The sequence below is a fragment of the Odocoileus virginianus genome, chromosome 5 (assembly GCF_023699985.2).
Source record: "Odocoileus virginianus isolate 20LAN1187 ecotype Illinois chromosome 5, Ovbor_1.2, whole genome shotgun sequence".
Taxonomy (NCBI): domain Eukaryota; kingdom Metazoa; phylum Chordata; class Mammalia; order Artiodactyla; family Cervidae; genus Odocoileus; species Odocoileus virginianus.
Window position 1 is genome coordinate 81,722,822 of NC_069678.1, and position 506,983 is coordinate 82,229,804.

The 506,983-nt window shown below is 46.6% G+C and overlaps 12 protein-coding genes, 3 long non-coding RNA genes, 7 other non-coding genes and 1 pseudogene across 55 annotated transcripts; 9 read left to right on the forward strand and 14 right to left on the reverse strand.

The window, feature by feature from the left end:
* The first annotated feature begins 5,769 nt into the window (after window positions 1-5,769).
* Window positions 5,770-21,400, forward strand: PTCH2 (patched 2). 7 transcript variants are annotated; one of them, XM_070468254.1, is made up of 22 exons: window positions 5,770-6,182; window positions 6,609-6,801; window positions 12,915-13,104; window positions 13,214-13,283; window positions 13,416-13,507; window positions 14,254-14,362; window positions 15,046-15,167; window positions 15,320-15,467; window positions 15,544-15,675; window positions 15,756-15,911; window positions 15,995-16,087; window positions 16,354-16,479; window positions 16,572-16,690; window positions 16,788-17,136; window positions 17,229-17,541; window positions 17,635-17,777; window positions 17,859-18,039; window positions 18,167-18,447; window positions 18,536-18,673; window positions 19,927-20,069; window positions 20,156-20,255; window positions 20,625-21,400. In XM_070468254.1, the coding sequence occupies exons 1-22, from the start codon at window positions 6,111-6,113 to the stop codon at window positions 20,889-20,891; spliced, it is 3,537 nt and encodes a 1,178-aa protein (XP_070324355.1). In that variant the 5' UTR covers window positions 5,770-6,110; the 3' UTR covers window positions 20,892-21,400. The 7 variants fall into 7 exon arrangements, with proteins under 7 accessions (XP_070324355.1, XP_070324354.1, XP_020753098.2 ...); XM_070468253.1 differs by having other exon boundaries at window positions 6,660-6,801; window positions 14,254-14,449; XM_020897438.2 differs by having other exon boundaries at window positions 5,771-6,182; window positions 14,254-14,449.
* A 2,678-nt stretch (window positions 21,401-24,078) lies between these two features.
* LOC139035404 (U5 spliceosomal RNA) lies at window positions 24,079-24,196 on the forward strand. The gene has a single exon (XR_011488051.1). It is a non-coding gene; the product is annotated as a U5 spliceosomal RNA (small nuclear RNA).
* A 2,972-nt stretch (window positions 24,197-27,168) lies between these two features.
* Window positions 27,169-32,919, reverse strand: BTBD19 (BTB domain containing 19). Its single transcript, XM_020897441.2, has 8 exons — window positions 32,237-32,919; window positions 30,744-30,957; window positions 30,596-30,649; window positions 29,011-29,070; window positions 28,843-28,911; window positions 28,638-28,769; window positions 28,388-28,513; window positions 27,169-28,260 (listed from the first exon to the last, which is right to left on the reverse strand). Exons 1-8 carry the CDS (start codon window positions 32,320-32,322, stop codon window positions 28,126-28,128), a joined length of 876 nt encoding a protein of 291 aa, XP_020753100.2. The 5' UTR covers window positions 32,323-32,919; the 3' UTR covers window positions 27,169-28,125.
* Window positions 32,826-35,163, forward strand: DYNLT4 (dynein light chain Tctex-type 4). Of its 2 annotated transcripts, XM_020897440.2 has the most exons (3): window positions 32,826-33,832; window positions 34,212-34,283; window positions 34,387-35,163. In XM_020897440.2, exon 3 carries the CDS (start codon window positions 34,398-34,400, stop codon window positions 35,052-35,054), a length of 657 nt encoding a protein of 218 aa, XP_020753099.2. In that variant the 5' UTR covers window positions 32,826-33,832; window positions 34,212-34,283; window positions 34,387-34,397; the 3' UTR covers window positions 35,055-35,163. The 2 variants fall into 2 exon arrangements, with proteins under 2 accessions (XP_020753099.2, XP_070324359.1); XM_070468258.1 differs by having other exon boundaries at window positions 34,212-35,163.
* On the reverse strand, window positions 35,068-40,424 carry PLK3 (polo like kinase 3). Its single transcript, XM_020897442.2, has 15 exons — window positions 39,674-40,424; window positions 39,430-39,537; window positions 39,219-39,335; window positions 38,956-39,085; window positions 38,787-38,874; window positions 37,897-37,992; window positions 37,611-37,809; window positions 37,372-37,498; window positions 37,076-37,167; window positions 36,744-36,837; window positions 36,524-36,607; window positions 36,268-36,430; window positions 35,984-36,113; window positions 35,688-35,801; window positions 35,068-35,580 (listed from the first exon to the last, which is right to left on the reverse strand). Exons 1-15 carry the CDS (start codon window positions 39,881-39,883, stop codon window positions 35,389-35,391), a joined length of 1,944 nt encoding a protein of 647 aa, XP_020753101.2. The 5' UTR covers window positions 39,884-40,424; the 3' UTR covers window positions 35,068-35,388.
* An 11,522-nt stretch (window positions 40,425-51,946) lies between these two features.
* On the forward strand, window positions 51,947-55,995 carry BEST4 (bestrophin 4). The gene is made up of 9 exons (XM_020897375.2): window positions 51,947-52,099; window positions 52,192-52,286; window positions 52,878-53,111; window positions 53,271-53,425; window positions 53,822-53,899; window positions 54,379-54,564; window positions 54,668-54,748; window positions 54,859-55,013; window positions 55,157-55,995. Exons 1-9 carry the CDS (start codon window positions 51,948-51,950, stop codon window positions 55,422-55,424), a joined length of 1,404 nt encoding a protein of 467 aa, XP_020753034.2. The 5' UTR covers window position 51,947; the 3' UTR covers window positions 55,425-55,995.
* Window positions 55,996-58,242: 2,247 nt separating this feature from the next.
* RPS8 (ribosomal protein S8) lies at window positions 58,243-60,891 on the reverse strand. Its single transcript, XM_020897456.2, has 6 exons — window positions 60,802-60,891; window positions 60,275-60,381; window positions 59,746-59,845; window positions 59,188-59,363; window positions 58,845-58,974; window positions 58,243-58,410 (listed from the first exon to the last, which is right to left on the reverse strand). Exons 1-6 carry the CDS (start codon window positions 60,803-60,805, stop codon window positions 58,301-58,303), a joined length of 627 nt encoding a protein of 208 aa, XP_020753115.1. The 5' UTR covers window positions 60,806-60,891; the 3' UTR covers window positions 58,243-58,300.
* LOC139035353 (small nucleolar RNA SNORD38) lies at window positions 58,528-58,598 on the reverse strand. Its single transcript, XR_011488016.1, has one exon. It is a non-coding gene; the product is annotated as a small nucleolar RNA SNORD38 (small nucleolar RNA).
* Window positions 59,056-59,125, reverse strand: LOC139035354 (small nucleolar RNA SNORD38). Its single transcript, XR_011488017.1, has one exon. It is a non-coding gene; the product is annotated as a small nucleolar RNA SNORD38 (small nucleolar RNA).
* LOC139035355 (small nucleolar RNA SNORD46) lies at window positions 59,923-60,026 on the reverse strand. Its single transcript, XR_011488018.1, has one exon. It is a non-coding gene; the product is annotated as a small nucleolar RNA SNORD46 (small nucleolar RNA).
* On the reverse strand, window positions 60,464-60,543 carry LOC139035352 (small nucleolar RNA SNORD55/SNORD39). Its single transcript, XR_011488015.1, has one exon. It is a non-coding gene; the product is annotated as a small nucleolar RNA SNORD55/SNORD39 (small nucleolar RNA).
* Window positions 60,892-60,921: 30 nt separating the features above from the next.
* On the forward strand, window positions 60,922-99,134 carry LOC110139525 (uncharacterized). Of its 7 annotated transcripts, none has more exons than XR_011487904.1 (8): window positions 60,922-61,111; window positions 72,036-72,163; window positions 79,873-80,636; window positions 84,394-84,685; window positions 86,109-86,170; window positions 86,451-88,178; window positions 95,986-96,341; window positions 98,538-99,134. It is a non-coding gene; the product is annotated as an uncharacterized lncRNA (long non-coding RNA). The 7 variants fall into 7 exon arrangements; XR_011487905.1 differs by having other exon boundaries at window positions 84,519-84,685; XR_011487900.1 differs by having other exon boundaries at window positions 79,873-84,685.
* KIF2C (kinesin family member 2C) lies at window positions 72,260-90,931 on the reverse strand. 10 transcript variants are annotated; one of them, XM_020897445.2, is made up of 22 exons: window positions 90,735-90,895; window positions 89,795-89,889; window positions 86,845-86,946; window positions 86,619-86,667; window positions 84,168-84,290; window positions 83,085-83,207; window positions 82,447-82,547; window positions 81,176-81,271; window positions 80,545-80,599; window positions 80,273-80,435; window positions 78,764-78,854; window positions 78,440-78,503; window positions 78,272-78,363; window positions 77,376-77,518; window positions 77,270-77,290; window positions 76,371-76,575; window positions 76,139-76,249; window positions 75,244-75,311; window positions 74,806-74,911; window positions 74,601-74,714; window positions 73,023-73,146; window positions 72,260-72,914 (listed from the first exon to the last, which is right to left on the reverse strand). In XM_020897445.2, exons 1-22 carry the CDS (start codon window positions 90,796-90,798, stop codon window positions 72,832-72,834), a joined length of 2,193 nt encoding a protein of 730 aa, XP_020753104.1. In that variant the 5' UTR covers window positions 90,799-90,895; the 3' UTR covers window positions 72,260-72,831. The 10 variants fall into 10 exon arrangements, with proteins under 10 accessions (XP_020753104.1, XP_020753102.1, XP_070324362.1 ...); XM_020897443.2 differs by having other exon boundaries at window positions 86,776-86,946; XM_070468261.1 differs by lacking the exon at window positions 89,795-89,889 and having other exon boundaries at window positions 90,735-90,929.
* An 8,136-nt stretch (window positions 99,135-107,270) lies between the features above and the next one.
* On the reverse strand, window positions 107,271-111,132 carry LOC139035251 (small ribosomal subunit protein uS8-like). Its single transcript, XM_070468273.1, has one exon. The coding sequence runs from the start codon at window positions 111,083-111,085 to the stop codon at window positions 110,693-110,695; it is 393 nt and encodes a 130-aa protein (XP_070324374.1). The 5' UTR covers window positions 111,086-111,132; the 3' UTR covers window positions 107,271-110,692.
* Window positions 108,974-109,090, forward strand: LOC139035403 (U5 spliceosomal RNA). Its single transcript, XR_011488050.1, has one exon. It is a non-coding gene; the product is annotated as a U5 spliceosomal RNA (small nuclear RNA).
* Window positions 111,133-113,538: 2,406 nt separating the features above from the next.
* Window positions 113,539-174,200, reverse strand: ARMH1 (armadillo like helical domain containing 1). 4 transcript variants are annotated; one of them, XM_020897466.2, is made up of 13 exons: window positions 174,067-174,200; window positions 155,907-156,030; window positions 154,785-155,012; window positions 147,763-147,831; window positions 145,975-146,141; window positions 144,599-144,795; window positions 141,830-141,914; window positions 114,865-114,987; window positions 114,701-114,773; window positions 114,437-114,566; window positions 114,279-114,356; window positions 113,924-114,005; window positions 113,539-113,849 (listed from the first exon to the last, which is right to left on the reverse strand). In XM_020897466.2, exons 3-13 carry the CDS (start codon window positions 154,988-154,990, stop codon window positions 113,680-113,682), a joined length of 1,380 nt encoding a protein of 459 aa, XP_020753125.1. In that variant the 5' UTR covers window positions 154,991-155,012; window positions 155,907-156,030; window positions 174,067-174,200; the 3' UTR covers window positions 113,539-113,679. The 4 variants fall into 4 exon arrangements, with proteins under 4 accessions (XP_020753125.1, XP_020753123.1, XP_020753124.1 ...); XM_020897464.2 differs by having other exon boundaries at window positions 173,910-174,200; XM_020897465.2 differs by having other exon boundaries at window positions 173,880-174,200.
* Window positions 156,040-157,117, reverse strand: LOC110139532 (proteasome assembly chaperone 3 pseudogene; annotated as a pseudogene).
* A 97-nt stretch (window positions 174,201-174,297) lies between the features above and the next one.
* TMEM53 (transmembrane protein 53) lies at window positions 174,298-193,335 on the forward strand. Of its 3 annotated transcripts, XM_020897467.2 has the most exons (3): window positions 174,298-174,457; window positions 186,686-186,807; window positions 191,808-193,335. In XM_020897467.2, exons 1-3 carry the CDS (start codon window positions 174,397-174,399, stop codon window positions 192,495-192,497), a joined length of 873 nt encoding a protein of 290 aa, XP_020753126.2. In that variant the 5' UTR covers window positions 174,298-174,396; the 3' UTR covers window positions 192,498-193,335. The 3 variants fall into 3 exon arrangements, with proteins under 3 accessions (XP_020753126.2, XP_070324372.1, XP_070324373.1); XM_070468271.1 differs by lacking the exon at window positions 186,686-186,807 and having other exon boundaries at window positions 174,370-174,457; XM_070468272.1 differs by lacking the exons at window positions 174,298-174,457; window positions 186,686-186,807 and adding an exon at window positions 187,720-187,804.
* LOC139035408 (U6 spliceosomal RNA) lies at window positions 188,759-188,865 on the reverse strand. Its single transcript, XR_011488055.1, has one exon. It is a non-coding gene; the product is annotated as a U6 spliceosomal RNA (small nuclear RNA).
* Window positions 193,336-195,052: 1,717 nt separating the features above from the next.
* RNF220 (ring finger protein 220) lies at window positions 195,053-466,291 on the reverse strand. 5 transcript variants are annotated; one of them, XM_020897457.2, is made up of 15 exons: window positions 466,049-466,291; window positions 458,957-459,692; window positions 231,876-232,008; window positions 222,553-222,598; window positions 218,938-219,039; window positions 214,298-214,340; window positions 210,671-210,792; window positions 210,184-210,316; window positions 202,065-202,161; window positions 201,773-201,859; window positions 201,579-201,634; window positions 201,388-201,466; window positions 197,020-197,128; window positions 196,800-196,874; window positions 195,053-196,043 (listed from the first exon to the last, which is right to left on the reverse strand). In XM_020897457.2, exons 2-15 carry the CDS (start codon window positions 459,579-459,581, stop codon window positions 195,972-195,974), a joined length of 1,779 nt encoding a protein of 592 aa, XP_020753116.2. In that variant the 5' UTR covers window positions 459,582-459,692; window positions 466,049-466,291; the 3' UTR covers window positions 195,053-195,971. The 5 variants fall into 5 exon arrangements, with proteins under 5 accessions (XP_020753116.2, XP_020753118.1, XP_020753119.2 ...); XM_020897459.2 differs by having other exon boundaries at window positions 210,749-210,792; window positions 466,049-466,289; XM_020897460.2 differs by lacking the exons at window positions 231,876-232,008; window positions 458,957-459,692; window positions 466,049-466,291 and adding an exon at window positions 223,871-223,893.
* Window positions 201,426-210,017, forward strand: LOC139035252 (uncharacterized). 3 transcript variants are annotated; one of them, XR_011487910.1, is made up of 3 exons: window positions 201,426-201,515; window positions 203,016-203,159; window positions 209,894-210,017. It is a non-coding gene; the product is annotated as an uncharacterized lncRNA (long non-coding RNA). The 3 variants fall into 3 exon arrangements; XR_011487909.1 differs by lacking the exon at window positions 209,894-210,017 and adding an exon at window positions 204,927-205,148; XR_011487908.1 differs by lacking the exon at window positions 209,894-210,017 and having other exon boundaries at window positions 203,016-205,148.
* LOC110139533 (uncharacterized) lies at window positions 214,917-240,414 on the forward strand. Its single transcript, XR_011487907.1, has 2 exons — window positions 214,917-215,271; window positions 240,100-240,414. It is a non-coding gene; the product is annotated as an uncharacterized lncRNA (long non-coding RNA).
* On the reverse strand, window positions 398,023-401,252 carry LOC139035250 (SWI/SNF-related matrix-associated actin-dependent regulator of chromatin subfamily D member 1). Its single transcript, XM_070468266.1, has one exon. It carries the CDS (start codon window positions 401,243-401,245, stop codon window positions 399,698-399,700), a length of 1,548 nt encoding a protein of 515 aa, XP_070324367.1. The 5' UTR covers window positions 401,246-401,252; the 3' UTR covers window positions 398,023-399,697.
* Window positions 466,292-506,983: the final 40,692 nt, after the last annotated feature.

A 506,983-nucleotide genomic window follows, 5' to 3' on the forward strand; every position in this document is an offset into this window, starting at 1 on the left:
AGGGTACATCAGTCCCCAACCCTAATCAGGCTTTCTAGATCTTTAGGCCTAGTTGCTGCCATTGCCACCTCTGCATGTGATGCACCTCCTGCAGCTGCCAGTGTGGGCGGCCTTGCCCCTGAATCTCAGCCCAAGACTTAACTATTCTGCTCCCATACCTACTCACACAGGTTCCTGGCCCCTGCCACCATGCCACCCCAGCCTCACCCTCCCACTCCTGCCATTTACTTCCCATTCTCCCAGTGTCTGGTCAGTTTCTCCAGCCCAATTATTATACCCTGGAGTCCCTTAAAGCAAGCAGGAGGCAGCCCCTGCTTAGCCAACAATGCTATCCCCACAGGTTTTAGTGGAGGCAAGAACAATAAAAGAGAGCTGTGGTCTGAGAGAAGCCAGACCCCTTCTCACCTCTTCTTAGTGAGGTCTGCCCAACTGGGAAAGGAAGAGCCAGGAACCCAGATCATCATTTGAAATTCTTACTGATCCTTCTCCAGCTGCACTCCTTTATATCCTAATTATATAGACTCTGCTGCTTCAGGTAATTGAGAAATGAGACTTCAATTCCCACAGCTCTTCTGGAACCCCATCCACCTTGTCTTCACCACCCCCCTCCCAGATACTCATACTCCACTCCTGACTCTCCCTACACCGCTTTTACCACCTGCAGGTGTTTGGTGGAAGATGAAAGTGGTTCCTGGGGTGAGATTTCACCTCCTAGATTTATCAAAGTAAAGGTTTCTCTTGATGTGTTCACTGTGGGTGGCAGTAATTATAAAGAAAGATTTGAAATACTGGTTTCTACATTGTTTCAAAAATCTGAAGTCTCTCAAGTTCATTTGAGTGATCCTGCCTGAATCTTAGTTGCTCTCATTGGACTTGTGAGAGACTGAGCATTCCTCCCCTGGGGGAGCTCCACCTCCATCAGCCTTCTGGGTTGCTCTAGAGCTCCACATTCTCCCCACTGGTCAGGACAAGGTTCCTGAAAGTCTGTCCTCAGCAGAGAGAAGCTGAAATGGCCCAGCAGAGTGGTTGAAACCTAGAGGACTGGGGAGGTAGAAATAAAGAGCTGTGGTGGTGCCCAAGATGATTCCGTTTGGAACTGAAATTAAATGTGTGGGGCAGTGATGGTGCTGGAGACAGTCCTGGCCTGGATAGAAGATCTGTGCTCTGGAATGTAGTCTGGCTTTGGACAAGTCACTGTCTGCCCTTGAGTTTACACATCTGCAAAATGGAAAAGTTGAACTTGGTGACTTTTAAGGGCCCTTTTAATCTCAGGTTTTATCCCCTCTCAGAGCTTTCTGACGCCTGGGGTCTGCGGTCTCCTTGACCGCAGAAAGGGGCTAGAAGTGGGTGGGTTTGGAGGAAGGATAGGGTCGGGGAAGGGAAGGGATTGGTTATACTGTCCCAGAACCTTCCCACTCTCCTTTCTGATCTTCCCCAGTGAGCCCTTGGGTAGAGGAAAATCCTCTCTTCTGCCTTCCCTTGCTCCTGCTCCAAGGAAAGAAGGCAGCTGAAAGAAACAGACAAGGGAAGGGTTCCCCAGGGGAAGGCCTTGCTGAGTTTGAGTCCCAGCTGGGAGCAGCCCCCAGCTTGGGACACTGCTGCTAGTGTCTCCACCAACTCCAAAACTGGCTGAATGCCCAAGATGCTTTGATTTCTCTTCTGTTCATCCTGTCTGCCAGAAGGCAGGACAGTTTTTGTTTTCTTTTGGCAACATCTCCAGAGGTTTGAAATAGAATGAGCAACTGAATGTCCACTGGCCAGCTACCTCTTCATGGGACAGAAGCCAGAAGGCTAGGCAGGCAAAAGAATTGACAGGCTCTGCCCTGCCTCTCCGAGTGGTGCTATACAAGGGGAGTGAAGGAGAGGGGCAGGGAGCCTTTAATGACAAATCAAGGAAGTCTCTGAGGAGGTGTTGAGAAATGGGGTTCTGGGAGCTTGCCAGATCAGACACAATTTGATGGCTACTACTCCAAGAACCCCCACCCCCACCCCCAGTAACACCTCTCCCCTACTTGCTAGCAAGAGCTCCCTGAGCCTATAAAGGGACTGACTGCCAAGGCCAGAAGCTGAACTTCTTCCCAGTTCTTCACCAAATTACTCTTGCTAGCCCACTCCCATCTGCATGGGGGAGTGTGGGGAAAACTCTCTTTAGCTGGACCCCCAAGAGTGATCTAGGGGTCTGCACAGCCTAGTTTAGAAGCTGTTTCTGTTTCCAGAGAATTGCATAGAGTACTTTTCTTTAAAATCCACAAGCATCCCTCCCCCTAAGGAAGTATTAATACATAAGCCAGGTTTTTATATACTGCTTTCTAAATAGTTAAATGTGTCTGAGGAAAGGGGAGATGGGTGTGGGAAGGACCACCCAGACAGAAGGTCTAGAAAGCTCAGCTCTGATGGAGCTGACAGGGAGGGAAAGAGGCTAAGCAGGAAAACACATTCTACTAGGGGTCAGGATGCCCCGTCCTCAACCTGAGCCATCTGCCACCACCCAGAAGGCTTCCATCAGGGCTTTTCTGCCATGGATAAACTGGGAAATTCTACTCTGATTGTTTGGTTTTTTGGCTGCACTGGGTCTTAGTTGTGGCATATGGGATCTAGTTCCCCGACCAAGGATTGAACCCAGGCCCCCTGCACTGGGGACACAAAGTCTTAGCCACTGAACCACCAGGAAAGTACCTCTACTTTGATTCTTAATCCTCTCTCCTTACCTCACCATCAAGGTAAAAGGTCATTTTCTGATCTCTGGTTGCATCGTCTAGCACTAGAGACTTGGCAGGTCTTATTGGCATAAATCTGCCTAGAGGGAAGGGGCATACAGTCCTAAACGTGGTCCCTAAACATAGTGGGTGGCGGTGGGGCACTGCTTGGGCCTCTGCTTCTCTCCTCACATCTCAGGGTTATTGACTTTGGCCCAGATAACAGAAGCCAGCCCAAAGCCAAAGCGTGGCAAGTGAATAGCTTAGGGAATGGCAGGAAAAGAAAGACTGGCCTAGTCCGCCCTCATGGACCCTACCCTGAAGCCAGGCTGACCACTTTCCCCAACAGTATGACTGTGTGTGTTTCGCCTCAGCTTTCCTGGCACTGCTCCTAGCCCACATGTATTATCTCCTTTAAACCTTAGGGCAATGTCACACTATGTAATCTGCCCAAGATCTCATAACCAGTAAATGAAAGATCCAGACCCTGAACCATGTCCTCTCCTTTTAGATTCTGTCACCCTCCCACTTTTCCCATCCAGTTCCTCTCTCTTCTGGAAATTTCCCTGAGTATTCTAGCTCACAGTGGTTTCCCCTGTGGTCTGTGTGCTCCCTCTTAGGCTATGAACTTTTAAAAAGCAGGTACCCTGCAACCTCAGAGCTTAGAAAAGGATGGATCCATAAGAGACCTTAAGGAATGTTTGTCCCATAAATCAGTAGTTAGATTTACTCCTTGGTGGTGATGAAGGATTGCTGTTCTCTTTTGTTTGTCTTTGGAGAATTTCTCTGGTTTGGGCCAAAGACAAATACCCAGATCTAGTGGAAGTGACTGTGAACCAGGCTATTCCATAGTTGAAGCAAGCTGCTTATAGAGAGAAAAGAGGAGCTTCTTCCCTCCCGGTCCCTGGGATCTGTGGCTCAAGATCACCACTGGTTGAGCTCAGCTGTGCTTAGGAACTCACTTTGTTGGGGAGAAGAAAGGTCACTTTGGAGCTCAAAGCAGCCAGAGGACACCAGGCCCTGGCTGGAACTGTTGGAACTGCAGGCCAATTCCTCCACCCTGGTCTTTGGACCTTACAAAGCAAGAAATTTGCTCAGGAGGCAGGCCCTGCCATGAAGGCATCCACGGATGTGCTGTTAGCAGTGGTAGGCCTGGTCTGGAAACAGAGTCCCAAGGCCCAGATGACTATAAATCTATTTCTTCATGGACTTTATGTCTGCAAATCTAGCAAGAAGGAAGTTTCAAGAACTACTTACAGCAAATCCTCTCTGCTTCTAGTCCTGATGACACCCAGCCATACCCATCTTTTGCTGGAACTGCAAAAGCAATCTAAGGGCCCATACAACCTAGTTTAGAGGCTCTTTCGATTTCCAGAGAATTGCTGAGGGTATGCTTTAAAAAAAAGTTTGTAGATTGGGGGGGGGGGGCATTTTTTTGGCTGCACTGGTATTTAGTTGCAGTACATGGAATCTAGTTCCCTGACCAGGGATGGAACCTGAACCCCCTGCCTTGGGAGCACTGAGCCACTGGACCACCAGGGAAGTTCCCTAGGGTACACTTTCTTTATTTATAACAGGACCCTCTTCTCTATGACAGGGAGAAACAAAGTGCTATGCACATATGCTGTTTTTACCATGTAGGCACTACCTGGCCAACGGCATCACACATGTATCAGTTCCTCCAAGGCATTTTGCTGGATGAACACCCACTAGGTGTTCACCCCCTCGGCCTAAAATTCCCCTTTCCCCAGAACTGAGGAGAGATCTCCAGGGAGATTATGTTAGTTGACACAAGTTTTCAAGAAGCAGTTTGGCAATATGTAGCAAGAGCCATAAAAATGTTCATACTTTTTGACCCAACACACTTCTGGGAATCTGTCCTAAGGACATTCTCCAGATGATTGATACAGAGACTATGCAGTAATATGAAATGTTTATGATGTAATCATAAACAAATCTGGAAGAACTGACCAAGATATTGGCCAGAGATAATAGTAATTGTGTTACAGTAATGCATTTATTGGAAATTCTTTTTTATCTTTCTCAAACTTTACATGCTGGTATACTGATTTAACCTCCTGTGCCATTCAGGGTTAATCAGTCAGGAACCTGCAGAAACAGCATGCTCAGAGGCCAGATAGTTGATGAAAGTTTAATAAAGGGACTATTTTCTGTTTCCAAGTCATTTCCAAGACTGGTTTCTGCAACTCTCAAATGACTCATTCAACAATTATTGAACACCTACTTATCATCTAGTGAGGCAGGCAGACTTTCAAGTACATAAATTGTATCAAATGCAATAATATATAAATTAAGTGTTATAAGGAACACAAAGAAAGATGCAACTATCTGTTAGGAGGGTGGTGTGAATCAAGAAAGGCTGCAAAGGGACATGGTTAACTCATCTCAGTTTCAGGGGGTTTTTGTTTTGGTTTTTGGTTTGGGGAGGTTGGCCACACCACTCGGCCTGTTCCCCCACTAGGGACTGAACCCCCTTACTTTGGTAGTGAAAGTGCAAAGGCCTAATCACCTGACTGCCACGGAGTTCCCTCAAGTTCAATTTTGAAGATGGTCTGCCAAAACAAAAGGGCCCCAACATGTACAAAGGCAGAAATACATGGCTTAACATGGTGGGTGTAGGAAATTCCGTGTAACTCTGCAGGGCTGGAAGGAACATGGGGTATGACGGAACTATGGGACAGAAGATTTTAGATTCTGCAGAGCGCTGTACTCCACGTGGGCTTTGTGTTTTGGAGCTATAATCAGATTTGCATTTTAGAGAGATGACTATGGCCTCAGTGGAGAGAAGGAACTGAATGGGGAGAGAATGCACGCAGAGAACTGTAGAAAGAAGCCTTTGGGTCTTGGCTGGGTCGACACCTCTTAGCACAACTCTCCTGACTTACATTTGGCGAACTCCTCGCCTCTCCAGGATCTCCCTCTCTCCCTCCTCCTCGCCGAGGGCCCTGCGGACGCGCGGGCGGGGAAGCAAGGCAAAGGGTGGCCCTGCCTGGGTGGTCTCCCGCCCCGCCCCCCCGCGGCGCTGTTGCCTAGCAGCAGATCCGGCCGCTAGGCTCCGGGTAATTTGCGGGAGACTCAGCCAATGGGAGGGCGTAGCCCCAGCCCGCTCCCTTTTTCTGGGACTGCAGAAGCCTCCTCGGCACTGCGGTCGCCAAATCCAACCGCGCCGGTCCAGTTCTTGCACGCGGGACCCACTCTGGCTCCGGCTCTGCTCCCCGAGCCGCACTGCCCCACTCCTCACGCTCGCGGACATCACTGCACACCCTTACCCGCGTCTTAGCGGCCCCGCTGAATTCCGACGCGTAGCTCAGCGGTACACCGGACCAGGCCAGTCTATGGGGGCTCCCAGATAACGCAGGTTGGGGGCGCCCATGCCCCCCCATACCCACCAGCATGGCTCGGCCGCCACCTCTCGGGGAGCTACCCCCGGGCTACACATCCCCAGCTCGACCTGCAACACCCCAGGTGAGTGGAGGGGAAGGCGGAAGAAGGAACCGGGTCTACAAAGTGTAATGTCTCTAAACCCTGGGAAAACTCTGTGTGTGTGTCCTCAGCATCTGCCTGGTGAGAGAGAGGGTGTCTATGTCGACCTCTGTCCACCCGAGAACCCGTGTGTGTGTGTGTGTGTGTGTGTGTGTGTGTGTGTGTGTGTGTGTGTGTATCCTATCTCAGAAAACGAATCTATGCCTTCTTCAAGTGTGTATTGGGTGGGAGGCAGGGAATGGAGTTAAATTTTTTCCAAGTTTGGGCCCATGTCTGTGTAGGTCCTCCCTGTTTTGCATCCAGAAACCAAGAAGCTAGAGCTTGGCATAGGGTGGTATAAGGAGAAAAGGGAAAGGTTTCATGGGTGGTTGCAGTAATGCCTGGCTGACCCTTCTCTTTCTATCCCAGATCCTAGCTGGGAGCCTGAAGGCTCCACTCTGGCTCCGTGCTTACTTCCAGGGCCTGCTCTTCTCTTTGGGCTGCGGGATCCAGAGACACTGTGGCAAAGTGCTCTTCCTGGGACTGTTGGCCTTTGGGGCCCTAGCACTGGGTCTCCGCGTGGCCATCATTGAGACAGACCTAGAACAGCTCTGGGTGGAAGGTGAGTTGTGGGCACTGGCTGTAGTTGCTTGGATATAGTAAGCCCAAGACGGGGCTGTTGAGTTCTAGTGGGCTTTTCTCTGGGTGGAGGGGGCACCTGCCTGCCAGAGCCTGGGTATCTGGGAGCACTGCTCCTCCCACACCCATAAAGGGACATCTGCAGATGGTGGAGCCTGGTGAACAGGCATTTGGAGCCTGTGAGTGTATGTGTGTTTATTTAGCATTTATTGGCAATCTTTTATGTATTTGACTGCACTGCAGTGTTTGTAAGGCAACTAAAACAAAACCCATCTTTCAGTAGCAAGGAAAGTAAAATACATGCTGTGATGTAATGTACAATATAATACAAAGCAGAAAACAATTGTGTCATATAAGAGAAGGCAGGTGGAGAAGGAAATGGCAACCCACTCCAGTATTCTTGCCTGGAAAATCCCATGGATGGAGGAGCCTGGTAGGGTACAGTCCGTGGGGTCGCAAAGAGTTGGACACGACTGAGCAACTTCATTTTGTGTTTTTGATGATACGAAGGATTGTGGTGTGCGATAAAATGTTTTTGCTAGGTGAAAAAAAAAAGAGAGAGAGAAGGCAGGAAGAGATCACATCTGAGTAGGAGAAATAGAAGTGTTAGAACTAGAAGGCTGGGGGAACTGATAAATCATCTGGCAGGCCTCCAGGGAGAGGTCCCATACATCGAGGCCCCTTGCAAGCGTTTAGTGGAAAAGTGTCACAGAATCTGCACTTTGAGGCAACAGCAGAGTCAAATGGAACCAGATCTTCACTTCCTAAGGGAAGCATTAGATTAAAATGATTTATTATTAATGGTTTTGACATAACTCCCCTTTCCTGGGGCCTGATATGACAACCCTTTAACAGAGTCAAACTCCTCTCTGTTCTTTCATGGGAAGTTTGCATTTGTGGGCTCCCCCAGATCTCCCCCAGCCCTGGCCCACACCCAAAGGCAGGGCCAGGTTAGACTCTCACACCCCTAAGTTACTTTAAATGCTGGCACGCCTGAGGATCCAGAGCAGATGTTTCTTGGAGCCTGCCTGCCTGTTAGGATCCCACACCTCATCCTACCCTACCCCCCACCCTCTGCAGACTCTCACATATATACACACTCCAGGCCAGCCCTGGGGTCCAGAGCAGATGTTTCTCTGTGCCTGCCTGCCTGCCCGCTCACAGCCCCAGGACAAACATGTGCAAACACGAACAGACACTTACCCCCACCCACACCACTGCTGCCTGGGTGGTCCCAAATGACTCTAGGATTTCCTGCCACAATAGAGGCTGTCTCCCACCCCTTCTTCCTTCTCCATTCCCCAGATCTTCCCAGTCTAAACACTGCTTGAACCTCCGTGTTTCCTCATCCTCTCTCCTGTATTCCAGCACAGACCAGGCTTGACCTCACTGGAGTTTTGGTGTTCTTTGTGGGAGGGTCATATAAGAGGGCAGGAATCAATTCCTAGGTCTTTTTCCTTTGTTTTGGAATATCACTCTGCTCTCTAATGGGGCTGGAGGTGAGTTGAAAGCAGTGATCCTGACCTGAACTTTTCTCTGAGGCTTCTTCCAGCAATACCCTCGGCAATGAGGACTGAAGGGTATTCTCCATTCCTTTCCTGTTTCGCTAATACGGAGAGCAAAGAGAGAAGCATGGCGTTAGCTCTGAGAGTTCTGGACTCACCAGCTTCGCCATGGTGAGATTTGGAATGTGACTTCTCCTTCCTGGTCAGTGTTAAAGGTGAAGGACTCAGAGATAAATTCTCTAAAATAAAAATCCCAGGAAATTCCTTGGTGGTCCAGTGGTTAGGACTCTGTGCTTTCACTGCCGAGGGCCCTGTTCAGTCCTTGGTCAGGGAACTAATATCTTGCAAACCAGGTGGTGTAGCCAAAAAAATAATAACAAGAAAGAAAGCAAAGAAAAATCACAATGTAGAGTCCAACTAGTACTTTCAGGAACAGTGATAGAAATGGTTTGAAATTGGAGCTGTCCCTGAAGATAAGGAACATACAGCCCTTCTGTCTAGAAGGCAGGTGACAGCCAGATATCAATTGGTGGAACCACTATTCACTCAGATTCCCAAGGCTGAAACCTTGAGAGCCAGTCTCAGTTCTTCTTGCTCAGTTAATTGGTTACTAAACAACTAAAATTCTTCCTTCTCAGCCTCTCTCATGAGGGATCCCTTCTTCCCACCCTTGTGGCAGTTGCTCTAGCTAAGACCTGGCAGTACACTCCTTACTGTATCATTTAGAATGCGTTTAGCCACATTAAGAAGAGAGTAAGGGAAAGAGGGAGAAAGGAAGAGGATTGATTTATTATTTCCCTCCTCCCCCGCCAACAAGAAGTCTAGCAGTACAGAGTAGAGAAGTTCCACAATAGATAATTCAGCAACCTAAGGACATCAGCAAAAGGTTCTTTCTATCTTTCTCCTCTGCCTTCTTTTATATGTTGGGCTTTTGCCCTCAGGTTTATCACGCTTTCTTCCAAGGTGGCTGCTGCCATGGTAGAAAAGGGAAGTCATGCCTGTCTTGCACACCTTTTTTGAAAGTGAGGAAAATTTTACTACCCACCCCTTCCCACCACCCACCCCCACGGACTTCCCATTTGGTTATTTTGGCAAGAACTGTGTAGCATCCTATGTCTAAATCCTTCACTTGGCAAAGACAGTGGAATTATAAGTGACTTCTTAGACTCATCAAATTTCAGCTTCTAAGGCCAGGGAGGGGCCCAACTGCCCTGAATCACTAGGCCTTTCTGAGGATGGCCCAGGAAATCTAGGTCTGTAAAGGGATTGCCCTTCCCCCTCACTTTTAAATCTGCCTCCACGGCGCCCTCCTGTGGTGCATCTAAATCTGACCAAGTCGGTCTCTTACTGCTTCCCTTAGCGCTTAGAGCTTAGTGCTCTGGTGACTAGGACCCCTTATAAAATCTGCCCGCAATGCTGGAAACCGGATTCAGTCCCTGGGTCGGAAAGATCCCCTCGAGGAGAGAATGGCAACCCACTCCAATATCTTGCCTGGAGAATCCCATGGACAAAGTAGTCTAGTGGGCTACAGTTCATGGGGTCACAAAGAGTCAGACACAACTGAAGCGGCTTAGCACCCACATGCACACAGAGCCCTTCCACCACTCTACTGGCTTCCAGGTAGTCTCCAGAATCAAGTTCAAGCTCCCCAGCACACTCTAGGTTGCTTCCCCAGCTTTGTCTCTCCCTCACTCTTAGCAGCCCAGTAGTGCTGAGCCCCTGACAGTTACCTGCACACACTTGGTCCAGAACCCCTTTCCCTGGCTTCTTACCCTGTCCAACTCCTGTTCATCATTCACATCTCAGCTCCAGAATATTTAAGGTGATGAAAAAGCCAGGTCATCTCAACTTCTCTGCTCAAAACCTCCCATGGCTTCCATTTCATACAGAGACAGCTTCAGTCCCTACAAAAGCTTACAGGTCCTTACTTGTGAAATTTCTAGACCAAAGATTGTGAACATTTCTGTGGGTCCTAAAATATATTGCAATATCATGTGTGCTCAGTCATATCTGACTCTTTGTGACCCCTGTGGACTGCAGCATCTCCTGAAGTTCCTTTACTATTTCCTGAAGTTTGCTCAACTAATGTCCACTGAGTCAGTGATGCTATCTCAAGACGGTTGAAAGACGGTAAGTTGCATTCATTGGATTACCTATAAAGTGGACTCTAAGCATGCTCTAATCAGTTATATTATCCCTTTTGTAAAGTTTTTAACAGATGGGATGATTTTGAGTCTCCTTCCCCTGTTCTGCCTACTTTCTCCCCACTTACTTACAGTCTCATGTTTTCTTCAGTTCTTTCTCACGTTTCTGTCATATCATTTCTCTCCCAGCAACTATTGAATAATAATTCCATATCTGTACTTCTTGGGTACTGAACAACTTCCTAAGTACTTCGCTCATATTGATTCTGTGTATTTTTTTATTTTTGGCTGCGCTCTGTCTTTGTTGCTGCACATAGGCTTTCTGTAGTTGCAGAGAGCAAGGGCTACTCTCTAGTTTCGGTGTGCAGGCTTCTCATGTGCAGAGCATGGGCTCTAGGGTGTGGGCTCAGTAGTTGTGACACAAGGGCTTAGTCGCTCCGAGGCATGTGGAATTTTCCCTGACCAGGGATCAAACCGATGTGCCCTGCATTGGCGGCAGATTCTTAACCACCGGACCACCAGGGAAATCCTATCACATTGGTTCTCAAGCCACCAAGGTGGGCATTGTCCCCATTTCTCAGATGAGGAAATTGCAGGTCAGAGAGACTAAATAATTTACCCCAAGCATCAGAGCCAAGACCCAAAGCCAGGTCTGTTTGGAAGCCTTTGTGCTCCCCCAGACACCTGCTGTCTCTTCTTGCCTGCACAGTACACCCCGTTCATCTGTCCTCATAACTTACCATTACTGTCAGCCAAAACATAACTTTCTCTTCCTCATTTTCTCTGAGGACTCCTTATTCTCTTTGATGCTGTATTTTATTATTTCTAACATTTATTTATTTATTTGGCTGTGTCGGGTCTTAGTTGCAGGACTCAGAATCTTCACTGTAGTATATAGGATCTTCCATTGTGGCGAGTGGGCTTGCTTAGTTGCCCCAAGGCGTGTGGGGTTTTATTAATTCCCCAGTCAGGGACTGAACTCATGCCCCTTGCATGGGAAGGTAGATTCTTAACCACTGGACCACCAGGGAAGTCCTTTGATACTGTGTTTTAAATAGTGCCTGTCCCTTTCTCTTGCTTTCTCATTAGCTCTGGGTTGCTGCTTTCTTCCATACCTCGGTCCCCTCAGCAAATTCCATTACTATGGGGAGCTTATCTCTGCCCTCTGCTCCTGTCCCTCCTTGTGGCAGCTCTGGCCTAAGCCTGATGAAATAAACACTGCGGTACAGGTCTGCAGGAGCGGGGAGTCAGGAAAGGAAGAAAAGAATGTGGAATTGACAGCAGAGAAGGCGGGATGGCTGTGTGAGACTGTTCATGGGGGGGGTTAGGAATGTGACTGGGAGGGGGGATGAGCATAGGGGTGAATCTGTGATGAGCGTGACCAGGGGTTTGGGGCTCTCATGAGTGAGGGGATTATGTGGGTTTGAAAGAGATGGGGGAGTATGATGATCCCAAGTAGGACTGGAGCCTTGGAGAAGCAGTCCAGTGGGCCCAGGGGTGTCAGTGACCTACAGGAAGAGGCCCCAGATGGGGGAAAGCAGGACTGGGCTAAAGACCTGGCCACGTCCACAAAGCCTCCGGGGTGGTTTGGCCTTAGCCCTCGTCTCCCCCAAACCATAGTCAGGTCATAGCATCCCTCAAACCTCCCTGCCTCCCCAGGCCTCTGGTACACAGATAGCCTCCATAGCCAGGGTAATGCAGAACTTGATCAAGAAGATGAAGGCAGGCCTGGTGCTGGGATTCCTAAATGTCTGGACTGAGAAACTGGTGAATGGGATCTTCTTCTGCCAGCCCACTTTGATGTCACCTCTGCCAGGGTCCATGAGCTATTTCCTGAGAGGAGGCAGTATGCTGGCAGCATCACACTGAAAGGTCGTTTGATCCTCCCCCTCACTTGTGCCACTACAGAATCATTATTGCCAGACATTTACCCAGCCACCCACCCTCTTTACAGAGCAGTTTGCAGAAAGGTGTGTGGATATGAACCACTGTCTGGGACAACCTGAGCTAGGAACCAGCCCCAGCACTAGACCTGTTCCTTTAGGAGACCTTCCAACAGCAGCCTCCTTGTTGGCCCCTCTGTCTCTCGTCCTCCCTGCCAGAACAGAGAGAGACTGAGTGAGGGGCTCCCTTACCAGGACACCCCCAAAACCCCACCCTGGCCCCACTCCTGTTGATCACTCATTTTTAAGTTATTTGCTGCAAACACAGCCAGCCGGGTTCATGCTGAAACCTTAGGTCTCACAAGAGTTCCAAAGAGCCGCACAGCTGGCCCTCTCCACTCCAGATTCTGAAACGAGAGCCAGGAGCCTGGGGCCCCAGCATGGCCATCAGGGAGAAGTTTTCCCCACTTGTCCTGGGAGGCCTCTGGGGTTGGGGTCCCACACTCCCTGGAGCTTGGACCCACTGAGGCTCTTGCCCCCCAGCTCTCTCTCCCTGTCTGGCAGCGGGCAGCCGGGTGAGCCAGGAACTGGAATACACCAAGGAGAAGCTGGGGGAGGAGGCCGCGTATACCTCCCAGGTGTTGATACAGACCCCGCGCCGGGAGGGAGAGAACATCCTCACGCCTGAGGCCCTTGGCCTCCACCTCCAGGCAGCCCTCACCGCCAGTAAAGTGCAAGTATCACTCTATGGAAAGTGAGTCTGGCTGAGCCCCCGAGCAGCTTGGGAGCGAGAGGTGCCACGGCAGGGCTGGAGCTGGAGTTGCCCTCTTCTAACTGATGTCCCATGCCCCTGGCTATTGTAGGTCCTGGGATCTGAACAAAATCTGCTACAAGTCAGGAGTTCCCCTAATTGAAAATGGAATGATTGAGCGGGTGAGTCTCCTGCACTGTTCTCTGAGACAGGGTAGAGGTGGAGCCTTCTCTGCAGCAGGGGAGGTGGGGAAGGGGGAGTGTAGGGGCATTGCGGGGGCCGGACTGATGCTTGGCCTGGGATGTCCCTGGCAGATGATTGAGAAGCTGTTTCCATGCGTGATCCTCACCCCCCTCGACTGCTTCTGGGAGGGAGCCAAACTCCAAGGGGGCTCTGCCTACTTGCCGTGAGTGCTGCTGCTGCCGCTCCGGGGCCCTGCTTCATCCCCTGCCAGGACTTCCCCAGCAGAGAGGAGGGACAGTGAGCAAAAGCTCACCAGGGCCTGATTACCACCCAGGCCAGGGTCAGGGCACAAGCAGCCTCAGAGCTCTCTCCTCATCCCCCTTCTCCTCACCTCCTCCTTTTCCGAAGGAAAGGCAGACCTGTCTTATTTAGATAAGACGTGAAGATCTGTAAGATCTGAACAAAGGAGAAGAAAGATCCCCAGGAGAATGGATACATATATATGTATGACTGAGTCCCTTTGCTGTCCACCTGAAACTATCACAACATTGTTACTGGCTGTATCCTGATATAAAATCAAAAGTTGTTTTTCTTTTTTTTTTTTTTTTTAAAGAAAAGACCCCCAGAAAGAGACTTTGCCAGGGAGAGTTAGCTAGGTGTCAACTCAGCTGCTGCCCAGGCCGTAAAGAAAACCTGTTACAGGCAGGCGCCTGTATGGTTATGTATGAGAGCCAAGGGTAGACGGTTTGGAAAGGAATGAAATGGGGCTTTTGTGGGTCTCTTCCTTGTGTTGAGTACCGTCTGTCTTGAGTTCTGTCTCAGCTCCTGTATCATTCAGAGTTCACTGCAGCAACCTGCTGGACTGAGCCTGCACGTGGGGTGGGGTGGGCTACCCCATGGGCCCCATGGCAGCAGCCTGGAGGATGGGCATCAATCCTGATCCTCACCAACCACAGACTCTCCCCACAGGGGTCGCCCTGACATCCAGTGGACCAACCTGGACCCAGAGCAGCTGCTGGAGGAGCTGGGCCCCTTTGCCTCCCTTGAGGGCTTCCGGGAGCTGCTAGACAAGGCACAGGTGGGCCAGGCCTACGTGGGGCGGCCCTGTCTGCACCCTGACGACCTCCACTGCCCACCTAGTGCCCCTAACCATCACAGCAGGCAGGTGGGTTCCAGCCAGGTCTGCCGGGGAAAGGTCATTTCCTTTCCTTTCCCCTCATGTTCCCCTGTTCCTGGAGATAGCAGACTGCTCTATGCTCTGCCCCCTACTTCCTGGACACTGTCACCCTGTCCACACTGCACTCAACACCTAGAGTTTTCCATTCCCATTCAGCTCTCCTAAGGACTCCTCAAATAGCATATGAATCCCTTTGGCTTTTTCTAAGCCCAGAAAGGCTGGACTTGATCAAAACACAGGTATACAGAGAGACAAGACAAAGTAGATAAGCATGGGTGTCATACCTGGTTTCCTGAGTGTCTGTGTGGCCCTGTGAATGTGGACCTTTTCCCAAAACCACCAAAGTTCAGCCAGCTCCTCCCCGCAGCCTGTTTCTAGGTCTCTGCTCCCTCTTGTGGTCTCCTCCCTGCCAGCCTGTAGCTGTTCGCTTACAGAGCAGGCAGGAGGCTCAGCACAACAGTATCTACACCCCAGGCCCACGGAACTCTGTGGCAAGCATGGTTCCTGGAGGTGCCCGCCAGAGACACCTAGTTACCCACAAGTAGTAGGGCCTGGAGTAACGAGCTTCTCTCCACCCGCTCCAGGCTCCCAACGTGGCTCAGGAGTTGAGTGGGGGCTGCCACGGCTTCTCCCACAAGTTTATGCACTGGCAGGAGGAGCTGCTGTTGGGAGGCATGGCCAGAGACCCCCAAGGACAGCTGCTGAGGTAGGACCATCCCCCCAGGAGCTGCCAAGGGGATGCCCCAGGCATGGGGAGCCACACCCTGATGCCAGGCAGCTCTGGCAAATGCCCCTTGCACATGCCCTCCTAGTCGTTCAGACCAGCCCTGACTCCTGCTTCTCCTACGCCACCACCAGGGCAGAGGCCCTGCAGAGCACGTTCCTGCTGATGAGCCCCCGCCAGCTCTACGAACACTTCCGGGGTGACTACCAGACCCACGACATTGGCTGGAGCGAGGAGCAGGCGGGCACGGTCCTGCAGGCCTGGCAGCGGCGGTTTGTGCAGGTCAGCATGGAGCCGGCGGGCGTAGTGCCCAAGGCCACTGCCTCCTGCTGCGCCTCACACCACCCTGTCTCTCCAGCTGGCCCAGGAGTCCCTGCCTGAGAACGCATCCCAGCAGATCCACGCCTTCTCCTCCACCACCCTGGATGACATCCTGCACGCCTTCTCTGAAGTCAGCGCTGCCCGTGTGGTGGGGGGCTATCTGCTCATGGTGGGTCCTCTTGGCGCCTTGCCCCGCACCACCAGCCCCACCTGGGAGCCCCCATCCCAGACTGCGCTCTCTCCCCACAGCTAGCCTATGCCTGCGTGACAATGCTGCGGTGGGACTGTGCCCAGTCCCAGGGTGCAGTGGGCCTCGCTGGGGTGCTGCTGGTGGCCATGGCGGTGGCCTCGGGCCTGGGGCTCTGTGCCCTCTTGGGCATCGCCTTCAACGCTGCCACCACCCAGGTAGGCCAGGTCTGCGGGCAGACTTGGGGCCCACAGCCCAGGCTGCTCAGATCCTCCAACTGCCTGCCCCCATGCCCCTCCAGGTGCTGCCTTTCTTGGCGCTGGGCATCGGCGTGGACGACATATTCCTGCTGGCACACGCCTTCACAGAGGCTCCACCTGGCACCCCTCTCCAGGTGAGGCATCGTTGTCCTGCCTGGGTTCATCCCAGGCCATGCTGCTGAGGGTCCCAGAGCCGCTTGGTTTGAGTGACTTTGGGCTGGTAATAAGCCTCTCTGTGCTTCGCTTCCTCATCTGTAAACAAGGGTAATCATAGTGTTTGTGTGGTAAGGGGTGTGGTGAGGATCGGTAATTCGAGTGCTTAGAACAGGGCAATAAACGTTAGCTGCTGTGTGGCTCCTGTCCCTCCCCTGCCGTCCTTCACTCGGCCTTGTCCTGGCAGGAGCGCACAGGGGAGTGTCTGCAGCGCACGGGCACCAGCGTCACACTCACGTCCATCAACAACATGGTTGCCTTCTTCATGGCCGCCCTGGTTCCCATCCCTGCACTGCGGGCCTTCTCCTTGCAGGTGAGGCCTCACCCATGGGGCCCGGGCTCGGGGTGAGCATGGAGCCCAGCAGGCTTCATCCAGGTTTTGTGCCCCTCCTGCCCACCCCGCAGGCAGCCATAGTGGTGGGCTGCAACTTCGCAGCCGTGATGCTTGTCTTCCCCGCGGTCCTCAGCCTGGACCTGCACCGGCGCCACTGCCAGCGCCTGGATGTGCTCTGCTGCTTCTCTAGGTACCCCTGTCCCACCAGGCCATCCCTCCTGAGCCCCATCCCGTCCTGTCCCCTTGGCACCATTTCCAGACCCTCGCCCCCTCTCTGCCTCTTCCAGCCCCTGCTCTGCTCGGGTGATTCAGATTCTGCCCCAGGAGCTGGGGAACGGGACGGTACCAGTGGGCATTGCCCACCTGACTGCCACGGTTCAAGCCTTTGCCCACTGTGAAGCCAGCAGCCAACATGTGGTCACCATCTTGCCTCCCCAAGCCCACCTGGTGCCACCACCTTCTGACGCTTTGGGCTCTGAGCTCTTCAGCCCAGGAGGGTCCACACGGGACCTTCTAGGACAGGAGGAGGGGACAGGGCAGAAGGCAGCCTGCAAGTCCCTGCCCTGTGCCCGCTGGAATCTTGCCCATTTTGCCCGCTCTCAGTTTGCACCCTTGTTGCTCCAGTTCCACACCAAGGTAAGCCTCCAGGCCCGGGCAGGTCAAGGTGGGACTTGGCACAGACTTCTTAGATGTCTCTGGGCCTCCAGCTTAGTCGCCTCTTCCCACAGGCTGTAGTACTGATACTTTCTGGGGCTCTCCTGGGCCTGAGCCTCTATGGAGCAACCTTGGTGCAGGATGGTCTGGCCCTGACTGATGTGGTGCCGCGCGGCACCAAGGAGCATGCCTTCCTGAGCGCCCAGCTCAGGTACTTCTCTCTGTACGAGGTGGCTCTGGTGACACAGGGTGGCTTTGACTACGCCCACTCCCAACGCGCCCTCTTTGATCTGCACCAGCGCTTCAGTTCCCTCAAGGCCGTGCTGCCCCCACCGGCCACCCAGGCACCCCGCACCTGGCTCCACTACTATCGCAACTGGCTACAGGGTAAGAGGCGAGGAGACAGGCCGGGAGGACTGCAGCCGGCAGGAGCCCCCAAAGCCCACAGGACAACTGGACTCCTACCCCATCCTCTCCCAGGAATCCAGGCTGCGTTTGACCAGGACTGGGCTTCTGGGCGCATCACCCGCCACTCATACCGCAATGGCTCTGAGGATGGGGCTCTGGCATACAAGCTGCTCGTCCAGACCGGGGATGCCCAGGAGCCTCTGGATTTCAGCCAGGTTGGAAGAGGACCAGGGCTGGGGAGCACAGAGGGGCTCCAGGCCCCATGGGCCCAGCCTTAACCCTCTCTGCCTCTGCAGCTGACCACCAGGAAGCTGGTGGACAAGGAAGGGCTGATCCCACCCGAGCTCTTCTACATGGGGCTGACCGTGTGGGTGAGCAGTGACCCCCTGGGTCTGGCAGCCTCGCAGGCCAACTTCTATCCCCCACCCCCCGAGTGGCTGCATGACAAGTACGACACCACGGGGGAGAACCTTCGCAGTGAGTCCCGGGGGAGCCCGAACTGCCTGGGCCTGGGCCCACACAGGCCCTCCCCTGAAGCCCTGCCCACGGCTGCCCGGTGCTCACCGGCTGCCCCTCCCTCTCCCTCCACCCCCTCCCTCCACAGTCCCGGCGGCCCAGCCCTTGGAGTTTGCCCAGTTCCCCTTCCTCTTGCACGGCCTCCAGAAGACTGCAGACTTCGTGGAGGCCATCGAGGGGGCCCGGGCAGCATGTGCCGAGGCCGGCCGGGCCGGGGTGCGTGCCTACCCCAGCGGCTCCCCCTTCCTCTTCTGGGAGCAGTACCTGGGCCTGCGGCGCTGCTTCCTGCTGGCAGTCTGCATCCTGCTGCTGTGTACTTTCCTCGTCTGTGCCCTGCTGCTGCTCAACCCCTGGACAGCTGCGCTCATAGTGAGTCTTGCAGGAGTGGGGCTAGAGGGACCCATAGCTCCCCCACCTGCCCTGGCCAGGAACCCTGTGTAAGCCCTGCCCTCCCCAGGTACTGGTCCTGGCGATGATGACTGTGGAGCTCTTTGGCATCATGGGTTTCCTGGGCATCAAGCTGAGTGCCATCCCGGTGGTGATTCTTGTGGCCTCCGTAGGCATTGGTGTCGAGTTCACCGTCCACGTGGCTCTGGTGAGCACAGGCACTAGGAGAGGGGTGGGCCAGCTGATTCAGTTTTCAACAAATACTGTGTGCTCAGGACTGGGGAGATGAGAGCAATACAGACACACTTTATCTTCAAGAATGTTGAGATAAACAAGTAAATAAACAAGTAAGCATCCATTTCAGTAGAGAGGAGAGACAAAGGCCTAACCAGAATGGGATGAGAACAGAATGGAAGGTGAGAAAATGGGAACTGATGGTTGTTTTGGATGGATTTACTATGGATCAGAGCGATGGGGTGGTAGCTCGATGACAGCATAAAGGCAAGATCCTTCCAGGACAGAGATGCAGAACAGAAGTGGGCTGGCCTCTCCCACAGCTTCATGTTGTCCGGCAGAGGAGGGGTGGGTGTGGGGTGGGGGCAGTGGACCGGTTGGGAGCTTCAACACAAACCTGGCCAGACCCCACAAACAGCTTCTTTCTTTCTTTCTTCCCCCATAAAATCCTTATTTTTCTGACTATAAGAACAATATAGACTCCTTGGGGGACAAAAAAGTCAGCATGCAGAAAAATACCAAGAAGGAATCAGAAAGCCTCTGAAATGCTACCCTGAGAAGTATCCATCCTTCTAAACCAGGCATTAGCAAAATTTTTCTGAAAAGAATCAGATAGTAATATTTTAGGCTTATCAGGCCATGTGGTCTTTCTACCAGTGTAGCACAAAAGCAGCCACAGATAGCAGCCAGGGAAGCCCAACCTATTCTAGACATCTCTGTCTCATTCATCTAGCTCAGTTGGTAAAGAATCCTCCTGCAATGCAGGAGACACAGTTCGATTCCTGGGTTGGGAAGTTGCCCTGAAGAAGGGATAGGCTACCCACTCCAGTATTAATGGGCTTCCCTGGTGGCTCAGCTGGTAAAGAATTCACCTGCAATGTGGGAGGCCTGGGTTCGATCCCTGGGCTGGGAAGATCCCCTGGAGGAGGGCATGGCAACCCACTCCAATATTCTTGCCTGGAGAATCCCCATGTACAGAGGAGCCTGGCAGACTACAGTCCATGGGGTCCCGAAGAGTCAGACACACTGAGTGGCTGAGCACACACAGCACATGTCTCATCATCTATACAGGGTTACCCACATGGACTTGTGCTTGGGTCCTGCCCAGTTCCCAGGAACTCGGTTCACCTGGCCTTCTATGGGCCAGGCATGGGTGAGCCTTGGGGACATAGATGAGCCGGCCGTGGTTGGTCGAGGAGCAGCTCCAGGACCACTTTGCTCCCCCAGGGCTTCCTGACTGCGCAGGGTAGCCGGAACCTGCGGGCTGCCCAGGCCCTGGAGCGCACGTTCGCCCCAGTGACCGATGGGGCCATCTCCACGTTGCTAGGACTGCTCATGCTTGCTGGCTCCAACTTTGACTTCATCGTAAGGTAGGGGAAGGCTCAGGGCAAGGAGGCAGGGCTGGCCTGCACTGGATACAGGACCTGACCGGGCTGACCCCTCTTAACACCCCCAGGTACTTCTTCGTGGTGCTGACAATACTTACACTCCTGGGCCTCCTTCATGGGCTCGTGCTGCTGCCGGTACTGCTGTCCATCCTGGGCCCCCCACCAGAGGTGACCACACCATCCTGCTCCCAGCCCAGGGGGCGGGGTGGGACAGAACCAAGACAAAACACCCTCAGTGGCCAACAGACAGGGCTCAACTCACAAGGCCCCCTCCCCATGAAGTACCACCAGCTGAAGTTAGCAGCCTCCCCTTTTGCCCAGACATCATGTCCCTCCCCTTCAGCCCTCCTGACTTCTTCCTGGGACCCACCTTAGCCTTTAGGTGCAGGATTGGCCCCTGGTCTCAACATCCTGTCCCTTGTTAGCGCTTGTCGCCTGCTGGAAGCCACCAAAGACCTCAGCTTCCCAACCAGGAAGCTGAAGAGGGCTGAGTCCCTAGTAGCCCCCAGGCTCACTGGGGCTGCTGTTTCCCCCCAGGTGGTACAGATGTACAAGGAGAGCGCAGAGGTCCTGAGCCCCCCAGCTCCACAGGGAGGAGGGCTCAGGTGGGGGGTATCCTCCACCCTGCCCCAGAGCTTTGCCAGAGTGACTACCTCCATGACTGTGGCCCTCCACCCGCCCCCACTGCCTGGTGCCTACATCCACCCAGCCTCCGAGGAGCCTGCTTGGTCGCCTGCTGCCACACCAGCTGCCAGTGGCCCCAGCAACCTCGGCTCTAGGGGACTGTGTCCAGCCAGCGGGTGAAAGAGCAGCCGAAGCATGGAGACCCCATTCAGGCCGCACGGAATCACTGGGAAGCAGTGGGGGCATTGCTGAAGACGGCGCACTCCTGGGGAGCCCTGCTGCTGCCACCTCATCCTCTCCCGACTGGGCCATCGGAGACCTCCCTGAAATCCACACAAAGCCACTGCTGTCTAGGCTGTGAGCAGCCTTGCATGCCCGGCTCCTCTGGGCCTGGGCCTGTGTCTGGGTGGGGTAAAAGCCAGCACTTCAGGCTGCAGTGCAGCCCAGACCCCCCTCCCACCCCACACTGCTGCCCCCAGCAGACCAAGCCTGAGGGATCCTGTTAGCACCCTTTGCTGGGCCTGGTCCCCACTGCTTGGTGACTCCTGAGGAGGCACTCTGTATCCCTGCCCATCTCTCACCACATAAATTATTTATATGGAGATGTTTATTTTTGTAGTTTGGATGTTAGCTATGCTGAAAGTTTTATTTTTAAAAGAGTGAAATATATTCTATGTGAACTCATCTAAGTTGACGTTGGTGCTTTGTGTTTGGATAGTTGTGAGTTTGCACATAGAAGTGTCAGGGCCTGAGGTCCTAGCCCTCTAGTCCTCTGTGTGTTTATTCACCTGGCAAGTGAAGACGATGTGCAGCGAATGTGTTGGTCACATACTTGGTAACAGTCTGGCTGAAGTGCTTAGTACACAAAATGATACAAATGTTTTTGGTGTCAAAACCCCACTCTGTGGCTTTCAGAGCCATCATAATCCAGCCTTGCGTTCCTCTCCAGATTCACTGGCCATCTCCTGTTTCAGCAGCCCACGGGGACGGGCAGAGGGACACAGTCAGGCAACAGGTGAGAGGTGAAGTGGAAGCGGATCGAGAAAGTGGCCAAGGGAATTCCCTGGTGGTCCTGTGGTTAAGACTCAGTGCTCTCATTGCCAGGGGCCCGGGTTTGATCCCTGGTTGGGGAATTAAGATCCCACAAGCCTCTTGACATGACCAAAAGAAAAAAAAAATGGCCAAATGAAACAGAGATGGGGAGGTGTTTTAGGAGTTTTGTGCCCAGACCAACCTCCAAGGCAGAGGCCTCTGCAAGTCAGTAGTCGGCGTGGGGCCCCAGAGGCATCTGTGCAGACAGCAGAAGATCAGCAGGGCCACTGTAGAAACCGAGGCTGCGTTAGCAACCAGTGTTGCTGTTCAGTTGCTCAGTCATGTCTGACTGCGACCCCCTGGCCTGCAGCACGTCAGACTTCCCTCTAGCCACTATCTCCCTGAGTTTGCTCAAACTCATGTCCATTGAGTTGGTGATACATCCAACCATCTCATTCTGGGTCACCCACTTCTCCTCCTGCCCTCAATCTTTCCCAGCATCAGTGTCTTTTCCAATGAGTCGGCTCTTCACATCAGATGGCCAGAGTATTGGAACTTCAGCTTCAACATCAGTCCTTCCAATGAATATTCAGGATTGATTTCCTTTAGGATTGATTGGTTTGATCTCCTTGCAATCCAAGGGACTCTTAAGAGCCTTCTCCAACACCACAGACAAAAGCATCAATTCTTTGGCGCTCAGCCTTCTTTATGGTCCAGCTCTCACATCTGTACATGACTAGTGGAAAAACCATAGCTTTGACTAGCAACCAGTGAGGCGCTATCTTTAAGCTGTTTGTCCTGTAAAGGTTGAACAGTCCCATTGTACAGAGGTCTGGACGATTCTGGCCACAGCCCTGGGTGTAGTCTCATGTGGATGGATGGGAGGGAGAGGTCTTTTAGTGCCCTCCAATTATCCCAGGGCTCAGTCTCAGCTGACACACACACAGCCTGGGTTCCAGCCACACACCAGGAACAGTCCCTCCCCCAGAGCACTGCCTTCTCACACCCCACCCCACCCCACCAAGCCAAAGCCAGAAAATCATGTTCTGACCTAACGTTGGGAGTGGAGAGGGGGGACACCTACTGCAACTGAATCAACACTGAATCAAAAAAGAGAAGGTGGTTGGCTTGGAACCAAGAGTAGGGAGTGCCTCCGGTATGCCCAAGAGATAGACCCTGGATTTGGGTCCAGTGGTGTTTGGGTCAGTACGGAGCAGCTTTGGGGTAGAGCAGGAGAGCTCACCAGGCTGGAACAGTGCAAAAGATGTCACCCCCCATCCCCAGAAAAATCAGACATCCTCTCTGAGCTTCAGCGTCTTCATCTGTGAAATGGAAGATTACAGTCCATTTGGTAGGCCGCTGGTTTTTCCTTTTAGGATTGTAAATTAAATATTCATGTAAGAAATGGCCTGGCTTCTTCATGGGTGCTCTCTGTTTTTGTAGTCTGTGATATATCGAATGCTTAGGGAATAAACCTAAAACACTGAACAGTGTTGTGGTATGGCATTAGCTGAAGGATTCCAGCCAACTGGAGCTGGACGGCCCCAGGAATAGTCGGTTCCAGGGCACTGACCACAGCCACTCTTGGGGACAAGTCCCAGAGTTTGCAGGGCAAACCACCCCGTGTGGCACTGTATACTACTCAGGCCTCTGACTTCAACACCATTTCATGGCTCCCCACTGTTGATATAACAAGATCAAAGCCAAGTCCTTTCCAGGCCTAACTGGATCTAGCTTCTGCCATCTTCCCAGCTCTCTCCAGACAGCTAAAGGCCAGATTCACACCCTCATTCAGACACACCACACCCTACTCCAGACAGGCTGAATTACTTTCCATGTTCACCTCCCACGACTTCACAGGGGCTACTGGAGAACTCGTTTCCACCTCCCATTCACTGGAACTATCCTTCCAGGTAAGTTGGATGCCATTTCCTCCCAAAGGGGTGGTGACGGCAGGGGTCTGCGAGAATGAAATGACAGGGCTTTAACCTCAGCCTCGGTAAGGAAGCGTCGGTTTCCCGGCGGACCCGCAGAGGAGAGAGCTGCAGTCCCGAGGTGCCCACAGCGCCGCCCGGCCTGGCGGGTGAGTGTCGTCTCCCAGCGGCGGAGCCGCCTTTAATTTGCATACCCATAGTGCACCACGAAAAGATGATTTCACGCGCTTGAATTCCAGCCCCACGGGGGTTTGTCCACTGTTGGAGGGGACAGTACCTGTTAGAAACCTACGGTCTGTGCAAAGTCCACTCAAGGTGCCCAAACCGCGCGGGAGCGGAGCAACCATAAGTGAACAGAGTGTTAATTTGCTCTGGGAGGTTCCAAGCGGAACTGCGAAGACATACTCTGGTTTCTCTTCAGATCGTATAAATCTTTCGCCTTTTACTAAAGATTTCCGTGGAGAGGAACAATTCTGAGTCTTTACCCAATTTTTTGAGGCCTCGTTTTTTAACGAGGCTACATTTTCTAAAGTTAAAAGTTAGAATTTAATGGCTGTGTAAATATGGAGAAAAACTTAGTTTTCCTAGTGTAGCTCGCGAAGCTGAAATATATAAGGATTTCTTTGATAACTTAAAAAATAAAGTGTGTTCCAGCAATGCCAGAGATCCACGTTCAACTTCTGAGTCAAGAAGGTTCTCTAGGTTAAAATATGACAACTCACTCCAGTACTTTTGCCTAAAAGTCCCATGGACGGAGTAGGTCTGGGAGGCTGCAGTCTATAGGGTCAGCAAAGAGTCGGACACGACTGAGCTATTTCACTTCAGTTGGTTATTATTTGTGTTGTAACTGTGGGGGTTTTCCTGCGTGTTCTACTTACATAGCTCTGCAGTAAATCATTTAGAACCTGGCAGGTAAAATCGGAAAGTCACCTGATGTTTTTCATCTGATAAGGCACCAAAAGCTTCCCAGATGGCGCTAGAGGTAAAGACACAGCTAGACTTAAGCGGTACAGGTTCAATCCCTGGATCCGGAAGGTCCCTTGGAGAAGGGAATGGCAAGCTAACTTCAATGTTCTTGTGTGGAGCATCCCTTAGACAGAGGGACCTGGCAGATAGCAGCCCATAGTGCCGGACACGACTGAAGCGACTAAACACGCAAGCATACAGGAAGTGGGTAAACGCAGTAATTTTCTCTCTCTCTCTCGCCCAGGGTATGCCAAGTCGTGTTGAACGCTTTGCTACCCCATGCACAGTAGCCGGCCAGGCACCTCTCTCCCTGGGGATTCTCCAGGCAAGAATACTGGAGTGGGCTCCTAGGGGATTTTCCCCACTCAGAGATTGAACCCAGGCCTTCCATATTGCAGGCGGATTCTTTACCGTCTGAGTCACCAGGGAAGTCCCATCAGACTACCTGCTTCCTTTCCCAGAGGTTGTTATCTGAGGAAAATTAGCTGAGGCACGCTGGTATGACTTACTTCAGACTGTGCCTGTTCAACACTCACTCAATAACACTTTTCCATTCTAAAGATAACACGGTTCTTTCCGTTAAGGAGCTTAATTTTTTGGTGGAACCAAGAACTAAAAAAAAAAGAAAAAGGGTAGATAATACATAATCTCTGTGAAAAGTGCCCTACAGAAACAGCACTATGAGAGAACAAGGCTAGCTACCAAATGTGTCCTCTTGTCCCTAGATCTACATCCCCTCTAGGGGAGATCACCTAGGCCTGTGGATTTTAGTGAAAGTCGCTCAGTCGTTCCTGACTCTTTGTGACCCCGTGGACTGTAGCCTGCCAAGCTCCTCTGTCCATGGAATTCTCCAGGCAAGAATACTGGAGTGGGTTGCCATTTTCTTTTCCCGGGATCTTCCCCACCCAGAGATTGAACCCAGGTCTCCTGCATTGCAGGCAGCCTCTTTACCATCTGAGCCACCAGGGAAGTGACTTTTAAGTGATTATCAGCTCATACTTGGTGTCCTCCAGATTCACAGCCATTAGCAGATCCTACCTGACTCCATATTCAAAATGTGTGCTTCATGCAAACAGATTTTTACCTCCTCAAATGTTACCAAGCTAAGAGCAAGGAAAACTTTTCCTCCCAATAATATCTTGCCTTTCAGCAAAAGGAATCTTGGTCTGCACTGTGCTTTTCTCACCAAAGACCATGGGGTTTTTTTAAACATCACTGTAGGACTATACCATAATTAATTTAACCAGCGCTCTAAATTAAACCAGTCCTCCAGGACATAGAGCTTTTCTTCTTCAGTTTTCATTATCTCAGGTGGTATTAAGGGGTAACCACATTTTCAGTCTTGAGAGATACAATAAGAAATAACTTTTTAACCCATGTACAACATGTAAAATCCATGAGAAAGAAGAACAACTTTATTTTTTTTCCAAATAGTCAACTAGGGACTTCCCTGGGGGTCCAGTGGTTAAGACTCCACATTTCCACTGCAGGGGGCACCAGATATTAAAAGACCCCTGGTCAGGGAACTAAGATGCCACAAATCCAGAGGCACAGCCAAAATAAAGTCAGTCCCTAATTTCATAATGATAGTATCTTAATGGAATAAAATAATATTTAAATAAGAAAGCAAAGTCATCACTGAACATTTACAGAGAACTGATTATGTGTCAGGGACTGGGGAAGTAGAAATGAATTAGGCTCCACTCCTGGCCCCAGAGATCTTTCTTCAGGGAGATCTGGATCCTCAGGAAGACAAAATGTACAACAAATGAAAGGAGAGCATGGGGAGTCCTCAATAACTGAGAGGAAATCCAGGGATAGAATACCAGTGGTTTTTTGTTTTTGATTTTTGGCTGTGCTGTGTCTTCATTGCTGTGCATGGGCTTTCTCTAGTTGCAGCAAGTGGGGGTTACTCTTTGTTGCGGTGTGAGGGCTTCTCATTGCTATAGCTTTTTTTGTTGCAGAGCACAGGCTCTAGTTGCTCAGGCTTCAGTAGTTGCAGACTTGAGGCCTCTAGAGCTCAGGTTCAGTAGTTGGGCCCACGGCCTTAGTTGCTCCAAAGCATGTGGAATATTCCCGGACCAGGGATGGAACTCATTTCTCCTGCATTGGCAGGCAGATTCTTATCTACTGTGCCACCAGGGAAGTCTGAGGACCAGTGAATTTTTGCAAAGGTAGTAGTTGAGTTACCAGTGTTTGGAACCACCAGTATTTTGAGTGCTCTAAAAGTGAAACATTCTATTTTGTCCAGAGGGCAGTGGGTAAATAGAGAAACTTAAAGGGCGTAGGGCTGACAATTTTAGACGGGTCAAGAGGCACTGTAGGAAATGGGGAGGAGGTCTCCACTGGAGTGAAGGCAGGAAGATTAGTAAGAGCCTGTGGCAGTAATTCCTGCCACAGATAGGACTGGTTGAACTGGGATAAGAGAAGTGAACCAACTGGAAAGATCTTGTAGGAAAGGAAAAATAATTTTCCCTCTACTCTCTGAGTTCTTGGCTGAGAACTTTGTAATGAGACAGCTTAACCAGAGGGGGGAAAATGTAAGTTTATTAACATGTATATCTCACATATACATGGAAGATACCCAGGGAAAAATCAGTAACTCCCAGAGGTGGCCGAAAATACCTGCTTAAATACTTCCTTCAGCTAATGACAAAAGAAAAAAAAGTGTGGGGAGGCCAGATGTGGGAAGGCCGTCAGGAAAAAGCACCGAAAGCAAGGTTTATTAAGCAGATCTTAGTGATTTCACAGGAAGTCTCCTGTAAATTAGTCATCCTTCTGTTCAAAGAGGGAGACACCCTTACCAATGTAGATTTAGTTTATAAAAATTTCCCTTACAAAAGGGTAACTTTTCTGTTTTCAAAACGTCTCCTTTTTCTCAAAATAATCAGCTTAAAATAACCCTATGCCAAAACAGCATGTTTTGGGGCGGCATATTCTGCTTTCAGTCTCTTAAGAAATAGAAGCCATGGGAGGCAAATGTGAAGAAGAAGAATAAAGCAAGGATGACATCTAGGTTTCTGGCTTTGGACCCATGGAGATGAGAAATATGATGGGGGCAGAACTGGGGAAAGGTGAGGGGCGAGCGCAATTTTGTAACTGTGGGACATGTGGAGAGAGATTGCCAGGAACCAGGTCTGGAGTTAAAGACGGGGCTGAGTTGAAAAGATACGTGAGAATTACAAGAGTAAAGGAGGCGGGCGATAGTGCTCAGACTCAGGCTGTAGAGCCAGAGCACGCGGGCAAACAAACTGCTTTCGCGCTTTGCGCAGGGTTGAAGGCCAAGGCTCAGCGGAAGACCGCGGCGTTCAGGCCCGCCCACCGCCGGAACCTCACCCATAGCGCCTGCGTTTGGCACACATTGGTCCTTCCCGCCCCCACTCGCCCGGCATTCTGGGAGCGGAAGCCCGCTTTGAGCGCGGAGCTTGTTGGGAACTGCAGTTTAATAGAGGCGCATAATGCTTCGCAAGTCACGGCACTGGTCACTTAAAGGGCAGATCCAAAAAGCGATGATGCTCCCGGGGCAGGGTGCCCCTCCGGCGGCGGCACGGGGTGCCCCGGGCCGCATCTCCTCTCCGCAGAGCGTGACACTTCCACGCCTCCACGATCTGTTCCACCTGCAAGGGATGCGAATCACCGCGGAGTCCCGCAGTGCCCACCTTACCCCGCAGACCCTGGACCACGCCCCCCTCGCCTCCCCCAACACCACGGAGTGGATCCGAGACGTGTTCCCCGCGTCCGCACCGGGATGAGCGGCTCCCGCCGGTTCTGTTCTTCCAGGGCGCTCAGCTCTGCCGGAGCCAGCAAGGCCAGTCTCAGCTCCCGCACCACCGGGGCCGCCACCTCGGCCACAGGCCGCTCTAGCACCGCCTGCGGACGTCAGCACTGAATCTGGGCGGGCGGGGGCACTTGCCCAACCGCCTGCTCTCCTGGTTCCTGCAGCTAGAGTCTCTTTCAGCACCCCTACCTCCCACTCCCTTCAGCCTCTGCTCACCGCGCCCACGCGCGCCCAACTCCGGGCCGCCAGGACCAGCTCGGCCTCGTCCACACAAAGCTTGTCGCTACGCAGCAGGGGCAGCAACGCGGGCGCGGACAGCTCCAGGAAACCACGGGTCCGGAGGGTCTCCTATGGGTCCGCGATTGGGTCAGGGAGGAGCAGAAGGAGGGGTGTGGGGTAGGGAGTATGCAGCGGGGAGTACCTGGCTGTGGGCCTCAATGAAAGCCACACAACGCTCCTGCAGCTGTTCCAGGCCAAAGGTTACAGCAACCTGAAAGCAGAATGAAGGAGGTCAGGTTGGAGATGGAGAGGCCGGGCAGCCCGGCCCTCCACACCGGAACCTCCTGCAAGCCTGTCCAGCGGCACCCACCTGCAGGGCCTCGCAAACCAGCTCCACGTCCAGTGCCTTCCCCACAAACTCCAGGCACAGCTGAGAACAGAAATGAAGGTGGGCTGTGCCCAGATGTCCCCGCTTCAAGGCCCCAGCCCCAGAAAGAGTGAACAGCCTTGGAGCAGTGAGCCACCCAGGCTACTAGCAGCCCCAGGCCCACGGAGACCTCCCAGGCCAAGGGAGGCAGGGAATCACCAAGGCCTGAGACTAGGAACTAGCAAAGCCAAGCCCAGCAGCCCACCTTTTTAGTACATTCCTCACTAATCAGACTAGATAAGAGCTGTGTGAAAATTCCACTCTCCTTTTCTTTCAAGACACTTATCTTTCTCCACAATTTTCTCTGAACTCAAAGACACTATTTTAACCAGAAACTTGAATTCATCTGTGACATCTCCCTCTCACCCCCCCACATCCAGAAAAGCCCTGGGTAATGCCAGTTCACAGGGTCAAACCAGCCAATCCTAAAGGGAATCAACCCTGAATATTCACTGGAAGGACTGATGCTGAAGCCAAAACTCCAATACTTTGACCACCTGATGTGAAGAACAGACTCAATGGAAAAGACCCTGATGCTGAGAAAGACTGAGGGCAGGAGGAGAAGGGGGAGACTGAGGATGAGATGGTTGGATGGCATCAGTGACTCAATGGACATGAGTTTGAGCAAATTCGGAGATAATGAAGGACAGGGACACCTGCTGTGCTGCAGTCCATGGGGTCGCAAAGAGTCAGACACAACAGCCACTGAACAACAACACTGGTTGCTAGGGCAACCTCAATTTCTACAGCAACTGAACTATGAACAGTGCCAGTTCCACTTCTCTCAAAGGCAGGCACTTCTTTCCCGGGTAACCACTGCCACCCCTGTCCCTACGGGATTGGTGAGCCCTTCCCATGGCTCCCAATCCCTTCTCCTCTTAGCATCCAAATCCTCACTACCTAAAACCTCCAGTGAAACTCCACTGCCCTCTGGGTCAAAGAAGTCCAAATTCTTGAAGGTCCTACAGGAACCACCCCCTGGCACCCTCCCCAATCTCATCTCTTCCTCTCTTCCTTTCACACTCAGTCCTCTTAGTCTAGCTACACTGAATGTCTCACCAGTTCTTTTTGTGCCTCTGTGACTAGAATACCATCTTTCCTCTCCCCGCTGAACAACAGTCTTACCTATCCTACCCGATGCAACACAAATATTTCCTTCTCCAGGAAGTCTTCCCCTCTTCTCCCTCGTGGTGAGACTGGAGAGACTGTACAACCTCAGCACCATATGCCCTTCTCTGTCACACTTCTTAAGCCACTGGGTTAAGCGTTTTTCTTGTATCTGTCTCTCTTTGAAGAACAGGGATCAAGGATAACTTATCCCAGTATCTACATCTCCATATGCCCCCACAGGGCACACACATATCCTTTTGCACACAGGCATGCATCAATGCCTGTTTATATAGAGATACCCATACTTCTTCTCTCTGTATTGGTGCACATTCCTCTCCAGGTTAGCGGGTGTGTGAGGCAGGGTGTGAACCACGCCCATAAGAGGCAGAGGAAACTAGACGGCTGCCCATGAACCCACCTCTCGAAGTTCCTCCAGCCCATACTCCACAGCCGCCGTCAACACCTCGAGCACCTGCAGAGTGGGTGTTTGGCATAGTAGAAGAGAGTCTTCCCGCCACTCAGCCACCCAGATCTTGCCCACCCAGACCCTTGCCCAGTGGGCTCACAGAGTGGCGTTGCAGCTTGGCACTGTTGGTATACAGAAACTCCAGCACTGCCAGGAAAGCCTCAGCTGGCACGGTACTCAGCACCACAGGGCTAGGCACTCCAGGGCCTGGCTCTGAGCTCAGAAGTCGCTGGAAGAAGTTGCATCTACACGCCAGCAAGCACCGGTGGGCAAACACCTCCTGCCGTTCTTGACCGACCACAAAGCGAACATCACTATGGGAGAGAGGGGCAGAGAGCCAGGAAGAAGAGGCTAGAGTCTCTGTGTAACTCTAGACGTTGCCTTTGCCCTCTCTGGGCCTCCATTTCCTTATCTGCCATATAAGAGGTAGTCTCTCTAGCCAAAGGTCTGGGTCACACAGGCCTGGTTCTAATCACAGCTCCACCTAGGCGAGAGAAGCCTAGGGAAGAGATTTCTGACCTATTGCCTCTCGGGTTTCTCATCCCTGAAATGGAATGCTCATCCCAGACCCTAGGATGGCTAACATTAGGTGGCTATGTTTGATCACTGAGGGGGCACCAGGGCTGATAACAAGATCAATCCCAATGTCTCTCTCCTCCCTAGCCTGTGTCTCTGGTGAAGGGAAACTCTTTTTGGCTTTTTCTCCACAGACTGCAAATTCAGCTTTTTTAGCCTCCTCCAGACAGGAGGGGGGAGGAGGGAGGGTGTGGAGGGCACTGACTGCAAACAGGCACGTCAGTGATGCACTATCATGGGGCCAGACCACATTTTCCATTTTCATGATCACTTCCGGCCCCAGCTTCTGGGCCTCTGAACAGCACAGTGGGTAAGAGACAGATGATGAAGCTTGAGCTTCCTGGAGCCTTCTAGTCTCAAGTCCAAGGCCTGAGGGGAGCGGTGGGGCGGGGGCGTCCACTGCTCAGACCAGACTGGAACACCCAAAGCAGTAGGGTTACAGAAATTGCCAACCTGCAGGAGGACCCAGCTCTGAAGCAGTGGAGACAGAAAGCTGCATTCTGGTTCTTCTGACTGGCCCGGCCCCCGTACTAGGTCCCTGGTTCCAGACACTACAGGCAGTGAGCCCCAGGCGGTACTCGTGAACTACTTCCTGTCTGCGCCTCTGGCTCAGTCTCCTGAGCTTCGTTCCCCTTACAAGTCCCCAATTCCCAGAATAGGATCGTCTGCTCCTCTGCCTCCCCAGGGAGGCACTCAAGTTACATTCCTTTTCTCAGGATCCAGAGGGCAGAGGGCTTTTCTCTGCCAGGAGCCCAAGATCCAAAAAAGGAAGGCCTTTCCCTGAAGTCACATAGCTGCTCTGAGCTCCAGTCCCCACTGCCCCCACCTCTGGCTCTCAGGCTGTCACAGATACTGCGTGATCAGTAGCCATCCTCTACACTCCACTTCCCCAGGCTGAGTTCACCCAGGAGAAGGGTCAAGTCCTAATTCTCCACTTCCTCTGTACTCAGATTCCTCAGAGTCATGGCTCCCAGCAGAGCCAGTTACGGAAAACCCACAGACAGGCGCCCCTCTCACCTGTATAAGGGGTTGTTGACGAGGCTCCGGAGTGCTGTGGAGAAAGGCGCAGCCTCCCCATACACAACCAGTCCTGGGGTCTCCATGGGTGGGGCAGGGGACTAAGCAGGAGGAACAGCCTAGGAGGCTTGTTATGTGTGGGACAGACAGTACATAGAAGGAGCAGGAGGCCTGGCTGAGCCCTAGAGCTGGTGAAGAGCTAGAAAGGCCTGAGAGGGAGGGGCAAGAGATCCAGAGGCCTGTTTGCTGAGAAGCTAAAGTTTAGGAATGAGGCAGGAGAGGCCCAGAAGGCATCAGAGGCCAGTGGAAGAGGCCAGAGGCTTGAGGACTCAGGGAGGTGACCAAGAGAGGCCGAGGTGGAGCAGACTGGACTGGGGAGGAGAGGCTGGCTGCGGATGAGGCCCCAGCTGGGAGCCTGCCCAGGCAGCTGGGGTGGGAAGCCTGTGGGTTTCCACGGAAACTAGAGCCGGCCTGAGAGGAGGCCCCGCCCAGCTCCCACAGGCCCAGGAAAAACTTCAGCCCTAGAGGGGCCCTAAGCAGAGTTGGAGGGTCTTAGCATCCTGGCCCCTGCCTGACCAGGGTTCAGAGTTCAAATTTCGTGTCCCCTCCCTCCCCTCCCCCTACAAGCATACAGGTTAACCGGACCCGAAAAACTCCCATCAACAGGGAAAGTCCTTGTCCCCATGGACCATTTTCAGGGTCCAGACCTGGCTTGTTTGGGAGGTGGCAGTCCTGGACCTCCCAGAGAGGGGTCAGGTGAGGAGGTGACAACACTGACAGAGGCATGATGGTCTCTGGCGTCCCTGATGTGCAACCACAGTGCAGGTGGGGGCAGTCTCAGCACTAGGGCACACAAGAGGTGTGGATGGGGGGGACTAGGCCCAGGACACTTAATTAGGTAGGTCAGCAGGATTCACTGAGGAGTGAAGTCACCACTGTTGCATCAGATGAGTTCCAAAGGGTCTCCCTTCCCCCTCCCCCAGCCCAGAACTGAGGAAGTCATCCAAGCCCCACCCTAGCTGTATACAAGGAACGGAAATGTTTGTCCTAATAGGGCCATGACGTGCTCCTTCCTGTAGGCCCGGATCCTGATTCCTGAGCAGCCACCCAGTAGCCTCAGGGTTTCCCCATATCCCAGGCTTCTGTGACTTGCTGACAAGTAGAGAGCCAGCCTTCACAAGGGGAGAAATGGACAGTGGCTCAAGAGCCCTGGGGTAGGGGGACACCTTTCTGACCAGAGCCAGCCTCTACCTCTGCCCCTTCACTCACACTTGTATGTCCTTGGGCTTAACCCCCTGTTGATCCCCCTCCCCTGATGACTCAGCCAACCGGCATTCAACACGTGCTTACAGTAACACTCCCAGGTTAAGCCAGAGCCAGGACTGGTGAGAGGGAACCAGGAAGAAGAGGAGTGCTTGCCCAGCAACCCAGGGCAACTCCACAACACAGGCAAGGGGCCCTTACCCTCCTACCTGCCAGTCAGCCCAGTCGGGCAAGGGCTGTTAGGAGAGAGCCTGGAGGACACAGGCTGCAGGTGGCTCAGGTGCCTAAGGAGTTTGGGGAAAGAAGGCAGCCATCCCAGAACTGACTCTGGAGGTAGGGCCAGAAACCAAAAACAGAGGCTGGAAGGACCATCCTGAGTCACCTAGCCCCAGGCTTTGCCAGACACCCTAACAGCAGGGAGGGGGTGGAGGATGGCTGGATTCAAGACTCACAGGGGCTAGAAGGATCTGTGGGAGCTGAAGGAGCTGGGTCTGTCTGTTCCTTCCTCTGGTTAGGGGGTGGAGGCGCCACTGTCTAGGCGCAGGCAGAGGGCAGATACAGCCCAGTTTCTGCTGGTGAGTCAGGTGGAAGGGAGGTGTACTTGGAGCGCACTTGTCTAACCTCCATAGTGCCCAGGTGAAGTGGAGCTCAGGGGGTAGGGAGAGAGAGATGGCAGTCTGAGCAGCGTCTCTTCCCTTGTTGTCCCTAACAGCCCGTAACCCTCTAAGCACCCAGGAATCCACGCAGCCGGGAACTATTTGATTCACCGGTCCGAAAAACACAGGTAAGGAGGGATTAGAGGGTAAAAACTCATCACTGAGTAAGAGACTAGATGGTGTACAAAGATAGCTAGTAAGAGCCATCCCATCCAAGCGTGGGTCTTCCAGCCAGCAGGTCCATGGCTGGCAGGCCTGTGCCCCCCGGACGCCAGGAGGAGGAGGCCAAAGACTATGGGCTGAAACTATCAGCAGTGCGGCCTCTAGGCCACCTGCCCAGCATCGATGAAACCCGATCAGCTGGCCTGGGCCCGGCCTCCCGCCGTGGCTCCGTGCTAGGTCCGGTCTTGTCCTTTTCACGCCGCAACTCGCTGGCAGGGCCAAGTGCAGGCCCTGGGGGTCGACGCCCATCCCTGGGCCCCGTGCCCCCTCTAGGCTCACGGGTCAGCTTTTCTGGCTTGCCTCTGGCGCCCACCCGCCGGATGGCGCCCTCGTACCGCACGGAGCCGGCGCCAGGGGAGCGCTGGGAGGCCGCGCGTGCACAGCAGGCCCTGGAGGCTGCGTTGGCCGCGGGACTGCGGGACGCGTGCTACTCGGGCGCAGAGGCCGGCCGGCTGGCGCAGGAGCTGTGCGAGCTGGTGCGCATGCGCCTGCGCGAGCTCAGCCCGCCGCGCTACAAGCTGGTGTGCAGCGTGGTGCTGGGGCAGCGCGCCGGCCAGGGCGTCCGCGTGGTCAGCCGCGCGCTCTGGGACGCGGCGCGCGACGGGTTGGCCTCGGCTGCCGTCACCAACGCCTCGCTCTTCGCCGTGGCCACGGTCCACGGACTCTACTGCGAGTGAGGAGGCCCTCGAGTTCTGCAAAAACGGTTTATTATCCCAGAAGGAGGCCCTTCGTGGGGCTCACATCCCAATAAATAAATGTCAATAAATAAAAGTGGTCCATAAATAACGCCCCCTAGCGGGGGGCTAAGGCTCAGGCTTTTCTTGGAGAAGGGGTGGGAGGCCGCCTCCAACCCCAGTAAAGCTGGTCCCTGATTCCCTGGGGGATTCGGCCCAGAGCCCCCAGTGAGGCACCAAAGAAACAGGGAGGGCCACGAAGGCGAGGGCCAGGGCCTGACAGGCACAGACCTCAGGCCTGAGGGCCTGAGTGGTGGCCGGGCCCGCAGACTGTGGCCTAGACGGGGCAGCGGTCCCGGAGCAGGCGCAGAGCATAGTGAAGCCGCTGCCTCAGATCTGGGGAGCAGCCCAGCTGCTGAAGGTGGGAAGCGAGGTAAGTACAAGCACTGCGATTGCGGGCCACGAAAGTCACAAGGAGGGGCTCCCAGCCACTGAGGATCAGCTTGGTGTGGTCTCCGTAGAAGTTCACCTGTGCACAGGAGGGTGGCACTGGTCAGGGCCTCGCGCCCAGATCGTTTCCTCTCCAGCACCCTGGACCTCCCAGTCCTCACCCCCCACTCCAGGCGGAGCTCTTACCTGGATGGTGCCATCACTAAAGAGCATGAGTAGGGCCTGATCGGTCTTGACCCACTGCAGCAGGAGTGGGGGCACAGGTACCTCCACCTCTTCCACACTGGGCAGATCTCCACCCTGGGAACAGAGGCAGGTCACTTGTCTGACACCAGTCAGTCCTCTCCCTATCCATGTCTCCTTTGAGGGTCAGCTTCTAGCTTCAACACCCACCCCACTGTCCACCCACCCCCAAAGGGGACTAGGAGGGGATCGGAATGTGTTAGTCCTGAATGTACCCCACCCCGACCCAGTTCACAAACCTTCATGAGGCGCTGCTCCATGTAGGAGGCGAAATACTTCAGGACGCCCAGCTGAGGCTGCAGAGCCCGAGGCACGGCACCCACAGAGAAGGAGAAGTGCTTAGTGCTGGTGGGGTTGTAGTGCACAGTCCTGGAGGAAGAAGCAGAGACAGAGGTCAGAGGGAGCCCTGCACCCACACCCCCTCCGCAGAGACTGCAGGACCGGGAGCCCGGGAACACACACTAAGTTGCAGTATTGCTGAGTACAGAGGCCTGGATACAAGGCGCCCCATTGTAGCACTTACTTTCTGTTGGCCGACAGGGCCATGTGTGTGCCGTTGTTGAAGAGCACAGCCACACGGCGGCTGGACAGTTGATACCCAAAGCCAAACTTGTTGGAGTAGTCAACCCACTTGCTGACCCACACTAGAGGTTCTGGTTGTGCCAGGGGAGCTGGGTTCTGTTCAGCTGTCATAGAAGAGGTAGGAATGAGGACTTGTTCCTGGCTTCCCAGTCAAAGAACTCCTACCACCACTGACATGTACCAGGCCCCAGCCTCACCTGGGGGCATGAAGGCCAGGCAGTTTCTCAGAGCACAGAGGGCTGACTCCACCACTGTGGCCACAGTCAGACCTTCTTCAAATCCTGAAGGGAACAGGGCACTGAGAATTAGGCAATAGTCCCACAAGTCCTAGACGATGACTCTCCACCCACTCCTTCCCTCCGGGCTTGGTCTCAGCCCCCGCAACCTCGAGCACCCTTCACCCTCCTGGTGGCTCACCATCTCCACTGCTTGCCAGTGTTCCACGGGGTGAACTGTCTTCTGGTGCTGTCTCTACCAGGCTGAGGGGGGCTGGACCTGAAGCTGCTGGAGCCTGGAGGGTTGGGTAGGGAAAAGGAGTGAGACAGGCCCCAAAATCCAAATTCTTGAGAGTCCATGGCTCGCCTTGCCCTGGCACCCAGGGCACCCCAGGTCACCCCGCCTGACCGATGAGACACAGCCAATTAGGCCACCACGAGGCTAGATGCTTCACCAGCCTCTTTTATCCCAGGCTTCCTGCAGCTGCTAGGGTGGGGGTGAGTCAGGGAACACCGTCCACGTGAGCACCTCACCTCCGGCCTGGCATCCTGATGGCCAATGGATGTCCGAGTGAGGCCATTCACCAAGCCGGAGACGTCGTCCCGCTCCTCTGGATGGTTCTTATCTGGGAGGGGGTGGGGAGATAGAACCCTCAGAATCCTGCCCAGACCCCCTGCTTCCTGAAGAGATGACACAGGCATAGCCAAGTGCCTGTGTAATGTATGCTATCCCAAGGGGTCCCCAGGGACCCTACACTCACACCCCCACATGTATGTGACAAGCCCCCTGCTGCTCTGTACCCTCAAATCCACTGAGGTCTCAGACTTACTCTTGTTCTTCTTTCTCCCAAAGAGGCTCTTGGTAACTTTGACAAACAGAATCCTAGCTGGGTTAAGGGGTGTCAGGTCTGGGACTGTCACACAGCTGCTGACAGGGAGACGGTCCGGGGTGTAGCCCTGAGGAGAGAAAGCATGTGAGCACAGAAGAGCAGCCCAGGAGTCCTGTCACCTGCTCCCAATTCAATCCCTGGAGAATCTGCAGACTGGATGTGTCTGGGGCACTACAAACCTTGGTAAAGAAGTCATGGCGCAGGATCTGGTCAATTGAGGGGCGGTCTTGGGGTGAAGCTCGAAGGATGGCGGCCAGGAGCTGCCGGGCAGGCAGTGAGAGGCTGGCAGGCAGCGTGTAGTGAACCTGCTTGATGCAGCGGTACGTCTCCTTCAGGTCAACGGTCTCAAAGGGGGGGCTCCCACATAGCAGCGTGTACCTGTGGGGCAGAGAAAAGGTGGTCAGGAGTAAAGTGGAACATAGGCCCCCCGGCCACCCTCTGTGTACACATGACCCTGGCACTCACATGACACAGCCCAGGGACCACACATCTGCCTCCGGGCCATGGCCCTGTCTCTGCAGCACTTCTGGGGCCACATAGTTGGGGGTACCACAGATGGTCCTGACAGGATAGGAAGGAGGAGAAGGCAAGGTTCAGAGGCAGCCTGGATGGCCCCTCATCCCTGCCCCCACTCAGAGTCCAGACAAAGCAGCTGCCTGTCACCAAAGGCCAGAGAACTCCTGTTTGTTCCGAGACAATGGAGCCAGGGATGGCAGCTGAGTCCCTGCCCACCCGCCTGGCCCAGCTGCTCAGCAACTCTGCAGGACGGGGGAGTTCCTGACCCCTAACCCAGCCCCCTCCTCCAGGTCAACAGAGGGTTCATCACTGGTCCCTTCCTCCTTCGCCTACTCCCACCACAGGCTGTCACCTCCTATGGTCTGTGCCGTACACACAAACATCAGCTGTCACATCCCCCATGAACACTACTGCTGTGTTACTACACAGTATTACTGCCACACATGCTGTGTTACACACCCAGTCCTCATGGTCACAACAGGGTTTTCTGACACACACAGGGTGTCATGTATACCATCTCCACACTCAGTCTGTCTCACACACACGCTGCTTATGTCACCATCCACATTCACACACAGGACTGGTTACACACCTTCAAGAATCCTTACACCCCATCCATCTTAGAGACTCACACACATAGGACCAGCAGCCTCTCCACCATTCCCAGGAACCGAGGCTGCCACCGCCACCTTCGCACACACACACACAGCCCATCATCCCTCCCATCAATCACAGGGTCACATCAGGCAATCACCGTGCCTCCTACAGATATACCCAGTGTCTGTCACTCACGTCATCTGTGTCACAGACTGTGGCCACCCCCCTACTCAAACACTCACTTCTTCCTACGCTCTGGGGGCTCCAACCGGGTTGCCAGTCCAAAATCCCCCATCTTCAGTTCCATGTTTTCAGTGATAAAAAAATTTCCTGAACAGGGGCGGAGAAGTGTGTCAGACGCCTTTTTCTCTGCCTCCCCAACCCCCCATCCTGTTGGCCCAGGAGTCTCACCTAGCTTGAGGTCCCGGTGCAAGATGCCCCGCTGGTGCAAGTACTTGAGTCCGGAAAGGATCTGCCGAAGGTAGTAGCGCACCTCTGGCTCCAACAGGGTGTGCCGGGCCTTCCAGATGTGGGCCAGGGACTGCAGAGAGCCGCGGCCTCAGCCCCTCGTTCCCCTCCCCGACCCTCCCTCCGTGTGCTCGCCGAGGAAGAACAAGACTCCAGCTTTGGGTCTTAAGGTCCCTACTCCCTCTCCCACCTCCACCATCCCTCACCTTTCGGCTGCAGAGCTCCAGGAAAATGTATATGTTGTCAGCATCCTCAAAGTGGTGCGAGAAACGCACGATGTGGCGGTGCTGCAGGCCGCGGTGCAGCTCAATCTCGTTTAGGATCTGCAGTGGTGGCGCGGGGTTATCATCCGTCAAGGGCTCCCTCGTCACCGTCCCCACCCCACCCGTCGCCCGCTGGGCCTGGGCCCTGGCTCACCTTCTCACGCTGATGCGGCTTGGTAATGCGGCTCTGCGAGATGACTTTGACCGCGTAGGCACTGCCGGTCTCTGTGTCAGTGGCCTCATAGCAGCGGGCAAAGCCCCCCTAAGAGGAGAAGGTATCAGGCAGGTCTGGCCCGCAGACGTCCCCATGCCGAGGCCAAGCGGCCCCGCCCCGCTCCGCGCGGGCAAAGAAGTCGGCAAGGCTCCCCTACCCTGGCTGGCACCACTCCCCAGCTCACCTTGCCCAACAGGCGGCCTTTGAAGTAGGTGCGGCCGCTCCGCGGGTCGGTGATGAGGCGCCCAGGGTCCGGTGCTGAAGTCTCGGCCAGCACCTCTGGCTCAGATCCAGGCTTGGGACTTCCAGGCGGCCCGGGTCCGGCCGGGGGCGCTGGCGGGGCGGCCGCACGCGGGAAGGGTCGCGGGGACAGGAAGCCTGCCGCGGGCTCCATGCGGGTGGTGCGGCGCAGCGCCGGCCGGGCTAATTTCTGTGTTCCGCCAGGCCGGGACGGCGCGAGGCGCTGCCAGGATTTGCTACGCCGCGCTCGCGCCCCAGGGAGCCCAGCGTTTTTATCAATGAACGCCTGCCCCCTCCCCGGCGTCTAGTCATTAAGAGCCCGCCCCCTTCATGCGAGTCACCGAGAAGCCACGCCCCTCATCAGGCCTTGCATCAACAAGAAGCTCCTCCTCCCACCCACGCACCCCGAGGCCAAGCCTACTGCTCCCGCCTTCAAGACGCAGCCATACTGCTAGTCACCATGTGGGTGGCCATCAGGATGTAAGAGCCAGCTTTGTCCCTGCCTTTCTACCTCGTCCCGGTGACTGAGAGTCCCTCTAATGGGGGTCCTTTCGCCCCCCATTCTTGGGGGCTTATGCTGAAGTCCGAGGGTGCCTGGACGTATGGAGAGTCTCCTCAGCAACTAGATGGACCAGCGTTCCAACCTAGAAGGCAGAATCAGGGACGGCGCTCGCTTTTGCCCGAGTTGGTCACCAACCCTTTAAGTGCGCGGGAATTTGCGTTCGTCCCACGCTCTTGGCCAGAGACCTCAGGTCCAGGTCGGTGCTGCCCCCTTTAGGGGCTGAGAGGAATTGCATACTCCCAGCTGGGCTTGCCTGGAGCGGGGAGTGTGGAGGCCTGAGCTCCTATGCTGAGTCTTTTGTGTGTGTGTGCTGAGTCTTGAGAACAAACAGCCAGGCATTCAAGGCTTTTGTAATGGGCCAGGTGACATCTTCTGCTGCCCCTACACCCACACCCTTAAGGGGTAGATCTCATGTTCTGGAGGTGTGCCTATTCTCTTTCTCTGAAAACATCCACTGCCCTGCGTCCACAGCCAGAGGCCAGAAAGTGAAGTACTTATATTTTCTCAAATCTAGCAAAGGACAATTGGGCAGGTGGTTCTGGGGCCATCTGAACCCCTAAACCTCTGGTCCATGCCCACCTTTCACAGGGCCAGAGACAGAGAGATGGGGTTTTTAAAAATTTATTTACTTTATAAGTATAGTTGATTTACAATGTTGTATAATTTCTATTGTACAGCAAAGTGACTAAGTTACACTTATAACAATATATCCATTCTTTTATCATATTCTTTTCCATTATGGTTTATCATAGGATATTCAATATAGTTTCCTGCACTATACAGTAGGACCGTACTGTTTATCCATTCTATGTGTAGTAGTTTGCATCTGCTAATCTCAGACTCCCAATCCATCTCCCCTCTTGGCAACCACAAGGCTGTTTTCTATGTCGGTGAGCCTGTTTCTGTTTCATAGGTAAGTTTGCGTCATATTTTAGATTCCACATATAAATGATATCATATGGTATTTGTCTTGCTCTTTCTGGTATGATAAACTCTTCACTTGGCATGGTAATTTCTAGATTCATCCATGTTGCTGCAAATGGCATTATTTCATTGTTTTCATGGCTGAGTAGTAGTCCACTGTATATATGTGCCACATCTTTTTCCATTCATCTGTCAGTGTACATATATGTTGTTTCCATGTCTTGGCTATTGTAAATAGTGTTGCAGTGAACATTAAGGTACATGTATCTTTTTGAATTAGAATTTTTTCTGAATATAACACATGAAAAATGCTCAACATCACTCATTATCAGAGAAATGCAAATCAAAACCACAATGAGGTACCACTACACGCCAGTCAGAATGGCTGCTATCCAAAAGTCTACAAGCAATAAATGGTGTGGAGAGGGGATGGAGAGGGTGTGGAGAGGGAGTGGAAAAAAGGGAACCCTCTTACATTGTTGGTAGGAATGCAAACTAGTATAGCCACTATGGAGTACAGTGTGGAGATTCCATAAAAAACTGGAAATAAAACTGCCATATGACCCAGCAATCCCACTCCTGGGCATACACACCGAGGAAACCAGATCTGAAAGAGACACGTGACCCCAATGTTCATCGCAGCACTGTTTATAATAGCCAGGACATGGAAGCAACCTAGATGCCCATCAGCAGACAAATGGATAAGAAAACTATGGTACATATACACAATGGAATATTACTCAGCCATTAAAAAGAATATGTTTGAATCAGTTCTAATGAGATGGATGAAACTGGAGCCCACTATACAGAGTGAAGTAAGCCAGAAAGATAAACACCAATACAGTATACTAACGCATATATATGGAATTTTAAAAGATGGTAATGATAACCCTATATACAGGACAGAAAAAAGAGACACAGATGTATAGAACAGACTTTTGGACTCTGTGGGAGAAGGCGAGGGTGGGATGATCTGAGAAAATAGCACTGAAACATATTATCAAGTGTGAAACAGATCTTCAACCCAGGTTGGATGCATGAGACAAGTGCTCAGGGCTGGTGCACTGGGAAGACCCAGAGGGATGGGATGGGGAGGGAGGTAGGAGGGGGGATCAGGATGGCAAACACATGTAAACCCATGGCTGATTCATGTCAATGATGGCAAAAACCACTACAATATTGTAAAGTAATTATCCTCCAACTAATAAAAATAAATGACAAAAATATATTTAAAAAAAAGATAAAAGAATTTTCTCTGAATATATACCTAGGAGTAGGATTGCTGGATCACATGGCAACTCTATTTTTAGTTTTTCGAAGAACATCCATACTGTTTTCCATAGTGGCTGCACCAAGTTACATTCCCACTAACAGTTTAAGGTGGTTCTTTTTTATCCACACCCTCTCCAGCATTTGTTAATATAGAGTTTTAAATGATGGCCATTCTGACCCATGTGAGGTGGTAAAGAGGTGGAGTCTTAAACCTCTGGATCCCAGGATCACAGGCTTCTTCCTGGCCTTGACCTTTCACCTCTCTGTGCTCACTCTTTACCATCCAATCACTTATTAGCCTATTCAGTCCTCAAAGATCTGAGCGCACTTGGTCAGTGCCCAAGCGCTGTGTGTATAAGACTGGTCAAGGTTGCAGCCCTCATTTAGTTTACATTCTGCTTAATGGAAACAGAAAATAGGCAAGAATATAAACAAGGTAATTGCAGGCTGTGAAGAGTGCTGTGAAGGAAGTAAACAGGAGAGTAACGAAAGAGCTTACTTTAGAAAGAGTGGCCAGGAAAGTCAACAAATATTTGTTTAGTACTCGATTCTTGTCAGTTTATCTCCCAAATATCTCTGAAATCTATGCAGTTCACTCCATCTTCCCCAAGCACCCTAATATGAGTCAGTCTCTCAAGTCGGGATTACTGCTGCAGCACCTGACTGGTCTGTATTTCATCTTCCCACCATATGACCATCTCATCCCACCCCTCACCAGGCCCACAAAAGCCTACTTTTCTAACCTTGTCTTCCATGTCCCCTGAATGGAGAACCAAACCACCCTGAAAAGTGGAGAAATATTAGTAGCTCAGATGAATGAGGGAGAGTGGGGGGGAGGTGGTCAGGAAGGTCTTAAGTGCCATCCTCAGGAGTTTGGTCTTTATTCTACAGATCAACAATTTTCCAGATAGGGAGATGGTAGAGGTAAGGCCAGAAAAAGCAAATCCACAGGGGAAATGGGGCTGAGGATGTATATCTTGATAAAGCATATTCGATATTGCCATTTTGTATTTGGAAACTAAAGTGAAATGTCTTTGTATGAGTTTTCTAGGGTTGTCATAACATTACTATAGACTAGGTGACTTACACAACAGAAATTTATTTTCTCACACTTCCAGAGGCTGGAAGGTCAAGATCAAGGTATTGACAAGGTTGATTTCTTCTGAGGCCCCTCTCTTGGTTTATAGATGGCAGTCTCCCTTTGACTTCACATGATCTTTCTTTCCCTCCTTGGGATTGAACCTGTGCCCACTGCAGTAGCAGTGTAGAATCTTGTCTGAACCACCAGGGAAGTCCACATGATCTTTTTCTGTGTCCTAATCATTTCTTCTCTTAAAGACATCAGTCAGATAAGATTAGGGTCTACCTGAGGACCTTATTTTAACTTACTTACCTCTTTAAAGGTCCTATCTCCAAATATAGTCACATTCTAAGGTACTGGGGGTTAGCAGAAGTCAAAACTCTACCCATCTTAGGTTTTCATACAGGGATCTTTACTTTCAGTTTTGTATTTTTTATTAGTAGGCTTTATTTTTTTAAGAATGGTTTTAGATTTTTCAGAAAAATTGAGCAGATAGTGCAGAGTTGCCATATACTCTCCTACGTGCCCCGCCACACACACAGAGTTTCCTTTGTTATTATCATCTTATTAGTTGGTGCATTTCTTACAAGTAACTCTTCAGGGGTGTCCCTTTAGTCTGAGAATGAAATTCAGAATCCTTGAGATGGTTTGAGATGGTCTATAAAGTTCCCCATAGTCAGGCCCTGTTGACCTCTGTAAACAATCTCCTCTTGCCTGCTATGCTCTAGTCAGAGAGGTCTTCTCTCTGTCTTTCTCACACATAATAGAACTGTTCCTGCCTCTGAGCCTTTTGCACATTTATTCCCTCTACCTGGAATACTTTTCCCCTAGTCTTTACTTATGACTTACTCATTTTTATCTTTTCTGGCTTAATTACACTATCTAAAGTTGGATTCCCGCATGAAACTCACCCAAACAGGACTCTTCAACAAAGAGATTAACAACAAGTGCAGAAAAACAAAAAGCAATTTTATGTATTTTTTAAAAGGATTATTTTATTTTAATTAAAAACTTTTTTTTTTTTTTTTTGGCTGAACTAGGTCTTCATTGCAGTGTGGGCTTTTCTCTAGTTGCAGAACACAGGCTTAGTTGCCCTGTGGCATGTGGGATCTTAGTCCCCCAACCAGGGATCGAACCCATGTCTCCTGCACTGGAAGGCGATTCTTAACAACTGAACCACCAAGGAAGTTCCCCAAAGCAAAGTTTATTAACATGCAGAGCTTATATATACATACGGGATGTGTGTGCATGCTAGTTACTTCAATGGTGTCCAACTATTTACAACCCTATGAACTGTAGCCCACCAGGCTCCTCTGTCCATCAGATTCTCCAGGCAAGAATACTGGAGTGGGTTGCCATGCCCTTCTCCAGGGGATCTTCCTAACCAAGGATTGAACCGGGTCTTTTACATCTCCTGCATTGGCAGGTGGGTTCTTTTACCATTAGCACCGCCTGGGAAGCCCATCAATTCAGTCACTCAGTCATGTCCGACTCTTTGCAACCCCATAGACTACAGTACGCCAGGCTTCCCTGTCCTTCACCAACTCCTGGAGCTTGCTCAAACTCATGTCCATTGAGTCGATGATGCCATCCAACAATTCATCCTCTGTCATCCCCTTCTCCTCCTGCCTTCAATCTTTCCCAGCATCAGGGTCTCTTCCAATGGGTCTCAGGTGGACAAAGTATTGGAATTTCAGCTTCAGCATCAGTCTTCCCAATTAATATTCAGAACTGATTTCTTTTAAGATTGACTGGTTGGATCTTGCAGTCCAAGGGACTCTCAAGAGTCTTCTCCAACACGACACTTCAAATGCATCAATTCTTCAGCACTCAGCTTTCTTTATAGTCCAACTCTCACTGTTATGCCCGATGTCCGAATCCCCGAGCGGGAAGAGAGAAGGCTTCCAAGACAATGCAACTCACAAAAAAAGGGAAGTTTATTGCTGACTCAAGTCAGGGCTCCCGCCATGCGTCCAACGCAGTGGTACGGGGTCAGAGAGCACTGAGCTCAAGCTGTTACCCAATTTATAAGGTGTGCATAAGCAGTTGGTAGCTGGCTTAAGCGGATTGGTTACATGTTTGCAAAGTAATCTTATTGGCCCAAACCTTCGCGGGCTTTCCCCTGATAGGTTCCCTTTTTCTTGCTAGGCGCATGTTGATTGGCTGGCTCCAGGTTACCTGATGGGGGTGGGGACTCCCACCATTTCAGGGGAAACCGAAACCCAGGTCCGGGCTGCCTGCCAGCCCCAGCAGCCCCACACTCACATCCATACATGACTACTGGAAAAACCATAGCTTTGACTAGATGGACCTTTGTCAGCAAAGTAATGTCTCCACTTTTTAATATGCTGTCTAGATTGGTCATAGCTTTTCTTCCAAGCAGCAAGTGTCTTTTAATTTCAAGGCTGCAGTCACCATCTGCAGTGATTTTGGAGACCAAAAAAATAAAGTCTCTCACTATTTCCATTGTTTACCCATCTATTTTCCATGAAGTGATGGGACCGGATACCATGATCTTAGTTTTCTGAATGTTGAGTTTTAAGCCAACTTTTTCACTCATTGACAGGAGAATGTTGGATCCCACTAAAAAAAAATAAAAAATAAAAAAAAAATAACTCCACGTCTGAGGGCAAAGGAGAAGCCCCAGCAAGATGGTAGGAGGGGCGAAATCACATTTAGAATCAAACCCCATACCCACCAGAGACACTCGGAGGGCTCAAACAAAACCTTGTGCACATTAGGAGACCCCACACAGACTGAGCCAGACCTGCCTTGAATGTCTGAGTGTCTCGTGTGGAGGTACAAGTTAGCAGTGGCCCTGCCGGGGCAGGGGCTCCGGGTGCAGCAGACCTGGGTGTGGCATAAGCCCTCTTGGAGGAGGTTGTCATTAAACCCACCACAGAGCTGCCAGAACTTACATAGGACTGGGGAAACAGACTCTTGAAGGGCACAAACAAAACCTTGCATGCACCAGGACCCAAGAGAAGGGAGCAGTGACCCCACAAGAGACTGACCCAGACTTGCCTGTGAGTGTCCTGGAGTCTCCGGTGGAGGCGTGGGTCGGTGGTCTGTTGCAGGGTCGGGAGCACTGAGTGCGGCAATGTGTGCCTGGGACCTTTTGAAGGAGGTTGCCGTTTTCTTCCTTACCTCCACCATAGTTTGGTCTCAGGTCAAACAACAGGGAAGGAACACAACTCTGCCAATCAACAGAAAATTGGATTAAAGATTTACTGAGCACAGCCCCGCCCATCAGAACAAGACCCAGTTTCCTCCACAGTCAGTCTCCCCCATCAGGAAGCTTTCAGAAGCCTCTTATCCTTACCCAGAGGACAGACAGAATGAAAACCACAATCACAGAAAACGAATCAAACTGACCACATGGACCACAGCCTTGTCTAACTCAATGAAGTTATGAGTCATGCCATGTAGGGCCACTCAAGACAGACGGATCATGGTGGAGAGTTCTGACACAATGTCCACTGGAGAAGGGAATGGCAAACCAATTCAGTATTCTTGCCTTCAGTACTCTTACCTTGAGAACCCCATGAACAGTATGGGAAGCCCATACATGGAGGATATTCCAAGGGAAAATGAGTAACTCCTCCATGTGGCTTAGAATTGAGGTTTAAATAAAAACTGAATAGAGAAAGGGGTAGGGGAATGTAGGCCTCTTAGGTGAGAGTAAATATTTTACAGGAAAGAGGTACGGGCCCTTAGAAGAATGGATGGGAGATTTGATAGTTTATGACGAAGTTGGTCTGGATGTGATATAGAATTCCTGTGATATGAGATGAAGCTCCCAGGAAGGGGACTTGTGATGACTGAGTTTCTTTGGAGGCTCCCTCTTTAGGCAGATAAGGTGAGTTCAGAGAAAGCTTCTCCCTGCATTTGCAATTTATCAAGTGCCTATTTAGCTCAAAGTAACCAATATGCCAAAATGGCACATTTTGGGGTGGCATAGTCTGTTACCCATCACTGTCTCCTCCCCTTGGAAAGTTAACAAGGTTCTGGCGCCCTCCTCTGGGAGCCCGGGCATCAGGAGGACATCCTCCTGGATGCTGTAACTGAAGGGCCTGCCTGCCTACTCTGCTTCCTCCCTCAGTGTCACATAAGCTGCCATTAATGGATCTTATACACTGCCACAAACCAGGCACAGGGCTAAGCATTTATCTTTTGGACTGCTCACAGTAACCTTATGATGTCATGGGATTATTATACCCATTTCACAGATGAGGAAACTGTGAGGAGATGAGGAGCTCATGGGGCTAAGCCTCTTGCCCAAGGTTAAGGGGCAGAGCCAAGATCTGAATCCAAGATGCCTGACTCCACTGTTCACCACTGCATGACTTTTTTATTTTTATTCTTTGGCCGCATGGCATGCAGGATCTTAGTTCCCCAATCAGGGATCAAATCTGTGCCCCCTGCAGTGGAAATGTAACCACTGGACTGCCTGACTTTTCTGGGAGTCAGTTCTCTGTCCTTGCATCTGTCCTCCTACTCTACTCATCTCTCAGTCCCTCTTACTAGTGCCCTTTCTCCTCCCCACAAGACGCTCACAACCTCTGACCAAGCTGAGGTCTTTCTGAGCTCTCTGAGTCTCCATCCCTCAGAGGATGCTCTCAGGCCTGCTGCTCCTAGTTGAATACCTATCCCAAATGCCTACCCCTTGGCAGCTCAGAGTCAGAATCTCTTGACAGTATCAGGTCACAAGGTCAAGGGAGTCTTTCAAGAAAGATAGATGTAGGACTTCTCTGGGGATCCAGTGGTTAAAACTCTGCACTTCCAATGAAGGAGACACAGGTTTGATTCCTGGTCAGGGAACTAAGATCCCACATGTCTGTGTGGCCAAGTAAATATATAAAAATTTTGTTTTTAAAAAGTGAAAGATACCAAGTAAGGTGAAGACTCAGGAGAGGCCTACTGGATTCAGCAACAAGGAGATCTCAGGTGTCCTTGGCAGGGGCAGAGGTGGAAGTACAAGAGCCATACCAGAAAGGAGAAAGTTAATAGCTACAGGAGCATTTCATGCTTACCAAGCACTGCATAAATACTAATTCACTTAATAGTCACAACAACTCTGTGAGATAGGTATTATCTTTGTTTCCCCATAGGGAAATTAAGGACAGAGGTTAAACAGTTTGCTTAAGAACAGGTCACAAAGGTAGTTTACTGTGGAGTCTGGATTTAAAAATATGGGCAGGGACTTCCCTGGTGGTTCAGTGGCTAAGATTCTGTGCTCCCAATGCACAGGTCCTGGGTTTGATTCCTGGTCAGGGAACTAGACCCTATATATTACAATTGAGAATTCACATTCTGCATCTGAAGATCCCACATGCTGCAACTAACACCTGGTGCAACCAAATACATAAATAAATATTGACTCAATGGACAAGAGTTTGAGCAAACTCTGGGAGATAGTGAAGGACAGGGAAGCCTCTTGTGATGCAGTCCAAGGGGTCGCAAAGAGTTGGATATGACTTAGCGACTGAACAACAAAATAAATAAATATATAAAACGTGATCTTAAAAAAAAAATTATCTAGGCAGTCTGGCTCCAGACTCCATGCAATAAACTGCCAAGCCATATATCAGCTCTCAGCTGTGAGGAGGGGAGGGGGCACTGGTGGTTAGGACCAGAAGAGAGGGAGGGGCAAGAGCTAGGGGAGGATAAAGAAGGGTGGGGAAAATGATTTACAGGTGGAGTGGTTCCCTCTCCTTGACCATAAACCAAAGGTACCTGTCAGCAACTGGGAAGGGAGATAAAGTGACTCAGGAAGGAGGGGCTGGGTGGGGCCTGGGGACTGCTCCCTCCTGGGGCAAGGCTTCAGGTTCTGCACCTTTACCCATGGCTCTGTGGGAAATTCACAGGCCAGAGATCCAGAGAGTTGGGTAACAGGCAGATGTGAGAGAGCCTCAGATGGGGATGGGAGCTAAGGACTGAAAGGCAGCCAATTGGAAGCACTGTCAGAGAAGTGACAGGACATCAGGGCCTGAGCTCCCCAGGTAGCAGAAACTCTTTAAGAGAAGCCACAGAAGGAAAGCCACAGAAAAGAGCGTGGGAAGGGGCTGCAGGGCCATGGGAGTTAAGTCCCCAGAACTGGTATCTTGCCCTTTTGCAGGTCAGCTCGTGGGTTTTCCAGACCTCCAGGACAAACACACACAGAGTCCTGTTCTTTCTACATATGGACACCTCACCTGAGCCTGGGAAGGAGAACATAACTCATCAGGCCATGAGTTGGCTCGCAGACCTTGCTCATTTAGGGAGTTTCTTATAAAAAGTGGGGAGAGGGACCAGAAATCTTTCAGGTTAAACGATACATACACCCCAGTGTTCACAGCAGCACTGTTTACAATAGTTAAGACATGGAAGCAACCTAAATGTTCATCAGAAGAATGGATAAAGAAGATGTGATATATATGTACACAATGGAATATTACTTAGCCATAAAAAATGAAATAATGACATGGACGGACCTAGAGATTCTCATGCTGAGTGAAGTCAGAGAAAGACAAATGTATATCACTTATATATGGAATCTAAAAAAATGGTATAAAAGAACTTATTTGCAAAACAGAAATAGAATCACAGATGTAGAAAACAAACATAGTTATGGGGGGAGGAGGGGGAGGGATATAAATGGGAGATTGAGACTGATAAATATACATCACTATGTACAAAGTAGATAACTAATAAGGACCTGCTGTATAGCACAGGGAACTCAGTACTCTGTAATGGCCTATATGGGAAAAGAATCTAAATAAAAGTGGATATATGCATATGCATAAGTGATTCACTTGGCTATATAGCAGAAACAAACACAACATTGTAAATCAACTGTAGCCAGATTAAAAAAATTTTTTTAATAAAATAGAGAAAAGAAAAGCCTCCCTGGGTTCAAGTCCTCAGCTTTATTGAGCTGAATCAGATGTAATCCTGTCCAAGGTCTTGTGGGTTGGAGGGGAAACCTCTTTGTAGAAGATTTTAAGGCGGTATGACTAACTGATTCGAGAGAGGACCTCAAAGGAGCAGTGAAAGGGAGTGAGGTCAGAGGCTGATGACAGCAGGTGGAAGTGGGGGCATCTCATAGGCCTTATATCCACGTTAAAAGCCAGGACCTGGCACTGTTTGGCTTGGGGACAGGCCGGCCAGGCATCGGGGGGATATGTCTCTGACTCTCAGTTTCTGCAGGATTGCCAGGTTCTGAGAAGCAACGGTGGACCACTAGGTGGAAACCAAAGGGAAAAGACTGGTTTTTCATGGTGATAGTCGCCCAGGATAAATGCCTGCCTGCTCCAGGCTCCGGGCATTCTTGCTCTGAATATTCTCCACTGCCTTGTGAGGGAGAGAATTATTGATACTGTTTTACAGAGGAGCAAACTGAAGTCCAGAGAGATTAGGCATCTTGGACAAAGCCACAGAGCAGCAGAATTCAACCCCAGGTGTGTCAGCCTCGCAAACTTATGGTCCTAACCACCTCTCCCTGCGTTCTCTCTTCAGGAACCACTTGCAGGGAGAAGCAGCTCACAGCGTGGGGAGGGAGCTTCCCAGGACAGGCCAGAGATTTGATGGAGTGGTGCTCTGGCACAGTGCCTGTCACTTGTCAGTCTCTGCCATCAGCAGCTGTTATAACACTTTATCATGCATCTGTCTTCTCACCTGGAGCGTGGGACAGTCATTTCTGTCACCTTGGTTCCAAGGACATGGTGTGAGCTGTGGGGTCAATGCAGAGGCATTTATAGCACTCAACAGCCAGCCCAGCCCTGCAGGCACAGGAAGACACAGCCGTTCCCAGCACCAGGGGAAGCCAGGTGACAGCCTCAATCCATCAATGATAACCTCAGTCCGGCCAAACTTTATGGACCCAGGAGGTACTTAAGTGTTGTGGGGTGAAGGCTAGCTCAGTTCCCCTTCCTCAGCACAGGCTGCTGTCCAGAGCAGGTAGGTAGGTATGGGGTGGGGGTCAGAGTGCCCTGTGCCTTGAGAGCAAGACCCCACAGTGTGTGGGGCTGGGCTACAGTTGAGTCTCCTGTCCTCAGCAGTTCAGGGGTTCCTCCTAGTCCTGCAAGTGGAAGAGGAGCTTGGGGCAGCCTCAGGCAGGAGAGGATGTAGCTCTCAGCTCCCCTCTGCCCCATCTCATCCTGGTTTGACCCACGTGCCACTGAGTCCTAGGGGGCTGGGGGTGTTCTCTGTCTGCTTGTCTGCTTCCTCCCCTTGGTCTACTGACAGGATGAAGGCTGGGGTCGGGGGGTGACCAGAGTTGTGGGAGGTTACCTGGGGACCTAAGCTGGGTGATGAGAAGGCAGGCTAAGGAGAAGGTTCGTGGGGGAGGACAGCTCCAAGGGCAGCTCTCACGACCTTCTGCCCCAGGCTGCCAGCACCATGACGGTCTCCTACACCCTCAAAGTGGCGGAGGCCCGCTTCGGAGGCTTCTCTGGCCTGCTTCTCCGTTGGCGGGGAAGCATCTACAAGCTCCTCTACAAGGAGTTCCTCCTCTTCATCGCCCTGTATGCTCTGCTCAGCGTCACCTACCGGTGCGAGGGTGAGGGCAGGGTCTCAGGGCTGGCCTGCAGGGGACTAGGTTGCCCACCTCCCTCTAACTCAGGCCCCACCTGACCTTCCCCAGGCTGCTGCTGACCCAGGAGCAGAAGCACGTGTACGCTCAGGTGGCCCGATACTGCAACCGCTCTGCGGACCTCATCCCCTTGTCCTTTGTATTGGGTAAGTTCAAAGGACAATGGGTTTTCCCTTGCAGCCCCCTAGCCATCTTTCCTGACCTTTGGGCTGGGCTGCTAGCTCTGAGGGTCAGAATTGGCCCAGTGGCACATCTGGAGGTCAACCAGAGCAGGCTCAGCAGACAAGGGAGCTGTGTGCCAGGTCCAGGATTCCCAGAGGACAAGGCCCTGCCTATCACCAGCCCGACCCTCACTCCAAACACAGCCCCAGCCTGCTGCTGGCCTCACAGCCCCCTGGGTCCTGCAGCAGAACTGGAGAGAGGTGACACCTCCCTTCGCACCCTCATGGGAAGCGGGGCTCATAGTTAACCACTGTCTGGACTTGAACCATCACGTCTCTTCTGCCTGAGGAGGTCTGCAGTCTTCTTTCTCCCTGCCTAGTTTGGTCCATCAGGGCGTAATCAGAGGATGAGGTTGTCCCTCCGACAAGCGAGGCAGGGTGCTGGAGTCAATGAGTCCTTCCCCCTGCCTTTGTTCCACCTGGCTTGGACCAGGCGTTCTGGTTGCGGGCAGGACACACTGACTTCCAAGCCCTCCGTCTTCCCTTCCCATCCCCACTACCCACGGCGGCGACCAGGTTTCTACGTGACCATGGTGGTGAACCGCTGGTGGGCCCAGTACACAAGCATCCCGCTGCCGGACCAGCTGATGTGCGTCATCTCGGCCACCGTGCACGGCGTGGACCAGCGTGGCCGTCTGCTGCGCCGCACCCTCATTCGCTACGCCAACCTGGCGTCGGTGCTGGTGCTGCGCTCTGTCAGCACGCGCGTGCTCAAGCGCTTTCCCACCATGGAGCACGTGGTGGACGCAGGTGCCGCGCTCAGGGAGCCCTGGGAGGGACTGGACCGGACCTGCCCCGAGGGTCTCCTAGGCGGGGAGGTTTGACCACCAGGGGGAGCTCCAGGGACCCAGAGCGTTGAGTCCTGGAGGCCAAGGATGAGACTTCATTCCTTTCTCTTCATCCCTGCAGGTTTCATGTCCCAGGAAGAGAGGAAAAAGTTTGAGAGCCTGAAATCTGACTTCAATAAGTACTGGATTCCTTGCGTCTGGTTCACCAATCTGGCAGCCCAGGCCCGGAGGGACGGGCGAATCCGTGATGACATTGCTCTCTGCCTGCTCCTGGAAGTGAGTCAGCCTAGGACAGGGTCCATCTGCCCTCCTCCCCCTAGTTTTGCATACTGCAATCATAATTTCAGTGCTTAACACCTACATGGGGTCGATTATGTAGCGCAGCAAGTGTGAGGAAGTGAGGAAACTGAGGCAAGGAGCGGGAAAAAAAACTTGCCCAAGTCACACAGCTAGTTAGTGGAGCTGAGATTCATCCTCAGAGCTTCTGGCTCCAGAGTCTATCCTTGCAGTCACTGTGCTAAACTGCCTTCCATCACAGGCACCCCAGCCTGACAACACCTCTGAAAGCAGAATGAGACCTAGCCCAGGCCTAAATGTGTACTGGACTCCCCGTCCCCTTCTCCTTTCTTCCTTTCTATCTCCACTGACTTCGTCTTCCTGCTGTTCCACCAGGAGCTGAACAAGTACCGGGCCAAGTGCAGCATGCTCTTCCACTATGACTGGATCAGCATCCCCCTCGTCTACACCCAAGTAACTGCCTCTCACCTCCCCAGCCCCAGTGCCTACTGAATGTCCTGTGCTGTGTGTGACACTGAGAACTAGAGATGGTACCTGCCCAGGGGCAGTTCAGTCCAGTGAGACACTAAATAGCCAAAGGCTCATCCTCAAAGCCTCTCTGGACCCCCACTAAGATGATCCCCTCTGACTTGGTGCTGCCACACCTTGCTACATGTATTTATTTTTTATTTTTTAAAATATTTATTTATTTGGCTGGGTTGGGTCTTCTTTGCAGCACGGGGGAGCTTTAGTTGGTGCATGCGAACTCAAGGTGCAGCAATGTGAGATCTAGTTCCCTGACCAGGGATGGAACCTGGGCCCCCTACATTGGGACCTCAACCCCAAGGAAGTCCCCGCTACAGATTTTAATTACTTGTTAGATCTACCACTGACCCTCGGGGCAGAGACAGCATTTTAACCTGTCCCACTCAGCCTGGCATCCCCTCCTCCAGGTGGTGACCATAGCGGTTTACTCCTTCTTTGCCCTCTCCTTGGTGGGCCGCCAGTTCGTGGAGCCAGTGGCAGGTGCTGCCAAACCTCGGGAGCCTCTGGAGCCAGGGCCAGCCGTAGGCGATCTGGACATGTATGTGCCTCTCACCACTCTGCTGCAGTTCTTCTTCTATGCTGGCTGGCTCAAGGTGGGCACTTCAGGGGGTGGAGAAATGGACCGAGGACCCACCCACACTTTGGGGTTAGAAAGTAGGGCTCTGAGCCCAGAAAACACTCTCTTACCACCTGCAGGTGGCAGAGCAGATCATCAATCCCTTTGGTGAGGATGATGACGACTTTGAAACCAACCAGCTTATAGACCGCAACTTGCAGGTGATTCAGGGTCTGGTGGCAGCTCCCTGGAAGTCGGGTTCTCCCTCCTTGCCAGCTCTCAGTCCGGGTTCGCAGAGGAGAAGGGGATTCTTGTGACCTGCTGCTCCCAGGTATCCCTGCTCTCTGTGGATGACATGTACCAGAACCTGCCTCCCACGGAGAAGGACGCCTACTGGGATGAGGACTCGGCGCAGCCGCCCTACACAGTGGCCACGGTGGCCGAGTCGCTGCGGCCTTCCTTCCTGGGCTCCACCTTCAACCTGCGGTGAGTAGTCCACGCCGGCCGAGGCAGGACCTGAGTCAGTGGCCAAGCTCCAGTTCCCCGCCCACCCTCCGGGCGCCCAGGACTCGGTTCCTCCCGGTCCCCCTGCTGTCAGAGGCTCACACAGCCCTCCTGCCTGCCCGCAGCATGAGCGACGACCCTGAGCAGAGCCTGCAGGTGGAGGCGTCCCCTGGGCCAGCCCGGCCGGTGACCGCGCAGACCCCGCTGCTCGGCCGCTTCCTGGGCGTAGGCGCTCCCTCGCCAGCCATCAGCCTCCGGAACTTCGGCCGCATCCGCGCCCCCCGGACCCCGCATCTGCTGCGCTTCCGGGCCGAAGAGGGCGGCGACGTCGAGGCAGCGGACCGCATCGAGGAGGAGGCTTCAGGGTCCGGGGACGAGACCCAGGAGCCCTGAGCCAATCGGGCGGGGCGGGCCGTGCAGCTGCCTCCCGCAGGCCCGCCCCGGCCCACTTTGCGGGCCCTGCGGAGCTATTAGAGCAGCATTCCCCCGTGCACCAAGCCCGGGCACCTAGGGACTGCCCCTGATGGCAAAAGGGCCTGAATCAGGGTAGGGGATGCTTCCACGCTGGCTTGGAGGTGAAGCTAGGGCACAAGGGCGAGGCACAGAGGACTAGAGCCCAGGTGCAAGGTTTATTTCCGCTGCGATTTGGGGCTAGGCCAGGTCTTAAACTTGAGGGAGCATCAGTTATCACTGAAGGGCTGGTTAAAAAGTCTTGGGTACCACCCCCAGCATTTGATTCAAGTCTGGGAGAGAGGTTAAGAATTTGCTATTTCTAGTAGTTTTCCAGGGAATGCTGCTGCTGCCCCCAGGGTTACATAAAAAGATGTTTAGGATATACCTTATTCTGATAACCTCACCCTGAAGAGGGGCCAAAGTGTATACTGGGTACTTTATCTGTTATGTTCAATTTGTTTACAATGAGAATGTAATATTATTTGTGCAATTAAAATTGCTTAAAACTGAACTGGCACACTCTGAAGTGGTCTAAAGATAAGGGTTTGGGGAAAAAAAGAGGGTTTGCGGGTATGCCCTGGAAGCTGACACTGAGATGTGAAGGCACCCAGCCTAGACTTGCAGCATCTGAACAAGCCCTTCTCTGTTCCCACCAAACAGCGAGAAAGGACAATTTAAGGGGTGAAAACTGCAGGTCCATCTCTGTGGTGGGGCTGGGGCACTCAGCTGATGGGAGTAAGGAGGGGCCTTTGGAAAACAGCCCCACCGAGTACTAGAGTTGTTGCTAAACTGGGTTTCTCTAAGATTCCTGCCTTCTAAGCAATTGGTGAATGCCAAAGCTGAATGTTAAAGCCAAAGGAGAACAAGTGCCAAAACGGAAGGCATGAAGAATGTAGGGAGAGCTTGAGGACATCAGCCTCTGGCATTGTTGACAGGATTACAATGCTGGGTTCCACTTTCCTGCTGGGTGATGGGATACTGAACTTTTCTCAGCCTTGGTTGACAAACCTGTACTGTCCAGAAAAGGCACCTTGTGGTCACCATTCACTCAGAAGGCACCTGGAAGTGTTTCACAGGATTGAGCGAGGAAGTCTTGCTTCAGGTTGAGTGCTCATCAGGGAGAGCAGTGGAGATGTAGATGCATTCAAGGCTCTTTTGTTGCTGTGCCACGTCCAACACACAGCTCTCAGAGCAAACATCAGCTAATGACCAGGTTGTCAGATGACTGGGTGGGAAGGCAGAGGTCAAGTCTCCCCAGAGTCAACGGTTTTAGAGGTTTTAAAGGGTTGGTCTTAGTGGTCCACCTTTTCCGACTGCTTAGTCAGAAGTCTGCATTACAGAGTCTGTAATTAGTCAAGTTGATGAACCAATTTAGATTTGCAGCTCATTTAAGACAAGTACTTTTCAACCACTTTAAATTGGACAAAACCTTTTCTTTAGAACTTTAGTACATATTTGAATGGTATATTGCTGTGCCTCTTTCCAGGTACTAGAGATACAGCAGTAAACGGTTACCTGTTTCCCAGACAGATTTTAATAGAGGGGGGCAAAATAAGCAAATAAACAAAAGTTATTGCAAATAAGGAAAAAAATAGAGGCAAAGATATGGCATGGAAGCGAGTGCTATTTAAAAGCAGTATTGTAGGGACTTCCCTGATGGTACAGTGGTTTAAAATCTGCCTTGTAATGCAGGAGACATAGATAGGTTTGATCCCTGGTCGGGGAACTAAGATCCCACATGCTGTGGGGCAACTAAGCCCACACGCCATCACAACTGCTAAGCTGGTATGTTACAACTAAGACCTGACTTGGCTAAATAAATATTTTAAAAAAAGGCATTATTTTAACAAATTTAATAAAGAAAATGGTTCATATCCAAGAGAAGCTTAAAAAAATGATCACAGAGAGCTGGGGTTGTGTTAGAGGAAACAGAAGCGCAAACAAGGATGCAGAACAGTGACCAGAGCAGCAGTTGTGCTTTCTGCTCAGTTGCCAGCTCTTTTCAACCCTTGGACTGCAAACTGCCAGGCTCCTCTGTCCATGGCATTCTCCAGGCAATACTGGAATGGGTTGACATGCCCTCCTCCAGGAGATCTTCCCAACCCAGGAACCAAACCTGTTTCTGTCTCCTGCATTGGCAGAGCAGGTTCTTTACCACTAGCGCCACACAAAATTTGGTGACATTTGATGTGCGAGTTATGACCCAAGGATGACCTAAGATTTAACCTGTCTTAAGAAGATCACTATTTACTACAATCAAATAACTGAGGAACTATGAAAAGGGAAAGCTGAAGAAACCGATTCAACAATTTTAACAAACTTGACTTTTGAGTAAGGAAAAGGGAAAGGATTAGAGTTCAAGAGAAAATTAAGATGTGTATAACTTGCTCAACAATGCAAAAATGTAGAACACAATTTCAAGGTTTCTAGACCAGGATCCTAAAAAAAAAAAGCAACACCCAAAACCAAAGTCTGTATACAGGGTCTCTAAGAAAACTTTAGGGAGGCAACATGGCTTTGGTTACAATGATGGTCCAGTCAACAGCCCAATACTGCAGGGGCCCCAAGCTGGGTTACCTCCCTCATAGCCTCTGCTCAGCCTGCACAACACATCCCTGTTGCCACTGAAACTCAGCCTCAGGAGTGAGAAGTGTTTCTCCTGCTAGAGTCACAGCCCCATAACAGGCCTGGCCTTCAGGCAGGGGGAGTTGGGGCATTCTATAGTGTGCCAAACAATGAAGTATTCTCAGAACATGAACACGGCATAGAACAGTATATGCCTTTATTAGATGAGCTAAGACAGGAGGGAAGAGGGTTTATTTGCCTTTCCGGGCCTTGATCTTCCTCAGATAGAACTCGAGCTCTTTTCCCTCTAGCACATAGCCGTCTGCTCGGCCACACTGGCCTGGTCTTGAAGCGATGCATGCTGGAAGAGAGTATGTGGTCCTCAGCAAAATGACACTGTGGCCTTACCCACACCTATGCATCCCCTTAAGTGCCCACGTTGGTCCAGGTATCCTGGGGGCAGATACGAAGCCCGATGTCTCCTCAGATATACTTTATCATCACTTTGAAAGTCAGTAGCAGAACTGGACAAAGTTTTCATCACTGAGACAATCCCCTCAGCCTGGACACAGACTTCTCAAGATACTCCTCAAACTCAAGAGGCCCAGACCAAGCTCAGGCCTATGGGCTCTGCCCACTATCTTCCATTTCCCCTTCAAACTAACCAGATGATCAAATACTCTGATTTGTGCTTGTGTGCTATTATCAAACCCTTCCGGTGAACTCTCTAGCCTCCCCCAGAGAGCACACCGCATCTTGAGATGCCTCCTCCCCTAAATGCAGAAGTCATCTTACCAAGAAGCTTGCCCTGCTGGAACTGCTCCTCTAGAAGACTGCTGATTTTCGCATTCTTTTTCCTCTCATCGTATTTCTTCTGAATTTTCTTTGATCGTTTCTTGTTTAAAATCTCTTCCTCCTCAGGAGTCTGAATAAAGGAAATACAGATGGCTTAGAGGGGCTCGCCAAATCCTAGTTCAGGAAGGTCACATCCCACAGCCCTGCCACCTTCCTCAGCACTAAAGGCTTTCATCTCTCTCCCTTCAGTAGCAGAACTGGACGGAGTTTTCATCACAAGAAGGTTAGAATCAAGCTGGCCTCCCCCTGCACCCCTACAGGAAGTTGCTCCCCAAACACGCACCAGCTTGGCCCCCTTCTTGCGGCCCAGGGGCAGTGCATAGTGGGACTCGTACCACTGTCGGTACGGCGTGCTGTCGATGAGCACAATACAGTTCTTCACCAGGGTCTTGGTACGGACCAGTTCGTTGTTGGATGCATTATAGACAACATCGATTATTCTTGTCTTGCGTGTACAACCTGCTCACAGAAGAAATCCAGAATCAAGCCAAGTAAACCTGATGCCAACAATCTTCCATTCCCACCCTAGTAAGGCCTAAGAAGGGAAACTCTAACCCCCATCGGGCCATAGAGCAACAGTTCATCTTCCACAAACCTATCTTTCCAGAGGTGGCTGGCACCCACACACTGTCTCCAGGTTCAGTCCCAATCCCTAAGGCTATACGAGAGTTAAGAGACAGGACAGGATTGGAGATAAGTCTCCACAACCTCAAAGCTGTTCAACAGGAGAACTTTAGTATCTTGGTCCAGGCCATGGACTTTCTGCTAAAAGCACTTAATGAAGCTTGAAAACAAGGATTAGGTGCTGAGTTCCCACCCACGCCTGCAGGGCTTCACTCACACTCCGAGCCCCAGGAGAAGTTCCCCACGTCCAGCCTCAAGGCCCGGTACTTCTTGTTGCCTCCCCGCACACGGACTGTGTGTATGCGGCGGGGGCCAATCTAGAAAACACAAGGAGGCAGGAACTAGGTTATCAAGGAGAAGCAAGACAGAGAAGGGAACCCGGGCGCGACGGAGGTAACAGTCAGTGTAACTATGACAAACCCTAGCATTGGCAAGTGGCACATAGGTGACCAAGACGGCCACAGCCACGCCTAAGGATACTTTTTCATCATTCCAGTCACCTCCAAGAGAGAAAGCCCGATTCCAAACATTGAAAATTAAGGCTCGGTGCACTGAGGAGCCCACTCTCCAGGCGCCCTTGCAGGTACTACTAGGACACGGGGGCAGTCTCCATGCAATCTCTCAGTATCGACCCAACACGCGAAGGCGAGGAGATCGCCTAGTCCCCACAGCAACTCGCAGAGCCCCACAAAGATTCAACCGACCCCGCAGAAGCGACCTCCCGGGCGGTGAGGACCCGCACGCACCTTTGTGTTGGCAGCGGGGCGTCCCAGCTCATACTTCCGCTTCTTGTGGTAGGGCTTTCTCTTGCCCCCGGTCTTACGGCGCTTGTGCCAGTTGTCCCGAGAGATGCCTGCGTGTGGAAGTGGGGGGCGGGAGCCTGAGCCAGGGAGCCCGGAGCCGAGGCCGCCAGCCCAACGCCCCACGCCGGCGGCCGCACGCTCAGCTCTCCAAGGTTAGCTCCCCCACAGCGCAGTCGGGAGATCACAGCATTTCCAAGGTGTCATCATGCACGTGCGTCGCAGCCCAGACCCTCCCGTCCCGACCCCGGCAGCCATGATGGTGTCGCTCGCGGCCCCGAGTCCTGCGGCTCCAGGAATGGCCCCTGGAACGGTCCCGGCGGCCCAAGCCCAAGCACCACCCTCCTCGCGGGGGTTCCGTGTCCGGGGGCCCGAGGGCCCGGCCGCCCGCGCTGCCGGCTGGGCCCCGAAGCAGGATGGCGCCGGATTGAGCTCGCTCCCCGATCCCAGCCCCGAAGCAGAGCGCCACTCACCCATCGCTCGGCGCTGGCTGGAAAGAGAAAACGCAGCGCGTCACGGTCCGGTTTGTAAAACGTAGCCCCGCCTCCTTACGTATCTTCCGGGCGCCGCAGAGAGCGGCTTGGGGCGGGAGGGCGGTGTTGCTTACGTTTCTGAGGCGGCGACGAGGCCTCGGGCTTAGGGGTCCTGAGAACGCTGGGCAGCGGGGGAGGGCCGTGCGGGAATCTCGCGGTGTCGGGTGTGCGTGAGCGCCTCCGCTTCCAGGGCACAAACGCCGGCGAGGGTTGCCTGGCTTTATTTACGTTTGGAAAAGACCCGTTTTAGGTAAGAGCTGTGGGTGCGGGTGCGTTGAAGACAGTAGAGGGGGACTTTGGTTTCGTTTGATTTAGGGGAAGGGAGGTGTGTCAAGAAGTGTGACCCGTTGGATGGATATTGGTGCCACTTAGTGAAAAGGGGGTACGCTGAGGTAGGAGCTGGTCTGGTCTTGTTCATTCTGGTCTCTTGGTGACTCCTGCACGTGGGAATGACAGGCAGCTGGGTGGTCATGTCTGGTCATCCATAGAGAAGGGATCTGGACCGAAGATGCTGCTTTGGGAATCCTTGGCATATACGTGGTAACCAAAGCTACCAGAATGAATGGAAGCTAGGGAGAAAGCATAAAACTTCTTGGAAACGAAGAGTTAATACTTTGGCCTTTGTGGGCTCTAGGTTCTGTGTCACTACTACTCAGTTTTGCTGCTGGAGTGTGAACACAGCCATAGACAATAGGAAACGAATGGATGTGACTGTGAGTCAATAAAATTTAAGGGATACTAGCATTCACTTGTCATGAAACATACTTTTGATTTTTTTTCTCCCAGCATTTGAAACAAAAACCGGGACTTCCCTGGTGGTCCAGTGGCTAAGACTCTGTGCTCCCCACGTAGGTCAGGGAACTAGATCCCACATCCCATAAGTAAGAGTTTGCACGCGGTAACTAAAGATCCCGAGTGCCACAACTAAGACCCTGTACAGCCAGATAAATAAATATTAAAAAACAAAAACAGGAAAACAGTTCTTAGTTCACGGACCCCATCAGCATACAGTAGTGGGCCAACTGGTGGTACACAAAGAAATACTGTACACAAGGAGGGTCTGGGACCAGGGCTTGAGGAATGGCAACATTTAAGGCCAGGTAGAGAAAAGGAGCTGGAGGGAGCAATTAGAGTGGCCAGAGGAAAGCCAGCCACAGGGTGAGGTCATTGCCTAATGCTACTGTGACATCTAGTTAAAAGGAGGACTCAGTTCAGTTCAGTAAGCTCAGTCGTATCTGACTCTTTGAGACTTCATGGACTGCAGCATGCCAGGCTTCCCTGTCCATCACCAATTCCCAGAGCTTGCTCAAACTCCTGTCCATCGAGTCAGTGATGCCATCCAACCATCTCATCCTCTGTCATCCTCTTCTGCCTTCAGTCTTTCCCAGCATCAGGGTCTTTTCCAATGAGTCAGTTCTTCGCATCAGGTGGCCAAAGTATTGGAGTTTCAGCTTCAGCATCAGTCCTTCCAATGAATATTCAGAACTGGTTTCCTTTATGATTGACTGGTTTGATCTCCTTGCAGCCCAAGGGACTGTCAAGAGTCTTCTCCAGCCCCACAGTTCAAACGTATCAATTCTTGGTGCTCAGCTGTCTTTATAGTCCAACTCTCACTAGTGATTATTCGGTTGAGTGCTACATTGGAGTGGGGAAAAATTTGAAACCGGATTTTTCAAATTCAAAGAGGAAATTTAAAATGATACCATATATGTAGATAATTCCTTTAAGAAGTATGACTTTAAAGAGGAGGTGAGAAGCTAGCTGGTGGTTGAGGAGAAACTCAAGCAGAGGGAAGTTTTTCAATAAGTAAAACTGCCTGATGAGACTCTTTTGCACTTGGCTCCAGATCCTTGTCCCATCCCATGCTGAAAGGATTCTCCCAGCATTATTCCATTCTCTCTTCTGTATCTTCAAACTTTCATGGCTTCCCTGCACATTCAGAATAAAATCTAAATTCCTTATGGCCTAGGAGACCCAGGGGTATTGGACCCTTGCTTATCTCTTTGCCTTATCAACTTGACCTCATCTCCTACCCATTCCCCTCCCTCGCCTGCAGGCACTCTCACCCTGCTGTTCCTGGCTCCGGCTTTCCTTCTCTTGACTGAAAAGGCTCTTCACCTAGGTCTTAGCTTGGCTTCCTCTCTCACTTCAAGTCTCTGCTCAGAATCTCACTACCACGCCTAGCCCTCATTTACCTTTTCTGAGCCTGCTTTGCAAAGTAGCAACACTATACTAACATTGTTTTTACATGCTTATTATCTCTTTTCCCACTATAGTAAGCATGAGAGTAGGAACTGTGTTCACTAGTGTATTTCCAACACCCAGAATAATGCCTGGCATTTAATAAGTACTCAATAAATATTTTGAGTGGTACTCAAATATTTGGGCAAATTATTTTTCTGCTTACTACATTGTATTCAATGGGTTTTACCAGTAGATTGAAATCTTAAAAGAATACAGTGCACATATGTCATACATCTCTCTATCCCCAGTCCCTTGGTACAAGAAAAGGCAATTGTGTTGGACATAAAAAGGGGAAGTTGGAATCAAGGTACACTTGTTGGGTGATGGGATTTTGTGATAGACTAGATTATAGGGATGACAGAAGAGCAACATGAGGTTCCTCCCCTGGGAAAACACATTAATGGTGGAGTGATACCACTAGAAAACACAGGAGAGGCAGGTTTCTAGAAAGTCAATCTTAGGATAAGTTTGAATTGCCTGTGGGACATATAGGTGCTATCCGTATTGCAAGTAGTTGAAAAGATGAGTCTGCAGCTTGGAAGAGAATGGGACTAATACTTCCCACCCCCACTCACCATGGTCTGACTCTATCCACCTAAGCCAGTGTCCACCCCATCAACTAGTCTATGTTACTTGAACATTAAAATCTAGTGCTGGGACTTCCCTGGTGGTCTAGTGGTCAAGAATCCTCCTTGCAGTCCTGGGGATTCAATCCCAGGTTTGGGAACTAAGACCCCACATGCCTTGGAGTAACTAGGAACAACTAAGCCCAGTGCACCACAGCTGTTGAAACCTGCACTCTCTGGAGCCTGCCCAGCTGCTGCAATGAAAGATCCTGCATGACATGATGAAGACTTGACACAGTCAACTAAATAAATATTTTTAAAAACCCAGTGCTATTTCATAATACAAACACTCAAAGTAGGAATAAAAGGAAATTTCTTTAGTATGGAAAAGAGTAGTATACAAAGCCATAGCAAACATCATGCTTAATGTTAAAGGCTGAAAGATTCACTCCTGAAATCAGGATGGCCAGGAAGCTGGTCTTCACCACTGTTATTCAGTAGTATACTGGAAGTTCTACCCAGAATCTTGAGGAAAGAAATAAAAGACATCCATGTGTGAATGGAAAAATTAAAACTGTCTATTCACAGAACACAGATCACATCATATTATATATAAAACTTACTATAACCCAGGTGGTACAGTGGTAAAGATCTGCCTGCCAGTGAAGGAGATGTAAGAGACATAGGTTTGATTCCTGGATTGGAAAGATTCCCTGGAGTAGGAAATGGCCACCCACTCCAGTATCCTCGCCTGGAAAATTCCATGAACAGAGGAGCCTGGCAGACTACAGTTCATGGGGTCGCAAAGAGTCAGACATGACTGAATGACTGAGCACACATAAACATAACAACAGAAAATTATTTGAGCTAGTTAACTAATTCAGCAAAGTTATAAGAGGTAGAATCAATTCACACAGTCTTATATGTATATACTAGCAATAAATAATCAGAAAAAGAATTTATGAAAGCAATTTCATTTTAAATGTCAACATTAATATTTAGGAATATATATTTAATCAAGATACAAGACTTGCTTTTATGTTTGTAAAACTGTCTGTAAATTTGAAATTACTGGAAAATAAATTACTTTTCAAAATACCAAGTTGGGGCCAACAAGAGGCTGATAAAAAGTATAATAAAAAAATTTTAAAATTTAAAGAGAAGAAATAGGGACTTTCCTGTTGGTCCAGTGGTTAAGACGCCACACTTCCACTGCAGTGGGCACAGGTTCAATCCCTGGTCAGGGAAATAAGATCCATGAGGTGCAGCCTAAAATTAATTAATTAAAATTTTTTTTAAAGGGAGAAATAGAGGAAATGGGAATTTTTTTAAGTTCTTACATTTTCCTGAAAATCTAGAAAATTTAGAAAGTCATGTGTGTTGCGGGACTGAGTACATACCCAGGAGACTTGAAAACCCCCTAATGTCAGTGAGATATGACTGACCAAGCTCTGCACAAGCAGAAAGTGAAGTCTATACACCATATGCAAATGGAATTTATTTCAGGTTTGCAAGTTTGGTTTAACATCTGAAAAATCAATTAATGTAATATACCTTATTAATAATAAAGTGGAAAAAACATATGATCACCTCAAAATACAGAAAAAACATTTGACAAAATCCAGTATCCTTTCATGATAAAAGCATCCAACAAATTAGAAACAGAAGTGAACTTCTTTACCTCTTAAAGGCACCTACAAAAAGCCCACAGCTACCATCATAATTAATGATCAGGGACAAGATAAAGATGTCCATTCTCACTACTTTTGTTCAGAATGACATTGGGTGTTTTATTCAGGGAAATTAGAAATAAAGAAAAGGAAAATAAAAGGAACGTTAATTAAAAAGGAAGAAGTCAGACTATCTCTATTCAGATGACATGATCCTAAATAGAATAAATCCCAAAGAATCTACTAAAAAAACTATTAGGGTTATTAAAATAATTCAGCAAAGTTGCAAGGTACAGTATCAATACTCAGTGAGGGCAGGGAGGAGAGGAGATAAATTAGGAGTTTGGGATTAATATGTACACACTACTAAATATAAGATAAACAACAAAGATCTACTGTTTAGCACAAGGAACTATATTCAAAATTCTTTTCCTATAATGGAAAAGAATCTGAAAAAAAAATATATATATACTTATATACAATATATATAAATATATGTATATATAAAGTATATATATCCGAATCACTTTGCGGCACATTTGAGACTACTACAACGTTGTAAAGTAACTATACTTCAATTTTTAAAAAATAGTTTAAAAAAAAGATCAACACACAAAAATCAGTTGTTTCTATATATCAGCAATGAACAATCTGAAAAGGAACTTAGAAACAATTCCTTTTGCAATAGCATCCAAAAGAATAAAATATCTAGGAAATATATTTAACCAAGGAAGTAAAAGACTTGTACACTGAAAACTATAAAATATTGTTGAAAGAAATTAAAAACTGAGATAAATGGGAAGACATCTTACATTCCTGGATTAATATTAAGATGGCAATACAACCCAGATTCAATGCAATTCCTGCCAAAATTCCATCAGCCTTTTTTGCAGAAGTGGAAAAGCTGATCCTTAAATTCATATGGAATTGCAAGGGCCCTCAAAAAGCCAAAACAATATTGGAAAAGAGCCAAGTTGGAGGACTCACACTTCCTGATTTCAAAACTTATGGTTGTTCCTTTGTGGCCTAATGGTTAGGATTCCAAGCTTTCACTGCCATTGCCCAGGTTTGGTCCCTGGTCAGGGAACTAAGATCCTGCAAGCCACACAGCATGACCCCAAAAAGAAAAAATATAAACTACAGTAACCAACAGTGAAGTATTGGCATAAAGATAGGCATAGATTAATGGAAGAGCTTCCCAGGTGGCTCAGTGGTAAAGAATCTGCCTACCAATTAAGGAGATGTAGGAGACGGGTTCAATCCCTGGGTCAGGAAGATCCCATAGAGAAGAGAATGGCAAACCACTCCAGTGTTCTTACGTGGAAAATCCATGGACAGAGGAGCCTGGTGGGCTACAGTTCATGGGGTCACAAAGAGTCAGTCAAAACCGAGCAAGCATGCACAAAGACTAATGGAATGGCATTTAAAGTCTCATTAATAAGTGCTTTCTCTTTTTTTAAGTTAGTCAATATATTTTTGGCTGCGCTGGGTCTCCATTGCTGCTCAGTCTTTCTCTAGATGCAGTGAGCCAGGGGCTACTCTCTATTTGCTGTGTTCAGGCTTCTTACTGTGGTGGCTTCTCTTGTGGAGCACAAACTCTAGGAAGTATAGGCTTCAGTCATTGTTTCATGAAGATTCAGTAGTTGTGGCTGAGTTGCCCCGCAGCATGTGAAATCTTCCCTGACCAGGAATCAAAGTCATGTTCCCTGCATTGGCAGGTGGATTCTTAACCACTGGACCACCAGGGAAGTCCTCATTTTCTTTAAAAAAATTTTATGTTTATTTTTTCTTCCAGTTTTATTGAGCTATAATTGAGGTACACCACTATATAGGTTTAAGTTGTACAGCATAATGATTTGATTTATATATATTATGAAGTGATTATCACAATAAGTTTAGTGAACATCCATCATCTCATATAAATTAGAAAAAAATTTTTTTCTTATGATGAGAACTCTTAGAATTTACTCTTAACTTTCATATGTAACATACAGCAGTGTTAATTATATTTATCATGTTGTACATTACATCTCTAGCACACATATATCTCATAACCAGAAGTTTTTACCTTTTGACTGTCTTCATTCAAGCCCTTAGTCCCCATGCCATCAATTGATTTTCAACAAGTTTGCCAAGACAATTCAGTAAGGGAAAGAACAGTCTTAAAATAAGTGATGTTAGAAAAACTAGGTATCCACATGCAAAGAATGAATTTTGAGCCCCTACCCCACAATGGCTATAAAAATTAACTCAAAATGGATCAATGGCCTAAATATAAGACCACAAAACTTTTAGAAGAAAACATTAGAGTAAATCTTCACAGTCTTGGATCTGGCCTAGGATTCTCAGAAATAACAGCAAAAGTACAAGAAAAACAACAAAAAGTTAAGACTTCATCGAACTTGAAAACTGTTGTGCTTCAAAAGATACCATCAAGAACATGAAAAGACAACCCATGGTGTGAGGAAAAATATCTGCAACTCATAAATTTGATAAAGGTCCAGTATCTAGAAGATGTTGTATAAATAGCTCTTACAAGTCAGTGATAAAGACAATCCAACTTAAAAATGGGCAAAGGGCTTGAATACAGACAAGAGAATTGAAAATTGAAGTTTCACTCACACAAAAACTTATACGTGAATACTGATAGCTCAAATGGTCTATTCATTATGCCAAAAAGTGGAAGTAACCTAAAAGTTCATCAACTGAAGGATAAACAAAAACTGCTATAGCCATTTGATTGGAATATTATTTGACCATAAAAGGAGTAAAGTGATATATGCTACAACATGATCCTTTAAAACATATGCTAAACGAAGCCAGACACAAAAGACCACATTTGATATTATGATACTGTTTATACCAAATGTCCAGAATAGACAAATCCATAGTGAAAGAAAAATAAATTATGATTGCTTAGGGCTCTAGGCAGAGGTGAGTGGTGGTGTGTATATGTGACTGCTCATGGGTAATGAATTTTTAAAAAAAATTAATTTATATATATATTTTTAATTTTTTAAAAATTGAGGTATAGTTGATGTACAACAGGATTTCTTTTGGAGGAGTCATAAAAATGTTCTGGAATTAGGGGTGATGGTTGACCAATTAGTGATAGATGATTACACTAGAAAAGCCCGCTAAATTGTACACTTGAAAAGAGTGAGTTTTATACTATGTGAATTACATTTCAATAAAGCAGCTATTATTTTTTAAAGCCCTAAAAAATAAATAAAAATTTAAAAGCCCTGGCATATTTAAGAAAGACCAGTGTTCGCTGCCGCCGCCACGCCGCCGTCGCTCTCCAACGCTAGGGCCGCCTCTAGCTCGCCGAGCTCCAGCCGAAGGAGAAGCAGTGTAAGTAAGGGTCTCTGGACCACCGCTTGTTCAAAGCCGACTGCCCGCAATCAACGGGTGGTAAAGCACGAAGGAAGCGACTGGCTACAAAAGCTGCTCGCACGAGTGTGCCCTCTACTGGAGCAGTGAAGAAACCTCATCTTTGTATGCCTGGTACCATGGCCTTCTATAATCCAGCAAATGCTGGCAATTTGATCTCTAGTTCCTCTTCCTTTTCTAAACCCAGCTTGGACATCTGGAAGTTCTTGCTTCGCATAGTGCTGAAACCCAGCATGCAAGATTTTACACATGACCTTACTAGCATGGGAGATGAATGCAGTTGTCTGATGGTTAGCACATTCTTTGGTACTACCCTTCTTGGGGATAGGGATAAGGATTGAATTTCAGAAAAACATCTTTGTTTCATCAGCTACGCTAAAGCCTTTGACTGTGTGGATCATGACAAACTGTGCAAAGCTCTTAGAGAGATGGGAATATCAGACCATCTTAGCTGTCTCCTGAGAAAACTGTATGTGGGTCCAGAAGCAACAGTTAGAACCCTGTACGGAACAACTGATTGGTTTAAGATTGAGAAAGGAGTAAGGGTACTCACCTATATGCTGAACACATCATGAGAAATGCAGGGCCGGATAGATTACAAGCTAGAATCAAGATAGGTGGGAGAAACATCAACAACTTCAGATACGTGGATGATACCACTCGGTTTCATCAACGGCTGAAAGTGAAGAGTAACTAAAGAGCCTCTTGATGAGGGTGAACAAGGGGAGTGAAAGAGCCAGCTTAAGACTAAATATGAAAAAAGCTAAGATAGTGGCATCTGGCCCCAATTACTGCATGGCAAGTAGAAGGAGAAAAGGTGGAAGTAGTGACAGATTTCCTCTTCTTGGGCTCCAAAATCACTCCAGACGGTGACTGCAGCCATGAAATCAGAAGATGATTGCTTCTTGGCAGGAAAGCGATGATAAACCTAGACAGTGTGTTGAAAAGCAGAGACATTACTCTGCTGACAAAGGTCCGTATACTCAAGGCTATGGTCTTCCCATTGATCACATACAGTTGTGACACCTGGATGGTAAAGAAGTCAGAATGCCAAAGAATTGATGCCTTTGAATTGTGGTGCTGGAGAAGACTCCTAAAAGTCCCTTGAATAGCAAGGAGATCAAATAAATCAACTTTAAGGGATATCAATCCTGAATATTCACTGGAAGGACTGATGCTACAGTTGAAGCTGCAGTATTTTGGTCATCTGATGCAAACAGACAACTCATTGGAAAAGTCCCTGGTGCTGGGAAAGATTGAGGGCAGGAGAAGAGGGCATCAGAGTATAAGATGGCTGGACAGCATCACTGATGCACTGAGCATGAACTTGGGCAAACTGCAGGAGACAGTGAGGGACAGGGAGGCCTGGCATGCTGCCATCCATGGGGTCACAAAGAGTTGGGCATGACTGAGTGACTGAACTGAACTGAAATGGTGTTTGTAGCATTTTTGTCATACAGTAGATTACATCCATTCACTATACTTTTCTGAGTTGTCCTACATGGAAAGACATGTTTTTAATGTTGTCTATCTCCTGTGCTGTTCCTAAGTTTGCTATTAAAATACATTAAACTATAAAAAAAGGAAAAAAAGAAAGACCAACGTGGTTGGAGAATCATGAGAAGTTAGAGAACAGTTCATTTATTCATTTGAAATATACATAGTGTGTGCTTGTTCAAGATATTGTAGATACAATATTAAAACAAAAATCTTTGTTCTGTGCTTAAATAGCTAGCACTTATTAAATGTGAGACTTTGTACTTACTGCTGGGTGTGTGAACTCAACTTTCTTCTTTTTAACAGTGCTGCATGACTTGTGGCATTTTAGTTTCCCAACCGGGGATCAAACCCACGCCCCTGGCAGTGAGAGTGCTGAGTCCTAATGACTGGATAGGCAGAGAATTCCCAAACACTATACCAGCATTATTCTTATTCTACAGAGAGCACGAGGTTAAATAACCCACTTAAGTTTCTACAGTCACAGATCTTGGATCATACTCTACACAATGACTTCAGAAGCTGGGCTCTTAAGTCTCCAAATCATTCTGCTCAAATTATGTTCCCACTGGACCAACAGAAAGGAGCTGACCAGGTGCCAGGAGGGAGGGCATTCAAAATTTATTAAAAGCTTCTTCTGGCTGGTTGGGGAGAATGGGTCTCTGTGAGTCAAGATATCAAGATGGGGGCCCGTTAGGGGTCAGGTCTGGGATGGTGGCATTCATTGGATCTCTGCAATTCTGAGGCAGGTATTGGTGGCCTCATTTTACAGATGTGGCAAGCTGGAAGCTTTTAAGGCCTCAAGAATTAGTGCCATTTCTGTCAAACTTTTTTTTCAGTCACATGTAACTTTCGAGCACTTAAAATGTGACTAGTATGTCTAAGAAATTAAATGTCTCATTTCATTAATTTTAATCATGATAAGTGGTTAGTAGCACTGGTGTTTCATTATTGAACACCACAGGTAAAAATATGGAATACTTTGTGGGGACGGGCTACTCTTGTTGTGGTGTGTGGGCTTCTTATTGCTGACCTCTCTTGTTGCAGAACATAGGCTCTAGGGCGTGAGTTCAGGTGTGGTGCATGGGCCCAGCTGCCTTGCAGCATGTGGAGTCTCCCCAGACCAGGGGTTGAACCTGTGTCCCCTGCATTGGCAGGCAGACCCCCAACCACTGGACAACCAGGGAAGTCCAAGGTGAATTTCTGAATCTAGGTCCTGTTTGGTTATTTGATGGCACCTCAAACTCATGTGATTTTCTCACAAGATAGAGAATGCCCCTACTTTACAATGAAGTTCCTGAGGCTGAGAAAGAGGGCTAGAACCTGGTCCATCTGACCCCACTCCTCTCTGGGTCTCTGCAGCAGCCCAGGTGTCCTGTGCCCCCGTGTCTCCCCGACTGAAGCCTTCCTAAAACACGTATTTGGTTGTGTGGCGCTAGGCTAAAAACCTTTTAGTGGTGCATTACCATTTACCTGGAGAAGGAAATGGCAACCCACTCCAGTACTCTTGCCTGGAGAATCCCATGGACAGAGGAGCCTGGTGGGCTACAGTCCACAGGGTCACCAAGAGTGGGACATGACTGAACGACGAAGCACACACCGTTTACCTGATTCACATTCTGTGACATGGGATCTGGAGTCTTCTGGTTCCCAAACCATCCGTGCCGTGTTTGGTTCCTCAGTCTATATGGCAAACTTCTCATTTTTCAAGAGCAAATGTGTTAACCTGTCAGACCCTTTCCTGTCTAGCAAGGCAAGTGCTTTCGTGTCAGTGTTCCCACAGAATTCTTTATCATGTCTTTAGCAGACTGTAAATGACAGAGCACCATTTCCTTTCTGCTGAGAGCTCCTGTGTCCAGGAGAAGGCCTAGGACCTCGTCGGCATTGAACAAGGCAGAGGTTGGCATCTTCACCAAGTCACTGAAACTGCAGGTGAGGATATGGCCTCCTGGGGAGAGTCAGCATCAGCACTATCCTGCGGTAGTGTCCGAGTCCCAGAAGGCTCTTCCCACACACCACTCAACAGGCTGATTTTTTTCTCTTTATTATTAGACATAATGTATAAACACATAAAACAGAAGGGATCCTCATTGGCCTCAAAAACCAGCAGGGAAGGAAGAGGCCCCAGGAAACTTTTTTTTTTAAGTACAAGATATATTAGTGGCTGGACCAAGGGTGTGGAAGGCAGGCCAGGGCCAGCAGAGCTGAACTATAGGCTCCTTCTCTCCCCACAGAGCCAGGACAGCCCCAGGGAGCTCTCCCCCAGCAGCTAGTTCACACGACCAGATTGCTGCCTAGAGGAAAACTCTACGATGGGGAGCCTTCCCCTCTTGGAGAGAAGGGCAGTCAGTACACAGGATAACTAAAAGCTCATTCCTTCCATCCTTTTTCCCTTCGTGGCTGCAAGTGAGGAAAAGGAAAGCTGTGTCCCTTGCACACTGACTGACCCCTCCCAGCTGACCTGGGTCCAGATGCGCCCATACTTGGCATTTACCAAAGCCTGTCCCAGCTCAGACCCACCAGGTGCCCAGAGTTCGCTGAGGAGGGGAGGGGAGGGGAAAGGCTGGGTATGACACCAAACAGATCTTTATTTGCAGTCGTCACTGGGGCCGTTTCTTGCTGCTTATTTGTTTGCTGGCCTGCTCTTCTAGCTGCATGGCCAGGCGCAAGGCCTTGATGACATCTGGAAGGCAGGGGTGGTACACTTGAAGTCAGCAGGTCTCTCAGAGACCCTGTTCCCCTCAGGCAGAGCCACCATCACCCAGAGGCCCCACCCTCCGGCTGCACCCACCTCGCAGGGCTGAGAAGTGCTTCGCTTGTTGGGCCAGGGCACAGTCTGCTTTATTCACAAAGGTCTCCAGGTCGTAGTCTGGTTGCTCAACCATCTCGGAGAGCTCCAGCCAGTCTGGCCCTTGCTGCAGCAACACAAGATGGACCTTGTCAGGTCAATAATGACCAAACCAATTTAGCAAATCATCCCCAGGGCTCTACCATCTGTAATGCAGATGCCTGTTCCTCTAGCCATGGCCCTGACCCTGCCTCCTGACCTTCTCCCCATAACTCTCAGCTTGAATCTGTCTTTCCCCCGCCTGCCAAAAACTTGTCCCTGTCCCTGAGGTCAAATGCATATCTTGATGCCCAAGCCAGAAATCTGAGCAAAAATTCTTTCACCCTGCTTGTCCCCCAATCCTAACAATTGCACCTCTGAAATGGTTCTTAAATCTCATGCCTTCCTGTCAATCCCACGACCATGGTCACAGCTAGTCTAGGCACCAATGTCTCTCCTGAACTCTAACAATCTCCTAACTGCTCTTAACTCTAAGCATTTCTACTCATGCTCTCCCCAGGTCCTGAAGCCAGGCTCTGTACTGTGGCCACAGTAAGGCACCTAAAGCTCTCACGTCACCAAGTCACCACTCTGCCTTACTCCCTTCAAAGGCATTCACTGCCCTCATAATGAAGTCCAGGCCTTTGGTATGAACCATAATGTCCTTCAGCATCAGGTCCTGGCTGACCCGTTCACAGCCTTGATCTCCCTCCCTCACCTGCTCACACCTTTTGCTATGGCCAGAGTGAACCTATTGCTCTTCCTGAAAGTGCCACGCCCTTTCCCACATTTGGACCCCGAGCACTTGAGGGAGGGAGGACACATGCAGACACTTACCTTGCATGCCCCTTCTCAGATTTAAGTGCCCCAAGCTGCCCCCTCTGCTCCACACTTGGAGCGCCCTACTGTTAGGATGCCCTTCAGGCCTCTCCCCAGCTTGCGCTTCCACAGGAGGGATCATGGCAGTGGTAGCATCACCTACTAAAGGCTGACCACATGCTGCGGAAGGCTGAGTGTTTAACAGCATATCACTTAATCCTTAGATATAACCATCTTGTCTTGACCATTTTGGAGATGAAGAATTTGGGGCCCAGTGAGCCTCAACGACTTTCACGAGGAAACTGGCTCATAAATAGAAGAGTTGGGATTGATCAAGTCTTTCTTTAGGCCTGTTATCCATACTTCATGATTTTGGCTCTTGGTCTCAGCACAGGAGCTGGTGGTATATAGAAAGTATTCACCAACATTCATGAACAGACGAGACCTGGCTACCCTCCAAACCCTCAGTCGGGAGCACAGGAGAGAGAGACTAGCTCCAGCCAGGAAGATGGGGGAAAGCCTATGTGTGCCAGGCTGGAGAAGGCGGTGTGGTAATTAGCTGCCCTATAACAGCAGCTGAATAAGTAACTGGAGAATTAAGAAATGTTGATCTAGAAGGCTGCCTCTTGCCACCCCAGCCAGAAGACTAAGGAGGTGTATGTGTGCATGTAAAGCCTAGGTCACATTCAAAGAATGATGCTGAGCCCAGGACCAGCTCTCCACCTGTATGATCTCCTTGAGCTCTTCCATGGCCCTTTCTTCCAGCTCCCTGATCTGAGTCATGGCTTCATTGAAGCTGGACATCTGGGAAGACAGTTCGTCCTCTTCCTTGGAGAACTAAGGGGGCAAAAGGAGACATGTAACAGTGTGGCCCAGTCTCCATCTCAGCTGGCCATGTTTCCTGCTTGCCTGGCCCACCTCCCCTTACATTGCCTGCACTCAGGGCCCCGTTGGAGCTGGCTTCCATCTCTTCTGTTTCCATCTGAATTGGCTGCTCCCCACTGGGTCCACTGTGGGGGCTCAGCTCCTTGACCCTGAGAAAACAAGAAGGTCACAGCTCCCACAGCAGCCTCTTTGGCACTCACAAGTGTGCAGTACCACTCAGATTTCGAGACTTCAAGGAAATGGAGTAGTGGCTTTGCTTTGACCTAGAAGGATTCTTATTCACACTGCTCCCCACCAGACCCTGAAGGGGATCAGAAAAAAACCTTGTAGCATCATATATGGACTCCCAGGCCTCAGACTTAGCGAGTCACAGAAGAGGAGACAATAGGCAGAGTCCCCAGAGCCCCCTCCCCACTCTCATCACTACCATTCCCTCCCCAACCCTGCCCCTTCCCATCCCACCTGGCATAGGTACCAGTACCTGTCCGCATATCTTAGTGTATTTAAAGTATATTCACAGGAGCTTATGCCTGGTGAGATCATGGCGATCTGCAAAAGAAGGAATGGGCAGTTAATGGTCAAGGATCCCAGGGTAAGGGTGCTCTTAGAGAGGCTGCCAGGAATTGGGGGTAGAGCTCATTAAATACCCACTGTGTGCCAGGCAACTTGCCCCATGGGCCCTGCAAACTAAGGTTCTTTATTTTTTATTTATTTATTTTTAACTAAGGTGCTTTAAAGATCAGTCCCCCATTTTTGCTGGTGTATCTGATTACTCCTGCTTCTTTACTTCTTTACTGACCCATTCCTCTCACCAAGGTCACAATGCAAGGCCCTGTGATTACTGCTGGAAACTTTAGTTCACCTGGGCTCAGAGATATTGCCTTAGGGAGAGGGGTTTAGAGCTTAGTCAGCAATTCCCACCTTCCTCAGCAGGAGGAGAGAGGATATTCCCTGGCGAAGAAGGTGGGCAGATCTGAGCTAGAAAGCATTATGGATAAAATAAGGGGACAGAAAGTCACCCAAGGCTGAGGCCCTCTCCAATTTCCTAGGCTGGGAGCCAATGACCCCTGAGGGAAGTCACAGAGGGACGAGGACTGCCTCTCCTGCTTCCCCAAAGGTCCTCCTCCTGAATCCTGTAGCCCCTTTTTTTTTCATCAGGTATGGGAGGAACGACCTTCCCTGACCCAAGAGGTGCATAGACACACAGTAAAGGGAGAAGATCCTTTCCTCCCTGCTTGTGTAGGCAAAGAGGACCCTGCTGCCCAAAAGCAGGGGGTGAAGCCTAGTTAAATTAGAGCCTGGAAACCCAGCTAGTCAAGAATACAGAGCCTCTTGCCCAGGGACAGGACTGCACCACTCCAAAGGACCCAACTCACCATGCAGGTCCTTGAGTTCTCACCAATAAAGGAGTCCCTCAACACCTGTGTCAGCTTGCTCTCGCGGAATGGGGTGTGGGCCTTGTTCTGTCCCAGGGCCCTGATGCATTCCTGGAGGACAGCAGGGGAAGCTGAGGTCCCCTCCTTCCTTTCAAGATGCCCTCTCCCTCCCACCCTCTCCTCCCAGCAGCCCTCCAGGGCCACCCGCTGCCCTGAAGCTGGGTCCGGCTACCTTCAGAGCCAGGAGACTCTTGTTGATTTCTGCACCCTCCATGCGGGTCTGCCGGTCGGCACTGGAAGTGTCTGCGCCTCGCTCGTTCCCTGCCAGATCCACCAAAGAGAACTTGCCATGCACTCTCCCTTTGGTTCGAAGAAGAATCTGGAAGCAGGCGTGGGAGCGGGAAGAGTTGGAGTTGGCAAATGTCTGCCCAGAGGTCCTGTGGCAAAGGAGGACAAAGAAGGGCTATGAGCTCCTAGGGGGGTGGTCACCAGCCACCATGGCACCTGAGGCTCCAAGGCTCAGTTCTCCAGGAGGAGAGGGAGACGGGCCAGGACTCGTTAGACGTTCTGTGTCATCCTGTCCCACTTCCGTCTTTCTTTCCCTGGGCAGCAGCCCTCCTCCCTCCAGCCACTCTGGGCATGGCTTACCCTGGCAGCCAAAGTACTGAATTCTATGTGAAGGCCTTGGTCAGAGCCTGGGCCATAGGCCGTGGGGAAGCATGAGTTACCTCTGCTGCAGGCCACATAGGGAAGGAGGGACTGTCATAACCCACTTGCTAAAACTCGAGGGCCCTGGCGAGGTAGCCCCTCCCTGGCCCTCCATAAACTGCGCAGCACCCACTGCATCACGCTGAGGGCCCTGGTAGAAGAGCACTTTCCTCCGTTTACACAGAAGCTCTGGCCCCGTCACTTCCAGCTAGAGCATACCCAGAGCTTCTGTCCCCCACCACAGAGAGAGGGAACAGCAAGGAGAAACTCAGAGAAGTCGGGAAGCATGCCTCTGGATAAGAGTTTGGTAATAAAGCCTGCCCTTGTCAGATTCAAGATGATTTGACTCGCCCCTGACGAGTCTTACCCTGGGTCATTGGCCCCATTGCGACCAGTTAAGGCAGAGGCCTTCAGAGCCCTCACCAAGCTGGGGGAAGCGGTGCTCTGTGGAAACAGCAAAGGGCTCAGTGCTCATCTATCGCCTGACCCGGCATTAGATGGTGGCCCCTTCCTCCGGCCAAACTCTGACCTGCAGGCACTGCCTATGTCGATCATCTTGATGACGTCGTCAGCACAGCTCACCAGGCGCTCCTGCAGCCCCACCACCTGCACCTGCTGCTTGCCGTCCTCCAGCACGCGCAGCTTGGCCTTCTTATTGAGCAGGTCGAACAGCTGTGCCAGGCAGGGGAACAAGGCCAAGGACGTCAGGCGCCAGGCACCCACTGATCCCTCCCCGCTTCAGAGCCTGTCACAGCTTAGACAATGACTGGGAACAGGAAAGGTGGGAGAGGCTACACTGGATGATAGATGAGCAGCGAGCAGTTCACCTGGGAGCTGAACTGGGCTACCTCGGTTTGATATGACCCTCCTTCTTTACTGGCTGTGTGACCTGGGAAGGTACTTAGCCACCCAGCCTGGTTTCTCATCTGTGCAATAGTGACAGTAATGGTGATACTTCCTAGTAGGGTTGTGGTGATGAGCTGAGACAAGTTAAGTGCTTAGAATAGTGCTCAGTACCTAGTAACATGTTACTAAGCCACATTAGCTATTATCTAGACCCCACTCGGGGAAGGTGACTCTGCAAAAGCGTAGAGAGATACATAGAAATATAGAGAGTATGACTATGAGAATGAATGTGTGCGATCAGGAGAAGAGAGATTTAAGAGGGAGGTGCATGGTGGGAGGACAGGGCACACATAAGCGAACCTCCCGTCTGAGAGGAAGCCCTGAGGCGTGTTCCTGCTTACTTGTTGAGCGTGCCTCCCATCCCACCATTGGATGAAAACCTCCCACACATTTGAGCAAAGTGGCCCAAAGGCATGACAACATACAGGGTGTTTGTCTTCTACAATTTCTAGACAACCTCAGGATTTTAGAAACTTCAGGGGCCCCAGCAGCATAAACAGAGGGCTCCCCGCCAGCTACCTTCCCATTATAGATTTCGAAGAATGTCACATAGACTTCCAGGTCCAGCCTCCGGTATCTGGGCTGATTCTTCAGGAGGAAGACATCCCGGGCTGTGGGGAGAACCTGGATTAACTAAGCAACCTGCCCTTCTGTGCCCAGCCCTGTTGGGCAGAACTTACTACTTACAGGCCATCGCATAGATCCCTTTGGATGCGTTCTGGGTTTTTCCATAGAGGTCTCCACCCATCGTCTGCAAAGGGAAGGGACAGGAGACTGTGCCTTGGCCTAGGCCAGAGCATTACTGGCTCCACCACCACCGTGGGTCATACTACAGCCAGGAGGGGATCTGGACCTGCCAAGGCCCTTCCCTGCCCCTGGCACAGCAAGAGCATCTGGAGGTGGGGCATCTGCACCGAGGGGACCTTCTGCAAGAAACTCATTGTCCTTCTTTTCAGAGGCCCAGAGGTGCACTAAGGGCAGGATCACTCTCTGCCAGGCTTCAATACTCACATGAGTCTTGCCACTTCCCGTCTGGCCGTACGCAAAACAGGTTGCCTTTCCGCCTTCAAAGATTGTTTGTACCAGTGGCCTTGCTGTGAACCTAAGAGAAAGGATGTGGAAGCATGCATGTCTCTGCTTAAATGTGCTTCCTAGAACGTGGTTCTGCTAACCCTTCCAAAGCAGGATTCCTGGGGGCTTCCTTCCAAGCAAAGTGGTCCCACCTGACCCCAGCCCCACTTACAAATCTGAAATTCTCCTAGCCACCTGGGGGGGCTGGACCAACTGGCCAGGAGCAGGCTGGTCCATACTCTTAACTGAGCCACCAGCACCTCCTCTACCCTGGAGACACAGAGGGAAGCTTGAGCTTAGCAGCCCACTTCCAGCATATGATACACTACAAAGATCAAAGAAACTCTTTAAAGTAAAAGCCTAAAATATTTTAGGCTTTGTGGGCCACATAGGTCTCTTCCATATATATAACATACATAAGTATACATATATATACATTTTTAAAATTTATTTATTTGGCTGCACTGGGTCTTCCTTGTGGCAACTGGAAACTTTAGTTGCAGCTTAGTGCAGCATGTGGGATCTAGTTCCCTGACCAGGGATCAAGCCTGGGCCCCCTGCATTGTGAGCTCAGATCTTAGCAACTGGACCACCAGGGAAGTCTGAAATATATATATATATATATATATAGATATATATATATTTAATGATTCTTTGAAAACACAAAATCCACTCTTAATTTGAGAGCCATATAAAAAGGGGTTGCAAGCCAATTTTCACCCATGAGCTACAGTTTATCAACCTCTAGTCTAGAGCAGCGCTGTCCAATAGAACTTTCTGAGGATGGATACTGGAAATGATCTCTATCTGTACTGTCCAATAGTAGCCACTGCCAGACATGTCTACTGAGCACTTGAAATGTGGCTCGTGTAACTAAAAAACTGAATTTTCTTTTGACTGCATTATACAGCATGTGGGAATCTTAGTTCTCCAATCAGGGATTGAACCCATGCCCCCTGCAGTGGAGGTGCAGATTTTTAACCACTGGACCACCAGAGAAACCCCTGAAGATCTGAATTTTTAATTTTGTTTAACTTTTATTTAAACAGTCACATGAAGTTGGTGAGAGCTGTACTGGACCAAGCAGCTCTAGTTTGCTGAGTCTGCTAAGCCCAGTGGTGGCTGTACAGGACACAGACACAGACACAGGAAGAACCCCTGAGGCCTGCCCAGCCCAGTCTCAAATAGGGCAGTGGGAATACTTCACTCTGTCTACTCAAGCATGGTCCACTAAAGCTGAAACATAGGATGTGACAGCCCCAACAGGGTCTTCCTCGTGCCAGAAGCCAGAGCCAGCTCTGTGTCATGGTCCATCCAAAGAAGACACAAGAGGAAGCCAGGAAAGGATTCAGAGTCGGCATGCATGAGAGTGCAAGTGTTACCACAATGTCCCACATTGGAAAGAGGAAAGTGTCAGGAGGAAGGGGGAAACAGAGGCAAGGGACTAACCTGTAGACGACTTCATTTGAAGTTGTTTCATCAAATGCGAAGTCAAAGCAGAATGCTTGGTTCTCCAGATACTTTGTTAAGTCCACTTTTAACTTGGGCTCATGGACCAAGAGGACACACTTGCTAGGAACGGAAATCACATCAATTTCTTTCTTGGCCAACTCTGCAGAAGGACAGTATTTCAGGGGATGCTCCCTGGACACAGGGGACCCTCAGTCTGAAGCCTCATTCTGACTGAACTTACCTTGAGGCTAAGGTAAGGTGGGGCTTACCTTGTTTATTCAGTGGGCGTTTCCTAACACAGACACATATCCTGTGCTCTTCGATCTTCAGGAGGAGGAGAGAAGACAACCATCAGCAAAAGGTCAGTGCAATATTGAAAGAAAGCTTGTCCAGAACCCCTCCCTTACTAATCATATGTCTGGCCCAGTGAGGGGCCAAGACCTAACACTGGGACCCACTATGCTCATAGTTACTTTAGAGCACAAGAAGGTGGCTCTGAATTTTCTTCTCAGTTTTATCACTCTACTGCCTATAGGAGGTTTCAGCACACTTTCATGATTAGTATTAAGAATCTAGCCAATCTATTGAAGCAGAGAGGATGGGGGCTGGAAGGGGGTTTATAAAGAGTCTCCCATCTAGCCCTTGCTAGCTCCAGCCCACCAAAGGGTATTTAAAAACCCCCTGAGGGTGAGTGACGATTCCTGTACGCTATCATTCCTTTAAGAGATGTTTCTGTCTCTCAGTTATACGCCTACTCGGGAAAAGAATCTTTTTATATATATTAAAAAATGAATCACTTTGCTGTATACCTGAAATTAACACGATATTGAAACAACTATATTTTTAAAAAACTTGTATGCCTACTCAGGAAGGAGATAGAAGCCCTTTGGGATTACTTACTGGATCAGCTGCAGTAAGCGGGTGACATTCCAAAGTAGCTCGAAATTCTTTAATCATGCGGGCAAATTCCCAGTTTGGAAAGCTGTTGTCATACTCCTGTTTGGTGTAAGATTGAAGAAGGACTGACTGCCAAGGTGTAAGTGTTCGCAGGCCTCAGTGCTAGGCAGTGGCAACAACAGCCCTTCCTATGCACACAGCCCCTTCAGGGCTGACAAAACCCCCACACGATCTCATTGCCCTTGACTCTGGCGCTGGGCAGAGAATCCAGGCACAAAGTTTTGGGAACAGAGATTGGCAGGGGGGCCTAGGCATGCAGCAACCACTCTAGGAAGCGGGGCAAGAGCCACTGCCCCATGTCTTAGGAGACCAGCAGGCTGGGATTCTCCTGTGCCATTAACCCTACCAAAGGGAGATAATCCAAACTGGAACCCCACTGTGGCACCTCAAATATGCACAACTAGGAGGTCAGGGGAAGCAGGCAATTGCCATTGCACTGTGTGAAGGGCGTGCCCACTGAATAACCAGTAGGAAATATTCATCATCTGAAGGCCTTCAGAAAAATATCTGAATTAGTTGTTCTCTGAATCCTGATGAGAAACTGGTTAAAATTCTTGGTTATCAGAACTGGAGCCTCAGAAATGCTGGGGCTGAACCATTATCTATCTCTGTTGCTGGCAAGGTTGCAGTTAAGGATGTCTGTCCAAAAACCCTTGCCCACATCATGGAATATTACTCAGCCATTAAAAAGAATTCATTTGAATCAGTTCTAATGAGATGGATGAAACTGGAGCCCATTATACAGAGTGAAGTAAGCCAGAAAGATAAAGACCATTACAGTATACTGACACATATATATGGAATTTAGAAAGATGTAACGATAACCCTATATGCAAAACAGAAAAAGAGACACAGATGTATAGAACAGACTTTTGGACTCTGTGGGAGAAGGTGAGGGTGGGATGTTTCAAGAGAACAGGATCGAAACATGTATATTATCTAGGGTGAAAAAGATCACCAGCCCAGGCTGGATGCATGAGACAAGTGCTTGGACCTGGTGCATTGGGAAGACCCAGAGGGATGGGGTGGAGAGGGAGGTGGGAGGGGGGATCAGGATGGGGAATACATGTAAATCCATGGCTGATTCATGTAATGTATGACAAAACCCACTACAATATTGTAAAGTAATTAGCCTCCAACTAATAAAAATAAATGAAAAACAAAAACAAAAAAACCCCACAAAAACCCTTGCCCACGCTTCCCAAGAAAGGTACCTGAGCTCGCTTTATTCTCATTTCAGAGTTCTGGGCTCTCTTCTCTTCTCGCTTGTTCTTCATTTTTTCCATTTCCTTCACAATACATGATTTCCTCCGAACTAGTGGAAGAGAAAAAAGAGGAAGCCCTCTCTTTTACCTGTCTAGGCCAGCCTGCTCTTCTCTGGCTGTTGTGTGGAGTCCTGGGCCTTTCTCATGGCTAGACCTTCTCTAGACCCTTGCTGTTACATCACCACATGCAAAGAGAGGAAGCACCAGCTATGATTCTTGGGATGACCAAGCTGACAAGAAACTTGCTAATATGAGCACTCCAGGTCTAGCCCAAGTTCCCTCTATGCCTCTGTGGCCTTTTTCTCAACAATCAGTAGAGATGAGATCATCCCTGTTTGGTGGTCACTCTGGGCTGTTGTTCAGGTGTTGACCAAGACTTTAGCTGTGACAACACCTCAGTTACATCAGAGAGCTTCTGCCAGCTGGCAGTGAGTGACAGGGTCACCTGTTGTGACAGACTGATTCCGTGGCCACAGGGCAACATGTCCCCATGTGACAGACATGGTTTGAACTCAGGTACCAAGCAAGCAGGTTGGGACTCCTATCCTGCACTGGAAGCAGGGTACCAGGCAGCTCACTGTGTCTACCTGACTTCATAGAGTTTGCAGAAGAGCTGTCTCGGATGGAGTGGACTTGCTCTTCCACCTCCTTGCTGACCATCGTCAATGGTATTTCACCCACTGCAGGGCAGGAGGGCCTAGAGGGGCCGGCTGTGGGGGAACAAGAGTCATTGGAGAAGCAGGCAGGCATACGGCAGCTGTGTTCATCTGAGCCCTAGAGGGTCACAGGCCAGGAGGATGGCTACTGACTGCCAGCTCAGCAAGGGCTCAGGTTCTATTGTGTAAGCAGAGCTCAGGCTTTTCCCTTCATTTCAATCCACACTTTGAACCCAGTAAGCCCCGCCAAGGGTTGGCTCCTCGTGTCAAGAAATCTTAAAGGTTACGTGAGTTGCTCAGTATGCGCTTCACTATGAAGGGAAAAGCCTCTGAAAGGTCTGACCTCTTTAGGCTTGACCAAGGAAGGGTTCTTAGGCCAGGCCAGGCCTTTCAGCTCATTTGGGAAAAATTTATGACTTCAGAACCCAAATGGTTAACAGGAGCAAGGACTGAAAACCAGGAAAATGGGAACCTGGTTCAACCTAGAAAGGTACAACAAGAGAGGTACAACCCACAGCAACTTCCCATATCTGGCCGTGACCCTTTTGTTTATCTTGACTTTAAATCACTTAATTTACTAATAATTAGTACAAATTGACAATTAAAAATGTTTTTAAAATCCCATTTATATCCAAAAAAAGAGAAAGTTAATTTATGTGATCCAAAGTCAGGACATAGATACCCTTGGGGCTTAGGAATTGGGAGGGGGCCTGAAGGGGACTTTTGGAGTGCTGGTAATGCTGTTTGATCTAGGTGTCAGTTATATGAGTGTGTTTACTTTGTGAACTATATAGTCAGTGACAGGTTCACTTTCCTGTATGTATATATATTATGTTTAAATAAAGTTTAAAGAGTAAAGTGAAAGGATTTTCAGATAGGGGAGCAGTGGTGCAGGCACAGACGGTGTAAAAGCCAGGGAGCACAGGAATCCTAGGGTGTTCTAAAACAGGTTCAGGGCCATGTGTGAAGCGCTGCTCTAGGGCCTCAAACAGGGAGAATAGATTCATTACTCACTGGAAACTGAAAACTGTTTGCGGGAATTTGCAGATACAGGCAGCTCCACCTCCATATCATTCTCCTGAGTGGTGATTCGAACCTCTGAGACAGTGGACATGCGAGTAGAGCGGCCTCGGAGACCTGAAGGACCAAGGGCCGCGGTCAGTCAGTGCATCGTGATCGGAGAGCAAAATAGAGGGGTGGTCGAGGGTAACCCTTCAAGATTCTTTTTTTTCCCTTCAAGATTCTATACAGAGTGAGATGGGTCCTGACACCTGGAAAGGAGCCCACCAACTTCCCATTCCTTCCATCCAAAGAAAGGAAGGCCAAGTACCAGTGACCCTAAAACTAATTTGTTACATTCTGCAGTCTGAGAGCTCCTGAGGGCTCCCACAAGAGCATCTGTCTGGAGTAAATGGAAGGACCTACAGACAATCTGAGATCACTTCTGGAGACACAGACCTAATCCCAGAAAAAAAGCATTTTAATCTTAGCAGCAGCACCTACCATTCTACAATCTTCCCAAACGTCCAGAGGTAAATACCAGTATTCCCAACTGATAAAAGGGGACATTAAGGCATAGAGAAATTAAGCAATTTGCCCAGTGTCACTCAATTACTAAGTGTCAGAGTCGAGATGTAAACCCAAGACTGCCAGATTTCATGATCAGGGCTTTTTCCACTGCTCCAAGATGCTTTACAGAGCCAGACCTGGGCCACATCGTCAGAAGCCATGGAACCAGCAACTGATTTTTCTAGAATCTTAAAAGAATGCTTAACTGACAGAAACAATTTAACTGAGTTTATACAATTAAGTTGTTTAAACAAGTTTAATTCTTGTCAATTTCTACTCATCTATATTGCTTCCCTCCATAAGAAATAATGTACCTATAAAATAAAAGTAGTAAATTTGGAATTAAAACACTAGTGTCATATAAACAAATATCAACTTATATGGAATTTGAGTTTCCTAAGTTTAGGCTGATGTGATGGCTCTATATAATCAATCTATGTTTTTCACAAAGAGCATGAATTGTTATAATATTCCTGTTTCTCAAAAGATCTGTGATCTTGTGTTTCACTTCTACTGTTCAGTGTCTTTCATTCAATAATGAATCATTATTTTTTTCCTATTAAAAGGATCGGTAGGGGTCCAGTGGTTAGGACTCCGTGCTCTCACTGCTAAGGGCCCAGGTTCAATCCCTGGTTAGGGAACTAAGATCCCATGAGCCAGATGGCATAGTCAGAAAAAAAAGGAGCAGTGGCAATATCCTTTTGGGACATGCATGTGGAGAGACCACTGCCACCCATATTTCTCCTGGAGGGCACTGGATTAAACAGCCAGCAAGAGAGGGCCAGCATTACACTACTCATGCCTAGCTCAAGCTCAAAACCATCCCATCTTTCACCTTGGGCCCCTGGGAAACCTGAAGCTCCAGTCATGTAGTCTCTGGGCCCAGGGTGGCTGATTATGTTGAGATAGTGATAACCCCCCGACTGGGGCAGGTTGTGCAGGCTGTGAAGTATAGCTGGCTCTGGGTTATAAACTGGATTATTTGGGCAGCTTGTGCATATAGGCACCCGTCACAGCCTACCGTAGTTAAAGTATATTTATGCTGATTCCTGCAGAGAAAGCCTAACTTTCTCCTGGAGTTCAAAGCACTGCTATTATTTGTCCAATCCCACCCTACCCCCAGATCACCACAGCACTACCAACTCTACCTCTAAATGGCCCTGACCTAGCTTTTCTGACAGCCCACTCACCACCTCACTCCAAGGCATGTCATTTCCCCAGGGAGAGAAAACAAGCCCAGAATTGGGTTGATTACTGCTCCGGATTCCACAGGAAAGGCTTCCAGGCCAGTTGGCAAATTTCCCAAATGCACCAGATCCAAAGAGACTGGTCTAAGCTGTAGGTTGAATGGTTGAATTCTCTTTTTCTTTTTTTTAACTGCCTCAGAGGTAGGACTGACATGAAAACAGCTGGAAGTATTTTCTGTGTACAACTTGATGGATTTGGAGGTAAGTATACACCCATAAAACCATCATCATAATCAATACTATAAATCTACTCATCACCTCCAAAGTCTCTTCCTGTACCCCTCGTTTTATACTTTGTTTTCTCCTTTTGTAGTAAATCACTCAACATAAGATCTACCCTCATAGTAAATTTCCAAGTATACAATACACTCATTGATCATGGGCCCTATGATATACATTAAATCTCCAGAACTTCTTTATCTTGCCTAACTGAAACTTTGTACCCTTTGACCAACACCTCTCCATTTCTTCCTCCCTGAAGGTTGGATTCTTCCTCACAGAAAGAGGCGTGGAAGACAGGGCAGGACTCAGCCTACACAGTAGCAGTCTTCTAAACTGGAACCATGAGTCTGCTCACAGCTTCCTGATCCCCAAGAACATCATTTCTGGCACAAACCCCATGACAGTGAGCCAGTAGAAATCCATTTACCTTCCTTTGGAGCAGGAATTTTGGAGCTGACTGATCTGCGCTTTTGTTTCTGAAAAACAAAACAAACCACCATAACATATGGGTCTTATCAGCTCTCAAGGGCTTATCCTGGGCCCATGTGCTGTGCTGAGGTACTAAGCAGACCCAGAAAACAAACCGGCAAAGACCCAAACAAGCCGAGTGCATCCTCTGGGGCGCTGGCTGTAGTCAGATGACTGGCAGCTACCTGAACCGTTACATTCTCCTGCAGGGGAAGATTGTCCTTCGTGTGTAAGGGAGGAAGCTGTAAGAGTTCTGGGTTTACTGCAGCCACATCATCAAAATCTACCTGCAAGGAGAAAGTAAAAGTTTCTGTGAACAACATAGCTTGTTCAATTCAATTGCATTTCTGCAATCAAGGCTACCCCTAAATTTATATTTTATAAACTTTAAGTTCCGCCAAGTACTAACAGCTATAAACAAATATTTATTCCCTGATCGTGTTTTACCATCTAGATGGATATTGGTTTCTGATTTCCAAGCCAATCGTAGATGTTAGTGATGAGAATGAGGTGAGGAGGAAGGCAGACAGGCAGGCAAACAGTCAGACAGTCCACAGTAGATCTTGGCCACTTGGCTCCCTACTGCTCTGTGGGGCAGTGGTGTCCTGCTGGGCACAGCCCCTGAACACCTCTTGCTGCCTGCCACCAAGGGGGAAACTGTCCCTCCCAAATGGAGGGCCCTTCAGGATCTTATGGGCGGGGACAAGTCCCCCAGAGCTGTTACCTAGTCCTAAATCTACCTACATTTTCTCGTGGGCCCAGAAACTTCTTCCCCAGTCACAGCATCCTACTCATGCCTTCCCTACTTCCTATGCATACCTGCAATGAGGTCACAATTCCAGGTTTACATCCATCACCAGAGTTCTGAAACCCTCTAGGGACAACTCAGGCTTCATCAGCATATTTCACAGCAGATTCAAACACACCAAAATAGTACCAATATTTGTGTTTCACATTTGTGATAAAATGTGAAAGAGCTGCAGCATGTACTCCAGGGTGAGAACTTCACTTCCTACATGTGCAACTTTTATGTATTAACAGCTTCTTCAAACACTTATTAGGCATGAGTAAGGCAGTAGGGGAAAGGTACTCAAAAGTGAACTAAGTGGGGGGAAAAAAAAGTGAACTAAGTGAAGTATTGGACTTCCCTAGAGGTCCCATGGTTGGACAGCTGGGAAGATTTCACATCCTGGAGAGCAACTGAGCCCGTGTGCTACAGCTACTGGATTCAAGCTCTAGAGTCGTAAGTACTGAGCCCATGCTCTGCATCAAGAGAGGCCACTGCAATGAGAAGCCCACGCACTGCAACTAGAGAGTTGACCCAACTCACTTCAACTAGTGAAAGCCCACATGCAGCAATGAAGACCCAGTGCAACCGAAAAATAAAAAAGACATGTATTGCCTTTGCCTTCAGTGAGCTCATATTCTAGTAGGGGAGAGAAGCCATATGCACAAAGGGCTGGAAACCCAAGCAGCATGGGATACACAAGGAAGACAGAACGATCAAGTGCAAGAGCTGGTGAGTACTTCAGTAGCCTCACTTCTATTCACCTTTCTTGGACAGGTACAAACCCTTACTACTACCCCTTCACCCCAATTCCAATCCCTAAACTACAGAGAGCATAAACAATGCAGGAGACCAGAGTTCTGACATTAACTGATTCTCATGTTAATGATTCAGGAAGAGATAAGAGTGTGGAGGCAGCGAGGCACTGGGCAGGGTCACAGGGTGGGGAACTGCCCCACTTGTCCCTGGCACAGAATACTCTGGGAGGAGTGTATGGTAAGAAGGGCAAAAGTTGATTGGGGTCAGATCTTGAAAAGGCTTTGAATGCCTCACTAAGAAGGTTGAACTTTATTCCACAGGCAACATTTGAGCTGGAGTTAAGACGCAATAAGAATTGCATTTCTAAACAAACAACAAAAACAAGTCACAAGGAACTGCTAATATATGGTTGAAAGGGATTTTAGGAACCTCTTGATTCAAGGACAGATAATATAAAGAATTCAGTTCTTCTATTTCTCAAATATACCACCTAAATAAACATGTACCTACCATAAGGCACTATGCTAAGCAAGCACTTTACATGTGTTATCTCATTAAGCTTCATGGAAGCAGGTCCAGGTTTGTCTTATTCACCTCTGTATCCCCAACACCAAACACACTGGCTGGCATTTTGGAACCAGTACAGGAGGACTTGTTGAATAAGTCCTCAAACAACCCATGAGTAGATATTATCATCATCCTTATTTCATAAATGAAGAAGCTGAATTTCTAATAGGAGCAGAAATGTGCTTGAGAACACATTAAGCAATGGAAGGACCAAACTCTAGAATCCAGGTTTTTGTACTCAACCTGGTGACCTCTTCACTACACCACATGCCTCTAAAACATAAATGTCTTAGGCATATCCCTTCTTCTCAAAATCCTTCCAAGGCTCCCATTGTCTGCAGAATAAGATCTTAAACATCTTAGTGCCAGAGACAAAGGCCTTCTAGTCTCCTTTTTCAGTCTTTTTGCTGCTGCCAAGCATACTAAGCCTTCCTCTGTGCCTGGAGTCAGTTTCTTTACCAGTCCCCATGAGGGCCACCTCACTGTTTCTTTGGCCCCACCTCCACAAGCTCATCTTCAGTGAGTTTCCATCTCTGAGCTGCTCTAGCATTATTCTGTCTGTGAGTGAAGTGAAGTCGCTCAGTTCATGTCCAACTCTTTGCGACCCCATGGATTGTAACCTACCAGGCTCCTCTGTCCGTGGAATTCTCCAGGCAAGAGTACTGGAGTGGGTTGCCATTTCCTTGACTTCTATTATTGGGTGTTTCAGAAACATACTTTTGTCTCCCCAAAGAGATTATCAATTTTACTCTCCAAATCAGTATCATAGGTAGTGTGCACTCAGAAGCTAGCTTGGTTGAGTAAGGTTTTAGAAGTCTGTGCAGCTTGCTTTCTACAAACACACCAGAAACTGTTGATTGCTTCAATTTAGAACAAGGCTGCCTTAAAAAAAGTCCCAAAGCATTCAAAGAGGACCACATTTAAGATTGGAGAGGACAAGTCAGCATCGAAAACAAGGCTGACACAAGTTCCATTTCCACACGTCTTTTTAATTGTGGTAGAGGCACACTCATAGAACCCACCTCTTTGCCCTTTGTATCTCCTCCTTCTTTCCATTCCACTGAAACGCAGGATTTCTCCAAGTTCACAGTGCTTATACTGGCACTGTGAATTATGCCTACAGTATGAAAAGGCCAGAGTTACCTATCTTTTTCACTTTTAGGATCCCAGAAACTCAAATGTTAAGTTGACCTCAAGTAAGGGACAGTTGACTTTCTAACCCCAGCAGACAAACCTCTTGGCACCCCACCCTTGGAATATCCCTCAGTGACCTAGGCAGGGAACAGTTCTTAAAACTGAGCTGCAGAGGTAAGGGCTCACCCCCACTCAAAAGAGAGACTACAGCGTGGTGAAGGTATGTTTGGGCAGGGGAGTCTCTCTAGTGCTTAGGTGAGCCATTCTGCAACACATCACTGAGGCTCTAGTGCCCTCGGGTTTCCCTATCTCACTCCTGACCTTTATGTCTGACCATTCTAATGATACTGGTATCATTAGACCTGCCATAGTTGAGATACCTGCTGAGCTGAAAAGGAGAGGGCAGAACTGCAAGCTCCTGAATGAAGAGCAGGGATCTCATCATTGTCCCATTACCCTGAATCCGGTGTGTGACATATTGTTAAGTGCTCAGTGTTAATGGAAGAGTAGAGGGGTCAGAGAGCCGAGGTCCCTGCAAGAGCAGGGCAGTTTCAGGGGAGAACTTTGGAGGGGAAGGGAATCCTGACTTCCTGGAGAAGTCCAGTGACACGGGGGTTCCGCCCACTCCCGGAGGACGGAAAAGAGATGCATGGCCAGTGCAGAGGCCCCTGGCCGTTGGCAGGGAAGACTGACCGCCAGTGAGGAGACCTAGACCAGGGGTGTGGGGGGATCCCCAATAGTGATTCAGGGCCTGCCATTTGGGGAGAGGCGGTAATTTCAGTCGTCTCAGCCCACGGGTCCCTTTGGTCTAAGGACCCCGCCCCTCACCATTACTGCGCTGGATCTTGATGGTGAGACCAGGAAACAGGCGAGCCTGAAGCGACGAGTCCATGGGCAGGCAGGAGCTCCGGTGAGGGACACGCGAAAGGCCAGAAAAACCACAATTCTGGTAATCCTAACGCCGCGTAAACCGCCGAAGTTTAAATCCCGCGCGCCAGCGTCCCGAAACGTCATCACGCTGTCGCCGGTCTCCCTTCCGCCAATCAGCGGCGTTCTGCGGAGCCTTTTGGGATACGTAGTCTCCGGGAAGCCTTCCGGCGTCTGGAACCGCCCACTCGCCTGGCCAGACCGCTGAACGCAGGGCCTGTTGGGAGTTTTGGGAACCCGCGCTACGGGATGTCTCTTTTTCTCTGAGTCCAACCAGCGGCTTTGCTGCTGGGGTCCTTTAAACTCAGAAACCTCAGGGTGATGTGAGAGAGGGAGGGTTCTGAGGTCCTATAGTCATGGATTCGAACCTCAACTTCATTAGTTGCCTACTCAGTGACCTCATACAAGTTAGCAAACTTTCCTTCTTCGCGCGATGTTTTCTCCCTTGTGATATTATTGCTGAGTTCCGATAATGGGGGACTACGTTTGGAGTGCGTGGAAGACCAGGTTCACTAGGTTTTTATTGAGGGTCTTATCACGTGCTAAGCGCTGGAAATAGTAATTGTGAACAGGACACATAGTTCTTGCCCTCAACCTAACATTTCTAATGCGAACAGGGAACAAAAAGAAGTAAATTACAAGTAAGTTACGAAGTGTGGTAAGTGCTCTGAGGGAAACAAATTGGAATAAAGAAAAAGGGAGGAACCTCATTAGGTAAAATGGCCAGGGGAGAAATCTTTGAAGTGATAACCTGAGTTGAGAGAACAAGAAGGAATGTCAAAATGAAGGGTCTTACAGAAAGAAGCCAGCGTGGCTGGAAGGCAATTGGTGAGTGGGAGAGGAGTGAGATCAATTTAGCATCTTGTATCCCACACTAATAATTTTGACTTTTATCCTCATGAGAAATCACTGAAGAATTTTGAGCAGAGGAGTGACATGATGTGAGTTACATTTGATTTTGTTTATTGGGCTTGCTCTGTTTGGAGAACTGATTTGAAGGTGGCAAGACTGGAAGTGAGGTGACCATTTAGTAGGCAAGAGATTATGCTCGCCTAGCCTGTGGTTGTAATACTGGAAATGTAGCCAAGAGAATGGATTAAAGGTGTACCTTATTGGAGAGGTAAAGTGAATGGATTTTGCTGATGGAGTTTGTGAAAAGATTTCAGTCTTGAAACAGGAGGATGTGAAATGGAGAATCTCACACATCCACCCTCCACAGAATGGAACTTAGAAACTAATTTCCCATAATTGCCTGGCTTACAGAAAAAAAAAAAAACCACTTAATTCCTGATCAAGGGAACATCCATCAAAAATTACTCTCCATTGTCAAGCCAATGAACTTAATACCTTGGGACTCTGGGCAGTCTTTCTCCTCTTTGTTCTCCTGGCCCATAAATACAACTCACCCAAACCCTCAGTGGACTTGCTTGTATATTGCTACAGCCTGTGTTTTCTCAAATTGCAAATCAGTTTCTGATAATTTGAGCTTGCCTTGGTTTACCTCTAGGTGGACAGGTTGGATGTGCCGGTGAAAGAGAAAGGATAATGGTGATTGACTGCTGGTTTCTGGCTAGAGTAGCTGGGTAGGTGGTGGACCATTTCCTAAAATAGGGGAGTGGGGTTATAAAGGAAACAGTTTGGGGAGTTAGGTAAAAAGTTCTACTGTAGTCATGTTGAGTCTGAGATATGAAGACTTCAGAGTGGAGGTGTTAGTGAGCAGTTTGATAGGCAAGTTAGGAGCTCAGGGAGAGATCCAGGCCAGAGATAGAGATTTGGCAGTCATTTTAGGTAGATATATTCAGAGTCCTGGGACTAAATACGATCTAGAGAGAGAGTATAGATGGAGATGAGAGGAACCATCGTGGAGCCACAGAGCATGCCAACATCTTGAAGGAGGGCATGCCATCATCTTGAGGGAGGGCAAAGGAGGAAGAGCAAAGTAATGAGATGAGGGTGGTTTGAAGGGATGAGGAAAATCAGGGAGTAGCAAGCAGAGGAAGGAGTGTTGGAGGAAGTAACTCTGGAGAGCTGCAGTGAGGACAGGCAAGATGAGGACTTGGAAATATCCATAATTTGCCAGCACCTAAGTCATTGGGTTAGGGGAATGTGTTCAGATAGCTAGACTGGGCCTTGGAGGTGACAATCACTAATACAGTCAACAGATGCTAACTGAGCACCTACTGTGTGCCAGGGTAAATATGAACCCAACAGTCTGCACCGTTTCACCATTATTATCCTCATTTAACAGAGGGGTGAAGTGAGGCTCAGAGAGGGGAGGTGACTCACCAAGGTTGTTAGGTGAGATGGTGGAATTTGAATCCAGGCAGCCAGACTCTCAAACCTGCACATTCAAATCACTGCAGATGGGGACTGCAGTCATGAAACTAAAAGATGCTTGCTCCTTGAAAGAAAAGCTATGACAAACCTGACAACGGATTAAAAAGCAGAGACATCACTTTGCTGACAAAGGTCCGTCTAGTAAAAGCTGTGGTTTTTCCAGTAGTCATGTATGGATGTGACAGTTGGACCATAAAGAAAGCTGAGTGCTGAAGAATTGATGCTTTTGAACTGTGTTGCTGGAGAAGACTCTTGAGAGTCCCTTGGACTGCAAGGAGATCCAACCTGTCCATCCTAAAGGAAATCAGTCCTGAATATTCACTGGAAGGACTGATACTGAAGCTGAAACTCCAATACTTTGGCCACCTGATGTGAAGAACTGACTCATTGGAAAAGACCCTGATTCTGGGAAAGATTGAGGGCAGGAGGAGAAGGAGATGAGAGGGTGAGATGGTTGGATGGCATCACCAACTCAATGGACATGAGTTTGAGCAAACTCCGCTAGATAGTGAAAGACAGGGAAGCCTGGTGTGCTGCAGTTCATGGGGTTGCAAAGAGTCGGACACGACTGAGCAGCTGAACAACAACAAAGTCATTGGTGACTTTGAGCAGTCTTGGTGAAGCACTGAGAATGAAAATCAGACTAGAGAGACAAGTTGGATGTTATTTAGGGTTACATACATACACAATAAAAGAATAAAGGTATGCTTAGGAATGATAAACACTAAGGTTCAGGAGAGCAGCTGCCTCTGGAAGAGAGTAAAATGATTGGACAGGGGTACTTCAATAAAATAGAAATTTTGTTTTTTTACATGAATCACGAGTATGCATGGTATTCATTATGTTGTTTTCTGTGCCTTCTGAATTAGGAAGGCAATGTAAATTTAGACCCACCCCCACCTATTTTTCTTTTCCACCTGTTGGTCAAGGTAGTTGCAAACTTCCTTGCTGCTTCCCAAGGCTTTGGGGCACATGGGTTTTTCACGGGCCCCTATTTCCAGTTCCTCAAACTTGTGTAGACCTAGTGAATTCTCCTGATCTTGCATGGGTGATAAAACTAGCCCTCATAACTTGTTTCTGATTCCAATACTCTCCTGTTACGGGAAACTGAAATCAAGGAATTAATATCAGGTGATTCAAAATCAATAAAAACTGCAGCAAACGCTGAGTTTTCAAAGTCAAGAATTCCTTTTGTGCCAAAAATGAAGACAGTAATCTGAGCAACAAGGGGAACTGATCAAGGAGAGTCCCATGGTATGAGAATAATGAAACCTCTAGAAATTTAGGAAACACCAAACCATTAAATTGGAGATGCTTATATATGCCAGGGTCTCTAACATATTACCATAGACATACCACCACTATAGGAAAAGAAGCCCTCCCTTCAACTGGTAATAGAACAATTGGAGTCTATAAAACTGGTATCCATGCCTGCATGCTAAGTCGCTTTAGTCGTGTCTGACTCTTTGTGACCTTATGGACCGTAGCCCGACAAGCTACTCTGTCCGTGGCAAGAATACAGGAATGGGTTAGCATGCCCTCCTCCAGGGGAATCTTCCCAACTCGGGGACTGAACCCATGTCTCTCATGTCTCCTGCATTGGCAGGCGGGTTCTTTAACACTAGTGCCACCTGGGAAGCCCATAAAATTGTTATGCTTAACATAAAAAAAAAAATAACAAAATCATTGTGAAAGGATAGAGCAAAGTGTAAAAAAGAACAGACATATGAAAAAAAAAAAACCTGGAAAAACTTTAAAAATACAGCCACTGAAATAAAGAAACCTTTGGGACAGTATGTACTGCAGTTTCCAATTAGTGATTCAGTGGATGCTAGGTAAAAGGTTACTGAGTACAGGATGTTTGTCTGGTGCCAGAGCATTGCTCCACAGATTATTGCATTAACATTTTGCAAAGGGAAAGCATATCTTTACATGGAGAAATGTGACAGTGGCCATTATAAGCAAAGGATTAAACAATGTCATCAATAGTGCAGTGCAGTTCAGTTCAGTTTAGTGGCTCAGTCATGTCTGACTCTTTGCCACCCCAGGGACTGCAGCATGCCAGGCTTCCCTGTCCATCACCAACTCCCGGAGCTTGCTCAAACTCATGTCCATCGAGTCAGTGATGCCATCAAGCCATCTCATCCTCTGTCGTACCCTTCTCCTCCTGCCTTCCATCTTTCCCAGCATCAGGGTCTCTTACAATGAGTCAGCTCTTCACAACAGGTGGCCAAAGTATTGGAGTTTCAGCTTCAGCATCAGTCCTTCCAATAAATATTCAGGGCTGATTTCCTTTAGGATTGACTGATTTGATCTCCTTGCAGTCCAAGGGACTCTCAAGAGTTCTCCAACACCACAGTTCAAAAGCATCAATTCTTCGACGCTCAGCTTTATGGTCTAACTCTCACAACCATACATGACTACTGGAAAAAGCATAGCTTTGACTAGATGGACCTTTGTCAGCAAAGTAATATCTCTGCTTTTTAATATGCTGTCTAGGTTGGTTATAGCTTTTCTTTCAAGGAGCAAGTGTCTTTTAATTTCACGGCTGCAGTCACCATCTGTAGTCATTTTGAAACCCCCAAAAGTGCAGTCTGTCACTGTTTTCATTGTTTCCCCATCTATTTGCCATGAAGTAATAGGACCAGATGCCGTGATCTTAGTTTATTGAATGCTGAGTTTTAAGCTAGCTTTTTCACTCTCCTCTTTCACCTTCATCAAGAGGCTTTTTAGTTCTTCTTCACTTTCTGCCATAAGAGTGGTATCATTTGCATATCTGAGTTATTGATATTTCTCCCTGCAATCTTGATTCAAGCTTGTGCTTCATCAGTCCCTTGGACTGCAAGGAGATCAAACCAGTCCATCCTAAGGGAAATCAGCCCTGAATATTCATTGGAAGGACTGATGCTGAAGCTGAAACTGCAATACTTTGGCCACCTAATGTGAAGAACTGACTCATTGGAAGAGACCCTGATGCTGGGAAAGATTGAAGGCAGGAGCAGAAGGGTACGACAGAGGATGAGATGGCTGAATGGCATCACCGACTCGATGGACATGAGTTTGAGCAAGTTCCGGAGCTGGTGATGGACAGGGAAGCCTGGAGTGCTACAGTCCATGAGGTGGCAAAGAGTCAGACATGACTGAACTGAACTGACTGATTGTTACCTTAAGGTAAGAACAAATAAGATGAAGAATCAGTTGGAACTATTGGGAATGAAAAATTTAATAGTTGAAACCCATACATGGATTGAATAGCAGAATAGTTACAGCTAAAACGAAATGATGAGCAATAAGATCAGGGTGAGGATTCATCCAAAAGGCATTAGGAAGGGATAAAGAAAACAAGAAAGAAAACAAATGAGCTCATTGTCTGTGACATACATTATTGGTGGTAATCCCACAGTCATTCCCAGCCCCCTTCTCCCTTACTCATCTCCACATTGGAGACTGAAAAAGAAGGGACTGCAATGAGGATCCTTTCCTTGTTATATCTCCTCCCCTTTTTAACTTGCCTTGTATGTGGATGTTTGTCTGGAGCTGTGACAGCTTTCTTGTGATCATGATGTAGGTTGCTAGTCATCAGTTCAAAAAAATGCATCATACTCAGGGCAACCAAGTAGGAAGGCAGGAAGAGCCCAAGAAGGTTCTTGGTGGCTGAACAGTTGAACTAATACCAGCAACCACCTACCAATCAGATTTCTTGCTGTGCAAATATAAAACAAAGCAAAACGAAACTCCACTTGTTTATTTATGCCACCATTGTTTGTGTTTTCTTTAATCAGCAACTGAAAACATACCTAACTAAAACATTCCTAACTGATGCCTTGTTCAATAATTTGGAAAAGGATTACGAAGTTGAGATTCAAAGAAATAAGAGAGGGGAAACGTTAGAAATCAGTGAAAAAGAAATTTTAAAAAGTATTTTGAAAACCTAATTGTGGACTTCCCTGGTGGTCCAGGGGTTAAGAATCCACCTGCTAATGCAGGGGACACAGGTTTGATCCCTGGTCTGGGAAGATTCCACATGCCTCAGGGCAACTAACTCCATGGGTCACACTAGAGAAAATCCATACACAACAACCAAAACCCAGCAAAGCCAAATAAAACAACAGGGTGATACTGGACAGGAAAACTGAACTTCCGGATACTGGTTACTTGTGTGACCAGAGAGGAAGGGGATGGGATTGGAGAGGAGTGGTCAGGGAATAATGCTAATAGAACAAGTCAGGTTCTGTTTCTTAATTTTTGTTGGGGATATTTAGCTTCTTCTTCTTCTTATTATTATTATTATTATGCCCAAGAATACAAGTTTAATATACTCTTTTATGTATCAAACACCTCATAATTTAAAAATAGAAAAAATAGATTTTAAAAATGGGGCACTTTCTGACCCCAGGAAAATAAAAAGTTATATATGGTAAGAAAGGTAATCACAGAAGTCTGCTTGGCTTAGCTCAAACATTATTGAATATTGAAATATAATCACATGAGGATGATGGGCATGGGGATGAGGGGGTGTGAGGGAGAAAACAACCTCATTTAACATGATGCTAAATGTCCACAAGACAAAATGCCTAAAATGTAATGGCTTGTGCTAAACCCCAAACCGAGACTTAATTACAGCTTGGGCTGTCCCAGAACAGGAATCTTAAACCAGTCAATCAGGAATTGCCTGATCAGCATTAGTAAAGTTATCTGCCGGATAGACCCCTGCCCTCCCCTAAAGGAAAGAAACCTTACCACAACCAACCCAATTTTTGGCCTAGTACAACTTCCTTGTTCCTGCTCCCTTTTGCCTATAAAAATGTTTCATCTTTTTTTTTTTTTTAAGTCTTTATCTTGTACAGCTCCTCCAAATTTATTACTATTAACTACTTTGGACAGTGCTCAATTCATGAATCATTGAAAAAAACCAATAAGATCATTAAAATTTACTCAGTTGAATTTTGTTTTTTAATATAAATCAAGAAGTTATGTTTAAAATTAGTGACTTAACCAACAAGGACCTACTGTATGACACAGGGGACTATGCTCAATATTTTGTAATAACCTATAAGGGAAAATAATCTGAAAAAGAATGTATATTTATAGCTGAGGCACTGCTGTATGCCTAAAACTAATACAATGTTGTAAATCAAGTATATGTCAATAAAAATTGTTTTAAAGCTTTTAAAAATAAAAAATAAATATAATTAGTGATCTAAGAGGCAATAGTATAGTCGTTATTCTGAAACACAGGCCTATATCCAGCAGAAGAAATAGCTGAGAGTTGACAGTAGTTGCTTCTGATAACAGAAATGGGTGTGAGGTGGGATGCAGAGAAAAAGTAACAGGTTTTTTTTGTTTTTTTTTTAAAATGTTATTTAGCACTATCTGCCATCTGCTTTGAATATTGCTTGTGGTGGTGGTGAGGAGACACTTACTGCTTCTGGAGATGTTGACAGAGCCTATGAAGGGACAAGTCAAGGTGTTACAGTTTTGGACTTCTGAGAAGAAATTCAGCTCCCATTCAGCACCGCACCAAGCCTTGTTGGGGCCAGTGTGAGAAAGCGGGAGAGACTCTATCTTGAAGCCTGTCATCCATATTAAAGACAGGATGTGAACTGGGCCTGAACACTGCCCAAGAGTTAGGAAACTGTTGCTAGTGAAAACCAGGTCTCCTGGAGACTTCCCTCCCTGCAGATGACAATGGAGATTGTAGTTGAGGTCAGGCTGCCCTTGTTAGATTAACCGTGGAGACATCCCTGCTTGATGTATAATCATTGTTCCCACTCTTTAAACCTTAATTGTTTGTTCTCCTAGCACCTACTTGTAAAACTCAATCAGATACAACAAAGAGGTTGCTAACATGTAACCAGTCATGTAGTGGGGGGTATAAAACTGGGCCTCTCAGAAACATCAGGGTCCTTGTTGGGAACTAATTCCCCGTGGACCCACTGGTGTAATAAACTCTTCTCCACTGTCCTGAGTGTCCTCCGAGGTGTTTTGAGACTCCAGATTCCACAACACCCTTACACCACTCTCTTCCACTGCTTGTATCATGATTACAGCATTTATGTCTTTCTGGGCACACAAATAATTTTCCCTAGACTGTGTGGTCTTTTTTTTCTTTTTAAGTTTTGAAGTGTAGTTGATTTGCAATGTGTTAATTTCTGCTATACAGGATAGTGACTCAGTTGTGTGTATATATATATATATATATATATATATATGTATGTATGTATGTATGTGTAAGTTCATATTCTTTCTCATTGTGGTTTATCACAGGATATTGAATATAGTTCCCTGTGCTATACAGTAGGACCTTGTTGTTTATTGGATTGTGTGCTCTTTGAAGACAACTTAGTTTGATTTGTCAGCCTGCCTCCTTCTTTCACTTTCCATTCTTTCTTATTGCCTGCCACCTCTCTTCCTCTCTTTCTGTCACATTTCATAGCCGTTCTACTTGTCTGTCTGTCTGTCTATCATCTTTGGCCCCCATGAGATGATTATACTCCTGGGTGCATGACATTATCATCAGTGATCTGTAAAAGTTTCTTCTTGCTATTTATTCATTTATCTGTTTATCTTTCATTATTTATTTTATTCTCATATCCCTCTCCCATTTGTCTTCTTCTCCCAGGTAACCATCCCTCTGTGTTTTTATTTTTTTAATTTTTTTTCTTTTTAAAAAAATTTATTTATTTTTATATTGAAGGATAATTGCTTTACAGAATTTTGTTTTCTGTCAAACCTCAACATGAATCAGCCATAGGTATACATTTATCCCCTCCCTCCTGAACCCTCCTCCCATCTCTCTCCCCATCCCACCCCTCCAGGTTGAAACAGAGCCCCTTGTTTTAGTTTCCATAGATGTGTACAGATGTGAGAGTTGGACCATAAAGAAGGCTGAGTGCTTAAAAATGTGATGCTTTTGAACTGTGGTGCTGGAGAAGACTCTTGAGAGTCTCTTGGCCAATGAGGAGATCAAACCAGTCAATCCTAAAGGAAATCAACCTTGACTAGTCATTGGAAGGACTCTTGTGGAAGCTGAAGCTCCAATACTTTGGCCACCTGATGCGAAGAGCAGGCTTATTGGAAAAGACCTTGATGCTGGCTAAGATTGAAGGAAAAAGGAGAAGAGGTGGCAGAGGATAAGATGGTTAGATAGCATCACCAACTCAATGGACATGAACCTGAGCAAACTCCAGGAGATAGTGGAGGACAGAGGAGCTGGCATGCTACAGTTCATGGGGTCACAAGGAGAGGAACATGACTTAAGTGACTGAATAACAGCAAATTATGGATGTGCATGGATTTTTAAAGTTATGTTAATGATATTGTATGGTGCATCTTATTTTTATCACTAAACATTCTTTTTAAAAAAAATTTTGTCCACTCCTTGAGACATGTGGGATCTTGGTTCCCCAACCAGGGATGGAACCCACGCCGCCTGCAGTGGAAGCACTGGAAGTGCTGAGTCTTAACCACTGACGGCCCTGGAAGTCCCTAAACATTCTGTTTTTTATGTAATATGAACATCTAACACATTATTTCCAACTGTTGTATAATAGTACATTTTTACCTACTAACCTCCTAGTGATGGATATCAAATTGTCTCCAACCCCCTGCACTCACCAAGGATGCTGCAGTTAATGCTTCATGAAATAAAATTAGGTCCTTATTTCACATCATGCAGACAAAAGAAAATCTAGGTCATTTGGAATTCAATTATAAAAACTTTAAAACTTTTAGAAGAAAATATGAATATATTTCTATAACAGGGTAGGGAAAGATTTCTTAAAATATGGAAAACTATAAAGTGAAAATTCATGAATTAAATAAACTTCTGTATGATAATAAACATTAAAAAACTGACAGTCTACAGGAAATAACTTGCAATACATATAAACTGTCAAAGGTTTAGTTTTCTGAATATGAAGAGTAAGAAATACAAACTGAGCTATCAGGGAGGCCCTATAAGTCAATAAGCAAAAGACAAAAACAACTTAAAAATGGATAAAAGACAAGAACAGGCAGTTCCTGGGGTGGGAAATCAATTACCAATAAATGAGACGATACTCACATATATTTCTCTCTATGTATGTTTTAAAAGATTACTTGTTACCTTAAGTGTCTGAGAGTTAACACACATCTTCTGGATTGAATTATTTATCATCCCAAGTACATGATTGATTGAAACAAGAATTTTCAACCTAAAAAGTAAAAATTTGTTGGAAACACATCTCCTAATGAGATGAACAAACTTTTATTTTTCAACTGGCTTACATAGAGTGAGACAGAGTTTGTCACCAGTTCTATGCCTATTTTTGTTTTCACAAGCAAAAGACTTAAGAAACCAGACTTCTCTGGTGGTCCACTGGTTAAGAATCAACCTGCCAATGGAGGGAGCACAGGTTCCATCCCTGGTCCAGGAAGATTCTATCTGGCAACTGGCAATTAGAGATAGCCCGACAGCAACAAAAACCCAGTATAGCCAAAACTAAATAAATACATAAAAGTTAAAAAAAATCTAAGAAACCTTAGAATAAATAGATGGGGATTGGAGAGAGGTTTTTGTTGTGGTGGTGGTTGTTGTTTTAATATATATGGTAATGTCAGTATATGTCCCTTTGTTGGATGTCCCAGGCATTGTGGCATACTTAAATAATGGAATATTGTGCAGAAAATAAAATGGATGAGCTGAAACTAGGTTTACAGATACCAACACAAATCCTAAAAATGTAATGTTGAATAAAAGAAGGAAGTTTCAGGGAATTTCCTGGCTGTCCAGTGGTTGGGACTCCATGCTTTCACTGTAGAGGGACTGGGTTCAATCTCTGGTCTGACAGCTAGGGTACTGCAAGCCCTGCAGCATAGCACCACCACCACCAACCCCCCACCCCCACTCCCAAAAAAAGCAAGGAAGTTAGAGAAGGATGGGAAGGTATGATATTTATACAAATTATAAAATTATTATTGGTGGATGGAAGACATACCAAGTTCAGAATAGTAGGTATCAGTGGATAGAAGGGGAGCAAAGGGGACTGAAGGGGGAAACAAATGCAGGCTTCAACTGTATATAGATAAGGTTTTGGTTCTAGTTTTGTTTTTACAAGAGAACATTCACACTTTGATTTATTTTAATAAGTTTAAATTCTTGAGTAGTACAGCATCACGCAGATTCTGTGCTCAATGGCCTTAGCTGGAAGGTTGCCTCAGAATTTGGCAGGAACCAAGATTTCCTGGGCACAAACTGCATTTCCTAGATTTCTCTCATTCGTTGGGTTTGCCACCAGGAGTCACTGTGCTGTCTTTGCTTTGTACACACAAGGAATTCTATTGCTTAGGGAGAATTTGGTTTCATCCTGAGCCTAAACATTTTCAGTTTTCTGAAGAGTTGTGTGCTCTCTTTGATTCGAGACCATGCTTAGAGCCAGCAAAAATGGCTTTGCACAAAGCCTTTTGGACGTATTCATCATTTTAAAGTCCTGTTCCCAGCCTCCACAGCCTCCAAAACAGAGGAAAGGGAGTTATGTAAGGTTTTCTTTACTTTCCAAACATATATAAAGCACATTTGAAGAAATGTTTATATCTATTAAGTCTTGAGTATCAGGTATGTTTTTGTCCTCGACACTTTTCTGTGGAGTTAGAAATAGTTTGTGATGAATTTTTAAAATAATAAAGAACCAGGGCTTCTCTGATGGCTCGGGGGTAAAGAATCCCCCTGCCAATGCAGTAAAGACAGGTTTGATTTCTGATCCCAGGAGATCCCACATGCCTTGGAGCAACTAAGCCTGCGCACCACAAAAGCAGCCTGTGCTCTAGAACCACAGCTGTGTGCTATGACTCCTGAAACCCTACAGTCTGTTGTCCCAACAAGAGAAGTCACCGAAATGAGAAGCCAGAGCACAACTAGAGTGTAGCCTTTGCTCAATACAACTAGAGAAAATCCCATGCAGCAATGCAGAAAATCCAGCACAGCCAAAAATAAGTAACATAAAATTATAAAAAAGAATTGAGAAGAGAGGAAGCAGAGACAAGGGGAAAAACTAAGAACTCTGTTTTAATACAGGAATTATTTCACCTAAGTGTAACCTGGTGTCTCTGTCATTTGAATCAACTTCAAGGTTTGTGAAGCATTGTTTAGATAATTACAAAAGTCATTAAAACTTTTATTGTGAAAATTAACTAATTGAAAGTGGTACCAGTTGATGTAAACGCATCCACACTAAAGTGTTACTACCCTTCTTGAGGGCGAGGCTCAGTGGAAACTAATTGTTTAGAATGAAAGTTCCACCTGTTCTCTTGCAGAGGCAGAAAATTTTTTTTTTTTTAATATTTCTGCCAGAATTTTTCTCTGAAATAAAACAATACAAAGTTTTTTCTCTGTTGTGGTTGATTGCTATATTCCAAAAGGAGATTGCCGTTGGCGGGTGCTGCAGGTTCATCCTCCCCTCTCCTCCTCCCCACTTCCTGCCCCCACTTTCTTTTTCAGCTTGGAGTTGATGGAGGCTACTTGGTCTGCAGGGATGAACCGGTGGGGAGGAGACACCTGGTGCTCTGAGGGGGCAGCGCAGCATGGGGATGGTCTCTGATGGGAGGAGGGCTGAGGAAGGGGCAGATGATGGGCACTGTTAGGTTGAGGGTGGGAAGATACGGCAATGGCTTCTGCTGTGAGGTCATCTGCTGAGCACTAGAGCTGGGGAGGAGGTGTGGGATGGTTTCGGTGAGAGAAAGTACATATAGAGTGGGAAGCAGAGCCAAGTAGAGACGCTTCGAGTAATAGCAGGACCTTCATCAGAGGCCTGGCTCAGTTATGTGATTTTTCCAGTAGTTCAGCTGTGGCAGGGTAGATACTGAAAAGGCAGGGGAATCTGAGGGTCAGAGTGGTGGGAGGAGAAGGAACTGCTGGTGAGCGGTTGGATGGAGGACCCGCTCCAGAAAGATCCTCATTGTGGTGGAGTTAATACTGCATCCTTTCGCTCCCATTCCTGCCACCAGGGAGTCGGGATCCTTCGTCTTACCTAACTGGATCTCCATCCCCCTCCCCTCTCACTCCTCAACCCCCTTATCTGTCCTGTAGTTCCTCTCTCTGGGATCTTCACTCTCTCCATCTGTACTGACTCCTTTCCAAGGGGTTTAAGCATGTTTAACACTCTCCTAATATTAACAAAAGGGCTTCCCTGGTGGCTCATGTGTGCATGCTAAGGCACTTCAGTTGTGTCCGACTTTGTGACCCTATGGACTGTAGCCTGTCAGGCTCCTCTGTCCATGGGATTCTCCAGGCAAGGATACAGGAGTAAGTCGCCATGCCCTTCTCCAGGGGAACGTCCTGACCCATAGATTGAACCTGGGTCCTCGGCATTGCAGGCAGTTTCTTTACCATATTAGCCACCAGAGAAGCCCAGCAGTAAAGAATCTGCTCTAAATGCAGGAGACGCAGGATACCCTGGTTTGATCCCTGGGTTGAGAAGGATCCCTGGAGGAGGAAATGACAACCCACTCCAGTATTCTTGCCTGGAGAATCCCCATGAACAGAGGAGCCTGGCAGGCTACAGTCCATGGGGATGCAAAGAGTCGGACACAGTGACTGAGCACACACACAATATTAACAAAAGAGGTGGAGGGAGGCTACCCTTAATCCCAAACCCTTTCCAGCTACAGTCTCTATTTGGCTTTTCAGGGCCAATGTCTCAGAAGAGTTGCCTGCTTTCTCTACCTCCATGGCCTTCAACGGCTCCCTAGTTGGACTTCTGTCAATGCCCCCCTGTTTACACACTCTGTGGTCATCAGCAACTTCCCTGCTGTTGAATCCAATGTGAAACCACTAGGTGGCATTTTGGGGGCTCTGAGGAACTCCGGTCCTTTATGTCTCAGGGCAGAAAAAATTCAGTGAGAGGCAAAATGATAGATAAGAAGTGACTTATTATTAACAGAATAGGACTCATGTGAAGCTTACAAGTGGGTGGGCGAGAGGCCCTGGGAACTTAGTGGGCTACAGTTTTAAAACCAAAGGAAAATTGGGGAGGGGGAGAAACACCTTCTTCCTCATTCTTGAGTAGGTGTCACACTTCCGTCATTAGCTCCTCCTCCAGGATGGGCAAGGGAGTTTTCTTGTCCCTACATGGTCAAGCCAGGACTGTAATGGCAATATGGAAAAATTACTCCAGATCTTAGTTACAGTGAAGGTCTTTACTTTGAAACGTCACCTTTCCATAAGCTATCCCCCCCTCCCCCTTTTTCCCCATAAGCTATTGTTTTTCATGCGTGCAGAGAGCATGTCCTAGGGGTCAGTAACTTACTGGGCTCACTGGGCAGAATGTGGGTCTCAGGCCACCATTGTTTTATTGCTTAGGGGCATGTCCCATGCTTCTGTTCCATGGTTTTGTTGCTAAGCAGGCCTGCTTGGTTTCGGTTAAGCAAATCTGCTTTCTTAAGTGATCATTAACTTACTATGGTCTCCCAAAGCCCCCTAAAGTTCCTTCCCCATCTAAAACGCCCTAATGGGATTTCTGAGCTAACTAACCCTATCCCTACTCAATGAACTTTGCAGTTGCCACCTCACTTGATCACTCATCCGATGGAACTGATGGATCTCGTCTTTTCTGCTGTTGATTTCTATGCTCTCCACACTGCTGCTTTTCCTCTGGCCTTCCTAATTTCACTGCTTCTGCTGCACCCCTCCCTTAGGCCACTGTTCTCTAGAGACTTATTCTAGCCTTGTTTTCTCTCCTTACTTTACACTCTTTCTCCTTGAGCAGTCCTGACCATCCCCTGGTCGAGGCTGCCTTTTATTTCTCTCTGGCTTTACTGCTCAGTCCTAAATCATTTTCCAAACTTCTTGTCCACCATTCAATCTCCATACTTTAGCCAGAATAGGTGTCCAGTGATTCTCAACTTAGCCTGCATCAGAATCACCTGGAAGACTGTTAAAACTCAGGTACCTGGGTCTTACCTGGAGTTTCTGATTCAGTAGGTCTGAGGTGTAGCCCAATCACTTGTATTTCTAACAAATACCCAGGTATATTGGGCTTCTCAAGTAGTCCAGTGGTAAAGAATTTGCCTGTGAATGCAGGAGATGCAAGAAACTCGAGTTGGATCCTCCGGTCAGGAAAAACCCCTGGAGTAGAAAATGGCAACTCTCTCCAGTATGCTTGCCTGGAAAATTCCATGGATAGAGGAGCCTGGTTGGCTGCTGTCCATGGGGTCGAAAAGAGTTGGGCACAACTGAGTGACTGAACACACACACCCAGGTATATTAGGTGTATTTTTTTAGGATACCGTAAGAAGACACCACAAACTTGGTGGCTTAGAAATTTATTGTCTGACAGCTCTGGAAGCCTCATGTAAACTAATTACATCTACAATGACTTTATTTCCAAATGAAGTCAGATTCTGAGTACTGAGGGTTTGCACTTCAACATATGAATTTAGTGGAGAAGGGGGGACGGGACACAATTCAACTCATAATATTGATAATACCAGATGATGCTGATGCAGCTTCAAAACACTAATTCGATCATATTATTCTCTTTTAATATTTTAATACTTTGGCCACCTGATGTGAAGAACTGACCCACTGGAAAAGACCCTGATGCTGGGAAAGACTGAAGGCAGGAGGCGAAGGGGACGACAGAGGATGAGATAGTTGGATGGTATCACTGACTCAATGGACATAAGTTTGAGCAAGCTTTGGGAGTTAGTGATGGACAGGGAAGCCTGGCGTGCTGCAGTCCATGGGGTCACAAAGAGTTGGACGTGACTGAGTGACTGAACTGAAATGATTCTCCTCTGAAGCTTTTCAGAGATTCCTCATTGCTCTCAAGGTAAATCCAAGGTCATGCATTGGCATTGGACCCGATCTGGTCCCTGTCACTTAGCCACTTGTCCTTTCACCACTTAGGCTCACACTGTTCAAAGTGCCTTTCTGCTGAGAACGCCCTCACCACCCTACTCCTGTGGATCCTTTCTTGCTCGGCCTATGTGTCACTGAAACAGTCATCAGTGCTCGTCATACACACTTGTCTCATGGGGCCTAGCACATGGTCTGACACAGTGTTCCATACATTTTTGTTGCATGAATGTATGAAAACAACTATTTTCAGGCATCTAGAAAATTCAATTTTAATTTTTTAATTCAAGAGCAATTTTATTTGAGTATTAAAATAAAATCTAAAATAGAGACACAACAAGGATATACTGTATAACAGGGAATTATAGCCATTATCTATAATCCATACTGGAGTATAATTTGGAAAAATACTGAATCAGTATGCTGTACACCTGAAACTAATATTATAAATCAAATATACTTCAATAAACAAAAAAAACAGGCATTCTGGTGCAGAGTCGAGCGGCGATGTGGTGCAGCTAGCATGTTGGGCGCTCCAATTCCCCCCAAGGAGACCCTCAAGGAGAGGAAGAAATTCTTTTTCAAGAAACCTTTCAAACTGAGTAGCCTGTCTTTCAAAAGAAATTGGAAGGAGGGTGAGGTGATTTGTCTGCCTCCTAACCCACAGAGGAAGAGCAGGAGCAGGCAGAGACCTGGTACTTAGAGTGAAGAAGGCACTGCCCAGGAAGGAAGTTTGCTGCCTTCCCCGTGAGCCAGGAGCCCGAGGTCCAAGGGGCAGAGGCTAATGCTGCCGCCAAAGGAGGAGAAGGGCTCCAGGCCGAAGAGTTATCCACTGCCTTGGGGTCCTATACCATGGAGGAAACAGGATGAATAGCTGTTTCATTCTGTGGCACGTGGGTGATCTCCAAGCTGCAAAAGCTGTGAGATCACTGCCTGGACCCCGTGCCCTGGCTGCCTTCCTGTGCCCAGAAGGAAGAAACTGTTGCCCCCTAGCCACATTCCCTCTCCTCCTCTCCCTCCTATGGATTCTCCCATCATCCATCTGGTCTTCCTCTTAAGGCCAATTTAAGATGGTTCCTTGCAGTTGCCCAAGTTAGGTTACTGATGTGAAATGCTCCTAGTCCTAGCCCCACCTCCTTCCCTGTCCCCACCAGGAAGAAGGCAGTTGCTGGTTTTCTTTCCCAATTCTTAACAAGTAGGTTATGTTTGCTGCTCAAATTCCTGAGCCAGATGTGGGGGTGTGTACATTCCCAAATCCTGAGTGTTCTGCCTTCCCTTGAGTTTTTAGACTAGTGACACCTGGGCTGAGGAGGACACAGCCCCTGTCTAGGTTTTTGTAAGTGTCTTAACTGAAGTTCAAACCTCCAATAAACCGAGTCTCTTTTTCTACTTAGTAAGCAAGTATTAAGCTTGGGTTAGGGGAAGGTCTGTAACGTGAAACAACGTCCTGTCTTTTTCTTTTCTTTCCTCCCATTGTTGTCAATAACTTTTATTGGCCAAACCCCAGATTTGTACTTTTCTTTTTTCTGACTGCTAAAACCATTTTTTTCTCCCTCCTGGTTTTACTGTAACATTTAGGAAAGGAATAGATGTCATCCCTTAAAAAAAGATAAAATCGAATTTTCTCGTTGGACCCTGCGTCTATTCTCTTGCCGATCTGGCTTCTGTTCCGCCCCCTAGTGGTGGCTCTAGTCGTGTCTTAAATTTTAAGGCATTTCCTGACGTGCGAAGTTGGTGAGTCAACTTCATTTACATACCCACAATGCATTGCATTCAGGAGCGCGCCTACTTTAAAGACTAGATCTTTTTTTCCTTTTTATTTCTCTCCTACTTCTGAAAAATTAGGATATTTTCATAGAATTATCTGAGATAAGGGCAGAACTTACTCGCTTTTTGGGCGGGTATATAGTTACCATTGCTGTTTTAGGACTTATGGTTAACCGAGCACTGTGTGCCGGAACTCTGCAGCATACTCTGGTTTCTCTTCAGATCGTATAAATCTTTCGCCTTTTACTAAAGATTTCCGTGGAGAGGAACAATTCTGAGTCTTAAACCAATTTTTTGAGGCCTTGCTTTTTGCGAGGCTCATAAACTTGTTTAAAAATAGACAATAACTTAAGCATAGTTCAATACGCTTTTTGAGTATGTATGCATTTGTAGTGCTTGTGTAAGTTTTGTTTATTGTTTGTTTGGAGACAAGCAATACAAAGCCGTCTTTGAGACAGAAGAGGTCTCAGTGATAAATCGGCCGTTGAGGAACTGCTTAAGTTTTCTGTCTGTTTTCCCAGTGACCGCGCAGTCATAAATGATGGGAGCACATTATCACAGAACTGGAAGCTACATTTTGTCATGAGAGTTTAAAATTTGCTCTGTGAAGGCCACCAAACATAAATTTGGATAGTCTTCTATGCCTGGCACGGGGCTTGGCATAGAAAAGTCACCTGTTCAATAGGTGTTTGCTACTTGTGAAAAATTCGGTTAACCCGGTTTTGTTTAGGCCTTGAGTTAAATTTCAGGCTTGGGCATAATCTGTTCACGATTTTCACGAGGGAGATACCTAAGCATGGCAGGCAGGCAAGAACCCCACCCACTCTGGGGCTGTGGTTTCTAATTAGTGCACTTGGTGTATGCTTTAAAATTGGAAATCCTGGAAATTCCTTGATGGTCCAGTGGTTAGGGTTATATGCTTTCTCTGTAGGATGTACAGGTTTGATCCGTGGTTGTGGAGCTAAGGTCTTGAAAGCTGTGTGGCACAACTGGAAAAAAAATAAGTCCTCAAGATTATCTGTAATTTCCAGTTTTTATTCGGATCAAGACAGCAAGTTTAAAAAAAAAATTGCTATAAATTTGAACTTTAAAAATAAGCTTATACTACATGACAGCTGGGCTTCCCCCATAGCCCAGTTGGTGAAGAATGTGCCTGAAATGCAGGAGACCAGGTTCGATTCCCGGGTCAGGAAGGTCCCTTAAAGAAGGAAATGGCAATCCACTCTAGTATTCTTGCTTGGAGAATCCCCTGGACAGCGGAGCCTGGCAGGCTACTGTCCTTGGGGGTTGCAAGAGTTGGACACGACTAAGCCACTATCACCAACCACCACATGACAATCAAGTGCAAATTAATACAAACCTTAACTGGATACTGAACAAAAAACAAAATTAGAGTTCTGGTGGTCAGAGATCTAGAATTAAGGTGTTGACAGGGGTGCATTCTTTCTAGAAGCTTGGGAAGTCGGGGGAAGATTCTATGTCTTTGCTTTCAGAAAGCTGCCTTCATTCCTTGGCCTGTGCAACCTTCTGTGCATTACTCTAAACCTTTTGCTTCTGTTATGTCATCTCCTAACTAACTATGGATTGTCGTGCCCTATAAAGACCTTTGTACTTATCTGGAACCCACCTAGATAATCCAGGAGGATCTTCCCATCTCAAGATCCTTAATCACACCTGTAAAATTCCTTTTACCACATGAAGTAACACATTTACAGGTTCTTGGGAATAGGATGTAGATGCATTTGGAAGCCATTACTTAGACTACCACAATAATGATACAGTAATTATGTAGGAGGATGTCCTTATTCTTAGTAGAAACATAATGTGAAGTTTTTAGTAGTCAAGTTTTTAGTTGTCAAATGTCATATCTGAAACTTTTTTTTTTTTCCTCTAAGGCATTTTATTTGTACGTATTACATCCCTAGAAAAAGAATCCAAGGATTTTCCCTCCTGTATGTTTTCGTCTTGCTTCTTCATGGTCCATGATGCCAGCTGAGGTTGTCAGTACAATGAAACCAAACTGACAGGATGGGAGCAGGTTATTCTGCCATTTTTCTAGATCTTTGAGTTGTACATCAAATCTGGGGCTGATCACTCCACACTTATTTAGCCTGCCTGTGAGGTTCACAACAATTTTCCCAGCCCTGTGATCATCAATGATTTCAAATTCGCCAATGTAACCATGCTTCATCATCACTGTTAGAAACCTGACGATGACCTTGGAGCACGGCCGAATAAGCATCTGGCGTTTGCCTCTCTTTTTGGCGTTGTTGATACTCTTGAGAGCATCAGCCAGGACATTCATGCGCACCATTCTGGCGGCACGGAAAGATGGCGGAAAGAGGACGGGAGGGGCGGGCGCACGGAATTATGGGTTCCTGAAACTTCCAGAGAGCCCAGTAAATAGAAAATGTGTCAAAGGGTCTAGGTATTCACTGTATTATTCTTTCAACTTTTTTGGTAATTTTGAACTTTTGAAAGTTAAAAGTTGGGGTGGGGGATAAATGTATATTAATAAATTTCATGTAATGTGTATTTGTTTTAGATATTTGTAGTATACTTAAGATTTCATTTTAAAACATTCCATTGTTATTAAACTATTATACCAGAGTTTTGGATTTTTTCCTGTATTTTTTTTATTTTATAATTATTAACATTTCCAAAAATTTCTGGGGTACTGTTTTTAAAATAATTCTATAAAAAGAAAGGTTATTTCAAGACTAAAAACAGTAAGAAAGACTAGACACCAAAGGACAGGACATATTTTTAAAATAGGAAATTCATTTAGCTTTAAGGAAAACATGCTGGGTATTTTGTTAACTTTTCTTTCCTCCCTCTGCCCAAATAGAGGAAAGTGGATCTGCCCAAATAGAGGAAAGTGGAGGCTCAAAATCCCAGTTAGGGGTGAGGCTAGGTAGTCTTTGACGACAACATCCGGGCCAGTGCTGCCCTCTTGTGGCATCCTAGAGAATTACTGCCATCTGATTTCATTTCCTCTGACCTTGAGGGACAATTCCCTGACAATAACTCAGTATTTCATTCATGTGTGCCAGGCACTATTCTCAACATTTGGGAAATATCAGTAATGAAAACAAATATCCCTGCTTTACTGGAGCTTACATTCAGGTAGGGAGACAGATAATAGTAAAAAAATACATAAATAAGTGATATGGAATAAACAGGTGAGTAGCAGGGGTTAGGTATTAAGAGTACAGGGACTGGTAGTGTGGGATGCCACTAAAAAAAAGAGTAACCCTCACTGAAAAGCTGACTTTTGTGTAGAGAATTGAAAGAAGGTGAAGAAATCAGCCATGCAGATTTCTAGGAATGGGGTGAGAATTCTAGGAATAGAACCTCTTTCAAGTGTTCAACAGAAAAGCCTGCACAAAAGTCCTAAATCATGAGTTTCTTTGTCAGTTTGAAGAACCACACACTGCCAATGCAGGAGACACAGATTCAATCCCTGGTTCAGAAAGATCCCACATGCCCCTGAGCAACTAAGCCTGTGTTCCACAACTATGCGGCCTATGCTCTAAGGCCTGGGAATAGCAACTACTGAGCCCATGTGCAAAAACTACTGAAGTCCTAGAGCCTGTGATCTGCAACAAGAGAAGCCACACAATTAGAAGCCTCAAGATTGGAGAGTAGCCCCTGCTAAGATAATGTCTTAGGAGATAACCTTCCTTCTTGATCTTGTAAGGGGCCATGATGACCCAGGACCCACTACTTGCATTGTAGGTGTGAATGGCATTGTATACATCATTTATTTATTTATTTATTTTTGTATACATCATTTAATGTACAGCCTTCTGTCTCAAAAACTCATGTAATAAGTTTGCCTTGACGTTTAACTAGCAGAACAATTCTCAGAGCTTTCTGAGAGGCTGTTCCCAGGTTATAATCCTCAATTTGGCTAGAATAAAACTTTCCATTTCTTTCTTAGATCTACTGATTAAATTTTTCGTTGACAACAAAATGAGGTGGAAATGTTTAGCTGGAAAGAGAAATAGGGGAGTCATTGTATATAAGTGGTATTTAAAGTGATAGGGGGACTTCCCAGGCAGTCCAGTGGTTAAGATTCCATGCTTCTACTGCAGGAGGCAAGGATTCTAACCCTGGTCAGAGAATGCCTCATGACATGGCCAAACAAAATTAAAAATAAATACAAGTTAAAAAAATTAAGTGATGGAATCACCAGGGTGTAAATATAGAGAAGAGGCTCAAGGTCAAAGTCCTGCCTCCCTCTACCTTGAAGGAAGCTGGGTTGAAAAGGAGGAATCCATAAAAACGCTTTCCAGGTGGCTCAGTGGAAAAGAATTCGCCTGTGATGCAGGAGACACAGTGATGTGGGTTCAATCCCTGGGTTGGGAAGATGTCTTGAAGGAGGAAATGGCAACCCTCTCCAGTATACTTGCCTGGGCAATCCCATGGAAAGAGGAACCTGGCGTGGACTACAGTTCATGGGATCGAAAACAGTTGGACATGACTGAGCCTGCATGCTTGATCAATCGGCATAGAGAATGAAAGAAAGCAACCAGAGAAGCAGGAGAGAACCCAGGTGGGTGTGGTGTCCTGGAGGTGAGAGTGCAGGGGCCAGCAGGGACTGGAGGTGAGGCCCACTCTTCACGATATCTCCTTGAATCTTCTAGGAGGCTGGTGGTCCTTCCCTTCTGACCAGCTTTTTTCCTTGATGAGCAGAGACGCCCTGGTCCATCATCACAGCTCTCACTGGATCTCCCTCTGCCCTCCACACATGGACACCAGACAGACAGCAAGACTTGTTTATTGAAGACTTCCCAGCCGGCTCTCTCTCCCCGACTGGAGGGCAGAACCCCCAGCTTCCCACCGAGGCTAAGCGGAATCAACAGGAGCTTGACTGTGACTCCTCCCTTCTGCCAGGCTTCCCTGCTACATAGCCTCGGCTTCCTGGCTTGCCTCCGGGGCTCCTTTTCCCGCCTCTTCCTCCTTTTCTTCCACGTCCTCCTTCTGGAAGTGTGTGCTGTAGGCCCCCTGATCCTCATTAGGATGGCCAACGTAAAAGCTCATGTCGCTGTAGGAGAGGCCGCTGAGGTGCAGCGCTGGAGGCAGGGAGATGAGCCTGAGACTGGGTGCCGCTGCACCTCTGGCCCAGGCCCCCTCGCTCCCCACTCACCTCTGGCGACATTGACTTTGTTGGCCGCCAGGATGTCCGCCTGAATGCTATCTATTTTCATGTACAGATTCTCGGCATTGCTCTGGGGACAGAAGCAAGGGGAACCTGGCTAGATGCCAGGGGAGCCTGGACTTGGAGTTGGGCGTGGGCAGAGGGAGGCTGCAGGCTGCAGTCAGGCTCTTAGCCTGTCAGGATGGGCCGGAAAGGGCACGGAAGGGTGCCTGGTGGAGAAGCCCAAGCAGAGCAGTCCCTTCCGTCGTCCGCCCCAGCCGGATCTTGTGTGGGGTGTCCATGGAGGGGCGAGGGGAGGGCGTGAGCTGCGGCAGGCGCAGGGCCACTGTTCTGTCCCACTCACTAGGAAGAGCTTGTAGAGTTCCTCCCCCATGGTCTTGCGCACGTGCTCCTCCACCACCTGGAATAACTCCACGAAGTACTGCGGTGGGCGGGCGGGGATGCGGCGTGACTGCAGTGCCCGCGCGCCGTGCCCGCCCTCCGCCCCGCCGCCCCGTGCACCTTCAGCGTGAGGCTGGCCTGCCGCTGGCTGTTGCTGTGATCCGTGTTGCCCATGGCGGCCATCAGGCTGTGTACCACCCGCAGGTGCAGCATCTCCTCGGCCAGGGTCGTGTTGTGGCGCGCCAGGATCCTGGGCGGGGGTGGGGGTGGGATTCGGGCTGCGGTGGTAGGGTGGGACCCTTCGGCGGCTGGAGCCCTCCCCCAGCGCGCGGGCACCGCTGAGCCCGGCTTGCAGTATCCGCCCACCACCTGCGGCCCGCTTACCTGATGGCCTTGGCGGCCGCGGCCTGCTGCAAAAACAGCGGCAGGTGGGCGGTGAGCTGGAGGACCGAAGAGTCTGGAGGAGGGAGTGGCCGTGAGCTTGGGAGGAACCCGCCTCTCCCTCCTACCCCGCCAGGGCCCATCCCCCAACCCAAGCGGATCCCTACCGCTGACGATCTCGGAGTGCAGTTTGCGGGTCTCCTTGAAGGGCGGTATCAGTAGCGCTACGAGGCCCTTGAGCAGCGCCGGGCGCACGTCGTAGTTGACCAGGTCCTTTATCAGCTCGATGGCTGGGGAAGGCAGAGGCGCTGGAGAGGCCGGCCGCTCCACTCACTCCCCACCCCCGCGGGGAAGCACCCTCCCCCTTCTTTATCGACCTTTCGTAGCACCTCTTTCTGGCCCAACAATGTGTCAGGCATAGGGGCAGCTGGCCCTGCCCTCCTGGAACTGGTGGTTAATGGAGAGAGGGAGGAGGGGGCCGAGGTCCCCCGGTAATTAACAGAAGCAGCTAGAGCGGGAGGACGAAGCGTTTGAGGCTTAGAGGCTGAAAAAGCTGAAGGCCGCGCAGAGGCAGGGCCGCCTCCCGCCTTTGCGGAATCGAGTAGATTTTGTGGAGGAGGGAGACAGGATGGGGAAAGACAGGGTGTGAGAAGGAGACAGAGCAGGTGGGTCGGGATGTGTGGCAGAAAATGAGAAAAGAGGCAAGGCTGATAGAAATTTAGAGAAACGGAGTTTCTGACGAACCCTTGTCGAGGCCTTGTTTGCCCAGGCTCTGGGCTGAGCGCTCTCGGTATCCCCCCGCCGCTCGCCGGCCGGGACCGACGAGGTCCGCTCTGCACCAGCACGACGACTGTTTATCCCCATTTTACGTTTGAGGGGCTCAGGCCCAGAGGGGGAAAGCACTTGCCTAGGGTACCACAGCGAGGAAGTGGTGGAAGCAAAAGGAGGGAAAGATTGGGTTAGGAAGGAGGGGGGGACTAGAATTATTGAGGGGATTTTCTGTAGCTACTTCCCAGTCGTTCCAGCTTTGACTCAGCCTTTCGGCCAATCTGGATAGGAAGCCGACTGTGCCCCTAGACCAGTTTGGTGATAAGTGCTGTAAACGGGGTCCGTGAGCTGTGGGAGTACCTGGGAAGATGGCGGAGGGCGGAATATTTTTGTAAGAAAAAGGAACCAGAGGGAGACAGGGATGGTAATGCGGTAGTACACTGGATAAACACGGCGGGTGGGGTGGGGTACGGCGGGGCTTGCAGCGTGGAAGACAGAAATGCTCTATCCTTCAGCTTGAGAATCAGGGCCACCAGTCTCTCCGCTTACTCCGAGGGGCAAAGTTGTTTCCCTGATTAGCTTATTTGCATATCAAAATGCAACGTTATATTATCTGTTTTAATAACTAAAGTTACCCGTTTTATTTTCTTGTTAGGACATCTTACCCAGTAAGAACATGGTGATGATGATGGTTTAGTCGCTAAGTCACGTCCGACTCTTGCGACCCCATGGACTGGAGCCCACCGGGCTCCTCTGTCCATGGGATCTTCCAGGCAAGAATACTGGAGTGGGTTGCCATTTCCTTCTCCAGGGGAATCGTCCAGACCCAGGAATGGAACCCGGGTCTCCTGCATTGCAGGCTGATTCCTGCATTGGAGGCGGATTCTTTACTGACAGTTACCAGGGAAGTAAGAACAATTTAGGGATAATTCTCTACAATGGAAGAAAGGCTTTTGTTGGTAGATGCAAAGGCAACACATGTCATAAGGGTGTATCTGGGAGAATGGGCACTGATGGTAGAGAAATACATGCTTTCATGGTTCACTTTGCCCTCTGGTTACTTTTTATGTCTTAGCAAAGACTTCTGTGAAGAAGAACAATTGAGACTGGTGGTGTGATCTTTTGAGGTTTTACTTATATGAAGCTAAATATGTAGACTTTGTGGACTTCTAGGTAGCTGAGTGGTAAGGAATCTATCTGCCAAGGAGACAGTTTCAATCCCTGGGTCGGCCAATCAAAAAATGGGCCAAAGAACTAAACAGACATTTCTCCAAGGAAGACATACAGATGGCTAAGAAACACATGAAAAGATGCGCAACATCACTCATTATCAGAGAAATGCAAATCACAACCACAATGAGGTACCATTATACGCCAGTCAGGATGGCTGCTATCCAAAAGTCTTCAAGCAATAAATGCTGGAGAGGGTGTGGAGAAAAGGGAACCCTCTTACACTGTTGGTGGGAATGCAAATTAGTACAGCCACTATGGAAAACAGTGTGGAGATTTCTTAAAAAGCTGGAAATAGAACTGCCATATGACCCAGCAATTCCACTTCTGGGCATACACACCAAGGAAACCAGATCTGAAAGAGACATGTGCACCCCAATGTTCATCGCAGCACTGTTTATAATAGCCAGGACATGGAAGCAACCTAGATGCCCATCAGCAGACTAATGGATGAGGAAGCTGTGGTACATATACACCATGGAGTATTACTCAGCCATTAAAAAGAATTCATTTGAATCAGTTCTAATGAGATGGATGAAACTGGAGCCCATTATACAGAGCGAAGTAAGCCAGAAAGATAAAGACCATTATAGTATACTAACACATATATATGGACTTTAGAAAGATGGTAACGATAACCCTATATGCAAAACAGAAAAAGAGACTCAGATGTATAGAACAGACTTGTGGACTCTGGGAGAAGGCGAGGGTGGGATGTTTCAAGAGAACAGCATTGAAACATGTATATTATCTAGGGTGAAACAGATCACCAGCCCAGGTTGGGTGCATGAGACAAGTGCTAGGGCCTGGTGCACTGGGAAGACCCAGAGGGATCGGGTGGAGAGGGAGGTGGGAGGGGGGACCGGGATGGGGAATACATGTAAATCCATGGCTAATTCATTTCAATGTATGACAAAAACCACTGCAATGATGTAGTAATTAGCCTCCAACTAATAAAAATAAATGGAAAAAAAAAAATCCCTGGGTCGGCAAGATCTTCTGGAAAAGGAAATGGTAACCCACTCCAGTATTCTCTTGCCTGGAAAATCTTGTGGACAGAGGAGCCTGGTAAGCTACATAGTCCATGGAGTCACAAAAGAGTCGGACTCAATAAATGAACAACAATTCCTGATGTGTAGAAATAGGTTCTGAAAAGTAGAAGGTATGACCAACTTGCATCAGAAGACAGTTTCAAGTTTAAGCTGTAGGCTGGGAAATAGGCTGTCTGGTTCCCTGCCCCCAGCTGTTAAGTGAGGTTCTACAGAAATTATTGGGCTTCTCTGATAGCTCAGTTGGTAAAGAATACGCCTGCAATGCAGGAGACCCTGGTTTAATTCCTGGGTTGGGAAGATTTGCTGGAGAAGGGACAGGCTACCAACTCCAGTATTCTGGCCTGGAGAATTTCATGGACTGTATAATCCATGGGGTCACAGAGTCAGACACAACTGAGCGACTTTTTTACTTTTCTTTTTTTCTACAGAAATTATATAGCAAGCTTACTTGTGAACGTAGGTGCAAAAATTCTTCACAAAATATTAGCAAATTGAATCCAGCAGTATGTAAAAAGAATAATGTACCATCTGGGAATGCACATATATCATCTTCATAGAAAAAAAAGTTTGACAAAATTAAATCTCAATCTGATAAGAGCTATCTATAGAAAGCTATATATATATATATAAAAGAAAGCTATAACAAGCATCATACCTAACAGATGAAACATTGGAAACTCTCCCTTTTGGATGAGAAATAAGGCAACCTCCCATACTTTCCTCTCCAGGAAATCTTTAGTAAAGAGTAAAAGATAAATCATCTGAAGAGAAACCAGAGTACACTTAGCTACATTTGCCACTGTTTTCTTAACTGATTATAACTCTCCAAGACTGGAATCTATTCCTGTACTATGGCCATGCCTCCAGAAAAATCTGTAAAAGAGAATTTTGGAAAAGATATACTATCTTTTTCTAATCTCTGGAAGAATTTGTGTAAACCTAGAATTTTTTTTGTTGAATGTTTGATAGAATTCTCTGAAGCTTCTGATCATATGGAAAAATTACTGATTAATTTTCTTTAATAGTTAGAAGGCTATTTGGGTTTTCTATTTCTAAGTCTGTTTTAGTAAATTTTATTTTCTAGCTGTTTTCATCTAAATTTTCAAACATATTGAAAGAAGTTTTCATTATATCATTAAAAATCATTTTAATGAATGTACCATCTATAATGATGTCACCTTTTAAATTCTTAGTATTGATATTATGGGTTTTCTTTTTTTTTTTGTATCGTTCCCTTTGCCCTCATATAGCGTGGAAGTAACATAGATGGATTTCATTACAAAGAGCAGTCCTGATTTCAGAGAACCTGAAGGCTATATAGTAGTCAGTAAGCATGCCCACCCTTTGCTATAAAGGGGGAAACTATTTCCCAAAGCTGTTTGCCAAACAGACATCCTTGAAAATGTAGTCTGGAATGAAGAGCAGTAAGTATATCATTTACAATATATGCAGAAATGTGAAAGACCTGTCTCTATGGGAATTGTCTCCTAGGATTATTTTTCTTTTGCTAGAAGTAACCCTTTAGCAGACATACTGGCTCTGTTCCTGAATTTCCAGGGAAAGCATTCAGTCTTTCATTATTAAGTATGTTATCTGTATATATATATATTTTTCCTGGTAGATGCCTTTTATCAGGCTGGGAAGTTCTCTCTCTTTTCCCTTTTTTTTTTTTTTTGGTCATGCCATGTGGCTTGCAGGATCTTAGTTCCCCAACCAGGGATTAAACCCAGGCCCTTGGAAATGAAAGTGTGGAGTCCTGACCACTGTACTGCCAGGAAATACCCAGGGAAACTCTTCTCTAGTCCTATTTTTCTGAGAATTTTAAATTACAAATGAATGTTGAATTTTGTTACATGCATTTTCTGCACTGATTGATATAATAATGTGATTTTTCTTCTTTAGCCTGTTAACTTGGTAGATTAAATTGGTTGATTTTTGGGATATTGAACCAGCCTTGCATTGTTGGAATAAACCTTACTAGGTCTCAGCCTGTTTTTTCCAATCATAGAATCAAAGAATTATTCTCCCAGCAGTAAAATTCTCAAGGATGTTTGGTGCTACCTCTTCCAGTTCTTGGCAGTCTGGGAGCAGGCCTTCTGGGGCAGCCCTTTTCCCTTGTGAGCCAACCTGATTCAGAAACAGCTGGCCACTGCTTCTGCACTTTCTCTTGCATCCAGTTCTACTGAGGTAGCCCTTGCAATCCCAGCTATGCTTCACTCCAACCTCTGATTACTCAGGTGTGGTTCTAATTTGGAATTACAGAGACAGCAACAGTGTGGAGGGAGAGCCAGCAGCACACTGAGCCTCCCTGGATTCCCCCAAACACTTTTCCACTTGGACAGAAATGAAGCCTGGGATGCCTCTGGACACTTGGCAGCTCTAGCCTAGTGCCACAATCCCCAAGTCTTTCTCACTTGTTCTTTTATTGTTTGGTCATGAAACCTTTTCTTCCTTTTTCTTGAATTAGTGCTGCTTGGTTTTGGGGTCTGAGTAGTTATTTCCTCCTTATATCTGACTACAGGGGCCTGGTCAACTACAGCACAACTCTCAGTACTAGCTGGGTACTTGTCAGGCTCGAGCTGGTGGCATCTTAGTGCCAGGATGCCCTGGAAAAACTGCCTCCTTGTACCTCAGAGAGTTCTTCCTGCAGCAAGAAATGATTCGGTGAACATTCAGGGTAAAAATGAATGGATGAAGATATTTCAGTGATGTTTCCCTGACCAACAATGGCATATTCCACCCACATGGGACCAAGCACTTCAGGAGGCAAATATCTGGTTCTGTCTGTTCACTTTAGACCAATGCTTGAGGCTTAATTGATTATGTATCTGCTCCTTGATTATGCATGTAGATCCTTTACAGAATAAAAATTTATTCACTGAATCACTTTTGATTGAGTTTTAAATTTCACAGCAGTCACTGTTTACACACAAAGTGGAAGTGCTAGTTCCTGCCCAAATGTCACCAAAAGAACCACAGCCAGTTACAACTCTATACCCTATACATCGTCTCGGACTCACTCAGAAAGCAGAAGGAACAGGAGACCTTTGGCAGCTTTGCCTAAAGCCTGTGGTGCTGACAACATCCAACTGGCCTAAACTGAAGCTGCCGTGGATTTATTCATTGGTTGATTCATTCATCTAACAAAATACTTCTTGAGCATCTTCTCTGTGCCAGATCCCTGTGCTAGGGCTATCAGGAGGCCTAAGATACAATCCCCGCCCTCAGGGATAACACAGTTCAGTGGGGAGTACCAGTAAAGAAACCTGCATTTACGATGTGTTAAAAGAGCCATGGGAACAGCTGGGCTGGGGTGAGGGCATGTCGAGGGGGTGGAGAAGGTGACTGTGAACTAGCAAGGCCATGAGGAGAAGAGAAGGAAGGAAGGATGTGGCGGGTGCCATGTTGGATAGTGTGTGCCCACCCTGGTGGCCAGGCAAGCTGGGAGGTGTGGCTGGCACTCAGGGTGCTAGACCATTGAATGAGAGCCAAGGCTGTGAGGTGGGTGGTAGAGCTAAGACAAGCCAGCCTCAGCTTCTGGAGGCTTTGCATGCTCCCACCACCCTATAGAGCAGATGTTTTCTCATCTTTCATTTTAGGGAAGACTTAAGACTCAGAAATATTGACAAGCTTGCCCCAGGTCAAATAGCTAACGAGTAGTGAAATAACCCTGTTGGATTCCAAAACTCATAATCTTCTCCATTAAACTAAGCCCCACTGCCTCCTCTTTGGTGAAGGACCAGGAAAGGAGACTGTGTGGGCACCATGAAGGAGAGATGGAGGTCGGTGTAGATGTGAGAAATACAAAGACTTGAATTACAGCAGTGGAGACAGAATGGAGAAGGCGGAGCAGATCTGAATGATCCTGAGTTAGAGTTGACTGGACTTGTTAGAAGTTGATTGAAGGTGGGAAGCAAGAGGAGATGATGATTACCCACATGTCTAGCCTGGGCTGATTGGGTGCTTTTTTTGCTGAGACTGGGACCTCAGAGAATGAAAGGTTTGGAGTAGGAATATCAGGATTCTAATTCTGAACATGGTCAGTGACATCCAAGGGGAGATGTCTAGAAGGCAAGTGAATGTGAAGGTAAGGTCCTCAGGCTCAGGAGACAGATTTCAGTGGCACAGCAGCCACCCAGCCACTCTGACCCTCAACCACAAAACCCAGGTAATAGTGATGCCTGCCTCATCAGCTTGTTGTGAGGACTCAATGAGGAAAGACCTAGAGCAGTACTTAGCATATAGTCAATAACTCTATCTGAAGGCTTCATTGTTGTTCGGTCTCTAAGTCGTGTTGACTCTTTGGGACCCCATGGACTGCAGCATGCCTGGCTTCCCTGTCCTTTACTATCTCCCAGAATTGGCTCAAACCCATGTCCATTGAGTTGGTAATGCCATCCAACCATCTCATCCTCTGTTGCTCCTTCTCCTTTTGCCTTCAATCTTTCCCAGCAGCAGGGTCTTTTCCAATGAGTCGAGTCTTCGCATCAGTTGGTCAAAATACTAGAACTTCAGCTTCAGCATCAGTCCTTCCAGTGAATATCCAGGGTTGATTTCCTTTAGGACTGACTGGTTTGATCTCTTTGCTGTCCAAGGGACTCTTGAGAGTTTTCTCCAGCATCACAATTCGAAAGCACCAATTCTTCAGCAATTCTTTCTTTATGGTCCAACTCTCACATCCATACATGACCACTGGAAAAACCATAGCTTCGATTGTATGAACCTTTGTCGGCAGAGTGATGTCTCTGCTTTTTAATATGCTATCTAAGTTTGTCATAGCTTTTCTTCCAAAGAGCAAGCATCTTTTAATTTCATGGCTGCACTCACCATCCACAGTGATTTTGGAGTCCAAGAAAATTAAATCTGTCACTGTTCCCACTTTTCCCCCCATCTATTTGTGAGCTATTATTATTATTTCCTTCTTTTTTTTTAGGGGGCTACTCTCCCATCATACTCAGACCCCTCATGTGCATAAAATGAGACTGAAATGATTACCTTCTGACCAGGAGATGTTCCCTGGAATCAGCTTACTGGATTGTCTTACCTTTGTATATTTGAAATGTAAATATGTACCAAAAGAACTTTGCCATGAAAAGCAACATATTTAGTATCAGCATGCTTGTAACTCACTTTAATTAAACTTTGTGTTGTTTAGTCACTATGTTGTGTCCAACTCTTTTGCGACCTTGTGAAGAAAGGTTCTTCCATAGCCTGCAAGGCTCCTCTGTCCATGGGATTTCCCAGGCAAGAATACTGGAGTGGGTTGCCATTTCCTGCTCCAAGAGCCATTATTTCTATCATTATACATGGTAATTAAAACCAGGGGAGTGGGTGAGGTGCCACAGAACCAAAAAGAAAAGAAGAGAAGACAACCTAGGATTGAATCCCAGGAGAAAAAGAAACCAATACCTAAGGGACTGCTGGAAGAACAGGAATGTATGAAGGGCCAAGAAGTAGTGTCCAGAGAGAAGGGAGGAAGCCAGGACAGTGTGGGTCTGGGAAGGAAGGGATCACAGTCCTCAGGGAGGAGGATGTGATCAGGAGGGTTTGGAATTGAGAGCTCATGCCCAGTGAGGCTGAGAAGACGCTCCGCAGGGCCCATGCCCATTAATTTGACAAGTAACACATTGGGTACCTGTCAACTACAGCGCCGACACTGACTGAGGCGGCAGTAAAGAAAACATGCAAGGAGCACGCCACCAACGCTGGAAGGAAACTACAGCACACGGGGAAGGATTCCTCCAATCCAAAGAGCAACCACAGAGCCCATAGCCTGTCAGCGCCGAAAGAAAGCTCTGTGATCACCTGTCTGATAGATGCAGAAACCCAGAACAAAGACTTGCCCGGGGGATCTCAGTGAATAGGAGACAGAGCTGCAGCAGCAGGCTTCACGTTCATGTGTCTCAGAAATGGCACTGCATCTGGGAATTGTGGCTCTGTCAGGCAACCGTTTCCAGCGCTCTCAGCTCTGATGAAGTTAGTTTTTACAATTCTTTGCTCCTAGAGCTGGCGAAAACCAGTGTCCTGGCCTTTTTTTTTTTTCACACCCAGGCAAGACTGCCACCTACTGGTCACACTTAAGAAGTCCGCCTCAGTGCCATACATACAGAGCTTTGCTTCCTTTTCCAGTCGATTTGGGGAATGGCTAACCACTCCACTATTCTTGCCTGGGAAACCCCATGGACAGAGGAGCCTGGTGGGCTACACTACATGGGGTTGCAAAAAGTCGGACACGACTGAACGACTTTCACTAAAACCTCGCTTACTGCAAGGTGCGGACCAAAAAGAACTGTGTCCACAAAGTTTTCAGTATGTCTCCTTTCAAGAGGTGGGGCCCAATTCTCTCCTCCCCTTGTGTGTGAGGTCAGCTTAGTGACTGTCTTTCAATGAAGAGAGTAAAACAGAAGTGACATATGCAGCTTCTGAAATTAGATTATAAAAGATACCAGAGTCTCCTCTTTGCTGTCTCTTGGATCACTTGCTCCAGGAGAAGCCAGCTGACGTATTGTCAGAACACTCAAGCAGCCCTATAGCAAGATCCACGTGGTGAAGAACAGAGGCTTCCTGCTGACAGCCAGCACTAGCTTGCCAAGTGAGTTAAGTGAGCCACCCTGGAAGTGGGTCCTCCAGGTCTGGTCACGCCTTTGGATGATGATAGCCCCAGCTGACCGCCTGACTACAACCATATGACACACCTTGAGCCAGAACCCTGACTCAGTTAAGCTGCTCCCAGATTCCTGATCCACAAAAACTGTGGGAGATAATAAATGTTCATCTTTTTTTTTTTTCGCTACTGGATTTAAGGGTGATTTATTATATAGGCAATAGGTAATGAATATAGATGGACTGATTTAACAGCTTTTGTGGATTTCTGCAAAGTTTGAATACAATGTCTTTAATGTTGCCTTCATGGCAGCATTATAAGGAATCTTCATTTGTCTTTGCCTGAGCTCTCTGAGGCTGCAGGGGCAGTGGGTAGGGGCAAGGAGGGGACACCTGATGAGGGAACTTGCTGGAGGTCACCATGCTGCAGGGCCTAGACTGTCCATCCTTGAGAGAAGAGGGGATGGGAGGGGGTTTTGCAGAGAAAGGGAGGAGAAGGGCCAGAGAAGGGGGCCAATGAAGGGTACGAAGTGGGTGTGGAAGGGCAGAACTTCTGAAAACTCAGAAGTTTTGGCTTCTCCCAGCTCTCTTAGGCCCTACTAATACAACCAAGAGGAGCTGCTATATACTTTAACTTTTTAATTTTTATTTTTTGACTGCCCTAGATCTTCGTTGTGGTGCTTGGGCCTCTCTAGTTGTGACGCTCGGGTTTTGTTGCCCCACAGCATATGGGATTTTAGTTCCCCAACCAGGGATTGAACCTGTGTTCCCTGTATTGGAATGCAGATTCTTAACCACTGGACTACTAGGAAAGTCCTTATACTTTAAACATTTAAAGTAAACATATTCTCAGTAAATTGGTGATTTGGTGAACTGGGCACTCAGCAAACTGGTCATCTGGCCAGTTGATTTTTGGGTAAGCATACATTTGGCAAATTAATTTACAGTGACAGATCAGTTTCTTATTAAGTCATACATAGTAATTTTTATGATCCTAAGATAATAATTTAATTGTAACAGATACTAATATATTTACCCACACAGATATATATTTCAGATTCCCAATAGAATTAATTTCTCCTTCCAAAAAAGTTTGTGACTTTGACATTTCTCTTCTTCAGGAAGGGAGACCAGTGAGTGATGATTAAGTCCCCATCTGCCACTAATTCCTGGAATAGCGATCCTCCCTGGGAGGAAACTGCCATTTTTCACTTCAGAGTCATTATAAATGGAGATAAATTCCAGGCAGGACCACTTTGGAGAAGTCCCCCCTTAATTTTAATTTTGACTCTTTTAGGTTGAATGGGATCATTATTAAAAGAAATTCTAAAATCTTAATTCTATGGGGGGAAAAAGTCCTCAGAAATTAGCGGATGTAGGTGTCAGAACATTTTCCCTCATTATTTCTATGAGAAAGTGAATAACAGATGAGAATGGACAATCAGAATCTGCTGCAGTGGGGACCAGAAATCTATGACTTGGTCCCAGGTTTCCTCTTCCACTCTTTGTAAGAAGCTGGAAGGGCAGGGCATTCCCCACAACCTTCAAGACAGGGCTCCCGGGGCTCCCTGAACCACAACTCCTCCCAGGGCCCCTGCATGGCTGTGGGGGAGATGTAATGTTACAAAATCCAGCTCAGCCAGACAGACATATTTCAGGAAACTGCATGAGAACACTGAGACAGGGAAGAAAGAGGAAGAAAGAGAAGCTTATCTCACCTAGACAGACATAGAGCCAGCACCATACATGTGCCCCAGGTGCCACAAGTCCCACTGCAGTCATTTTAAAACTTGGTCATAAAGTTATTTGATCCTACTCCCATCAAGCGGTAGAAGCTGCTTGCTTCCCTTGAGTCTGGGCAGGAAGTGACGCTATGTGACTTATGAAACTAGGTCAAGAAATGCTATGCAGCTTTGCTCTGGAATGTCTTAGAAGCTTGCTCAGGCTGCCCCCTCTCGGAATCCGGCCACTGAGCTCAGAGAAGCCTAAGCCACAGAGCTACAGGCAGAGGCTGCATGAAGGTGAGCTGCAGGACACAGGCCCAGCTCTGAGTCCCACCTTCAAGACCCAGCACAAGTCCCAGTCTGCTGGTGCAGCTCAAGGCTGGGACTAGGGTAAGGCAAATGAGGCATTTGCCTGTGTTGCAAAATTTAAGGGAGGGGCCAAAACCCAGTAATCAAGAAAGATAATTTTTAATGCAATTAAAAATGAATGCAAGGGACTTCCCTGGTTGTCCAGTGGTTGAGATTCCGCCTCTCAATGCAGGGAATGAGGGGTTGATCCCTGATCAGGGAACTAAGATCCCACAAAGCTGAGGAGCACTAAACCCCAAACCGTAACTAGAGGGGCCCACATGCCACGACAACTGAGCCCCTGTGCTCTAGGGCCTGTGCTCTGCAACAAGAGAAGTCACCGCAATGAGAAGCCTGCATACCGCAATGTAGACCCAGTGCAGCCAAAAAAAAAGGCAAAACAACTTATGATGAACAACCTATCAAAATGTTATATAAAACCAGAATCAGTAAGGGCTTCCCTGGTGGTCCAGTGGATGAGAATCCACCTGCCAATGTTGGGGACACAGGTTCAATCCCTGGTCTGGGAGGATCCCACACGCTGCAGAGCACCCAAGTCCTTGAGCCACAACTACTGAGCCTGTGCTCTAGAATCCATCAGCCGCAACTGCTGAAGCCTATGTGCCTAACACTTGTGCTCCAAAACAAAAGAAGTCACCTCAATGAGAAGCCTGCACACTGCAATGAAGATCCCCATTTGCTGCAACTAGAGAAAACTGCGTGCAGCAACGAAGACCCAGTGCAACCAAAAATAAAAACAAAACCAAAAAAACACAGTGTCAGTAAGACTGCCACATGGAGCCATATTGGAGCGTGAGACAAAAGGAAAAATCAGTAAGTGATGCTCACTAGCTTCACTCTAGTTCCTGCTGTGGCCCCCATTGTCTTTCAGCTGAAGCCCTGGATATCATGGAGCAGAGATAATTTATCTCTGCTACATCATGTTCAAATTCTTGACCTACATAATATGTGAAAATAAAATAGTGATTGTCTTACGATACTAAAATTGGGGTGGCTTGTTATAAGAAGTAGATATATAAGTAGTTATGTATATATATATATATATATATATATATATATATATATATAGTAGTTATATATAAGTAGTAACCAGAATACCCATCTTCTGCTTGAGAATCTTACCATTTCCTACCTTCCTTCTCTTTTTCCTCTTCTGAACCCTGTGCCTTGTTCTTAAGAATTCTCAGAAAGAGTCACTTAAGACACACAGCCTCCATGTAGCCATTTAGGCTGAAAAAAAACTAGGTATTTCAAATTCTATTCCCATTATCATGACTGTTAGTACAAATTAGGGTATACACAATTCAGTCATCTCAATTTATTTGGTTCAACAAATATTTAAGTGCTTACTCTTGCCAGTACCCTTTAGGCATTAGGGATACAACAGTAAACAGAGAAGGTGAAGTCTCAGCTCTTCTGGAACAGACTTTCTAACAGAGGACAGACAATAAACAAATAAGTGAGGTCATTTTCGAAGGAGATAAATGCTATGATGTAAGATGATGGAGAAAGACCTAGAGGATGGTGGGAAGGGATGGGGAAGCTTAGAGAGAGTGGTTGGAAGGCCTCTCTCAGAAGTGACATCTGAGATGACACTTGAAATTTGAGAAGTTGACCATCAATTCAAGGCCTACAGCTTTGCAAGCCATGGCAAGTACACAGTTCAGGCCAGGTGCAATGGGACGCTAAGGAGTGATGTTTCCTAGTTTATGTTTTAAAAATGATAGTGACTGTGGTAGGGGAATGGACTGCAGGGGCGCAGAATGGAAGCAGAAAGATAAACTAGGAGACAGTGAGAAAGTAAAACAATAGCCAATTGTGGATGTGACTGGTGATGGAAGTAAAGTCCAATGCAGTAAAGAGCAATCTTGCATAGGAACCTGGAATGTTAGGTCCATGAATCAAGGAAACTGGACGTGGTCAAATAGGAGATGGCAAGAGTGAACATCAACTTTTAGGAATCAGCAAACTAAAATGGACTGGAATGGGGAATTTAACTCAAATGACCATTATATCTACTACTGTGGGCAAGAATCCCTTAGAAGAAATGGAGTAGCCATCATAGTTAACAAAAAAGTCCGAAATGCAGTATTTGGATGCAATCTCAAAAATGACAGAATGATCTCTGTTCATTTCCAAGGCAAACCTTCAATATCACAGTAATCCAAGTTGATGCCTTGACCAGTAATGCTGAAGAAGCTGAAGTTGAATGGTTCTATGAAGACCTACAAGACCTTCTAGAACTAACACCCAAAAAAGATGTCCTTTTCATTATAGGGGACTGGAATGCAAAAGTAGGAAGTCAAGAAATACCTGGTGAAAGAAAGTGAAAAGTGAAGTCACTCCGTTGTGTCCAACTCTTTGCGACCCCATGGACTGTAGCCCACCAGGCTCCTCCATCTGTGGAATTTTCTAGGCAAGAATACTGGAGTGGGTTGCCATTTCCTTCTCTAGGGAATATTCCCGACCCGGGGATTGAACCTGGGTCTCCTGCACTGCAGGCAGCAAAAACAAGACTGGGAGCTCACTGTGGCTCAGATCATGAACGCCTTATTGCCAAATTCAGACTTAAATTGAAGAAAGTAGGGAAAACCACTAGACCATTCAGGTATGACCTAAATCAAATCCCTTACAATTATACAGTGAAAGTGGGAAATAGATTCAAGGGATTATATCTGATAGAGTGCCAGAAGAACTATGGACAGAGGTTCATGACATTGTATAGGAGGCAGGGATCAAGACCATCCCCAAGAAAAAGAAATGCAAAAAGGCAAAATGGTTGTCGGAGGAGGCCTTACAAATAGCTGTGAAAAGAAGAGAAGCAAAAGGCAAAGGAGAAAAGGAAAGATATACCCATTTGAATGCAGAGTTCCAAAGAATAGCAAGGAGAGATAAGAAAGACTTCTTCAGTGATCATTGCAAAGAAATAGAGGAAAACAATAGAATGGGAAAGACTAGAGATCTCTTCAAGAAAATTAGAGATATGAAGAGAACATTTCATGCAAAGATGGGCACAATAAAGGACAGAAATGGTATGGACCTAACAGAAGCAGAGGATATTAAGAAGAGGTGGCAAGAATACACAGGAGAACTGTACAAAAAAGGTCTTCATGACCCAGATAATCATGATGATGTGATCACCCACCTAGAGTCAGGCATCCTGGAATGTGAAGTCAAGTGGGCCTTAGAAAGCATCACTATGAACAAAGCTAGTGGATGTGATGGAATTCCAGTTGAGCTATTTCAAATCCTAAAGATGATGCTGTGAAAGTGTTGCACTCAATATGCCAGCAAATTTGGAAAACTCAGCAGTGGCCACAGGACTGGAAAAGGTCAGTTTTCATTCCAATCCCAAAGAAAGGCAATGGCAAAGAATGTTCAAACTATTGCACAATTGCATTCATCTCACACGCTAGGATAGTAATGCTCAAAATTCTCCAAGCCAGGCTTCAACAGTACATGAACAATGAACTTCCAGATGTTCAAGCTGGTTTTAGAAAAGGCAGAGGAACCAGAGATCAATTTTTCAACATCTACTGGATTATCAAAAAAGCAAGAGAGTTCCAGAAAACATCTATTTCTGCTCTATTGACCAAAGTCTTTGACTGTGTGGATCAAAACAAACTGGAAATCCTTAAAGAGATGGGAATACCAGACCATCTTACCTGGCTCTTGAGAAATCTGTATGCAGGTCAGGAAGCAACAGTTAGAACTGGACAAGGAACAACAGACTGGTTCCAAATCGGGAAAGGAGTATGTTAAGGCTGTATATTGTCACTCTACTTATTTAACTTACATGCAGAGTACATCATGAGAAACACTGGGCTGGATGAATCACAAGCTGGAATCAAGATTGCCGGGAGAAATATCAATAACCTCAGATATGCAGATGACACCACCATTATGGCAGAAAGTGAAGAAGAACTAAAGAGTCTCTCGATGAAAGTGAAAGAGAAGAGTGAAAAGTTGGCTTAAAAGTCAACATTCAGAAAACTAAGATCATGGCATCTGGTCCCATTGCTTCATGGCAAATGGATGGGGAAACAAAGGAAACAGTGAGAGACTTTATTTTGGGGGGCTCCAAAATCACTGCAGATGGTGACTGCAGCCATGAAGTTAAAAGATGCTTGCTCATTGGAAGAAAAGTTATGACCAACCTAGACAGCATTAAAAAGCAAGACATTACTTTGCCAACAAAGGTCCATCTAGTCAAAGCTACGGTTTTTCCAGTAGTCATGTGTAGATGTGAGAATTGGACTACAAAGAAAGCTGAGTGCCGAAGAATTGATGCTTTTGAACTGTGATGTTGGAGAAGACTCCCTTGGACTGCAAGGAGATCCAACCAGTCCATCCTAAAGGAAATCAGTTCTGAATATTCATTGGAAGGACTGATGCTGTAGCTGAAACTCCAAAACTTTGGCCACCTGATGGGAAGAACTGACTCATTGGAAAAGACCCTGATGCTTGGAAAGATTGAAGGTGGGAGAAGGGGACAACAGAGGATGAGATGGTTGGATGGCATCACCGACTCAATGGACAAGAGTTTGAGTAAACTCTGGCAGTTGGTGATGGACAGGGAAGCCTGGTATGCTGCAGTCCATGGGGTTGCAAAGAGTTGGACATGACTGAGCAACTGAACTGAACTGAATTGAGAGAGCCAATTCTTAGGCAGGTTGAGAAGTCCGGGGTCCCCGAGGAGGAGAAAGGAGTCTGGAATTCTCAAGGAGGAGGAAAGGACAAATGTTTTTTCTACATTCCTTAGTAAGGATTATATAACAATAATGTATCCTGCTTGAGGACACGTTTGTCTTTCCTGAAACCCTTCTGACTAAACATTTTATCTTAAAGTGTATATTCTGGGAGTGGGTCTAGTACGATCTTTACAATCTTGAGACATTCTTTTGATTTATTGTAATAATCAATTAAAAAGTATATAATTCCCTTGCTAAGACTTGGGATTGGGGCACTCTCCATCCCCTTCTGATGTCTCTGTCAGAAGCTTTGTCTGCCCCTTTCTCACTTTAATAAAACTCTGATACACAAAAGCTTTTGAGTGATCAATCCTGGTCCCTGGTCCTGAAGTGAAATCTTCTTCATTGGAGATCACAAATCTGACACCGTTCACCGTAAGCTATCATCTTGGGTGCTCATCCGGGATCTTCAGAACCAGGTAAGAACACTCAGAGCTCTAGACTCTCTGCTTTCTCAGTATACATGTTTTCCGCTTTACTTTACTAACTCTGCAGTGTGCTTGGGTGAATGAATGACACGCCCTCTGTGAAGCAAGTGATGAACCCTGCTCTGCGGTTTTGTGGTGCCTCGTAATGACTGAAGGCAGCCCCAGAAAGGGGAAACCCTGTTGGGGAATTAATCCGACCTGCCAACACCAAGAGACACCCAAGGTCACTGTGAGGAGAATGGCCAGAAATGGGTGAAGTGTGTGGACCGAACTTTCCTTTCTCTGTTACCTCTTCCTGGTCTCTTTGACCATTTTGTAATTGCTTGGGGAATTAGAACTGCTAACCTAATCTGTCGGATGATAGATTTTCAAGGGACTTGTGATCCATGCCGTTACTATGTACTTTTACCTAGACCCCATGTGTGGAAGCACCTAGCCTTGCTAGGAGCCAAAAATTACAAGAGCACATTTGGGAGTGAGGCAGAGCTCCAGCTCCAGGAACGTCTCTCAGGCTAGAGGTCACTCTCTTGGACGCCTGCCTCAGGGGCCAGCGACCTGGCCCCATGCCTGAGTGAGTCTTTGTTATGGCTGTGCCTCCGATCTGTGCGGATAGAAGCACTGCTGGTGACCATGAGGTTTTTGAGGACACAGATTGGGAACTGCGGGATCTGGTCAGACTGGAAGTGCAATGGGCTTCTTCCTTTGGAAGCACTGGCTCTTAGTGGGCCAGGGGAGGCTCTCCGGTGACTTTCGTCCCAACTCCTCAGATACTCTTTCTGTGGAATCTGTGGGAATGAATGGGAAGGACTGACCCTAATAACTCGAGGACAAAAATAACTTTTTCCTCACTGGCCAGCCCTTCACCATCCCTTCTGCTATCACTCATACAGGTGTGGTGACGCTCGGAAGGAACACATTGGTTTTGTGTTTGTACCGGTTTTATTGTGGTCAGCAATATGCTCAGGGTCATGCACAGGCACTCAGGAGATGAATGTTCCTCCTAGCAGCCTTAGCTTGGGAGGCATTCTGGAAGGTTACTCTGATTGCACCCCGGGTGGCAACAGAGGCAAGCAAGGTTTTAATGGTGAGGAACTGGACGTTAGTCTGAGATGCCATCAGGTCTACCCCTGGGGCATCTCCGCCCCGCCTCGGTGGTAGAGCCGGGAGGGACGAGTCCGGTGCCTGTGTCCATAAGGGACAGACAGAGTCCGGCAGGGACAGAAAGCCTCGGTGTAAAGTCTGTCTATGCCCCCATCTAGAGCAGGGAGGGATACCTCCAGTAGAAAGATGCACTCGTCATTGTTTTTTCTCTCTTACAGATGGGAGCTAACAATTCCAGCCTCACTCCTTTGAACTGTATCTTGAAAAACTGGGACGTTTGATCCCCAGAGTTTAAAAAAGACATGCCTGGTCTTCTGTGATACTGAATGGCCATGGTATCCATTGGAGGATGGTGAATAGTGGCTGGTTGGAGGGTCTCTTAACTATAGTACAGTTTTATAATTAGATCGGTTCTGTAGAAAACAAGGGAAATGGGTAGAAGTAGCATATATGTTACCCTTTTTCTCTCTGTGAGACATGCCAGACTTATGTCCTGAGGGTATAGATTTGGATATGAAACCTTCAGCTCCCTACTTTGTCCTCATACCCGGGGCTCCAAGCTAAACAAACTGAAAATCAGGGAACACCTCCAGGAAGGGCTGCCTTGGTCTCAGTAAAAACCCAAACTGAGATTCAAACTGCCCAAGCAGAGTTCCAAACAACCCCAGGGCCTCACCAGCAACCTACAGCGTATCTGAGCAGAGGATTAGATGTAGTGTCAGCCAGGTGGCCACACTAAGTATAATCGCGGCAACTGCTTTATTAACACTTGAAGCTCTCAAAGTAATCAATGGGTGAGATCTTACTGTGCTGACTTCTCATGATGTGAGTGGAATCTTAAACTCTAAGGTTAATACTTGGATGACAGACCGTAGGCTTCTTAAATATCTAGTCATTGTCATTAAAAGGACCAATAACTAAGCTTAAAGTTTGTGGAAACTTAAATCCTGCCACTTTCCTTCCTGAGAAGGAAAATGAAACACCGGATCACGATTGTTCCCAATTCCTAACTTTAAACTATGCAGCTCAGGAGGATCTAATGGATATCCCATTAGACAATCCTGACATGGAAATATTTACAGATGGCAGTTCTTTTGTTCGGGATGGGAAGCGTAAAGCAGGTTATGCCATGGTGATGGCTGAACAGGTTCTAGAAGCAAACTCTCCCCCAGGGAATGAGTGCTCAGTCAGCGGAGCTTGTGGCTCTGACCTGAGCTCTAGAGTTAAGCAAAGGGCAGCAAGTAAATACCTACACTGATTCTAAGTATGCTTATTTGACTTTATATACTCATGGTGCAATATGGAAAGAAAGACAGTTTAAAAGTGCAACAGGAAAGCCTATTAAGCATTTTAGAGAGATTGAGAGACTTTTAACTGTATATATTGTTCTAAAGAAGTAGCTGTTATGCGTTGCAAAGGGCACAGCAGGGAGTAAAGTAGCCTGAGGTAATCAGCTGACTGACTGTCAAGCCAGAGAGGCGGTGCTTTATGAAGCCCCTTCACTGCAGATGCCTTTGATCTGAGCAGGTCCTGTGGAACAGGAAAAACCACAATATACTAAGGAAGAATGAAAAAGATATGAGAAAAGAGGAGCAAAGATTACCGATAAAGGATGGTTACAGTCTGAGGATGGATGATTAATAATTCCTGAAAATGCTCAATGGAAAATTCTTAAGGGTTTACACCAGAGTTTTCATTTAGGTGTTGAGAGTACTTACCAGATGGCTTCTCATTTGTTTGAAGGTAAAGTGTAATGAAAACTTTAAAGAACATTATCAAAAGATGTGAGGTTTGTCAGAAAAATAACTCAAAGACTGAAAAGCTAGCAAAATCTGGGTTACAACAAAGTGGAAAATATCCTGGAGAGGATTGGGAAATTGGTTTTACTCATATGCCAAAACCAAATGGATATTCTTGCTTACAAGTTTGGATGGGTTCTTGCTTACTGGATGGATTGAGGCTTTTCCCTGTCATAGTGAACAGGCTAAGGAGGTTATAAGAATTTTAATCCATGAAATTATTCCCAGGTTTGGGCTGCCACAGAGCCTTCAGAGTGACAGTGGCTCTGCCTTTAAAGCTGCTGTAACTCAGGGGGTGTCAAAAGCTCTAGGAATAGAATATTACTTACACTGTTCCTGGAGACCCCAATCCTCAGGAAAGGTTGAAAAAGCTAATGACATTATTAAGAGACATCTGTGCAAATTAACTCAAGAGATGCAGGACAATTGGCTTAAAGTTCTACCCTTAGCTTTAATGAGGGCTTGAATTGCCCCCCAAAAGGAGGAACTGTCCCCCTTTGAATGTATTTATGGAAGACCCTTCTTATGCACAGACATTGTTATAGACCCCAAAGCCTTGGAATTAGCTAATTATGTAACTCAGCTCTCAGCTTTTCAACAGGCATTAATGGAACTCTGGGAGGTGACTCCTGACCCAGCCTCTGAATCAAGCAAGCCTCTCTTTGAGCCAGGAACTGGGGTCCTGATAAAAACACTGGGATCTGGGGGCCAATCCCTCGAGCCCCTCTGGGAAGGCCCTTATCAGGTTATTCTTTCTTTTCCCACAGCAGTCAAAGTGCCAGGAATTGATTCGTGGGTACATCACACTCGAGTTAAGAGATGGCACCCTGGCCAGAACTCAGTGATGTCATTTTATGTCGTTACTTGCTATGCTCTGGCTTTGTACTTTTCAGATGGGCCTGATAATCTATGTGAGCCTGCTTCTACGGACTTCAAAAATCCTGGGTCTGCCTTTTTATCCTCAAGACAATGCCTTCCTGTCCAGGGCTCACTCCTATGCTGCATTCCACAATCTAACAGTCTAACTGCTGGGTGTGTGGAGCACTCCCTTCTTCATCAGTGGAAGGCTTTCTGTGGTGGGTTTCTCCATTTCAAGGAAAGAACTTCCTTCAACTTTGCGAATCCCTTCACCAACAACAATCATATGTGATGCCTCTTCTTGATCTGATGACATCTAACAATTCTAAGAGGGACTGGTTCCTTAACTATGGACATAAAGTAACTTTTAATTTTGATTAGGTTTTAACTCGGTTTAATGACTATTTTGCCTTATATCTATAACTGTAAAACAGGGTTTGTTTCTAACTGTCTGAAAGCTTTTAAGTTACAAATGGTTGTCCAGGCTCCTATGAGTGCCACAGGCACCTCCAACTCTTACTTGGGGCCCCTGAATCAGAGATTCTCAATATGAGTGTTAGGAGAATATGTTGCCTCAACAATTTAGGGATGGAAGGAAGTAGTTATGGAACAAAAATGACGCTCCTTTCCCTTGGCAACATAATTCTCCTAAAAGAAAAGTGGGGAATGAGAGAGTCAAATCCTAGGCAGGTTGAGAAGAATTCCAGGGCCCCTGAGGAGGAGAAGGGATCTGGAATTCTCAAGGAGGACTAAAGGACAAACCTTTTTTTCCTACATTCCTTAGTAAGGATTATATAACAATAATGTATCCTGCTTGAGGACGTGTTTCTCCCTTCTGAAGCCCTTCTGACTAATCCTGTTATCTTAAAATGTATATTCTGGGAGTGGGTCTAGTATGATCTTTACAACCTCGAGACATTCTTTTGATTTATTGTAATAACCAATTAAAAAGTATATAATTCGCTTGTTTAGACTAGGGATTGGGGCACTTTCCATCCCCCTTCTGATATTTATGTCAGAAGCTTTGTCTGTGCCTTTCTCATAAACTCTACTACACAAAACCTCTTGAGTGATCAAGCCTGGTCCCTGGTCCTGAAGAGAAATCTTCTTTGGTGATCACGAATCTGACACCATTCACCATAAGCTATTAACAGGATGGTGGGTTAGCCTAGGTGATCACTGTGGAAACAAAGAAGATAAGTGGAGGTACAGCCTTGAGGACTTGACAAGGATGGAATGGGTGGGAGGTGAGAGAAAGGCAGTCATTTGGTGTCAGTCCTATAATTTTCCTTGAGCAATTGGGTTGGTGGTGGTACCTTTTACTGAAAATAGGAGAAAGAACAAGTTTGGAGAAGAAAATGAGACAGGAGGGAAGGGGGCAGGGCATAACTTTTAAAGTATGACATGGGTGTTGAGAAAAACAGGATACGACAAAAACTGGTTAGATCCTACCAGGCCCAAGATGGTAAAAGATTCAACTTCCAATAGACTTTGAGCTTCATTATACACTCATTGTAATACATTAGCATATGCTAAATAATACACCCACAGGCCCCATGACAGGCTGACCCTAAAAGGTCAAAAAATGGGTGGTGGCCCAATTGCTAGAAATCCTCACTCCTTCCCCCAAATAAATAATCCTCCCACTTAACAGCCTATGAAATGACCCAGCCCATAAAAACTAACCCCTCCTGCACCCAGGGAGGCTCCAACATTCTGAGTCTGACTATATTCTGCCTATGGAATTCAAATCTCTGCTTTCACTTTACTTTGACTCACTCTTGAATTCTTTCCTGGGAGAAGCCAAGGACTCTCATTTGGTGGCCTGTCCCAGGGATTCTCCAGAGACCTAGGATATGATCATTCTCTCATTCTCCTACAACAAAAATCAAGAGTTTTGTTTTGGCTAATCTTGTCAGATGTTATTAGACATTCACAGAGATTTCAGGGGAGAGATCAAGGCCAGAGGTACAGACTTGGTAGCTGAATACATAACATATACATGTGGTGTGTAAAGCCATGGGACTAGACAAAATCACTTTGCTGACAAAGGTCCACCTAGTCAAAGCTAGGTTTTTCCAGTAGTCATGTATGAGTGTGAGAGTTGGACCATAAAGAAGGCTGAGTGCCAAAGAATTGATACTTTCAAACTGTTGTGCTGGAGAAGACTCTTGAGAGTCCCTCGGATGGCAAGGGGATCAAACCAGTCAATCCTAATGGAAATCAACCCTGAATATTCATTGGCAGGACTGATGCTGAAGCTGAAGCTCTAATATTTTGGCCACCTGATGTGAAGACCCGACTCATTGGAAAAGAACTTGATGCTGGGAAAGACTGGGGAGGAGAAGGGGGCATCAGAGGATGAGATGGTTGGATGGCACCATTGACTCAATGAACATGAGTTTGAGCAAACTCTGGGAGATAGTGCAGGACAGGGAAGCCTGGCATGCTGCAGTCCATGGGGTCGCAAAGAGTAAGACATGACCTAGAGACTGAACAACAACAGGCAAAATCCCACAGGGAGAAGGTGTTGCTAAAGAGGTGGGACAGTCTACGGCCATACCACCCTGAACGCGCCCGATCTCATCTAAAGAGGTGGGATGTGGGCTGACCCAACAGTCTAGTAAGAGAAATAGAAAAAACCAGCAAAGGAGACTCGGTGAAACCAGACTGCAGGAGGAAAACTCAAAGTTATATCACAGAAGCTGAGAGAAGAGAGTGAGTTGTTTTTTGACCATTGGGTCAAAAGGAGCTGTGAGATCACGTAGGAAGAAAATGGAAAAATGGAGCTAGAAGGGACCTTGAAGTCAAGGAACTTAGAACTGTGCATTCCTAAATAGGATAAATTAATCTTTCTTTGGGGGGGGTTATGTCTTTTACATATTGTTTAATCCATAGGTTAGCAAGGAGGGACTCATTTTGAAGATGGGTGATATACAGCCTATTTTTAAAAATATGTTAAAATTTTATCAGCTTTATTGAGGAATAATTGCCATCTACAGAGCATGTCCGTGTGAACGGAGATGAACTGCCAGAGAAAAAGGGAGGGGGCAGCTTCAGAAGAGAAGTCTGAGAGAATGTGCTTCAGAGAACAAGCAGAAGTAGAAGGGGTTCCTGTGACGGGAGCAGGGACACTCCGCTGTAATGGGAAAGAGAAAGAGAAGGTGGGTGAGCTGCCAGGCAGGTTGGTAGGCTTGGAGGTGGGAAGGTGGGCTCCTCAGTGTAAAAGCAGGTGAAGTCATCTCCTGGCTCCTCCATCGCAGACACCCATGGCAAAGGGAGAGAGTCACCAGGCCTCTGAGCCTCTTAACCTTCTGTTTTAATGGGACTCTCCCTGAGAGTCCACTTCCCCCGGCGCCTCCTCAGGGAAGGACGTCCTCCCCCTACCTCCACCATCCGTCACACAGCACGCAGGCTAGAGGGCACAGCCTCCGGACTTCCTCCTTCCAAACTATTCCTTTTTCTCCTCCAATACAAGCAAAGGCAAACAAACCCCCAGGGCTTGGCATAGTACTTGGCACACCACAGATGTTCAATCAATACTTGTTTTTTTTTTTTAAACAAACCAACCCTACCCTTGCAAAGTTTAGTCCCTTCAGCCATATCATCTGTGTCCCCTGATGTTGCCGTCATCCTGGGGGGCGGGGGTTGGTGGTGGGAAGTGCTCCACCTTGGCCCTGCAATTTGCTGTTCTCAAACTCAGAGAAATTAATCTCTGGTCCTATCCAGTCACGGCTGTTAGGACCCCATCTAAGGCCCGTCAGACCTTCCCGCCCCTGCCCTTGACGGGGTTGCTGTGGAAACTGTATGCCTGCCTGTTAAGTCGCTTAAGTCGTGTAGGACTCTTTGCGACCGCATGGACTGTAGCCCACCAGGATCCTCTGTCCATGAGGATTCTCCAGGCAAGAATACTGGAGTGGGTTGCCATGCCCTCCTCCAGCGAACTGTATTCTTGCCCTTAACTTCCGCTCCACCCATCTTGTGAAAGAGTTCCCCCTAGTGGACAATCAATGCACATGCATGCTCTGAATTCCCAGGGACACAAAGACTATTTTGAAAGCGCCTGGTTTAAAAAAAAAAAAGGAAGAGTAATTCTTTCATTCAACAGACGTTTCTTGTACCCTGTTATGAGTCTGGCTTATCTGAAATTATTTTGAGGTGTACAGTGTCCCTGTTATCACACCAGCAGACATCAAACCAAGAAGGCAGTCCAGAGCTTCATGCCCCTGCGGCTTCTGACAGAGTAGGTTGTTACGTAATAAAAACAGAGGGACTCAAGATGGGGTCCGATATGGGAAGAAGCTGCACCAGTTCAGCTCTGGAGGGTTTTGTTGGAAAAAAGGAAGCTAAGCCATTTTTTCCATAAATTTGTTCAACAAACTTACAGTGTGTACCACCATTTTTTTGCCAGGCCCTGAGCTGGAGAAAGAGATGAATCAGACCCCATCCCAGGCGTGAAACTGCTCACTAATACAGTGTGCATGGGAGGACTCTCTCTCTCATCCACTCAACAGACATGTACCCGGGACCTAACCTACGCTGGGGACTGTGTTGAGGGTATTAGGAACAAGCGACACGAGCTACAAGAAAACTGTTCACAGTTTATGTAAAGGGCGGTATATTCTGGAGATAACTGCTCCACGGGAGGGAGGTGAGGGGGGTGCAAGGTGGGAATAAAGAAGCAGGCTGACATTTGGACAGGGTTGAAGACAGGTCAGGAAAGGCCTCTGAAGAAAGCTTAAGCTGGGAAGTGGGAGTGGTCACTTTGCCATGTGGAGGTGGGGCGAGGGGAGGGAGGTCACAGAGCCAGACAATCTAGTCTTCTCCTGGTTGTATGATTAAGTCTCCTGACATGATTCTACCACCAGCTCACCCCTTTGCTCCAATGCCAGCTACAACTCTCTACTGGGCCTGACCTTGACCTAGGTGCCTCCACCACTCCACTCCCTCGCCGGTGACTCCTCCCTAGCTAGGAGACCCTGCTCCAGCTGGAACCAATTCCAACATGGCACTGCTAATCAACATAGGCGTCCATGCACCCCTGCAGGGGTCAAACAAACACAAAGTCGATAGTGCTGCTGAAGACAAGATAAGACAGACATTCAATTTCAACACTGCTTCTGAAAAAATAATCTAGGCTGGGAGTGAACCCCAGGATCGCACGTGCATACCTTAACCCCAGTGCCTGTCTACTCCTTCTGCCCCACCCCCCAGGCTTCCTGCACCTGGGGGTTCAGCCTGTCATCCTGGACACAGGTAGCCCTTCCTGTCTGGCAGGCCTCCCTGCCCTGGCCTCCTTGGCTGGGCCCATTCCCTCTTCATGTGCCATTTTATTCTCCACACCTAGGTGGTTCCCAGTCATGTCCCTCCTCTCTCTTGCTGGGGCCTCTCTCCCCAGTTAGATCAGCACAGTCCACTGTCCATTTTTCTGTCTGAACAAAGGCCTTCCAGCTGGCCTCCAGCCTCTAGTCTCCCTGCAGTACTGGTTCACGATTCCATCTGGCATTCTAGGAACTCCACGATCTGGTCCTGGCCTACTTTCCTAGGTCTTCCTGGAGTGAGACCTCTACCAAACCTCCACCAAATGACCTCCTTGCCATTCCCTAGACACATCTTATACTTCCCTGTGTCTAGGCCTTTACACCAGGCTCCTTCCCAGAATGCTCTCCTCCTCTTTCTACCTTCCCTAATCCCTCCCATTTTGAAGGCTCAGATACCACCTTCTCAGAGAATCCCTCTTTGATCTCTCCTGTTGAAAACAGAATCTCCCTTTTCTGAACCATCATAGGAGCAGGGAAGAAAAATAATATCCTATAAACACCTGCCATGTGCTACATTTTAAAAGCACAGGCTTTGGAGTCAGACAGCTCTGGTTTGAATCTGGTTAGCTGTATAAATGTTTGTAACAGCATCCTTCATCTCTCTGTGCTTCAGTGCTTTAGCTTGAAAAACATAAAAATACCAACCCCCACCATTCATTCATTTGAACATTTGAATATCTAATATGTGCCAGAATCTATACTCCTGCGGTTATTTTGAGAATTAAATGGAATGATGCATGGAAAGTGGCTGGCGCATAGGTGACCCCAATAAATAAAAACCTATTAATACTACCATTATTCAATCTAGTTTCTTAGAAGAACAGTCCTCAGGGTGATTTCTATTGGAAGGGATGTGCCACAAAAGTCCGGGAACCAGAGCCAGCCCTGGACCCAGGAAGATTTTAACAACTGTGAAAGCATGTGGCTGATTCCTAGTGCAGAACGTGACTGTCATTTTTTTCTGCATAACTTGTCCATCAGTACCAAGTCAGCACCTTCCGTCTGCTGAGGCTGTCTCAGACACTCAGTAAGGCTCTTTGTGAATAGGAGAAAACATCTCAGAGCCAGTCTACCCAGTTCTCATGGCCACCTTCAGCCATCTGGAGCAGACCCAGCCATCTCCCTTACCTTCATACTGGACTTCCAAGTGCATTGTGCATAGCACCTTCAGCACGCAGTCCACGATGCTGGGGTGTGTAGTCCCGATGATTGACTGGCAAGACAGACAGGGGGACAAGGTGGTTACTCTTTCCATCTAGTCCACCTGGGAAAAGTGAAAAGCTGACTTCCAAACAGCTGGGCAGCCTGGCTGAATGGGGAGTTGTGGGGGGTCAGGCGAGCAGCAGTGAGTCACGGGGCCTTGGCCCCCACACTGAAGAGGTTAATTTCTTCTGGAGAGGAGGGTGGAGATGGGCAGCCAGAAATCTCCCGAGAATCTGCCAAGGTTGCCACTGGACCACCTGGCTCAGGAGGCACTTGGTGGAGGCTAGCTGGCCATTGCTAGAAGTGCAGACACCAGTTGGCTATCTCGGATGGGCACAGGCCCAAGAGAAGGGAACTCATCTAAGATCCTAAGTCTCTTCTTCAGCAAGACCTCACCCAATTAGGCATCCCCCTGCCCTGTCTGCATCTTCCACCCCTGCCCGTGCATTGGGTTCCTGTCCTTCGGCATTAAACATCCTCACACTCACCCAGCTTCAATGCAACTGTCCTTCAACTTTGTCTCTTCTCACTACTGCTCGTTCCCTCTTTACACCTAAGCTTCCTAGGGGAAGCTATGTCTCCATCCTCCATGCATCCTTTGACAGGTGGCTTATAATTTTTGTTTTCCTGCCATTGGATAGTCCCCCAATTCACTGAAACTTTTCCTGCTGGGTCCAGCTTTCTGTTGTACCCCCACAATCTCTCTACTGTATTTGAGCCAGCTGATCATGTCCTGCTTCTTGAAACTCCTTTCCATTCATTTTCACAAATCTGTGTTTTTCTGTTCTCCTTTTACAGCTTCTGGTTCTTTTTCAAAGAGGCAGCGTGGTATATGGAGAGAATAAGGTCTTGAGGTAGAGCTGGATTTAATAGTCACTTAGTAAATATCTTCCGTGTGCGGCCTTGAATAAGTCACTGAATATCCTCCTAAGGCTTGGCTCCATCACCCATCGAGGGGATGATAGTCCTTGCCTCCATCAGCCATTGTGAAGACTGAAAGAGACAGTGTAAGTAAAGCCCCAAGTACGGTGAAGGAGGCACTTAAAACACGGGAACTGGAAATAATAATGCTAATCAGATGTTTTACTGGTCTTCTTCCTGAGCTCATCTCTTAAGTGTTGGTGGTGTTCCTTCTCTTCTTACTTGGTACACTCTACCTGGGTGATCTTATTTACTTCTACTCTTTCAAATACTTCTCCACTCAGAAACTCCAACAAAAGGCCATCTTCATCTTGGATCTCTCTGGAGCCTCAGACTTTAATTTCCTGCTGTCCTGTGGGCATCTCTACTAGATGTCCCCAGCAGTGATTCCTCAATACAGCTAGGAATCATCATTGGCTGGGGAAACTTAAAGGCCCCCTGAAAGCTGTCAGATTCTCTGGGAGCGGGGCTCAGGATTTAGTATTGTTTGCACAAGTGACCCATCTATATCTTTTGCAACCAGCAACCAGTGCCATGCTGCTCGCATGGGCACTTGGGAGCCACTGAGACCAAGTTTATTGGGTCAAAACCTAATTCCTCTGAAATCAAACCCATGTTTCCTGTTCTCTTGGTGGCATACAATTCACCCACGAAGTCCAAAACTGATGTCTTCTTGACTGCTTTCCTTTTTTTTTTTTAAGATTTTTTTTTTTTTTTTTTTGATGTAGACCATCTGAGAGCAATGGGTCTTCATGGATGTGGGGCTTTCTTTAGTTGTGGTGAGTTCAGGGCTACTCTTCGTTGCAGTACTTGGGCTTCTCATTACGGTGTCTTGTTGCAGAGCTTGGGCTTTAGGGGTCACAGGCTTCAGTAGTTGTGGCTCTGGGGCTCTAGAGCGCTGACTCAGTAGTTGTAGCGCAAGGGCTTACTCACCTCGAGGCATGTGGATACCTCATGGCCGAGGGATTGAACCTGTGGCCCCTGCATTGGCAGGTGGATTCTTAACCACTGAACCACCAGGGAACTCCCTAAATCTTTATTGAATTTGCTACAATACTGTTTCTGTTTTATGTTTTGCTTTTTGGCCATGAGGCATGTGGGATCTTAGCTCACTGACTAGGGATCAAACCCCTACTCCTTGCATTGGAAAGTGAAGTCCCAACAACTGGACCACTGAGAAGTTCCCTCTTTGATCTTTTAGTTGTCTTTTTGCCTGTAGCCCCTCCTGAAGCTGTACTGAGAGCTTTAGATGGTTCATCTCAAAACCTCTCTTGCAGGCATGGTGTCCCCGCTTCACTAGGCAGGGTGTCTTCGTGTGGTCATCACCAAACCCCAAAGTTGACTTTTCTGTATGCTAGGGCACCCAGAGGAAGGCAGGAGCCGATGAAAGAAATGGAGCTTTCCCGTGCACTGGAGATCTGGCTCCTCTCTTCACTTACATGCGGCCTACAACGGCACCCTGCTTCTTTCCCTATCAAATTGACTCCTTTAATCTTTTCTACGGTCCTTCCATCATCCTTGTTGCTTGTCTCAACCACTTTTAGTCTGCCAACATCTTTCTGATCCTTAAGTAAACAGGACAAATCAGTCTGCGGGGAGACACGAACTCTCTGCCCTGCTCTGGCCTTCTGGAAGTAACGCTGATTGAACAGCAGACAGGCAGTGGGAGGTCGAGCTCTATTTCTCATGCCTGTGTGGAGCGCAACTGTAGAAGGTAATTGTCGGATTACTGAGTTGGAATCAGAATCACTGGAGCGTGCGGCCTGGGCTTACCTGGGCAGTCCTGAGTGTCTGCAGGGCCAGCTGCTGAGCTTTTGGGGATGCACAGGGCAGCAGAGCTATCAGACCTTTGTACACTTGGTTCTGGTACTTGGGATTACCGTGGATCAAAGAATCCAAGAGGACCTGAACTTCTTCCTGAGTCTCTTCTGACTTGGACTTTGCCAAAAATTCTGCTATGGATCGTACACCTGAGCAAAGGAGAAAGGAGATACCAGACGGGAAGGGGTTTATGAAAATTATCCTCACTTGAGGTTATATAATATGAGATAATAGGATTAAGATATATTTGACCAGTCCTGTTCAAAGCAAAATCGAGGCTCTGTTCTCATGTTGCATCACTGTTTTTTTCATCTCATGGTTATGTATCTGCAGGATTTTGTTTCATCCTAGGCATGTTAGCTTGTCAAAATCTGTTTTCAAATTTAAAATGGCTCTGCAAAATGCACAAATAAAACTTGCCTGTTTTACGGTTGCATGATAACTAAAACATAGGTAGCAGTCAGCACTAAATGTTTTAACAAATACTACTATATTTAGTCCTGGAAACTACACTGAGAGAGAGGTGTTAGTCCCTTGCTGTATTTATTTTATGAGTAAATACACCAAGGCTCAGAAAGACATGAGGGAAGGGCAGCAAGGGATGCACTTTAAAGAGGCGTGCGTGGAGGCGGCCTCTCCTGTGCATGTCTCAAGCAGAGTGCTTGACGGAACATCCTGAAATGACTGGGTGATTTCTTTTCCTAACTTCACTGGAAGCTCTTTGAGGATAAGGACTATATTTTATTTAGCTTTGTATTCCCAGCACCTTAGTGTATGCATGCATGCTCAGTCACTTCAGTTGTGTCTGACTCTTTGCAACGCTATGGACTATAGCTCACCAGGCTCCTCTGTCCATGGGATTCTCCAGGCAAGAATAATGAGTGGATTGCCACGCCTTTCTCCAAAGGTTCTTCCCGACCCAGGGATCAAACTTGTGTTTCCTGTCTTGCAGGTGGATTCCTTATCACTAAGCCACCAGGGAAGCCCACCTTAGTGTACACCTAGCACCATATTTAACAATTTTAGTTCAATTTATTTCTAGAGTTATTCACAAATAACTCAACAGCTCTTTGCTGAATGGATGCATGAAATAGGATATATTTGAAATGAAGTATTTCCAGAACCACCACAAAAAGATTTGAGCAAATGATGAATCAGGTAAGTCATAAATCTCGGTCTTCTGGTGGTGAATATGGATGGGAGCTAAGGGAGTCCACTCTACAGAATGCTTCCTGTGCCGCCAGGTCCTTGGGGCATTTTCCTCTAGCAGTTCTGGGGGTCCCCAGGGAGATGGGGGGAGTGACACCCTCGTCCTACATGATACCCACCGTAGCTTTCACAGATGAGCTCCTTGTACTTCCTGCCAGAGTTTGCAATCACCTGAAGTAGCTTGATGGATTCCTTCTTGTCCTCCTCCTTGATCTTATTCAGCGCAAGTATTTCCAAGAGTGTTAGGACCCCTCCAACCTCAAGAAACTCTATGAGGTATCGATTACTGTCCAGAGAAATAAAAAAGTAGAAATAAGACACTTGTCAAGTCCTTGGCACTAACCTTTCTAAGGTTATGATGCTTTTGAAGTGTAGTGTTGGAGAAGACTCTTGAGAGTCCCTTGGCCTACAAGGAGATCCAACCAGTCCATCCTAAAGGAAATCAGTCCTGAATATTTATTGGAAGGACTGATGCTGAAGCTGAAACTCCAATACTTTGGCCACCTGATGTGAAGAACTGACTCTTTGGAAAAGACCCTGATGCTGGGAAAGATTGAAAGTAGGAGGAGAAAGGGATGACAGAGGATGAGATGGCTGAATGGCTTCACTGACTTGATGGACATGAGTTTGAGCAAGCTCTGGGATATGGTGATGGAAGGGAAGCCTGGCATGCTGCAGTCCATAGGGTCGCAAAGAGTCAGACACAACTGAACTGAACTAGACTGAACCTTTCTAAGAGATCTCAAGGACCTTTCTTCATATAGTCCTCCTATCCAGGAAATATTCATAGATAAAATGATATAATAGCTAAGAACTTCTTCCTCCCAGAAGGAAATGTGAAAGTCAAATACAATGGCCATTTCCTGTGCTTGACTTTCCAGCATCTGTGTCTCTTCTTGAAAGAACACCTCAACTGTCCCTTGGGGAGTCACCCCTTCACCACTCATGAGCCATGTGGTTTTTGGAGGGTGAGCAGATGACAAAGAGTATGTCATCCTCTGACTGTAGTAATTGATTTGGGACCAGGCATATGACCTAAGTTGGTCCAATGAGGCTCAGGATTTTCTAGGGAACCCTTGGGAAATACATGCTCTCTCTCTTTTTTTCACACGCTCGCTTAAAAATTTTTTTGGGGGGAGGTTGCACTTCATAGCATGTGGAATCCTAGTTCCCTGACCAGGGATCAAATCTGTGCCCCCTTGCATTGGAAGTATGGAGTCCTAACCACTGGACTGCCAGGGAAGTCCTACATGCTCACGAGCATCTGAAGACCACAGCACATGGGGGTCTATGAATATAGAGGAGAAATGAGCTGAGAAATAAACAAAAAGCAGGAGTGACCAACTACTGATATTTTTTGAGCCCTTGGATCTAGTGAACCTGGAAATATGGATTTCCATTCTCCGGACATTTCAGTTAAGTGGGCTAATAATGTTTACATTTTCGTTGTCCAGTATGAGTGAAAGTGAAAGTGAAAGTCGCTCAGTTGTGTCCAGCTCTTTATGACCCCATGGACTATATAGTCCATGGAATTCTCTAGGCCAGAATACTGGTAGCCTTTCCCTCCTCCAGGGGATATTTCCAACCCAGGGATGGAACCCAGGTCTCCCTCATTGCGGGCAGATTCTTTACCATCTGAGCCACCAGGGAAGCCCAGGTCCAGTATGAGTTAGTTTCCTGTAATTCACAACCAAGAGGATGCTGACTAGCAAAGTATCAATGGAGCACATGAGATGGAGAAGCAACTAGACCAGGACTACAGGTGCCACCACCTCTGGGTCCATTTTGAGGGCTACTAGGTACCCACTGATAAAAAAAAGTCAAGGTCCCATGGGGTGGGAATGCCAAGGACACCATGAGCCTGGTAGGCAACTGAGACTCCAGAATCTCTCTAGAACAGAACTCACCTGCTTACAGCTGATAAGAAGATGCCAATGGACCTGAGCAGCTTATCTAAAGGCGAACCAGTCATGTAGCTGTACGACAGTTAAAGAGTGAATATCAGGGTGGTTTTCCATCCCATGTCTGATCCCTGATACCACCTATGGCCCAGGATGACCAACAGCTGAACTGTGTCCTTTATCTGAGAGGGACTACTAGGTTGAAGGGACAGGTGGATGAGGAGTGCTGGCAGGGATGTTCATGGTTCTCCAGGAAGCTCTTCTGAGGCAGTTCAACCACCCTGGCTCTGATGGGCTCTCTAGAGAGTAAGAGGCTCTGATGAATAGGAGGTGCATGAAGAATGCTGGGGGTCAATTTCACAATTCCCCCTATGCCATGACCATTGTACCCTTGGGTCTCAGCACAGTTCATTACTTTGTGCCTCATTCTTGGACTTCTCTAAAAAATAATCAGCTTCATCATTAATTTTCAATTTTGCCTTGCTCAAAGCTTTATACTGGAGGTCACTATCTTTATGAAGAATTGTGTGTCTTCCTAATAAGAACAATAGGAAATGGTGGAAAAATTAAACTCTGATTTAAAAGAACCTCAGTACTTAATGTTATTTTCTAATGTGAGCTTTTGCAAAAAGCTTCATTGTAATAAAGCACCCAGAGCACGCATCAGCTCAGATGCAAGGTATGAAATCAAGCCACAACAGAAGAGGAACCAGTCAACAATTACTAGGCTCATAACACATCACGGGCTCTTAGAACACTTAAGAAATTAGCTGAAATTATTGCAGCTCATGGAGGATGACTGAGAGCTTCCAAGACTGATAAAGGCTAATGTAATGGGTTGGAGGTAATGGTGCTTTGTTGGGAAGGGAGGGTGCATGAGGCAAATTATCTCTGCTGCACCCTGGTTCCCAGGGTGCCAATAGAAGTAGAGACAGATTGGCTCATTAGGAAAGGCTCTTTACTGCAAAAACAGTGTTTGCTCTGGAGCCAGGCTGCCCTGCCTGTTGCCATTGTAGCTGGGGGCCAGGCTACTAGCTCATCACCCTGCTTCCCTGAAACCCCTGCCCCCATTCCTGCCTCCATGCCTCCTCAGTGCCTCTTTTCTTAGTCACCAGTGAGGCTGACCAACTCTTGACACCTTCTTTTTCCTCTGTCCCAGGCTAGCCTTATTATCATAACCACTCACTATATGTATTTCTGGTCCATTATTTCCAGCAATTAGTTCCAGAAGTTTGCCACTTCTGCCAAGCTATCAGCAGGAGCTAACAAGTGCTCAGCATTTATTGTGTGCCAGGCACTGTGCTAACAGCTTTGCCTGCCTGGTCTCAGTTAACTGTCACTGCACCCTGCAGTGGATGCTATCAGTATTTCTACTTTCTTCATGAGGAGATAACCCCAGACAGATTATAATGACGTGTTCAAGGTCCCCAATTCACTGATGGAACTGGCATTTGAACCTATGCAGCTTAACTCAGAGCCTGAGTTCTTCCTGTCAGGCCATCCTGCCCGGATGGTCTCCTTGGATGGTGTTGGAGGTGGGACCGTGTCAGGCAGACCCTGAGGCAGAGTGGATGACGGCTGGATTTGGGGCCAGTGTTTGTCTATGTACCTGTGCTGTGCTGTGCTTAGTCGCTCGGCTGTGTCCAAGTCTTTGCAACCCCATGGACTGTAGCCCTCCAGGCTCCTCAGTCTGTGGGGATTCTCCAGGCAAGAATCCTGGAATGGGTTGCTATGCCCTCCCCATCTCTGTGCCTACTAGTAAATTATTCAACCTTTTCAAGGCTCATCTTTCTAATCTCTAAAATGGGACAATACCAATCACCTATTAGGCCTGGTGTGAGGCTCAAATGAGATATTCATATGGTACACAGAGGTCAGTGCTTACAGCATAAAAAGACTCAATATATGGTAACTAATCATTTTGTCATTATAATATAAACATCCTTAGTTTTTACTGATCAGTTCTGGAAGTTCAAGTTTAAAAAAGGGGTTTGAAGCTAATGTGGAATGAGGTGGCAGTCCATTTTATAAAACATAATGATGCTATATTGATTTGTTTTCCTTCAAATTCACCATAACTGGAGGGCTGGAGAGTGGTGGGGTGGGGGCGTGGGGTCACTGATTCAAAACACAACATTTTGAAGAGATATTCAAAATGCTACATGTCTTCAGCCAGTCTGTTTTCTCTGTTGTATGACAAGGTCACAAAAAGTTAGGAAATTATAAATTTCAGGTGTAGAAACTGAATATACAACTATATATTAAAAGCGTTGTTCAGGAATTCCCTGGTTGCCTAGTAGTTAGGACTCCACACTTTCATTGCTGTGGCCCGGGTTCAGTCTCTGGTCAGGAAATGAGATCCCATGAGCTGTGCAGTGTGACAAAAAAAAACGTGTTGTTCATTCAATAAGAATTGACTGAGTGTCCACTAAATGTCTGGTGCTCTGATTGATAACTTAGGATAAAATGATACAATCCCTCAGTTAACAAGTACAATGATTGAGGAAGAAAAGAAGAGGGCTGAAGAGAGAATTCTTGGAAACACTAACATTTAAGGGGTGATAGAACTTGCAGATATTCAAGCTGGATTTAGAAAAGGAAGAGGAACTAGAGATCAAATTGCCAACATCCACTGGATCATCGAAAAAGTAAGACAGTTCCAGAAAAACATTTACTTCTGCTTTATTGACTATGCCAAAGCCTTTGACTATGTGGATCATAACAAACTGGAAAATTCTTAAAGAGATGGGAATACCAGACCACCTGACCTGCCATCTGAGAAATGTGTATGCAGGTCAAGAAGCAATAGTTAGAACCGGACATGGAACAACAGACTGTTTCCAGATTGGGAAAAGAGTACGTCAAAGCTGTATACTGTCACCCTGTTTATTTAACTTATATGCAGAGTATTCATGCAAAATGCCAGGCTGGATGAAGCACAAGCTGGAATCAAGATTGCCGGGAGAAATATCAATAACCTCAGATATGCAGATCATCCCACCCTTATGGCAGAAAGCAAAGAGAAACTAAAGAGCCTCTTGATGAAAGTGAAAGAGGAGAGTGAAAAAGTTGGCTTAAAACTCAACATTCAATAAACTAAGATCATGACAGCTGGTCCCATCACTTCATGACAAATAGATAGGGAAACAATGGAAACAGTGACAGACTTTATTTTTTTGGGCTCCAAAACCACTGCAGATGGTGACTGCAGCCTTGAAATTAAAAGACACTTGCTTCTTGGAAGAAAAGCTATGACCAACCTAGACAGCATATTAAAAAGTAGAGATGTTATTTTGCTGACAAAGATCCATCTAGTCAAAGCTATGGTTTTTCCAGTAGTCATGTATGGATGTGAGAGTTGGATTATAAAGAAAGCTGAGGGCCAAAGAATTGATGCTTTTGAACTGTGGTGTTGGAGAAGACTCTTGAGGGTTCCTTAGACTGCAAGGAGATCAAACCAGTCAATCCTAAAGGAAATAGGTCCTGAATATTCATGGGAAGGACTGATGCTGAAGCTGAAGCTCCAATACTTTGGCTTCCTGATGCAAAGAACTGACTCATTGGAAAAAACCTTGATGCTGGAAAAGATTGAAGCAGGAGGAGAAGGGGATGACAGAGGATGGCATCACCAACTCAATGGACATAAGTTTGAGCAAGCTCCAGAAGTTGGTGATAGACAGGGAAGCCTGGTGTGCTGCAGTCCATGGGGGTTGCAAAGAGTTGGACACGACTGAGCAACTGAATTGAGGAAAGTCCCTGTAATGGTTACTGAGAAACAGTGATAGGAGAAGGGTCAAGAGAGGAGAGCTTTAGAAGGGGCAGTGGTCAAGCAGAGCCAGGGCTCGGGTGTGAGGCAAATGGCTCACTTTCTTCTGGTAGGAATTTTTTTTTGGCCATGCCACATGGCTTGCAGGATCTTAGTTCCTTGAGCAGGGATTGAACCCACACCCTGGGCAGTGAAAGTGTAGAATCTTAACCTAAGTGCCAGGGAATTCCCTCAAGTAAGAAATTTAAGGGGCTATCAAAAGACTCACTGATTAAATTATATTTCCTGCATTATTAAAAAAAAGAAAAATAACACAAATATCCACGATGAACAAAGTATTAAAGTTTTGGGACTTCCCTGGCGGTCAAGTGGTTAAGACTTCACCTTCCAACATAGGGGATAAGGGTTCAGTCCCTGGTTGGGGAGGTAGGATCCCACATGCCTTATGGCCAAAGAAAACCAGAACATGAACTACAGAAACAACATTGTAACAAATTCAATAAAGACTTCAAAAATGGTCCACATTTATCAATCAATTAATATCACAGTTTTAAATAAAGCTAGGATCTGACTCTGAACATGTATGACCTTGCCTCACTTGTGTCACCCTTTGGTCGAATGGAAAATGTTGTCATGTTAGTGACAGCCTTGATGAGATTAGTGTCACGAGTTGAGGGGACAAAGTCAGATGGTAATGCTGATGCTTTTCAAAACACTACTTGTGGATCACTGGCATCAGAATCACCCAGCATTTTTTTGACAAAGATTCCAAAGACTCACCCTTAATCTACTAAATCAAAACCTGGGGGTTGTGTGTGTGTGTGGGTAGACTTGTTATCTGCATTTTAAACCTCTTTTATGCACATTAATGTCTAAGAACATTGGGGTTAACCCAAAGATGTATTCAGAGGACTCCCTTGGGACTGTGTCCTAGGCCTGAGTCTGATGAATAATTTTATCAATGATTAATTGTAAAAAATGAAAGTTGTGGTTACCTAAGCCTTTAGTTCTGCTTAGTTGCAGGCTCTCTGGTTCAATCATTGCCTTGTTCGACAAACATGTGTTAAGTACCCTTTATGTGCCAGGCATGTGCTAGGTGTTAGTAATACAGACATGCGTAGAACAGATGTAATTCCTGCCCTTGTAGAGTTTACAATCCAGTGGGGGAAGAGAGATCAATATCTCAAGTAATAATAAGACGTTGAGCACCGTGAGTATATTTAACAGGGGAACATAAACTAGTCTGGGACTCTGAAAAGGGCTTCCTGAGAAAGTGATGCCTGGATTGAGACCTGAATAATAGAGAGGAACTGGTCAAATAAAGAGGAGGTTTAAGGGAGAGGGTCTGGCAAAGAGAACAATACATAAAAAAAAGGTCTGAGGACTTCCCTGGTGGTACACTGGATAAGAATCCATGGAGCAAAGCAGGGGACATGGGTTCAGTCCCTGACCCGGGAAGATGCATGCTGCGGAGAGACTAAGTCCCTGCAGCGCAACTACTGAGCTGTGCTCTAGAGCCCGTGAGCCGCGACCCCTGAAGCCCGTGTGCCTAGAGCCTGTGCTCCGCAGCTAGGGAAGCTATGGCACTGAGAAGCCAGGGCGCCGCAACCAAGAGTAGCCCCCGCTCACTGCAACTAAAGAAAGCCCGTACGCGGCAACGAAGACCCAGCTCAGCCAAAAATACATAAATAATAAATAAGTAAAAGAAAAGGTTTGAGATGAACTCATGGAGTGCTACCACCTGCCACTCAAACTATCACCGTGATGGGGACTGCATCTGTCTTCGGCCCCCTGTCTGCTGCTGGGGCTCCTGGGCACAGGCACCTCAAACACAACGTGTCCCGACTCAAATGTATCCACTCCTGACTCCTCTCCTTGTATTCTCTTCCCATGTAATGACACCCCATTCACCTAGCTTCCCAAGCCAGAGACGTGAGGGTCCTTCTGTAGGAGACAAGTGGAGGTGGCAGCTGGGTTAAAAGATATGGAACTCAGATTCCAGAGAAATGTGGGCAGGGGACACAACTGAGAGTCCTTAAACTGGAGTGATGGCGACATCCCGACAGTGGTTAGATTACTTAGGGAGAATCTGAGAGTGAGCAGAGAAGATGGCTGTGGCTAGAGTCCCATAGAACACCAGGGATTAAGGGGCGGCTGAAGAGCAGAAGGATGGACAGAAAGAAAGAAGAAAACCAAGAGAATTGGTATCACAGAACCCACAGGAAGAGTGTGTGTGTGTGTGTGTGTGTGTGTGTGTGTGTGTGTGTGTGTGTGTTTGGTGATGTGGTCTACAGGGCTTCTTTTTTTCCTTTTTTAAAAAATTGAGGTACAATTTACATAAACGTTACATTAGCTTTAGGGAACAGTGTTTTGGGAATGGTTTGTGTGACATATGCCACTGAGAGGTCATGTATAAGGACTGAGGACGTGGTCACTGTGTCTCACAATTAGAAAGGCATTGGTAACCTTTGCAAGACCTGCGTCAGTGGAGCGGAGGGGTCAGAAGTCAGAATGCAGTGGTTGGAGGAGAAAGGGAGGTGGGGAAGGTCAACAGCCTTTTCCACAAGCTTCAGCACAAAGGGCAGAAGCAAGGTGGAATCTGGGTTCCAGCAAGGACTGAATTTCAGTTTTTAAGTTAGAAGAGATTTGAGCATCCATAAATGCTGATGAAAAAGCTGATAAGGAGGAACTTCCCTGGTGGTCCAGTGGCTAAGACTCTGTGCTCCCAGTGAAGGGAGCCCGGGTTCCATCCCTGATCAGGGAACTGGACCCCACATGTCACAACTAAAGATCCCAAATGCTGCAACTAAGATCCAGTACAGCCAAATAAATTTTAAAAAATATATATGTGTATATATATATATATATATATATATGTATATATATATGTGTGTGTGTATATATATATATATAAAACTTGGTAATGGGGCAAAAGTAAAGCCTATAGGAGAGAATGAATAAATCCTTGGTGAGACAGCAGGGGATTCAAGCATAGTACAGATAGAAGATTGGTCCTAGACAAAGAACACCCACTGCAGCTCTGATGGGAGCAAGAGAGGTTAGCAGAGAGAATGAGGATATATTTACAGGCTGGAAAGACAGGATGCTGAGGGAGTTCTTAACTTCGGGGATGGTATTTTGATCACTATTACATCCTGTTCTAATATCTGAGAGACAGTCAGAGGAAGCGCTTCCTCAACAGTCTTCATTCCTTTTCTCTTTTGAAGATCGCCTAATTGTCTTCCTGTTCAGCAAAGGATACGTGAGTCTCAGCCAGGTGGTCAGGCGGACGAGGAACAAGCTGGCTCCCTGGGAAAACTCCTGCTCCAGCTCAGGGGCAGTCTTGCCTTGGTTGGCTTCGATGAAATTGTTGAGGATGTTACTCCTGGCGACTTTGCCAGCATTGTCCCAATCCTGTAAAAAACTCAAGAGCCGGCTGATTGCTGCCTGCTCCTTTATAGAAGTCATGATCAGTCAGTCCTGAAGCTGGCTACGGAGAAGGGAAAACAGACAGGTTACCAAAGTATTCAGAACTGTGCAAGGCCTGTAGTCATGCTGGAGGTTTTGCTTTCCCAGCAGTCATCTGGAGGCAGGGTGAGCCTGTCATCCATATGGCTGTGGTGACGTTCAAAATATACCTCTAGACTGGTCACCTGCTGCTCCAACAGGGAGGAGGATCCAGCTGTGTTGTCACGGAGTCAAGATTGGGCCTTTAGAGACCCAGTCCCCTCTTACACCAATCAGCCAAGGTAGAATGCTACTCAATCTTATACCTTGGCTTTTAGGCCAACTCTTTTAAAAACAACTTTTTTTTTTTTTTTAAGTTAGTGGGAAGAAAAAGTTCTCATTCCATAGTTGGATTAATGGGCTGTGGTTTGTAGGAGTCTGTGTCCTTGGGAGAGTGTTTTCAGTGGGGGAGGGAAGGTTTAAAATAAACCCGTTTTCCAAAAATAGTTGTGATTGAAAGTGTTATTATCCATAACAAATGTTAGTGCTGATGGGAGAGAGGCATGTGTGATTCTTTTGTCTAACAGACAAGTGAAAGTCATATTTCACATTATCATGGGGTTTTCTGTGATTTACAGAATATTTGTGAAACATTACTTGCAGGGCCATGATTGATATGGAGAGAACAGCTTGTGGGTAGGGGAGATGTGTATTTCACGAAGACGGTTCAACATGAAATTTACAGTCCCATAAAGTGCTCCTACATCTTCGCCAGAGATCTAGTTAAAAGGACTTTACAGTCTGAAACATCCTAAAATTGATTCTAAATTAACGTTTCCTCACATGTATTTGAGATATTGATGGGGCCCAGCTATCAGAATTTTATTAGGAAGCAATAATCTGAGGCCTGCTAAGACAGACATACATACACACCAACCTCCACTGCACCCCAGAGGGCACTGGGTATGTTCTCCCAGGAAGGGCGTCCACGTAGTCTCAGGGATGGAGTCAACCAAGATAGCCTGTCAGCATTAACATCCAGGTGAATAACTGTGGATCAACTGAAACACAAAAATGACCAAAACCTCTCATGGGATCAGGCATCCATCACTGTGAATAACATTACAGCCCCAAGTCTGAGAATAACTTACAGAGGCCACGGCCACCTTTAACAGCCAAATTGGCCTCAAGTAAATGGGGATGCATTGGCTGTACTAGACCCTAGGAGGGAGGGGCTGAGACACCGTCAACGGCAGGAAAACATTTCGTGCCCCTCCCCTGCTGTGGATGGACCCTTTCTAGGATCAAAACTCAGAGTGCTATCAGAGACGCACCCAGCGATTCTAGAACACCGAGGGTGGGAAACTTTCAGCTGGACGCTCCATATTATTGTCCCTTTAGGTTTCCTTGGATCTGTCTTCCTCTATCAGTTTCTTCTTTTTTTGGAGGGGGATATGTATTTATTTTTAATAAAAAAAAAGTTTCCCCCAACAATTGAGGGCCATGACTCAGTCCAACAATTCTCACATATGTGCAGCTGTCTGGACCTGGGGAGGAGGACTCACAACCTTCTCAGGACATGTTTCCTGTCCTCCCTCCAGGGGGGGACGTCAGCCTCCAAACCAAGGTCAGCCAGAGGTGTTTGTGTTTCTTCCAGCTTCGAGGGCCAAAGCCAGAGAAAGCTCCTCCTTTTAACTAAAGGAGGGCCTTTAAATCCTTGAGAAGGTGTCTGAGTTGCTGCAAGGCCCCCTGGACAGCAGGGGTGGCTGCTGCAGTGTCACCACACCTGGCATGTCTGGATCACCTTCTTTACGGTCTTCACCACCCCTGTGCTCTTGTCCTTCATGGCCAGGGTGAGGAGGATGGCTCTGTTTTCCAGCTTCTTGAGACACAAATGCCACCAGCTTCTTTGTGAAGACATGGATGAGAGGCTCATCCTTCCCGAGGAGGACTTTAGTGGTCAGCACAGGCCTTGCTGATGTCACTGGTCACACTGCTGGGTTCCAGGGAGACCAGCATGCCCATCTTCCCCATCTGGGTCACCAATACCAGGATGCGACTGCTAAAGGCTGTGTAAACCACCTGGGTGGGGACTCCACACACCACTGCAGTCTTCTGTTTGGATATCACCAATGGTTTACCTTCCATAGCTAAGTCTGTCCCACAGCACCCAGCTCACCGAGCTGCGCTCAGTTTCTTCTTTTTTTTTTTTTAAACAGGAAAAGAAACCTGACAAATGGCAGCTTTTTAAATTTTTAAGAAATTTTTTATTGGAGGATAGTTGCTTTACAATGCTGTGTTAATTTCTGCTGTACATCACAATGAATCAATTATATGTAAACATATATACCCTTTTTTAAGATTTCCTTTCCGTTTAGGTCACCAGTGGCTTTAACGGTTATAGTGATACAGTTGTAAGTCATACCCATGTAGTAAAATGCTGTGCAAGGTGCTGAGGGTAGTGAGCAGAGGCATGAGGCGCTGCCATGGCCTGGAGGAGCTCCGAACCTTATGGTAGACGGGAAGAACACCAGGTTTAGAATCAGACTGGGCTCAAGGCCCGGTTGACCACCTGATATCCGGTAAAAAGGTAATAACACTTGCCTCCCCCTTTGCCATCCTCCAGTCTCACTCCAGAGGCAACCACTTTCAACTGTTTCGGTTATTTCTTCTGGTGCCACCTCTATACATCCAAATAACGAGTTTATACTACTTGCTACAGGCTGAATTCAACAGATTCATATGTTGAAGCCCCAGTTCCCAGTACCTCAGAATGTGACTCTATTTTAGAGACGGGGTATTTATTTTTATTTATTTACTTATTTCCAAATCAGAGTTGCATTTTTTGTTGTTGCTGTTTGCTTTTTAATTTTTTATTTATTCTTTCTGGTGGTACCATGTGGCATGCGGGATCTTAGTTCCCGGACCAGGGATTGAACCCACGTCTCCTGCATGGAGTCTTAACCATTGGAATTAACCACAGGGAATTCCTTAGAGAGAGGGTCTTTAAAGATGCAACTGAGTTAAAATGAAGTCACCGGGGTGGGTTCTGACCCAACATAACTGGTATCCTTATAAATGGGGCTTAGGATACCAACACGTGAAGAGAGATCATCTGAAGACGCCTGAAGGCGGCCATCTGCAAGCCAAGGAGAGAGGGTTCAGGAGAAGCCGATCCTGTGACACCTTGATCTTGGACACCTTTATCTGAGGTGCAGAACTGTGAGAATAAATTTCTATTATTTAAGCCGCCTGGTCTGTGTTACTCTGTAACAGGGCGGCCCTCACAAACTAATAATTACTACTGCCTGATTCATCAATTTTAGGCAATGTTTATTTCTAATCTGAGGAATTAGCTTTCTTACATCACTCTAAGCCCTATTGTCCTCCCCTCATTCTCACAATATAGTTTTCCACAATTTATAGTTAATCTATATTTGGTGTTTACATTATTGATCATGTAAATAAACACTGTTCACCCAACCTGTTATGTTTTCCTTCTCTTAAAGTTGGTTTTATCTGGATTTAGTAATTGTTACTTTTTTCAACTGTTTAATTTTCTAAGTACTAGAACTGTTTTCTTCCAAATATTTCAAACATAGCAACAATCTTCCCAAATGCTCAACCTCTAACTGATCAGTCCCATCTTTTCCCTGAAGGCTTCTCTCTTATGCACCTCTTGTCTTTCTGTTCCAGTTTGGACTGACTGTTTGCTAAGCCTGGTACACAAATGTTGTCCTGGGATTTCCTTTTGCTAGTCTTCTCTGTCCATCGCCCTATTTCCTGGGTCCACCTCATGTTCTTTGGTTTACTCTCTCATTTTGTTGAAGCACATTCCCCAGTAGCTTCCTAAGTAAGGAATTTTTTTCTGTGTTCTTGAAAGTCTGAAAGTATTCTGACCTCATGTCAGATTGGTTGGGTGTATGATTCCAGGTCAGCAATAAGCTTCCTTAGACTGAGCGCCCCTAGGTTTGCTGTTGAGAAATCTGACGTCACTCTGATTCCTGTGCCTTTGTCTGGGGCTTGTTTTTTCACTCCTGATGCTTTGAAAACCGTTTCTGAAATTGTATGACGATATGCCTTGGTGCAGGTCTTTTTCATTTATTATACTGAGCCTTTGGTGGGCTCTTTTCAGTAGGTGTTTCCTTATTATGTTTATACATACTTGTGTCTCATTTGTCTGTTCTGTTCCAATGGTTATGTTTCATCTTTCTAAAGGTTTATCTATTTGTAATGTTACTTTTTAAGGGTTTAATTTTCTGCTACTTAAACCTGTAATATTGGCACTCCAATTTCATGCTCAACTCTTAGACAGTCATTTCCTGAATTCTTTTTATACTCTTGTCTTAGTTATTTGACGATGGTGTAATGTACCACAGTTTCCTATTCCATTTCGTCTTGCTGTATGGGCATCTGTGTTTTGTTACTCTCATTGTCCTGGCTTTAATAAAACAGTGCTAAGCGAAGATGAATCATTTGGGGTTGCAGTGTCCTCTTCTCAGATCTGAGGCTCCTCGTTTTGAAAAATTCTTCTTTTTTTTTTTAGGAAGTTGATTTAAAAAGCTACTTATTTATTTGACTGCACGGGGTCTTAGTTGTGGTACACAGGATCTTTAAGTGCAGCAGGTGAACTCTTAATTGTGGCATATGGGATCTAGTTCCCTGACCAGGGATCAAATTGGGAGCACAGAGTCCCAGTCACTGGATCACCATGGAAGAACCTCAAAAATTTCTTTCTCAGGCAACAAGTAGATTTGTCATTGAGAAATTCTTAAATGTCAGTGGAGGTTTTTCCTTTTTTTCCCTATCCCCACCCGGGGTTCTCAGGGCCTCTGGAGAAGACTTTTCTATTTTCACAGGGAGGATGTGAGGGTAGGGGTGCTAAGTGCCTGGTGGTTGGCATCCTGGGGGAGGCGTGGGGGGGGGGCCTGGGGCTGTCACTATGAAGTAGATACATCTTCCCTCCACCCCTCCGTTTTCCACCCTGTACCTCTTCCCTGCCCTTCAAACCCTGCTTGAGGTCCCTGAGTATGGAAGCCTCCAGAGTTCCTCCATATGCAGCAAGACAGTTTAGAGAGTTGTTTGGCTTTTTTGGGCTGTGCTGAGTGTTTAGTGCTGCTCTGCGCTGCTCCTGTGTGCGAGGGTTTCTCATTGCGGTGGTTTCTCCTGTTGAAGAGCACAGGCTCTAGGGCCCTCGGGCTTCAGTAGCTGCAGTGCATAGGCTCTAGAGCACGGGCTCAGTAGTTGCAGAGCATGGGCTTAGTTGCTCTGAGGCACGTGGGATCTTCCTGGGTCAGGGATTGGACCTGAGTCTCCTGCACTGGCAGACGGATTCTTAACCACTGGACCATCAGGAAAGTCCATAGAATTATTTGGCTTTTAAGAGCAGAGCTCTGGGGCTCTGCACACGGCCTCCAACCAAAAGCCTGTGTTTAACCCTGTGCCTCCAAGCTGACCTTCTGGGGTAAATCATGCTTTCCAGGCATTAGACCTCTCTGAGGTTAAACTGGGTGACCTGATTTGCTTCATGTTGGTAATCTCCCCTGGGTGGTACTTTGTAATTTCTTACAAAGCTTCTATCCAAGTAACACTTCACCACCTGCCTTCTGCCTTCCAAGTATCTATTGACTTTCATCTGCTATTGCCTCCTTTACTGAGCTTTTGCGTTTCTTTTAACATTTCTTTAGTGTTAAATCGGTGAAGCTTTGAGAGGTAGGGGGAAGTAAAGAGGGGCAATTATGTTCAATTAAGAGACTCCAGCCACTTATTTGTTTCTGTTTCAATTTTTCTTCAAAATAAGATTTGATGGGAATTCCTTGATGGTCCAGTGATGAAGACTTGGTGCTTTTACTGCTGGGACCTGAGTTTCAATCCCAAGTCAAGGAACTAAGATCCCGCAAGCCACTCAGGGTGGCCAAAAAAAAAAAAAAAAAAGATTGATGATGATTGAAAAAACCAGTAATTACAATTTTAAAAAGAATTAAAGAAAATAGTGGGTAAGGGAGAGAAATGTACCAATTTCAAGTTCCTATTACATCTGTAGGTTTTCAGTTCAGTTCAGTTCAGTCACTCAGTCGTGTCCGACTCTTTGCAACCCCGTGAATCGCAGCACGCCAGGCCTCCCTGTCCATCACCAACTCCCGGAGTTTACTCAAACTCATGCCCATCGAGTCAGTAATGCCATCCAGCCATCTCATCCTCTGTCGTCCCCTTCTCCTCCTGCCTTCAATCTTTCCCAGCATCAGGGTCTTTTCCAGTAAGTCAGTTCTTCACATCAAGTGGCCAAAGTACTGGAGTTTCAGATTCAGCATCAGTCCTTCCAATGAATATTCAGGACTGATCTCCTTTAGGATGGACTGGTTGGATCTCCTTGCAGTCCAAGGGACTCTCAAGAGTCTTCTCCAGCACAACAGTTCAAAAGCATCAATTCTTCGGTGCTCAACTTTCTTTATTGTCCAACTCTCACATCCACACATGACTACTGGAAAAACCATAGAACACGACTAAATGACCACCGACATCTTCCTCGGTAGGTTTCATACACCCCTCAATGAGTCCCATCATCAAGGCCTCCCATCTGCTCCTGTGCCTGTGTTGGTCCTATTTCAGTGTCTGTTATCACTCTCTAGTCACTCAAGAGAAATCTTTGCTGTATTCCTCTCCCTTGCCCTCCTCATCAGAACTGTTGCCAGATTCCTGCCAATTAGACCATCAAATTCTCCCTCAGATTGTCTATCTCCATCTCCACTGCCACTGTTGTAGTTTACCCCCATCCCTCACGAGGATCCCTGCTTCAGCCTCCTAACTGATCTTCAGGTTTACCCCATCCTAATCGCCACAGTGATGTGAAAGTCTTTTTTTTTAATCATTACAATAAAATGTGCTTTATTTTTTTATACAGTTTTAAAGGTTACACTCCATTTACAGTTATTACAAAATATTGGCTATATTCTCCATGTAGTGATGTGAGATTCTTTAAAAAAAAAAAAAAAAGCAAATCGGGCAGATTCGCTTAAAACTCTTCACTTGTTTCCCACTACTCTCAAGATAAAAGTTTCAAACATCTCAGGCCAAAGAACGTCTTCCATGTACATTTTTCCACAACTGAAATCTGACTCTGTCCCCAGCACCAGTCCATCTCTTACATTAATGCTTTCAGTGGGAATTAAGAGGAGACTGCTAGCTTCCCCCAACTTAACACACTATTCTCTAAGATCCTCAGAATGTTTCTCAGTCACTTCCTTTCCTCTGAGGTCAGGCCTCCTGTCTTTACCCCTCTCCCTTGACCCACTGCTGATTCACTGGCCACTCCCTCCTACACTAAGCCCTCTTGTTTGCCCACAAGCTGCCAGGCAATTCCAACATCAACCTGTTCCATCTTCATGATTTTGGCCAGTGTCATCCCTGGCACATCACGATATTCAACAAGTGTTATTTAAATTAACATTCAACGCACTGTGTTCATAATGAGCACTTCACTTTCCTAAACTCCACAGAGTAATTAATTAAACAGATGTCCTGGGTGCCAGTCCTAGCCAAGCACAAGGACTGGAAGTGGTTAACATAACAAATATATTCTTTGCTCTCAGGGTGCTTGCTGACTGATGAGGCAGAGAGAAAGGCAATCAGGGGATTTTATTGAAAAGTGCAAAGTGCTCTGGTGGGGTTAAACCCGTGATATGTTGGGGCTCACAGGAAAGGCACATGATCTGGACTCCGGTGACCTCCATCCAGTTTGGCATTCACACTCACAGTCCACAGCCTAAACTTTGTGAATGGCCTGGGAAATCTACAACTCCAAGGTCCTTACCCTTCCATCTCTTCCCTCTGTTCTCAGGAGATCTACTTGTGGGCTCAAGAAAAAGTTATAGGCCATTAGGCAAGAATGTCCTCACAGTCTCTTCATTCTTCTCGTGTTATGGAATCCATATCCATCCTTCTCTTTTCCTTCTCTACCCCTTTACCAGAGCTCCGCACCTACCAACCCAGTCTCCTTGGAGCCCTCACTCCATCCTTTACTCCCTATTCCCCTGGGTCCTCAACTGGTCTCTTTAATTAGGCATTTTTCTGTTAATTTACTTAATTCTTACCAATCCAAAAATAAAAATAAGCAAAAAAATAAAGAAAACAAAAATCACTTATCTCTACCTCCTGCCCCCCTCCAGTCACCTTTCTGGTTTTCTCACTTCACAGCAAAGCTCCTACACACTTTCGTTCCTCCACAGACCATTTTCTCCTCAACTCTCTACAGTTCTGTTTCTCTGCCACCCCCACCCCTCCAACTTGCATTACTTCAGCCATGTCTCTGACAATCTCCTAATTGTGCAGGTCAATGAAGACGTGCAGGTCAATCTTGGAGAAGTCAATGGCACCCCACCCCAGTACTCTAGCGTGGAAAACCCCATGGACGGAGGAGCCTGGTAGGCTGCAGTCCATGGGGTCGCTAAGGGTTGGATACCACTGAGCGACTTCACTTTCACTGTTCACTTTCATGCATTGGAGAAGGAAATGGCAACCCACTCCAGTGTTCTTGCTTGAAGAATCCCAGGCACAGGGGAGCCTGGCGGGCTGCCGTCTATGGGGTCACACAGAGTCAGACATGACTGAAGTGATTTAGCAGGGGTCACACAGAGTCAGACATGACTGAAGTGACTTAGCAGCAGCAGGTCAATTTTAGTCCTTTGCTCACCTGTCTTGTTGGGGCAACAACTAACATCACTGGCCACCTCTCCTGCTCAAAAGGCTTTGTTCCCTCATGCCTCTCCACCCCGACATCTTCTCTTGGACAGCCCGCATCCCAGGTTGCTGCCTCTCTCTGCCCCGTCTTTCAGTCTCCAGTGCCTGTCACACTGTATGTAAATCCTCAGTAAATTGTCTCAGATGTGACTAGGAATCCTCCTGGTCCACTGCCAACTTCACTATAAGCAACTCCATTCAATGTGAAATTCAACAAATACTGGGAGACAAGTGTGTCCCATCCCACAAGCCCCATCCCTCTAGAGATAACTGAGAAAGACACAGTTCCTGTCCTAAGTGGGTAAGGTTAAGTGTGGCATAGAGCCCTGTAAATAAGCAATTTTAAGTCCAATAGTGTAGTAAGAGCTAGAACGGGGCAAGCAACAGGATACTGCGGGAATGCGAGCAAGGGACACCTAATTCAGCTGTTATGGAAGATTTCCAGAGGAGATGCCAACCAGGCTGAAAGGCATCTGCAGCTGGCCAGGTGAAGTGGTGAGGAAATTGTATTCCAGGAGGAGGGAATAAAACATGTAGAGGCTCAGAGGTGTGCAAGTTTAAGGCATATTTAAAGAAGTGTGGGTGGGAGGCAGTGCAGTGTAGGGACTAGGAACACAGACACAGGAGTTGGATGATCTTCTACCTCCTGCCTGCGTTATCTTATGCAAATTACTTAATTTCTCCAGATTTCACTTCTCTTACCTGAGAAGAGGGGATAATAAGAGTTGACTCTCATAAGGGTCAACAAATTGCCTAACATATAGGAAACCCTTGGGCAACAATCAAGACCATCCCCATGGAAAAGAAATGCAAAAAGGCAAAATGGCTGTCTGAGGAGGCCTTACAAATAGCTGTGAAAAGAAGAGAAGCTAAAAGCAAAGGAGAAAAGGAGACAAATTCCCATTTGAATGCAGAGTTCCAAAGAATCGCCAGGAGAGATAAGAAAGCCTTCCTCAGTGATCAATGCAAAGAAATAGAGGAAAACAACAGAATGGGAAATACTAGAGATCTCTTCAAGAAAATTAGAGATACCAAGGGAACATTTCATGCAAAGATGGGCACAATAAAGGACAGAAATGGTATGGACATAATAGAAGCAGAAGATATTAAGAAGAGGTGGCAAGAACACACAGAAGAACTGTACAAATAAGATCTTCATGACCCAGATAATCACAATGGTGTGATCACTGACCTAGAGCCAGACATCCTGGAATGTGAAGTCAAGTGGGCCTTAGAAAGCATCACTACGAACAAAGCTAGTGGATGTGATGGAATTTCAGTTGAGCTATTTCAAATCCTGGAAAATGATGCTGTGAAAGTGCTGCACTCAATATGCCAGCAAATTTGGAAAACTCAGTAGTGGCCACAGGACTGGAAAAGGCCAGTTTTCATTCCAATCCCTAAGAAAGGCAATGCCAAAGAATGCTCAAACTACTGCACAATTGCACTCATCTCACACGCTAGTAAAGTAATGCTCAAAATTCTCCAAGCCAGGCTTCAGCAATACATGAACCAAGAACTTCCAGATGTTCAAGCTGGTTTTAGAAAAGGCAGAGGAACTAGAGATCAAATTGCCAACATCCACTGGATCATCAAAAAAGCAAGAGTTCCAGAAAAACATCTATTTCTGCTTTATTGACTATGCCAAAGCCTTCAACTATGTGGATCACAATAAACTGTGGAAAATTCTTCATGAGATGGAAATACCAGACCACCTGACCTGCTTCTTGAGAAACCTGTATGCAGGTCAGGAAGCAACAGTTAGAACTCGACATGGAACAACAGACTGGTTCCAAATAGGAAAAGGAGTAAGTCAAGGCTGTGTATTGTCACTCTGCTTATTTAACTTATATGCAGAGTACATCATGAGAAACGCTAGGCTGGAAGAAGCACAAGCTGGAATCAAGATTGCCGGGAGAAATATCAATAACCTCAGATATGTAGATGACACCATCCTTTATGGCAGAAAGTGAAGAGGAACTAAAAAGCCTCTTGATGAAAGTGAAAGAGGAGAGTGAAAAAGTTAGCTTAAAGCTTAACATTCAGAAACTAAGATCATGGCATCTGGTCCCATCACCTCATGGGAAATAGATGGGGAGACACTGGAAACTGTCAGACTTTATTTTTTTTGGCTCCAAAATCACTGCAGATGGTGACTGCAGGCATGAAATTAAAAGATGCTTACTCCTTGGGAGGAAAGTTATGACCAACCTAGATAGCATATTAAAAAGCAGAGACATTACTTTGCCAACAAAGGTCTGTCTGGTCAAGGCTATGGTTTTTCCAGTGGTCATGTATAGATGTGAGAGTTGGACTGTGAAGAAAGCTGAGTGCCGAAAAATTGATGCTTTTGAACTATGGTGTTGGAGAAGACTCTTGAGAGTCCCTTGGACTTCAAGGAGAGCCAACCAGTCCATCCTAAAGGAGATCAGTCTTGGGTGTTCATTGGAAGGACTGATGCTGAAGCTGAAACTCCAGTACTTGGGCCACCTGATGCGAAAAGTTGACTCATTGGAAAAGACCCTGATGCTGGGAGGGATTGGGGGCAGGAGGAGAAGGGGATGACAGAGGATGAGATGGCTGAATGGCATCACCGACTTGATGGGCCTGAGTCTGAGTGAACTCCGAGAGTTGGTGATGGACAGGGAGGCCTGGCATGTTGCAATTCATGGGGTTGCAAAGAGCTGGACACGACTGAGTGACTGAACTGACTGAAGTCCAGAGTGGTGGGCTTCCCTGATGGCTCAGCAGTAAAGAATCTGCCTGCCAATGCAGGATACACGGGTTCAATCCCTGGGTTGGGAAGATCCCCCGGAGGAGGGTATGGCAACCCACTCAAGTATTGTTGCCTGGGAAATTCCATGGACAGAGGAGCCGGTGGGCTACAGTCCAAGGGGTTTCAAAAGATTCGGACATGATGTAGCAACTAAACAATAACAACAAGAAGTCAAGAGTGACAAGAAATGACTTTGTCCTAGAAATATCATCTTGACTGCAGTGCAGAAAGGTGATCAGGAGGGGGCAAGACTAAAGGTGGGGCAGTAGTTAGGAAGCTGTTCCCCTAATCTTGGCAAAAGATGCTGATGACACTGGGGCTGGAGAGAAGTAGAAATGTCATATAGGTTGGGGCAGCAGGACCTGGTGACTGGAGTATGGAAGCTGGAGGGGTCAGGAAAGATGCCCGATAACCTTGCTTCCTGCTTCACAGAGAAAACAGCCCATCATGAGCAACTGCCTTCTCTCCTTCCATTTTTTTTTTTTTTTCCTTCTGGCTGGGCCGCATGGCCTGTGGGATCTCAGTTCCTGGACCAGGGACTGAACCCAGGCCATGGCAGTGAAAGCCCAGAATCCTAACCACTAGGCCACCAGGGAACTTCCTCTCCCCCTACACTTAACCTCATCGCGCGGGCACCCAGCTTCACTGTGTGTGCTAGATTCTGCTCCTCCATCTTCAGTCTCTCCACCTCCTCTCCTTTCTCTTATACTTATTCCAATCTTTGCCAACCCCAACATAAAACAGAAACAAAGACTTTCCTTCAAGCTTCTATACTTCCTTCCTTCTTTATCTCCAGATTTCCCCCTCTGGCCTACAGAATAAAGTTTACACTCAATGTAGCGTAAAATGTCCTTTATAACTTGACCCCAGCCTAGCCTCATGAACAGTCACTTCCACATTGCAACCGGCACCAACTTCTCAATTCCCCAGGCCCTTCCAGGGCCCTCTTGTATCTCAAGCCTGCTCTGCCATCAGGGAATAGCCAGGCTCCTTTCTGCCCTGACACAATTCCCCGAGACAGCTAGGGGTTCTCAGGTGTGTGGTTCTACATCTGCCACTCTTCTCCTGCTATGCTGTAAAACTTCACCATCACTCCCACTAGAGTGTGAGTTCCTCAAGGGCAGGATTGGTCCTCCCTGTCGCTGTGTCCCCAGGGCCTGGCCTGGCACAAAGTAGATGTTTAATAAATGCTCGCTGGATGAATGAGTGAAGAAATCAGTCAGCTCCCGTTTAGATGGTTATGTCTGAATGTTCATGATATGTAGGTCCATAAAACCACCAACTTCCCAAAGCTGCCATGTGCAGAGTGGCAGATTCCCATCCAAGAAGGCCGGTGCAAAGTCTATGAGGCATTTTACAGCTACGACAGGAAATAGCAATGTCAGCAGCGGTGTCATCTTTGGACACTAAGGAGAGGGATTCAGTGCCATGAACGGTCAGTTAAATTGTAATTGGAGTGAACTGTTCCTCTGCAAACCATAATGTTCTTTAGCTACAGCCAAATGGCATTCAAGAAGAGTAGAAAATTTTTTGAAATGTCAAAGAAATCATTTCCAATTTGGTGCTCACAACCAGAGACTCTAATGATCAGTGGAAATGAGAAGCAAACAAATTAGCACTAATGGAAAATGGCTTTTGGAGAAGAGGATTTAATTTATAGTCAACTGATCATGGCATGCAGAATGCAGTAAAAGTCAGTTTCACCAGCTTGATCATAAGAACCAGAGAATACCCGGAATGCCAGAGAAAAATATACATGTGCCATCAGGCTTATTGGAATCCCTCTGTAAGTGGCAGCCAATTAAAATGGTCATGATTTTACCTTGGAGAGAAAATGGTCTGAAAAAATCAAAGCACATGAAATTAAAATCTGGATTAGGAGGCCCCGTCCAAATTGGTTTGTCTGTGGCCTTCTAACCTTGGCAAGGTCTTCTGCAAGGACGACAAACCTACTTTGTCTTCAGCCCAGAGTGGTCTCTTTGTTTTTAATTTCCTCTCCATCTTCAGAGGTGATTAATAAATCTAGACTCATCCATAAATCATTTCTATAGCAGCCAAATGGTTCTTCTTCATGCCGGGAAACGAAAATCATAGAAACCTCAAAACCCCCAGCTCTTGTACTAAGCAAAAGGTCCTTAACAACAAGAGGGAAGAGGTATTAAAAATCAGAAGGTCACTAGGTCTTGTTTCTAAATAAAATTTCTCAGAGGGCTTTTTTTGTCCTCCTAAATCATAAGACATATTTCAAAAAGCAAGAGGCCTCCAGGACATGGGCTGCCAGCCTGGCTCCCTGTCCTCACATGGCCTTGGAGACAAGGCAGTCACTCTCTCCTGTTCCTGCTGGTTCCACCTGCAGAATGGACGGAGGCCTCTCCCAGTCCTACTCCTCACTCTCAGCTCCTCATTCAGAGAGAGAGAGGGAGAGATGGAGGGAGAAGACAGATGTAGAGGGAGAGAGAGAAACATTCTTCTTCCAGACTTCATGCCCGGGGTGTCCTGGCCTTCACCTCCCTCTTAGGGCCAAATGCACTACAATGTCACATTCTCTTCATAGACGTTCTTCCTTCTGCTCCCTACTCATGCCCTCTTCACACACCCCTTCTGCTACCCACCAGCTCCCCACAGACTCCATATGCCCCCATCTCTTCCCCACAGTCAGCTGCCATTCCCTCAATCCTCTCTCCACAGACCATTTTGCCTATCACTTTCCTGCAAAACCCTCTGCCTTCACCAGCTGCCCATACTTACCCTCATTCTCTACCCACAGACCCCCTTTTCCTCGTCCCAGACTCAATTCTGCCTCTGGTTCCACTATGCAGGCATTCCCTCATGCTCTCCCCCAAGATATAAATTATTTAGGTCAACCAGAGTCTCCTGCCCAAGTTCTGCTCTATGCTTCATCCTCCTGGACCTGATTTCTTGCCTTTCCTTCCCTTCCAAACTTCTTACTCTGCCCTCAAATCTTTTGTTCCTGATCAGCAAAGTCTCCCCCATCCTTAGCTCCTTCGCGGCTCCACACTTGCTCTGCTCAGCTCCAGCCTACCCCGAAAGCTGGGTCTTCCTCCGGGCACCATTTCTGCATAGCTCATCCTGGAGAAGGCCGCTGACACTTTTACATCCCAGGGATCTCAGGGCTGGGAGAGGGGCTAAGGTCTCCCTACCAAAGCCCACCTCAGTTGCTACTCTACCTGTTCTTTTTTTTTTTTTTTACCTACTCCAGCATTTATTGCTTTTTAGATTTTTTTTTCCATTTATTTTTATTAGTTGGAGGCTAATTACTTTACATCATTACAGTAGCTTTTGTTATACATTGAAATGAATTAGCCATGGATTTACATGTATTCCCCATCCCGGTCCCCCCTCTCACCTCCCTCTCCACCCGATCCATCTGGGTCTTCCCAGTGCACCAGGCCCGAGCACTTGTCTCATGCACCCAACCTGGGCTGGTGATCGGTTTCACCCTAGATAATATACATGTTTCAATGCTGTTCTCTTGAAACATCCCACCCTCGCCTTCTCCCAGAATCCACAAGTCTGTTCTATACATCTGAGTCTCTTTTTCTGTTTTGCATATAGGGTTATCGTTACCATCTTTCTAAAGTCCATATATATGTGTTAGTATACTGTAATGGTCTTTATCTTTCTGGCTTACTTCACTCTGTATAATGGGCTCCAGTTTCATCCATCTCATTAGAACTGATTCAAATGAATTCTTTTTAATGGCTGAGTAATATTCCATGGTGTATATGTACCACAGCTTCCTCATCCATTCGTCTGCTGATGGGCATCTGGGTTGCTTCCATGTCCTGGCTATTATAAACAGTGCTGCGATGAACATTGGGGTGCACGTGTCTCTTTCAGATCTGGTTTCCTTGGTGTGTATGCCCAGAAGTGGGATTGCTGGGTCATATGGCAGATCTATTTCCAGCTTTTTAAGAAATCTCCACACTGTTTTCCATAGTGGCTGTACTAATTTGCATTCCCATCAACAGTGTAAGAGGGTTCCCTTTTCTCCACACCCTCTCCAGCATTTATTGCTTGTAGACTTTACTCTACCTGTTCTTTGTGAAAACACTTGCTACTTTAGCATCATGCCATTCAGCTGTATTGACCTTTGCCCCTCCTCCTGCTGTCACCTACAGACTACAGAACAACCTGCTATATTCATCAAGGACTTTGGTACTTGGCTCACAAGCATCCTCCTCCCTTTCCCCTCTTCAAGTTTTGCCATCACCTGGCAGGGGCGGGGGGAGGGCAGCAGATTTCAAAGGCCATATCAACATCCTGGCTGTCTTCTGTACTCCATTTTGGCACCCTACTACCGTGGCCACACCCTGGACCTTGTCATCACCTGAAACTACTCAAACTTCATTATTCCACTTTGTGAATATAATTCTTTCATTCAACTATTTCCAAGATCTGGGTTCTCTGATTTCACTGGGACCTCCAGCCCATAACACTTTTATAATCTCCTATGCAGTTTAGGGTCTATGGTCCACCATCTCAATCACTCTTTCGCCAGGATCCTCAACTTCCTTGTCCTTTGTCCTTCCACTTCATCCACCTGATAAAATTCAAACTTAGATCAACTTAATTCACCTTTCTGCACCCACCAGTAGATGGCCAAATATTGTTGGGGGAAAAATACATAGCACACAACCATGCAGACTGCTGTTGCAATAAATTAATGGTCTCCAACCTCAAGAGAAGGACAGATGCTGAAGCTGAAACTCCAATACTTTGGCTACCTGATGCGAAGAACTGACTCAATTGAAAAGACCCTGATGCTGGGAAAGACTGAAGGCAGGAGGAGAAGGAGACAACAGAGGATGAGATGGTTGGATGGCATCACTGACTTGGACATGAATTTGAGTAAACTTCCAGGAGTTGGCGATGGACAGGGAGGCCTGTCGTGCTGCAGTCCATGGGGTTGCAAAGAGTTGGACACGACTGTGTGACTGAACTGAACTGAACCTCAACAGGGCTCATAACTTCCCAGAAATCTGTAGGCTAGCCCAGTCAACCTACTTCCATTCTCCAAGGCAGCTATTTCAATCCTCCTCTGCTCATCTCAAATCTTGCACTCCATCTCCAACCTCTCTCTCCCTGGCTAATACCATGGTCCTACTACACAGAAAAAATAGAATCCACCAAACATGAATTTTCTCAACTTCCTGCTACCAAATCTACTATTGTACTAGTCTTACATACTTCCTTTGTGTCACAAGGCAGATATCCCTCGAAGTGAATTCTGCCATCAATGCTTTGGATCCCCAACCTTATTCTTTACCTGCGGGCACCACTCTGTTATTTCCTCTTCCCTATAATCTTCTTCCTCTTTGCTGGATCCATACCAACCTCATTTCTCCCATATGAATAAAAACCTGTCTCTCCTTCCAGCTATCACCTCTCTCTTCTCCTAAAGAGCCAAACTTCTTGAAAGTATAGTCTTCACTTCCTTACCTTCCCACTTACTTTTCAGCTCAATGTAATTTGACCTCTGCTCCTGCAGTTCCACTGAAACTGCCTTTACAACCACTTCCTTGTTTCTAAATTCAGTGAATCTTTTTAGATTTTATTTATCTTGATTAGTAATCAGCCTTTAACATTTTTCTCCTTGGTTACTGGAAAAGCACGTTCTACTACTGATTAATGAACAATTGTGGATGAGATGGCTGGATGGCATCACCAACTCGATGGACATGAGTTTGAGTAAACTCCGGGAGTTGGTGATGGACAGGGAAGCCTGGCGTGCTGCGATTCATGAGGTCGCAAAGAGTCGGACACAACTGAGCGACTGAACTGAACTGTAGATACTTCACCTCAATTACCTTTGCAGATTCATTCTCCTTCGCCAGAACCTCAAACACAGGTGCTTCTCAGGGTTCTGTCCTAGGCTCTCTCTTCTTTTAAAAATGTTTATTTCTTTGGCTGCCCGAAGAAATAAACTCCTGCATGCTCAGTTGTGGCATGAGGGATCTTTAGCTGCAGCATGAAAACTCTTTATTGTGGCATGTGGGATCTAGTTCCTGACCAGGGATCAAACCCAGGTCCCCTGCACTGGGAGCATGGAGTCTTAGCCACTGGACCTTCTCTTCTTTCTCTACGCAGACTCTCCAGGCAAGCCAAACAAATCAGTCCAGTGTGTGACTGCCATCTTTAAGACACTACAGACTAAATATTTTAATTTCCAGTTTAGATCGTATCTTGCAAACTCCAGTCAGGCATACTCAGCTGCCTCCTGGACACTTCCACTTGGATATTCCACTGGCACCTCAAACTCACCATGCCCAGAACTAACTCTTTCCTAACAACTCTCCTTTAGGTTTGCCCAAGACAGGAATTTAGACATTCTTCACTTTTCCTACTTACCCCACATCCAACCAGTCACCAAGTCCAGTTCTTTTAAACTCATAAGTGTCTAAGGAATCCATCCTTCTCTTCAATCCTGTTACCTCTCCACGCTTCAGGCCACCATAATCCTTTCACATGACTGAAACAATGTCCTAAACTGGTCTCCCTCCTTCTCCCAGTCTCCAATCCATTCTTTTCATTGATCTTTCTAAAACATTAATCTGATTGTTACTCTTTTGTTTAAACCTCTGCAGCCTCCCCATTGTCCTTAGAATAAAGACTAAGCTCTGGTGCTCGGTGGCATAAAATGCATTGGAAATATTTTTCCATCAGTAAGATCTACCCATAAATTCAGGGTTGAGTGTGGCATCAAAGACCCTCCAGAATCTGGGCCTACCTATTCTTCCAAGGTTGCTCTCCCATTAGTCTCTCCTCTGGCCAGAAGATGCTCAGAGTTCCTGGCACCAACCCCTCACTTTCCTCTTTGAGCCATGCAAGGACTCATGTCTCCACAAGTCTTTCAAAGCCCAGCTCAAGAGCCATCTGCACTGCCATAAATTCCCCTTCTCAATCTGACCTCCTAAAATCCTTAGGGTCTGCTCTTCTTGTAGTATTTATCCCTCGCATAGTATTAGAGCTGGTTCACGCGCGGTCTCTCTCCCTCTCCTTTTAAGAATTACGGAAGTGAAGCGAAGTGAAAGTTGCTCAGTCGTGTCCGACTCTTTGCGACCCCATGGACTGTACAGGGAATACTCCAGGCCAGAATATTGGAGTGGGCAGCCTTTCCCTTCTCCAGGAGATTTACGGACGTCAGGGTCAAAAACAATCCTAACTAGAGCCCGCTTATGTAACAGATGGTAAGTAAATATTTTTTAAGTGCGTGGATAAATTTAAGAAAACTTTACTCCCTAACCCCTTATGTCGCGCACGACCAGGGCACTCTCCAAAGTCTTCTCCAGAAGATAGCACCTCCTTTGCATTCTACCCATCCCACCACTCAAAATCAGCCTCGACCAACTGGGTGGACCACGGGCTGGCACGCACCACTGTGGCCGTTTTGTATGGTTTTTCTACCTCCATCCCTCGGAGCTGCGGTTGGTAGAGGTCGGTGGAAGAAGCTAGATGATGCAAGTCAAAGGGCACTGTTGTCCGTTCGGTAGGATAAGACTCGGTTAAGAAGGGAAACCCTTCTGATCCCTAGAAAACGCAACTCTCCCACAGACCCCCTTACCTACACGGGAGGGTGGGGACTCTTCCTAACAGGCGCCTTAGCTGGCCAATACCTAATCCAGACAAAGCGAGCTAGCCAATGGCCGGGGGCCAGAGATAGAGCAGGGCGGGGCATGGTTGCCAGGGCCTAGCAAGCGGGGTACGGCGAGAGGCTCCGAGAGACACTCGGTGGTTGCCAGGGATAGAGGTCACAGAGCGCGGCTTGGGGATTGGGTAGCGTCGAGGGAGGTGGGTGCTGATTGGGCGGTGCCCAGGAGTCGCTTGGGTGAGGTGCAGGCGCGCGAGCGGGAGTTCCTGCCGGAGGCCTAAGCTGACGGCCGGCTCCTTCACCATGGCTTCAGCCCAGCTGGACTACACCATCGAGATCCCGGATCAGCCCTGCCGGAGTCAGGGTATGGAACGAGGGTTGGGTCCTGTCGTGGGTAGGTGACCTAAGGAGTCCGTGGGTTGCAAGCCCAGTTGTGGCCCCGCCCCTCCTGCGGCCCCGCCCTCTCGCGGCCCACCTCCTCATAGGATCCGGCTGGTCCTTAGACTTGGTCGGGTCCAGAGAGCCCCGCCCCTTAGTAAGCCCCGCCCCCAGGGCGCTTTCCCTGTCCGAGCCCCGCCCCTCCGCGGCGTCCACACGCCCCCCGCCCCCCACCAGGTTGGGGCTTTTTTTCCCTGTCTGTTTAGTTCTCAGGTCCAAGATTTCGCTTCTCTCCCAGTGACTGAAGGCTGCCGAGGACAGGGGACATCCTGATTCCTTTGTTTGGAATCGGGTTTCCCACTGCTATTCTTTCTTGGCGGTTGTGCTTAGGGGCTTCCACTCGTTATATTACATCCACTATTTTTCCCAGGGTCCATGGAAAAGCCCAGGACCTAGAACCTTCACCCTTTCCTCCTCTGCACTCTCCTAGGCAGTATAGTTAGCAGAGCCGTCTCTGCTGTGAGTTAGAAGTCGGCTCAAATCCCGACTCCTCCTTTCAGTAGCTGCGTGACCGTTGGTAGGTTTCCAGCTCTTAACTTCGGTTTCCTCATCTGCACAGTTGGGGTACCAACAATAATCTCCCTCCGACGGTGGTTGGTTGTACAACTGAGATTGTGTAAAGGACCCAGCATAATGCTTGGCACTGAGTGAGTTTAGTGGTTAGCTTTATTTTCCTCCCTACAGTCATATTAGAGAAAGGAATGTGGCAGGGCCACAGAATTAGTAGCCTGTAGAGCAGGTCTGGATCCCTGGTAGTGTGAGTCGGATTGGGGTTCCACAGAATAGAAAGTTTGGCCCGGGTTGGGAGTGAATTATGGTAGAGGAGCCTTGTCATACAGCCCAGTTCAAGCTCCAGGTCTTGCCTGTCTTACTCCACATCACTTTCACACCGCCAGTCTCACCACCAGCTGCACCTCACCTCTTCTGCCACCCCAGCCATCTTCCCAATGCAAAGCTTTGATCTTACCACTATTCTAGCTAGAACCCTACAGTAACTCTTTTTTTGCCCTCAGGATAAATCAAGTCCTGATTTCTTAGCATGGCATTCAAAGTCCTTCATCATTTAGCAGCCCCTGCTTACCTCTTTGTTCACTATGTCCTTTCACTGTTCGCTTTAAGTTTTGTGTTTCGGCCTCCCTAAGCTGCTTGTGAGTCTCCACACCCTTCCTGCTTCTCTCTGCTCCTGCTGTTTCTTCTGTCTGGAATGCCTTTTCCTCTCTGCTGCCCGACTCTGCCCGCTCCCATGTCTGGTTCATCGTTAAACGCTTCTCTCAGATATGACCTTCAAAAGAGCCTTCCCAGACCCCTTGCATAGCAGCTTGTGTTCTTTGGATCGGGTCTAAGAGGGGAGTGCAACCCTTAGGCTCTTGCCAGAGCAGGTAGCCCCAGACCAGTTGTGTTTCACTGAGCTGGATCTGTTAGCCAAGGGCTCTTGGTCTTATAGATGTAAAAATGCTTTTGAAAAGTCTTGGCATCAGTGGGAGATGAAGTCAATTAATATTTTTACCGTTGGGGACTTCCCTCGTGGTCCAGTGGCTAAGACTGCAGGCTCCCAATGCAGGGGGCAGGGTTCGATCCCTGGTCAGGGAACTAGATCCTGAATGCCACATCTAAAGACCTGGCACATGCTGCAACTAAGACCTGACACAGCCAATTAAATAAAATATTAAAAAACTATTTAAAATAATCTTTAAAAAGATTATTGCCCTTGGAGCACCTTTAGTTGCAAAGGCCTAGAGCTGCCTTCTGCGTGGCCAGGAGGGCAGAAGTTTGTTCCTCAGCCCCAGTGGGCAGCCTTTGCATTTCAGTTCTACCTCCTGCTCTTCTTTGGTTTTGGCAAATTATTGAACCTCTCTGAGCCTCAGATTCCCCAACTGTAAAGTGAAAGTGATAAGAGTGCCTACCCCACGGCATTGTGAGGGTTAATGAAGTAGTGACTGACATGGAGCAGGTGTGTGTGTTCCTGTGTGTGTGTGCTGCCTGACATGTGCTCTGTCAGTATTATTTCTTCCCCTTGTGGCTCCCCCACTGCTTCAAGGGGCTGGGTCCTAGAACTGGAAGAAATCTCAGGGGGCCATTTTGTCCTGCATCCTTCTCCTGTCAGGAGAGCTTGCTGTTAGCACCAGACCCTTCCCTGACAGGATGTGTGTTGTGTTAGTGTGTTAGTCGCTCATTCGTGTCCGACTCTGTGTCCCCATGTACTGTAGCCCGCCGGGCTCCTCTGTCCATGGGATTTTCCAGGCAAGAATACTGGAGTGGGTTGCCATTTCCTTCTCCAGGGGATCTTCCCAACCCAGGAATTGAACCCAGGTCTCTTGCATTGCAGGCAGATTCTTTACTCTCTGAGCCTCTGGGGAAGCCCTTCCTCCCAAATATCCTGGCCTGTTGGAGGCAACTGTATTGTTAGAAGGCTTCCCTTTCTGGAGCCACAATAGGCCTTCCTGTCACTTCTGCTTTCAGGTCAGCATTAGCTGTGTCCTGTTCGTGGGCTAGTTGCTGGTCACCTCAGAAGTGACTCACACACAGACTGCCTGCAAGGAGCTGTGGTTCAGGGAGGATTGAGGATTTAGAAGCAGGTGGTTTCACAGTGATGTGGTAGCTGCAGGGCTAGGAGGTTGTGGTGGGTACAACACAGAGCAAGGTAGTCTCTCTTCCTGTCTTTTCAAGATGACAGCTTCATCTCTTTTCTCCAAGAGAAGTACCCCCAGGGCCTTCAGCTGTTCCTCCTCTGGTGTGGTTCTAATAACCCTTTCCTCATGATTGCCCTTCAGCACTGGCTTTGGTCCCTCATGCCTTTCCCTCTCCACGTGCGCACCCCAGAGCCAAACTCGAGCCTGTAGGACCCCTCAGAAGGAAGTGACAGCAGTGTGACCCCCCGCGTCTCTTTGCTTCCTGTGTGTAGAGAGCTCCCCTCCAGGCTGCTGTGGCTTCACAGAGCGACAGTCTTTGGGGGTCGGGAGATTGTCTCTCTTTTGCACTTACTGTTTAAAGGTGGAGAAATGTGGAAGATGGTCATATTTGGTTTCTGGAATTGCGTTTCCCCCACACCTGAGCTTTAGAGGCCACAGAGCCTGGCACTGCTGTGAGCTGATAGAGAGGTGAGCGGCTGCTGCTGGCACACAGGTGGCGGGAAGGCAGCTGCAGATCTGGGGCCCTTCATTGCTCAGGGTCCTTCTGCTGGAATTCCCACCAGGCAGTTATCTGTGGCCGACTGGGCCTAACAAGGATCGTCTGCCTGGTCCTTTGCCAAAGGTGATCCCTTGACCTGGCATTCCTCCCTCCCCACCCACTCTTCTTTGACCAGTTGTCCCCTCACCCTCCTAATGAGAGCTGGGTATTCTCCTCTCATTTCCTTGGGGAAGGTTCTGTCCTCAGGGCCCCCAGTGTAGGGATCCCTGTCGTGTTGTTTGGAGGGTTTTGCTCACTGTTGCCAGAGTCTGGCAAGGAAGATGTGCCCGATGAGCTGAAGGGAGACGTTTGGCAGCACTCCGGCCCGCCCGAGGCGCTCTGCCATTCAGGCCAGGGTGGCGCTGCCCCTCCTCCGAGCCAGAGACTGGTCAGCCAAGTCCTGCCCCAGGGCCCCTCTGCGGCTTGCACAGGCACTTCTTAAAGGCATCCTGTTGCTCTCATGTTCTGTAAACAGTTTTACAAATAATTGATTTACAAAATTAGTGGGGCTGGGACAAGGGGCTCACTCTTAGCCTTCTGGGGAGTCACAGAGAAGGCAAGCGATAGGTTTGCTGTGAGCCTAGGCTTCATTGTCAGTCTACCCTTGGCCTGAGCACTGGCTGGAGTCAAAGAAATGAAGAGCTTGTCTTGACCCCGAGGAAGTTTCTCCCAGCGCCAGGGAAACAGTATGGGGTGGACCATAGTTGGGACCACCACGGTGGGCTGCAGGGGTCCGCTGGCCTCCTGGAGAAGAGTGACCCACGCTGTGGATAGGGAGCAGCAGAAAGTGCAGGCTGGGGCATGGGGGACTGGGAGGGGCCCAGAGGAGTGGGGCCTTGGCAGGAGGCCGAGATGTGCTCTCAGGAGCAGGGGTGAGAGAAAACCTCAAGAGCTGTCACACCAAAGAGGCCTCACAAGCCTGGCTGCCGAGTTGAATTAGACTCTCTTCTTGTCTGTGTGAACCCCAGGGGTGCTTTTTTTTTTCTTCTAAACAGAGGAGTTTTGTTCATTTTTTGAATCATGACCTCTTCTTTCATTCATTAATAGAAACCCTTCCTAATTTGTCTGCTTTGTGCCAAGCGTCATGCTAGGCCCTGGATCTGAGCTCCAGACCTGAAGGACCCTTTGCCTGAGGTCTCTGTGGTTTCTGTTGGGCTTACACTGTTGACCACGCCCTGCTCACACGCCAGGTTCACCAGGAACCCCTCATATGATTTTATTACTCTTTCGACCTCCTTGTGAAGTCTGGAGTACTCTTATCCCATCTGACAGATGAGGGACAGGAGCTCAGGGGAGGTGAAGTGTCTTGTCCCAAGTCATCCCAGGTTCCAACCCAGGAGCCTCAGTCCAATGCCTGTGTATGCATATTTCAGTTGCCATCAGGAAGTGCTGCCTGAATACAGTTCCATTTCTCGGAAACAGTTAAGGACATGCATGAAGAAAGAGATGTCCATTAAAGTACTTTTATAACAGCAAAAGATTAGAAACAACATCGTGTCCAATAATGGGAGCTTGGTCACCATAAATTACAAAACATCTATAGCTGCTCTGTAGCCACTAAAAAGAATGGTGTAGAAATATATAAACCGACAGGGAGAGATGTTCACAATATATTGCTAAATGGAAGAAAGCAGATTACAAAGCGGTATGATTCCAATTGTATAAGATATTCATTTTCTACTTTTTCTACAGTGAGCAGGCATTCATCATGAAGTAATAACTTCAATTCATTGAACTCTTTCTCTGTGCTAGGGTAACATGCTAAGCCCTCAGTAGTCATTTTCTTGTTTAGTCTTATGTACTGTTATCCTCATTTCGCAGTTAAGAAAATTAAAGCTTAGAGAACTAGCTCAAGGTCTGTTTCATGGTTATTAGTGGCAGAGACAGATTTGAACCCAGATGGGGTTTTATATGGTAGGTACTCCTAGATACCATGCCACTCTTCTGTACTATTACTCCAAAAGATTAAAAAAGTAAATTTAAAATGAAGTAATTTGGTTTAAATATAGGAACTCTGACTCTAGAAAGTATTTCTTGGGAGTAAAGGAAATTGAGGATCCTTTGATTCTTTTGCATTTTAAGAAGAAAACATAGTTCTTTGTATTCTGAGTCCCGCTTGCTGATGAAAAGCACATATTGTTCCACAAATCCTTTTTCTTTGTCAGCCTTTTCCTTTGTCTTCCCCACATGCCCCTGGGATATACACAATCTAATTTATGCTCCAGTTTTATGACTTGAACTGTTGTACAATATAGTATGTATCTGTAATTCTTGTATTATCAGTGTCAGTGTCATTTGTTGAGAAAAGTCCAGAGGACAGAGAGCCCCTGAGATTAAATTGTTTTGTGGAATACTTAAGAAGTGTCAGGCTTGAGAAGCCTTGCCAAGGGACTTCTGGGCATCCATGATCTCTTTGACTTCTCAGCCACTATTGACTCTGCTGACTCTGCTGACCCTCAACCTCTTTTTTTTAAAAAAAGAATTTTTAACTCTCATTGCAAAAGTGATACTTAGGGATTTTTAGACTGTGAATTTAAAAAATCATGAAAAAGAAATTGCCTCTAATCCCAGGAATGATTGCTATCAATATCTGATGCTTTTTTTCCTATGCATAATATGTGTAGGTGTGCATGTATGCATGTACATAGGATTCTGTTGTACATATTCTTTTGCAACTTGCTTTTTTGCTCAGTGTGTTATTATTAATTTTTAAAATAATAACAATATTGAGATATAATTCACATTCCATAAAATTCACCCTTTTAAAATGTGTGATTCATTGGTTTTTAGTATGTTTACAGGATTGTACACCCAACAGCACTATTTAATTTCAGAATATTTTTATCATCTCCAAAAGAAATCCTGAACCATTAGCAGTCTCTCCCCATTTTCCCCTGCCTCCAGCTCCCGGCAGCCGCTCATCTGCTTTCTGCCCTATGAATTTGCCTATTCAGGACATTTCGTATAAATCATATAAATGGAATCATATAATGTGTGGTCTCTGTGTCTGGCTTCTTTCATTTAACATATGTTTTCAAGGTTCACCCATGTTGTAGCAGTGCTTCATTCCTTTTTATCACCAAGTACTAGTCCATTGAATGGATATACCACATTGTATTCACCCGTTTACAGGTGATAGGTATGTGGATTGTACCTACTTTTTGGCTGTCATGAATATTGCTGCAGTGAGCATTCATGTACAGGTTTTTGTATGGACATATGTTTTCGGTTCTCTTGGGTCTTATACCTAGGAGTGGAAGTACTGGTTCATACGGAAACTCCATGTCTAATGTTTTTGAGGAACTGCCAAACTGCTTTCTAAAGTGAATGTACCTTTTTGCGTGCTCACCAGCAGTATATGAGGGTTCTGAATTCTCCTCATCCTCAACACTTGGTGTTATCTGACTTTTTGATTATGGCCATCCTGGTGGATCTAATGTAGAGTCTCACTGTGGTTTTAATTTTCATTTCCCTGATGACTGTGATGTTGGACATCTTTTCATGTTCTTATTGGCCATTTGTACATCTTCTTTGGAGAAATGTCTCTTCAAATCTTTTGCCCATTTTAAAGTTGAGTTATTTGTCTTTTCATTGTTGAATTGTGAGTGTTCTTATGTATCCTGGATACAAACCCTTATCAGATACATGATTTGTAAAAATCTTCTCCAATTTTGTCAGTTTCCTCAACTTTTTGATGGTATCCTTTGATGTACAAAAGATTTTAATTCCGGTGAAGTCCTGGTTTATCTGTTTTTTTCTTTTATTCCTTTTACTTTTAGTTATGTCTAAGAAACCATTCCCTAATCCAAGGTCACAAAGATTTACTTTTACATTTTCTGCTAAGAGTCTTATAGTTTTAGCTCTTACATTTATGTCTATGATCTGCTTAAAATATTCCTGAATATTTCTGTCATAGATTAAGCATTTTTCTTTCCTAGAAGTGGAATCACTAAGTCAAAGATTGCATGTTTTTGAGGCTTTTGCTACATGTACCAGAATTTTTGTGATTCTTTTCTTCCTATCGCTTCCCTCCCCCTTCCTACTTGTCTCCCACTGCCCTGGTTCAGGCCTTTACTATCTCTTGCTTTGCATGTTACAGTCATCTCTGACTTATTCCTAATGGGACCTTTCAGTGCAGTGGATAAGCACCGTGGCATGGTGGTGATGGTGCTGGATGGTATAGATGAGGGGCATCTAGCCCTGTCTAGTGATTTAGGGGAGTGGTGAGAAGGGGCTAGAGAGGGCATCAAGGGGAACTTCTTGGATGTCAGCAGTGAGCTGACTCAGCAGGGGGCACGGGCATTAGCAAAGCATAAACATGGATTATCAGCATCTGGGCTGGGGAGTGAGGAGCGTGTGTGCGGTCCTGGAGGCAGGGGGCAATGTGGTGTGGTGGTTCAGAGGTGCATGCTGGCTCTGCCACTTCCTGGCTTTATGTTTTTGGGGAGAGAGACTTCTCCTCTCTGTGTTTTAGTTTTCTCATCTGTAAAATGGGGATAGCAATAATAGTTAACTCCTCGAATGGTGGAGGGACCAAATGAGGCAGCATGTGTTGAGGTTCTGACTTTGGTGGCCAGTCCGTGAGGAGGAGCAGGTGGAAGAGGTCAGTGCTGGATCTGTTGATGTACAGAGAAAACCAAATGTACAGGTTTGGAGCTAAGTGGAAAGATATTTGGTTAAGACTGGGGGCTTTGTTTTTTTTTTCCCCCCACCCAGGGCCCAACCAGCATAATGGTGTTGAGCTGGTCTCTAAGTGTCACCACCTGGGTTTGGAATCTAGCTTCACTGCTTGTTAGTTGTGTAACCTTGACCAATTATTTATTATCTCTGTGGCTTAGCTTTTCATCAGTAAAATGAGAATAATAACAGTACCTTGTTCATAGGATTGTTGTGAAGATTAAATGAGTTGATATATAAAGTGCTTAGGGACTTCCCTGGTGGTCCAGTGGTTAAGACTCTGTGCTCCCAATGCAGGGGGCCAGGGTTTGATCCCTGGTCAGGGAACTAGATCCCACATGCTGCAACTAAGACCCAGTACAGCCAAATAAATATATTTTTTAAAAAGTGCTTAGAATAGTGTCTGACGCAATTCTCTTTTTGCTGTTATTGTTTTTCTTGGTGATGGGAAAGAGGGGAAGATAGGGGCGGAAGGAGATGCGAAATTCAGAGAAGTTTGTGATGGTTTAGGACTGAGGTGGTTTTGATTGCCTGTGCAAGGCCATGTCAGTCCTGGTGTAGAAATGGGAGACGGGGCCAGTGCCTAAGTCTCCAGTGCCTGAGGGGCAGCGGTCAGAGGCTGGGAGATGTCAGCAGCGGGAAGGGGAGAGGGTGGTGACCAGTGGGAGGAACATAAAAGGAGCAGGGGCTCTTGCAGAGGGTGGAGGAATCACACGATCTGGATGTGGCAATAAATAACAATAGCCATAGCAATTACTTTTATTACTCTGGAAAGGGCAATGGGTAACAAGAGGAATGCCAGCTCTTTCTCCTTGGATCCATCCTTCACTTTGCAGGCACGTGTTCATTCATTCAGCATGTTTCTGCTGAGTGCCTGGACGGGCCAGCTACAGTCCTGGGCACCAGGAATGTGGCACTCAGTGTGACAAACCTGGTTCCTGCCTTCAGGGACCCCGCTGGCTGAGGGGTAACAGATGTTATTCAAATAACTGTGCAAGTCATTAATCAGTATAGATTGGATCCTGCCACTCCCCCAGTTCCAGAATCTATTCGCTCTCCACTGCTCTGGATAAAATCCTGACTCGTAAGCATGGCTTGGGGGCCTTGCAGGATCAGGCCCCCCAGTCCCACTCTTAGCAGCTCTCTTGCCCACTGTTGCTCCCTCATCCAGGCTTCTAGCCTCCCAGGACTGCTTGCTGTGCTGCAGAGTGACTTTAACATCTCCATCACCTCCTACCCCTGCTCATGCCCTCTTTGCACCTGGCATGCTCCTGTAGTCCTTCAAGACCAGCACAGCAAGCATGTCACCGTCACTCTCTCAGCCATGGTCCCAGAGCATCTTGGACTTTTCCGGATGATAGCACTTCATGCCTAGAATCGGAATGGGCAGCGTGGCTCCAGTGGGAGGAGGTCATGACAAAGCTCCAAGTTAAGAAGGGCATGGAGAAAGGGGTCCTGGGAGGAGACTGTGTTGAGGGAACAGGAGATGCCCGTGGGTAGGAGGGGCATCTTGTGGTTCAGGAGGGGCAGCCTTGAGTGCCTGGCTGGATTTGGGGCACCAATTCCCTCCTTTTAGGAACCTTACGAAAAGCTTGGGCTCCGGGAAGAGGCAGCGTGTCCATGTTCTGAGTTTCTTCATGAGAGGCGTGTCTGGTGAAGTCATTCCTACCTGAGTTGGTGAATCCAAGGGTGCCAGGAAAATCTGATGTGGAACAAAGTGGAGTTGTAGAGCCCAGCCGTGGTGGGAGGGGCAGGTCAGAGAGCCCGTGGAAGTGTCTGAACCTTCCCTGTCTGGGAATGCGCCACGACTGCTGGTCAGGGCAGTCACCAGGGGATGTGACCTCCCTCAGCCTCCTTCTCTCTATTTGAGATGAACCCCCTAGCCCTTTGCTGATGTTTTGCTGGTGGTACCTGGAGGGGAGCACCATATGGAGGTGCTAGGGGAGGGGAGACCATACTCAGACAGTTGCACAGAAGTTAGGGATCCTCCCTGGGGCAGGTCTCAGAAATCCAGCAGCTGGACGTCAGATGGTCAAAGGTGGATCCAAATGGTAGCTGTTGATCACCACCCGTGAGGTGGCTGCAGCCCGAGCCTTATGGGTAGCCATGGCCAGCAAGGTTAGCCTCTCCACCAGAAAAGCCAGTGCAGACGAACCACTGCCCTGGCCAAGGACCAGGCCAAGAAAGGTGGTGACAGTATTTCGAGTGGCCTGACTTAGAGCTGTGGAACCATCCCTCTTGCTGGAGGCTGAGGTCACTGTCAGGGGAGCCTGGGAGGGCTGGCAGGGGTCAGCATGGGACTGAGGCGTTGGCAGCTCCTGCTCCAGGCTGAATTGTAGCCCAGCCCGGGATCCCCATGGGCTCAGGCAGTTAATCTCCAAAGGCCAGAGTCGCCACTGCCGGAGAGCAGAAACACTGAACTTTTCAATCACATTAATTTCCACAGGAAATTGTTGTCTTCCTTTTGTCCAAAGGTTAGTGATTTATATTTACCAGCCTCTTAACTAGCCTTGAAATTTACTGTTGCCAGGTCACCACCAGCGTCCATAAATCTCCGGGTGGCAGCTGAGCATAGCCAAGTGGCTTGATCCTTGGAAGAGTAAACCCTGGCCCTTTCAGGAGGGCAGATAACTGGCAACAGACAGTCCCTGCACAGAAGTCACCCCAAGGGGTGTGAGTACTTCCTTGGTGGGGAGAATGAGGGGAGGCCTGACTGGCAAGGTTGCAGGGAGGCCTCCAGAAGCAGCCATGGAGGGGGCAGCTGGCTTGTGCCTCGGCACATCAAGGAAGGAGATGTACTTGTGGTGGACGGGGCTGGCAGCCCGGAACGCCTCAAGCAGGTTAGTTAGGATGGGGAGTAGGGACCCGGTTCCCAGCTCTGCACTTCTTGTGTGACCTTAAACAGGTAACTTAACCACTCTGTGCCTCAGTTTCCTCATCTGTAATAATATTTCCTGTAGTGTGCTGTGAGGATTAAATCTCAGTAAATACTGACTGTCATTCTGCTCCGTCAGGACAGGGTTTGGGTTGGTAGGTGCCCCCAGAGTCGGTCTGCCTCACTTCCCCACCTACACTGCCCTATCGGTTTCTCTTTAAAACCCTCTTCTTCCGTCTGTCCATGGAATTAGAACAGGGGCTGGCCAACTTTTTTCTGTAAAGGGCTGTACCTTAGACCTTAGACTTTGTGAACTGTGTGGTCTTTGTTGCAGCTACTCAACGCTGCTGTTTTATTTATTTATTTTTTTCCATTTATTTTTATTAGTTGGAGGCTAATTACTTTACAACATTGCAGTGGTTTTTGTCATACATTGAAATGAATTAGCCATGGATTTACATGTATTCCCCATCCCGGTCCCCCCTCCCACCTCCCTCTCCACCCGATCCCTCTGGGTCTTCCCAGTGCACCAGGCCCGAGCACTTGTCTCATGCATCCAACCTGGGCTGGTGATCTGTTTCACCCTAGATAATATACACGTTTCGATGCTGTTCTCTTGAAACATCCCACCCTCGCCTTCTCCCACAGAGTCCACAAGTCTGTTCTATACATCTGAGTAACGCTGCTGTTTTAGCTTGAAAGCAGCCATCAGTTCAGTTTAGTCGCTCAGTTGTATCCGACTCTTTGCGACCCCATGAGCCGCAGCACGCCAGGCCTCCTTGTCCATCACCAACTCCTGGAGTGCACCCAAACCCATGTCCATCGAGTCGGTGATGCCATCCAACCATCTCATCCTCTGTCGTCCCCTTCTCCTCCTGCCCTCAAAGCAGCCATAGACAGTATGTAAATGAGTGAACTGGGCTGTGTTCCAATAAAACTTTATTTGTGGACATTTACATTTCATGATTTTCACATCACAAAATCTTCTTTTGATTTTTTTCTAAAGCTATTTTAGAATGTTAAAAGCACTTTTATCTTTAGCTCAAAGGTCATATGAAAACAGATCATAGGTTGAATTCAGCCCATGGCTTGTATTAATATCTGTGGTTTGCTGATCTCGGGATTAGAAAGTGAAATTGCATGGAGGAAGTGTTTTTTTTCTTTTAACTTTTCTCACCTGGGCTGTCTTTGAGCGAAAAGCAAAGCGCCGGCAGGTGGCTTTTCCCGTTACCCCGCAGTGCCACCTGAGAAGCCTAAAAGCCAGTTGAAGTGAAGGACAGAGGAAGGAGCCCCCCGGGCAGCTGAGGCGCGGGGGCTGGAAGGATGCCTAGGCCTGGCCCCTGGCGCTTCCCTGCCAGCAGCTCTGCATGGGCCGGTCACTCCATCCCACTCCCTAACTGCAGGGCTGACAGTGCCGCCCTGCTTGTGTTTCAGAGAACAGCCCCGACCAAGATGGGAAGGAGGCTGGGACTCGACTCCCTTTGGTGATTCTCTTGGGTTGGGGAGGCTGCGCCGACAAGAACCTGGCCAAGTACAGCGCCATCTATCACAAAAGGGTGAGTACTGCAGGCGTGTGGACTCCCGGTGCGCTGGGGCCGCTCTGCGGGGGGCTCTCTCCGCCTTGGCCGCCCTCATCTCCAGGCTGCCGTGGAGGCTGACCACCAGTCAGGGGCCAGGCAGGCCTGGGAATGGCACCAGGACTGGCCTGTGAGGAAGACGCTGGGCCCATGGGGACTTGGGCAGGATTATTACCCTTTGCAGACAACTCTGTGGCCTGGTCTATCCCCTCCAGCCCCCTGACCTGCTCCCTTTTCCTTCCTCCCAAAACCCCACGGTGGCAGAACTTCCCCACTGTGCTCCCAGCTGAGGTGTCAGCCCAGACCTCAAGTCCCTCTGGGATGGTGCTGCCTTTCTGGGCAGCAGGAGCCTGGGTCGGGTATGCTGGGCATAGCATGGACTCCTGGGGCTTCCTCCTTGTATTACTAGGAGAGTTTCTGTCCTAGGGTTGACCATGGCACCTTCATGTTTCCAGGGTAGAAGGGTCTTCTGGAGAAGAATTCAGGCCTGAGGTTTCCTTGCTTCATCTCAGGCCTCACGAGAGTTGGATATAGAGGTTGTGGTGATTGGAGCGAGCCTTGGGAGGGACTCTTATACCTGAGTACCCCTTTCACAGCTTTGGCCACTGGCCTGGCCCTGCCCTCCTCACCCAGGCCTCCCAAGGGAGGGAGGCAGTACAGACCACTGCCCCCACCCCCCAGCTGGAAGCCCTGCACTGAGGGGGAGTGGCAATCACCTGGGAGAAGGACCGGCTAGGGCCCCTCCCCGCAGCCTCCCTCCACTGACCCAGGTCTGCGCTGTGCCCAGGTGTGTGGTGGCCCTGCAATAGGAGGGAGTTGGAGGCCTCCCCTCAGCCAGCAAGCCTGGTGTCCTGGTATCACCTTACTCCTTAAGTAGTTTCAGCTGCTTCTGAATTCCACTCCCTGGGCAAGGCTACTTTGTCTGGCTTCTCCATTAGACGAAGATCCTTGAAGGCAGGCGGAGGCCAAGAAATAGGTGAGTATGGCCAGAATGGAGGACAAAAGGAAGGGCAAGTGTGAAGAGATGAGGCTGGGAGGGTCCTCAGGGGATTTAGGCTGGGGTGTGATGTTGGACTTGTGCTTCTCAGAGTCTTTCCCTGCCAAGTGGAAAAAGGATTGGGGAAGCCAGGTCCGGAGGCCACGAGGTGAGATTGTTGCGGTGGCCGGAACCTTGAGGCTGATGGTGCTGGTGGAGGGAAGTTGATGAATCAAGGGGCTTGTTAGGAGGCAGAGTGATCGGTGGATGAGAGACGGTGTGGGCACAGGCATAGGTGGGGATCCAGGGTAATGCCAGGTTTCTGGCTGCAGCAGATCCCTGGTAGAGGTAGGTGTGTCCTTTGAAACAGGGAGCACTAGGAGAGACGCCATAGGCTCTGGGCTGGATGAGATTCCTCCAGGGAGTGTGTAGAGAGCAAGGAGAAGAGGCTCAGGTCAGAACACAAGCTCTGAGGAGCAGGAGATAAAGAGGATCCACTGTGGGAAGGAGGAGAGGCCACAGGAAGAGAAGTAAACTCAGGGGAGCATGATTGAATCCAGAGGAAGAGAGTCTTAGGGAAATGGGCCAGTGACAGGGAGAGAGGAAGGACATTCTTGGGGTGGAAGTCATGGGGAGAAAGTGAGGGAGTGGAGAGAGAAAATGATCCCAGGGAAAGCAGAGGTGTTGAGGGGGCAGGGCTGCTTGTGAGGGGTCACCTGGGAAAGGAAGGGGTGCTTTTACCTTCTGATCAGGAGGATGAGATGGGGGTAGAGAAGAAATTTTTCCAACCTCAAACTCCTAATACTTCATTATTTAAAAGAAAATAAAAGCATTATATTCTACCCCTCAGAGATGACCTCTATTTAACATCAGTATGTGTCCTTTCAGCTTTTTTTCTGTGTGTGTCTTTTCTTTACCTAAATAAGATTTCTTTTTTTTTTTCCGATTGAATTCAAAAATATGGAACGCTTCACGAATTTGCGTGTCATCCTTGCGCAGGGGCCATGCTAATCTTCTCTGTATCGTTCCAATTTTAGTATATGTGCTGCCGAAGCAAGCACTAAATAAGATTTCTTGAATACTCTATTTTTGTATCCTGCTTTTTTTTGGACTGTGATTCCCACTGTCCCATGTTAATATATTTTAATCTCATCAAGTTTCCAGTCCACAGTCAGATTCTCTGATAGTCACTAAAGCGTCCTTTACCGCTGATTTTCCTAAACCACCAGCCTCCAATCCAGGATCACCCATTGCATCTTATTATTTTGTTCCTTAAGCCTCTTTTGTCTAGAACAGTCCATTCCCCCCCCCCCCATATTGTTATTGAAGATGCGGGATCTTAGTTCCCTGATCAGAGATCTACCCAAGACTCCTGCGGAGTGTGGAGTCTTAGCTACAGGACCACCAGGGAAGTCCCAGAGAGTTTTTCTAAGAGCTCGTGATACCAAATGCTGCTGGAAGGAAAGTACGACGGGCGCTGAAAGGCGTCATGGGATGGAGCCCTTCGGGAGGATGTGGGCGGCCTTGGTCAGAGCAGTGCAGCCGGCAGAGTGGAGTCCATGGGAGGGGACCAAGGAGAGAGGGTGACGGTCAAGGTTTGTCTAGGAAGGTGAAGAGAGGGTGGGACAGACTTAGCGGGGAGCATGGTGTAAAGGCAGAGGCTTTAGGTTTTTTTAAATGAGATCGGTTTGTGCAGGAATCTGGAGCGAGGAAGAGACTGAGAGTACAGGAGGTGAGGACGGATGGAGCAGGCTGGGACTGAGTGAGCGCGCAGATGGAGATGGATGGCTTCCAGGGAGAGACAGGAGACTGGGATCTGACAGGCGCAGGGGCTTCTGGGAGCATTTGGCTAGAAACAGCAGAGGTGGAGGCCTCAAGGTGAGGCCCAGGGAGGCCCCGTGAGCACACTGCACAGGAGTGTTGGGCGTTCGTAAGGCCCACTGTACGTGTGCTCCCACCAGCGACCTGGAGGTAGAGAGCACACACGCCCTCAGAGATGGCAGGTTCACAGGCACGGCTGAGTTCATGCCTACACCAACAGGTAGTTCTGCGTGGGAGTGCTTCTGGGGAGGAGTGTGTGTGTGCCCGTGCATGTGTGTGCATTCCTGCAGGTGGTGTGTGTGCTTGTGGGTGTGCTTTGGCAGTTGTGTGCACCTCACAGGTGGTGCAGTGGGTACTCTAGTGTGTACTGGGAGTCATGGGCACCTGCATCTAAGGGGTGTGAGGTAGAGAGGCTGTGTTTTTTTGTTGCTGTTGATTTTTTTCTTTTTTTTTTCCATTAGTTTTTATTAGTTGGAGGCTAATTACTTTACAATATTGTAGTGGTTTTTGCCATACACTGACATGAATCAGCCATTGATTTACATGTGTTCCCCATCCTGATCCCCCCTCCCCCCTCCCTCCCCATCCCATCCCTCTGGGTCATCCCAGTGCACCAGCCCCAAGCACATGTCTCATGCATCCAACCTGGACTGGCGATCTGTTTCACACTTGATAATATACATGTTTCGACGCTGTTCTCTCAGATCATCCCACTGAGAGGCTGTGTTTAGTCCCAGGAGTCGCGTGTGTGTGGTGGTGGTGGTGGTGTGGAGTGTGTATTCATTGGCAGTGTGTGTGTGTAGGTTGAAGGTGGGTGGAAAGACATTTCACAGCACCCTGGGGAGTTGGAGCAGAGCTCTTTGTGAAGTTTTCCAGAGCTGTGGGCCAGATGGCACCCATGACCCCTCGCTTCTGTCTTGGGAAGGGTGGTCAGGTCCTCTAGGGCCTTGGCAACAGCAGAGGTGGGAGGAGCTGGGGCTCATGCGATCATAGTCAGCCAGAGGGGAGGAGGTCAGGGGGCTGTGGCAGGGTAACCTCAGCTGACTGTCTCTTTCTGGCTCTGGGTCATTCAGGTACTGCGCCCATATAATTTTCTCCTTGTTATTATTCCTGCCACCACTAATGACTGCTCTTCTTAGCTGGAACTCTGTGCCAAGTGCTGTTTGGAGGCACTGGAGATACTTTTTTTTTTTCATTTAATTATACTGTAATCCCATGAGATGGATGTTGTCCCAGCTTACAGAAGGGAACACAGATTCAGAAAGATGAGTTAAATTCATCTATACTGTTTATAGATGCTGGTCACAGGAACTGAGCCCAGAACTGTCTGACCCCAGGGCCTGTGTAACTCAGAGTCCCCTGACAAAGAGCCCTGTGTCTCTGGCACGCGTTAATGGCAGAGGGTTAGGACTCAGGGTGGCTTTGGTCACCTTCTCTAATTGGCTTAGAAGGGCATCTGTGTGAGGACCTTGAGGTGTACTTTGACCCAGGCATTGAGGGATACAGAGGCCTAGAGATCTTTTAGCTATTTTAGAATTTGAGGAATAATGCATTTACTGTACTTGGAATTTCAGGGAGAGTGAGGAGTGATCCCAGGCTTCAGGACCAGACAGGACCCTGCGAGGAAGGTGGCAGCGGCCAGAGACTGCGGCCCTATGGGCTTGGCTCACATGTGGCCTCTAGTGGTCAAGGCTGGGCCTGCAGGCTGTGTCTTGGATGCTGGGTCTCCTGGGGGTACCTGCTTGTCCCTGGGAGGCAGGGACCCTGCAGAGCAGAGCGGCTGCAGCAGGGTGTCGCCAGGCAGTGAGGCCTTAGTGTGCCAGAGTTGATGAGATGAGGGTACAAGGTCATGGGTGGGAGGGAGACAGCAGACCAGAGTGAGAAGGCTTCCTTCTGGTCAGCCCAGAGGTCTCCAAAGCGAGCTCTGGGCTCTAGGCCTCAAGGGCTTGGCCAGCATGAAGCAATTATTCCACAAATGGGCCTGGAGTGGACCTTCCCCTCTGTTAGGCACCAGTGTCTAGGAGAGGTGAGCATGCACCTAGGCTGCAGCAGGGCCTGGAGGACTTCCAACTTATGGGCCTGTGGAAGTGAGAGCTGCTGGACCCCTCTGACCTTAGCTGGTCCCTGCCTCTCTGCCCTACACCATCCCCGAGGACCAACTGGGCCTCTCTCCTCTCCCCAGGGCTGCATCGTGATCCGATACACAGCCCCCTGGCACATGGTCTTCTTCTCCGAGACCCTGGGCATCCCTTCACTTCGTGTCTTGGCCCAGAAGCTGCTTGAGCTGCTCTTTGATTACGAGGTTGAGAAGGAGCCCCTGCTCTTCCACGTCTTCAGCAATGCTGGCGTCATGCTGTACCGATATGTGCTGGAGCTCCTGCAGACCCACCGGCGCTTCTGTCACCTGCGTGTGGTGGGCACCATCTTTGACAGCGGTCCCGGTGACAGCAACCTGCTGGGGGCTCTGCGGGCGCTGGCAGTCGTCCTGGAGCACCGGCCTGCCGCACTGCGCCTGCTGCTCCTGGTGGCCTTTGCCCTGGTGGCCTTCCTGTTCCACATCCTGCTCGCGCCACTCACCGCCCTCTTCCACACCCACTTCTATGACAGGCTGCTCGACGCAGCCTCTCGCTGGCCCGAGCTCTACCTCTACTCCAGGGCCGACGAGGTGGTCCTGGCCCGGGACGTGGAGCGCATGGTGAAGGCGCGCCTGGCGCACCGGGTCCTGGTACGCTCTGTGGACTTCGTGTCGTCCGCACACGTCAGCCACCTCCGCGACTACCCTACTTACTACACTACCCTCTGCATCAACTTCATGCACAGCTGTGTCCACTGCCCTCCGCACCTCACCTCTGCCCCAGAAATAAATGCCTGACTCTTCCCCACAACCTACATCCATGGGTGGGGTCCTCTACTGGTACAGCTCCCTGCAGCTCTTGGGGTCTTTGCGGTCCTCCCGATAGAGAATTCCCATGGGCCTCTGCCCTGGGGGACCATGTCAGTCTGTTTACCCCAGGATCCTGGGGGCAGTAGTGCCTGTGCAGGTCTCTGCAGGAGCCTTGCAGCGCTTGTGTTTGCTAAGTGCAGCAGTCAGACTGCTGATGCCTGTGGCATTTAGGCTGTGAAGGGTTAATAAAGCTGGGGGTAGGGTGAGGCTGAGCCCCAACAATGATCTTTGATTGCTTGAATGGAAGGTGAGCTTTGTAGGGAGGTGTTGGAAGGTAGGGGAAGGCTGGGGCAGGGGCTGTGATCTGTGCTCCCAGGACCTGGAAGGGCAGGCTTTGCCCCCAAGCCGGGAGCCACATCCCCTAGGATCCCACTTGACAGTCCACTCAGGCTTCTCATTGCCAGGGAGTCTGAGGTGGAAGCCATATGGGGAGCTGACAGGTGGGGGGTGGTCTGTCCAGGATCCACTACACTTTGCCAGGAAGCCACTGGACCCAGGGAAGTTGTAAGATGTGTGTGGAGTGGGCAGATGGTGTGGGGAGCAGGAAGACAGCAGCATCAGATGGGAGCTGGGACAAGCTGAGTTAGGAGTCCTAAAGACCAGAACCATTGGCCTTCATCTCCTTGAGGGAAACTCACTTGGATCCTCTGTAGACAGGAGCAGTGGCTTCAGCCTTAGAATTCTGTATCATCTATCATCCTACAAGTCACTGCTGCACAATACTGGCACATAGTAGGCATTCAATAAATATTTGTTGATTGATTGAGCTTACTGTGGTGATCCCTTCCCAGGTGGTGCTGGTAGTAAAGAACCCGCCTGCCAAAGCAGGAGACATGAGATGCAGGTTTGATCCCTGGGTTGGGAAGATCCCCTAGAGGAGGGCATGGCAACCCATTTTAGTATTCTTGCCTGGAGAATCCCATGGACAGAGGAGCCTGGCAGGCTACAGTCCATAGGGTCACAAAGAGTCAGACATGACTGAAGTGACTTAGCACACTGTGGTGATCAAGGGACTTGGGGGACAGGGATGGTCTTTGAAAGTTTGACAGCCAGTGGAGATGGCTGGAAGAGCTCTGGGTGGGAGCTGACCCCTGATAGTCTCAGGGCTGATGCACCTTCTGTCTCCAGAGCTCAGCTCTCCCTGCTATGGCCTCAGCCCTCTGGGATGGCCCCTCAACTGCTGCAGCCCGTTCCTACTCTGTGTGGCTGCATTCCTAGCCATGGCCAACAGGTGGCAGTGCTGCCTGTGCCATGAGATGGAACTCAAGGCTCCCACAGCCGGGCAGGTTTCATGCCCTCACTCTGGGTTAATGTCTTCTATTAGAGAGCATTTGGCCCCCGGGGGTGAAAGTAACCAGCCATCAAGGACCTACTGAGTCCAAGGCAGGGAGAAGGGAGAGTAGAAATCCGATAGGAGCCAGCTTGATGGGAACTGGGCGTTGTCCCTTTCTTAACTGTCAACCATCACTGGAGTCACTCTGCTCAGGCCACATACATTTTCTGAGTCTTGGGCCCCAGGATCCTTGCTTTCAGAATATTTGGTGCCATCAAGCTGGGCCTGGGGCTGTGAAGGGCCTTCACTGGACTCCAACCAGGGTGATTTGTCATCTGGGTGCAGAGGTGGACAGAACTGGCAACTGGACCTGATTCTATAGTATTCACTGCGCATCCCAGAGGAGATGGGTGTGTCTAAGAGTTGGGAGGCAGGGTCTCGTGTGTGTGAGAACATGTGAAGTAAAGGTGTCTGGAGTCATGAAGATACTCTCCGGTCTTGAATTTTAGCAGAACCTTCTGTCGAAACAAGCTTCCTGTGGTGGGCAAGACCTCCTCTGCGGCTCTGAGCACCTGCCCAAGCACCCAGACAGTTGCTCGCTCCCTGGTACTGGTCAGCCGTGAGGATCACCGCTTGGCTAAGCTCCATCTCAAGTGGTGGCTGCCCAGCCTCAGTTCCCTGACTTGAGGGCCCACCTTGGATAAAGGGGGTCCTTATTGTTCGTTTGACCTGGGCAGTAGCTATAGCAGGCAGTGGTCACTAGGATGGAAAGCAGACACCGCCACAGGGGACTAAGATGGTGACTTTGGTCCCTGGATCACTTCAAGGACTAGAAAGGGACAGAGGTTTGGGGATTATGTTTTCACTTGAGCTTACAGACTGTTCCAGCCCTAGACCAGGGGATAGAGCTTGCATCCCCTCCGTACCCCCAAGCTCTGACCTCTCCTGTGATTAATGGGCTGACGATTCTGCATCGATAAGGAATTAACCTGGAGCCCCTACCCATCAATAGTCAGGAGTCCAGGTCCTGGCCCCACCCCCCACCCGACAGAGCTCCAGGGCCCCAGAGCAGACTAACCCCACACTGCTTTACAAAGCCATAGCCAAGTCCTTTTCCCCACATGGCTGCCAGGAATTAACCCCTTAACTGCCTCTGTTCCTACCACCCCATCATCTTCCCCTCCCTGTACACATATACAGAGACAGCAGCTGTTTATACTGGTTTAATCCATGTCAAATGTAGTTTACAAAGGGAAAGAACAAGTACCTTTGTATAGAATATACAGACACAGCATCACACCATGGGGCCCACAGAAGGGCAGGGGAGACCACACTTTTCCCGGGAAGAGCAGCTCTAATCCCAGGAAAGGTTCTCTGCGGAAGGCTGGGGAGCCAGAAGCACCCTTGTCCAGCCCAGTCTCAGCCCCTGCTTCAGCTCGGTTCCCACGTCTGTGCCTCCCCCCTCCCCCAACTCCTTACCAAGAGCCCCAGGAGCTAAGACTAAGGAGAGGATCATGTCCCTTGGGGCACGTGCCCCACGTCTGGGAGAAGAAATATACACCACTGAACACCGAGCACATGGGAGAGGGAAGGGACACCAGGGAGAGGGGGGTGAGGCAGGCACCCCAAGGGGTGGATGGGCCGAGCCCCCAGCCAGCCCTGAAGGAGGCACTGCCTCCAGGCATTCTTAACAAAAGAAGAAAATCATACAACCAAAGGAAAGGGGAAGGGGTAGAGGGCGGGGAGTTGTCCCATTTATACACAACATTGTAAACATACACGGTCTATATTACATGTGCTTCAGTCTGGTGTTTGCATGTCTGTCCGTCTGGGGGCTGGATCTCAGGAGCCTTGCTTGACAATACTCCCCCCACCCCCACCTCCCTGCCCCACCCTGGGAACAGAACCCAGAACAGGTATGGTCCCCAATCTTGGTGGGAGCCAGTAGGCAGGGCCTGGGCCTCAGCCTCCATTCTGGCTCCAGAGTCCTGTGTGTGTGCATGTGTGCGTGTTCATGTGTGTGCATGTATGTACATGGGGAACCTGTGTGCAAGTATGTACAAGGGGGCATCTCGTCACAGGCGGGGCAGGTAGGGCGCTTGAGGCAAGGCCTGCTTGGGGTGGCCAGCTCACAAGTAGATTCTCCGCAGGTCTCCGGGCGCTGTGATGGTGTTGCACTGAGGGCAGAGCTTCTTGGCACCCTGCGGGGAGAATGGGGGCGGGGGAGGGCCCTCCGGTTAAACCCTGGGCCACACATTTGATCGTGTGAGCCCGGGCCTGCAGCCTTGTCTCCCTGCACCAGTTGTGTGCCAGGACCTCGTGGGCCTGTCTGCGAGGGCTGGGGAGGCCTGGGCGGCCTCTGTGAGCAGGCAGGCACGCTCCTGTGTTGGGGGGACGCCAGGATCAAACCGCCTGGCTAGGCCCGCAGCGGGAGCCCCGGTAATGAGAACAAGGCTGGGTCCAGCTGTGGCTGCCGCGGCCCTAACGAGATTACACGCGGCCTTTGATCAGGACACAGAGCCCACGTCCGGGCCTTTTATTGCTGTCTCCGGGCGACATTTTAATGGCTGCTCCTGAGCGAAGAACAGGGGCAGGAGCAGAAGGAGCTTAGTAATGGGAGGGGGAGGGGCTGAGGCCCTGGTCCTGCTTACCCACACCCAGCCTCCTCCTGACGGGGGATCTCACTGCTATGTGTAACTCGGGGGTCTTCCAGGGTGGGGGCTGGGTGAAGGGACCAGACAGAGACCCCATGGATGGGGAGACCTGGATAAGCCTGGTGTGGGGGAGGGGAGAGGCTCATGAGCTTGGGGATGAATATCCTGGATTCAGGCTGTGGTCTGTGCTTCTGCTCCGCCTACTCCTTGCTCGTTCTCCCCCCAGGCAGGCTCAAGCATAAGCACGGACATCTGGGCAGTAACCCAAAAGGCTACCCACTCCCAACCCCCAGACCACTTCACCAGGGTCCGCAGCCAACACTCCTCACAGTGCACATGCCAACACTGGATGGACGTCAGGGGCATCGAGTATGAGTCCTAGGGAGAAGATGGGCAGAGAAGGGAGGGGTCACTCTGAGGCATCCCACCCTCCAAAGGGCCCAGCTTGCCGGGCAGAGACCCTCTCCAACCCCAGGGAGCACTGAGGCCCAAGCAGGGACATGCGAGGTTTCCTTCCTCTCACCATGCAGATGAGGCATTTGTAACGGTCCCCACGGGATAGCTGCCGTTCAAGTTCCCTGACCCGAGCCTTCAGGGCCTCAAACGTGGTCACAGCTGAATCTTCAGTGATTCTGTAAGGAGGATGGCACAGTTGCGCAGGCAGCAGGCTGGCATCTCTAATTTGAACCTCCAGCCCACAGCTTCCCTGGATTCCAGAACCACATGTACCCATGTCTCTTAGACCTCCCTGCTCCCCCATCCCACTCACATCCTAGATCCACAAACTCCACCTTCCAGACCCGCGCCCCTCACCCACCTTGCTCCTCCACCTCCATCCTGGTGAATTTCTAAACCAGACACCTGGGAACCATTCTTGACACTACTCCTTCCCAGTCACCCCTGACATCCAGCTCCTCACATCTGTGGCATCTCCACTTCTTTCCACGCTACCAGCCCTAGTTCAGGTGCTCATGACTGTGCATTACACCAACCTGAATGGCCCCTCTGCCTCCAGTCCCCATTCTCCTGGCACCTACAATTCTGCAAACCCGACCACTTCTACTGACACTTCCAACATTTCAGTGTCTACCTCAGGGTAAAGCTCTAGCAAACTCCTACAAGCTTACAGGGCCTCCTTGGCCTGCTCCCCACCAGCCATGTGCCTCAGCACCCTGCCACGTGCCTTACGTTCCATCCATGTCAAATGCGAGTTCTTCCACATGCCCCACCATTTTTCACTCCATTGGCCTCTCAAGTACGTTCTGCTTCTGGATCACCGCACCCCCTAACTCTCTAGTTCCAACTCATCATTTAGGCCTAGTTCCCACCTCGGCCCAGAAACCTTTTCCAAGCCTCGGGCCAGTACCCCACTGGTGGGGCTGCCCCTTTTGTGCTCTTCCACTGTGCTGGACTTCACTACAGCAGTACAACTGCAAATGCCTGTCTCCTCTGCCAGACTCGCTTCCCTGAGGGCAAGATGATCACTCCACCAAAACTGACTGGACATCAGCCCCACTCCAGGCGTGGGAGTATGAGTAAACACCTGCTGAAGAAATAGCTGGTCTAACCCCCAGGGAGAGTGACAGATGGAGATCTGAGGAGGCCCACATAATCTAGGTCCCTGGGCTGGAGGCCTAGCCTACATTAACGGCTCCTAGCTGTTTTTTCCTAGGCATGTCAGATGTCCTGGTGGTCCTCACCTGTTGTCCAATCCCTGCACAAACCCTGCAACTTCCTGAACTCTCTGAGCTGCAATACTGAACAGGGAACAGCTTGGACAATTCTAAGGAGTGATCTTTCCCACCACTCCTAAAACAAGTCAACAGAACCCAGAGGAACTCAGAGGGGGAGGAATGTTTCCTGGAGGAGTAGAAAAGATGGTACTGGAGATGAGCTTCAGGGAATCATGATATAATACAAATAAAAGAGCTAAATTTTATTAAACACTTACTAAATGCCAGGAATTTTACCAAGGGATTAAAAATTATTATCTTATTTACACCTCACAAAACCCCCATGGGGAGATCCTTACGCTCCCGTTTTATATATGGAGGAACACTGGAAAAGACCCTGATGCTGGGAAAGACTAAAGCAAAAGGAGAAGGGGGAGGCAGAGACTGTTAGATAGCATCACTGACTCAAAGGACATGGTTTGGGAGACAGTGCAGGACAGAGGAGTCTGGCATGCTATAGTCCATGGGGTGCAGAGTTGGACACAACTCCACAAAAACAAAAGCACAGAAACATAAGCAGACTACCCGAGGTTCACGCACAGTGCGGGAGATGGGATTCAAACCCCGGGAGACTGATTCTGGAATCAACCAGTAACTGTGTGAATAACCATTACTCTACACTGGCTACAACCAGGAGAAGACAGGCCTCCAGGCTGAGAGAACAGTAGGAACCAAGGCCAAGGGCCCCTGGCCCCCATCTGGCTGGAAGACTCATTTGTGGATAAGCAGAAGGTTGCTACACTGGGAACCCAGTGTCCAAGACCTCAGATGCCACAATCAGAAAGGGAAGTTTATCTTACACTCAATTTACAGGAAGTTGTTGAGGATACTGGAGGAGGGCTGTAAAGGACAACAGCTGAGGTTTAGAAGGTGTATTCAGTCAACTGAAGTAGACTCACAAGGGCGGTGTGTGGGCAAGGATCATCTCCTAGGAGGTGGTCTATCTTGCCAGCCTGGGGGGGTGGGGGGGGGCAGAGGGCCCAGAAAGCATGAAAGCTTCCAGGCAGTCTATCCCTGTTGGGCACAGGTGTAACAGGGAACATGTGGAAGATGGTGGGAAACACTTAAAGGACAGCAGCAAACTCTGATCTCTGACCGTCCTCTCTTAAAGGGGCACCAGCAGTGACACAGAATGTGTCTCCCTGATGCTGTGTCCCTGTATCAGAGATGCCGCAGATTCAGCACGGCAGCAGTCCATGGTTCTCTCTGCCTTGCCTCTCTCCAAGCAACCTGAGAAAGGCTCTGACCACAACTCCTTCTGGAACTGGTGGGTTTCCTGGGAGCATCCCTTCAACTTTCCAGCTCTGGAAAGCCTTTACCATACTCTCCTTCCTCACACGCACTTGCATAGCTGAGTCTTCCCCCTGGCATTTTGCCCAATGCTGTATGTGCCACCCCCATCTGGATTGCTGGTATGTTCCTGGCAAGGAGACAAGGATGGGTAGCTGTGCTTCCTTCCTCTCCAAGGACCAGGCTAATCCGGTGTGGTTATTTCAATGATTGGGAAACCAAGGCCTGGAACTGGGGGCAGCCTACTCCAGAGTAGAAAACTAACTCAAAAACCCTAAACCAGAGAATGAGCTAGAGCTGGGAAGGCAAAAGCCATGAGTCCAGAAGAGCCATTTCCCACTCCCATCTCCAAGGCCACTCCATCCCCATGGTGGATCCGCTCAGCACGTAACTGGCCTCTACTCTTTGCTCTAGTGAAATACCCAGTCCTCCAGGCCCCTGATCCAGGGAGGCTGTGAGCTATTCTGGAGCCCCTTGAAGGCATGGGGTGGAGAATTTCTTGGAAGAAGCCATGTCATCCTGTGTTTCTCCTTCCCCTGGATGTGAAAAAGATCCAAGATGGGAACCCATAACATGTTTGGGAAAGAGAGACATCATGGGGACTGAAGAGTCAGACCCATCAGAGATCTCTACACATGACTGAGCTGGTCCCCAACTCATCCCCGAGGGCCCCGCCCACTGGTGCCTGTGCTCACACAGGTGGGACAGAAAGCCCAGCTCCCCCAGCCCTCAGTGGGGTAGGACCTTCATGGATGGCCACTGGCTCTGGCCCCCACCTCCCCCTCCGGCGCCATCCCTGATTAATGATCTTGTCTTTCTGATTTATGAGCAGCCCCTCCAGATGAGGGTGGGCGCCCCTTACAGCCCCGCCCGCCCCGCTCAGCTGGAGTAGGAGAGAATTATTAAATAAACATCCATACGTCATTCCTCTCCCCCCAAGCTGGTTGCACCGAACCCGTGCGGCCCGCTCCGGCGCTGACACGGAGCAGCTGCGGTGATTCATGGGCAGCCGGGCCCTGCGCCGCGGCCCATACATCATGCCAGCAGCACTCGCGGCCCTGGCCGAGATAAACTGATCAACCACAACGGGCTGGAATGAATTTATGACAACACAAAATGGAGGGAAACAAATGGGAGGTGACCCTGGGCCACCGACCCGGCCCTGCACTGGCCTGCAATCCACTCTCCTGGCAGGAAGCAAGATGGAACACTGGCCCTGGAATGAAGAGGCTGCCTTTTAACCCCGGGCAACCTAGCCTTCAGAGGAGGGAGGGGCAGGTGTGAGGAGTTAGGCAACAGCCAACAGCGGCAGCAGCTCCAGGCAACCAGAACTGGCCTGCCTGGACTTCTGGAAAGGCAGTAAGGTGTGCTGCTGCTTTCGAATCCTGGTGGCTCCTGGGTCAGGCCAGGGGTGGCCCAACCCTAGGGGAAGTGCTAAGGGATCCCCTTTTCCCCTGCCAGAGAATGCAGGCCAAAAACTCCTACCAGAAGTGATAAGACCCAATACTCCTGCCTAAAACCCACACTGCAAGTGCCACCCAGGACAAGAAAAATGAAACCAATTTAGCTCCCGATTAAGAAACAGAAACTGGAGATGAATCAAGTGTGCCGGCTGGGCTGGGCGGCCATACATCACATTCCCCGGGCGGAGGCCCCTGCAGCAGGCAGGCGGGTAGGCCGCCTGCTCCTCCCTCCACCAAGGCTCCCGGGGCCATGGCCCAGTGATCAATTCAGAGAGTCACGCTCAGCACCAGCTGGGCCCCACTGCCGGCTGTGTGCCAGGGCAGCAGGCCTTCCTGTCGGTGAAGGGCCCTCTCCCTCCCACTGAGCTGTGGTCCCTTGGGTCGGTCTCCCTCCTGGCCACTCACTTCTCAATGTCACTGTTCTTGCAGGTCTTCTGCATGGCCTCCTGCTTGCTGCTCTCACCGTTGCTCGTAGATGGCATCTCTGCTGGGACAGAGCAGGAACTCACACTCTGGCAGACTGGGCAGCACAGGTGAGCGGCTGGGCTTGAATCAGTCACCCTCCTCTGCCCCCGCTCACCTGGGTCAGGACTTACCATCACTGGCCCATTTAGAGAACTCAGGTGTGATGCGTGTGCTAGGAGGGCCACCGCTGGAGGAAAGGCAAGAGGAAGAACAAAGTGAGCCCCGAAGGCAGGCAGGACGGCCCTGAGCGTGGGCGCTGGGTTCACCCTGCCGCAGGGCCTCCCTTCCCTTTCTCCCACCCGTCCACGCCTGTGCCCACACTTGCTTTAGGACTGCGCCCCGCAGTGCCTCTCTCTCCTTGGCTTCGCCAGGCTCCTCGCCTGTGCAGGGGATGACGTCAGCCTCCGTGTATCTGGCAAGGTGGTCAAGGACAATGGATCCTAGTTTGTGGTGGGCTGTCAGAGCTGAATCCCCAGGAGGGCTGCCCCTGGCCCTAGCTGAGACACTGACCCCGGAGGTTTTGGTGTGGGTGAGTGACTGGAGGTGCTTGTGGCTTTCCTTACTCCCTCTGGCCTGTCCCACCAGTCCCGCCTTGTCCCGCAGCGCCCCAAGGATACTGTGGCTTCCCATACTCCAGAGTGTCATCCCCGTCCACATCCAGGTCAGCGTCACTGTCCGGATTCTCTTTGCCGCTGCACATGACGAAGCCAGAGCCTGTGGGAGGCAGGGTGTGAGGAGGGCCAGGGGCCAGCAAGATGAGGCCAAGGATCCCCCTTCTGTTCCCTAAGGCAGGGGTCAGGTCTGGGGCTAGGTAAGGCCCGACAGAAACTTGGGCTTGGGGAATAGAGAGCACTTCGGTGCTCTCGATCCTGACATTACAGTTCTTTTCACTCTGCACACCTCAGCCTTCCCTGCACTGCCTGCTGCTCCAAGTGGTCTCTGCTCATAAACCAGCCCACTCATACATTATGTCAAGTCCTCAGGAGACACCCAGTCTAGGCCTGCTGTCCACCTGTCTTCCACATCTAAGAGTAGGAAGAGGACAGACAGGTCTACAAGGCCACCCCAACCCAGGACCTGGGCATCCCGTGCCAGGGATGGTCCAGCTGGGCAAGTCTACCAGAAGGGAGAGTAGGCTGGCAAAGGCCTGTCAGAGCCTTACAGTGGAACCCTCAGTCAGTGTCCTGATTTTGGCCGGCAGGTCCTTGCCAGCAAAAACACCAGGCAGCTGTTCAAATATTTGGTGTCTGAAGCGCCTGACATTAATTATTCATCCCTACCTCACTCAGCCCAGATTCCTGGACAAGTGCAGTTATAAAGGGATTAAGAAGGGACAACCGAGGGAGGACAGGCATGCACACCTGCTTTTCAAAGCAGTCCCTGGAGGCAACCCGGCTGGGCGGAGGCAGGGCCAAGGGCTGGGCAGGCAGCTGACCCCACCAAGGTGTATAATGGCACAGCAACAGGCAGACTCTCGGCCAGCGGTGGGAGGGGTGGTGGTGATGCAAGGGGCTGAGTTGCTGAAGCTGCCCCAGGCCCACTCACCTTCCTTGTGTTCTGACTCCCAGAACCACCCTTCGTGACAGCCCAGGGCCAGGGACCACAAAGCTGCTTCTCCCTCCCTGCCCCTGCCTTCTCCCAGTTCTGGTCTCGGACCACATCACATGAGCCAGTGGAGTGGACAGAAAGGACTGAAAGCAACGGGATCTGGGGTGAGTGGAATCGATGCAAAGCAGCTCAGAGTTCTGCCCAATGACCTCAGAAATTTCTTGTCCATTCTTCCCACTTTCAGGGCCTTACACATTCATGAAGAAAACAGGCTTGTAGTGCGTTGTCAAGCCTCTCATCTATTGCTTCATCCTGTTGCCACAGAGTCCTGACCTTTCTTTTCCCTGCTCCAACACTGCCTGCGGCTCCTCACTGTACCTGAGACCAATTCCTACTCTTAAGCCAGATTTGCTATGCTCAGGATGCCCTCACTTCTTCACCTTCTCTCATTTCGCTCCCTAAGTCCCACATACACGGGCAGATGACTTACTCCACCCTCCAGTGTCACCCTGTCTGGCTTGTGCTCTCTCTCCATCTGGAGGGTTCTCCATCTTTCAAGCCCATTTCAAAAGCACTTTCTTCCTGATCCTTCTCTACCCTACACCTCCGGTTTCTGGTCTCACAAAGGGCCCACCCATCCCAGAGGTAAGCAGCACCAGAGAAACCGCTAACAGGTACTGCCCAGCTCCACCCCTGCCCGTCCGTCCTCATCTGCCCTCCACACTGAGGCACAAACAAACTCAAGGCAGCAGGCGGGTCAGCAGCAGGGCCATTAAGCTGAGAAAACACCAAGTTACAGCTCTGTCTCCTATTCACAGCCAAGTGTCCTGACAAGCAATTCCCACCTTGTGGGTGAGTGGCACCTCTATAAACCCTCTGACAGTTTGGGAGACAAACTCTGCCATCAATCAGAATGTAGCCATCAGGTTCACTTAGAGCCTGCGCCCCTTGAGCCCTGCCAACCCCCCACCCCCAAGTGCAGGCAGCTCAGCAGTCAGCCTCACATCTTCGGCTTGGCCAGACCCTGCCCAGCCCTGCCTTGTGGGTGAGTGAGAAGCAAAGCCAAGAATTCTGGCACCACTCCTCAGCGCAGTATGGCTCCCATGGCAAACCTGAGAAAATGGGGCACTCCCAAATTCCCAGGAAAAGTCCAGGCTTCTTAACACATAAAGCAGCCCAGTGGCTGGAAGTCTTTATCTCTGCAGTCTCATTGCCTGCCAGGCCTGGACCAGGTCTCTGTAGTCTGGCGGAACAGCTATTTTGGTTCCCAGGGCCAGTGTGTTTTATCATGCCCCTAGAACTTTGTACTTCCTGTTATCTCTGCCTAGAAATGTCTCCCTCTTGGTCTATAGAACACATTCCTGTTCATTCTGCAAGTCTGACTCTTCTCAATCATGCCTTCTATTCATGATGCCTACACATAGTAGTTGCTCTACAAATACTTCCTGAATGAACTTGCTTCAACATTCTCTAACTTTATTGAACTCATCCTCTGCCTGGCTTGACACTGAGGACGTTGTTTCCTGATCTGATTCCTACGCTAAGGTGTTGAGTACAGATGAAACTTCCCTAGACATTTCTACAGAGGGGCCCCTTCTGTGGTGTCCACCCAGGCTCCTGTACAACTCCAAATTCACAGGTATTACCATGTATTGTCACTGTCGTTCACTAGATTGAAAGCCCAAGTCTGTGATCTAAGCGTTACCCAGCACAGAGGTGGCCAGGCCCACCACAGGTGCCATATAACATCCCCAAGCAGTGACAGCTAAATGCCGATGGTGCTGTTCTGTTAGATGCTGGGAGCCCTGTGACAGAGGCAGGCCCAGGTCCGATCAGCCAGTGGCCTGTAAAAACCTCTCTGGCCACAACTTCACCTCACAGACCCCATCTCTCAGGTAGGCAACAATCTTCTTCTCCGACCACCCTGACAGGATGGAGAGCACGACACATCTTGTTTGCCAAGGAAAAGGCCTGCCTTTGGTTGGAGCAGCTGACTTTGACCCTGACCCCCTCCTCCAGCAGACAGATGTTGGGAGCCTCTCCCTACCCCTCAGGTGTTCAGAACAGGCTGCCACTGCCAATTTCACTCCTGTGCTGCCCCAGCCAACTCCAACCTCCTTCCCAGCACATTAAACTTTATTTTCTTAATGAAATGTCACTTGCTGACTTCTGGCAGAATCATAATAAAAAGAAACAGCCATAAAGCCATTTTATGCAGACAGGGCCCCCGCCAGCTTCCCACCCCCCCACCCCCCCCCCCCACACTTTGAGAAGGCAGCTCCACAATCATTTTATGTTCTCAGCTGCTGGAATATCCCAAGTCAGTACTCAGAAGCAAGATGGCACAGAAATCTTCTTTCCAAGCCTCTGGCTCCTGCTCTGTGAAGCTCCAGGGTAACAGGCAAGCTGCCACTCCTGCTGCTACTAGCCAGGGCAGGGACTCTGCCTTCAGACCCTGCAAGATGACCCAGAGCACTCTGCAGTCACTGGGGAGTCCCCGTGCTATGGCTCAGACCCATGAAGGTCTGGGTGCTGTCCACAGGCAGACTAACCCTGATGATCAGTGATGTTCAGCAGTGGGCGCCTGGTCCAGGGAGGGCGGGAAGTGCAGAAAAACCTCTTCTCTCCAAGTGGATACTTAGCAATAGAGAGGGAGAGGATTAAGTGCATAAATGATAAGCAAAGCCTAAATTTTATAAAAATGATCCATCTCTCATAAACTCATTTCTTCTTGGGTCATCGCAAAGAGAGAAGGAAAAAAAAAATCAGCGTTAATTTGATCAATTGATCAGATCATCGATTGTGAAACTGGAGATGCCCACTGACTAGGGGCAGTAACGTCCTGGAACTTGAAACCACAAAAAAGGAACCATCGATTTCCTCACCTGCTGCTCCCAACAAAACCAAAGCCCAGGGAGAAAGGCGTCCTGGGGCCTCCAGAGGCCCGAGCTCTCCAAAGGAGGGGAGAAGGGGGGCAGTGCGCAGCAGCAGCTTCCGGAGAGTTTTACACTGGAATTAGTTACAGATGCAGTTACGGTGTCTTGTGTAAACGCCATCGATTGGGGAGCTGACAGTCTGGGGAGCTGCGATGCGGGACAATCAATCGGCCTGCAGTGTCACCTGCCACCTCGCTGAACAGTTGACAATGCAATTATCCAGTGTGGAGGCAGGGAGTTGGCGTGTGTCAAACGCACTTAGCCACTTTCCGGGCCTCCTCGATAACGCGTTTCACTGCCTCACGTCAGGAGAGGCGCAGAGAGACAGACGCCGTTTAAAACCATTGATACTTGCTCCTTCTGCCTGTACTCCCCCTGTCCCGGCTTAACAATTGTGTTTCCAAAAGGCGATTAAATCCTCGTCAGTTGCCACAGGGGACAGAAGGTGCCCTGCTCCTTGCCACCCCTCCTTGCTCCTCCCACCAAACAAGATCTAACTCAGGGTGGTAAGGAGGTAGAAAGCAGCAGCCTGGACACACTCCGTTCCAAGACTCCCTCCGGCAGTTGGGTGTTCCAGCACCTGTCACTGACTGTATCAGGCAGCAGGGCTGCCCTGGGGGACATTTTGAGAATCTGAGGCTCCCATCTTTTGGAAATCAACATGCTGAAGAAGGCAACAGTTAAGGCCAGGCCAATTTCTCCAGGCCCTGGACTCACAACACCTCTCAACCCCTTGACCCACATTCTGGCACTGAAGTTTTACCAAGCAATAGCCAGTTATCAGATCTGCACCACAGCTGCCCCACCTTTCCTCTTCATGGCGTCTCATCCCAGGCCACATGGAGCCAGTCTAAATCCAAGGCAAGAACTCAAGTAAGATGCAGTCCCTAGGCGAGGATCGGGGCAGGGCAGAGGCCTGGACAGTGGGTTCTCTTAGTAGCGTCCCTGTCTCCACCCATCCACCTGTTTGATTCAAAGGTGCTCAAAGCTGGATTCCAGGGATGCATTTCCTTCCAGGGCTCAAGGATTGAGCTACAGCACCTTTCACTTCCTGCCGCCTCCTGGGAAATCCCTTCACCTTGTCACCCGAATGCCCACTGCACCACTATCAGGTCATCTGAAGCCAATCGTTTCATGTCCTCTCTCCAGCCTGTCCATCCCAGAGATAATGAGCTCCAGGCTCCCCTAATCCAGCTAAGTGAACATTCACTGGCGAACAAGACAGGGGAAGGATCAAGGCTCCCACCACAAGTCTCTTGTTCGGGACCAGGAGCTGAATACAGGCAAGCATCACTGTGGCCCAACCTAGAGGCCCCTTGCTCTGCCCAGGGCTGGCATGGGGTGCCTGAAGAGCATCTTTTTTCCCCCTAATGCTGAACTCTTTTAGGGAAATGTTGGTGAAGCACTACGATCTGTGCGCAGCCCTTTATGCAGTTGTAACTGAGTGAGGAAAAATAGCACTAGCAGGCTAGCAAACCCAAGGTTCAGAGAGGACAATCCACAGCTCACGCACACAGCCCAGGGTGTCCCCTAGAACTGAGAAGGCCACCGTGTTTCCTAAACAAATGTTTCTTTCAAACTACTCTCTTGAAACCTTTGAGTATCTCTTCTTTAAGGCTCTTGAAGATCCACATCTACCTGGACCTATCCCAGTCCTTACCTGTTCTGTCCGATCCTTCATTTGGTCCTACAATACCAATTTCAAGCCCTCCCAGGCGTGAGCTCTCTGAGTCTCAGTAATCACAGGTCCCATCTTTAAGGCCCATTCTCCTCAGTCAAGTGTCCCACCAACAATTCCTGCTTGTTCATTGGCTCCGCGGCACATTACATTCAAAGGAACTCATCTGTTCCACCAGACCAGCCCCCATTGGGCCTGGTGGGAAGCCATGCTGAGGATGACGAAGGGGCCCTGGTCTGGGAGGAGGGATAGGCGATGATCAGATACAGGAATTTATATGCAATTCTTCAATTCTTTCATATCTAACAAGGACAGCAATCTCTGTTCTGTCAGCACGCACAGTGCGGCTTAAATGGGCCTCTCTCGCCTGCTCGTCTTGCCTCTGCTCCCTCTCTCTGAAGTTGGCCGGGCAGCTTCTTCAACCGGCGTTATCACTCCCTCTAACCGGTCTTGGCAGGCAATCTAATTCCTCCTGAAAAGGTCACCGCCATTTTAACTGCCTTTCAATCACATTAAGCACGCGCTGCCCGGCTTGCGGCCCAGCCCGCCCGGCGGGCGATCAATGCGCTGCACTGACACCAGCCCGCCTGGCGGGGCCACACCCAACCCCCCAAGAGTTGGGGCCTCTCGGTCCTGGCCAAGGAGGGCAGACTGACAGATGGCCAGCTTCTGCAGACAAGGTTTCGGGGGCAGAGGCGGTCAGGATCAGCCAGGGCCTCCTTTGATAGCACCCCCCTACCGAGGAGCCTCAGCCTCCTCCGCTCCACTGCGCCCTGCTCTCTGCCTCGTGGCCCCTGCTGATCTCGCTGTAAAACAGCCTTTCAAGTCTGTCTGTCTTTTGACTGCACTAAGCTGTTTAAGAGGCGGCAGCAGCTTCTATCAGGAAAGCCGGAGCAATTCTCTGCAGATAAAGGCACCTCCGGCCCCTGTTCCCTCTTCAAGTCTCACTCTCATTCTTGCTCTCCAAATCGCTCAAAGAAAAACCCCCTTTGAACTCCTCTCAGGAATTCTTGAAAGGAACAACCTCACCATGTAAACACTCAGGGAAAACTGACACCCGCCCAGGGCTGAAGAGCCCCTCACACCCGCTCTGCAAGTGAGCCCTGGTGCCCGGGAAATACATGGTCCTATGGGCAGGCCCCATGCGGCTTCATGTTCCTAAGCCTTGTCTGGAGCCCAGAAGCCATCAGGTCCAGTTCTGGGCCAAGTGACCTGACCCAAGAAGTTGCCACAGCAATGGAAGACATGAAAATCTGCAGCCACCAACAAAGCGAGCCCAGAGAGGCATCCTGGAACTGGCTGGGGACACCTGTGAGTACAAGTCACAGGATCCCTGGCTTCGGGGCTCTCTGGGCCTCAGAAACTCTAGGACAGGACCAGAGAGAAATCGCAAATGGACATTCTCTAGCTCAGTCCTCAGTTTGGTCTGATTAACCTTTCTCATTTACATTTTGCCAATGTGAGAGAAGCCCCGAGGCATAACGCCACACCTGGGCTTGTGGCCTCTTCATGTAGCCAGTTTGCTTTGGACGGCACTCTAAGGACCACTTCTCATCACCAGCCCTAGAAGCATAGCCCCAGTGAGGCAGAGACCCTCCTCTCAGCTGCCGCAATATTCCCAAGGGACCAGACACAGCACTCCTCCCAAGGGTGTTGCCCAGAGAACTGGAGGCAGATGGGAAGCAGATTGGCTCACTTAATGACCACAAGCTGCAGTGCCAGCTGTGCTTGTGCACAGCAAGAGCGATGAGCTGGAGGCTGGGAGGCAAGACTGCTCCCCCTTCACCCTGCCCACGGCAGGAAACAGCAACAAGAGGACACAGATCTGGGTTCCTACCAGTTTGCTATTTAACCTGGTGGGGGTGGGGGACTTCCATTGGGCCAAACCACGGCTCTCCAAGGATCCAGGTGGGCGGTGGAGCTGGGGAGGTCCCAGCAGGGCCCTCTACAGTGAGTCCAAGGGAAGCAGGAGCAGCTGGGCACAGGCCCCGCTTGCTTCAGGGCAGAGGGCGTCCAGGGAGAAGGGATGGGATCACAGCTAAAATTAGATTCACCAATGAAGCTCATGGGAGGTCAAATTTTGCCATAACTCACTCTCTTCTCTGTAACTGATTTCCCTGACGTGGGGCTGAGGAGGAGGAGGAGGAAAATCCAATGTGTTTGCCTGGAAGCCCTCGGGGCCCCCAGTGCTGGAGGTGTACAGCAGGTTGCTGGATTCTCATTTATCAGCCTTAAGAGGGATGGAGTGATAAATGCATAACCGTCCCTTTAATATTTTATGCAGGTGCTAACGCGGCTTGGCTGTCACCTTCAATGCATCACCCGAGGCGGAGAGCCCCCCTCGTCACTCTGAGCTTGCAGCCTCACAATTCCATTTCCCCACCCAAATACATCCATTTTAATATGCACATCACAGGCAGGCAGCACGGTCACAAAGAAGCCCTGCCAGCAGCAGTTCCCACGTGGCCAAATGGATGACCAGCCACCAGCCCTGGCCTCTTGGCTCCCACAGATGGCTACCCAGCAGAGGCCTGGCCACCACAGTGCCACTGCCTGGGTGTCGGCTGTTTGTACCTCGGAAACCACCTTCCAGGAGAGTGGTGGCCCGTATCCGCTTCTGCCCGCACCACTCATACTCCTCAAAGCGGTTGCTGTTCTCATGCTCGATGTCCGCGGCATCGTCCTCAGCCATGCAGGAGCCTTCCCTCTGTGAAGAGCAGAGCAGGATCATGCGGGTCCCAGGCCGTCCCAACCTGCTCCCCAGGGTCTGCGAGGAAGGCACAGCCCAGGCCCCCCGCTGCAGTGTGCCCCACAGGCCCCCAGCTCTAGGGCTCCTTGGAAGTAAACCAATTGCGAGGTCAAAGACCTAGGCTTTTCCCCAAAAATTTTCCACCGGAGCCCCAGGGGAGGAGTGGGAGAGTGAAAGCAAAGGAGGAGGGCAAAGAACAGAGAAGAAGCAGCTGCTGAGACCACGTGGAGATCCCAACAGCCCAAAGGTTGGAGGCAGTCAGCGGCTAGTGTCAGGGGAAGGGGACGGGGTAGGTGGTGATGGCCCCTCTACCTTAGAAAGGCAATGCTCCACATGCCTACTCATCTCCTGCTCCGATCCTGCCAGGGGGCGGCTGCACAGGGGACATACCTGCCCTTCATCTTGCTTCCTCCGTTTCATTTTCCCAATCCGAGCTGCATGGAGAAACCGAAAACAAAGCACACAACAGTCAGATGTCACTGGAGCTCCCAAGTCCCAGTGGGACTGACATATCCTGACCTCCTGCCAGCTAATAGCCCTCTGGCTCATGCCCAATCTCACCCTCGTTATGTGGCACCTTCAGCTCCTTTGGGGTCTGGGCCTTGCCACGAGCACCTGGGGAGAAGACTGGTGCTAGGCCAGCCGAGTGTCCACTCTTTGGCCACAGCTGGCTCAAGCTCAACCCACAGCTGCCTACCTGTGCTGCTCAATGAGTCGTGAGCAAAGATGCTCCCCTTGGCACTTACTAGGTATCTCTCAAGAAGGCCAAGATCACAGGCTCTTTTAGAGTCAAGACACACAACTTTAGAGATCACCTCTTGGCTAGAATCCAAAGTCTCTCCAGGGGCTGATTTGGCCAGCTGTTCACTTATCAGTTAAAACCGCTTTATTTCCTGGGCCAGCAGGCCCGAGGTAGAGCCCTCAGTGTCCTATATAGAATCATCCCAGGGAGGATTTCTCTCAGGTCCACTGGTCCCATTTTACAGAAGAGGAGATTGAGGCCCAGTCATAAAGGTACAGAGGGTCTGAGTCAGACAGCCCAGGATATCCTGAGAGGGTAGCCCTTACTGTGCCTATCCAAACCTGTTCCATCATTTTTAATCAGTGAAGAGGGGCTGGCAGGCCCCCGAGGCAGAGGGCTGCCTGCCATGCTGTCCCACAGGGGGCTCAATTCCAAAGTGCACACTGCAAGCCCACAGCACTACTAATTAATGCTGAGAGATGCAATCATTTCTAATTAGCTCACTAATCCCTCTCTGCAGCCCTCCTGTCACTGAAGCAGGAAGGGGTCAAAACAAGGGACTCTGTACCCTCTATCCCCTCCCTTGATGCAGAGCTAGCCACTTGGAGACCAGACTGATTAGGTGGGGGCAGAGCCAGCCAAGGAAGGAAGGGTTCCCCACTGCAAGGCCAGAAAGAACCTTCTCGTGGATACTGACCCTAGTGGAAGGCTCATCAATGCAGGCCAGGGAGTGAGACACTGGTGAACAGTGATGCATGTGACAGCTGGTAAGTTACAATTTAGAGCTTCAACTGTGTAAGATTTAACTACCTTACTCAAGGAAGCTCATTTTATTCTATATCTGGAAACCAGGTTGCATTAAGCATTTTGCCAAATAAAGATACTTAAAGTTCAATCATGCAGTCGCCCAGGTAGCTGCTGCTGCTGCTAGGTCGCTTCAGTCATGTCCAACTCTGTGCGACCCCATACACGGCAGCCCACCAGGCTCCCCTGTCCCTGGGATTCTGCAGGCAAGAACACTGGAGTGGGTTGCCATTTCCTTCTCCAATGCATGAAAGTGAAAAATGAAAGTGAAGTCGCTCAGTCGTGTCCTACTCTTAGCGACCCCATGGACTGCAGTCTACCAAGCTCCTCTGTCCATGGGATTTTCCAGGCAAGAGTACTAGAGTGGGGTGCCATTGCCTTCTCCGGCCCAGGTAGCTAAAAAGTGGCAAAGGCAGGATAGGAAACCATGCCTTACTCTATAGCTTTGAATGCTCTCTTGTCCCAAGAGTGCCCCAACTGATCAGTATCAACAAAGACGGATCCTGTGAGTGTGCTAGGGCAGCACTTGGAACCCCAGCTCCTGCCCGTTGAGGGCCTGAAGCAGGGAGTTACTCCAGAACAGGGTAGCTCTAGAAAGACCCAAATCAAAAGGAAAGCCACCATCCCACCAGGACTAAGCATGGAGTAGGAGAAACCTTGGCCTGCAGCCTGGCCCATCTCCCCAGTTTCCGGTGCTCTCACTATAGGAGATGTGACCATGTTCTGGTGCCCACTTGATTTTGTAGACAAAGATCAAGACTCTTTCACCTTGACTGCCCTAACCCTTGGAATCTCAGGCCACCTTGACACTCTAGAGCCAGAGCTGGGGGGAGAAGGGATGCTAGATACAAGAAAGGCATTGAGCAAGTGACCCTGAGAGTTCGAGAAGGCTGTATGGAGCCGTGCGCCAGTACAAAGGTGCCTCCCCTAACCTGCCTAGAGCCGGAGGGAATGCCTCTCTGGTAAGGAGACTATGAGTGACACTGATAATTGAATAAACAGGTGAATCTCACAGAACTGCCAAGTAAGGCAGGACACTGGATGCTCTCCTTGCCCAAGCCACCCATGCCGGGAAACTCCTTGTGGTCCCAGGAAAGCATTCTGATGGACTGGGCATCACGTGGAAATTCTCAGATAAGTAAGGCAGGTTTGGTTATTTTCTTGCCATCCATCTTTTAAGTCCTGAACTAAGCTTACTAAAACATGATAGGGAAAAGTGTGCTCCCTACCTGGAAGCTTCCACTAATAGGAAAAGTCAAAGTATTGCCAAGGAGGCAGCATGGCACGGTCCAAGCAGCACAGACTTTGGAGGTAGGTGTGTGTTTATCACTCAGTCCTGTCCAACTCTTTGCAACCCCATGGACTATAGCCCACCAGGTTCCTCTGTCCATGGAATTCTCCAGGCAAGAATACTGGAGTGGGTTAACCGGTTCAAACCATGGCTTGGCTATATCCCAGCTGTGTGGTTTTCAACAAATCGCTTCACCTGTCCCAGCCTCAGTTTTCTCATCTACAAAACGAGTGTTATCACTGCCTCTCAGTTATGATAAAGATGCTTAACATGGTGCCGGCCCATGATAAATGCTCTCCTTTTCCCAACCTGGGGCCCAGCCTGGCAGCAGAAACCAAGTGGCAGGAACTGGGGATCTTGAACATCGATGCCCTTACCAGCTGGTCCAGAGACCCCCAAGCCCCTTACATCCAACCCCCAGATATACCACACCCTAGTCAGCACAAAAAACTAGATCATCCAGTTTGTTCAGCAAACAGGAATGCTCCAGAGGTTTGAATCCAAAAGGTTGGGGGTGGGGGGGGCGGCTGCCAGGTAGTGCATACACAGCGTGCTTTCAGACAAGGCCTCTAAGAGCTGTTGAGCCCACGCTGATCACCTTTGTGAAATGTGGGCTGACTGATAACTCAAAGAGCCCTGGGATGAGTTAGTTCCTGTTGCCGTGGGAACTCCAGATCTCACTGCATTGTCAAGTCTCAGCAGAGAGGCTGTATTCACACGACTGGGCACTGATTAAAAACTGGAAGAAAAACATTCTCAGCGCCCTGCCGGCTTGTACAGTGAGGTCCCAGCAGTTTGCAAATTCAAAGCGGAGCTCCCAAGTGGAATTGTGTGGCTTGTTCCTCATTCTCCGCCACTTATTGTCCCCCAGGGTCCTTCAAGGCCTAGAGAGGCTCACGCAAGAGCTGGCAACCATCATCTCCATTAAACAGATGGGGAAACTGAGGGCGGCAGCCTCGGTAGGCACATACTGAGGCGCTGTGATTGCGAGGAAACCAACGGGCCCTAACGTTGAAGAGACCCAGGCAAGCCAGGAGCTGCAGGCAGTGAGGGAGGGAGGAGGCCGGGGGTGGGGCGAAGGGAGGGGCTGCGCAAGACTCACCATTCAGTCGGGTCTGCCGGTTGGCTCGCACTCGCAAGAAGGTCTGGGAGAAAATCCCGGGCAGATGCAAAAAAGAGAAGACAGCGTCAGCGCGGTCGGGAATCCCAGCCCCCGCCCCAGCCCCGGACCCCGGTCCAGGCGTGCCCCGCCCCAAACAGCCCGTAAACAAACCTACTTCCTCCCTCCCGCCGGCCCCCCTGCTCCGCCGGCCGCTCCGGGCCCTCGGCATAGCCGCCGGGGTCTGCTCTAGCGGGCCCCGGAGGCCGCCGCGCGGTGCCGCCCCAGCCCCGGCCTCCGGCGCTCCGGGCCCCGCGGCCGCCCGGCCGGCAAGGGCGGCGATGCGGGCGGATTCCCCCCGGCTGCCCGGCGGCGGCGGCACCTCAGCTCCCAGCGGCGGCGGCGGCCATGTTGGCCTTGATCACGTGACCCGCCGCCGTCGCGCGCCGGGGGTGAAAGTTCAAGAAGTGGGGGCCGGAGGGGTGGGTCTGCCGGACCAGGACCAGGAAACAGCTGCTCGCACTCGGGCAGCAACAGGCTGAGGCCGCCCAGGGGTTCCTCCCACCGCCCGCAAAAACCAACCCGCCCCGGTTTTAGCGGCTGCGAGGTCCTCCCACCCAATTCCACGCCCCTTCCTAGAGCGGGGCTTCTTCCGTCCCGGAGCCCCGCCCGGCTCCCGCCTCCCGCGCCGCTACCCCTTTGCTGGGGAGGTGGCGTCAGACTTCCTGATCGCCGCGGGCCATGCCACCGCAAGTCCCAACTGTCCAGCTCCCAGTCCCTAGCATTTCAGCAGTCTGGACACTAGAGGATTCCAAACATTTCAGCTGTTTTCTGGACAACCCCTGGAGCTGCCACTGGTAACGCACACCCACGAGCTGGAACCCAGCATCCCTCAAACAAGTGCTTTCCTTCAGGACTCTCAGTTCCTAACGGGATACCACCATCCACTCTGGTGTGCCCATACCAGAAACTTGAAAGTGAGTCGTCCTTGATCCCACCCTCCTTCAGTTTCTCGCGCTCAGTTCTTCTCTCATCTCAGAGTATACCTTTCAAGGTCTTTTAAACCTTCTCATGTCCACCTCTGTGTATCTCCTACTTATCCTTCTAGACCTGTTTGAAAAATATAATTTCTTCTCTACTTCAATCTCTACCCTCAGTATGGCTTGTCCAGATTTTTATCAGACCACTCCAGGGACGGGACCTTGTGTGAGTCATGAGTGAACCCAGAGCTCTGGCACAGCGCTTGGCATAGGCAAGACCTCCCTGTGTGTTTCTTCAGTTGCTATACCTACCTTGGATTTACTGCTGTAGTTCATAATCTTACTGAGCTCTCTAAATTTGCAGCTGTCTCCCATCTGGACTTCTGATCTCCAGCTTTTTTCTCTGTACCCCATCCTTCACACTGCATGCAGTGTGATCTTCCTAACGTGCAAAATTGACCCTCTTTCCTTCTTCCCCTTTAAATCTTTCAGTGGTTCTCCACTGAGATGATCTGCATACAGGTCATCTCTGATCTGCTCTGCCTGCTTCTCCAGACTCCTCTTCTACCATTCCTGCTCTCTTCTTTTGCCTTCCTGACACTCAGCTTTGCAGAGCTACCTGTAGCTCTTTGAGCACTCCATACTCTGCATTCTGGGCTAGATTATTCTCCATGCACCCTTATTCCCTGCCTGGTTAACTATTGTTCATCCTACAGGACTCTGGGTGGGAAGACTTCACATTTCCCCCAATGTTGGGTAAGTTGCTTCCTCTTTAGTTTTCACAGTCCCTTGGCTTCACTTTGAATTTGGATATTTTGATTATTTGGACCTGTCCCTTCTCCCTGGGAGCTCATCTCCATGCAGTCACCCAGCACATGGTCTGGCATGAAGAAGAAATCCGTGGGAAGGAGAGGAGGATGTTTATTAGAGAAGTTCTGAGCCCAGCTGGAGGGCTGGGAGGCAATCTAGGATTCAGGGCCAGACAGACTCAACCTGACTTGGTTCTTCACATATATGTGTGCTTAGAAAAGTCACTTCTCTCTAGGCCCGTTTCCTTAGCAATAAATTGGGGCAACGAATCCTAACTTGTACAGTTGCTATGAGTGTAAAGTGAGGTAATGGTTAAAGGCTTAGGTAACCCAGCAGGGGCTAAGTAAATGGGAAGCCAAAACAGAAACCAGTACCCTCTGATTTCAAAGCCAAGTTTGATGATTTTTTAAACAACATAATTGAGCAACTACTACATGCCAGGCATTGTGTATAGATCAGGGAATTCGAGCTTCACCTTCTACCTGTTCCCCTTGTGTTTTACATTCTGACAAAACTGAGCTGCTGGTGGGTCCCCAGATACATCATTCTGTGTTACACCTCTGTGTTGCTTTGGTCGGGAATATCTTCTCTTCCTCGTCCACCAAAGTAAATTCCTGCTCTGTTCAGTCATTACCTCCTCTGTGAAACTTTTTTTTTTTTTCTCTGTGAATCTTATTCTGATTTTTCTTTTTCCACTGTGCTGTCCTAGAAACTTATTTACACTCTCATCATAGCATTTAAAGCACTTAGAAATTATCTATCCGCAACCCCTTGAAGGCAAGGACACTGGGCTGAGCATGAGTACTAGATAAATGGTTGAGTAAAGCCAGGGAGTAAAGAACGATGTTTTTGCCTTAGAGAGCCCCCCTCCCCCAATCTAATGAAAGAGTGAGTCTCATCATGATAGATAAAGTATGTTCACAATTCTTCACAGTTCCTCATATCATGAGCTGCATTTCCTCATCCCTTGATTATGTATTATCCCTGTGACTTGCTCTGCCAAGTGATGGGTGAGTTCCAGAGTCTAGGCCTCAAGAGGCCTTGCAGCTTTGGCTTTTGCCCTCTTGGCATGACACTGCCCTGAGACTGCCAAGTAAGGCAGTCAGTCTAACCTACTGGAGGATGACAGACCACATGAAAGAAAATCAAGACCTCTGATCTCCCAGACATGTGGTGAGGCCATTTTGGACTTTCCAGCCCAGCTAGTCCTCCAGCTGAATGAGCTTCATGAATGAGGAAAGGTCTAGTCAACTGACAGAATCATGAGAAATCACAGTTGTCTTGAGCCACTAAGTTTGGGGATGGCTTGTTATATAATTGTGGATAAAGGAAACATTAAATGGGTGATCACAGTATAGGATGATCAGAGCAATGACAGGGACATGCAGGGGTCATGAGAAGAGAATGCTAACCCAGAAAGGCTTCCTAGAGCAGAGGAGAATGGGGCAGTTTGTTGAAGAATAAATACAAATTTGTTGGGTTCGGGTAAAATAACCCCATTAAAAACAGCATGTGTAAAAACACACAGAGGCAAGAAAGGAATGGCACAGCCAAGGAGTGGTTAGCATTAATCTGGCGAGCATAGACCACAGGATTCACAGGAGGCAGTATTAGGAATGGAAGCTGGAAATACAGCTTGAATCTAAATCACAGAGGCCTTGGTGCCATTCCTTAGCACACCTAGCCTGTGCCTAGCATGCCATGTCTGTGCCTGATGGTTACTCTCCCTGGATCAGCAAATAGTGGGGCTGATGCTATGACTGAAGTAGAGAGAAGAGCCTCCAAAGGCAGGATTCTGTTTCCCTTGGGAGTAGAATTCTCTGGGATGGAGCCTTATCTCCCTATCCCAGAATTGCTTCAAGTTGGGTCATTGCTCCATCTCGAAGCAGGCTTGTCTAGGTGAGGATTGACTGCCTTTCTCAAACTAGGGCTCACAAGGGTAGGGATCCTTCCCCAGAGCTGAAACACTGGGCTCTGTACTTTGAGTAGCATACAGAAGCATTGAGCAGAGGAGGTGCCAGGGGAAGCTGGTGTGCAGTCTGCACCCTGATGCCAGGCTGTGTCAGTGGGGAGGAAGAGGCACCCAGAGAGAAGACCTCAAATTCCAGGAAAGGCTTCCTGAGTGCCAGCAGTGACCCTGGTTCCCTGCCCCAGATGACAGGTCCCTGCCGCCTTGTCTGTCTGCATTAGTCAGGGTTGCGTTTCCCTTTTCACATCACGGCTCCCTGAGAAGCCCCACTGCCATTTAGGCACATGTTCCTTGGAGCAGGCCTTGTGTTATACCCTCTGACTGGGGCTCCTGCAGGTGGGGCTCTGTCTCTTCTCAGACACAAGCTTCTTGGGAAGCCCTTTCTCCTTTTCTCCACAAAGAAGGTCTGGATAAGCTGGGATGTTCCCCTTAAGTCTCCTCCTGCTTTGCTGCTTGAGGATTGTATGGTTATTCCTATCCTGTTTGCCCAAGGCACTCACAGGCAGTATTCCACCCCTGCTATGGTCTGGCAGAATTGATGGCTCTTTGCTCAGGGGATTCTGGTTTTGAAGTGTGAAGTCTTTAGGTGATGCTGGGCTACATCCCTGGGTCCTCGATGACACTGAACCCTAGAGGGCAGATGGCTGGGATGCTTCAGAAGAGCCCACCCAGGCCCAGATGACCTTGGCATCTCTCCCTAAAGTCCGTCTATGTAAGGCATGTTCCGTGTGCCTTCTGGTTCACTTAGGGTCACTAGACACAGGGGGAACCACAGTTCAGTCCTTCACGCCCTCCCTCCCCGCCCCATCTTCCAGGGAGAGAAGGAGTTAACTTCGGGTTAACTCTGAAGGACTCATCCAAGTGCCCAGCCCGCCCCTGCTTACCTGATATCTGTCTGAGTGGTGCAGGTCGTCGGTGGCTGATGAGTGTGGTGATGCCGTTGGAGACTCTCCTTCCCTCTTGATGGAAGCAGACAACAAGAGGGACTGAAAGAAGAAAAAGGACACATGGCCTCAGGCTGAGTGAGACCTACAGTCCATCCCCTAGGGTGTCCGGTCCTATGGAGCTTTTAGGAGAGAGGCAGAGAAAAGGAGGGCAGAGGGGTGGAGGCTACACTTGAGATTCTAAAGGCATGTGGTCAGGCCCCGGAGTCTGGTTGTGGGAGAGGATGGACTGATCCTGGGATGGGTGGAGGCCCCTGGAGAGGGTCCAGTAGCTCCACCCCAACTAATCTCTGTCCCCATGGGGCAGGCCTCCTAGGAGGCTGAGACTGTATAGGCTTTGTTCTCCCGTAGGGAGCAGAGACTCTGGGACCCTGAAGGGTTGGGGTCTAGCCACATCCCTGCCACTCTGCTTGCCCCTAATACAGGCTGGTGGCAGCCCCACTGTGGAGACAGTAAATTAAATAGCATGTATGAGTCTCCTCCGTGCAGCTAGGGATATGTGCCGGCTCTACTTCTCCCTGCACTGTGGCGGCGACCCCAGCAAAAATCGCAGCAAAACTAATCCCCCCTGTGTCAATCCCGCACGGCCTCTTCTACATACGCCCGCAGTTTAGATTAATAAACTGTCTGCTTTAAACTGTGCACGAGGTCCACAATTCTAAATACCACATGGCACGTTCAGCCTGCTCTTGCTGGCTCGTGCCAAGGCCTGTTCAGCTGCAAACTGGGGGCCTGGAGGCCTGAAAGCAATCCATACTTCCCGCACCCCCCCGCCCCCCGCAACCCCCCACCTTCTCCAGCCTGCATAGCCCTGAGCCGGAAGCATACAATTCCCTCGGAGGCCTCCCCAGCCTAGAAAACCATGCCAAATCGCCAGTGACAGCGCAGAGAAAGCAATCTGGGAAAGATGGAGCAGCCATTTATCCTTCATCTCCGACTGAGCCTTAGGATGTGACCCGCATGCGGTGGCCACGCTGCACATCCTTACGCCTGAGGGCCCTGGGAGGGGAGGGGGCAGCTGCCGGTCTGGCAGGGCTCCCTGACTCGGCCTCAGCCCAGGAGTTGGATCAGGGAGGAGGCCGGGCAGGGTCTGGGGTGGGATTCTCTGCAACTCGGAGCCCCTTCCTCACCCACTCCAGCCCAGTGGGAGGCCTAGTGGGTGCCTCAGCCCCCAGCTCAGAGAAGAGGTGGGCTTTCAGGCAAAGTACTCCTCCTCTGGTCCCAAGGAGGATGCTGAGGAGGGACGACATCATGGGGCCCCCGCCCTTCCATCAGGAGAAAGCTTGAGCTCGTTTGCTTGCGTGCTCTCTCGCTGATTCTCTCTAGGTTAGAAGCCCTGAGAGGCCTCAGAATTACACCTGGGGCAAGCGGAATAAAAAAAGGTCACTGGCGCTTTTTAAACATGGACCAAAAAGCAGTAAAATGTGTTTTGAAAAAAAAATCCCGGCATTAAATCATGACTTTTTGCCTGGCTCTTCGCCTCATTAAAAGTGGCCTTTTGGAAGGTAAAATTATCATTGTAAGCGATAAGATCTTTAAGAAAATAATTCACGGCTTCTTCACCCTTTAATATGATAGCCGCCACCGGCTAATTTTTTTCTTAATGGCAACGAGGCCATCAATCTTGTCTGAGGCCCCCTCGCCCTCTCCTCCTCCTCCCTCCCTCCTTTTCCCTGTCCTCTCAATCTCTTGGTTGAACCTTATACCTCATGCCTTTTCCACCCATGACCTGCTTCCCTAAAGCCTGGGTCAAGGCAGAAGACAGACCCTGAAACCCTCAGCTCTCGGGGTGTGAGCCTATATCTAGAAGTGAATAAGTGATGGCCATTGCCTCCGAATCTGATTATCAATAATCCAGATGTCGGTGGTTGCAGGAACCCGCACATGTTTAAGATTTCCTGTGTAAGTATTCTGATGGGCTGGGTGTAGGTGAGTGGGTGTGCATCTGTGTATGTGGGGAACCAAGTATGGATGTGGTATGTGTCTGTGTTTGTGCTTTGAACACAGGCCTCACTGGGGTCAAGTCCCCAGCCCTGCCAGCTGCGCTTAGGTGTCAGGTCAGTGGTTGTGCCTGACCTGGTGACCTGTCTCTCTTAACCACAGCCATTGAAGACTGCAGGCTGGGCCAGGCTTAACCAGTGTGACTTCTCCCCCCGCATCTTTTCCCATTAGGGCTGGGAGGGCTTTGCTTCCTTGGCCAGGGCCTGCATCTGTCCAGGGCTGGGCTAGGTCCCTGCCCCTCCTCTATCCACCTTGCTGTGTTGAGTGCATGAAGGTGCAGAGTCCACTCCTTTAGACAGGCCTGGAGGGGAGATGGGCCAACCCCCTGGAAATAATATTGTCACTCTGGCTCCTTTTCCCAAAATTGCCCTCTCAGAGTTCACCTGTGCCTGTAAGCCATCTAAACACGACAGCCTCCTTCTCCAGCCCTCCTGTTTGACATCTGACTACCCCAGATAATTTGGAATTTTTTTCCTTTAGGACCCCAGGACATCATGCTCTCCTGTGCCCCTCCTCACTCATCACTGTTCCTCTTCTGCTCCTTCCCTGGCTCTGGGGCCTTCTCTTGACCCTGCCCCCACAGGAGTCCCAGGCTCTTTTCTTGGCTTCTGCTTTAATCTCTCCACACACACTCACTGACTGATTTCATCCATTCTGAGGAATTCCTTGGCAGGCCAGTGGTTTGGACTCTGTACTTGCACTGCCAAGGGTGCAGATTCAGCCCCTGGTTGGGGAACTGAGATCCTACAAGCCCTGTGGCATAGCCGGAAAGTAAGTTTCATCCATTTAGCACTCATTCCTCACTCCCTATAGAAAGGGCTGAGGATTCCTGCCTTTACAAGTCATTGTGAGAATTTGTTAAGACAGGATGCCACCTTACTGAGGGGTCGGGGAAAGAGGACACTCAGTAGGTAAGGGTTTAGTCTTCCTCCCCAGGTCCCCACTCCTCCAAAACGTCATCCCCCTTGGGGACACAGTACCGTCTACCTCTGTGGCCACCTATGAGAGTTCTCGGTTTGAGTCATGCCATCCTGCTGAGGCCTCTGGCCCCTCTTTTGAGCCACTGTCCTTCACTCTTCCTTTCTCCATCTGATGCTTTCAAGCTTCCCTTTCATAGTGTCTGTTCAGAGAGTCAGATGGTCTCAAATGAGCCCTACATCCTCTCTGGCTCCCTGCTGCCCTCAGGACAAAGCACATGCACTCATCCCATGGTCTGGCTTTCTAAGGCCCTGCACCAGCTGTCTTGACCTGCATGTCTATATTTTTCTTTACCTGCTGCAGCTCACCTTCCTCCTTTTGCGTCTCTCCAGACTTACAGTGTCTGGGTCCCCCACTCTCCTGGTTCATTCTTGGCTTTGACCCCATCCTGACTGGAAGAGGAGGGAGTCAGATGAGCATACTCCAGCTCCCACTCAGACTGCAGGCATGTGCTTGAGTGCACAGGGCAGCCCGAGACCCCAGGCCGGGGATCCAAGAAGAGCTTTTTCTCAGGAACCAGTTCTGGGTGGGCCTACACTAGGATGCATAGGAAAAAACACACAATTGTCCACCTACCTTGGGGGTGCCTGGAGCCATGGCATCCTTCAGAAGGGAATTCTTGCTGCCAAGAAAGAAGAGAACAGGGTGACCATTCCACTTGCTGCCCAGGGCATGCAAGAGAACAGCAAGAAGACCTCAGGGGGAGAAGACAGCCAGTGTTGTCCAGCTTAGCTCAGCCAAGCCCCACCCAGCCAGCTCAGCCTCCACTGGGGGCCAGGGGCCAGAGTTGGCTCCTGTGCGGGGGTACAGACGCGAGGCATGGCAGGCTCTCTTGTGGATCTGAGGGAAGGGGCTTTACCTGCCCCATCCTATCAGCCCTGAGGATTCCGCCTGTCCTACCCCCTCCCCTCCATCCCCTATCCCCAGCCTGCACTTAGCTCCTATGGGAGTGGGGTGATGGAACTGACATGGCTCTTGTCACTTCTCCCTCCAACATGCTGCAAACTGCGTTAGGCCAGGAATGATCTCCTCCTGATTCAATTTGTCAGCCCCAGGCCCTCCGGCATCGGGCGCGGCAGGCGGGCGGGAGCTGGGCCCTGAAATATGGTGGGTGGCTCAGAGCAGGCGGGGGCTGGGGTGGGGGAGGTGATGGATGGGCTGTGGGGGAGGCGAGGACTGTGTTTAATAACAAAATTGGTATGCAAGGCCACATCCCAGCGCTAAGCATGAGTGATCCAGAGCCACAAAGTATTACAAATCCCCGCTAAACAGATGCTGACAATGGAACAAGACGTATCAAATCAGATCCACTTCAGAAACATTAATATCCCTGTTCCTGTCCCTCCCGCCCTACTGCCCCCCTCTGTGCTCACCACATCTGTGCTCACACATTCATGCACGTGCTATCACATGCACACAAACACACGCACACACAGGCGCCGGCTGAAACACGGCAGGAGGCAGAAACTGCCCCTTCGCATAGGATTCCCATGCACATACAAGCAGTATAGGTAGAGCACACCCAAGAGATCCATACAGCACAAGATACACACCCAGGGCAGGTACCTAGGGCACATGCAGGCCGTGTGTACACAGGGAACACTCACAGGGAAAGGCATAAACACACCTAATATGTGAGCATAGGCATAGGCAGATCATAAAGTAGAAGTTTTCCATCCAGGGCCATTTTGCCCCCCAGAGGACAGCTGGCAACATTTGGAGACATTTTTGATTGTCACAACAGGGAGTGGGTAGTTTTCTACTGGCATGTAGTGGGTGTAGGGGATTAACCACCCTAGAGGGTACTGGATAGCCCCTCACAACAAGAAACTACCCAGCCCAAATGTTAATAGTGCTGAGGCCGAGAAACCCTGGTGTAAAGGTGGATACGCACAGATCCATTGTCTCTAATTCTGTCAACGTGTCGTCACACTGAGGTTCAGACATGCGCTCAGAGGCGCAGGCAGGGTCGTGTTACCAGGGCCGTGTCCTTAAAGACATTCACAACTGTCACCCAGGCCTGGATGAAGAGCTGCTCACGGGCCCACCTTCACACAAGCATGCACAGGTACAGACACCCACGTGTGCTGACACACGCCCAACACTCAGGCACCCACAGATGCAGCCATAGATGGACACACCCACAGAAGCAGACATGTACATCATAGTGAAGGGGCCGGTAGCCTTGGCAGCAGGCTGAGACTAAGATCTGAGTGTAAAAACAGCTCGGGGTGGGGTGGGGGTGGGGGGGTGTGGGTTTGATTTCTGGTCAGGGAACTAAGATCCTGCATGGCACATTATGTGGCCAAAATATTAAAAACAAACAAAAAACCAACAGCTGTCTCCCTGTCTGATCATGCAGTGGGGGCATCACAGGAAAGGACCACCGGACTGGGTTCCATTCAGTGGCATTTTGTTCATAAATGGTCCCCATATTCCTGCTCCTGATGCGGGCACAAGGGATAGAGGAAATGGAGCTGCCGTTAAGGAACAACTAGATGTGAGTCTGTTACTTTTATCTTTCCTTCACTCCGTCAACAAGTGCTGCTGTTGCCCTGATACCGGCCCCACTCCTGGACCTACAGGTAGAGAAATGAGGCATCTATTATATGACAGTGTTCCCACCAGACCCCTGGACTGAGGTCTGAGTGTTTTCTGAGCAGAATCAGGGTGAAATGGAAGAGGAAAGACTGAACAATTATTGTGTACCCACCACACATGACAGGAATGGGCTAGGAACTTCAGGGGTGTCATCTCTTTGATCTTCACAAAACCTTTACAGAGTCGACTGGCGGGCTGGGTGACACCTCACTGCTCACACAGTCCAGGCAGGGTTTGGGATTTGCGTTCCTATCTAACAAAGTCCAGAGTGCTGCTTTTCGGTTGGCCCCACTGCCTCCTAAAGACACTCAGGATGGAGGGCTGAGCCCTGAGTTCTTTTACTCTCTCCACTTTGGGGAGGGCCCTGCTGTCTCTGAGCTTTCATTTACTCTGCTGGTGAACAGAAATGAAGACATTCAGGGCCAGGATGTCCAGCCTCTCTCCCTTGGCCAGTCCTCTGGATCTTTTCCTGCAGTCCTCTGCACCTACCCTCCAGGTGGACTGGTCAGACTCCTTCCCTCTCCCTGAGCAAGCACCACCACCCTCTCCCCGCCCCCCGCCCGCCCTACCTTTCCTCCAACAACCTGATCACCTCCAGGTGTGCTTGCTTTCCCCAGAGAGAGGAGTCTGGCGAGGGGCCCACCTTGGAGAGGAGAGCTCTGAGCCCCGAGCCGCTGGCAGCCAGGCTCCCGCCCAGCCCATCCACTCGGCTCTGCCTTCGTCCCTCCCAGTTTCCACAGCCCGCCCCCAACGATTTCCTCCCTTCTCAGTCACTCGCTGCCTAGTGATCCATGGGTTTTAAATTATAACTGGGACCCAGGAAACGCGTTCCTAAGTACAATATTCATGGGCTGGGCTGACACTTTTAATTAAGGTGATTTACACTGAATTATCCTTGGAAATAAAGAAATGGTGTGCTGCCCGGGAATAAACCATCATCACCAGCCGCCTTTGTAAGTTACACTTCGTTTTAATCTATTTGGGGAATTGTTTATCTAGTTCATTACCCAACCAAACACCGAGGCCAGTCTTAAATAAGGCTTAAGTGGGGGTGGGGGCAACTGCTATCTCCACACCCCGCCTCTCTAGAGTCACCCAGCCTCCCTCTGGCTCCTTCCAGCCCCTTTAAAACACTGACTAGACCAGATCTCAGAGTGGCTAAGGAAGCCTCCAGAAAAAGGTCTCTGAGCTCAGGGCCCTCCAAGCCAAGCCTCAGTTTCAGCTCTGTGTGATCTCTGAAAGAGTCCAAGGTTCTTTCCTATTTCTGGGTAGAAACTCCTGTCTGAGGGCCACAGAGAAGTTTGGGGACCACTGGCCAACCTGCCCGTCAATCTCCAGCTTCCATCTATGTTCCTGCCCGTCTGTCCCGTCTGTCTGTCTGTCCACATCCACTCCCCACACTGTCACCATCCCAAAGAAAGCTTACAGCACCCAGAGCTCTGTCTGCAGTCTCCTCCTTGCCTCAGATACCTGCTTCTCTACCATCGATACCATTCCTGTGAGTCAAGTCAGAAAGCCAAGTCAGTAAGTGCCCCACAAGTAATCAGCTAACTTCTCTTGCTTTGTCCCCCACCAGTCTCTCACCATTCTCTTTCTTCTCTGTTCCCACTGCCACTGCCATTGTCCTAGGTGAGCCTCATCAAATGGACCCTGCCTAACTTCCTCACTTGCTTCCTTGCTTCTACCCCCAAATTCTGCTCCATGCCGCCTCCAGAGCGATTCTCCTACAGCTCAGCTCTCTGATTGAGCTTCTCCAGCTCACAGATGTTCTAATTTCCCCACGCCAAGTTGACCCTCCGGCATTGAAGGCTCTCCACTATCTGTCCCCAGTCTAACTTTGCTCTTCTTGGTCCAGCTAGCTGAGTCCTGGGGTAAGCTGGAATGCTTGTGCAGGACTAAGAGGGGTAAAGAGAGAGGATGAGGTGAGGGAGTGTGTGGGGGCACCACCTCTGTTCTGGAATGTAAAAGTGTTTTGAGAAGTGTGAGTTCTTTGCCAGCAGAAGTTCTGACTCTTCTTCCTGGGTCTGTCTGCCTGTGTGCCTGTGGGGATGAGCATCTGTGGGAAGTGGTTCTTTGAGGGGGTAGGAGTGAGCACATGTATATATGTTGGAATGGGGTGGGGGGTTGTGCCTGTATGTTGTCTACATACATTTGTGTTGGTGTCTGTGAAAACCAGCCAGCCCTAGTGTGGGACACTCAAGTCGTGTCCGACTGTTTGTGACCCCATGGCCAGAATACTGGACTGGGTAGCTGTTACCTTCTCCAAGGGATCTTCCCAACCCAGGGATCGGACCCAGGTCTCCGGCATTGCAGGCGGATTCTCTACCAGCTGAGCCACCAGGGAGGCCCAACCAGTGTGAGCCCTTCCGTGTGTCTAAAACAGCAGCATGCTCTGTGGGGGGCATGCTCTGCGCTGTTGGGCAGAAGGGGGCAGAGCGCGCAAACCAGGCCCACCCAGAGGGACCTCTGGGACCGACCCTGTGGGAGGGCGATGGAGGGAAAGGCACCCTGGCAGGAGCTGGCCAGGCTGAGGGGAGCGGGTGGGGGCTGGGGGCAGAGGAGGCACAGGGAGGGTGAGAGGGGGAGGGGAAAGAAAGGACAGGAGCCAAGAAGGGGACAGAGGGGAGGGCTGGAGAGCTGGGGACGCCCTCACCTGGGTTCTGCCCAGAGCACTCTGAGCGAGGCGCACACAGGCTCTGCCCTCCGGCAGGACTCGGTTTCCCCGTCTGTGAAATAACCTGGTCAAAGGCCCTTCTCAGGTCGAAACTGAGGTGGGGAAGAGGAGAGAGGGGCTCTCTGAGCCCTCCCAACCTCCTCTCCTCCCCTCCGGCCTCCGGGAGAGCGGGCAGGGGCGGGGCAAGGGCAGCCAAGGCTGGGGGCCCTCCCCGCCCACCCGGGCGCCGTGGCCCTCATCCCGGAGGGAGCTGACACGCTCCTTGGGAATTTATCACGCACCCAATTACAATGTTAATTGGCAAGTTCCTGAAATCAATTAATTCGCAAATTTTTTCCAATTAAAAATCCAGATAAATCACGAGGGCGGCGGCGGGGAGGTCCAGCCTGCAGTCCGGTGGGCGCAGCGGCCGCAGGGAGGGGGGCGCGAATAGGAGAGGGGAGGGGGCGGCGGGCGCGGCTGCCCTTGAACGCCTTTGCCGGCCGGTCGGACTGTCAGCGCGCCGGGCGCGGCGGGGCCGAGACAGATAAAACCATCGACCCGTCGCCGCCAGCGCTTCGGCTTTATCGATCCGACGGGAATTTCACTTGCTGTGCAGATCCCGCTGTCCGGCTGTCAGACACCGGGTTGAGGAGGGGGGAAACGTACCAGGGGTTAGGGGGTGCTGGGCTGGGCCTGGACGCGAGGGGCACAGACGTGGGGGACGCGTGACCTAACGGTGAGGGGCGCGGCTCCCGTGAGGCTGGGGGGCGGGGAGCGGAGAAACCGACCGGGGCCAAAAGGTGTGAAAGTAGGGGACCCTCTGAGAGGCTGTGGGGCAGGAGGGATTGCCGGAGGGTCACGGGTGGGGGTGGAACACTTATGTGGGCAGAAGTGGCTGTCCTGAGCAGTGCGTGGATGGGGCCTCAGGGGCTAGGCTGTGGTGTGGCCCCCAGTGAGGAGGCAGAAAGAGAGCTTGGGCCCCCACTCTCCAGACCTTCCCTCCATCTCTGCCTCTGGCCTCAGTTTCTGTTGAGAAGTCCTCCACCCAGAAGCACTCTTGCACAGCCAAGGTATGGAACTCAAATGCAGAAGGATGTTGCTTCCCCTCCCTGTTCTAGGCTAGTCCTGGGTGTGTGTTGCTGAGGGGAGGGAAAGTGGTTAAAATATGGGCTCTCGAGTCAGATTGCTTGGTTTTGACCCTTATCTTTACCACTTTACAGGCTGTGCAACCTTAGAGAAGTCACTTAACCTCTCTGTATCTCAGTTTCCTTGTCTGTAAAATGGAGTTAATAATTATTACCTACCCCAGTGGTAGCCCTTACCAGGTGGTGCAGTAAAGAATCTGCCTGCCAGTGCAGGAGACGCAAGAGATGCAGGTTTGATCCCTGGGTCTGGAACATCCCCTGGAGTAGGAAATGGCAATCTGCTCCAGTATTTCTGCCTGGGAAAATTCCATGGACAGAGGAGCCTGGTGGACTACAGTCCATGGGTTGCAAAAAGTGGGACAGGACTGAAGCAACTTAGCACACGCACGCACGCACACACACACACACACGTGGTTGTTGTGAAGATTGAATAAATTAGTATAAAGTTCTTGGCACACAGCATTCAACAAGACTATTATTATCATCATTAGTACAGTCTCCTGTGGTAAGCCCATAGATTCTTTGGTACTCTTCCCTTCAAAGCTTCCCTGGTGGCTCAGCTGGTAAAAATCTGCTAGCAACGAAGGAGACCTGGGTTCGATCCCTGGGTTGGGAAGATCCCCTGGAGAAGGGAATGCTACCCACTCCAGTATTGTGGCCTGGAGAATCCCATGGACTGTATAGTCTGTGGGGTCTCAAAGAGTCGGACATGACTGAGCAACTTTCACTTTACTTCAAGAGGTAGAGCTTATAGTGTTTAATTCTCCTCTGTGGAGTGTGGGCTGGACTTGCTGACCTGCTTCTAGTGAGTAGAATAAAATATATTAGAAGCCATAGTGTATGACTTCCCAGACTAGATCGTAAAAGGCATTGTGGCTTCCTCTCTAGCCTCTCTCTTGTATCACTTCCTCTGTGGGAAGTCAACCGCCATGTCTTAGGGAAACTCTAGTAACCCTATGGAGAGACCTGCACGTTGAGGAACTGAGGCCTCCTGTCAACAGCTTGTGAGTGAACCATCCTGGGAAGGGGTCCTGCAGCCCCAGTCAAACCTTCAGACATCCTGGCTCCAGAAACTGTGAAATACTGTTTGCTGTTTTTAAGCCATGATGTTTGGGGAGAATTTGTAACACAGCAATAGATAAGTAGTGTTTTGACCTTCGAAATTCAGCCCAGGCCTCACCTCCCTCAGGAGGCCTTCTCTGCTCTGTGCTGGGTTCAGTACCTTCTTGTTTCTCCCACAGCTCCTGTTTGTCCCATAGAGCAGTCTCTGTCCCTCAAGGTTGCTAATGCCTCGCTCTCCTTACTCCTATTATGTATGAGCTCCTAAGGGTGGGACCATTTCTTTCTTTTTTAATTGAAGTATAGTTGATTTGCAACATTGTGCCAATACACACTGGAGAAGGCAATGGCACCCCACTCCAGTACTCTTGCCTGGAAAATCCCATGGACGGAGGAGCCTGGTAGGCTGCAGTCCATGGGGCCATTAAGAGTCAGACACGACTGAGCGACTTCACTTTCACTTTCCACTTTAATGCATTGGAGAAGGAAACGGCAACCCACTCCAGTGTTCTTGCCTGCAGAATCCCAGGGACAGGGGAGCCTGGTGGGCTGCCGTCTATGCGGTCGCATAGAGTCGGACACGACTCAAGCGACTTAGCAGCAGCAGCCAATACACGCTGTACACAATATAGTCTGCTATACACAATATAGTCTGCTGTACAACACAGTGACTCAGTTATATATATATATATATACATACTTTTTTTTAAGTTTTCTTTTCCATTCTGATTTACCCCGGGAGATTGAATATAGTCCCCTGTGCGATACAGTAGGACCTTGTTGTTTATCCATTCTAAATGTAAGAAATAGTTTGCATCTACCAACCCCAAATCCCTAGTCCGTCCCTTTCCCTCCCTCCTCCTTGGCAACCACAAGTCTGTTCTCTATGTCTGTGAGTCTGTTTCTGTTTTGTGGATAAGTTCATTTGTTCCATATTTTAGATTCCACATATAAGGGACATCATATAGTATTTATCTTTCTCTTTCTAACTTACTTCACTTAGTAGGATAATCTCTGGTTGCCTCTGTATTGCTGCAAATGGCATTATTTTGTTCCTTTTTATGACTCAGTAGCATTCCATTGTGTATATGTACCACCTCTTCTTTATTCATCTGTTGATGGACATGTAGGTTGTTTCCATGGTTTGCCTGTTGTGAATAGTGATGCTATGAACATAGGGGTGCATGTATCTTTTTGAATTATAGTTTTGTCTGGGTATAGGCCCAAGAGTGGCATTGCTGCATCATATGGTAATCCTATTTTTAGTTTGCTGAGGAATGTCCATACTGCTCTCCAAAGTGGCTACACCAACTTACATGGGACGATTTCTGGTTCACCTTTGGGCCCCTGCACCCTGCATGGGGGGTTAGGTGAGAAGGTAGAGGAAGGAGGCTCAGTCAAGTCTGCCGACTTGAACTGATCCAGGTTTGGGGACTGGGAATCGTGGGGCAGGCTGTTCCCAGTGGCTGACCGTATTTCCCAGAATCGCTCGAGCCCACATGCTCTTCTGTAAGAGGAGCTTGCCCCTTCTCCATCAAAAGGTGGGGTACATGTCCCTGCCCCTAAAATCTGGGTAGGTTAACACTGCCAAGAGAGTATAGCAGAAGTGATGTTAAGTGATTTCTGAGATTAGGTTAATAAAAGGTGATCTAGCTTCGATCTCATTGGCTGGAACATTTTGCTTTCGTGCTTTCAGCTGCCACACTGTGAGCTATCATGCTCACAGGACAAGGAGCAGCCGTGTGTAAGTGCTTTGGTTACAGCCCCAGCTGAGGTCCCTGCTGACGGCCAACATCAACCACCAGACGTGTGAATGAAGGAGCCAGGTGATCCCAGCTCCCAGGCACCAAGCCTTCCTAGCTGGGGCCCCAGACAGGGTGAAGCAGACACAAGCCACCCCCTCTGTGTTCTGTCTGAATTCCTGACCCCACAGAGTCCATGAGCATCATGAAATGGTTGCTTTAAACCCCTAAGCTTTGGGGCAATTTGTTCCTCTGCTCCCTTTGACAGCCTTGGCCTTTCTGGGAGGAGGCTCCACCGGGTCCTTCAGGCAGGGACAAGGAGGATGGGGTGGAGCAAGGGGGACACGCCTGAGCACGTTCTCAAGGTTGTCACCTTTCACACCTTGAGATTCGTAGGGAAGGTGGATGGCACCCCCAGGCTGCACTTCCCAGGGAGCTGCCAGCCCCAGTCCCTGCTTCTATTACCCTGCTCTGAGGCTCCTCCCCTTTCCAGGTCCTCCTGTGCCTTTTTGAGACTTAAGGCTCACTCTCCTCACATCTCCAGAAACAGAGCAAGCAGAGAAAGGCAGCACCATTCAGCTGGAGGAGCTGAGGATTGAAAGCCAGGTGGAGAATGGCAGCAGGGTCTTGCCGCCTGTGAGAGGCTGGGACCTGGTAGCCAGAACCCTGAGAGGAGGCCTCTGGCAGGTGGCTTACCTGGCGGGCAGCTGGGCCAGCTGCTCTAGTTCTTGCTCCATATGCTCCTGTAGCTCGCTGGGCCTCAGCAGGACCTGACAGATGGGGCAAATAGGGGCCTGGCTGTCAAACAGTGCTGCTGCCTTTTTCTTACCTGGTGAGGGAAGAAGAAGAGACAGACATATAAGCTGGGCTATATGTGGAGAGAAAAGCCATGTCCCAGTCCTCCACTCCAAGCCTCTGCTGCCTCCTAGGGCTTCTTGGCCTGGAGGAAGGGTGAGCCTGAGGGTCTCAGAGCCCATGCACATTATTCCACTTTGCAGCTCCAGAGGCTGTGGCCGTGCACAGCACCTCCTCAGCCAGCTGCCCCTCTCGGAAATCTATCAGGATGCAATCAATGCTCTGTGCAATCAAACCTTGATCACTTCATTTCACACGTTAGTGAAGCAGGTCTTGGTTTAATCACAGCATCAGCCAGAATATCCAAGGCCCCCTCTGTCACTCCTTTTCTCTCAGCTTTCACACTTTCCAAAGTGGGAGAAGAAAGAAAAGAGGGAGAAAAGGGATCGTTTTCCTGCAGTCATTCAACAAACATTGTCTGATGTCTGTGCTGAACCAGGCCTAGTGCATAGCAGTGGGGACACAGAATATAACCAGATCTAGTCCCTGCCCTGAGATACTCACAGTCGAGTGGGAAAGAGCGAAAGGGACCAGGGTGACTGCCAGGGTAGTATTCTCTCCCAGCCCCTCAGTTTTCCCCAGGCTCCTTTCCATGGCCTCTCCTTGCCTCTCTGACTGTGGGACCATCTTGTGTATTCTTATTGGCTCTCACTCCCACCTGTGCCCTGCTGACATCCGTTTCTCTGCCCCAGATCCCTCCCATTTCTCCAGACCCCTATAGCCAAACACTTAATGGACATCAATGCCTGAATGTCCTACAAGAATCTCAAACTCGACCATCTAGAATCGAGTACTTGGACTTTGTTGGCAGTCCAGTGGTTAAGAATCCACCTGCCAATGCAGGGTACACAGGTTTGATCCCTGGTCTGGAAAGATGCCACATGCTGGGGAGCAACCAAGCCCGTGTACCACAACTACTGAGCCCATGTGCCCTAGAACCCAGCTCTGCAACAAGAGAAGCCACCGCAGTGAGAAGCCTGTGCACAACTGGAGAGTAACCCTGGCTTGCCACAAGAGAAAGACCGCATGTGACAACAAAGACCCAGTGCTCTTCTCAGTGAAAGACGCCTGCACTCACTTGGTCACCCAAGCCAGCAACCTTCACTTTGCCCTCAGCCCCTTCCTTGCTATATGCCCCCTCCCACATCCATTTAACCACCAAGTCCTGTCCGTTCTGCTTCAGTATTCCTGGAATCTACATTTTCCCAGTTCAGGTCTCACTCCTCACTCGGATAACCTCACTGGCTGCTGTGAGTCTAACAGATTCTGAGCTCTTCCCCTCCAAAGTGCCTTTCAAATTGTGTACCCCCAATACACAAGCATACGTGGATCTAGCACTGGCTATGCTGACTTGGGGGCCTCCCGGGAGCCTAAACTCTGTCCCTGATGGTAACCAGAGCACACTCTGCTAGGAAGGGGCCTGGAGTTTGCCTAGTGCACTTCTTGGGATTCCTAAACCCCCACCCTTGCCACTCTCCCCAGCCAGTGATCCCCTAGCCTTTGCTTATAGGCACAGGGTTGAGGAGCTCTATTCATCTAGAAACATCCCTGACTATCCATGTAAACTCTGATTGTAGGAAGGAATACTTTTTTAGCTTAAGGTCAGATCTTTCTCCCTGCTTCTTCTTTCTTCTGGTGCTTGGAGAGGGTCAAAATCAGCTTTTAGAGAGATAAAGTCCACGCCAGTGATGACTAGGTGGTTGACTGGGTAGGGTTGCTAGATTAAATACAAAATGCCCAGTTGAATTTCACATAAACAATATTATTTTTAGTGTAAGTTTTCCATGGCAAAAGGGGGAAACTTATACTAAAAATAATATTAATTGTTTATGTGAAATGCAATTGGGCATCTTGTAGCTTCCCTGATAGCTCAGTTGGTAAAGAATCCACCTGCAATGCAGGAGACCCCGGTTCGATTCCTGGGTTGGGAAGATCTGATGGAAAAGGGATAGGCTACCCACTCCAATATTCTTGGGCTTCCCTTGTGGCTTAGCTGGTAAAGAATCCACCTGCGATGCAGGAGACCTGGGTTTGATCCCTGGGTTGGGAAGATCCCCTGGAGAAGGGAAAGGCTACCCAGTTCAGTTTCTGGCCTGGAGAATTCCAAGGACTGTATAGTCCATGGGGTCACAAAGAGTTGGACACGATAGAGCAACTTTCACTTTGACTTTAGTATAATTATGTCTCAACTATTGCACAGGATATACTTACGTTAAAAGTTATTCATTGTTTTTCTAGAATTCAGATTTACCTGAATGTCTTATATTTTTATTTGCTAGTTCTAGCAACCCTATGTCTGAGGGAGTTCCCCATTCAGGCTGAACATAAGAACCTATCTCCCTTTGACACAATATAATAGCTCTCCTGGATGCCCAGACTAGATCAGCTAAGTACTCAGAGGAGGGAGTGATTCATCCCAGGTATGTGTTCTGAGGAGTGGAAAAAGAGAAGGCTTAACCAAAGAAACAAAATTTAAGATGTGCCTTAGAAGAATTCCAGGCAGAGAATGGGAGCAAAGGAATGAATGAATGAATGAATAAATTGTGAGCTTCTTGTGGGCGGGACCATTTCTTAGTCATTTTTTAATCTGTAGACAATTGAAAAAAGACCTGACATAGATTAGATTCTCAGTGATGAAACAAAATAGTGGAGAAGACGAAGGGAAGGAGGAGAGGTAGAAATGAAGAGCTGATTATCCCAGAAGCCAGATGACCTTTGCAGAACCGGGAAGTCTGCTCTGGAGGCTTTGTGTGTGGCAGGGTCGAGTAGGGGTGGCTCTAGTCGGTGTGGCTAGGTCTCTGAGGAGGGGAAGGGGTCTACTGATCATATGCCCTGGTCACTGTGCCCCAGATGTTCAGGGGATAGCTGAAAGGCAGCTCTGAGTAAGAGAAGCAGATGTGGCCCTGGTCTCGGAGTGAAGAGGTGAGGATTCTAGACTCATTCTATAATAATCTTCATTCAGCCAGAGAATCTCAGAGGTGAGTGAGACCCTAGAAATTCGGCAAGCCATTATCTTTATTTTACAGATGGGGAAACTGAGGCTCAGAACTGGGCAGGGATCCCTGTACTTGACTCATGATCTCACTGCTTCATTTATTTATTCATTCATCAAATATTTATCAAACAGGTATTATTCTAGGAGAAATGGGCTCAGAGATAAAGAAAACACAGTCTTGGCCTTAAGAAGATCACAAACCAGCGAGAAAACTGGAAAAGAAAGTCAGTGACTGCAGTCAGTGCAGCCTTAGTCAGGGCTGAGGGAGGCAGGAATGGGTGCTTGTGGTGGTGATGGGGGGAGCAGGAAGGGGCCAGAGGAGAGTGGTAATGCTTGCTGGCGGGAATGGAGGATGACTAAGGGACAACTGACAAGGCTGCTGAAATCGAGCATTGAGGTAGGGGCTGGGACAGAAGGGGGAAATGGTGAGAGACAAGAATAGAGAAAGGTTAGGATCTAGGGCATGAGGTCAGAGTTGAGGTGGAAATATCAGGGTTTCAGCCCCCTCTACCTGGGGACCATATATGGTTCTTAGGACTGCCAGAGCCCCAGTTCCTCCCTCTCCACCTGGGAGCAGGCATCAGCATTCCCATATACCTGTGCTCAGTTCATCTGCTTTCCTGCCACAGGGATCTTCTACTTTTCCGAGCTTGGCCTCAGTTTCCCTGTTGGGACAATGGGTCCTCTTCCTGGCTCCCAACTTCAGAAAAAGCAGTCACAGGGATCAGCCCGGGGACCCCTCAGCCTATGGCCTGCATCCCATCCCCATGTTCTCAGGGGGTGTCAGCATAGCAGGTGTCAGCATGGCCATGGGCCCCCTGCTTCCCCTCCCCCACTGTGTTCCCTATAATTTTATATTGAGACCTGTGGTCATGACGTGGGTTTTACTGCACTAACGACATGGCCTGCCCAGGTTTAATGACAAAATCCATACTCTGGCCCTGGGCCTGCTCCTCGTTTGCATAATTCCCAGAATACAGCTCCCTGAAGCTTTTGACCTGGGCCATTACAGTGGCCATAAAACGGGCCATAAAACCGCTGGGGATGGCCCAGAGGAGTGGGCTGTGGTCCTTTGGGGGTGGGAAGGCACTCTTCAACCCCTTACTCTTCCGAGGCATCCTCGGACTCTCCTTCCACAATTCCCAGAATCTGGGAAGTCCCTCTCAGACTGGAGAGGCCTCCAGAAATCCTTAGTCCAGCTGCCCTTCTGATGCAGGAATCCCTTCTCCAACACCGCTGCCAGCATCGCAGGTAGGCAGACCAGCCCAGCAGGGGCAGGCTGTCAGAAAGCATCTTCTCCTTGAGCATTCTTCACTCCAGCCCGTGGCCCCCTACCCCTGAACCCACCAAAGCTCTCCGCCACAGGTGGATGCAGGTCAGAGGCGCCTAGGTTGAATCCCCTTCGGTCTTCAGGAAGCCTAGCTCCCTAGGGAGGTCAAGAGCCAGGCTGAGCAGCATCGTGGGGAGACGTGGGCAGCATGAGGGGCTGGGGACAGGGACTGGGACGGGCTGTCAGTGCTAAAGATGATGAATGGGGGAGGTGAGGCGGGAGGCCGGGTGTTATCGGCAGTGGATGGCGGTGCGGGCGCTCGCCGCTTCTGCTAATCCCCGGGCGCTGCCTCAGCCCTCGCACTGATAACGAGGAAATGGGACTGACAACAATTTTTAGCTGAGAGATTCTTCACCAAAATGCCAGGCGGCCGGAGGTCTGACAGCGCCTGATTGAGTGTGTGAGTGTGTCGAGGGGGAGGCGCGCGGCCCCCTCCCCTCCCATGCAAAGATGGATCGCTCATTCCGCCTCCCGTCCACATTCATTACCGCACCTCCCTCCCGCCACCCCGCCGCCGCCGCTGTGCCTGCCACCTCCGCTTCTCCGCCTGCCACAGGTATCCCCCCAGCAGGAGGAGGAAGGGCCGCAGAGGGGCCTGGCCCTACCCACAGCCTAACACAGGGCATCGCAGGCGCCCGGAGCAGAGTCAGGGCTAAGACGGGCTCTGCCTGGAGGCTCCCTAGGGGTGGGGCCTCCAGAGGGTCCCTTCCCCTTTCTGGGGTACCTCCCCACCAGCAAACAGCCAGGCTCCACCAGAAAGTGACCGCCTGTGGTTGTGAGTGGGGACAGGCCTGCTGAGGAGCAGCCCGCCAGACAAGTAGCTTTTCCCTGACCTGAGCCAGGCAGGGACCAGTCCAGGCCTCAAGCCTTGATCAAGGCCTCAGGTACCTGGGGTCCCAGATCAGCCCTCTGCTGCCCCCCTCTGTTGGGAGCTGCTGGCCACTGGGAGCAGGCAGCTCAGGGGCTGGGCGGCTACTTCTCTGCCATCTTTCCCATCATCCACGGTGAGGCCTGGTGCAGAACTGGGCCCTGGAGGACGAGGGTCTCACTCAAAGAGAAAGCCCACCCTTCCTCAATCACTAACTCACGTCCCACCCTGCAACTCCCCACCCTGCGATTGCCTCTCCAGCTTGGTCCATTTGGTTTTGTCCCAGTTCTGTTGGCTGTGGGCTCCATTCTTTCCTCTCTGCTTGTTTAAGGAGCAAACCCCAACCTCATCATCTTTTCTCCACAGACCACAAAAGGCAGAGTTTGACTGCCTGGTGTCTGATTTAAGAATGGGGAGGGTTAAAATGAGGGGGAGGCTAACTCTAATGATATGTGGCAAGAGAGGATGGAACTTTCTGAAGTACCTATGTGGGGCTTCCCTGGTAGTCCCGTGGTTAGGAACCCGCCTTCCAATGCAGGGGACGTGGGTCCGATCCCTTGTGGGGGAACTAAGATCTCACATACCTTGGGGCAATGAAGCCTGCCAGCCACAACTACAGAACCCACACGCTGCCACGAAGGATCGGTGTGTGCCACAACTAAGACGTGACACAGCCAAATAAATAATAAAAAGAGTACATGTGTGTATACACATGTGTTTGCATATACACACATGTGTGACCTGCCCTTCCCCTCTTGCAGTCCCAGTAGAAGAGCTTCCACTTCCCAATGACCAAGAGTCTTTGAGTAGAGTTGCCTCTTACTAGCTGTGAGACCTTGGGCCAATCACTTAACACTTCTGAGTTTGAGATTCTTCTTGAAACAAGGATGATAAAATTTACTCAGCACCTTTGTGAGGTTCTAGTTAAATCAGGGCTGTGTATGCAAGAGATGAGTCACCATTATCTCTAGTAAGACCCTGGCACAGTTTTGCTGTTTGTGTCTATATCTACCGCATCCTGACACCAGATTGGCCTTGCTCTATACTCAGCCTTCTTCCCTGCTGTGATCAAGATTGTATACCACTCAGTAGGCACCTTGGGCCTTTCAGCTTCTCTGGAGCTACTTTTCTTCATATCCATCCATACCCACATTCTATTTACTTGTTTGTTTGTCAATATGACCACTCATCCTTTATCCATTATCTGCCCACTAATAATAATAACTGTTTATGGAGGGTTACTGTATGTTAGGCTACAGATTAATGCTGCATCTATTTTATTTCATTTAATCTTTACAACAATCCTGTGAGGTAGGTATAATATATTTGTATCATATTGATGAGGAAAATGGAGCTTAGAACAATGAAATGACAGAGGTGGAAGGTTCAGAGCAGAGATTTAAATCTAGATCTGTCTGATTCCAAAGCCAGTGCTCTTAACCACTGCACAATACCTGGCTACATACCTACCTAGCCTATCACCTAGGTAATGATTCAGTAAACATTGACAAATGTCAGCTGAGTACCAAGATGGGGCTGCTACAGTATGGATGCCATGCAATAATGAACATACACTCTCTGCCCTCAGGGAGGTTAGGCACTAATTGTGGATAGACATTCAACAAATATCCCCAGCATGGTCTTAGAACAAGGGAAGTACATGGAACTATGGGAGTAGACTATCTTGCCTGGGAGGTAGAAGAAGTGATTTTAAAGCAAAGCCTTGAAGGATGAGTGGGAACCAGTTCAAGCAATGATAGTGGAGGAGTAGTGTTCTATAGTACATAGAATACAGCATGTTTGAAGGTAGAGGGATAAAGCCTAAGTGAAGAAATGAGAAGGGTTCAATGTGGCTGGAGCAGAGAGCGAGGGGAAGAGTATTGAGAGCTGATGATAGAGAAGCCAGATCCCAGAGGACTTTCCACTGTATTAAGGATTTTGGCTTATTATTATTTTTTAACATACAGTGAGAAGTCATTGAAGAGTTTTAAGTAGGGGAGTGACATCTCAGACTTTCATCTTAAAAAGGTCATTCTAACTGCAAATCAGAGAAAGGTCTAAGGGGATAAGAGCAAGGGCAGGAAGGTCATCTAGGGGGTTATCTCACTAACTGAGGTGAGACACGATGGTGACCTGCTCTAGCAAGATGCTGTGGATGACAATGAGATGAACAGAAGCAGGTGGACTGGACATGGGGGTTCAAGGACACAGAGGAGTCAAGGATGGCTCCAAGCTGTCTGACTTGAACAGCTGCTAGGTGGCAGACCATTTACTGACTTGTGGAACACAAGGAAGGGCAGCAGGCTTGATAAGGAAGAAAATGATGAGCTCTGTTTTGGATGAACTTAGTTTGAGGAACAGTTAAGACATACCCCATGAAAATGCTCAGTAGGCACTATATGTGAGCCAGAGCTAGAAGGATAGTACTGGAAATGCTGACATGTAGATAAGGACTGAAATTCACCAGCACTGCATCCTCTGTGCCTTGAACAATGTCTTGCACATGGTATATACTCCACAAAAGTTTTAAGAGTAGGTGAGATCACCTAGGGTGAGGGCACAGGAAGAAGAGGCTGGAACAGAATGCTGAGGAACTCCAACAGGTGGAGGAAGTTTTAGTCACTGAAGACTAAGAACAGCCAAGAGGAGGATGCAAACACGGTGATGTCATCAAAAGCAAGTAGGGAAGGGTTTCAAGGAGCGGGGAGCATTGTCCATAGGGTTGCATGCTGCTGAGAGGTTAAGAACACAAGGCATGCAAAGTGTCCCTTCCACCCATCGAGTCCACAGTACCACCATCTATCCCACCTCATCCAGACAAGCCACCACTCTCCCCTCTCACTCATCTGCTTCCTCCTTCTCTTCTCTCCAGAAAACCGTGATTGGTGCCTCTCCTGAGTGTGGGACAGGAAGAGTTAACCTGCTGACAGACGGCATTTTTTACCTTCAGTCAATATGAACAAGGCCCCAAGACTATGATTCCAAACATCTGGATTTCATCAATATGTGATCTGTCATCGTATATTGGCATTCCCCAGTCCCCGCGCCAGAGCAATGCGGCTGGTTTTATTAATACGTCAAATACATTATCCGTGTAATACACTTGTCTGGCTGGGGCCTCCCGCTGGGGCGGGGCGGCGGATTTGAATGTATGATGAATCAGTTTGCATTACATGTTCGTAAGTCATCATTTGTCAGGATTAATAGGCATCCCTGGTCGAGGGGGTGGGGGTGGGGCGGGCAGAGGAGAGACGTGTATTTAGCTATGGCCCATCCTTATCTGCCAGTGCCCAGGGATGCCCTGAAAACCGCTCTGCACCCTTCTGCCCAGACCCCAGGGCAAGTGGCTGGTGGTCTGGTGATATTTTTAGCAGTTCCAGAATCACTTGGAAGCAAAGAGGCCTATTTGTCTCTGCTTTGGGCTTGCCATGCAACCAAAAAGGGTATGGCAGGGACCGTTTGCACGGACTGGCTAACTCTTGCTCATCCTTTAAGACTCTGAATTCTTTCTTTCCTGACTCCTCCAGACTGCACCAGGTGCCTCCTCTGTGTTCCCATAGTTTCCTGTGCTACCTCTGGTCACACCGTGTTACAGTTGCTTATCATTGTGTCTGTCACTTTCTTTACACTGTAAATTTCTTGTGGGCAGGGAGTGACTTGTTTATTGCTTTAGTCCCAGAAGATCCCCTGGAGAAGGGCATGGCAACCCACTCCAGTATTCTTGCCTGGAGAATCCCATGGACAGTGGAACCTGGAGGACTACAGTCCATGGGGTTGCAAAGAGTCAGACACAACTGAGTGACACTTTCAACTTTCAGTATCTTGCAGAGGGCATAACCCAAAGTAAGAGGATATTAGTGTAAGTAGAAACAAATACATATTCCTTGAATGAATGAATAAATGATTGTTGACCTGGCTAAACCCCCGGAAGACGTGGATGTCAGCTGGGAGATGTTGTGGAGGTTTTATCTGGTTCCTTGCTTCTACCTTGCCCCTGGTCTGATCATTTATCTACTGTACATGATCTTCACTTGCTCCTCTTCCTGCCATAGGGAAGACTCCCTCACAGCACCGGGTTGCATACAGGTGACATATAAACTCAGGATCCACAGGGTTGACATGTTCACGCCCACATGCGTTTGCGATCCTCCCTTCCCTCTACTCTGCCGGCAGAAACCTACATTGGTGCTGCCCACTCCATATGGCCTCCTGCCAGCTCCACAGGTTCTTGTGAAACTGGAGCCTCGCTGGTGCCCTGCCCCCTACTGTGAGGGATACCATTTACTGTCTATAGCAATGGACGAGGCATGGCTCTTGGGGGGCCAGTAGCAACATCTGCAAGATATCCAGGTGGAGGTCAGTCTGCGGGTAGTTGAGGCTCACACTTGGGCTGTAGCTGGAGCCAAGGACTCTGGGCCAAGGCACTGTCAAGCTCACTAAGTCTTGGGCATGGACCCTAAACCCTTGACCTCATGAGCCTCTGCTCCAGCCAGGTGCACCAGCCAGCCTGTTTAGAGGCTGTCGGGGCTTCAGGGGTCACAGCTATTTCATACCACTGAACTTGGCTGCCCCAGACACAACTGCAGCCTCTCCTCTTAGCTAACTTCCCCTCCTCCCTTAGCTAATCACTTCCAGACAGTGCCCTGTGCTGGGCCAGGCCTGTGGTGGGTGGGGCAGGTGGGCCTCCCAGAGTTCCCTGGGATTAGGCTTTATTATAAACTGCAGAAAAGGGCCCAGTTCAGGAAAACATCCACATATGGACATGCACAAATATCCTTTCAAATGTCTGGACACACACATGCGCGCGTGAGCGCTGGCACACCCAGGTGCTCAGACAAGTGTGGGTATTTGTTGCCATATAGATAAATGCATGTGAGCACAGGCATATGTGCAAGTATAGCCTGAGTCCACCTGGACACTCCCTGGCATGTCCACACACTTTACTCCCCTCCAGCATCTTCCTTGCCATGGAGCCAAAATGTTAGGACTGGACTGTGTAAAGCAAAGTAAATCCAAGTGTGCTTTACCCCCTGCTGGCTCTGACTATGGGCTTATAAAAATGAAGTGGGAACCTCCGCAGCTGTGGGCAGTAAATCCTGAACCGCCAAGGAGGCCAGTGTTACCTGCTTTCTCAGCTCACGGGGGGAAGTTGGGGCACTGATTACAAGTGCCTGCAGGGTGGGACGGGCAGCAGGCCAGCTGCTTGGCCTCGGGCACTGCCTGCTAGCCCAGCCCCAGCCAGCTGTCTCCTACAGAGCTGCGGGGTGCAGAGACCCAGAGCCCTGGTGGGGGCAGGGTGGAGGTGTGCAAGGACCAAGAGAGGAAGAGAAGTAGAGGAGAAGGGCTGCAGTGGGCAGAGTGAGCAAGACAGCCACGTGCTGCTAAGGCTGAGGGGAGCCCTCGCATCTGGAGATCAATTAGCATCAATTACTGACTTCATTTAATTGTCGTCCAAGATGAATTTGTCATTTTTAGCTGGAAATTAATGGGAGACCTTCACCTCTCCCTGGCAGCAGCCGCAGAGCCAACAGCGGTCACCTCAGCCTCCTAGGAGCCCTGAATCCTGCTTGGGGTTGGGGCCGGGCGGGGGCAAGCAGCAGCGGGGCTTCTGCTCCCTGGGCAAGCTCTGGCCTGCCCCCAGCCCAGTCAGCCTGGCCCACTGCAGCCCAGGGCCATTGTGGGGGCCGCCGGGCCTGCGGAGCAGTCCTTTGCAGCCTCTGTCTTCGGCCAGAAATTAATTTGCTGGGCTGAGCATGTTTACCTTTTCCCAGCAAAGGCGAGACAGTAAACAGCGGACCGGCGGCTGAAATTGAATTGATAACTGCATCAACGTGCCAGATAACGCCTAAAATAATACGCCGATAAGGAAATTCGATTTGATTTGCTGCTGCGCATCAGATTGGCCCCATCTGTAGCTGCCTGTAATCATTTTCAATTGCGTTGGGAAACCTTATTTGTCCTTAAATATTTCTGTCATTTTTCATTGCTGGCGACAGATCCTTGGGCAGGTGGCAGGGGTGCGCTGCCTCTGTGGGCGCGGGGCGGCGGCCCGGGGAGGAGGGGTGGCGCGGACTTGCGCGGAAGGAGGCAGGGAGCGGGCAGCCGGGCGGTGACAGCTGTTCCTCCAATCAATCACACTGTCGACAGGGAGGGACGACTGGCTGGCAGAAATTGAGTTTGCCTCACAGGGGACGATTGAGCAAATTAATAGCCCATTAGCCAAGCAGTGACCTGAGAAATGAAGGTGCAGGGGTTCCTGCTCACTCAGGCCGGCTGGGGTGGGGCAGGGCAGGAGCAGGGTCTGGGGAGGAGAGAACTGGGGAGGAGGTGTGGGAAGAGGAGGGAGGGGTGTGAGGATGGGATGGAGAACAGATGGGTAGGACGTGGACTGTGGAGTAGATGGTGCCGGAGGAGCGATGTCAAGTCAGGGAGATGGGGGAGGGATGCAGAGGGTCCTAGGACAGATGCTGGGAAGGGAGGGGACAGAGGGGGCTCTTGACCATGTTCCTACCATGCCCTCTGGGACCGAGGAGCTTGGCAAGAAACTCCTCTGCATCCTTGCTCCCTAGATGTTCCCTTTACTTCCTCTCTCCACTTTCCTGGAAACATCACTTATATTCCCTGGTGACATCACTTCCCTGTAGTCTTCTCCAACTCCAGGTTCCTCTGGCCAGGAGGTGGGGTCAATATCTCCCTTAGTTCCCACTGCTGCTTTCAGGCCACTGCTTCTCCACCCAGTGGACCCTGAGGGCAAGTACCACCCTGCATCCCTCATTGCTGTTATCCGCCTTCTCCACATCTGCCTAGGACTTTGACCCTCACCTGTCACCCAGGTGACACCTGCTCTGATCTTGTCAGCTCCTGTTGTTTTTTCCTGTATTCCAAGATTCCACATCCTCCTGGAGGACCTTGCCAAAAACCAAGTTATTCTGTGAAAGAACTGCCTCGCTCCCAGCCCTCTCATGGCCTTGGACCCGCCCATCACACTTGATTCTCTCTCCTCCTCCCATCTCCCTAGACCACTTACTCATGGCTTCTAGCCTGGACCCCAGGGTGCGTCACTTCAACACCCTCTTGCCAACATACTCAACCTCCTTGTTTCCTCTGCCTTCTCCACAACCCAGCTTTTCTCCTCTCTGTCTCAGACATGCAGGCGGCTAAACGCAGCTGGGGAGAATCACAAAACCACGCAGAGATGTGCCAATAAAAATTCACAGTTTCCAATCTCAGCACTGCTAAGCAATCCTTTTCCATGCCCTTGGTCAGCTCTGTCTCTCCTTTTCCACAGAGACAATCCAATAATATTTTATTATTTTGAGTCCCCCTCCCCACCTTCTGTCCCTCTGTCTTACTAGGTGGTCGTACTGCCTATTTCACTCAGAAATTTGAAGTCCTTAGGCATGAATTCTATCAACTTCCATATCCAAAATGCACTTCCTTATTTCCTTTCAGTGTCAGCGGAAGAAGTATTCACTCTCCTGTTTTTGCTTAATCTCTTCTCCTGGACTTAGAATCCCATTCCTCCCATTCCCTGGGGAAGCTGTCCTGTTCTCCCTTCTCTCCTGCATCCTCCCCCTTCCCTTCTCATGTTCCCTCCATCAGCACATACACCCTGTCTCCCCTGTTACAACAACATCAACAGCATCCTCCCATCTCTTCCATATGGTCCCTTGTAGCTAATGCCCTTTCTTTCCACTTTCCTTTTCACCTAAGATGCTCCAACACTTCTTTCTCTCCCAAAGACTTCTAAACTCATGGCAGTCTGGTTTTCACCCCTACCACCCTACTCTCAATCAATCTGTTCTCAGTCAGATAGATCCTCAATGGTCATCATTTGCCAAATATGATGGAACTGCAGCTATATCCATTCATTAATTTGATAAACATGTATTGTCTTCCATGTGTTAGGCATTACACCAAAGTCTAAGGAAACCATGAAATCTGTGTCTTTATGGAGCTTGCAAGCAGGAAGCATGCAATAAACTAATTATACAAGTACTGTAAGATGGAAGTTGTGTCAAAGAGAGGTGAACAGGGTCATGTGAGCATATAAAATGGAGATTTTTCCTGCTCAGAGGAATCCAGAAAGGTTTCTCTGAGGAAATGACACAAGCTGAGATGTGATGGATAAATAGGAGTTGAATGGATGAGGAGGGAGGGAAGTGATAACACTGATCAAATGCTTACTCTGTGCCAAGCACTGTAGTATTCCTCCCTTCCCTTCGTTTTATAAATGAGGACACAGAGGTGTAAAAAGTTCTGTAACTTGCCATGGGTACCTGATAAGTGGTGGTGCTGGACTTTCCACTCAGGCAGTGCCATACTGGAGCCCATGCTCTCCACCACTCTCCTTCCCCTGATGTTAGCTGTCATCCTCACCATCATCTACTTCTCTCCCTGCACTCTCTGCATGATCTCTACTCTAGTTTCCTTTCCTCCATTCGTACCTCCAGTCCTGACTTGTATACATCACTGTGTACCAGGTTCTCTACTTGGATGTCCCACAGGCTCTTCAGCCCCCCACGTGCCTGAAACAAAACTGATCTTCCTCTAGACCTGCTCTCCTCCTGCTGTTTCAATTTCAGGGTACAGCACCACCACCCACAGAACTCCCTTGATCGGCAGTCTAGACTCTTACCCTTGACTCAGGCTCCTACATGCAATAAATCAACATCGTAGCTGTTTTCACCTCCTAAGTACCCTCAAGCCATCTTCTTTTCTCCATTGCCCTTGTTCAGACATCATCATCTGCAGTCTACTCTTATATTTCCTAATGCATCTCTCTCCCCTCTAATCCATCTCTATCGCTACAGCTAGAAGGATATTCCTAAAACACAAATCAGACCCTATCATTCAGCTACTTAAGATCCTTCCGTGGCTCCCAAAGCCCACAGCATAAATCCTGAACTCCTTATCAGACAGTTTCTCTCCAGTCTAATATCCCCTCTAGCAATGCTGTGTGCTATGGCTGGGCAAGACCTAGCTCTCCACTTATTATTCTCACTGCCAATAATGCCCACAACACCCATCTCCCCATGGGCAACTTGTAACTCCTATTAAGATCACACTCAGACAATACGTCCTTTTGGAAGCTTCCCCTGATAGGGAACTCCTCTTCTTCATGCTATATTTCTTATATGTCTACACCTCTATTGAGAGTTGGACTATAAAGAAAACTGAGCTCTGAGGAATTGATGCTTTTGAACTGTGGTGTTGGAGAAGACTCTTGAGAGTCCCTTGGACTGCAAGGAGATCCAACTAGTCCATCCTAAAGGAGATTAGTCCTGGGTGTTCATTGGAAGGACTGATGTTGAAGCGGAAACTCCAATACTTTGGCTACCTCATGCGAAGAGCTGACTCATTTGAAAAGACACTGATGCTGGGAAAGATTGGGGGCGGGAGGAAAAGGGGACAACAGAGGATGAGATGGTTGGATGGCATCACCGACTCAATGGACATGAGTTTGGGTAAATTCCGGGAGTTGGTGATGGACAGGGAGGCCTGGCGTGCTGTGGTTCATGGGGTCGCAAAGAGTTGGACACGAATGAGTAACTGAACTGAACTGGACACCTCTATTATGGCACACATCGGATAATATTGCAATTGTCTGTTTATTCATCTGTCTCCTCTGGTAGACCTTGAGCTTTTTGAGGGTAGGGAAGTTATCTGACATCCTGGTACACTCAGAACCCCGAACAGGGTCTGGTACAGAGTGGTAATGACTGTTGAATGATTCAATGACCAAGTTAATGCAGGAGGACTTGAAGGGACAGCAGGGGAATGTCCGGAGGGGAGGAAAAGATGGGGTGGGTGGGGGTGAGAGAGGAAGAAAGGGGAAGGAAGGCAATCAAGGTAATGTTGAAGGTTCTTTCTGCTTAAATGAAGCCTGGCCTCATGGTCAACAAGAAGCAGAGGCTCTCAAAAGACAGAAGCTCCATAACTGCTGTCCCAGAAAAATACCAAGTGTTCGTAGACTTAGTGGGAAGAGGGTAGGCAGTGGCTACACAAGCCAGTCAGACAGTGAAATCCCGCGTCTAGAAACACCGACAGACAGACACCCCCACTGGGACAGGCAGATACCTGGTGCTTCCCCATCACAGAGCCCTCCGCAGCCCCTGTGCTGGCCCACCAGCCGACCCGGAACCCTGCTGCTCTCTCTCTCTCAGCAATTTCCCTACCCAAGAAAGCTCTAAGGGTTTCAATTACCGGCGCGTGGGATTTAGTGCCCTGGGCTTCTCTGACTGGAGGAGATTTATTTGAAGGTTTAGTGTCGTGGAGAATTCACGTCTTCACTCCCAGGAGCCCAGCTTCCGTCCTGAGCCCCTAAATCAGGAACCAAGATGGGCTATTGTCACTTACCGCATTAGCCTCGTTAGCGGACCAGGAGGGGTGATTAATAGCAATGCACACACAGCCATCCTGCTCGCTGGCCGCTCTGCCGCTGTGCGTGACCTGGGGAGGGGGTGGGGAGGGGCTGAGCCCGCTCCAGGATAACTAAGGAGACTGGGCTAGAGCCCCTGCCCCAGTCAGGCCGGGCAGCCTCTGTGGTCCTTCTAGATCTGGGGACAGTTCAAAGCAAGCTTTGCCAGAGACAGCCCAGCTGGAAACCTCTGGGCCTGACTCATGGAAGAGGACAGAAGGTGGGTGGGTGTGTGAGGGAGAGAGAAAGGGGTGGGTATGTTTATTATATGGGCTTCTCTGGTGGCTCAGCTGGTAAAGAATCCACCTGCAATGTGGGAGGTCTGGGTTTGATCCCTGGGTTGGGAAGATCCCCTGGAGGAGGCCATGGCAACCCACTCCAGTATTCTTGCCTGGAGAATCCCCAGTGGACAGAGGAGCCTCTCGGGCTACAGTCCATGGGGTCATAAAGAGCTGGACTTGACTGACAAAGAAGAGCACGCATGTTTGTTTCAGTTCCCAAGAGCTCTTTGAGTGCTTATGACGGGGCCAGTGTGCATGGGACACACGGAGAGAGGGAGGTGTGGGGAGAGGGGTGAATGATGGCAATTTCTATGAAAGTGGGAGAGAGACGGAGGGGTGTATCTCTGTCATGAGACAGAGAGGAAGGTGTGTGTGAGAGGGAATGTGTTTCTAAGGAGAGAGATGGTGGGAGAGAGAAGAGTGGTTGTATGTTTTCTTTTTTCTTTTGTCCCCGCAAATTTCCCTCTATACACCTTCCCCTCAAACTTTTTGGAGTCAGGCTCAATTGGGTTTGGATTTCAGTTTTGGGCAATTCATGCATTTATTTATCTGTTCATTCACTAAATTGTTACTGAGCATCTACTGGCTTTTACCTTTCTCTGCCTCCTTTTTCTTACCTGTAAAACGGAGACTAATAGAGTGTTTATGATACTCAGTGATGTAATTTATTAAAAAATCTTGTGAGCTCACAGAATTAGGAGCCAGGTGTGCCCTGGCACCATACCTGGCAGGGTGATCAGGAAATGGTGGCTAAAGAGTCGGGGCTCTTCTGCCAACCCTGTCTCCCTCTCTCTTCTCTTTCCATCTCTCTCTCTCCCCGCTGCCCTCTCTCAATCACAGCTGAGCCATAGTATTAATTATTAGAACCAATTGACTGTTTAGACTCTGATGTTTTAACTAATCACCACTAATGCAGACACTGGTGGGTAATCACAATCATTTAGTTCTCAGGCAAACCCCTTCTCAGGGCTGAGAGCAAACTGGAGCGGGGGTGGTCCAACAATGACTGAGGCCTGGGAATGGTGCGGTGGGGGGAATGACTGCTGCCCAGAAGGAGGCCCCTGTCTTGACCCTGGTGGCTCTGGCCCCCAGAGGGGGCCCTCTGGACCAGCCTGGTCCCCTGGGGCAAGTTAGCTGAGCCCTGTCTTGGAGGTGGGTTGGCTTCCTTCCCTATCCTCTTACTCCTCTGCGCTTTGGCGTTCGTCTCCCACTTTGACCTAGAATTCTGTTGTGGGAGTCTCCTCCAGGACCCACAACCCTGGACCAGAAATATTCCAGCAATGCCCCTTTTCTGAGTTGCTGTTTAATTGTAGCTCCTAACAGCCTGCTTCTAGGAAGGGTCCTTCAGACATAGGTTCAAGTCCCACTGGGGCATCAGAAGATGCTGACTGGGGTGGGACCCTGTCCCTTTTGGTTGAGGACCTAAGAGAAGAGAGCAGACAAATGTGTTCTGTGTTATTGAGTGTGGGGAGAATGCCAGTGTGATCTGAGATCTGTGTGCCTGAGGACACCTATGCACCTGTACTGCCTTCTTCACCTGCAGGCCTCAGAGCCCCAGCCTACACACAGCCCTGCTCCACCCTTAGGCCCTGGGTCATCCTACACCTGCTCCAGCCTTGCTGGGGAAGCCAGACCCCTAGAACTTCAGGGTGGAGGCCAGGCAGGGCAGGACCATAGGGACCAGATGTCCTGGAGGGGGTGGCCTAGATGCCCATGGCCAGTAGGTGTCGCTGTGGCTCCAGCACTGGGAGGGGGTGTCAGGCAGGGGGCTCTGGAACAGGCCTAGGGGCCGGGGGTCCTTTGACTTTTCCCACCCTTACCTCAGGCCTTCCTGCTAGGAAAGCTTCCCCACTGCTTCTCAAACTGGAAGGTGTCTGTGGGACACTTGGGAGTTCACGTTAAAATGTAAATTCTCATTCCATATCTCTGGAGCCTGTCCCAGGATTTTGCATTTCTACAGAGGTGGTGAAGCTGAAGCTGCTCATCTGTGAACCACCCTTTAAGGAGGAAGATCCTAATCTCTCTGGCTCCCTAGTCAGGGGATACTGACTCTTCTCCTTTCCAGAGCCAATGCTCACCCTCATTCCTATTTCCTCAGTAAAGCTCCTAGTTGTTCAGTTGCTAAGTCATGTCCAACTCTTTGTGACCCCATGGACTGCAGCATGCCAGGCTTCCCTGTCCTCCACCATCTCCTGGAGTTTGCTCAAACTCATGTCCATTGAGTTGGTGATGCCATCCAACCATCTCATCCTCTGTCAACTCTTACTCCTCCTGCATTCAATTTTTCCCAGCATCAGGATCTTTTCCAATGAGTCATCTCTTTGCATCAGGTGGCCAAAGTTCCCAGACCAGAGGCCAAAGGTGACTATCAGGATCCCCCTGCTTTTTTGGATGATGGGTTCAGCTGGATGTCATGAAGTAGGTTTCTAGGAAAACTCTGAAACAAAACTTAAGCCCAATCCTCTGAGTCAACTGAGCTCAAATCCTAAACTTCAGTCTAAATTGGAATCAATCCTAATTCCCCCACATCACCCCAGTTCTCACCTTCAGAGCTAAATCTCACTGTCAGCCTCAGCCCAGTTTTTGAGCCCCCTTAAGTCCAGCACTTATGCTACCCCTTGCTTCAATCTTGCCCCAAGGCTGAATGTCCTCTTGGCCTGATGACCTCCAGGTCCTCTGCTGTACTTTCCTCTGGATACTGGCCTGAGCCAGGTCAGCAGGGCATTGGGGTCTGGGGACATACACCTCCATCGAGCTCGTTCAGGCCTCAGCAATGCTCACGCATTTGCCCTAGGCAGAGAGGAAAAGCAATTCAGCATCCATTTGAGAACAGGCCTCCCTCACTCTTCCTGGAAGGCCCCTTGCTGCTGGGGAAACATGTCTTACCCTGTGTCTTCTGTTCTAAGGGCTCCATCTCCTGGATGTAGGGTAGGTAGGGGAGAATTACTTGCACTAGCCCAGCCCTGACTGCAGGTGAACAGGGAGGATGTGTGTGCGTGTGAGTGTGAGTGTATGGGGTGAAGTGAAAAGAGTGGTGAGTGGTGGGGTAGGCAGACAAAGCACCCTCTAGGGCTTTTCTTCTAAATCAAGGTTTCTCTGAGGAATTTTCCTCTCCCCCAGCCCCATCTACTCTTTGGCCTTCCTTGGTACTCCAGAAGCGATTTCTTGAAGGGGTGATAGTTCTCTGACCTGGATCAAAGAATTTACCCCTTTCAAGTCTGACATGTTGTGATTTTTTTTTTTAATGTTGTGATTTTTAAAGTAGGAATGCAATTTTTTGTTGTTGTTGTTTAACCTGTGTTGCCAGGCGAATATGTTCTTAGTTCTCCAACCAGGGATCCACCTGGACTCCTGGCAGCGAAAGTGCAGAGTCCTTGAGACAGGGAAAGGTAAAAGTATTTGTCTGTTGCTCGTAAGCTTAAAAGTGAAACTTTTGGTTCGTATAGTCCAGTGCTGTGTTCTGTTGATTACACTAAAAACATCTGGCCAAAGTCATCCATGTGTGTGCGCTTCAGTCCTGTCTGACTCTTTGCGACCCAATGGACAGTAGCCCGCCAGGCTCCTCTGTCCATGGGATTCTCCAGACAAGAACACTGGAGTGCGTTGCGATGCCTTTCTCCAGAGGATCTTCCCAATCCAGGGATTGAACCTGAGTCTTTTACATCTCCTGCATCGGCCACTGGGTCCTTTACCACTCAGGAATAAAAACTGACCAGGCAGGACGGTACGTCCAATGGTCCTCTGCCTGCTGCTAGGGCTAACGCATGGGAAGGAATAGGGCAAGGGGCTCTCCTCCCTTTGCTGAACTGTGGGAATGGATGTGGGAGTCCATGTGGGAATGGATGTGGGGGTCCATGTGGGAATGGATGTGGGAATGGAGAGGGGGAGGAGACTGGGTAGGCTCTGTTCCTGAGTCTGTTCTGTGGGTTCCTCCTGGGCTTCCGTGACCCGGAGGGACAGCCAGAGGACACTTATCACGGCAGCTCTGGACCCAGTGCCCCAACCAGAAACACCTCCTCTGCCCTCACACTTGTGGCCTCCTCCTCTCTTTTCACATTGGCATCCCCCTGTACCTGTGCGCTCTGCATTCTGTCCTGGTGGTTCAGTTGTAGGGAGACTCCTGGGGCTAGGGCTGGGCTGAAGGTAGGCAGCAAGCGTGAGGAAGGAGGCTGGAAGGTGGCACGTGAGTTCTGGGATCAGGCAGACCTAGTCTTGAAACCCAACTGACACTAGTGGCCACGTGTGCACACTTTGGTATCTTGATCTGAGTCTTCATTTCCTCATTCCCAGAGACTGAGGATGATAACACAGGCCCCCCAAGTTGCTTTAACAAGTGAATGAGACAAGTGGGCAGAGCCTGAAGTCCGGAGACTGGCGGGTCTCGGCGTGTCTTCGTGCCCTGCCTGGGAGCATCTGAGGGCGTGGGGGTGCCGGGGGACAAGGTTGACCACCTGGGAGCCTTGGCAGGTTCTAGAGCCCCTCCTTCTGTGCAGGCCTGGCTCTCCCCCAGGAATAGTGGTCAGTGGCCATCAGGACAACACAGGCCAGTGTCATGGGGAGGCAGCTGCATGGGGGGTTGGGCTGGAGGTTATGTGCCAAAAGGGCCAGAGACAGCAGGGCAGCTGGGAGGCCTGGGCAGGCACAGCCTGTCACCAGCCACGCCACGGGCCTCTGAGCCCTGCCACCACCAGCACGCCCTGCAAAATGTCACAGCCCAGGGCTTCCATGTGACAGTTCTCGGTTCTGATCGTGGAGCGGGGCTGAGGGAGGACCTGGGTGAACACTACCCTGGCTCAGGCTGGGAAGCTCAAGGGAGAGTCTGCCCTCTGCCCTCTTTTCTTCTGTCCACTGGTCTGTCCCTTCCTTTGTCTTTCTTTCCTTTCATTTTTAACATGTTTGGGAGCCAGTGCTCTGGGTGTTGTGGTGAGAAGTGCAGCTCTGCCTCCACAGCTCTGAGTCTGGGCACAGAAGAGGCTGAAGTGAGAACGGCGAAGAAGGAGAGTGAGGTCATGGTGTGGAGGAGGGGAGGCCTTCCTGGAGGAGGAGGTGCTGGAGGTCTGGAGTGTGGGATGGCAAGAGGAGGAAGGGTGGAGCCACGACCAAGACAGAGGCTGAGAGACAGCCCAGCAGGGCCAGTGTGTGTGGCTGGAGTAGAAGGAGAATGGAGGGAATGTTGGTGTCTGGGAGATAAAGGTCATTGGTAGTTTCCCTGGGCCTTCATTCTGTAGGCATTAGACGCTAAGGTGACTTCCCTGGTGGCTCAGACGGTAAAAGCGTCTGCTTACAATGCGGCAGACCTGGGTTCGATCCCTGAGTTGGGAAGATCCCCTGGAGAAGGAAATGGAAACCCACTCCAGTACTCTTGCCTGGAAAATTCCATGGATGAAGAAGCTTACAGTCCATGGGATCGCAAAGAGTGGGACATGACTGAGCAACTTCACTTTCACTTTACTTCCAGGGGCTAAGGGTGAAGCAGGGGTAACATGGTCTTGCCTTGTGAGAGCTGGGAGGACTTATAGACCCCTCCATATTATTGACCCCTCTCAATGTTTGGACAGGGAACAGAGGCTGGTGACAAGAACAGTCCTATGTGGAAGGCCACGTCTTGGCCGTGTCTGTCACCACCCTGAGAGCCAGGCCTGGCCCAGCATGAAGCAGCCTGGGCCTCGTGCTCAGTGGGATTATTACTCCCATTTCACTGACAGGGAAACCAAGACTCAAAGGTGTCAAGCAAGATAGAGGAAGCCCCACTGCCAGCATACCATGGAGTGGGGAGCTGAAGGGCCTGGTTCCCAGCCAGGCCTGAGGGGCGCTCTGGTGGAGACCACTGCATGTCCGGCCAGTCACCCACCACGCCGCGTCTCACCAGCACACTGACGCTCTGGCCACACAGAGTTCTTTCTCTTCTCAACCAGGCCATTTCCTCTCCCCTTTGGGTTTTACACATGTTGTTCCCTCTGCCTGGTAAACCTCTTTTCAGAGCTCAGCTTCAAGGTGAGCTCTTCTAGAAGCAGTGCTGTCCGAACCTTTGGACTCCATGTCCCCACAGCCTCTGGCCTCCCTTGTCACGCTGCCATTACACCTCACTGGTCTATTTTCTCACCAGGCCTGGCACAGTGAATGACGTCAATTGAATGACTGAGCAGGGAGGGTGGCTAATGCTGGTCCCAGCCATCCTGTTCTCTGCCTCTGGTGTCAGCAGTATCCTCTCCCCACGGCCTCCTGGGTTAGCAGTACTGAGAAAGGGGCTGGGCTGCAAGAACAGAGCTGGTGCTGAGTATGGTCCTGGGTCTGCTGGGAGCAAGCCTTCCGGAGGGGGCTGGTGGAGGAAGCAGAGACTCACTCGAGTTCAAGTTCAATGCAAGACCTGGCCTAAAGCCGTAATTCTTCTGGGTCACAGGGGAAGGCCCCATAGGGTTGGGTGAGTACCGAGGAAAAGTAGGGCTCCTAGCTGCTCCACTAAAGGTTGGGAGGAGGCATTTGAGAGGCAGGCCCTGAAGGATGGGGGATATACAACTTCATGGAGAGCAGAGGATGGTAAGCATGAGAGCAGGGGCTGGGGGGAGCAAAGACGGACAGAGGGAGGGACTCAGTCCCTACCTAGACTCCTTGCCCAGCAGGCCCTGGGCTGCTCACCCCACCAAGGGCATGTGTGGGTGATTGCCTGGGGGGGATGGCCCTCCTGATATGAAGATGTCATCCACCTCCTAAGGGTCCTGGCACCAGGTGCCTGCTTCCCAGCTCAGGGCTTCCCAGAGAAAATGTATTTTCCGAGAACCATGCCCTACTGCGGGGGCCAGCACCCTCATGGTCACAGAGCCACACACATCAGCCCCATTATGCTTTATTCAACTCTGTTCTCATATCTGGTTTTGCCTTGAGCCCATGACCTTCGCCCACTTTTCCTACAGCATTCTGCCTCCCAACTTGCACCAGGGCCCACAGCCTGCCTGCCCTATCCTTGCAGCCTTAACTTAAACCAACTGACTGTGGACACCCCTTTTCCCTGCGCTGTACTCCCACCAGACCAGGAGCCCCCTGAGTGAGGGGTCTGATCTTAGAATCAACTTGTTCTTTGTAGTTCCCAGTGTGGATGTTGTTTTTAACATATATCAAATTTAATCTTCCTTAAACCTGTGTCACAAGAAAAGAGGAGACAGTAATCCTGCCATCAGGGGCTCTTGGGAAATGTAAGTGAGATGAAGGTTGACATACCTACACCTTTAGGAGGTGGATATTCTTGTTATCATCTGTATTTCACAGATAAGCACACTGGGGCTCAGAGAAGCTTGATGAGTTGTCCAAGGTCACACAGCAGAGAAATGGAAGGGCTACAATTCGAATGAATGCTCCCCTAACGGTTCCACTCTCCAGCTTTGGGGGATGTGTGCTTTGGCTGGAAGTAGGGATATGGAAGTCATGTTGTGGAGTCAGGAAAGGCTTCTTTGCCTGCTTAACTTGAAGCAGGCAGCCCGGCAGGATGTCAGAAAGGAGAAATAGTGGGAAGAGGCATGCCTGATGTCAGGGGACTCTTCAGGGAGAAGACATGGCTTTGTCCTCGCCTGATGCATTCTGGGAGAGGAGGCAACCTCAGGCACAGGAAAGGCAGTGTGAGGTCTGGTAAAGAAGTGCACAGTGGTGAAGGAGGCCTGAGATCACAGGGTCTGAAGGTGGGAGAGCCATGGGAGATGGGTGGTAGCGGTGATTCCATCCAGCCCCCCTTCTCTTCACACCCTGGTCCCCAAGGCAGGGATGGAGAATGCTACCTGCCACCCTCTTCACACCTGAGCTGGGGCCCGGCCCATAGACAGCCCTAGGCTTCAGCCACCTCTGCCCCCTGGCCCAGCAGCAGACCCAGCTGGCTCACCTTCTCAATCAATACCGCGCTCTTAATGGGCCCAGCCACCAGCACCAACCAGGGGCATTAAATGTTAATTATATCTATTTGGATTTGAAAAATTTTATTACTCCAGTTAATTATGGCTGGAGTCATAAAAAGGTTTCAGAGTGAAAAGGCTGCCTTATTGGGGCCACTTTCCCCAAGACAGATTGGAAAGGAAAAGAAGAAATAAAAGCATCTGGCTCAAAGGGCCAGGTGCTCCACATCCACTAGGCTGGGAGCCCTGGGCTCGGGCCTTGCATCTTCCAGCTTCAGGTGAGCTTGAAGTGTGGGGCCCAGGATACTGGAGAGGCCAATCTTGGGAGGACACCCACGTGTGTGAGTGTTGCTGTCAATAGAGAAAGGCCCCCTGGCAGCGGAGGCTCTAGGGAAACTACAACCCTGCTGAGATCAGCCAGGCTCTTGAGGTCTGGGAATGCAGGCTATGCCCAGGGCTCCTCTCCAAGTGGTCCTATTACTGGGCACTCCTCCAGCCCAGCTCCCCTGCCCTGGCCTGGCCCCACCCAGCCCAGTCTGATTGCTTCCTGCCAGCCCCGCTTATGATTCATGGGCCTGACCTTGGGCTATAAAGTGTTCACTTTAGCAGGAATAGAGGCAGGATTTACAGCCCTAGGGTCAGCTGTAGGCAATGACACACACAATAGCTGACTCACAAGGGTGCCCCATTCCCATCCTACACATAACTTTCCTTTGCACACACAGGTACACACACACACACATTGTGACAGAGACACGCGTGCACTCCCATGCCCCAGAGCTCTCTGCCTCATGCATCCGGTAATGCGAGTTCCCTTTGTGGAGCAAGCGCTGTTCATAAGATGCTTTACAAGCATTTGTCTAATCCTTAGCATTGATCCCGTAAGGTCGGAGCTGGTGTTACTCATTTTATAGGAGAGGAAGCACATTAAGGCTCAGGCGGGTTATGTGATTTGAGCGTTTGTACCTACAAGAGTACCTACAAGCTGGACAGAGAACATCACGCCCCAAACTCCTAGCTAGGGAAATAGAGATTCCATGGAAGAGCTGGGCTGCAGCAGCCTGGGGTGGGGTCAGAGAGGCCAGTTCATTCCCTCTCCCTCTTCCCCATCAGAGGAGCTGGAGGCTGGTTCAGAGGAAGAGGGAATATTCCAGAGGATATTAGAAGGGGGAATAAAAAACCAGGAGAGGAACGCCTTAACCCAGATATGAGATTGGGATGTCGCATTACATAAACTTTTTAAAACCAGAAGTAATTGGGAAACAGAGGGAGAATTTGCCCATATTGTTCAAGTTTCAACCATGCATCCAAGAAAGGGTATTTGACAGGGTGTAGTTGGTAGAGGTTGGAGGGGGTGAGCATTCATTTGTACCTCTCTAGTTTAGCTATTCCATGAACAGTTTTTATTATCATTATTGTCATTTTTACTCTGTTGCTGAGATGTCCATGTACAAGAAATCCTCCCTCACCCAACTCCTCTTCAGGTCAAATGCCATTTGCCTCTACTTGGCTCCTTCCATCTACCAGGCCCCAGAGTCTCTGCCTTTTCTCCCAAACCAGCACCTCCTGTCCTCTAGAGCCATCCCCAGTCTTCAGCAGGGACTTCACCCTCACATCTACTTCTCTGGCTCTTGTGCATTGTCCCTAGCTAGTCCTTTCTCTTCTTTTCAAACTCCTGTGTAAACTTCTCTCTTAAAGTAGCTAGCCAGGGACTTCCCTAATGGTCCAGTGGTTGAGAATCTGCCTTCCAATGCAGGGGACCCAGGTTTGATCCCTAGTTGGGGAACTAAGATCCTACACACCACGGGCCAGCTGATCCTGTGCACCACAACCAGAGAGCCTGCTCGGCGCAACTGCTTAGCCTGCACGCTCTAGAGTCTGAGCTCCGCAACAAGAGAAGACCGTATTGCAACTAGAGAAAGCCTGTGCCCTCAACCAAGAGCCCACATGCCGCAAGGAAGACCCAGTGCAGCCAAAACTAAAAAAAAAAAAAAAAAAAATGACCAGGTCTTCCCATGATCTTTTTCCCTCTCTAATTTCTTTCTGTCTTCTCATCTTCCTCTTGGAATAAGGGGCCTCATGGGCTCCTTCTCACAGCATCCTTGTCTCTTCCTCAAGGCTGCTGCTCTGTCCTCTCCCTATCCCTCCCTCCTCTTCAGCAGACCTGACTCCAGTACATTGTCACCTCTTCCCAGTTCCTCTGACTTGAAGCTCACTCCTGTGCTCTTTGCCCTGGGAGAATCTATCTTCTCACGCTTGAGGACTTCAACTTCCCCTCCCAGATGTGCCTCCAGTTAGATGTCTATCCTAAACTCCATCTGAGTTGTCAACTGCCCAAAGGAGGTATCTTTGTGGAGGCTCTGCTCTCCCCTCAAACGAAATACTCTGTAAGTGGAAATAATTATCTTCTCTTCAAAATGGCTTCCTTTCCTCCCCTTCATTTCTATCTATTAAATAACTACGGTTCTGATCCTCTAGCCTCCCAAAACCCAGAGCAAATTGATTCAATGAATACACTGAGCAAAGATTTTCCAGGTAATCACCATGTGCAAGCTCCAGTACTTTGGCCACCTGATGTGAAGAGCCAACTCATTGGAAAAGACCCTGATGCTGGTAAGATTGAGGGCAAGAAGAGAAGAGGCCAACAGAGGATGAGATGGTTTGATGGCATCACTGAATCAATGGACATGTGGCTGAGCAAACTCAGGGAGATAGTGAAGGACAGGGAAGTCTGGTGTGCTGCAGTTCATGGGTTGCAAAGAGTCAGATACCACTTAGCAAATGAACAACAACCATGTGCAAAATCCAGATGGCCCAGGGTGGGGGGGTGAGGAGAAGGCAGGAAAAATAGGGAGGGAGCATGATGCCACTGACAGTGAAGGCTCTGGAATCAGGTAGATTTGGGTCCAAAGCCTGGCCCAACTGCTTGCCAGCTGTGTGCTATTGGGCAAGTTATTTATCATGATTGTAGATAGAACAGTGGCTATGAGCCTCCATGATTTACTTCATCCTCACAATGATCGATCCATTTTAGAGATCAGAAAGCCAGGTGCAGAGAGCTTAAGGAACCTGCCCAGGACCATACAACTTAGTAAGTGGCTAAGCCAAGGTATGAACCCAGCTGGACTGGCAGCCTGTACTTATGCTAAATTTAACTTCTCAGGGTCTCTGTTCTGTTCTGCTTTGCTTACTAGTGTTTTACTAGCATCCAGGAACCCATTAAGTATTTGTTGAATAAAAGAGTACAAATGATTGACTAAAATACATCTATTGGACTTGATAGTTTGAGTAGCTACTGGACCTAGGCAAGAGCAGGGTCAGGGAGCATCAGGGACAGATGTGAAGCTACCGGGACTTAAGCAGTGAAAGGGAGGGAAATAGGATAGATGGGTGTCAGGGTGGACAACCCACTCCAGAACCAGAAGGCAGGAGCAAGAGTGGCACAGGGTCTAGATAATGACTGTCGTGTGTTTCTTTTTAGTGTTTGGAAGAGAGTTGGGTCTACAGAGAAAGGATCATTGCCGGAGCCAGGCCTTGGAGGGGACATGAGTAAATTGGACCCCAAACACCAGGAGAGGGAGCAATTCCTGCCCATAAGGGTTATTCATCTGTTGGAGGGACAGATGGGTTAAACAGACAATGGCAAATTTACTAGGGAAGAACTGAGCTACAGAGAGCACCAGCGGCTGGGAAGCCAGGAGAAGGGAAATGCCCCCTTACAACCCTCTTTGCTTAGAGCCAGCTGGCCCGGAGGACAGGTAGGTGTCTGAGCTTCTCTCCTCTGCTTTTCCCAGGGAGGCTTAGTGCCAGCCCCAGAGAGAGAGGCTTGGGGGCTGGATTAGAAGTGGCTACTTCTGGCTGTGCCCAGACGAGCCAGCGGAGAGACTTACACCGGAGCCCCAAGGCCCAGTCCTGATAGTATGTGCAACTACTACGGGCCAGCCAGCTAGGATGTCCACAGCATCCTTTCCCCTGTCAGGGGAGTCAGCTTCTATTCCCAGAGCTGGAGCCAACTAGGGTTTCCTCAAATGAAGCAATAAAAGAGGAAAATCAACATCCCAATGATCTTGTTTATGGTGCTAAGTAAGCTGTACAGCTTAATCCCTTCGAGGTTAATGAATTTACAACTTGCTTTGGAATTTGACAAGGGCCATAAAAGAGGAATGCTCTGGGCAGCCCCTGCCTTAGAGGCTGCTCAGGGTTAGACTAGCCTGGCCTGGCCGGCCTGGTGAAGGAGGGAAGATTTCAGTGGTGGGTGGGTTCATGGCCAACTGTCTGGACTCTAAATTGAGTGGGTCAAAGGAGGGACCATCCGTCCATGGGCCAAAGGACACTTTCTATCAGCTTGGGGCAGGCTGGACTGAGTTGGAGCTCCCAGGCCTCAGGACCTCTGCATCTTGGGCAAGTCATTTAACCTCTCTGAGCCTCATCATAAGAGCGATTAATACCTTCTACCTCTTACTGGCTTCTCTGGAGCTCAGTCGGTAAAGAATCTGCCTGCAATGCAGGAGACCTGCGTTGGATCCCTGGGTCTGGAAGATCCCCTGGAGAAAAGGAATGGTTACCCACTCCAGTATTCTTTTTTTTTTTTTTTGAGATATAACTGACAATTTTATTGTTATAAACATCCTCAGAGTAACAGCAATGTGTTATCCATCTCCCTTCAGTGTTCCCAAGGAATGTCTGCTATTGTGGAGGGAACAGAGGGCCCAGGGACAGGGTGGGATGTACCGTGGAGTCACAGAGAACACACACACACACACACACACACACACACACACACACACACACACACATGCAGCTACAGCCACCAAAATAACCAGCAAAGGAGCCAGCAACCTGTCAGAACACCCTTCCTCTCAGAGGACAGAATTTCCCATGATGCCCTGTGCCCTGAGACAGGAAGGTGAGGCAGGCTGCCAGGATGGGGTGTGGAGGCCACCACTCCAGTATTCTTGCCTGGAGAATTCCATGGACAGAGGAGGCTGGCAGGCTACAGTCCATGGGGTTGCAAAGAGTCAGACATGACTGAGCGACTTTCATCATCATCGCCTTCTACTGTAACTGGAAAGGATGAAAGATACCGTATGTGAAGAAATCAGCATTAGTCTTCAGTTAAGTGTTAACTATGCAATTATCATTTTATTCCGCTTATGTCATAATTTGTTTACTTGTCTATGTCTCTCACCATTTATCCATTCGTTCAGAAATCCAATAAATCTTCACTGAGAAGTTACCCTGTGTCAGACACAATTTGGCATGCGAGGCACACACCTTAAAACACACAAAAAATCCAGGGAAATCAGTGCTTGGGGAGGGGAGTGTATACGTTACTCTGAAAGCACAAAGAAGGGAGTGACTCAGCTGCCTCTCTCGTCTAAGCTAGCTTGAATAATGCCTTGTACTGATGCAGCACTTGGCAGGTCATGGATACTTTCATGTGATTAATTCTTTTGATTCTCACAACAACCCCATAATGACCACATTTTCTAAATCAAAAATTAGAGTCCAGTGTGACTGCCTGGTGTGACAATAGGTCAAAACATTTGGAATTGGGGCAGTTTAGAAAATCTAGGACGTGTTGAGTCTGGTAAGCAGAGAGGGCAGGGATGTTTAGCATCTCTATCTGAACAGTTAGGGAGACGAAGCTAAAATCGTCAGTGGGAGAATGGAAGCTTCATCTCATTCATTCACTGATCACTTTATGAGGCCACCAAAGTCAAGGGCTGTGCTGCTTCTGGGCGCATAGCACCTAACACAGAAACGTGCAGAGATCAGGGCCTCAATAAATGTGTTTCAAAGGAATAAATGAATCTTCCTGTGAATGTATATATCTGCTCCTAGCTGCAAAACTCCTCAAAAGAGATGTCAATATTCATCATTGTCTCTTCCTTCCCTCCAGCCTCTCTTGAAAGTGCTCTTGCCAGGATGGCCAACGATGCCTGGTTTGCCAGTTCCAACATTTAGGTCTCAGTAGTAATCCTCATCAATTCTATTGGCAGCAACTTCACTGCAGATCCTCCCTCCTTCTTAATCACTTATATCCCTTGGCTTCCTTTACAGCACACTCTCCTGTTTTCTTCTTGCCTCACTGGACACCCCTTCTTAGTTTCCTTGCTGGAGGCCCCTCCTTTTTCCATCCTCTAAACTCGGGAGTGTAAGAATAGATTTATGAGGGGATTTCCCCAGTGGTCCAGTAGTTGAGAATCTGCTTTCCAATGTAGGGGACACAAGTTTGAGCCTTGATCAGGGAGCTGAGATCCCACATGCTGGGGCAACTAAGCCTGCTTGCTACAAACTACAGAACTCCCGAGCTTTGGAGCCTGAGTATTGCAGCTAGACAGAAGCCTGTGCACTGCAATAAAAACTAAGAACGGGTGCAGCCAAATAAGGAGATAAATAAATATTTTTAAAAAGAACAGATTCATGAGAAGGTGTGCAAGAGTGTGTAAGTGGGTCAACCCCATGTTCAGGGTCCAGGGCTCTTGGCTTATGCTGGAATGCTGGTTTCTCAGGCTTCTGCTCAGGAGTATCTCTTTCCTGTTCCTCTCATCTGAGCTCACCAGCCCCCCGTTTTAGTGTTTTCAGAGACATCTCTCTTCCTCTGTCTGTCCTCATTCTTCTACTCTGACACTAGACTTCCTCTGTGACCTACTGGTAACTCCCAACAAACAAGCCAAGAGCCCCAGGATCAGGCTGCTCCCATTTAGCTGGGAGGGGATCACCTCTCAAGGCAAGTGCTGAGTGTTTCATGCAGACCTGGCATCAGCACAGCCCACACACAGGAAGTGGAGAAGGCATGGACGCTGGTGCTGGCTGGCTCTTCCTTGGCCACACCAATGACAGCGCCAACAGTGCCAGTGTCTTGGACACACAGTGCCCGTTCTTGTGGACCTGGTTAGTGGGACAGCTGCTTCACACCTAGAGATGAAATCCGAGACCAGACCAGAAAGACACAAGTGCGGAGTAAGAAGACAGGCCTGGGCCCCTACTTGGGCAAAGAGGAATGAATAAAATATTAGGAAACCCCAGGTTCTATCCAAGGTCCTTAAGGAAAGCTCTGAGTCCTGCCTACTGTGGTCTCCCAAGCCTCTCTCTTCTCCCACATCCTTCCCCCTCTCTGGAGTCTCAGCTCTCTCTCCAGAGCCCTTCAACCCTCCTTCCCTCTGCACAGAGGTTGATATTCTTAAGAAAATACTGAGACCATGGGTCTGTCTTTCCCCTTCCTATGCACTCCAGACCCCAAGCCAAGGTTGCCCAGCTAGAGACTTCATTTTCTCTGGATCCCACCCCTCCTGACTCCTCTGGCATGTGTGAGAAGGAGTTTGGCCAAAGTGAGGATTCCCTGGCTAGCACCCTGCAGAGTCCTTTTGCTTTCTCAGGAGGGTCCCTGTGGGCTCCACCTGTCCAGCTGGCCCTGCTACAGGGGACAGGCAGCTGGGACCCGTCCTGCAGGCGTAGAGGCTGAAACAGGCTAATGAATCCTGATGGGAGAAGTGACCTTTTCCAAATGCCACATGTCATTGGATTTTATATCACACAAGGACAATGTGCCATGGGTATTAAAATCGTTTTTCCAATAGTTATATATGTGTGTGAGTGTGGTGCACAGTCTGTATGACGAGAGGAAAATCCTAATGAAGATGTCATCAAATGAGCCTTCCCTCCTCAGCCCCAGACAGCCAGTTCTCCAGGATACTCCCTCCTTTAGCCAGTTAGGCCCTAGACCTCAGCTCTCGAGTACAGGTAAACCTTTCTCCCAGGAAGTTCCCCTAGCACAGTCCCTGGCTCTGGACCTGGCCTTGGCTCCACTTCCTAGCCTAGGAAGTTCTATCCAACATCAGAGGAAAAGAAAGACCTGGAGGAGGCAGTCACCCACCCAATAGGCCCGGGACATGTTGGTCTTCTCCCCTGGGTCTTGAGGAGAAGTCGGAGGATGCTTTGGACAGGAAGGACACACAACTAGGGAGAGCAGGCCAGGTGGTAAGTGTGGCACTCAGACGCTTCCAGAAGGCCAGGGGAGGCTGGACTTGGAACTGAGAACCCCAGATTATTCTGTTTAAAGCCTCAAAGTTCTCACGGTCCAGCCCATCTTTACAATATTCCTGACAGGTGGCCTGCCTAAACACTTCCAAGGCCAGGAGACTCTAGACATCCCCAGGCACCATGTCTGCTCTGGAGACCTTCAGCTGTTTAGAAAATTCACATACAGCCTGAACTAAAATCTATTTCTTTGAAAGTTCCACCTATTGGTCTGTATATAACTCCTCAGGTTCAGACAGAAAAAGTTTGATCTCTGTTCTACACAATAGCCTTTTGGGAATCCAAAAACATTAATAATGTTCCCTGATGTTTCCTTTTCTCTAGCTTGAACAATTCTAGTCCATTTGATGATTCCCAATATGACCCAACTTCAAGAATCATAACCTATAGGCACTCTAGTTCTCTTCCACTGAGAATGTTCTGCCCATTTTCTATTGTCATGGTGGGAAAGGAAAGCCTGTAATGATAAAGAGGAAAAGCAAGCATCCAGAGTCCAAGCCCCAGGTTCAAAATTTCAGCCTCATTATTTAACAGCAATATGAATTTGAGTAAGGTACTTCAACTTTTGGAGACTTCATTTCTCTATTATAACACTAGATAGAGGGACAACTTTCCCATTGGAATAAGTTCTTCAGGAGGCCTTACAAATAGCTGTGAAAAGAAGAGAAGCGAAAAGCAAAGGAGAAAAGGAAAGATATACTCATTTGAAAGGAGAGTTCCAAAGAATAGCAGGGAGAGATAAGAAAGACTTCCTCAGTGATCAATGAAAGAAATAGAGGAAAACAATAGAATGAGAAAGACTAGAGATCTCTTCAAGAAAATTAAAGATACTAAGGGAACATTTCATGCAAAGATGGGTTCAATAAAGAACAGAAATGGTAGTGACCTAACAGAAGCAGAAGATGTTAAGAAGAGGTGGCAAGAATACACAGAAGAACTGTACAAAAAAGATCTTCATGACCCAGATAATCACGATGGTGTGATCACTCACCTAGAGCCAGACATCCTGGAATGTGAAGTCAAGTGGGCCTTAGGAAGCATCACTATGGACAAAGCTAGTGCAGGTGATAGAATTCCAGTTGAGCTATTTCAAATCTGAAAAGATGATGCAGTGAAACTCAATATGTCAGCAAATTTGGAAAACTCATCAGTGGCCATAGAACTGGAAAAGGTCAATTTTCATTCCAATCCCAAAGAAAGGCAATGCCAAAGAATGCTCTAACTACAGCACAATTGCACTCGTCTCACACGCTAGTAAAGTAATGCTTAAATTTCTCCAAGCCAGGCTTCAGCAATATGTGAACCATGAACTTCCAGATGTTCAAGCTGGTTTTAGAAAAGGCAGAGGAACCAGAGATCAAATTGCCAACATCTGCTGGACCATGAAAAAGCAAGAGAGTTTCAGAAAAACATCTATTTCTGCTTTATTGACTATGCCAAAGCCTTTGACTGTGTGGATCACAATAAACTGTGGAAAATTCTTCAAGAGATGGAATACCAGACCACCTGACCTGCCTCTTGAGAAACCTGTATGTAGGTCAGGAAGCAACAGTTAGAACTGGACATGGAACAACAGACTGGTTCCAAATAGGAAAAGGAGTATGTCAAGGCTATATATTGTCACCCTGCTTATTTAACTTATATGCAGAGTACATCATGAGAAACGCTGGACTGGAAGAAGCATAAGCTAGAATCAAGATTGCCGGGAGAAATATCAATAACCTCAGATATGCAGATAACACCACCCTTATGGCAGAAAGTGAAGAAGAACTAAAGAGCCTCATGATGAAAGTGAAAGAGGAGAGTGAAAAAGTTGGCGTAAAGCTCAACATTCAGAAAACTAAGATCATGGCATCCAGTCCTATCACTTCATGGCAAATAGATGGGCAAACAGTGGAAACAGTGGCTGACTTTATTTTTGGGGGCTCCAAAATCACTGCAGATGGTGATTGCAACCATGAAATTAAAAGACACTTACTCCTTGGAAGGAAAGTTATGACCAACTTAGACAGCATAATAAAAAGCAGAGACATTACTTTGCCAACAAACGTCTATCTAGTCAAGGCTATGGTTTTTCCAGTAGTCATGTATGGATATGAGAGTTGGACTATAAAGAAAGCTGAGCGCAGAAGAATTGATGCTTTTGAACTGTGGTGTTGGAGAAGACTCTTGAGAGTCCCTTGGACTGCAAGGAGATCCAACCAGTCCATCCTAAAGGAGATCAGTCCTGGGTGTTCATTGGAAGGACTGATGTTGAAGCAGAAACTCTAATACTTTGGCCACCTGATGTGAAGAGCTGACCCATTGGAAAAGACCCTGATGCTGGGAAAGATTGAGGGCAGGAGGAGAAGGGGACGACAGAGGATGAGATGGTTGGATGGCATCACCAACTCAATGGACATGAGTTTGGGTAAACTCTAGGTGATGGACAGGGAGACCTAGTGTGCTGCATTTCATGGGGTCACAAAGAGTTGGACACGACTGAGTGACTGAACTGAACTTCAGGATGTGGTCCAAGAACAGACCAGGATCTTAGTGGAGACCTACCCAAGCAAAGGAGGTCCACACAGGTCCCAGGATGGGGAGAGGGGCAGAAAGAGTAAATAATATCCATAAATAGGTGCTTGTCCCAGACAAATGCCCAGAACTAACTGCCCAAAATTCTTGCAAACAGCTTCAAGCATGCAATTTGTCCCCATTCTTGCCCTTCATGCTCAAACTGAGACAAGGCTGCTTGTCTCAGTGATGAAGTCACTCCCCTTGTGGGGCCCACAGCACCAGAACTCAAGTGTGTAGGCTCAGACTAGGGTTCCCCAAGTCTAGGGAGAGATTAAGATCCAGACTTGACCTTCCTGCTGAAGCTACTATTGGTGATTTCCATAAAGGCTCCGTTTCTTTGGCTTGCTCAGCTTTGAATCTTGGTCCAACTACTTGCTAATTGTGTGACCTTGGCCAAATTACTTAACCCTCTACACCTTTTTCTACATTTCAAATATGCAAATAATTTACCTACCTCAGGGTTGTTACAAGGCTTTTGTGGTTTTAGGTGTGAAACACTTGGAACAAAACATGCTGGGCACATGATAAGCACTCTGTTAGCCGTTATTATTATTCCACTCCCAGGACAGTTGTGAAGGTCATGGGTGCTAACTAATAGGATGTGTCATCCTTGGCCAACTGTCAAGCTCTGTGTTCTGAGGGGGTAATTAGATTTGTTGATCAGTGCCTAGTCTCCCACAGTGGATACAGGCCCTCAAGTTAACTTGACCAGTGCAGCGTGGAGTGGAACTATCTATCCCCTCCATTGTTCTGGGATCCAAATGACACTAGCTACTTGGGAGGTAGCCATAATACTTGCTGGATCCTTCTGAATTTACTATCAAAAATCCTGCAGGGCTTCTTTAGCTTTGTGTCCCTTCCCTCTCCATGTACTCAAATTCAGATATTTATCCTGATTGCATTTCATCTAGCTGGAAGATTCTATCCCTTATTTGATGCAGTCAAGAGCATTTGATATTCCTCCTTGGACTGTGTCTTCTGCAGGTTTCATCAACATAGTTTCAGGCCCTTTGTGAGATTTTATAGTTCAGAGCCAGCAGAGAGATGACATAGCCTCTGACTGGCAGCTGGGTGTCTCAGTACTCCTTGTTTACCTGGTTAGTTCATTCTCACGCTTTCAAGACATAACTCTAATGATAACATTCCTTGAGAATCCCTGAATTAATATTTAGCTTAAAAAACATTTGTCAGAACACTTATATCCACTCAGAAGGCTATAGCCAAAAAGATAGTAAGTAACAAGTGTTGACGGGGATGTAGAGAAACTGGAACTCTCCATTATTTGCTGGTGGGAATATAATTATCACTTGGAATACATTTAAGAGAATGGAAACCATACTTCTACACAAAAACATGAATGTGAATATTCATACCATCATTCCTCATAGTAAAAAAGTGGAACAAGCCAAAAGCCTTTCAATTGATAAATGAAAGTAAATTGGATGTAGTCAAGTAGGAGATGGCAAGAGTAAGCACTGACATCTTAGGAATCAGTGAACTAAAATGGACAGGAACTGGCAAATTTAATTCAGATGCCCATTATATCTATTAATGTGGGCAAGAATTCCTAAGAAGAAATGGAGTAACCCTCAGAGTCAACAAAAGAATCCAAAATGTAGTAGTTGGGTGCAACCTCAAAAATGACAGAATGATCTCTGTTCATTTCCAAGGCAAACTATTTGACATCACAGTAATCCAAGTCTATGCCCCAATCACTGATGCTGAAGAAGCTGAAGTTTATCAGTTTTATGAAGATCTACAAGACTTCCTAGAACTAACATAAAAAAAAAGTCCTATTCGTCACAGGGGAATGCAAAAGTAGGAAGTCAAGAAATAGCCAGAGAAACAGGCAAGTTTAGTCTTGGAGTACAAAATGAAGCAGGGCAAAGGCTAACAGAATTCCAACACACAGGTCATAGCAAACATGCTTTTCAACAACACAAGAGACAACTGCCCACATGGACATCACCAAATGGTCAATACCGAAATCTGCTTACATTCTTTGCAGCCGAAGAAGGAGAAGCTCTATACAGTCAGCAAAAATAAGACCTGGAGCTGACCGTGGTTCATATCATTAGCACCTTATAGCAAAAATCAGTCTTAAACTAAAGAAAGCAGGGAAAACCACTAGGTCAGTCAGGTACAACCTAAATCAAATCCCTTATGATTATACAGTGGAGCTGACAAATAGATTCAAGGGATTAGATCTGGTAGACAGAATGCCTGAAGAACTATGGACAAAGGTTTGTAACACTGTACAGGAGGCAGTGACCAAAATCATCTCAAAGAAAAAGAAATGCAAGAAGGCAAAGTGGTTGTCTGAGGAGGTTATAAAAATAGTTGAGGAAAGAAGAGAAGCAAAAAGCAAGGTAGAAAATGAAAGGTATGTCCAACTGAATGTAGAGTTCCAGAGAAGAGCAAGGAGAGATAAGAAGGCCTTCTTCCATGAACAATGCAAAGAAATAGAAGAAAACAGAAGGGGAAAGACTAGAGATCTCTTCAAGAAAATTGGAGATATCAGAGGCAAATTTCATGCAAATATGGGCACAATGGTCATCTGAGTTAAATTCACCCATTCCAGTCCATTTTATTTCACTGATTCCTAAAATGTCAATGTTCACTCTTGCCATCTCCTATTTGACCACTTCCAGTTTACCATGATTCACGGACCTAACATTTCAGGTTTCTATGCAATGTTGTTCTTTACAGCATTGGATTTTACTTCCATCACCAGTCACATCCACAACTGTTGTTTTTGCTTTGGATCTGTCTCTTCACTCTTTCTGTTATTTCTCCACTGTTCTCCAGTAGCATATTGGGCACCTACCGACCTGGGGAGCTCATCTTTCAGTTTCCTAGCCTTCTGCCTTTTCATATTGTTCGTGGGGTTCTCAAGGCAAGAGTACCGAAGTGTTTGCCATTGTCTTCTCCAGTGGACCACGTTTCTCCACCATGACCCGTCCGTCTTGGGTGGCCCTACATGGCATGGCTTATATTTTCTTGAGTTAGACAAGGCTATGGTCCATGTGATCAGTTTGATTAGTTTTCTGTGATTGTGGTTTTCATTATGTCTGCCCTCTGATGGCTATAAGGATAAGAAGCTTATGGAAGCTTCCTGATGGGAGAGACTGACTGAAGGGGAAACGGTCTTGTTCTGATGGGTGGGACCATGCTCAGAAAATCTTTAACCCAATTTTCCATTGATGGGTGGGGCTGTGTTCCCTCCCTGTTGTTTGACCTGAGGGCAAACTATGGTGGAGGTAATGAAGATAATGACGACCTCCTTCAAAGGTCCCGTGCATGCACTGCTACACTCAGTGCCCCCGACCCTGCAGCAGGCCACCACTGACCCACACCTCTGCTGGAGCCTCCTGGATACTCATGGGCAAGTCTGGTTCATTCTCTTGTGGGATCACTGCTCCTTTTTCCTGGGTCCTGGTGTGCAGGACCCTGGTGTGCGGGTTTTGCTTGTACCCTCCAAGAGTCTGTTTCTTCATTCCTGTGTGTAAGTTCTGGTGACTCTATGGTGGGGTTAATGGCAATCTCCTCCAAGAGGGCTTATGCCATACCCAGGTCTGCTGCACCCAGAGCCCCTGCCCCTGTGGCAGGCCACTGCTGACCTGTACCTCCGCAGGAGACATTCAAATACTCAAAGGCAGGTCTGAATCAGGAAAAGGTCTGTTTTCATTCCAATCCCAAAGAAAGGCAATACCAAAGAATGTTCAAACTACTGCACAATTGCACTCATCTCACACACTAGCCAAGTAATGCTCAAAATTTTCCAAGCCAGGCTTCAACAGTACGTGAACTGTGAACTTCCAGATGTTCAAGCTGGTTTGAGAAAAAGCAGAGGAACCAGAGATCAAATTGCCAACATCCACCGGATCATTGAAAAAACAAGAGAGTTCCAGAAAAACATCTGCTTCTGCTCTATTGACTATGCCAAAGCCTTTGTGTGGATCACAACAAACTGTGGAAAATTCTTAAAGAGATGGGAATACCAGACCACGTTACCTGCCTCCTGAGAATCTGTATGCAGGTCAAGAAGCAACAGTTAGAACCAGACATGGAACAACAGACTGGCTCCAAATCAGGAAAGGAATACATCAAGGCTGTATATTGTCACCCTGCTTATTTGACTTATATGCAGAGTACATCATGTGAAATGCTGGGCTGGATGAAGCACAAGCTGGAATCAAGATTGCCAGGAGAAAAATATCAATAACCACAGATATGCAGATGACACTACCCTTATGACAGAAAGCAAAGAACTAAAGAGCTTCTTGATGAAAATGAAAGAGGAGAGTGAAAATGCTGGCTTAAAACTCAACATTCAAAAAACTAAGATCATGGCATCTTGTCCCATCACTTCATGGCAAATAGATGGGGAAACAATGGAAACAGTGGCTGACTTTATTTTTTGGGGATCCAAAATCACTGCAGATGGTGACTGCAGCCATGAAACTAAAAGACGCTTATTTCTTCAAAGAAAAGCTATGACCAACCTAGACAGCATATTAAAAAGCAGAGACATCACTTTGCCAACAAAAGTCCGTCTAGTCAAAGCTATGGTTTTTCCAGTAGTCATGTATGGATGTGAGAGTAGGACTATAAAGAAAGTTGAGTGCCACGAACTGATGCTTTTGAAGTACGGTGTTGGAGAAAACTCTTGAGAGTCCCTTGGACTGCAAGGAGATCCAACCAGTCCATCCAAAGGAAATCAGTCCTGAATGTTCATTGGAAAGACTGATGCTGAAGCTGAAACTCCAATACTTTGGCCACCTGATGTGAAGAACTGACTCATTTGAAAAGACCCTGATTCTGGGAAAGATTGAAGGCCGGAGGTGAAGGGGATGACGGAGGATGAGATGGTTGGATGGCATCACTGACTCGATGGACATGAGTTTGAGTAAGCTCCAGGAATTGGTGATGGACAGGGAAGTCTTGTGTGCTGCAGTCCATGGGATTGCAAAGAGTTGGGCATGACTGAGCAACTGAACTGAACTTAACTGAACTGATGGGCAATAAAGGACCGAAATGGCAAGGATCTAAGAGAAGCAGAAGAGATTAAGAAGAGGTGGCAAAAATACACAGAAGAACTGTACCAAAAGAGGTCTTAATGACCCAGATAACCACAATGGTATGATCATTAACCTAGAGCCAGACATCCTGAAGTGTGAATTCAAGTGGGCCTTTAGAGGCATTACTATGAACAAAGCTAGAGGAGGTGATGGAATTCCAGTAGAGCTATTTAAAATCCTAAAGATGATGCTATTAAAGTGCTGCACTCAATATGTCAGCAAATTTGGAAAGCCTAGCAATGGCCACAGGACTGGAAAAGGTCAATCTTCATACCAGTACCCTAGAAAGGCGGTACTAAAGAATTTCAAACTACTGGACAATTGCACTCACTTTCCATGCTTGTTAAGGTTATGATTGAAATCCGTCAAGTTAGGCTTCAGCAGTATTTGAATCAAGAACTTCCAGATGTACAGACTGGGTTTGGAAAGGTCAGAAGAACCAGAGATCAAACTGCCAACATTTGTTGGATCTTAGAGAAAGCAAGGGAATTCCAGGAAAACATTTACTTCTGTTCCATTGATTACACTAAAGCCTTTGACTCTGTGAATCATAACAAACTGTGGAAAACTCTAAATGAGATGAGAATACCAGACCATTTTACCTGTTTCCTGAGAAACCTGTATGCAGGTCAGGAAGCAACAGTTAGAACCTTATATGGAACAACCGACTAATTAAAAATTGAGAAAAGAATACATCAAGGCTGTATATTGTCACCCTGCTTATTTAACTTATATGCAGAGCACATCATGTGAAATGCTGGGCTGGGTGAGTTACAGGCTGTAATCAAGATTGCCGGGAAAAATATCAACAATCTCCGGTATGCAGATGATACCACTCTAATGAGGGTGAAGGAGGAGAGTGAAAAGTCTGGCTTAAAACTTAATATTAGGAAAACTAAGATCATGGCATCCAGCCCCATCACTTCATGGCAAATAGAAGGGGAAAAGGTGGAATCATTGACAGATTTCCTCTTCTTAAGCTCTACAATCACTGTGGATGGTGACCACAGTCATGATATTAGAAGACGATTGCTTCTTGAAAGGAAAGCTATGACAAACCTAGACAATGTATTAAAAAGTAAAGACATCACTTTGCCAACAAAAGTCTGTATAGTCGAGGCTATGGTCTTTCCACTGCTCATGAAAGAATGTGAGAGTTGGACCATAAAAAAGATAGAGTGCAGAAGAATTGATGCTTTTGAACTGTGGTGATGGAGAAGACTCTTGAGAGTCCCTTGGATACCTGGAGATCAAACCAGTCAATCCTTAAAGAAATCAGCCCTGAATACTCATTGAAAGGACTGATGCTGAAGCCGAAGTTCCAATACTTTGACCACCTGATACGAACAGCCACCTCATTGGAAAAGACCTTGATGCTGGGAAAGATTAAAGGCAGAAGGGAAGAGGGTGACAGAAGATGAGATGGTTGGATGGCATCGCCAATTCAATGGACATGAACTTGGGCAAACTCTGAGAGATGGTGAGGGACAGGGAGGCCTGGCATGCTGCAGTCCACAGGGTCGCAAAAAGTTGGACATGACTTGGTGACGGCACAACAACAACAATATCCAGACAATGGGATATTAATTGGTCATGAAGAGGAATGAAGAAGTGACACATGCTATAGCATGGATAAACTTTGAAAACATGCTATATGAAAGAAGCCAGGCACACACACACACACAAAATGGATATTGAAGAGTTCTGCTGTTATTCTGCTGCTATAGAGATTATCATACTAAGTGAAGTAAGCCAAAAAGAGAAAAGCAAATACCATATGATATCACTTATAAGTGGAATCTAAAATATAGCACAAATGAACCTATCTACTAAACAGAAACACTCATAGACATAGAGAACAGACTTATGGTTGCCAAGGGAGTGGGATGGAGGAAGGGAGAGGGATGCACTGGGACTTTGGGGTTGGTGGATGCAAGCTATTACATTTAGAATGGGTAAACAACAAGGTCCTAATGTATAGCACAGGGAACTGTATTCACTATCCTGTGATAAACCATAGTGGAAAAGAATACTAAAAAAGACTGTATATATATGTGTAACTGAGTCACTGTGCTGGACTGCAGAGATTGGTACAACACTGTAAATCAACTGTACTTCAATTAAAGGAGCATGTGGAGTATGGTGTGAGAGTGGAAAGCATGGGTTGCTGGAGTGAACATTTTCAGAGGTAATGTAGTTTATCTAAAACCTTTTATCTAAATACCTTTAAGTAGCTTCCCGTTGTTTATCCAAACTTCTTGCCATAGGCTTTGAGGCCCACATATTCTGTTGTTTGTTTTTTTTTTCTGTCTCCACTTCTTCTTATACCACTTTCTCCTTTCTATATCCTAGCTACTCTGGCCTCCTTATCAGATCTATTCTGTTCAGTTCTTCCCTTTCTCAGGATCCTTCTTTTACGTGTGACTCCATTTCATCTATCAGTTCTCAACTGGAATGTTACATATAACATAGAGTCCATTCCTGCATCATCCTACATAGAGGAATCCCTTCTACCACATTCTCTCTTATCATGCTGTTTGTTTCCTTCATAATACTGATACTCTCTTAATTATTTTGTATGTTTTTCATTATCTGTTTCCTGCCTCTAAAGCAAAAGCTCTTTGATAACAGGGTTTTTGCTCACCACTTTGCTGCTGAGACTAAAGTTATTTAGTCGCTAAATCATGTCCAACTCTTTTGTGACCCCATGGACTGTAGCCTGCTAGGCTCCTCTGTCCATGGGTTTCCCAGGCAAGAATACTGTAGTGGGTTGCCATTTTCTTCTTCAGGGAGTCTTTCCAACCCAGGGATCAAACCCGTGTCTCCTGCACTGGCAGGAGGATTCTTTACCACTGCGCCACAGTAGATTCTTAATAAAAATGTGTGAAATGAATGAATGACATCGGATCAGGGATGGACAAATAAAGTAGTGGGAAAGGTCACTACAGTTGAGGTGATCAAGATCTGAGAAGGGAGGTGCTGGGTGGCTCATCATTTCATAGGCCCTGAGATCCCTAAGATGAGGGTGGGAGATGGAGTAGACAAGACTGATACAGGTATACATACTGGAAAACAACAGAAAAGCTGGTAGATGACAAGGAGAGCCAGTGAAACATGGTCTAGCCAAATGACCAGAGTTTGAAATGAAAGGGGATTTTCTTTTTACTTAGGGATAGACTCGTGACAATCTGGAAGTGGTGCAGGAGAAGGGAATGAAGCTGGTATCTTGGGAGACTTGTATAGAGCTACAGGAGAAACAGAGGGCTTTGCAGAGTTGAATTTCAGTTAAGTTGGGAAGTAGAGGGAATATTAAGAAGGCAAGGTTTGGGGCTGCAGGTGGCAGAGGGGAAAAGCTGGGAGGGGAGGTGGCCACCGGTAAGGAGAGGGAGTGCACAGTGGTTTGGGGATGAAAACACTGGGGAGAAGGTTGCAGGGATGGTACCTGGGCAGTGACCAAGGAAGACTTCGATGTGAAATCTGATGGTGATGACAATCCTAGGCTTCCGTGTGGAGCTTTGAGATCAAGATCATTGCAAGGCTGGACTGAGCTCACTTTGCAGAGTAAGAGCAGGGCTATGAGAGACAGTGTCACTCAAGCTGCCCTGACCAGTCACATCTCTGCTTTACGTTCTCCCGACACCTTGCCTACACCTCCATGTGCACACGAAAACTTGGCGAACGCCCAACTCCTTACCCTCTCGTCAGCTCCTAGAGCCTGTCCCCACATGTTTGCAGTCTCCATCTTTGTCCCTTTCCGAAAAGTGAGCCCAGAGCAGGGAAAGCAGAGTGAGATGAAGTGAGAAGGCTGACTGGGACGTTAGCCCAGCTCCGTTCAGCCCAGCTCATCTGACCCAGCCCAACCCTGCCCCGTGGTCAGCACAGCAACTGTCCGGCTGAAATAACAAGCCAGAGACCAAAAAACTGGCCAGCCCTTTTTGTTTACTCAGCTTTTTTCCCCTCCTTTTTCTCTGGACAATGCCCTGCTGGGCTGGGGCTGTCCTGCTGGGCTTGTTGCTGGAGTTCCTCCGCCAAGATGGAGCCCAGCTGCTCAGCTGTTTACAAGGCGAATCCGGTTTACACTGGGGCCCATCCTGTTCTGGCTGGGTCGGGAGCTCGAGTCAGAGCCCAGTCAGTGGCCTCTCCTGGCCCAGGGCGTCTCGATCTCTATGTTAGCCTGAGGAGCAGTAGGGCTAGGGGGTCCGACATGTCCAAGGACCACGGATGGTGATGTCTTAAGGTAGAGTGAAGAAGAGAATAAGACCTGGCCCCAGTCACATTTCTGCCCCTAGGAGCCCCTGAGAAAGGAGAAATGCCTGAATCTCATGGCCTCCATTTCTGTTCTTTCAAGTGGTGAACTTGTAACAACAAAGATGGCGCCCCTCCCCCCATTCTTCCTGGTAGCCAAAGTCTGGGAACTAATCTCGGCTTTATCTACCACCCCCCTCAAAGCTGCTTGAGGATCAAAGGGAATTATGTGTATGCAACGACTTGAAAAGCATTTGTAACTATGATGGAATGATCTATGGCGATTCATTGAAGTCAAACAACTGATCTCCAGGGATGAGGCTCAAGCCTCTAGATTGGCAGCTGTTCAAGGCAGGGCCCTCAACTTAGTCACCCTGGTGGCCCCAGGACCCATCATGGAGCATGACACACAGTGGGGGCACAATTATTCCATCTATTAAACAAATATTTCTCAAGAAGTTCTCAGACTGGTGGGAGAGACAGGTAATAAAAAAGCCAGTGAGAGCTATGCTATGGCAGGGAGGGGAGCAGGGGGCTGAGAGAGCACAGAGGAAGCATCTCCCTGGGCAGGAGGTCAGAGAAGGCTTCTCTGAGGCAACAGCATCTAAGACACAGTAAACAAATGTACTCGTTAGATGAAGGAGGAATGAACTTGCAGAATCACTAGTGGCAGTGTAGGGGCAGGCTGACCTGGGTGATCTCTCTTATTCTCTTGTCCTCCCCAAATACTGAAGGGTGAGGCCTTAGGCTCTTGAGCACTGTGGCCAGTGAATGGCTGGATCTGGCTTCCCTAAGTAAATTCATTAAGGAGTCATGTGACGCCTTGGGAAGCTTCTGCCTTTGCTGCCCAAGCTTCTTAAACTGGAGCATGAAAGGGTGTGAGACGGGGTACTTATGGGCTGCGGGAAGCACGGGATAAATACACATTCTCCTGGTCTTAGTACATCAACCTCAACGGCAAGCAATTTAAAGCTTCATCTGGTCTGAAGCAGAAGTAGGGAGAAGGTGGTTTTCCCAGAAAGGAAAGCCCACGAAATGGCCTGCAGGTAGAACAGCATTGTCTGGCTGGGAAAATCCAAGAATTACAGTATGACCAAAGTGGCATGGAACTCTTGAGGGGACACTGAGGGATAATTCCCAAGAGGTAGGCAAGGTTACCTGATGAAGGACCTGGGAAGTCCAGTTCTTTGTCCCAAATGGGGATACATTCCCATAGAAGCAACTGCCATCTACATTCTGTTGATTCTAAACTTTTGTTTTTATCCTTGAACTTTCTTGGGAGTATCGAAATTTTATATCCAACTGTCAGTGGATATAAATTCCTTAAACTCAAACAATCCAATAGAACTCCTCCTGATCTCCTTCCAAACTTGTTCCTGATTCTAGTTCAGGCTTCTGCCCTGGTTCACAATGGAGGTTCTACCCACCATGATGCCCATCTTTAGCTCTTTCCCATGGATTCTCACCTCTTTTCCTCTTTCTGGCCTGTTGTCCCCATGAGACTGACCCCATGGTTTTCCTGATCTTGACATTTCCCCTCCATTTCTGTATTGAAGTATAGTTGATTTACAATGTTGTGTTAATTACTGCTGTCGAGCAAAGTGATTCAGTTATGCTGTTGTTGTTCAGTTGCTAAGTCGTTGTCCGACTCTTTGCAACCCCATGGACTGCAGCACACCAGGCTCCCTTGTCCTTCACTATCTCCCAGAGTTTGCTCAAACTCACGTCCGTTGACTTGGTGATGCTAGCTAACCATCTCATCCTTTGTTATCCTCTTCCTCTCCTTCCTTAATCTTTCCCAACATCAGGATCTTTTCTAATGAGTCAGCTCTTCTCATACGGTGGCCAGAGTATTGGAATTTCAGCTTCAGCATCAGTCCTTCTGATGAATATTCAGGGTTGATTTCCTTCAGGACTGACTGGTTTGTTCTCCTTGCTGTCCAAAGGACTCTCAAGCATCTTCTCCAGTACCACAATTCAAAGACTTCAATTCTTAGGCGCTCAGCCTTCTTTATGATACAACTCTCACATCTGTACATGACTACTGGAAAAACTATAGCTTTGACTAGATGGACCTTTGTTGGCAAAGTGTCTCTGCTTTTTGAATACACATATAACATATATGGCTTCCCTGGTAGTTCAGCTGGTAAAGAATCTGCCTGCAATGCAGGAGACCCTGGTTCATTTGATTCCTGGGTCGGGAAGATCCTCTGGAGAAGGGATAGGCTACCCACTCCAGTATTCTTGGACTTTTCCTGGTGGTTCAGCTGATAAAGAACCTGCCTGCAGTGTGGGGGACTTGGGTTCGATCCCTAGTTGGGAAGATGCCCTGGAGAAGGGAATGGTTACCCACTCCAGTATTCTGGCCTGGAGAATTCCATGGACTGTATAGTCCACGGGGTTGCAAAGAGTTGGTCCTAATGGAGTGACTTTCACTTTCACTATAACATATATATATTTTTTCATATTCTTTTCCATCATGGTTTATCATAGGATATTGAATATAGTTTCCTGTTCTATACAGTAGGACCTTGTTGTTTATCCATTCTATATATACCAGTTTGCATCTGCTAAGCCCGAACTCGCAATCTATCATTCTACTACCCCCATCTCCTTGGCAACCATCAGTCTATTCTCACTGACATCTCTTTTTTTGTTATGCAGCATTCCATGTGTAGGCTCTGGACCAATCTGAACAAGCAGCTCTTCTTCTTCAAACCCCTCAGTTGATCCCATGTCTTCAAGATAAACAAAATGAAGTTCAAATTCCTTAGTACCTAACTCATAGAGTTCTAGTGAAGAGCAAATGAGATAATGCATGTAAAGCACTTGGCACACCACCTGAGGTATGTTTGGCATTCAATTAATAACAGCTATTTTTACTATTACTATATAGCCTTTATATGTATAAGTCTCCCTAAGATATGTTTAACCACATCATCCAACTTTTACACATTATCTGTTCATTATTCTTTAGTTCAAAATATTTTCTAACTTCAAGTTATGTCCTTTCTTGACTAAGAATATTTTGAAGTGGAGTGCATAATTTTCAAACAGATAGGCAGTTTTCCAACTATATTTGTGGCTTTTTCCCTAGATTTGCCAACAGGATCATATCTGTTCTGAATAATAAAAATTTTTGAGACATGTTGATTTTTTATATCTTAGAATAAGGTCAGTATTTGTATATGTTCCAGGCCCACCTGTAAAGAATACATATTCTGCAGGTGATGTGTATTCCATTTATTATTTTATTTTTTATTGTTACTTAAGATAATGGAATACTATTCAAAGAAAGAATGACTTGGTATATGAGAGTATTGAAGCTCTGACGGAGAAGGCACTGGCAACCCACTCCAGTACCCTTGCCTGGAAAATCCCATGGATGGAGGAGCCTGGTAGGCTGCAGTCCATGGGGTCGCTAAGAGTTGGACATGACTGAGCGACTTCACTTTCTTTTCTTTCATTTTATTTTTAATATTAAATAATTTAGTAATTATATAATTTCTATTATGTGCTGTGCTCAGTTGCTTTAGTTGTGTCCGACTCTGTGTGACCCTATGGACTGAGCCCTCCAGATTCCTCTGTCCATGGGATTCTCCAGGCAAAAATACTCTCCAGGAGTGGGATGTCTTTTCTTTCTCCAGGGGATCTTCCCATCCCAGAGATCAAACCTGCATCTCTAATGTCTCCTGCATTGGCAGGAGGGTTCTTTACCACTAGTGCCACCTGGGAAGTGCCAAATTTCTATTATAGCATGTTATAAGTTCCCCCACACCCCAACCTGTGTTCTGCTGCATCTCTCTTTAGTCTCCTTTCATGATGTTCTCCCACATGATCTCTCCCATAAGGCCCCAGAAAACTCCTTTCAAGCCTCTCAGTCCTTGTCCTTTCCATCCAGTGTGATTTCCATTGGGAAGACTCTTCCCTTTATGGTTTACTTGATCAACTCCATATCATCCATCCTCATGAACATCTCTCCATAAGCAGAGCAACAGGACAAAAGTCTATGGACAGACATTTCTCTTGACAGCATGGTTACTTGATATTGTAGAGAAAAGGGGTGAGAAGATTCTCCGTGGTGGTAGCCAATATTAGAGATCAAAAACTACCCTTGTTGCAATGAGTCAGAGACATCAAGAGAGCTTGGAAATGGCTGAGACAGAGAAGATCAGCCAGGCAGGATGGCTGGCCTCGCTGCCGTGGAGGCTGGCAGGGCAGGAGGAGTTAGAAGGACCAGTAAATGAAATGTTACAATGTCCCAGGGAGAGAGTCAGTCTGTCATTTAGCTGACAAATGTTACTGAGCACTCACTTTGGACTGACGACTTAGCTGTGAAAGAGGGGCTCATTGTTTAGTGAGGAATCAGACGAGTACACAAGAATTACAGTACAGTGTGATAAATATTATAATAGTAGTGGTGGGTGCCATCGAGGCATGAATGTCAAAGGAGTCCTTTCTCTAATGAATTTCAGGGTGACAGTCACATGCAATAAACATTCATGAGCACCTGGTCTGTGCCAGGCACTGTGCTGGGTGCTGAGGACAAGGAGCATGCAAAGATGAATGAGATGATCTATGCCACCTAGTGGGAGGAGACAGTCAAAGTAAAAAATGTCACAAAGGCAGTCAAATGTCACACGTCCCCAGACCGCCTCCTCTTCCATTTAACCTGATAGGAGTCATTATCATCTAATTTCTCAAGCTAGAAACCTGGACATTATCTCTGACTCTAAGATTTATGTTTTAGATAAAACATAAAGCATCTTGTAGAGGATGGATTAGAGGGAAAGAAGACTGGAGGCAGGGAGACCAGCTGGAGGCTGATGCAGTAATTCTATGGAGAGATGATGACCATGGCCTGTATTAGGCTAGGAGCCTTGCAGATGAAAAGAAGTGAAGAGATTTGAGAGTTGTAAAAGAGTTGGATAAATAGAATTTGGAGATGTGGATGTGTGAGTGAGAAAGGAGGAGTCAGAAATGAATCCAGGCTTCTGGACTAGGCATCTAAGATTGTGGTGCCACTTCATGAAATGGGAAGTAAAGGAGGGAGAAAAATGATACCTTCAATTCTGGACAGTCATCCCTTGCTATCCATGGGGGATTGGTTCCAGAACCCCCATGGATACCAAAATCCATATACGCTCAAGTCTCTTCTGTAAAACGGTGTAAAATGGCAAAGTGCAGTAGGTCCTCAGTATCCACAAATTCTGAGGTTGGCTAAATCTGTGGATGTGGGACCCACGGATACAGGGGACTGGCTGAATTACACTTAAGATATCTTTATGGGGAGGTGTCCAGTAGGCTGTTAGAAAGTGACCTGGACCCTCAGGAGATTGATTTGGATTAAAGCTAAGACTCGGAAGCCATTGGTATATTGGAGTAGCTCTTCCATGGCCGTGGTTGAGACCACCCAGAGTGTGTGCGGAGAAAAGTGCAGCAGACATTCATTCATCCATTTAGGAAATGTATTGAGCACTTACCATGTTCCAGATGCTGGAAATACAACAGTGAACGTGGAACTTCCCTTCTACTGGTGGAGGTAGACAACCAACAAATAAAAATATAATAGGAGGTCAGAAAGGGACAAGTGCAATGAAGAAAGGAGGGGAAGGAGATGCCCAGTGTGATGGTAGGTGGTCAGGGAAAAGTTCTCTGTAAAAGTGACATTTGAGCAAAGGTCTGAATGAACTGAGCAACAGGATCACGGGAAACTGTGGGAAGAGTGTTTCAGGTAGAGGAGCCAAGTTCAAAGGCCCTGGTGGGGAATGTACTTGGTGTCTAAAGGAGCAACCAGGTGAAGGGAATATCTAGGTGAGTGGCAGGAAATGGAGGTGGAGAGAAAGCCAGGGCCAGACCTTGGGGTCCTGTGGGCCCAGATAAAGACGCTGGATTCTATTCTGTGTGATAGGAAGGCCTGGCAAAATTTACAGCAAGGGATTAATCTAATCTGATTTATGTTTTAAAGGATTACTCTGGCATTTGTATAGAGAACAGATTGTAGGAGAGCAAGAAAGGAAGCCAGGAGGCCACCGCAATTGTATAAGGAAGGCTGATGGTGGCCTGTGTTACCATACAAGCAATGAAGGTGATGAGAAGTGGTCTGAACGCCTTCCCATTGGCTGACAGAATGGGTGAGTAAGATTAAAAGAGGTGCTGAGAATCGTGAGTGAATTAGAAAGGAAGGAGCATCAGTTTATTCTCTGCTTGGATAGAACTATGCGGTCTCAGCTCATTATCTGGCCATTCTATACTTCATTTCCATCAGTCCAACAAACATGTATGAAGTGCCCACTCTACACACACCCTGTTCCAGGTGCTGGGCATTTAACAGTGAATGGCACTGACAGAGAACTTAAACTCCAGCAGCGGAGAAAACAAGCCATTTTAAGAAGTGATAAATGTTATCCCCCAAATCAATCAGAGAGTGACAAGGAAAGTGATAAGTAAGAAAAGCCCCCATGGACCCGACATTTGAGCTGAGTTGGGAGTGGGAACTACATCCCTCCCTGGGGCTGCTTCCCAGCATTGCTGGATGTTCACAGAGACAACAGATAAAAAAGCACATTGACTAAAGCAGTTACAAATGACAGTCTTCACTTGGTTCTACTTCCCACCTCATTACCCAAAACATACACCCATCATTTCTGTGAAGACCTGAAACAAACCCATCTTCCTTTCTTTGTGCTAGGATGGCCCTCAGGGGTACCATTTTCTCCAGCCCCCATCTCGAAGGTCTTCCTAGGATTATCCCAAGAACACCAGACCTTCCAGGATCTCTTGGTACCTAGAACCACCGCCAAGTACCATCTCACAAACCATCAGGGTGTGAGCTCCCTCTGGGGCCCAGGACAGTGAAGGCAGAAAGCATGGAAGTAAATGACTGTGGAAAGAAGGGTCTAGAAAGGAATGCCCCTTCTGTCTCCTTTTCTCCTCTCCTCTCACTTCCCCATGGCCTTCCTTCTCCCCTTCTCTTGTTCCTTCTCAGCATTCCCCACACTTTTCTGCTGGCCCAGGGTGGATGCTGCCTCTGGAGGTGATGCAAAGATCCTGGGCTCAGCCAGGGTGGGGTCTCAGCTAGCTAGCGCCTAAGTCAGCAGGCTTCGTCCACGGCCCCACCCTGCCAGGCGGTGCCTCTGGCAGCAAAGTCATGGCCCTGATTCCTCTGTCTCCACGTTTAAGAACATCTCTAACTGCTCCTTGGATAGCTCAATTAGTAAAGTGAATATATTATATAAAGTCTAAAAGATTAAACTATCATCGTCAGCCCATAATTTCATGAAGAAGTCAGGGGACCGTATCCCTCTTATTAACTCTATAACAAATGTGATGAAAATGTTCAAATAGAATGTTAATGCAATGTTACGTGTAATTTTCCCAGGCGATTTTCTGCTGAAATATTTCTTTATTAATAGTAATTGAGGGTATAAATTATGAATGAGGCGATTTTCTCCTTTCAGTAGGAAAGACGTACTAATGGCAATAATTCTTTATAATAATTTTTGGGGAGAGCAGGGCGGGGAGAGAGGCTAGTCTAAAAAACAGACAAAAGCCCCTCTCCAGGGCCTCCCATGGGGGTACAATGCCTTTGCCACAGTCACCTCTCTCTAGCTCCACACCCCTAGACTGCCCACAAACGAGTTGCTGATCTTCATCAATTTTCCAAAAACCTCAAGGTCTCTTTGGAGCGCAGGAAGGAAGTTTTTACCTCTAGTCCTAAAATGGACTAAGTTCTGAGGCCAACTTTTCTGCCTCAGAAACTGTTCTGACAACAAGAGCAAAAAGCCAGGCTCCTCTGCTGAGCTTCCAGATCCAATCAGTCTGCACCCAGACAGCTTTTATAACATCCTAGAATATTCAAGAAGGAAGTGAAGTGAAAGTTGCTCAGTTGTGTCTGATTCTTTGTGACAATATGGACTATACAGTCCATGGAATTCTCCAGGCTAGAATAACTGGAGTGGGCAGCTGTTCTTCTCCAGGGATCAAACCCAGGTCTCCTACATTGCAGGCAGATTCTTTACCAGCTGAGCCACAACAGAAGCCCAAGAATACTGGAGTGGGTAGACCTATCCCTTCTCCAGGGGATCTTCCCAACCCAGGAATCGAACCGGGGTCTCTTGTGTTGCAGGCGGGTTCTTTACCAACTGAGCTATGAGGGAAGCCCTCAAGAGGGAAGGGCATTCAGAAACGTTTTCATCCAACCCCCCATCCTATTCCAAAAATGGAAAGAAAAAAGGGCAGAGAGGGGAGGGAGATGACTTATTCCAAGCCACAGAGTGTGTCTGCCAGAGAGTTTGAGACTCAGTCCTAGTGATCTTTCACACACCGCTCCTCGCCAGCCTCTAGAACTCCATCCTCACTGGTCCCCAGCCTGGCCACTGTCCTCCTCATCTGTCAAGACCCAGCTCAGATGCTGGGGCACCCTTGAGTCATGGAGTCATTGCTTATCAGTCTTAGTGACATGGCCTTGAATTCTCCCTGTCTCCAACTGTCATAGATCTGGACAGAAGTCCAGGAGGGCACAGGCCAGACAGAAACACCTCCCAAGTTCTGCAGAGTGGTTGGACTAGAGTACCTCTCCAGGCTCTTTCTCCATCCAGGGATACCCCATTTAGTATCTGCCTGTTCATTTCTTCAGCAGACATGACACAAGCATCTATCATGGGCCGGGCACCAGGGTTACACAGGTGAGGTTATCCAACAAGAGTTAAGATAAATTCAGTGTTCTCAAGACCACAGTAGCAAAGTCAAGAACAGGTACACAAAAGTCTGTGTGTAAATAACACATTCTATGTCATAGTAAGTGTTTATTAGTATTATTGAATGTTTGAAAAACAGCCAGGCAGCCAGTCTGGCTGGAGCAGAGTGTGAGGGTGGGAGACAAGGCACCTGCAGGACCTTGTGGCCACAGTAAAGATGTCACCCTGAGTGAGAGGAAAGATAAGTGGCATGAATCTGACACAGAAAGTTGGGGAAGCCTCGGGGCTGGCTGTTACACAGTAGGGTGTCTGGGGAGCACATACATAACCTTAATTTGGAGGGCGACTGCTAATGGATGGATAAGCAGAGGAATGGCATGGTGTTATCTGCCTTGGGAAAAGCGGACACTCTGACAAATCACTAGTTAAATGTGGACATTTAGGGTTAGGAGGGAATCAAGGATGAGCTGGAATTTGGCTGTGGGGGCTGAGTGCCAATCCACTGTGGTGCCATTCACTGAGTTGGGGGACACTGGAAGGGGAACAGACGGCGAGTTCAATTTTGGATAAGTAGAATCTGAGGAGTGCGAAAGTCAAATAGGTGGGAATGTCCAGGAGTCTGACTGGAATCTGGAGCTGCAGGGTGAGGCTAGGCCCTCCAGGCTGCTTTTACCTGGGATCTCTGGGCTCGCAGGCTGGATTTTATCATCTGCTTACAAGTCTGTTTCTCTCTGCTAGACTCTAGCTCCTTGGGGCAAGAACTGGGCTGGTTAACCTTCTCATCTTCAGTCACCAGCACAAAGCATGTTACACAGTTGATGACGGCGAGAGTGCCCTGACTGAGCAGATGAACGAATGGGTGAACCTGTCACTACTCTGAGTATTGGCCCTTCCTTGTAGCAGGAGAAAAGGTACCTTTCAGGTTCAAGGCTCTGTGTCCCTGTCCCAGGATCCTGCCTCTCCAGGATCCCTCAGGTCCTCCCCTTCACTTTCTTGCTGGGTCCTTGTCCCACATAGCTGGTCAGAAATGGGGTCACTGTAATATGCATATCTTGTTTGGTTCCAAATAACACTTTCAAGACGTTCCTATGGAATCCTCCTGGCTCCCTAGCCTGAGTCCACGGCAGGAGCATCTCAGCCTCTTGCACTCTGGTAAGGAACTCTGGCCCACCCACTTGATCCCATTCTAGAGAACCCAGACTTCAGGACAGAAGTCCTGACAAGTGTCTCCTGGACACACTCCAGGCTAATTCTCTACTAGCTCTCCTCTGCCCTTCACCATCTCTGGCTTTTTGTCCTCTTTAGACCCAAGAACCTTAGAAATACTCTAGGAGTCGCTGGCAGGGGGCAAGGGCCTGGGCCTGTATGACCAGGCAGGCTCAGCTTTCTGCCCTCTGAAAACAATAGGAGAATGGGATGCGAAATAGAGCTACGTTCGTGACGTTCTCTGAGTGGCCACAGCGACCTCTTGACCAGAGGCCACCTGGGTGACCTCCAAGGGCATCTCTAGGTCTCCCCAGGCAGGGCCATGGGGCCAGGAAGCCAGGCAGAGCTCCAGAGTCCTCCGGCCTCCCTCAGGGAAATCCATCCATTAGCAGTTGCTCTCCAAATTAAGGTCATGTATGTGCTCCTCAGACCCCCTTACTGTGTAACAGCCAGCCCGGAGGCTTCCCCAGCTTTCTGTCTCAGATCCATACCACTTATCTGGAGACACCCCATCCCCTCTTCAATACAGGTCATGTCTAGACAGGAAAGCTCAAGGCTAGCCCCTTGATGGCCAGGGGGAGATGGATCTAATAGTTAAGATGGAGACCCCCACCTCTGAGCCTATCATCTGGTCCCTTCCCTGCCCCGCAGGCCCCAGGCCTTGGAAACAGGCAGGGTTAGCTGGAGACACGGAGGCATGGAGGCAGGACTGGGATCTTCATTTGTCCCGAACCCCCCGCTGCCCCTCACTTAGTCTGGGCTCCCCGGGGCACTCTCCTCCCACCTCAGCCCCCTTCCTTGTTGAGCCAACAGCTCGATCTTGATCCCTTGAACGAGTAGGTCGACTCCAGAGGGGCCTTCTCTGAAAGCCAATGCTAATCTGGTTAGGGGCCAGGCTGGGCGCTGCACTCTCTCTGTAGGACCAAGTGCAAGTGAAAAAATGCCAATTACCAGATGACAAAAAGGGTCCCTGCCCCTGGGGAAGGGCAAGCTGGGGGGAGGGACAGGAGGGGCACAGTAACTGAACACCTTGCCGGAAATAGCTCCTATCAGTCCACTTAGGGAGCCATCAGCCCCGGCAGATTTATGGGCAGCGTGTGCCCCTCTGATAGATCGGACTATTTAAAGGCAGCCGAAGCCTCCATTTATATCAATGTGGAGCAGAGAGGGAGGGCGAGAGGCTGCGAGGTGGGGAGTGAGGAGTGGAGACGGGGACCAGCCCCGAGGTCGCCTGTTGGCCTCAGAGAAGAGGTGAGGCTGCTGGCTCGGAGGACTGAGTCACACAGTGGGGATGGGAGTCTCCGGATCAAGACTCACTGGCAGCCAGGGAGGGGCAGGAGATGGAGGGTTCCGCAGACCTCCCATCAGCCTCTCTGCTCGGGTCCTAACCCAGGCTCTGCCAGCCCCTCTAGCTAAAATGGGACGCTCGGGCTAATACTGAAGTGGAACTCTTGATTGGATTTCTCCAGCCTTGCCCCCCACCCTCCCGAGCTGCGGGGCATGCTTGCCCTCCCTGCAACCTCCCCCCTGCCTGGGCCGAGGGAGAAGGAAGGGGTAATCGCGTTAGGCTGGGGGCATTAGCTGCTGAGGAATGGCCTGCTGCCTCCTGCCTGCTTGTCCCCAGCCTGCACTTCCTGGGGGCAGATTAAGCAGCTCCCATCGCTCTCTGGCTCTGCCTGGCCTTCCTCCCTAACTCCATTACCCCCTGGCTGAGGTGCTTGCCCGACCCGTGGTGGTCCCTCTGATAATTCACCTCTCAGGAAACTCTGCCTTTCTGACCTCTCACTGCCTCCTCCCTCCCTCCCATCCTCCCCCGGCCAGCTTTCTCCAGATTTGTATCTAACTGGCCTTATCCTCTTGGCTCACGGTGAACTGCGGTCATTCACCAACATATTCCTAGGAACAGAACCGACCACTATCTGTTGGTTTGTTGATTATGGATTCATTAGTCCATTCACTCATTCACTGAATGCCGGCACTCTCCAATGAAGGACTGGGATGCAAAATTCATTCAGGTATAGTCACAGGGATGGAAGAACTGAAAATCGGAGGGCAAAGAAGCAAAGGAACAGCGCGACCAAGCTTGAGTTTATAACGATCCCCCCACCACACATGGGCTTCCCATGTGGTGCTAGTGGTAAAGAACCCGCCTGCCAATGCAGGAGACATAAGAGATGCAGTTTCGATCCCTGGAGAAGGGACATGGCAACCCACTCCAGTACTCTTGCCTGGAGAATTCCATGGATGGAGGAGCCTGGCGGGCTCCAGTCCATAGGGTCACACAGAGTCGGACACGACTGAAGCGACTTAGCACTCACGCACTGACCACCCATGGGGTTGGACAGCAGATTAGAGCAGATGAGAACACAGATAGGAAGACAAGAGAGTGATTCTCAACCTTGGCCGTGTAATAGAATTAATGCGGGAGCTTTAAAAGTGCTCATGTCTGGGCCACATCAAGATCAATGAACCTGAATTTCTGGGGAAAGATCCAGGCATTAGATTTTTTAAAAATCTCCACCACAGGATTCAGACATCCAGCCAAGGTTGAAAACCTGAGTTAGAAGGCTACTGCAACAGTCCAGGCGGGAGAGGAACTGGAGCAGTAGCAATCTGATCAGGAGTAGCAGTAACAAGGGTGGAAAGGAGAGGAAATTTGAGAACTGTTTCTTCTACAGCTGTTGTTAACACTCTGGTCTCACCCCCACCCCCGCCTTAGCGGACGACCTCAACTATAACTTCAGGAAGAAACTGAGGCCATTAGGTAAAACTCTGGGATTAAAAGAAAAGTCCTTGAGGACAGGCACCAGTTCTGAATCTACAGGGGCCACTAGAGTTCTCCCAGGACAAGAGTCTATTAAAAGGTGAGCTAACTGAATCTAACAGGCGCCTAGACCTGAGGGTCTCAGGAGAGAGATAGGAGGACACACAAACTGGGGTGGGGGGGGTGGTGCAGGCCATCAGCCCTGGGGAACCCTGAGGGGCTCATGGAAGAAAAGGAGCACAAGAATAAGATTGAATGGCATTCAGAGAGGAGGGGAAGCGGGTGGTGCAGGGCAAACAAATTGTCAGCTTTCCTGCCACGCTGTCCCAGATGCCTGACAGCCATCATCTCATTTGAACTTCACAACAACCCTTTGAAGTAGGTGCTCTATCTCTCTTTTACAGATGGAGGTTCAGAGAGTGTAACTTGCCTTGGGTGTTATCAGGCGATTCAAATTCAGGAGCTAAGATTTGCAACTGGGTCTCTCCAATCTCAGGCATCTGTGCACCAGGTCATACTACAGGAAACAACTGGGACGCAGAACCCAGGGACGGGGCTTTTCGAGGACAAGGCAGGAATCAAAGTGTCAAATCCAGCGGCTTCCCCTCTTCCTATTCCTCTGGCCTCCCTCCCCCGGAACGGCCTTGGAACAGGCATTGTCAGGGCTGGGAAGAAAGCACTGCCTTCTCTGAGCCCTCAGCTGCTGTGCATGGGGCCCTTTTCTCCACCATCATGGTGCCACTGCAGCCACTCACGAAGCAGGAGGCCCACAGCCCGGGGCCCTGCTCGGCCTCAGCTCAGCCCAGTTAGAGCTTGCCCCGGGTGGACGAGCCCAGCCTGGCCTTGCCCCTGTGGATGGAGGACCTTACCAGGGAAGAAAAGGCTGCTCTCTGCCCCAGCTCACAAAATCCTTCTTATTTGGCGAGGCCTAGGCCCATTGTCCCCTTCCAAGTGAAATACTCCCCGTCTTCTCCCCGCTCTCCTGGCCTCCTCAAGTGTGCTGCTACTGCTGCTAAGTCACTTCAGTCGTGTCCGACTCTGTGCGACCCCATGGACTGCAGCCCACTAGGCTCCGCCGTCCCTGGGATTTTCCAGGCAAGAGTACTGGAGTGGGGTGCCATTGCCTTCTCCGTCCTCAAGTGTAGTGTGTACCATTTTCCGGATTCCCATTACAGCACTTCATTCATGCCTGGGAGAATTTTGATCATGTTTATTTTGATTACTTGGTGTCTGCCATTTCCAGCCCCAATCAGGCCACCTGCTGCCAAAGGGTTAGCAGCCATTGTGGCTCTTAACTGGCTCCCTGACTTCCTTCTGTGGTGACTTTGGATAAATACACACAGATTGAATGAATCAAGAAAGTGAAGCACTAGGCCAAGGCTGGAAGGGGCTGTGTGGGGTAGGGAAGGGAAGGTAGGAGAAGCGAGACCCCTCTGGATTTGTAATGTGCCAGCAGGGAAAGTGGTCCCAGCTTTCCAGTGACAATTTCCAGCCCTAAGAAGAAACCCTGGGGGCGTAAAGGGAGCTGGCACCTGCCTTTCGGGCTTCTTTGAACTACTTGTGATCTAGTTTCCTCCAGGCACCCCCACTTGGCCCCCGTGGCTGTCTGGGACCTGCCAAGGCTGAGGCGGAGACTGAAACAGCAGCTCGGAGAGGCTGAAGGCGCTCCTATATCTTTGCTCAGGAAATGGCCTCATAAAAGTGACAGGGAGACGCACCTATGGATGCTTGTTAAAGTTTTATTACTAATCACCTCCAAAGTCAGCGAGGCAGAGGGAGGGAGCTGGGAAATGGAGTCATCAAGGCCTGGAGCAGGTGGCAGCTGCCTGAGCAGCTGAGTTGGGGACTGCCTGGTGGGTTGAAGCAGCCACAGCTCCCTGCAGCGCCCCTGACCCTCACCTGGGGTCCGCCCAGGTGGGGCACTGGCCCTGTGCTCTCCCCACTTTGTGAAATGGAGACAGCCTCTCTCAGTCCTTCGGTCCCTGTATCCAGCAGGTCTTTAGCCATCCCATCCTCCCCCAACCCACCCCTTCCTGGTGCCACCACCCCAGTCAGATGGCACCAACTCTCATTCAGCCCATTGAGAGATGGCCCTAAATGGGCCCTGTATTTGCTTGGCCTCTCTAGACAACCTCTCCCACTGCTGTCCAGGGGAGTTTTCCTCTTTGGTGACCCCCAGGGCCTTTAGAATCGGTCTAACTAATTTCCTGGCCTAGCATGGAAATTCCTTCTGGATTTGGGCCTCTCTCTTTAACACCATTTCCACGACTTCCCTCCTGGGAATGATTTGAATTTTTCCCAAATCCATGTCTATCTGCCTAGAAGTTCCTTCTCCCTGAATGCCCAGTAAACATATGCTCTTTTCTAAGGACTCAGCTCAACCTTCTTCAGGATGGCTTCCTTAACCTCTCAATGCATTCATTGCAGTGTTTGATAATTGTTTCCTAGTCCTTGTGCTTCATAGACTATAAACATATCTAGGGCAGGAGTCATGTCTGATTCATTTCTCCAGCTCCAGGAATCTAGTCTGGCATCACTGTTTGCTGAATGAAAGAATCAATGCAGAATTGTTGTGCAGTTTGCTCTCCACAAGACCATGTGCTTCACGGGGGCGGAGGTGGGGAGACAGCTTGGGTCTTGCTCACAGAAGTGGCCCCAGTGCTTGGGTAGTATCTGACAGGGGAAAGGAGCTCAACAAGTGTTTGTTGAATAAGTGAATGAGGATTAAATGAGATAAAGTATGTGAAGATACTCTGAAATGCTACAGATACTATTTTTATCCTTCTATTCTCACAAGTTTCCTGTCAGTGTCCTTTTAATTTTTTTTTTATCACTATGGTCACCATCACCTCTGTTCTCTAGGAGCCAAACTAATGAAGGCAAAAAAGGAATTAGAAGATATTGGAAGTTCTTGGGGCTGCTTTTCCATTTTTGAAACAGTGCCTGGTCCTTGAATCACACCATGATTCTTACAGTATCTGAAAGTGGGGATAGGGGTGCAGCATTTTCACTCAATCAGCAACCCAAGTCAATCTGCCATGGAAAAGGCCCTTTTTGGGGTCAGGCTCTGTGCTAGTGCTGGGGACACAGACCTCCCCGGCAGGTTCCTGCTTGCCACAGCCTTCTTAAAGGCCATCCCACTCTGAGTTCTGAGCTCTGCCTGGGCTATCTGGATGGTGCTGAAGGGGAAGGAGCCGGGTGCTCAAAGGGTGTGAAGCAGCTATGACTCTGTGTGGTCTGAGGCGCCCAGTCAGCCTTAGCCCCCACCGCAGGAGCAGCCCTTCCTGGAGGGAGCTCAGGGCTGATGGAGCCAAGGCAGGGGGTGGGGGGCTCTGCCCCAGGAGGCTCTCTCCAGGGGGCAGCGATGGGGCAGCTTTGGCGCACTTCCAGGTACAGGCCCAGTCTTCCTGACAAAGCACGTCACCCTCTTGCCTTCACAGTTGGCAAGTGAACAGGGCCGGAGTGCTTCAGAAACTGGGTCCCCAGGCAAAGACAGTGACACTTGATGCAGAGAAACGGGCATTCCCAAAAGTGAGCTGGAGGTGCCCCGACTCTGTGGGCCAAGTCCTCACAGAGACAGCAGTTCAGCTGGCATCCCCCTTCCTTTGGCTGTCCTCTGTGAGTCAGAGCTGTGGCCCCTCTTCTCGCAGGCATCACCCACCTGCTCCGGCCCCCACTCCTGCTCCTTCTGGACCGGCCTCAGGTCTCCCCCGAGAAGCCCCTGCCTTGCCTGCTGTGCACAGCCTGATCCTGCGGTGCCGCCCGCCCCCCCTTCCTCCTTCCCATCTCTATATATCTGTCTAATGAACATTTCAATAAGCCGAGCACAGCTTTTTCCACTTAATAAGCAGAGTGCTGACTTCATTGCGGCTTTGCTCTTCACTTATCTGTTCGGGGCCTTAAATCATTCCTAGGAAAAAGCTTAGCAAAGGGAAACCTGGTATCCTGGCTATCGGCTGCTCCTGTCAGCACCCTGCCCTGCTGGGGCTGAGGGGCTGCCCCGCTTCCACAGAACGCCATGGAAGTACAAATGAAACTCAGGACAGCCAAGGGATGGGAGGGCTGAGGAGCGAGGCGATGCTGGAGTGTCACCATGGGAGGAGGTTCTAGAAGCAGGGTGGAGGTGGCAGAGGAGAGCTGGCCTGGGGTGTCCTGCTCCCAGCCGGGGAGGAGGGTGGGATGGAAATCCAGAGAAGCTCTCCGAGGGATACATCCTAAGAAATGGAAGTTTAATGAACATCTACTATGTGCCAGGCCCTGTGCTCGGTGCTGGGAACCAAACAGTGTCCTCTGTGCTTGCTTTCCAATAGGAAAGGAAAACACGAAACAAGCAATTGCCTAAATATGCCTTCCCTTAGGAAATGAGGTTTAAAACCAGGTGTATGGAAAGATGAGCTTGAGACAGGTGGCAGGTTAAACTGGGAGAGACCAGGAGAGTCCAACACTGACCACTTTCACCAGGGCTCTGACATTTTGTTGAGACCATGTTGTGTGCTGAGACCACATAACACAGTGGCAAAAAACACAGACTTGGGAATAAGACGCCCCTGTGAAAAAATTCTAGCTGTGAACTTACAAGCTATGTGATCTTGGGGCAGTTATTTAACCTCTCTGTGCCATGACTTCATCTGTAAGATGAACTTAAAATACTTACCTTCTGAAGATGTTCTAAGGGTTAAACCTGATCCTCAGTATAATAAATGTATGTAAAATACCTGGCAAAGAGCTCAATAAGCAGTAAATGCTAGGCTAATAGTACTATCACATATGTCTATTTCCCACCCCACCCCACCCCCACCAGCTTACTACCGTGTCTTTGAAGGTGTAGACAAAGTCTCAGACATTTTGTGTCTGATCAGACGGACAGGGAGAAATGGAAGAGAATGCTATTTTACAGGGTGTGAGGACTCTTCCAGAAAAGCACCCCGGGCATCCAGCCAAAGGTGTGACCCTGGGAGTGTATGTGTATATATGGTGGGGACGGGCCATGAGATGCTGTTTTCCAGAAGCCTCCAGGACCTAGTTGGCAGGAAGACTTCAGGGCAAAAGGGTACAGACTCAATTAAATGTGGGCAAGCGCAAGGCAGTGCCTTTTGTGATAAACACATCAAAACCCCCTCTCCAGTACTCCACTCTGCATGGCCAGCCACAGTTCTGGCACAGAACCTGGAAATTCTTCTTCATTTAGACAGTTCCCTGAGGCTGCTGGCCAGGAGACGAAGAGAACCGTGAATAAGACCTTAAAGTAAGAGCACACGCGGCTCAAGGTGCCTAGCTGGGGGAGTCCCACCTGCAGAGCTCCTCTGTGTCATTCTGTCCTGTCCTGGAGGAGACCCAGGGCTGCAAAATCTCCTTGGTAGGAAAGGCTAAATGACTCGCTCTCCAGTCTGCATACGTGAGGGCTGCTGGGGGACGTGCAGGAAATCACAAATAGTGTAGGGAAGGTGACTGGAGACTTACTCATGAAATCCTGAAACCCTAGGCAAAGTGGGTTTGCTTTGAAACTTGAGCACAGTTGGGGTGAACACAGGTGATTGCTGTTTTACACAGGGGCTAGTAAACGCAAGAAATTCATTAAGCCAAGCGGTGGGTCTAGCGGAAAACATAAATGAATTAAAAAGTCTTTGGACAAATTTATGAAAGACAGAGTCATAGATGTTCCTTAATCAGGGTTTGTTCAGTGAATGAAGGAATGAATATGGATGATCATGGTTCTCAAGGCATTTCAATCCAATGCAATAAATATTCATGGAGCACCTACTCTGACAAAGCATTGTGCAGGATGTAAACCTGAACAGTTTCTATCTAGAAGCTTACACTTTTATAAGAGGATTAGAGAAAACACTGTCAACATGGGGTGGACATAGTGAGGGCTGCAAGAAAAAGTGCAGGAGGCTATGGAAGGGAGGGGGTCTGTGAGGCTTGGAATAGGGATGAAAAGGGGTTTTATGGAAAAGGTGATATCTGAAATAGGCCTTGAAGAACAAGTTGGTTTTTAGCAAGAGGAAAGAACATAAAGGTACCAGAAAAGAAGGAATGAGAAGTCCCCAAATTTGGGGGTGGAGAATAAAGGATATGTTTAGATTCAGATAATAGTACAGTGAAGGGGGGTGGGGAGGACAGAGAGAGGGAGAGACAGAGGGAGAATGAGAAGTTATTTGGAAGGGAACATAGTTGGTCTTCCCTCATAGCTCAGTCAGTAAAGAATCTGCCTGCAATGCAGGAGATCCAGGTTCAATGCCTGGGTTGGGAAGATCCCCTGGAGAAGCAAATGGCAACCCACTCCAGTATTCTTGCCTGGAGAATCCCATGGACAGAGGAGCCTGGCAGGCTACAGTCCATGGGGTTGCAATAGTCAGACACGACTGAGTGACTTAATCACCAAGCACCACCACCATAGTGACAGATGAACAACCAAGGAAAACCTGGGCTCCCCTATGGAGAATAAAAGCGGGGTCAGAATTCTCAAGGCAAGACCCTCAAGATCCTATGACAATCAGGCCCTGAGATGGAAAGGGGGAGACAGGGATTCTAGTAGATCTCAAATTTGAGACTCAAAATAACTGGTAGATTTTAGAGCTAAGCAGAAAGAAGCTCCTTCTGCTCAGCCCTTAGAGAGATGCAGAGTGAGGCCCCATGGTTCCCCATTAACACTGGGATCACTGCTGCCATTTCTGGTCTCAGGGCTTCTTAGTGGGCGAGGCCAGCTCAGTCACGCTCTGAGTTCCCTGAGTACTCCCTCCCTCTGGCAGAGGAACTTTGGTTAAAAATGGACATCAGGAACAGCTGGAAAGAGACAAGAGAGGCAAGGAGGTGTCATAAATCAGCCATCTGGGGGAGCTGTAGTAAAAAGGGGGCAGGTTTAACAGAGGACAGCAGCCAAGTCCCAAGACAGAGGAAGGAGTCATTTGTTCATTCAGGTTGTCATGAACCGGCTCTTTATGGATCATGTTTTATGTGCCAGGCACTGTGCTATATCTGAGACGTGTCTTTAAGAAGCTCATGGTGGGGTATGGGAGAAAAATATGTGAACAGATTATTAAAAAATGGTGTGGTGATAGAAATAAGCTCTGGGTAGAGGCACAAAGGAGGGAATTGTGTGTGTGTGTGTGTGGGGGGGGAGATAAATTAGGAGTTTGGGATTAACAAACAGTGACCTCAAGAAGGCTTTAAGGAGGATGTATCACCTGACTTGGGTCTTGAAAGATGAGTAGGAGTTCAACAGGTAGATGAAGGGATGGACACTCTAGGCAGAGAGAAGGGTATGTGTGGTCATGGAGGTAAAAATAAAAGAGTATTTGCCAAGGAAGTACTTCAGCATAACTGGAATTTAGGGTATGTGGAGAGGAGCCATAGCAGCTGAGACTAGGGAAGGAGGTGGGTTAGATCATAACAAGCTTTGAACGCTATATTCAGGAGTCTGGACCTGGTCCCTAGGCAAAAAAGAGCCATTGAAGGAATTAAGAAAGGGGTGAGACATGGTTGGATTTGCAATTTAGAAGTATCACTCTCAAAACAGTGTGGAGGAAGAATTAAGGAATCAGAATTGAGATTAGCTAGGAAGGTATTATAGAAATTTAGAAGGTAAGTCAGACAGAGAAAGACAAATATCATATGATATCATTTATGTGTGGAATCTAAGAAAACTACAAATGAACTTATTTATTAAACAGAAACAGATTCATAGACTTCAAAAGCTTTTGATTACTAAAGGGGAAAGGTGTGTGTGTGGGGAGATAAATTAAGAGTTTGGGATTAACATATACGTACTACTATTATATATAAAATAGATAATCAGTAAGAATCTACTGTATAGTATATACCTATGGCTGATTCATGTTGAGATTTGACAGAAAACAATGAAATTCTGTAAAGCAATTATGCTTCAATAAAAATATATATTAATTTAAAAAAGAATCTACTGTATACACAAGAAGGGAATGATCAGTGAATATCAATATTCTATAATAATCTATTTGGGAAAAGAATCTGACAAAGAATGACCACATGTACATGTGTAACTGAATCACTCTGCTGTATACCTAAAAATAACACAACATTGTAAATCAACTATACTCTAACATAAAATAAAAATTAGATTAAAAAAAAAGAAATCTAGGAGAAAGTGGTAGGACAGGTCTGAGCTAGGACAATGGAAAGAGTAGAGATAAGAGGAAGAGATCAAAAGAGAGTGAAGAAGGGATGGGGAAGGTTAGCACAGAAACTTTCTACCTGCTGGCTGTGAAATTCCAGTGGGGACCTAGGCTGGCTCCCCACCTGACTGCACGCAAGGAACTGCTCTGTTACAGGGTATTAGGTGCCCTGGACCCCAGCTGTGCCTCAGATGACTTCTATGGAAAGGTCCATCTTTCTTTCTCTCCATTGTCTTCTCAGCAGATTCCAAGCCCTAGATCAACATGCCCCTCCCCACTCCAACTCCCAACCCAACTGTTTTGGTTCTTGGGTCTAACACTGGAGTCCTTCGCTCTACACACACTGAGGATGCTCTTGGCAGGTTCTTGGCTCTTCAGAACAGGAGATTTGTTGGGTATGACTAGTTCAGGAAATGTAATCTGAAATAGCTACCAGGGGTCCTACCTAATCTAAGATCGGGACCTGGAAGTATGCTGGGGAGGGGACAACAGAGAAGTGGGGACAGGTGAGAAAGGTACTCCTTGCACAGTGATAGGAGTTCCTAGATTTTTGGCCCAAGTTTGTCTTCAGTACCCACCAAGCTGCCAGAGGCCCAAATGCTGGGCTTTGCATCTTCAGAGGCCCTTGCTGTTTGTGCTGGGTGCAGCCCAGGACAAGGAGACCCCATTCTGCTCATCTCCATTCTGCCTCCCTTCTCTGTTTGCCCCTCCAGCTCTCCATATCACCCTTCCCCATCCTGTCCTGTCCTCCAGAAGGCGACTTCCATGCACCTCCTCAACCAGCCTCCCTTGCCTTTAGAATTCCTCTTAGGTTCAATACACAGGATATTGGAGGACAGAAGGAGAGAAGCAGTTGGGATAAATAATATCCTGGATCCTTCCTCCTTTTCTGCAGGTCACAGCTCCTAGACAAGTCATAGTCATAGATATAGCTTTTTTTGGGATCTGGTCAATGCTCCATCAGGCCAAGCGGTGGTAACAGTTCCCTGCTGTGCTTCACCTTCTCGTTGTAAGTAGTCCCTTCACTAACCTTTCTTCAGTTGCTCCATTTGTGGACCTCGGTTCCCTGCTAGAACCTTGACTACTACAACAGGCATCCTCAGCGATATGACACTAGTTGGACATATATTTGCTCCAGCAAGTTCTCTTTGATCCCATCCTATTTTGTCTACCATGGGCCTTTCAGTACTATATTAATAAGAAGCTGCCTCTCCCTGCTGGGTTGATGGGCAGACTGTAGAGAGTCCAAACAGAAATTTAATCCTGAGCTCTTAGCCTGGGCAGCTTCTCTTCGCTCTACCTAGATGTTCACTCCTACAGCTTTGCAGACAGTGCAATGGCTAAAAAGAAGTTTAACTGAGACCCAGAGAATGTCAGGACTGAGTAGCTGTATGGCTTGGCACATTCATTCATTTTCACATTCAGCAAATATTTGTGGAACACTTACCACGTTCTAGATATTGTGCTAGGTGCCGTAGCTACAACTACCAGTAAACAAAACATAATCCCAGTGTCACTGAGCACATAATTTTGTTAGAGAGACAGATGAGTAATCAAGCAATTATAATAAGATAACCTTATTAGAGGGGTGATTATGGAGTGATGTGGAAATACATATAAGTGGCACATATCCTAATCTTGGGGGGTAGAGCAGAGAAGACTTCACAGGGAATTGAGTCTAAGCTAAGATCTGGAGGAAATCTTGGAGTTGACAGGCATGGAGGGTGGAGGAGGAGAAGGAGGAGGGAATAGTATGTGCAAAAACAAGGAGTTGGAACCTGGTGTCTTTGAAAACAGAAAGTAACTCAGTATGGCTGGAGTTTGTAGATCAAAGGAGAGAGTGGTGAGAGATTAGGCTGCAAGGAGACAGAGATCAGATCCTATACAGCCTTCTAGAGTGTATCAAAGAGTCTAGACTTGGTTCTAACATCAACGGGGGATGCCGTTGGTGTTAAGTAGGGAAGGGAAATGATCAGATTCATACTGAAGTAACTGGCTGCAGTGTGGTGAGTGGATCGGCCGAGGCACAGTGGGAGCAGGGAGCCATCTCAGAGGTTGCTCTGATAGCCTGGGGACAGGGAGAGGGACAGTAAGAGTTGATAAAACCTGGACTGGTGAGCAAGAGATGCTGAGAAGATAAGGAGAACAGAAGAGGCAGGAACTGCTCCCATTTCTGTCATAGGTGACTGGGAAGACGGAGAGCAGAGGAAGAGAAGGGGAACAGGTCTGGCAGGAGGCATAAGATGAATTTCATTTCTGTTCCTGAGGAGATGTTGACATGGATATGTCTGGGGACAGCCTGAAGGAAGCCAGGAAAATCTGGAGTTTCCACCATCACTAGTTCTGAGCCTGCTGCTGGGCTTCTTTCTCTGAGCACCCTGAGATCGTCTTGGGTGAGGTCTATCAGAGCCACCGAGCAGCCACCATCCCTCCTGTCTCAACAACCTGCAACCTGTCCTTTGGCGGCACTCTGGGACCCCAGAGGGCAATGACTTCCAAGGGCACACATCAAACTAGCTCCAGCTCCGGGTCAGGCCCTTGGGGGGTGGTAAAATGGAGGTGTACGGGGAGAGAAGACAAATACAAAGCTTGGCTTGTAGAATGTCAGCCTCAGGCAAGTTGGGGAGCAGAACTGAGGACTCTGAGCAGGGGAGGGACATGATGAAACTGTAACCTGAGGATGCATGACCTGATGGTGATGTGCAAGGTGAACTGAGGGTAGAAAGACCAATAGAACAATGCGGAGGTTGCTACAGTAATGCAGACAGTGGCTTTTTGTTTGTTTGTTTTTGCTAATCAAATTAGCAAAGATTTAAAATTTTATAATATGGATAATCGCTTAAGAAAATGGGTATAATTATTTGCTGCTGGTGAGACTGTGACTTGGTATAACCTCTTTTACAATGCTTTCTATCGACATGTATCAACAACTTTTAAAAAGTTCATAACATTTGATCCAATACTTTCAAAGGTAATTAACAGAACTTCTCAAATACAAGTATGTTCAAAAATGTTCATCAGTGAAAAGAAAGAAGACACCATCCAAGTCCTCCTCATTAAAGGGAGATGGCTAAATATATTAAAATATACTAAACAATGAAATATCAAATTTTTAGTGAATTTTACTGTTCAAGCTGGTTTTTGAAAAGGCAGAGGAACCAGAGATCAAATTGCCAATATCTGCTGTATCATTGAAAAAGTAAGAGAGTTCCAGAAAAACATCTAGTTCTGCTTTATTGACTATGCCAAAGCCTTCGGCTGTGTGGATCACAATAAGCTGTGGAAAATTCTGAAAGAGATGGAAATACCAGACCACCTGACCTGCCTCTTGGGAAACCTGTATACAGGTCAGGAAGCAACAGTTAGAACTGGACATGGAACAACAGACTGGTTCCAAATAGGAAAAGGAGTACATCAAGGCTGTATATTGTCACCCTGCTTATTTGACTTATATGCAGAGTACATCATGAGAAATGCTGGGCTGGAAGAAGCACAAGCTGGAATCAAGATTGCCTGGAAAAATATCAATAACCTCAGATATGCAGATGACACCACCCTTATGGCAGAAAGTGAAGAGGAACTAAAAAGCCTCTTGATGAAAGTGAAAGAGAGAGTGAAAAAGTTGACTTAAAGTTTAACATTCAGAAAACTAAGATCATGGCATCTGGTCCCATCACCTCATGGGAAATAGATGGGGAGACACTGGAAACAGTGTCAGACTTTATTTTTTTTTGGCTCCAAAATCATTGCAGATGGTGACTGCAGCCATGAAATTAAAAGACGCTTACTCCTTGAAAGGAAAGTTATGACCAACATAGACAGCATATTAAAAAGCAGAGACATTACTTTGCCAACAAAGGTTTGTCTGGTCAAGGCTCTGGTTTTTCCAGTGGTCATGTATGGATGTGAGAGTTGGACTGTGAAGAAAGCTGAGAGCCAAAAAATTGATGCTTTTGGACTATGGTGCTGGAGAAGACTCTTGAGAGTCGCTTGGACTGCAAGGAGATCCAACCAGTCCATCCTAAAGGAGATCAGTCCTGGGTGTTCATTGGAAGGACTGATGCTGAAGCTGAAACTCCAGTACTTTGGCCACATCATGCGAAGAGCTGACTCATTGGAAAAGACCCTGATGCTGGGAGGGATTGGGGGCAGGAGGAGAAGGGGATGACAGAGGATGAGATGACTGGATGGCATCACCGACTCGATGGGCATGAGTTTGAGTAGACTCCAGGAGTTGGTGATGGACAGGGAGGCCTGGAGTGCTTCGATTCATGGGGTCGCAAAGAGTCGGACACAACTGAGCGATTGAACTGAACTGATGTAAAAACTTTTATTTAAGTTTTAGATCTATTTTTTAGATCTATTTTATTTTAGATATATTTTTCATCTATCTACTATTTAACTAGTAACTTAGTTTATAACATGATATAAAGTTCATATATATAGCATTCTATTTCTATGGTTTTCATCCATCACCATGTCATTGATTCCCATCATCCATTTTGGCCCTATACCAACTTCCCCTCCGTAACATTACTCTGTTCTCTGTACCTACATGTTTGTTTCTTAAACAATGAAATATTTTAACAGAATTGGAAAAGGGGGGTTGGAAGCATACTTAGTGGAATTAAAAAAATGCTCACAATATAATGATAAGTGGAAAAATCATGATACAAATGGAATGAAGTATCCTAAATTGAATCCTGAAAGAGAAAAAGGACATCAGTAGAAAAGCAGGGGCTATCCAGATACAGTCTGTACTTTGGTTAATAGCAGTTTAATAATTTAGTTAAATAATAATATCGCACTAGTGTTAATTTCTGTTTTTATAAATGTACCATGGTAATTGAAACTGGGTGAGGGGCCTATAGGAACTCTCTATGCTCTTAATATGTTTTTAATGTTTCTGTAAATCTATGGCTAACATTTCTTGAGCCTTACTATATCAGGCATTCTGTGAAGTACTTTCCTTACATTTCATTTAATCCTATCTTGCATTCATGCATGCTAAGTTGCTTCAATCATGTCCGACTCTTTGTGACTCTATGGACTGTAGTCCTCCAGGCTCCTCTGTCTATGGGATTCTCCAGGCAAAGATACTGGAATGAGGTGTCATGCCCTCCTCCAGGGGATCTTCCCGACCAGGGATTGAACCCAGGTCTCCTGCACTGCAGGCAGATTCTTTACTGAGCCACCAGGGAAGCCTCATCAGATGGTTAGTAGTGGTTATCTCTGGGAGGTGGGAACATATTTCCCCATGCTCTTGTAGGTGAGGGGTGGTCATTGTGGGTAGAGAAAGGACAGGGTAAAGTATGAATAGGACTTGTTGTCTGATTAGGCACAGGTGATAAAGTCAGGAACTGAAGATGGCAGTAAGCTTTGGTGCCACTTCCGAAGTGCTAGGGGAAGACTTGACTTCAGCCTCTTCCCTGATGAGACAGAGGTGACAGAGGATATCAACTGTTGCGTGAACAGTCTGAGGGATGGATCTGGGCTGGCCTCAAGAGTCCTGCAGCTCTGGAAATCACGGCTTAAGTATGCCATGTGATGCTAGGAGAACGCACACATTCAGAGAGGGAGAGTGGGGATGAGACGAATAGGGGGCCAACCTGACCAGGGAAGCATTACAAGGAGGGCCAAGAAGTCCCTGAGCTTCACTGAGTTGCTGCTGAAGCCACTCACCGGCTTAGGGCCAGAAGGGGGGGCTGGAACCATCATTGACAGCCTCGCTCTGTGATACCTGGGTAGAGCTCCTATGGCCTAACCTCAGGTCTGGGACAGGTGGAGCACAAATTTGGGGCAAGTCCTGGGCAGGCATGATTTTGTTCTCTGGAGAGGTTCCTATTCTGAAGGGTAGAAAAGTAACCTTTCTGCATCTTCTTAGAATCTCTGGCCTTCCCAGTCTCCCCAGGCCTTATTCTTTCCATCAGCTTATCATTGCTGACAAGCCCTTAGATCCTCCCTACGCACCCAGAGGAGGAACTCTGCCCTGAGTGCAAGGAACTGAATGTTTCCAGGATGTTGTGAAATCAAGGGCAGCCGCCAGCACTTGGCGGCCTTTCCAGCTTATACACCTGCCCCTGGCACGTGGTAGCCTACTCTAGGGGATGTCTCCCTCACCCTAGGTATCTCCACCTGGCTTCCCATCAAAGCCATCTCACTCAGCTACAGTAGGAGAGGCCAGACCTGGGTCCTCTGGACTTCTTCTCTGGAGTCGTTTTGGGCCACCTCTCCAAAACCCCTGGGCCCCTTGGCCTTGACAGAGAGGCCGTGGAGGGACAACAGTCAGCAGTGAGGAGGGCCGGGGCCTGCACTTATGTGCTCTTCTTGATCAATTTGCTCTCTTTCTGATCTCTCTGGGCAATTGGGCCCTAGAACCTGAGGCTGTCCCAGGTTTCAGCCCTGCAGGGGACATACTGCAAACTTCTCAGCTGGCTCCAGGTCCCTGCAGAGCTGTGGGCTGAGGACAGGGCTCCTGTGGTAGCTGAGTCCTTGCTGCTTCTCTTTGTGGAGGCTGGACAGATGGAGCCCAGGCACAAGATAAATAAACCAATTAAATCTGAGAAAACACCGTCCTGCTATTTCTCTCCAGAGCCACTGCCCACCCCGATGCAGAGTGAGGGTGGAACTGTCTGGGAGCTGAGAGGCTGGTGTGCGGGCTCTCCGTGTCCCTGCCTGGAGCCCCCTCCGTCAGGCTGGCCCCTGCAGCTTGACATGTTTTCCTAACGTGGTGAACACATGCTCTCTCCGGAGGATCACTGTTTTCCCTCCAAGGCCCTTCAGTCACACTGGAGGGGAGGAGTAGGAGAGGCCAGGGGTCCCCCAGCTAAGAGGCAGAGAGAGGAAGGGGTAGGGGTTGCTAGAGTGGGGAAGCAGAACTGGGAAGGATGGCAGATGAGGCTGGTCAAGGCTGGGGGAGAGAGGAAGTTCCAAGACTTCAGAAACTCATGGCTGGTGAAGCCCTCCTACCATGGGTCACTCCAGGATCAGTTTAGGAACAAGCAACACGAGAAAGAGATGGTCACCCTTGGAATCCATCCCTTTTGAGGACTATAGAAAAGGTGGAAAGAAAAAATCCCACTGTAGAGGAAGCTTCCTTGGGTATACCGAGTTTCCTTTGCTTAAATTTGACCCGTATTTAGCAACGCTTGGGCTTCCCAGGTGGCACTGGTGGTAAAGGACCCACCTGCCAATGCAGGAGACATAAAAGACTTGGGTTCAATCCTGGGTCAGGAAGATCCCCTGGAGGAGGGCATGGCAACCCACTCCAGTATTCTTGCCTGGAGAATCCCATGGACAGAGGAGCCTGGTGGGCTACAGTCCATGGGTCGCAAAGAGTTGGACACAATGGAGGCAACTTAGCACAGCAAGTTAGCAACCCTTCAGGGAGCCTCCTAGATGGAAGGCATCATGCTAGGTGCTGGGGCTGGTGGAACAAAGCAGATATTGCCTAGCTGGGGAAGATGTTCATATATACTGAGCATTACAAGCGACATCACATCTGTTCTGCAAGAACATGATGGCGTGAGCAAAGTGCTCAGTGCAAAGAAGGGCTCCATAGTATCTGGAGGGGTTGACAAATACTTCACAAAGGAGAGGACCTCTGAGCTGGGTCTTAAAGAGTGATCTAGAGTGTACTGAACAGAGGCTGAATGAAGGCATCAGGGTGGGGAGCTTGGGTGGAGGACAGAGGGTAAGGAAAAGGGAAGAGTGTGAGCAGGTGCTTGGTGGTCTTAGAGAGCTGGGATGTTATCCTAGGAGCAAGCAAGAGAACTTGGTGAGTTGTAGGCAGGTACTGGAGTGACATTTTAGCAAGATCACGCTAGCAGTGGGGAGGAGGATGGGTGACAGAAGATTGGATGGTGAACACCAATTGGGAGGATTTTTAGGTAATATAAGTGAGACATCTTGGGACCTGAACTAAGTCAGTAGCAGGAACTAGGGACAAGGGGACATAAAAAAGGGATGAAAAGGAATCTAACAAGGATGCCTAGGTTTCTGGTTTAGGTACCTGGAAGAAGAGTGATGGTGTTCACACTGAGAAATAAAGAAAAGAGAAGAAGGGGTGTGTGTGTGTGTGTGTGAAAGCATAATAATGGCTGTTAAAAGACAGGTTTGACCATCAACGTGGAGATACACAGGATATAGTGGGTTTATGAGTCCAGAGCATCTACAGCAAAGATCATTTCAAGATTTCATGACTGGGTAATTGAAAGGATGATCATGTCATCAACAGAAATAAGGACCGCTGAAGGTGAATTATGATGGGGTGGGGGCGAGATGATGGATTCAATTTCGCAATGTCTGTGGGACAGAGCACGGAAGATATTCACCAGGCAGTTGGAAAAATGGGATCAGAGCATCAAGAGGTCAGATTTGGAGCTTCATATTCAGGAGTCCTCTAAATAAAGATGAAAGCTGCAGCTGCAGGGACGGATGAGATCATCAGATTAAAGTGTGCACGGAGAGAAGAGGGTCAAAGACAGAACACTAGAAAACACCTACTTTTATTTCAGGTGGGAGGAGGGCAAAGAGCCAGAGAAGGAGTTGTCTGTAAGGAGAACTAGGCACATGGTACCAGAGACAGAGGAGGGTGTCCAAGAGGTGGCCAGCGGGTTAGCTGAAGAGATGCTGGGAAGGGTGAGGACTAAGATAGACTTGGGGATTCAGATTAATGACCTTTAAGAGAATGGATTCAATAGGGAAGTATGTTGGTGGCAGCAGTGAGCCGGGGTGGGAAGTGAGGTGGTTAAGTATAAATAAACCTTTGAGCAGAGAGACAGTGAAGGAGACAGAAGTGTAAGAAGTGATGAGGGTTTAAGAGATTTTTAAATGGGGAAAACTTGGTTTGAGTGCATTTCTGTGATACACACAAGGACCATCTCCACATCAGCCATCTCCCAGGGCTGTTGGTCATGCCCTGCCCCTATCCTGGGCCTCCTGTGTCCATAGATCCCCAGGGCCAGTGCACCAGTGATCCTGGAGAAGGGGTCCCCCCTTCAGCCTGTGACACTCACCCAACACCTTGACTCTCTCCCCCCTTCTTTCTGCCCCGACTCCTCTTCCTTCCCAAAACAAACATTGATGGAACACCTATTATGCGTCATCTGCCTTGGGTGGTACAACATAGGGGTTAGCATAGGCAAGAAAGGACTTCAGGGGAAGACTATTGAGGTAACCATAGCAACTGCAGTAGTTTGAACTAGGCAGTAGCAGGTGGGATGGACGACAGGAGGGTGGACTTGAAGGGCATGCTGGAGATGGAGACTCCAGGGCTTCAAGACTGACTGGAAGAGGGCTGAGGGGCAAGAAGGAGCCTAGGCTGCCTTAGAAGTTTCAGCTTTGTGGTGCCAGCGAGGGTCAGGAGTGATGCCCGAGGTCTCTCTTGCCTGCTCACAGCCAGGGCTGGTGCGTCAATGATTCTGAAGCAGGCACTCCATCTCGGGGTAACATGATCCTGTAACGCAGGGCTCCTCTGATGTGGGCTGCTTGCCTTTTACAGCATTAGGGGAGCAACATTTCATGGAAAATTCAATAAATCCCCCTGTACAGCCAGACGTCTGTAAACAATGGCTTCCAAATTCAATCAGGCTGGGGACCCGCAGCAGCATTTATGAGCTCTAACGTGGAATATTATATAGGGGAGTGAGTAGCAGGGGGCTGGGGGAAGGGACTTCCTGGAAGATGAAAGCTCCCGTGTGGTTCTTGCTTTCCGATGCTTAGAGAGGAGTGATTCTCCAGGTAGAAGTCCTGGCTGTGGGAACTCCTGGGCTGGGCCTGGGGCCACTGAGCTGAGGCTGTGGGCTTGTGGAGAAGGATTGGGGACTGGACCTCTGCTACTGGCGGTCACAAGGCTGAATGGTCACAGTCACCAGGGCTGAGAGTGAGCCCCGCAATGCCCCCCACAACCTGCACGAGACGCCCATCTGAGATGCCTATGAGTTGTCACCATGTGCTTACTGCCTTTGTCATATGGGAAGGCCCTACAGCTTCAAACCACCTGCTATAAACTTTCCACCTCTGTGGTCCTCTGGCCTGGTAATGATCTATCAGGTCCAGACTGCCCTTCACCTAGTGCAAAACAAGGTGGGGGCAAGGACACGGACTAGCATTTTGAGAGATGTTCTGATGAGGGCGGCAGCGGGCTCTGTCGGGAGCCTCTGAGCTCTCCTCCGCTCTTTAGGCCTGTCTAGGTTTCTCCTCTCCCCCGCCCTTCGAGCATCTCCAGACTCTGTCCAGCTGGCCCAGCCTCTGCCTCCTCTACCAGTGTTGCCTACAAACTGTCTGGCAGGCTTTCTCCAGCAAATCAAGGTGGGGCTTTATGAGGCAGAGGAAACAACCAAGGCTCTGGATCAAAATCCATTCTTGTCATTTACCAGCTATGGATCTTGGATAAGTTACTACCTTCTCTGAATCTCAGCGTCCTTATCTGTCTGGGGAAATAACATTAAGTGCCTTGCAGGGTGCCTGTGAGGATGAAATTGGACAATGACTGCCAAGTGTCTGGGGTTCTGGTGTGAAATAAGCCTGCAAAACATGCACACTAGCTTTCTTCTCCACGTTTCTCCTCCTCCTCCTCTCAAACCTCCCTGTAAGAAAGGTTTTGGTGAATCACTGGGAGCTGCCCTCCCTCCAACCAAATGTACCAGATGTTCCATCAGCTCTTTGCTGGTATCCGGCACATCTCCCAGGCTCCCTTTGTGATTCCTGTGCATGCCTGATTAGAGTCCAACAGGAGGAGCATCAGACATTACAAAAGGCCCTGGCCACACTGAGAGGCACAGGTAAGAGGTGGAGGCACCTCTGGGGTGCCTTGACACTGCAATGCCTTTCTTAGAGACAGAATGTAAGTTTTAGGAGGACAGGAGTTTCCACCTGCTTTGTTTATGGCCCTATTCCCAGTGCCTGGATCTGGGCTGACACTTGGTAAGTGTTCATTAAGTACTTCTTACGTGAATTAATTACTTCAGCTTCTCTCACCACTTTCCTGTGGTTTTTCTCTGGTCCCAGGGGGAGAACAAAGAGTCTGCCTTCCAGAAGAACAAACCACAAACCTGCCTGAAAGTCAAGCATCCTCTCTTCCCTCTAGATGTCCTTGGAATACTGACCAGGCTTCCCCCCATGGAGCGAGTACGGAGCAGAGTCACCACTAGAAAGGATTCTCCTTGCCACCCACTGCTGGAAACCCGGGTTTGGGGAGAATGAGGGGAAGAGGGCAGTTTTTGCAGGAGAGGTTTTGTGGAGACTCTAGGCTGGACGCAGACCTTTGGAGACGGTGCGATTTTAAGTTTTGTGAATGTGAACTGGATATACACTCCCCTCCCTTTTCAGAGGACTGTTCTATGGCCTTCCCCCACTCCCTCACCCTGCCCCAGTCAATTTAAGACACAGGGCAAAAGTGAGAAAAAGGCTGGCTACCTCCAGAACAACCTTAAGTAGCATTTTAAAGGGTTAATCATACCTCAGGCTCTTGCACTCAGAACTTCATGCATCAACTCTTTTAGACCTCACATCAGCCTATGTGGAAAGGACAGAGTTACCCTCATTTTACCTATAAGGAACTCAAGGCTTAGAGAGGTTAAATAACATGCCAAGATCACAGAGCCAAGAAGAGGAGGGACAGGATGAGGTCCCAGGTCTGAGCGATGAACCTTCTGTTGCTTCAGAAAAAAGGTGATGGAGGGCAGGCCTGGACTTGAAGGTTTCTGGGGCCCTGGCAGAGACCAAGCATTCTCCATCTGCCCCCGCTCTGTCCTTCACCCCCAACTCCTCCAATTCACAGAGGGCAACTGAGGTTGTTTGGGAGAGGCTATCTCCTCTGGGCCCCCTGACTTCCTGCCTCTGGGCCATCCCTAGGGAAGAGAAAGGAGGCGGGATGGGGTCCAGGGAGAGCTACTGGAGAGCTGCTGCTCCCTGACCCCCGCTACAGAGGCAAGTGGGATGCTCAGCTGAGATCAGTTCCAATCAACCGGGTATACTTGCAAGACCCTGTTGGTAGTCTCGGGCTTGAGGCCAACGCTTGCTGCACTACTTCCAACTGCCCAGTAATCTTACCCAACTGGAGGGAGGAGATCCTTTAGGATTTGAGCCAGCATTGAGCTTTTGGTTGTCCATTTGGCTGGAGGCAGAGAGGGGGTCCAAGGAGACAAATCCCAGGGGTGAGGTCCCTCTCTCCACAGCCAGAAACCCAGCTTCCAGGGCTCTGGGATTTATTCCCTAGGCAGTCACACAAAACGCCTGTTTTCCTAGGTGTGACGCCTAGGCAGTCACACCCCCCAACAAATAACCGACAGATGATGGCACGTCCCCCGCACGCCCCAGCGACATCCCCAGGACACGCACACTCGGCTTCCACGTGGACTTCGCTGACTAGACGGCTCTGTGCTCCTGCTCTCCCTCTCTCTCAACTCCCCGCAGCCTGCGCGCTCTCGTTCTCCCTGCTAGCTGCCGTAAGGATCAGTCCCCAAAGAAAAATGCCCAATTTGTCATGTCATGTCCAGCTGTTAACCTCCCGTCGGTAAGCCAGGGGGAAGACTTACTTTCTCCTATTTATTTATTTGCCACTTGGACAATAGAAGGCCCCAGGCCTGCTGAGTTCTCCATAATAAAGCCACCAACGATCTCCCCCCACCCCCGCCCCTCCCCCCACCCCCATGTCAACAACACTAGCCATCCTGCAGGTGTCACTGGGCATTAACCCCGGGCTTAACTCCGGTTCTGCTGAACCAGAGGGAAGGGGGAGGGGGGAGCGAGCGAAGGTGGGGGGTCTGACGGGGAGGTCTCCGCACAAAGGGGAAGGCCTGGGGATGGGCTGGCTCATAACCATCGCTCCGGAAAGCTCACTGTGCTGCGGCGGGGGGAGGGAGGGAGGGCGGGATGGACCAAATAATGCGACTCCTTCTTCCCAGCCTCCCCAGTGGTCTCCGGGCGGAGCCGGGGCCGGCGGGTGGCAGGCACCCGGGCTCACCGCACCTAGCAACACTGCCGAGAGACCGGGCCCTGCAGGAATGAGGCCCAGGGCGGCCGGCCTGAGCAGGCCCGGGAGGGGCAGGGGCAGGGCGGGAGGCTCAGACCCTCCAGCCCCGCGCCCCTGCTTTCTCCAGCCCTCCCTGGCTCCTCTCTGCGGACACCCTAGACCCAGCCTGATTTGCCCAGGTGGAAGGGCTAGCGATGCCCCCAGGCTGGGCTCTCCGTCCTCTGGGGATTAAGGAGAAGTTGGGGGTGGGGGTGAGTGGGCTACATTTTAGTCAGCGGCCCTTCCTTCTGTTCAGATGTCAGAGTGAGTTACGTTGGATCACACTAAAGTGCTGCCCCCACGGCCTTTCATCCGGGGCTCCCCATCCTCTCTTGCCGGGACCCTAGCTTCCCCGCACCCCACCCGGCCCCAGGGTCAGCTGTGGAGCAGAAAGTACAGATTAGGATTGGCTGGGGATGGGCTCCCCAGCTCTCCCTGCAGGGGTTCCCTACTCCTTGGTGACCACTTCTCCACTGCCAGCATCCTCCCCAACCCACCAGACAACCTGAAATCCAGAGGCACTAGTGGGGCATTGCCCAAAGCTAGTTGCCAAGGCTCAGTTTGTAACCCACTGACTGTGTCCTCAGTGAGGCAGAAACCTTAGACTCGTGATGCCCAGATACAGATGAAAGACCTGGTCAGCTCCTGCCCACTGAGTTTTCTCCTGCATCTTTGTTAACTGTCTGCTCCACAGTAGGAGCTCACTGTTGGCTGAATTAGAATGAAAATAACTTGGAAAAGGAAAAATGATGGTTACTGCAAAATTGCCTCCGGGGTCCAAGAGAGTCTGCACTGGTTCCCACTCTGTTCTTGGCCAGGAGCTGCCATCATTTGTATGAGAAGTGGCTGGAGAGACTCTAGGGCCGGAAGGACCAGGTACTGAGACAGAGAGAGGTCAGAGACCCCAGGGACGAGGCAGAAACAGGGTTAAGCAGGTTAGGTGGGTCAGTTAGTGAGGTTAGTTAGGTCAAGCCTATACTTTCCTGTAGTAAGAGGCCTGAGTGCCACAGTGCAGGAAGCAAAGACCACCCTCCACCCAGGGACTTCTCAAGATTTCATTTGATAAAATTACCCATCTCCAGGAGATACCTGGTAAGAAGGAGGCTAACAGCTACAAGGTTGGAGAGTGAGGCATCCAGAATGAGGAGGCATCCAGAATGAGAAGGCATCTGACCACCATACTGAAGATTCACCCATCACTGTTCAGTGTGAGAAACTGGTGGGACCCTCTGGAGCTGTCCCACAGTGCCCCAGAATGCCCTAGAAAAGAGCAGCTTCCAGCAGGGGCACAGTGGTTACCTGTCCGACATAGAAACGGGAAAGCTTCCATGGTGGGCAGGAGATGGGGCTATGAAATAGGTCTCTGAAGAGCCTTCCAATTAGTGCTCAGAAATTATGATTCTAAAGATGTCATGATTCGATCTAAGACGGTGCGTACAGAGGAAAAAAATCTAGACAATCATGTGAGATGGATTTGGGTTTGAATCCTGGCTTAGTTGATATTAGCTGTGTGACTTCGGGTAAGTTACTTGACTTCTTTGAAGTTTCTCTTCCATAAAAGGAAGTACATGAGGCCGAGTCATTGGAAAAGATCCTGACGCTGGGAAAGATTGAAGGGAGAAGGAGAAGAGGGCAAGAGAGATGGATGGATGCCATCACTGATTCAACAGACATGAACTTGGGCCTAGCAGCCACCACAAAAGGAGGATGTATTAGTGCCCCTATTCACGGCACTTGGCTCATCCATTCAAGGAGTATGGTCTTTCTCCTACCTCACTCCCACATCACCCTCAGTTCTGGACAGAGATGCTGCCCTGGTTGCTTTGTGGGGGAGGCATATACACATTTCTTATCTGGCCTGAATAGCAGGCATTAAAATGCATTTTGTTTCGCCCAGGACAATAAAGAAAAAAAAGGAAGCTTTAAGTCACTAATAAAAATCAAATGTAGGCAGTTTGCAGGAGTGATCAGCTCAGAGCTTTGCTGTTCTCTTGTTAAGGGTCTGGAGCCATAAATAACTTCCCCATAAGAAGGCAGAGGCGAGGGGGAGTGAGTGAGAGGGAACGCAACAACACCAAATTTTTCATTTTTCTCCATAAATCATTTCAGCGTGCGATAATATTTGTTTTTTCTAATGAGTCTCTTGTGATCCATTCCAGGAGCTAACATCAGGGCCTGTCAGGGGGTGATGTGTGGTACAGTTCAACGCTTTACAAAAACTGCCTGCTACACAGATTTTTTTTCCTCTGTTCCTTATGCTAAGTATTCATGAAGCCCATTATTCTGTGCTCATGCTTTACAGATTCTTCCTTTCTGATCCTTCTCCTTTGGGCAGCTCCTGCCCTGCTCTCTCCTGTCTTCTTATCCTGTGGGGCTTTCTTTGCTGTTGCATGGGAAGAGGATGTGGGCAGCAGGAGAAGAAGATGGCTTGAAGGTATCCTTGGGAGGCCATCAGGATACTCTGGCCTGTGATACATTATCACAGACTTTGAGCTTGGGTGGGAAGGGGGAGCACTCTTCAAAGTTTAATTGAAGTCAGTGTGGGAAGATGTCTTTATAGTCTGGATTTCTCATGGCCATCTGTGATGGACCCTAGGACAGTGGGCAGGACCACCTGCCAATCAACCAAACCTTCCTCACTCCACACCTCCAAGAGAGCTGGCAGGTTAAACAGAGGCCAGATTCATAAGAAAGACTGTGCATACTATGCAGAAGAGGCTGGAGGTTAGCCTATAGCAAAAGAAGTCAATGAAGGATTTTACAAAGAATAAGATTTGCATTTTAGACTCTTCTGCAAGATGGAAGGCAGACTGGGAGGGGTGCAGGTTAGAGGGACCAAGGAGTGAGATGGGAATCAGAAAATTCTGGAAGAGTGTTACAGTGATACAGATGAAAAATAATAAAATAGTGAATTCAGAAATAAGGGATTATTAGGAGTGCTTAGTAAACCCTTACTCAAACTTTAAGAGTGATTTTAGCATTGCCTTTTTTGTGAAATAATTTCTACCCTCTCCAGGTTGGCTCATTCATTTCTCTTGGCTCCCATAATGCCCTTTTCATATCTCCCTTCAAGCACTCACCACATTGAAATAGGACTCTTAGCCCAAGCTCCTTGAAGCTAGTGCCCATGCTAGGTAGATCCTTCTATCTTACCATCTAATATCATACATGGCACATAGACTTACTCAGTGCTACTTACTTTGAATAAGCATGCAAACAAGCGGACAAATAAAAAGAAGAGGAAACACAGAACCATTGGTAGAAAGCAGAGGGACTTAGGGGCAGGTGAAAGAACTGGAACCACCCAAGAGACTGACAAGGAAACACTCAAAGTTAGGGAAGATCTAGGTCACATCAGGGGCTCATGGCAGGTCACAGGAATAGAGCTTTTGAAGAAGAAAGCAATGATTTTGGGTGCCAAGCGTGAAAGTGAAATTAAATAAGACAGACAGAAAAGTGTCTATAGGATTTGGCAACTCAGAGGTTGTTACTGAATTTGTGAAAGCAGTTTAATTGGAGTGGTGAGGGCAGAGGCCAGACCAGCCAGGTCACTTCTGGAATTGGAACTGAGAAAGTGTAGGCTTGGTCTTTCAAGAAATGCAGAGAATACAGAGAAATGCAAGAGAATGAGAGAACTACGGGTAGCTTCAGGAGACATACAGGATCAAGGAGAGATATTTTCAAGAAGGAGAGGACCTTTTAAAAACACTTACAGCGTAAACCAGACAGAAAAGAGAGGGAGATAGAGGAGGCATAACAGAGAGAAAGGTAGATCCAGAGTTGGCTGCATAAATGTTCCCAAAAATTACTAGTCAGTATTTGAAAAAGAGGTCTTCAGTGACATAGGACAGGATTTTGTCCTTTGCCCTGTTTAGCACTTTGATCAACAACTTGCAACTGTAAACAATATGGCTGACAAATTTACAGTGAGACAAGCTAGGGACAAGCCAACAAGATGGAATACAGGATCAGGATTCAAAAGTTACTTCTACAAGTTGGAAGGCTAGTGAAATTTAACAGAAAAAGCTAAGTATTCTGGCAAACCACTCCAGTATCCTTGCCTGGGAAATCCCATGGACAGAGGAGCTTGGCGGGCTATAGTCCACAGGGTCACAAACGAGTTGGACACAACTTGGTGACTAAAGAACAATTCCACAGGTAGGCTGAAAATGTAGGCTGGAGGAGTTACGCCTTGAGAAGAGTTCATAGGAAGAAGACCTGGGAGTTTGGGGTGAATGTACATCTACCAGAAGACTTCTGAAGGCCTTGGCCACATGAGCAGAGATACAGTGAGCAGAACAAAGGAGGCCAGTCACACCACAAGCACAGTGGGAAGATTCCACTCGGACTTGGCCTTCATGTTGTTTGGGGGGCACTGGTGACGAGGGCAGATTTGGTGAAGATGAAAGATGTCTTGAAATCATGACTTGTGATCATTGCTTGGGGAAGCTGAGGAAAGAATCATTGAGAAATGTGAGAGGAACTCTTAAGTATTTGCCACTTTATCACAGAGTAAAAAAAAACAATACATTTCCTCTGAAGAGACTCAAAGGGCAGAACTTTAATTGCACAGTGGGAATTAAATAAAGGCACATTTTGGCTCTATATGAGGAAAAAAAGTCGATGGATCCTCCTCTTTGCATGGGTTTTAGGATTCCTAAAACTGAATATAAATGTTGTGTATATGTGAATATATATGAGGTCTTGACTTCTTTTTTTTTCAACAAATTCTTTTTTTTTTTAGTTTTTTTTTTTTATGGATTATGTTTTAAAGTCCCCATTGAATTTGCTACAATATAGATTCTGTTTTATGTTTTTTGGTTTTTTGGTCATGAGGCATGTAGGGTCTTAGCTCCCTGTGCATACCTGTGTGCGAAGTTGTTTCACTCAAGATTCTATGATCTGTAGCCTGCCATGCTCCTCTGTTCATGGGATTGGATCAAACCTGCACCCCCTGTGAAGTCTTAACCACTGGACCACCAGGGAAGTCCCTCAACAAACTGTTAAAGGGGTCTGTGAGACACACACATACACACACATACTAACAATCACAGAAAAAGGGAAATTTTTCCTTCAAGTGTGGCAATGGGAATGGAACCATGCCTCCAAAAGGAGCAGGCATCCTATTGGTGGATATTTTCAAATAAAGGTAGAAAGACCTAGTTAAATCTCTATTAAGCTTGGAGGTCTGATTCAGGAAGAGGTTGGTTGTAGACCATGTAAAGGAAGGTGTGTGTGTGTGTGCGCACGCGCGCACACACACACATGCAGAGGGGTAGAAAGAGAGAGAGAGATAAAGGAGAAGGCAAGACAGAGGTAGTGAGATAAACACTGTCATGGGCCGTTTCCATCATGTACTCACAAGAGCATAATAAAGCCCTTGTAATATACTAGAACTTGTGTGGTCCCGGGGCCTAATTTGCATACTAATTACTGAGTGCAAATGGGACCGAGGGGTAGGAGGGGAGGGTGGGGGAGGCATGCAGGGAGCGAGGGGCCTGGACTGTTTGCTCTGCCATTTCATATCATGCTAACAAGCTAATCCGGCGTGCAGTTAGCTCCTGATATATAACTGCTCATTAGTATTATAATAAAGTACATGAAACAACCATAAAACGTTATATACTGCACAAGTGTTGTTTTCTTGCCAATTATCTGCAGGCGGATTTATCACCACAGTTGTTTCGAATTCCCCTTGGTGAGGTTTGGGCGGAATAAAGAAAGGTGTTGGTGGCAGAGGCAGCAGAGGGGGGCCTTTTCGAGGGGCAGACCATGTGTTTTCTTAAGTAGCACTTACTGATGCGCCATTTCATGAGAGTGAAGCAAAGAGACCCCATCCTTCCCCATCTCAGCAGCTCAGGAGGAAAGCGAGGAGGAGAGAGCCCAGGGGTGCTGCAGGCCTGCAGTGCCGGGCCCCAGAGACACAGGGCCCACAGCCCTTTGGACAGCCCAGAACCTTCCGAGCACAGAAGCCTGTATCAGTTTCATGGCTGTTTTATGAGATCTTATAAATCTATGCCACTTGCTCTCCAACCTTCCAGAGTGACCCAGTTCAAAGCAACACTTGGCCCCACTGCCTTATCCCTGAAGTGCTTACATACTGAGTTCTAGAGAAGGCAGCCTGATTCTGGGAAGATGTTTTGGAGATCAGTGCTTCTGGCAGAGTCCCCTTCTGCCTCTGTACCCTCAAGCTACTCTCAAAACCCAGCCCCTACTCAGTGCTCTGGGAGAAGCTAAGAGAAAGTGAGGGAAGCCCCAGCTTTCCTATCCAGTCTACTGGGTACTGGCCACACCTCTTAAGGTCACTACTCCACCATCACCAGCAAGCACAGTAAAGGCCATCATAGTGCTGGGGTCAGGACAGATAGGGCCTTCTCAGTTTTTAGATTTAAGAGACCCCTTATTTAGTAAGGAAGCAGGAAGAGGCTTCGGGGCCCTATCACCCTTCTTCACCCTTTCTCCCTCCTCCCCAGGCTGAAGGAGGACTTGCAGTGTGCTCACTACCTTCTCCCAGAAAGGTCCCTTTTGCACTGCCTACACCCACATTACATGGCCGGCTCCCAACAGCCTCGCTGTCAGCAATGGGCCACAGGGTTGAAGGAGCTGATTCTTAAAAAGGAATTCTCTGACTGGAAGTCTTAACCAGGCCCCATTCAAAATCCTGGACCAGTAAGGGGACATCACTCTAGTAGTTCCCTATGAGCCATGGCAGAAAGATAGGGAGTCGATTCCACCTTGCTCTGTGCTGTCTCGATGGACCAGAAGACACACGTGGGTATCAGGAAATGGATGCTGACTTCAGAGGCTGGAGATGTACTCCCAACAGTCATATCCCTTTAATGATGCATAGTGGATGTGCTAAGTCACAAATGAAATTCAAACTTTGAACACAACTGTCCTGGACTCCTGGCTCCTTCCAAGGAACTCTAATGGTAGACAAGGCAAGGCAATACCTGTAGAAGTTCCACAAACTTCTCAGAAGCAGAGACCTCCTGACAGGAGGGCATATCAGAAGGCCCTCCTCATGTGGAAGGAAGAAAATATATGAAGGTGTTCTTTATGTACTACCCCCACCCCCATGAAGCCAGAAAACTCCATATTCCTAACAGGAGAGGATGCTGTAACTCATCCCTAGTCACAGGCGATCTGGACAACTCAATTCCCCCTTGGAGTAACACTTGAATATGTGTTCCCTTCCACTTCCACTTGAATATGTTATCACTTTCTGTTCTAGATAGGTTCTTTGTTGTCTTAATTCTCTACACCTTTTAACTGTATATCTGAATCAGATCATAGTCAGAGAAGGATCACTTGACCATTTTCTAATGTCAGAAACATGCTTTGATGTATCACCAACTCTAGGTCGATGAAATGGAGGATGACAATTCTGTCCCATACAAAGTTCCATGTATTATTATTTGGTTATTCTGATCACACCTTGATGATAAAGACGATGATGGCAATGATGATAAAGGAATGACCACCTCATTCGGATGTCCAACTTGAAGGAGAGAATGGTGGGCCAAAGGGTGATTCATATCTCTGAATTAGACTAAATTCCAATCCTCTGGCAGAGTCCAATAGCGAATAAATGGTATTTGGGATTTAGGTGCAACTGTTAGGTGAAAAGAATCAAGTTCAGGCTCTTTAGCAGAGGCTACAAGAGGTTACATGAACTGGTACCCACCTCCTTCTTCGGCCTCATCTTCTGTGCTCTCCCTCACCCAAATGCCCCTGCCCTGCTCACCTGGGTCTAGGCCCCCCTAACAAAGGATGCTTTCTTATACCTCTGCCTGTGTTCATTCTGATTCCTCTGCCTCGAAAGCCCATCCACTTTTTTTCAGCCAACTCCTTATACCTTGGGCCTGGCATTATCTCCTGTAGAAGCCTTTTCTGGCATTCCAGCTGATCCGATCTAGGTGACCCTTTACATGCCTGTACTTCACCTCTGCCTTACTGTCAGACAGTAGCTTTTGAACCATTTCAGAGTAGGTGTCTTACTGGTGTCTTACTCTTTGAGTCCCAGCACCTGGCATAGAGTCTGGCTGAGACCAGACTACTTAATACGTTTTTATTTATTTATTGCACAGTTTGGGAGAACCAACTTGCACTGAAGCTTTCAGCTTACATGAATTCCCCAGACCAGAGGTCTCCATGGACTTTCATTTATTCTCCAGATAACAATAACTAATTCAGCATGCATTAGGCATTCAAAGCCAGGTGGTCCCCTCCAAACCAGGAAGAAGGGGCAAACGCCCCCATCTCTGTGATACTGAAAGTCCTCTACCTTATTGCCATTCACTTTTTCCTTCCTTTGAGACTAGTTCTTACAGGTGCAGGGCCAGGGACAACTCCATCATGGCTCAGTCCTATCGAACCCAGCAGGTTTTTCAGGCCTCCCCTTCCATTCCCCCAGCATGCTGGAGCTTATTCTTCCTCCCATGCCTTGGTCAGTGGGTCTTCAGGGACTGCTGAGCAGAAAGTCCCAGTCATCCGCTCTGCTTTGGGTTGTTCCCATTTGCAGGAAACTTAGGTAGACAGCAGGCCACCTACAAATGCCTTTCACTGTGATTGTTGATGCAAGGTTTCCAATACTGTGTCAATCACACAACAAGCACTCAGGTGATACTGTCCTGTTCCTTCTTCCCCACTGAAAGACATATTTATAAAAATAATAAAAAGAACATGAGCTTTTTAGTCAACAAAATTCTGCCTCTTAAAAGCTACTCAACTTTGGGAAAATTGCTTACTTATCTGAGCTTCAGTTTTCCTACTTGTTAAAATGGAAATGATAATGCCCATTCTAGCTTTATTAAGAAACATAACATTTGATAAATGATATCAATACATGCATACATCTGAAATGTCTAGCCTCTATATATAGTAGGGACTCAATAAGTTACAAAAGATAATAACAATAAGTGGGAAAATTTGAATTTGAATCTGAAAACCCAACAGCATAGGAACAGGATGAAAGAGACACGATTCAGCAGTGAAAAGAGTTTGGGGTTTTAATTGATAACAAGCTCTATTTCATTTAGCAACTAACGTGATAGTCCCCTGTATTCACAGGGCAGGTCAGGCACCATCCTTTAAGAGCCCCAAATAACAATATATGTGAAGGCCTATTGTAAACAACAGCACTTTCACACATGTAAACCACTGTTTTGAATCAACAGATCATTCTAATAATAACACACAGAGAGATAACCTGTATTGACTTCAGAGAGGAGGAGATAGGACTGCAAGGGAGGGTGGGGAGCTCAGCACCATAGAAAGAAAGGGGAAATTGTCAGTTTGTAAGAAGGAAGCTGATAAAGACAGAGGGAGGTGATTCCTGCATGTCCCCCATGGGAAAAACCAAGAAAAGTGGGTAGAAGTTAAAGGTAATTTAGGCTGGTTATAAGATTTGGAAAGACTGATGCTGAAGTTGAAGTTCCAGTACTTTGGCTGCCTGATGTGAAGAGCCAGCTCATTAGAAAAGACCCTGATGCTGGGAAAGATTGAGGGCAGGTAGAGAAGGGGGTGGCAGAGGATGAGATGGTTAGATAACATCACTTACTCAATAGACATGAATTTCAGCAAACTCTGGGAGATAATGAAGGACAGGGACGCCTGGCCTGCTGCAGCCCATGCGATAGCGAAGAGTCAGACATGACTTAGTGACTGAACAACAAAAATGATTTGGGCTCATATCAATATTTTTTTAAATTTAAATTTTATTGAAGTATAGTTGATTTACAATGTTGTGTTAGTTTCAAATATAGAGTAAAATTATTCAGTTATACACGTATTCAATACATATAGTCATTCTTTTTTAGATTCCTTTCTTGTACAGGTTATCAGATTTGGGCTCATTTTAAGAAAAGTATTTTCTAACAATCAGAGATATCCAAATAAGGACTGCTTTGAAAAGTAATGAGCTCCCTCTCATAAGAGGTATTCAAGCAGAGATTGGATGGTGATAATGGGTCCTAATAGAATTCAAACTCGGAGTTTAGGACCAGAGTTCTTCTGACCCTGAAATGTCATGGCCAGAGGGGCTCTCTCCCTCTTGTTTTTTGTCATCAAAGGTACAAGGAAGACTCAGAAGTCCTCACTCTAAATGCTCATCTGATATTCACTGAATATCTACTACATGCCAGGCCTTGTCTAGGTGCTGAGAGAGTAAGCAAAAATAAGGAGAAGACTGGCCTCTGAGCTCTCAGAGTCTCATGGGGTTAACTGCTATGCTAGAGTTCTGGGAAAGTTCTTTGGGTGCATGACAAAAAGAATAACTAGGAGCTTGGGACAGGGAGGGTTCTTGAGCTGCGTTTGGAAGACATACTCTTATAGTTGGAAAAGGGAAGTAAGAAAACAACAGACAGGTGGCACAAGATATGCAATGCCATGAAATTGTGCAAAAGCAGAGCACGTTTAGGGAAGGCTGAGGCAATGGGAAAGGGGACTGAGGAAATAGGTTGTTGTTGGGGTGTGAAGCACTTAGTGCAACTTATCGAAGACCTTAAATTTACCTTGAGGGTTCCAGGAGGCCTGGGTGGGCCCTAAGAAGAGTGACACCTGTGTTTGTAAAATGTCATTGGCAAGGGCTGTAAGAAAGGACTGAAATAGTAGGAGGTTATAGAAAGTAGAAGCACAGCATGAAAGGATGATTGGTGACTATATGATCAATATTTTTAAAAGATTTTTTTTCTGATTGTAAAAGTAATATATATTCATTGTAGATCATTTGGAAAATCAAGAGAACTCTAAAGAAGTAAACTAAGTGACCTATAAGCATACCACCCACTAAAATATGTTGGTATAATTCCTTCCATTTTTGTCTATGCATAGTTTTTACTTAACTTTGTTTTAGAATCTCTGCTGAAATATTCTTCAAAACCAGATTTCTCAAATGGCTATACAATATCTCATCACATGATTGTACTATAATTTATGCAACCATTTCCTTGTTGTTGAACATTTAGCTTGTTTCCAGAATTCCCCTGTTATAAAAAATACTGAAATGATTATCCTTATGCATAAATCTTTGGCTACATTTCCAATTATTTTCTTAGAGCAGATTCCAAAAAGGGAATTACTGAAAAAGAATATGAATATTTTAAGACTTTTGCTATACATTACAAAACTGCTTCTAGAACAAATATATAATTTTATCAATAGTATATAAGACTATCTTTCTAATGCTATCCTTATTAAATAAGCACTGAGGTTTATAATTTTAAAAGATGCTAGTTTATATAGGCCAAATGTTTTATCATTTATTTAATTTATCTTAGCTTTATTATTTTGAAGATTTTCGTATTTCTTTTGTGAACTTCTTGTTCATGCCTTAGTTCATTCTATATTGAGCTATTAGCACTTTTTATTGATTTGTAAGGGCTCTTTACATAGTAAGGTAGGCATATGTTCTGCTATGTTTATTGTAAATTTTTGTTTCTAAAGTGGCATTTTGTCATTTGCCTTTTATGAAGTGGCTTTTGTTGTTGTTGTATAGCAATTTAAAATTTTTGGTGACTTTTTCCATTGTGTTTATGCTATGAAGATCTGATAGACTGCCTGAAGAACTATGGACGGAGGTTTGTGACACTGTATAGGAGGCAGTGATCATGACCATCTCCAAGAAAAAGAAAAGCAAAAAGGCAAAATGATTGTCTGAGGAGGCCTTACAAATAGCTGAGAAAAGAAGAGAATTGAAAGGCAAAGGAGAAAAGGAAAAATATACCCATCTGAATGCAGAGTTCCAAAGAATAGCAAGGAGAGATAAAGCCTTCTTCAGTGATCAGTGAAAAGAAATAGAGGAAAACAACAGGATGGGAAAGACTAGAGATCTCTTCAAGAAAATCAGAGATACCAAGGGACTATTTCATGCAAAGATGGGGACAATAAAGGACAAAAATGGTACGGACCTAACAAAAGCAAAAGATCTTAAAAAGAGGCGGCAAGAATACACAGAAGATCTATACAAGATCTTCATGACCCAGATAACCAAGATGGTGTGATCACTCACCTAGAGCCAGACATCCTGGAATGTGAAGTCAAATGGGCCTTAGGAAGCATCACTAACGAACAAAGATAGTGGAGGTGATGGAATTCCAGTTGAGCTATTTCAAATCCTAAAAGATGATGCTGTAAAAGTGCTGCACTCAATATGCCAGCAAATTTGGAAAACAGCAGTGGCCAAAGGACTGGAAAAGGTCAGTTTTCATTCCAATCCCAAAGAAGGGCAATGCCAAAGAATGTTCAAACTACCACACAATTGCACTTATCCCACACACTAGCAAGGTCATGCTCAAAATCCCCCAAGCTAGGCTTCAACAGTACGTGAACTGAGAACTTCCAGATGTTCAAGCTGGATTTAGAAAAGGCAGAGGAACCAGAGAACAAATTGCCAACATCCATTGGATCATCGAAAAAGAGATTTCCAGAAAAACATCTACTTCTGCTTTATTGACTATGCCAAAGCCTTTGACTGTGTGGATCACAACAAACTGTGGAAAATTCTTCAAGAGATGGGAATACCAGACCACCTGACCTGCCTCTTAAATCTGTATGCAGATCAAGAAACAACAGTTAGAACTGGACAAGGAACAACAGACTGGTTCCAAATCGGGAAAGGAGTACGCAAGGCTGTATATTGTTACCCTGCTTATTGAACTTATATGCAGAGTACATCATGTGAAATGCTGGGCTGGATGAAGCACAAGCTGGAATCAAGATTGCTGGGAGAAGTATCAATAACCTCAGATAGGCAGATGACACCACCCTTATGGCAGAAAACCAAGAAGAACTAAAGAGCCTCTTGATGAAAGTGAAAAAGGAAAGTGAAAAAGTTGGCTTAAAGCTCAACATTCAGAAAACTAAGATCATGGCATCTGGTTCCATCACTTCATGGCAAATAGATGGGGAAACAATGGAAACAATGAGGGACTTTATTTTGGGGGGCTCCAAAATCACTGCAGATGGTGACTGCAGCCATGAAATTAAAAGACATTTGCTCCTTGGAAGAAAAACTATGACCAACCTAGACAGCATATTAAAAAGCAGAGACATTACTTTACCAAAAAATGTCCATCTAATCAAAGCTATGGTTTTTCCAGGGGTCATGTATGGATATGAGAGTTGGACTATAAAGAAACCTGAGTGCCGAAGAATTAATGCTTTTGAACTGTGGTGTTGGAGTAGACTCTTGAGAATCCCCTGGACTGCAAGGAGATTAAACCAGTCAATCCTAAAGGAAATCAGTCCTGAATATTCATTGGAAGGACTGATGCTGACGCTGAAGCTCTAATACTTTGGCCACAGGATGGGAAGAACTGATTCATTGGAAAAGACCCTGATGCTGGGAAAGATTGAAGGCAGGGAGGAGAAGGGGATAACAGAGGATGAGATGGTTGGATGGCATCACTGACTCGATGGACATGAGTTTTAGCAAGCTCTGGGAACTGGTGATGCACAGGGAAGCCTGGTGTGCTGCAATCCATGGCGTCCCAAAGAGTTGGACACAACTGAGTGACTGAAACGAACTGATGAAGATCCTTCTTTAACCAGCTGCATATTTATATCTGATACAGATCTAGTTATGGCTCTATCCTTTGCATTTAACTATTAAATTCATCTGGAATTAATTTTGATATGAAGTATAAGGCAAGGGACTTACTTCTCCGTGCATGTATGCTTATTCACTTCAGGCATGTTCGACTTTTTGTGACCTTATGGACCATAGCCCACCAGGCTCCTCTGTCCATCAGTATTCCTCCAGGCAGGAATACTGGAGTGGGTTGCCATTTCTTCCTCCAGGGGATCTTCCTGACTCAGGGATCGAACAGGCTTTTGCTGGTGTCTCCTGCATTGCAGGTGGATTCTTTACCTACTGAGCCACCTGGGATGCCCTACTTCTCTGGCTCCCACCCCAATTTCTTTTCTTTTTAGGTAAAAGAGGACAGATAAAAGGAAGGAAAGAGGAAACAATCTATTTTGAACTAGGTTTCTCCGTATGTTTGATTGGATGGTGCTTAAGGATCATTTAAAGTTGTAGACTTGAAAAAAAAGTATAATAGTGAATATGTTGTTTTGAATATGTTGAGTCTGAGGTGCTCTGGGTTTACAGGGAGATGGTGAATTGGTAGTTGGAATATGGGCGTGATGTTCAGGAGAGAGGTTGAGGCTAAGGCGGTAGACTTGGGAGTCATCAGTGTTCACATGGTATATGACACCACTGGCTTGGAGGAGCTTCGCCAGGGTAGACCTGTAATGTGAGAAGAAAAGCAGGGTACTCTAAGCAGCAACCCTGTTGGTGGTGGAGAAGCTAGAAAATAAGAATAAGAGGGAGTGGGTAAGAGCCAAACAAATGAGAAGCTACGGGAAAATAATCTGAAGTAGAAAGAGGTGATCACAGTTTCAGTAGGGACAGAACATGGTCTACAATGGGCTGGGTGAATTGGAATTTGGGAAGTAGAGGGGATAAGAGTAAGATGCTTTTCTTTTTTATTTATTTATTTATTTTAGAACTTTGTTCTTTATTTTATTTTTCCATTTATTTTTATTACTTGGAGGCTAATTACTTTACATCATTACAGTAGTTTTTGTTATACATTGAAATGAATTAGCCATGGATTTACATGTATTCCCCATCCCAGTCCCCCCTCCCACCTCCCTCTCCACCCGCTCCCTCTGGGTCTTCCCAGTGCACCAGGCCCGAGCACTTGTCTCATGCAGTAAGATGCTTTTCAACAGGTTTATCAGCAAAAAGAAAGAGGAACATGGGGACAGTAATGTGCTTGGAAGTAACATGAAAAGAAGGTTTAAAGGAGAGATTTGAGGGTGCTCGAAGGTGGAAGGAAAGGTACTGATAGGAAGCGGGGCATTTAAAATACAAGGGAAGAGGAACTTCCCCAGTGGTCCAGTGATCAAGAATCCACCTGCCAATGCAGGGAATGAAAGTTCGATTCCCGGTCTGGGAAGATGCCACATGCTGTGGGGCAACTGAGCCCACATGCCTCAACTAGAGAGAAAGCTGCACGTTGTAATGAAGAGCCTGTGGTCCACAAAGAAATATCCTGTGAGCTGCAATTAAGACCCAACACTGCCAAAAACAAACAAAAAAAAACCAACACACAAGGGAAGAGATGGTGCAAGATCTCAAGGGGCAGGAGTGATGGGCACGAGCAGTGGGACAACTGGCAGTGAGTGAAGCAGGGAAGGTGACCACCAGGGCCAAGGAGGGGGTCGGAGGGGAGAAAGTTGAGCATGCTGGCCTCTATTCTCTCTGTAAAGCGAGAAATAAAGTCATCTATGGAGAATGAGGTAAACAGAGGTGAGGAAGTACATTTCTTTAGAGAGAGGAAAAGGCTTAAAACAACTGCTGTGGGAAATGAAAGAGAGACCTCATCATGGGACAAGCCAAGGGGCTGGTGGTGTCCGTTCAGGGCCTAGCTAGGTCGATACCAGCAGGACTGGTTGTGTGATTTTCTTAGTCAAGCATTGCAGGCCAGAAGTGGAAGAGAAAGCAAGTGGGGATATGGATCTGGAGCTGAGAAAGGCAGACAGGTGGGGCAGAAAGGCAGAGGGGTAAGGAAATTGAATGAAGAAATTCTTTCAAGAGATTGATCAAAGGGTCAGGGTTGGGTAAGAAAGGAAGTGAAGCTAGGAGAGGAATGATGGGCTTGTTAAATTAGGAATGGCCCAAGGATGGAAGGTCTAAATAAGGTCAAAAAGCAGATTCCGTGGGAGTGAGGAGTGGAACAGATGCAAGGATAAAGGTTCTGGTTGGAAGGTGGGATTTCTGAGGCGAAGAAATTCTGGGAGCTGGTCAGATGGAGAGTGTGGCCATGCTCCTATGGACTTCTGCGGGAGGGGTGAAGGAGACTGGAGTTGAGAATCCCGGAATGCGGATGGTCCGTGTGGGCGTGGACATCCCCAAGATGGAGGCAGGAGCAGGGGTGAGCAGGGAGAGAGTGAGCCAAGTGCCATGCAGAAAGATGTCATCAGCAGATGACAGCGACAGGAAGGCGGAGAGGCCGCCATAGCCTCAGAGAGCAGGGCTGGTCGTGGGAGGCCGAAGAACACGTGTGGACGCACAGCTGTCACTGCTTACAATACTCGGGGGTCACAGGTACAGAGCACCCTTATTAGGTCGGCCAAAGTGGGGCAGCCGCTTCAAGGCTCTGTTGGTGTGGTTTGCTGGTTGGTTCAGTCATCCATTCATTCAAACAGGGTTTGTTGAGTTGTGTCTGCTGAGCCCTGAGCACCGTGCTCGGGTGTTGTGCTGAGGCTGCCTCTTCTGCAGGAATGCACTAGAGCCAGCAGCCTTTCCCCTTTTTGCCAAAGGTGGCCCCACTGTCTCTCAGCAAGCCCCCCACACCAAAGTCCTACCACCAAAGCCAGGCAGGCCCCGACACGGCTGATGGTCGGTAGGGGATCTTCTTGTTACAGCTTTTTCCCCAGAGATAAATAGGCCACAGTAAAAAAGACTGCTACATCCTTTCAATAAAGATTTTTTTTTTTCCTTTTCCAGACAGCTTGAGAAATGTTTTAAAAGCTTCTCACATTTCCAGTGAAACCCACAGAGAAGAATTTTGCTTGTTATCAGCCCTGGAAGCCTCTGATAGACGGGTGACATTTTTTTTCTTTTTCTTTCTCTTTTTCTCTTTTCCTTTTTTTCACCAGCTGAAGAGAGAGTCACAGTGTGTTTTATAACTGGCTCTCTGCATTTCAAAAGCTCAACGAGAGCTCTCTGCTAACCCCGATAAGCCTTGGGCTCTTAGCGTCTTAAATACCTCTGACAAGCTATACATTACAGCGCTAATAATTTGCCAAATTTGCGCCCATAATATGATATCTGTAAAACGTCAAGGGCAGTAATGCGATTAGCGGTCTCAAATGAAATATCGAACATTCAGCGTTTAGGTCCTGAATAGGGGGAGAAAGGAAAGGAAATCAATTTCAAAAGCAGGAGGGAAAAAGGCGATAAGCGTGTAATAAAAATAGAGAGAGACAGTGGAGAGATGCAGGGGAAGAGAGACAGGCAGAGCAAGACTTGGGAAGAGATAGACCTATCTTACATTCATTTCTCAGGCAGGTAAGAGATTTAAGAAACTTTTACAAATTAGTTGGAATAGGGAACTGGGAAATAACATTTGGTCACCAGGGCAACGAGGTTTGGGTAGAAGGAGGGAGGTGGGGGCTGGGAGCGTTGCAAGGGGTTGGCTGAGCCTAGGGAGGGCCTTGCGCTCTCTGCCCCCAACAGCCTGCTTCCATAAAACACAGGAAGTTGAATTACAAGGAGTCTGAGGGTGGGCTCTCACCCTGCCCCCACCCACCCGAGGTGGGAGAGTCGTAATGGACTAATTATCTGACCAGCAGAGGCGGAGGCGGCAGTCGCAGGAGTGAGGGTCCGGGCTGTCACATACCAGGCTCTAGACTAAATAACAACATCTCACACCTGCAGCTTTACGAGCCCTTTGCCGAGAGGAGCAAGGCCCCCCTCTCCTCTGTCCCTCCAGCTTCTCCCCATGCACTTGTGGGCCCCGTTTCAGGCTGCTATGGAGGCCTTGGGGGGAGGTCAGTCAGTTGTCACACCCTTGCTGAAGCCACAGCCCGTTTACTCCATCCTTGCAACCTGCAGGTAGCTACATGCAAAGTTCCTTCTCTTGGGCCCTCCCGGGAATTGTCTAGAGCTGTCAGCAAGGTGAGGGGACCATGCCATTAACACATGCCATTCCGGAGTTCACTGGTCAGCAGGTTTATCTGCACCTGCAGTTCCCTGTCTCAGGCTGAGGGACTAACTCTAGGATGAGGCTACACTGGAGCGTGCGGGCAGAAATTACTAGGGGGTCCTCCTTGGCCTGTGGGGACAGCCAAGGCAGGAACCCTCCACACAGCTCTCTGCTTTGTTCCTTTCATAGCTCCTCCTGATCCCCTGCTTCACAGGGAGAAGCAGTTCTTTCTCAATGTGCTGTGCCTGCCCTTTCTGCACTGCTTGGTCTTGGAAGTGACCCCATAACCTTGAACCTCCCCCTTTTGCAAAGAGATGAGATAGAGATGCATCAAAAGAAGAGGGAAAATCGTGACGGACATAGAAGTCAGCACCTTATCAAGGGGCTGGCGATCAGAAGAGTAAGACCACATCCTTCCCCACTCTGAATGCTGAGTCCTCTAGGGGGCTTCCTTGGTGGCTCAGTCAGTCAAGAATCCGCCTGCAATGCAGAGACCACCTGCCAATGCAGGAGATCCAGGTTCGATCCCTGGGTCAGGGAAGATCCCCTGGAGAAGGAAATGGCTACCCATTCCAGTATTCTTGCCTGGAAAGTCCCATGGACAGAGGAGCCTGGCAGGCTACAGTTCATGAGGTCACAAAAATCTTAGACATGACTTGGCGACTAAACCACCATCACTAGTCCCACTGCGGCCCCACAGCCCGCCCAAAGCTCCCAATCCCAAGCAGAATGCAGCCCAGCTCACCTGGGCGAAGAGGGGCTGAGAGGTGGCAGATGGCCTGGGGCGGAAGAAACGCCATCAGGCTGCCAGGGGCTAGCCCCAGGCCCTTCCCAGGGCGGCCTGGAATGGCCATTACAGGGCCACTTCTTGCGGCACCACGAGCCATTAAAACAGGAGTGCTCAGGGAGCCATCAGCCCAGCACAGATGACTTCCCCAGATGTGGCGGTGGGCCAGGATGTGGAAGCCCCCAGCCCCAACCTACAGACAAAACATTCCCGCACTAACCATCCTCGGAAACCCCACAGCCCAGAGCCCCCTCTTACAGATGCTTTCTAGACCATTTAGCAGGAGGCAGTGTTTATTTTTGAACATGTGTTCTTTTCCATCTCTCGCCTCTCTTCTCCCTTACTAGTCCTTCCATACCCAAAACTACCCTCTAGATGGGCTGCTGTTGCTTATTACTGCCAGGCTCTAAGGCCAGCGAGGGTAGCATGCTTTGTTTTGGCTTTGCTGTGTGTTTTAGTGTGTGCACATGCCATGCACTCACAACCACACTCACACACACACCAGTACTTGCTCAAACCTCCTTTAGTGGAGTGTGTGTACTACACAAGCTCAAAGAGTTCAGGCTCTCAGAGGCTAAGTTTGTGATCAAATCCTGAATGAGGCTGTAGGTTCCCTTCTTTTCAAGAGAGACACCCTAGTAAGAGATGGCTCCAGGGCATTACCTTCCTGTTGGGCAAGTGAGATCAGGATGGAAGGAGGGAATCTGTTGGTTTGGAGCTGGGACTGGGCTCTACTTGATTCTCTGTCTATGTGCGGAGCTCAGCACAATGTTTTGCTCCATTTCCCTCCCTCCACCCTCAACTAGGGCCTCTCTTTTCTTCAGTAAAATAAAATCCCCCAGTCCTTAAGCAATCAGCTCAAATTTTGCTCCCTTCAAGAAGTCTTCCTGCACTCAAAAGAGCCCAGAGTTCTTTTTCTTCTAATAAACTGGTTGAGGGGGGAACTCGAATTTACTGGGGGCCTACTGTATGCCAAGCACCATGTTAGGCATCTTTCACATCATTCTATTTAGCTTTCAGAATGTGGATAATATTATTTCTGTTTTATAGACAAGAACATAGGCTCTGAGAAATTAAGTGATTCATTGATTCAGCCAGCAGTGGTAGAAGTGAAATTTCAACTCAGGTCTGAGTCAGAAATCCCATGCCCTTTCCATCATGGGATAGAGCTTCCCACATGGAAAAGTTCTGCAAACGTTTATCACAGTTCATTCTAAAGTGTGGTCCCCAGGAGAGAAAACCACACCCTAGGGAGAAGGAAATGGCAACCCACTCCAGTACACTTGCCTGGAAAATCCCATGGACAGAGGAGCCTGGTAGGCTACAGTTCATGGGGTCACAAAGGGTCAAACACAACTGAGCGACTTCACTATACTATATAGGGATAGTCTAAGGAGTAGACAGAGAGATGATTTTTCTTAACGAAGCCCAAGTTTGCAGCTACCTCACTTTTTTACCGCATGTGTAGTTGATGCTTAGTTTTTCTCAGACACTCCTTCTTCATATGTTCCCAGACATAGTAGTCTCTGGTGCGTGTTCCCTCTTCCTGGAATGCCCACCTTCTCATTCATTACCTCACTCATTTGTTCATTTACTCTTTCCTTCCTTCACATAAACATCAGTTGAGAGTCTGCTCTCCTGGGAATACACTGGTAAGCAAAAAGAGACTCTTTACTGTGCATAGTCTAGTGGGGTAATGGGCGTTAATCAAGTAAAGACAGAGATAAATATGAATCTACAACAGTGAAGCTCTGTAAGAACGATCCATGTTGCTACAGGACTGTCAGGAAAGGCTTACCTAAAGATCTGCTAAAAACCATATCTTCTACCCAATCCCTCAACTACCCAACCCAACTCCCCTGGGCCCCATCAACCTTGACTTTAACTGGAAAACTCCAGTAATCTTTAGGGTCAGCTTACACATCACTTCCTTATTGAGTCCTCCTTGACCCTCCAGACTAGGGTGGATCCCTATTGCACTCTATGGTCTTTTCTGCGGCACTGCACTTACATTTAGTTACTTGTCTAAAACATGTCATCTCAGTAGTCTGTAAACCCCATGAAGGCAAAGAACTCATCTCCCTGGTTGCCTGCTGTTTGTCTAGTGTCAAGTACAGTACTTAGCATTTACTTGCTATTCAACAGATGTTTGCTGAATGCATAATCTTGCTTTCCCTTCCTGTACTGGTGCAGAAGGTTGGGATCCAAGTGCAGGAATTTATATGTATTACATTTCACTTTATGAGATCATCCCAGTTTATTAGAACAGATCTTCCTCAACTTAAAGTGTAGTTACATCTTGATAGACCCATCCTAGCTTGAAAATATCCTAGGTCAAAAATACCATACTGAACATCACTGAGCCAAACCTACCTTAAATGTGCTCAGCTCACATTAGCCTATATTTGGGCAAAATCATCTTTAAACAGGCTATTTTGTAATAAAGTTTTGAATATCTCTTGTCACTTATTGAGTACTGGACTGAAAGTGAAAAACAGAATGATTGCCTGGGTATAGAATGGTTGTCAGTATATCGGTTGTTTACTTTTGGAACATTATGGCTGACTGGGAGCTGACTGGCAGTGTACCAAACACTGCCCAGTATCAGAAAGAGTATTGTACCACATATTACTGACTCAGGAAAAGGTCAAATTCAAAATTCAAAGAATGGTTTATACCAAATGTGTACCACTTTTCTACCATCCTTAAGTAAAAAAAAACCCCATGTATTACCATTGTAAGTTGGGATTGTCTGTATTCCAATACATTCCAATTCATTTAACATTTATTGAGTACCTACTGTTTACCAATATTGCATAAGAACCTGGAATGTTAGGTTCATGAACCAAGGTAAATTGGAAGTGATCAAACAGGAGATGTTAAGAGTGAACATCGACATTTTAGGAATCAGTGAACTAAAATGGACAGGAATGGGCAAATTTAATTCAGATGAACATTATATCTACTACTGTGGGCAAGGATCCCTTAGAAGAAATGGAGTGGCCCTCATAGTCAACAAAAGAGTCTGAAATGCAGTACTTGGGTGCAATCTCAAAAATGACAGAATGATCTCAGTTCATTTCCAAGGAAAACCATTCAATATCACAGTAATCCAAGTCTATGCCCCAACCAGTAATGCTGAAGAAGCTCAAATTGAATGGTTCTATGAAGACCTATAAGAACTTCTAGAACTAACACCCTCAAAAGATGTCCTTTACATCATAGGGGTCTGGAATGCAAAAGTAGGAAGTTAAGAGATACCCAGAGTAAGACGCAACTTTCGTCTTGGAGTACAAAATGAAGCAGAGCAAAGGCTAACAAAGTTTTGCCAAGAGAACACACTGGTCACAGCAAACATCCTCTTCCAACAACACAAGAGACAACTCTACACATGGACATCACCAGATGGTCAATACCGAAATCAGACTGATTATATTCTTGCAGCTAAAGATGGAGAAGCTCTATACAGTCAGCAAAAACAAAACCTGGAGCTGACTGTGGTTCAGATCATAAACTCTTTATTGCAAAATTCAGACTTAAGTTGAAGAAAGTAGGGAAAACCACTAGACCATTCAGGTATGACCTAAATCAAATCCCATGCCATAATACAATGGAAGTGACAAATAGATTCAAGGGATTAGATCTGATAGACAGAGAACCTGAAGAACTATGGATGGAGGTTTGTGACATTGTGCAGGAGGCAGTGATCAAAACTATCCCCAAGAAATAAAAATGTGAAAAGGAAAAATGGTTGTCTGAGGAGGTCTTACAAATAGCTCAGAAGAGAAGCTAAAGGCAAAGGAGAAAAGGAAAGATACCCATCTGAATGCAGAGTTCCAAAGAATAACAAGGAGAGAGAAGACAGCCTTCCTAAGTGAACAATGCAAAGAAATAGAGGAAAACAATAGAATGGGAAAAACTAGAGAATTCTTCAAGAAAATCAGAGATACCAAGGAAACATTTCATGCAGAGATGGGCTCAATAAAGGACAGAAATGGTATGGACCTAAAAAGAAGCATAAGATATTAAGAAGAGGTGACAAGAATACAGAGAAAAACTATACAAAAAAGATCTTCATGACCCAGGTAACCACGATGGGGTGCTCATTCACTAGAGCCAGACATCCTGGAGTGTGAAGTCAAATGGGCCTTAGGAAGCATCACTATGAACAAAGCTAGTGAAGGTGATGGAATTCCATTTGAGCTATTTCAAATCCTAAAAGATGATGCTGTTAAAGTGTGGCATTCAATATGCCAGCAAATTTGGAAAACTCTGTAGTGGCTACAGAATTGGAAAAGGTCAGTTTTCATTCCAATCCCAAAGAAGGACAATGCCAAAGAATGTTTAAACTACCACAAAATTGCACTCATTTCAGATATTAGCAAGGTCATGCTCAAAATCCTCCAAGCAAGGCTTCAATAGTACATGAACTGAGAACTTCCAGAGGAACAAGCTGGATTTGGAAGGCAGAGAAACCAGAGATTAAATTGCCAACATCCGTTGGATCATAGAAAAAGGAAGAGAGTTCCATAAAAACATCTACTTCTGCTTCACTGACTACACTAAAGCCTCTGACTGTGTGGATCACAACAAACTGTGTGTGTGGAAAATTCTTCAAGAGATGGGAATACCAGACCACTTTAGGATGCCTCCTGAGAAACCTACATGCAGGTGAAGAAGCAACAATTCGAACTGAACATGGAACAACAGACTGGTTCAAATTGGGAAAGGGATACTTCAAGACTGTATATTATCACTCTTTATTTAACTTATATGCAGAATACATCATGTGAAATGCCAGGCTGGGTGAATCACAAGCTGGAATCAAGATTGCTGCGAGAAATATAAGTAACCTCAGATATGCAGATGACACCACCCTTATGGCAGAAAGTGAAGAGGAACTAAAGAGCCTCTTGATGAAAGTTCAGTTCAGTTGCTCAGTTGTGTCCGACTCCGAGTTTGCTTGATGAAAGAGGAGAGTGAAAAAGCTGGCTTAAGACCCAACATTCAAAAAATGAAGATCAAGGCATCCCGTCTCATCACTTCATAGCATATACATGGGGAAATAATGGAAACAGTGAAAGACTTTATTTTCTTGGGCTCCAAAATCACTGCAGATGGTAACTGCAGTCATGAAATTAAAAGACACTTGCTCCTTGGAGGAAAAGCTATGACAAACCTAGATAGTGTATTAAAAAGCAGAGACATTACTTTGCTGACAAAGCTATGTCAAGCTCTGGTTTTTCCAGTAGTCATGTGCGGATGTGAGAGTTGGACCATAAAGAAGGCTGAGTGCCAAAGAATTGATGCTTTTGAGCTGTGGTGTTGGAGAAGACTCTTGAAAGTCCCTTGGATTGCAGGGAGATCAAACCAATCAATCCTAAAGGAAATCAACCCTGAATATTCATTGGAAGGACTGATGCTGAAGCTGAAGCTCCAATACTGTGGCCACCTGATGCAAAGAGCCAACTCATTTGAAAAGACCCTGATGCTGGGAAAGAGACGGCAGGAGGAGAAGGAGATGACCGAGGATGAGATGGTTGGATGGCATCATCGACTCAATAGACTTGAGTTTGAGCATACTCCAGGAGTTGATGATGAACAGGGAAATCTGGTGTGCTGCAGTCCATGGGGTTGCAAAGAGTCAGACATGATTGAGCAGCTGAAAAATAGCTGTTTGCCATGATGTTTACCTGATGTTGAGGATACAAAGAAACTTGCACAGTCAGTCCTTGAGGAGCGTACAATCTAGTTCGGGAGAGAGCAAAGAACAACAGGAATTCTAAAATAGTTGTTATGGTCAGACTGATGTGGTAGCCCAGAGGACAGAATTTTTAAATTTGTCTTGGTGAGGAGAGTGGGGTAGGGAAGACTTGAATTGAGACCTAAAGTAGTGATGGTTTAGTTTAAGATGAACAAGAGGCAGGGTGGAAATTTCAAGATGAGGCAAATGGCAAGTAGTTCAGTGGACACACGAAGGTCACACTTGAGACCAATGTAGATAGCTTCTTATACACACACACACACACACACACACACACACAATCTTGGACTTTGATATTTTCTTAGCGTTCTATTTTTTCAATCTGAAGAATGCCTTGACAGAAAATATGGTAGCTTCTGATTATATCTCCATTAATTAATTTTTCACACTTAGCCATGAGTTACTACTTCTAATATATGTATCTGATCATGTCCCACCACCACCATCAATTAAAAACTTTCCATCATTGCCAACTGTCTCTAGAAGTCAAACTCTTTATTATGGCAATTGAAACTCTTACTAGTTTGGTCCAAGTTTATGATTCCAACCCCACTGTTTCTCTACCTACTTCACACATGGGACTGTGAGTCAGTGACTCACATCTGTGTGTGACTTTCAGCTCCTGCTATTTTCTCTATATGGAGAAACAGGAGGGATGTGGAGAAGGTCCACAGCTTGATTGTCTCACTACTTTCTACAGAGCACCCTGCTCCCAACACCATAATTCCCGCCTACTGAGCTATCCATCCGTATACAGTCCTTGGAATGCTTCTCTTTTATTTTTAACCACCGGGCTTTTGCACATGCTACTTCCTCTGCTTGAAAGGCTCTCTGGCATTTGGTCAGGCTAGTTCCTCCATCCTTCAGGACGTGTCCAGAAGGTTTTTCTGCTTCCGCCTCTATGGCCCTGTGTGCTTGCTTTTACAAAGGCACCAATCACTCTGATTTGAATATCTGTTTTCTTAACCATTTCCCTCACTTGACTTTATCTGATTTATTGCCATATTTTCAGCACCTAACATAGTGCTTGATATATACCAAGCTTTTAATAGACATTTGTTGATTGAGTGATTAAATGAATAAATGGCTGAATGAATAAAATTCCCATTATTCCTAAAACACATGCCTATTGAGAACTGTGCCTTTCACTGTATGTCATTCTAAAACTGAACTCTTCATTTCTTCCCACCTCTCCCCACTTTCCATTAACTCTGCTCCTCCTCTCCCTTCTCTATCTCAGTAAATGGTACCTCTGTCCATTAGATCATATGAAAAACTGAGAGCTTCTCAGGGCACATTTGTTGGTTCACTCATCATTTATTAAGCACCTACCCTGTGCTGGGCAGTTTGCTAAACACTGAGGACATGGCCCTTAGTTTCACAGAGCTCACTGTCCAGTCAGGATCAAGTTTCTGAAGGTTCCTCTCCATCCCATCTCTGAAACAAACTCCAGCCTGACTGCCAAGGCTGGTCTTACCCTCAGGAAAGTGGTATGATGGAGAAAAAAGTTCATGAGCTTTGGCTGCAGGAAGAGGTAGTTTTCAGTTAAAGCTGTGTATCCTGAACCAGTTGCACATAATACTCCTTTCTAACAAAAATACATATTTTAAAATGTATCGAATGCCTGCTTTGTGCTTGGTATCATGCAAGGTTTTCATGATTCAGTGGTGAACAAAGGACAGAGGACTACCCTCTTAGAGCTTGTGTTTAGTGGAGGAGATAAGCAGTAAACAAATAAATACATCACTACAATTTTTCATAAAGAAATAGAAAAAAGGGGGGAAATCTCTTTTAGACTGTGAAGAGTTCTCTGAGGAAATTACATTTAAGGGGAGATCTAAAGGATAAGGACCCAGCCATGTGAAGAAAGTCAAGCACAGTGAGCTGAGTAGGATGCAAAGTCCAGAGGTGAGGGGGGTCGAGGTAGACAGGAAGCAGATGTTACTGGGTATGGACTAAGGGCCAGGCATCTTAAAAAGATTCCTGGGTTGCCAGGTGGATTGGAAGTGGCAAGAAGGGCAGAGAAAGCAAACAAGAAAACTATTTGAGTGTGATGGATGATCCAAAACGGATGATGGCCTGATCAAGGTGGTGGTGGAGAAGCTGGGCAGAGTGAATGTATTTGAGATACGTTTTAGAGGTAGAGTGGTCGGGACTGAGTGATGCATCAGATGTGGAGCTGGGGAAGAGGGGAAGGTCACAGAGTGACTGATTCTTAATTTCCACCTTGAGCAAGTAAGTGGGTGGGGAGGTGATACAGGAAGAGCGAAGAAGGAGCAGGTTTGGTGGGAAATTATTGCAGCATTTTGGATGAAGCATCTAGTAGGGATCCATGTGGTGGTAGCGAAGTGCAGCAGGGAGCTTCAAATAAAGGCAGAGTTACAGTGGGATTGGAGGACAGGAGAGGACTGAAAAGTGAAGTGAGGGTGAAGGAATTCATCTGTCTCTCTGAACCACATCTTCTTAATTTAGAAAATGGCACCTACAACATGAAATGAGATCATGTAAAACCACCTGGCACATAATAACCACTCAATAAATATGGTTTCCTTTCCCTTCTCTTCCTCCCTCTCTCTATTTTATTCCCATCTTCCCTTCTCTTAGTGGCTCTCAGGCTCTTTCCCTTTCTCTCTCCCTCTGTACTGCACATAATTATCAGAAAAATGAGGAGAATAAACTTAGAAACAGTTAAGCATATTAAGGAACCAAGGGCCAGGATTAGTTGACTTAAAAGTCATCCCTTCAGACTTCCCTGGTGGTTTAGTGGTTAAGACTCCATGCTTCCAATGCTGGGATGCAGAGGACATAGGCCTGATACCTGGTTGGGGAACTAAGATCACACATGCTACACGGCATGGCCAAAAGAAAAAATGAATTCACACTTTCAACAATCATGCTATAGCTTTTGCTTGGAATACTCTACCCTTTGCTCTTCCTCTGCTTAGCAAAATTCTCTTCCTCCCTAAAGAATCATTTCAAGCTTTGCCAGCTTGAAAGGTGGAGCCTTTCCTGAGGTCTCTGGCTGATTGAGGGGTTTGCTTCTCAGTGTTTCAGCATCCTGCTCAGACATCTCTCTTAGCACTTACAGTTCAGTGGAACAATCTCTTTGGCTGGGATGTCTTCTCAGTGACCTATGAATTCCTTTAAACAGACACTGTTTTTAAACTTCTGTATCTCTAGCACTTAACTTAGTCTAGGCAGTCTATAGAAAAAAAAATGCTGCCTCACCAACAAGAAGGCTCTGAGTGTCCATAATTTTAAGTAGAAAGTTTAGATGAGTGAAGAAGCTGTTTGCTTATCCTTTTAGGAAGGTATACTGTTACAGCTAACATCAGGTCCAAGGGGGTCAGACTAGAAGGGTTTAGCATCTCATCTTCACATCAACAAGCTGCACTGACTGGCAAGCCAAGTGATATCCAGGGACACCTGCATTCAAGTCATTATTCCAGATCACAGTGAAAGGACTGTATTTTAGGGAAATGATTGCTTGCAATTTACAATTTTAATATTTCTATACAAAGGGAATACAAGAGGACAAGGTTACCATCTCTGTACCAAATGCCAGAAGAGGAAAACTGTGAGCTGCAGCCATTCCCCTAGACTCTTGGATTGTCTTCAGAACTTGGAGAACTCTGAGGTTGCAAGAGAACCTTCTCACATATTGTGATTTTCTTGGATGGAATGCCAGCCAATTTTTTCTTTGTTTACAATCTCAGTTCAGTATATATAGAGCAAACAAAAGGCAAGTGACTCAAATTAAGTAGTATGCCTGAAGGGCTTTCATCAGATATGATACCTTGATAGAGTAGGCATTCCATAAATGTTGGTACAAAAGAATGTTTCCCAAACCCTGAATGCCTCAGTTCTTCTTTGAGAACCTATATTCTGATCATAAGTGATCACATCATGCTCTTTACTTCTAGAGCACGGCAATCCTATGAATCATTTACAGAATTACCTGCTATTACCTTACTCAGTACTGAGTACATGTACCATTCAAGAACCTTGTGTCATTCAAGAACCATCCACTGAATTATACTGGCATCACCCGACAACATCTCAGTGACTACCACAGCTCTAGAAGCATCATTCCCATTTGATTCTAGACACTGCTGTCCTTCTCCCACCCTCAGTAATGCCCTTCTAGTGTTCTGGATTCCCCTGGTGATCTTGGAACATCCTGGGTTGCCTGGGTTGAAATTCTCTTCAAACACTGAGGTAAAACAGGGGGGTCACAGAAAGCTGCCTGGCCCTCTTACCAATACCTATACACCCCCATTCTACACCAACCTTCAGACCTCTCCTTTCAGAATGGATTCCCACCTCCATAGCAACTCGCTGGCACAGTCCTTGCTGGGTCTCCCCTTTCTAAGCCTGTTTGTTCTTCACAACTGACCGATTCCCCAGGACTGGTTCCTGCCCAGCCTAGCTCCTAATTTTTGCATTTCTAACCTTGCCTCCTGGCTGAACACACGAATCTTCACAACTGGAACTTGAGAGTTATTGTAGAGGTTGTGCAGGCAACTAGTGAAGGATGTACTTCAGAATTCTAAGGACACTTCCCAACCTGAGATTCTGTGATTCTGGTACTTCATCTTGAGCTCATGTTGAAAAAACATTCAATTTAGCTTTATTTGTGCATCTTGTTATTATGTTGGAGAAGGCAATGGCACCCCACTCCAGTACTCTTGCCTGGAAAATCCCATGGACAGAGGAGCCTGGTAGGCTGCAGTCCATGGGGTCGCTAAGAGTTGGACATGACTGAGCGATTTCACTTTCACTTTTCACTTTCATGCATTGGAGAAGGAAATGGCAACCCACTCCAGTGTTCTTGCCTAGAGAATCCCAGGGATGGGGGAGCCTGGTGAGCTGCCATCTATGGGGTTGCACAGAGTCAGACATGACTGAAGTGACTTTCCAGCAGCAGTTATTATGTTAGTCAAATGGAATTATTTTTTAGAAAGCTCAAAAGTAGACTGATAGCTGACTAGACCTCATCTTAGCCCATACACTTTGTCTAAATCTAAGTAAAACAGTGAGCTTCAGTACAAGTTTCAGGCCCCAAGTAGACCATGCTACACTGGGAATGGTCATTAGTATTAAAGAGTTGATTGGAGTTTGACTGTAGAGATTCTAGGACTGCTCACAACAAGGGATGAACACCCAATATTCTTGCCACCTTGGATATCTTCCCGTCAGGTCACTTTTCTAATAAGTAATGAAGAATCAATTATCTGCCATCAACAGATGAATGGATAAAGAAGATGTGGTACATATATGCAATGGAATATTACTTAGCCATTAAAAGGAACGAAATTGGATCATTTGAAGAGATGAGGATGGACTTGGAGACTGTCACTCAGAGTGAAGTAAATCAGTAAGAGAAAAACAAATATTGTGTATTAATCATATATATGGAATCTACAAAAATGGTATAGATGATCTTATTTCAAAGCAGAAATAGAGATGCAGATGTAGAGAACAAACATATTGATCAAGGGGGAATGTGGTGGGTGGGATGAATTGGAAGATTGGAATTGATGTATATATACTATCGATACTATGTATAAAATCGATAACTAATGCAAACCTACTGAATAGCACTGGGAACTCCACTCTGCTCTATGGTGACCAAATGGGAAGGAAATCCAAAAAAGAGGAGATATATGTATATGTATAGCTGATTCATTGTGCTGCAGAGTAGAAACTAACACAACATTGGAAAGCAACTAAACTCCAATAAAAATTAAGTTAAAAAAATATTCAATTATCTGAATAGTCTAGTACCTGAGACAAAAGTCTGATTTATCAACGTTTAATCCTCAGGAAGGTATGATCTTCCAACCTAGCTTCTGTCTCAACAGAATTCGGTTATCCTGGGCCACTTGTGCTGGAAGCCTGCTATGCGCCGGGTGCTGTGCAGTTCAAGACTATGGCCTTGAACCAGATAAACAGAGACCGGCACTCAAAGGGCTCACATTTTGGAATGGGAATCAGACACTAAACAGACACAATGACCCAGTCTATTCCTTGGTCTTATTTAGGACTAAGAACTACAAGGATAAATAAATACAAGATGTGAGTTGACTGTGTTAAGACTGAACAAGCATTGTTTTGGTGAAATTGTGAAGGGTGCCCTCTTAAATTATTTCAAATGGTTCTCTTTTTCTTCCTTCTCTGAGGCTCTTCCTACTTCTGAATGAGACGCTTCCAAAGCTGAGCAATGTCTCCAGTTGAATAAGAAAACAGAAGGTACTGACCATGCAGGGCTAAAATGCACATATACCCTGTGGGATAGCTTCATGGCCAAGTGTGCACACACACGTGTGTACACACACACAGACATACGTGTACATGTACACAGACGCACACCAGCAGGAGAAGGCCCAGGAAACATGCCCTGGGGGGAAGAAGAGGAAGAAAAAAAATGAAATCCAAACAGTCTTTTCACCCCCGAAAACATATAATTTTGTGTAAATTTTTACTTTAAACATCTCTCTTTTCCTGAGCTGTGATGTGGGCCCTGTCAAAGCCAAGGCCAATTACTGCCATTAGGTTCCCATCATGTCACTACTTCTCCCCCCATCACGAAGGCCTTCGCCTCACAGGGCTATAATCTACACTCACTTTCGCTCCATCACTTTCAGAAGGAACAAAATTGTTTTGTGTGTTTTTTTTAAAAGGGCCTTTATTTGGCCCCTGTCAACTCTGAAAAGAAGGGAGAGAAAGAGAGAGAGGGGGAGAGAGAAAGCAGGAGAAAGAAAGATTGTTTAAGTGTTTAACTGTGAGATTGCCAACAGGAAGCAGGATGAGAGGCAGCCTAGCTCTCCCAAGGGTCCAGGCTTGGGGACCCCTGGGTCACTGGACCAGGACCCTAGACACCGCCCCCGCCATCCCCCAAGGGAAAATTCTTTCTGCTCCTAGAAGGTTCTGATCTCACAGGCTTGGAAGACTCTATTTGAAGACATCGTCAAAGAATAGCCTGGCTATGAATCCCCAAACCAGTTACTAAGAACATCTGCCATAGGCCCGCAAGTGGGGTAACCTGTTTGGACTCCAAAACCCCTGAGGTCCTGGCTGCAGTGGGGACAGCAGTGGGCGAGAAAAGACCCTTGCAAAGGCGGAAGGTGGTGTCAGCAGAAGGCAAATTGAAGGCTGGTGGTTGGGGATAGGTGGTCCCTCCCTTAGCTGAGCCAGGATGTCCTGATCCCTGACCTCTTCTTGGCAGGTTGACCTACTGCACCATGAGCAACCACACTCGCAGCTGGGAAACCCTCCCTGGGTCTCCTCCCACTGAGGGATGCTGAGGCCCCTTGCCCACCCGAGACAGCCGCTCTTCCTGCGCTGGAGCGACAGACACCTTTCTGAAATCTGCAGTCAGTTATCACACCCCTCGCTCGGCCAGGCAGGCCCAGCATGCCTCTCCACTCCCGCCGCCTCGGTCGTCACTTAGCCAAGCTAAACAGATTTAGCTCCTTTAATCTTTCCTCATTAGCTGGCAATCTGGAAAGGAAACAAATGCTCGCCCCATACAGGTTCAAGCTGTTGCTTTAACCTTGTAAAAGCGTGCAGCCGCTGGGGCTGCGGAGTCCACGGGATCATTACGATGAGAGGCCACTCCCTCTCAGCCAGCTCCCTCGGGGGGCCTTCTCCTCCTTTTGGAAACCACTTCAGGGTGTTGGCATCACCTCCCTTCCAGGCTCAAGAGCTCCACACCCAAATGTTGTGCACACAGCTCCCAGAACAAGGCAGCTTCTAGGGCCTTCCTCTGGCCTCTTGGAAAAGCAGGGGGCATTTCCCCCCAGACATGGTCATTTGTTCCAACGCAGCCCCACACACACACACACACACACACACACACACACACACACACACATCATCATCATCATCATCATCATCAGGTGCTCACGCTGGTGGGTGACTTCTCTGGGTCCCTGTGCAATTCCTCAGCCACACCCATCTATCAGCTTCTTCAGCTCCACGCAGTTTTCTCGAGATGAGAAAGCCCCAGATGAGACCTTGTTAAAGAGGCTCAGATCCTCTGCTCACCAGGAAAGGGTCCCTCTCCCAGAATGGATTCCTTGCCATTGATTTTTCCTCTCAGCACAGTTTTCATTTACATACCTATACGACCAGCGAGAACCTGAACCTGTTTTAACAACTGCCACTTGTGGCGCACCCATTACAGCACATCTGTTTCTCTGTTTCCAATTTGATCACTTGGTGTTATTCTGTTTGGTGTGGTTTGGCCCTTAGGTGTGTGTGTACACACACACACACACATACACACACACACTGAGCTCGGATTCCAGCTTTCTTCCTAGGATGACAGACATCCCCCACCCGCCCCCCCTTCATTGTCTCTATCTCCCAACCGGCTGGACGAACATTTTTAGGACTGCTGCACCGTGTTTCAGAAGACAGGAGCCACGTCGTTTCACTTCCCCGGGCTCCTGATGGCTCCTTTCACTTTCTATGATTTTCCAGACATAATTATAAGTGGTTCCATCAGCTCCCCGCTCAGCACGTCCCCAGAACACCAGCCTTAACACCCCATGATGGATGTCATCCAGGCTTGCTGATTTTTCTGAGGATTCTCCTACCTGCTTTCTATCAGTAACGATTTTTGCACAGTCTGCATTTACTTCCTAATTATCCAAATTCCTTTTTGTCATTTTTCTTCTTAAAGATGGATCTAAAAAATGAGCCGAGTATCTCTGCTCTGTAGGAGGTAAGATGGATCTCCCTCTTCTCTTCATTTATTAGCAGTCTATAGGCTCGCTGGTCTTTCCCCCACCTTTCCCTTCCCCTCTCCCTCAATATACTGCTAAACATGTGTATTCCCTTTAACCCTTCACTAGTTCAAGCTTCTCTCCATTTCCTCTGGTTCACCCTCTTGCTCACAGTCCCAGGATCTATCCTCTGCTGCTGCCTGAAGACAATCCCCTTATTTTGCAGAAAACTAGGCGGCCTCACCCAAAGCAAATCCAGCAGGTAAGACCTCTTCTCTTATTCCTCATCACAACTGGCTATGGTTCTTAGCGTTCTCCTTCTAGCCTTCTCCTCCTCAGGACTCAAAAAATACAGGGGAAATATAGGTGAAATATAGGGGAAAACGGAAGTTGGCTGCTTGCTTTCGTGCCTCACCTAAAAGCCCTCAATCCTCATCACCGTTCTTTCCCACCTGCTGCTCTATAAATGTCCTCTGCACCATTCATGCCTACTGACTTCCACTGTAGGGTTTTAAAGGAACTTTCAAGATGTCAAGTATTCTTGCCAGGAGAATCCCATGGATGAAGGAACCTGGTAGGCTAAAGTCAATGGGGTCGCAAAGAGTTGAACGCGCCTGAGCGACTTCACTTCATTTTCTAGATGTCAAAGCTATCACCAGTCCTCACCTGTACTTCTGGGAAAAGTCAGTTTTCATGTTGCTCACTTTGTCTGAGAGTTGTTGCCTTTCCCGATTCATTCATTCATTCATTCAGTCAGTCAATGGGTGTTAAGTCCCTGAGTGCCTACCACCAGCACTGGGACTAGAGAAGGGAACAAAGTGGCGGGATGCCTGCTCTCACATTGCTTAAGGTCTAGTGGAGTAGAGCCATTAGCACTCCTCAACTCCATGTATGACTCTGAGCCATGATCTGCTATATCAAGGACATGCAGAGTGCTATGAGAAGATAAAATCGGAGGACAAAATTCACTTTCGGGGGACAGAATAGGCTCCTCTGAGCAGAAAAATTCACAGAGACAGGAAAAGTGGGTAGAAACTGGATGAAGTATACTCTAAGATGCTGGAAAGGAAAGCTGGTGCATTTGATGAATGAAAGGAAAAGGAGTTTGAGTGAACATAGGCAGCGAAGGGGAGAGGGCCCTGAGCTGAGGTCTGAGCGTAGTGTCCTTAACTGAGCATGAAATCTTCAAGACAAGGAACAGGCTTGGGAGGGCGGATGATGCTCCACTGTGCCCTAGGAGGGTTGAGGGACAACTCATTTCCATCTCTGTTTCCCAGCATCATCCTCCCATCTTTCTCTGAGGAAAGATGGGCTGGTGAAGAAGCAAGGGAAAACATTGGATTTATTTCCGCTTTTGCCTCAGCTGACATGGGTAGCCTTCCTCATTTTCTCTCCTGTAAGTGGGCTGCTGTATTTCACCAACAGAAAATGCACAAGAGGCAATTTCATTAAACAATTCTATTCTGGAGTCAAGGTAAGGGTAGGAGTGGTCAGAGTCCCAGATGGGCAATTTGAAAGGGGCCCCTCGGTGATGCTGCTGTGCCATCCAAAAGATGCCCCATTTTTCAAAATTAACCTCTCGTGAGTCTCCTCATTAGTTTCCCATCCATCCGTCCCACAAACTAAGTGAAGACGCACATGAATCCTTTGAAAACTACAGACAGTTCTTTCAGGTGTTAATATTCATTGTGGCGAGAGAAGTCTTCACACTGGAGACCCAGTGAAGCCCTGAGTGAGGAAGAGAACAGTGGAGCCTAAAGAAGACCTGCTCCCAGATTCCAGGGAAGGTGGAAAAGGCCATGGGATGCAGCCCTGGGGGTGCGAGAAGGGTACAACCTCAACTCTTGGGTTCTGATTTCTGAAAGTGAAAGTTGCTCAGTTGGACTATACAGTCCATGGAATTCTCCAGGCCAGGATACTGGAGTGGGTAGCCGTTCCCTTCTACAGGAGCTCTTCCCAAGCCAGGGATTGAACCCAGGTCTCCCACACTGTGGGCAGATTCTTATTTCTGGCCACTGTATATTCTGGTTATATTCCACACTGCCAACCAGACAGGGCTGGAGAGGCCTTTGGCGCATCTAGGTCAGCTATCCGAAGCCAAGTCCTTCCACAGGTGTTCTTCCACGCTGTGGGGCATCCATCTCAAGAGGTGAAATGAAAAAGCAACTCTTCTCGAGGAAAAGGGAAGATGTGTGGAGAAGGGGGGTCAGCCATTAGCGGGGTTACTAAGGGGTAGACAAGGTTCTTCCTGCTCAGCCTTGAGCCTTCCCTCCACCTGCTGACCCCGAGCTGCTCTCCCCATCTCTCCCTGGGGTGTGCTCTCTGGGGATGCACACACAAACCCACCCTACACAGGTGGGACCTTGGCCAAAGACACCAAGAGTTTCTGGGGATATTCCCCAGAGGAGAGGGTCCCCTGCTTGGCCTGAGGAAACAGTCTCACTGCTCCCCACCCCCGCCCACCCCTGCCTCAGGAATAAAGGTCATTCCCTCCTCCTTTCTCCACAGTAGCTTTTCAAAGGTTAAATTCAACCAGCCAGCTCCACCAACCGCCCCCCCCACGCCCACCCCCAAACAAGAGAGGAAAAGTTAATTGAAAATGCTGTTTAATTTTTCAGCTCCAGTGGATCCCACCCCAGCACAGATGGCTCCCCCAGGACTGTCTGTCCCGAGCCCATCTCCACCATCCATCGCTGCCCCCCAAGCATGGGGCAGAGGCACAGCCAGCAGTGGCTCAAAGGGAGAAAAAAAGAAGGGGGAGTGTGTGGGGGGGCACCGCCACACAAAAGAGCATTCTGAGCCCTTGGTTCCCTGGCCCGGAGAACAATGCTCCCGACTTGATCCTTTCATAAAGAGAGTTTCTGGTGTCAGGAGACAGCCGCCCAGCGCCCAAGCCGCCCCGCACCGGCCACTTCACTGCCCACCACCAACTGCTGTGCTGGCGGGGCTTCGTTCCGCACCCCCCTCTGCGTTCAGCTGGAAGTGAGCGCGGTACCAACCCCCACCCCACTCCGGGCCTGCCCGCTTCTTGTTGCCCCCTAAAGGCTCTGACAGGGCCCCAGAGAGGCCAGCCAGCTGAGATGAAAGCCTCGGACTCTAACTGGATTACCCCAACCAGCCCCAGGACTAAAGAGGCCAAGGAGCCCTAATTAAAGCCATCCCCCTACCCCTTTCCCCCCACCCCAATCACCGCAGCCTTCCTCCTTTCATCCCAGGTTCTCCACTTTGTTCAAATTTCCGCTATTGATGAGTTACTAGGCTCTGGAGAGGTGGGGTGAGTGGAGAGAAGGACAAATCCCCTCCATCTCCGATGGCTCAAAGTCAGTGCTGTCACCGTGCTGGGGCTCTGCTCTCCTCCGTTGGAGGAACCCTAGAGGGGAAAGCCGGGGGTGGAGGTGCGAGAACCAAAGAGGGGAAGGGACGGGGGCTGGGGGGTGAGAGGAGATCCCGCTGCTGGTTGCATGGTGCCCTGAGAGGTCGGGGCACAGCCAGGATGCCCACTGGGTGGAGAAAGAGCAACAGTGATCTCCTCCTCCGCAGAGAGCTCTGGAGCTGGGGGGGGTCTCTGCTACACTCCTCCTCACTCTTTGTACTTCCCCCCACCAGCTCTCCACTAGCACCTGCTTTTCTTTCTTACCCAGAAGCAGCTTTTTGCCTTTGGCTAGAGAGTGTGAAGGCATAGCAGAACCTCCGTGATAAACCTAGTACATTTAGTTCTGGGTTTGTATTCATTCATTCTCTCCTTTTGATCGTAATCATCCCACAAGGCAGGTATTTTTGCCTTCACTTTACAGATGAAATTGACATGGAAAGATTCCAAGGACCTTCCCTTTCCACAAGTTTACTACCACCTGGCAAGTCGGTGGAAAACTAAGAGCACAGATCTCCTGGCTCCTGCTTTGGTGTTCTCCTCTCTTGAATGCTCTGAGGTCCAGAGTAGGCCCTAGCCCTCTCTCCTCTGAGCCTGCTCTCTGGAACAGGGGGCAGAGCTTTTACTTTTCTTGGACCATCTCAGCCTATGGGGCACTGTGAGAGGCTGAGAGATGACCCTTGGACAATGATGAAGGCCAGGAGTGTCCACCTCTGGGAAAGGAAAAGGCTGAGCCTGTAGGCCCATGGCATCCTGCCTGCTGCTCCATTCCATCGCCTGTGATGACAGCCTACTTCCACTGGACACATAGCAGGTGGGGCCAGGGGTCTTCCTGCCTGGGTCTGATGGCACCAGAAAAGGAAGAGAGTCCTAGCGGCCACTGGAGGCTGTTTCCCTGTCCCACCTAACTCCCCCACCCTGCCTCCCCATCACCAACAACCACTGCAGTGCTGGGCTGGACTGTCAAGTTGGTGAGATGGGCTCATGCCAGGAACTAGCCTCCTTGCATGAAATAAGGGGTACCCACCTCTGAGTGGAGATGCCCGGGCATTGCTTGGTGCAGGGTCCGGGCAAAAGAACCTCCTTGTTTCTGTTTATTCTTTTGTTTTGTCTTGTTTGTTGCCCAGAGAAGAGGTAAGACAGAGGAGTGCTTTTTTAACCTAATTTTCAAACTAAGGGGGTGAGATGGGATACCTTCCAGAGGTGTCAAGGGTGGGGAGAAAGGGCCTACCAACCAGAGTGGGGCGGAGACTGGGCAGGGCATGGGGGGAGGGGAGCGGAGAGGATTGGAGGGAGGTCAAGGGAGAAACGAAGAAAGAGGAAAAAAGAAAAACCCAGCAGTGCGCCATGTCGCATTGTTCATGCTCAGCCCTTCAATTTGCTCTCTGCATTCTCCTGCCGTGGGGAGAATGTTACGCTGGCTTAAGGGACAAATCAGACACAAAATAAAGACCAACACTCAGCAGTAAAGCAATTATCGCAACATTTTATGCCAGGACTGTTCCTTTTGAAGGCAGCCTGGTGCTACCCGCATGTACCTTAACCCGTTCCTAATAACCATAAAGTTACCATTATTTACGGTACAAGACATTAAATAAATAATGCAAACTCAGGCAGGCAAGCAGTTGGTGCAGAGCTCGGCAAGAGGGCTTCCCCGCTGTGGGCCAGCCGCAGGGGTTAACACTGGGTGGACAGGGCGCCCACTCACCCTGGCCAGGCTTCACTCTGCCCTCTCCCCCAGGTGCCAGGCAGGGCCAAGAGGGCACGGGGTCCAGCTGGCCAGGAGAAGAGAAGGACAGAAATTAGGTGAGGCCTGACTCTGAGCCTAACCAAGAGGGAATCCAGCCAGGACTGACACGGCCCGTGGCCTTGGCCAGAGCCCTGTCTCCTTGGTGTTGCCTGGGAGGGGGTCAGGACCTGGAGGAACTCTCCTGAGAAGGTGTGGGAAAGAGGAATGAACAGATCTGGGTTCAAATCCTGCTGTTACTTCAAAGCTAGGCAACCTCACACAGCAACAAACTCTCCATACTCCAGTTTCCTTATTAATAAAAGGGGAGATAACAGTTTATGGGGTGGCTATGAGGATAAATGAGATGAATTATGTAAAGCTGGGAGCACACCACTTGGCACTTCATATTTACAGAATGCTGAGTTTTCTTTCCCTCTGAAAGGAATTCTTGCCTCATTTTAATAGATCAAAAAGCTAGTCACTTAGTGAGAGCAACCTGAAATGGTGCAGAGGTGACCGAATTTCCTAGCTCATGAAAGAGCAAACTGGGAGGGGCTAAAGAGGCTGCAGAGACAAATTTGAGGAAAGGAGAGATGCCAGCTTCTTAAGACAAAAATGGTCACGTGATTTGGCAAAGGGATTTATTTCCAAAAAGAAACTGTCAACCTCTGCCAAGAAAGATACTGATACGAAGGAGATAGAGGTACCTGAGCCCTGCCTCTGAGATCTGAGATGTTACCTGAAAAATCAAACATGAATGTAGGAACTTTGCTCTATCCCTCGTTTCCCTTTCCAATTCTAACCAACACTTCATAATCCATGCCTATCCAGAAACCCCCGAGAATCCCAACTGTGTTGGTGTTATTACAAGCCTGGGTTCCTAAGAGGAACTCAGAAAGACCCGCCGTACTGGATTGCCACTAGGTACTTCCGCCAGGCTCCTGTACTCCCATCTGGAATTGCAGCACGCCAGGCCTCCCTGTCCATCACCAACTCCCGGAGTTTGCTCAAACTCCTGTCCAACAGGTTGGTGATGCCATCCAACCATCTCACTCTCTGTCGTTCCCTTGTCCTCCTGCCTTCAATCTTGCAGCATCAGGGTCTTTTCCAATGAGTCAGTTCTTCCCATCAGGTGGCCAAAGTATTAGAACTTCAGCTTCAGCGTCAGTCCTTCCAATGAACATTCAGGACTGATTTCCTTTAGAATTGACTGGCTTAATCTCCTTGCAGTCTAAGGGACTCGAGTCTTCTCCAACACCACACTTCAAAAGCATCAATTCTTCAGTGCTCAGCTTTCTTTACAGTCCAACTCTCACATCCTTACATGACTACTGGAAAAACCATAGCTTTGACTAGAAGGACATTTGTCAGCAAAGCAATGTCTCTGCTTTTAATACGCTGTTTAGATTTGTCATAGCTTTTCTTCCAAGGAGCAAGCGTCTTTAAATTTCATGGATGCAGTGACCATCTGTAATGATTTTGGAGCCCAAGGAAAAAAAAGTCTGTCATTGGTTCCCCATCTATATGCCATGAAGTGATGAGACTGGATGCCATGATCTTCATTTTTTGAATGCTGAGTTTTAAACTAGCTTTAAAGACAGGTTCAGGGCTAGATTGGAATACTGGCTTGACTCCTACCCAGAGAAAGTTATTTTTGAGGAGAATCAGGACTATTTAACCAAGAGTTGCAATATTGCTCAGCATCCCTAAAACTTCAAGGAACATCAGAAACTACTAGAAAACTCGTTAAAACACAAATGACTAGGCCTTGCACATGGAGTCTCCAGTTCAGTGGGTCTGGGGTGGGGCCTGCGTATTTGTATTTCTAAATTCCCAAGTGATGATGACGCTACTGGCCCAGGGCCCAGGCTTTGAGAACACTGGCCTAGTAATCTTCCTCTGTTGGCTTCCCAGTACCCTCTCTTCACCTCAGATCTGCCCCTGAAAGATGAACTGAAGACCTTTGGGAGGAGGGGGTAGGGGTTGTGGAAGTGGGAAGTCCGGGATTATTCTTTGGCTGCAAACCAGGTAAAGAACAAAATCAGGAAATACTTCCAGTGAAGGGCAGTGTATCTATGGACATCTTCTAGCATATTAATTTGTGTGCATACAAAAATTGACACAGTCTTCTTTTTCCCTTAGACTGGATTTGGAACCCAAGTCTTTTCTTGCTTGTGGCAAATGTTCATGTCTGCAATGCTTTTCCTTTGTAAACACTCCAAATGTACTAAAATTCAAGACAAAAATGTGAATGTAATCTTAAAATTTGGTTCACACATTTTTCCATAGAATTCTCTTGTCAAATGAAATTAGATGTAATTTATGTTATAATATACATAATGTGACATGAAAGTGAAAGTGTTAGTCACTCAGTTGTTTCCAACTCTTTGTGGCCACATGGACTGTAGCCCCGCCAGGTTCCCTTGTTCATGGAATTCTCCAGGCAAGAATACTGAAGTGGGTTTCCATTTCCTCCTCCAGGGGATCTTCCTGATCCAGGGATCAAACCCGGGTCTCCTACATTGCAAGCAGATTCTTTTCCATCTGAGCCGCCGATGTGACATGGGGCTATTATCTCACTGGATTATAATTCTTTGTGTCTTGTATGTTTTTCTATTCTAGACTGTGAGCTCTTTGAGGGCATGGGCAGTTCTTCTTCCCTCTGTCCTGGAGGGCCTGGCACAATGTTTAACTCAAAGAATGCTTAACAAATATTTAATGAACTAATATTCGCTCCTTAAGGATGAGGCCTAACAGTGTGTACAGATGTTTAGTAAAATAAATATCCCATTCCCCAATTTTCTTTCTCTCCTTCTCAGAACCTTTTCTGCTGAAGTGTTTCTAGGCTGGGGTTCAGGGATTGGTTCGGGGATGTCATAGGCAGGTCTATAATCCATGAAGCCAAGGACACATAGTGGTTCATTTTGGAGAACTGATCACCACAGGAGCTTTCTGCAGAACCATTCCCCAGACACAGGATCATACTTCAGCCTTAGCTAGGAGCCTTGTAAAAATGTGTGTGTGTGTGACTGTGTGTTGTGTGGAGGAGAAAGACCTGAAGATGTCAGTGCTTCTGAGCTGGGCAAGGCCAGGCCCCGACACCCTGACTTGAAATTGCAGATCTTCAGCCTGTTTCATGGCCATGGCTCCCACATTCCTTTTTTTCCTCCTATTCCAAAGACTGCAATAGTTCCATATTTTTGTTAAATTTTTGGGAGAGTTAGGGTGCAGAGGAGGGTCAGCAGAGGCAAAGAGCAGGAAGACAGCTGATTTTTGGCCACCACGAGGTCCTAAGCCAGCCTTGCCTCCCCTCTTGGCCAAACCGAAGCCTGCACTTGTCACAAAGTCAGTCCAGCATGGGTGGGTGTGAAGGACGGGAGAGAGGGAGGGAACTTCATTCTTTGCTGGCTTAAAAAGTCAAAGGCTCTGTAAGGATGGCAAAAGGAAGAAAGCAGTCGCCTGGCTCTGCTCCTTGGTGCTTCCCTTCCCGAATCTGCAGTAACCCTGATGCTTCTAGGACTGACTGGCGTTCCTCAGTCTGGTCCTGGGAAGGGAGATGGGACCCCGTTCCTTCTCTGCTCCCCCATCCCAGCCTTTCTGCCTGTCTGGGTGTCCCACAGCTGATTGGCCTGCAAGCAGGACTCTATCTTCAAAACCGACCCCCTCCCCCTCAACTTTAGCGTTAACCTTTCTCTCTCTTTCAACAAAAGCCAAACTCTTTCAAAGCCAACCTGATTGAAATTCAAAAACTTCTCAGGGCCTCTGCTCTACTCTCTACTCCTCCCCATATTGACAGCCGCTTACCAACCCACCCTCCCACCAACCTTCCAACCCCTCACCACCCCCCAGCAATGTATAAAATAGCAGGACAAAGGGCTCTCCCACCCCCTTCCCCCAAGCACAAGACTCTCCCTTTGTATCATTGTATCACTTCAGGCTGGTGGAAAAGGAGAGCTGGCTCTGGGCTCTCCATTGTCTCCGCCACCCCCACCCCCACTGCCTTCTGCAGCTTGGAGGCCTGAAGCTGGGCCCAGCTTAGTTGGCCAAACCAAGGGAAGTTGGGGCCTCTGAGGGGGCTCAGGGCCACCCTCTGACAGGAGAGGAGAAAAGTCAAGAGCCTAGGCCTAAAGGGTGCTGGGCCCCATAGCCCCCAGACTTGCGTCATGGCCTCGCGTGGGACCTAGCACAGCAGACCTTGACTTGCTCCCTTATTTTCTTGGACACCAGATGGAGCTCCTCCCTCCCTCCTCCCTCTTTAGTGAGGATCTCCCTCTGTCTGCAGCAGCAGCAGCAATTAGAATGGTCTGGAAGGCCCCGGGGAGGGGAGGGGGCCCAGGTGGTGGTCAGGAGGCTATTAGAGGATAGAGAAAGGCAGCCTGGGGACACCTCCCAGAACAGGGCTGCAGCCACTGGGGAGGAAAGACCCCAGCCATTTTCAATTAATTAATTAATTCAACAAGCATTTATTGAGCAACTACCATATGCTCTTGGGGGAAATGGCTGCAAACAAAGTCCCTTCTCACAGAGCTTATATTCTAGTGATCAGGGTGGACCATTAACAAATAGGGTCAAAAAATCATATTAATATTTCAAGTATAAGTCTATATAGGTAAACAGAGCAAGAAAAGGGGCAGAGAGTGCCAGGTGGGGGTTAGGTTATGGGAGGGGGCAGGACTGGTGGACTTGTTGTAAAGGCCTTGGGATATCATTAAAATTTAGATGGAGACCTCCATGGGGGGGTGTCTGGAAAAGGAGAATCTAGCCTGAGCAAATAGCAAGAGCAAAGGCCCTTAAACTGTTGATAGACAGAGAGGCTGAAGCACAGAGATCAAAGGGCAGACCCAACAGCATGAGAGAGGAGCAGGGAGGCCAGATCCTGTGGGGTCTTTTAAGCCTTGATAGGGGGTTTCAATTTTACTCTGAATGAGTAAGAAGTCAGAGGAGTCAGAGCACTTGATTTGTGCTTTATCAATAAGAGGTCCTGGGGCAAGAGTAGAAAGTGGGAGACCTTAGGAGGCAGTTGTAATGATCTGGGTGAGAGAGAATGGTGGTTTGGACCAGGGTACTTCCGGAGAGATGGAGAGCAGTGGTCAGATCTGGGGTATATCCTGGTGGTGGAACCACTAGGATTTGCTGATGGAAGGTGTGAGGGAAAGGAATCGAGTGTGGGCCTACAAGGTTTGGGGCCTGGTTCAAATGGAAGACTGAAGTCATTTACTGAGATGGCAGAAATAAAGGGATTCATGGGAGCCAGTGCAGTTAGAAGAATCAGGAGTTCAGTGCTGGGCTTATACGTTTGAGCTGCCTATTAGACATCCAACCAGAGACGTCCAGGAAGTAACTGGGTACATGATTCTGAAGTTCAGGGGAGAGGTCTGGGCTAGAGATATACATCTGGGAGTCACTGGCATTTAGCTGGTATAAAAGCCACTGGACAAGATTAGATAGAAAAGAGAAGAAATCTGCGGAACAAATTGAAGGCACAACAAAGTTTAGAGGTCAGAACCAGCAAAACAGGAGAGAGTAGTGAGGTAGGAGAACGCAGAGAGAGCGCTGTCTTGGAAATAAGTAAAGCTTTACAAGGAGGGACTTGGTGGACCATGATGTGTCCTGAGGATTGGCCATTGGATCTGGCAAGAGGCGAAGTCAATAGTGACCTTAACATGAGTCATTTTGGAGGAAAGATGGGGGAATATCTGACTAGAGAGAGTTCAAGTGAGAATGAAAGGAGAGGAAGTTGACAACAAGTGTAGAAACAGGGGGAATGGAGAAATGGAAAAGCAGCTAAAAGGAAAAATGGGACCAATGGAAGCTTTTTAGAAAAGATGGTAGGGGCTTCCTTGGCGGTCCAGTGGTTAAGACTGCACTCCCAACGCAGAGTGCCCAGGTTTGATCCTTGTTTCAGGAACTAGATCCTGCATGCTGTAACTAAGAGTTTGCATGCCACAAAGAAGATTCTGTGTGCCACAATTAAGACTTGGCACAGCCAAGTCAATAAATAAATATTAAAAAAATTTTTTTAAAGATGGTAGCTATCATCACATGTTTGTATGTTGACAGGAATGATCCAGTAGACAGAGAAAATATGATGAGCTATAAGTGGGGGAGACAATCGCTGGGACTATGTCTTTCAGGAAGTGAGAGAGACTGGGATCTAGAGTGTAAGTGGTTCTCCTTCTAGAGGAGAAGCATGACAAATCATCCATAGCAACAGGAAAGAAAGCTGAATAATGGTCCAGACACAAATGGGTTGGGTGGAAGAGCAGGATGGGAACAAGTCGAAGTTATCTTGTTTGTTCCATTTTCTCAATTAAATGAGAAGCAAGAATAAAACAGAGAGAAGGCCAGAGGTGGACTTAACTAGGGTTGGAGATTTGCAAGGACAGGATAATGAAAGAAAGAGGGACAAGGGAATTGAGGATGTATGCAAAGGAATAAACATGAAAGTGGGTCATGGAACCTAAGCTGAGTTAGGAGTTAGGGGAGAAGTTAGGGCATGATGGGGTTGACAGTGAGAAGCTGGTAGGATCACAGGAGTATAGTCCCACTGGGGTTGAAATTCGGGTACCCCAGTTTTGCTGGGGTAACAACAAAGAGCTAGATGGAGAAGGAAATGGCAAACCACTCCAGTAATCTTACCTGGGAAATTCCATGGACAGAGGAGCCTAGCAGACTACAGTCCATGGGGTCGCGGAGTTGGACATGACTGAGTGACTGAGTACACAAAAAGCCAGTAGGTAGCTGGAAGGCAGGACATTATGAAGGGGTACACTCATTGCTGGAGCTTCCCAGGTGGTGTTAGTGGTAAAGAACCTGCCTGTCAAAGCAGGAGATGTAAGAGGTGCAGGTTCGATCCCTGGGTTGGGAAGATCCCCTGGAGGAGGGCATGGCAACTCCAGTATGCTTGTCTGGAGAATCCCTTGGACAGAGGAGTGTGGCGGGCTATAGAGTCCATAAGTTTGGCTGAAGTGACTTAAACACACACACACACGCACAGTCATTGGTAATGACAAGGTTTGGGGGATGAATATTAGAATTCATGACTGAGGTAGGGCAGAGGATAAGATCACTAGGGGAAAGAAGCTCAAAGAAGCAAGAGAGCAGGATATTGGAAATGGTTTTCAAAGTGAGGTCCTTGGACTAGTGGCATCAGTGACCCTTGGGAACTTGTTAGGAATGCTGATCTTTGGGCTGCACTCTAGACCTACACAGTCAGAACTCAGAATGCAAGGCCCAGCAAACTATGTTTTAACAAGCTCTCCTGGCTGATTCAATGATTTTAACATTTGAGAGTTTCTGTGTAGGGGATTTTGATGGATTACAGAGTTGAGGAGGGGTGAGAGTAGGGTCAAATTAGGGCACTGTTTCTCAACTGTGGCTGCCCAACATTAGAATCACCCAGAGGTGATGAGCTATAAGTGGGGGAGACAATCGCTGGGACTATGTCTTTCAGGAAGTGAGAGAGCTTTTAAAAATCTCAAGTGTCAGGGCTGTGCTCCAGATCTGTGAAATAATAATCTGGCAGGGAGGGGGACCTTAAAGATATTAGTATGTTTCAAGTTTGTCAGGTGATTCTAATATGCAGGCAAGGTTGAGAACCACTAGATATGGAACATTCAGGATCCTAAGGGGATGACAGTTCAGGTGATGAAGGCCTCCTGGGAGTCAGGGAGTTTCTGTATTGAGTGAAATCAACAGGGAGCATGAGACACTGGTCCTGGTAGACTCTGGGGCAGAATTTGGTGGTGAGGTTGGTTGTGCATGAGCTGAAAATGTGAGAATATTTTCAGGGGCATGTGGACCTCTGGGGTATCCACTTCACATCTGCTAAGATGTCCTTCTGTTCTAGAAATCCAGAAGTGTAGTTTTGGAGGATAGACAGACCCATGAATGAAAAAAAAATAGGGACGTGTATTGTCTACCAAATATACTCTATAATAAGTACTGGCTTCTTTTTGGCATGCTCAGGTCTAGGGAAACAACTGCTCTGGAGGCCAAGTTAATGGCCGGCTGGTGCTCATCCACTGCTTCTGGTTAGCGAGCTCCTTGGCCAGGCCAAGCTTTTTCCTGGATGGTTTCCATTTTTGTAGAAGCACAATGTATCAGTCATCTTGGCCTTCAGGTCCAGTCCAGATGCCTTGGGAGTTCAGATGAGAGAAGGAACATCATTAGCTTTGGCTTTGCAGGGTCAGGAAGATCACCTGCAGAAGGGAATGGCTACCCACTCCTGGAAAATCCCACGGACAGAGGAGCCTGGCAGGCTACAGTCCATGCGGTCACAAAAGAGTCGTACACAACTTAGTTACTAAACAATGAGAATTTCGGAGACAACTTCTAGAAGAAAGAAAGGGGACATGTAAAAGGGGATCCTGGGAGCAATAATAATATGTGCTCAATAAATGTAGATAGTAAATGAACCCAGGAAATAAGAGGAATTGTTGGACTTGGGGGGTGGGGAGATTATCAATGTTCTGGGGAGAGGGAGTGAAAATGATCGTGTATTCACAAGGTTTGGCTTTTATGCAGGAAGATTGATTGGGGGAGATGATCTCACTCAATAGAACAACACCAAGACCAAAGAGAAGGATTATCATGTGGTGGTGATGGGGCAATACAGCTTATCACACACAGGTGGATGCGGCAATGCTATCCACTGGAGTCTGATCATGCACTCGTGAGACCTGATGTTTACTCAAGATTCCAGATTATCCCACACAGATGGGTAAGTGTCCAAGGGCATAAAGGGCAGATGATTTTACATAGAAAGAGCTTGATCTCTAAGTGTAGGGGAGAATCCTGGTGGGGGTGGGAGGAATTATCATGGACATATGTGCCCACAACCAAAAAGACCCTTAAGAAACTATCTGGGTTGTGGATAAAGGAACAATCGGAAAGAATGAGACAGACAAATGAAACGTCTCTATTATAACAGCAGTGGTTTAGTTTAAAGGAACTTCCAGAGATGCTCCAGGTATTCTGGGCTCTAAGACCCAGAATTCATTTGAAAGATGACACTAGTTTCCTTCTTCTCTGCATCCAGAGAAAGGGCAGACTGACCAGAGGAGAAACTGTCCTGGCACTCCTCCAGGCCAGCATCATGGAGGAGGCCAGGACTGTTCACCTTTGAGGCAATAGGCAGGTGGGCAGGAGGCCAGCACAAGAGCTTTTCTGGCCATTAGGAGTTTGGAGAGGGACCACAATAAAGTGGAGGCACCTCTTGCAGCTCTCATTGTTGTAACTGTCTGTCCCAGAAGTTCCCTGTTCTCAGCATCCCAGGTAAACATGCTTAAGTTTTAGTTTTAGCAACTCGCTAGGTGAACTAGGCTGTTTCATTGTTGGGGGGAAAGGACAAGTTAGGATAAAAGCTGGGCTCTGGGGACTTCCCTGGTGGTTGGTCCAGTGGTAAAGAATCTGCCTTGCAGTGCAGGGGACACAGGTTCCAGCCCTGTTTGGGGAACTGAGATCCCACACGCGGCGGGGCAACTAAGCCTGCGAGCCACAACTAGAGAGTTTTTGAGCTGCAGCGAAACAGATGCTGCACATGATGCAACGGAGATGCTGAGTGCCTCAACTAAGACCCGATGCAGCCAAACAAAAAAAGCTGCACTCTGGACCATCGGCCACATCACAAAAACCTATTATACAGTAGCACCACAGTGGACTAGAAAGCCCTGTTACCTGCAAGGTGGCAAAGGGCAAGGGTGAAATGGCGAGTCTCCTCCAGGGCACAGAGCTTTCTTGCCTCACACCCAGCCCTGCACCTCGGGGCTGGGAGGGAGCACTGGATCATAATTTAAGCCTTCCCTTCTTTCTGCTTCCTTGGGGGCTTCCCTCGTGGCTCAGACGGTAAAGACTCTGCCTGCAGTGAGGGAGACCCCGGTTCCATCCTTGGGTTGGGAAGATCCCCTGGAGAAGGAAATGGCAACCCACTCCAGTAATTCTTGCCTGGAAAATCCCATGGATGGAGGAGCCTGGCAGGCTACGTTTGTGGAGTCGCAAAGAGTTGAACAGGACTGAGTGACTTCACTTTCTTTCTTTCTCTCTCTTTCTGCAGCACTCCTCATCCTGCAGGGTTTTAACCAAAACTAATCAGAGCAGGTTATGCATTTCATTCATTCATTCTCTGCCTAGACATCCCTATTCCAAGGATAGCTCATTTACTTCCACAGCTTTAGTGACCATATAAATGTTAGTGGGGCCTCCCTGGGGTCCCAGTGTTAAAGAATCTGCCTGCCAATGCAGGAGACTTGGGTTCAATCCCTGGGTTGGGAGGATCCCCTGGAGAAGGAAATGGCAGCCCAGTTCAGTTTTCTTGCCTGGGAAATCCCATGGACAGAGGAGCCTAGAGGGCTACAGTCCATGGGGTCTCAAGAGTTGGCCACAGCTTAGCGACTAAACAACAATAACAAATGTTAGTGACTGAGTCACCACCCTGGAGCCCTCTTCTAAGTTCCACCTGGTAGAAATGCCTGTACCCCTAACTTCACCAGGATTTCCCACAAGCACCTAAAATTCAACATGTCCAAAGCTGAACTCACTCCCTCTTCCTTTTAAATTGGTCTTTCCATCTCAGTGGATGGTCCCTTTGTTCACCTTGTCATTTGGTTTTTCCCGGAGCTACATTTTATTCTCCACCCTATAGTCATACTGCTCCTACTAAAACACAATTCCATATTTCTGCCCCACTTACAACGCTTCCTTCAATGGCTTCCCACTGTCTTTAGGATTCAGTCCAAGCTTCTTAAAAGGGCTTATAAAAGCCCCACGTGACCAGCCCTTGCTTGCCTCTTCAGCATCATCTCTTGCCATGGTCCCATTTGTCCATTCTCTCAGTGAACATGTATTGAGTGCTTCCTATGTTCCAGACACTATTCTAAATGCTGGGACACAGAGGTGAACAAAATGGACCTCTGCCCATCTCAGAGCACTAGCCATCCTGATTTACTTTCTGTTCCCCTCTCACCTCTGGGCCAAGATGTACACGATTTATTCAGTTTAGAAAGTTCACTGTGTTTTTTTCCACCAAAATGTGTCACTACTCCAATCCCCTCTTGCCTACTGAACTCATCATTCAGGTCTCTTGCTCTCCAGACTAGGTTAAGTTCCCCTAACTTTATGCTGCCAAAGCAACTTGTACCAGCCCCATCAAAGCACTTGCCATGTTTTGTTGTAACTACTTTTCAAGTTGTCTGAATTCCCATTAGACAATATATTCTTGGAGAAATCAATCTTTGACATCATCTTGTCGTATACTTAGAGCCTAGCACTGTTGAATTCAACAGATATTTAATGATCATCTGTTCTAGGCCAGGTACTGTGCAAGCCTAAAAATATTTATCTTGAGTCCCAAACTTACTCTCTTTTTTATTTCCCATTCCTGTTAATGGTGTTACCCATTACTCCCAGCCACCTAACTTAGAAATTTTATCCTGAATTTATCATGAATCTCACTTGTCCATAAAATGAAATTTTAATAAGCCCAATAGATTCCCCAGTTCTGTAATCTCTCTTTAGCTTATCCCCTTTTCTTTCTTTTTTTTTTTTTTTCAGTTTTAAAATTTGAATTAAAACAGATTAAATTTAAATTTTAGTTCCCTAGCACACTGGGCACATTTCAGGTGTTCAGTCACCATACGAGGCTTGTCATCTTAGTGCAGCTCTCAACTCCTAGAAGGAGAATGGTGACTGATCTTTCCTTGAGGATGGAAAACCTTGGGTTTCTGGCCTGTGTCCTACAGAGCATTCAGGCCAGAGCAGAAGGGTGTGTTGCCAGAGGGAGCCTGTAGGATCTCACGGACAGAATGGAAGACAGCTTTGAGGTCTTCTGTGTGCCCAACCAACAGGGAAGCAAAGCTCCGGGAGGAGACCCCTCCTGTACTAGAGCATCACTTACAGATACTGATAGTCTGGGGCTCAGGAAGAGCTGGGAATCTCTTTTTGCAACAGTTGAAGAGAGTCCCAGTGTAGGGCAGGTGGCTCATCAGAGTACTCCTCTTTTCTATCCTATTACTGTTTCAGTTCAAGTCTTCATGATATCTTTTTTTTTTTAAACACAACTTTATTGAGATACAATTTATATGCTATACAATAGATCCATTAAAAGTATAAAATTCAATGTTTTGGGTATATTCAGAGAGTTGTGAATTTTAGAACATTTTCATCACCCCTCAAATTCCGTACCTTTAAGCTGTGACCCCCCCGATCCTCCTATTTCTCTAGTCCTCAGTTCAGTTCAGTCGCTCAGTTGTGTCCGACTCTTTGTGACCCCATGAATCACAGCACGCCAGGCCTCCCTGTCCATCACCAACTCCTGGAGTTTACTCAAACTCAAGCCCATCGAGTCGGTGATGCCATCCAGCCATCTCATCCTCTGTCCTAGGAGACTACTATTAATAATACACTTTCTCTTTCTATGGATGTCTGTTCTAGACAATTCACGTAGATGGAATCAAACAACACATGGCCTTTGGTGTCTGTTTTTTTTTACTTAGCACAATGTATTCAACTTCATCAATGCTATAGCATGTATCAATACTTCATTTCTGTTTCTCCCCAGCTTTATTGAGATATAATAGACATATAACACTGTACAAGTTAAGTTGTACAATGTGTTGATCTGTTACACGTGTATTGCAAAATGATTACTACAGTAGGGTTAGTTTACACCTCCATCACCTCACATAATTACCATTTCATTTTTGTGGTGACAACATTTAAGATTTATTCCCTTAGACACTTTCCAATATATAATATAGTATTGTAATACATGGGCTTCCCAGGTGGCTCAGTGGTAAAGAATCAGCCTGTCAATGCAGGAGACGCAGGATTTGTGGGTTCAATCCCTGGTTGGGAAGATTCCTTGGAAGAGGAAATGGCAACCCGCTCCAGTATTCATGCCTGAAAAATGCCATGGACAGGAGACTGATGGGCTAACTCCATGAAGTTGAGATGAGTTGGACATGACTGAGCACACACACACACATTATAATACATGATCACAATATAATACAGTATTATATACATAGTATTATAATACTGTAATATAATATAGTATTATGTATAATACTGCATTACATTATACATAATAATTATAATACATTATAATACTATAATTATATTATATTGTGTATAATATAATACAGTATTATATACACAGTATTATAACACTGTACAATACCGTATAAATGTATACTGTACATTAGATCTCCAGAACTTATTCATCTTATAACTGGAAGTTTGTACCCTTCGTCCAACATTTCCCCCACCTATCAACCTCTGGCAACTACCATTCTATTCTGTTTCTATGAATTTGGCTTGTTTAGATTCACATATAAGTGATATCATACTTTTTCTGTTTGACTTAGTTCACTTAGCATAATGTTCTCAAGGTCCATTTTTATTGTCACAAATGGCAGGATTTCCTTCTTTTTAAGTGACTAAGTAATACTACTTTGTATATGTATACATCACGTTTTCTTTATCCATTCATCCACTGATGGACACTTAGGTTGTTCCATGTCTTGGCTATTGTAACAGAGCTGCAATGAATATGGGAGTGCAGATATGCCTTCAAGATCCTGACTTCATTTCCTTTGGATATATCCCCAGAAGTGGGACTGATGGATCATGTGCTAATTATATGTTTAATTTTTTTTGTTGTTCAGTTGCTAAGTTGTGTCCAGCTCTCTGTGACCCCATGTACTACAGCACTCCAGGCTGTCCTCCACTATCTCCTGAAGTTTGCTCAAATTCATGTTCATTGAGTCGGCAATGCTATCTAACCATCTCGTCCTCTGCTTACTTTTGCCTTTAATGTCTCCCAGCATCAGGGTCTTTTCCAATGAGCTGGCTCTTTGCATCAGGCAGCCAAAGTAGTGGACTTCAGCATCAGTCCTTCCAATGAATATCAGGGTTGATTTCCTTTTGGATTGATTGGTTTGATCTCTTTGCCATCCAAGGGATTCTTAAGAGTCTTCTCCAGCACCACAATTTGAAAGAGTCAATTCTTCAGCACTCACAGTTGTGCTGGGTCTTAGTTGCAGCATGTGGAATCTTTTGTTGCCGAGTACGGGATTAGCTGCTCCATGGCATGTGGGATCTAGTTCCGTGACCAGGGATCAAACCCATGTCCCCTGCACTGGAAGGTGAATTTAACCACTGGACCATCAGGGAAGTCCTATTTTTAATTTTTTGAGGAACCTTCGTACTGTTTTCTATAGTAGCAGCACGAATTTACATTTCCATCAACAGGGCACCAGGTTTTTGTTTTCTCCTCATCCTCACCAGCATTTGTTATCTGTTTTTTTGATGACAGCCATTAAAAGGTATTAGGTGGTATCTCTTTGTGGTTCATATTTGCATTTCCCTGATGGTTAGTGATACTGAGTAACTTTTCATGTACTTACTGGCCATTTGTATGTCTTCTTTGGAAAAATGTCTACTCAGACCTTCTACTCAATTTTTTCCCCCTTTTTTTGGGGGGGGGGGTGTGATGTACCACACTATGTGGCTTGTGGGATCTTATTTCCCTGACCAGGGAATGAAACTGGCCATCGGCAGTGAAAGCACAGAGTCTCAACCACTGGACCTCTGGAAATTCTCCTCTGCTCAATTTTTAATCAATTTTGTTTGTTTGTTTTCCTATTGACTTGTGTAACTTCCTTATAAAATTTGAATATTAACCCCTTATCTAATATATGATTTGCAAATATTTTCTCCCATTCCATAGGTTGCCTTTACATTTCATTGATTGTTTCTTTTGCTGTGCAGAAACATTTTAGTTTGGTGTAGTTCCACTTATTTATTTTTGTTTTTGTTTTTGTTGCTTGTGCTTTTGTTATCATATCCAAGAAGTCATTGTCAAGACCAATGTCAGGGAGCTTTTTCTCTGTTTTCTCCTCGGAGTTTTATGTTTAAGCCTTTAATCAATTTAGAGGTAATTTTTGTGAGTGGTGTAAGATAGGGGTCCAGTTTCATCCTTCTGTATGTGATCATCTAGTTTTCCCAGCACCATTTATTGATGAGACTATCCTTTCTCTGATGAGTATTCTAGGATCCCTTGCAACTTTTAGTTGGCTATGTATGTGGGTAAGAGAGGACAGTGAGAAAGCTGGCTTAAAACTCAACATTAAAATACTAAGATCATGGGTTTCCCTGGTGACTCACTGGTAAAGAATCTGCCTGCTAGGGTAGGAGACATGGTTTTGATTCCTGACCCAGGAAGATCCCACAGGCCTCGGGGCAGCTGGGCCATGGATACAGGGCCTGTGCTCTAGAACCTGGGAGCTGCAACCACTGAGCCCACTCTCAGCAACTGCTGAAGCCTGAGTGCCCCGGAGCCTGTGCTCTGCAACTAGAGAGTAGCCCCCACTTGCCCTGACTAGAGAAAAGCCCACACAGCACAAAGATCCAGCACAGCCATAAATTAATTAAAAAAAAATACTAGGATGCTGGCATCTGGTCCCATCACTTCATGGCAAATATAAAGAGAAAAAGTGGAAGCAGTGACAGATTTTATTTTCTTGGGCTTCAAAATCACTGTGGATGGTGACTGCAGCCATGAAGTTAAAAGACACTTGCTCCATGAAAGGAAAGTATGACAAAATTAGGCAGTGTATTAAAAAAGCAAAGACACTGCTTTGCTGACAAAGGTCCACATTGTCAAGCCTATGATTTTTCTAATAGTCATGTCCATGTGGGAGTTGGACCTAAAGAATGCTGAGTGCTAAAGAATTGGTGCTTTTAAACTGTAGTGCTGGAGAAGACTCTTGAGAGTCCCTTGGACAGCAAGGAGATCAAACCAGTCAATCCTAAAGGAAATCAACCATGAATATTTAGTGGAAGGACTGATGCTAAAGTTCCAATACTTTGGCCACCTGATGCAAAGAGCCAACTCATTGGAAAAGAACCTGATGCTGGGAAAGATTGAAGCCAAAAGGAGAAGAGGGCAGCAGAGGATGATATTGTTAGATAGCATCGTCAACTCAATGGACATGAATTTTAGCAAACTCCGGGAGATAGTGGAAGACAGAAGAGCCTGGTGCTGCAGTTCATGGGGTCTCCAAGAGTCAGACATGACTTGGCAACTGAACAACAACAATGTATGTGAGGGTTTATTTCTGGGCTCTCAGTTCTGTTCCATGGCTCTACATGTCTATTTTTATGCCAATACCATGCTGTTTTGACGACTATAGCTCTATAGTGCAATTTGAAACCAGAAATTGTGGTGCCTCCAGCTTTGTTGTTTTTCTTCAGGATTATTTTGTGATTCCATGCAAATTTTAGGATTATTGTATTTCTGTGAAAAAAATGCCATTGCAATTCGATTAGTATTTGCACTGAATCTATAGATGGTTTATGGACATTTTGAAAATATTAATTCTTATGATCCATGAACATGGAATGTCTTTCAATTTATTTGTGTCTTCTTCAATTTCTTTCATCAAAGTCTTACAGCTTTCAGTGTACAGATCTTTCACCTTGGTTAAGGTTATTCTGATGTAGTTTATTGTTATTGATGCTACTGTGAATGGCACGGCTATCTTTACTTTTCAGATATTTGTTAGTGAATTCAGTTCAGTTCAGTCACTCGGTTGTGTCCAACTCTTTGCAACCCCATGAACCACAGCATGTCAGGCCTCCCTGTCCATCACCAACTCCCGGAGTTTACTCAAACTCATGTCCATTGAATTGGTGATGCCATCCAACCATCTCATCCTCTGTTGTCCCCTTCTCCTCCTGCCCTCAATCTTTCCCAGCATCAGGGTCTTTTCAAATGAGTCAGCTCTTCACATCAGGTGGCCAAAGTATTGGAGTTCCAACTTCAGTATCAGTCCTTCCAATGAAGACCCAGGACTAATCTCCTTTAGGATGGACTGGTTGGATCTCCTTGCAGTCCAAGGGACTCTCAAGAGTCTTCTCCAACACCACACTTCAAAAGCATCAAATCTTTGGTGCTCAGCTTTTTTTATAGTCCAACTCTCACATCCATACATGACTACTGGAAAAACCATAGCCTTCACTAGACGAATCATTGTTGACAAAGTAATGTGTCTGCTTTTTAATATGCTGTCTAGGTTGGTCATAACTTTCCTTTCAAGGAGTAAGCATCTTTTAATTTCATGGCTGCAATCACCATCTGCAGTGATTTTGGAGCCCCCAAAAATAAAGTCAGCCACTGTTTCCTCATCTATTTGCCATGAAATGATGGGACCAGATGCTATGATCTTAGTTTTCTGAATGTTGAGCTTTAAGCCAAGATTTTCACTCTCCTCTGTCACTTTCATCAAGAGGCTCTTTAGTTCTTCTTCACTTTCTGCCATAAGGGTGGTGTCATCTGCACATCTGAGGTTATTGATATTTCTCTTGGCAATCTTGATTTCAGCTTGTGCTTCATCCAGCCCAGCATTTCTCATGATGTACTCTGCATATAAGTTAAAAAAGCAGGGTGACAATATACAACCTTGACGTACTCCTTTTCCTATTTGGAACCAGTCTGTTGTTTCATGTCCAGCTCTAACTGTTGCCCTCTGATCTGCATACAGGTTTCTCAAGAGGCAGGTCAGGTGGTCTGGTATTCCCATCTCCTTCAGAATTTTCCACAGTTTATTGTGATCCACACAGTCAAAGGCTTTGGCATAGTCATTAAAGCAAAATAGATGTTTTTCTGAAACTCTCTTGCTTTTTCTATGATCCAGCGGATGTTGGCAATTTGATCTCTGGTTCCTCTGCCTTTTCTAAAACCAGCTTGAACATCTGGAACTTCACGGTTCATGTATTGCTGAAGTCTGGCTTGGAGAATTTTGAGCATTACTTTACTAGTGTGTTAATGTATAGAAATATAATTGATTTCTGTATGTTGATTTTGTAACCTGCAAGTTTCTGAATATGTTGATTAGTTCTGGCAGTTTCTTTTTTGGCAGCATCTATATATAAAATATGATCAGTAAACAAAGACAGTTTTACTTCTTCCTTTCTAATTTGGATGCTTTTCCTGCTCTTTTCCTTATCTGATTGCTATGGCTAGGACTTCCAACACTATATTGAATGGGAATGGTGAAAATGGGCACCTTTTTCTTATTCCTGAAAGAGGGAAAGATTTCAGGCTTTTACTGTTGAGTTTATTTGTGGGTTTGTCATATATGGCCTTTATTAAGTTGAGTAGTGTTCCCTCTATAAGAAAGTTTTGAACAGTTTTTTTTTTTAATTTTTATAAAAGGATGTTGTATTTTGTCAAGTGCTTTTTCTGCATCTATTGAGATGGTCATATGATTTTTATTTTTTATTCTGTTAATATACTGTATCACATTTATTGATTTGCACATGTTGAACCATCCTTGCATTCCAGAGATAAATTTCACTTGATCATGGTGTGTGATTCTTTCAATGTGCTGTTGAATTCAGTTTGCTAATATTTTGTTGAGAATTTTTAGGTCTATATTCATCAGGGATATAGGCCTATAGTTTCCTTTTCTTGCTGTGTCCTTATCTGGCTTTGGTATCAGGGCAGGGCTGGCTTCTTATAATAAGTTTGGGAGCGTTCCCCCCTCTTCACTTTTTGAGAGGAGATTTGAGAAGAACTGATACTAACTCATCTTTAGGTGTTTGGTATTTTATTGCTTTTTATGGATGAATACTATTTAGCCTACGGAAAAATCACATTTTATTTGTCTATTCATCAGGTGATGGATGAGCTTCCTTGGTGGCTCAGTGATAAAGAATCTGTCTATCGATGCAGAAGATGCAGAAGTGGGTTTAATCCCTGGGTCAGGAAGATCCCCTAGAAGAGGAAATGGCAACCCACTCCATCCATTATTCTTGCCTAGAGAATCCAATGGACAGAAGAGCCTGGTGGACTACAGTTCATAGGGTTGCAAAGAGTCAGACACAACTGAGTGCACACACACACACAGTAATGGATATTTAGATTGTTTCCATGTTTTGGCTATTATGAATAATGCTTTTATGAACATCACTGTACAAGTTTTTGTGTGGACATATGTTTTCAGTTCTCTTGATTAAATATCTAGGAGTAGAACTGCTGGATCAAATGGTAACTCTATATTTAACTTTTTGGGGGAATTGCTGGACTCTTTCCCAAAGTGGTTGCAACATTTTATATCCCCAACAGGAGTTTATTAGTGTTCCAATTTCTCCAAATCCTCATCAATACTTGTTATTACCTGACTTGATGATTATAATCTTCCTAGTGGGTAAGAAGTAGAATCTCACTGAGTTTTGTGTTGCATTTCCCTGATAACTAATGACACTGAGCATCTTTTCGTGTGTTTATTGAACATCCACATATCTTCTTTAGAGAAATGTCTATTCATATCCTTGGCCCATTTTAACACTGGGTTATTCTCTTTATTATTCAGTTCACTCCTTTCTTTCCTATCTAGATGTCTTTTATTTCATTTTCTTGTCTAACTGCTCTGTATAGAACCTCAATATTGAACAGCAGTGATGAGAATGTACATCTTGCCTTGTTCCTGATCTTAGGAGGAAAGCATTCAGTACTTCATCACTGAAGAAGTTCCCCCCATTCCTAGTTTGTTGAGTAGTTTTTATCAGGAAGGGTTGCTGAATTTTGTCTTTTTTTTTTTTGTCATTTTTTTGGTATCTATTGAGATGTGGTTTTGCTCTCTATTTTATAACTATGGTGCACTGCATTGATTTCTTTCATTTGTTAAACCAACTTTGCATTCCTATGGTAAATCTCATTTTGTCAAGGTGCATAATCCTTTTTAGATGTTGCTACATTTGGTTTGCTAAATATTTTTTGAGGATTTTTGCACATATATTTGTAAGGGATCTGTAATTCTGTTTTCTTGTGGTGTATTTGTCTGGTTTTGGTATGAGCAATATTGGCCTCACAGAATAATTTGGGAAGGGTTCTCTCCTCTTCTATGTTTTGTAAGAGTTTATGAAGGATTAGTATTAATTGTTTTTTAAAAGTTTGATTGAATTCACCAGTGAAGCCATCTGGGCATGGCTTCTTCTTTGCGGGAAGTTTCAAAGTTACTAATTCACCTTCTTTACTTGTTATAGGTCTATTCAGATTTTATTTCTTTTTGAATCACTGCTGGTAGTTTACATTTTTTTTCCAGAATTTTGTCCTTTTTCCTCTAAGTTACCTAATTTTTTGGCACACAGTTGTTTATGGTAATCCCTTATAATGCTTTTTTATTTCTGTAAGACTGGTAGTAATGTCTCCTCTTTCGTTCCTAATTTTGGCAATTTGATATTCTGTCTTTCTTCAGTCTAGCTAAAGATTTCTCCATTTGTTGGTCTTTCCAAAGAGCCAACTTTTGGTTTTGTTTTTTTCTCTTTTGTTTTTCATTTCTATATTTCACTTATTTATTTTGTTAGAGTGAAAGTGTCAGTCGCTCAGTCGCGTCTGACTCTTTGCAACCCCATGGACTGTAGCCACCAGTCTCCTCCGTCCATGGAATTCTCTAGGCAAGAATACTGGAGTGGGTTGCCATTTCCTTTTTAGAGGATCTTCCCCACCCTGGGATCAAACCTGGGTCTCCTGCTGTTTATTGTCTGAGCCACCAGGGAAGCCCTCTAGCCTTTACTATTTCCTTCCTTCTCCTTACTCTGAGTTTTCAGACTTTCTTAGTTTGCTCTTCTTTTTCTAGTTTCCTAAGTTGAAAGACTGGGTTATTGAATTGAGATATTTCTTCTTTTTAAATATAGGTGTTCATAGCTATAAACTTCCCTCTGAGCACTGCCTTAGCTATAGCCCGTAAGTGTTGATGTGATGTTATCATTTTCATTCACCTCAATGTTTAATTTCCCTTTTGATTTCTTCTTTGATCCTTCATTATTTGTCTGTAACTATCCCTAAAAAAATATCCAATATTTGCCTTTCTAGTTGATGTCACATTTTGCTGTCTAACTAGTCTTATGAAAAACAGTTTAGTTTAATAAACATTTGTTGAGTACTAGTATGTTCAAGCTGAGGGTTGAGAATAAAAAAATGTTTAAGACAGTTCCTGTACTGAAGTAATTCACAGTACAGTGGGAGACATGACCCTGAAACAGACAACTATGAGTTGATAAATTCAATGACAGACTTATTAAAGTATAAAAGAATACAGAAAAGAAAGTGATTAGCTCGCTCGAGCAGACCAGCTTTCACAATAGTGATCATTACTGAGCAGGGTGTCTAAGGACAAATAATAACTCTTTAGTTAGGCAAAATAATGAGAGACCACTTGCCCGGCAGTGGAAATAGTATGCGTGAAGACTTGGAGTTGTGTAACAAAGTAGGGTATTTAAGATCACCCTTTTCCTCATCCTTGGTCTATGAGATTCTAATGAAGCAGATTCTACTCCTCACTCCAGGTTAATGGATTTGACCCAGACATAAGACAATCAGAATATTACGTTGCTCTAGCCACAGTAATTGGTTCAAAAATGGGCACAAGTCAAAGCCACACACTAAGACTTTAACTGAGGCTTTGAGAAAAAAGACTTTCCCTTTTACATGCTGGAAAATACCTAATAGGCAGTTGAAAATCCAAGTCATGCCCATGTGGTTGAAACCAGGGAGATGGAGGAGAGCCAAGGGCGAGTGCTGACAATAGTGGGAACTCAATACATATTCACTGAATAAATGAATATATGAACAACGTGGAGAACAGAATCCTGAGGAAAACAAGGAATTCTTAAAAGCCATCTCATGTGCCTCTGAACTCTCACAGCTTCTCAGAATTGTTCTTATGGTGTTTTATAGTTATCTTTGAAACTGCATGTTCTCTTCTCTTAGGATCTAATGCTTTTCTGACCCTACTACTTGTATTATTTATAAAATTTTATATTATCTGTCCCTATCTCTTCAGCTTCAACTTTTATCCTTCTAGCAGTATTTTAAAACTCGCTGTACTCTGCATATACCACACACCCTTGTCTTTGTTCTTTCCATATTCTATCCCCTCCTCTAGAATACTTCACTTATTGAAAACTAACCAAGAACCCATCACTTGCAAAGTGAGATACATTAGTGGAGGGTGATATCAACTTAAGAGTGATGATCAGCACTTTTAAATGAAATACAGTAGAATACAGAAAGATAGAAAATGGCAGAGTTCATTGCATGAAGGACAGATAAATATTACCTTTGTGGAACTTTTATTTCAGTTGGTGGGTGTGTACTGAGTCACACTGTAAAACATGTTTCTTACTGTAAATCTCAGTGTAAAGTTAAAAGGCCTAAGGCACCCCTCTTACCAAGGTGAGCAGGTTTTTGGTTTAAAATTCGAACAACTAAGAATGCCCAGAGATTTCCCTCCTTGTGTCTCTAACTGAAATTTTGAAACTTTTTCTCCAAGTCCAGACTCTGAGGAAGGGTCACGTTAGAGTCTTTACTTCTGTTACAACAACCACATTTTATTTTAAAGAAGTCCTTTCAAATCTAACACATAGCCTGGTTCATAGCAGTCTGCTGCTGTTAACTATGCTACTTATAATAATAGATAGCACTTATTAAGTACCTGCTGTTTTTTAGCCGTTGTTTTAGCTCTTTTCATATACTATCTTATTTATTATACCTCACAACAACCCTAGAGGTAGGTAATATTATTACCAATTTCATTTTATAGGTTGGGGACACTGAAGTATGTAGATACTGTCTCAATTTTCCCAAGGCCAAACAGCTAGGAAGTGGTAGAGCTAAGATTTTTTTTTTAATTTACATTTTATTGAAGTATAGTAGATTTACAATGTGTTAATTTTTCTGTATAGCAAAGTGACTCAGTTACATATATATACAGATATACATTTATACACCCTTTTTCATATTCTTTACTATTACGGTATATTATAGGATACTGAATATAGTTCCTGGTCCTATACAGTAGGACCTTGATATTTATCCATGCTACAAATAATAGTTTGTATCTCAAACTCCCAGTCCTTCCCCTCACCAACCCTGCTTCCCCCTTGGTAAACACAAGTCTGTTCTCTGTGTCTGTGAGTCTGTTTCTGTTTCACAGATATCACCTGACACAAATAAACATTTCTATGAAATGGAGTTAAGATTTGAACCCTGCCATCTAGCTTCCCAGCCCATTCTCTTAACCACTAAGATCTCTGGCCTCCCAAGTTAGCTTTACTGTTGAACAGACACAGATGTGGCTCATGAAACAGCTCTTCTGAAATGGCCCTGGGTATCTATGCCCCCCACGCTGTGGCTCCTATCTTTCATAACCACTCATTTTGATCAAGAACAGCCTAATTTATTTGGCCCTGGATCTGTAGTTCAGTGTTAATCTGCAGGTTGGTTTCAACTCTCACTAGTTCCCTTCGAAAGAGAGAAAAGGAGGAAAATGAGGCCAAAATTCATCCCAATTTTTAAAGTTATTTTTAAAAAGCAAGATGATGGGGGAAGACAGCACACATCTGTCTCTTAAAAGGAAGGATCCTCTGTCTCCTGCCCGTGATTGTCTCTGACTTTGAAGTGCTGCTCCCCGCTGGAGGCTCTGAGCTCTCTCTGCTCTGGGCGCTCTCTCAGCCCGTGGGCTCCTGTTGAAGGTGATGAGGACAAAATTGGGACAGGTCACCCCAAAGACCCCCCGTTCCTTTGTTCTGAGTGAATGCTCTCTCTTTCTGAAAATTCTCAGCTTTATCTAAGAAAGGGAAAGGGCAGACCCTCTTTCATAAGAAGAAAGGAAGAGGGTCTGAGAGACTGTTCTTTCCCTGAGTATTCAGTGAGTTACTGAATACCAGGGAGAAAAGAGTCAGAGAAAGGACAAAAAAATAAAAAAATAAAAATAAATAAAAAATAAAACAACACAGCGCAGCTCCAAGCCCCTCTCCTATCAGGTTTTACAGAGGGGCCATAGATTTTCTTCATTGCCAGCCCTGACTTATCACAGCCTTGTTTTTAATGAGGTATAATAAGGGGAACATTTTGTAACAACACGGTTCCCCTATTTTATCCCGCAAACAGCTGTGTCATGCTTGCGGCTGGAAGAATGAATCATATCTCGGCCTGCATATGCTAACTCCCATGTAATTACCCCAGCATCTTAAATAAAGCCGGCCCTAAACCTGTCGCTCACATTACAAGCAAACGGTGCAGACCTCGTAACTGGGGCCTCTATCATTACAATTAATTTATCACAGAAGCAACTGAGATTAGAGGCTAGAATTAAAACCCAGAGCATGGAGAGTCATGTAGTGACACTGACAAACATGCTCTTGAGAGGCGGCTGGCTCCAGCGGCTGCCTGACTAATGCCTTTCCTGGGGAAAAGCAGCCTTAGTTGGATTTGGTTTTCTTTACATTTTTCCCCACTCAGAGATTTTACTAAAGCGATTTCCCTGTCTCCCTTGATTCAAAATGATGTTGGAAAAATTCTAGCCGGTACTTAACCAGAACTCTGAGCAGGAGTCACCATTTTCTCATTCTTAAACGACCACTGTCTCTCCATGCGAACAATCCCCCCGAGACCTCCCATTTGTTTTTGTTATTAGAAAGGAATTTCTTCTGACATCAGTTTGCTTCCTTTCATGGGGCAGGAGGTTGGGGGGAGGGAGGAAAAAGCCCAGAGCATTTGCTTCAAATATAAAAATGCTGTCTGCATCTTCTCAGCGAGGCAGTACTTCTCAGCGAGGTTCCTCAACTGAACCACAGAGACAGAAAATTGCTTGAGTAACTGTTTCCTTAGTTCTCTCAAGGATAGTACCATGAGTATATCTAGATGGTACAGTCTAGAGGCATAGGAGACACGTCAATTTATTACTTTCAGGGTGTGTGGGGGGGTGTTGTTAGTGCATCTGTGCTCACCCTGGTTGAAAAAGGCTGAAGAGAGACCATCAGATGGCTCCAGCATTGTTTAGAGACCCCAGCAGGGAGCCCCGTCCCAGTCCAGAGTCAGCTCCTGTCCCAGTCAGAGGGGTTCCCAGTCACCTGCCACCCACATACACGGGCTCCTTTCATTAGTGGGTGGCTAGTGGGCTTCCCTTGTAGCTCAGTTGGTAAAGAATCTGCCTGCAGTTCAGAAGACCCAGGTTCGATCCCTGGGTTGGGAAGATCCCCTGGAGAAGGAAATGGCAACCCACTCCAGTATCCTTGCCTGGAAAATCTCATGGACAGAGGAGCCTGGTGGGCTGCAGTCCATGGGGTTTCAAAGAGTCGGGCACGACTGAGCGACTAACACACACACAGTGCCTCTCCTGGCCGTCCTAACCTCAAAGCTGAATTAGATTATGCTAGGTCTCCAGACACTGGTGGATCTTATTATTGTCACTGTTGTCACCAGAGCACAGTAGTCTACTCTGTCAGCTCCCCACTCTGCAGTTGAGCCCACTGTACACCCCACCTCCCCACTACCCGCACCCCCCCACTCCCAGTCCAGGCCTATCTCCTCTCCTTCCCGGGCACACAGCTGCACTACCTTCCCCAGCTCCCCTCGCCCTGAGGTGTGATAGGACTCTGCTCGTTGGAGTGCAGGTGGAGATGTAAGCCACTTCCCTGGGACCAGTGGAGATCTCCTGCCTGCTCCTCCAGCTCCCTTTTCTCAAGAGACCAACTAGATCTGAACCCTCAGGGTTGACAAATCCAAATTCCACAATCACTACCTTGAGGCAGCCTTCTAAACAGGCTTTGTTTGATGGAGTAATTACCCTCTCTTGGCTAATAAAGCCTGTGAATGAAATGACTCAACCTCTTTCTTGGAGGCTCCTCACTTTGTGAAGAACAAGGAAGGAGAACCCGGAGTCTAAGGCTGGGAAAGCAGATTTGGGAGACATTTCAGTACTTGGATGGGATAAAGGGCTTAGGACAGCCAAGGCCAGCTGTGAGCCCAGACGCTGGACCTGGAAGAGGCTGCCCACAGCTGTGAGGATTCCTCGGACCCTCGCACACCTGACAAGTCTCACTCTGATAGGCTCTGGAAGGCTCAAGGGAAAAAAGGTAATAAAGCTAAAGTATATGAAGAAGTGACTCAAATGGAATAACAATCATGTATGTGGAAGCAAACTCGAAATCATAACCTCAAACTGGAGCAAGTTGTACCACTGCTTACATTCTTTGCCACACCCCACCCCCGGCCCCCTCCACCCACCGTGATCTGGTTCCTTGTCTTAGAGCTGCTTTCTCTCATAGCTCCCTAGACCCAGTTTCAACAAACACCTTTTCAGGGTGATCTGCTTGCCTGCTGGCTTGGGAATTCTTCAAGGTCAGAAGAAGGGCCTCATGTGGCTCTATAACCCTTCAGCCAGCTCAGGACCAGGAACTCAGTCCTGGCTCAGGATCTGTCAGATGAATGGGCATCAAGCTTTGCATATGTTAATATGATGAATCTATTTTCTGACTCTCCTTACTCTAAAGTGGTGCCATGAAACTGGAGACAGTCCTCCACATACTTCCTTTCAGTTTTCTTTCTGATCAACAGCAGGTATTTGAAAACTGGGCTTCAGGCACTGAGCAAGGTAGAGAAGAACTAATTGGCCCCAAGGAAATGGAAATCACCCCTAGAAAGGTGTATGTTAACACTATGCTTGAAATAGTCATCGGCTGTGCCAAGGGCTACACTATGAAATAGGAAGAGTCCCATTTCAAATCCCCTAGATCTCAAGTACCTTATGACTACTGGACTACTTTTCTTCCTACTGATAGACCTTTAGCTCCGTTTAAGCCATGCATTACTCACTGAGAGAAGGAATCAAAAATGCTTTGAAAAATATGCAGCACATGCAGGGGAACAGACTGGTATTACCATCAGTCTGGTCTCCTTCCTTCCCTGGAAAGTCTTCCCTGCAGTATTCTCTCCCCACTCCTGCTCATGCAAGAATGGAGCATACAGAGATCTAGGCTAGACCAGTTCTGGTTCTGGCTTGTTGTGTATTCTTGGTTTAGCCTCATTAAAAAAAATGACTATTCCTCATCGGAAAAATGAACTGAACTAACTTGGAATAGAAGTCAAGAGTATGGATTCAGGGTTGGATTGACTGGATTCAAATTTCAGCTGTGACTTGTAAGTTAGTAAGACTTAGGAAAATTATGTAACCTCTTTAAGCCTCTGTTTTCTTATCTGTAAAATGGGAATTAAAAAAAAAACAAGCTTTGTAAATCCATGGCTAATTCATTTCAATGTATGACAAAAACTACTGTAATGATGTAAAGTAATTAGCCTCCAACTAATAAAAATAAATGGAAAAATAAAAAACAAGTTTACAGAAGTGAAGTATCACATGTAGACATTTGGCATGATGTCTAAGGCACCCGAGAAATGTTAGCTATCATTGTTCCGTTTCCTGTCTCTGAATTAATGCCCATTTCTCCTTGTCTCCTCATGTTACAACTGAGACAACGACCTTCTTCCTATTATAATCATCCACACGTACTCTGGATCTCATCCCTCCTTGACTTTTAAAACCTCCTTCATTTATCATAATCTCTTTTTCTTATACTATCAGTCTTTTTCTTTGGATCATTTCAATCAACATATATACACGTACTGATATTTCCTATTAAAAAAAAAATCCCTGACTTAAACCCACATCCTCTCCACCTCCACATTTTTATGCTCTTCTTTACAGCCAATCATCTCCAAAGTACTGTCTACATTTGCTGTGTACCTTTTCTTACCCCCCACTAACTCTTCACTTCATGTCAATTTGTATTTGCACTGTCACTCCACTAAAATGGTTCTCAGGGTTACCCATCACCCTCCACATTGCCAAAACCGGAAGACACGTCCTTTTCTCTGATCTCTCAGTAGCATTTGACAAACTCACCATTTGGTCTTTTTAAAAACACTCCCCCCTCCCCCCAAACAAACAAACAAAAAACTACTCCCCCAAGAGACTAAACTCCAGTAAAAAAAAAATACAGACCTGAAATCCATTTTGATTGAAGCCAAACTTGATTGAACCATGTTTACAATGAACTTAGATAATTTTGCTTCATTATCAGTGTATTATGTTTGCATTGGGGGTTCTGAAAATAAATTACTTGCTCAAGATAAAAAAAAATAAAAACACTCCCCTTGGTTTTTCTCCTTGGTTTTACCATCTCTCTCCATCCACTCTTTCTCAGGCTCCATTCTTCTTTTCTTCTATTAAATACTTAACATTAGAGTTCTCCAGGGCTTGGATCTGTGCCCTCTTATTTTCGCCTTTTTACATTATTTGCCTCAGTGATTTCATCATTTTAAATCACTTTAAATAGTGAGGTGGTGTTATAAAAATAACCAAACAACAACAGAACCTCTGAAATATATGACATTGGCTTTGGAGCAGATAGTGGGCAGAAAGGAAGCTGATATAAAAGTCAGGAATAATAGCAACTTGTAGTTATAGTGGTAAGCATTTGGCTAAACAATAACAATCTGGAAGGTAGAAAATACATCTAATGAACCCTTAGAGTTAGAAGAGGAGATTTTATGGCAAAATACTGAAAGCATGAGCTGGTTGCTTTGGCTACATTTGATGAGGCACTAACAAGAAAGAGAGAAACTTGAAGAGAACTGGCTAGTTTGTAAGCAGAATACAGCAGGAATATAGAGAACCCAGAACTTATTAGATTCAAAAACAAACTTTCTCATCTCCAGCCTCTCTAGTAAAAGATTTTCAAATTAAGATTCATCCTAGACTAACGATCAAATCCATAGTGCTGCCAGTAGGTATAGTTTTCAGGTGAATTCACAATCAAGGATCTTCATAAGCACTGAAAAAAGTAAGGCAGTGTTCTTCCATCTTTCAGGTGGAAAAGAGGCTTTGAGAAAGCTTATGAGTTTGGTTCTACAGCAGCCTGATATACTCAAGAGTACCAGTAATTAGGTCTGGATAAATCATGTCTTTAAATTGTAGGTATGGCTTGTGGGCACATAGAACTGACTAGTATCAGATATGCAGGACTCACACAGCTTGTAAGAGAGTTGTGTTGGCAAGTACACTGCCAGTTCCAACTAAAAGAGACTGACACTGTTCAACATGTTAAAAAGATCTCCATCTCCCCAGATTTCTACAGCCAGGCGGTACACGGAAAGAGCTGCTCAGTCATCCGAAAAAGGCATGCTAGTCAATGTCCTCTTCAGAAATATCCAAGGGCGGTGGAAAAGGCAGAACTTTCAGAGGACACAACAAAGAGCCACGGAGAGCAAGGAATTGGAGATACACACCCAGGAAACAGAACCAGGCCTGATCAGGGAACATTCCCAACTCCCAGCATGCTGGGACCCGTGGACACCTGCTAGTAGAATTTCAGAGTTGCTATGGTACTCGCTTCGGCAGCACATATACTAAAAAAAAACAGAGTTGCTATGGATTGATGACTTCCATGTAATCTAGTTCTTCCCTTTTAAATGAAAATATGTATTACTGTTCCTATTCCACCACTGTATGTTGAATGGGGGAAGGGCGGATGGTATATTATATATATGTTAGTTCTTAGGTCTTCAGATCAAGAGAAAACATAATTAGACCTGACATGATCCTTTAAGCAAAAAACAATGATTTAGATAATATTGGGGGAAGTCTTGGGATTGTGAATGAGTGTATTTTACAGGCGAGAGGAATGTGAATAAACAAGAGGTGGGTTGTGATAGATTGGATTATTGTTTGAAACTGTTATCCCCCTGCCACCTCCATAGAGTTTACTTTCCTGCTGCTTGATTTTTGACTTAATTATGAGATTATTTTGGCCAATAGTATATGGAGTCAGAAATGACTCAAAACATGGCCTTGAAATATGCTTGTGTGGTCGGCCCTCCTGAGGAAACAGTTCTCCCCAGGAAGCTGCCCTCTCTTCAGCAGAAGCTGCAGAATGAACATCCACGGATCAAACTAGAGCTCAACTTCCTGCAAGGAGCAGAGATGCCTGGCCAAGCAGGACCTAGATCAGCCAACCTACAGATGCAGGAGAAATAAGTGCTACTGCTGTGTCCAACTGAGATGTTTGTGGTGGTTTGTTATGTAGCAATAGCTAACTGGTTCTTTCTTATTCTTCAAAACACTGATGCCCCTGGTTCTTTCTCATCCTTCAAATGCAATAAGCACTTGTCTGCCTCAGGACTGTTAAAATAACCCGCTCCTTCTTTTTGAAACATTCCTCCTCTTTGAACATGCCTCTGCTCATTGCAGGTCTTAACTTCAGATCTTTATTTAAATGCATTTTTTCAGAGACCACCCTTAGTAGGTCATCCAATTATTCTATATTGTTTTGCCATTTGTTTCATAATACTCATCTTCATTTGTAACAATAAATATTTCTGTTTCCTTATTTGTTTTCCCCCACTGTTAAGCCTGTAAAGGAAAGGACCATGTCCATTTATTCACTCACTTATTCTCAAAGAATAGGATTAAAACTGATGCATGAAAAGTGAGTGTTAGTCGCTCAGTCATATCCAACTCTGCAATCCCATGGGCTGTAGCCTGCCAGGCTCCTCTGTCCATGGAATTCTCCTGGCAAAGATACTGGAGTGGATTGCCATTTCCTTCTCCAGGGGATCTTCCAGATCCAGGGATTGAACCCGGGTCTCGTACCCTGCAGGCAGACTCTCTACTGTTTGAGCTACCAGGGAAGCCCCAGCATGTTATCAAAAGATACGTTGGGGAACACAAAGTAGTGCTCTTTGGACTACTTAGAACACAGCTTTAAAAATTAAATTCAGTTTATTTTCATTCTTATTTTTAATAATTGTTTTGTTCCCTTCCTAATGAGCTGTGCTTCCCAAGGAAGTAGACTGCCTTCTTGGTTACCAAACCAACCAGTCTAACTGGTGGGCTCCCTGCTCATTACTGTGTCTGGGTGCTTCTGGACAAATTTTATGATTCAAGGTCAAAGATGCAGGTGAGGTCATCTGCTGTTTTTGCCAAGGCCAGGGCAAGTTTGTTTCACAAACTTTGGTTGGTGTACTCTATCTGCTCCCAAAATATAAACCGACACACAAAAACAGACACATAGAGCTTGGTTCAAAGCTATGGCAGAAACCTGAGGCCCAAGGGTATCATCAGCCCAATGGCTCTAAGCCTGAACACTGGTGACTCCAACATAAACCTTCCCCAAGCCACCTCTGTGGCTTCCAAGGTGGCTCAGTGGTAAAGAATCTGCCTGCCAATGCATGAGATACAGGAGATGCGGGCTTGACCCCTGGGTCGGGAAGATAATTTGGGATAGGAAATGGTAACCCACTCCAGGATTCTTGCTTGGAAAATTTCATGGACAGAAGAGCCTGGTGGCTGCAGTCTATGGAATCGCAGAGTAGGACACAGTTGAGCAACTGAGCACTCACATACGCCACCGTTAGTTTCCTCCCAGTAGCATTTGCTATCCCTGCTGCAAGGTTCCAATGTCAGTGTCTGCGATATTTCTGAAACGGAGAGCCCACAGGGAGGTCTCTTGCAAGCATGGAAGTCCTCTTGTAAGGGAGGGGAGGAGAGAAAATTTAAAGCCTTGATCCTGGTACAAAGCTACCAAGCTAAGTGAATTATTTCTGGAGGTCTGGCTTTCTGGCTTCCTAACCCCAAGCTTCTCCAAGTCAAGATCTTTGACCTCAATTTCTATATTTTTCTACTTTTTCTTCTGCAAGGCTTAATATTTTATTAAATGTTATATATGAGTTATATGATATGTAGATATATCATATATGATATGAAGCAAAATAGTAAATGAACATTTATGGACCGCCATCCAACTTAAGACATAGAACAGGACCACTAATAGTCATGTACTCCTTCTCAATTCCATCTTTCTATCTCCTCCCTCCCACCAATGTAACCACCATCCCAGATTTTTTCTTCCTCAGATAATCATCTTTCTTTATAGCTCACCCGAAGTGTATCTTTTAAGCATTATATGGCTTTCTTTGGAACTTTATGAGTGTATCATACTGTATATATTCTTCTGCAACTTGGCTTTTCCTGGTTGTTGTTCAGTTGTGTTCAAATCTTTGTGACCCCATGGACTGCAGCACTCCAGGCTTCCCTGTCTTCCACTGTCTCCTGAAGTTTGCTCCAACTCATGTCTATTGAGTTGGTGATGCCATCCGACCATCTCATCCTCTGTTGTCTTCTCCTCTTCCTGCCCTCAATCTTTCCCAGCATCTGGGTCTTTTCCAATCAGTCATCTCTTCACATCAGGGGGCCAAAGTTTTGGGGCTTCAGCTTAAGCATCAGTCCTTCCAATGAATATTCAGGGTTGACTTCCTTTAGGGTTGACTGATTTGATCTTCTTGCTGTCCAAGGGACTCTCAAGAGTCTTCTCCAGCATCACAGTTTGAAAGCATCAATTCTTTGATGCTCAGCCTTCTCATGGTCCAACTCTCACATCTGTACATGACTACTGGAAAAACCATAGCTTTGACTATATGGACCTTTGTCAGCAAAGAGCTGTCTTTGCTATTAAATATGCTGTTTAGGTTTGTCATAGCTTTTCTTACTCAGCATTATATTTCTAAGAGTTCTCTGTGTTGATTCATATGGTTGTAATGATTTCATTTTCACCACTTTATAGTATTCAATTCTATGAATATACCACAATTTGTTCATCCTTTCTCCTGTTAACGGACAGTTGGGGTTATTTACAGGCTTTGTTTTGTTCCCATTACAAACAACTCTGCTGTGGACATCTTGTATACACATCTCTTGGAGTATATGAGCAAGAGTATCTCTAGGGAATATGCCTAGGGATGGTACTGCTCAGCCATAGGATATAATACAGTCAGGTCTACAAGCATGGCAGTTACAGTACGTTAGGTCAGGATTTCTGTCTGTCTTCTTCATTGTCATATGCCCAGAATCTAGAACAGTGTTCAGCAGAGAGTGGGTGTCTCAATAGACATTGACTGAATAAATGCAGATAATGCTATGTTTTTCCAAAGTGATAATAACAATTTATATGTCCAACAGTTTATCCTGTTCTACTTATTATTACTTTTTAGATCAACCACAAATACCTCTTCCACTGTTCCATTTGCTCACGTACTCCACACTAGCTTTTGCATCTTCTTTCTCTTGGTTCTACAGCTAACAGACCTGGGATGGTCACTGTCTCTGAGTGAACTAGGACAAGTTTAACCACTCCAAGCCTCAGTTTCCTCACTTGTGAAATGGGGACAGTAAAGCCTTTCTCTGTAATGATTTAACCTACTCAATAATAGCACCAATAAATGATAAATCCTATTACAGAGAAACCTTCTCGTCCAATGCACTGGCTGATTATCCAAAAAGTCCTGTACAGCAGAATATCATTTTAAAAAGGTATATACTTACCTGGAACATTTTATTTTAACTTAAAATATATAAATATAAATTCAGTCTCCAACTTTTTGATGTAAGGCCAAGGCATGTGCTACTGACTGGCTTTCCAGATCTTTCCTGCATAAATCACACTCATAATACATTGCCTACAATTCTTGGTTTTAGTTTTTTATAGTGGAACAAGAACTTAAAGAAATTAGAGTGCACATTCTTAGATTGTTGTGATACTTTTACTCAATACGTCTTACCCACACCTCTTTCAGTAGCATTTTCAAAACTCACCTTAATTTTCAGCTTGACTTTCATAAAACAACAATAACAAACAACACCTCTTTCCAGTTTTATAGTGTTGACTTTACAAAATATTTAATGAAATTAGCAGTTACAGTAGCAGTTACAATAACTGCTACCAGTGACATAAACAGATTTAGGAACAAGTGCAGCTGAGCTTTGATAAGCATGCAAGTTAGCTGGTGGGAGAAGCAGCGAGGGGCCATACTGTCTAATAGCAAAATTGACAGGAACCATCAGGTGAGAGAATACTGAGGACATTAGTTGGTTTTACAGAGCAGAGTGTGGGTTAACTTGGTTAGTCAGTAGGTAGAGCTAGCTAGTGAAGAGAGCTACTGCATCATTATTCTGTTTCTACCATTGACCTAGTTACTTGGCCACCTCTCTCCTCAGCTGATCCCCACTTAAGGAAAACATCTCAGGCCTGGTTCACTATCTAGATTCACTCCTGGGTCAGTAAGGGACAGAGGAAGACATGGAGTCCCCAAGGAATGGAGCCTGATGGGTTGGAGATTTTAAAATATTCATAGTTGAAGGGTTACTCTTTACTTCTAAGAGTTCTGTGTCCCCAGTAAGTGGAGATGAGGAACAGAGTGGATTGAAAAGTTCCACCTTCCTACATTGTCCTTGGATGAAGCACAGCACTGTGGCAAGGAAGAGGGCCTGACTTTAATTAGTCAGACCATCACCCTACTAAACTCCACTGGAACCAAAACAAACCGGGCAGTCCCATATGTCATAAGAATTAAAGGCATGGTTCCCACTTCCTAACGACGCTTTTACAGAAACCGTTCCACTGTAAAACTTTATGATTTGAATCTTTATAGCCGTCAGCAGAGCACATGTTCACTGCCTTAAATTATAACTTAATCACAATAGAAGCTGACTTTCCAGCCCTTTGCAGGCAAGACAAGAGGGGGAAGGGGCCTGTGGCGCAAACTGCCTCCTCTTCCTCTGCCCACCTGCCTCCTCCTGGGTTGTAAAGTCCCAAGAAAGTGGAGGGACAGGAGGAAACACACACTCCACATCCAGCAAGACCTAAAAGCTAGAACCTTCCAGAAAGATCTAGAGACATGAATGTAGTCCCATCCGGGGCTTATGTGGCTTGGTTAAGGCAAAGTGAGTGCTGCCAAGAAGCAAGACAAGAAAGATAAGCGTTAGAAAGGAGAAACCAGCAGAGATTTGCAGGCATCCTAATCCCACCTCATCATTCCACTGGTCAGATGACTTCCTTAACACTGGTTGAACATCCTCTATTGTTGGAGACCGAGTTGACAAAAATGTAAACAAAAGTTAAATCCCCCCTACCTCTCCTTACTTCAATGTGGCTAAAACATAAAGAGTGAGGTGGGGAGTGACAGAAGAGGTAGAACAGAAAGGGCCTTATGTACTACATTAAGAAATTTTTATTTCATTATTTCAACAATAAGGAGTGATTAAAATTTTTGAAGTACTGTGATGAGATTGCTTTTTTTTTTCTTATGTTTTGCATTTCATCATAGTTTGTAGAGATTGCTTTTTAAAAAGACTCTGTATCCAAATAAGATATACAAACAGCCAAAAAAAAATGAAAAGATGCTCAACATCAATAGTCATTAGAGAAATGCAAATCAAAACTGCAACGAGATATGACTTTACACCCGTGAGGATGGCTATTAAAAAAAACAAACAGAAAATGAAATAGCAAGTATTGTCTAGGATGTGGAGGAATTGAAATCCTCATACTCTGCTTATGGGAATGACGGCCTTAAATGTTTCAGTCACTATGGAAAATTATTTGGCTGTCCAACAGAATATTAAACACAGAGTTACCATATGATCCAGCATTTTTATTCCTAGGTATATACCCAAGAGAACTGAATATATATCCACCCAAAACCCTGGATACAAATATTCATGACAGCATTATTCATAGTAGCCAAAAAGTGAAAACAACCCAAATGCCCATCAAGTGATGAATGGATAAGCGAAATGTGACACATCCATATGATGGAATATTATTCAGCCATAAAAAGGAATGAGGTACTGATATATGTTACAATGTGGATGAAGCTCAGAAACATTATGCTAAGTGAAAGAAGCCAGACACAAAAGGCCATATGTTATACAATTCTATTTATGAGCAATGTCCAGAATAGACAAAACTATAAAGACAGAAAGTAGATTTGTGGTTATTGAGAGATAGAGGAAGGGGGAGAACTGGGAAAAACAGGGATTTTTTTGGAAATACAGGGAAAACATTCTGTAATTAGATCGTAGTGACAGTTGTACAATGCTGTGAATATACTAAAACCCACTGAGCTGTGCATTTCAAGATTATGAAAATGATTAATTTTATGTTATGTGAATTTTTGTCTTAAGTTTTAAAAAAAGACTGAAGAGGAGCAAGATAAAAGCCAGAGAGACTAATTTTAAACCTATTGGCATAATCTAAGTGAGCTATGATAAGATTGAGAAAGGAAAAGCCAGTGGGATCTGATGAGGGCCTGAATTAGGATAGTAGAAGTGGGCACAGAAAGGAGAAGACAGATTCAAACACATTTAGGGGTGAAAATAATCAGATCTCCTTGCATTAGTAACAGGTCTGGTAATTAGATTGTGATGCTACCATTAATAAGAATAGGAAATGTAAAAAGAAGAGGAGTGGGTTGAAAGGAAAAGATGATTTATTTTTTTTGGACATGGCAACTGTGAGGTGCTTACAGAATTTCATTCATTCATTTAGTAAATATTTAATAAACACCTACTGGGTGCCTGGTGGGAATATCCAGTAGGCAGTTGGAGACACAGTCTTTGAGTTCTAAACTGGACATTGATATTTTGGTATTAACAACAGACAGTGGATGTAATTGTTTAGGGAAAATATATAAAGGAAAAATGAAAAAGGGTGAAAATAATCCCTGAAGGTTAAGATTCCTCAGAAGAAATGAAGAAAAAGTAGTCATAAAGAGAGAAAATGCAGAATTCAAGGAAACAGAATTTTAAAAGGAAGGCAGCAGTATTAGTGACACTGAACAGAGTTCTGGTAAAATAAAGCTGAAAAGTATCCACTGGGTTTGGTAATTAGAAAACCTTAACGCCTAAAGGCAGAGCAATGGAGGTCAACACTGGACCATGATGGGTTGGGAGTGAATGGGAGATAAGGAAGTGGAGACATTTTATTTTCTCAACAAATAATTATTACATTATGCCTGCTATGTGTCAGACTGTAATAGGGAGGAAGTCCTAAACAGCTTGGGAATAATGGGAAGGAGAGAAATGGGACAGTAAGTGGAGGAGGACATGGACATGAAGAAACGAAGGGAGAGATGGAGGGTACAGGAGGGTATGGTTTGAAAGTAAAAGAGGTTCAAAGTTGATGGCTTCTGACAGATAAGGTTCACGGCATGGCCATGGGACTAGGCAGTAAAGTGGAGTGGTCTTTAGAAATTAATAGGCCAAGAAGCTATACATGTCAGGTATTGGATCACTCCATCACACAAACAAGGAGTTTAGAGAGTCAGACAAATGTCAGAGGTAAGAAGAAATGGACAATATAATAGTCAAACAACAAAGTTCTCAAAAAAGGGGGAATTGTGTTTATCCTTTTTTTCTTTTTCACAAATAAACAAACCTGTATATTCCAGCTGCACAGTACTCACTGCATAAATAAATGCTGCCGACCGATTGATATGTCCTCTCAAAAGCATCTTGTATTTGGCTTGTTCCAAACTGAACTCTTGAGATTTCCTCCTAAACTTAGTTGTCTTCCATTGTTTTCTGTCTGAGTGAAGGGTACCAACATCTTCTCCCTAGGAAATACTAATACTACCGGAGAATTGATCCCTTTGAACTGTGGTGTTGGAGAAGACCAACAAGTGTCCCTTGGGCAGCAAGGAGATCAAATCAGTCAATCCTAAAGGAAATCAACCCTGAATATTCATTGGAAGGACTGATGCTGAAGCTGAAGCTCCGGTACTTTGCCCACCTGATGAGAACTGACTCATTAGAAAAGACCCTGATGCTGGGAAAGACTGAGGGCAGGAGGAGAAGGGGAAGACAGAGGATGGGATGGCTGGATGGCATCACTGACTCAAGGGACATGAGTTGGAGTAAACTCCAGGAGATAGTGAAGACTAGGGAAGCCTGGAGTGCTGCAGTCCACGTGGTCACAAAGTTGGACACGACTTAGCGACTGAACAACAAAATATTATTTACATGTTCCTTCCTCTCTGTCACCCTTCAGATCTAGTCCATCAAGTCTGGTCAATTTTACTTCTTAAACCTCTTTCACGTTTTCCCAGATCGCTCCACTGTTAGCACTCTCATCTGAGCCACCATCCTCTCTAGTCTATTGCATCTGCTTCCTAACTCACCTGTGCCCATCTGCTCTTACTTCAATCCATTCTCTACTCAGTAGCCAGATTAATATGTTTCAAAATGTGAATCTGATCAAGGCACCGGTCCCCTGTTTCTCCCACCCCAAACATCTGTCAGTTCTCCAATGACAAACTCCCAGCTCCCAGCCTCGCCTCATACCACATGCTCATCACCATTTCCAGTCTCTGTCCTAGGCCTTGTCCTGAACCCTCCTGAAACATACAGCCTTCACACATGCTGTTGGTCCTGTCTAGCATGTTTTCCTTCCCTTTGTTGCCCAGTTGAATTCCTATTTAGCCTAATCAGTTCAACTTTCCTAAAATCCCTGTCTGGGTCATATCACACCCTTAGGCTTTCATAGCCTGCCACTGTTGCAGTTTTACATTTGTTTGAATAAATATTTGATTAATGTCTGTCTCCATGAGGACAGGGGCTGTGCCTGACATGTTGAAGGAGCTCAGTAAATATTTATTGAATGAATGAATGATTTGGTAATAAGCTTGCTCAATGTTATTAAGTGGCAAATCTGGGACTGTGTCCCAAGAGACAATGTATTAGGTAGGAGGTTTGAAAGATGAGCTCCAAGATCCCTTCCATTTCTGAGATTTTTTTGCTTTCAGGTGAATTTCCATTATTTTCCTTCCCCTTCTTTCCCTAGGCTGACTTGCTTGGCCTTGTCAACATCCCTCCAATGGGTACCAGAAGGATTTACAGACCCTAAGGATTGGAAAACTAGAAACCTTTCTTTTATCAGATGCTTGAAAGAAACAACAAACAACTTTAATAACTGGTCACTTAATCTCTCCTTTGGACACATCTGGTAATAGAGTTCAGTTCTTCTTGAAGGACTTCTGATTTTTCTTTAGTAATGTTTGAGTTAAGCATCTTTTTCATATAACTATTGGCCATTTGTATTTCTATTATATCTTCTCCCCCTCCTTCTCCGCCCTCCCTTTTTTTTTTCTGGTCAGACTGTGCAGCTTGTGGGATCTCAGTTCTCTGACCAGGGATTGAACCCAGGACCCAGCAGTGAAACTGCCACGATATAACCACTGGACATCCAGGGAATTCCCCTCCGTCTTTCTTAATTGAACTGATTTATAAATTCTTTGTAGATTAAGGAAATTGGCCCTTTGCCATGTTATGTTACAAATAAGTTTTCCAGTTTATCTTCTGATAGTGTTTCTGTCACCTAAACAATTCTATTCTATATAGAACAAAACTTAAAAGATACAAGAGAATATACAATGAAAAATCTTCCTCTCAGCCTTGTTCTCTAGCTCAATTCCCCCTCCCCAGATGGGAGTCTTATTAACAATTTCTTACATATCTTTCCAGAGCTTGCCTGAGCAATAAGAGCACATAGGTATATCTGATTTTCTTCCCTCTGTGTACACAAAAGGTAACTCTGCACTCCGTGTTCTGCTTCTTGTCTTTTCACTTACAACACAGGGTATATTGGAGACCTTTCCGTATCAGTACAAAAGAGCTGACAGATATTGCCAAATTGCCCTCTGTAGAGATTGAACCTATTTACACTCCTATCAGCAATTTATGGACCTCTTTCCACACCCTTCACCAGTACATGTTAAAAACTTTTTTGATCTCTGCCAATCAGAATGATAAAAAAAAAACGGCATATGTGTTTCTCTCAGAGTGAAGCTGAGCATCTTTTCTTATAGTTAAAGTGCTTATGGCCATTTACAAATTTTTGTGGCTTCTAGACCTTTCCATCTTTGAAGAATTAGGATCAGGAAGGATTATTGTGATTATGGGAGAAACAATCTTTAGTTAATCTAGATCAAGTAGCCTGCTTTTCCTACAGTATAGCTTTATCCTTGTTTTTATCAGCAACACATCTGTGACTAAGGCTAAATTATGGCAGAGTAGAAAGAGTTTAGGCTTTATGGTCATACAGACTTAAACTGCAATCCCATATTCCTTCTTTGCTTCCCTCCTTCCATACTTACTTATTGAGTTTTACTATACATCATGCCCAGGGCAGGATGCTGGAGATTCAAAGATAAATAAAGCCCAGTTCTTGCCATCCAGAGGCTGTCAATGTAATGAAGGAGTAGGGCATGTAAACCAGTAAATGTAATGCAAAATAGATAATAATGATGATGCTGATGAGATACTGATAATAGCTGGCAGTTCTGCGCATGATGAATTGGGAAAGGAGAAAGGGGAGTAGTTAGCAGACTATAGCAGCAATGCAGGCAAGCAATTCAGTGAGAACAAATGAGAAGAATCAGATTCTAGATATAAGGGGGCAAAATAAGTAAGACTTAATGATTTTGGTAAAAGCAGGGAATGAGGTTAACTTCTAGTGGGTTGAGGACTAAGATATGAGGAGATCGCCTCCTCCTTTGATATCATAGCTCTTCAGGTATACTACATAATCATTCACCAAATAGTTACTCCTGCACCCCTCCACCTCCATCTTCCCTGTCCCATTGATGTTGTCTTGCCCATATGGCTTCCTCTGCCCTCAAAGCAGGGTGGGGATAATTTTCTTACCCTCGAATTTGGGCTTGGCCGTTAATGTGCTTCATCCAGTAAAATGGTGGCAGACATAAAGCAAGCAGAGGATAGAAATGTGCTTGCACGATCGGCTCCTGCCTTAGGCTCCTGCCTTTCACCATGAGAAAAGCACACCTCTGGCGGCTGGTGGCTGCTGGTTCAAGGGGACCAAAGAACACACGGAGCAGACCTTGACCTAACCCACGTCCCGGAGCCAAGCCCAGCTGGGCCCAGCTGAGATCAGCTGACCCTCAGTGATCCACATACCTGTGCATTCAAGAAACAAGTACCCACCATCTTACGGCACTGAGTTTTGAGTGGACATGCTACTCTACCTTGCGTCAAGACTCCTGATACAGGTCTCCAACAGAGATATTGCTTTTCCAAGCTAAATATCACCACTTCCTTCAATTAGTCATCATATGCCTTCTTTCTCATTTCTGCCAGATTTCTTAGTGAGATATACCAACTGAGACCAATAAGGAAGCACTCCCCGCAAAAAGACATCAAACTAGAATTCTGCAGGCCTGTGATCCTCTTCCCCCTTCTTCCCTTCAACTCTGCCTCCACTCTAGAGTCAGCCAAATGGCAAAGGAAGAAGGAATCTGTCCCGGGGGCCTAGGCACAGAGAGAAGCTAGGTAAGGTTAAAACTCAAGCCCCATGAGTGTATCAGAAAGGAGTGGTCTTCAGCTCCTGGTTAATTCTGGAAATTCATTCTTTAAGTCAGAAAAGGAGGCCAGGTGCCATCTAAAATACTGGCATGGGAACCAGTCATACACCAACTGCCTACAGCTGGGACTCCAATGATACTATTGCTTCCCATCCAAAACCACACAAAATCAGGAAGATGGAGGATACAGGAGCAGATCCATGTCTTCTGGCATCTGAAACTTCACATGTACAATTCTGAGAGCCCTCTTTGAAAAAAATTACAAGGGGACTTCCCTGGTGGTCCAGTGGCTAAGACTCTGTGCTCCCAATGCAGGGGGCCCGGGTATAATCCCTCATCAAGGAACTAAATTCCACATGCTACAGCTAAGAGTTCATATGCCTGAACTAAAGATCCTACATCCAGGCAATGAAGATTGAAGATCCCACGTGCCCACATGCCCTCAGATCTGGCACAGTCAAATAATAAATAAATAAAAATAAATGTTCTAAAATTACAAAGGTAAGATTAGATTCAAAAATGAGTATTTATATGGAATGACATAGGCTAGTGCAACAAATTATAAAATTTTAAAAGCTGAGGAAAATCATGACCATGACAAATGTTTTTAAATAACAATTTTAAAAAATTGTCACACCCCCTAAGTGTTTATTTCCTATGATTTTTGTGCCTTAACTCTCCATAGGGCCAACAATTTTTAAGTGTAATTTTCTGTAAAGAAAGGAGAAATATAATTGTCTTTCATCTACCACTGTTGATCAAACTTTGTTTATTACTGAGAATTTAGAGAAGTTTCCTCCAGTTTCAAAACTCCCTGTTAGTATTGTTATATAAATTTTAAAGGACTATTATGAACATCTATCAAGTTTCTTTTACACAGGAGTTGTAATATTGCAGGGCACTTCAAAATTTCCTGAATACTCTTGGACTTTATTGACACTCTTTTACCAGTTTATTATTGATGTCCTAGTTATAGTCCATATTAGTTTTATATTATCTTCAGTGGTGTCAGTATTTTGGGGATGTGTAAAACATAAATTCACATAAGAATGCACTCATTATTAGTAGTATTGCTACAGGTTTATAAACACAGGAATTTTAATAAACTCTATCTCAAGTGATCCCCATAAAAAAGAAAACATATAATATACTTATCACTGTATAGACTGCATTAAGAAGTGTATTCCTAATAGGTGAGAGGTTCTGTTTCGACGAAGCATCAATAAAACTACAAATTTCCACCTACAATTTTTCACATATTTTTCTCGATCCATACCTTTTAAGCCTGGTTTCTCTTCCATGGCAGGGCACACTAGGGCACACTCATGTCCCTACACGCTCTGGCCATGTATCTTTGTGTCTTGATCCCCTGTGAGTTAGCATAGTGGGCAGTAGCAGGACTCCTGAGAGACATTTCTACACTGGGGCAGCCAGCAGTAAGTTAACTCTGCACAGAGGAGACTGTGAACCACATAAACAGATCCCATTAACCCAAATAAACAAACTATATTCCCAACTCAGCTTCCCTTTAACCTGGTCTCCCAAACACCCACAGATGCTTCAAACCACTTCACAGGAGAGGAAGTAGGGAGTCAGAATAGAAACAGTAATCATATTAAACTCTGATTAAGGTATCTTATTTTTTGCAAATTAAAAAAATGTGACCGTGTAAAGACATTGTTGGGCTTCCCTGGCGGTTCAGTGGTAAAGAATCCACCTGCCAAGCAAGAGACACAAGTTCTATCCCTGGGTTGGGAAGACCCCCTGGATAAGGAATGGCAACCCACTCCAATATTTTTGCTTGGAGAATCCCATGGACAGAGGAGCCTGGCGGGCTATAGTCCATGGGGTCGCAAAAGAGTCAAATATGACTTCAGTGACTGAAACAACAACAACAAATATATTGCTAAGGCCTCTCCTAGAAGCCTATGCAAACAAGGGGCCCATAAGTTTAAATTTCATGAGCTTCATAGAAAACCCACTTTTAGGGGGATACAAAAATCTCAGTTTTTTATTGGTCTAGACACCATCAATAGACAGCATTACTTGCTTTTTCCCCTATTAAGCAAACACTGATTGAATACTGATTATGTCCCAGGCACAAAGGATACAATAGTGCTAAAGTGAATACAGTCACTGCCCTTATAAGCTTATGCTTTCACTGAGATAGACAGCCATCAAATAAAGAATCACACTTTAGATGAATGGCACAAGAATATTTCTTTTGTGGTTTTGCCTGTTATCCCCCAACCAAACCAACTGTTGTTGTGATCTGCTGACACGAGAGAGGACGTCTAGGCAAGCAAGGAGCCAGTCAGTGGAAAACCCCCCAGAGGCAGCTCTCCTCAGACCCTGTGGTTCTCCATGGGCTCAGAGTCTGGCCACTGGGCTCCACTCCTGCCTCAGTCTGCTCATCACCTGCAGTAAGTCTACTATGGCTTTTCAGATTTAGGGTCTCTGGGACCTTGAACTGGAAAAGACTAACTCAGCAGGGCTCCTTCACTGGAAAACCCAGATCCCAAAACCCAGCAGAAAAAATACTGGATACTGACCTAAGGAAGATGACAAAGGACCCTGAAGTGGGAAGAAGTTAAAACAGCTCACTACTTCTCACCCTAACTAAGAAGGGGAAATGAGAATTTCCTCAATGACCTCAGCAGGAGGTTCTGATCTTCCACTAGATTCTGCCCTTCTTTCCTGCCCTCCATAGAGTTAGCCTACGGACATAGCTTTTGACTTCTTTTTTCAGCCAAGCATCTTGAAATATTTCACTCTCTCTCACCTTAATACATCAGTTCACACATAGGTATTGAGTACCTACCAGGTGCAAGGCACCATCTACTCTTACCACACCGCTCTGTTACACTTGACACTGGTAACCATCACTTCCTGAAGCCCTCCTGCCTTGGATTCAGGATTCCCTGCATGTCGAGATTCACTCTTTCACCGGCAGCTCCTGCTCCACCTGGCCCTTACACAGTGATGTTCCTCAGAGCTCTCAGCTCAGCCATTGCTCTTCCTTCTCGACAAGCTCTTTATGGGTTATGGGACCTAAACACATGGGGGCAAATCCCACTTATGTGCTCAGTTCAGTTCAGTCCCTCAGTTGTGTCTGACTCTTTGTGACCCCATGGACTGCAGCACACCAGGCCTCCCTGTCCATCAACTCCCAGAGCTTGCTCAAACTCATGTCCATTGAGTTGGTGATGCCATCCAACCATCTCATCCTCTGTTGCCCCCTTCTCCTCCCACCTTCCATCTTTCCCAGCATCAGGGTCTTTTCAAATGAGTCAGTTCTTTGCATCAGGTGGCCAAAGGATTGGAGTTTCAGCTTCAACATCAGTTCTTCCAAAGAATATTCAGGACCGATTTCCTTTAGGATTGACTGGTTCAATCTCCTTGAAGTCCAAGGGACTCTCAAGAGTCTTCTCCAACACTACAGTTCACAAGCATTAATTCTTTGGCGCTTAGCTTTCTTTATAGTCCAACTCTCACATCCATACATGACTACTGGAAAAACCATAACTTTGACTAGATGGACCTTTGTTGGCAAAGTAATGTCTCTGCTTTTTAATACGCTGTCTTGGTTGGTCATAACTTTTCTTCCAAGGAGCAAGCATCTTTTAATTTCATGGCTACGGTCACCATCTGCAGTGACTTTGGAGCCAAAAAACATAAAACCTCTCACTGTTTCCATTGTTGCCCCATCTATTTGTCATGAAGGGATGGGACCCGATGCCATGATGTTAGTTTTCTGAATGTTCAGTTTTAAGCCAACTTTTTCACTCTCCTCTTTCACTTTCATCAAGAGGCTCTTTAGTTCTTCTTGGCTTTCTGCTGTAATGGTGGTGTCATCTGCATATATGAGGTTATTGATATTTCTTACAGCAATCTTGATTCCAGCTTGTGCTTCCTGCACCCCAGCGTTTCTCATGATGTACTCTGCATATAAGTTAAATAAGCAGGGTAACAATATATAGCCTTGAAATACTCCTTTCTCCATTTGGAACCAGTCTGTTGTTCCTTGTCCAGTTCTAACTGTTGCTTCTTGACCTGCATACAGATTCTCAGGAGGCAGGTAAGGTGGTCTGGTATTCCCATCTCTTTAAGAATTTTCCACAGTTTATTGTGATCCACACAGTCAAAGGCTCTGGTATAGTCAATAAAGCAGAAGTAGATGTTTTTCTGGTACGCTCTTGCTTTTTCGAGGATCCAACAGATGTTGGCAATTTGATCTCTGGTTCCTCTGCCTTTTCTAAATCCAGCTTGAACATCTGGAAATTCACGGTTCACATACTGTTGACGGCTGGCTTGGAGAATTTTGAGCACTGATTTGCTAGTGTGTGAAATGAGTGCAACTGTGCGGTGGTTTGAACATTCTTTGGCATTGCCAAAATCTTTGGGATTGGAATGAAAACTGACCTTTTCCAGTTCTGTGTTTTCCTAATTTGCTGGCATATTGAGTGCAGCACTTTCACAGCCTCATCTTTTAGGATTTGAAATAGCTCAACTGGAATTCTATCACCTCCACTAGCTTTGTTTGCAGTCATGCTTCCTAAGGCCACTTAACTTTGTATTCCAGGATGTCTGGCTCTAGCTGAGTGATCACACCATCATGATTATCTGGGTCGTGAAGATCTTTTTTGTACAGTTCTTCTGTGTGTTCTTGCTACCTCTTCTTAACATCTTCTGCTTCTGTTAGGTCCCTACCATTTCTGTCCTTTATTGAGCCCATCTTTGCATGAAATGTTCCCTCAGTATCTCTAATTTTCTTGAAGAGATCTCTAGTCTTTCCCATTCTATTGTTTTCCTCTATTTCTTTGCATTGATCACCGAGAAAGGCTTTCTTATCTCTCCTTGCTATTCTTTGGAACTCTGCATTCAGATGGATATATCTTTCCTTTTCTCCTTTGCCTTTAGCATCTCTTCTTTTCTCAGCTATTTGTAAGGCCTCAGACAACCATTTTACCTTTTTGCATTTCTTTTTCTTAAGGATGTTCTTGATCCCTGCCTCCTATACAATGTCACAAACCTCCATCCATAGTTCTTCAGGTACTCTGTCTATCAGATCTAATCCCTTGAATCTATTTGTCACTTCCACTATATAGTTGTAAGAGATTTGATTTAGGTCATACCTGAATGGTCTAGTGGTTGTCTCTACTTTCTTCAACTTAAGTCTGAAATTTGCAATAAGGTATTTATGATCTGAGCCACAGTCAGCTTCTGAGCCACAGAAGCTCCGTATAGAGCTTCTCAATCTTTGGCTGCAAAGAATATAATCAATCTGGTTTCAGTATTGACCATCTGATGATGTGCATATGTAGAATCTTCTCTTGTGTTGTTGGAAGAGGGTGTTTGCTATGACCCAAGAGGGTGCATTCTCTTGGCAAAACTCTATTAGCCTCTGCCCTGCTTCACTTTGAACTCCAAGGCCAAATTTGCCTGTTACTACAGGTGTCTCTTGACTTCCTACTTTTACATTCCAGTCCCCCATGATGAAAAAGACATCTCTTTTGGGTGTTAGTTCTAGAAGGTCTTGTAGGTCTTCACAGAACTGTTCAATTTCAGCTTCTTCAGCATTACTGGTTGGGGCCTAGACTTGGATTACTGTGATATCAACACTTACATGTTACAGATTTTATTTTTTCCAAAGTTTTATTCATTTACTTTTTTGGCTGTGCCAGGTCTTGGTTATAACAGGTAGTCCTTCTAGTTATGACACAGGGCTTAGTTGCCATGTAGGATCTTAGTTCCTCAACCAGGGATTGACACTGCATCCCCTGCGTTGGAAGGCAGATTCTTAACCAATGGACTACCAGAGAAGTCCCTATGTTGCAGATTTTAAAATCTCTCATCTACAGCATCGAAACATGTATATTATCTAGGGTGAAACAGATCACCAGCCCAGGTTGGGTGCATGAGACAAGTGCTTGGGCCTGGTGCACTGGGAAGACCCAGAGGGATCAGGTGGAGAGGGAGGTGGGAGGGGGGACCGGGATGGGGAATACATGTAAATCCATGGCTAATTCATTTCAATGTATGACAAAAACCACTGCAATGATGTAAAGTAATTAGCCTCCAACTAATAAAAATAAATGGAAAAAAAAATAAAATAAAATGAAAAAAATAAAAAAATAAATAATTAATTTAAAAAATAAAAATTAAAAAAAAGAAAAAAAAAGTAATGAACTCCTGTGTACCCAGATTTTAATATAATTAAATATAATCCAGATTTTAATAAAAAAAATAAAATAAAATCTCTCATCTACTTTTAGTCTCTCTCCTGGGTTCGATGTTTTACATTCAAATTTCTACTGGACATTTCTACCTGGGAGCTGAAAAGTCACCTCAAATTCAATATATCCAATGTTTAGGGGGCTATTGGGTGGGTTCTGTATAAGGAAATGGGATAGAAGATTCTGGCAAGAAAGCAGTTAAAAGTGAGGAAAGTGATTCTAGGCAGAGGCTCAGAGGTTGGGGGAAAATGTGGGAGTCAAATGCAGTGCTAGATTACCCTATAGATGTCACCAGCAAAGCAAAGGGAACCGCTGCTACAATCTGGGGAGAGAATCTGAAATTTTTTTTAAAAACACCAAAATAAACACCATGGGAAAAGTCAGACCTTTATTGGACTTCCTAATGCTTATTTTACAAGTTACTATTGTTTTTATTTTAAATGTCATAGGAGAGTAGTCTCCTTTTTGAGGCTTAGAAAGATTACAGGTCTGGCCTATGCCTGGGGAGTTGGTGAAATTAAAGTGTAGCTATAATAGGAGCAAAGGAGAAAGGATGCAAGAAGGATAGAGGCTGACACCCAAGAGTAGATGCTTTCTTAACTGATCTCTTCTCTACTGATCTACTGGTTTGAGTCTTTCCAATCCCACTGAAAAACACCCTGATTAATGGCCACAGCACCTTGCATGGTCCGCACTCATAGGTGACCCTCTAGCATGTCCACATCTACTTCTACCACATGTTGAGTATGTCTTTGTGATTGTGCCAAAGTTTGTTTATGCCAATAGAAGTGGTTACTGTATTTACTTAATTAAATATTACGTAAGCCAGTGGTGCAAAAATAAAGAGAATTGTTGTTCCTAAGAACACTGAATTAAATACTCTGGAAAGTTTCCATAGAAGAAAGTCTTTTTAAAATTCTATTGAATTGGGTGTGGGTGAGACAACTGGAAAATAGTTAATGTCTGTTGAATGTTGACTATGTGTCAGGCACTACATGAGGACTGTATGTAAAATATCATTTGAGCCTCATGATAACACTCTGAAGAGAGTATTAAGGAAACTGAGGCACAAAGAAGCTAACAATTTGCCTGAGTTAGGAAGTGGTACAGGATTTGAACCCAGCAGCCTGGTTTGGGAGACTGTGTTTTAACCATTATAATATCATATAAAAAACCTGAAAGTATCATAATCATGGACTCTGTGGCGAGGTTATTTTATAAGAAATATTTAATTTTCTATAGATGTGAGAGTTGAACCATAAAGAAGGCTAAGTGCTGAAGAACTGATGCTTTCAAACTGTGGTGCTGGAGAAGACTCTTGAGAGTTCCTTGGAGAGTAAGGAGATCAAACCAATCAATCCTAAAGAAAATCAACCCTGAATATTTGTTGGAAGGACTGATGCTAAAGCTCCAATACTTTGGCCACCTGATGCAAAGAGCTGACTCATTGGAAAGGACCCTGATGCTGGGAAAGACTGAAGGCGGGAGGAGAAAGGAGAGACAGAGGATGAGATGGTTGGATGGCATCAGTAACTCAATGCACATGAATTTGAGCAAGCTCCAGGAGATAGTGAAGGACAGGGAAGCCTGGTATGCTTCAGTCCATGGGGTTGCAAAGAGTCGGCTGTGACTTAGTGACTGAACAACAAGTTCTTGTTCTATTTTGAAGCTGAAGTCCATAGATAATTCTATATGGATGCAGTCATTCAAAAATCAGACTCTGCACTTAAGGGAACCTGAAGTGGTTGTAGATGTATATGTTCTAAATTAGAGTAAGACATTGAAAACATATATATATATATATATATATATATATATATATACAGTAATTTTTATGATTTTCCACTGTAACTGATTTTGATTAATCACCATACGAGCCATGCTAAATGAGTAGGACTTCTGTTTCAGAATTTAAAATTTCAGGGATGGAATAGCAATAGATGAAGAATCAGTTATCTCTCTAAAACACAAATCTGAATATAACACTCTTCTTGCTTAAAAACCTTTGATTTCCCCCACTCTCTCCTAATTGGGAAAAAAGCCAAAGTTACAAACAGGATCCAGCTTACCTTTACAATCTTATCTTCAACCCATCCACTTACTCATATTTCTAGTGATTTGTCAATTACCTCACACTCATTCATGCTTCTGTATCTTTGCACATGTCATTTTCCTTGCCTGGAATTCTCTTTACCACCTCCTCCAGTGAGAGGTCTTACTCATAATTATTCTTCATGCATTTATTCAACACATAATTCTGAACATCTATTTGTGTGAATAATGAACCAATAAATATATTTGAGGTGTGTCTGCTCAGTTGCTCAGTTGTGTCCAGCTCTTTGTGACCCCATGGGCTGTAGCCTGCCTGGCTCCTCTGTCCATGGGATTTTCCAGGCAAGAATACTGGGTTGGATTGCCATTTCCTACTCCAGGGGATCTTCCCAACCCAGGGATAGAACCAGAGTCTCCTGCATTGGCAGGCAAATTCTTTACCACTGCACCACCCGGGAAGCCCTATATATATATATGTCTTTACTGAAATAAGTTGTTCTTTTCCTTCAAAGCATTTATTGCAATTTACCATTTTCTATTTCTCTTTGCGTTCATTTGTTTAATGCTTGAGGGAAGGAGGAAAGGAAAAAGGAAGAGGGCAAAGGAAAGTAGACATGAGCTACTATGAGAGCAGCAAGAAAAAGCAACCAGTTGAGAATATTCTGAGGTGCTAACTTAGGAGCAGATCTGAAGGGTAACGGGATTAGCTGGGCAAAGTGGGCTGGAGGCAGGAGTGGGTAGAGGCAAAGAGGTGGGTGGGAGGACATATGTTCTGGATCAAGGGAACAGTAGGTACCAAGACCCAGAGACAGAAGGAAGGGAGACAAGTTTGAGAAACTGAAAGAAGGTTGGGGTGGCAAGACGATCCAGCTCTTTCCTGTTGTTTAGTCGTTAAGTCATGTCTGACTCTTTGCAACCCAATGAACTGCAGCATCCAGCTCTTAGTAGGTTGCTAACAAATGTTACCTAAATAATGCAACACTATCATGTCAGTTTTCACTCTACACTATTTTCTTTTTTTTTTTTTTTTTTTTTTCAGAAGATTCTTTTATTAAAACTGGGTGACATTGATAAGGGGGCAGTACAAAAAAAATTTTGGTCCATGAAAAAAACATAATAATTCAGTTAATAAAAACAGTTATCTTCAACAGGGACACTAGGAGTGCTGAGCTTCCTTCTCATGGTTCCAGCCCCAGGGACAGAGGTTGTCCAGTGTCACTGTGGGGAGAACCTTTCAGGGAGGGGGGTGATTAATGACTGGAAGGAGAAGATGGGGAGAGAACCCTGCTGTCCCCAGCATGGAACAGGCAGGGATACAGGGCTGGGGGGTGTGCTCGCAGGAGCCTGAGGAGGGGGTGGGGAAGCAGGGGCTTTGTCAGTTCTGCAGGTTTACAGCCCATGCCGAACGGAATTCCCCCTCTGTGCCCAGCTGTCTCCCACCCTGCTGTGTTGAGTCTGCGAGCCTGGGATATGCTAACTCGGGGGTGATACAACCTGGAAGAATTTGAGGCTCTCCTGGAAAGATGCAAAACCATCTCAGTTCCAAGGGGCCAAGATCGCACAACAAGGTCCTGCTGCTACCTGAGGGGTCTGAAGCTTTGAGGGCGGGGGCTGGGGAGTCACAATCCTGTGAGGCAGGGAGAGGGAAGAGTCACAAACTCAAGTCAGCGCTCTCTGCAGCCCCAGGCGCGTTCACTCCTCAGTGCCCCAGCAGTCACCAGCGGGTGTCAACTGGGCAGACAAGGTACAGGAAGACAGGGACGGCCCAGGGCTTTTACCCGTTTGATCGCAGGCCTGTTTCTCCATGAAGGGATGGGGGAGGCAGGGTGGAGTGAATGAATGAATCACACCTCCACGCTACAGCAGAAAGGAACAGCCTCCACTGGCAATGACGGCACCCTAGGTGAGGTCCCTGGGGCTCTGACGGAAAGGCAAGATTCCCCTACCCGAGTGCCCTCGGTCAGGACAGACAGGAGGGAATCCTCAACAGCAGCTACAAGGAGTGTGCTGGGAGGGAGCAATACTACGAGAACAAACTCTAATACTGATGTGGACCCCCTGTGAGGGAGGGGAGAAGCACTGAGACAGCAGGCCCATCGGGAGGGCTGCGGACTGACCTGGGGCTCAGTGGAGCCTGAGAGCCAGGGTTCCTTTAGTGCTAGAGGGCAACAAGTGAAGGGAGAGTTTGCTCCAAACCTGTGGAGGGAAGGAAGGAAACTGGATTCTGTTATCAGGAGAGCCAAGATCAACTAGCTTATAGAGTGCCCCCAGGCCTGAGTCGTGGAGAAGGGGCTACCGCTCCCAACTCCCGGGTCTCTGAAGGGCAGGATCAGTGTAGCTGGTCCCCTTGAAGACCACTTGGCCTTAGGCCCAATCCATTCAATGCACTGATTACCACTACAGGTTCTCTCTCTAATACTATCTAGAGGTCCTACGCAGACCAGGGGAGGGGAGAGGCACACGGGAACTTTGTGGGGCAAAGGGAAGCTGGGGATAGGAAGGGGTGGGGTGGGAGAAGAGGCTAGCCGGTGTCACACGAGACCCTCTTCATTCTGGTGTTGTCCTAGAACCGACAGCATCCCCTGGAAAGCCCCAAGCAAGACCAAGGCAGGTGCTCTGAGGCAGGCAGCACAGGGCCCAAATAAAGAAATCGGTGCAGCCACATCAGGGCTGTGGGAGAAGCCCTATGTATTTCGGATTCCCAGGGCTTGCTCTAATTCTTGTCGTCTCTGTTGCACCTTGGAGTAGAAATATCGACACACAGCCTCCTGGGCCCAAGGCTGGAAGTAGAACTCTGCTCGGCGTTCCTCCTCTGGGTTACCCACCACATCAGTCATGGTCTTGAGGTCCCGGCACTGGGACTGAAGCCAATCATTGATGAAACCCTGAGGGTCTCTGGCAAAGCTCAGCATGAACTCCCGCTGGGTCTTCAGCTGATTGATAGTTTCTATTGTCTCGTGGATCTTGTTGTCTAGAGTAGCAATCTCCTGCTGGCTGGCAGTAGACAGCAGAAAAGAATTCATCTGGGTCTTCAAGGTATCATCCACTTCCACATCAATGTCATAACAAGCTGTCTTTTTCTGATCATTCGGGTCAACACTGATGACATGATTAATGATAATGGGTTCAGGGGGCATAAGCAAGGCATGGAGCCGTTGGGGAATCTCTGAAAACTTCATACGTTGAGACTCAAAGATCTGCTGGAGGTACTTGTCACAAATGACAAACTCCCGCTCATGTGGGTCCTGGAGCTTGTGTGTCTTAATATATTGCCACAGTGCTTGAATGATCACCGGACGGGTCTGGGTGTGAATGCCCAGAAGCCGAGCCAGACGAGGGTCTAATTTAAACTGAGGAGGCTGGTAATCCAGCATCAGCAGGACAGTACATCGTACATTCACATCTCCCGGCCGCTTCACCTGGAAGCCATCCGTCTCCTGGGTAGTGGCGGTCCTGTGCCATTCTACCAGATGGTTGTCTGGTCCATACAGGTCTTTGTCCAGTTCGATCACCAAGGATTTAAAAAAAGAAGAAAACTTCCTCTTTTGTTTGGTGGCATCATATTTGGACAAAGCTGAATCCTCCAGGAGCCGTCCTTCTACCCGAAGTTCCCAGGAGGCCACCGTCCCTTCCCCATCCTCAGCATCTGACTTAGCCGGATTGAAAGTGTTAGAAATGAAAATTCGCAGCTTCCGTTTTTGCTTGATGGGACGTTTCAAGGCCTCCTGGATATCTAGCCGTTTCCTCATGATAGTCTGGTCCAGTTTCCTTTCAAAAGCCAAGAGATCCATATAGGCCTGGGATTCTGGTACCAGTTCACGAATCCTTTGAGGTAGAATTTTGTCAGCCATCTTCTTTTTTTTTGCATTGTGGTTCCGATTTTGGACCGCCTGCTGCTGGACCTGCTGGATCTGCTGAGGCGCAGGTCTCTTGCGGGACTGGTCCATCCCTGACTGGGCCAGGCCAGGTCGGACTGAAGGGTTCCCCCCATAGCCAGGGGGTCCCATGGAAGGTCCCTGAGGTGTCATTCGGCTGCCTGGTAGCATACCTGGTCTCGGATAGGCCGCTCCAGGCATCGGGGAGCGGTATAGCCCTTGACCCGGCGCCGGGCCCATTCGCACCGGAGGCCCCGGTGTCCCGCCCGGGCCCAGGGCAGTCGCCGCGCCCGCCCCTCCTGAGGCTCCGGCGCCGCCGCTCGGAGCCACGGACTGGAAACCCGCCCGGGCCGCCATCTTTCCCGGAGCCCTCACTCTACACTATTTTCTTACATAGAACTCAACTCCATGGGCTTTTCAATGCTCTGAGAGGTAAATGGCCTTTCTTGTAAAGGGGGAACTGAAGTCTTCCTTAATGTGCCATTGAAACCAAATAAAAATCATGTTATTTGTCCTGTCTTATTATTATTATTTTCTTAAATTTTTTTCCATTTATTTTTATTAGTTGGAGGCTAATTACTTTACAATATTGTAGTGGTTTTTGCCATACATTGACATGAATCAGCCATGGATTTACATGTGTTCCCCATCCTGAATCCCTTATTATTTTTCCTTCTCTTGCAACATGTAGTAACCATACCTCATTATAGGAGCGCTGGACAAAAAATTCCACAAATTCTGCAGTGGAAAGAGCTCTATTCTCTCCCAAATTAAACACCATCAGAGACTGATGGAAATTGTCTTGGCTTGGGTTACCCAATAGCCTTTACTTGTTCTTTCCCACTGAAGGTCTTAGGGCCTTTCTTCAAATCAAGTCCTTATTCTGGGAATATGACACTTGAGCAATATTTTCACTAGAATCACAAGATCCCAAGGATAGAAAGGTCTTTCAGGACCATTTTAATTTGCCCCTCACCCCACCCCAAAGCTGAGAACCTCTCAGGAACCTTGCTTATCATCACTTAGCTCTCTGGCTTCAGGGTGTCCAGATGAGCTCGGGTCAACCAGGGACCAATGGTCAGGTACTGGAGCCAGAGAACTCAGAGATATACTTGATCTTCACTAGGTTTCCCTGTTTATTCCCAAAAGTTTGTGCTATAATCACAGCTTTCTGACTAGTTGATCCTCTGTCTCTGTTGCCAGCTCCTTCCCTTGTCCCAGACTTAAATTAATTTTTCAAGATTCTTTTCTCCTTTCAATCTACTCACTTTTCCACATTGTTTTCAATGTTTTCATCATCTCCAGTTCATTCATTTGCAGTTCTAACAAACCTCTATTTTTTGCATTCAACTTGAACAGCAAGCTCCTTAAGTAACTAACTAAATGAGTATTTATTGGGTGCCTACCATATTTTCCACTCCACAAATTTCTCTTTCCTTTGATAAGACCATGAGCCCCCCAAGACTCTGACAGCAGCCTCACTGCTGGTCCCATCTCCAGCCTCTTTCCTTTTCCCAAACCCTAATCCCATTCCCAGGTGGCGCTAGTGGTAAAGTACCCACCTGCTAATGCAGGAGGCATAAGAGATTTGGGAGGAGGGCATGGCAACCCACTCCAGTATTCTTACTTGCAGGATCCCATGACAGAGCCCCCTGGCTATAGCCCATGGGGTCGCAAAGAGTTGGACATGACTGAAGTGACTGGAGTGCAAAAGTAGGAAGTCAAGAAACACCTGGAGTAACACGCAAATTTGGCCTTGGAGTACAGAATGAAGCAGGGCAAAGGCTAACAGTTTTGCCAAGAGAACACACTGGTCATAGCAAACACCCTCTTCCAACAACACAAGAGAAGACACTACACATGGACATCATCAGATGGTCGACAGCGAAATCAGATTGATTATATTCTTTGCAGCCAAAGATGGAGAAGCGCTATAGTCAGCAGAAACAAGACCAGGAGCTGACTGTGGCTTAGATCATGAACTCCTTATTGCCAAATTCAGACTGAAATTGAAGAAAGTGGGGAAAACCACTAGACCATTCAGGTATGACCTAAATCAAATTCCTTATGAATACACAGTGGAAGTGAGAAATAGATTTAAGGGACTAGGTCTGATAGAGTGCCTGATGAACTATGGATGGAGATTTGTGACATTGTACAGGAGACAGGAATCAAGGCCATCCCCAAGAAAAAGAAATGCAAAAAAGCAAAATGCCTGTCTCAGGAGGCCTTACAAATAGCTGTGAAAAGAAGGGAAGCAAAAGCAAAGTAGAAAAGGAAAGATATTCCCATGTGAAGGCAGAGTTTCAAATAGCACGGAGAGGTAAGAAAGCCTTCCTCAGTGGTCAATGCAAAGAAATAGAGGAAAACAATAGAATGGGAAAGACTAGAGAAGGAAATGGAGAAGGAAATAGCAACCCACTCCACTACTCCTGCCTAGGAAATCCCATGGACAGAGGAGCCTGGTGGGCTATGGTACATGGGGTTGCAAAGAGTCGGACACGACTGAGCTACTAACACAGAGATCTCTTCAAGAAAATTAGAGATACCAAGGGAACATTTCATGCAAAGATGGGCTCAATAAAGGACAGAAATGGTAGGGACCTAACAGAAGCAGAAGATGTTAAGAAGAGGTGGCAAGAATACACAGAAGAACTGTACAAAAAAGATCTTCACGACCCAGATAATCACGATGGTGTGATCACTCACCTAGAGCCAGACATCCTGGAATGTGAAGTCAAGTGGCCTTAGGAAGCATGACTGCAAACAAAGCTAGTGGAGGTGATGGAATTCCAGTTGAGCTATTTCAAATCCTGAAAGATGACACTGTAAAAGTGCTGCACTCAATATACCAGCAAATTTGGAAAATGCAGCAGTGGCCACAGGACTGGAAAAGGTCAGTTTTCATTCCAATCCCAAAGAAAAGCAACGCCAAAGAATGCTCAAACTACCGCACAACTGCACTCATCTCACACACTAGTAAAGTAATGCTTAAAATCCTCCAAGCCAGGTTTCAGCAATACGTGAACCGTGAACTTCCAGATGTTCAAGCTAGTTTTAGAAAACGCAGGGGAACCAGAGATCAAATTGCCAACATCCACTGGATCATCGAAAAAGCAAGAGAGTTCCAGAAAAATATCTATTTCTGCTTTATTGACTATAGCAAAGCCTTTGACTGTGTGGATCACAATAAACTGTGGAAAATTCTTCAAGAGATGGGAATACCAGACCACCTGACCTGCCTCTTGAGAGGCATAGTTCATCACAGTCTGATCCTGTATGCAGATCAGGAAGCAACAATTAGAACTGGACATGGAACAACAGACTGGTTCCAAATAGGAAAAGGAGTACGTCAAGGCTGTATATTGTCACCCTGCTTATTTAACTTCTATGCAGAGTACATCATGAGAAACGCTGGGGTGCAAGAAGCACAAGCTGGAATCAAGATTGCTGGGAGAAATATCAATAACTTCATATATGCAGATGACACCACCGTTACGGCAGAAAGTCAAGAAGAACAAAAGAGCCTCTTGATGAAAGTGAAAGAGGAGAGTGAAAAAGTTGGCTTAAAGCTCAACATTCAGAAAATTAAGATCATGGCATCCGGTTCCATCACTTCATGGCAGATAGATGGGGAAACGGTGGAAACTGGCTGATTTTATTTTTCTGGGCTCCAAAATCACTGCAGATGGTGATTGCAGCAATGAAATTAAAAGACACTTACTCCTTGGAAGGAAAGTTATGACGAACCTAGACAGCATATTAAAAAGCAGAGACACAATTTGCCAACAAAGGTCCGTCTAATCAAGGCTATGGTTTTTCCAGTAGTCATGTATAGATGTGAGAGTTGGACTATAAAGAAAGCTGAGCACCAAAGAATTGATGCTTTTGAATTGTAGTGCTGGAGAAGACTCTTGAGAGTCCCTGGACTGCAAGGAGATCCAACCAGTCCATCCTAAAGTAGATCAGTCCTGGGTGTTCATTGGAAGGATGATGTTGAAGCAGAAACTCTATTACTTTGGCCACCTGATGCGAAGAGCTGACTCATTTGAAAAGACCCTGATGCTGGGAAAGATTGAGGGCAGGAGGAGAAGGGGATGACAGAGGATGAGATGGTTGGATGGCATCATCAACTCGATGGACATGGGTTTGGGTGGACTCCAGGAGTTGGTGATGGACAGGGAGGCCTGGCGTGCTGTGGTTCATGGGGTCGCAAAGAGTTGGACACGACTGAGTAACTGAACTGACTGACTGACTGAACTGACTGAACTGACTTAGCATGCACATACACAGTCCTGCCACAACTGGATCAGGATCATTCTTCTTTTCCAAAGCCCATACTGGCTCACCTATCTACTCAGATAGAACTTTGGAACCACAAGATTTCAGGATCTGTATTAGTGGTTCCTGGCCCACCTCCCCTACCCTGTTGCCCTCAAGGTTAGTGCTCTCTGTAGGCTGCCATGACACCATAATGTTACATTAAGGTATTACAGGAGTCTGAAGCACCTTAAGAGGGACAAGATATACACACACACACACATATATAATTATAACTGATTTGCATTGTTTTATGGCAGAAACTAAGACAACATTGTAAAGCAATTTTCCTCAAATTAAAATTTTTTTAAAAATTGAAAAAAAAAGGTATTACAGGGCAGCACACATCACTCCCCTTTTAGGCATCATGTTGTCTAAATTTCTTCTCTTCCTTTCCTTTTGCTCTCTTTCTATTTATCCCATTTTCCTTCCTCCCTCCTATGATCCCCCATGGGTGACTCAGTTCATAAGACATAATATCACCTTGTGCAACCACTTCCCAAGCCTGTCACTGAGGTGTCCTCCCTAGCATTTTATGTTTGAAGCATGCCCTTGCTAAGGTGAATCAGTGTGAGGAGACCAAACTCACATTCTAAAAAGAGATTTGACCAGAACAAAAGAAAGAACAAAATAAACAGAAATCCAGTAAACAAAGAATGATAGGAAAATGGTTCAGCAGTTTCTTGTACAGTCAGACAAACACTTACCATATGACCTAGAAATTCCACTTATAGGTATTTACTCAAGAAAAATAAAAACTTATGTTCACACAAAAACCTATCTGAAATGTTTACAGTGGCTTTATTCATAATCACCCCAAACTGGAAACAACCAAATATCCTTCAACTGGTAAATAGATAACTATAGTACAGCCATATAATAGAATACTACTCAGAAATAAAAAGAAATAAACTACTAAAATAGGAAATAGGATGCCAGGAACTGGGGATCAAAGAAAGGTTGATTGTAAAGGGAAATGAGGGAACTTCTGAGAATGGTAGATTTCTTCTACAATTGTGTAGGTGGTTACGTGGTTGTACTGATTTGTCAGAACTCATAGAACTATATACTATAAAGGGTAAATTCTGCCGTATGTAAATTATACCTCAATAAATCTGACTTTAAAACAGAGAAACCTTTAGCAACCCAAATAAGAATAAAAAAAGAAAACATACAGGCAAACAATAATGAAAATAAAAGACGAGGTTTAATTTTTGACATAAAGAAAATGTAAAAATTGTAATTAAGTATAACTTTATACTTAAAAGATAAAAATCTACCTGAACTGTTGGTGGGAATGCAAATTAGTACAGCCACTATGGAAAACAGTGTGGAGATTTCTTAAAAAGCTGGAAATAGAACTGCCATATGACCCAGCAATCCCACTTCTGGGCATACACACCAAGGAAACCAGATCTGAAAGAGACACGTGCACCCCAATGTTCATCGCAGCACTGTTTATAATAGCCAGGACATGGAAGCAACCTAGATGCCCATCAGCAGACGAATGGATAAGGAAGCTGTGGTACATATACACCATGGAATATTACTCAGCCATTAAAAAGAATTCATTTGAATCAGTTCTAATGAGATGGATGAAACTGGAGCCCATTATACAGAGTGAAGTAAGCCAGAAAGATAAAGACCATTACAGTATACTAACACATATATATGGAATTTAGAAAGATGGTAACGATAACCCTATATGCAAAACAGAAAAAGAGACACAGATGTATAGAACAGACTTGTGGACTCTGGGAGAAGGCGAGGGTGGGATGTTTCAAGAGAACAGCATTGAAACATGTATATTATCTAGGGTGAAACAGATCACCAGCCCAGGTTGGGTGCATGAGACAAGTGCTCGGGCCTGGTGCACTGGGAAGACCCAGAGGGATCAGGTGGAGAGGGAGGTGGGAGGGGGGACCGGGATGGGGAATACATGTAAATCCATGGCTAATTCATTTCAATGTATGACAAAAACTACTGTAATGATGTAAAGTAATTAGCCTCCAACTAATAAAAATAAATGGAAAAAGAAAAAAAAATAAAATGGCATTAAGCTGTAAAAAAAAAAAAAACCTACCTGAAATTGCATGACTTTCTAGGTAAATGTAAATGTACAAATTGACTCAAGAAGAGATATAAAACCTGAGTAGGCCAATAACCATAGTAGAAATTGAAATGGTAGGCAAAGATATACCATTCCAAAGCCATCAGTTTCAAATAATTTTTAGATTAGTTCTACCTTCAAGACTAAAATAATTTCTGTTATTTATCTTGGTATAGAGGAAACATGGAAAACTTATAACTTACTCTGCTATGTTAGTAGTTCTCAAAGGGTGATCTAGGGATCCTGAAGGTCCTTGGAGCCCTTTCTGGGAGTCCATAAGGCAAAACTATTTCTATACCAATACTAAGACGTTTCAGTTTTTTTACTCTCATTCTCTCATACACATGTATGGTGGAGTTTTCTAGAGACCGATGGAATGCTGTGTGATGATGTCACTGCTACAACAATTAATAAAACATACGCTCATACATTCTTTCTTTTCTTGGCCTGAGCTACACAGCATCCTGGATCTTAGTTCCCCAACTGACCAGGGATCAGCCTGTGCCCCTGCCCCCGCACAGTGGAAGCACAGAGTCTTTTTTTTTTTTTTTTTAATTTTTATTAGTTGGAGGCTAATTACTTTACATCATTACAGTAGTTTTTGTTATACATTGATATGAATTAGCCATGGATTTACATGTATTCCCCATCCCAGTCCCCCCTCCCACCTCCCTCTCCACCCGATCCCTCTGGGTCTTCCCAGTGCACCAGGCCCGAGCACTTGTCTCATGTACCCAACCTGAGCTGGTTATCCGTTTCACCCTAGATAATACACATGTTTCAATGCTGTTCTCCTGAAACATCCCACCCTCTCCTTCTCCCAGAGTCCACAAGTCTATTCCATACAACTGAGTCTCTTTTTCTGTTTTGCATATAGGGTTATCATTACCATCTTTCTAAAGTCCATATATATGTGTTAGTATACTGTAATGGTCTTTATCTTTCTGGCTTACTTCGCTCTGTATAATGGGCTCCAGTTTCATCCATCTCATTAGAACTGATTCAAATGAATTCTTTTTAATGGCTGAGTAATATTCCATGGTGTATATGTACCACAGCTTCCTCATCCATTCGTCTGCTGATGGGCATCTGGGTTGCTTCCATGTCCTGGCTATTATAAACAGGAAGCACAGAGTCTTAACCACTGGATGTCCAGGGAAGTCCTGGGTACATTCTTGTGTTTTAAAATAAACAAAAGTTCTTTGAGGATCCTCAATAATTTTAAAGAGTACAAATGGGTCCTGAGATCACAAAGTTTGAGAACTTTATACTAAACTTATATTACTCCAATGGAAAAAATAGACAAAGGAGAAAACTATCAGTTTACTTAAGAATGCCAATGTAAACATCTTAAACTTAATTGTTCCTAAAACAAATAATTTTCATGACTAAATAAGATTTAATCAGAAATGTAAGGGATGATTCTATGTTAGGAAGTCTACTAATACAATCTGATACAATCCATTACATGAATAGATTAAGGGAGAAAAATTTCATGATCACCACACTTTAAAAAGTGACATATTTTAATGTCCATTCTTGATTTTAAGAGGTGAGGAAGCAATCAAACAAAACAAGAATTTTAAAACTCTTAGCAAGCCAGTAATTGAAGAAAATTTCTTGAATTTGATGAAGGGCATCATTATTCCCACAAAAGTCAGGAACAAGACAAAGATACCTGTTTCACTGCTATTGTTGCAACTAGTAAACACAGCACTAGAGGTCCTAGCTGCTGTTATAAGACAAGGAAAAGAAACAGGAGTATTACAAAGACAGATTTAAAACTATCACAACTTACACGTGATTTAATTTTCAACTCAGAAAGTCTAAGAATTAACTGTAAAAATTCAAAATTAATATTAAATTTTAGAAAAGGTTTGACAGAAGATCAACAGAGCAAGCACCCCTTTTCCTATAAACCAACCATGTGTGTGTACTAAGTCACTTTAGTTGTGTCTGACGCTCTGCGACCATATGGACTGGGGATGCCAGGCTCCTCTGTCCATGGGATTCTCCAGGCAAGAGTACTGGAGTGGGTTGCTATGCCCTCCTCCAGGGAGGGCATAGCATAATTGATCCTGACCCAGGGATCAAACCTGAGTCTTCTGCATTGGCAGGCAGTGGTTCTTTACCACTGAGCCACCTGGTAGCCATCCCTAAAGCAACTATAACAAAATAGAAAATATTTAATGAAAAATATTTAAAATAGCAAGCAAATTATAAAATATTTGTGACTAAACTCACCAATAGGGTTTCCCAGGTGGTGGAGTGGTAAAGAATCCACCTGCCAGTACAGCAACCGCAAGAGATGCAGGTCTGATCCCTGAGCCAGGAGGATCCCCTGGAGTAGGGAATGGCAACTCACTCCAGTACTCTTGCCTGGAAAATTCCACGGACAGAGGAGCCTGGTGGGCTACAGTCCATGGGGTCGCAAAGAGTTGGACACGACTGAGCGACTGAGCACACACACACACTGACCAATATGTTCAAAATGTATATGAAGAAACTGTAAACTTTACTGTGAGACATTAGGAGAAGACAAAGATAAATGAAAACTACCTCATGTTCTTGGATGAGACTCAAATTAAGCTTTAAATTTAATGAAATTCCCATCAAATGCTTATAAGGTATCTCATGGAACTAGGAAAATTTATTCTAAAATTAATCTGGGACAAAAAAAATTGTACAAAAGCATTCAAGAAAATTATGAGTAAGGAAAACAATGAGACAAAGGAAAAATGATTAGTAAATGCAGTTTTGGGTCCCATAATGTATAAAAACATTCTATAATGTTACAATAATTTAAATAGTTGCTTTGGTGCAAAAATGGACCCAAAATTCAGGGATAAGGATAAATCCAGAACTAGACTCATGTACAACTTGACATTTCAAATCAGTTGGAAGTAGGCTAATTGTGTCGAGACAATTAGAAATTTTCTTAGAGAAAACTAAAATTAAAATCTTTATTCACACTAATTGACAAAAATTAATTTTAATTGTATTAAGAATCTAACTTGGATAATAAAACTAAGAAGGTATTGAGATGAAAAAGATTATATGTCTAAAATATTCTAGGAGTAAAACACAGACCCCAGAAGCCATATAAAAAAGGTTGATGAATTTTACTACATATGAAAACCTTTTACATTATGTAAGACAGTGTAAATAAGGACAAACAATAGACTAAATATATAGGTATATATTTGTAACCTATAACAGAGAAAGAGCTAATATCACAATGTAATGATGCAAGCCTTCAAATCAATAAGAAAAAGATAACAACCTAATAGAGATATGGGCAAATAACATTCATTGAAAGGCAACTCACAAAAGAAATACAAATGATCAATAAATATATTAAAGCATGCTCAAATTCACAAGTGACCACAGAAATACAAATCTATAAAATATATTTTTTTATTCATTAAATTTGCAAAAACTGAAGGACTGATAACATCCAGTGTTGGTGAGATGTGGGAAAATGAGTACTCCCATTCACTGTCAGATGGTAATCTTTTGGGAGGATAACTGAGCACACTCTAACAAAAATTTAAACTCTCACATCTTTTAACCCAGCACTTCTACTACTAGAAACTTACCTGCATAAATAATTGCACATGTTCATATTACTTGTAATAGTAAAAAACAGGAGGCAACAGACAAATAACTAAATAACTCATAGTAGTTACAAAATATGGAATAGCATTTAGGGGTTAAAAGGACAAGGTAATTCTATTTTGTTTTGACATGTAAAAAACTTAAAGATACATAATTAAGTGAAAAAAGCATGAAGTATGTTTATGATCTGATCCCATTTGTGTAAAAATCCATATTTTTATATACCATAAAATATATAAATGTTCACATGTATAAGTAAGAAAAGGTATAGAAGGCTACAAAACTAATCTGTAGACAGTATCTACCTTTTTTTTTTTTTTTGGAGGCTAACTACTTTACATCATTACAGTAGTTTTTGTCATATATTGAAATGAATTAGCCATGGATTTACATGTATTCCCCATCCCGGTCCCCCCTCCCACCTCCCTCTCCACCTGATCCCTCTGGGTCTTCCCAGTGCACCAGGCCCGAGCACTTGTCTCATGCACCCAACCTGGGCTGGTGATCTGTTTCACCCTAGATAATATACATGTTTCTATGCTGTTCTCTTGAAACATCCCACCCTCGCCTTCTCCCAGAGTCCACAAGTCTGTTCTATACATCTGAGTCTCTTTTTCTGTTTTGCATATAGGGTTACCGTTACCAGACAGTATTTACCTTTATGGTGAGGAGTAAGATTAAAGAAGTCAAGTAAAAGAGACTTTTACTTTATAATTAGTATTCTGTAATTTATTATTTTTATAATGACCAAGTGTTTCTGTTCTGCCTGTAAATTTTCAAAATCAATCAAAATAAAGAGAAAAAAAAAAACCTCCTGCAATATCTATAGTAAGAGGTAATATAGGCTTAAGTGAGAGCTTTGGTTTTAAAAGGTGGAAGAAATATCTCTTTCAGGCTCTTTTGAAAACACTTTATGCATTTCCATTATGCACAACCATAGGCTAAGAGCTAAAGGCTGAAAGCATATGTATGTCTCCCTCCTTAAACATGGAATTCCAGTTGAGCTATTTCAAATCCTAAAAGATAATGCTGTGAAAGTGCTGCACTCAATATCCCAGCAAATTTGGAAAACGCAACAGTGGCCACAGGACTGGAAAAGGTCAGTTTTCATTCCAATCCCAAAGATTTCAGCAATGCCAAAGAATGTTCAAACTACTACACAATTGCACTCATCTCACACGCTGGCAAATCAATGCTCAAAATTCTCCAAGCCAGGCTTCAACAGTATGTGAACCGCGAACTTCCAGATGTTCAAGCTGGATTTAGAAAAGGCAGAGGAACCAGAGATCAAATTGCCAGCATCCACTGGATCATTGAAAAAGTAAGAGAGTTCCAGAAAAACATCTACTTCTGCTTTATTGACTACACCAAAGCCTTTGACTGTATGGATCACAACAAACTGTGGAAAATTCTTCAAGAGATGGGAATACCAGACCACCTGACCTGCCTCCTAAGAAATCTGTGTGCAGGTCAAGAAGCAACAGTTAGAACTGGACAATGAACAATAGACTGGTTCCAAATCGGGAAAGGAGTATGTCAAGGCTGTATATTGTCACCCTGCTTATTTAACTTATGTGCAGAATACATCATGTGAAATGCTGGGCTGGATGAAGCACAAGCTGGAATCAAGATTTCAGGGAGAAATATCAATAACCTCAGATATTCAGATGATACCACCCTTATGGCAGAAAACCAAGAACTAAAGAGCCTCATGATGAAAGTAAAAGAGGAGAGTGAAGATGTTGGCTTAAAACTCAACATTCAGAAAACTAAGATCATGGCATCCAGTCCCATCACTTCATGGCACATAGATGGGGAAACAATGGAAACAGTGAGACTTTATTTTGGGGGGCTCCAAAATCACTGCAGATGGTGACTGCAGCCATGAAATTAAAAGACACTTGCTCCTTGGAAGAAAACAATAACCAACCTAGACAGCATTTTAAAAAGCAGAGACATTACTTTGCCAACAATGGTCCATCTAGTCAAAGCTATGGTTTTTCCAGTAGTCACGTATGGATGTGATAGTTGGATTGTAAAGAAAGCTGAGCGCTGAAAAACTTATGCTCTTGAACTGTGGTGTTGAAGAAGACTCTTGAGAGTCCCTTGGACTGCAAGGAGATCCAACCAGACAATCTTAAAGGAAATCAGTCCTGAATATTCTTTGAAAGGACTGATGCTGAAGCTGAAACTTGAACCCTTTGGCCACCTGATGCGAATTTGAAAAGACTCTGATGCTGGGAAAGATTGAGGGTGGGAGGAGAAGAGGACGACAGAGGATGAGATGGTTGGATGGCATCACCAACTCGATGGACATGAGTTTGAGTAAGCTCTAGGAATTGGTGATGGACAGGGAAGCCTGGCGTGCTGTAGTCCATGAGGTCACAAAGAGTCAGACACAACTAAGTGACTGAACTGAACTGATAATTAAAGACTGTTAAGTATTCACCTCTGAGTCTTTGGTGCCTAGAAATGTGTTCGGCATTCAGCATATGTTAAGTGTATGTTGAATGCATCATAATCTGAAAGATAATAAAAAGGTAGAACATACAGTTTTTGGTAACAAATTAGACGTGATGGGGTGAAGGAGAGGGTTGGAGTGAATACTGGTATCAGTACCAAATAAGGAAAATAGGAAATGTGTGGGAAATTGTGACAATAGGTAACATTTAATGATTACTATGTGCAACCATTGTGTTAAATGCTTTGTATCCATTATCTCGGGTTTCCCTGGTGGCTCAGTAGTAAAGAATCTGCCTGCCAATGCAGGTTCCATCCCTGGGTCGGGAAGATCCCCTGGAGAAGGAAATGGCAACCCACTCCAGTATTTTTGCCTGGGAAAGCCCATGGACAGAGGAGCCTGGAGGACTACAGTCATTGGGGTCACAAAAGGGTTGGACACGACTTGGCAACTAAACAAGAACAATAATCCATTATCTCATTGAATCCTAAGAAAAGCCTTCTATTTCTCTCATGCAAGGGAAGAAGAGCTAAGGACTTTCCCAAGGTCACTTAGCCATTAAGTATGGGAGCTGCAGTTGAAGCCAGTGTTCCAGACTCCATGCTCAGAGTATAACTCCAAGGTTATACTGCCTCTCTAAAGAGGGAAAGTTAAAATCAGTTTGGATATGTTGTGACTGAGATTGCTGATGGGCTATTCATGAGATCAAGTGGTCCAGTGGGTTGCTGGATGTCACAAGTCTGCAGCGCTGTCAAGAGGTCAGGGCTAGAGATATGGATTAGTTTTCTATGAGAGTGGCATCTGGAAGGTCAACATTCAACAATCATTCAACAAATATTTATTGAGCTTCCACATAAGCTCCAGGTACATGTTACATCAAACACTCACTTCAAACCTATTTGATTCACAGAATGCTTATCATGTGAAAGGACTGGAATCTTGTATTTTTAATTGTTGGTTATTTTCTTATTTTTGTGTCTAATAGTCCCCATTATACTGTAAGTATCTTAAAATACTAAATTTCTTTGTATTTCCCCTTGTTATAGGGCTCAAAGAATGTTTGTTGATTGAATGCCTGAGAAAACATTAGGAAATGAGCAGCCATTCACAAAGACTAGCCTGTCTCATAAAACCAAATGTAGACACGGTCTACATTTCTGTTACCAGCTAAAACTCTTCAAAAGTAGTCAAGTCTCAAATCAAATACAAGACTTTTCATCAATGTCATCAAGGTTAATTGTAGACATCAGAAAGTGGTAATTTGGAGCAGCAGGCTGGCTGCCCGAAGACCCATGCCAGGTGGTACTTCCCGTGGCAAATTTATCAAAGTCCAGACCCTGGCCCTCAGCCTTACTGGCCCAGGTTATACTGCCTCTCCAAAGAGGGAAGGTTAACAAAATCAGTTTGGGTATGTTGTGACTGAGGTTGCTGATGGCTATTCATGAGATCAAGTGGTCCAGAGTTGAGAGAACCTAGGGGGGTTTCTGCATGTTCACTAAGTCATCAAAAACTGAAAATTAAACCTAGAGTACCCAGTTCATTAATATATGACCAGATATTTGCTGCCATCATCATCTCCCTGTAGCCAGGTGATGTGAAAGCAAGACTCCTAGGAGACCACGTGGCAAGCCCAGAGCCAGCATACTAACTCAGCATCTCTGAGTTAGTCACGAGACGAGGAGTTTAATAGCACCAGGCTGAGCCGGATACAGAGCAGCATGAAACAGGAACAGAGCACAGACTTTGAAGCCAGAGAACCCTGGACACACACAGAGCCCCTTACTTCCTAGCAGAGTGGCCATGGGCAAGTCATTCAATCTCTGCAACTTTCAGTTCTTTAAAGGTGAATGATGGTACTGACATCACAGTCTTATTGTGAGGATTCAATGAGATAAAGCATAAGATACTAGGCCAGCTCCTGTCATGTGATAGGTGCTCAATAAAAGGCAGCTATATATCCATCTCCACATGTTAGAGGTTAAGGGTTCAAGTCAGCCTTGTAGAATATCCTTTGCTCTGAACAAAACAGGGCAAGCAAGGCTGGGGTAGCGAAAGACCAGTAAGGATGCTACAGTAATCTGGAACACAGATACTAGTGGCTTAAAACAGGGATGCAGCCACAGAGAGGTGAGGAGCCAGAAGATAAATATATATATATATTACTATATACAGACTTGAAAGATATTAGGAGGTAGGTGCTATGCTGAGTGTTAAACATAATTATTTATAGTCCTGACAGGAACTTATAAAGTGGACCATTCTTCAGATGAAAGTCGGAGATATTAAGCAACTAGCTGAGGATCACATGGCAGCAACTGAAGTGCAATCCGAATTATTATTGGTGCGATTCCAAAATCTCTCTTCTTCCTACAAATATACCTCTGTATGGATCTTGGTTCTTAACCAAGATGTCAACCATGAGGAATATAGTAATTTCTTAGTATTGAAGATCAGAGAAATGATTGAGTTTTTAGAAAATATAATTTGGAACAGATCAAGGTCATCACTATAATAAATAATGTCACTTTTGCTCACTTGCGTTATGATATGCTTTCTTGAAGGTGGGGAGAGAAAGAGTGGAAGCAGAGCTCATGGATCAGAAATAGTACATCATTGTAGGTTTGTCTATGACAGAGTGCCAGGCACATGAATTTCATCCACTGTGTCATCCTGAAAACGGTTTTAGAAAGGAACAGGCATTCTTCTTGAGCAAAGAAAGTCTTAGCTTGGCCATACAAGGTTTCATCATAACAATGACAGCTTTTCAGACAAAAACATAAGTACTAAGCAAAGGATAATCTCTTGACACTGTGTTCCTTAGGTTTTCATCTTTCCAGCCACACTCGCATGCAAATTATAACCTACTTCAGCAACTTAATTTTTTAATTTTTATTTTTTTAAATTTATTTAAGTGGAGGCTAATTACTTTACAATATTGTAGTGATTTTTGCCATACACTGACATGAATCAGCCATGGGTGTACATGTGTTCCCCATCCTGAACCCCCCTCCCACCTCCCTCCCCATCCCATCCCTCAGGGTCATCCCAGTGCACCAGCCCTGAGCACCCTGTCTCAGGCATCTAACCTGGACTGGTGATCTGTTTCACATATGATAATACACATGTTTCAATGCTATTCTCTCAGATCATCCCACCCTCAGGTTTTCCCACAGAGTCCAAAAGACTGTTCTATACATCTGAGTCTCTTTTGCTGTCTCTCTATCATTACCATCTTTCTAAATTCCAAATATATATGTTAGTATACTCTAGTGGTGTTTTTCTTTCTGGCTTCCTTCACTCTGTATAATAGGCTCCAGTTTCATCCACCTCATTAGAACTGATTCAAATTATTCTTTTTAATGGCTGAGTAATATTCCATTGTGTATATGTACCACAGCTTTCTTATCCATTCATCTGCTGATGGGCATCTAGGTTGCTTCCATGTCCTGGCTATTATAAACAGTGCTGCGATGAACATTGGGATACACGTGTCTCTTTCAGCTCTGGTTTCCTCAGTGTGTATGCCCAGCAGTGGGAGTGCTGGGTCATATGGCAGTTCTATTTCCAGTTTTTTAAGGAATCTCCACATTGTTCTCCATAGTGGCTGTACTAGTTTGCATTCCCACCAACAGTGTAAGAGGGTTCCCTTTTCTCCACACCCTCTCCAGCCTTTATCGTTTGTAGATTTTTGGATAGCAGCCATTCTGACCAGCATGAGATGGTATCTCATTGTGGTTTTGATTTGCATTTCTCTGATAATGAGTGATGTACAGCATCTTTTCATGTGTTTGTTAGCCATCTGTATGTCTTCTTTGGAGAAATGTCTGTTTAGTTCTTTGGCCCGCTTTTTGATTGGGTCATTTATTTTTCTGGAATTGAGCTGCAGGAGTCAGCAACTTAATTTTTTTAGATGAAGGACAGTATCACATATCAGATTCGAACCCCTTTTCCATATGAACCAACAGCCTAGGCTTTTTCTACTTTCATAGCTTAAATTTTTAACTGAAACATAACATTTCACATTTCTTCTTATAAAATTTTGCTTCGAATTAGTTTGAGCTAAAATTTTCATCTTCATGAGATGGATATAAATCAGATTCATTTCTCTGCAAATTTAATACTCATGACTTCTCTATTCCTACTTCAAATATTGCTTTAAAGCAATGGCTGTTTTCAGATGTTTTTATAAATTGTTCATTCATTAGACATGTGTCACTATATGCCACCCAAGTGCCAGGCCCCTCAAGGAATTCACAATAAGGAAAACAGATAGACATGTACCTATAATAATTGTTATAACGTTAACAACAATTTGTACTATTTACCACCACCTGCTCTGTGCCAGACACTGTGCTAGGCCCTGAGAATGAAAAGAGAAATGAGCAATTTCTCTACATTCATGGGTTTCCCATGCCTTCAAAGGGCTTATGGCTTATACAATCTGATGCAGGAGACAGATATATAGACTAAACATACAATAGAGTATGGTTAACATGTATACTAAACTGTAAATTCTAGCCCTGCTAGAAATAATAATAGTGTGTTGAGAAGGACAAGAGATGAAGTTAATGAGAGATGAGAAGGTGAGCTGGAGAGGTTTCATAAAGGAAGTGACCTTTGAATTGAGTTTTAAAAACACATAGTTTTTCAAGACAGGAGTCTACCGTGTCCCTCTTCTTTTTTTAAAATTATTTTCTAATTAATTTATTTATTTTAATTGGAGAATAACTACTTTACAATATTGTGCTGGTTTTTGCCATACAGCAACATGAATTGGCCACAGGTATACACGTGCTCCCCCCAGTCCTGAACCCCCTCCCACCTCCCTCCCCACTCCACCCCCCTGGGCTGTCCCAGAACGCTGACTTTGGATACCCTGCTTCATGCATGGAACTTGCACAGGTCATCTCTTTTACATATGGCAATGTACACGTTTCAGTACATTCTCTCAAATCATCCCATTCTTGCCTTCTCCCACTGAATCCAAAAGTCTGTGTCTCCGTGCACCCCAATGTTCATCGCAGCACTGTTTATCATAGCCAGGACATGGAAGCAACCTAGATGCCCATCAGCAGATGAATGGAGAGGAAGTTGTGGTACATATACACCATGGAATATTACTCAGCCATTAAAAAGAATTCATTCAAATCAGTTCTAATGAGATGGATGAAACTGGAGCCCATTATACAGAGTGAAGTAAGCCAGAAAGATAAAGACCATTACAGTATACTAACACATATATATGGAATTTAGAAAGATGGTAACGATAACCCTATATGCAAAACAGAAAAAGAGACACAGATGTATAGAACAGACTTTTGGACTCTGTGGGAGAAGGCGAGGGTGGGATGTTTCAAGAGAACAGCATCGAAACATGTATATTATCTAGGGTGAAACAGATCACCAGCCCAGGTTGGATGCATGAGACAAGTGCTCAGGCCTGGTGTACTGGGAAGACCCAGAGGGATCGGGTGGAGAGGGAGGTGGGAGGGGGGATCGGGATGGGGAATACACGTATATCCATGGCTGATCATGTCAATGTATGACAAAAACCACTACAATATTGTAAAGTAATTAGCCTCCAACTAATAAAAAATTAAAAAAAAAAAAAAAAGAATCCTTGAGGGAAAAATAAATAAATTAATAAAAGTTACTTTCAGAAAAAAAAAAAAAAGTCTGTGTCTCCTTTGCTGCCCTGCATGTAGGATCATTGGTACCGTCCTTCTAAATTCCATATATATGAGTTGATATTACTGTGTCTCTCTTTGCTTGGCAAAGTAATAAAGCTACTCTTATCTGCTCCCCCTCCCCCACAAAAAAAGAGTATTTTCCAAATTAAGGGCAAAAGGAAGAAAAAGGATAACTGGTAAAGACGGATATAAAACAACTTTATGTGTTCAAGAAACTGCAAGCAATTTGGTAGAGATGGAGGTTACAGGAAAAAGGGAGGGAGAAGGGGTTAAGAGGAACTTATAAGAGCCGAGACCTGTTGGGCAGCGGGCAGATGACGGAGGGCTTTCCACGTGGTGTTGCCTGTGAGGCCACGGGGGTCACCGAAGGGTTCCAGGCATGGGAGTTACAAGAACAGGGCTTGTCTTGAAACGGAACTCTGACAGCAACGAAGAGGATGGAGTTAGAGATAAGGAGAACAGTTAGAATATGCAGAATATATCTGTAGGTTGGGAGTTCCCTGGTGGTCCAGTGGTTAGGAGGTTAGGATTTTGGGGTTTTTGCTGCCATGGCCAGGGTTCAATCCCTAGTCATGGAACTGAGATCCCACAGGCTGCATGGCATGGCATACACACACACACACACACACACACACACACACATCTCTCTCTCTCTCTCTCTCACACACACACATATACATATAAATATATATATATATTTGTAAGAGATTCTTATATGGAAATTAAAAGAGAAATACTAAGTCTATGAGAAGAAATCAGGTTAAACACAACTCAACAGAAGAATGAGCAAAACTTTGAAGAAGCAAGTCACACAAAAAAGAAAATGCAACGGCCAATAAAGATATGAAAAGGTACTCTACCCAGTAACCAGGGAAATGTAAATAAGAACCATACCAAGTCATCATTATATATCAACAAGGCTGGTGTAAATAAAAAGGTCTCACAATACCAAGCACTGGTGAGAATGTGGAAAAACAAAAATTCTTATGCACATGGTGGTAGTAGAATAAACTGGCAGAACCTCTTTGGAAAACAGTTCGATGTTAACTAATAAAATTGAAGAAGCTCTTATCTCAGAACCCAGCAATTTGAAATCCAGATTTCTACCCTAATGAAACTTATACCATGTACACCAGGGCACTTCACAGTACAAATATTAAAATATTTATAGCAGTACTTTTCATAAGAAGAAAAACTGGAAATACCTAAACGTATACCATCATTAGAATGGATACATGAATCAGGGTATATTCATACAATGGACTATAACATAGAAATAAAAATGAATGAATTCTAGCTACATGCAATAATATGGATGAATCCTATATTCTTAATAATGAATGGAGGAATCAAGACCCAATAGTACAAAAACACGATTTTACCCATCAGCTCAGTTCAGTCACTCAGTCGTGTTCGACTCTTTGTGACCCATGGACTGCAGCACTCCAGGCTTCCCGGTCCATCACCAACTCCCAGAGCTTGCTTAAACTCATGTCCATCGAGTCGGTATGTCATCCAACCATCTCATCCTCTGTCATCCCCTTCTCCTCCTGCCTTCAATCTTTCCCAGCATCAGGGTCTTTCTCCAAAGACTCAGTTCTTTGCATCAGGTGGCCCAAGTACTGGAGCTTCAGCTTCAGCATCCGTCCTTCCAATGAATATTTAGGACTGATTTCCTTTAGGATGGTCTGGTTGGATCTCCTTGCAGTCCAAGGGACTCCCAAGAGTCTTCTCCAACACCACACTTCGAAATCATCAATTATTTGGCACTCAGCTTTCTTTATAGTCCAATTCTCACATACATACAAGCCTATTGGAAAAACCAGAGCTTTGACTAGATGGGCCACTGTTGGCAAAGTGATGGCTCTGCTTTTTAAAATGCTGCCTAGGTTTGGGATAACTTTTCTTCCAAGGAGTGTGTGTCTTTTAAATTCATGGCTGCAGTCACCATCTGCAGTGATTTTGAAGCCTTCCAAAATAAAGTCTCTCACTGTTTCCATTGTTTCCCCATCTATTTGCCATGAAGTGATAGAACTGAATGCCATGATCTTAGTTTTCTGAATGTTGAGTTTTAAGCCAACATCTTCACTCTCCTCTTTCACTTTCATCAAGAGGCTTTTTAGTTCTTCTTCACTTTCTGCCATAAGGGTGGTGTCATCTGTATATCTGAGGTTATTGATATTTCTCCCGGCAATCTTGATTCCAGCTTGTGCTTCGTCCAGCTCGGTATTTCACATAATGTACTCTGCATAGAAGTTAAATAAGCAGGGTGACAATATACAGCCTTGACATACTCCTTTCCCGATTTGGAACCAGTCTGTTGTTCATTGTCTAGTTCTGTTGCTTCCTGACATGCATACAGATTTCTTAGGAGGCAGGTCAGGTGGTCTGGTATTCCCATCTCTTTATGAATTTTACTTTGCCAACAAAGGTCCATCTAGTCAAAGCTATGGTTTTTCCACTAGTCATGTATGGATGTGAGAGTTGGATTGTAAAGAAAGCTGAGCACCGAAGAATTGATCCTTTTGAACTGTGGTGTTGAAGACTGACAGTCCCTTGAACTGCAAGGAAATCCAACCAGTCAATTCTAAAGGAAATCAGTCCTGAATATTCTTTGGAAGAACTGATGCTGAAGCTGAAACCAATACTTTGGCCACCTGATGCTAAGAACTGACTCACTGGAAAACATCCTGATGCTGGGAAAGATTGAAGGTGGGAGGAGAAGGGGACGACAGAGGATGAGAAGGTTGGATGACATTATGGACTTGATAGATGTGAGTTTGAGTAAACTCTGGGAGTGGGTGATGGACAGGGGGGCCTGGTGTGCTGCAGTCTATAGGGTTGCAAAGAGCCGGACATGACTGAGCAACTGAACTGAATACAGTCAAAGGCTATGGCGTAGTCAATAAAGTAGAAGTAGATGTTTTTCTGGAATGCTCTTGCTTTTTTGATGATCCAATGGATGTTGGCAATTTGATCTCTGGTTTCTTTGCCTTTTCTAAAACCAGCCTAAACATCTGGAAGTTCTCGGTTCACATACTGCTAGAGCCTGGCTTGGAGAATTTTGAGCACTGATTTCCTAGCGTGTGAAATGAGTGCAGTTGTGCGGTAGTTTGAGCATTCTTTGGCATTGCCTTTCCTTGGGATTGGAATGAAAACTGACCTTTTCCAGTCCTGTGGCCACTGCTGAGTTTTCCAAATTTGCTGGCATATTGAGTGTAGCACTTTCACAACATCATTTTTTAGGATTTGAAATAGCTCAACTGGAATTCCATCACCTTCACTAGTTTTGTTTGCAGCGATGCTTTCTAAGGCCGACTTGACTTTGCATTCCAGGATGTCTGGCTCTAGGTGAGTGATCACACCATCGTGATTATCTGGGTCATGAAGATCTGTTTTGTATAGTTCTTCTCTGTATTCTTGCCACCTCTACTTAATATCTTCTGCTTCTGTTAGGTCTCTACCATTTCTGTCCTTTATTGAGCCCATCTTTGCATGAAATGTTCCCTTGGTATCTCCAACTTTCTTGAAGAGATCTCTAGTCTTTTCGATTCTATTGTTTTCTACTATTTCTTTGCATAGATTACTGAGGAAGGTTTTCTTATCTCTCCTTGCTATTCTTTGGAACTCTGCATTCAGATGGGTATATCTTTCCTTTTCTCCTTTGCTTTTTACTTCTCTTCTTTTCACAGCTATTTGTAAGGCCTCCTCAGACAGCCATTTTACTTTTTTGCACTTCTTTTTCTTGGGGATGTTCTTGATCCCTGCCTCCTATATAATGTACAAACCTCTGTCCATAGTTCTTCAGGCACTCTGTCTATCAGATTTAATCCTTTGAATCTATTTGTCACTTCCACTGTATAATTGTAAGGGATTTGATTTAGGTCATATCTCAATGGTCTAGTGGTTTTCCCTAGTTTCTTCAATTTAAGTCTGAATTTTGCAATAAGGTATTCATGATCTGAGCCACAGTCAGTTCCCAGTCTTGTTTTTGCTGACTGTATAGAGCTTCTCTATCTTTGGCTGCAAAGAATATAATCAATCTGATTCTGGTATTGATCATTTGGTGATATCCATGTGAAGAGTGTTCTCTTGTGTTATTGAAAGAGGGTGTTTGCTATGACCAGTGCATTCTCTTGGCAAAACTCTCCAAGGCCAAATTTGCTTATTACTGCAGGTGTCTCTTGACGTCCTACTTTTGCATTCCTGTCCCCTATAATGAAAAGCACATCTTTTTTGGGTGTTAATTCTAGAAGGTCCTGAAGGTCTTCATAGAACCGTTCAACTACAGCTTCTTCAGCATTACTGGTCAGGGCATAGACTTGGATTACTGTGATATTGAATGAACAGAGATCATTCTGTCGTTTTTGAGACTCTACCCAAGTATTGCATTTTGGACTCTTTTGTTGACTATGATGGCTACTCCATTTCTTCTAAGGAATTCTTGTTCACATTAGTAGATATAATGGTCATCTGAGTTAAATTCACCCATTCCAGTCTATTTTAGTTTACTGAGTCCTAAAATCTCAGTGTTCACTCTTTCCATCTCCTGTTTGACCACTTCTAATTTACCGTGATACATGGACCTAACATACCAGGTTCCTATACAACGTTGTTCTTTACAGCATCGGACTTTACTACTATCACCAGTCATATCCACAACTGGGTGTTGTTTTTGCTTTGGGAAAAATTATACCCATATAAATATCCAAAAGCACTAATTATTTAGGGATAGAGATATATGTAAAAAAATCATAAAGAAAAACTGAATGGAATCATTATAAAAGTCAAGGGAGGAACTTCCCTGGTGGTACAGTGACTAAGACTCTGAGCTTTCAGTGAAGGGGGCCTGGGTTCAATCCCTGGTCAGGGAACTGGATTCCACATGTGGCAACTAAGAGTTCGCATGCTGCAACTAAATATCGCACATGCCACAACAAAGATTGAAGATCCCGAGTGCCACAGCTAAGACCTGGTACAGTCAAATAAATAAACAGAGTTAAAAAAAAATCAAGGGAGTGAATATCCAGGTAAGGGAGCGGTGGGTTATGATCAAGAAGGATACAAGGACTTCTAGGATGCTGGAAATGTTCTGTTTCTTGGGCTGGCTGTGGTTTCATTGAGTATTCAATTATTTGTTTAACTGCATGCATATGTTTTGTGAACCTTTCTCTAGGGAAGCTATATTTCACAATATAAAAGAAAAAGTAGTGCACTTAGCAAAAAAACCAAGAGGCACATTAACAACAGTATACTGCTAGATGCATTTATAAGTGAAAAGCTATTTTTGTTGAAAATTAAAAATCAGAAGAGGCTTTACATAGAAGATACGTGTGAATTGAAACATAAATGATTCCCTGCTTTCCAACCTGGGTCCTACAAAGAAGGATAGAGTGAAGGAGGACTGTTCTGGCATCAGTGAAGTAGTGACAACAGACTACACCATTAACAATTACAGGCACATCAAAAATGACAGAATGATTTTGGTTTGTTTCCAAGGCAAACCATTCAACATCACAGTAATCCAAGTCTATGCGCCAACCACTGATGCCAAAGAAGCTGAAGTTGATCAGTTCTATGAAGACTGATAAGACTTCCTAGAACTAACACCATAAAAAGATGTCCTATTCATCACAGGGGACTGGAATGCAAAAGTAGGAAATCAAGAGATACCTGGAGTAATAGGCAAGTTTGGCCTTAGAGAACAAAATGAAGCAGGGGAAAGGCTAACAGAGTTTTACCAAGAGTGCACTGGTCATAGCAAACACCCCTTTCCAACAACAAAAGAGAAGACGCTACACATGGACATCACCAGATGGTCAATACCAAAATCAGACTGATTACATTCTTTGTAGCCAAAGATAGAGAACCTCTATACAGTCAGCAAAAGCAAGACCTGGAGCCAACTGTGGCTCAGATCATGAGCTCCTTATTGTAAAATTCAGGGCTCATCACTGACTCAATGGACATTAACTGGGGCAAACTCCAGGAGTGAGTAAGGGACAGGGAGGTCTGGTGTGCTATACTCTGTGGGGTCACAAAGAATTGGACATGACTTAGCAACTGAACAACCACCACCACCATGGTGTAGATTTCATGAAGCATACCCCTCAGGCACTCAGATCTGGAAATCTGCCACGAAAAAAAAGGCCACTCCAGATGAGTGCATTGAAACCAGGTTCAACAAAGTTTTCTGGGCCAAAGGAATAAGGAATGCCCTATACTGAAGCCATTCAGGTGTGGTTGTCCAGAAAACATACTGAGAATGAAGTTTACCAAATAAACTCTATACACCAGATACCTATGCGCCTGTCACTGCTTTCAAAAATCTGCAGTCAATATTGGTGAGAACTTATGACTGACTGTGAAATCAAGTTATAAAACTGAAAAAAAAGGATTCCTTGACCTAATTCCTGTGAACTATACCATGTACTTATCTGTCTTAAAATACTCAAAGTAACATATTTGACCACTTATATATCTATGTTCTCCACAACTGTAAGTTTCTTGAAGAAAGAAGCTGAGTCTTGTTTAATTGGATTCTTATGATGTAACAGTTCACAGTGTATAGTAGGTAGGAGTGTGTGTGTGTGTGTGTTCAGTCACTCAGTTGTGTCTGATTCTTTGCAACCCCATGAACTGTAGTCCGCCAGGCTCCTCTGTCCATGGGATTTCCCAGGCAAGAATACTGGAGTGGGTGGCCATTTCCTCCTCCAGAGGATCATCCTGACCCAGGGATCAGACACGCATCTCCTCCATCTCTACAGCAGGTGGACTCTTTACCGCTGCGTCATTAGGGACGTCCCTTTAATAGGTACAGTACTCCATAAATTTGTGGAATGAAGAAATGCTGCTTGTCTAGAGTAGTCTATGCATTATATTCAGTGAAGATAATAAACCTTCTCCATGTATTAAGTTTCCAGCTGCTACTCTGTCCTTTCCTCCACAGAGCTCTAATTCCTACTTTAAAGGTGGAGGCCACTAGAATCTTCCTCCCCATCGATTAAAATTATTCTTTTTTTAAATAAAAAAGTGTCAAATTTATTTCAATATCTAGTTTAATTTTTAAACAAAAGCTATTGGACAATTTTTTGCAATTTAAAATTCACTATTAGAGATGAGGAAAACATTAATAAGCTATTAATTATTGACAGCAAATAAAATTATCAACCATGCATTTTATTTTATTTTCCATTTATTTTTATTAGTTGGAGGCTAATTACTTTACAACATTGCAGTGGTTTTTGTCATACACTGAAATGAATTAGCCATGGATTTACATGTATTCCCCATCCCGGTCCCCACTCCCACCTCCCTCTCCACCCAATCCCTCTGGGTCTTCCCAGTACACCAGGCCCGAGCACTTGTCTCATGCATCCAACCTGGGCTGGTGATCTGTTTCACCCTAGATAATATACATGTTTCGATGCTGTTCTCTTGAAACATCCCACCCTCGCCTTCTCCCACAGAGTCCAAAAGTCTGTTCTATACATCTGTGTCTCTTTTTCTGTTTTGCATATAGGGTTATCGTTACCATCTTTCTAAATTCCATATATATGTGTTAGTATACTGTAATGGTCTTCATCTTTCTGGCTTACTTCACTCTGTATAATGGGCTCCAGTTTCGTCCATCTCATTAGAACTGATTCAAATGAATTCTTTTTAATGGCTGAGTAATATTCCATGGTGTATATGTACCACAGCTTCCTCATCCATTCGTCTGCTGATGGGCATCTAGGTTGCTTCCATGTCCTGGCTATTATAAACAGTGCTGCGATGAACATTGGGGTGCACGTGTCTCTTTCAGATCTGGTTTCCTCGGTGTGTATGCCCAGAAGTGGATTGCTGGGTCATATGGCAGTTCTATTTCCAGCTTTTTAAGAAATCTCCACACTGTTTTCCATAGTGGCTGTACTAATTTGCATTCCCACCAACAGTGTAAGAGGGTTCCCTTTTCTCCACACCCTCTCCAGCATTTATTGCTTGTAGACTTTTCAACCATGCATTTTAAAAAGCCATGTTTAAGAGTTAAAAGTTCCAATTATACTATTTAACTGAAGTAAATATTCTTTACCTCTTTATTTCTAATTATAACATTCTCATTTTGACATACCCTTTTAGAATACCTGCTCATCTCCAAGGCTAATCCTTTATCACCTTGACTGTATCTCTTGTACTTCTTCCTCAGATTTGCATCCTTCATTATTCCTGTTCTGAATGATTATACATTTCATCTTCCCCTCATTCATAATCACACCAGTTCAGACGATGTGAAGGTACCATGTTCACCCTAGAAAATACTAGATGCTGTACTTAGGGAAACAGACTAATCTAGAATTCACATACTGATGGTAATTCTCTTTTAATATCCTGTCATGCCTGACTTTCACAGGCTCAGAAAATCCCTGGAGTTGTGATAGCAGACTAAAAGCCTTGGTCTCCGTGGCTGCTTAGGGCTGGGGCAGCCATAGCCTAACACATCTTTCAACTGCTGGATGAGATGGGCTTGTACTAGGGCAAGGACTTCCAATTTAAAAAGAGGGACTAGCACTCTTTCTTTTTAAAGATAGTACCTCGGAAGTGGCCACCACAATAGGCTCTAGGGCAGGGGATGAATCAAGTCACACATTATGCTACATAGAAATGCCTCTGCTGGGGTTCAGATGGGATTCTTCAAGCTGGCTGTTCTCCTTGAAAATACAGTCGTGGGTCTGAGGGTCAGGCCCTAGGGAGAGCTCCCCCTTGAATGTGGCTAATGTCAACACTTCTCAGGAACCTGAAGGCGGTTTCCTTTCAGACTCTGAGAACAGGAGGCCAAGACTCCAGAAAACACTCTGCCTCTAAGCTCTCTCTTACACTTACTTTCAGGTGGGGTCCCAAGCTCACCCATGATTAATATCCCCTCAACAGAAGAAGGACCAAGTTGAAAAGGAGTCTAAGTCAGAATCCCTTTTACCTTGATTGAAGAGAGAATTTGGCAGAAAGTTCTGCAATCTGTTGCAGAGATACAGGAAAAGAGCATGAGTTTTTGGCATCAGCACAAGTCTGGCTTTGAATCCCAGCTCTGCCACTAACTAGCTGTGTATTGGTCAGTGTTTTAAATCCTCTGAGTCCATAAAATGGAGATATATCTACCTGAAGGGTTGTTAAGGGACTAGATCTGATGGACAGAGTGCCTGATGAACTATGGACGGAGGTTTGTGACACTGTACATGAGGCAGGGATCAAGAACACCCCCAAGAAAAACAAATGCAAAAAGGCAAAATGGCTGTCTGAGGAGGCCTTACAAATAGCTGTGAAAAGAAGGGAAGTAAAAAGCAAAGGAGAAAAGGAAAAATATACCCATCTGAATGCAGAGTTCCAAAGAATAGCAAGGAGAGATAGGAAAGCCTTCTTCAGTGATCAGTGCAAAGAAATACAGGAAACAACAGAATGGGAAAGACTAGAGATCTCTACAAAAAGTTAGAGATACCAAGGGAACATTTCATGCAAAGGTAGGCTCAATAAAGAATAGAAATGGTATGGACCTAACAGAAGCAGAAGATTAAGAAGAGGTGGCAAGAATACAGAGAAGAACTATACAAAACAGATCTTCATGACCCAGATAATCACGATGGTGTGATCACTCACCTAAAGCCAGACATCCTGGAATGCAAAGTCAAGTGGGCCTTAGAAAGCATGACTACAAACAAAGCTAGTGGAGGTGATAGAATTCCAGTTGAGCTATTTCAAATCCTAAAAGATGATGCTGTGAAAGTGCTACACTCAATATGCCAGCAAATTTGGAAAACTCAGCAGTGGCCACAGGACTGGAAAAGGTCAGTTTTCATTCTAATCCCAAGGAAAGGCAATGCCAAAGAATGTTCAAACTACTGCACAATTGCACTCATCTCATATGCTAGGAAATCAATGTTCAAAATTCTCCAAGCCAGGCTCTAGCAGTATGTGAACCGTGAACTTCCAGATGTTCAAGCTGGATTTAGAAAAGGCAGAGGAACCAGAGATCAAGCTGCCAACACCCGCTGGATCATCGAAAAAGCAAGAGAGTTCTAGAAAAACATCTACTTCTGCTTTATTGACTATGCCAAAACATTTGACTGTGTGATCACCACAACTGTGGAAAATTCTTCAAGAGATGGGAACACCAGACCATCTGACCTGCCTCTTGAGAAATCTGTATGCAGGTCAGGAAACAACAGTTAGAACTGGACATGGAACAGCAGACTAGTTCCAAATAGGAAAAGGAGTACGTCAAAGCTGTATACTGTTCAGTTCAGTTCAGTCGCTCAGTCGTGTCTGACTCTTTGAGACCCCATGAATTGCAGCATGCCAGCTGCTTATTTAACTTATATGCAGAGTACATCATGAGAAATGCTGGGCTGGATGAAGCACAAGCTGGAATCAAAATTGCCAGGAGAAATATCAGTAACCTCAGATATGCAGATGACACTACCCTTATGGCAGAAAGCAAAGACGAACTAAAGAGCCTCTTGATGAAAGTGAAAGAGGAGAGTGAAAATGTTGGCTTAAAACTCAACATTCAGAAAACTAAGATCATGGCATCTGGTCCTGTCGTTTTATGGCAAATAGATGGGGAAACAATGAAAACAGTGAGAGACTTTATTTTTGGGGGCTCCAAAATCACTGCAGATGGTGACTGCAGCCATGAAATTAAAAGACACTGGCTCCTTGGAAGAAAAGTTATGACAAACCTGGACAGCATATTAAAAAGCAGAGACGTTACTTTGCCATCAATGGTCCATCTAGTCAAAGCTATGGTTTTTCCAGTGGTCATATATGGATGTGAGAGTTGGACTATAAAGAAAGCTGAGTGCCAAATAATTGATGCTTTTGAAGTGTAGTGTTGGAGAAGACTTTTGAGAGTCCCTTGGACTGCAAGGAGATCCAACCAGTCCATCCTAAAGGAAATCAGTCCTGAATATTCATTGGAAGGACTGATGTTGAGGCTGAAAAACTCCAATACTTTCACCACCTGATGGGAAGAACTGACTCATTTGAAAAGACCCTGATGCTGGGAAAGATTGAGGGTGGAAGGAGAAGGGGATGACAGAGGATGAGATGGTTGGATGGCATCACCAACTCGATGGACATGAGTTTGAGTAAACACCGGGAGTTGGTGATGGACAGGGAGGCCTGGCATGCTGAAGTCCATGGGGTCACAAAGAGTCAGACACGACTGAGCGACTGAACTGAACTGAACTGAAACAGGGAAATCCCTGTTTCCCTTTCATTTCTTCCATAACAGGCTGGGAGCATGAGCCCCAATCCCAAGATCAGCCTTGACAAAATTCCTCCATTCTTTGCTATGCCCTCTTCATTTTTCGCCCTTCTCCTCCCTTGCACAGTATGTACCTGCTGGAATGAACTCTTTTCACTTCCTTGAACACATAGAGCTCTTTCTTCACAGAAACAGTCCAATAGAACTTTCTATAATAATAATAATAAAAAGAAATTTCTGCAGGGATGACAAAGTTCCATATTAGGGAATTCCCTGGCAGTCCAGTGGTTAGGACTCTGCTTTCACTAACAAAGGCCTGGGTTCATTCCCTGGTTGGAGAATGAAGATCCCACAAGTCATGCATGTAGGAAAAAAAAAACAAGGAAAATCTCCATATTACAGCAGTCCACTAAAGTACCCATAGCCTTGTGTGGTAGTCAGCATTTGAACGTAGCTAATGGGACCAATGAGATAAAGTTTCAACCTTCTTTAATTTTAATTAATTTAAATAGCCCCACATGGCTAGTGCGTATCATAACTTAAGAGTTCTAAACTGTAAATCTTTGCATTTGTCACTTCCCCACTCTTCACCTACCTAACTTCTACTCCGTCTTAAAATTTCAAGTTGCACACCTATTTTTCCAGGATGGATATCCTAAGACCCTGGACTCAGTTTAGTTTCTTCTCTGTTATTTCCATAGCATCCTCTACACTTCTCCTATAATATCACTTATCACATTTTAAAAATTACTGTTTTGTATTTTCCATCAGGGTATAAGCTTCATTGGTGTTCTTAGGGCCCTACAGATATCTTCTCTCAGGTATGGATACTTCTTACCTTCCATTTGAGTGGACACCCATGGGACCTCAGGATTTAGACCTTTTCCAAGTTGGGAACTATTATCTTTGAGGCAATTTCTACACATCGGAAGCTTCAAGGACTAATTAGGTGTGGCCTTATACCTTTCAAAGTGAGAGTGAAAGTGTTAGTCTCCCCATCGTGGCCGACTCTTTGTGACCCCATGAACTGTATGCAGCCCACCAGGCTCCGCTGTCCATGGAATTCTCCAGGCAGAAATACCGGGGTGGGTAGCCATTCCCTTCTCCAGGGGATCTTCCCAAATCAGGGATCAAACTCAGGTTTCCTGGAATGCAGGAACACGGACTTTACTGCCTGAGTCACCGGGGAAGCCCCAAAAATGAGAAGCGAAAAGTCAGACATGAAATAGGAAAGGAATAATAAAATGCCTCATTATATACGCAAAACAAACAACAATAAAGCCCCACCAATATATCAGGACAAATGATCAACTGGGAAAAAATATAAAACATAATGTATACATAAAAAAGTATTAATAAAAAGAGTGCTTAAAATCAGTAAGAGAAAAATGGCCACCACAGGGATAAAAGAAATGAACAGGCAATCCAGAAAAAAAAAAAAAAAATCTAATCTCAAAAATATTAAAAAATGTTTAACTTCACTATTAATTAAATAAATGCAGATTAAATGGACATAATACCATTTTTGCTTATTAAACTGGCAAAGATTAAAAAGTTTCATCATAATGTGTTGATAATAGCATGGAGAAATAAGTAATCTGGCTAGAAGCACAAAAATTGACATATGCATATTTTTATCCAGCAGTCTACTTTTAGGAATATATCCTCTGAAAATGACCAGGCATTTGACAGAGGTGAATTTATAAAGTATTCTCTGTAAGTGTTTATAATACTGAAAAGCTGGGAACACTCTAATTAGACAGAGGGTGGTTAAATAAAATATGATACATCCCTGCTATGGAATACTGAGTAACTATCAAGAGTGGTGCTATATAGATCTGTATTTACCAGTATGGAACACTATCTAAAATAAATGAAAAAGTGAAAAAGAAAGTCACAAGCTAGCACGTTAATATAATTTTACTTTGATAAAAACTTTTTGTCAACTTATCTATCTACTCATAAAAACAATCTTGAAGGGTATATGTCAAAATATTAATAGTTCCGTGAAGATGTTTCACTATTTTTCCTGCTTAAAATCATAACTAGCCAGTCCTCCCTAGGACTCTCTTGTGAAGGACTTGATGTTCTCTCACGAGGGTCACAGAGGACCTCGGATTTATCCAGTACTAGGTGTCCTGACTGATGCAGCTGTAGACTCTCTGGTCATCTGGACCTTATCTATTTTATTCACTGCAGTGTCCTCTGTGTCTGTAACTGCCTAGCACATAGTAGGCATCCAATAAATACGTGTTGAATTAATGCATCATGTCAGAGAACCAATTCTGTTAACAATAAAGCATATTTAAACATTGACAAATTAAATCCAGAACATGTAATTCACAAAACTTAAGATAACAAAAGATTCTTAAATAAGCTTTACTCTTTATTCACCCTTAGAATGCTGGGGCCAGAAATTTACTTTCTTCTATCATCTGTGTCCTTTCCCAGAAGAGTGTGAAAAGCAGTGAACAACATCTTTGTGCAAGGCCTCTCCCACCCCCTTCTGACGCTAGGTATTACAATTCTAACTCACAGATGAGAAAATGAAGGTCTGGCAGTCGCTCAAGGTCACACAGTTAAGAAGCAGGGGAGTCAGGACCTAAATCCAGGTCCATTTGTGTCCAAAATCCATCAATGGCTTCAAGAGGTACAAAATAAGACAATGAAAAGGACATTGCAGGTTCGTGACAGCTAATGTTTGTGCTTCCTAACAAGTCACCACCACTTAGCCCTGAGCTCCCATGTCTAAGAGGTGCTTTTTCTTAACCCTTGGAGAATCCAGAGGACGATTCGTCACCAGGGTTATTAGCATTTCTCCCTGGATATCGACAGCTTGTCTTTCCTCCCTCCAACCAGTGACTGATTTCTTCAAATGCTCGCCAAATACAGCCCAAGTCACCATGGTAAACGTATTGACAGAATCATATTAAAAGCTACTGAGCATTTACAGGGTTGTAAGTTATGCAAGGGGAGGGGGGGAAAGATAAGAAAAAACACAAGGAAAGAAAACAAGTTCAATCAGCAGTGACAATTATTTATTTAGAAGCTGCTGGTTGGAACAGTTTTTTAAATATGCTTTAATTGCTAATTATGGTTTCTTCAGGAGAGGGGCCTCAGTTCGAGTTGCTTCACCTTAAAGCTAATCATTAATATTTTAGTTGCTCAGCTCAGAGATGATGTAAATGCCGAAGACTCACCCACAGCCGCATCCATGCAGTTAGCATCTGCTGCTGGCTCCGAAATAGAGTCTACCCCATTGGTTTTGCTACCCTAATCCCAAAGTGGGCCAGTCCACTTACCATAAGGGAGCAGACATTTAAGTCCTTATTTCTCTAAAGATTAGGGCTGGTTCAATAAGCAAAATTCTGCTCTAAGCTACCTAGACAACTGACAATTTTTCAAAGGAATGACCTATCTTTCCTAAGTTAATTTGCACCTTTTATTGGGGGACATAAGTGTTGCCTTAGGCAAGATAGAGAATACAGAAGAGTTTGTTTCCAGCTCCTAATTCCCTGGGTGTTTCGATGTGAACCTGATAACAAATAAGGTCAGCCTCCAGGCCCAGGAGGCACTGAGGGTAAACAGGCATGATGGCTCCTGGTCCCTGCGTGGGAGTTTGTTTGGCGGAGCCCTGTCTCCCGTGTCTCTGACTTCACATGCTTCTTAAGGAGACTCTAATCCTCACAGGAGAGTTTAATCTGTGCATTTGCACGCATCTCATCAGCACCCTGCTTTGTGGAGGGCTGTTTGATGTCCCAAGGAAAAGACTTCGAAGTCTTTTAAAGCCTTTTTGATGTGAACCAGAAAATCACGTTTTGTCGAGAGTGCACTCAACTTGAACCTCAAAAGGTTCAGGACTCAGAAACCACACGGTTCAAGTGGGATTTAAACTGGGCAAAATCACTTCCTTGTCTTCCTCGGCAATTCCCTCCCCTGGCCTTTGTGCTAACAGTTTCTGTACCCTGTTGGCCCTTTCCCCCTTTTCACTCGCTCTCTCCTTCACACACACATGCACAGACACACATCTTGGCAAGAAAACCTTATGAAAAAGAAAGCTGTATCACCCCCAAAGAAGTGGATCTCGTCTCTCCACTGAGGATGAAAGCAATGCCCCACTCCACCTTGTCCTCAGAGATTCTGAATGGCCATGGCTGTAGTCTCAGAGACCTGGAATGCTCCAGGTGGGGCCAAATGATTTACAGAATCAAACAGCTATGATTATATCCTTAATAGAGGCATTTAACTAGGTACAAGACTAGGGATCCCTGTGCTCCAGGGAGCTTTTACAGAGAAAACTGGAAACTTGCTTTGGGGAGTAGCTACGGTGCATGTGAAGGAAGCACATACCTTAGGATTTCACTGTTTCATTTGGGAATGAAGGAGACTTGACTCTTCCTAACATTAAAGAGTTTTCCAGTTGTCATGTACTGATATAAGAGTTGGACCATAAAGAAGGCTGAGCACTGAAGAACTGATGTTTTCGACTGTGGTGCTGGAGAAGATTCTTCAGAGTCCCTTGGACAGCAAGGAGATCAAACCAGTCAACCCTAAAGGAAATCAACCCTGAATATTCATTGGAAGGACTGATACTGAAGCTGAAGTGCCAATACTTTGGCCACCTGATACGAAGAGTTGACTCACTGGAAAAGACCCTGATGCTAGGAAAGACTGAGGGTAAGACGAGAAGGGGGTGATAGAGGATGAGATGGTTGGATGGCACTACTGACTCAATAGACATAAGTTGGAGCAAACTCCAGGAGATAGTGAAGGATAGGGAAGCCTGGTGTGCTACAGTTCATGGGGTCGAAAAGAGACTGGAAATGACTTAGCGACCGAACAGTAAAATCAAAGGGAAGAATTTAGCTGAGAGGATAATATAACCCTAACTTGATCTTTCCAGAGTTCTCTTCTTATTTTTTCTCTTTAGATTTGAAAATCCCATTACGCAAACGCCAGTGAAAGTTTAGATTCAGGAGACAGGATCTCAACTGTGAAAAGATTCAAAGTGTTTGTAACACCCTAAGGAACCCTCAGATGCCTTGTCCTCAAGGCTGGAACTACATCAAAGCTCCAGTGACCACTGTCTCATGTCCTGCTATCCCATGTGCTATGCTTAGTCACTCAGTCATGTCTGACTCTTTGAGACCCCTCTGTCCATGAGGATTCTCCAGGCAAGAATACTGGAGTGGGTTGCCATGCCCTCCTCCAGGGGATCTTCCCAACCCAGGGATCAAACCCAGGCCTCCTGCACTGCAGGTGGATTCTTTACCGTCTGAGCTGTGGGGGAAGCCCAAGAACACTGGAGGTAGTCTATCCCTTCTCCAGGGATCTTCCTGACCCAGAAATCAAAGCAGGGTCTCCTGAATTGCAGGCAGATTCTTTATAGCCGAGCTACCAGGGAAGCCCGCTAACCATCATGGTCACTATTTATTGAGCGGCTACTGGAGATCAGGTGAAAGTGAAAGTATCAGTCGCTCAATCCCAGGCTGCTCTGTCCATACGATTTCCCAGGCAAGAATAATGGAGTGGGCTGCCATTCCCTTCTCCACAAATCTTCCTAACCCAGGAATCAAACCTGAGTCTCCCACATTGCTGGCAGATTCTTTACTGTCTGAGCCACCAGATCAGGTACCATGCTATAAATACATTATCTTACTTAATTTGTTCAATAAAACAAAAAGATGAGTTAGCTCATTCCCATTTTGCAGACATGAAAACCGAGGCTCAAAAAGTCTAAATGACCTGCCCCAAAGCAGCACAACTAATAAGTCCTCAAGCTGTAACTAAAACCCAATCTGCTGAGCATCAAAGTCAATGTTCTTGGCTTAACACCCTGTTATGCAGCATCTGTTCGGTTGCAGTTTTGGGGTTTTTAAAGACAGTGCTTTATACATTTGTTTATTTAGTATTTATTAAGTACCTACTATGGGAAAGGCATTGTGGATATTTCAAGAACTATAAGACATGATTCCTTCCCCCTGTTCCACTGTGACTACTGCCTTTTGATAGTGGTTCTCTTTTACTGGCATTTACCTTCCTTCAATCGGTTATTCACATAGCATAGCAGCCTGAGTAATCTTTTTAAATGATAAATCACAACATGGTTATTTTACTGTTTAAACACTGCGGCCTCCTGTTGCATGGCATAGGAGGCATGTGGCCTCCTAGAACAAAATTCAAACTCTTTGTGATCTAAAAGATTCTGAAGTCGAGCCCTTCCCCAGTTCATCTCCTTCCATATTCCCCCATCCTAGCCCTCAGACCTTCTCTCTGCTCTTTCAATGAGCCAACACACTCTTCTTCCAAACACTTGTGATTGTCACCTGATCATCATTCATATTTCAATTTAAACATCACCTTCAGAGGTATATCAGGCATATTTGACACATCATATAATTTTTTATAACAAATAATCATGTCATAATCAGGCACAAACTAGTTTTTGATTAATTCTTTAGTTTTAGGATAAGTGATTAACAATTTTAAAAGAATGTTTTATCTTAAAAGATTTTCTAGTTCAGTAAACTATTCACTAGATGAACTAAAATTTGCACAGACCAAACAAAAACGTCACTCACCTCAGTTCACAGCTTGTTTCACTGTTCCAAAATTTAAACATAAGGGAGAACACCAAGTGGTCACAAAGAACTGAAGTAACAATTAACATGCTCTTGTTGTTTACTGTGAATACATTGTTCACACGCAGAATATGCAGTATATAGGACTTGGGAACAGAAACTGCCCTGAGTGAGCTCAGATGTTGCTGAGCTGTTAGGCGCTTTCACTTGAAGCAAATCTACAGCTGTTGGGGCCCACAGTGTAACTGGAAGCTCTCCCAGTTCTTCCTTATAGAACACAATGTTTATTAAAGAATAAATAATAGAAAAGATGCAAACTTGAAACTTTCATGCATATGTGCATGCTAAGTTGCTTCAATCCTGTCTGACTCTTTGTGACCCTGTGGACTGTGTAACCCGCCAAGCTCCTCTTTCCATGGGATTTTCTAGGCAAGAAAACTGGAGTGGGTTGCCATTTCCTTCTCCAGGGGATCTTCCTGACTCAAGGTTCGAACCTGCATCTCCTATGTCTCCTGCATTGGCAGGCAGGCTCTTCACCACTAGGGCCACCGGGAAGCCCTGAAATTTATGTATGTATGATTAAAATTCAAGAACCACCGCAATTTTTCAAAACCTGGACCAACAAAAGGTGCTTTTTGAGAGAAATATTTTATAATCAACATTGTTTAAAACTGCCAGCCTGGTATTTAAAAGTAAACAAACTTTTAGTTGCTTGTTGTTTTAAAATTCCTCTATAGAGTAACATAACTAAACTACTCCCCTCACAAATGCACATTTCACTATCTTATCATGATAAAAAACACTGCAACAGGGGGAAAACCAGGTATTACGGGAATAAAAACAGGGTTAAAGAAGTAGAAAAAGAACCAAAGGAATATCATGTCCCAGAAGCCAAGGGAAGGGAGTTCCAAGAAGGATGAAGTCATCAATTGTATCTGGTACTATAGAGGATCCCTCCCATGAAGCAGGTGCCAAGGCCAATGGGAGGGCCCAGAGACCTCCCTCCATGTCACGGGAAGGTAAAACCAAGGCCTCCTTCCTCTGGCTGCCATGTAAACTAATTCAGAGGAAACATTTCTTCCACATGGTCTTTACTGTTTCTTATCATTAGTGGCAGAAAGACAGATGTGGACATATATTGAGCCAATGGTAGGTATGTTTTCTAGACCCTAAAGCTGCAGAGAACTGCCAGTGGACACTACTAGCCCTGATGGTGCAGAGAGGAAAGAGACCCCATTTAGAGGATGGTGAGGGGTGGAGTCTTCTGACCTGCTCCTCTGTGGCCACAGTGCCCCACGTGAGGGGCAACTCTTATAGAAATGGCCACAAACAGAGACAGTTAAGTGGGGTTCCACGTACCACTCACATCTGTTCTCTGTCCACCCCACCCTGCTCATTTAAAGAAAGTAGCATCATCTGACCACCTTTAAGTCTCTTCATTTTTGAACCCCTGTCACCATATAGCTCCCAGACAAGTCTACACTTTTGGAACATTGAAACTGAAACAACCATCAGTTTAACTTTTTACAAACTAATCCAGAAAAGAAAATTAACAAACAACAACAAGAAATCAGACACTTGCCCAGAAACTGTGACTATATATCCCATACCATTTGGCCATGAAAGAAATGGAACCAGTTAGTAATTAGTTCTAGAACCAGAGGAATCATTCAATTTTATCAATTCATCTCTCCAAGATTCAATCTTTAGATGCTAGGTTATGGCTCTGTCCCATAATATAGTCTTCCAGATTTTCTTTTTAAAAATAAATCTTTGAGAATAGCTTTTGGATTTACAGAAAAATTGCAAAGATAGTACAGAGTTCCAAAATTCCTCACACTCATTTCCCCTATTACCAATATTAACATCTTATTTTAGTATGGTAATTTGGATGTTTCGAAAGAACAGTATGTATATTATCTATAGTGAAGCAGATTACCAGCCCAGGTGGGATGCATGAGACAAGTGCTCGGGCCTGGTGCGCTGGGAAGACCCAGAGGAATTGGGTGGAGAGGGAGGTGGGAGGGGGGATTGGGATGGGGAATACATGTAACTCCATGGCTGATTCATGTCAATGTATGACAAAACCCACTGAAATGTTGTGAAGTAATTAGCCTCCAACTAATAAAAATAAATGAAAAGAAAAAAATTAATAAACCTTTAAGAATAGCTTTTAGATTTACAGAAAAATTGCAAAGATAGTACAGAGTTCCAAAATTCCTCACACTCGTTTCCCCTATTATCAATATTAACATCTTATTTTAGTACGGTAATTTGTCATAATTAATGAGCCAATATCAATACACTATTTTAACTAAAGTCCATATTTTATTCAAATTTTTAGAGTTTTATTCAAATCAACGAGTTTTTCCCATTAACAAGGGCTTCCCCATGGCTCAGTGGTAAAGAATCTGCTTACAATGCAAGAGATGCAGGTTTGAGCCCTAGGTCAGGAAGATCCCCTGGAGAAGGAAATGGCAACCCACTCCAGTATTCTTGCCTGGAAAATCCCTTGGACAGAGGACAGGCCATGGGGTTGCAAAAGAGTCAGACACGACTTAGCCACTAAACTACAACAATGAATTTTTCTGTTCCAGTGCTTCCAAATTATGTGTTTTCAATCATAAACCAGATTTTTAAATCATAAAAGTAATATATGCACATGTTAACTATTCAAATACTACAGAAGACCATAATTAAAGCATTAATCCTACTTTCCATCTCAGTCATGTTCCTCAAAGGAGATACTGTTAATAATTTCTTTCATACTCTTTCAAGAGTTCTATATACATATACAAAGATAAATACAGAGGATCTTCTTCTCTGTACAAAGGGGTCATATACTTCTCTGTACCTTGTTTTACATATAAGCACATATGGCCCTAACTCATTTTTAAAAACCACTACCTAATATTCTATTATATAGATGTATCATAATTTATTTTACCAAATCCCCATCAATGTACATTTGTTTCAGCTTTTTTTTTTAAATTACAAACAATACTATAAAGTACATACTTCTTTATGTACTTGACCAAATACATATAGGACAATTTCTTACTGTTGAATCTCACCAAAGGATATTTGCATTTAAAATGTTCATAGGCAAACATTGCCAAAATGCCCTCCAAAGAGACTATATCACTTTATACTCCCCACAACGATGTGTATGGGATCCTGTTTCCCTATATTTTCATCAGTGGCTATGTTATCAAACAAGACAGGTAATTCTTTGAAACGCTTCAAAATTTCCATTGTCTTCCTGCCTCCTTCTTCAAGTTTTCTTTCCTTCTTTTAGCTTTCTGGTCACTTTTGGTTTTCTTCCTGCCTCCCTCTGTGAAAACTGTCTTATACTTTTTCTACACTTATACTCTTGATTCCCTTTCCTCACTTTACTAACAACTTCATTTTTTCTGCTCACAAAGTTCCCCTAAAGTTTCTCTGCAGCTCATCATGATTCAGTGAAAAAAAAAAAAGAAAAGAAAAAACAGACTCTACTCTACTCTCTCAACCTGCTGGCCATCCAGAACCAAGAAAGAATGTTAATAGGGAAACTCAAAAATCTTTAACCCGGGTCAAAATATCAGAAGGAATAAATTCATCCTGGCATAATTCTGAGGGAAAAAACATCAAGAAGAATTCTGCATTGTTTCCTTGCTAGAACTTAATCTGTTATTTTTTCCTACATTCCACACCTGGATTTCCTCCCTTTGAATCAACAGTTCTTAATTTTTTATTCACTACTCGTGTGTGTGTGTGTGTGTGTGTGTGTGTGTGTGTGTGGCTGGAATTGGAATGGAGGCAAAAGTGAAGGTGGAAGGAAAGAAAGGGGGAAAAAAAAATCCCAAAGCAGTTCATCGAAGAGCAGGGACAAATGGACAGGAAGGGTAGTGGGAACGGGGCAAAATACAGCTCAGGAAAAAGCCAACTTAAGTCCTCTAAGAAAAGTTCTATACTTTGGCTTCATCACCATTCCCTTCATTCCTGAGCTCTGAAAATAGAATCATGGGGCAGGAATGGGTTGGATGGTAGGGCAGAATGGAAGAGGGAGTAAAAGCATCATGTTCCTATAACTCCACCCCCCATCCGCCACTACCCCCAACTTCTTATCCAGCAAAGCCCTATGCACCATCAGGAATCAGCTTAATAGAATAAACCACTTAGGGCTGAGGCTCAGAGAAAGTCAAAGACCCCACAATCTCCTTGCCTATTAAGCTTCTTAGAAGTTAGAGTGCTGCTAAAGAAAGTGATATTGGGGCCAACCTACTTAGAAAGAACACAAAGATGCTAAGTAGGGAAGAGGGAGGCCAGTTTGGGGGTTTATGAGCATCAATATATCCTTAACTACAGACGATGGTAGAGACTGAAGTGGGAGCAAAAGTGGCCAGCAGTGAGAAATGGGGGCTTTCAGAAGTCTTCAAGTCTTCCAGTTGAGATTGAGGAGAGGGTATTTGTACACTGTACAAATGGGATGAAAATCTGAATAGTAAATAAAGGAATATTTGTTCCTTAGGATAAAGGGGAAATTGGGCTTCCTAGGTGGCACTAATGGTAAAGAACCCGCCTGCCAATGCAGGAGACATGGAGACGCAGGTTCGATCCCTGGGTCGGGAAGATCCCCTCGAGGAGGGCGTGGCAACCCACCCCAGTATTCTTGCCTGGAGAATCTCATGGACAGAGGAGCCTGGCGGGCTACAGTCCATTGGTCTCAAAAATCGGACACATTGAAGGGACTTAGCACGCCAAAGGGAAATCAATCTGTCTTAAGCTTCATGTAAGTAATTAGGCAATAAGATAAATAAAGCAATCTGCAATAGTTCCTTCCTAGCTCAAATTTCCCAGTGATTCTAGGCATTCTGCCACTCCCTTATCCTCTCCCCAGTATAGCTGGCAAAGAGCCCAGGGGCTCGCCATCTCAGTGACTGGCAGGGCAGAGGCCAAGAACAAGACTAACCAGGGCTTCCCTGGAGGTCCACTGGTTAAGAATCCACACTGCAATGCACGGGACACCGCTTTGATCTCTGGCCTGGGAAAATCCCACATGCCATGGGGCAACTAAGCCCGTGTGCCACAATTACTGAAGCTCTAGCACCTATGCTCTGCAACAAGAGACGCCATCATAATGAGGAATCCGTACGCTTTGAGCCCCTGCTGGCTGCACCTGGAGAAAGCTCACACACAGCAATGAAGATCCTGCACAGCCAAAAATTAAAAACAAACAAACAAACACACTAACCAAACCTTTGATCACAAAAGAAAGTTCTGATGGCTCACAGTCCTTTCCTGAGTAAGAGTTCTAGTTATTTCCACCCTAAGCTTTTAAGGGTAGTTAAAAAGGGGGATCATCATCAGGTGATTTCTAGCCCTCCTTACCCCAACCCCATTTAAGTGGAGTCAAGAAGGAGGGACAATGTGGGTACCAGTTCCTTAATAACAATCGGGAATTTTTTTTCGGCTCTAGAAAGACCTGTCACAAACTGTACAAACCCATAAGAGATCAAGGCTCACCAGAATCAGTATCCCTGCAATGTTACCAAAAGCAGAGGTTGGAGGGGCAGGGTTGGGGGAAAGAGCCTGACTCAAGAGACTCCAAATCTGTGCCCAAGCCCTGGTAACAGTGATTCTAGCTAACATGTATTAAAGGCTTACTTTTCACCCGGCCCTGTCTTAGGACTTGATTTGTATTCCATATGAACTCACTTAACCCTTCTAACAACCCTAGGGGATTGATACTGTTGTTCAGTTGGTAAGTTGTGTCTGATCCTTTGTGATGCCATGAACTGCAGCACACCAGGCTCCTCCGTCCTCCACTATCTCCCCACTATCTCGTGAGTTTGTTCAAATTCATGTCCACTGAGTCGGTGATGTTATCTAACCATTTCATCCTCTGCTGATCTCTTCTCCTTCTGCCTTCAGTCTTTTCCAGCATCAGGGTCTTTCCCATCGAGCTGGCTCTTCGCATCAAGTGGCCAAAATAATGGAGCTTCAGCTTCAGCATCATTCCTTCCACTGAATATTCAGGATTGATTTCCTTTGGGATTGACTGGTTTGCTCTCCTTACTGTCCAAGGGACTCTCAAGAGTCTTCTCCAATACCATAGTTCAAAAGTATCAGCATCAATTCTTCGGTGCTCAGCCTTCTTTATGGTCCAATTCTTACATCTGTACATGACTCCTGGAAAAACCATAGCCTTGACTATACAGACCTTTGTAGGCAAAGCGATGTCTCAGCTTTTTAATACACTATCTCGGTTTGTCACAGTTTTTCTTCCAAGGAGCGTCTTTAAAAGGGGATTGATACAGTGCCAATTCCACTTTACCCTGAGGAAACCGAGGCACAGAAAGATGAGATGTCACTGTCCTGTCTCAGGAGTTGGCTCTTCTGAATTGTGGTATCTGTAAAGTGCTGCTGCTGCTGCTGCTGCTAAGTCATTTCAGTCGTGTCCGACTCTGTGTGACCCCATAGACAGCAGCCCACCAGGCTCCCCCGTCCCTGGGATTCTCCAGGCAAGAACACTGGAGTGGGCTGCCATTTCCTTCTCCAATGCATGAAAGTGAAAAGTGAAAGTGAAGTCGCTCAGTCATGTCTGACTCTTAGCGACCCCATGGACTGCAGCCCACCAGGCTCCTCCGTCCATGGGATTTTCCAGGCAAGAGTACTGGAGTGGGGCGCCATTGCCTTCTCCGATCTGTAAAGTGCAGAGTATCCCAAAAGCAGGCCCTGCACTGCAAGAAGCACCAGAACTCAGCAGATGCCAAAACATCTTCCCCTTCCCATCAAGGGGTACATTGGACAAACTAGTTTTTGTTTTGGTTTAAATCATAACTAGTACATTCCAGGCAACACACTAGGCACTGAGAATAGAGATGACACAGTCACCACTTCACAGAACTCACAGTGTAGACAGAGTGGCAAAGGCTTGTGAAACAGATTGTGCCTGAGGGCTGTTCACTACAGAAGACTTTGAGTAAGGAACCAGCCTGACATACGCAGGTGTGGTGCTGAGAAATGTGTCCAGAACAGGTGAGCAGATTCAAGGATTCTTATTCTTATTCCCTCACAAATCTAACCCCAGACCTCCCTCTCCTAGGGTTTATTCTTCTCCTCATCGGCTCTGGAGCCAGACTGCCTGGATTTGAATCTCATTTCTGCTATTTCTTGCTGTTGTGACAATGAATACATTGCTCAAACACTGGGCCTTGGTTTCCTCATCTGTAAAATGGAAATAACATATACCCATCCCATAGGGATTTTATTAGGATTAAATAAACAATTGCCTGTAAAGCACTCAGAATTGGGCCTGACACCTAGAAAGCACTCCAAAAGTGTTACTAGTCTTATGAGGAGCTGCCTCTGTGCCTGTCTGGAACAGCAGTCATTCCACTTGCAATAAAAAGACTGAATTTAAACGCATCTGGTACGGTTAGTTTAAGGAAGATAGGAAGTCTCCGGGACTAAATAGAAGGAGAACAGTTCCCTTGGGAATTTGGAGGAATAACCCTGGAACTTGTTAATTAAGATCTTGTTAATGAATCTGCTTGTTAATAGTCTATTAAATAATCACACAATGAAGTTGACCGCACAAGTAAAGCCTTTTTCAAATGCTTGTTCTTTCCAATCCTCCTGGCCCAGTTCTGACTTCTAAAGCTCTCCCTTAAGGGCAAGCCCTTCCAAATCCTTCCAATCTGACAGGGGCCTCTTCATCTTGTCCCGTCGCCTGGAGAACAGGGCTGTTCTCGCAGCCTAGGAAAGGTCTCCAGGGCAAAGCCCTCTTCAATTTGATTCTGCCCATCATTCCTTAGGCCAGGGCATTATGCCTCTGAGCCAAAACATTTCCCTCCAGGAAGCAGGAACAGAGTCACTGGCCCTGGAAACCAAAAAATAAAGGTACTTTGAATTTTGCTGAGAAGAAAGGCAGTACATTCCTTTCAGTGGGAATCTGGCAAGATAAAATTTCAGTGGAGGTATCACAGATCTGTTACCGAAAGGGACCTGCCAACCTACGTTCACAAAAAGCCGACACAACTTTTTCCCCAAACCTCCTAGAAAAATAAATAGTTGTAGCCAGTGTCAAGGAGCGCAGCCTCTTCTGGAGCCAACTTCAAGGAAGAAACGGTGTGTAAGAGCTCCCTCCAGGTCGAACACTCAAGTACTTCATAAACTACTGATACTTTGGTCTCCTATGGCCATTCTGCTCTTTAGACAGATGTTCTTGGAAAAGGAAGATATATATGATACACACACACACACACACGCACATATGTATATGTATCCACAATATATTGTGTGTCATTTATATGGTTACTTTTAGAAAACCAAAACACATCTGTATTATCTTCTCTGATTCAAGATTCAAGAGATGCAGGTTCGATCCCTGGGTTGGGAAGATCCTCCTGGAGAAGGAAATGGCAACCCACAGTATCCCTGCCTAGCAAATCCCATGAACAGAGGAGCCAATCCATGGGGTTGCAAAGAGTCGGACATGACTGAGAGACTTAGCATGCACACACACTTACAGTAAGGCAAAGACTGTCTGTCACCTCTCATGGTATATAATATATAGGAGTTGGGGCCCAGAGAAACGAAGCAACTTACCCAAAGTCCAACACTAGTAAATGACAAGACAGAGAGTCTGGCTCTGTGCTCCTGTCCTATTGCTGAGCTGCTCCCAATGCCTCTATTCCTTGTCATCACCTCCCACTTGTAAATTAGCCACGAGGCGCTCAGCCTTCGGTGGATCCTATGTGGTCCTTTAGACTGTCAATGCATAGAGCCAGCTGGTAATGGTCAGCATAACTGGGCCCAGAAAACAGAGATCCAGGGTTCACTTACTCTCACAACAAATATTTATTAAGCCAGGTGCTACAGGAAGAGAAATATTGGATAGAATCACAAAAGGAGATGGACATGAATCCTCGGAGGCAGGACAATTAAGCAAATAATTACAACACAAAGTGATGAATGTTTAAGAAGGAGGAAGTATGTTGGAAAAGAACACTACCCCAAGTCCATTAGCAGGGTTGAGAGTAACCACTAGCGTACAGGTGTCTGCAGCCACCTGAACATCGAACCAGGCCCCTATTCACGGCTCATTTAACCTCCTGCCCACTGGCTGATGCCCCCAGAAGGGTTAAAGCTTGAAGCAGAGAGCCAGCCTGCAGGTGCTGATCACCAATTCTGCCACTGAGAAATTCCTCTCCTCTCACCCTTATTTCCTTACAAACGATTTCAGCATAAGAAATAAGCATTGGGGTTGGGGGAGAGGAGAGAGGAGGTTGGCAAAAAAATACTCTCCAGCCCATTCTCAGCAGTATAACAGCAGTGGAAGATGAGCTGGCTGGAACCCAAGGAGCACTGAAGTGCACACCAGCCTCCCTCACATCTGGCTAAGCACCGCCAACCCCTCCGCTGGGCTGCCTCATAATTACAATGCCGCCCACGAAAGGGGAGGTCTGCGCCCGTACCGTTAGCTGATCGCCAATAAAGGAGGAAAAGGGAAACAACCATAGGAGGAGCGAAGGTAAAGGGGGGACCCGGAGGCAGCTGGCCATATTCCACCCACAACAGGAGACTGGAGAAGGTACCACTGTGGGCAGACCCCGGGTCTTCACCCTTACCACCTCTGGCCCCCTGAGTTTGTTCCTTCCCCACTGCCTAGCTCTGATTCCCCTTCCTCCAAAGTCACACTCCTCTGCCAAAGCTTCCCTCTGAGTACTCTCTCCCTGGAGGAGCGGTTCATAAACTTTAAGGAGAATCACCTGCTTGTTCAATATGCAGATTTTCAGGCCATATTCCCTGTGATTCTGATTGGGAGGTCTGGTGTGGGCCCTGGGAATCCGCATTGTAAATCGCATTCACCACCACCCTGACTCCAGGCCACCCCCTCCTCCTCCACACTGGCACGTGATCAGGACGCAGGTGGTCCTTAGATCCCATTTTGAGAAAGCAGCCTTGGGGATTACTCCTTCTCCTGAGGTCCCAGAGCCTTATCTGTCTGTTATTTTACATTATCGTTTTTTTTTTCCCATGTACATGCTAACTACTCACCTCAACCATAAGGCCCTCAAGAAGAGGAAGTATCATCTCCTGATTCTTCGACTCCCCTGCAAACAGTGCCGAGCACAAGGCTCTACACGCAGAGCTCAGGAAATGCTGTGGATATAGAGCCACGATGGTGATAAGAGACCTTGGGGGAAGGAAAACCACAGCAGAGACGGCAGAATCCCGCGGCCCCGGCTGAAAGGAACTGATGTTAGTATGCCTACGCGTGCCAGGCAAGGACAACGGTTGGTTTCGCCTTCTTTCTTTCCTTCTTCAATAGTCTTGGCACTACACTCCTAACCTCCATCATGAAAGTCAAGTCTGTCCTGTAGTCAAGTCTCCTACAGGAAACTTTGCCAAGAAATCCTGCCAAGAATCCTGGGTGCTATGTGGCTTAGTTTAACGGCCAGGAGTACTCTGGATCTTGAGACCCATCAAGTCTCCAGGCAGGGCAAGTATAGAGTCGAATAGGAACTCTAAGATAAAACTTAGGGCCCTTGACCTACCCCCTAAACGTCATCAGGGTCGTGGTTCTCCTGCATTTGGCAAATATTTCCTGAATGGCTGCTCTATTCCAAGCATGGTTGTGGGTGCTCATGGTTCTTTTAAGATATCATATGTCATCAGAAAGTATTTGCTAGTGATTTATCTTTAGAAAGCTACTTTACAAGAAAGATCCTACATGATGCTGAGCCTCAGAACCATATAAGCACCAAACAGTCTCAAGAATGCCTGGCTATAGGATGAAATATAATAGAGACCCAAAGTCAGCTCTGAGGCCCTGGCAGAGAGAAATCCTATTCTTATTCACCATCATGGGGCTTTCTTGCCTGGAGAATTTCATGAACAGGGGAGCCTGGCGGGTTATAGTCCATGGGGTTGCAAAGAGTCAGACACAACTGAGCGACTAACACACACACTCACACATACACTCAACATCATGAGTAATGCTTGGCAGCTCTGGAGTTCCTTATTCCACACTCAGATGTCATAGTTTGTCCAGAAAAACAAACTGTTACACCTAGTCTCTTTGAGTGACCCCCTGATCTTCAGATATCAGCTTATCCCATAGTTTCCCTCTAGAAAACTATCCCTGATTCATAGACAAGATTAGGTGCTCCTGATTCTAACTTCATGGCATTTTACATTTCCTCTATTAGAGTACTTTTCATGACATCCTGCAATTGGTTGTTAAGTTTCCAGCTCCAATAAGGCAGGGACTCTAATCTGTCTTGCCCATCATCATATCACCAGCACCCAGCACAGTGTCTGGAAGGACACAGGTATTCAGAAAATACTAATTGAATGATTAAATGAACTAATGAATGTATCATACTATCAAATGGAAACTGAACCATGCCTCCTGTACTCTGCCATAGTTTTATCCACATGCTTGAGTGTTCAGTTGCTCAGTCTTGTCTCTCGCAACCCCATGAACTGTAGCCCATTAGACTCTTCTGTTCCTGGAATTTTCCAGGCAAGAACACTGAAGTGGGTTGCCATTTCCTCCTCCAGGGGACCTTCCCGACCCAGGATCCAACCAGCATCTCTTCCATCTCCTGCACTGGCAGGCAGATTTTTTTTACCACTGCGCCACCTGGAAGCCTCAGTTTTATCCACAGTGCCACCTAAAAACACCCTTGATGAGCAGCACCCTTCCTTCTGCAGTACCAGTATTTTATAGATGTGGAACAGAGGCTTACAGATCACCCCAATAGAGATTCCAGGAGGCACTTCCCATGATCTAAGAAGAACACACATTCCCAAGTCAATGTAATGTCACCAAGAGCTTGTTCGTTACACTTGCCAGAAGCCACAGTACCAGCTGGATGGTAAGATCTCTTTCAGGTCATTCAACTTCTCAGAGACCCAGCTTCTTCATGAAGAAGATTCTGGGTCCTTCAGCAGTAGGGGCTCTCTTTGAATAAAGAAACAGTAACAATAAAGAGCTACCCACACCATGAGGGGAAGCTGGGAGAGGAGGGTAGCGTTTGCAAGGAGTCATTTCTGCAGCTAGGAAGGGGTTAAGCACACATGTCTGTCTGGGACCTCTTACCCGTAAATCAGCCTTGACTGCTGCTCAGGCTGAATGAAGCCCCACCAGGTTGGCCTGTCAGGAAGGAAGCCCATGCGTCCAGACTTTTGTTGTTCTAAGGATTTTTTTTTTTACATTTTACTGCTCAGGAAGGAAGCCAAAGCCTAGGCCCTAACTGCGGTCCTGCTGATTACTTACCCTAGCATGCACTGCTGCCTTCGCCTCCCTATCTACCCCCAGACTCAACTCTTTCCTTTCCTAGAGTTCCTTCCTAACCGTGACTATGGCACTGGAGCCTAAATCCCAGACTTTCTCCCCTTCTCTAAAAACTGAACATTAACATTCAACATTTCCCTTCTTATTTCCCATATGCCTCCAAGTCTGTGAGTAGAAAGAACTGGGGCCTGGGAGAGAGAATGGGTGCTCTATGATCTATGGAGACATTCTGGCCCTCAAAGTGACCAGAACCCCGTCTCTTAAATGGAGCCATGAAGGAAATGATGGGTATTGAGGTATCGGACAACTGGCCTCCAATGGCTATTTCTGCTACATACATATTTGAACAGAAGCCTTTTCAAGTATGAGCTGTTATATTCAAATAATAGACCCAAATCCAAGGTCCTCAGGCAGAGGGTCAGTCTTTCTCACTCCCATCCTCCTACTTCCCATCTCTCCCACTGATGGGCAGTCAGCTTCTGGTGTTCCCAAGCCCCCTGGGGCTTTCTTTCTACAAAGAGAAAAACACTGAGTTTATTTGTGCGCTCAGGGTAATGGACAGCCTTCTTTTACTCCTAGGAGAATGCACACAGACACTATGGAAGAGGTCTGTCCCCGCCCAACCCTGCCCTCCCCTTCCCCTTCTAATCCCTCCCCAGCAGCCCCCCCAGCTCAGTCCTGCTGCTGTATTTCTCTCCTGACCTACAAGGCCCCTTCAAGCCCCATCCTAAGCCTCCCCCAAGCAGAGACAATCCATCATGCTGTGGGACTGTGACACACACAGATGGGGGAAGGTTCACAGATTTCTCTCACATAGGCGAGAGGGGGAGAGGGTGCTTGTATAACTTAAAATCTGAGGACATATTAGAAACTCTGGGACTTTGAATTCTAATACTAGCCAAATGCCATTATAGCAAATCTGATTATATATGGCCCAAATTTCTAGCACACACAAATTCTAATGACCCATCTATTTCAAATAATATCTGATAACACAAAATTCCAGAATAAGACGATCTGGTGAGATTTGGATTCTCTAACCTGGGCCACTAGGGTAGATATTTAACCCTAGTTAAGTCCCTTCCTGGCTCAGAGACTCAGTTTCTTTAACTGTAATATTACCTTGTTTCTCAATAAAATGAAGGGAGAAAGAGGTCAGAGGGCCACCAGGGCTAATCCTGGTGGATGGATAATAATGCAGAGAGGTGAAGCAGCTGCTATCACAAAAAAAGAGCTGAGCCTCTCTCCCTCCCCCCTTTCCACATCACCATAAGCCATGAGTGCGTGAAAGGATCCTACATACATGCTAGCCATTAATGACCCTGTGTTTGACTACATCAGTGCTTCTAACAAGGAAGATTATACCACCAGATTGTCCTTGAAATAATAATAGTCATTAAGTATTGAACACTTAGTTTGTGTGAGGAACTGTTCTAAGCATTATTAGTTTGCTTAATCTCATTCAGTCCTTCACAACAACCCTTTTAGGTTGTGTAATTCCCACTTTACAGATAACAGTACTGAGGCCCAGAGAGGTTATATAATTTGCCCAGGGTCACAGAACAGTAAGCTAAAGGGTCATGATTTTACTCCAGAGGCTGAACTCACAGCCACTATGTTATATTGCTTCCCCATTTTTGATCTGAAACAGCTTCAAGTTGAGGCTCAAAGGGGCAAACACAGCATTTATCCCTCTAACAGGTATTTATTATGCTAAGCCATTCTGATTCAGTTTAAATCAAACCCTGAAAAGCAAGATCAAGTGAGAGCAATATAGGATTAGCTAGCACCTAAATGGGAATCATATACCTGAAAATAAAGCAAAGGTCTCTCCAGGGCTGGCCCTTGCCCCCTCCCTACAGCTTCCTGACTGTCTGCTGCTCTAAGATGGATGCAAAGCCATAAGTCTCAGCCTACAAATGAATTTCAGTGGAAAAAGACAACCCTCATCTGGTGACTCACATTCAGGCTTACTGGGCTTGATTTCTCATGAGACTGTACCAAAAGGTTCCTCCTTCACACACGCAGCTCTAGACTTTCCTAAAGCTCCATGTCTGCTGAACAGAATGTACTGGACGCAGCACCACATTTCCCCCCACCCAAAACACAACTTTCATTTCCTCTAGGTCATCTTCGATCAGAACACATTCCACAGAGAAAATTGACAGTCAAATGTCTGAATTGCCAGATGGTTGTATGTGTTTACAAAACCCACACATCACTTGTCTGTTTGCAGCTCCAGTTAGGATCCAGGTAGAAACTTTTTTTCCTAAAATACACACAAAGCAGATCTGTATTTGTGGACTCCATGATAGGGGATGTGATGCTGTGGGAAGACATTTGGGAAGGGGATAGACTCTAATCTTAGGTTTCTAGAGTAAGGAGAGAAAAGCAAATTTTAAACTACTCTTTAAGTTATGAAAGATTTTTTAACCAAAATAATCAACAAAATAAATCTATATTTGAGAAAGGTAATTGCACATATCTCTTGAAAAATTACCTACTTACCTTTATCCTCATCAAATCTCAAGGCATATAAATTCTTCCTTTCTTTCCTCAAACCACTATACCTGTGGGACAGCCCAGTTTTATGGATATTATCCAGTGTAAGGCTGAAGTGTGGCAAATTGATGAAAACTTTAAAAATCAGATTATAATCACCACCATCAATTTATTCAATACTCAACTAACACTGAATCCTTTGTTGTGATTGGTACTGACTTACTGTAAAAAATTTTTTAACACTAGCAGTAAAATGTGATTGAAATAATAGAAAAGTCTGATCCATTGGGTAAGGCTGTAAGGGTATGGATTACTCCTATTTACTTAGCATCTACTAGGTTGACTGATTCATACCACAGCCTCTCATTTCTCCAGGCCTAAACTCATAGCTCCAGTTCATGATCTTTTCCTGGAAAAGGCACAACAAAGTGACAAAGTAGGTGAAAGTTCTTTTGCAGAAAATTCTCCTCAAATTCTCTTCTTGCCCCAAAGAAAGAGATATTGAGAAATTTCCACCCTGGAGCACATACTTTGAGGTTCCAAAGGATAAAAACACACTCTGTTCAACCACAAATGTCACAAATTAAATGGCATTAAAAAAAAAAAAAAGATTTAAGGCATTTTAGCTGCTATACTGCAATGTTATCCTTAGGTCTGCAGCTCATCTCTGTTGTTGCTGTTTAGTTGCTTAGTCGTGTCTGACTCTTTTGCGACCCAGTGCACTGTAGCCCACCAGGCTCCTCTATCCATGGGATTTCCCAGGCAAGAATACTGGAGTGGGTTGCCATTTCCTTCCCTAGGGGGGTCTTCCCCACCCAGAGATGGAACCAGCCTCTCTTGCATCTCTCTTTAGGGAGGGTGAAATGGCACTGGAGAATGTAGTTGAACTGTCTGAGGGAAGATTTGAATCCAAAAATTGTTAGTTTGGTGTTTAAATCCTGTGGGTTTTACAATAAAATGTATCATCACTCTGAGTCTCAAGTATTTATAAAGAGTACATTCCAACATGTATTCTGATATTTATTGACCAGATGGATGTGGTTAAAAAGAGTTAAAAATATGAAAATCCATCATAAAATATAACTGTATTAAATGTACTATCAGTCCAAATTCTGAGTATTTACAGAGACTAGTTCAACGTGTGCCAATATTTATTAACCAGATGGGTGAAGTTAATAAGGGTTAAAAATAAGGAAAACCAATATAAAAATATAATTCTATTTTTCAGTTTCCTCTTCCCTGCCTAATGAGGAAAGGGGGTGAGGAGGGACAGCAACTTTTGTTATTTGGATACAATGTGTGTTTTTTGTTTTCAAACAAAAAAGGGCCACCAAATAATCAACCTGGGCCCGCTGACCGGAAGGCAGCCCCGGAAAACTTCCCGTGGGAAGAGTTCCAGAAATTGCCGGCACATTAACTAACCCCTCTGTGCTGGCTAGGAGCCTCGGACAGTCAGAGGCTACGTCCATTCGCCTCGCCCGAATACCAGCCATCCTGGAGATTCACGAACCCCGGGACTTGGGAAAACATTCCCCGACTTGAAAAGCAAGACGAACGCGGAAAACATTTCGAACCTACGTGAGAAACCTCAAAGTCCTCGGGTGCCGAGGGCAACGCTAGATCCAGATGCGCGTGTACACACACGTCCATCCTCCCGGCTCGGAGCGCCCGGGCGTCCTCCGCGCTCCCGCCTCCCCTAGCCTTGTCCCCCAAGCCCCCTCCCCTCGCAGTGTCCCCTAGCCTCCTCACTCAGCCACCCGCCCATCTGCACCTCCCGCCCGGTCCCGGATCACCCGGACCTCCGCGTGGTCGCGCCTCCTCCTAGGTTTACACCCCCGCCCACTCCCTCGCTCCGACCCCGTCTCTCTGCTGCTCGGACGACGTACGGGAAACCCGCCCAGGGCTCGGTTCTCAGGGCGACCTGGAGCCGCTGGGCGTGGAGGGCGGAGCGGGGGGTGGGGGACCCGGCGGCCCCCGGGACCCGGCCCCCGGGGGCAGCGCCCGGAGTTCTCCCGCAGTCCGGCCGAGCGACGGCGAGGTCACCAACATTTCTGAAACCACTTGAACGCCATCTCCGTGACGGGGGGTGGGGGTGGGGGGGTTCCTTTTCAAGTGAGCCAACGGGGCCCACTCTGTGGTCCTTCTTCCCACCCCCGGGCCGGCCTCGCGCCTCTCCGCGCCCCCTCCCCCCAAACGATCAATTACCAGCCACCCTTCTGCCGGGAGCGGCGAGGGGCTGGCTGGCTGGCGGCCGCGAGGAAACGGCAGCCCGGATCACTTCTGCATGACAATTGATGGGAGGGAGGGCGCGAGGCGAGGAGGGAGGACGGCTGCGGTGTCCGTTTTCTCACCATGGTGATTAGGCATTCCGGCCGTGCGAGGAGGCAGCCGCCGACCAGAGCGGCGCGGCGTGGAGCGAGGGCAGGGGAAGAGAGCGGGAGCGGGAGCGAGCCCAGCCGCCGGGCGGGCGGGCGGGCGGGCAGGCGGGCCAGCGGCGCGCCGAGCCAAGCCAAGCCAGGCCAGATGGCTCTGCAGCCATCAGGGACTGCTCCCGTCCAGCCCGGCCCCACTTTAGCTGTGCAAACATTTCTTTATCCCAACGAGACAATTAAACCCGGCAGCATGAAAAGGAGTCTCCATGACTGTGTTGGGAGCGAACAACCAGAAACAACCACACACATCACAGGAGTTCTTGCCCCTCCCCTCCCCCCACCCCAGATGGGGAAGGAATAGGGTCTCTGGGAGAAGCCCGGGAGCAGCTGAGCCGACAGTCGACAATCGGGCTAAGTCTGGGCAGTCAGTACAGCGGGAACCATCTGACCCATCTCTGAGGATGTGCACGCCCTTTCAGAGTGGTCATCTGCTCCAGCAACGATCCAGAAGTTGAGCCTGGTGACCTGAGAACTGCCCCCAAACATCCTCTCCAGCAAGAGCAATTCTCTTAAAAGCCCAGAGCAGGGTCCCTACCCACCCCAGTCCCAGAGCCCTTGGGACTAGCCCCCTCACAACACTCCCATGATGCAGCCGGCCAGCTCCTTTCAGGCTGCCCTGGGCCTATGTGGTGGGCTCGGTTGCCTTGATTCTTAGGACATAGGGTTTTCAGTGATAGGTGCCTTTGGAAAGACATATCTCAAAGTACAAAATACCATCTCCTTCTCAGCGCTTTTCAAATTTGAGTGACTTTTTAAATATATCAAAGATGAGAGCAAAGCAGCACATCTGGAAACTGCTGGGAGCATTCGGGTTTCCTGACCACAGGGAAGGGTCAAGGAAAGAGGGCCACCTGAAGTCAGTGCCCAGTACCCACCTCTGAGGTGAGCCAGAAGGCAGGGCCCATCATGGCTCCCCAAGGGCAGTTCCGGTCCCTCTCAGCCCTCAGGGTGAACATGCATCCTGGCCAACTCCAATTTTTGGGCTGAGTGGATAGACTGGCAGGCTGGCCAAAGACTGTGTCGCCCAGACAGGAATTGGGCCCTGGAGTGGCCTATAGAGAACAATCAGAAAATGCACATGATAAGAGCCAGAGTGCTAAGGGGGTCATTAATGTATAGATTCTAGTACAAGGCAGCAGAGAATACGTATTTTCCCTTTTGTTGTAAAGTTTCCTTAATGAGGAAATGTTTATTTTAAAAGCCTTGGGAAACATATCTGTAGACACTTCGTATGTAAGACACACGTGGACTATTTGTAATTGGTCCATAAATTTTCGCATCGTTTCCCTGGACATGGACAAGGAGCCTTGGGTTCAGGGAATGACAATAAACAGGAGTTACCTCAGTCCCCTTCCTGGGGAATCATGCATCCTCCACGAATGGCTTCTCATCATAAATACTTCTCTCCCTTTTTCCAGGGTAAATAAGTCAGTCCTGTTGAGTAAAGCCTTCTTTTTTCCATAGAGCCCAACACCTACCTCAGGAATCACCTGTGATGCCAGGTAGATGAACAGCAAAATGGAATCATCTACTAGGAGAGACAATACTTTACCCAAAGAGCTATGTTGCTTTCTACAAAAAAGGGTATTTAACTACAAAAGAAATCCTGCCTATCAGTACCCAGATTGAAGGAAAGAACACGTGTGCATTACACCATGTCTGCAGGCCCCTCTTTCAAATGCTCTCAGATGTGGACATATCTGCATATGGATGCAGTGTGTGAGCAGGGGGTGGCTGCGACAGTAAAAACTGTCAGTGTTTCCATTGTAAAACTGATTTTTTCATTGACCTAAAACTCAGTCATAAAACTTCTACTCTAAGGGACACACACACCCGTACTCAACAAAACCCTAAAGCTACATGCTTATTTAGGAGATTTACTGTTATTTAATTATAGCTTCTCTTACATTTTATGAAAAAAATTTATTTATATGAAGAGAACTGAAAAATCAACTATATCAAGGATTAGCTCTGAATTTTAAGAACTACAAAACCTAAAATATACGCGGTTAATTTTTGGCAATCTGGGCAAAAGCCACAGTATCCTATCACTGTGCTCTTTTGAACACTTTCTGTCCTCTCTTTTCTCACCTCCCCACCCCCCCTTACTGCCCCATCTGCCCCTCAAGCGCTCCCCTTGGAAGCAGTCTTGTATACTGTCACTCGATTATCTGAGAAATATTACTTATTTCAAAACGGTTCTGTAGGGAGGAACTGAAAGGCATCTAGTGGGAATAATCAGGCCTTCTAACGGCCCTTAAATATGTATTTACATAAAACAGACCATAAATATTCTGACACACGTCGGCATATGACAGAAGCCAAGAAAGCTGCAGCAGACTTGGTCACGGTGCCTCTTCGACCCTTCCCTACAGAAAAATGTTTCCCCAGCCTCCCAAAACTCAAAACCCAAAGCACAAATGCTACCCAGCACAACCTTGTGATGGTTGCTACCCCACCCGAGAGAAGGAAAAGAGAAAGGAACACAAATCCAGGGTCATCACAAGATCACACTCTCCCATGCACTTTATACCTTTATTTCTCATTTAAGATCCAGTCACAAATGCAACTCTAGATAATGTGAGTGGACAAACACTCTACACTCAGACATGCCTACAGATCTAACATTTGTGTAAAAGGAAAAAAGAGAACACAAAATACTCACTAAAGGAAGGATATTTTAAACAAATAAAAGGGGGAAGGGCTCCAATTTATACAACACTACAATTTGAAATAAAGAAGTTTCCCCACCCTTCTGATCAGAATCTCATTAATTTCAAGGTCAGAATTCCATTTCACTTTGGGAGACAGACTCATTTAATTTTTCTCCACCCAGGCGTATTCCTGTGTGAGGGATCCATCTCCGTGGGGGATGACACCCCCACACAATGCGAACCAGGCAAACAGAAGAGTTATGACTTTGACACTCAGAGGGGAATGGATATCCGCATCTATGAGTTCTGACTTGACTAACAAGCTTCCTCCTGCTCTGGGGGTCTGATACAGGTTTGGGCTAAAAAATGGAAAAATGGAGACAAGCTGGATTTGTTAGGCAAGAAAGGTTTCTTGATCTCCAGGTGTTACTTTGTGGCATGTTAGTTTTGAGAGGGTTTCATTTTCAACTTGTGTTTGGAGAAAAAAAGGAGCAGGCTTGGTCACACCCAAAACCAGGGCAGTTTTGGCCAGAGGTCAGGTTAAAGCTCGCCTTGATCACTTGCACATTGACAAATGAAAACTAAACTAAACTAAAACAGACAGACACAACGGCAACCTGTGTTCAGCAAGTATATCCCCAAAGCAGAATCACTGCGAGCACACACACATACACACACGCGCACGCGTGCGCGCCAGCTGTACAGAAAGGGGGAAAGGTGGAATGGGAGCTGAAGCAGAAGACAGAACACCGGCAGTTGTGCTGTCAGATAGCAGCCTTCTCCCTGAAGTGGGGAGGTCTCAGGCTTACAGACGCTGACATAAAAGACACACTCGCAACATATTTCAAAACCAAAGAGCGATGGATTTACAAGGCAGGTTGATTTTATGATGACTTTTATTGAAAAGGTACGCTGGGTTTAGGCAGATGCCTTTTAGCGCAGGAAAGTTAACACAGTGCCTAATTCAAGGAGACAGCCTGAGGAAGCAGTGCCGACAGGGGAGAGAGCAGCAACGTCTCTATTACTCTCCTCGGCATCATAAAGAGAAGAGAAAAAAATGGCATTCGTGATGGTGGTTACAGAGAGGACGGGGGAGCACAAAAAATAGAGAAGAGGGAAAGCAAACCTCAAATGTAGTTTTCTTAAGAAAATAAAATGAAGCAAATCTTAGAACAAAGGGTTGGATGGAAAAAAACACCCTCAGTTCATAAATTCTCACCAGGCTTGAAGAAAACTGCTCTGTGGGGGTCTACCCATAGTCCAAAAGCTTCAAAACACAATTATTTTCTGATTACATGAGAGGTGAGGATGGCAGGGTTCAACATTCCTAGTCTACAAGTTCCAAGCAAAGGTTTAGCCCCAACTATTAGTGAGTGTAGCCAGAGCCCATCAAGGCCCTTGGAGAACATGACAGAACTGTTTCTTAAGCAGAAATTGATAACCGTTGTAAGCATCAAAAAAAAAAAAAAACAAAAAAAGCCAGCAGTCACATAGACCAACCTGTCTAGTTCTACAAGGGACCCCCCAGGATAAGCACCCGGCAAACCTGTTAAATCCCAAGAGAACTTGGCTTTCTAGCTTCGCGATTGCAAGGAAAACACAGCTGTTTGAAATGCTTTATGGTGATTGACGACACCTTTGTCCTTCTCTGAAAAATAGCCTGATTTGGACAAGGGCTGAGAGTTGTGAAAATAAAATCACGTGGAGTCTGCTGGATGTGGTACAATGGAAAAGCTAAAAAATAATACCGAGGTCAGAGAAACATAATGAGGAGAGCAAAGGGAAGAGGGATGGACGGGTGTCTTCAGCGCCCCCCCCCCCCCAAATTCCCTAGGAACCTAGGCTTACTAATGAAATGACATTCACTCCGGTATATACACAGCACCCCCTCTCCACTCCAGAGTCCCCAGAGAATAAGCCACTCGTGCCCCGGAAGGAAGGGCAGTGCAGGCCAGAGTGCCTCCAGCTACCTTCAGAAAAACGTTTCCTACAAGAACTATCAACGCTCATTGACAAGACACAAGTAAATGTCAGCACTCCACAGCTCCTGAATGGGAGAGACTCGGGCCTTCCCATCACGAGGAGCATGAAAAATGCCACCGACCTGTTGAATACTACTGTAAGGCAGGGCCTACTGGGGTTAGGGGAGGGCTGCACCAAGGTACTTACATCTGTCATTCCGATCTTCTGGGCTAGATGAGGCTTCCCGATCTGAAATGAGGCCAGAGACAGCAAAAATCTTCTTCCCAGTGTCGTCAACCTTAAGTGAACCGGGGGAGCTAGATGGCAGCTGTGTCCCAAAGTCATATTCCTTGCCATCTGCATCTGAGAAGCGCAAGTGGGGAGACTCTGTGTCATGGCAGTTTTTAAGTCGCTTGGCGGGCGTGAAGGCTGACTGATAACTCTCCCGGTCCTCAGTGGAAGCAAAGGGACGGAAAGCCCCCACTCCGCTGTGATTCAGCATACTGATTGGGGTGCAATCTAGATTTGGGGGAGCAAACTGCGGGTGGAGGTGTAGCAACGAAGGGGGAAAATCGCGATTGGCAAAAGTGCCTGGCACCCCACCTTGCCGATGGTACATAGAGGCAAAGGTGTAGGAACCATTGGTGAACGGAATATGCACGTCCTTGTCTACTGAGACAGGTACACCGAAGGGTCGTGGCTGCTGACAAGGGATAGATGCATCACGGCTGGCCTCAGCCGTGGACGCCAGGACCATCAGGGCTGGGGAGGCCAGCGGGTTGGGGAGGTAGGATGAGTTCTCCATCTTGAAGGCTGCCCGGTGTAAGTCCATCGGAGTCTCTTTCTATGGCCCGCGTCACACAAGAAGCAGTCTTCCCTGGGAGGGAGTGGCACCTGGGAGCAGGGCAGGGAGTATTACTGGGGCATCATCCCCTTTTAAGACCTGTGGAAACAGCAAAGAGAAAAAAAGAGGGGGGAGGAAGGTCAGGGGGAGGAAAGACACGGGAAACCCCAAGTGATTGAAACACCATCCTTCTGGCTTACAGATGCTCGGGCAACAGACACCACAGGCTTTAGGAGCCAGTGGGCAGCAGCATCAGACCATTTTCATTCAGGAAAATCAATAGACAACTTACTGTGATGTACGCGTAGCTGACTTTGGTCCCTACACGTTCCGGGTGAAATGCGCCCGAGCCCAGCAAAGGAAAAAAAATCATAAAACCTCCAAATACAATATTCCCTGAGCAAATGAGCTTTGGAAGGCCAAGTCACCCAGTAGATGAGGTGGGGTCTCTATTTTAAAGGGCCTGCACCTGCATACACCACTCATGGCAGGCCTTATGTTCAAACAGAGGCCAGGTTCTACTCATAAGACCCCCCCCTCCCCGCATTTGCATCCTCTCCTCATCTTCCCTAACAATGCTCAGAGACTGAAAAACCCCTAAATCAAGCACATTTAGACCATGAATATCTCCACGTGTTAGTTGGTACAAATTGTATGTGTGGATAAATCACACACATTGGCACATACATAAACACACATCTTCATGTATCATCTAAGTCTCTTTCCAGAAAGAAGTACTATGTGAAGAAACAACAGCAGAATTATTTTTGATCCACACCCCTCTTTAATCACGTAGGCTTTCTCTTTTCTGAGAAGGAACAAAACCTTCATCAATAAAGTGCCTGCCATCTCTGACAATATTTAAAAACATAATGGGTGCCTTTGGCATATGTTCCAGGGAAACGTCTGTCTTCCAGGGGCAGCAAAGAACGGATTGGTAATTTTAGTTACTAATGCACTCACTCTTAAGTAGATTTGTAAACTGCCTTGAATTTGCCATTAACATTTAGAGCAAAATGTTAACAAAATCTCTGACTTATTTTCCTCTGCTTATTGGCCCAGTCAGAGTTGATGTTCGCTGAAGGCCCCTGGAACAAACTGGAGTTCAGAAAGACCTCCTTCAATTTCCCTTTTAAATTTAGGTTGTACATTTTCATAGACACTGATCCTGTTGCAAAATTTATTTTGAGTAAGGGGTGGGAGAAGGGCTGTAGATGGATGAGTCAGGATAACGTAAGACGAACAGTAGGACTTATTAGCTTCAGAAAAATACGCTAAATAAAAACTTAATGAAACTCAAAGTGTAACCAAAAAGCACCATCTGTTACAAATTATAACCTCTAAACTAACAATCATGTCTCAAATAAAATTTGTCCCCTTCCTTAAAAAAAAAAAAAAAAGCCCATCTAGATAAAGGAGTATCTTTGCTATTCCCTCAAACAGAGAGACCTCAGCTAAACACTAGATGAATCCTCCCGGCTTAATGCAGTGCATAGAGAGTATTTCCTTCTCCCATCCTGTAGCAGACGTGTCAATGACTGTTATTAATTGGGAAGATGAGTGCACACCATCAGACTGCTTCCTCATTTGGCATCTTTCCTTATAGACATCATTGCTAAATTACCAGATTATGTATCTCACATTAACGGATTTTTCTCTCTTCCAAATTTTAAATAACTTTCCTGTCAAGTTATAGCAGTGCAGGGAATGATCTGCCAAGGACAGCCAGTTAGCCTGACAAGTCTGGGATACTGTTCTTGGCTGTTTTCAAGTCAGATTAATGGTCATACAACATGGATGCTCTCAAAGTGGGTCCAGGGCTGTTCCAAGGGTTCTAAGAAGCTCCTCACAAAAGAAATAACGAACTACTAGTCTGTCACACAGGCAATACTACATGAGGCAAGCTGGAGAAAAGGGCAAACATAATACACTAGGGGTGAGGGAAGGGATGTTTTTCCCCCAAAATAACCATCACCCAGAGGATTCGCCCTTCTATTTTTACTTCCTGTATCACCTCATTATGTTAAATGAGTTTCATAAATTAGTAATCTGGCGACAGCACCGGACACTCCAACAGAACACGGTGAATCACTCAAACCTGGTTATTCATTTGAAACTTCATTATACTGAAAATAAATCAACAATATTTTCCCAGGCCACATCTCTTTTACTCCACTGTGTGGGCGTTGGTCTCTGTGGGGGAAGGAGGGTGCCAGTTTTCTTTTTCTTTCTTCCCCCCTCTTCACATTAACAACTTGTATAGAAGAGGCTTCAGCAGACCACAGTCATTATGAAAATCTATAGTTAATACACTCCCAATGTCAAAATGTCATGGGTTTAAACACAGAACCCCAAATAAGAAAACTAACTGACCCTCTTAATTAAAAAAATATGGATTGTAAGATAATCAGCTTGATGGAGCATTTGGGGGACTGTAAAGAGTCAGGCAAAGGGAAAGTAAGTAACTGTTACTTTTCTGCCTCTATGCTGATTTTTTTTAATTTAGCACTTCGTGCAAATCCAGATTAAAATAACTCCAGCTATTGATCCGAGCAGTGGAATTGACATTAATTTTAGTTCACTTCTCACTTTGCAAAGGGATCAATAGGAAGTAATAACAGCTGACATCCCTGCTGAAAGGAGGAGAAAGAAGGGCTGAAGACAGAAATCGAAAAGCAACCAAATAAATCATCAGCTACTTTTCCACGGCATCAGACAAACTCCAAACAGATTGCAAAAAGTCTTTGTTGAATTAACTAAACAAGGAGGAGGGATCAATTCACGAAGCTAAATAAATTGTCTGGCAGGCAGTGAGGTTGGACGGAGGGACCAACAAATATTGAGTTTTAAAAATCTCAAATCCTTGACGTGATGGTTTTGGTTCAGGAGTGTATGTGTGGGAGTTTGTTAAATCACACATCCGACCCTGGTTTAAAGTGATTACAAAACGCCAGCTAACTGAATAATTAGTGAGATTACTAACTGCGTTGTTAAACATGCCAGAACCAAGACAAATGAAACGAAGAAGGTGACATTTGGAATGTGAAGATGTCTGAAACTGGGCTGATGCGCAGCGCTCCTCGCTCTCCCGCGCGAACTAGCCACTTTCGCATTGAAAAACAGAAAGCCAGAGAGAAAGTCTCAGAGAGCGGGCAATCTCCCACCCCAGCCTCTGACCAAACCCTGTCCAGGGTCTGGGCTTCGTGACCCGCGCCCGGTATCGGCGTAGAAGGAAGAGCCGCTGCTGCTGCTCCTGCTGCAGCCCGGAGCCAAACCCACTTGCAAATGACTGCCACAAAGAAAGCTGCAAAAGCCTCTTTCCCGGAGCCCGAGCTCTGAACGCCCACCAAACTACGACTCTGCGGGTAATTAAATCGCACACACAACCCTCCTCTGCTTATTACAACAGGTGACATTTTTGTGGTCTGAACCGTTTCCAAAAGCCAAGAATTAAAATAATAGAACAAATTAAACGATATTTTCCCTTTGCATAAATAAACTTTAAAAAAATTAACAGGCAACTTAAAAAGCAAAGAACAATGGGAAATGGGGCCAGGGTAGTGGGGGGTTGTTAAGAACTCAGGAAAGTTTTGGTTTTTTTTTTTTAAGTTCACAGACTGATTCGCTGGAAGAGAATTCCCGCACACTAAATGCCCTGGGGGTATTTGGAAACACCGCTCTAGCAGAAATTTTACCGCCATCTGCACGAACTCAGGAAGCAGAAGGCTAACCTGGTTCCACCGCTGGGGCCAACGCCAGCGGCTCAGACGTGGCTGGGTATCCGTCCCAGATTTGGACCCCGACTCAGTTCGGACTTGGCCGGCGGGTGACCATCGGCCAGTTCGAGAGTGCGGGCCCGCGGGGCCGCGGATGCACAGTTCGGTCGCTACATCTTCACCGGGAAAACTCAACTCTTTTAGGGAAAAGAAAGACGTGAAGGAGAAACCTACATAAACTTAGGGCCGACGCAGAGCCGAGCCCACCAATCCTCGGCCTGACCTCTCGGTTGCCTTTGCACAAAGAATACTTTACATCCCAACAACCTCCGCACGAAACATCTGTTTGTAACTTTGGGGAACCAGGGCTCCAGCCGGGGAAGAACCGCTAAATGCGATGGGCCCTGGTGCGCGGCTGGGTCTGACCTGCGGGGCTGCAGCTCGGAGGAGACTACCTTCCATCAGAGTGCAAGGACCTCGCCCCCTGAACAGCCCCGCCCCGCGGGTCACCCGGGTCCCGGCGCCGCGCGCCACCGCTTCGGCGTGCAGCCCCCGGGCTCCTGGACTGCGGGGCTCCTGCCTAGGCGAGCCGGCGCGGGGGCAGCCGGGCCCTCCCGGTTCCCGGACAGCGGGCCTGGGGTACGGGAGGGAGGGCTCTGCCTCTCGCGCCGCGGCCGCCGCACTCGACGCGACTCGCAGAACAGGTGTGTGTCCCCGATCGCTCAGCGCACGACCCCGACACCGTCTGTCACCGGCAGCGCGGCGCCGCCCTGTCCTCGGCCTTTCCCCGCTCGCCCCGGACTGCGGCAAGCGAACTCAACGCCACTTTTGCCGGGTTTCCGCGGGCCGGGAGGGATCGGCATCGAAGACGCCCTCGTCGCTCTTCCTCGACGCTCTTTCTGCCTTTCCCTCCTCGGCTCATTTTCCATTTGCGGGAAGAACCCCGGAGGCGGGCAGAGGAGGAGGCCGGCACCCCTGCCCAGTCGGCTTCCTCCAGTCTGACCCGCAGCTTCCTCCCGGCCCGCCCTTTTTTTTTTCCTCTTTATTTTTCCTTTCTTTCCCCTTTGCCCATCAAGCCGAGTCTGGTTGAGGGGGACGAGAGGCGAGACGTGGCTGGTGGGCATCGTGGGCAGAGAGTCTTCGCTCTGAGCTGCTCCAGGGCAGGAGGCCAGGGACCCCAGACTGCCGGCCCGGCCCCGCCGGGCATAGCTGAGCCCCACGCCGAGCGCCCCCGCCCCATACACCCGCTCCCGATGCGACGCGCGCCCGGCTCGGGGCCCGAGCCCTGGCCCTCCGCTGGAGCCGCGGCCCGGCCCGAGGCAGCGCGTTCTGATCGGGAAGCGAGAGCTCTTCCCCTGCCTCCGAGCACCCCGAGCCCCGGCTACTTCTGGGCTCCCGTCGGCTGGGGTCCACCCCGGTCTCGAGCTCTTGGAGGGGCTCCTGGAGCGGAGAACAGACCGGGCATCCCCTCAGATGGCCTCACCACCGTGGGCGGCCTCGCCCGGGGGGCCACACGGAAGCTCTCCGCCCAAGTTTGTTGTGCCCTGGAAGAAAAGGTTTTCCCTTACAAAGCACAAAGGCGAAACGCCCAGGCGGAGCCCTGAAAAGCCCGGGGTTGGGGAGGGGGCGGCCGGAGGCTCGGGAGCGCGGTGGCGGGCCAGGCTCCGCGCGGACAAGGTCGCTCCGCCGCGGCTGACGAGCGCGGCTGTGGCGGCCGCAGGACTGCAGTGCCCGCCGTGCTCGCTGAAAAGTTTTGTTCTCAAGTCGGAGGAAGAGAAATTGTTACTCAGTTTAAGGCAAGTCTAAGATTAAAAATAAAACTACAAAAAAAGCCACGCGCCGCTGTCTGTACCGCGGTCCTCCCACCCCGCTCGGTGGAACTGCTGGGAGAGAGTCCCGGCCCGGGAAATCCCGGAGAGCCCCCCTCCACGGGTCGGGCTGTTCTGAGACCAGGCCGGCGGGCCAGGCGGAGCGCGAGTTTACCGGCTGCGTTTCGAGCGGTCCACCTCTGGGCCAGCACCTGCCTCCTTCCTGCCCGCGGCGGCTCCCCCCACCCCACCCCCACCTCCTCCACGCCCTTCACCCCCGCCCCCTCCAGGAAAGTAAGCCGAGCCCCCGGGGGCCCCAGGCTTCCAGCCTCTCCCCGAGTACCCCACCCGAGCCGGCCGCGTGTTGTGTGGGGGCGGTCGAGGTCCTTTCTCATTCGGATCGCCCTTTCCCCATCCCGCCAGCCGCCTCGGGCACCCCGCTGAGTACCACCCGGCTCCGGCCCCGCCGGAAATCACCGCGGGATCCACGGGGGAGCCGGGCGACAGGGCATTCCGGCGCTCGACCCAAACAAAGTGGGAATGTGGCTTATTAAAAGATGGAGAAAAAGAGTCCTGCTCCCTTCCCTCGCTGCCCCTGCCCCCTCACCCTCCCTGCCTGTCCAATTCCCGCGTCTGGTCCCTCCCCCTCGCACCCCCCAAATAAAACACATTAAGGAAAACTCAAGACGGAAAGTTTGAGTGAGGCAGCGCACTCAGTGCGCAGGGCACCGATGCCGGGAGGCACCGTCGCGAAGATCCGAGACGCGCCAGTCCAGGTCCCAGCCCCTGCCCCTGCCGCCGGGGAGCCGCCCGAATCCCCAGGAAAGCGACCCGGAAAGTTAGCCGGGCTCCTGAGACGCCCGGCCGCCTCGCACCCACCCCTCTGGGGTACGCACACGCATCCACTCCCCTTTCTGGCCTCCGTACTTGCCGTGGAAATTCCTTGGGAGAACGGTCGCACTTTTCAGGACACAGAGGGAAGGAGGCTGTGAGTGTGGTGCATGAAAAGTCCCGGGTGCGCAGAGCCGGCGGAGGCAGCGGCGGCGGCGGCGGCGGCAGCAGCAGTAGGCGGCTGGCCCCGGGTTTGTGTTCGCGAGCTGCCTGGGATTGCATGTACAGATCAAGAGACTTGGTTGGTGTGAGAGAAGGAGCAGTGCTGCCTCTCAGCGCTGGCTCTAATCAGTGAATGAGCCTCCACTCTCCCAGGGACTCGGAGACACACGCGCGCACGCACACACATACACGCACACACGCGCACATTCTCTCACACTCACACACATACAGGCACTCTGAGCCCTGAATACATTAGGGCACTAAGGGACTCTGGGAAATGGAGTCCAGACCCGGGACACTTAGACCTGCTGGCCCTTGCGGAAGAGCTGGAAAGTCTTGGGGTCGCGAGACGTAGGGGAAATGGAAGAGAGATCCTGCTTTTGTTCACATTTACCCCCGCCACTGAAAGATCTCTGTGGATGGTTGGCTGTTCTTCCTTTCTTGACCCAAAAGCGACCAAGAGTAAATGGTTATCTTTAAAACGGACACCCACTGCAGTTGAATGACTCCCTCACAAACTCTGCCTTGTTCCCAGAAAAGATCTTGCCTATCGCTTTGCTCCTGGAACGCTTCTCTGGGCCTTTGCCTATAAAAATAAGATAATAAATGAATATAAATAAAACTGGTACTGGCAGAGGGGATGGAGAGGGCCTAGTTTAGCACCCATATTTGAGAAAAATTTTATTGGTGTTTATATTTACAGTTGGTTCTTTTCAAATAATTTTATATCATCCTTTAATTCACCACGTACAGAAAGATAAATAGGGGAAATGGATGGAGAACTAACATTCCCTGAGTGCCTTCTAGAAGCTGGGTTATGGGACTAAATGCCTTTACATAATCTCATTTAATCCTTAGATCAATTCTGGAGATAATATTAGCACTATTTTATATACAGAAGAGGAAAGTGAGGTTGAAAGGGTTTTGTAACTTGTCTGTGGGAACATGGTTAACTAGTCTAGGATAGCAGGTAGTGAAACCCAACCAAAATCTAACCCCGGTTTATGAAACCACTCCTTTCTTTTGTGGCTCAGTTTTTTAAATCATAGATTTCTCATCTCAAAAAGAAAGGGCGGAGGGTAGAATACATACTGATAATTCGTCCTCCAAAGAACCACATGGATTACAAATTGCCTACCTAAAAAACAAAGAGCCCTCACAGTCTCATTCTTGCTGTTATTTCATGGTCTCCTTTTTCCTCACAATTTCTTACACATTAAAGTAGCATCTAAATATTATTTATGTTTAATGTGTTGTATGTGTTGTTTGTGTTTAATTTTTTTAGTTAGCAACCCTTTAAATAGTTAATTTGATCAACCTAGAGTTCTATGATTATGACTATGTCTGTCTCCACGTTGAGTCATTCATTCACACAGCAGCATTTCATGTATTAGGCACTATTCTTCCTACTAGATTATTCTTTCCTGCTGGATTATAAGCTTCGTGAAGGCAAGAACCATGTTTGTTTTATTTAGCATTATACCTCAGCATCTAACAGTGTCATTCTCTTATTTGAATAAAGATATAAAAGTAAAAGGAACAAAATTTCTGCCTCCATTATCTAGTAGCTGGGACTAGAGTTAGAAAACAATTTGATTCGTGCTGTGATTAGGGGACCATGTAATTTATTGGCCTCAGACAAGTTTAATAGTGAAAAACACTATTAATCATGCTGGGATGGAAGGGAATCCTGAACCAAGTGGATTGAATGGTCACTCTAACTAAGTAAGGTGTTTCATTCATTCATTTAGCAAGCATTTGTTGGGAACCCTATTGTATGGTGTGTTGGAGAAACTATAAGCCCTTGAAGTATGAGCATTGACTACAAGAGAAAATCAGGAGAGTGGGGCAAAGGACTGTGGACTTATTCTACAGCTGTTGAGAAACACCTAGAGGGTTTCTCAGGGGTGTGACATGATGGAATTTCTTTGTTAAGAAGAACACTAGTTACTGTGTGAGCAGAGTGGAGTTTCGACTGCAGGTAGGGAGACCAGCTAAGGAGTCTGTTAAAGGTAATTCAGTTGGAATGTAATAGGGCCTGAACCAAGGCACTGGGGCAGTGGGAATGGAGAAGAGGGGACAAATTACTGTGAAATCTAAAAGGTGGAATTAACAGGGTTTAGCCATTTACTATAGTTGATGAAGGCAGAAAACCCTATATAAATCCTAAATAGGATTTTATTATTATAGGGCAAGATGCTATCAGTACTTTAATGTTCATTAGTAATAAAAGGCTTCTTCAGATGAGCTTACAGAGTCCCCATAAATCCAGTGCAAGTAGATGATACTGGTGGAGGCCCCATGTCAATCACCAAGCCAAACATTCTAACTGCTACCATATTCTACCGTCTGCACTATGATGCAAGTACTTAGGTTTGGAAGAAATAATCCCTGTCTACAAAGACAATCGGGATTTAAAAATCAAATGCACAACCCCCACAAAACCATAGTATTATCATATAATGCAAAATCGAATATGTAATACCTCACTAATTCACAGGGCATATGTCCAGCAACCTCAGCTATCCAAAACACAATGAACCAGGAAAAAGCAGAACGGGTCTCAGAATAGCCAAAATAAACATTACAAAGACCATGCACTAAAGTTAACACATTTTACCCCTAGGAGAATTCCTCAAGCCTTCACTCAGAGCTGATTTACTCTTTCTTAGGTACAATTCTAATAAGCTTGATTATTTGGCTTTCCCATTCACAGCTGATTAAGATTGTCAAATTAAAAGGGGGCAGCCATTAAAAAGAATGAGATAGACTTGAATGGACTGACAGGTAAAGATACCTATTGCATTGTCCAGTGGGAAGAAAAGCCAGTCATAGAACAGTGTGCAGAATATGATTTGATATTTGTGTGTACACTAGTATAAACATGCATCGACAGAAAATAACTGGAAAGGATACACATCACACTGCTAACAATGGTTGTACCTAGAGAGTGAGTGTGGATGTGGGGGAGGGGCAAGGTGGGAAGCCAAGAAGGAAGGAGGACTTTGAGTTTTTACTTGGAATGCTTCTGTTTCTGTTTCAGTGAACATATATTCTTTTATAATTTTAATATCCATTACAAGACACACAATAGGAGCAAAAGATAGTGTTGTTAGAGGGAGCACACTGACATCAAGTCGTGACCAAAACACAAGAAGCGAGCATAAGAACTCTCAACCCAGAAGAGGATGGAGTTATTTGGCGTGCAGGCAAGAAGTCCTACTATCCCATCAGTGTCCCCAGAGGATGTCATGAATTCCAAACCAGCATAAGGCTGGTGCTTTCAGGGATAAGTCATCAAGGAACACATTATGCTTAGTATATTTTACTTAAGCGAGGAGGCATGTAAAAACTTTAAAAAAAGCAAATTCCCACTGAAAGCAGGTTTTGATACTTTAGGAAGTAAATTTCAGTTGCCTGGAAAATAGACGTTTGTGGAACACATCACTCCCTAAAGATGAGAAGGAGAGGCGATATTACTTTATGTAAGAGCAGAGGAGATGCAGAGGAGACGGTCCATAAACTCAATATTCAAAAAATATTGATTGAAGTTCTAGCACGTGCCAGTCACTAAGGAGACAAAGATAAATTTAAAAATAGTCCCTTCCCTTGAGAAGCTTACAGTCTAGCAGCAGCAGAAATGGAGAAGAAAACAGTAAGCAGCACTGTACAATGTGAGCAGTGCTGTAATGGAAACTCTGGGTAAAAGGTGGTGGGAACACAAGAAAAGGTGATCTGAACTCTGCCTGGCATTATTAGGAAAGGAGGCAAAACATAAGTGGATGTTCAAAAAATAACTGTTGTATGGGACGATATTTAAACTGTTAAATAAATGACTCTTATGGGATGATACTTAAATCGGAATTTTAAGGGTAAGTAGAGTTTGTTGTTGTTCAGTTGCTAAGTCATGTCTGACTTTTTGTGACCCTATGAACTGCAGCACTCCAGGCTTCCCTATTCTTCACCATTTCCTGGAGTTTGCTCAAAGTCATGTTCATTGAGTCGGTGATGCCATCCAAACATCTCATCATCTGCCACCCTCTTCTTTTGCCTTCAGTCTTTCCCAGCATCAGGGTCTTTTCCAGTGAGTCAGCTCTTTGCATCAGGTGGCCAAAGTGTTGGAACTTCAGCTTCAGCATAGTCCTTCCAATGAATATTCAGGGTTGATTTCCTTAAGGACTGACTACTTTGATCTCCTTGCAGTTCAAGGGAATCTCAAGAGTCTTCTCCAGCACCACAAGTCAAAAGCATTAGTTCTTCAGTCCTCAACCTTCTTTATGATCCAACTCTGACATTTATATGTGACTATTGGAAAAACCACAGCTTTGAACATATGGACCTTTGTTGGCAAAGTGATATCTCTGCTTTTTAATATGCTGTCTAGATTTTGTCATAGCTTTCCTCCCAAGAAGTAAGTGTCTCAATTTCTTGGCTGCAGTCACCATCCACAGTGATTTTGGAGACCAATAAAGTAAAATCTGCCACTGTTTCCATTTTCCCCTCATCTATTTGCCATGAAGTGATGGGACTGGATGCCATGATGTTAGTTTTTTGAATGTTGAGTTTTAAGCCAGCTTTTTCACTCTTGTCTTTCATCATCATCAAGAGGCTTTTTAGTTCCTCTTCACTTTCTGCCATTTGAGTGGTTTACCTAGGGAGAAACTAAGAACAGAACTCGGGATGAGAGACTAGCATACACTAAGCCTCAGAGACCTGAAAGTTACTGGCATATTAAGATACTGCATTTCAAACTTTTCCACAAGAAAGAGGTAGTGTCTAAGGACAAGCCTGAAATGACATTCTATTAGCTGGAAATTTATGTATCTTTTTTTATCTTTTAAAAAAATCAATGGAAATTTTGCCTTCAAGCTCACAAATATATTGTGCTTTAATACAAAACAATACTTTAAATTATTTATCATCTGGTAAAACTGATGCCCTATAAAGATGCACCGCATTTACCCAGTACTTCCTTGTATCCAAGGTATAACACTAAATGATGTCCCATGGATTCTTGTTCCTAACTTGAAAAACAAAGGTATATAAGACATAGGATGCACTGGAAATGTGAAGCAACAGGTTGTGAAGGGTTTTGTTTGTCACACTAAGGAACTGGATGCTTCAGAGTCTAGCTAACTCTAATTTGTACTTCAAGACTCGGCTTAGGCATGGTCTCTTCCAGGAAGCTTTGCTGTCTGCCAGTCCTCTCTCCTCTTCAACTGCTGTTAACCTAGCATCCAATGCATTTATCTATCCACTTACCACATTGTGCTGGAATTATTGATTAAGTTCTCAGGCTCCTCTACTAGACTTTGATCTGCTTAAAAGCAGTTGTTTTGCATAGTACTTAGCACAATAGATACTGGTATCTGTTGGGCTGCATTGATTTAAATCTGAGGACAAGACTCAGGAAGCACAGACAAGATAAGGCGCTCTTCTCTATACTCCCACAGAATCTTGTGCCTACCCTGTCAATGCTAATATGAGACTGTACCAATACTGTCTGCTTACTTGTCTGTCTCTCCATCTAGACCATAAGCTTCTTGAAGGGAGGAACCGTTTGCTCACAAACACTGCATCCCAAACACTTAGTATTTGCCTGACACAGCACAGTAGGTGATGGATGAATATGCAGAATGAATGAATGAGTAGCCCTTAAAAATTCTCAAGACAGGGATGACAGGATCAGATCAGGGTTTAGAAAAATAAGGTTGGAGGCAATTTTAAACATAGACTCTGCGTGCTAAGCCGCTCTCTCATGTCTGACTCTTTGCAACGCTATGGACTGTAGCCTGCCAGGCTCATCTGTCCACGGGGATTCTCCAGGCAAGAATACTGGAGTGGGATGCCTGTGCCCTCCTCCAGGGGATCTTCCCAACCCAGGAATCGAACCCCCATCTCTTATGCTTCCTGCACTGGCAGGCAGGTTCTTTAGCACAAGCACCACCTGGGAAGCAAAGAAATTAGGGGGAAATTGCAAAAGAAACATAGGACATACTTGTAAAAGACTGTCTTAAGAAATGTCTTTCTAATTGGCTAACTTGATTAAATGTTTATATTTATTTTACAAGGCTGATTTCTTCCTTCTCTTAGGATTGCCAAACAGAGGATATTCAGTTACCTCGTTTAGGAAGCCTTCTCTGACCCCAACCGCCATCACGCTGGTGCCTCCGTGTACATCTGGAGGTCACTGAGGGCAGCGATTACGTCTTATTCATCTTAGTATCTCCAATGCCTAGGACATGCCTGCTCAATAAATGTTTGCTGAATGAATGAACACATAAATTGATCTATTAGTATACTGTACTCAAGTTCCGACCAAGACACAGAGGACCTAATGATCCCCAGCGTGCAGGTTTCTGGATCCAGGAAACAGAACAAATAAAGCAAGACTAGATACGGAGGTCCACCTATTCCACAGGTAGCACAGGGTAAATTTCTCTCTCTGACCCCTCCATCCTCATTCTGAAGAATAACTCTCAATGAGTGAAAATCAATAAAAGTCATTTTAAGGGAAGTAGGTTTAGAAAAAGGCTCTGCAGGAGGAGAAAGGAGGAGGGGAACTTCAAGTTCAACCAATTTGGACTTTTTTATGAGAACTTGTAAGCTTCAAAAAACCTTTGCAAAATAAAAAGTCTGCTTTTTTTTCCCCCACACTCCCTTTCAAAAGGAACCCCCCTGCACACACTACACACCAATAGTCTTTTTGAGATTCCCAGCTTTATAACCAGAAAGGAAAAAAATAAATCCACAGCAGAAATAAAAACTCCTCCATTTCTCAGAATGATATCAACAGGAAACTTTCTGAAGTGGTTGCAGACAGCTCTCAGAGACTTTCAGCCAACATTGATGATGAGACTGACCCAGCAATCAATCAACAAATATTTACTGGCAGTATTCTATGGATAAGGCATTAGGACAAAGTTTTAAAAGATGGCCAAGAAAAGAGACATAAGATGTACTTTCTATCCTCTGAGAAGCTTATGGATTTGTGATGTTAAGCCATAATCAAGTGAAAGTCACTCAGTCATGTCCGACTCTTTGTGACCCCCATGGACTATACAACCCATGGAATTCTCCAGGCCAGAATACTGGAGTGGGTAGCCTTTCCCTTCTTCAGGGGATCTTCCCAGACCTGGGATTGAACCCAGGTCTCCCTCATTGTAGGCAGATTCTTTACCAGCTGAGCTGCAAGGGAAGCTCAAGTCATAATCAAAGAAAAGTTAAATAATATCCAACTCACTTGTATGCAGATGAAATTAATTGAATGAGTAACACAGGCAGACTGTCATAGGATTTTAAAGGCCAGAGAGATCATCAGGATTTGAGGTGTCCTGAAGTGTTTTTGCTCAAAATTCTCCAAGCCAGGCTTCAGCAATACGTGAACCATGAACTTCCAGATGTTCAAGCTGGTTTTAGAAAAGGCAAAGGAAAGAGAGATCAAATTGCCAGCAGCCGCTCGATCATAGGAAAAGCAAGAGCGTTCCAAAAAAACGTCTATTTCTGCTTTATTGACTATGCCAAAGTCTTTGACTGTGTGGATCACAACAAACTGTGGAAAATTCTGAAAGAGATGGGCATACCAGACCACTTGACCTGCCTCTTGAGAAACCTATATGCAGGTCAGGAAGCAACAGTTAGAACTATACATGGAACAACAGACTGGTTTCAAATAGGAAAAGGAGTACATCAAGGCTGTATATTGTCACCCTGCTTGTTTAACTTATATGCAGGGTATCATCATGAGAAATGCTGGGCTGGAAGAAGCACAAGTTGGAAACAAGATTGTCGGGAGAAATATCAGTAACCTCAGATATGCAGATGACACCACCCTTATGGCAGAAAGTGGAGAGGAACTAAAAAGCCTCTTGATGAAAGTGAAAGAGAGAGTGAAAAAGTTGGCTTAAAGCTCAACATTCAGAAAACTAAGATCATGGCATCTGGTTCCATCACTTCATGGCAAATAGATGGGGAAACAGTGGAAACAGTGACAGACTTTATTTTTGGGGGCTCCAAAATCACTGCGGATGGTGATTGCAGCCATGAAATTAAAAGACACTTACTCCTTGGAAGGAAAGTTATGACCAACCTAGACAGCATATTAAAAAGCAGAGACATTACTTTGCCAACAAACATCTATCTAGTCAAGGCTATGGTTTTTCCAGTGGTCATGTATGGATGTGAGAGTTGGACTGAAAGCTGAGCACTGAAAAATTGATGCTTTTGAACTGTGGTGTTGGAGACGACTCTTGAGAGTCCCTCGGACTGCAAGGAGATCCAACCGGTCCATCCTAGCGGAGATAAGTCCTGGGTGTTCATTGGAAGGACTGATGCTGAAGCTGAAACTCCAGTACTTTGGCCACCTCATGCGAAGAGTTGACTTTTTGGAAAAGACCCTGATGCTGGGAGGGATTGGGGGCAGGAGAAGAAGGGGACAACAGAGGATGAGATGGCTGGATGGCATCACTGACTCGATGGACATGAGTTTGAGTAAACTCCGGGAGTTGGTAATGGACAGGGAGGCCTGGTGTACTGCAATTCATGGGGTCGCAGAGTTGGACACGACTGAGCGACTGAACTGAACTGAAGTGTTTTGAGAGAAGGTGGGATTTAAGTAGGGCTTAAAGGAGTTAGGATTTGAATATTGAAGAGTGCAAAATATCACAAAAATAATGCCCATGGCATTATTTGTCAAGAGACAATTTACTCATGATGGCACCTTAAAGACTTCGCAATGGTAAGAGTTATTAAAATCTGAGGTGGAAGTAGAAAGAACACTGCAGTTAAAAATGAGTAAAGACAGAATCTGAGTTTGATCCCATTTCTACCACTTATTGATTACTCTCCAGTGTGGGGAGTTATTCTTCACCATTTGTAGCAAAGAAGTGCTCAGTGGCTGATAGATCTTTGCTCTCCCCTCAAGGCCGAGGTTTGTAGTCTGAAACTTCTAGGGATTGAAAAACATTGCTTTAACTGAAAAAAAGTAAAAGAAAACAAACCTGTAGAGAACAGGTCGCCCGCTCTTTTGCTTTCACTCTGTCCAACAGAGCAGCATTTCCCCTGCTGGCTTCCATTTGGAGTAAGACTTTAGTATCCTTATTGTTGATTTTGAGACATCCCTTCCTAAAAGTACTCTTCCTAAAGCTTTTCTTACTGAAAAGTACTCTGAATCCTTCTCACCTCCACAGTCATCCCCAGACATTTCTAGACAATAGAATGCTTCTGATGGAAAGCAAGGAACTTTGCAGCTTTCAGATTCCTGTTACTTGCATTTATTCAGTCATTGATTTAATAAATATTTATTGAGCACCTGTTTTTGAAAGATGAAAAGCCATCAAGTGGAAACAACTTCACTTCCCACCTCCTGCTTGCACCTGAACCTCTCTCTCCTGTTCTCTCCTGTTGCAGAGAGGGTAGGAAGGACAAGAGCCCCTCCCCGCCTTTAAAGGCTGGACCCTCACCTGTGCTTTGGAGCCCTGGCTGCCTTTGGGAACCTTTGCACTGGTTTGTCTCTTTCCTGTCTCCAATCTTCCTCTTTAGTGGTTCTTTTCCATTCAGTATTTAAATGTATTCAAGTAGCTCTCACAGGACACAAAAGTCTGCCTTAGTCCTTCATCTACATGTTTCTTCAGCTCTCACTGCATTCTCAACTCTCTCCTTCCCAAACTTATGGCAACTGCTACCTATATGCTCTGACTCTTATTTTCTCACCTCCCACCTACTCCTAGACCAACTAATCTGGATTGTGTGCCTGCCATTTCTCAAAAACTGTCCTTGGTAAGATCTTCCAGTTTCATTTTTCATGACGATTCTTCTTTTAAATGCTTTCTTCCTTTGGCTTTTGTCATATCACATGTTTGGGATTTTCTTCTTTCTTCTCTAGCTGTTCCCTCTTAAACATTTTTGACAGATTTTCTTTTTTGCAACCACTAAATGTTTTACGTATTCTGTTCTAACATCTCTACCCACATCGAGTTTTTCCTAACGTAAATGCATCTACCTCCCTGGCTGTATCACCACTGATATACCTAAAACTGCCAAATCAGTAGCTCCAGACAAACAGATCCAACCGAGCTCTCCACCTGAATATTTCACTGGTACCTCAAACTAGGTATATCCAAACCTGGACTTGTTATCTTCATTCCCAAACTTGGTCCTTCTCTGGTGTTCCTTAACTCAGTCAATAACAGTGCCGGCTGTTTGGGGAACCATCCTTGATCATTTCTTCTTCACCTTTCATAACAAATCAATCACCAATTTTGTCATTATACCTTCTAGATATTTCCAAAATCATCCTTTTCTCCATTTCTACTACCATCATCTCTAAGATGCTGCAACAGCCTCCTTCTAGAAAGAGTGAATCTGTTTACATCACTTCCAGTGTTTAAGTTATGGCTGCCCGTTGACCTAGGGTAAAGTTCACAGTCCTTAATATGGTCTACAAATTTGTACAAGTTCTGACTCCTGCCTGCATTTCCAATTTCACGCCATGTCCGTTTCCTCCAGTCCTCTTTCCTCTCCTGTCATATCGATCTCTTCTCAGTGTTTTAATTTATCATATTCTCTCCACCTCAAGATCTTGCTCTCTTTCTCACTCCTATCAATCTCTGCCCTTCACCTAACTTCTCCTTTTCATCTTTTTTTATTTCAGCTTAACTCTTCTGGACTTAGTTGCACAGTTGGTTAGTTCTCCTTTTATGTATTCACATGATGCCCCCCCTTTTTCTAATACTCCTCACTATTATACTGTCTGTCTTCCCTAATTAATAGCCCTATAATCTTCAAGAGGACAAGTGTCATACCTTTCACGTTTATCAATGTATTCCATATACATAGCATTGGTTGTTGTTCAGTTGCTAAGTCGTGTCTGACTCTTTATGACCCCTATGGACTGTAGTACACCAGTCTTCCCTGTGCTTCACTGTCTCCCGGAGTTTGTTCATGTCCATTGAGTTGGTGGTGTTATCTAACCATCTCATTCTCTGTTACCTTCTTCTCCTTTTGCTGTCAATCTTTCCCAGCATCAGGGTCTTTTCCATTGAGTTGGTGATGTTATCTAACCATCTCATCCTCTGTTACCTTCTTCTCCTTTTGCTGTCAATCTTTCCCAGCATTAGGGTCTTTTCCAATGAGTTCACTCTTTCCATCAGGTGGCCAAAGTATTGGAGCTTCTCAAGAGTCTTCTCCAGCACCACAATTCAAAAGCATCAATTGTTCGTTGCTCAGCTTTCTTTATGGTCCAACTCTCACATGACTATTGGAAAAACCATAGCTTTGACTATACAGACCTTAGTCGGCAAAGTGATGTCTTTGCTTCTTAATACCCTGTCTAGGATGGTCACAGCTTTCTTTCCAAGGAGCAAGCGTCTTTTAATTTCATGGCTGCAGTCACCATCCACAGTGATTTTGAAGCCCAAGAAAAGAAAATCTATCACTGCTTCTACTTTTTGCCATTCTATTTGACATGAAGTGATGGGACAAGATACCATGATCTTAGCTTTTTGAATGTTGAGTTTTAAGCCAGCTTTTTCACTCTCTTCTTTCACCCTCATCAAGAGGCTCTTCAGTTCCCCTTCACTTCCTGCCTTTAGAGTGGTATCATCTACATATCTGAGGTTATTGATATTTCTCCCAGCAATCTTGGTTCCAGCTTGTGACTCATCCAGCTTGGCATTTCACATGATGTACTCTGGATATAAGGTAAATAAACAGGGTGACAATATGTATCCTTGTCGTACTCTTTACCAATTTTGAACCAGTCAGTTGTTCCATGTAAGATTCTAACTGTTGCTTCTTTACCCGCATACAGTTTTCTCAGGTGACAGTAAGGTGGTATTCCTATCTCTTTAAGAATTTTCCATCGTCTGTTGTGATTCACACAGTCAAAGGCTTTTGAGTAGTCAATGAAGCAGAAATTTCTCTGGAATTCTCTTGCTTTCTCTATGACCCACCAAATGTTGGCAATTTGATCTCTGGTTCCTCTGTCTTTTCTAAACCCAGCTTGTAAATCTGGAAGTTCTTGGTACTGCTGAAGCTTTGTTCGAAGGATTTTGAACATAACCTTGGGGCTTCCTTGGTAGCTCAGCTTGTAAAGAATCCACTTGCAATGTAGGAGACCCTGGTTCAATTCCTGGATCAGGAAGATCCCCTGCAGAAGGAAAATGGCAACCCACTCCAGTATCCTTGCCTGGAAAATCCCATGGACAGAAGAGCATGTTGGGCTACAGCCCATTGGGTGGCAAAGAGTAGGACACAACTGAGTGACTAAGCACAAAAGAAGCATGAACATAATCTTACTAACGTGGGAAATGAACACAATTGTCCAGTAATTTGAAGATTTTGAAGGGCAGTGCATAGCATGATATCTAGCAAATTATAGTTGATAAAATATTAATTCATTCATATAATAAGCCACAGGCCAACTTTATCTTTATTTCTGTAAATATTTCCCTGAACCTTCCAAGCAGAGTTGATAACTTCCATGTTGACATCATCACTTTACTGAAGACACTAGTTCTATTTTTGGACTTCAGATACTAAATTGCAATTGCTTATTTACAAGTTTATTATTTAATGTGAGCTTCTTGTACATTGGGATTGTGTCTTATTTTTTTTTTTTTTTATCCCTAACACTTCACTTAGTCTCTGGAACAAAGTAAATGCTCATTAAGTGTTTATAGAATTGAATTTGACAAACTCTGCCAGCTGGCTGTATATGAAGGAATATGGAAAGTCAAAGATGAACTCTGAACTGTGGTCTAGCCTTCAGTAGAAATGGAGAAGTTGGTAATGGAGGGTGGTTTAGAAAATAAACATATGCAGTTGTTAACATAGGTATTGATAGCAGCGGTGACAAAGGGGAAAAGTTACTGAGTAGGAAGTTCAGTGAAGCAATTGAGACTTGAAAAGACAACCATGAAGATATTTCCCAGGGTAGGAAGCAGTCTGCTGCAGCCAGAGGGGGGCTAATGAGTAGGTTACCTTCGAATTTGTTTAGGACAGTCCCAGTTGACACCTATTGTCCTAGCATAACAATTGATGGTTCCCTCCCCCTTATACTCTCAAAAGTGTCCAAATAAATTTTGTGGTCGGTCTACTAGAAGACCACGTGAATTTGGAAAAGTTGAATGAGTTTGGGAGAGGAATATTTAGGACAAGAGCGTGGCAAGGGATTAGAGTGATTTCAAGTCGCAAGTAGTGAAGGAATGTACTGACCTGAGTGACATTTTTGACGAGCTAACTATGAAATGAGACAGCTAGCTGCTCTTAAATAAGAGCACTTAACTCTTACAAAACCCCCTATAGGTAGGTATTTTGCAGTTAAAATAACTGATGCTCAGATTAAGTAACCTGCTTAAAATTTAGCTAAAACATAGCTAAAAAGGAAAACATAGCTATAAAGGAAAAATAATGAAATATAAACAAATTATTGGAAAAAACAAGTCAAAGGGGGAACTATCTGGAAGTCACTGGAGGTCCCTTCTCTGATAATTTCAAGCAGTTTGGGTAGAAAGGGAGAAATAAGGCATCATTATGATAGATTGACCACAGTGCAGGGCAACCACTACTACCAGGATCCTTTGCTGTAACCTGTTGAATCAGTGCCCATTATTTTCTGGAGTAGTGATCTTCATTGAAAGGCAGTCTGTTTTTCCCAAGAGGGAATTAAATCCAAGAAGTAACTTAAGTAAAATTGGAAAATAGACCCTTCCATTGTGGGACACTTCTGGCTTCAAAACAAGCTCTCAGGTAGAGGAAAATCAAATATTCAGGGGCAAATGGAAGTTAATCTTAGCTAAAATGGATGTCAGGTAATATATCATTGCAATGAACACGTGAGCAGGAAAGGGATAACCTAAGGAGAGCCTGGAAATGCGTGTATAGAAGTGAAAACTATTCCAAAAGTCAAACAGAGGTTAAGTAGTGGAGTAACACGATGGGAGGAGTGTGCAGAAGAGCCACGCAAGACAAATGAATATAAACATTTCACGAGAATGACTTAAAGGTGCTAAGTTGGAAAAGGAGTTGACACTTGTGATAATTTCTTCGAAGTGAGTGAAAATTCTATTTTAGCAGTAAATATCCTTCAATCTTTCCCAAGAGCTAAATAAGGTGCTCTTTACTATGCAATAATAGTAGTTTCACTTTTTACTGCCTCCCTCATTGAATGATGCCTAATAAGCAATTATGCTTTAGCTCCACAGTATCTTTTCCCACGCTTTCTTTTGAAGACTAGAAAGAAGTGAAGGAAACAGCACATGTGCAGTTTGAATTTCACTTCATGGCAACCAGTTTTAAGAAGCCCTTTGCAAAAATGAGTTCCATTTAAGAATGATTTTGGTCCATCTGCCTTTCCATGGGACAACACAGACTAGTGAAAAGAACAAGTACTGTGAGCCAGGAAAGAAAAACACTACTAGTTGTGGAACTTGAGCAAATCATATACTTTATTACTCTTTTTCCCTACCTGTATTATAGGGGGGTTTTGGTGACAAATTCTACACAAAAGTAAGGTAGGTGTTATTATGGAACACCTACCAAGTGTTAAATCCATTTAAAAGTAATAAAAGCAGTTAACTAATTATAGTTTCATCATTTCTTCCTACTATTTTTTTTAACAATCTAATATTTCATTGAATAAAGACTTAAGGACCTTAAGACACTGAAGAAATGCCAGAGGTTTAGTTAAAGTTTGATTGAAGAAGTAATTAGAATTAAATGACCTCTTCTTAAATTAGATATTAGCCAAACAATAGACAAACATTTGTTCAGTGCTTGCTATGTGTCAGGACTTAGGTTGTATTGGGATGTGCTAGGAAGTACTACAGTTCATGTAATGAAAGATAATTTCCATCCCAATGTCAAAACTGTTTTCCACAATGTGGAAAATATGCATCTTAGGAGTGATTGTATGTGGCTAAAAAAATAAAGAGCTTCCACAGTGAGAAAATAATGGAATATACCCATAAAAAGCTCTGAATATTAGATTCAAAAGGATCCCAGAAGTTCAGTGGATAAAGAAGTTACACGGAGCCTCACTGTGTATAATTCTAGCCTAGTTCTGCTAATGTATTTCCTATTGATTCTATAAGTTGTTGTAAGAAAGAACAAATTAAAAATTAAGTTTTATACTTCCCCCCTAAATGTGACAACTTTAAGTTTTGTTAAGACTTCTAAACTCCATGATTTCTCTTGTGTTGGAAATTTTAACTTAAACTCCCAATTTTTAAATTAAAAATTAATCAGATTTCAAAAAATTCTGTTCACTCACTCAGTCGTGTCTGGCTCTTTGCAATCCCATGGACTGCAGCACACCAGACTTCCCTGTCCATCACCAACTCCTGGAGCTTGCTCAAACTCATGTCCATTGAGTTGGTGATGCCATCCAACCATCTCATACCCTGCCGTCCCCTTATCCTCCTGCCTTCAGTCTTTCCCAGCATCAGGGTCTTTTCCAATGAATCAGTTCTTTGCATCAGGTGGCTGAAGTATTGGAGCTTCAGCATCAGTCCTTCCAATGAATATTCAGGACTGATTTCCTTTAGGATGGACTGGTTGGATCTCCTTGCAATCCAAGGGACTCTCAAGAGTCTTCTCCAACACCACAGTTCAAAAGCATCAATTCTTCGGTGCTCAACTTTCTTTATGGTCCAACTCTCACATCCATACATGACTACTGGAAAAACCATAGCTTCGACTAGATAGAGCTTTGTCGTCAAAGTAATGTCTCTGCTCTGTTAATAAGCTGTCTGGGTTGGTCATAGCTTTTCTTCCAAAGAGCAAGCATCTTTTAATTTCATGGCTGTAGTCACCATCTGCAGTGATTTTGGAGCCCAAGAAAATTAAGTCTGTCACTGTTTCCATTGTTTCCCCATTGATTTGACATGAAGTGATGGGACATGATGCCATGATCTTTGTTCTTTGAATGTTGAAAATTAAAGAAAATTTTTTTAATTAAAAAATTAAGCAAATATATAATAAGCTAAAATAAGGAAGAAATTGGGGGGAAATATCCCAAATCATTTAAAATTTGAGCCTGCAAGTGTAAATATTTTAAAATAATAGTTTAGGTATCATTTCTATACGTGGAGAATGAAAATAAAGATTGTGCTATAATGGAAGCTCTAAACCTTATCTGCACATGCAGATCTAGGCTAGATTCCTGGGGCATTACTAAGTCCCTCCCCTCCATACACCCCAACCCAAGCCACAAGCACCAGGACCTCCAACCCCTGATTAAATAGGACACCAATGGATACTGAGCCTAAGAGTTTCATCTTCTTAGGTCCACTTTTCACCACTCGCTTCAAAGAGGCTTGAACTTCAAGCTTCTTGGCTCCCACTGCTTACCTCTGCTGCATCTGCTGTGACTAATCATACATCTACAAGAAAACAAGTATTTGCAGAACCTTCCAGGTCACTGTTGACTTTTATTAAGCCCTGTGTCCACTGTTTTCATGGGTCAGTTGTGACCACACCTGCCAAGCTTTGTTCCTATTTTCATAGATCAATGACCGAAGTCAAAGTATCTGCTGCTCTCCTAAGTTTGTCTTCTGTGGAGTCTCATGCCTAAAGTGCGCTCTTCTTTCTTCAGCCTAATCAAATGCCCTTCTTTTCCATGCTAAAACTTTCCTTTAGCCCTCTGGAAATTCCACGTCCTCTACGCCTTCAGTCACTTCTCTGAATGTTCTTTCTGCTTCTTGTCTTATCTAAACCTGGCTCTCTTTTCACTACTTTCCCTGCAACTCTTCCCAGTAACATCTCCTCACATTCTCACACCTGTGTAGTGTCAGGAGAGGGGGAAACTCCTCAGTGGTGCTCGAAGTCCACTGCTTCTTCACTTCTTTGTAAAAACCCCTACCACCTTCATCCTGACTGGTCATTGTAGTCTATCTCAAACAGTGATGGACACTTTTGAAGACATAAAACTAAGTGCTTTGAGAGAGTAACTTGAGTGTGGATACTCTTAGAAAGAGTCATCAGAGAAACCTTTCTGAGGAGGTGATGCTAGACTTGAGATTTGTTTTTCCCTAAGAGCTACAGTTTAGGGAGAATTGGGGTAGCCTACCTACATATCTGAAGCCTGAGAACATACAGGGAGGGTGAGGGATGCTTAGCTGTTATGATGATTATTTTCTTTTTAAGAAGTTATTATTTTTAATGAGGTATAGTTGACGTACAATATGTTTCAAGTATATAATGTTGTATATATATATAAGGAATTCCTCCACAATAACAGCATGGTAAATGTATAATTATAATATGGCAAATAGAAAAGAAAAGGAAAAAAGAAAGAAAGGAATATGGCATGTAAAAAACAAAGAATGTACTATTGAGGAAAATATAACCAGAGGAAAAGAAAATTGACCATGAATGGTTCATGCTACAAAAGAAATTTCTAAAAGCATAGACTAATTAAAAGAATTCAAAGTTAACATGATAAAACAACAGAATGAGATGAAGAGGCATTATAGAGCAGAGAAAATTAGAGACTCAATGAACACTATTGCATAACTTTTATTTTTTGTTGTTGTTCTTTTTTTTTCCATTTATTTTTCTTAGTTGGAGGCTAATTACTTTACAATATTGTAGTGGTTTTTGCCATATATTGACATGAATCAGCCATGGATTTACATGTGTTCCCCATCCCGATCCCCTCTCCCGCCTCCCTCTCCATCCCATCCCTCTGGGTCTTCCCAGTGCACTAGCCCTGAGCACTTGTCTCATGCATCCAACCTGGGCTGGTGGTTTGTTTCACCCTTGATAGCATACTTGTTTCATTCTGTTCTCTCAGAACATCCCACCCTCACATAACTTTTAAATTAAGTAAAACAAGAAGGAACAAGATGATTCTTGGTTTAATATTGGTGCATCAGAGAAAAAAAAGGCAATTTTATTAAAAAAATTGAGCGAAGATTTTCAAAAATATGGGAGACACATAAACATGATACAACCTATGGAAAATTGGTGTTCTCAGAGAATGCAACAAATTAAAAAGAAATCTGCTTTAATGTATAACAGAAGAAATTTTTCCTGATAAGACCTACGGAGAACTGAATCTACTCATTAAAAGGACATACTGTTTTCCAAGAAAAACCAGTTACAAACAACTGAATCCAAGATAGATCTTGATTAAATCCTTCAGCTTTAAGGAGGAAGAAGGAACTCCTCAGTCATTCAGGCAGAAAAAGCAGGTCACTTAAAAGAGATCTCAGACTTTTCTACCAGATTCAATGGCTGCAAGGTTTCTAGGGGAATAAAGTGAGCCCAAGAATATCACATCTGGTCAATTTATCATTTAAGTAAACAAGCCGAACACAGATATTTTTAAACAAGCAAGAACTTAGGGAATAAAGAACATATGATTCCTTCCTGAAAACAAAAAACAAAACAAAAACTTAGGATGAAATCAAACCCATCAAGAGATGAATGAAAATTCTGGGATAAAAGAACTAAAGGAATATGCAACATCACAAAAACAATAGAGCCATGGACTTTAGGTTCTGAGGGGTAAAAAATGCAACCCATTCTTAGCCAACTTGTCTTTCAAGTATAATATTAATAAAAAGTAACATTTTATTTTTGTAGCTCTTTTAAATATTTTAAAATTTTTATTTATTTATTTGGGTGCTCTGGGTCTTAGTTGGAACATGTGGAATCTTTTAGAGGCAGCCTGTGAACTTTTAGTTGAGGCGTGCAGAATCTAGTTCCCTGACCAGATTGAACTGATGCAGGGATGGAACCTGGGTCCCCTGTACTGGTGAGCACAAAGTCTTAGCCACTGGGCCACCAGGGAAGTTCCACAAGAGTCACATTTTAATAGATACTTCCAAATGATACTCCAAAAGTAGCTGTACCAATGGATATCCTACTAGCAGTATTTTGAGAATACCTGTGTCTCCACATCCTCATCAATTGTGTTAAAGACACTATCAAATTTTCAATTAAATAGCAGTGCTACACCCCTCTCATATATCTTTCAAAAATTATACATCAATCTTATGGAAGGGAAATATCACTGCTTCTTAAATTTCATTTCCTTAGTTAAAAGAGAACTTGAATCATTTTCAACTGCCTGTGAGACATATTAATATTGGATATATTTTCTGTGACTTTTCTAATACATATCTTTGCTCATTTTTCTATTGGGTTGCCTTTTCCTTACTCATTATTAAGTTCTGTTCACATATTGTGGATCTTCATCCTTTATTTATCCTATATATTGCAAATATGTAATCCCAGTCCATAACATCTTTCGAATTACAGTGTTTTTCTTTGTATAGACTTTGAATTTTCTTCCTTAGTTAAATGTTTGCTTTACAGTATCTACATGTTATATCTTACTTAAAAGGAACATGTCAACTGCAAGATTTAAAAAAATGTTCTGCACTATTTTCTCATGGTGTATAAATTTCATCTTTTTCACTTCGATCCTTATCTAATTATCCGCTTCACATAAAGTAAGACTACCAAACTTTGATTATCATATTCACTTAAACAATGTGAGTTTATGAGAGTTTCCATCTCTCTCTGTAGGTACTTAGGGAGCAGAATTAGTAAAATGGTGTGCTGATAGTATTCCCAGAACTAGTACAGTTGACCCTTGAACGACATGGCTTTGAACTTCATGGGTCCACTTACTTGCTGATTTTTTTCAATAGAAAACACTACACAATCCATAGTTGGTTGACTCTGTGGGTGTGAATTCTCAGATATGGAGAAACTTGTAGTTGGAGGGCCAGTTATAAGTTGTGCACAGATTTTCAGCTGCATGGAGGGTCAGTACCCGTGACCACTGCATTGTTCAAGGGTCGACTATAATTAAAAGAGGGGAATTTTCACCCAGGAGGTCACAGATGAGAAGAATGCTGGGTATCTTACCTAGGGAAGTAGACAGGACAGTGGAGCAGGACCTCTCCTGGGTGGAGGAAGTAGCAGCCCTGAAGACTGATGACTGAGGTGTTCAGGTTCCCCTGTGTCCAATAACTTTCTCCCATGGACTTTGCTGGATGCATTCAGCTAAAGTTTATTTCTCTGCCTTTCCTCTCTTTCCTATATGGCAGACCGTACTGAAGCTTCCTTTCCTTAGATGTGTTAATACCACTGATTAGAAATCAAGTAACTGTTCCCAGGGGCCTAGGAGAACTTGGGTTCCTTTCATCACCTGCTGATTAAGTTAAAATCTCTCAAGGGCAACTTGATTTTCCTTATTTGCAAGTTTAAGTGCTAACTAGAAGAGTTTTATCTGGGAAGAGAAGTCTAACAAAGAAAAGTCATTGAACAATATGAGATGGTACAGGACAGGCTGATAATTGTCTAGCACAAGAGAATCATGGAAGGTATTTAGGCGTGGAAATGAGTGATGAAAGTGAAGAGGAGGACTGGTTTGTTGGTCACATGAAAAGGGAAGCTGAAGTTAGGGGACAGCGGGTGACACTGAAGACAGGGATACCAGTCAGAGAGCTGTTGCAGTAACCCAGGCAGCCCGGTTCCAAATGCTGGACCACAGAGTCTTGGGCAAATTAGACAAATACCACATGATATCACTTACATGTGCAATCTAAAATATGACACAAGTGAACTTATCTATGAAATGGAAACAGACTCACAGACATAGAGAACAGACTTGTGATTGTCAAGGAGGAGAAGAAGGTGGGGGAGGGAGGGATTGGAGTTTGAGATTAGCAGATGCAAACCATTATATATAGAATGGAAACACAAGCTCCTACTGTATAGCACGGGGAACTATATTCAGTATCCTGAGATAAACCATAATGGAAAAGAATATGAAAGACAATATGAAAAAATATGTATAAATGAATCACTTTGCTGTATAGTAGAAAGTAATACAATACTGAAATCAACTATACTTCCATAAAATAAGTTTTTAAAAAGTGTCATGCTAAAATATTGTCCATCCTATTAATTTGTTAATCCTCTTAATTTGGCTTAGCAATCTCTTTCTTTGTACTGATGCCAACTATTTACCAAGAGCTGGCTTCCCGGTGGCTCAGATGGTAAAGAATCCACCCGCAATGTGGGAGACCTAGGTTCGATCCCTAGGTTGGGAAGATCCCCTGGAGGAGGGAACAGCTACCCACTCCAGTATTCTTGCCTGGAGAATTCTATGGACAGAGGAGCCTGGCAGGCTACAGTCCATGGGGTCACAAAGAGTCGGACACGACTGAGCAACTTTCACACTCACAAGGTGTGTGACATTTAAACATTTTAATATATCCCTAAAACAACCCTATAAATATTTATAGGTAAGCAAAGCAAAGGTCAGAAAATTTTGAGATAGGAAATGACAGTCAGACACTAAAAACATACCACAAATTAAGAGAAATGAAGTTTTATTTTATTACTATTCTGAAAAACAATTATTATTTTTGACAAAACCTGAGCCACAGACAAGCTAAAATAGTGATTTCCAGATTTCTTAACTATGCATACTTACTAGGAAAAAAGCCCACACTCCCTCAATATATTTATTTCTAAATTACTATTCTTAGGTAATATATCAAGGTACAACAGGGGAAATTTTGTAATGATTGTGTAAACCCATATTTCACAAACTCCTCTACTTTTCTAATTAATTTTTTAAAGTTTTTGTTGATTTCTTGTCAAATATGATAAGCTTGTAATTGTTTTTAATCTGATAATCTGACTAAGTACTTCTACTAGGAATAGAAGTGATTGCTTGGGCTTGCATTTTGGGGGTATTATTTAAAAGCCATGTTTTCTTTGTAGGAATCTTTTAAAAGCATCTGTCCATTCTATGAAAATGTTCAATTAAAACTAGCAAATCCCTTAGTTGGACACATGTTAAGTGCAATAGGTCATAAGCACCCTAGTCAACTCCATATTGTTGAATTCCCTGTCTCCCCTCAGGTACATCAGGTTCCCTACAGGACAGGTGACCAAGTGACTTATCAGACAGGGTGCCTGTCTCAGTGTGTTTGTCAAATATCAGCAAATTCCAAATTTCTTTCTTCTTTACATTAAAAATACATATAAATTATCATTCAAACATTTTCTTCCTGACCTTTGAAGACCCGGAGATCAGAAGGTTGTCTCAAGTAACTAGGTTTTCTAGCTGGCTTTCTATATTCAATCCAGAGTCTTCCTGAAAACGAGGTTCCAGGAAGAAACATGGGCATCTGGGTCTCTCTGTTCACCTCGTAATGGGTGAGCCTACTCTGCCTGGAGCCTGGGGAGGAGGGGGGCTGGACCTGGTCATCTCAATTTTAAGGTTCTAGAGCCCAGAAGAATCATAGCAAAACCCTTGAACTGAGCTCTGTTCCCTTGTTTTCCTGGTGACTGTCACAAGAAGACATAGAATTTCAAATGGGCCTGTTGACGAAGGAGGCTTTAGTGGAAACTTGTCAGACCCCCTGTTTCACTGGAGAGGGAGATGTAGAGGGAAGTGCCCAAGACCCCCCAAGCCAGTGGGCCTGGGGCTTTCTGTGACTCAACCAGGGGCCAAATTTCCTTCTGGGCTTATCTTTTCTTTATATTACCGCTTTGGGTCAGGGCCAGGAACCTAGGGATGAACCCATGAGCAGCGCAGAACAGAGGCAGGCTAGGGGCACAGGGTCACCTGCCCACCGCACAGATGTTCCCCTCCACCTGCCACCTCCACTCCATACTCTGTGATCTGAAAGGCAAGGGAATACCGCATTCTCCCTACTACTTGTAGGTGTAACATCTAGACCAGTTAAAGGGGGTGCCAGGCAGCCCCCATCCACGTTATGCATGTCAAAAGGCTGGAGGCCTCCCATCACCTGGTGTATAGCCCTTCCCTTCCATGACCCCTTTAGAGGTGGAATTCTCTGGACTTTACCAGGAGTCTCCTTAGCACCCCATCATATATACCACTCCTAGCCTAAACCTCTACTCCCTCTCCTTACCTCCCCTTCACTTTGAATGACTTAGAAATTTACTTCCTGATTTTATTTTGGGTGCTACAGGCATCCTAGGCCCTCCCAGATCTCTTCCCAATAAATAATAGTAACTAACCCTTAATCAGCATTTCAGTTCAGTTCAGTTGCTTAGTCGTGTCTGATTCTTTGTGACCCCATGGACTGCAGCACGCCAGGCTTCCCTGTCCGTCACCATCTCCCAGAGTTGGTGAAGCTAGACTTAAACCTAAGCAAACCAGCTCCAGAGTTCTGGTTTTAATGACTACACCGTGAGTTAAGACACACACCATCCAGAAAACGGATGTTTTCTCAACTTGTATAAAGTATGACTGAAAACATATTAAGGAACAGTGTAGATCTGTATCATACAAGCTATACCAATGCAGCTTCAAGGTAAGTCCCCCCAGTGATCTTCCAGCCAAACTGTTGCTGCCCCAGAGATCTTCCTTCATAGAAATTCTGGAACTGCTACTGCAGGACCCTACATTCTGCTTCTCCTTAAGACCCTTCATATTCCATGGAGGCCTACATTGGTGGTCCGGTCTGCACTCAGGGATATTCCCTTCCACTCCTCAAGAGGACACCTGCAGTGCTCACTAGCTTAATGTTTACTCCTCCTTCTGGAAGGGAGATGAAAGCAAGCAAGGCGAAGCGAGCTGGGTACACAGCCATCCATCACGGCGGCTTTTGATCTCTGTTCAGGAAGCAGATTTCACACCCAAACCAGTGGCAACAAGTTTTCCTAGTGAAGTTTCCTGTGTGGAATTGAATCTGTCCAGAGGTGAGTCCCCGCATGCCATGCTCCCCGAGGGCCCCAGGCTTGCTGTGGGGTGAGTGCAGGGAACCCTCTCCAAAGACAGGAGGTGCAGTCAACTCCTGTAGAGGCTGGGGGGCTGCAGGCCTCACACTTTGAGTTCCTGCTACGTGCCGAGCCCATCACATGTCTGTACCAGCAGCCACAGCCCACCCTGAAGAGAGACTTGCCGGACAGGGCGACCCCAGCCCTGCCCACAGCAGCTGCACTCGAGCCCGTTCATTTTGATGCAGGACCAGGCAAGGGACCTGGGTGCAAGTGAAGAAACCGTATCTCTGAAGTAAAAGGGACTGGACGAAAGGATGAGGGGTCTGCCAGGAGGAGACAACAAGTGGCAGCTGGAGAAGAAGAAGAGTCAGTGAAGGCAAGGAGGGCAGGGGACCAGCTGTGATGGAGGCCAGACAGCTGCTTGGCCAGTGGAAACCCTTTAGGAGGTCATTCCGGGCCTGAAATGCACCCTCAGCAGGGTAAGTTATTGCAACGCCCTTGCAAATATAAAGTGCTGTACAAACACTAAATCTAGAATGGCTAATAATTTTGTTATGTTAAAGCATTCATGTCAGGTAATTAATGTACTCATTGTGATCATTTAATTTTATGGCAGGTAGTGTAGGGCTGGACAGAAATAGGGCTCTTTGGCCCAGTCCTCTCATTTCTCGTTAGATAAGCCAGCAGAGTCTCCCTGATCTCCTGCGCTGAGGTCTTGCGGGAGGGGGCACAGCGGCTGGACCTGGGGCTTCCACGCTCTGTGGCCGGCCTTTCCCTTGGCCCCTGGTGCCTAAAAGCCCTAGTGCCCCCTGGTGGTGCCTAAGGCACCACCAAGTCCTCAAAGAGAACATTGGTCTCCTGACAGAAACTTCTCCCTTGACGAATGGGCCTCAAAGCCACCAGATCCCAAGCACAGTAAGGAGGAGCTGTTGTTGCTATGTGGGGCTTTTTGCGGAGCTGGCGGAGCAGAAGGCTTTATAGCAGTTGGAGTACCTGGAGGGAACCAAGAGGTGCAGCAGCCCTATTGCCCCAGAAATTCCTAAAGGGAGGCCACTCAGGCTCTTGCCACAGCCCAGGCCATGAGGGTGCTCCATGGAAAGAGAGGCTTTATTTGGTCCTTGTGTGATCTGCTGAGGACCCAGTCTGCAGCACTGATTCACCTTCCCCTCCTCTCTCTATTCCTTCTCCCTGCCCATCATCTATCTGTCTGCTTCCTCAACATAACCTGAGTCAAGGTAACTACTTGCATTCCTTTCCCCAAACCTTCTCTCCCATAAGGAGCCCTTCCTGATTAAGCAGGTCCCAGAGAAAAACTTCACCTTCCATCGGCTCTCAGTCCCAGGCCCTGTGCCAGCCTGGAGCAGGGTTCACAAGGGTGCAAGGCTAGGCTTTGTTCTGCCCGGAATGAGCCTCCAATCACAAATATGTCTACATGCACATAAATATACAGACAGCTATCTCCAGCTTGATCTTCTTATTGACCCATGTATGCCCAGAGGTGGTGACCAGAAGGCTCCTCCAGGCTAGATATGTAAAGACTGGCTTGGCGAGATATCAGGTTATAGCTTATAGAATCCCTGATTGAGGTCAGCGTTCTCTTACTCTCTCTCTCTGTCCCCTCTCTCTTCCCTTCTCCATTCTCTGCTGGACAAAGAGCTTGAGAGCGTGAGATTGACATTACACACTGCTATATTTAAAACAGATAACCAACAGGGACCTATTGCATAGCACAAGGAACTCTGCTCAATATTCTGTAATAACCTGAATGGGAAAAGAATGTGAAAAAGAATAGATACATGTATGTGTATAACTGAATCACTTTGCAGTACACCTGAAACTAACACAACATTGTTAATCAACTATACTCGAGTGTTGGACTTCCCTGGTGGTACAGTGGATAAGCGTTCACCTGCCAAAATGCAGGTTGGATCCCTGGTCCAAGAAGATCTCACCTAGCACAGAGAGGCTAAGCCCGTGCACCACAACTACTTAGCCCGTGTGCTGCAGCTACTGAAGCCCATGTGCCTAGAGCCTGTGCTCCACAACCAGAGAGGCCACTGCAGTGAGGAGCCCATGCACTGCAACTAGAGAGAGTAGCCCCTGCTCGCCACAACCTGAGAAAGCCTGTGCCCAGCAGTGAAGACCCAGGGCAACCAGAAATTAATCAGTTAATTAAAAAACTACACTCCAATATAAAATAAAAAACACTTTTCAGGGAAAAGAAATAAAAATAAAATGTATTTTAAAATTCTGTGAAGTGGGTCCCTCCTGTGCTGAAAGTGGGTCCCTTGGCCTCATGTGGTGGATTTTATATGGAATTCTATGCTAGTGGATCAAACACCCTGTAGACCTTCCCTTGGTGGTGCTAGCTAAAGCCCATTAGACACAAAAGACAAACTCATAACTGGAAAATGGGACTATTCCTGTCAAAGGGAATTTCTGCTCCTTCTAGAATATAAAGGGCCCAAAACAGTCAAGTTGCCACCAGTTGGCTGATTGATCTCTTCAGCAGAGAGTGCCATCCTGGGATTTAGCACTGGTCTCTGTTACTGGTAGGTTGGCCATTCTGTAGTGGCAGTAGCTAGATCAGCCTTGGTAAGTAGCAACTTGTGCTTTTGGGCCCGTGCAAGACTTCTCTCCATCCCTGCCATCATATCTCCTTCATTCATGCATTCATTGTGTTGATGTTGGGGTAGCCAATGACAGAGGTAGGTATCAGTGGGCTGGTTCATTTTGTTTACTTGATGGTTTGGTGCCCCTTCTATGATAGATACTCTCTGCTGGGCATTAACATGTGATACAAAAATCATCACACTTTGTGTTCATTCGCATAGGTCTAGTCACTGGCCACTCTCCAGACCTTCTTGTCTGTGATCTTCTAATCTTGTTCCTTCCAGGCTCTTGACCAGTCAGCCCAGTCATTAACTACTGCCCATGAGTAGAGATATATTCTATCCTTGAATCACTTCTCTTTCCACACAAAGTGGATGATCAGTGCTCTGCCCATTGGGAACACTGTCCCTCAGCACTGTCTCTCAGTGCAGCCCCTGTCCATTTTCAGCTTGTCCCCCCATACTGAGTCAACCCAACCAAGAACCAAGTTAGGGCTTTTCCCTCCAACTTCCTGGTCATTCGTCTATGCAAACAGGTGTGAGCAGAGGAGAGGCACGGGTGCATCAGCGGGGTAGATGACACAGGAGTCTGGGATTCCTGCTCAGCAGGTTGCTTGTGCCCTACAGTCCTGCTCTTGCTCAGTCTCACACCTGCCTCTTCCATCTGAGGATGGACTGTCACCAGGCCTGCACAGCCTTATGACTTGGTGGGTCTCAAAGTCCAGTTTTTAGTAAAGAATAAAGTCATAGGATCTGGCTAGAAAAACCCATGTAGCAAGAGCTAAGGGAAGAGCAGCCTCCTAGAGAAATTTTTAAGGAATACAAGTGGAGGTAAAGGGAGAATTAGGATGTTTCTATACTACCGCTTTAATTTTCTCTACTGTTGTGATTTTGTTGACTTCGACCCCATCAAGAGTCTATTTCTGTGTGCCACGCACACTATTCTAAGGGCTTTATATGAATTATTAATTTAACCCACAAAAACTATGAAGTAGATATTATCATCACTATTATTATACCTATTTTTACAGAAGAGGAAACTGAGACTTACAAGGGGTAAGTAACTTCCCGAGGAGCATGGAGTTGGTGAGTAGTAGAGCGAAGTCTGAATCTCAGGACTGTGTGACTTCAAGGCCTTTATTTTATTCTTTCTAGCTGATTTAAAAAACTGAATTATAGTTCACACATAGTATTATATTAGTTTCAGATGTAAAACAGGGATTTAATATTTTAATACATTATGATCACTACAAAAAGTAGTCTAGTTAACTATCTGTCAACATACAATGTTGTTACAATATTATTGACTATATTCCCCATGTTGTACATTACATTCCCATGACATTTATTTTATAGATGGAAGTTTGTACCTCTTAATCCTCTTTACCTATTTCATTTCTTTCCCTACCTTGCTCCTCCTGGCAACCACCAATTTGTTCTCTGTATTTGAGTCTGTTTTGTTTTTTAGATTTCACGTATAAGTGGAAACCATACAATATTTGTTTTTCTCTTATTTCACTTAGCATAATACTCTCCTGGTTTATCCATGTTGCCACAAATGGCAAGATTTCATTATTTTTTTAAATGCTGGAGCAATATTCCATTGCATATATGTATCACATCTTCTTTATCCATTTGCCTATCAATGAATACTTAGGTTGCTTCTAAATCTCGGATATTGTAAGTAATGCTGTGACATAGGAGTACATATATCTTTTTGGAATTGGTGCTTTCGTTTTCTTTGGATAAGTACCGCAAAGCAGAATTGCTGGATCTTATCAAGGCCTTTTCTTTAAATAGCCACACCAGTAGCCATTCTCTTCGAGCCAGATGCCATGAGATAGAATGAAGAAAGAGAAGTGAGTAAGGGGAGGTTGAGGGGCTTTTCTAGTATACTTGAGCTGCGCTATGCAGAGAGTTTTAAGACTTCTTACTAATTGAGTTGGTCCTTCATCCATCAACAATCACCAAATACCTAGTTAATAGAGAATAAAAAGGAAAGAAACATGTCTTGCTATTATACCCTTGCTACTTCCCTATGGGAAGGTTCTCCTGCAGGGGGAAGGTTACTGCTTAGGACAAGAGAAGGGAGCCACCTATAGGAAGGGCTGTGCACATCTGCTCAGGACAGCTCTGAGGGCTCGAGGAAGAGACAGTAAACTGCTCTCCTCTCTGCTTCCAGGAGCTGCGCCTGCAGTCTGGGCAGAGGTGTTGACATTCTGGTCCTCAAAGTTCATTTCAATAGCCTAATTTCAATCTTCCCGCTTCTCAGGGATCTCAGATATCAGCCCTCCTGATGTCTCAGCAGCACCCTGTCCCACCTCATCATTAGAGTGATGGATTACTTTCTGTCTCTTCGGCCCTCTTTTCTGCTGGCTGCCTGGGTGCATTTTAGAGCTGCAGCCATGCACTTGGTCCAGGTTTTTAACTTCAGCCTGGAAAGATTAACAACTAAAATAATACCTTATATTTAGTAAGCACTTACTGTGTGCCAGGCCATGTGCCCAAAGCTCTGTGGGTGCTTTGATTGCAACCTTGTGTCAACGCCATAACACAGGTCCTGTTAGAGGCAGAGCATGCAGCTGGCACAGAGAACTTGTTCTGTTGGCCAGGATCCTGCCCAGACCACCTGGGCCGGCTGCTCTGGCCTCACCCCCAGGTGAGTCCAGTGGTGGATGGAGTACCCCGGGCTGTAGGCAGGTCTCCCCTGGTCCATTCCCTTCCCTGACCTGGTCTCTGGGGGGCCAACTCTCTTTCCCGCTGCTTCCCTTGCACTTTTCCTGGCCTCGGCTCATGCTGTTCCTTCTGCCTAGAAGCCTTCTGTTCCCTTTTCTGCCTGGTAAAATCCTTATTTTCAAGCTTTGCTTTAATGTCATCCTGACCTCCCTGGCCTCCCCTGTCAGAATTAATTGCTCCCTCCTTTGTGTTGCTCAACAGCACTTATCACGGCGAACTGTAGTTACTTGTTTCACCGCTCAGCCTGGGGGAAGAGATGGCAGAGGCCCCGTCTGGTCCACCTCCTCATCTTGGGGGCTCAAGGGCCATCCAGTAAGTGTTTGCTGAAGCCTATTAGGATTGGGGCTGGCGCTGTGAAGCTTGATGTCCCTACAGACGTCCCTGGGCCGGGCCTGGCTTCTCCCTGCCTCCCTGCTGTCAGTCTAACCTCTTTCTCCCTGGCGGGCCAAAGTCAGATTTCAGGGACGGTGACAGGACTTCCCCTCTGCTGGGCTACGTCTATCTTCCTCCCCTTCCACATGAGTCTCCTTCTTCAGGGGCCAGCCTCCTTGCCTCCCTCCTGCATCTCCTCTAGCCACCCAGCTCTCCCCATTTAGCAGCATCTGCGGATTTCATTAACTTGCTACTTAACCCCTCTCGCTCAGATCAGCTCTGAAGATGATAAATCAGGCCCCTGGCTCATCCCTGCAGTGGCCACCCTCTCCGCACCCCCTCTAACGAGGCTCTGGCTGCCCCTATTCATCACTAGCTGCCCTCTCTTTCTCTTGCAGTGTCACTCCCTATAGTCTCCCTGCCCCACGCAGCCCGTGTCAGTGTTGTTACAGCCCAATCACTTTGGATTGAATTCTGGGACTGGATTTCAGGACAGACCCTGGACCACCTCAGTCCCTGGGGGAGCTATGAGTCTTGGCTTCCATGGGCAATGGGATTAGCCCAAAGGCAGCACCCAAGAGCTACAGGGGAGGGTGGACTACGGCCCAGGAAAGGATGGGGCAGGGTAAGGATGCATAGACTCCCTTCCTCACCATAGGACCCTGTTCATTTACCCATAAGAGCGAGCATGGGTGGTGTTAGAGTGGGCTTGCATGCTCCCTCCCTTACTTTCTTCCTCAAGCCCCACCCTTCCCTCCCTGCCCAGATTCTCCCAAGAGCCTGCCTCTAAATCTCCTCTGTGACCCTGCTTTTCTTGCAGGCGCCCACTCTACCGCCAGCTCCTTGGGGATGTTGTGTACCAGTGACCTGGGTGGTGAGGGGTGCAGAGCACCATCCAGACTATCCCCACTGTAGTTCACCCTTCAAGGTCACCTCTTCTCTGGCACTTCTCACCCTCATCTTTCTAGTTCATCTTTCTTTCTCAAAGCTTCTCTGCTTACAATCAAACTGTGATGCCACCTGTCACTGAGGCTGTCATTCTGCTCGCTGGGTGGGTCACCTGGGCCTCCGTGGAGTGCTGGAGCTAGCCAGCAGGGTGCTTTTTCCGGAACTTAGCAGAAGAGCCCCTCTCTCGTAGCTCCCTTGGCTCCTTCCCTAAGCCCCACCCAAATACTCTCTCTGATTTTCCTTCTTCCATGTGAGAACCTTGCGCTCTCTCCTTTCAACCCTAGGTCTCTCCTCCTGACTTCTTTTAAAATTTTTTATTTATTTATTTTTGGCTATGCTGGGTCTTCATTGCTGTTCAGGTTTTTCTCTAGTTGCATTGAGTGGGGGCCACTCTTAGTCGCCGTGTGCAGGCTTCCCACTGCCGTGGCTGCTCTTATGGCAGAGCATGGGCTCTAAGGCATTGTGCTCAAGAGTTGCGATTCCCAGGCTCTAGAACACAAGCTCTTTACTTGTAGTGCACAGGCTTAGTTGCTCTGCACCATGTGGGATCTTTCCAGCCCAGGGATCAAACCCGTGTCCTTTGCATTGGCAGACAGATTTTTTTACCACTGAGTCACTAGGGAAGCCCTCCTCCAGACTTCTTTTTCCTTCCATCCCATGCCTCCTCGCTTGTTCCCTTCTATTTACAGACATAGCGTTCAGATCAGTTCAGATCAGTTCAGTTCAGTTGCTCAGTTGTGTCCGACTCTTTGCGATCCCATGAACCACAGCACGCCAGGCCTTCCTGTTCATACCAACTCCCGGAGCCTACCCAAACTCATGTCCATTGAGTCGGTGATGCCATTCAACCACCTCATCCTCTGTCATCCCCTTCTCCTCCTGCCCTCAATCTTTCCCAGCATGAGGGTCTTTTCAAATGAGTCATCTTCGCATCAGGTGGCCAAAGTATTGGAGTTTCAGCTTCAATATCAGGCCTTCCAATGAACACCCAGGACCGATCGCCTTTAGGATGGACTGGTTGGATCTCCTTGCAGTCCAAGGGACTCTCAACATCACAGTTCAAAAGCATCAATTCTTCTGCGCTCAGCTTTCTTTATAGTCCAACTCTCACATTCATACATGACGACTGGAAAAACCATAGCCTTGACTAGACGAACCTTTTTTGGCAAAGTAATGTCTCTGCTTTTTAATATGCTGTCTAGGTTGGTCATAACTTTCCTTCCAAGGAGTAAGCGTCTTTTAATTTCATGCCTGCAATCACCATCTGTAAAGGGGCCACCCCAAATATGACAGGGGCCTAGAATTTTTGTGGTTCTAATCAGGGTCTGGCTTTGCCCTGTACCCTTAGAGATCCCCACCTCTGAGCCCCCTTCAATCACCTCATCTGCCCTCATTCTGGCTCTCCTTTTATCCCCACTGTTACCCCCATTCCAGCCTTCACAGGAGATAATGTTGGGAGAAGGTGGAGCATCCTGCCTGGCTCACAATAGGCTCTTGGAAAACATCAATTAAACCCAAACGGAGTCTCCCCATCCTAGATCCTTACCTGCCCCTTCCCAGGTTCTCCAATGATCCCCTGTTCTACCCTGTGTTGTTAGCCTTCTTCTGGGGTGGGGGTGGGGGCAGGGTCAAAGCCACTGGATATTCACTCAGTGCCCACTGCCCCCGCTTCCCCAACCACCACCAACGTGTGCTTTTTGTCAGGTGCTATTTTTACAATGCCTTCATTACCTCCTAATTGGCCAAATCTCTTTTCTTTATTTTTCTTGTTAAAGACAGATTTAAAGAAGGAGTTCAGTAGCTCAGCCATTTTCAGGCCATCATTAATTTCCCGCCTTCTTATTTATTAATGGGGCAACTTCCTTGCTGGTATTTCTCGTTCCCTGGATATCTCTGTAAAAGCCTGCCTGGCTCATGCAGCCCCTGGGACCAGTGCTAACTCACTCTGACTTTGTGCTGCCCTCAGCGGCTCTGGCATTTCCTCCGCAGTCTCCCTGCTCTCTCAGCCCTCTCTGGTCAAGGCCCCTCACCCACTGCCAGCAGGGAGGGCAGCAGGGACTACGGCTTCATTCTTCCTGTGCATGAAAAGAACTGAGACCCCTAGTTCCTTTGTCTACCCTCTCCCCTCCACTAGGCTCCAGGTCTGACTAAGCTGGACACAGGCTGTCCCAGCGACTCCTCAAGATTCTTTACCAGCTGAGCTATCAGGGAAGTCCAGGAACAAGACAGGGGCAGCAATGACTTGCCCAGGGTCGCTTGGCTTCAAAGGGACTACAGCCAGGATGGGAACCCCGTTTTACCATGTGACTCCACAGCTTGAGCCTTTCCTGTCTGCCAGCCTGCCTCACGGGAGCCCATGTGAGAAGGTCAGGTTCAGGATAAGTCTTGACACAGAGGGAGAAACCAAGGCCAGTGAGAAGACAGCAGCACATTGGGATGCAGAAGTCAGTGGCCTGAGGATCAGCAGGGCGGTGGTCAGCAAAGTATGCTGAGTGACTGGTGTCTTCCTTCTGAACCTTGCTTGACCTCTTAGTGCTCCACACTCTCATCCTCCGTGTCGGTTAGCTAAAGGACTCGTGTTCTCTTGATGACATTATGTGGGAACCATTATCTGGGGACTCTTCCCACCCTTCTGAAGGGGGGTTCTGTGCACACGGCTCCCTTTGAGGCCTTCTGGTGTGTTCTGGGTTGATGCCTTTTGATTCTGGTTCTCTTAAGAGCCTCCGTCTTTCCCTCCAGGTGAGGGGGTTGGCCCTGCTGCTGCCCAGTAATCCCTGCCCTTGAATGGGAATGGGGAAGAGTCAGTAAGCTGTGACTTTATGGGCCAACAGCTACCACTCTAGAGCCCAGGCCTGAGTCACCATATGCTGACTCTTCGATGGCTCTGAAACCTTCTCTGAGTGACAGGGACTTGTGGAATGGTCCTGCTAGGATCCTCCTCAATATTCCCATAATCAGGAATACTGTCTGTTATCTTGGCTCTAAGCTCAGACTCCAAGTCAGGCCTGATCGAGCCCTAGTGGCTAAGGTTGTCACTGCCTGCACATGCAGATGAATGATCCCAAGCCAGGAAGCAGGCCTAACAGTCTCGAGGACCCTGGGGCTTCTACCAAATGCCAAGTCATGCTCTTCTCTTTGGATATGAAAGCTCTGGGCAGGCCCTTAGAAAGTTCCAGAGAAGTGGGGAAGGAGAGAAAGAACCCAGGGCAGAATCACCTTGCCTGACCTGAGCCTCAGCAGGCCTCCAGCAGCAGTAGCTGGGAGCAGCAGTGCCGAGAGGAGTCCCCTGGGGCCAAGCCCTGGGAGCCGTGTTTTTACACTAAAAGACCTTGTTTCTTGTCTCATCCTGGTCATAACCCTGCTTAATAGAGACATTAAGATGAATGATTGAAGCTGCCTCTCTCCCTGAAGCCAGAAGGAGGGGCAGCCTGGGTGACCCTGGGAAGAGGGGACACGGTGGGGACGGGTGGAGGTAGGAGGGAATCCGCAAAGCCTCCCCCTCCAACGTGGAGCCTCAGCTTTGGGAGGCTGAAGCCCCCTGCCCTGTTAAGTGCTCCCAAAAAGGCTGTTCATCCAGTGGGGCATCTCTGCACTGCCGGCTTCTGGAGGTGTTCTGCCCCCTCCTTCACCCCAGCATCAGGGAGAGGGTGGTGCAGGTAGAAAAATCCATCCTGGGTGGCATGGGGATAACAAGGACTTTCACTTATATGAGCTTTCAAAAAGGCTCTGGTAAGCTCCTGTACACACAGGATCTAGTTGCTGTTTTTTAATTAATTAGTTTGGCTGCGTTGGGGCTTAGTTGAGGCACACTGTATCTTCACTGAGGCACATGGACTCTCTAGTTGCCTTCCACGGGCTCAGCTGTATGTGGGATCTTAGTTCCCTGACCATGGACTGAACCCACGTCCCCTGTATTGCAAGGTGGATTTTTAACTGATGGACCACCAGGGGAGTCCCAGAGTTTTGTATTTTTAAAAACAATAGCTAGCAGTTATGGGGAGCTCTCTGCTTTTTTCAGGGGCTGTGCTTTATGGGCACTGCCACATCTGACTCTCACAACAGCCTCGTGCCAAAGGAAGAATTATTATCCCCAATTTACAGATGAGAAGACTGAAGCTTAGGGAGGTTAAGCCACTGCCCAAGGTTACCCAGCTAATAAGTAGTGGAGCTGGCGATGAACCCAGGCAGTCTGACTGCAGAGCCTGTGCTTGTAACTCCTGTCATCACATGCTGCCTCCAATTTTACAAATTGACATAGTGGAATTGGGAGGAGGGTTGGGGAAGACTAGGGTTTGTGTATCAGACAGGGAATTGATTTAGAGGTCAGAGACAACTGTTAGGGATAAACAGGCTCATCTCTGGATGGGGCTGCCGGGGAGGTGGGGCCCCAGGGAGCACTCCTGAGACAGGCCTCATTTACCATGTTTATGACAGGTCTGGCAGAGGGCAGCTCACAGAAAACTGCCCCTTCTTAGATGACACGGAACACTTTTGGGCAGGAAAATGTCTTGCTTTTTGTCTTCCTGAGCCCTGCACCCTCTGCATCGGATCCTTTGCTGGGTGTGGAGCACATATTCAATTAACTGCTCCTAAAAGATAGATGCTAAATAAAAGTGAAAAGCCACAGCAGCCTTGAACCATTTTCAGTGAAAAGAATGCTCTGTGAATGGATGCACTGGGGAAGGTGGGAAGTTGGACCAGAGAGATCTCACTAAGACCGGGCTACTTCTTGTGTGGTCTGAGGACCAGCATCACTGGGGATCTCATGAGAAATGCAGAATCTGAGGCCTTTCCCAGGACCACAGAATCACAATTTGCATTTAACAAGATCCCCAGGTGACTGCAATGCAAGCACATTAAAGTTGGAGCAGTGCCACAACACCAAACTGACTTAGTCACTGTCCTGCTTTAGAGGCTTTTTACTGCCTTCAAAATCAAATCCAAACACTCCAAGAAGGCTTGCTTACAAGACTACACATGAGAACTTCCCTGGTGGTCCAGTGGTTAAGAACCTGCCTGCCAATGCAGAGGACATGGGTTTGATCCCTGGTCCAGGAACTAAGATTCCACATACCGCGGAGCAACTAAGCCCATGGGCCAGAACTACTCAGAAACAACAAGAGAAGCCACCGCAATGAGAGGCCCACACACTGCAACAGGCTATTGCTTCCCCCACCCCACCCCACTCTGCAACTAGAGAAAGTCTGTAAACAGCAACAAAGACCCAGTGCAGGCCAAAATAAATTAAAAAAAGAGAGACTATGCATGAATTTAACTCTTGCCTACTTCAAACTCCTCTCGTACCCCTTGATTTTCCACACTCTCTGCACCTGTAGTCCTTTCTTCCATCCACACGTGGGCCATTTCTTTGCTTTGAGTCTTTGCTCATGTTATTCCCTTTGCCTGGGTTGCCCTCTTCATTGTTTTCCTCTCCGCCTCCTGGGCCTGGGAAATTCCTGTTCAACCTTTCAGACTTGACTTAAATGTCTGCTGAAAGAGAAACCTGCTCGGAGAAGCCTTTCCAGCTGTGACTGGTCCCTCATCTTCAGGACACCATGGCAACTGGTGTCTGTGAACACAGTTAATCACTCTGAGTGACGCCTGGTTCCTTACCCAAGTGTCTCCTTCAGAAGAGCTGTAAGCTCTATGAGGGCAGGAACAGTGTCTGTGGCTCATGTTCCAGTCCTGTGTTTTCAAGGAGCCTAGCACAAAATAGATATTCAAAGAATGTTTGTTGCACCTTGAAAAAGTATACACTTGAACTCTTAGTTCAGCTGAGGTTGCTGGAGGAGGCTCCCTGAAGGCCTTGCATGCCCTCCTGAAAGCCCTACAGCACTGTTCTGAGGTCCTGGGGGCTGTGGTCAGGGACTGCCTAGAGATCAAGAATGCTGAGCAAGCCCCTGGCCTGTGGATTACTGCTACTTTGTAGGGCAGGACAGGCAGACAGGGTTTGGGGACTCAGGGAGGGGAAGGAATAGCCACTTGGGGATCAGGAAATAATTCCTGGAGCAGGGCACACTTCTCTGGGAGTTCAGTATAGAGAGGGAATGGGGAAGTTGTCCCCGGTTGAGAGAACACCACCAGTAAAGTCTCAGAGGCAGAAAAGTGTAAAGCTCCTCCGTAAGTAATAATCAGCACCTTTGGCCTGGAAGAGAAGGGGAGTTAAGAACTACTAGGAATTAAGGCTGGAAGCATAGGTTGAAGCCTGAGTGTAGAGGATTTGATGCCAAGATAAGACCAGGAAGAAGGAGCTATGAAACCACAAGGGGTGCAGTGTAAGGACAAGGCTTCAATAGTCTGGGAAGGGAAGGGAAGGTGGCAGGTAGTAAAAGGAATTTATTCACTAAATCTTGGGGGAAAATGTAGTGGAATGGGGGTCCTGATGGGTTTGGAGCTGATACTTGGCTACTTGGGGAGTTAGGCAACAACCCTGAGCCCAAATATCTATTTGAATCCATTGTTTTACATTAGGCTGAAAATTCTCTTAGAGCAAAACAAATTTGAACCAAACCCATAACTGGATCAGGTAAAACAAATTTGAACCAAACCCATAACTGGATCAGGTATACACCTGTACAAACTGATAACCCAGTAGATACTCTATTGCTGGAAAAGCCAGAAGAACTCCAAAGAGAAAAGTTATATGGGAGGGGTGTTCTGGCAGGTGAGTCAGTTTCCACAGTAGGACTAAGGGTTGAAGAGAGATGGTGGCTCTGGTTCAGTGTGATGGCTTTCATTAAACTCACCCTATTTTCCATCCTCTGGTAGTAGTAGGTGTGCACAATGGGAAGAAAAAGGACTGGTTAAATAGGTGGGGAGAACTGTCTCTGAAACACCTAGGAGCTCAAACCACAGTGCTATGGGGTGTTATGTCCCCCTAGCTCCATGAAATATGGAGGGAGTCAACTTCTTACTTCATGAGAGAATGCCATGCTCTCACACTGTCATGTTACCAGAAGCATTCAAGGCAGCACCCCTGGTGTTCTTAGTGACAGATGCGAGTGGAGCACAGTAGCTAGACTGCTCCTGTGGCACAACTGCGGCTTCTTTTAAAGAATATTGCTGTGGATTCGTGTTTCCACAGAAGTGGGCGAGGGCCTAGAATAAGCAAGACTGGTGACAATGTAAACTTACTGATACTGCTACAAGCTGGTGTAGATGGTAGGGAGCATATGCGTTATTACAAGGCAGGCCAGGGAATAGAGCCACCAGGAGACAGCAGTTTGTGAGTACTTTTGGGAAAAATAGAGGGAGCCTGGTATAGAGGAGAGGAGAAATTGGCACTACTTTGAAGGGGCCAGGGTGAATGCTGGCATCTGAACAGTAATGGAAGGGCTCCAGCAGGCAACAAGAGAGAGCTGAACTTGAAGATGAGATGTGGACAAGCAAAAAATGGGGAGTGCTGGTGGCTGATGACCAACTTCAAGGGAAAACTGATGAAGGAAACTTCACTCACTGAGCAACCTACTTTGTGTTGCTTAGGCACTGTTGAAGGTGCTTCCGTTGCCTTATGTTTATGTAGTATTCCCTCCATTTTATAGTTAACAATTTTTACTTATAAAGCAAATAGACACACTTGGAATATAAAGATGATTAAATCACAGTCTTCATCCTTGAGGATCTCAGCATATAGTAGGCAAGAGATACAGAGACAAATCATTTTATTACAGAGTGGTCCTTAGACAAGAGTAGAGGCAAGTACAAGATACACTGGAACCACAGAGAGGTCCTCCAAGTTACAGAGTAAGTATCAGACAAGGTTCAATTCTTGGACTGTCTGGATCCCAACATTAGCACCACTCTATACAGCAACAGCTGTCAGAACCCTTAGTCATAGTCTGAGTTCTGAACAACAGTAGCTCTTTCTGCTTGCAGGAAACATTTAAGAGCAAGAGGAAGACGTGAGGAATTGGGATGTGGCAGGTACAAGTGACCCAGCAACATGTCAGGCCCAGAAGAGGAGATGGTGATGAGGAGAGGAGAGGTTCCCAGGTCATGAAGCCCCTCCCCGGGACAGGATGAGTCCAGAGTGTAGAGGTGGCAGTGAGTGGTTCTCTTTCTAGGAGCCAATGGGGCAAGCCAGAAAATGAAGGGTTTCAAAAATCTGCTTGGGATTGAGAGGAGGGGCCATACTGGGAATGGCAGTGAGGATGAAAGCAGACAACTCTTGGGCTGGAAGGAAAAGCTGCCCAATTTCTAGACTCATCATTTCCTTTTCATTTCTGTAGAGCTCAGTAGGTCCTAACAGGGTGGTCCTGCCTTTTGGAAAACAACTCTTTTGCTTTAAAAATTTTGTTTTCTCCTCCCTTCTGAGCACAGATCTGGAAGAGGCCTACAGGAAATAGCAACCCACTCCAGTACTCTTGCCTGGAAAATCCCATGGGCGGAGAAGCCTGGTAGGCTACAATCCACGGGGTCACAAAGAGTCAGACACGACTGAGTGACTTCACTTTTAACTTAACTCTGCCTCCGACTAGTAGTTGGGTAGCCTAAGCCAACCTTCCACAGTTGGGACAGCACTGTGGGCCCTACCTCTGGGGCATGTGAATCACAATTCTCTCCGGAACAATGGGCAAGGCAGGGAGAAGTCAGAGGCTTAGGGGTGGGAAGGCTAGCACTAGAGAAGGAACAGTGGAGCAGCTTGGGGAAGACAGCCTCCCTGGGCAGGTGGCTCCATTTGATTTCCGATTTAAAGGGGAGGCTTAGATAGCCAAGAAGAAAAAGCCTAATAAGAAAAATATTAAACTGCAGTGTGTGTGTCCCCAGGGACTTCCTGTTGCCATGACTGACCTCCCGGAGAGCGCCATTCGTTCCCGAGCATGGCAGCTTTATAGGCACTTGTAGGCCTGCAAAGAACACCAATTTGCTGCTGCAGTTTGTTTTGATAACTGAAACTTTCAATAAATCTATATTAAAATCAAAGGGAAAATTAACTAGGCCCCAGTGAGGGGCAGAGAGATAAGGGAGCACATTACCACCCTGGCCTCAGCCACCCCACATCCATCTCTTAGTTCAGATTCAGGTCACCAGGGAGATGAATGGCTCAGGCTCATGGGGAACAGCCCTGGGGAAAGCAGGGCGAAGACGGCATGGCAGGTCTAGCCCTGACTGTTCTTGGAGTGGAGGAAACTGGGGGGGGAGGGCGCGCAGGTGAGGGGTGAGGAGGTGGTATGGTGGTGATCACAGAGGGAAGAGGAGTTGCCAGAAGGATAGGGAAGGGGTAAGAATAATAGTAATAGCCAAAATATATTCAACTCTATGCAGGATACTGTTCTAAGCATGTTTAATTCTAGTAACAAGTAGGACTAGTATTATCTACACTAGAGAGATGAAGAAACTGAGCCTCAGAGAATACATGACTTGTCTAAGGTCACAGATAAAGCCAGGTTGCAAACCTGAGCAGGCTCTATCCAATCTGTCACTCCTTATAACTGCACTATGCTATCTTACACGGCTTACAGGGGCTGAGACTGGCAGAGCGGCTTTTCTAGTTATCAAATAAGATGGTTTCAGACTCAGTCTGGGTTCTCTTATCTGTGCCACGTTTGAGGGCTGCCATGCATTGTCCTTGGGTCCTGGGTTCTCTGCCCTTTAACTGATAATTAAGGTCCCATCTTTGACTGTCATCTTGCTGTTTTTCCTGGTGGCTTGACAGGGCAGCAGAAGAACCCATGGGATCTTCTTTGGTTCTTGCTCTCAGTGTTCACTTTAGATCAGTCACTTAATCCAGTAGCTAGGTGGTCTACCCAGGGTGTATCTGTGCCTGTATTGGACTCAGTTCACCTGTCTCCAACAATTCACTTGCCCCATCTTTCACATCCCACCCTGGGCCTTGGCCACTTGTTTTTTGGATAGCTCAGCCGCCACTACTATCACATCATTTACTAATACATTTGATTGTCTTAGCTTCCTTTGGGAGGAGGGTTAGGTTGTCATAGAGCTTCCAATGTGCCCAGTGTGGTGAGACTCAATGGACTATTTTGATCAAGCCAGAGGCTCCTCATGATTTCTAGTTTCAGAAGAACCACTGTGCTTTGGCGTGTGGGATCTGGTGCCCCCTGTGGCTGTGGCACCCCTTTGACTGTGTGGATCACAACAAATGTGGAAAATTCTTAAAGAGATGGGAATACCAGGCCACCTGACCTACCTCCTGAGAAATCTGTATGCAGGTCATAAAGCAACAGTTAGAACCAGACATGGAATAACAGACAGGTCCAAATTGGGAAAGGAGTACATTAAGGCTGTATATTATCATCCTGCTTATTTAACTTATACGCAGAGTACATCATGCGAAATGCCAGGCTGGATGAAGCACAAGCTAGAATCAAGAATGCTGGGAAAAATATCAATAACCTCAGATATGCAGATGACACCACCATTATGGCAGAAAGCCAAGAAGAACTAAAGAGCCTCTTGATGAA

Excerpts from the sequence above, each read along its gene's own strand:
- LOC139035251 (XM_070468273.1), bottom strand. The coding sequence starts at position 111,085 with ATGGTGCGCATGAATGTCCTGGCTGATGCTCTCAAGAGTATCAACAAC.
- KIF2C (XM_070468259.1), bottom strand. The coding sequence starts at position 90,920 with ATGACGTTTCGGGACGCTGGCGCGCGGGATTTAAACTTCGGCGGTTTA. Across the intron at positions 77,291-77,375 it reads GACATAGGCAGTGCCTGCAG|AGCACCGCTTCCCCCAGCTT; the intron begins GTCAGAGTTTGG and ends CTGTTTCCACAG. Across the intron at positions 73,147-74,600 it reads AGCTCAAGGAGATCATACAG|CAAGGGCCAGACTGGCTGGA; the intron begins GTGGAGAGCTGG and ends GTGTTGCTGCAG.
- BTBD19 (XM_020897441.2), bottom strand. The coding sequence starts at position 32,322 with ATGGAGACCCCAGGACTGGTTGTGTATGGGGAGGCTGCGCCTTTCTCC. Across the intron at positions 28,912-29,010 it reads TGGTTTGCGAGGCCCTGCAG|GTTGCTGTAACCTTTGGCCT; the intron begins GTGGGTGCCGCT and ends TTCTGCTTTCAG. Across the intron at positions 28,770-28,842 it reads TCATTGAGGCCCACAGCCAG|GAGACCCTCCGGACCCGTGG; the intron begins GTACTCCCCGCT and ends GCGGACCCATAG.
- ARMH1 (XM_020897466.2), bottom strand. The coding sequence starts at position 154,990 with ATGACTTCTATAAAGGAGCAGGCAGCAATCAGCCGGCTCTTGAGTTTT. Across the intron at positions 114,988-141,829 it reads CTTGGAAGTCCAGTATGAAG|CCATCGAGCTGATAAAGGAC; the intron begins GTAAGGGAGATG and ends TGCCTTCCCCAG. Across the intron at positions 114,006-114,278 it reads AACTCTACAAGCTCTTCCTA|AGCAATGCCGAGAATCTGTA; the intron begins GTGAGTGGGACA and ends TTCTGTCCCCAG.
- BEST4 (XM_020897375.2), top strand. The coding sequence starts at position 51,948 with ATGACGGTCTCCTACACCCTCAAAGTGGCGGAGGCCCGCTTCGGAGGC. Across the intron at positions 52,100-52,191 it reads CTGCTCAGCGTCACCTACCG|GCTGCTGCTGACCCAGGAGC; the intron begins GTGCGAGGGTGA and ends GACCTTCCCCAG. Across the intron at positions 54,565-54,667 it reads TCTATGCTGGCTGGCTCAAG|GTGGCAGAGCAGATCATCAA; the intron begins GTGGGCACTTCA and ends TACCACCTGCAG.
- RNF220 (XM_020897457.2), bottom strand. The coding sequence starts at position 459,581 with ATGGACTTACACCGGGCAGCCTTCAAGATGGAGAACTCATCCTACCTC. Across the intron at positions 210,317-210,670 it reads TGGAGCATTGCCTTTCTAAG|AGGGAAGGCTCCTGCATGGC; the intron begins GTAGAGGGGCCA and ends TGCTCTTCACAG. Across the intron at positions 201,860-202,064 it reads CTGGAGTATGGGAAGCCACA|ATACACGGAGGCTGACGTCA; the intron begins GTATCCTTGGGG and ends CCACCTTGCCAG.
- PLK3 (XM_020897442.2), bottom strand. The coding sequence starts at position 39,883 with ATGGAGCCCGCGGCAGGCTTCCTGTCCCCGCGACCCTTCCCGCGTGCG. Across the intron at positions 37,993-38,786 it reads CCCCCAGAGCGTAGGAAGAA|GACCATCTGTGGTACCCCCA; the intron begins GTGAGTGTTTGA and ends CTATCCTGTCAG. Across the intron at positions 36,838-37,075 it reads ATCAGGATGCCAGGCCGGAG|GCTCCAGCAGCTTCAGGTCC; the intron begins GTGAGGTGCTCA and ends CCAACCCTCCAG.
- PTCH2 (XM_020897438.2), top strand. The coding sequence starts at position 6,111 with ATGGCTCGGCCGCCACCTCTCGGGGAGCTACCCCCGGGCTACACATCC. Across the intron at positions 17,137-17,228 it reads TGCTCCAGTTCCACACCAAG|GCTGTAGTACTGATACTTTC; the intron begins GTAAGCCTCCAG and ends CTCTTCCCACAG. Across the intron at positions 18,040-18,166 it reads CACGGGGGAGAACCTTCGCA|TCCCGGCGGCCCAGCCCTTG; the intron begins GTGAGTCCCGGG and ends CTCCCTCCACAG.
- DYNLT4 (XM_070468258.1), top strand. The coding sequence starts at position 34,398 with ATGGCTGGCAGGCCTGTGCCCCCCGGACGCCAGGAGGAGGAGGCCAAA.
- LOC139035250 (XM_070468266.1), bottom strand. The coding sequence starts at position 401,245 with ATGGCGGCCCGGGCGGGTTTCCAGTCCGTGGCTCCGAGCGGCGGCGCC.
- RPS8 (XM_020897456.2), bottom strand. Across the intron at positions 59,846-60,274 it reads GCCCCGCTGCCAACACAAAG|ATTGGCCCCCGCCGCATACA; the intron begins GTGCGTGCGGGT and ends TGTGTTTTCTAG. Across the intron at positions 58,975-59,187 it reads GCAAGAAGGGGGCCAAGCTG|ACTCCTGAGGAGGAAGAGAT; the intron begins GTGCGTGTTTGG and ends TCCTTTATTCAG.
- TMEM53 (XM_020897467.2), top strand. The coding sequence starts at position 174,397 with ATGGCTTCAGCCCAGCTGGACTACACCATCGAGATCCCGGATCAGCCC. Across the intron at positions 174,458-186,685 it reads TCAGCCCTGCCGGAGTCAGG|AGAACAGCCCCGACCAAGAT; the intron begins GTATGGAACGAG and ends CTTGTGTTTCAG. Across the intron at positions 186,808-191,807 it reads GCGCCATCTATCACAAAAGG|GGCTGCATCGTGATCCGATA; the intron begins GTGAGTACTGCA and ends TCCTCTCCCCAG.